Genomic DNA, 513030 nt, shown 5'->3' with positions numbered 1-513030 from the left:
TTGTAGGTGCCCCGTGAGATTTTATGGCAAAATGGAGGCCAACTGGCTCAATTAAAGGTTCTCAAAAACTATGTGGTATACTTTTACAGTACGGAAATAATGATGATGTTGTCTCAAGTCACTCACAAATGTACTTGCTTAGTGTGTAATCCTGGCTTGTTTATTTGACCACAAATCTATTACTGTTAATTTCCTGCATATTCATTGTTCACTAGTCACTGCTTTCTCCCCCTCTATTTTGGTGAACAACTCACTTAGCGTCCTTGCTGAACACCCAGAAATGCTGTAAGATGTCACCAGAGCCCTGCCTGAGCAGAAAAGTGGTGCAGTCATTGGTTTCAAGGATGTATGTTGAAGTGATTCGAACGAGAGACAAGCTTTGGAGGTGACGGAGGAGCTGTGTTTTGCTTTTTGCAATTTGCAAAGAATAACTATAATTGGACAGGATAGAATTGGGAAACATTTCCTGTTGTTTTGAGTATCAGTTGCAGTAGCAATATTTGGAGGATATGGTTACAATTAGCAGTTAATGTTAGAAAAACCATATTGAGACACATAAGCTACACCATGCAGCCTAGTATTGTTATGCATGTTATGATTGCACAATGGTGGATATTTTTGTGACTCACTTTGGGTCACACATTGTTTAAACTCCACAGCTGTCCTGAGCATGCTTGCTGAACATGTCCATCATTTTATGACCACTCATCCTCCGATGGCTACTCCCGACTAGATTTCAACTCACCCTGCTCAAATGGCATATACAGTCACACCAATAGAACAGTTTGAAAGCAACCTGGAGCAGATTTGGATCATGGCTGTACAGTTTTATGTTGTCCAACTGACAAGTTAATATATTATGTACCACAGTCTCAAAGAATGCAAATAAATGAGGAAATACTACCAAGATGTACCAAACAAACTATTGTGAGTATGTTTTTTCCTCTGTTCTGCACGTTTACAGTGTTTACCCTTAATTCCACTCTGCACTCCATCCTCCAGTTCAGGAAAGCCTCTGCCTTCAACCTTCCCGTACCATCTAACATGTATTTTCTCTGGGTTTAAATTTAGTTTCAGGACCCTACTGCCGCCCTTCAAGTGGCCTCCACAGTCCTGTACTCATGTAATTACCCTGGCCTCCTCTGCCGGGTGTGGCAGCGTGCACAGAAATACAGCTACTCATTTCCCCAAACCACATTTTCTTCAGTCTCATATTGTCCTTTCTCCGCAACATGTGGCACTTCTTGGGTGTTCACTGCCGATATCTAATGGTTAACAGTTGCCAGTAATGACAAGACAAGCAGGACAACCTTTGATTTGGAGCCGGTAGACTGTAAAATGTAAATATACAGTATGTAATCCAGTATATCACATAAATACAAGCTCACTCTAAACAACATCAGCTCGGGCTATAAATGACAAGGTATGTCCAAACTTTTTTCTAGTACTGTATGTTAGGGTAAATGAAGATTCTTAATTAATATTAGTGGCACTTCCTTCGGTATAGCGGTATAGAAATGGCTGGCGTGAAAGAATATAGCATGTGAGATGAAGGCTTCCAGATTTGATACCCCTGCAATCTTGCAGTGGCTGCAAGGTCTCCCTGTTCAAGAAGCCACATGTACAATGCCCGCTTTAAGTACACCAGTAAATTTAAATGATTCAGAGGAGGCTTGCGAGAAAGTGTTCTGATGAGATAAAGCCAAAGTTAGTGGCATCAACTCAACCGGTTTAGTTTGGAAAATGAAGCAATGTAAGTATGACCCAGAAAACACCATCCCTACAGCCAATTATGGATGAGGAAACATTGTTTTTGGGTTGTTTTTCTCCAGAGGTTACCGCCCGACTTCACCGCATTGAGTAGTCAGTGAACGGAGCCATGTATTGTAAAATCTTGGATGGAACCATCAGCAAGAACACTAAAGATGGGTCGTGGATGGGTCTTCCAGCGGACAATGACCCGAAACCTACTGCCAGGACGATGAAAGAGCGGTTTAAGAAGAAGCATCTAAGGTCAAGGAATGGCTCTAGGGACATGGAATGTCACCTCTCTGACGGGGAAGGAGCCCAAGACGTTCTGAATAAATATAGTCGGGCTCGCCTCCACACAGAGCTTGGGCTCTGGTACCAGTTTTTTCGAGAGGGGTTGGATTCTCTTCCACTCTGGAATTGGCCACGGTGAGAGGCGCCGAGCAGGTGTGGGTATAGTTATTGCCCACCGGCTCAGTGCCTGTACATTGGGGTTCAGCCCGGTGGACGAGAGGGTAGCCTTCCTCTGCCTTCGGGTGGGGGGACGGGTCCTGACTGTTCTTTATGCGTATGCACAAAACAGCAGTTCAGAGTACTGACCCTTTTTGGAGTCTTGTGGGGGGTGCTGGAGAGCGCTCCCGCTGGGGACTCAATCATTCTGCTGGGGGACTCTTCAATGCTCATGTGGGCAATGACAGTGAGACCTCCCCCGCTCCCCGATCAGCACCCGAGTGGTGTTCTGTTATTGGACTTCTGTGGTCATGACAGATTGTCCATAACGAACACCACGTTGAAGCATAAGGGTGTCCACACGTGCATTTGGCACCAGGACACCCTTGCCCGCGGTTCAATGATCGACTTTATGGTCGTGTCATCAGACTTGCGGCCGCATTTCTTGGGCACTCGGGTGAAGAGAGGGGCAGAGCTGTCAACTGATCACCACCTGGTGGTATGTTGTTGGGGGAAGAAGCCGGTCTGAGACCCAAACGTATTGTGAGAGTCTGCTGGGAACGTCTGGCAGAATCCCCTGTCATAAGGAGTGTGAAATCCCACCTCCGCCAGAACTTCACACACGTTCCAGGTGAGGCGGGGTACATTGAGTCCGAGTGGACCATGTTCCGCACCTCCATTGCTGAGGCGTCTGACCGGAGCTGTAGCCGTAAGGTGCTCGGTGTCTGTCATGGCGGCAACGCCCGTATCCGTTGGTGGACATCGGCGGTGAGGGATGCCGTCAAACTGAAGAAAGAGTCCTAGCAGGCCTTTCTGGCCTGTGGGACTCCTGAGGCAGCTGATAGGTAATGGCTTGCCAAGTGGAATGCAGCTTTGGTGGAGGAGTTCAACTATCTTGGGGTCTTGTTCACATGTGAAGGAAGAATGGAACGGGAGATCGACAGGCGGATCGGTGCAGCGTCTGCAGTGATGCGGAATTTGTATCGGTCCGTTGTGGTGAAGAAGGAGCTAAGCCGAAAGGCGACACTCTCGATTTACCGGTCGATCTACGTTCCTACCCTCACCTATGGTCACGAGCTGTGGGTCGTGACCGAAAGAACAAGGTCCCGGATATAAGCGGCCGAAATGAGTTTCCTCCGCAGGGTGTCCGGGCTCTCCCTTAGAGGTAAGATCGGTCATCTGGGAGGGGCTCAGAGTCGAGCCGCTACTCCTCCGCGTTGAGAGGAGCGTGAGGACGTGGCTCGGGCCTGTGATTAGGATGCCTCTTGGACGCCTCCCTGGTGAGGTGTTCCGGGCACGTCCCACCGGGAGGAGACCCGCTGGAGAGACTACGTTTCCTGGCTGGCCTGGGAACGCCTCGGGATCCCCCCAGAAGTGCTGGTTGAAGTGGCTGGGGAGAGGGAAGTCTGGGCTTCCCTATTAAAGCTACTGCCCCCGCGACCTGACCTCCCACTCAAGTCAAATAATTGATTCGTTTTTAATAAAGTCATTCTAAATAATACAATTAAAACATGAGCATGATTTATTATGATAGGAATAATGATTATGATGATTAAAAATGTATGCATATTATGACTTATTATGACCGTGTTATTATTCGTATAAATAATTTTACATACACTAGTCACAAAAAGTTAGAGATATTTGGCCTGAGGGTGAGATTTCAGAATGAACCTAAAAGGCACCACAGTATAACCTTTACAGGTGAATTTATGTAATTTGACCTTTTGTAATTTGTTGACTGAATACCTTTTGCACAACTTGCTGTTCTGGTGGCCGGCAAAACGGCAAAATGTGCAACAGATGTTTGATCCATGTATGTTTTCATGTAGTCATTCATACAACGAACATTTTCTGGTTCAATTCGAATTGTTATTTAAACAGTCGCCTTCATCACGCTGTTCACATTTTGATTTTATGAGTCCAACGCGACACCTAACAATTGATCATCACTACTTCCACATTACGAGGATTTAAGCAGGATGTTCTCAGAGGGGAGTGGCCACTGAGCTGAAGTGTCATCTCATCAGAGGGTCATCAGTCTGTCTCTATATGTGTCCCCCTGCGACTGACTGGCGACCAGTTCAGGGTGTAATCTGCCTTTTTGCCCGAAGTAATCTGGGACTGGGAGCTGGTCGGCCCTGAATAGGATAGGAAGCGGTGTAGAGAACGGATGGATGGATAAATACTGTAATATAATTAAAACGCTGGGATGATTTTGATTTTATAATTACAAAAATCGATACTATTACATATACATACATACATATATATATATATATATATATATATATATATATATGACCGTTATTATTATTTTACCTGATCTACATATGACCTGGCCCATGTGTCTGTCTGCAAAAAGTGTGTAAATACTGGGGTTTCCTATTCAGGGGTCGGCCCTGAATAGGATAGGAAGCGGTGTAGAGAACGGATGGATGGATAAATACTGTAATATAATTAAAACGCTGGGATGATTTTGATTTTATAATTACAAAAATCGATACTATTACATATACATACATACATATATATATATATATATATATATATATATATATATATGACCGTTATTATTATTTTACCTGATCTACATATGACCTGGCCCATGTGTCTGTCTGCAAAAAGTGTGTAAATACTGGGGTTTGCTGCCACCTAGCGGCCGGCGCGAGTTATTCCGCCTCATTTGAGTAGGAGGCAACAATAAATGCATTCCATCGCACCTGAGAGGACTTTAATCGACGGCACCGAGCAAGGCTGCTGTGCTCTGTGTGGCGCGAACACACCGCCCCCTCGTTCGTTCGAGGCGCTCCACTTTCCATCGACGGAAGGGGGCGGCTCGTCAATCGCGACGGCAACAGGTACAGTCGCTCCGACATTCCTCGCAACAACAACGCAGGAGGACTACGGAAGTTACCTGCCAGATCACAGGAACTCGCCGCAGGCCCGAAAGGACGCGGAGTTACCGCCGAGGAGAGTGAGGGGCTTTTTCTTCCCCACCGCAATTTATTTTCTTATTTTTTTTCCTTTTCCCCCCCCCCCCCCCCCCCCCCCTCCAATCCAATTTCTGGCTGCTAATCATGTCAGGGCACAGGAGGCAGGTAAGGAAATGTAAACCCTTCGCACTCCTCCCGCATTCTATAGCTCCGAGCAGACGCAAGATGCACATACGCGTGGCGTTACCGTGCGTCGTTTGGTCGCTGCAGGCAGGCTGTGTTTTCCTGTGACACCCTATTCGGGCTTTCAGCACCATCCCAAACGCATGCACGCATGCACGCATGTTGACGTGACACGCCATCTCCCGATACGACCTCATAGCCGCTGCAGTCGAAGTGCCACCTGGCATGAATTCGCATCACCATTAGGTACACTTAATCCAACACGAGAAGTGCAATTAACACTAAAAGTCTTCCTTTGTAAAGATAACGCTGCTGCTCACTTTTGATTGACACTGTGAACAGACTGTTATTGTGAATGTAGATGCACTGCTCCCTATTTGGATGACCTTCCTACAGCCACTAGAGCAGATTCAAATGTTACAACCACTGTGCTCCTCATGGGTGCAGTTTGCAGTTGCAAACTGCAACCAGAAGAATAAACGTTAAACGATTACATCTGTGACCGTATTAATAAAAAGGGAGCAGTTCTTAACTGCCTGGGGGTTTCTGTGCACAGAATACAGGTCACAATTTGATTTGGATCATATTGTGTGTATTTATTGTAACCGAATTATTGTTTAACAACTCTTCTGATACAATGTTTCTATGACAAATGCACTGAATGGTGTTGTTGCCATTCACGCTGAAACGAATAATAAATCATAAAATAGCCAGTTTGAACCAAAATAAATTGGACAACATTGTGACTGAAGCTCGCATGGAGAGTGCATACAAAAAGTCTACACACCCGTGTTTAAATTCCACGTTTCTGCGATGTACTGTATAAAATGAGATGAAGATAAATTCTTTCATAACGTAACTTTTCCACCTTTAATGTGACTTAGAACGTGTACAACTCAATTGGAATTTTAAAGAAATCTTTTCCAGAGGGAAAGTAAAAATAAACCATTGAAATCATTTGGTTTCACTCGGGTGCACACCCTCGTATAACTGGGATGTGGCTGTGTTTAGAATTAACCAATTACATTCAAACTCCTCTCAAATGGCTGCCAGTTAAAGTGCCTCAGATTAACGCCAAATCTCAAGGCGTTCTAGGAGGCTTTTCCTGACATTTTCTGCTTTCAAGCAGAAGCCTGAAGATTTTGTTTGTTTGTTTGTTTGTTTTTTGCTACTACTGAGCAACCACATTAGTTCAATTGTCTTAGGGTGAGAGGTGGGGTATACCCTGGACTGGTCACCAGTAGGTTTGGGGCATTCTGTATTCGGTACGCTCGACACGGTGCAATGCAAAGTTGTGCACGCTTTCATTTTTGCACTCGGGGCAAGTTAAATGAGATGAAAGTAAAAAAAGCGCAACCCCCTTCAATACAGGATACAAGCTGACTGGATGTTTCGTTTGCAAAACCACGCATACAACAAGCCTGACTGTGTTCCTCCCCAAAAAAGGAGAGGCAAAAACAAGAGAATGTTGTGCTGATGTAGTTTGTTTTGCTTAAAATTGTGAGCAAAATATAAAGGATTGCATTGTCTTGTAATTCTGACCAAAGCATGCATTGGGTCTAGTGAACCAACATTTCCAGCCACGTATTAGACATACTGAATTTGCTTCAGCGCTACACAGGTAACACCAGCGAAACAACAAGTGTCTCTTGAGAATGTTTTTGAACACACCTACCTTGGCACATAAGATAAACCTACAGAGACAATAACCAGCACAGTGGGAGGATTGATTGCGAAAGATTTGCAGCCCTCTTCTGTGATTGAATCTGTGCGGCTCGGTCGACCCGCGTCGTGTGTGCCCCCGCTGCGCGCATTTCAGCCACGTTTTCATTCCGAACCTCTCTGACTCTTGCAACAGTTGGCCCAAGAGTCGGAAGGTTGGTCACGCCCGCATCCGACTGCGCAGGCGTGACCAATCGACCTCACCCGCGATGAATCCAATTGATTATTGTGAGCCTTGCGTCGGTGCACCCAATGGAGTGACATTGTGTTGTCATCTTGTTGGCGCGCAGTGCTGTGTGGAATGCATCTGTGAATAGCGCCGCGTGACACTTTGAGAGTGCACATGCGGCCGCGTGCGCCTCAGTCACGTTAGATTAACCTCGTCCAGTGACAGCGGTGAGTCAGGATGGCCGCAGAGGGTTGATCAACACGGGCCTTCTCTCTCACGCTCACAAACACACACACACGCGCGCGCGCGCACATACCCGGTGAGGGCTCAACTGGATTCTTGGCTCGATAGTGATCTTTCTTCAGAATATGTCAGTAATCCGTGAAATAAAAGCGCCGTGCTTCACTCACACATTGCTGTGTTGAAAAGGAACTGTTCCCCAACTAACTATTGCATCGCTTGTTATTGATCTGTTCAATAGCCCAGCATAGAGCTACTGGAGTTAATGGGAGTTGTTAGAGAGAATGGCAATGAACAGATGTCACTCCCTCCTTTGGTAAGTAAATTATAGGTTTCATCTCAATTTACCGCAGGGATTATTTTCAAAACAATATTAACGATCATTCGAATATCTTTTACTATGTCATTTCAATTTGCTTAATAACAGGGACATGGGATTGAATTGGATTATATTTATTTGACCGTGTTTCTATTCACCGGGCATTTCATTGGGAGAGCCAATAGAGCTTTCTGCCTTTTTAAAGGTTGCAATGCTTGGGTTGCCTTGTTTGGCTACTTAAATGGACAAAAAGGTGTGCAGTTCTGCACCACTCCAAATGGTCGCCAAAATAAAACGTAATTGTTACATTGACAGTTTCTATCGAAACCTGTTTTCTTTTTTTTGGGATACAGTTTTTCTGTTGGATCTCATTACAACGTTTGCCTAATGTTGTGGCCAAGAAGCATCAACAGTATCCACAAGAAGGAACTCGCCCAACTTAATGATTGTTGTTATGCAATCATGTGTTTCTGTTCAGTGCAAATGATTACATTGATGTTTTATTGTTTTTGAGATACAGTACAGCCCCCTCTCATATGACTATGTCCTGGTTGCAAAAACGAGAGAGCACGTGGATCGAGAGGCCATCAAGAAGCAAATTGAATTCATTGAGGAACTGAAAAAGAAGAATTTTAAAGTCACAGTGAGTGTGGAATTAGAGATCTGTCCCCTCATGTACCATTTAAACAATTCTGTCTTCATGTAACACTTGAGTGACATCATATTTAATCTTTCCTTTGCGTAGAAAATTCTAGACGATGACCGAGTCTTCTTTGGCATGCAAGCTCCTGTAGAGGTTTTTGAAAAGTACAGATACCTGCTCAAAGTTTCCGATGCCTGTAACTGGAGCTCGGACCAGAACAACGTGCCTCTCAGCACCAGGTAAAACTGTCTGCCTTTGTCACCATGAATTAAATGATGATACGTGACTGTTGCAGTACATGTGACAATTTGTTTGCTGACTTCATGATATCATAATATGTACTTGGATCAGAGGTGTAGCCCTCAACCCTGCATAGCCAGGATAAGTCTGTTTTGGCAACACGCATGTGATACAGAGAGTGTGCTTGTCGGTGGCAAATTACAAATTGTACAACTTTAGGGGCGTGTGACTTTAGCGCTCGTACTGTATAGTTGTTCAAGGGATGGTTGCTCTTCTAGAGATATACTGTGTGCACTTCCTGCAGGATAAGGGTTGTCCACTTCATCTTGAATCACACACCTATCAGTTCAGGAGGTAAGGGACTTTTCATACACTGCAAATCCTCTTTGACGATGGGGTAAACCAATCTTGAATCCTCTGTTAATCTTGCCAGAGGGTCTGCGAGAGCTCATGAAGATGAAGGTTTTCGAGGCGAGGTTCTGCCTGCATGAGGTAAAAACCCAATTGTAATTTATGACGCTGTCATTGATTTAAAATCGGAGAGCACGTTGTTGGCCGGCCACACCAAAGTCTGCGCTGACGCCAACCCCCCGACCTGACAAAAAGCCTTTAATACTTCACAAAAGCAAACGACTGTGCTTACATCATCTTCCCCAAACGCTTTCTTTCTTTCTTTCTGTCTTTCAAAGGTCTTCGCGCCATGAGTCATGCAATAAATAAAACAATGATCTGACTACGCAGTTTAATAGACAGAAAATAATCGGCATGACCTTATGCTCGTGGCTGACCAGCTCCTTCTGCATCGAAGCATTATGGAAATTCATGTTGAGCAAAACAGGCCGACTTAGTTGCATCTATTTTTTATTTTTTTTTGGTCTAAATAAAAAAAAAAACATTCCGATTTTCAATCTTTAGGCAACATAATGCCCCATGGTGAGGGAAGAGGCAGAGTTTTGCAACACTTCTCAGTCAGTTGAGCATTCAAGAGAGTTAATAGATTTGTTCTGAAGCTAATTTCAACACTTTAAATTGGTTAATAATCGATCAAAATAACCTGAAGTGGAGACAGACCAGTCGTATCGGTTTGCGAAAAGCAATATTAAATTGACCCTTTTTGGACATAGAAGGTTTCCACCCGACAGCGACAATATATAGATCAACTTAAATTACCCGAGGTAAACTTAGTTTTATTAGCAATTTTAAGACTTGGGCAGGATTTTCATGTTTAACAGTTGCTTCTGTAGAAAAAGGTACCTGAGAAAGGCAGGTCACACGCGAGTGGTCCAATTAAACGCAACAGAGAGGGAGCGCTCGTAATACTGTTAGCCGCCGTTATATATCAGCGTATCGCAGGCCACCGAAGTGTTTTGCTCTCCTGTAGAGAAGTGTGAAACAACTTGGCAAAGGTCCTTCCAAACAATAGACTGCTGCTAGTAAAGTTCACCAACAGCAGTTGTCTGTGAGTCATGAAGTGATGTCTCCATGCCAGTGAGTCATCCAGTAGTCATCCAACTATTCAAGTGTAAGGGTTGGATTTCTTCAACCTTGCGCCTCTTAATGTCAGGAGCTTTTCGTCACAAGATTTACCACTGGGGAAGTGGCAGCAAAATAAACACACGCTAGTTACAGGGGGGGACCGTGACCGACTGGTTAGAGCGTCTGCCTCACAGTTCCGAGGACCGGGGTTCAATCCCCCGGCCCCGCCTGTGTGGAGTTTGCATGTTCTCCTCGCGCCTGCGTTGGTTTTCTCCGGCCAATCCGGTTTCCTCCCACATCCCCCAAACATGCATGGTAGGTTGATTGAAAATTCTAAATTGTCCGTAGGTGTGAATGTGAATGTGTGTGTATATATATAAGGCAATATCGTCAGTGTGTATAGATGATGCGATCCTTACTGTGCGCTCTTATTCTCTTCATGTTGCCGCTCCGCTTTACCGGTTCAGAAAAAGAAACAGCGAGAGCTGACGGAAAGCTGGGCTCGATGGACTGCTTGTTTCCAAGGGCAACCCATTACTGCCGTCAGGTTTGTGTGCAACACCTCTCCACATGCTTCGACTTGTCTACAAATGAAGTCTTTGCGGCCATATTGTTTATCATTTTTACCCTTCTGTGAAGTACGTTCAAGTGTTCATCTCATTAACGGCGAGTGTGTTGTCCTCATTGTCATTGTCCAAGTGACATTGTTTGGAGTAATTATTAAAAAAGAAACTACTTAATGCCTATTTTAGATTGGAGCTGGGTTCCCTAGGGTTCACGCTGGTAAAAAGAAATAATGTAGCAGGCAAACAAGGATCGTTGTGAGCTAAATTGTATAAAACGTCATGCTGACAAAATGGTGTCTCATGTTGCAGCCCACAGTGAGAATAAGAATTTACACGCACATGTACCTTACAGTGGAAATGTCCCCCTTAAAAAATAATCTGTAGCCACTGTAAAAGTGGGGTGTCACAAAAGCAAACAATATCTGCTTCAAAGTCACTGTTCAGAAACCAGTGTTTTTGGTGAAACCAACCTACTACTGCTTACTAGAACTGAAAGCGGTAGAAACAAACTTTTTTTTCTTCTTTTGGTCGGTTTCGGTGGTCATATTATCAAATAAGAACATATTCTGTGGGTTTTGAAAGACTAGTTAAAACGCCCTTAAACGGTCGGCCATATGCGCTTCCATTTAGATGGCAGAAGGTCCAAGAAACCTGAAATAAAGTTGCGTTGCGCATACCCACCTTTTGCCATCCATACAACAGAATAATCATGGCTTCCTGCGAGTGTATCATCTTGGTGTTTCAATTCAACCCACATTTCACGCTGAGGAAGTCCATTTGTGAGAATTGAGACAAGATCGTATTCATTAATTTTGTGCCGTTTTTGTTGGGTGGTTTGCGCTGAGGTCTTTCTCATATAAAATGGGCTTGGCTCAACAAAGGTTGCGACACAGTGCTTTAAAGACACCTTGTGTTAATAGGAACTACTTTGGGGAGAAGGTGGCCTTGTACTACCTGTGGCTGGGCTGGTACACATATATGCTCATCACTCCAGCTCTCATCGGGGTCATCGTCTTCCTCTATGGCATTGCCTTCTTCAACACGTCGCCCCTCATGTAAGATTTAACTCGACCCCTGACGTTTGGCGCCAGCCCTCGGTGAACAATCCAAGTGCTTGTTGTCCTGTAGAAAGGAGGTCTGCGATGTCGATTTGGTCATGTGCCCTCTTTGTGACAAGAGATGCAAAGTGTGGCTGCTGTCCGACACGTGTACCTACGCCAAGGTAGGTCGGAGCGTCGGCTTCCAAATGTTTTTTCTCGAGTCTCACTGCTGGTTTCGCATCCGCAGGTGAGTTTGCTCTTCGACAACAATGGCACGGTGCTGTTTGCCATGGTAATGGCAGTATGGGGTGAGTCGAGTGTCCTTAAAACGGTTTTCTTTACTTGAAAGTGTCAAGGAAACAACTTCAATGAATTTAAAGTTTCCTGCCAGGGAGTCTTGAAGCCAGTGAAAGCGTCTTACAGTCCCGCTCACCATTATTGGCACCCATGAAGTTTAAGTACTAAATGTGTGGTATATCTCCTGAAGAAAATTCATCTAGTGAAACAACATTTTTCTATAGAGAGAACTTGTATTTGTTACAAAAGACCAAATGGTAAACATTTGATGGACAGATGATACAAAATTAGACATTTTTGGCAATGCACACAAACGGTGTATTTATGATGAAGCCTTTAAGGGAAAGACCAACATGTCAACAGTCAAGCATGATGGAGGATCCATAATGCTGTTGGGCTGCTTCGCTGCATCTGGTACTGGAGGCCTTGACTGGCATCATGAAATCAGAAAATTATCAAGGGATTTAAGATGGTAAATGTCTGACTCGGTGTAATAAAACTGGGTTTGAGGTGAAGATCATTGGCCCTCCATCAAGACAAAGAGCCGAAGCACAAATCCAAAAGCACACAGGAATGGTTGAAATGGGGGGAAAAAAATGGCCTGTTTTAAAATGGCCAGCAATGAGTCCTGATCTCAGTCCATTTGAAAATCTTTGCGGGAGCTCAAATCTGCCATTGGGCAAAAGAAGCCTGCAAATGTTCAAGGGTTTGAACAAATTGCAAAGGAAGAGTGGCTGAAAATACCACCTGAGAAGTGCAAAAAGCTTATAGATTGATGCAAGAAACGTTCGGAAGCTGTTATCGCTGCCAAAGGGTGTGCAACCAAATATTGAGGAATGCCAAGATTGCTGCACATGCTGATTATTATTTGGTTTTCCTTTCTTTGAAATTACAATATCTAAGATGAAAAAAATATATTTGTTAAATTACTTGGGACCTCCAATGAAAAGATCCTGATGATATAAATTCGGTGCACTTATGCAAAAAATGAAGGGGTGCCAATAATCGTGAGCAGGACTGTACATACTTTAGCTGTATTTTGGATGTATTTTTGTAGTGGCGGGCTGCACGTTTGCTACCTCGGCCATTAGTGGGAATTTACGTGACTTAATCCACAATTTAACCTTTTTAAACCCGAATTCTCCCCATCAAAACAAGTGCATGCATTTCATTCCTTAGACCTCTCTGTTATGTAATATGTATGATTGTTTTCAGTTATGTAGTGAAAATGGAGGTTATATACTCAGCAACAATTGCTGCCAGTGGGAAACATCATAGACAAACTACAGCACGACTGATTCTGACCAGACTAGATCGGCATGGCATCACACAGAGGCTGAAATCCAAATAGATTTAAAAAAAAAAAAAAAAAAAAAAAAAAAAAAAAAAAAAACTAACATCCATATATTACATACTGGAAGCACTGCGGCCAAGAGAAATGTTACGAAATGAAGAGAATTGACTGTTGGAAATAAATGAATAGAATTTCATGGAACAAATATTAGATTAGTGTTCAAGCCAGCAGATAAGGCCTTGTTTTGTGGCTGTTAAGAAATTCCCCTCACTACTTGCTTATTTATCAAAGTCCAAACCATGTGCTCTTGAGGGTGGTCGAGCAGCCATTTATAAACATGATTGTCTTTCCATTTTTCTTTTTTTTTTTAAATGTTTTTTTTTTTTTAAATGTTTTTTTTTTAATTTTTAATTATTTTATTTAAAAAAAGAAAATTTCTTTTATTTTTTGAAAGTTTGCACTCTTTTCAAAGATGTGTTCTCTATTTTTATGGATGCATCCTGTTTACTTAAGCAGTACAATATAGATTCAGCGAGTGACTGTTGGTCTAATTTTATTTGAGCAGCCATATGAAGAGTACACTACTAGGAGGAAGTGCAGTCTGCAAAAGTAACAAAGGCGCTACATACCATACATAAAAGGGCAGGGTGAGCGAGAAAGATAAAGAAGCCGTTGAGGGTCTAAAAGGAGAGCACGGACGTTGTAATTTAGCTTTTTACTTTGCACTGAGGACGTAGGCCCTCCGATTCAATTTGCAGTTTGACCCGCTTCAAAATATTTCCCTCAATGTGGTTGTAACTCAATGAAATGTAATTATGAAAACATACTACATACGGTAATGTATTAACAGCCCATTCCAGCACAAAACATGCAAGTTAGGTTAACTAAATACTGGTGTTGGATGTAAGTGGGGATGGTTGTTACTTGTTTGTCTGTATGTGCCCTGCGATTGGCTCCAGCACACTTGTGACCCGAGTGAGAAAAAGCACTATAGAAGATGGATTAATGACTATATTAACAATCCTAAAGTACCCATAAGAGCTCAAATCACACGGGGGCATTAAGGTTTTGTTGAATAATTTCTTTCTTCATTGCTTTTATTTTTACAGCCACACTGTTTTTGGAGTTCTGGAAAAGGCATCGAACTTCCTATGTGTGTGAATGGAAGGTGTCTGATTGGTGTGAGGAGGAGGTACAATCAATTACCTTACTATTTGTTTTGGCCACATCTTCAGTATTAGACTAATTGTGTTCATTTCTCTTCACGTGTGCATATGTTTTTTTTTTGTTTTTTGTTTTTTGTTTATAGGAGGAACTAATCTTAGAGATTGTCAACGATGTTAACTGCAAACCTAAAAAATTCAAGCACTCCTATTTTCGCAGCACTCTTGTTTTGATCTGTGTCACAATCATGGTGGGTACTTGGTCTTTTCCAATAAAATCACAGAGATTCACTGTAAAGTCTGCTCCAAGTTGCTCGTTGAAGATAAAGTAGTTTGGCTTATTAATGGTAGAACGCACAGTTGTGATATAAATCGGTGGTCCCCCGACTTTTTTTCCACCATGGACCAGTTTAAAATAAAGCAATATTTTTGATAGACCAGAATAGAAACAAATAAAAAGAATGATTAAAAATACAACTCAGCATCACGCTGAATGTATTTGTTGCAGCAAGTCGGAGCCTTGCGCCGGTTTTTCTTCGAGCTGGTCCCAAATTTGGGCTAATGGGAGACGAGTATGTTACTTTTAGGTGCAGCCTACTCTGTAATTTAGTTTTGCTAACTTGTCATCGCAGCAAATCACACTTCACCAATATAGGATGTGGAATATTGAAGCTAATTGTTAAATGCTTTCCTGGAAGTTTCTTGGAAGACTTCCTTGCCTTGTCGTCTGCGAACCTGTTGCCAAGCACTAAGCAAAGCGAGCTTCTTGCATCATAATTACCTGTAGCAATAAACCCATAATTTCATCAGACTGCTGATTATTGTCTTTTAAATACAACTTTTTTTTTTTTTTCTCGGAAGTTGTAGGCTCGTCTTTTGTCTCATCGCTTGGCCTTTTCCGCTTTCCGAAGAAGCTCTTAAGTTGTTTTTTTTTTTTTAACTCATTTTTGCTACCTTGTGAGCTTACATTTTTACTACTGTAAGCGAGACAGAAACGAGCGGTTTGACATTTACAGAGGCATAGATGGAGCACTTGATTTTCAAAAGAAATCCTCTTTTAAGTCCATCCAGTTCAACAATGAAATATTTTTGGTTTAATCTTTGCGTGGCCCGTTGGTTGGGGAGCGCTGATCTAAACGATGCGTTTCCACAGATACTGGTCATCATTGGTCTGACGCACGCACTGGTGGTGTTCAGGGTGATCGTAGCGGTGCAATTGGCCGAGGGATCATGGGAGTTCATGAGCACGCATTCCAGCAGCGTAGCCATGATGCTGGGAGCCGTCCTCCATTACCTGATCATCACCGTCATGACCAGGGTACAAAAAGTCTTAAATGCATATTTTCTCTCTCCTCTGTGTGGCTGCTCACGCCTTTATGGTTGCAGGTCAACAGGATCGTGGCCATGAAACTCTGTGAAATAGGTACAGTATGCCAGTCACTATTACTTCAGATCCGTGTTCGTGTACAGTACTGTGCAAAAATCTTAGAGTACCATTACGTTTTTTTTTTTAAATGTAATCCTGCTAAATGTAAACGTTACTAATACTTAATTCCCGTATCTATTTAGTACTGTTTTGCCCTGTCTTAGTAAAGTGTGTGACAAATTATCATTACAACAGCAAAGCTTGTGGTGCCACATTTGGGGCTACATATATTTTTTTCTAAACATAATTGTTTTCAGGATTAGAAAAGCTGTTTATATTTGAGCGACAGTCCAAACAGGTTTGAAGAGTCAGAGTTAAAGAGCAGAAGGTGAGCCAAATTTAGTTCCCACACACATTCCTGCACTGAGCAAAACAAGAGTGTCACACACACAAAACACAAAGGGACAACGCAAATGTCCGTTTATATTGCCGTATAGTGAGTGGCGTGCAAACGATAGACGGACACTAGCCTGAGGTGACAGCGAAGTGATCAGTCTGATCTTGAATTTGGAAAAGGCTCAACACGATCTGTCACAAAAAAACAAAACGTTTTCAAGTCATCTGGCGTCTGCCCACGTAGGATAGGAGGGCTGTCAGTCAAACATGAAACTGACACACTGCTTACTTGCAGCAGAGCAGCTTGGCAACAGAATGCGGGGCCCACAAGTCCAAGATCCACGTGGCCCGCATCCACTGTTCCAGGCACACATCAAAACCTTTCCTTTTTTTTTTTTTTTTTTTGGATTAAATGAGAAGCCTGTGAAGAGACGAGACTTTTCTCACGGCGACATTGGCGCCCGTCTGTGGGTTCAGCTCGCGGATTCGACCGAGAAAATAGTTCTGTCCTTTTCAGGGAGCAAAGTATCTCTATGACATGAAGGTGTGGTCACGAACAAACAATTAGGTGACTGACTTTGAGTGAACTCTGGAGCTGGGCCACCACTTTATCAGTCACGTGAAACGGCAGGTGACCGCCAGCGAGGAAGCTCAGTGATGCCAATGAGAGGCTGGTTAAGGCTTAGCACGTTTATTTATTTCAAAGGATGCCCACGAGACCCCAAGATTTGGCGGCATGTTTAAAAAGAGTTGCATGTTGTAAACCCATATGGAAACATGCACATTAGAACTACTTGCTATTCAGACCCTGGACACATTTTTATTTGGGGAATGACAAAAACAAGTAGCGAAATATGTTTTCTTAAGAGATCTAAAAAGCTGGTTATTTTTCTTCTCTTTAAAAACAGTTGTTTTCTCACTATATTTCTTGATATTTTATAGATTTAGACCTGAGTAAAAATGCTCTCGAAGGAGCCTCGTTTGATGTCCAGTCGGCCAGACCAGTAAAATCATAGCATAATTAATCAAATCTAATATTAAGTTGCTGTTTTCAATGCAAAGCAACACAATTATATGAGGGAAAACTCAAGATTTAAAGAACCATCCTTTAACCAAACATTATGAACAACCTCAGATTTCTTACAATGTACAATTTGCTTGAGTTTATGATCTACATGTGGCCTTTATATCTGATCACAGTGATTGCATATAAAGGCAACATATAGTATGACACTTTCAAATTCAATCAACTTGTGAAGGTGTAGGAATTATTTTAGCTCCATTTTTCCACGTGCATAATAATTTGCAAAACCGAAATGGTCTCCCGAACCATACAAACAAAATGACAACTATTTAATATCTTGAAGCAAGAAAGTTATCACTTGCCCTGTTAATGTACACACTTTATACACTGAGTGTGCATAAAAATGCATCGATAATATTGGAAGGATGTGGTCGATACGCAATTTTTCTATGACACACAAGATGGATCATCATAGACCGTAACCACCAAAGTTAGCCGTCTGCTCTCTCCCGCTTCCTTACTTCGTAGCCGCCCGCCTCTTTGGCTTTCTCTTTCCTACGCACATTCGAGGCCTCACAGACAGTCGGAAAATATCGAAGACCCGACAGATAACGGCAGCGTCGTTGATTGTTTGACGAGAGCAAAGATATGAATACATTGCAGAATGTACAAATAATACAGAAGGCATATTTTCATTAACTTCGCCAACGTAGCTTTGTCTTTTGCCACTTTCTCGTCATTTCCAGCCAGAAGTTGCTCATTCAACCGATACAAATCCGTTATAAATTCACGTTTGTCCAGAGTGTTAATGACTTCAGCCTTAATTGTACATAACACCGAGTTTAAAATGAATTTTCTCTTGGGGATCAATTCCATTATCCTTTCATTTGACCAGTCTGCATCAAATAAAGAAAATAATCACGACGGCGATGTATTTAAAGCATAATGGCTGTCTCTGTACTGGATTAATACCTCCATGTTCATAAGAATGATGTCTGTGCCCAGAGAAAACCAGATCATTTGCTGCCACTGAGAGGAGTTTCACCGTCAAGATGTTCACCTTTCAGTTCTTCACCTATTTCTCCTCGCTCTTCTACGTAGCCTTTTTTCTCGGCAGGTAAGAAACTCGACAGCAAAACCGACTGAGCGCATTAGACTGCACTTTCCCTAACGACTGTTTATGTTTTGACTTGAATAAACAGGATCAATGGTCATCCAGGTCATTATGTGCGTATTGCGAGTAAATGGCGGTTAGAAGAGGTGAGCAAGCGTGCTACAACTACATTTTTCTTTGGCGTGAGCATTTTTCATTTGCATATGTTGCATATATATATTTCCATCCATCCATCCAGTGTCATCCCAGCGGATGTCTCACAGACCTCTTTATCCAAATGGCCATCATAATGGTCCTGAAGCAAACCATTAGTAATGTCTTTGAGTTCACCGGCCCGTACGTATGACGCAGTCGCATATACATACAGTACACACTCTCCAACAGTGTGTCCCAAATAGTCGTTTTTTTCCCTCCCGCTGGCATCAGGTGGTTTGGCAAGTGGTTGAAGAGGAAAAGAACTCACAAGCTTCAGAGAAAATGCGCCCACTGCTACCTAAAAGAAGAATCTCAGGCTAAACACGGAGCTGCGCTGTGCGATAACTGCAAGCTGCGCGACTGGCTGAACAACTACCGCCTCAATGACGTGGACTCCTTCAGCCTCTTCAAAGAGTTCCTGGAGATGGGTACATATCGTCTGAAATTCAACAAAAGTCATTAGTTGGCTGCTTTGCTTGATTTACTGTTTTTTTTCCTCCATGCAGTGATCCAGTTCAGCTTCACCACCATATTTGTGGCAGCGTTTCCTCTCGCGCCACTGCTGGCCCTCATCAATAACATTATTGAGATTCGCTTGGACGCCATTAAGATGGTCACCCTGGAGCGCAGAATGGTTCCCAAGAAGACCAATGATATTGGTGAGCATTGCAATGATGGAGAACCGAGCTGATCTGTTAAATATGCTCCATGGATGACTGGGACAAGTTCCCTCTTCTTCATTTTCCAACGGCTATGTTTTGAGAAGCCCACACAATTATTAATACCCTGGCCAAATTTATAGTTCAAGAATTATTGTTTGGTAAATGCGTACTTTCTTCGATGGAGAACGCCACAAAAGAAGGTGTAAAGTGTAAGAAATTGTGTTCAGAGAGGAATTTTCTGAAACATGCCCTTTTAAAAAAGACATTTTTACATTTTGATGATAAGTTCCCTTTCACACTTGTCTTGGGCCATATCTAATCTGTCTAAATACAGCGGTGCCTTGAGTGAAGAGTTTAATTTGGTCCATGCATGACCACGCTTGTAACTCAAAACACTCATGTCTCAAATCATCTTCCCCCATTTGAGAATAATGAAAATGCGATTAACTCGTTCAAGCCTCACCTAAAACCTACCAAAAAAATTGCAATGTGTTTTTTTTTTTTAATAATAAGGAAGATAGCACTTTATAACATTGTATGTGTTCAAAAATATATATATATATATATATATATATATATATATATATATTGTAATCACACAATTAAATAGAATGAACCAGTTTGTGCATCATGATTCATTCATCGCGGCTCCTTCTGGTGTGCCTGACTTGGCCATGCGGCGGCAGGATAATGCAGTCATGCAAAAAAAAAAAAAAAAAAAAAAAGTTTCACTCAACTACTGTTAGTAAAAGTAATATCAGTCATTTTTCACTGAGGATAAAGAATGTATGCCTGTGTGTATTGTTCAATTGTCTATCTACGTGTGTTGCTGCAACATTTGTGTTCAAATATCCATTCCTTAAAGCGTTATAACGCCGCCACTTAGATCTCATTCGTTAGCCAATCTATGGGTTTCCCATGATGTGTTAGCATTAAGCTAGCGGATTTAAAGGCCAAGTTATGTGGTTGATTTAAATATACATGTAATTAGCTTTGTTTTATGTTTATTAGTTTGACAGTAAACTTTCACTGTGAGTGGCATTAAATATCTTATTATCTGAGTTGAGTTCACTGCCACCATGCAGCACTTGTATGTCAAATTTTTGCTTGCAAGTCACATCAATAAATAGGCTGAATGATGGTTTGTTACTCGAAAAAACCCTAAGTCGGGTCTCTCATATCTCACTTGTACCCCTCTGTATATGTATTAATTGTATACAGTGGGTAGGGAAAGTATTCAGACCCACATAAAATGTTCACTCTTTGTTATATTGCAGCCATTTGCTAAAATCATTTAAGCTAAAATCACAGCACCCCACAGGAAAAAAAACGGAATTGTTGAAATTTTTGCAGATTTATTAAAAAAGTAAAGTATTCAGACCCTTTGCTGTGACACTCATATTTAAGTCGGGTGGTGTCCATTTCTTCTGATCAACCTTGAGACGGTTCTACACCTTCATTGGAGTCCAGCTGTGTTTGATTATACTGATTGGACTTGGTTAGGAAAGCCACGTACCTGTCTGTATAAAACCGTAGAGCTCACAGTGCATGTCAGAGCAAATGAGAATCATGAGGTTGAAGGAACTGCCTGAAGAGCTCAGAGACAGAATTGTGGCAAGGAACAGATCTGGCCAAGGTTCCAAAAATATTTCTGCTGCGCTTAAGGTTCCTAAGAGCACAGTGGCCTCCATAATCCTTAAATAGAAGACGTTTGGGACGACCAGAACCCTTCCTGGAGCTGGCCGTCCGGCCAAACTGACCAATCGGGGGAGAAGAGCCTTGGTGAGCGAGGTAAAGAAGAACCCAAATATCACTGTGGTTGAGCTCCAGAGATGCAGTCGGGAGATGGGAGAAAGTTCTAGTAAGTCAACCATCACCACAGCCCCGCCACCAGTCGGGGCTTTATGGCAGAGTGGCCCGACGGAAGCCTCTCCTCAGTGCAAGACACATGAAAGCCCACATGGACTTTGCTTAAAAAAAAAAAAAAAAAAAAAAAAAAAACACCCGAAGGAATCCAAGATGGTGAGAAATAAGATCCTCCGGTCTGATGAGACCAAGATAAAACTTTTTGGCCTTAATTCTAAGCGTTATGAGTGGGGGGGGAAAGCAGGCACTGCTCTTCACCTGTCCAATACAGTCCCAACGGTGAAGCATGGTGGTGGCAGCATCATGCTGTTGGTGTCTTTTTCAGCTGCAGGGACAGGACGACTGGTTGCAATCGAAGTAAAGATGAATGCGGCCAATTACGAGGACATGCTGTACGAAAACCATCTCCGGAGTGCTCAGGACCTCAGACTGGGCCGAAGGTTCACCTTCCAACAAAAGACAATGACCCCTAAACACACGGCTAAAATAACGAAGGAGTGGCTTCAGAACAACTCCGTGATTGTTCTTGAATGGCCCGGCCAGAGCCCCGACTTAAACCCAACTGAGCATCGCTGGAGAGACCTGAAAATGGCTGCCCACCAACATTCACCATGCAACCTGACCGAAATGGAGAGGATCTGCAAGGAGGAATGGCAGAGGATCCCCAAATCCAGGTGTGAAAAACCTGTTGCATCATTCCCAAAAACACTCATGGCTGTATTCGCTCATAAGGGTCCTTCCACTCAATACTGAGCAAAGGGTCTCAATACTTATGGCTGTGTGATATTTCAGTTTTTCTTTTTAATGCTGCAAAAATTTCAACAATTCCGTTTTTTTCTGTCAATATGGGGTGCTGAGTGTACATTCATGAGGGGGGGGGGAGAACTTAAATGATTTTAGCCAACGGCTGCAATATAACCAAGAGTGAAAGATTTAAAGGGCTCTGAATACTTTCCGTAGCCTCTGTAGAATAGTAGAATTGTCTCGTGTTAATGCTGCATTTCATCAAAATTGTCTAACAAGCATATTAATACTTTTCAAAATGTAAACAACAAGGAAAACCACATTTTTAAATAAAATCTCCAATATGTCCCATTTTTCCATTAGAACATATTCTGGACTTAAACTGTCTCTTTAGAAGTGTTGCCACAGTTACCTTGAAAACGTACTTTAGTTACTTTACTGATTGCTTGAGCTTCAAAGTAACTTAGTTTACTTTAAGTTAGAAAAAAGTCATTTTTTTTAGGTTTCGGTTTTGCGGTCATGTCAAAAATGAGGGATTGCCCGAAAGACTAAATGCCGTTGACTTTTTAGCGCAAATTGAATTGGTCTTACTTTATGGTTATGACTCCAAGTTGACCGAAATCTATTGCACTAAGCAGCCAGGATGGAGACACCTGAACTACTCTTGTTGCTAGCCAAAGACTATATTGCAACTATTCAAAGTGTACCTTCAGGGCCAATCATATTTAGAAGCGGCGCCATACTGCTACTGGTATTTGGGCCATTGATTCTCAACGTGCGGTACAGGTGCCACTGGGCGTACGCGAAAGAATCGCTGCTTAAGTACTGTACATTTCAGGTGTATTTAACATTTAAGGTCAAGCATTTACATTTTAAGTTAAATCCATTTGCATTTAAACATTTAGGTACAATTCTATTTACCTTTTTTGTTCGCAGTACATTTGAATAGAACTGTTATTTAAATCATTGTTTTTCTTAATGTTGTGTTAATGTGTGGTTTACAATAATATTTGTAATAATGTGGTTTTATGTCACATTGACACTTGGGCTTTATGCGCAACTGCATTTTCATGTTGGTCATGATGGTGGTATTTGGAAAGCTAAGTATTTTGTCTTTTAGGTGATACTTTGTGTACAAAGTTTGAAAACCACTGTTTGCTTTTCCTCAGGTGTGTGGATAAATTTGTTGGAGGCTATCGGCGTCTTAGCTGTCATTGCAAACGGCCTCGTCATCGGCGTGTCTTCGGACTTCATCCCTCGACTTGTGTACCGTTACCGCTATGGACCTTGTGTCAACGGCACGGCGACAGATATCGAGTGAGCATGTGTTATCTTTCAAAAGAAACTTTCAGCGCGCTGCGTAATATATTTTGAATGATTTGTATTTCTGTTTCTCCCAAGTTGCATGGTTGGCTACATAAACAATACTCTATCCATTGCCACCACGGATAACCCGGAAATTCGCAAAGAGTTTTCCCCGCATCAGATGGAAACTCCTAATGGAACGAATGTCTTGTCCTGCAGGTTTGTTCTCCGTTGTCACGCGCACATTTTGAGTTATTGCTCTCTTCGGAATGCACCTTCTTTGTTGCCAAACTTTAAAATGCGTTGATTGGGAAGGTGACATTTGCCGCCCCTCTCCACAGCTATAAAGACTACAGGGACAGTGAGGACTACAACCTTACTCCACAATTCTGGCTTATTTTAGCGGTGCGCTTTGCATTTGTCATCTTGTTTGAGGTAAGCTTCGGAACAACGGGACCAAACGCGTTACCGCTAACTGACTTGGCGACATATTGTATATCACATCGTCGACCCTTGAGAAACTGATGTCATCTCTACTTGCAGCACATTGTGGTCATATGCAAATTTATCACAGCCTGGTTCGTACCAGCCGCGCCCATGCGGGTCAAGAACGACAGTCTCTTTGATAAATTCAAAAGGCTCAAAGAGGAGCTCAGGTAAGATTTACTCGAGAGCTTGTAGTCGGCCGAGTGCTCTGTGCTTTTGTTAAAAATTGGAATGCAAAATGTTAAAATCACTCCTTATCATGGATTCACACGTTGTCACCGTTGGGCGGAATCCTCGCTACTTTTCAGGAAATCATAGAAACGCCGTCTTGCTTCAGTTGCCAAACAAAACGCATCGCTGGTATTATAACTTATATTGCGATCGCATACCGTTGCGCACCATCAACACAACGCAAATCTAAAGCCGAATTGAATTCTCCACAGGTCGTTCGAAGAGAGCCAGCGCTGACGTTTTGCTGGAGAAAAATGGAATGTGAACTCAGTGTTGCCTTGTGCATTGAAAGCGTCCCAACGATCACAGTTGAGTCGAGTCAACTTCCAAGCCATTAATCACGTTGAAGTGTTCAGATCGAGAGCTCCGACTCGCCATCTTTTATAATGGCTGTGTGGATTCTCACATATGAAATGAACAGGTGTATTCTTGGACGGAACAGGTGTCCGCTCAGTCGTTTTGCTGTTGTCTACAATGAGATTGTTGGCATTCTATTGTAAGAATGCACTGAATGTTTTTTTTTTTTTTCTTCTAATTGATGTGTGACTTTTATTGGTGGTTCTCACCTTATGATAATTTATACTGCTGGTCCAAAGTCTGTACTGATACGATTACAATGTTGCCTTATGTTGTGAAAGGCTTTGCGGTAATCACCGTTCTTGCAGGGAGACTGACAGAGGGCATAGAAATGTTGTGCGTCGTAATGTTTTATAAGAATAAAAGAATCCTCACAGAAATGTTTGCCTTGAGTGTGACGGTTAAATGTGATCAAGCGAATGCCAAATTACACATTTTTGAGAGCAAACAAATGCATGTAAATCTCCTTCTGCCTGATTATTTTACATCAACATTTACAATGGTTTGTCAGTGTTATTTGGATGGATTCGCTTTCTGGCTGACCTCATAGATAAAGGTCTGCTGGCGGTTATGGTGAGCACTTCACTATAGTAATCAGGATCCAGTATATTTCTCACAAACACGCTAATCAATGAATGAAAGGCTCATGTCTCAACAATGAATAAATATTTTTAAAAAAAAAATGTGTGGATTTTTTTTTTTTTTTTTTTTTTTTTTTTTTTGGGCACACTGTTTACGTAACATGAAGTGTGAGTAGTGAATGAATAAATCAAAACATTGATCAGCAATACTTTTTTTTGTTGTAAAATGGTCATTTAAATTGAGAACGTTGAGGAGCGAACCATTTTCTGATTGACGCTGTCCGAAACGTGTTGTGATTATCGGTTGCACTGGATTACTGGTTATAGCATGTCTGCAATCCATGTACTTTATATTTAAGCTTTTCTGTACACGGTACTCTAGATTGTTGCTGATCATGCCTGTCGTGTTTTTAAATGTCAGATCCCATTTATTTGATGTGTAGTATACCTTTAAACATCCTTTGAGTCAATTTGCTATGACAGCTATTGCATTTCATGCAGTGGTAGGGTTAACCGAAATACAATTAAGGTAGTTAGTTTGCTCAAGTAGATTTATTTATTTTTTGGTAAATATTTCTGATGATATTTTTAGTTTTACTCCCTCCATTTGAAAACAGATACAATACAGAATGTGTACTTTTAACTCCTTATTTCGTCCAAATAGGCTTGTTAGTTTTTCAATGTCTACGGATGATGATACGACACAAGAAAGGTGCAACAACCGGAGATAAATAAAGTCAAATGCAACTGGGAGTTGATTGATTGGAATGTTTGGGACTTGAACCAGGGAGCGTTAATAACGACGCAACAGATTCAGAGAAGCAATATACTGTATATTCCCAATCCTTGGTCCCTACTTTTTTGTCTTTTGACTTTTACTTCAATTATTTATATGAAACTCGATTTGATGCCGTACTTCTACTTTTACCAGCGTCCTATATTCCGCAAGTGTCTGTATTTGTGCTTCAGTAGAGCGTGTGAAACCTCCGATTTCATGTGTTTCCGCTGTGGAGGCGCGCTTGTGCCGTGCTCTGGCGTCAGTGGACGTCCACTACTGGAAGGCAGGTGAAAGACCACGTGACAATGCGCAGCCAATAGGGAGAAGGCGTGCTGTGTCTCCAGGTGCACGTGTCCGACGGCTGCGCAGTTCACTCAGTATCTCCACCGTACACTTTAACTACAAAGTTCCCTTTGGAACAAACACTTCAGGAAAAAGGCTGGAATTAAAATTCTTAGCTCTTTTTAAAAACAATTTATTTATTTATTTATTTTATAAATAAAGCGGAAGAGGACTGCGGACAACATGGGCGCCCTTTTGGTCGCCTTTATTTTGATGACCTCGTCTTCGTGGAGCAACTTTGTCCTCGCTCATGGTAAGGATGCCGTAAATCACACATTTTGTTTACCTCACCGTCTTTTGGAGAGAGAAGGATATGCCTATAGGTCCATACGGTGTATTATGTCTACTAAAAGTACGATAATTCCTTGTGAAATGAGGTAAATCGGTCAGTGTGCGCGGGGTCAACCGCTATCTCGCAGTCACGTGCTGTTGCCCTGGCAACACGTGGACCAGATCCGGACTTCGGACCAGGATGAGTTGTATTTAGTATGTGAATTGTCTGACAGCGGCTAAAACAAAACAATGAGAAATCAGACAGGGCCAGTCATGCCGGTTATTTGTGGGTTTGGGCCACATAACGATCAGCGCATGCGCAACACAGCCTGTCGGGCTGGTCCACAATCGGAAATCGTTAGTGTGTCATTAGTTCACATGTGTATTAATGGAACCAAAAGCGGCTACAAATTCCTACAGCAATGTGTTTGGCTCTTTATGTATCTGCTTGGACAAGATAACAGAAATGTCAGTTTCACTAGCTCTACAGTCGCCTTAGGGACGAGCCATCTTAATTCTCCCTCCATTTGTATAAGGCCCATTATGGACGGATGCCCTTCCTTAATGAGCCAAGGCACCCATTTAACACTGGGTGGGGGAGGGGAAATCTCATGGCACACAAAAATATGAATACTGAAGTAATAATGGTGCTTTCTCAATTTGCTCACAAGTTTACTTACGGTGGGTCAAATGAAACACTTTTTCCCCCCTCACTGTCTGAACTGAAATCACATTAGAGTTTTCCTATTTTAGGTGAATTAGAGGGTGCCAAGAGAGGGGCGAGAAAGGCGGGGGGGCCAGGATTCAAGCCATGGTTACCAGGTCCCCGACTGGCAACCCTTATCCCTGTACCGTGATCACATGCGGTGGGGTGTCGTGCATTCAAATTGAGGAGACGGGTGGGGGTCAGGCGAGACGGTCACAGGGCAATGATGGCGGGCCAAAGAGCAGCCCGGTGTGCCGGAACACCTGCTCGAGTGTCACCACCCTAATCTAATCTAATCTCATCAAATGTTGCCAATAAAGCAAACTTCATCTGAGGTTTTCCACATTGTTTAAAGACTTGGTAGTCTTACTCAACAAAAACGTCCGTCATTAATCCGGCCATTCGCAAATAGAATTTATTTTGGTAATCCTAATTGACCTAAAACAGGAAACGTTTGGTCAGATATCATGTCGCACAGTGGGAGGGGGGGGGGGGGAAGTGTGCGCTTTTATATAGTCTGTGCAAACGTCCGGTTTCAACCGTATACAGAATCTGTGCATCTGCGTGTGACTCCCCTGCCTTTGTATTTCAAGCTCAAGGATGTGTCGATGAGAGCCATTTTGAGGAGCACCTGCTCGACGCAGGGCAACAGGATCCTCCATACTGGCTCAACTGCTCCTTGGAGGGGGTTCCTCACGCCCAGGGCGACCCCCGGCCCCGGCTCACCTGGCTCAAGGACTGTCTGCCACTTGGTGCCCAGCAGGGGAATTACTACCTTGAGTTTAGAAACATCTCTTCCGAAGCCGGAGGGAACTACACTTGTTTGCAGTCCGGCAACAGCACAGCTTCGTTCACTGTGCACCTCGTAGTTAAAGGTAAGCGCCGGTCTCTGATCTGGTGCAGTGCACTACTTTAAATGTAGAATTTGGACAGTGTTTGGAAAAGAAGGTGTAAGCTGTGCACACAGATAGCCACCGTATGCCTTTCCGCAGCATCCGAGTGCTCTAAAACTCCAGAGTTCCGGTCTAATGAGGATCCGAGCACACTCCGGGGGAAGGTGGGATCCACTATGAATCTGAATTGCACCGCCCTGCTTTCCTGGGACCTGACTGACAAGAAATGTGACGCCTCAGTGCACTGGACAAAAGATGGCTATCCTCTGAGCAAAGGCTCCCTGCTTTTGCAAAACACCTCTTCGTGGTGATTGGAAGAAACCTTCAGACAGCGTTTGACGAAGGCGAGCGTGACACAGTTTGTCCTTGTTAGGTTTCCAGCCGGAGGTCAGCTGATGGTGAGCAGTGTGCTGGTGGTCCAGCTTCAGGAGTTGGACGACTTTGGACTGTACAGCTGCAAAGTGAGGAACTCTTCCTCTCGCTTCATCCTGCAGAAATCAAGTAAGGTCACCTTCATATTTTGCATTGTATTTGCTCAACATCTCACTTGTTTCAGTTTTTAGCTATCGTTCGCTAGATTTTATGCCATCGATTAGTATCTTTTACCGACTGCTTTTATAGGCTCCAGCTCCCCCCGCGACTCGAATTAAAGTATTCGTGGTACAGAAAATGGAGAGCGGGATGGACGGAGTCAGAACAGGTGGATGATGAATGCAGCTTTATGTGGTTGTTTGCGGCATCGCGCATTGCACAAATAATGACAGTCTGACCGTAAAAGGCATTCGATGCTATCAACACACTTATTCAAACTCTGAAATGATGATTCAAAACAACAACTATAACCCTGACTACCTCTACCACCACCGTTCTACAATTGGCTACTAATTACTTTTGCCTTCGTTAATAATGAATCCAATTGTCAGGCAGCCCTAGTCACACCGCCGCCGTCACCGCAGCCTTCGTCCTCCTCCTCCTGCTGGCCGTGGCTGCCGTCATCTACACCAAGTGCCACCTGAACATCAAACTGTGGTACCGCAACTCTTACGGCGACTACGAGATGAACGGTGAGCGCTCCCCCGGCGGCTCGAAAAAAGATGTGACGAGTGCCCGCGTGTGCGGATGTCGACGCAAAGCCGTTGTGTTGTGTGTCTGTCAGATGGGAAGTTGTACGACGCCTACATCTCCTACGTGAACAATGACTACGACAGGAAGTTCGTCAACTTTATTCTCAAACCTCAGCTGGAAAATAAACATGCGCAGAAGGTGCATCTCAACGACAATGACATCATGCCCGGTTCAGGTAAAACCGTTTTCAAACTCATCATCCCATGTTCATCGTATTCTACAAAAGGATGAGCTTTGTGATGTTTAATTAGTACAAAAGGGCCTCGCTTAAGTGTTCGCCACCTGAGAAATCAAAGCGCAAATGGATTTGAGAAAGATTTAGGACCTCAAAGTTAAAAGGAAGTTTCAATCCAAGATCCTTCAAATAAACAAGAACGTATGACCAGATCTGATAAGATTGGACAGAATCTTAATAAATGAATATGCGAGAATGAGGCTGCAACGTATATAGACATGGACTACGCACAGAGTGAACTATTAGATTTTAAAAAAAATAAATAATGAATGCTCTTTGTCAAACAATCCCAGACTAATGAAAACCGCAAGTTGTAGCGCATCAGTGGTTTATTTTTAGTATCCGAAAACGGCACAGGTGTCCTTGTCGGGTACTCTCGCTGCACTGCAATGCAACCGTTTTTTCCCAGAACCTTCTGCAGAGCTTTTAATGAACACCAGTCGCTCCCGACGTCTTATCGTGTTGCTGTCTCACGCGTACCTCGAGCAGGACTGGTGCTCCAACAACTTCAGGTCAGACCTCTGGACAAGAGCACGGGTGTATCTATGTAAAGTATCATATGCTCATATGCATCGTGTGTGTGTGTGCCCGTGTGTTATTCTCAGACAGGGCCTTCTGCACTTGTTAGAGCTGTGCCGGCAGCCCATCGTCATCATGCTGGAAGGTCAGCTGAAGCGCATGAGGCCTGAAATCAGGCAGCAGCTCATTGAGCACCAACACTGTCTCACCGTACTCACATGGAGGCACAACTCTGTGGTAAGAAAACACAACCAAATCATATCAACTAGGATGGTAAACAGACTTTACACCGGGCCGATAATTAGCATTTTCGTAATTGATCCGATCAATTGCGTCATTGATAGGCTCCGCAAAAGACATTCACTCTGCGTCGCCATCGTGTACAGTACATTTAAATTCAAAAGCTAGTTTATTTTTAGCCTTGCCGTGTGTCTTTTGACGTAGTACTCTAAATATCAGACAACCGCTAAAATTATTGAAAAAAAACATGTCGGTGGTGTGGGACAGACGACATGTCTGAGACAGACAACACGTAATGCGTAGATGAGACGGCAAGACAAATTTGGTCTTTCACGATTGATGTCAGACTACTGCAATAAAATCTTGTGTTCCGATACCACCGCATCCCATCTTTTACGAACGCTGGGCTTTATCTTGTCCCAACTCAAACGCCACCGGATACACTCGTTACCATGGCGACGTGTATTATAAAAACAAAGTGGGGAAAAAACGTGTGCTGGTGGTCACCGGTGCTCGGAGTTCTGGATGGTTAGACTCTTGACTAGCTTGTTTTAAAAGGACATACAGTAAAAATAAAAATCAATCATCTTTCAAATTTTAGGGTTGCTGGGATTCAGTTTAGGGGTGCTAGAGCCGTGGCACCGTTGCAATGGGATAGCAACAGCTATCATATGGAACCTAAAGGGTTTAGTTGGCATAGAATTGTCGTGGCAATGGAATGGGAAGAACACACAAACACAAAATGCCAGATGCCCTCCATCTTTTGTTCAAAGCAAAGTGGGTCGTGCTGCTGTGATATCACATAATTCATATTCCGCCTTCACACGCTGTGATGAAATCCAAGCGAGATGAGCGTGTACCTATTTCCAGTTGCTGCGGGGAACTCAGCCAAACGATACCGCTCAGTGTAAGCATGTCTGTCGTCTTGTCTCCGCAGACGCCCTCCTCGGCGTTCTGGAAGGAGCTGGCCTTAGCCATGCCTCGCAGGGTCGTCTTCCGCAGTGAGTCGGCGGGAGACCCCCAGACGGTCCTACAGGATGACAAAGACCCCATGCTGACCTTAGACCCTGACTATCTGGACTGCCGCTCTGACACGGACCCTGCGGGAGACCTGGGTAAGAGTCTCGTGAAATGATATTAGATAAGATTAAGTTTGATGGAAGCTTTGTTCAAGTTGAACAATAATATTGGAATCATACTTCAATGATTAATACGTAACATACTAATCAATAATCGTGAATATATTTTTAAAAATGTGTCTACTACATCACTGATTTATTTCCAGTATTCCCGCCATAATATGTATATGCCTCAACAACCCAATGAGATCCAGTACAAGAACTGTATCAAATTCTACCCTTACGGTTTTGATTGACGGTCAAAAAGGCATCCCTTGGACTATGCCGTTTATTACTGTGGTTGACATTTCTAATATTTTGGTTAACTTACTAAGAGCATTTCCGATAATTGTTAGTGTTGTTAACAGCTCATGTACTGGTTTTCATTAGATTCAGTGGCTAGTGAGTGTGATGAACATCTGTAACAAAGAATAAATGAGTATGACATGTAAGCCGTTGTTGTGTTTTATGGTCCCGTAGGTGTGCGTCTCCCCATGTACAAAGCTATGACCGCGAAGGCTCCAGTCCTCCCAGTTATATCCAGTAGTGTGCGAGAACCAAAACACCCAGACATAGATGTGTCAGACCTGGGATCTCGCAACTATGGAGCCCGCTCAGACTTCTACTGCCTGGTCACTAAGGAAGACATTTGACCCCCACCCCCCAAGTCCAGACTTTCCCCTCTAATGACGACAATTATAAAGAGTCCCATCTAGCTTTACTGTCCTGTATAAAGTTTTCATGCGTTGGTTAAATCAAAATGCACCTCGTGTCCTTTCCCATCTACTGACGTGATATTTCAAAAGCAATATTTGAAAGCATTTTTGTATTTTGACATATTGAGAAAATATTTTTCAATTGCAGTACTTACTGTGGTTAAAGATGTTGCTTAGGGCCCAGCAGAGGGCAGAGTCATGACAAATCACACACAAGCCAAAGACAGCCATTAGCACAATGAGTGCAAATTGCAGAAGTCAACACTGCTCCAGGGCGTAGCCTCACTGTGGGACTTAAACGTAACCTTTGGCCATGTGGGGCTCACATAGTGGCACGGTTAGGTAAAATAGGTGGTCGTTTGCCTCCTTTGTGCTCTCACGGAGACATTATGAGCCACGGCGAAACGGGAGGCTAAAGAAGGGTGCAGCAGGGAAGGGCTGGAATTATTCCTGTCTGAGCAGGAGAAAATATGTAAACAGGGAGTGGTCGACATGTCGGCCTGTTACAGCCACAATATACATACACCTCATTCGGTAGATCTGTTTCTTTATTAAATCAGATGGTACAGCTGCGCATATAGCAAATCACTTTTTTTTTTTTTTTTTAATACAACAGATGCCAGTCACCATAGTATATCAAACTGAGAAATTAGATTCCAGATATTGACAGGTGTCAAACTATGTGCTGGATCATTTACACAAACAAAAACCTCAAAGACTAAACAAATACACATGAAAACTTGTTAGTTTCTTTCAGGACACGCATGTTTTCTCAATCACACATGCACTGACACTTTACCATTACAGCTTTTTTTCAAAATTGCAAAAGCCACAGACAGTACAACAGATTAGCGTACACACATTTGTAGAATACATGACAGCTTTAGAGGCAGACCAATATCCCAACCTTTCTGAAGCAAAAGTATAAAAAAAATTCATCTCTGGAGTAAAATTCAATTACAATAGCTTTTCGCTCATTCATACACATTAATAAACACTTCATGCAAGTGACTTGCCGAAAGGGACAAACCAAAAGTCATGACATAAGAAAGTCCTTGGTTACAGAGTATAAAATGTGATTTTTAAGTCGAACATTAAGCAATATATACAAATAAGTACCGCATTGGTTAGAATATCATTATGAATCATAATCTATAGTTTCACACTGTTTTTACATCTGCTTGTATAAAATGCATCCCTGAAGCCACACGCAAACACTAGAATATATAGTGCTCACATTTGCATGCTTGACTCCCTCTTCAATGTCCACTGAGTGTTCTTATCACAAACTTTCTGGCAGATGAAAAATGAGCTTGGGTGATCTCGGAATAGCAGAAAAGGCTGATTTAGTCCCTCGCTGCCAGTAGACTTCCACTGGTGGAGTCTAGTAGAAGCAAACTTCTACTTCACGTTACCTTCCATTTTAGATGGTCGTGTCTGCAAAGTCTGGTCTTGTGAAGCCTTTCTGCAATGTTAAAATAGAAAGCAACACAGTCATTCTACAAGTGCCCTTTAAAATAGATGTTGCAAAGTACAAAAGCCAACAGACTGTACGGGCATTCCTTTAGATCACAGGTGTCAAAGTGGTGGCCCGGGGGCCAGATCCGGCCCGCAACATCATTTTATGTGGCCCACGAAAGCAAATCCTGTGTCGACCTCATGTTTCTTGAGAAAATACCATAATTGGTGTCTTTACTTGTATAATGTTGATATATTGCAAGGATTTTATGTTACCAATCACCTTTTTGAAATGAATTTAATCATAGTTGTACATTTTTTATTACCGTCTGATTTTAAAACTAGTGATCCATCAATTTGTTGTGTATATGTCATTATATGAGACAATATTTTATATGGGTTCACAGTCATAACGGCCCTCCGAGGGAAGCCATTAAATAAAACCTACAAACAAACAATGTGGCCCGTGACAAAAATGAGTTTGACACCCCTGCTTTAGCTTGTCAAATTTAGATTGTCAAACATAAATCATACTTGACACACCACAAGAGGGGATGAATTTTTTTTCAATCATCACAGCTCCATATTTTCTACAAGACAGCACAGATTTTATTTGCGTGAAGGCATTTCAGTGCTCTGTCGGGACTTGTTCATTAGCACCTAAAATAACGAATACGCTGGCTAGCACCCTTGGGTGGGGCTAGTCGGAAGTTGCATAAAGTGGATGACCTATCGAGTCCTGGCCAAGATGCGCACGAGTGCATGTCATCGGTTGAAGATGTGTGGGTTTTTGAAAAAGCGCCTTCAGAGTGAATGGGAAGAACTACACAGTATGACATCTGCCGTACTCAGAAACACACACTATACCCGTCAAGTCTTTTTCACTAGTCCCATTCTCAATGAGGGTGGGGCTCCATGAAGACACAGTCCAAGAGGCAATTGACATATGGGCGTTTCCGTTAGTGTTTTAAACTCAAGTTGAGGGTGTGGCCATAAGAATAAAGTGGATGCAAGTATATATATGGAGTGCCTTTCTAGGAAAAATATACAATGACACTGAGAGTTTCCATACATTTTTGTAGTCCTTGTGGAGTTTCTTGTACTGGAACATGTTGCTGAGCACTGTGGCGGCTGCTTTGGCTGCTCTCATCTTTCCAGAACTGTAACAACAACAAAAAGACAAACCTAATGTGGCACCAACACTTGTCTATTCAACATTTTTGTAAACCACGGCTTAAAATGGAGTACTCTTTATTCACGGCTCGTTTGACTGAGTTTCACCTCACCTGGAGTCGTTGGTATTCTTGATGGCGACCAATTTGGGCAGGCCGTCGAAGAAGCACACGTCTCTGGCGGCGACCGAGCTGCACGTCACCAAGTTGTTGAGAATTCCACAGATGTTGACCACCACGTCGCTGGACGGCTCCTTCTGGTAGCCGTCGGCGGGCAGCTTGGTCACTAGGTTGTTCACCACTTTTGTGGCTGGGAAAAAACACGACCAGGAACTGTTCATTGAACATGTTTACATATGGTTTCATCACTCATTTAGGATGGAGTCAACATACAACATACAACTTTTGCGCCATCTGGAGGAATCAGTGTTTTTAGGTTTTATTTAATGACTGTTTTAAGATATCCTGTTTTGTCGGTGGTTCATGAATGCACCTCGTGCACAGCCAAAAGCAAAAGTACCGTATGTATGATTCTCTCCTTATGCAGCTACTAATAGCCTGTGTAGTCTACTTTGGTGTTACAATTTGCCTGTATTCCCTAATACGTATTAATGTGTGTAAATGCCAAAAGGTGAGTTCAATGACTTAATAGGTTTGTGTGAAGTGCTAGCGCGCATATTTGTTTGCCCATGTGAGATCGCACGTCAGTTTGTGCTCGCGTGTTATTTAGGCTAAATAACTAGACTAAGACGAATACTATTGATGAGCCTCATGTGAAGGTGGTTTGTTTGTGTTGAATAATAATACCACTGAATACAGTGGTTTATGTAACATGGGTTGATGAATGTGTATAAGCTTGTTGATGCTTAATGACCTCCGTTTTAATTGCTTTGCGTCATCTTGTGACATCTATACCCAATTATAAATCCGTTTTGGTCAATAGACCCTTTACCCTTTAGCTGAAACTCTTTTCAGGAACGTTCCTATCTACCCTGGCATTCTGAAATAACCTCCCTGCGTTTCCACCCAAAACAACTCGAGCCTCCAATTTAGTTGCTCCTCGTCTGGAACTTTTCAGGGTCAGGCTATGCTGACGAATGCTGATTGATTGAACACAGCTGTCACACTAACATATTTTACCAAAACAACTTTTTCTAGTATTTGGGATGTAAAATTGGTGCCTCAGTAAACATGTGAAATATGAATTAAAATCATCCATCCATTCCTGAGTTGCAAACATTTTTCTCCTGAGAGTCCTGAAATCAGGTCATTCAAATTTCTTGAGTTTATTTACGGTACGCCACTAGCGAAGATCTCCACCTACCTCTCCGCTCCGAGCCAGCACTGTCAACATAACAAACACGTGCTCTCACAAGTGGGTCTTCTACACAGAGGCAGCTAATCAGAGGAAAGGGGGTGGGTTTAGCCAAATATGGACAAAGCGGATACAAAAGTGGGTCAAACAGAAGTAGCTGTCAGTGGGGCCTTTTCTGGACATTCGCGTGACAAAAAAACAAAAAGTGTTTTTTAAAAAAAAAAAAAAAAAAAAAATTAAATTGACACTTTTATACTAAGTCCATGTTAGAGAGTCACTCTATGGAGGTCTGAATAGCCAAAATATGGGACCTTTAACATTACTTGGCAGGGCACCCACACACACTTCCTGACTGATTTGGTTATGAGCAGTCTTTAAGGCCACGGCCGATATTCTCGAGCAGTGGCGGTGCTGGCTTTAATGGTGCCCTTTGCGAAACCCCAAGATGGCGCTCCCAACTTCAATTTCGGCTTGGAGTGACAAATAGCAGCTAAAAGCAAGCACGCTTTGCCTCTTATTTGATGAATTTTGCAAGCTAGAATGAGAACAGGTGCTATGGGATACTTCAAAAAGTGTCTTTTAATACATATAAGTTCGTAAAGTGCTATTATATTTCTAATATGATCTCTCTATATTTCAGATTTTCACGTATTGCAGGAGGGTCTTGAACGTATCCCCGGTGATAAACGGGTTTCACTGTATAGAGAGAGACTCACCCATGTGATTCTTATCCTTGGCATGGCGGGACAAATTTCGGAGGAAGCCTGTGATCGAGCGCAGCTCCACGTCGTTGTTGGTGCGCAACAGGTCTAATAGAACTGGCACCATGCGCTCCTGGTCCATGGCAACGCGGCTCAGCACTGCCGTCCACTGAAGGAATGTCAGGGACAGTTCAGTTCAATTAGTCAAAAGGTGTGTTGTTTGGACAAGGTCTGAGGTCTACGTAGCAGAGCGCTGACCCGCTTGTCTCCGGCCGTGATGTTCTGCAGCGCTCCTGCCGCCGCCTCCCGCGTGGTTGAGTTGATCTCGCACTGCTGCAGCACACGGTTGTACAGCCCCACAATCTGCGGGTGCCACAGCCACTCCATTCCCTTCGGAACGCGGGCCACCTCAGTGAACGTGGACAGGTCCTGGTTCCTGGTCTGAGGGTGAGAGAAAGGTGAAAACCGTGTAAGGATCAGGGACATACTGAAGCGAAGATTTTGTCAAATCACGGGGAGGGGGAATTAATTACAAGAATAAAGTCAGAATGTTAACGAGTCCCCCCCAAAATTCCCTCACGGGCATAAATTTCAGAACAGCTGTCTCTCTACATATTAATCGGGTAGGAGTTTCATTCCATATCTGTTAAAAATATTTCTGGTTGATAATCAAATATACCACCAGGGATCTCGTTTGATGTGCATCCCGCGTCTCAGACGTACAAAACTGACCAGGGACGCATACAAAAGTAAGATCAATCTGCGTGTTAGGACGCAAAGCTCCAATCTGACTTAAAGTACGCCGGTGTGGTACTGGAAATCAGGCGTATGATTATTATTATTTTTTTTTTTTTTTTTGATGAGTCAGGGCTCTGGAGTGGAACTAATTTGGTCGCACATGCACCCTTGTTTCTGAGTGGTGCGGGGAGATGGGGGGGGGGGAAAACAAACAAAAAAAAAAAAAAACAGAGTGTGCACTTGTACATAGTTGCAGGGACTCATTGTTCCCAGTTTTGGACTCATTGTTTCCATGACATGTACATCCCAGAACTCACATAGTCTTAAGTGTAAAATGAACTACTGTGGCCCTGCAAAATGCAGGTTTTCTTTCTTTAAAGTACATATTTCATATTAACTAATTATAATACTAAGTGGCGATTTGGCTGGAAAATGAAGTTATTTCTTCGTGGTGTTTGTCTGCTTTGCGGCCGTTGTTTGTCATTCAAACAGCCAAACCGGCGGGGCTGCCATGTGTCATTTTGTTTTTTCAATGTCCACGCCACTAGTTACAGAGGCTCCTCGTGAAATTCAAAAAGGAGAAAGGGAAATGTCACATGTGTGTACATTGTTGGCCTTCTTGCTCTGAGGGGTGAAGCAGCCGATGGCTTCGTTCTTCCCGGAGTCCTCGGCTCGGCTTGGCCCCTCCAGGCGAAGCAGAGCCGACGGCGGTATCTCGCTGTAAAGCTGGTAGGAGAGGTTCCTCAAAACACAGACGGCATTTTCCACCCCCTGAAGGACACACACACACACACACACACTCGTTAATAAATGCACACTTTAAAAGGGACTAAGTGGTTCACCGGTAATTGCTTGAAGAGCAGCTCAGAACTCCTGTGCGCGCACCTTGTCCTCTGCCTTGTTCTCCTCCAGCGAGGCCTTGATGTAGCTCACCAAAGAGTCCACCAGCCCGTGGGTTTGTCTCATCTGCTGACGGGTCTTTTCATTCACTGAGCTCAGATTCCTACCAAATGTGTGAGAAGACAGAATGAATGACTCTTTACTCATTCTTTTTGGAGCCATGTCATGAAGCAACATTGCACCTTTGTATTTAGCTTCTTCCAAAACATTGCCAGGGTTTCAAGCAGTTTTGGATTACAATCAAGATTAAAATTATTAGTAAAGATCACACAGATTAACTGATATATATGATATATATTCTTTAAAGGTTGTCACTTTACAAAGTCATAAATTCCTGTAAATAAAGTTGTAATTTGATGAGAAAATAAATTAGTGTTGCAACTACGGATTATTTGTAATGAATTTTTGTAAACATCCAGTTTGCACACAAACAACAGAACTAAAGTAACTGTGCGGCTGCAGTGCCATGAGCCTTTTCAAACAAGAGTGATAAAATCTCCAGTCAATTGCCTGAAGTTGTGAAAGCAAATGATATGCTGTTGTATACAAAATTATGGTGAAACAAAGAAATGTGAACAAAAGAGCATGGTGCAAGCAAACCAAGACAAATATCACGTGAGGAGCACCTGAGGCAGCCAGTGGTGTTGTAGAAGATTTCTGCCTCGGAGGCCGACTGGTTGATGCCCTCTGACCCCTCGCTCCCCGAAAGAGGGATGAGGATCTTATCGGTCAGAACCGGAAGAGCCTCTCGGGCCAGTTTCTCCTTCAGGGTGTCTTTTGATGAAAGGTTCCACAAAATACCTACACAAACAAATACGGGGAGCATATGCATAGGAGGTTAGTGTTGGAGTCTAAATGCAGTCGAGCTGATGTTTACTAACTACAGGATTACAAAATAAATCATATTTTTGTCATAATTTAATGTATTTTGTTAGTCTTTTGTTTGAATTCTCTCAAAATTGTCCAATAAGATCAGGCATATGAATGAAAATGGGACATGTTTTGCCGCTTTGTTTAATTTCTAGTCAGAAGACAAAGTCCATTTTAACTCAAAATTGCGCCATGTTAGGTACTGGGCAGACCGCTCAACTTTACTACTCCACAATGACGTTTAGAGCATGATGTAGGCTAGTCGCCAATCACATTTTTAGCTAGAAGAGGCAAAGCATCAGATGTAGGCTCAATGACGTCATAACGACTTCATTGATTTAAATTGTTCCAAAAGGTTTCTCAACAATTTGTGCAATCATGTTGTTAAACTGGTGCGCTTTCATTTTAAAGGCCACACTTTACCAGCTACAGGATGTTTACACCGATGATGTTCCAGTGGACCGGGTTAGTCGTTGTTGCCTGCAGTTGTGAATAAAAGCCCGTCGAACTGTCTTATACCGCTATGTGAAATCATTCTTATTACAGTTCTGTACTTCAGTATTACTGTTTGTGGACAACAAAAGAGAGAATATTGAGTGATTAAAAAAATAATTTAAAAAGGTTTCATAATCCATGTTCAAATCTACAATTTGTCACAATCACTAAAACAAAACGTGACTGGATTGCGTGTTACTTTACAATAGGAGTCAATAAGCTAGTACAAACGTTATTTAATTGGCTGTTCAAAATAGGACATTTAAACCAGATTTAGACAGAATAAAGCCCATATCGAATAGAGGCGCAGTGGCTACTATCTTAGTGTCGTTTTACGAAATGACTGTACAAATAAAAGAGCAACAGATAAAAGACAAAGTGAAAAGGACATAAATGGGAGTGGTAGGTATGCTGGCAGTCCACGGTGACAGACTACAACTAGATCCTAAAGTTTGTTTATTGTAAAATTCAGATTTAAGGATTCCACTGGCTTAATGAGTAAGAATCAGCGAGATCAAGTTGCTTCACTCAAGTTCCTTGGTACTTGGGAGGAGATGAGGCACAAAAAAACAAGTTCAGCTCTGCATGTCGTGTCATGCTTAACTGCAAATTCCTACCGGTGATGTTCTTTTGGAGCTCGTCATCGGGCTCCTTGAGCGCCTCCACCAGCTGGGGGATGCCGCCCTCCTCGATCAGGGCCACCTTGTTATCCATGTTCTCGTAGATGAGGTTGCGTGTGGCACCAGCGGCGTAGCGCTGCACTTCCTGATTCTCAGAGTTGAACAGCTTCACCAGCTCACTGATGCCCTTGCATTGACGGACCTTGAAACCAGAAGGGAGGACTTGACTTTAGGACTTGACATTCATTTGCGATTAGATGATTGGATTTTATGACAACCAATAAAATACAGGTTCATTAAAGATCAAAACCCCCTGTTTTCTTGTGTTCACAAACAATGTATATAGAAATAAAATGTTAAAAAATCCGTTTGATAAAGATTCTACATTCAAGAGCGTGTGGATGGATGCTCTACATTAGAAAAGCGGTAAATCATTGGCCCAACATTAACACTCACAAGCTATTTTTGGCCTCAACTTATTTGTTTCAGACATTTATTTCCTCACTTTTGGTAGGCAGGAAAGAACCCCACTTTTAAAAGACTTCTAACATCATCATTTATTTCCAATGGAAACCACTAAGGAGCTTAGAAGCCGGCTCCCAACACTATACAACAAGCTGAAAATAGCTAAAAGTCACTATGAGCAAATAGGGCGACGTGAGATGCTAAAATGTTTTCTGCTTCATCATGTATTCCTGCCATTTGACACCCGACTGATATAACGCTCCCTTCAACATGGAGGAAGCAAAATGAAGCCTGAGGAATTTCAACCACAAAGCTCATCTGTTCATCGTACCTCATTTTTGGCATCGCTATCATTGTAGCACTTGTGTTGGATGTACGCTGCACCCAAAACCTGCATATCAGGGTCTGGTTCTCTCAGGTACTGCACAGCTCTGGCCATGTCCAAAGTTTCCATCCTGTTGAAGAAACACACAAGAACTTAATCAAGACGGTAGCTGTTGTTGCACAAAATATGACTTTGACTGGCTTTTTATGATATGTTTTTTCAAACAAGCAACAGCAGCAACATTCATCACACTGAGATGTTTTGTTTTCTTATTGCGTGGATCAGTGTGATAAATGGCCACTAAATCTCACAGATGTGCAAATCCACTCTGCTAACTAACGCCATGTGGGCTGTGTGAAACGCGAGGCTTGCAATGGAGCTACCACACCCAAAAACCAGTCCTACAGCTATGAAGCCAGGCCACAATCTATCATAGTTACTGTTAACACAAAGCACTACAAAATACGCACATCGTAAATATGGGACACCATGATGTCCTTGCCCACAAACAATGTCATCACAGTCCATTATGACCATTCATTCATTCATTCATCTTCCATTCCGCTAATCCTCACTAGGGTCGCGGGCGTGCCGGAGGCTATCCCAACTATCTTCGGGCGAGAGGGGAGGTACACCTTATGACCATCCATCCATCCATTTTCTGAGCCGCTTCTCCTCACGCGGTTCGCGGGCATGCTGGAGCCTATCCCAGCTATCGTCGGGCAGGAGGCGGGGTACACCCTGAACTGGTTGCCAGCCAATCGCAGGGCACATACAAACAAACAACCATCCGCACTCACATTCACACCTACGGGCAATTTAGAGTTGTCAATTAACCTACCATGCATGTTTTTGGGATGTGGGAGGAAACCGGAGTTCCCGGCGCAAACCCACGCAGGCACGGGGAGAACATGCAAACTCCACACAGGCTGGGCCGGGGATTGAAACCCGGTCCTCAGAACTGTGAGGCTGACGGTCTAACCAGTCGTCCACCGTGCCGCCTACCTTATGACCAATTTTAAAAAATAATAATAAAGAAGTTTTTCATTGCTAATTTTCACAATGCTTGTGGAGGGGTGAGCCATGGGCCAAGGAAGAACAAATTACATTTTCACATTTGGATAATGGTGTTGACGCTACTCCCCAACTCCCACCAGCCCAACATTACTTTTAATTTCCCAGTAAACAATGCAAGATATTTTTTTTATTCGAGCATTTGCAGCAGGAGGGTACCTACTGAGCTTAGGGTGGTTACTGCTTTCAAGGCTATAACCCGGTTTTACAAAGTCATGGTTTTAAAACGGCTGAAACTCTTCATCGGTGAAAAGTAATGTTTTTTTTTTTTGGGGGGGGGGTGGGGGGGGGGGTCATAAGTGCAGGCAACGTGACACGACCCCTCCCCTTCCTGTTGTTGGTGCGAACAGTCAGTAAGTCCTACGACTTTTTCCCTTGTCTAAAAAGTCAGTTCTTCTGGAAGTGGTTCAGGTACTGCAGCTTGCTAAAGGTAAGCAAAACTTATGAAGAGTGGCTGCGACTGGAGGCGATACTTTCAACACAATGTCACATTTACGAGAGCGCCACAAACCCCTCTTCAATAAATTCAAGGTTACGTTGAGATATTATTATAACTCTGTATTGAAATGAACTTTTGCAACTAACTGCAAGAGTTAGTTAGCTAGTTAGTGAGTTAGTTAGTTGGTGAAATACTGTAAATACTGACGATACTATTGAGGAAGATAACATGACTGACTACCATCACTAACAGCAGCTCGTTTCCGCTCTGCCGTTACTTCACAAAACGGAGATGAGCAGAGAATTACCTCCTCATTTTCTGAGAAATGAGTAGTTTGGTACTTTTACTGTAATACTACATTTGGATTTTATTCTGAAGAAAATCAGTTTTTCTTTTTTTCCCTTTGTCATGTTCACTAATGAACCAAATATCTGATGTTGTTTAAGATAAAATAGATTGTGTTCAATGGAAAAAATGTGCAATATTTTTGCTCAATGTTATCAATCATCCATTTCAGAATCTGATACCGGTCTCTGCCTAGTACCTACCGAAGTGCACAGTTAAGCACTGAGTCAAATTAGGGTTGTTCAGAGAAATCTATGCACACCGAGTGTAAAATTAATATATTCTTGCACTCAGTAACTCCTCACGAGGACACGATTCGGTGGTAGAACAAAAATTAGGACTTCACAAATGACAATTTATGATCATTAGGAATAAATAATTGTGAGCGCCTTACCCAGTGAGGTTTCCCATGCTTCCGATCCTCATCTGCCCATTGAAGACGTCGACACCTCGGCCAACACTCTGCATGCTTTTGACCGACATCGCCCGGGAAATGGTACTCTGACGCCGCTGCATCGCTAAATTCCCCTGGGAAGCGGAGGGCATTCCTGGCCATATACAGCTTGCGTCCGTTTTGTCCACCCCCCCGCCGAACATGCTGGAAGCGCTTGAAATCTGGCGCTGCAGGGTCCCCGACATGGAGCCCATGCTCATCCGCTTTCGGTTGTTAATCTTGCTAATGGTGCGGTAGGCCGGACCTTTGTAGGAACATTGCTGGACCATCCCCATGTCCATCTCACCGCCACGTGGGATAGTGCCGCTGTGGGATCGACGCATGGACGCCGGGAAGGTCATGGATCCTGCCCCTTGCCTCACCTGGCTAGTGTAGCCATTGGTGGGCACGTAGTGGCGGTTGAACACGGCATCACGGTCGGACGCCATGCTGCCGCCGTCGCTGTCGTCCACCACCCAGGCATTTGCCGGCATGGTCTGCTGCCTCATGGCGTGCAAGGAGACGATTTCCGGTTCCATGCGGGACTGGTGCCGGTTCCCTTGATAAGTGCCCGTGTGGATATCTTCAGAGTAATAACCTCTGCCGCCTCCGACTCCTCCGCCGCCACCACTGATCCTGGGCAACTGAGCCATGTCTGGGCCGGCTGAGAGAGAGCTAAAGCCAGACCTCTGCGCTACCTGCGGCGTCTGGAGATGAAGGAGGAAGCGAGTGTTACACTTCAACATGGAGAGAGTGTTACTTATTATGATCTGAGTGCTGCATGTGTAGGAGAATGCATATGCGTCACAAAGTGCACGGAAACATTATCGCTTTCCCAATATCGTAGGTGATGTGACAACTTCTGGTCAAAGGTTATTAATTTCTCATATCCTGTTCAGAGGTCTAAAATGCCATGTCTGCATTTCCTGATGTCTTAACTCAAGATAACCTAATCCAGTGACCTCCTGCTGAAAGAGTAAAATTGGAATCTAGTGGGTGGATTTGAAACCCCTGAGGTGATCCTTCCACAGCGGTCTGTGAAATACCACACATGCCAGGAGAGGGACCGCTCACACTTTACAATGTAGGTGGTGAATACATGCACCAAGTGGGAGATAATGGTGAAATACTCACCATTGTCCTGGAGCCTGAGAACATGTAGGACGACTTGGAGCTGTAACCCGGATTGTACGTATGGTATTTCATAGTGGAAGACCCACCGTAGTCTGGAGTAAAACAACGACAAGTCATGACTACAATATCACAGTGATGTCAATTGTACAAGTTCAAGCTTATTCATAGCAGCCACCCGTCATGTCTCTTAAATCTTTCAACAAAACATTTCACACGGCTGAAGAAAAATGTGTATATAGAGCAAGACATTTCACATTTCTACTTGAAATATATTTGTTATTTGAAATCACCGAGTAAACTTGTCATTTTGTTTTTTTGCTAAACATTTTAGTGACTAAAAAGCATGACAGGCGTGGGAGAAAAGATTCCAAACAGGTCAAAGCAGAAAATCAACAAAGACAACTGGAGGCTTTTTGCAGAAAGTGCTCTCCCACACACTTAAATTCCCATAACTGTCTATGTTCATATGAATTTCCCTTTTTTTATTTTATATTTTTTTTTTATTTTACGACTAAGGCACTTCATAAAGGCTGACTCACCCTCTGACTGTTTTTGAGCGGGCCACTCAGAGGTTAAAACACGTTGGAAAATAGGACTCAAGCACTTTTTAAAAAAAATTTATATATTTGTAATAGGCCTAAACACTCAGCAGACACTTGATTAGGTACACATTGCACCAGAGCCATATAAAAAAAATCCTCATAGAAAAGGTAATCTTAAATTTTGATAGAAGCTCTTAATTTAACACTATATTGCTGTGGCTTTTAATGATGTATGCTATTTATTTGTATACTACCGTCGTACGGTTGGAAAGTCACTGCAAATTATATATATACATATATATATATATATATATATATATATATATTTTTTTTTTAAATAAACTCTCAAAATTCTGTTCAATTCAATTTAGTGTGCATAAACAACTATCCTATTAAAAAACATGGATTATCAAAATCATGCTAACCCCCATTTTTCAAATGTGTATGCAGGGGCAAAAGGCTTTTCATTTCTCATTGACGTTTGTTTACTGTTTATAACTAAAACACAAAACACTCTCCCTCATCTTTCTCAGCAGTCACAACACAAAATGTGTAACAGTATCTATTTAAAATAAGTGAGTCAACAGAGGACAGCAAAGCCTCTCCAATACTGTATAGCAATGCAATTCTATTTAATTCTGCTGTACGTGTCTATCAAGAACACCTCACGGGCACTGTATGGACAAAAGCCTTGGGACACACCTTGTAATCAGTGAATAAGGCCGTTTTATGTCCCATGCCGTGCACAAAGCAAGCTCCATAAAGACATGACTGGGTGGGTCTGGTATTGAAAATCTTGTGATGAAGTAGGACATGTACCGGTAATTTACGGCCGTACAGTTAAAAGGTTTGTTATGACATGAGTTTAACCCTGCAACAGATCTTTTCTGTTTCCATGATTTCCTTTGAGAATGTTTTTATTTTTTAAATACAGTACAGTAAGACCAAATCGCCCTTCGAGGTTCCATTGTTCTTTCTCGTTTTTACTTTGGGTCCAAGTAATGGCTAGGAGTCCAAATACTTATGTCATTAAAGTTACATATTTGTAATTGTAAAAGGCACCAGAATAAACTCCAAGAGATTATCGTCACCATAAGGGAATTTTTAGTGGTGCAACACTTGACTGGCAAAAATTTCAATCAGCAAGTCAAACATAAAGGTGGGGTAGTCGCAAACAAGCAGTTGCAGTGAGTGTAATAGTGTTTTAGTCCCAATGGTGACTTTAGTCAACGTCTTTTTATCCAGTCCAAACATGCAAGTTTGACTCTTTACCTAAGAGCAAAAGTGAAGTGGCGACTACCTTCACACTTGACTTACAGAGAACACACACAAACACACGACAAACCGGTCTGTACAGGGAAGAATGATGACTGATGGGTCCCTTACCCGCCCCCTGGCCACACCCAAGCACACCTGAGCTGCCACACATAAAACGCACCATGTCACTTTCCCCGTTTTAATCTCAGAAATGATTCATTTCTTTCCCTGGCTAAAGTTGCACAATGACGACACAGCCTCCCTCAGACGTGGATATTTACAGGAAGCATGTACTGTTTAGGCAACAGAGGAGGGCTTTCCTTGCAAATTCCGACTTTGAACACTCACTGCCGTTTTCTTAATAATGGGTGTCTCCTTAGCCACTGCTTGTTGTGCTGAGTCTTGCGCAGGTTGCAAAAGAAGGTGTATGATATGAGTTGACAACTTACAACTGGAAGTGTTCCTCCCAGCAGAGCAGTCAGGTTTACATCGAGCTTTATAAACTACTTTATACCCATTGGCCATTGGGACATTTAACCGAAGGGAGAGGAGAGTTTAGAATGAACTGCTGAATTCCAGCCATTAATTAAGGATGACACTTGTAGTGTACATTAAGACATCATATAGTAGTTGCATTGTTCCCGAGAGAGAAAATTAATCTTAATGCATGAAGCCGCAAACAATGTTCTAAACACATCTGTCATTGCTATAATATGGCTGATCGCTCATATCATTAGCCTAATAGCATAATTACCTAAATCCTTTCGACATTTTAAAACGTTCACATTGATGCTTGCCAAAATTATAATTTTTATTCTTCTGTGTAGATTCTCTGTCATTCCGGTCAGGATAATCCACAAAGGCTGAACCAAGCCAATTGGACTCTTCTTGTTCAATTTGTCGTATTTTTTTCCTGTTTTCCCAAAAAGTTAAAAATTGAATCACGCAAATATGCTATTACACAACATAGCTTTACTAATGCTCACATAAACACAACCGGCTAAATGTTCAATTCAAATTCAGTCATGTGGCCCATTTTTACATTTTGATTCTAAAATAGAAATATGAAAAATCAGGTATTTTTTCTGTGTGTGTGTGTGTGTGTGTTAGATTTAAAAATAAAGGAACGAATGATACACAGATTAAGGAAGTCTAAGTACTTGTGACCTTTCACTTCCTTTTTGGAGACCCATGGTTTATGTAACCACCTCAACGTGACGTGACCACGCACGAGCTTCTTGACAACATCGCTTTCACTGATTAACAAGACAACAACACCGGGTTCTCACAACACTGTCACCTTACAGGTGTCCGTCTGTCTGCCTGTCTGTCTGTCTTGGCCTCTAGTGGTTAACTAAGAGCAGAAACTCCTACCAGCTGCCCAGAGGCACACTTTGAACTTGCTCTGCTATCACAGGAACGTTCATGAAAGCCACACTTGTTGCAGCCTGTTATACATTAACCCTTTCTCATGCGCAGGTTGCATGAAACTCAGGTTGGTGTGGTAAGAACCTGCATCCAACCTGAACCGACACATTCCGTTATTAGTTGATCATGTTTTATGCAAACTTCACACTGTAAAATGCTGCTGAAATGTATCTTTTGTGACATTTCCATTGTTACCTTATTATGAAAGGTAAATGGCATTTTCTGTGACTTCAAGGCCACAGAATTGATTCGATTAGTCAAGTAGACCAACATGGAAAAATTGATTGCAATTGAATAAACAACTTTGGTTTTGCTGGGTAGTGTACATTATCACTGTGTGCCAATGTTTACAATCTATGGAGATGTGCAAGACAACCATCCAGCTTTAATCAGGACCATAAAAGGTTTATAACATGGGATGTCCTCCATTTGGTGATGAAATACCACATAGGGTGTCTGTTTTATACATTTATATTTTATATTTATATATTTGAACAAAAGCGTTGGGAGGGGCGGGGCTTGAGCCAAGGAACCTTTCAATTTTGGAAGGGAAAAAGGTGCATGTATGTGATATTTCCCCCTCAACACTTTTGTCAAATTGTTTCACATATTTGCTCAAGGTTAACGGTATTTTAAATCTTATATAACATGCTACATTTTAGGTGTATACGTATTTTATTTATTTCAATAACTTTATTTAAATGTTAAGAGTAACACATCTTAGCACAGGTCGCCACTGAATTGAACTAACAATAAAGACACTTGTTGCAAACATTTTTCTACTGTTAAATTCCACCACAGGCTGACCACCTGTTAAAATGAACAAACTAAACTAAACTCAAACTCCTCTCCTTAGGCGGTTACAATCGCTTACGTTCAACGGGTTGAACTAAATTTCATAAAGGCGGAGTTGTTGTTTTACCTGACATGGCGGCGGAAGCGGAGCCATTGTGACGCGGAAGTGTGGACTTCTCGGCCAGCCGCATCTGAACCTGCTGCTGGACCCGGCGAGCCCTGGACACCTCGTCCGAGCCCGAGGTGCCGCTCCCGAGATGGATCTCGGACGGGAGGCCGTAGGTGCTGACCGAGTTGTTGGGCTGTAGAGCGGACAGAAAGACATTCTCAGAGGCTACTGTGCTCATGTTGGGGGGGGGAGGGGGGAAATAGCGCGTCCCGGCGAGGTGCTGGCGGAGTGAGAGTGGAGGCGCACTGAGGTTGCCCCACTCAGTAGTGCACTGGGGCGGGGCGGAGCCATACGACACCGGACCTGGCGTGCACCGACCTGACACACACAGGTGAGCGCTACATTTGATTACATTTTGATAACTTTTCTTAAAGCTATAATCCACAACTTTTTTTGCTTAAAAAATAATTAAAAATCACCCTAGCCACTACTAGAGGAGATGACACAATGTTGATTAAGCCATTCAGCTCCTCTAACATCTTCCTGTAGTTGTCAAAAAAAAAAAAAAAAAAAAAAAAAAAGTGTAGTTTTGCTGCTATTTTCAAATTTAACTAATTTGAAAGTAAGTTACATCCTCTCGTTACATGTAATTAGTAAGTCCCAAACACTGCAAATATGTTATTGGAATGTGGGAGGTAGCCAGACTAATCTAAGCCAGATAATAAAAATGTCGGTCAACAATTTATGTATTCATTTTATTAAATAATTGAGTATGAAATACGGAATTTCAATAAAAAAAAAAGAGTGCATTTTTTAATAAACTATTTTACGTTCACATTTTCACTCTCACTCTCTGGTCCTCTTCCTCTCTCTGTGTGTGTATATATATATTATTCTTACCTGATTTATCAATGACCTGTCTCATTTGTCTAATAGTTAATAGTAATAGTAAATATTTTGTACACCCTGTACTTGACCCAACATTAGATACAGAGGCACAGATGTCTGCCCGGGTGATTCATCGTGTGTAACTCTCTGGCTCCACTTTGTTTATGGCTAGACAGGATGCTCCCTTTAAGACTCAACAACCTGGAAACCACACTGTGATGTCATCATAATATTTTTTTACTTTGGAAAAAAAAATAAAAAATCTTGATTTCAGTTTACAAAAAGATCATCTCACGTTGTAGCTGGTTTTAATAATACTAATTTGTTATGTGTATGCATGTTCACAAGTTGTAAAGAAACTGTTTTTAATCCCATCACGTTTGGAAATTGTGATTATGTTTTAGTTGGCATTATGAGCTTACTAAATACTAAAGTATTTTAGCTATTACGATCGTCGTTGTGTTCTTTTAAAAATGATCTTAGAATCTTTTTTTTTTTTTTTGTATTAACACTCCTCCGGGTATGATGCACATAAATGAAGCAGGCAATTGTATTCTATTAAGTAAATGCCCCCCAAAGTAATGTGATATAAAGTAAATACTGTAATAGTGTGTGTGTGTGTGTGTGTGTGTGTGTGTGTGTGTGTGAATGTGTGTGTGAATGTCAGGAAGTAGACAATCTTTCCTGCAAAACTGGCTCATCAAATGAGTCGCATTTGAATTTGTATAAGTTTATGTTCTTAAAGTTCTGATAAACAAACACCAGGATGCTTGTTCATGTTATAACTATTTCAAAGTTTTGTCCAAATCATATTTGTGCATTAAACACAATATACGATGTGTATTTTGATTCCCACTACCATCTAATAATGTTAAACAGTGTACAAAATACTGCACATACGTACAATGGCGAGCTACACCTGTTTATATTTATATATTTTGTCGACTTTAAAACATAGAAATTTGAATTTGACCTGATGTGTGAATAGGAAACAGGTACAAGGTGTGGCACAGTCATTAGGCGACTCCACACCCAACTTTTGTGTGTTACTATGAGTCAGTGTTCTCACGGCAAGCAAAGAGCATGTTTGTATATGCCTGGATGGTTGTGCGCCTGTTTGGAATATCACTATAGTACAAAAATACTGTCACACTCATGGATTTATGCTTTAGATTCCACTTTTAACATCAATTGTAGATGAAACTAACTCGTAGTTATGAAGATTTGATAACTTGAGTTGAACCATATGATTTGACCCAACTTCTTTGCTGATTAAAAACCCAATAATAATTGAGGCAGACTGTCATGCAATGTTATAAGCATCCTTTTAACATTAAGTGTCCTACATGTGGAACAATAAATAGAAATAATAAAAAAAGGACATTCGTCCTTCACTTAAGGACGAATGACCAAGAAATACGGTAATGCAAATACTAAAAACATGTTTTTTTTAAACTTGAGCGGTACAATGAATGAGTTATAACTAAATGTACTGAAAGAAAAAAAACAGTGAATCAAGTATTTAAATGGGAGTCTTGCGTTGAGAAATGTATTGTATGTTTCATTTGTGCATTTCTCAAGCTGCCCCTAAATTAACATTTGCGCATGTATCGCAGTGAAATTGTTCATGAAAGGAATATTAATAGTAATTAGGACTAAAACATACATCAGGTATATGTGCTCATGAATAAAAGGCTGACCTACCATTACCGCGGAGGCTCAGCTGATTGTGGATATTATGCACCTTCCTTTTTCCAAGCAGGTGATCAGTATACAGTATTAATTGTCATACATAGTCTATGGGAACTGTAACCGCCCTAAGAAAAATCTAATCTGGCTGCATGCAAATACAAGACAAGCCCCAAACAAAAGATGAGTCAATGAGGAGCCGGTGACAGCACAGCAGGGCGTGTTACCGGAACGTCGCAGGGGAGTGAGTGTACATAGTGACAGACAGGAGGAGTGAGATTCAAATGAATGTGACGCTTCTCTACAAGACGTGGGAAGTCTTTATGAGAAGTGAGGTGGGATTCTGGCTCTTTTCTGCTGAATACCGTGGTTTTATTTATAGTCTTTCGCACACCGCTATTATTTTGTAGGGTGTCATATCATTTGTCAATTGATGACTCAGGACAGCATCTTTACAGGTGTTCTCCGCCCCGTTCACAATGACAGAAATCCGCCATGCTTGATTTCATCACTGTTACTCACTCAAGCCAGGGTGTGTTTGATATGAGAGAATGGCAAGTGGGAGTGATAAGCTTGTTTGTAACATATCTCATACCTGAGGGGCAAACCGCTGAGGCTTAGTTGGTAGAGCGGGTCGTCCAGTGACCGAAGGGTCGCCGATTCGAATCCTGGTTCCGACTGTCTGTATGTCAAAGTGTCCTTGGGCAAGACACTGAACCCTAATTTGCTCCCACTGCTACTACTCTGATAAGTTTATTTATATAGCCTTTAATCGCATAAGAATATGCAAAGGCATCTGGGGAAGTGGTTGTCTTCAGGACCTGTGCCATTCGGTCGATGCAGAATCCTTACAGCGACAGCGTTTTTTTTTTTTTTTTTTTTTTTTTTTCATCATTGCGCCCTATCTCCTTCTCTGAGCAGGAGAGGAGTCAGGGGGGAAGCGGCAGTAAAACAGGCCAAAATTCAGATTTCAGTTCCATTGTGGATGCACTGGTAGGGTACAGCATTTGTGTTTGGAGATGCATCCATACGCCACATAAACACTGTAGTGCAGGGGTCACCAGCGTGGTGCCCGCAGGCACCAGGGAGCCCTGAAGGACCAAGACTGTGGGCCTGTTCAATGAGTAGCTCACCAGTGAGATTCATCCATTTTTTTATGTTGCTATTCTAAAAGCAAAATACCCCCGCTCATTGTTGAGCTGACTAACTTTTTCGTTTGTTAAAATATCTGAATAATTCCCAAGATGTTTGGGAGAATATTACATGGACTGATAAGAAGAAAGTTGAGCTTTTTGGAAGGTGTGTCTTGTTACATCTGGTCTAAATGTAGCACAGCATTTCAGAAAAAGAACATCATATCAACAGTCGAACATGGCGGTGGTAGCGTGGTCTTGGGGTGCTTAGACCATTCAGGACCTGGACAACTTGCTGTGATTGATGGAACCATGAATTCTGCTCTTTAACAGAAAATCCTGAAGGAGAATGTTCAGCCATCAGTTTGTGACCTCAAGCCGAAGTGCACTTAGGTTCTGCAGCAGGATAACGATCCAAAACACACCACCAACTGAACTGAACTGGCTTAAAAAAAAAACCAGAATGAAGGTTTTGGAGTGGCCTAGGGTAAGTCCAGACTTGAATCCCAAATGCAGTGGTATGACCTTAAAGGCCGTTCATGCTCGAATTTTTGCAGAATTCCAACAATTCTGCATAGAAGAGTTGGACAAAATATCTCCACAGAGATGTGAAAGACTCATTGCCAGTTATAGAAAATGCTTGATTTAAGTCGTTGCTGCTGAGGACGGCCCAACCAGTGATTAGGTGGAGGGCGCCATTACTTTTTCACACAGGGCCAGGTAACTTTGAATATTTTTTTTTTAAGTTCACTGGGGTTATATTTGTCTGATATTTACATTTGTTTGATGATCTTAAACATTAAAGTGGGGAAACTATGCAAAAATATAACAAATTTGGAAGGGCGCCAATACTTTTTTATGGCACTGTAGCGCTCGTGTTCAAAAAGGTTGTAGTGTATGAGGTGCTGCCACTGCCGGTGAAAATGCTATAGAGTATTGTCTTTACGGCAGTTGTTTTTTTTTTTTCTACTCTGGGCTCTGCTCTCGCAAGTAGAAGCCGCCGTAGTCAGTGACCCACCCAGGTTGTCGTAGCAGCAAAAGCAGGACTGCCATTGGCTCAGCACTTCCACTTCCCTACGGATGAAACTTCAAGTAAACAAACTAACCCTAGTCAAATGGGCAGCCATATATGTGTAATATGTAAATAATGTAATAAAAAAAAAAAAAAAAAAAAAAAAAGTTGTCTTGCAAAACACCACCGTCATCCTTCATATGTACTCTATGTTGTGTGTATACTGTTATCATTTCTCAAGCAGAATGCTAGCACTGAGCTACAGATCATTTACCAGAGGCCTCCTGGGTTATATTATTTATTTGTATAAATTTGTTTTTAAGGAGGTGAGCTTGGGTTTTCGCTGCACACTGCCGTACCAACCTGATGTCTGTACTGCTCGCCAACTGCCTTCCATTACAAATAAGGTGGCATTTCAATAAATGTGAATATCATCGTTAATTTATTTCAGTAGTTCAAGTCAAAAAGCATCATATTCATTAAACACACCAATTTCCACCTATTTTCTGTATTGAAAATGATTTTGATTGTTTCTTATGTAATCTCATTTCCTGAGAGTGAATTTTGCTGTAACAACAAAAAAAGATTTTTTATTATCATCAAAATGCATCAGTGGTTATTGAATGCAGGTATATATGATTTTTCCATTTTGAGTTGAACAACTGAAATAAATTCAGTTTCCCACAATATTCTATTTTATTGAGACACACCTGCAAGTCATACATTAGGCTTAAACTGCTCCATTCACCATTGTGAGCAAATCAGTTTTATATTGAATGAAACACACTTTTTTGTTTTGTGATTTTGTTTTCCCATACAGAATTCTTTACATTGAAACTAAATAGACTTGATGTGTTGTCATACTTTTGTCTACATAGTTAATTCATATGCCAAACCAATACATTATAATATTATGTGTGGTTGTGCGGTTATCCTGTTGCTAGTGTGGTGACCTCTGTTGACCACTGTTGTGTGGCTCATAATATAGAATTGTGTAGATAATCTGATCTGTGAAGATCAATAACGGGAAATATTAGGTTAACTTGACCTCGGAGCAAGCAGAGGAAGTGAGCAATGTTTCAATATGAAGTGAAACTGACTCCAACACACGACGGTGACAGTAAAGTTAATCGTGCATCGTTGCTGCCTAATCGAGATCAGATGATGGTTAAACATGTTCAAGTTTAATAGGGTTAAAAAAAAAAAAATAAAAAAAAAAAATCCAATGAAGTCATCGTTTGAGCTGGCTGCTCTTGCAAGCTTAGCGGTTGGTTGCACACAATGGATGCAACTAAATGTGCCTCAGGAACATCACACTACATTGTTCTCATTAAATACCTGTTAATCTTGATTAGCCTTAAAGGAGACTTTTATTTTTTTTAGCTGTTGTGGCAGGCTGCTATTATAATTCATAAAGTTAACCAACATTTCTTGACCAGAAGTTTTACCTTGTAATAATATAATACATTTATATAGCACTTTTCATGATACTCAAAAGATGCTTCACAATTGCACACATTTTAGGCGGGCTAACACGCATACATTTTGTAATAACCACTATCAACCAGCCACATTTATAGCAGGATTTGCATCACAAAGAACTAAAACGTGTCTTAGATACCCAGGAGTCCGCCCACAGGGATTCAAACCTGTGCGATTGAAGCCAGTGACGTCGTCAGTCAGGAGCAGTGACGTGTGTGCTGTAAGTGCACTGGGTGTGTTTGTGCCAGAAATTCAAGTCAGTTGGGTTTTGGCTGTTGTGCTGCACTGGGAGTGGAACGTACGTGTAATTGTTTAGAAAAGAGACGTTGCTCAGTCTGCCTTCTAGTGGCGCTGCAAGGTATCACAGTATATAAATCAACTTTCAGATGGTGAACAGCAAGTATGGCGTCAACTCAGCTTACATTCTTCTTGCCGTACACGTAAAGTGTAAACGAAGAGTAGTTGTCCATCATTCATTCATTTTTCTAGAGCACTGGAACCTATTCCAGTTGACTTCAGGCAAAGTACTCTCTGGGCTGGTCCCGAGCCAATCACAGGGCATACACAGACAAACATCTACGCTCACACTCACATCTATGGATAATTGAAGTCTCCTCAATGCACCTAATGCGCATGTTTTTGGAGAACCTGCAAACGCCGCAAGCACGGACGACCAAAGCCGAGATTCGAACTCGGAACGTCAGAACTCTGAGGGGCAGATGTGCTCACCACTATTAAACCATGCTGCCCCTGTAGTTGATCATGATTGTTAAAAGTATTTAAGAAGACATCACTCTGAACAGGTGATAAAGATGGTTTATTGAACAAAGTTTATTGAACAAAGTTGACTGAAAACACAATGCGCAGGGATAACACGATAGTGAGGCTACAGATGACGATTGAAACCCTGCTGGTCCAATTGTGTAACACTGCAGGGAGACACGTCACTTACACATCAAACATGGCCTCTGGTTTTCGACATAAGACGTGCATATGTACAATTTATACATCCATAAAAACAGCATGAATTCAAATAACTATGCTCCAGCATATACACTGTATAGATCAAGGAAGTTATGGTTATGCCCTACGATAAATAGAGAATATCCTTTATAAATTGACAACAAATCGCATGTTTTAGTATAAAATAAAATAAAAGCAAAAATATCCACCATGCTGTGTCCTAATAATAAGAAAGAGGAGCTACTGCATAAAGACCAACGTAAGACCATGAAAGAGTCACGGTGCTCATCAATATGTGGGCTCAGTATGCTGGGGCATTATGGATCCCGCAGCACAGCACCATGGTGAAGATCATCTCAAAGATCTAAAAGGAAACAAAGAAAAATCATATTCAACTCACAAGATTCATGCGTAAGCACGCAGGGAGACGGCGGGGCACCCAGCTCACCATGATGACGGCCACCACCAGCGCGGCCAGGCCAATCAGATAAAGCTTCTCCGAAAAGAGCTCGATCAGTTTGTCGTGACAGCTCTGTTTGGAAGTACACGGCAGCTGATGAGTGGCACATTTTTCAACTCTGCACCAACACAACCCGGTCACCTGCTACCAAAACTTTATAGATGATACATGTTGTTCACTGTGCATGTAATATCCAATGTTTTTTTTCCCCCCTTAGTATGCATATGACATTAGATACAACTGTCCTTTCAGTGACATGTTGATTAGCAGGTGCAAAGAAGCAGGAAACTGCATTTTAACATGTGAGAATCCAAAATTATGGAGCTAATCATAAAAATGATATACAACAATTAACTTGATTTTTAGGACAATTTGAACTATAACACAACTAACACCTAGGGTTAAAAATCCGATATATAAAGGGGTAAAAAGGAATAGCGTTTTGATGGTTGGCTATTAAAAACAGACAAACGTTAGCTAGCCAGATGTAAATACAATAAATAGTTATAATAAAAATAAAAAAGTAGATTAGGACAATGTTGACGCCAACTGAGTAGGTTGAATCTCTACAAATGAACCCTAACAGTTGAGACCCTTTCGGCTTCAGAAATATAAAAGTGGTTATGTACTCATTAGCATACCATGTAATTGAGGCTAATCGCCCAGCAAGTCATCAATTTAACAGTAAACTGTGCTAAATGACTGACACGCATTGCTTTACATTTTAATCCTTGTTAGCGTTTCCATTTTAAGAGTTGATAGTAATAACTAGGATTAATATATTTATTCCCCCCCCCCCCCCAATGTTGTGGTTCCCGTAGCATTTGTCTGTATTGTCTAATAGGCAAGCTGGCTTGACTGCAGATCCGAATTGCAATTAACCCAAACAATGAAAATAAATAAGGGAACATTCGTTACCTGAGACCTCAGAAAATCTTCTGGAGACTTTCTGGGACACAATGTGCTGGCGACTTGTTTGAAGAGCGCCGTGTCGTCTCCTTTACCACAACAGTCGAGCTGGAGAGAAGGTCACGGACACAAATCACGAGGTAATTATTCAAATGTACTCTAACTGGCCACAAAATTAGGTATACTTGCATAATTCAATTTAATTTAATTTAATCGTATTTTGTCTGTGCTTTGTCGCTACAACTCAGCTAAATAAGGTAACCAAAACATTAGAAACAGCTTTGAGTATACAGTGCAGTTCTACACCACAACAAACGTTAGCCACAGTAGTAAACATGTTGTGAAATTAATAGCTCTCAAAACTGGTCAATATTATCTTTGTAAAGGCATTTCTTGCTCTTGTATTATATATGATTACACTGTGCAGTTTGTGTACCTAATATTGGGGCTATTAAAACACACAAAACCATTTTATTGAGAGACTATGAACGCAAACGGTAAGAGTTTGACGTACCGTGGTGTGAAAAACATCCAGCACCTTGATGGCGGCATCTTTACTGGGAGAGCCCGAGACATCCACAGCCTTGATGTATGCCGAGTCGTAGAAGTTGATCAGTTCTTTGGAGATCTGCGGAAAGCTCGCTGTTACTGTCAATGCGAATCACTGATGTGATGAGCAACCGTTGCAAATGTGTACGGCTGTCCTCACTGTGTCTCTGTTCATGAAACCCCAGATAGCTGCAGCCACTTCACAGGCAAAGAGGATGATCAAAAAGAAGAAGAACTGCAGAAAATACATAGACTTTAATTATTGTTTGTTCTGCACAATCAGTGAGGCAGACATGCTGTCCACTTCCACACTGTGCTGACTTACTGGACATTATGCATCAATTATACAGAGAAATATATGGATGCATCAATCGCTATCCATATCTGACATAGTTGTCTTGATACTAACAAGTGATATAAATGTGATGACAAACAATCATTCAGACTCACCGCATATTCAAATCTATGGGCAATTTAGAAGTATAGCTAGACAGACAGAAATCCAACCATTAGGGATTGAACAGACGAGTCCACGCATCGACTTTACCACTCCACCGTAATGATAATAGCTTGAAGTCTATAAATCGCCAATTACGTGTTTTGGCACGTTTGAACATTTTAATCACGAATCACGGATTCATTCATGGTCTTGCAGACAGTCGGATCTTCTAAAACTCTTGCTACGATCAACATAACAAAACTGCAGCTTTGCTGCAATACATATTGCAAAGCATTTCCTCCTGTCATTTTTTTAGGTGCAACAATCGATTAATCGACAACTAATCGATGAACAAATTTATCAACAACAACTATTTTGACCGTCGGTAATCGTTTAGCGACCTTGCTTAACTTAAAATGGTTTAAATCCTCAGAATATCAGCCTCTCAACAGTCAATATTCTCAGATTTCTGTAGTTCTCATGAAAGCAGATTGACAATCTGTGTGTTTAACCAAAATAAGATATTTACAAACATCGGCTTTTACTTTTGAAAAAAATAAATACATTTGTGCCTATTTTATGTCAGGTTACGGATCAAACCAGTAACTGAATCATAATGTATGTTCTTGCATTTTCTGCGCTGTCAATTTGAAATGTCCTGTTGTTAATAAAGGGATGGAAATTAAAATGTTTTTTTTTAAATCTAACTAATCGGTTCATTGAAAAAAATAATCGACAGGTTAATCAATTATTAATCCATAGTTGCAGCCCTAATACAACTATGATATAACCTACTGTTAGTGAGTCACGGCCCTGCAGTTGTGTTACGTGAATTGGTGTTAGACCTTCACAATTTCCAACTGTCTGTGAGGCAACGAAGGTGAACGGATGAGCGAGCGATAAACAAGTTGTGAGATAGAGCAGCTGAGGATGACAGGGAGAGTAAGCGAGCGAACCTGTTTGAAGGCGCGCACACTGAATTGACAACTGAAAGAAATATCAATGACCTCATCGATGAAGCAAAGTCGACTCAACTATCCACACCTTAGCATTGACCGTTTTTGAAATGTGGAAGAAACCCATTCAAGTAGAGAGAGAGCCTGACTCGGAAAGGAATTAACATGGATCCCTAATTGATTAATCAGTCAAGGCGTCCCGAGGATTTTGTCCACATTGTGTATTTTAGATGGAAGAGTCATTATTTTCTCACCGTTCCCAACAGACACTGAGATTCCTGAATGGCACCGTAGCAGCCGAGGAAGCCCACCAGCATCATCACAGCTCCTACAGCTATCAGTATGTAAACACCTGCCAAAACGCACACACACGAACATGAAATATGATACATGAGGCAATGGAGTAAGCTCACCACCACCACCAGGGGGCGGCAAAGACAGCGTAGTGCGTGTAGGTTGTCCGTTCATTGATCCACGCATTGTTTGGTAATGGACTTCCTGGATGTGATTTGCGTTCCCTGTAGGGTGACACGACATTATTGACATCCGGGAGATAAACTGCTCCCAGATCCTGTGTGCGGAGAAGGGGCGGAGCCTCAGACACACTGAGCCCCACCCCCTGCACAATAAACACCTCTGACCTCTCACCCCCCTGGAATGATCCCTCCCACGCAGGAGACATGAGCACTGCGAAGATAAACACATCTAAACATTCTCATACTTGAGAGCAATATCTTTCCTGACATTCTCCAGTGATTATGACGCAAGGTGGTACTGCAGCAAGAAGTCAATGAATGGCAATAAAGCTCTCGTTGCAGCAGACCTATATTACGACTCCTACTACGATTACTACTACAACTAATAATCATAATCGTAATAATATCCATCCATCCATTCTTTTCTCCTGCTTATCCTGTTCAGGGTCACGGGGAGCTGGAGCTTTTCCCAGCTGACTTCCGGCAACAGAGGGACTACAACCTGGACTGCTCGCCAGTCAATCACAGGCCACATACACGGACGGAAAACCATCCACACTCACATTCACATCATTACTGAGTGGGAATGAAATCCACATTGCCTGCACTGAGTCAGGCGAGTGTGCCACAACACCAGTCATCATCATCATCATCATCGTACAGAGGACATTTAACAAAAGCTAAAATTCCTACCTAATGTGAATTTTTATCATTTAGAATGTAATATTCAAATTTCTAGAATGATGAATTCGGGGTTTTCATTGTATGCTATCATCAAAACTATTTAAAACAACCATGAAATGTTGTACTCTGTGTGTCGTGAATCTATGGGTTTCACTTTTTGACTTAAACTACTGGAATAAATGAAGTTTTCCCACAATATTCAAATTCATTCTCGTGACCCTGAACAGGATAGGCGGTGTAGAAGATGGATGGGTGGATTCTAATTTATTGAGATGCACCTGAACATGAGCAAAACAAACGTAGCAATAAACACATGTACCCTAGTGCTCCTGTTCAGCCTGTATATGCTACCCTTGAGCCAAATTCTTCAGAACTTTAATTTTGACTATCATAGCTATGCAGATGACACACAGTTATATCTAGCAGTGTCTCCAGGTGACTACAGTTCAATTGAGTTGTGTCACTGTCTAAAACAGAAATATTTGGATGAGGCAACATTTTCTTCAGTTAAACCACAAAGCTGAGATAATTGTTTTTGGCAAAAAAGAAAAGAGAATTGCTGTTACTAAATACCTGGAGTCCCTCTCTGTAAAGACCAAAGACCAAGTCCGAAACCTTGGTGTTCGGATAGATTCACACCTGACTTTCAACAGACATACCAAATCAATTACTGCAACTGCCTTCTACCCTCTGAAGAACATATCCAAAGTGAAGGCTTGCATGTGTCAAGCAGACCAGGAGAAGCTCATCCATGCTTTTATCTCAAGTAGACTCGACTATTGTAATGGTCTTCTGACAGGACTCCCTAAAAAGAGCATGAAACAGCTGCAGCTCATTCAGAATGCTGCAGCTCGGGTTCTGACCAGAACAAAGAGATCAGAGCATATTACTCCAATTCTAAAGTCTTTACACTGGCTCCCAGTCAGCTTTAGAATAGATTTGAAAGTTCTGCTACTGGTCTATCAATCACTAAACGGTTTAGCTCCTGAATGCATGAATGAAATGCTAATGAAATATAAACCCAGTAGGGCTGTGAGATCGACAGACTCGGGTCAAATAGTGGAGCGCAGAGTCCAAAGCAAAGATAATGAAGCAGCATTTAGTTATTACGCTGCACACAAATGGAATACGTTGCCAACAGAAGTGACGTCAGCCCCAAGTGTGAATGTTTTTAAGTCCAGGTTAAAAACTCTTCTTTTTTTCCCCATGCTTTTTAGAGCATTTTCACTTTTAAATGATATTTCTTGCAATGTATGCTGTTTTAATTGTATTTTTATTGTATTTTATTCTCTTTGTTTTAAATGTTTATAAGCTGTATCTTTGTTTTTAAATGCTTTTCATCATGTAAAGCACATTGAGTTACCGCTATAAATAAATTTGCTTTGCTTAGTAAACATGATTTAAAATAAAGAACTAATTGTGCCCATTTTGTCAACAATGTGGTTGTGGTTTCTCCGTTTGTCTGTTGGCTCAAGGACCGCTGCACTGGGAAAAGGACTCAAATTAAAATAAAAACTCACTTCAATTTGATATGCACTGACACCACATCAGCATTCATGAGGTGAAAATGAGATTAAGGTTAAAAGTGTTTTGCAGATTCAACAGTGTCTCAGAGTACTTTAAAACTCAGCAATTCCAAGGCCTTTGCCCTTTATCTTTCTCTCTCCACTGGAACGTCACCTGAAAAATGAAATCCTTTCCGGCAGATGCATTGGGAGCAGTCTGATTTGGAAAACAACATGCACGGTAATGCGGCTCAACAGTGGTTGAAAAAGAGAGACTGACAAATTCAGACTCTCGGCAGACCTCACATGCAGCACGCACAAACCTTCCAAATATCTAGATCAATCCTCCTCCTTTACTCCCCGCCTCTTTCAAGACCCTGAGGTTTTTTTGTTAGCGCGAGCCCAGCTACCAGGCTTGGTAACCCAGCAATGTGGCAAAAGCAGGCATTATTTCCACTGCCTTCCATTACTATGACAACACCCTTTGAGGTTTGACGGCCATTGAGATGGCAACTGGGGAAGTTCATTTATTTCTTGTCTCTCTGTGTAATCTCTAAGTGTGGAGCGGAGGGGAGGGGGGGGGGGGGGGGGGGGGGGACCGCCGCTAAAAGCCCCACTTGGATGGCTCTCTTCTCATCCATTTACAAAAAAAGGGTTGCAAAGTCAATTCCCCGCTGTCTTTCACATTGGTCCCAGTCTTTAATGAGTGCATGTTGATCTATGATAAGGATTAATCATTAAAAGGAGTCATATATGAGCCTTCATGACAGAAACACAGAGTGGAACATAGAAGTGAACGCTCCAATGACTTGTTGTCCACTGGGGTGGCACACCTAAAGGCACTTAAATAAAAAATTCTAATAAAGGTATAATGGGCATATATAAATAAATAAATAAAAGGAAAGTGTACGGAAAGGGGGGGGGGGGGGAATCCTGTAATTAGCCCTGTGTGGTACTTTAATAAAAATTATTGGACAGAGATTGACTACGAGTTAGACATTTCTGGGTCTTTAGTAACCGTTATAACGACAATCACTTGCAGAAGAGCACACCTTTCTCTAACAGTGTGGCTTTCAAACAGTGTTTCCGAACCAGCGTGCCACAACACGAGTGTGACGGGAGACAACATCAGGTGTGCTGCGGGAATGTATCCAGTTCAACTTATTTGGTCTCAAAATTATTATTCATTTACAGAAATAATCTCTCTTTGTTCACCTGTCTGTGCCCGCGAGGTACAATGACGGGCATAAAAATTAAATGCTCCTCCACTAGATGGCAGAAGGTCCATTTGACCTGTGTAGCCACCTGTTGCCATTCTTCCAACGGAATAATAGCTTTGTGTTCAGGTTTAACCGAGTACGTACAGTACATTTGTTAGTAAATTGAGACAAGATCATGGTTATTTGAGTACGGTATTCATACTTTTTGTGACGTTTTTATTTGGTGGTGTGCTGTAAGCTTCTTCTGATGTTAAATTGGTGCCTTGCCTCGAATGTCGCAAAACGGCGCTTTAAACAACAATTTAGCAAGATAAAGCAGAGCGTGAACGGCTGTTGGGCCTAGCTCACAATCTAATGACCTCGCTTTGTGCACTGAGACTCACCAAAAAGGGCAGGTGGAGTTACAGTCATTTTTGTAGTCTGTGTCTCGATTTCAAACCGGGGGCTGGCAAACAACCAATTGGGCGTGACCGTTTGCCTTTTCGTTTCTTTTTTCATTGGCTTCCAGTGCACTTATGATTGATCCCTGTGAACACTGCCTAGCAACTGGTTGAGAGATGAACAAAACAAAAAAAATAACCAGAGTAACTCTAAGGATCAATGTTGCAGTGCCTGCTAACATTTTATTTTATTTGTGAAGTTTTATTATAAATCACGTTGACTGTTTATTGCCTGCTCGGTTTACTGCATTGCTCTTGTAAAATATATCGGAAGTAATAAAAATATATTGGGCGGTAAGAAAGAGAACACTATACTGTGCATAGCCTACTTATGTGGTTGGTGCACCACCATTTTCTCATATAAAACAAAGCGGGTGAAAAAAGGGGTCTTCCCCGAACTGTTCTTACAAAGTTGAAAGCATAGAATTACATAATATGTCTTGGTAAGACGAACAATTAAGATTCAGGGGATCTTGCACATATCAAGAGAAATACATTCAAGAGGTGTGTCTCAAAATTTTACAGTGCCCATCAACATTTTTGTGCTCTTTCCCTTTCTCATTTCTCAAACAAGTCTGAAAAGCGGCGTGCCAGCAGCAACTGCGCTCAAGCACTCACTGCCTCGGAGTTTGGACAAAATGTATTTTGAGACTTACATAAACACCACATTGGTGTGCCAGTGTGCTAAAAACATCCAGGGCAAACTGTAATTTGAGGGTTAATGTGCAGATGTCCAAGGTTATTTGAATTATGCCAGGGCATATGTTTAAGGGCGGGCGAAAAAAAGAAACAATCCCTTGATCTTGCTTGGGTGGGCCTCAACAAAATCACTAGTGGGCCTTTCCTCTATAAAAAGCCCGAGTTTGCAACGCTTCCTTATACTTACTGAGGAGGTAAGTATGGGAAAACAGGGACAGGGCCGAATTGAAATGAATAGGTTCACAGCAGTTCACCGCCACAACGAGGCAACATGATGAACATGTTTAAATTGTATCATGTTTCGCATGTTTTGGGTATCAGTTGTGGCACTGAAGGAAAATGATGGGTGTCATTATTTAACGTGGTGAAGCAACCTGAAGAGTGCATTCCTGATTCTGGAATTTTGTGACGGAAACAAAACAACACTCAGATATTTCAGAGCAGATGAACACACGTGATGGCTTTAATTTTGCACCATGCTCACACTCGCGTTACTCAGTGCCCACACCAGCCACAACATCTGTTGACAACATCTGGCCACTCTCAATGAAGCATGTTCTTTTTTTTTTTTTTTTTTTAAGGACTTTGGGCGTAAGATTGAATGGGTCACCTTCGTAGTGTCAGACTGACAGCTGGGGTAAAAATGTCACGCTGTGGATCTACACACGCCCTGTTTCCTGGTCTTTTCTCGAAAGTTAAATGCCGTTTCTATTTGTGCCCCCAGTCGAAAGTGAGCCCTGATACTTGTGTGTTCTTAAAAATGATCTTCCTGTCCCGTAGAAAGAAAGTACTGTGAGCGATGAGATACAGGATATATTTTTCCAAGTCATGTCTGAGCATCTTCAAGGGTTGAATACATTTCGAAAAAACTATATAACGAGCTTTAATAAGGCTCCATTTAACATTCCCTTCCAGCCAATGTTTCCCTTCTTATTATTAAATATTTAAGCTTCACTTTGGAAATGGATGCCTATCAAACGATCACTTCATTCGGTTTATCTATTGAGAGCCAGTATAAAAAGAAATTAGGCTTTTACAATTGAATAATGGTCAGTATTGATTGACACTGTCAGAGTTACTAATCAAAAAACGTGTTTATGATTGTGGTTGTATTCTTTTATTGGTGTAGAACAGCACGGCATCATACAGTATCATATCATACATAGGGCCTGCTTTACTAAGATTCTAAATAGCGGGTGCTAAATAGCATGTTCACTCGATTGTGCACGGTGTTGCCGACAGGTGTAAAATTGGTGGAGAACGGCATATTTAAAAAAATTGAAAAACAAGTTTTGCACTTTAGGTAGAGCTGATGGTTTTCACCATGGAATGTCTGGGAGAACACCGTAAGCGCAAGATTATGTTTGAAGTGATGGAATTGGAAGTGTTACGTGGAATGCTAACAAACGGTTACAGAAAATAAATCTATCGCTCTAATCGTTTTGGGGAAGCCAGCAACCGCATAAAAAGACGTGATTTGTTTGATTTAACTTGTCCCAAGTGTGTGGGAATTGGATGTATGTGCCAATCCTGACAATAGATAGATCGCTAGATAGATAGATAATTGTAAATATTTTGGTTGTGCTATGGTGGCATTGCTTTACGTGCTAAATTAATATTTACATATGCTATAGAACTATGCAAGTTTGTGCCTTTTTTTGCATGTGGCAACCCTTAGTAAGTGAGGCCCATCATGTTTTGGTCACTTTAGTCAACTAAATGAGAGGGCCAAAAATACACTGCTGTATGAGAACTGTTCTCAATATGATGAATTCTAATGTCGCCAACTAAGGTAACCAAGTTGGTTGCGACACCTGATGCAGTACAGTTTGACACCACTCCATACTACAACCACAAAAATAAACAGCTCCAATAATAAATAGTGGGCATAATTGCCTTAGGGTGACACCTCACATGAGAACCCATTACTGTTTATCTTGGTGAGAGGATATGAAGGAAAGTAGTGGATGCTCTAATTGTTTTTTCATTATCTTTTCACCGTTAAGTCCACGTCCATCGGGGCAGAGTGAGGCGTCCGGCTGGAGTGGAACACTATGGCCTCGCATGCTGTAACTTTTCACGAAAGTCACAAAGACATTTTTTTCCATTGTTGATTCTTCAGCCTCGCTGGATGTCTGCAGTCCACTAATGACAAATGATTTGTAAGGCGAACACTTTTGTATACAAAGTTGAAGATCCTGAAAGTCATCGTTTTTTTCTCTCCACAGCCAACATGTCGACTCAGTCTATTAAATAATACAGACTGACCAAGCAACCACAAAGCTCAAGATGTGCTCTCATGCTCCCTGCTGACAGACAGATAAGGCTTTAACACAACCCGTAAAACATCACTGGGTGATGGTTACGCCTTTTACAGCCCTTAGTGCACTTCAACTCCTTTTGAACATATCGTCAAGTTTTTCTGAGCTGCCCTGGACCACATTATGAAGGGTCGCTGTACACGCGACCTATCACACTGTGAGGCTGCTATGGTTTGCCTTTTTTTTCTTCAACTGTGGGAAAATAGTAGTATGCAGAGCCCTCATGCTAAGATGAATACAGTATTGTTACCTACAGTATTTTAGCCCGCTGTCTAGCTACTGAATTTTAATGTTAAAAAGAAACCCAATCCGTAGTTTCTGCTTGAAATTGGTAATCAATACTTTGCAATTAAAAAACAACAACAACTTTCAAACGACATGGCTGGTATGATTATGCAAACCCCTTCCTCTTTCATCTCCATTGTGTTTTTAGGTATCTTCAAAGGGTGAGTAGGTATTTTAGTTTGAATTAGTTGTATTACATAGTGGCTATCTCACCTTTTTATCAACAGTTACAGATGTTAAAATGTTACTCAACACCTGTAGAGTTAATCAAGGTTTTATGATGATTATTTCCGATGGGGGGAAAAGTCAAAAATGTCAACTGGCTGCAGTATTTCTCTTATATATTCCTATAAAAACTCTACATTTGTATTGTCTGTGAGGAACCACCTGACTCACTGATATAGAAGGTGCCTGGTGCTTGTTGGCCTTCAAACTGAAGAATGAGGAGGTTGCTTGTTTGACTGTCGTGACGGAGCCACAGGGCCACTCCTAAGATCACTCCTCCAGCCAGCTGCAATGAAAGAAGGGATATCGTCAGCATGTCATTCGCAGTCCTTTGGTCAAATCTTGCAAGGAGCAATCCTAACTTAGTGAAAGCGATATATATAAGATAAGATCAAATAAGGGGTCTGAACATTCTGCTAATGTTTGCGCGTAGCTCCACTGGGAGGCTGTGAACTGCCCACTGGCCTTTCAAGGAAGTGATGAGAGGACATCCTGACACGGCATTGACCTACAGCACAGTCCATGGCCTCAAATAACTAACTCCAAAACTACTTCTTCAACTTTATCTCCTCTGTTTTTCTCCTGTGCTACACTGAAGAAATGAGGAACACAAGATGAGCGGTACTACATTGTCACGCATGCTGTGATTATACAAAAGTTATATTGATGTCTTTTTCTTGATGGGGGGGGGGGGGGGGTAATTCCCTTGTATATACAAAGTTATCTTCCCATTTAGTGCCATGACTGCATTGTATTGTTCTCCAAGAGACAGGAAGCTAAATTCTTGACATGAAAAATGGCAGTTTTTCACAATGACAAGCACGCGGGCAAAGCCAACAGAGGAAACACTCATGTGTGCCGTGTCCAGGATATGCTGTTCGCCTAAAAAAAGATAAATGGCGACAAAAAGCGAGTGGAATTTCACAGGCCATCAATCCCGGGAGTTTGGGAAGCAAGAATAAAGACAGAGAACATGTTTTCAGGAAGTATAATGTGATGGCGGTAAGTTACATATACAGTATAACTTTGTGTAAAACAAGGGACAGAAGTGTTGCCCAAGTGTTTTTCTGAGCTCGTGAAAAGTTCAACGGCAGCACAGCTCTCCACCCCCCCAAATCTGTTCACTGTCTCTTTTTTAAGCATTTATTCTGGGGTGTCTCTGAGAAATCATCCATTAGCTGGGAATTGTTAAATCTTTCCCTGTAGCCCATTACTCTATTTCTAATAAAGTCACCTAGTTAAAGTAAGATGTACAGAAAGAGGAGTAAAGGCTAATCCCATGTTTAGATTGAAGCCCACCCAGCCTGAAATCCTCACCTCGCCTTCCCCTTTCAGCCAGCCCACACTGCTGCTTGACCATGCACAAAACTACTGTCGGGTTAGCGTGACATTTGGTGCGCTTTGCCTCCTCAATTGATGCTGTTCTCCTTACACAATTATTCAATCAAAATGGGAAACTCAGTGCATCTAATCCATAAACGACACAGATGTATTTATGTCTTATGCAGCTCAGTTAAACAGAGATTAAGTTTCTAACCAAAAACATTAAATGACGAAAAAGTAAAAGACACAACTTACCCAGAAAATAAAATTAAAGAAGAATAACATATATTTAATGCATTGCGTGCATCCTGTCACCGCCATGTTGCCCGCTTTTTTTTTTTTTTTTTTTTTATCTGTTTCCCTTTTAGCCCAGTTTGATTCTGGGGCCGGTCAACAGTCCAGAATCAAACACACTCTCTGCCAGTTGAGGTATAAGAGCCTCAATGCTGCAAACTCCTCCTTTATAATGAAGAGTGAAAACTGAGACATGGAACTGCCCACCAGGAGGGGGAAGACAGTGAATAACATGGCCCCCGTCTGCACAAGTGAACAGGGAGCCCCACTTGTCTGAACAAGTATGAGAAAAAATAATTTAAAAAAATAAAAAAATAAAAATATATATATATATAACTTTGGCTTCAAAAAAGTTGAGGGAAACATCAATATACACATAGTTCATCAAAACCATAAACCTCTTAAGGGATAATGTTCAATATACTATCAAATTTCCAAAATCACATCAGTCGCCAGCCAATCAATTCTACACACCCCTGTTCAAATCCCAGGTTTTTTTATATTCAAAAAATGAGACGGAGATCATTTTAAAACGTTTTCCTCCATTAATGTGACCTATGATCTGTTCAATCTTTTTTGTTAAGCTTTTTGAGAGGGAAAGTACAAATAAACAATTGAAATAATGTGGTGCCACAAGTTTGCATGCCCCCATAATTGAGATGTGAAATCACATTCAAACTCATGCTAAATGGGAGGGGACACACAACTGCCACCATTTAAAGTGCCTCTGATTAGCCCCGTCTGATTTAAGTTCAGATGTTCTAGAAGGCTTTTTTTTTGTTTTTTTTTTGTTTTTGCTTTCAAGCAGAAGCTTGAAGGTTTTGTGCCAACACTGACTGCTATTTGGAACTGTTCATAATTCCCTCCACCTTGTCTAAAGCCCCACTTACAGCTGAAGAAAAACATCCCCAAAGCATGATGCCGCCACCACCATGCTTCACTTTAGGTATGGTGTTCTTTTGGCGATGAGAGGAGTCGTGCGCATGCTTTGCCCGTCCTGGCGAGGCCAGTGTCAGGATGTCGAGAGCATTCGCTAGAGATGCACACCACAGTTCAGGATTACTTCCTTTGTTGAATCATGCTTTTTTCGGTTAAAGCTGTGGGAAAGTGGAACTCTATATCTGCAAATATCAGAAACTCTGGGAGCTTTGCTCTTTTTAAAACCAACCTCAACCTTTGGCTAAAGTTAGTTCAAAATTGTCATCACCAATGCATTCATTGTATTTATTGTAATTCTTAAATTCTTAAACCATTTCTCACTTTATTTATCATGCTGTAATTTATTCATTACATTTACTGTACTGCTTTTATTCAATGTCTCAAAATGATGGACTTTTATACACTGTGATACACTGTTATATTGCGTACCGTAATTTATCGTGTATAATGCGTACACCCAGGTATAATACGCACCCCCAAAGTTGACCTCAAAATTCTGGAAAACCCTTCTACCTATGTATAAGGCATTTCTACAATGCATGATTTTGCTTCTACCCATATGATCAAAACATTAAGCACTTTATTTGAACACGCAATACTTTTTTTAAATTTACGTGCTCTTATTTTGAACTTCACAGCCCTACTTTTATTTAGTAAATTAGAAAACACACAGTTGTGCTCATATATTTGATTACCAAGGCAGAATCTGTAAGATGGGTACAATTCTTTCAAGAAAACATGAAGGACCAGGCGAAATATATTTAATTTTATTTTAATGGATTCAAATTAAACGCTCAAACATTTCAGAAAAGCATTATCATTAAACAAAACATAACCATGAAGAAATTAATGATGGTTGTTGTTCAGTCATCAGTCATATTTAAAAAAACAAACAAACAATATTTCACAAATTCTGCCAGGGTATGTAAACTTATGAGCACAACTCTACACATATGCACTCCTACGTACCCGTCATATTGGAATGCAAGTGTAGGCTACACCTTTTTTATATAACCACTAGGTGGCGGTGGCATATTAGAATGAAAGTGGACACCTTTTTTATAATCTCTAGGGGGCAGTGGCATTTTGGTATGAAAGTATACAGCTTTTTTATAACCACTAGATGGCGGCATACATTTATAAAATGGGATTTTTTTTTTTTTTTTCTATTTGCCCCTATACCCATGTATAATGGGCACTATTGACTTTTGCCAATTTTTTTTTTGGGGGGGGGGGGGGGTGGGGGAAATGCACATTATAGACGATAAAGTACAGTAATTGTTGTGCTGTGTTGGTTGGTTGGTTGGTTGTTGTTGTTGGTTTTTTTGTTTTGCAAACTCCACACAGTCGGGGCCAGGGATTGAACCCGGGTCCTCAGAACTGTGAGGCTGACGCTCTAACCAGTCGGCCACCGTGCCGCCCCCTGTAAAAATCAACGATGAAAATTTAAATAAAACATAATAAAACCTTCAGCTGCAACTGGGGCCTCAGTCAAGGTGGAGGGAATTATGAACAGTTCAAATACCAGTCAATGTTACCACAAAACCTCCAGGCTTCTGCTAGCAAAATAAATGCCAGAAATAGCCTACTAGGACTTCTGAACTGTATTTGGGGATAATCAGAGGCACTTCAATGGTGGCACGTGTGTGCTGACTCCTATTCAACATGAGTTTGAATGTGATTGATTCATTCTGAACATAGCCACATCGCCATTTACAAGAGTGCGTGCAATGTTGTGCAACCACATTCTCAATTGTTTATTTTTACTTACCCTCCTGAAAAGATTATTTCCCCCCCCCCCCCTAATTGCGTTGTACAGGTGGGAAAGGGGTTTGAAATGATTTATCTTGGTCAATTTTTTTATATCGCAAAAACTTGGCAGACTTTGTATACCGACTGTAATGACTAGAGACGAACACTCAATGGACACACTACACTTATGGACAAGTTAGAACAAGAGGAGGCCAGAGTATCCAGAGAGAATCCACGCAAACACAGGGAGAACATGCACACTGCACACAGGACAGCAGAAATTGAGATTCACACTCCTAATCCCGAAATTGTGAAGCAGATGTACTAACAAGTCCACCTTGCTGGCTGTGTATCAAAAGCAATCATTATTATAGTAGTACAGGCGGAATTATCATAATCATTCGATTATGGCCATGTACATAAGGAAGTGTCGAGAGGGAGTATGCATCGATTAGGAGTGAATGAAGTGTACTTAGATCAACAAAGGCAGCTTGTAACTTTTCTCCGCAATGCACAACAACTCCCTCTGCTGGCGGAATAAAATGGACAAAAAACAAAACAAAACCAAAAAAACTTTGTTTTGAAGAGACCCGATTGGTGCTCAGGCCCTGCCCATCTTCCCTTTGATCCCCAAAGCACTCTTATGTACTTTTTTTGATTTTTTTTTTTTTTTTTTTTTTGCATGCGCTTGTGTGTAAAAGCCAGTCTGTGGCCTTTCAACAATAAAATGTTATGTAACTCTGCCGGAAATGGGTCAAGATAAAACTAATTAAGGGATCAATGAAGTTTGCAGCTTTTCTTTTTTTTTTTTTTTTTTTTTTTTGCAAGTGGGTGAAAGAGAGGGGAGGGCAGCATGAGGTGCCGTAAACATGGCAGGCAAATCAGGCATTTTTTTGGTAATGTGAACAACTCCATGTTTATATCGTCTCCACTATCCTTTAACTTGGAGCACCTGCCCCTCCAAAGGTCTCTGCACACCCGTGGCGCACAGGCGCATCTGACTCGCGGGAACTCTTGAACTCTCAAACTATTCGTGCGGCGCGGTCACTGCATGCACACTGTAATTAGCGCAATTGAAATTTCAACGCGCGATCCATCATCAAGTGGACGAGCAGTTGTGCGCGTAGCTGACTCCTGAGTGACAAGGCGAAGATTGGGCACTGCGAAGCGCCGTAATAGGAGAGAGCAAGTACTTAGGGTGCCTCACTGGGCATGCTCCATCTGAGAGGGAAGACGGTGAGCATGTTGTGAGCCACATCCTTACCTTTTGTTTTGTTTCTTGTACTAAACAACACCCTCCCCCGATCTCGGATGTCTGCCACTGACTGGTTGTTCGCCTCCATTTTTTGCAGCAACGGGAGAGGAGTTGAGGGACAAGTGTCGGTGCTGCCGAGACAAAGAGCGAGGCTGCGCGTCGGTGCGAAGGAGGCGCGTCCGGAGGAGGGCTCGATCACACCAGGAGGACCAGCGGCAGGACAGGCGCTGTCCGCTCAGCACCAGCACCGCGGTCACCTCGCCGTCATCAAGTAGGACTCGGATGACTCAATAGAAGGTGACGAAGAAATACTTCGACGCATTGTGTGTCTGTCCTCGCTGGATTTGGCGACGATGTGACGCCCATTCTGCATGCGATGCCATTGGCCGCGTTCATTTTGGCTTTCGCCTCCAGCCTGACATTAGGCGCGTCCGCGTCCCAAAAGCTCGCCACCTGACGCGCGTCGAGCCGTGGTTGATTTTCTTTTGTTTCCGGCCGGGGAGACGACAGGTGGCTCGCCGCGTGCACTCACCTTTGCCACCATGACGAGGGCAACTTCGCTGAGCGATGTATAAGGGACGCGATGGGCCTGAGCGACGACAAGGATCGCATCGTGATCAACGTGGGAGGGATCCGGCACCAGACGTACCGCAGCACCCTTCGCACCCTACCCGGCACCCGCCTGTCGTGGCTGGCCGAGCCTGACGCCCCCAACCACTTTGACTATGACGCCAAGATCGAGGAGTTCTTTTTCGACCGCCACCCGGGCGTCTTTGCGCACATCCTCAACTATTACAGGACAGGTAAGCTGCACTGCCCGGCCGATGTGTGCGGGCCGCTCTACGAGGAAGAGTTGGCCTTCTGGGGCATCGACGAGACGGACGTGGAGCCCTGCTGCTGGATGACCTATCGGCAGCACCGGGAGGCCGAGGAGGCCCTTGATAGTTTCGGCGGTGGGGGACTGTTGGACCTGGGCAACGACGATGCCGAGCCCGAGCAGGAGCACGGGGAGGACGACGCGGATGAAATGACGCGGAGGCTGGCGCACGGAGACTCTCCTGACGCCCGGAGCGGCACTTTGTGGAGCCGCTGGCAGAAGCGCGTTTGGGCTCTGTTTGAGGACCCGTACTCCTCCAAATATGCAAGGGTGAGTTGTTTGCATGCTTCTCCCCCCACCCCCCACCACGTGATCACTGTGTGGATTCATGAATGAATTGTGACCCGAGAGGCAATCTCAGTCGCTTGATGACCTTGAACTTGATCTCCCAACGCACGGATGGGACTCAAAGGCTGTCAAAATCATTGGCCAACTGCCTAGGAACAATATTAACAGCTTTGCTAACATATCACGAAAACTACAGTGCACTTTCATCTGTTATACTTCTCAAAATTCAAATGTGTCGACGCTTCGTTTTAAAACTTAACTGCACTGCAAGTTTTCACGTATCCATAGCACTGCGGGTACAAATATTCATACTGAAAACTTGTTGCTAGGCAGAGTTCATAGGGCTCAACACACACGCTGTTTGACTGACAAACAAAGGGCTGATGGTGGAGAGCCAATAGGAAGTCACTCAGACACACACTCGGGAAACAGAGGGTCGTGGCATCAGGGGTCAACTTACAAATGGAGTGAAATTGGACAGAAAATTATTATTTTGGAATGACATATATATATCGTTGTTCCTCTATTTGTGCCAGCTACTGTATGTATAGCGTGACAGGCAGAACAATTAAATGCTCTTCCATTAGATGGCAGAAGGTACAATAAACTTGTGTATCCACCTGTTGCCCTGCGAGTATATCAGCTTTGTGGTCAATTAAACAGGCTCAGATTTCATACCGCCCAAGTCAATTTGTGAGTAAATTCAGAGAAGAGCATCACTATTCCAGTACTGTATATACACTACAGTATTTGTGACATTTTTGTTGTTGTTTATTGGCGCTGTGCTGTGACATTTTTCTCATGTTAAATAGATGTCTTGGCTCAATAACTTTTAGGGAAACACTGTACAAACTGACTTCTAATGCACATATACAACTGGGCATCCTCCAGCTGTTTCTGATTCATCTTGGCAATTAGCAGAAGTTGCACTTGATTGAGACCTTCTCTATGATAACTCCTCTCCACTCCATTATTTTGCTGAATTCGGTTCTAAATATTCAGAGCAAGATTCTCTCATCTTATTTAAAAAAAAAAAAAAGAATTGATTGTTAATTTTGCCAAGAGGTAGCCAACCTCTCCCCAAAGGTCAGCTGGGATAGGCTCCTGCAGCTCACCCGCGACCCTTATGAGGACCCGCACCATCGACTGATGGCTGATGGTTAATTTTCCTAATAGTCATTTGCAGTTGAGGAAATTCAGTCAAATATGCCACCACAGCTCATGTAGGAGGAAAAATTAGGAATGAGATTTCTCAGGGGCAAGGTTCCTGCTAGACTGGCTAAATGGGTCAACAACATATTAGGGAAGCAAATCTTTAGCACCACACAGCAACATTTTAGTGGCAAGCCTCCAGACAAAATCAGGTTGCTGTAGGAGGTGACACTTTTGGTCCTGGCTTTTGGGCATTTCTCCATTCAAGCCTCTAAACAGTGACAATTACTTTACTTTTTTTTTTTTTTTTTTTTTGACAAGTGTCCTCCTCTGAAGCCTGCTGCGATGCATGCTGCTTTAGCAGCATGCAGCAGCCTGATTATCAGCCCCCCCCCCCCTCCCTCCCATCCAGCGAGCGCCAACTGTACGGTATTTGCAAGTTCTCACCCACAGTGGCTGTAATTAAAAAATAATAATAATAAAAAAAAAAAAAAATCACACATCCCTGTTCAAATGCCATTTTTTTGTGGGAAAAGAAATGAACCAAGATAAATAATTTCAAAACTTTTTGCAACATTAATTTGACCTATAACCCGTATAACTCCATTTTTTTTAAAGAATCTTTTTGGAGAGGGGATGTGAAGACAAGCAACTGAGATAATGTGTTTGCACAAGTATGCACACCCTCGTATAACTGAGGATGTGACTGTGTTTACAATCAACCATTCACATTCAAATGTTAAATGGGAATCAGCACACACCTGCCACCATTTAAAGTGCCTCTGATTAACCCCAAATAAAGTTCAGCTGTTCTAATAGGCTTTTTTCCTTTTTTGCTTTCAGCTGTAACTGGGGCCTTGTGGAGGGAATTATGCACAGTTCCAAATAGCAGTCAGTGTTAGCACCAAACCTTCAGTCTAGAAAGCAAAACACAGCAATTTAAAGCCACACATGGATCTTCTTTCAGGCATCACCTTGAAATCCCACAGCACATCTTCTTCGTTTAGACAAAAGCAGAGCAAGGTTGGACAAAGCTCCACTAAGACAGGGAAGAAAATTAATTAGAACTGAACCCCAGACTTAATTACAGACTCTATTCACAGTGGATACATCAGTGGAAAAGCCTTGTCCCAGCACATCAGCACGGTTTGCCAGCAACAGTGAGAGTGAACCAATAAGCAGCCCGTCGTGTTCACCTGGCACCCTCCCCCGACGTTCACGCTGTTCCCAAGTGTCACCAAGACACATCATGCAAAGGGAGGTGCGATAACATGAAGCATTAGAAGGGTGCGATTGTTCGTAGCCAGTGGTGAACAAAGACATCATCACGGTAACGGTGGGTGACCGATAATGACCTTGGGTTTGCTCAAATAAAAAATGCATACTAGTCCGGGGAAGCAATTCAAACTTATATTATTATTATATCGATAATAATAAAATCACTCGTCAAAAGCAATTACCCATTTCACGACATGGTTTGTTCGGTCAAAATGCAAAGATATGCATTTTTGCTTGAAACATTGGACAAGACTAACTCACTTCAGCGTTTGACATCAAACATCCGTCAATGCAATATGTTGATTTATGCATGATGTAATTATAGCTATAAATTAGAGATTAGGTATCCCCAAGGCATTTTTTGTTAACATAATCACATTACGACATGCCTGCATGGCCTGGATTGCTTTTTTGAGGTTGGAGTTTACAGTTTAGTTTATTGTATTGGGATTTTATTGTAGGGTGTTATTTTGTGCAGAACACATTGTAGAGAGGGCGTACCGCACAACAATATTATGCAATACATCACAACAATGCCACACGCAGTGCTAGCACCTCAATGTTTGTAACAATGAATACGATGAGGCTTTTGTGTGTCATTCCTCAACTGGTCGCACCAGCAGTGTCGACTGTAATATGCTTGCAAATGGACTTGAGTTTTAAATACAACAACTGTTAAGTGAATCATATTTCATATGAAACTAATACTGTATGCCTATTACTCTAATTACTTCAGCATTACGAATAATGATACAGCTTCGATGGCAAACCATAGCACTTTAGAGGCTAAATACATCATTTCAAGCATGCGTGGTATGTGTGTGTGCTGTTTCTTACTGCAGAGCTCACCTTTTTATTTTTGAGTGCGTGGCTGCGGGGGTTTGTGTATGTGCACAAAGCTTGCAGAGGCGTAATGCAGTACTAAACTTTCTGTACTAAATGTTGTGGTTCCTTGTTTAATTTAAGATTGGGATGGTAAAAGGTGATACCGATGCTCACGAAAAGGAAGGGTGATGCTGACAACAGATGTCATTTTACTGGAGTCAAGTCAACAACGATCGCTTGGACAGGAAGCAGATGTTCATAAGTAAACAATTTCCTCGGTGCAATTCAGAGAATTGCCACTGACTTTATGTAATGCGGTCTTGCTTTCCATCTCAGCCTGCATGAATGGCCTCGAATGACTGAGAAGCTGTTTTTCCCCTTTGCTCAGCGGAATATACGATTCTCTCGTGCCTGGACACGTACTGTTCCACTGATTCATTCATACATTACTCCACCCAGTCTCTTAACAAGGCTGTGCATTAGCTTGAGCGCGCACTTACCCCTACTAAATCCAAGCTCATACAAATTTGGTGTCTTCATGGAGTGATAACAGATCTCCCGAACCATTTCTCAGTGCATCCACTGATCTGCTGGTGGCACGCTTCCAGTTTTCCCTCAACGTGCAGGCGGGGTAACACATACTGTAATCCAGTATGATCAGAGGATAGCGCAAGGACAGTGCTACGATCAATACCCAGGAAAGCATACTGTATCAGTTACACCTACATATGTAGCACATATCAGAAATATCAGAGGCTAAAAATGATGAAATGCGATCATCAGATCAATGCCGATGAAAAGTAAAATACTCCACAGTCATCAGGGATGATGTTGGCTCGTCATAGAAAGCGCACCTCATCCTAATCAGCCTCACCCACCGTGATTCCCAGGAGTTGGTCATTTGGTCAATGTGACCTTGAGTGAGGAAAGACCTGCTGTAAGTAAGGTGTTGAACGCAAGCGCCCCAGTTTTACATTGATTCACGAATATCCAATAGGTTACTGCTGACGGCGCTTGTGAAATGTTGCACGGAGCATGGAAAACGCTACGACCTTGAGATGGAGCTGAGGGAGGAGGGGTGTGACACTGATGAGCTCGCATTGATTGTTCGAATATAATGGCACTTTAGAATCAAGACACGGAACACAGAACTGTCACTGTTAAAGCAGATGTCGACGTCTCAGATTAAATTGCATTGCTAAGGATGGCTGCCTGGGGTTGATTACATGGTGTGTATTACTATAATCACTCTCTCCTCTGTCTTTCTTCACCTTCGAACCCTCCCTCCATCTCTCCCTTTCCATTGCCTTCTCGCTCTCTAATTTCTGACTTAGTGGGTGGCTCTGGCCTCGCTGTTCTTTATCCTGGTTTCCATCACCACGTTCTGTCTGGAGACCCACGAGGCCTTCAACCCCATCATCAACCGCACCGAGGTGGAGCTGGTGGACAACATCACGGTGGAGCACACCTACCAGGAGCCTGAGACAGCCGCCTACCTCACCTACATTGAAGGTGTTTGCGTCGTGTGGTTCACTTTTGAATTCCTAATGCGAATAACTTTCTGTCCAAACAAATTTGACTTCATCCGGAACGCCCTGAACATCATTGACTTTGTGGCCATCCTGCCCTTCTACCTGGAGGTGGGCCTCAGTGGGCTCTCTTCAAAGGCAGCTAAGGACGTGCTGGGTTTCCTCCGAGTGGTCCGCTTCGTCAGGATCCTGCGTATCTTCAAGCTCACTCGACACTTTGTGGGTCTGAGGGTGCTGGGCCACACGCTGAGAGCCAGCACCAACGAATTCCTTCTCCTCATCATTTTCCTCGCCCTGGGTGTCCTCATCTTTGCCACAATGATCTACTACGCAGAACGAATTGGCGCAAACCCCAATGACCCTCGAGCCAGCGAGCACACGCAATTCAAGAACATCCCGATCGGATTCTGGTGGGCCGTGGTGACCATGACGACCCTCGGCTACGGTGACATGTACCCACAGACCACCTCTGGTATGCTGGTGGGAGCCTTGTGCGCCCTGGCAGGTGTGCTAACCATCGCGATGCCAGTCCCTGTGATTGTCAACAACTTTGGAATGTATTACTCCCTGGCCATGGCGAAACAGAAACTACCAAAGAAAAAAAATAGGCATATCCCACGGGCACCCCAACCTGGTTCTCCAAATTTCTGTAAATCAAGCATCAGCTCACAACATCAGAGCCCTGTCGCCCATGACGACGTTTTCGAGATAAAGTTTCAAGGTAGGATGAAGCCTTTTATATAGAACTAATACATTCCGATACCTTGTTGACTCATAAATAGTTTGCTGGCCACAGAAACACATATCACTATTCAGCTGTTTCTCTGCTACCACACTTCAGTCAGCTGATGAGTCAGGCATGAGATTAAACAGCAGACCTTCCCAGTGCACGATCAATAAAATACATGATTTTCCGACTTTGAATGGAGAGGAAAAGGGATTTTGGCAAATCATGAGTACTCTACCACTTCACTGTTCAGATCTTCATTTAGTGATTCATTGCGATGTCTTTTAGGGAGGAGCAAAGTGCTTGTCCTCATGTGTTTGCAATGTTAGGAACATCCGGCTAAAAAAAGAATACATATTCATAACACTCAATCTTGGATCGTAGCAACATTGTAGTAAGCTGCAGCTTCTGCAATGAACAGCAGCTCTGACAAGACCGATGCAGTAGATGGCAATAAATGCCCTTTAATTCATTCACTGGCGGCCATTTTCAAAGTAGAGTTCCCCATATTGTCAGCTGTTTCAGAGCATTTGGACTGATCTTTCAAGACCCACACAATATTGTGTCCTGCGACGATATAAGCACCACACCTACCAAAAGAAAGAGTAGACTCTCTTCTTTCACCAGAAAACAAGTTTGTCTGTTTTTTTTCCAGGTCTTTAGTCATCAGCAGTAGACCAAAAACCCTGGTTCCTGACCAAAAACCGGACAAAACAAGCTTTTTCTGTCAAGTAGAAGATTGACTTTGGCGCTAATATTTTATTTATTTCCATTTTTCTCCGCCTTTGTGACACTTCAAACTATACAACAACAAAAACACTGAGAAAGGGCTTTTGATAGCGAAATCATTTATTTACAGATATAAAACTAAGAAATGTGCCGTGAGGGACAGTGACTCACCGCACGGCTCGAGCGTGGCTTTTCTTACCTGCCGTACGCCATTCACTCCATGAACTGCATCATCTTTTCTCACGACCGTGTCACACACTTTCTACAAACTACCACAACATATAGTCTATTTTTACCATACATTGACTTACTCTGTTATAGTGTCAGGTGCCTAAATTTATCCAACTTCCATGTTGGCATTTTCTGTCCCTCATAATCAACGTGACCAATGAAGATTCACGCCAAATCTTTATCTGCAACTCAAAAGCTGTGCTGATCTCAAATACCAAAGCGATGCAATGTTGCCATCTACTGGCGTCCGTTTGTCATTACAGTTATGTCGGAGCTTGAATTTCACCGACAGACGCTGGACGAGACTACCCTTGACAAAAACGTATACTTGACTATTAATTTCCCTGAGGCAACCCTGCCAAGGGATTAATAAAGTATCTAGCTACCTATGTTGTTGGCAGTAAATGGTTGGATTCCTGTTGACGAATATAAAAATCCACGGCAGTAAATGGCTTCGAGTGAAGCCACGCATGACCACAAAAGACTGATTTTTCTGTAACCTGCTATCAGCTGGTTAGTTCCTCATAATGTGCGCTGTCGGGTGACATACAGTAAGATAACAGGACCAAACCAGTTTTGATTCGCTTCTATTCTAAAAATGTAAAACAAAATTCACCAACGAATAGTGGGGGGAATATTTTTTGTGGCACCACATTTGTATGAGCCAGTTACTATCTTTGGTAGTAGTTAGACACTTTGTGAATATTGTAGCGTGTTACAAATAGATGGACGAGATGGTTTGCATTATAGGGTGCGGCAAAAGATTATATTGTGAAAATAACTGACATTTTACCGTGATTTGCACCAAGATTGAAAGACGGTAAAATGAATTCAGAGACTTGTTTCTAAATATATGAAGCATTTTTGAATAACGGAAAACGTGCATTGCCCTGATTAGTCCTTGGCGACATCACAGCATCTTACGACAGCAGAGAGTTCATAGCCACGTCGCGTTTGAATCCTTCTATGTTGGACGTTACTATCATTGTGAAGCAGAAGTCACCGAACGTTCATTGGATTGTTGGACCGCGAATAGGGAACGTGAGATGAAAGAGAATGTGGGTGAAAATGAAAAGCCAGGAGCTCCCATTCACTTCACATCGCCGGGCCACATTTTGGTGACAATGACAGCAATCTTTGCCATTTCATCCAGTTACATTATAAATCTAGTTAAGTGTTATTGTAAAAAAACAACATATATCTACTTTAGAGACAGTATTTGTATGGCTTGGCGGCAGCTGAGACTCGCTTGGTTAAAATGCCATGTTGCCATTCAGCTGGGTTCAGCGGGTGGGTACCAGCCAGCATAGATGTTAAATTTAAACCATATCTTTAATGAAACTTTAATGAATACTATCTTGGCACGTGTTTCCCCTACATTTTGCGCAATTGTACTAACCAACTTACTGGCACAAAAAAAACTGAAATCCAAACAGTAGGCTACCTCTTGCACTTGCATTTACACCTTGGTAAACACATACAGAGCCCTGATGTACACAAACCTGAGAAAGACATTGCCATGCAAACATTACACAGCAGCGACACGATGCTCGAAATAGTCCAGAAGTGGAGCCACATTGTGGAAAATGTAGATATTAAAGATGACGGCGAAGGTCACTAGAATTGTTTTCCCGATGTGCTCTTCTATTTGTTCTTTTTGTTGTTGTATGTAAAGATTCCAAGCTTAACGGTGAGGCTGCTAACGCTGCTCTGGCCAACGAGGACTGCCCTCACATCGATCAGGCCGTATCTCCCGAGGAAATCTTCAGCCCCAGCGAAAGAGAGCGGCCCTGCTTCCTGGTCACCACGGCCGAGCGGCCCGACCGCACGGGGGGCCGAGTGAGGAGGGGTACGTACAGTAACAGTCCATCACAGGCCCCTGTAGAATACTGACACGCTCTAAGGCCCTAGACAGGACACGCCCCCTTTTTCTCCCCATCTTTTGCATTGTGTTACATCTCACAGGAACACGCTCACTAAAACACGCTCACACAAACTGCAAACCTCTTAATGCGACACACCTTCACAGAAGCTGCTTCTCCTCAAGCATTCCCTCGGCAATTGTATATATTCCAAGTTAAGGCCGAGCACAATCACCACAAATGGTAATAATAGATCTACATGATATATTTTTAAATACCATGCATAATGTAATTAACCCCTATTTAATTACTGGTAAGAAAAAATATTTTGAAGATTTATATGATTTAGAATGTGCTGTCTTACATGCTTAAAGATATAGTGGTGTGCTATATGTGTACCATGTATGTATGTATGTATGTATGTATGCGTTTTTAATGATAAATACCATGTGGGATCCTAACTTGAGTTCATTGCTCTTGGCCATAATGGTGCATGAAGTGTCTTGTTGATGGGTGCTATCAGAATGGTGAAGGAGCATAACACAGAGTTGTTGTTGTTGTTCCCCCCCGCCCCCCACCCACCCAAGAGAAGTCCCAGTTTTGGATTTTACACCGATGTTCAAAACATTCCCAAGAAATGTACATGGGTGTGCAGCTGTATGTCACAAAATGAAGCTCCACCAGTTGCTCTAAGACATTCCCTACCTGAGGTGCCTACCTTTTATAGTGTTCTACTCCGAACCATTCCAGTACCACCCGGTGCATGTCCTTGTACTCCGGATGCACTCAAATGCATGGAGAAATCTGATCTGTCTCAAGTGTGTGTTGACCTCTGTCCTTGGAGACAAAAACAAGAAAGCAACAGGTGTAGTATTACCAACGAGGAGCACAGAAAAAAATAAACACTCATGTCATGGATCCAGTGCTGCAGTGTACTCAGAACGTTCTCTGTTTTTCAACTAAAGGTTATGAAAAGCCTTGGAGCCTTAACAGCATGTCTGGCATGAGCGGGGATGCCTCTGGAGTGTCCTCAGTGTCCGCCCTGCCCTGCAGCCCACCCTGTCTAATGCAGCACTCACATTCTCCCATCCCATCCATTATGTAGCATGGTTGAGTAGCAGACACAATGCCATTGGAAGGCCAGTCCACACTTCTCCTCGTATTGTTTTCTGTCAGATACCCCCCCCGCCCTTTTGACACGCACCTTTGTTCCTGCTTTCTCATTTTTATTTTCCTCTTCCTGGAAAACTGTATCACAACTGTTCTGATACTCCAGCTTCCCAAGGGTTCTCCTTGGGGGTGTCATCCCAGACTACAGGTCACATTGGTGTGACGCCACACATGCATGGGTCACCTCAGTTGCTGACAAAGCACTGTTCGACAGGCTAACCCCACCTCTTTTCCCTATGTTGACTTCATTGCCTGTTGCTCTGTTGCTTTTGATCTCACATACTTTTCTCCCAACGACTTTTTTTTAATTCTCATCTGCTTTGGACAATTCTGTGAATTAAACTTTCATAAGATGTAACATTATGCTGGACATTAACATTAACAACACATTGCTTTGAAAACATATCCAACATTTTCCATTGCCAGGTGTTAAGGAAAATCCTCTTAAGTGCTTTGTATGTTGCAAAGTAGAGACGGTACAATTCTGAAAGCACAAACCAGCCAATGTTATCGGAGGATTAGGGGGGGAAAAAAGACAAGAAAAAAAAAACAGAGCTAGATGATGTCCAACGCACTATGGAGATGATGACAATTCCTATGATATTAGTGATGAATAATGTCAACAGAACTAAAATTGTTTGGTCCTTTGCATGAACTGCATGAGAAATTATGTTCTACAAGAAGCTAATTGTATTGCAGTACCTGTAAGAGAAAACATTGTCCTTCAAAAGCTTCGAAAAGCTTTTCCATTTTTATGCATTTCTGAGACAGCTTTACAAGAGACTCAGTCATAGCAAGATTTTTATGTAGCTGCCATTCTTTGCCTTTCCCCAATATATCATATTTCTTGTATTCATTTGACTTCAGTGGACAACTGAAATTATTTCACTTGAAATATTTGGTACAAAGCCAGCTATAATGCTTGCATGAGGATGTTTTTTAAAACAAATATCCACTTGTAGTTAGGAACTTTAAAACAAACAAAAAAAAACCTGTCTGCTGCAGCTGCTATTACAGCTAAGATGCAGAAATATAGGCAGGAATGATAACAATGGTGCCTTTGTACCAGGTGAGGCAAACTGTGTAAAAAAAAAAAAAAAAAGAAAAGAAAAAAGATTTTAAGACAATACAACATTGTTGTAGCATAAATACATTTGAAAGCTGCTTATGATTTTACTTTACAGTTTACAGCTTAATCTCAGTAAATATGACAATTTGGTTATTATGTCAAAGACAGCAACTAAAAAATCGTTTAGAGAGGAAAACAATCTGTTTGCATAATGAAGCCCAAAATATTAATCAAGGGTCACTCCAAACAATATACAAATAAATTACAAATGTCAAAAGGAGTACAGTATCTAATGATTCAAAAATATCAATACTGTTACACAAATTTGGACACTGTCCCAGTAATTATACACAATTCTCTTCAAGGCACTTTAACAGATCTTATGTTGACCAATCAGACATTTGACACATTTCTAGAATATTTAAGTATATGAGTATGTTCATTCTGAATGAACAGATTTGTTTTTTTTTCTTCAAGTCATGTCTTTTGTGGTGATTAATGGACGTTATATAGTAAGAAAAAAACAACAACATCTTATGATTTGTTATGATGAGGTGCAGGTGGGAAAAAAGACAAAACAGTATGGAATGTGGGTCTTCTTGGGGAAAGGTAAATGCATGTATTTTTCATTTATGCAACAGAAAATTATTCAAATAAAAATATGTACAGATGAGTCCTTGCATGAAATAAATTTTTTACTCAATGAGCGTTTAGACTCCATTTTTATTTAACAGCACATGCATACACATCTTTCCTTTTGTCACAACTTGTGTATGGGTACTGAAGAAAAAAGAAAAACCAAGGTGATTGACGGTGAGAGCATGACAAAATATCCGCATGACACTGATTGAAAAGTGTATCTCAACCTGAAAACGGCCGCATGATCGGGCATGTTTATTAACCGACTCTGAAGCCGGACCAGACAATATATCTTTGTCTGATGCCTCGGCTACGCATGGGAATACACATGGTAAACCTGCCTTTACCATGACCCACAAACGGAGCTAATTTCCTTTACCCTCCAAGTGTCATTTCACCATTTTCTGCACCGCAGAGGTATCAGCCATCACCAGCGATTCTGACATTAAACATAATGGTATAATAATTTATTTTCATCATTGTTTTTTTGTTGTTGTTGTTTTTTTTATATTTTTTTAGAGACCCAGAGACAGCACCGGAGCAGACAACCAACTGAGTCAGTTTGTGTTATGAACCATGGTGTACCGACCACTATGTGTATGACCCATAATGGCCCATCACCCACCTGATAGTCCTGCTGTAGCATTGTTGTGTGTATTACTTATTACTTTTAAATGGGTGTGACAGTGGCAACCAGAACATCACAAACTCAGCATAGATGTAGCACTGAGGACGTTTTGTTGTCAAGCCTTATGTAGCTAAGTATCTGTGACTGGTTAATGTGTTGTAATCTGTGTGCCTATTTTTCATGTGTGCCAGTGCTGTAAATATGCTTTTGTGTGTGTGTGTGTGTGTGTGTGTGTGTGCGTTGAAGTTGTGTGTCCCAATGTTTTGGAGTGATCATCCAATATTTGTGTGGTTCTTGTGTTCAAAGACAAAAAATGGTTGCTCTGAATTTAACTCACTCTCCCCTGTCATGTGAAACACCTGGAAACACTGTTAACTTTGCCCACTCATGCGCACCTTTTTTTAGAATTGCACTTTTTTTTTGCACCACTCAACTTTTAACATTCATTTGATGGGTTTTTAGCAAACATCCACAAAAATGTCATAATTGAACTCCATTTTTATTATGTATTTTTGAGGCATTAAATGTGTTGCCAAAACGTCATAGAAAATAGTTCAGGACTCCTTGAAAAGAGTTATGCATAGGAAGATTCATACCATACCATACCATGAATATTGATATGTATTTCAATGACTATTTCATATATTTCCACTGTTTAGTTGACAATCAAGTAAAAATGGCATAGTATACCCTCTGTTCAAATTAGTAATACGTGTCATTACAGATGCCAAAACACTGTATACAGAATACTGGACAAGTGCCTCAGTCATGCAAATTCTTCACACTCAGTTATTTAAGTTGCGTTGATTAAATAATGTATGTAGCAGTAATTTCATTTTGAATCAATCAGTCAGTCAACAGTCAATCAATCAATGGATTGACCGACATCATCACAGTGCTCAGAAGGCACACAGACTGTTGATACGTATATAAAGTTAACACCTCCTGTAAAATACTGAGTTGAAAAAAAAAAATGAAATTATTTACAATAAAAAAAAGTTTAAAAAAAAAAAATATATATCACATCTTTGACAAAGAAAATGCCAAATAAATCCTAAAAATGGTGCAGCTTAAGTGTGCACCCATTTCAACTTATAAAGTACGTGGTAGTATAATTGTGCACCAACTTAAAATAATACAAAGGGAACTTTGTATTATTATTATAATACAAAATATTAAGCATTTTCCAGGGGAGTGTTGACTTATATGTGTAGGACCCCAGCGTGGGTTAGCATGGAAAAGCAATGAGCATCATAATGAATAGATAACAATCGTGATTGCCATGTTTGAACGGCAGCTTTCATTGTTTGTGTGAAAAAGTTGAACGTGAAAGGGACCAACTTTTTCACCATCAACCGCAATTACACTGCCAACCAACCACTGGGAATTGTGTGCTAGTAATTGTTTGACACAAAATAAAACATCAGCAACATTACACACTCATTAAAACATTCGTATAACACACAAGGCAACGAATGTGTGACATTGAGTGAGGTTTAAAGAGTGTGTGTGTAATTTGAACACTTTTCATTTTGTGGCCAGTTCTCTTAAGTCGGTCGGGTGTACGGTGGTGGTTTTGATTGATTTGTTGGTTCAGGGTTTTTGGTGTCTTTTCTGGACAATACAGTTCAGACTTGTACAAGGAATAGTGTTAAATAAAATGAAAAAATAACAAACCAGAGATTTTCAGGGGGTGTTTGTTTATTTGTTTTCAAAATCTTGCTAAAAACATTTTAGTGCATATGGTTAAAAGTGTCCATATTAGATCTGCATAAATATATCGAAAAACAGCAATAAATAAAATCACGTAAAAATAAGAATCCAAAATTACCCATGGGGTTACCCATTGCCCTTGACCTGCATGTGCTCACGAGGTACAGTGCCGTGAAAAAGTATTGCCCCCCTTCTGAAATGCTTCTATTTTTGCAGAGTTTCGACACTTTAAGATCATCAAACAAATGTAAATATCAGACAAATAGAACCCAAGTGAACTTAAAATGCTGTTTTGAAATGGTGATTTCATTTATTAAGGAAAAAAACAAACTTTTCAAATTTACCTGGCCGTGTGTAAAAAAGTAATGCTGCCCTAAACCTAATAACTGGTTGGCCCATTCTCAGTAGATTTTACACCGATCTGATCGGCTTGATCGGTATCGGCCGATAATTAGCATTTTATGCTGATCTGATTTAATGTCATAATTCGCCGATCCGCAAAAGACATTTACTCCGTGTCGCCATCGTGTACAGTATATTTGAATCCAAAAAGCGCGTGTCGCGTGTCTTTTGACGTAGTACTGTAAATATCTGACCGCCAATAAAGTTATATTATATATATATATATATATATATATATATATAAATAATACCCTTGGCAGTGTGAGACAGACAACATGTCTGATACCGACAACACGTAATGCCTGGATCAGACACATGACAAATTTGGTCTATCACGATTGCACTATGTCAGACTACTGCAATAAAATCTAGTATTCTGATACTACCGCATCCTGTCTTTTATGATCACGGGGGTTTATCTTGTCAACTCAAACGCAACCGGATACGCCCGTTACCATGGCGACGACAACAACAATGGATCACACAGAACAAAATGGGGAAAAACGTGTGCTGGCGGTCACCGGTGCTTCGGAGAGGACTGCTTGAGTTATGTTCACGTACTTTTAATACGATACCGCTCGCAAACGGGTAACAAAACGTGATGTAGGTTGTACGTAAACATGCCGGCATTATGTCGAATCATGCTTTAAAGTTTCGGTATGTGTGAAGTAATTGAATTACAGTAAGTTAGCACCCATTATTTCTGTCATGTTGTAATGTTGGTTTGATCTGACTGATTAGAATACATGACCTGAATAGAATACTTTTGAAGCTACTTAGTATACAGTACACAAGTACATAGAGTAAATGAACAAGTCATTTAAATAGACACATTGCTCCATCTTGTGATCGGATCGGTGATTGGTTATAATTTTTTTAAACTCGCTGATCAGTGATCGACCCCAAAAATCCTGATTGTGTAAAGACTAATTCTCAGCAGCAACGACTGAAATCAAGCGTTTTCTATAACTGGCAATGAGTTTTTCACATCTCAGTGGAGATATTTTGTTCCACTCTTCCTTGCAGAATGTTTTTAAATTCAGCAAAAATGTTTGTTTTCGAGCATAAACGGCCTTTAAGGACACGCCACTGCATTTCAATCGGATTCAAGTCTGGACTTTGACTAGGCCACTCCAAAACCGTAATTTTGTTTTTGAAGCCATTCGGAAGTTGACTTGGTGGTGTTTTGGATCGTTATCCTGCTGCAGAACCCAAGTACGCTACAGCTTGAGGTTTCAAACTGATGACTGAATATTCTCCTTCAGGATGAATTCCTGTTTCCATCAATCACAGCAAGTTGTCCAGGTCCTGAAGCATCAAAGCAGGCTGAGACCATCACACTACCACCACGTTTGACTGACTGTTCGTATGATGTTCGTTTTCTGAAATGCTGTGCTACATTTACGCCAGATGTAACGAGAAACACACCTTCCAAAAAGCTCAACTTTCATCTCAGTCAGTCCATATAATAGTCTCCCAAATGTCTTGGGAATCATTCAGATGTTATTATTATTATTATTATTTTTTTTTGCAAAAGTAAGACGAACCTTATGTTGTTTTTGGTCAGCAATGGTTTTCGCCTTGGAACTCAGCCATAGATGCCATTTTTCTCATCCTTATTGTGTCATGAACACTGACCTAAACAGAAACAAGGGAGGCTTGCAGTTCTTTAGAAGTTGTCCTGAGTTGTGGCATCCTGGATGAGTCATTGCTGTTCAACAGGTCTGGTGTTAATCAAGGCTTGGATGTGATCAGTGCAAATTAACAAAACATTCTGATTAGCCACGATTAATTCAAGATTTAACAAGTGGGGTAATTCAATGAAATCATTTAAAAACAGCATTTTAAGTTCACTGGGGTTATATCTGTACGATATTTACATTTGTTTGATAATCTTAAACAAACTGGGGAAACTATGCAAAAATATAAGAATTTGAGGGGGTGGGGGGGGGGGGGTGCAAAACCTTTTGACGGCACTGCACTGCAGATGTCTGCATAGCTTAAGAATATGCAAGCTTTGTCAAATGCAGCGGGCAAACTTCCCCAAGTGGAATAATGAAGTGTATAGTATGAAAGTGGAAATAAGAAAGAGTTCTTAATGTTGCCCAAAAATATTTTTGTGTAAGCAGTAATTCACAGCGTGACAAGAGATATTCTCTATGAAGTATAGACGACAGTTAGAGCGCCTCCCAATGCTCAAAAATCAAAGCAATAAAAGCGCTGACAAGGAAAGATGAAGCTGCAGCTAAAGTCGGGCCCATCTCTCACATTATCCTCAACGCCTTCATTCATTTTGGAGGGCCAATATGGCGAGAGGACCGGGATGTGTAGAAACGGCCATGTCACGTAAAGATCTTGCCTCCGATCATTGCCATCAAGTTGACGACTTGACTAGAGAAATAATGACCTTTCAGAAATGACTCATGTCAACACACACAAGGTATTTATGACATGCATGTGATTTCGCCACTTAGCTGCCAAAAGACAGTGAAAGGTGCTGCATAACGCTCCACTATGGGATAATAGGCGCAAAGAATCTTCATTCGTAAAATAATTCCTTAATAGGAGTTCAGGTGAAAGTCCGAGTCGCATGCTGGCTCCAATGTAAGTGGGATACGTGCAGAGTTTATCACTGGTCTTTGCACGTATTCCCCGTGCACACTGCCAAAGAGTGTCCGGCCCCGCAGCCGATGACGAGAGGTCTGAGGCCAGGGACTAGTTGCGGCTCGAAGACGTCGGCCAGTGAACCGTCTCCGCACATTCCGTGTTCGTTCCAGCCCCAGGAGAGGAGACGCTCCCCTGAGAAGGAGAGGGATCAGGGTTCAGTGTAGCAACACGTGAGCTAATATTAGCAGCCCGGTTGGGGGTGAGGCAGACTTGCAAGGAAGAAAAGAAATCAGAAAACAAACACGCTGACACCCAGTCAGCGGGTAATAAAGCCTCCCTGCTCAACACAGCTGGACAGCTTGTTAGTGGGTGTGGTCAGGGCTGCATCACCGAGGAGACACGTGCCATGGCAACACCGTTACCTAATAGGCTCCATTTCCATGGCAACAGAAGCGAGCTTTCTTTCTCAAGGGTAACACATCCTCGAGCTCTCCCAATCTGCCTGTCGTGTGTCTTTCACGCTTTGTTTTTCTGTCCGCCTCGCCGAGGCTGCTCTCCTGCTCGGCGTTGAAGATTTGGACGCGCGCAACGAAACGTATGCTTTTGCCAGCGAGCAAACCAAGATGTCATGCCAGCAAGCTTATGTCAGTGTGACACTCTGCCAGCAAGGGCGTTGGACAAATGCGCCACAGCCTTTAGAATAATGCATTTACGTACAAATCACGACGTGTCATTCAGTAACAAGTGTTAATCTATGAAGTGAATTTTCTGTTTTGAAGCATTATGCTCAATGGGGCAGAGAGCCTGGTTTGGGCGCTGTGCTTTATTCATGGACTCACCGGCAGGAGCATACAGCACATCAGTGTTTCCATGGCAACAAAGTGCGGCACTTTCTGTACAACAAAAAAGGATTGAAATCAAGACGCTCAAACCAGAAGCAATTTCCCTGTCAACACATCCTATTATTTTTCATGGTTTTATGTTCGAACGTGTAAATGTTAATGCTTCTTTTTTGCAGCACTTCTCATACAAGTCTATGTCCAGGAACGTGAATTTTGTTTTTTGTCAGAAATCAAAATCTTTTCTCAGGTTGGATGAAGAGCGACTTTGAACCTTCTCCAAATCTCATCGGTGAGGAGCACTTCCTCAGGTGTAAATGAGGGGCTGCAGAGCTAGCAACAGATATCATAAGCAGCATGCAGTGCTCTTGGTTGGTTTCCGCTTGACCTACTTGAGCACCAGAAATAGCAGCACTCAGGTCTCTATTTCCAATCCTGTTTTGATATTTCCTAGCTCCTGCCGCTGCCACGCTCAAGACTGCTGGAAGAAACAAGGGGAGCGCGGTAGAGGAAGGAAGTTGTGAGGTTGACTTGAGCGCTCCTTTTCCATGTTCTGCCTTCCCATGGAGCACGGGCTGGCAAAGTGTGGCCCGCAGGCCGTATGCATTTACATTGTCGAGTGACAAATCTCCACTTCTTAAAACCAAAACCGTGTGATTAATTCGCTCCACAGGAGTGCAATAAGCTATTGAACACCTCTTTCGGAAACCAAGAATATTACATGAAATTCCTCCCTTGTCCAAACATTGGTAAATCGTGTAATCTGGTAGAAAACAAAAGTGTTGAGTCTAAAGATATACACATTTGACCCAAATTGTATGATCCAATACAGTAAATAAGAAATCACAAAATATAGTTTTTATGGGTTTCAGTAGACCAAAAGGGCCAATTTAACCATTTTAAATATATTGTATCAAAATAAACATACATATTTTACCCATATTTATAACCTCATTCATGAATGACCTGCCCCAGCTTCCATTTCAAAAGTCAAATGTGGCCCTTGAGCACAAAGGTTTGCCCATCCCTACTCTACATCTTTGTGAGAGTTGATACTGATGGTGCGTTTTTTCATTTTAACAGCCTGTCTGAGTAGTTTCCAATGCGACGTTTTAAAAATACCTGCACGTACTTTGAAGGGACATTCTGCTTATGTTTAATCTTCCAGAGATGTATTTATATTCACTCTGATGTAACAACTGGGTCAGTGTTCAAACTTTAATGTGAGAAGATTTTGACTTCTAAAGATTTCTCGTCATGCAAGTCGGTGACTGTAAGGCGGGGAAAAGAAAAAGGCGGAAATCTTTGCATATTTGATGTAGAAGCAAAAGAAGATTTGTTAGGTTCTCGTTCAGGAATGTGTAATATTCTGCTCTTGTGTGCATCAAAGTGACACAGCTCTTCAAAACATTCAACTGGAAAAAGTCCTCTCTAAATCCGTGTGTGACTAATTCAGCTCATTTACAGGCTGGTTCACGTAATTGCATCTGTCAGTGATCCCCGTCCTAGTGAGCTGTAATTACTTCCTCCTGCAAAAGGCCACAGAACGATGAAATGACCTCAGAAATCTTCTGAAGCCAACAGGAGCATAAATCTTCCACACTGATGTGTTGACTCTAATATACTGGACAATTCCCCAATCTTTGGTAAAGCAAAGAGACTTTTGTATTCCGTCGCTTGTTTTAGCCACTTATATTAACATGGCATAATGGCTTTAGCATTATTTACTTACACTGTAGTTGTGAGTATTTTGCTCAGATCTTACGAATATTACATCATCTAAGAAAACAGAAGCAAACGCGTAACATTACTGTATCTTTAAGGAGAGCACTCACCTACAACCGCGAGGTTATGTTCGGATCCACATGCGAGCTGCAGGGAAAAAGACGACATTAAAATGCAAGCTGGAGGCTGACACTGAACTTTCACCAAGGACGTCATTGCCTAAGACTGCTGAGCCACCAGTAACTGCAAACTATGACACAAATAAAATTCACAGCATCACAAAGTTTTCAAATTATAAATTGCACAGTATCACAATGTTTTCTGATTTCATTAAAAAAAAACAAAAAAACAGACACTTCCTTTAATGGTGAATTAATCCTTAACAGGTTGAACAATGGTCAGGAAAATGAGCAGAGTCTTATTAACGCTACCACATACATTGGTGTGTTGCCAGAAGAGATCCTGCTAAGGCCGATTGTGTGCCCTGACTCTGCTGGCTAAAATCTTTTTTTTTTTTCCCCTTACAAAGCTTTTTTCTGGAGGTTTTCCACTGTGTTGGAAGTGACACCAATCAGCAAATATATAAATTTCAACTTGGGCGGAAGGCGAAATATTGCTTTCAACAACTTTACTAATAAGGCATTGGTTGGCTACTGTCTGTTTCAGCTTCAGCATAAAGCAGTAGCAGGTGAGCCCAACGACAGGCTATTATTTGTTATGCTCATGTGCCTCATAAAAATGTGACAGCTAACTAAACATTGACTCTGGGGGTGTGTACGCATGTCACGCAGAGCCTTAGTGAACTAAGAGATTCACTGTCCACTCAGCAAATACATCTTCACCTTTAGCTTTAGGCACGTAAGGTGACAATGACATACGCCGTTGCTGCGACAACGTTGGACAAGAACGATCTCGAGTTCACCCTTGCCCACCCTTGACATCTGCTTTATTAGCAGCTCTCCTCTGTCATACAGCAACCATTTAGAATACAGGTTAACTGCTGGTGTCCCCCTGTTGCTGCCATACAACGGCCCCTGTGGGAAAAGAAACTGCTGACTGCGCAGGATATTAATGGTTCTCTCACTTGTAGGTGGTAACTGAAACATTTTCATGATTTTCTATTGCACATATAATGATGTATTTCATCAAGGCGTCTCACTCTCGCGAGGTGAACTGTGATGCATCCCATCCTAAACCAGTTCCAGCTTCCTTGTCTTCTATTTGTACGTGTTGGCCACCTCCTGCTGGACTAATCAAGTACTACATGTTGAACACCAGTCTGAGCTTGAAAGTCATTATGGTCGAGGGTGCGCTGGAGCATACCCTAGCTGACTTTGGGCAAGAGGCGGAATACAACCTGGACTTGTCACCAGTCAATCATGCTGCCTATCGCTTTATTGCTTTAAGTCTTACTTGCGTTGCTCCACACAGGGCATGCGCCTCAGCAGGTAGAGAAGTCTGGCTACTGTGGTCTGCTGACTGATGCTTAGGATTTGCGCCATTTGCCAAAGGTCGGCCCAGTTGTCCATAATTTCTTCTGCCCCAAGTGAACACTCTCCCGCTCTCTGTAAGGGATTACTTTAATTATGGCAGATGTGCGCCTCAACAAACAAAGCGTTTACAGCATCTCACCTGTTTGGGCAATAACGTGAGTCCAGCCACTGCACACGTTTACAACTTTCTCTCCACCCAGAAGTGAGCGCTTGAGTGGAGCAGGAATGGGTAAGAAGAGCTCGGTGGCAGTCAGCTGGCTGTGCTTGTTGCTTCCCCAAAGAAATAAATCACCATCTCCTGCATGTAACGACGGGGGCAACATTATTCTTCATTTGGAAGAGGCAATGCAGTAATCAGGAGCCACTGACCCACTAATTACAGGACAGACTAAAGAGAAGATGTTATGTATTGACAGTGCAAACCAGGACACCTTGTGAGCAGAAAAATATTTTAAATTCACACACACACACATTGCAGAGGATCAAGAATATATGCCTTTGAGTATTGTTTTATTGTCTGTCAACATGTATTGCTTCATTGTTTGTCGTTGTTGAAACAGTTGTTCCTTAAAGCATTATAACACTGCCACATCGATGCTTTTCATTAGCCTGCCTATTGCCTTTCCCATTATGTTAGCATTAAGCTAGCAGACTGAAAGCCAAAGTTACATGGTTGTTTTAAGTAAACGTGTAATTCTCTTTTTTTATGTTTAATCTGACAGTGAACTTTTTTTCAAGATTTATTTACGATGTCAAACTGCTGCTTCTTGTGACGTGAGCAGAGTTCACTGCCATCATACAGCACTCGTTACTCAAATGTTTGCCGGTAAGACAAAGCAAAAAATTGGCGGAACGGATCGTACCTCAAAAAACCTGTTAGTCGGGTCACTCATATCTCGAGGCGCCACTATATTTGCTTTTATTCTACTTGTCCTATTTTCAACCCTTGGAAGGTGCAGTGTGCAGCATGCTATGAGCAATACCTGTAAGGCACACACAATGTGCTGAGCCCGCAGTGACAGCACGAGGCATCTTCAGATCCAGACCTGCAACATGGCCAAAACAATCCTGTCCCCACAACAAACATTGAGCTGTCTTCTCGTATTTGTAAATAAGTGCTTTTCTCACCTGGTACCAGAGAAGGAATCTTGGAATTGAGGTGTGACGGAACAGGGTCTGGACTGAGTGCTCTCTTGGCAAGACTACAAAGACCTGTCCCCCACTGGTAGACATATCCTGACTCTGGGACCAGAATAGAAGGTGAGGCTGTGCAGGATTAATTGCTTACTGAAAACACAGTGATCCATTTACAGTGCATACCTGTGATGGCAAGTGAGTGTCGGAGCCCGGCTGCAATGCTCAACACATGCTCCTTCAGACCCTAAGAATAAGGAACAAAATGATAAATCACAGGCTACACACTAAACAATGACATTCACATTAGCGCAATATTTATGGTTGTTGGCTCTTGGATCTACTCAATACCACTCTAGTCAACTTCATGCATTTGGCATATAGTGTACTAAACTTGTATTGGCTCTCACTGGATTGTGCTGATGTACCTAATGTTGTGGCATATAGGGTTATTGAGGCACAGACAAGCTCATCGACTAATATCACTGACGACTGTTTTGACAATCTATTCTAGTCAATTAATTTATCTTGATTAATCACATTTTAATCATATAAAAATATTTGTCCTAAAAAGCAACATGCTTTAAATGGATTTTAGTGGATGACTCAAATAAATAAATGAATCCAATAATTGACATAGACAGGAATATTGTTAACACTGGAAAAATACATTTAATTGTATTTCAATACATAACAATAGAAAAACTAAAAGAAACTATCCCTGGCCAAAATTAAACAAACCCCCCATTTAAAGTGAAATTTTAGTACAGTTTTTAGAGTTGCCTTTAAATTGTTTCTACGTGGCAGTTGCAAAGTTGGAACACATGTCAGAGGGTTGAAGTGCTTCAGTGGTATGAAAACTCCTTTTTGCACAAATTGCACAGAGCCACACTTATCAAGGTTTCCATCAGGTAGTTTTTAAAAAAATGAAATTTGCCTCCCATCAGTCCTAGCAACGCCGTTTCATCCAGTTCCTCCCTTTTGGTAGCCGAGCTCTGACGTGTGCACCAGTGTAATTGGTGTACCTGGATATCATGCACTGACAAAGGTGTCGCATTGTTTGAAACACAAAATACAATTAAAATGTTTTAATTTATTTTAAAAATAATTTGTTTGTAATTAAATCATTATTAATGCATCCCATCCCTAAATACACACACACACACACACAGCAGCTGAAATAAGTATATAACACATCCCCACTTTTCTCACTACATATATTTAAGGTGCTGTTGACATGAAAATGTCACCAGATGTTCGAAACAACCCAAGTAACAAAGAAAGTAGAACAAATAAGACCAGGAATTACGTTGCCGCTGTAGCAGCTGAAACAAGTATTTAACGTGACAATTTTTCTCAATGCAAAAAGGCATGTAAAGCCAAGACAACACTTAAAATCTATCAATAATCACACAGAAATACAGCCCCTTGTCAGGGGGAATGAATATCAGCTGGTTCAGTCCTAATTGGTGGCCTACAAAAAGGTCTCATTGCCAAGGTGTGAGTTAAGACGCATCTCATGATGGGTAAGAGTCGAGAGCTGTCTCAAGACCATCGCAAACTAATTGTTGCAAAACAACGATGGCATTGGTTACAGGCTGAATGTTCCAGTGAGCACGGTTGGGGCCATAATACGTAAGTGGAAAGCCATTTATACCACACTAGATTTGCCTGGATTAGGAGCTCCTTGCATTATTTCTCACAGAAGAGCGCAAAGAATAATCAGAAGAGAAATCCAATCCAATCAAGTCCAATCAGTATAATCAAACACAGCACCAGTTAAATATATGAGTGTCACAGCAAAGGGTCTGAATACTTATTGCTATATATATTAAATTTTTCTTTTTTTATAAATCTGCAAAAATTTCAACAATTCAGTTTTTTTTCTGGCAATATGGGGTGCTGTGTGTACATTAGAGAAAAAATGAACTTAAATGATTGACAATTTTAAGGGGGTCTGAATACTTTCCGTACCCACTGTATTTCAGCCGCTGTATACATCTCCATTATATGCGCACCTCAATGAGCACCAACTCTGCAGAGTGTGAAGTCATGTGACCAATACCCAGCTGTCCAAATACATTCGAGCCGCACGCTAATAGGTTACCACAATCTGTGTGAAATAAGAAAATGATTAGTACTGCACAGAAATGATTGCCAAGTTTATGACTTCACAACATAAAACAGTTACGCATCTTTATATTGATGTGACAAATTCAGACTTTATATTGCTTTTTCCCCATTTTGTAAACACAGAAATAACTAAATATTAAAAACAAAAAATCTGATCTGAATGCCAATCATTTGGACTCAGTTCAGAGCTTTCTTCTTTCTTCTTCTTTTCCTTTCGGTTTGTGCCGTTAGGGGTTGTCAGTGTGTCATCCTTTTTCATGTACCGTATTTTCACGACCATAAGGTGCACCGTATTAAAAGGCGCAGTCTCAGTTACGGGGTCTATTTCTGTATTTAACACATACATAAGGCACACCGTATTATTGGGCGGAGGCATGGTAAAACATATGCTAGCTTAAAACATACGGTAGCATGCATTGCACGCTAAAACAATGTTTTTAAAAAGGCAGCGGGGGCAAAACTGAGTTTGGTTGTACTTTATTGAAGTATTTAACAATGTACTCACATTATTTTTTGATTATTCCTCATCCACAAATCCATCAAAGTCCTCATGTTCTGTATCCGAAATGAACAGCTGGGCAAGTTCTCCATCAAACACGCCAAGTTCGAGTCAGTCCCGCTGCCGTGCGGCTCCTCAGAAATGATGCCGGGTTTTACGAAAGCTCGAACAACAGTGCAAGCAGACATGTTAGCCCAAGCATCCACAATCCATTGACAAATTGTGGCGTAACTCGCCCGGCGCTGCCTCCTAGTCTTAGTAAAGCTGTGTGCGCCATCTGTCATCCATCGCTCCCACGCCGCTCGCAACTTCACTTTGAACGCCCTGTTTACACTGATGTCCAGCGGTTGGAGTTCATTAATCCATTGCTCGAGTTGCTTCGTCTTCTTGACTTGGCGAAGCTCGTTTTCCTGTTTTCTCCACTTGCGAACCATGTATTTGTTGATCTTCGACTCGCTCGCGGATGCTCGATTCCCATGTTCCTCCGCGTAACTGATAGCTTGCAGTTTAAACTGTGCTTCGTAAGCGTGTCTCTTCGTAAGTGAAGTTTTCGACTGCGGTCAAGCCAGCCTCCACTCGTAAAGTAGCGGTCAAGCCAGCCGCCCCTAATTTTGTTCATACTAGGCATTACGGTAATAGGTCACCAACTCACGGCGAAAGCCACCTTCAAAATAAAAGCTTCCCAATAATACGGACGTCAGCGCTCTTCGGTTAAGGAATGCAACCAGCAAAGTTAATTTTAATCTTGAGATACATTAAAAAATGTAGTGCGCTATATAACTACTGGCCTTTAGCGTCCTCCTTCACGCGCACCCTTCCCCCTTTACGTCCGCATGCTGTCCTCAGCCACGTCCGCTTTTCCTCTGTATAAGCAGCGTGTCGGCAGGAAATGCTCCCAGTCAGTCAAGCGGAGCACGCTCATCACTCAACAACATTTATAGATTTTGGAACTCTGCACACATAAGACGCCCCGTCCATTTTGGAGGAAATTTACGACTTTTAAGTGCGCCTTACGGTCGTGAAAATACGGTAAGCTTATCTCCTGCGTCCTCCTCTTGAAGACCAACTGCCCTCATGTCTTCCCTCAGTACATCTATCAACCTTCTCTTTCGTCTTCCACCAGCTCTCTTGCCTGGCAGCTCCATCCTCATCATCCTTCTCCCAATACACTCACTATCTCTCCTCTGGACATGTCCAAACCATCGAAGTCTGCTCTCTCTAACTGTCTCCACAACATCTCACCTTGGCCGTCCCTCTGATGAGCTCATTTCTATTACTATCCAACCTGGTCACTCCGAGAGAAAACCTCCACATCCTCATTTCTGCCACCTCCAGCTCTGCTTACTGTTGTCTCTTGAGTGCCACTTTCCCTCATCTGTACATCATGGCTGGCCTCACTGGTCTTAAAAACTCCGCCCTTCATCCTAGCAGAGACTCTTCTGTCACATAACACACCTGAACCCTTCCTCCACCTGTTCCAACCTGCTTGGACCAGTTTCTTCACTTCCTTACCACCCTCATCATTGCTCTGGACTGTTGACCCTAAGTATTTAAAGTCCTCCACCCTCGCTATCTCTTCTCCCTGGAGCCTCACTCTCCCCCCTCGACCCCTCTCATTCATGCACATTTATTCTGTTTTATGTCGGCTAATCTTCATTCCTCTCCTTTCCAGCGCATGCCTCCACCTTTCTGACATCTCCTCCACCTGCTCCCCGCAGATCACAATGTCATCTGCGAACATCATGGTCCATGGAGATTCCAGTCTAACCTCCTCTGTCAGCCTATCCATCACCACTGCAAACAGGAAGGGGCTCAGGGCTGATCCCCCATGACTGAACACACACAAGTCTACTGTCCTGATTCTCACTTTCTGAATGTGAAAATATGTAGATTTTCATTGATTTACAGCGATCTTGACGTTCCCCGTTTGTTAAACTAAAATCCTCTCCTCCCTTATGCAACACCACACATTCGGGAAATTGAGCGAAAAAGTGCAGCGTGTCTCTAGTGAAACACTGTCATTAATCACCAGTCAGGAGAAGAGTAAAATCCCAGCCACAGGCAGCATTCGTGACCCTCCGATTCAGGCCTGAACAGTGCTGAAGTGTTGAGCAGTTGGCAGTGTGGCCGAGTCCAAGCTGGCCTCTGTGATTCTGCCCACACACAAACGCCTCTCCATCATCTGTACAAAAACACACAAAGATGGAACTCTGTTTAAACTCTGTATTTGTTTTTACATGCACCCCCAAAACCCTTTCACAAACACCACGCTCATTGACAAAACTGATAATCATGAGATAGTCTACATGAAGTACAGAGCAGATACTGTTAATGTTGTAATGGCAAACTTTACTGAGCAGGGAGGCCAAGACCTGTCATTGCCAAAGGTAAACTATACACACTTCCAGAAAGAGAGGTGTTGCAACAGGTTAAAAAAAAAAAGATGAATGGTAAGCACATCTGTATCACATTTCTGCGGTCCTTCCTCCCACATCCCAAAAACATGCCTGTTACATTAATTATATAAAAATAAAGACTATATAAAGAAATCAGAGGTGGGGAACTCGAGTCATATGAGTTGACTCGGCTCAGACCTAAGGCATTACTTTTTTTTTCCAGCAATGGGGTCTTGCTTGGTGAGTGTGCATACAGGCCATGGCGGCGGAGTACATTATTCACTGTTTTCCTTGTGAGAACGGTACCTGCTAATTCCAGGTCTTTTTAAAGTTCTCCACTGGTGCTCCTTGGCTCTTGAACAATGCTTCTGATTATTCTTTTCAATCTTCTGTCAGAAATCTTGCAAGGAGCAAGAAAGCTCTGAACTGAGTCCAAATGATTGGCATTTAGATCAGATTTTTTGTTTTTAATATTTAGTTATTTCTGTGTTTACAAAATGGGGGAAATGCAATATAAAGTCTGAATTTGTCACATCAGTATAAAGAAGCGTAACTGTTTTATGTTGTGAAGTCATAAACATAAACAGTACTAATCATTTCCTTATTTCACACAGATTGTGGTAACCTATTAGCGTGCGGCTCTAATGTATTTGGACAGCTGGGTATTGGTCACATGACTTCACACTCTGCAGAGTTGGTGCTCATTGAGGTGAGCATATAATGGAGATGTATACAGCGGCTGAAATACAGTGGGTACGGAAAGTATTCAGACCCCCTTAAAATTGTCAATCATTTAAGTTCATTTTTCCTTCATTAATGTACACACAGCACCCCATATTTCCGGAAAAAAACAGAATTGTTGAAATTTTTGCAGATTTATAAAAAAAAGAAACATTTAAAAATAATATATATACTATATATAGTAATAAGTATTCAGACCCTTTGCTGTGACACTCATATATTTAACTCGGGTGCTGTCTATTTCTTCTGATCATCCTTGAGAAGGTTCTACACCTTCATTGGAGTCCAGCTGTGTTTGCTTATACTGATTGGATTTCTCATGATTATTCTTTGCGCTCTTCTGTGAGAAATCACGTAAGGAGTGTCTTGAATCACACCTCGGCAATGAGACCTTTTTGTAGGCCATCCAGTACGGACGGAACCAGCTGATATACATTTGCACTGACAAGGGGCTTTATTCCCGTTAGATTACTGATAGATTTTAGGTGTTGTCTTGGCTTTCCATGCCCTTTTGCACCTCCCTTTCTTCATGTGTTCAATACTTTCACATTTTTACACACAACTTAATTTCTGAGCGTATTTGTTCTACTTCCTTTGTATGTATGGATTACTTGAGTTATTCCCAACATCTGGTGAAATTTTCAGGTCAATAGCGCATCGTATATAGAGTGATAAAAATGCTGAAGTGTTAAAATACTTATTTCCGCATTGGTTGACAACAATTGACAACCAATGGTGTTGAAAATGCGTGAATGGACACCAGAGAGCTTTTTAATAATGATGACGTACCAGTGACAACCACCGAGTGGCCACCGCCACCGCTCACAGCCCGGATGGTTCTTCCATGTAGGGCAGCCTTGTTCGAGATCCGAGGGATTGCCTGGTCCTCCTCATGTCCCTGTCCATGCTGCCCATAGCTGTTGGCCCCCTGACAGACATAGTTATCATTTATTTATATATATATATATATATATATATATATAATTTTATCATTTCTTGAAGCTCGCCGCGTAGTTGGCGTTGAAGCCAACTCATCGTTTAAGCTAAAAAAAAAAAAAAAAAAGCTTCAGCGAAACTATCAAATGCATAACGGCATTCACGAAACGCAACAAAAACACAACTAACTTCAAATATATACAATAAATGTGAGGTTACAAACTCACCCACGCGAGTAAACAAAAATCTTGCCGCGAGCTTGTTGCCATGGCCGTAAATGACAGCGTTGGGATGATTCGCGACACTGTCGTACTACATGCTTACGCAATGATATTGTACCGCACTGTATTTCCATGCAGAGTAGTGTGTACATTTGTACATGCATATTTTTTTTATTGTGTTATGAAACCAACCAATCCTCTCCCTAAACTGGAAGACCAAAGAAAGGTGATTCAAATAATATTTTCATTTAATTCAGCAAATGAATACAAATATTTATACAGTACAAATTCTAAACTTATACCCTTACAATTTTACCCAGTTGAAGCAATGAAGTCATGAACACATTCTTGTAATATTTGCATACATACCCTATATTATGTGTATATATTGATATGTAGAAAATCATTTTGATTTCAAAAGCTCTGTGGGCCTAATTATACAGTATCTACTTTAATTGGAGGTATAGTATGAAAATGTTTTACTGTAAAATAAAGTAGGTTGAGGTGCATGGGCTAGATCTGTTATCATAAACCACCAAAATACTTTCAGAACATTGCTCGTACAATTTCCCTCAATATTACGCAGAAACCAACATGATACATACACAATAACATTACAAAGATATATTTCATATTTAATCACTGATGTGAGGAAGATTAATTGGATAATGAAACCAAAACGTTTAAAAAATATATCTCATGATCACGTACAATAGCAGGTTGGACAACAAGGGTGACTTTTTGGGGGGTACAAAAGCATACAGACAGGTCGCTGGATAGACGCCAATTGAGTGAAAATAGAGTGCTCTTTGGGTTTGTGCAATTCACTGATATGATAGCAGGTGTGCCTCTGCACACTGGGAAAGCCATGTATCGCATAGGAGGGACATCAAGGTTTTTGTTTTTGTTTTTGCTAAAATGAGATCACATTCATTGTCATGTTGTACCGGCATTACCAGATTACTAGCAACCTTTTATTACTCAGTGACTGTTTTTTGTTTGTTTGTTTTTCCCAGTGTCTTTAGGTCTCAAAAGTATTCTCTGTCAATTGACTGTCTGTTGTCGTACTAGAGCGGCTCCAACTACGGGAGACAACTTCCTTGTGTGTTTTTGACATACTTGGCAAATAAAGATGATTCTGATTCCGATGACAAAGGTGATATACAAGCAGCATGTCTAGAGCTGCGCTTGGGGGCGTGACACAGACAGGCTTTGAAATTTCAGATTCCGAGCTGCTTGTTGAGGCGGTTCAGAGCATCGCCCACAATGTCGAGCTCATGTCGAAGTTCCTCCACAACGCTGTTGATGCTGGGAGTGTCTTTAAGCACATCCACACTCTGAGTGTAGGGGTTGTAGCGTACTGTGAAGGGACGCTTGATGGTCTTGGCAAACTCCCTAAAAGAAACAAGATAAAGTACTTTTACTCATGTGATACTACAATGGCTGTCTCACAATGTCCTCATAATCTGACATTTGGAAGAAGAATCACAAGCAGAACATGTTTACCTCATCTTGACTTTGGCCTCCTCAAAGCTGTCTGACACAAAGTAAACATCCTGAAAGGTTGTAATGATGCATTCTTGTTTGGATGTTACTTTGGGGTCAAATGGCATGATCCTTGATTTTCCCGAAAGTGCATGCTACAAAAGAGAGTAATACACTTTAGCAATAGCACACATTTAATTGAATCTGATCATTGGGGTTGAGAAAATGGGACTTTTAATCTAAAACCTTGTTACAGGTTTTGTTTAATAAAAAGGATATCATGTGCACAATTATAGGTCTTGGCTTATTGATATTTACTGTGTGTTTGTGAGAACTAGTACATTTTGTATACTGAGATGGACACCTTGGACTGATTGCCTGTCAATTGACCGGGAATTAGACCATACCAATAATTACCAAGTATCGCTGAGGTTGGGCATTGCTTTTAAATATTCAATGATAAACCATGTCACTATATGTTATACCTTCACGAAGGAGCTTAATATGTTTTCAATGCAAACATACTGTATTATGCTCCTTGAAATCAAAACTTTTCATTATTGCTTGTTTATTTTACTGTAGTTATTTTTTTAGGTCGCAGGATTACTCAAAATGCACTAAATCAATTTCAGTGCAAGGAAGAAACAATAGTGACGGCAAGGGTGGACGAATAGTGAGCACATCCACCTCACACTTCTAATATTTGCCATGTTCTGCCTGTGCTTGTGTGGGTTTTCTCCAGGTACTAAGGCTATCTCCCACATTTCAAAAACACGATTCCTCAGTTAATTGAAGACTCTAAATTGATGTGTGAATGGGTGGTTTTCTGTATGTGGGGGGAAAGAAACAAACAAAACAAAAAAACAAAAACAAAAAATTTGAAAAATCCAGATTTAAATTGTTTGTTCTTGTTGGGGTTCCAGTTAAAAAAAACATTTCTTACCTTAAGCTCACTGATGGATGAGAGCAGTCCAGCCCCATAGGCTCTCAGCTGTCCTTCCTGTTTGCATAGGCCAAACTCCACTGTGAAGAAATAACACTGATAGAAAAAGACAGAAGAAAGTTACGAAAATACAGTATGAAAGCACGGATTGGATTATAGTTTTCAGCAAGGTCACTTACTGTGGCCAGTTTCTGAACAGAGTCGTCCGAGGCTCCCAGTGAAGCCAGACCGATCTCCTGGGAAAATTGTGCAAAACTGGGCTCTGCCAGCAGGGGGATGTGACCCAGCAGCTCATGGCACGTGTCTCTGGATAATGACCAGCAAGGCAGTTTCGCATGAATGCCTGCTTTCTTCTTCTAATTTGCGTGCTGCGTAATACTCACGGCTCCGGGGTGTATAAGGGGTCAGAGCTGTGCCGCACATACTGGGTGCAGTGGAAAACACGGAAGGCCAAACCGGCCAGGAAGTCACGAGGGGACAGGTAACCAGCCACAGGCCTGATGGTAAACCCAGTGCGTTCTGAAGAACACAAGCCGTTTTTTTTTTTTTTTTTTTTAAATTGAAAATAGATTCAATATGATGACATATTTAGATGAAATGAAACTCACCTCTGAGGAAGCGAGAGACATCTTCCAGTTGGGGAATGTTGTCTTCTCGACATTCACAGTATTTGGACAGCAGCGGTAGGTTCTTCAAGTATTCCCGACAAGCGTGGCTGGGGTACAACTTGTTGAGCTCTCTGTACACAACACCCCATGTCTTGACTTCCTCCTCTGTAAACTCTATACGAGGAATCAGCTCACCACTGCGGATAACACGAAATCCCCCGTCACCTACAAGAAAAACATTCACCTCATATCGAAATAAGTCTTAACAAAAGCGTACTGTTTGTAGGTCCTCGCGAGATCTGCAAAATACTTTCTCCTTTTGCGGTAGACATTGTCCTTGAAACCCTGTAAACCAAATGAGAAGTTTTTGAAGAGTGTAAAAGTGGACCGAGATGAACTTGATCCTTCCTGTACATACCGGATGGTCAGCATCCAAATCAGAGCCATACATCAGGACACGATTAGCACATTTGTCCAAGTCAGATATTTTCTTTGGGAACCACGGTACATTATGCATATCTGGAAAGAGTTGTGTGAATCAGAAATGGGATAACAACCTGCATTATGTGGGGTTCTAAAAGCTGTATATAACTAACCTTCCTCCTGTATATAGGAATTATCTGGCGGCTCCATGTCCACCACGTTCACGTGCTTCCGCAGCAGCTGGATGATTTCATTGAGTTGTTCGTGGTTGCTATCGCAGTCCACAAATATTTCAATCTCTGAGTTGCGCCTTTTCGATTTCCTGGACTCGATGTGCGCAAGGTTGACATGATTTTCCTGCAACAGATCATAAGAATCAGCATTAAGTTTACCCTCCAGTTCAACTGTGACTCAACTGTGGTGTGGATGTGGCGATCAACTAAATACTGGGGGGAAAATATTCCTCAGTACACAAACTACAGTTTGTACAATTTAGATGACCAAACTACAATTAAAGAATTGAAAAGCTTAGTATCAAAACATGTCCATACTTGGAAGAGTTTGAGTGCCTTTACAAGTCCGCCCACTTCATTCTTGAGGGAAAAGATAATTGTTGCTCTGCCTTTCTCTGGCGTATTCTTCTCGGTGTTTTCTTCAATTTTTTTGAAGGTTGATTTGTTTATCTGGAAATAGTAATTATTGATCGTTACATATTGGAAGGAGGGATTATGAAACGTATCCAACTTGAGGTACAAAGGAATTAGCGACTTTTTGGTTGTAGTTTCACCATAGGTTTAGTTTAATTGAAAGATACTTGCATGACTTGCATATCCTCATAAATATGCTGCCTAGAATAGAATAGAATAGAATAGAGAAGATATAGGAATGGCTCATTACCTCTTTGGTTGAAAACGTAGAAATGTGCTTGAAAAATCCAAACTTCCCATTTGTTAACTATCTTTACAATAGCTCCAATCAAATATGCAGTGCTGCTATCAGAAATGAGCCATAGTTTAAGGGCAGGTAATGACACCAATCCACAACTTCTTGTAGTCACTTAAAAGCATCTAGCCATCCAAAAAGGAACATCTTGGGAATCACCACTTGGGCTGTTTTCAATTATATGTGTTCATTTGGGGAGGGGGGGAGACACAATGTTTACATTACATACATACAATAAAAGTATGTCAATGCCTCAGACAAACACAGAGAGCGTGTGCACGCGTGCGGAGATTCATGTCATGAGACTTCCATTTTAGCACCTGGGACAGTACCCTCACGTTGACAGACATATCCTCACGCCATGGGAGGGTTCATTATAATCCTACTCAAGTAACCTGTAACATACTGGCATCAAATAAAAATATCCCCTTTTAATTCAGCATTCGGATCACACTAAAATTGAAAAAAGTCTCTTGATGTATTTTTCTCCATTAATGTACTGGACACAATTTCGCCCCAAAACTGTTTGAATGTAGTTGCCTCCTACCATATTTTGCCTTTCAAGTGTCGCACAGACCACCCGAGTGAGCATTTTTCGGTGAATCCATGTATGCAGAGCCCCTGAAAACATCACTGGATCAGGTTGCCAGGGGTCGACACTTTGCTTCTCGGTTTCACCAAGACGAACTTGTCTCGGTTTACTCGAGTCGCTTTACATGCAGCAATCGCATTTGCAATACAGGAAAGCCCATTATTAACCCCTCGTGGGCTCAAATCTGAGCAGGGAGCATGTATTTGACCGCCCAACGTGTAATCTGTGTGTATTTTACAATTTTTCTTTTTTATATATACACTTGGTAAATAATCTGCTATGAACAAGATTACGTTGGTTGCAGCTGCTCATATTTTCAATTACACTTATGCACATTTTATTCATGGGAAATAATATATATTTTAAAAATACACACATTATTATTGGCATACTTTATGACTATTTAAAATTTTGCAAGCTTATCACAAAGCATGCACTTGCAAATGAAGGGTGTTATAAAGGAAGCAACATTCATTAAAAGAATAACTCAAAATAATGGTGTGGAATATGTAGCAATATTTCAATGGAGGTTGCTATTATTGCAATAAATTACTCGTGTTTTACCTCCACTTGGAATACACCTCCCTATGTGTAATGCAAATGCAGGTCCATTCAAATTCATATATCTCTATTCAGAAATAAGTAACTGACCAATTGATTTAATTGAAAAAATAAGAAAAAAATCTGATCACGATCCAGCTCAGACTCCATGTGACAAAGTATCTTTAGGCTTTTGGTCAAATTAAAAAAAAAAAAAAATCGTTTTTTTTTTTTTTTTTACCTCATTGTGAAGTAATTTTTCTTCGTAGGCAATGTTCATGGAGTCAAACGATCTCCCCCTTCGAGGTCCATCGATCCTGTTGGAGTACATTTCAAATTGCAGCTAGGCTTTTTTTTCCACCTCTAATCTATCTATTGAGTCGTTGCAGTTGGATTATCTGTGTAACCCCCTCTATGTAAAGTAGCACTTGTAACCCTGAGAAGCAGCACACTTTGCTATTTAACCACAGAGAGAACGAGGAGGGGGCTTGGGAGAGCATTAATCTCAGGGACAGCAGCAAATGAAAAAAGAGCAGCATCACTCACGTAATTTGGGTTGGGGAAAAAATGCCATCTTTTATTTTTTTGAGGCAGGCTTGAGACCAATCACAAAGGTTTATATTGATGAGCAATGTTTTTCTTTCATGGTTGAGAAGTCATTTATTATGCATTTATTAGTGGGGGGGAAAAGAAACAATAAAGATCATGTCAAGATGAAATATATTCAAGCACAAATTGGCATGATGCTCAACCCTAGTGCTGCATTTCATTCCTGTTGTTTAGCTAAAGAGGAGGTCGAGGTGTAAGAGGATTTAAGTGTGGACCACCTGCCTTCATTGTGCAATGATCCCAATATGCCCCCCTTCTAAAATCCATTGCTATGCACTGTAAGCACCTCCAGGTTTGGGTGCGCATGACACCAATAATCCATGTTTTGCTTTCTCTGTACACGGCGGGCCTTTTAATAAGATCAAGACAATCAGTGAAAAAGGCCAATTAAAACGAGTGCAAAACTTAAGACACTTACAACATGGCCATTCTCACCTTGATGAACCGCTGAGATGAAGGGCTGTTTCTGTGATGTGTGGAGGTACATGTGGCTGACGCACATGCTGCCTTGTCTCAGGTGGTCCCGGCCTGTGTCACCCGTGACAGGGACAGGTTTGTTTACACAATCGAGGAAGCAGCGAGGCCAACTTCCTCTTGTGAGACGTTGAACGCAGATCAGCACTTACTGTACATACGATGTTTAATGCAAAGAAAGAAAAGAAAGAGCAGTCATTTTCCAGCTGCAATACAAACCCTGCTAACAATCATGCGAGCTGCTTGCAGATGTGTCTTGAATGCTCTTTAGGGGCCACAAAGGCGATATGGTGATCTCTCGAAAGCATTTTAAATCTGGCTCAGCAACTTTTACATACATTTGTGTTCCCCGTGCACAGGGAGCCTCTGCTCATACAGGTATATAAAGGAAACAATTATGGGTGTGCAAACAGGATAGTCATTGTCTGGGCTGTAAAACACACTGCAATAAACGTATATTCCATACAGTTGAAAGACTAAGGTACGCTACAATTCATGACTCCATACAACAATAAGAAAATAAAAGGTTAAATCGTGATGTAAAAAAAGCTCTTTCATGGCCAAAACATTATTTTAGCGGAAAGAGGTCACGATAATGATCAAGTCTGATTCTCAATAGAGCTCAATTATAATACACCACAGCGGAAGCTTAAAAACTCCACTGTGACACAATAAAACTGTTCCGGCATTAAAAGGGATACAGATTTTCCATTCTGCTTGACCGAACGGGACAAAAAAATAAAATAAAATTGCTGCCTCATTAGCCACCCAACCAGAGTTATAGTTGCCCTAATATGTGACAAAACTCACTCTCTAAAGTTGTGATAATAATTATACACTAAATACAGATTAGAATGACTTTCTTCTCTGGGACGTTGTGTCGCAGACGTGTCTCGAGCACGAGTCTGTCCCAGTTCTGTTCACTTTAATCAGGGAGGATTTACTCCATGCCTGAGCATCAAGCTGCAGGAGATTTGGAAGGCTAATCTCACTCGAGGAGCTGCCAAACACATTCATTACAAATTGAAATCTTACTATATGACTGGACTTTTGAAAGCTCTGTAATGCACTCGTAATTGCAGAGATTTAAGTTCCTGTCAACACCAACAAACTCTATATATCCAACTCCTAATTGAATTACTATCCAGGAATTAGGAGTCCAATGTTCAGAAACCATGACGTGAATGTATAAAATCGGATAGGAAAACTTACTAATCACTGCACACAACTGCAGGACTGTATGGATTAAGGACTTGAATTCCTATTACCTACACTTCTTAACAAATGGCAAATTTGTTAAGTACTGTGTAAAAACAAGGAGACCATCAAGCATCATGATGTGCTTTTATAGCATCACCATTTTGAACAAGATGGAGTCATTTTAAATTGAATGAACTTTGCCATTTTGTACCCACATTTTTGTGGGTACAGCACGGTGACCGAGTGGTTAGCACGTCTGTCTCGCAGTAGAGCGGTCGCAGGTACAAACTTCAGCTCAGGCTTTCTTGGTGTGGGGAGTTTGCATGTGCTTCCCGTGCTCCCTCCCACGTTCCTAAAACATGTACAGTATGTCCGGTTAACTGAAGACTCTAAATTGCCTGTCGGTGTGGATGTGAGTGTGAGTGGTTGCGATTGCCTGGTGACCGTTCCAGGGTGTCCACTCATCTGAGATATAGGCTCCAGCTGACCATGATCCTAATGAGGACCAGTGGTATCAAAGATGGAGGGATTCATTTATATATAGATATATATTTTTTTTTCATAAAATGGTCCATATTCATTTTCATGGATAACAATAATGTGTATATTTGACCATTAAACACATTATTGTGCTTCTGTATACAGGAGCATTAAGTTCATTAACCATTACAGAAACAATTTTGTGATTACTAATGCTTTTAATTTAGGACAGTTGTGGCATAAACCATACAATGAGTGGTGGTCAAAGACCTTTGTTAAGCACTGTATGTGTTTTAAATATAGTATATAGTACAATATAGTACAGTACACTGAAAAAGCCCTTTGACTTCACTTAATTGGAACGTACTTCGGTTGCACACGATTAAAAATTGTTCAACTAACATATTATTTTATCATTTTCGAGGAAAAGAGGGGAAAATTACCCAAGTTTACCACATTTTAATCATGCACAACCGAAAATTAAGTACTTTTATTTCCGTGTATTATATTAGTATCATTTAAAAAAAAAAAAATTGCGATTAGCAGTATAATGGTGCTTGCTAACAAGCCAAAGATTGGAGACAGAATAAACATGTATGCAATGTTAAGTATTATCTACTGGACAAGCAACAATATTAGTTAAACATGCACAATCTATTGAGATCCATTAAAGAGCAGTACCCAAAACCCTAGTTTTACAAAGAAAATAAAGCTAAGTTTTGATTGGCACTTTTAGATGAAGATGAATTTAATTATATTGATTGCAGCGTCACAAGTTATTGGGGTAGCTAAAATTTACCTTAACAATGTTTTTATCAATAACTTTAGGAAGATTTTAGCATGATGCAGGGTTGTTCTACATTTTTGAGCATACTGTGTGATATAAACAAAAAATACACTTAAGTATTGTGTCTTGGCACAAATATACATGTTATAAAGGAAAGAATGTTATTTAAATTTCCACAGTGAACTCAAGGTCTTCTGTATGATGCCCGTGAATAGAATTCCACTCTTTTCACATGATCCCGGCCCTTGTTTGAACAGCAAACTCATGAGAACAGTGAGCGGTCTGCTTACGTGCGCTTCCTCCCGTCTCTTTGATTAGCTCCAATTCTTTCATTGCACAGCAAACAGCGACTTGGTGACAAGCATCAGTGTACACAAGGACAGGGCAGAGCTGCGCTCGTAAACACCTGCCACAGTCACAGTGGAAACACCACACACACACACACACACACACACACACACACACACACAAGATTGACTAAAGATCATCATATTGTCAAAAGGATGACACAAATGCTTTTTTGAATGTGTTTGAATTGTAAATAAGGCAACTTTATCATATAATTTGTGTTTCAGAAAACCCAAGGCAGCAAGGCTCAAAATGAATATATACAGTATTTAAAATCACAGATAAATCAATAGTACATTTTTATCCCCCTCCCAGTTAGTATTCATTGCGCCAGAATGATAGTAAGGCAACACGGATTTTGTACACCTTAAGTATGTACGAGAAATCATATACAGTATAGCTGATATCCTTTGATCTCTATTCTATGTATTTATGTATTATCATTATACCAGGCAAAAGACCAAATGTAACAGATGTTGAGTTTCAGAAATGTTTTTTTATTTCACATATACATTCATGATCACAAACATTTTGAAAACGTAATATTTATCAACAAAATGTTATGTCATCCATCTTCAACACCGCTTATCCTGGTTTAGGGTCGCGGGACGCTGGAGCCCATCCCAGCTGACTTCGTGCGAAAGGCGGACTCCACCCTGAACTGGTCGCCAGTCAGTCGCAGGGCACACAGAGACACGGGCAACCATTCGCACTGTCACTGAGTGGGAACTGAACCCACGCTGCCGGCACCAAAGTCAGGCGAGTGTACTACTACACCATCAGTGACTTCAACAAAATGTTATATAGCTTAAAATGAAATATTTCATTTTTTGGTCATGCATATACATTATACACAAACGAGGTTTTGTGTGTGACTTTCATTATGAGCATGCCTCGACCAGCTGCTTGTGAATAGGCCGGGCCTTGGAATCGAAGGAGGCGTGACACCACGGAAGCGTTCTTCATCCATTCATTTTCCCCGCCTGCTCACACAGCAACATGTTTTACCTAACATTACACTTCGTCGACAGTCGTTTGCTTCCTTATCCCGCAAATATCAATTGAAGACTTGGGACATTGCACGGAAGCGTTATGTAAATGACTCGATTCCTCCCATTCAGCTCCTTATTAGAGAACTGTAAGTTGTGCAAAAAGTGCAAACACATTGAACAATTGGACATGTGCTATCAGACGTTTAGAGAAGGTCAAGTTAATTGCACCTGTTAAGGCTGTAGTTCATTTGAGGTTCATCCTGATATTTCACCCAAAAGCTGAATATCCCTAACTGTTTGTGAGTAGTGTATATTTTACTACAACCAGAACAATATACAATCTGGCAGAATCAATCCAAACAAGAATATAATCTTTGTAAAACCAGATAAATGTCATTTTGAAATATGCGCTTCCATCCAACCAACGACTATTCAAGTTTCCTTATTTACAAAAATGCATCCAGAAAAATATACTGTACGTCTGTCTGTGTGTCAGACTTTTATGGAGTTAATAGACAACTTCAATCATAACAATTAACAAATAGCTTCCTTTCATGTTATGTGCACATATACATTTATAGGAAATACCTGTAACGAGAAGAAATCGAGTGGGATACCTTGTGGTCGTCAGTGACCAGTTTGTGATACGAATCAACAAATTGTGCCTGTAAATAAACTCATGTATTGACAGCAGTTAGACAGTTTTGTTAGATACTGTGGATGCCAAAGGTCCATGACCCCACAGCCGTATTATTTTTCCTTCACGTCATGTGAAATGTACATCATTTAGTCTGAGTTATATTAAAATTCTAACATTCACACAAAGACAAGGTAAAACAAAAATAGAACACATTTCACTGAAATGTCAGGCTATCGCAAAGAACAGCGTGGGCAGCCGTGAAAAGCTACAAGTTAATAACTGACATCGGACATCAGCGTCAGACGGACAGCCTCGCGCGGATCGGCACCTTGATGTCGTGCGAGCACGGCGTCGGATCATATCATACGGCGCCGAAGACTGGCAGGCCGGCGATCAAGTTTGGCAGGGCAGCAGGAAGCATCTGCGCTTGACTCTCACGCGGGTGACGTGACTCGCCCAGGAGGGCGGCCTAAAGGCCGCGCACCCGCTAGAGTGAAAGACACAGGCCGCCGGCCATCTTTAAAGGCCAAGCACGTTTCTATCTGAATCATTCTATGCGTTCGCTACACAAACAGGACGTGACTGAGGCCATCGATGCGCAACACGAGCCTGGCTGAGGCACTGCTTGTTACCATGCGAGAACTGCATTTAAAAGATGGTGTTCGGGTGATCTGTCTCCCTGCTTACATGCTCACCACCATCTCCAGATTTCCATTAGAAAGAGCGTTCTACATATCAATCCAACCTTTAATTAATAAGCTGTTATATTCACGGCGCCCTCGTAAGCACGCTGGTAATACGTAGGCAGGCCTGTTCTTTGCCACGAGCGGACCAAATGGTGTATTTGGAAAGCAAATGAGCTCATTGTTGCCAGGCCTGAGCCTTTCATCTTATGTTATTGTCCTTACTGAGTGACTGTCACCCTCAGGTAAACAATTGATGTTGCCATCAGCATTAGCACCATTACTCATACGCTTTGAGAGACGACTCAATGCGAGTTCAGTGAGTTTCATCTCATACAAATACAGAAACAGAGTGGGGTTCAAAAGGATGTAGTGCATAGTTGCTCCACATGTGTCCTCACATATTTCATTTCATGGTTTTACAGACGCGACTGGCACACTCACCTGCATGTGTAAATTACAACCACCAGTGAGTATTTTAGGTAAACACAGGGAGAAAACAACTATCCAGTATTGACTGACACGGTAGAGGTAGAGGTATTCATTCAATATACTGTATAAACTGCATTGCATCATACGGAAAGACGCGTCTAAGTCATTGCCGCTCTCAGGTCGCTCGATAAAATGACCAAACATTTGAGAAAAACACATTATGAAAACTACAACCACAACAATAAACATATGTACACATTATACATACAATAGTTCTACAGTGTCAACAAAAACTGAGCATTATTTCTGAAAAGACACAATCTTTGGTACAGCTCTATTTCGTTCAATTGAGCAGGTGTACCTAATGGAGTGAATGGTGAGCATCTTAACTAGTGTATTTTTATTTCTATTTTGAACTAATATTTTATTTAACATACACAACAATATAGAACTGACCTCTTCGCTGAGACTTTTAATTTGATCTAATTCAAGGTCAATCATCACCATGAAAATTAAAGTATGAAGCACAACTTTACAGAAAAGAGAGCATCTTTAATCAGAAAAATAATCACAATACACAAAAATAACCTTCACAGAACAATGAAAACTAGAGGGAAATACTATATAGTCTGTTTTTTCAATAAGGGTGGGCCGTCTCGGTTGAATCAATGGGGCTCTACAGTGGAAAGCCCAATATTCGGACTGAGGCAGGTCTGGAGAGGCCAGACCTGCCTCTCCGTCCAAGCGATGGCTGAACACTGACCTGCGGCGGCCATCAGACAGGAAACTGCTTCCTCACCTTGTCAGCCAACTCAGGCTCCGTTTCGGACAACATGAGCAGCAGGTGCTGAAACTACGAGAGGAAAGAGAAGATGTGGAAGAAAAAGTTTGGTTTATTTTCCACATGAGCTGCTTGTTTGTGGCATCGCACGTCCTCACCTGACATAAAGACCAAAATAAACTGTCAATTCTTTGGGAGCCTACCTGAGGTTAACATGTAACAAGAACATATTTATGTAGTATTACGACAATAACAGTTACAATCCGGCCTCCCGTGTATGCCGTTTGCATCCGCTCCTCGTGCCTGTGTGGGTTTTCTCCGGGTAATCCGGTTTCCTCCCGCATTCTAAAAACATGCATGGTAGGTTAATTCATGACTCTAAATTGCCCGTAGGTGTGAATGTGAGTACGACTGGTTGATTGCTTATATGTGATTATGCTAAGTTTCTATTTTATTATTACCGTGGCTCCTCGGTTTACGAAGGTGCCGACATATGAACGGGACATAATGAACAAATCAGAGACATCACTATTATGCAAAAACTAAGAGGCTAATTTTCATTACATTTTGGGGAGAGGTGAAACATGAGAACATCCACGATATTGTTACTTTGTGTCTTCTGTTCTGCCTTGAATTTATTTTTATATGGCATATCACAACTTTTCAAGCAAACAGTCCTCCTCTCAGGTCTGTAAACGACTTTGTATATGTGAGGTTGTGTTGGAGGATCAGTTCACTTACTGACGTCAGATAGTTTGGGAGTAAACTTCCAAAAGCTGTTAGACAAGTCTTCTCTGTCAGGTAACTTCTCTTTACTAAGGCTGCTACTGTGTCCTGCAAAAAAAAAAAAAGAAAAAAAAAAAAAAACAGAATAGATGAGTCTTTTCTTTGTCAGTCTCTGTTCACTATTTTACAAAATACGCGTGTAAAGAATCTACAGGTAAGTTTCACTTTCCAAAATTACCTTGGAAGTCTGAAAACATATGTCTGACAGAAATTCACTTGTGATTTCTGATAACGTCAGGAACTGCTCATCTTGTGCATCCTCCTTACTGGAAGACTCTTCTTTGTGTTCACTCTGGTACTGTATCACCCGCAAAATGGTTCCAGTGAGAGATAGACCTCAAAGAAAAAGAACAACCTGTTTGCTGAAAACTATTACAGTGATTTTAAGAAGGAAAACGCAGTCTATAATATTGCACTTTATAAAAAGTAATAAATAAATAGTAACAAGTAATAAAATGATTAAATAAAATGAAAAGAACCAAACAGTTTGGGCAGCATAATTCATTGTGATTATTTTGCTCCTTCTGGTGTGCGTGCCTTGGCCACCTGGGCGCAGTATAATACAGACGTGGCTATACAGCACATGGAGCCAGCCAAACGACGGCTCGTATCTCGAAAAACTCTTCAGGTCACTCATAACTCAAGGATCGATTGTGCGACATTATTCAGAGAATGAAGAAGCATTTTAACATTTTCTCATCATACATTCGATTGTTTTCATGTTCTTTGTATTATACGACGACAGAGCTCCTACCATTTAAAAGAGTAGCGAACTAGAAGTTACATGTTGCTTCATGATAATGCTGGATTATGCATATTGCAAACTGGTCTATTAAGTGTTAAGAGAAGGGAGAAGTACGTGCAACAGATGTAACATGAAGTTGCCAATTCACATTCAAAGTCGTTCAGACTCCTGCAGCGTGACTATAGTTTTCTTTTCTCCAACATAACCATGCATGTTTAGACGTTTTTACGAATTTAAGGGGGAATGTTTTCCATTTATGTTTTACAACAACTTATTATTAAACTTGCGTTACAGATAAGAAACTGGAAACATCAACTCTACAATTCATAGAGATTTTTATGGAGGTAATAATTTAAGCCCGGAAATGACTTATTTCCTATTGAAGACTCTACCGTAGGTGTGAATGTGAGTGCGAACGGTTGTTTGTTTATGTGTGCCCTGCGATTGGCCGGCGACCAGTTCAGGGTGTACCCCGCCTGTTGCCCAAAGATAGCTGGGATAGGCTCCAGCACGCCCGCGACCCTAGAGAGGATAAGCGGTACGGAAAATGGATGAATGGATGGATGGATGGAGGCAAAATCCTAACAAACTGGAGGTCGGCCAACAATTGCGTCATTAATAATGATTTGGGAGACGTTATGACATTGTGCTTATATAGTACATTGTTAAATTTAAATACCACTCAAGGTTACCTACTGCTTGGGATCTACAGCAGTTGTTGCACAGCTGATTCCACTTACTTGTGTCATCTTTGCTGCGCCACTGCTCCTGGAGTCCATAGAGTGCTTGTAAGATAGAAAAGGCCTGCACCAAAGTACCTTTGTGCTCCTGCAAAACAACTCCAAGATCATTTGGCTGGCAGAGGTCTTCACAGACAACCTCGCACAAAAAATTCCACACTGCTTTTCCTGGTCCTTCACTGGAAGCTGGAAGAAACAAATGGGACACGTTTTGTTACTTTATTCACTGTTCAGTGCGGCGTATTAACTATTAACGACGCTGAGGATAAAACCTAGTAGTGCTTATTACTCTTACCAAACATTTGTAGGCCCTCATTTATTGTGGTTAAGAGCTGCATGACATGTAGGTAAACCTCCAAACCATTTGGACTCTCTGATCTGGGAACATGAATAAATTTAAATGTAAACGACTGAGCAAGAGCAAACGTAAAGCAGCTACCGAGTAAGACCCTTGCATCAGCACACAGTCACATCATTAGGTACATTGAATACAGAATCTGTATCAAAATGTTGCTTATATTTAAGTTTTGATTGATACAGCCAAGAGAGTTATTAATTAGAGGTCAATTCTTGTGACTTTTGTTTGCTCTCCCTTCCATCATACAGAAAAGCATTTGTAATATTTTCCCCCACCCAACAGCACCAAAAATAATAAACAATGTTAAATCAATACATCTATGACAGTGTCAATTAAGACTGCGTATTATTACCGATGTGAAATCTCATTGTTCAGGTGTACTAGATGCTGTGGTGAGTGAGTGTATATGACAATAGTGCTACCCACATTTACTAGACTTTCAGCTGGAGACTCGTACCTTAGCTGCTTGGCAGCCTCAAGAAGGCACGGGGCTAAATCCAGACAGCCGTCACCATCATCACCCTCCTCATTAGGCCGAGCTGTAATCCAACTTTTCATCAGCTCCTCGTCAAGGTCAAACAGCTTGTCAACGAGCTCGCCGACTTTCTCAAGCAGGTCGGCTGTAAAAACAGCACCAGCAATGTCAGCAATCAATATTACAAACCAGACAAAGATTTGCTGACAAGGACAAAATGTTGGATAATTGCATGTCATATTATCTCAGATGCAGTCTCACTCTTTGTACTTAATGTACACATAAACCAGCCACAACATTAAATAAGCCTAAAAAATTAGCCATGTTATTGTTGTTTAGTTCGTGTGTTATTTAGTCAATGACTTCCATGAAATGGTCTTTGTTTATATTGTATCACAACGGCTGTCGGTCCACTTTATTTGGCTCAAGTGAAGTGGAAGTTACGTAATCTTTCTCGACCCAGATCGTATCTTGGAAACAAACAAACTACTGAATATTGTACAACACTTAACACACATTTTTAGACACCTTTCTTTACTAGTTTAGCCGTGGCAGAGGTCTGCGCTCTACTACTGTAGTTATCTTTGTAAAAGCAAATTTTGTACGGGATCTCCATACATTGTGAGGGTAAAGCTAATGTTGTGGCCAGTGAGTGCACATAGTACTGAAGTACATGTAAAAGGGGATAAAGGAAGGTAAATACTGTTGGTTGAACTGGACATGATGAAAAGAAGGTTGGAGCTCACAGACGTCTGCTGTCGTATTCGCTGGAGCCAAAGGGAACTGACATGCTTTTGGGAGATGCAGGTCAGAATCAACCTGAAATCATCACAAGAGGAAATGAAGAATTTGCAGAGGGTTGTCTGACTCCCTCACAGAAGATGCAAGACACCTGCTCGTCTCAAGAAGGGTTGGCGGATCTGTATGCCCGAACAGAAGCAACAGCACCGCCCTGTGGACAAATAAGGGACTTGCGTCACAAACAAAATGACTGCCAACTTTTCATGTCTTCGAATGCAGGCAATGTCATTTACCCCAAGTCTTCATTTTGACTAAGAGTCAGACAAGTGTCGGGGAAGCAAGCAATGTTCCCAAGTATCCCTACACAAATTTCCTAAAGAAACATAACAAAGAGCTTTAAAACATCCCGCGAGCTCATAGAAGAGTGTAGAAATGTTGCCGAGTTGAACAGGTATAATAGAGCACCTACTGTGAGACGTGGATTACCAGATTTGGCTATCACTCCAAGAAGGATGTCTGGAGCTTTAAACTCCTGCAAGAAACCAGCCACGTCCTGCACACAGTTAGTAGATTAAAAACCCATGAAATATAAAATATTATAATATCTTCTCTAATACAATATAACATACAATACGGAATTTAAAACTCAGCCTTTACACAAATACCGAGTTACCCTATCATATTAATACCTCTCACACACGAGCAGTACTAGTAGTAGACGAGCATTATTTTCTTATACCATACTTGTTTCACAATGCATCCCTCGGATAATAAATAGGTGCCGTGTCAAGGAATTTTGGAATTCAGCCATCCATTAAACTATACTGTGTCAATGAGTGATTTGTTCGATCCTGTCATGGAGCTATTGCATACAGTACAAACAATCCAATTGTAATCATTTTATAACGGACAACACGGACACAAAGATCAACAACAATAAAGGCTGCTGCAAGCACGGAGCACCCACCTTATCCATTGCCATATCCCAAACCCGGCAGAGATCTTCTTCCTCATCTTCAGTGAGTTGCATCTGACCTTCTGAGTCCTCTGGAGGTTTTGTGACCATCTGAAGAACACGTGCCATGATTACAGTGCGTGACTCACAGAAGAGTCGAATGTGATGTTTATGATGGGTCATTTGCACACTCAAGATCACAGTTGTTTTCCGGAACTTTCAGTCCCAAGAATACAAAGAATGAATTTTGCTTCAGTAACAGTGGTCCGGTAACCTGGATGAGGCGAGACAGTGTGCTGAAAAGCCAGTGCTTGCTGTACACAGTGTCTCCAATAGCATCCGTGTGTTCAGCCTCATCACCATCAGCTGTGGCCGGGGGAGGTGAGGGGTTACGTTCCATTTCTGGAGGGCGATCTCCTCTCTGTAGTGAGCATGTCTCGCTTGCTACGTCTTCAGCACCATCAATACTGCAATCTGAAATCAGAAAAGGGTTTAGGACCTGTATAAAATAATGTATTCTTCAAGAGGACAGTATGTTGGTAAGTCTTGTGAATAACAAATAGACGGCACAACGACTACACTAACGTCATGAAAACTATTCCCATCTGTTTTATGTACATTATCTGACTAGTTAAAAGATAGGAACACGTTTTAGGTTATATCCCATCAATGTGGTTAAACTAGATAGCCAAAAACCTTAGTAGTTAAAGTTTATGTTCTAGCTAATAGACGACAATTAAGACAAAACCTGGAAGTATCCAGGGCTCTCTATGACGAATAAATTAGTGCAATTCAATGTACTTTTGAACAGCTACACATTGACGGAGTAATTTTGTAGCGAGTATTTTTTCGGTGGGATGCACGCTTATGACGTTACTATTTCCACTCACCCATGATTGTTACTGTTTACTTGGTAGCTAGTAAATCGGGCGTCGGAATTCAAGTTGACGGCGCTCCACACTATTATTGCTCATAAAGCGCGTGCGCAGTGTCAGAACATTGTCTTCTTCGTGTAGTCCGCACGTCACAGTTTAATATAATAGCGCCACCTACAGGCACGTGTAGGATTACATATTAATGCACGAGTATCTGTCTGCAGCATGCAACCTCTCGTTTTGGTTACGCCGCTCCTCTTGGGTATGCCCCACGTGCCTACGTGGCGGCCATGTTGGGGAGGTCGCCGTTCTTCCTATAGAAGGCGATGCATGAGAACGTAAAACATTTACAAAACATGCTGTCCTATAGTCCTACTATATCTTCGATCTTTAAGAGACCAGTACCCTTCAATCTCCAGGTTCTCCAATAATATTGTGCACTACCACCAGATTTATGTCATGCTAAAATAGCATAAGTACAGTAACTTTTCAGTAGGCTTGAAAGAGGATTGTACCAGGCCCACAAATTAAGATCATACAAATGAGATTACACATCCTAAGGCTGCATGCATAAAAAGACAACAACAAAAAAGAAACAATACTCAACAATTGTATAACCAAAGGCAAATTAAACATGTTATGGCGATATACAGTATTTGGTAGTGGCATCAGTCGGATTGTCCAGTTGAACAATTACAATTAAACAAATGACAACATTTGTACAGGAACATCTCAATACTCATACATTGCATAGATTTATTAAACCTTTGGAAAAATACTTTTCACAGGGCAAATTTTTGCCTCATTTCTACAATAAAAATAAAGTTGTTTATTCTTCTTTTTTTAACATAATGTTCTAGTTTCTAGGGATGGTGAATTTGGGGTTAGTTGGCTATAAGCTATAACCATCAAAATAATAGATCTATATTCAAATTTTGGAAATATTTCTCTCTGACTGTGTGTAGTGCTTCTCTATAATATGACTTTCAAATTTGGAATGGAATTACCCAAATAAATAAAGCAGACCAAACCCATGTGTGCAGTGTTTTAAATAAGTCAGTTTAAGTAAACCGTTGTCATTATTGTTTTATCGTTTTATTTAAGCAAATATTTGAAGCTGATGCATCAGTATTTATTCCACTCTACAACATGCAGGTTGAAGCAATTACTATATTGTTCTGGAACAATTAATCTCCACAAGACTGTTAATCACAAAAGCGAAAAGTTGCTTGAAACAAGTGAAATGTATCAAGTTATTTTGTAGGTGACATTTTAAATGAAATTAGATTTTTTTGGGAGGGGGGGTATATTTGTTTTATAGTCTGTCTCATTCCTAGAATTTCTCAATACATTTAAAATACATTTAAAATAAGATTCATTCCTATCTAAAAACCTGTTCATGATTCATTTCACTTGTTTAAGGAAAGTTTTTACTTAAGATGTTTTTTTTTAAATTTAATGTTTTGTTTTTGTTTGTAACACACAAAGTTTTGTTTGTAACACACAAAGATTTAGGTTTTTCGCAATTTCATGTTTTCCCCAATTAACACCTGATGATCTCTAACGGCGCGAGAATGTGCTGCGGCACAGTGGTTTGTAATCACTGGTGTAAGTTATTAGTAAACAGAAAATATATATTTTCCAAATGACAATCGGAAGAAGATTATGGTGATAGTTAGGGTCAGTCATCCATAAATCAATTTCTGAGGAGTTAAAAAAAAAAAATAGAATTACTACGAAGCCAAAGTAATCTCAAACCAAATGGGTGCCATTTGTTTGCTTTGCGCTCCGAAATGGCTGTCATCACTGCCAAGGAACAACTATTAACCTGTCGTGTCAAAGAAAACATTTGTGTATGTTAAGCTGTTTTCTTTGTGTGTTTTCCTGCAAGTAAAAAAAAACTGAGCTCAGACAATAACGTAGAAGCACTGTGACATGATTGTACTAACGTTGTGTTTTCAAGGTTGGAAAAATACACTAATTTAGGATAAAGTGAGTTTAAGTACATAGAATTGTGACTGCAAAGGTATACTTACAGATAGGTGACACAGTTTCAAACAATGTCTTTCAATTGCTTCCTTTTCAGCTATTTTAAACCATAGTATATAAATATGAGAATGCCTCTCCAAACACAGATCAATAAAAGTGCAGTTATTTATCCATAAGTATTACACCTTGAGGTCTGGAACATACACAAGACTAAAGAACTCTGGAGATAATCTTCTGTAGATATGCAGAGTCAGAAATTGTCCACATGCTAATCAAACGTGCTCCGAGGCAATTTGATGCGTCTCATGCCCTCCCTTGATCAACACAATAAAAGCTGTCAGTCAAGAATAACTCTACATGTCCTCATCATCCAGCTGTCCAATAGTGGGAGTAGTCCGAAACCCTGTTTGCACTTGGAGGAGCTTCCACTAAATCACTATTTGGGGTCATCCAAAATAACACTGTGTTTGTTTTCCAGACGTCATCACAGATAAAATACATGACGAAACATATTGTATTGGCTTAACCTGCATGATGGGCTGTAATAAGAGAATATCAAGTACGTTTTGGGCATATTTGGACTATTATTAATGAAGGTATGCCTTCAGACCACAGATAACTCTTACATGTGAGAAACTATATTTTTTCCCCCACCCAGTTCAAATGAGTCCAATCAAATCCAACTTCATTGATCACATACTTTGTTATACATGTAGATTTGGTACCTGTCCAGTTAATAAATAAACAACAATATAATGTATAAACAGTAAGGGAAACATATAGAATTACAGGAAGCAACAATGCAACAATTGAGTGCCGGAGTACAATAGTAAGAGGATACATTTGAAATCAGGTTGAGCATTTGTATATAGGGAACTGTGAAAGTTGGATGTACAATACAGCATCACATGCACATTAAATAGAATTCTCATTACCAGAGCACATATAATATAAAATGTATTTTTGTGTAGTTATAGGACATGCTGCGCATAGGCCGTAAATATACGTGTCGATGTTTAAAAAGTCCATGAACCATGGCGGCAGATTGAGTTTAACAGCAATCAGCTTGTGCTATTTACAGTACATCCATAGTTAGTAACGACAAAGTGTAAATGCATCTTGTATGGTTACTGCTATGGCGACATTCAATCGCAGCATTGTAAATTGTAAATCTGGGAGAATAACCATTGTAATAAATAAACACTAGGCAGGCTTTGTGTTTCCTTATGAATATATAGCATTAATTAAAATGTACAAACTTTTGAGCTCGGCGGCACGGTAATCAACTGGTTAGCACATCTGCCTCACAGTTCTGGGGACCGGGGTTCAAATCCCGGCCCCGCCTGTGTGGGGTTTGCATGTTCTCTCCGTGCCGGTGTGGGTTTTCTCCGGGCACTCCGGGCACACTTTACGGTCAGTCAGATCAAACAGATGGCAGATGGAGTGACGCATGTTTTGTTTAAAAGCATGGACTCAACATGGAGTTAGCGATGTCATTCTCTGTCAGCAGAAGTACAACACCCCTGTTAAAATGCTGTTTTTTTAATAGATTTTTATTTCAGAATAAAAACAACAAAATTGCGAGGGCACCTTTTGTACACAGACCTCTTCAGCTCACCTCAACCGTCATGCCAAAACTCTGAAATCATTTGTATGTTTATTTGGATCAATCAATCGAACACAAACATTTATTTACACTGAAAATAGGTGCAGTACAAGAGGACTAAATGAAAGAGGATGAACAAACCCAAACCTTAGAATACACAAGGACAAACAAAACAAGGTGATTTTCAAATGAGCACGGAAACCAACTATAAGCCAGAACGAGCGTCATCTACAACAACAATTACAAATCGAGCTGCAGCATTCTGGGCAGGCGGGCTCACTCATCCCAAAGTCAAAAGTGTTCCAGTAGTCGAGCAGAATTGTGAAATAAACACAGATTACTGTTACAAGCTCCAGGCGATGACACATAAAAGCTTGATTTTACAATTGCACTAACTTGGTGGCATGATATGTTTGAAGTGGCGAAATTCCACTTCAGATCCGTCAGGGTTTGGGGCCAAATTGGAATGTTGTAGAGGTGGTCCTTTAAAAATGTAAACACTTGCAGAGATTTATAGAAATGGGCCTTCTTCTGTTGTCGATAGAGCTGTTTTTGTGTATTGTGCCCAACCCTCCCCCAGTCGCTCAAGCCCTCGATCCTGTTTTACAGTTTCTCTCTACTACCTCTATCCTGTCTCGCTCCATTACAACCCAACTGGCCGAGACAGACGGTCACTCCACAGAGCTTGGGTTCAGGTCGAGGTTTCTTCCTTAGAGGAAGGTTTTCCTTGCCTCCGTCGCTAAATGCTCGTTCATGTTGTTCACGTAGGGATCACTTGGTTTTTCTTTAGGCTTCAGGATTTCTCTACTCCGTGCTCCCTGGAACAAGCACACTTTTTAGGAATTGTAGCAAAAAAGTTAAACAAACAAACAAACAAAAAAACATCTCCCACAGGGATATGAGAAAATGGGTTAAGGTAATTCGGAGAAAACTTCAACACGCGTTGCGGAGAAAATCTCTTCAAGAAATACATGCAGACAATACCGTTTTGGGATGTTTATATGACATGATAAGACATCAGTATTTATATATTAACATGGTTATGCAAATCACCAAAACTTTCCACAAGCCTTCCCCTTAAACCTTCCCCTAATGATGCGTTCTTTGACCTAACATGTTTTGTATTTAGAGTAATGGCGCCACATGCAAGATGTGTTTATCCTTTGAGTGTTGGAAACTACGCGCGTTGAGATCAGATAGAGTTAATACTGCGGTCTGTGATGCTCGTGTGAGTGACTGTTGTGTCTTCACGTATGGTACTTGTGTGCTACTATGTGCGTGTGTGTTGTGTTGGCAAAGAATGGCCTAAAACATTGCCTAATTTACAATAGCATGTATTCACTTTTCAAATCTACTGTAATTGACAGCACTTGCATTGGATTTGTTACTCTGTGATTCTTAGGAGACAGTAACCTCTATAGAGGGCTAGAAATGTAATAATATCTTTGAATTTATGAATTCTTTGTGAGCAATACATGAGTGACAGCAGAGGTCCATGTTTTCGAACATCTTATTCGTCCAAATTTCTCAATTGATCTGCAAGCAAATTTGCTTAACGATGTCACAAGGAGGATGTGGGCATCATTATATTGGCGACAGGCGTACATTCAACACGTTTTCCATGTGGTGGCCATAAAACTTTGCTGAAAGAAGGTGTGATCAAATTGAGCAGTCTAAATATAAGGAGCTACTGGGAAGAGTCAGACTGTATTACCTGCATTGGTGATGGGAACTGTGGCAGCCATGCAGTGGAAATGTGTGGCCTTGCTTTTCCTTACTTCGTCTGTTGTCATTAAAGTCAAGGCCAGACTGGGTAAGACCAATCAAACACCTTTTCGTCACTTCATTCTATAACATCCTCTTAACCCGACTGTTTTTCTGTCTCGTTCAGTCAGCAACCATCTCAGTAGTATCTGCAGCACATGGGGCAGAGAGCACTACAAGACATTTGACGGTGATGTTTACCAGTTTTCTGGTACGTGCGAGTACAACCTTGCTTCAGACTGCCACGCGGCCATGCAGGAGTTCTCAGTGCACATGAGGAGGGAGACGAATGACGGGAACCCAACTGTCAGCTATTTGGTGGTCACCATCAATGACCTTGCGTTTCACCTTACCAAGGAAGCGGTCACTGTTAATGGCCAACCGTAAGTCAAAAAACAACAAAAAAATGCAAGTTGCTCCTTTCTGATTTTTATAATCTTATACACTGAGATGTTTTTTTGTTTGTTTTGTTTTTTTAGTGTCACATTGCCACACTATAATAGTGGAGTTCAAGTGGAAAATAATGATGTCTACATCAAACTGCAGTCTAAAGTTGGCCTTGTTGTCATGTGGAATGGTGATGATGCAGTCATGGTAAAGATCCGATTTTTGGAACTTTTCAAAATGAGTGTTATACATCACAAGACTTTCTAAAAATGCATATATACTGCATACTGTATATCTATTTAGAATACACACTACAAATTAAAAATAAGCAAAATGTATATTTTAAAGCTAAATTTGGAACAAAACTGATGGAATGTTGCATCACAGTTAAAGAAATCAGGTTACGGAATAATTTAAACACATAAATTTAAGATTACAAATTAAATCAACCATTTAATAGTATGTCTCCTGTGTCCTTGCATCCTGAAGAATATAACCATCATTTCTTATAATTTACGGTAAAAAAAAATAAAAAATAAAAAATTCTCTCTCTCAATTACAGTATAACATTGTCATTAACTTCCTGTGCTGACTGGGAAGTTACCAATTTTATCTTTTCTTATCAAAGTCTCCGACTTTCTGATAGATGATTTATCTTATTATTCAACATGTATTATCTCTATTTTTTTGTAGGTGGAGGTTGATCGTGACTATGCTAATCGCACTTGTGGACTCTGTGGTGACTACAATGGCATTCCTGTCTACAATGAGTTGATTTACAATGGTTGGTTTATAATTTTTTTTTTTTTTTTTTTTTTTAGCATTTGACAGTATTGGATAAATAAAATCCCTTGCAGATCGAATAATCAGCCACATTGAGTTTGGCAACAACCACAAGGTTCATAACCCAAATGATGATTGTGAGGACCCCTTTGAGGAGTACGGAGAACCGCTTGAAGATGTTCCAAATGTGGATTCGTGCGAGGAGTTTGTGAGTTTTTGATGCCTTGTGTTATCAAAAGTAACTTACCACTCAACATGCAAGTAATGCTGTGTCTACTGCTTATCTGCTTTTCTTCTAGAAAACGTCCTGCAACCAGTTGTTGCTTTCAGAGTCTTGGAGCCCCTGCACCCAGCTTATTGACCCTGCACCCTATGCGCAGGCTTGTGTGGAGGACATGTGTGGCTGCAACAACCACACAAATGACACCTGTGTCTGCAGCACACTATCCGAGTTCTCTCGACAGTGTTCCCATGCTGGCGGAGTGCCTCCCAACTGGAGGACGCCACTGTTTTGTGGTAAAGTTATACTTCCTACATTTTATTGTAGGCATCAATCACTTAAATTGGCTACATACCTTAAAGGGACAACTACAATAATCTCTCTTACTGTCTAAACGTCTTTTACCGCCAATTTCTTTTCAGCAACTGCACTGTCAATAGATCACATAAATACATGAAATATGTTTGTGATTAATTATAAAGACTAACAACTAAAACCCATGTTTAACAATCTAGCAAACAACAAATGAAAATAATTGTTACCGATTATGTTACCTGCACACATCACATGTTTGCATAACCACGTTTTTTTTTCTATACAGAGTTCATAAGGTTACTGTAACTGTCCCGTAGGCCATTGGAAAAAAACAAACAAAAAAAAAAAACATTTGGTACTCGGTCTCAACTACACCTCTGTCCCCCTGGACATTTAGGAACAGGAAGTCAAACAGCCACTCACCAGGGAAATTGTTTATTAAAAGAAACAAAACAAAACATTTATTTCACACAAAAAAGTTGATTAATTTCACAACTGAGTCACTACTCAAATATAAAATACTAATAATCGCAAAGGACGGTACGAGTAAAAAAAAAAAAAAAAAAAAGGAACCTGAAAAATCCTTAAAACTTGAACCATAACACTTTATTAATTATAAAATAGCATTTAAACACTTACAGTACATGGAGCTGAACACTAGATAGTTTGTGTGATATCAAACGCACCACTTGCAATCAGTTATATTAACATGACTCAAATTAATCGAAATCTCGCTCCCTCTCGCTACAGCCAAGCAGTGTCCTTACAACCTGGTGTATGAGGAGAGCGGTTCTCCTTGCATGGACACGTGCACACACCTGGACACCAGTTCCATGTGTGAGGACCACAGAATGGATGGCTGCTTCTGTCCACCTGGTCAGTCCTCTTTACATTTGATTCCAAGTTTGCGCTAACGTTACACTTGTAAAATCCCATTTCCCCTCATAATTTACACTTTTTAGGCACTGTGTTTGATGACATTTCCATGAGAGGATGCATTGATCAATCGGAATGTCAGTGCAAGCATGGAAAAATCTACAACTCAAGCGAGGGCTACCAACGAGACAAGGAGATATGGTAAGTGAGAGGTTTCATAATGTTATACAATTACAGTATATACACTGCTGCCTTGAGATAAGAGTTACCCAACTTCCAAGTTTTTTTTTTTTTAGATACGAGCCGTCATTCGGCCAATTTTTCATTCGGCTGCATAGGAATGTTATGCTCGAATCTGATTCGATCAAATGAAGCGGAGGAGTGGCGACACAGTGTTTCACCGTTTGGTTCAAGCATGCCGAAAATTATCTGATCACTGCGAACGAGGCCTCGAACGCCGCAGCATTGTCGAACTGGGCAGACGTGTCTATAGCTCATTCAAAATCCCTTCAAATGTGTCAGAATCTCTCGCCAAATGTTTTATACAGTACAGTACACCACTATCATATTCAAAAAACATATTTAATTTACAATCTTTTTTTTTTTGTATATATGGTGACGCAGTGAGATGCTATAGCGTATAGTGTATTCAATCAACCTACCACGCATGTTTTTGGGATGTGGGGGAAAACCCACGCAGGCAAGGGGAGAACATGCAAACTCCACACAGGATTTGAACCCAGGTCGTCCGAACTGTGAGGCAGATGTGCTAACTGGTCGGCCACCGTGCCACCCCGTGATTACAATATTGATCGAGATAATCATGATTATTATTTTGGCCATAATTATGCAGCCCTACTCTATTTTTACTCTCTCTGAAAAAGTACTAACATTACCGAAACTTACTGAGTAGTAGTAGAAGTCTATTCTTTGTTTGTAACTGCATGACTGTATTATAGAGAACTGCCTCCCTGCGGCTAGCACAATGTTAAAGCGTGCTATTTTCCTTATCCATCCATCCATTTTCTGTACCGCTTATCCTCACAAGGGTCGGGGGCCTGCTGGAACCTATACCAGTTATCTTCAGGCGGGAGGCGGGGTACATCCTGAACTGGTCGCCGGCCAATCGCAGGGCACATATAAACAAACCATTCGCACTCACATTCACACCTACGGGCAATTTAGAGTCTTCAATCAACCTAGGATGCATGTTTTTTGGGTTGTGGGAGCAAACCGGAGTGCACGGAGAAACCCCACGCAGGCACAGGGAGAACATGCTAACTCCACACAGGCGAGGCCGGGATTTGAACCCCGGTCCTCAGAAATGTGAGGCAGATGTGCTAACCAGTCGACTACCGTGCAGCCGCTATTTTCCTTATTAAAATATAAAACCTAAAAACTTTGGGGTTTTTGAGGGGCTTGAACAGATCAAGTGCATTTCAATGGGGTGCGTTGATTTGAGATAGAAGTGTTTTGAGTTACGAGCGTGGTCCACGAACGAATTCAACATGTATCTTGATCACGTTTTTAATTGCGTGTGTTATCTCAGTACATGTTTTCAGGGCAGATGGTCTTGCGAGTATCTTCAGGGGCCAGCTACATGTGCAGTGGAGGAGGGTTCACATGTAACCACCTTCGATGGCAAATCTTACACCTTCCACGGAGACTGTTATTACACACTAGCCAAGGTGGAAAGCAAGGTGAGTTTTGATTGGTGGAGAAAATATTGTATGGAACTGCTGCTATGAATTGAATCACATTTAAATGTGCTTATTTGTTCCAGGATGCCTCAAGTCCGAAATTTACCATCCAGGTGCAACTGGTGCCTTGTAAAAACCAACATTTTGACACTTGTCTCAAGGCACTTAAAATCCTGTTGAACAATGACAGAAACAATGTGAGATGAAGCTTGTTATATTAGAGTAGTGCCTGTTGTGGGATGCACCATTTAAATAATTATGTTTTTGCTTAGGTGTTAATGTTCATTGCCGGTGGGGCAGTGAAACAGAACCAGCAAACCATCACTTTGCCGTACCATACAGGTGGATCACACAATCCAACCCTCATCTTTACGTTGTGCCGTCATTTCATCAAGTGATACTATTGGTTGTTGTGTTTGTGTTTACTCAAAGCGGACATCAACATATTCCATGCCTCGTCATTTCACATATTGCTACATACCAGTTTTGGGTTGCAAATTCAGATTCAGCACGTGCCTCTCATGCAAGTGTATGTGCGGTTGGATGAGAGCTACAACGGAAAGACGCGTGGTGAGTTTTACATTTCTAAAAAACGCAAAATATATATCAGCTCTGAATACAAATGTAATAGTTGGTGTTGTAAAACTATTCGCATTATACAATCTGTATGACAGGAAACCTGGTACACAGAACTACTGTTACTGGACTACTAACGCACAAAATCATGAGATCCAATTAAATTGTCACGATTGGTAAACGTATGATGTTGGGCTGGACCCAAAAGCTGATGGAAGTGGAGGGAGTAGATGAGAATGGTGTATTAAATAATCGCTCAGCAGGTAGGCTATCCAAGGGGTGATGGTGGTCCGTTGGAACATGGAAGGTGTGGGAAGCGGAAGCATGGGCAGGTGGAATAGGTGGGCGGGATGGCTGGAACGGGCAGCGAGGCGGGAGACACAGAAGGAGCAATAGAGACGAAGAAGAACACAAGGGGGTAAGTACGATTGCGAGTGGTCGAGGTAATTTACAAGGAGTCATGAACGTTGGCCTGTGTACCACGGATTACATCAATACTCTGGCGCTGATTTCATGGCTCTGGCAGGCTCAAAAAGGGGAGCTGCAGGGCACAGACTATGACAGTGCCCCCACCCCCACCTGGAGGCGTCCTCCCAGGCTTCTCGGGGTGCGCCGCATAAAAGTCCCTCATCAACGAGTCATCTAGGATGAGCTTGCGAGAGATCCAGGAGCGTGCTTCCGGGCCGTACCCTTCCTAGTCGATGAGAAACTGGAAACCCCTGCCCCTGGGTCTCACATCCAGGGTGCAAGACACAGTGAAGGCGGGGTGATCGCCGATGACACGGGGAGGAGGAGAGGGCACGGCCGGAGGGCTAAGGGTAGTAGTGGAGACAGGCTTGAGGACAGACACATGGAATGTTGGCTGGATTTTGAGGGATTGAGGGGGCTTCAATTGAGCAGATGTGGGATTGATCATTTTAGTGATAGGAAAGGTACCAATAAAGCGTGGCGTGAGCTTGCGTGATTGAGTCTGGAGAGGAAGGTCGCGGGAGGAAAGCCAAATCTAATGTTTTCGAGAGGGCAGGTAAAAATAACCTGCTGGGATAATTTCACAAGTGTGCACATCTTCTTGTAATTGCGGACGTGGCTGGGTTCAGAACTAACCAATCATAATAAACCTCATGGTTATTTGAAGTAGCAGCACACACCTACCGCCATTTAATGCGCTTCTGATTATCCCTCCATAATGTTCAGCTGTTCTAGTAGGCGTTTCCTGACTTGCATTCTAGCAGAAGCTTTGTGTTCTGTGCTAGCACTGACTGGCATTTGAAACTGTACATACAGTAAATCCATTCACCTTGACTAAAGCCCAATTCCAGCTGAAAAAACCCCCAGCCCCAAAGCATGTTGGTGCACCCACTGTGGTTCACTGTAGGTATGGTATTCTTTTGGTGATGAACAGTGTTGTGTTTGCACCAAACATATCTATTGATATTCTTTGAAATTCTTTTGTACCCTTCTCCTAACTGATACCTTTGACCAATTAGAGCCCTTCGATGCCGTGGAAGCTCTCGGCAAACCGTGGGTTGTGCTGTGAAAAGCGACTACAGAAATGTCAGGAAAGCCTACCAGAACATCTTAGCTTTATTTGGGGTTAATCAGAGGCACTTTAAATGACGACAGGTGTGTGCTGAATCCCAATTAACATGAGTTTGAATGTAAATCATTACTTCTGAACACTGCCCCCGCTCCAGTTATAAGAGGGTGTGCACACTTGTGGCACCACATTATCTCAGTTGTTTATTTTTACTTCCCCTCTTGAAAAAAGTTTTTTAAGGTAGTTGTGCGAGTTATAGGTCACATTATTGGTGGAAAAACTTTGGAAATGATGTTTTCAAATCATCAAAATCTTGCATATGAACAGAGGTGTACAGACCTTTTACTGTATATCCACTTTACTTGCACTTTATATTTCAAGCAAAATGATTAATATCTGTTAAAACTAAATATTATTGTCTTTGTAAAGATACAAATTCAGTAGGTCTAAATTGGCAGACTGGCATATGTACTTTTTATATGTTGATTTTTAAAAGTACGACATTGCTAGATTGCGAACTTGTGAATCATGTCATCATGTATTGTTTATACTGTATATCATTAATCCGATGTGGTATCTTTGGGGTGGTGAGCGACAGAGCCTACCCCAGCAACACCGACATATTATAAAACCTAAATTCCTTTATATCATCAGGTTTATGTGGCAACTACAACCGGGCCTTGTCTGATGACTTGAAAACCCCTCAGGGGATTGTCGAAGGGACAGCGACCACATTTAGTAACACCTGGAAGTCGAACCTCATGTGCCGAGACACGAGGGAAAGACTTGATGACCCCTGTTCTCTCAGTGTGGAAAATGGTACATGTTGACACTGCTTAAACCTATAGACATCTTCTCTGTATAGCATATATGCTGTGTGTGTTTGTCGTGATTGAAAGAAATTGTTTCCACTCTTTCCAGACTTGTATGCCAAACACTGGTGCGCCTTGCTGTTACACCCAAATAGCACCTTTGAAAAGTGCCATTCATTAGTAGATCCTGATGTGTATTACAAGGTACGTTCCTGCAGTTAATGCAATAAATCCATTTTGAAAAATAAGTACATTTAATTTCAGCTCAACAGGGTAAGCCCCTGATCTGTGCGTGGGATGTGCGCCTAAGTATGGATGTATTGGTTAATTTGATCACCTTTCACAACCTTTCACACTGGAAATGCCAGAAATTTATATTCTACTGGACTGAACCAGACTTAAACAACATTTACAACAAGCCATTCGCAGTGTGTGCTGTATTCCACAGCGGTGCACTTACGCGAGCTGCAATTGTGACAAGAGTGAATCCTGCCTGTGTGCTGTCTTGTCCTCCTACGCCCGAGCGTGTGCATCAAAGGGAGTCTTCTTGATGGACTGGAGAGCAAACGTGTGTGGTAAGGACTTCCTATGGTTGTTTTATCTCTGCGTAGAATTTGTTGATAGATTCTTGGTATCCATTTGTACCTTTTTTAGGGTAAAAGAAGTGAATCAAAGATAACAATTCAATAATATTTGAATATCGATATTTTGCCCAATCCCGAGTGACATACCATTGGACTCTGTAAGATTATTTGGATAACTAATTTTCATCTGTGAAGATCTCCTAATCTTATCTATAAAGTAACCTTTTTGCATTCTGCAATAAACAGATAAATACACAAGGACCTGCCCAGCATCTCAGATCTTTTCATACAAGCATCAACGGTGCGAGCTGACCTGCAGATCGTTGAGTTCGACACTGCAAACTTGCTCCTCTGACTTCCTGCCCGTGGATGGCTGCTCCTGTCCCGAGGGTCAATACCTCGATGAACATGCCATCTGCATCCCCAAACAAAAATGTCCCTGTTATCACAATGAGGCCATCGTCCAGCCAGGGAAGTCTATCAACATCAAGGACGAACACTGGTTAGTTTAATAATTGACCTTATAATGAGATTTCAGATGGTTTTAAAGCAAACACTTATCAGCTGCAACAACAGGTATACAGTAACTTCAATTGCAGTAATGTAAGATTTTAAGAGTCTTTTAATATTTTGTTGCCTTGTTTAGCTCCTTGAGAGGGGTAAAATATTAGAAACACCTCTTAGTATGATGAAGATCAGTTTTACACTATTGCAAACTGCAACCACAGTAGGAAACGTTAATAGAATACCTCTCTGACACTGTCTATCCAAACTGAGAAGTATAAGTGTAAAGGTGCAATTTTGAGGAATCGCTACAATGGGATCTCATTAGATATTGACTGGTAAGTGTACATTTCTGAAGTACAGTGTATGGGCTTTTTTTCCCTTTATTTTATACATTTGTTACAGTTTATATATTTTGTCTTTTTCTTTAGTGTGTGCAGTAATGGGGTGCTTCATTGCCACTCTTGGAGAGCCCGCTCATCAAGTATGTTTGTTTGTCATTCACTGGCAGAAGCATTTGGTTGAACATCTACTATTCAAACATTCTGCTTCTCTTACAGCATGTCCGCCACACAAGGTGTACTTCAACTGCTCCAATCCAGGCTCGGGACAATTTGGAGTCCAGTGTGCACCAACTTGTTTAAATCTAGACAGCAATGATTGTGTAAGCTCTTTTTTTGCCCAGCGTGCCTAACGTTCCCTCTTATTTAGGAACAGTTCCAGTTAGTTTTTCAAGTACTTATTTTGACTTTCTTTGCAGGACTCCAGCGATTGTGAATCAGGTTGTCAGTGTCCAGACGGCCTTTTTGATGATGGCAATGGTTTCTGTGTAGAAAGATCACAATGTCCATGCAAACATGATGGAATATTCTATGTTCCTGGGAAACAAATTCCAAATCAGTGCAACATGTGGTACGATCTTGCTGTAACTTTATATATGATTGTTTTACTTAATCACCATACTACAAGCACTTATGTTTACTGCTTGTCATCTAGTACTTGCAAAAGTGGAAAATGGGAGTGCACAGAGGAAAAATGCCCTGGAACCTGCATTATTTACGGAAGTGGTCATTATAATACATTTGATCAACGAACGTATGGCTTTCAAGGACACTGCAGCTATGTTGCAGTCAAGGTTAGTAATATACAGCAGCTGAAATACTTGTATTTAACACGTCACCATTTTTCTCACTGCATATATTTCCAAAGGTGTTATTGACATGAACATTTCACCAGATGTTGGGACCAACCCAAGTAACCCATACATGCAAAGAAAGTAGAACAAATAAGATCAGAAATTAAGTTGTGCGTAATAATGTGAAATGACACAGGGAAAACGTATTGAACACGCCAACTGGCATTTATTTAATACATTGTACAAAACCCTTTGTTTGCAATGAGAGCTTCAAGAGGCCTCCTGCATGGAGAAACTAGTCACATGCATTGCTCTGGTGTGATTTTGGCCCATTCCTCCACACCAGCAGTCTTCAAATCTTGAAGTTTCCATGGGCTTCTTTTATGGACCTTGAGTTTCAGTTCTTTCCATAGATTTTCAGTTGGATTCAAGTCAGGTAATTGGGTGGTCCATTCTAGCAGATTTTTTTTGTTTTCTTTGAAACCAATTGAGAGTTTTCTTGGCAGTACGTTTTGGATAATTATCCTCCTGAAATGTCCACCGTCGTTTCATTTTCATCATCCTCGGAGATGGCAGCAGATGTTTGTCAAGAATGTCTCAGTACATTTGCCCATTCACCCTTCCTTCAATAATGTGAAGTTTACCAGTACCATTTGCTGAAAAGCAGCCCCACACCATAATGTTCCCACCTCCAAACTTAACTGTTGGTATGGTGTTTTTAGGGTGACGTGCAGTGCCATTTCTCGTCCAAATGTGGTGTGCATTATGGCATAAATACTTATTTTAGCTGCTGTCTTACAGATATGGACTTTGTTGAAATAGCAAGGCTTTTTATGCGGTTTCAGTCATTGAGGTCGTCAAACTACAGAATGTGAATGATAACTTCAGAAATCAAGCAAGATTTCTCGACAGGGGATTACAATTTATTTATTTGGGATTACATTATAATGTATCTCTCTTTTAAGAACAAATGTGGCAATAAAACAGCACAGGACAACATTGGAGTGATCACAGAGAACGTACCGTGTGGCTCTACAGGCACCACATGCTCAAAAATTGTCCGAATACAGTTGGGGGTAAGACTTTGTACAACACCAGAATAATATAGGACACTGTATATTGTCTGTTGTTGTAGTAACACAACATAACATAAAAAAATGTTTTTACACTGCAGCGAATGGAAATCAAACTATCCAAAGGAAAGTATGAAGAGGTGGACCTGGGACAGGGCAATCAAATAAAGTACACAATAAGGACAGTTGGCATGTATCTTGTTGTAGAATCTGTCATTGGTATGGCAGTGATGTGGGATCGCAAAACAACTGTCCGCATCCTCTTGGAACCTCATCACAGTGTAAGTTCACCTTTAAACTATACTACATACTGTACATTAATGAAGGAATATTGTCTTCTGAGATAATTCAGAAACCCAAATTTACATCAAGAGGTTGTCAATTAAATACATATGACTCTAAATTTCCCATCAGTGCGAATGTGAATGTAAGAAATTAGTTGTCTTTATGTGCCCTGAGACTGACTAACGACTAGTCCAGGGTGTACAGGGCCTCTTGCCCGAAACCAGCTGGGATATGAGCCAGCTCACCTGCAACGCTGAACAGAATCAACAGCAGAATGAATTAATTTATGTTACATACAGTATAATATAACTGATATAAATGCCTACTGTTCCTTGTCAATTAAATATTGAACAATAATTTTGAAAATGAACTAACTCATTGGTTTGGCTATACAGGGAGAAGTGTGTGGCCTGTGTGGAGATTTCAATGGCAATGAACATAATGACTTCACCACTCAGGGTCAGCTGTTAGTGACCAATGTGTTAGAATTTGCAAACAGCTGGAAAACCAGCAGCAATTGCCCGAATGTGGAAGCAAACGTCGATCCATGTACGGTAGCACCCAATCGTCATCACTGGTCCAAAATGATGTGCAGCATTATAACTGGAGAAACATTCAAAGCATGTCACAATACGGTAATGGCAGATTTAGCTTTGAAATGTTTAAATTAAAAAAAAAAAAATCATAAGTCAGGTTTATCTAACGGGGCATCTGATTTGTCTGAACAGGTGGATCCACTTCCATTTCATGAAAACTGTGTGAAAGACTCATGTGCCTGTGACACTGGAGGGGACTGCGAATGTTTTTGCACAGCAGTTGCCGCCTATGCTCAAGCTTGCAATGAGGCTGGTGTATGTGTTGCATGGAGAACACCAGACATCTGTCGTAAGTAAAACCAATTTTTAATTATTTGTCCTTAAAGATGATGATTTTAATTTAGTTTCCTTTCATTTGCGGTTACTAATAAGATGTTAAAAAAATATGATATTTACATTCCTGAAAAGTGACAATTTCTTATTTATAATGTAATTGCTGATGGTGTAGGGACGTTTGTGCATCCATCATGGGGTCACTTCTAGCTCAGTGACTGTAGGTGTGAATGATTGTCTGTCTTTGTGCCTTGTGATTGACTGGCAATTAATGCAGGATCTAGTCTTAAATAAGCTTCCCTGTGACCCTATACTGGATAAGAAAATGAATGAATGGATTTACAATTTCAATTTTCTTTCCTCTTAGCTGTCTACTGTGATTACTATAACAACCCACATGAATGTCGGTGGCACTACAACCCATGTCATCAACCCTGCTACAAGACCTGCTTGAATCTAGAGGGAATTTGTAGCAACCCCTTACCCAACCTGGAGGGTAAGATTACTAAATTATCATATTTAATATGTATAAAATGATAACTAAATATTAAAAAAATACAGCTGATATGTTATGACATTCATTGAAATACATTAGAAATTAAAAGTTGGAAGGTCCAGTTGAAGTTACTGCAGTACATGACAAGACTTTACAATTGATGTTTATTCAATCATAATTATTATTTCATTACATGTCATTACCATGTCACACCAATGCAATATGATACATCATGATATATTTAATTTGATTTTTAATAGTTGTTTCTTTGCTTATTTATGGGATGTAAATGATTCTCATACAAAATAAGCAACTTCTCATGTTGATGCCAAATGTGTTTTCCTTCAACATCAATTTCAACTATCCCTGTACATTTTGTCAATGGAGTTTTTATTCAAAAACTCAAATGTGTGATGGTTTATGCTACTTTATTTGCAGGTTGTTATCCTGTCTGCCCAGAAGACAAGCCCATATTCGATGAGGAACATCAAATATGTGTTGAGGAATGTGAAGGTTGCTTTTACAATGGGAAAAGATATGATGAATATGACGTTATTTACAATGTGACTGACAACCTAGGAATGTGCTACTATGCGATATGTATTAATAAAACTGTAATATTCAGAAATGAAACCTGCTCCACAACAGCCCGTCCTACAACAACACCAGTAACTGAACCAATTACTACGACGGAAGGGCCAAGTAGCACCTACACAAAAACGACAGTCCCACCAACAGGACCTCCCACGACCACTGAAGTAACCACAAGAACAAGATCAACTACTCTATCAACAGTACCTATCACCACAACAGAAACGCTAACCACAATAATAAAATCTACGCCTCAGACAGAAAGTACCAGTCGAGAGCCAACCACAACAGAATCAACTAACTCACCGACAGCACCTCCAACTACAACTAAAGGACAAACTATTAACACAAAATCTACAACGGGACCTCCTTCGAGTTCAACGACAATTGCGGAACCTGTAACTGGAACTACAGAAAGCCCACCAACTGCCCCTGTCATAACAAAATCTACAACAACGACAGTGGGACGCACCACGACAACTGAAGGGCCAACAACAACAGAATCTATGACGACAACATCAGGACAGACCACCACAACTGTAAGTCCAACCACGACAACTAAATCTACAACCACCCCACTTGGACCCACGACAACAACAAAAGGACCAACCACTACAAGTAAATCTACAACCACCCCACTTGGACCCACAACGACAACCGAAGGACCAATGACTACAACTAAATCTACAACCATACCCGTCGGACCCACCACCACAACGGAAGGTCCAACAACAACAACAAAATCTACGACGACAACATCAGGACAGACCACTACAACTGTAGGTCCAACCACTACAAGTAAATCTACAACCACCCCACTTGGACCCACAACAACAACCGAAGGACCAACTTCTACAACTAAATCTACAACCATACCCGTCGGACCCACCACCACAACTGAAGGTCCAACAACGACAACCAAATCAACTACCAAACCCACAGGACCCACCACCACAACTGAAGGTCCAACAACAACAACTAAATCAACAACCACACCCCCAGGACCCACCACCACAACGGAAGGTCCAACAACAACAACAAAATCTACGACGACACCATCAGGACAGACCACCACAACTGTAGGTCCAACCACTACAACTAAATCTACAACCACCCCACTTGGACCCACAACAACAACTGAAGGACCAACCACGACAAGTAAATCTACAACCACCCCACTTGGACCCACAACAACAACCGAAGGACCAACTTCTACAACTAAATCTACAACCATAACCGTCGGACCCACCACCACAACTGAAGGTCCAACAACGACAACCAAATCAACTACCAAACCCACAGGACCCACCACCACAACTGAAGGTCCAACAACAACAACTAAATCAACAACCACACCCCCTGGACCCACCACCACAACGGAAGCTCCAACAACGACAACCAAATCTACAACCACACCAGTTGGACCCACGACAACAACTAAAGGACCAACCACGACAAGTAAATCTACAACCACCCCACTTCGACCCACAACAACAACCGAAGGACCAACTACTACAACTAAATCTACAACCATACCCGTCGGATCCACCACCACAACTGAAGGTCCAACAACGACAACCAAATCAACGACCAAACCCACAGGACCCACCACCACAACTGAAGGTCCAACAACAACAACTAAATCAACAACCACACCCCCAGGAGCCACCACCACAACGGAAGGTCCAACAACAACAACTAAATCAACAACCACACCCCCTGGCCCAACCACCACAACGGAAGCTCCAACAACTACAACCAAATCTACAACCACACCAGTTGGACCCACAACAACAACTAAAGGACCAACCACGACAAGTAAATCTACAACCACCCCACTTCGACCCACAACAACAACCGAAGGACCAACTACTACAACTAAATCTACAACCATACCCGTCGGATCCACCACCACAACTGAAGGTCCAACAACGACAACCAAATCAACGACCAAACCCACAGGACCCACCACCACAACTGAAGGTCCAACAACAACAACTAAATCAACAACCACACCCCCAGGAGCCACCACCACAACGGAAGGTCCAACAACAACAACTAAATCAACAACCACACCCCCAGGACCCACCACCACAACGGAAGGTCCAACAACAACTAAATCAACAACCACACCCCCTGGACCAACCACCACAACGGAAGCTCCAACAACTACAACCAAATCTACAACCACACCAGTTGGACCCACAACAACAACTAAAGGACCAACCACGACAAGTAAATCGACAACCACCCCACTTGGACCCACAACAACAACCGAAGGACCAACTACTACAACTAAATCTACAACCATACCCGTCGGATCCACCACCACAACTGAAGGTCCAACAACGACAACCAAATCAACGACCAAACCCACAGGACCCACCACCACAACTGAAGGTCCAACAACAACAACTAAATCAACAACCACACCCCCAGGAGCCACCACCACAACGGAAGGTCCAACAACAACAACTAAATCAACAACCACACCCCCAGGACCCACCACCACAACGGAAGGTCCAACAACAACTAAATCAACAACCACACCCCCTGGACCAACCACCACAACGGAAGCTCCAACAACTACAACCAAATCTACAACCACACCAGTTGGACGCACAACAACAACTAAAGGACCAACCACGACAAGTAAATCGACAACCACCCCACTTGGACCCACAACAACAACCGAAGGACCAACTACTACAACTAAATCTACAACCATACCCGTCGGATCCACCACCACAACTGAAGGTCCAACAACGACAACCAAATCAACGACCAAACCCACAGGACCCACCACCACAACTGAAGGTCCAACAACAACAACTAAATCAACAACCACACCCCCTGGACCCACCACCACAACGGAAGCTCCAACAACTACAACCAAATCTACAACCAAACCAGTTGGACCCACAACAACAACTAAAGGACCAACCACTACAAGTAAATCTACAACCACCCCACTTGGACCCACAACAACAACCGAAGGACCAACTACTACAACTAAATCTACAACCACACCCCCAGGACCCACCACCACAACGGAAGGTCCAACAACAACAACTAAATCAACAACCACACCCCCAGGACCCACCACAACAACGGAAGGTCCAACAACAACAACTAAATCAACAACCACACCCCCTGGACCCACCACCACAACGGAAGCTCCAACAACTACAACCAAATCTACAACCACACCAGTTGGACCCACAACAACAACTAAAGGACCAACCACTACAAGTAAATCTACAACCACCCCACTTGGACCCACAACAACAACCGAAGGACCAACTACAACAACTAAATCAACAACCATACCCGTCGGACCCACCACCACAACTGAAGGTCCAACAACGACAACCAAATCAACTACCAAACCCACAGGACCCACCACCACAACTGAAGGTCCAACAACAACAACAAAATCTACGACGACACCATCAGGACAGACCACCACAACTGTAGGTCCAACCACTACAACTAAATCTACAACCACCCCACTTGCACCCACAACAACAACTGAAGGACCAACTACGACAAGTAAATCTACAACCACCCCACTTGGACCCACAACAACAACCGAAGGACCAACTTCTACAACTAAATCTACAACCATACCCGTCGGACCCACCACCACAACTGAAGGTCCAACAACGACAACCAAATCAACTACCAAACCCACAGGACCCACCACCACAACTGAAGGTCCAACAACAACAACTAAATCAACAACCACACCCCCTGGACCCACCACCACAACGGAAGCTCCAACAACTACAACCAAATCTACAACCACACCAGTTGGACCCACGACAACAACAAAAGGACCAACCACGACAAGTAAATCTACAACCACCCCACTTGGTCCCACAACAACAACCGAAGGACCAACTACTACAACTAAATCTACAACCATGCCCGTCGGATCCACCACCACAACTGAAGGTCCAACAACGACAACCAAATCAACGACCAAACCCACAGGACCCACCACCACAACTGAAGGTCCAACAACAACCACTAAATCAACAACCACACCCCCAGGAGCCACCACCACAACGGAAGGTCCAACAACAACAACTAAATCAACAACCACACCCCCAGGACCCACCACCACAACGGAAGGTCCAACAACAACAACTAAATCAACAACCACACCCCCTGGACCAACCACCACAACGGAAGCTCCAACAACTACAACCAAATCTACAACCACACCAGTTGGACCCACAACAACAACTATAGGACCAACCATGACAAGTAAATCTACAACCACCCCACTTGGACCCACAACAACATCAGAAGGACCAACTACTACAACTAAATCTACAACCATACCCGTCGGATCCACCACCACAACTGAAGGTCCAACAACGACAACCAAATCAACGACCAAACCCACAGGACCCACCACCACAACTGAAGGTCCAACAACAACAACTAAATCAACAACCACACCCCCAGGAGCCACCACCACAACGGAAGGTCCAACAACAACAACTAAATCAACAACCACACCCCCTGGACCAACCACCACAACGGAAGCTCCAACAACTACAACCAAATCTACAACCACACCAGTTGGACCCACAACAACAACTACAGGACCAACCACTACAAGTAAATCTACAACCACCCCACTTGGACCCACAACAACAACCGAAGGACCAACTACTACAACTAAATCAACAACCACACCCCCTGGACCCACCACCACAACGGAAGCTCCAACAACTACAACCAAATCTACAACCACACCAGTTGGACCCACAACAACAACTGAAGGACCAACTACTACAACTAAATCTATAACCATACCCGTCGGACCCACCACCACAACTGAAGGTCCAACAACGACAACCAAATCAACTACCAAACCCACAGGACCCACCACCACAACTGAAGGTCCAACAACAACAACTAAATCAACAACCACACCCCCTGGACCCACCACCACAACGGAAGCTCCAACAACTACAACCAAATCTACAACCACACCAGTTGGACCCACAACAACAACTAAAGGACCAACCACAACAAGTAAATCTACAACCACCCCACTTGGACCCACAACAACAACCGAAGGACCAACTACTACAACTAAATCTACAACCATACCCGTCGGATCCACCACCACAACTGAAGGTCCAACAACGACAACCAAATCAACGACCAAACCCACAGGACCCACCACCACAACTGAAGGTCCAACAACAACAACTAAATCAACAACCACACCCCCAGGAGCCACCACCACAACGGAAGGTCCAACAACAACAACTAAATCAACAACCACACCCCCAGGACCCACCACCACAACGGAAGGTCCAACAACAACTAAATCAACAACCACACCCCCTGGACCAACCACCACAACGGAAGCTCCAACAACTACAACCAAATCTACAACCACACCAGTTGGACGCACAACAACAACTAAAGGACCAACCACGACAAGTAAATCGACAACCACCCCACTTGGACCCACAACAACAACCGAAGGACCAACTACTACAACTAAATCTACAACCATACCCGTCGGATCCACCACCACAACTGAAGGTCCAACAACGACAACCAAATCAACGACCAAACCCACAGGACCCACCACCACAACTGAAGGTCCAACAACAACAACTAAATCAACAACCACACCCCCTGGACCCACCACCACAACGGAAGCTCCAACAACTACAACCAAATCTACAACCAAACCAGTTGGACCCACAACAACAACTAAAGGACCAACCACTACAAGTAAATCTACAACCACCCCACTTGGACCCACAACAACAACCGAAGGACCAACTACTACAACTAAATCTACAACCACACCCCCAGGACCCACCACCACAACGGAAGGTCCAACAACAACAACTAAATCAACAACCACACCCCCAGGACCCACCACAACAACGGAAGGTCCAACAACAACAACTAAATCAACAACCACACCCCCTGGACCCACCACCACAACGGAAGCTCCAACAACTACAACCAAATCTACAACCACACCAGTTGGACCCACAACAACAACTAAAGGACCAACCACTACAAGTAAATCTACAACCACCCCACTTGGACCCACAACAACAACCGAAGGACCAACTACAACAACTAAATCAACAACCATACCCGTCGGACCCACCACCACAACTGAAGGTCCAACAACGACAACCAAATCAACTACCAAACCCACAGGACCCACCACCACAACTGAAGGTCCAACAACAACAACTAAATCAACAACCACACCCCCAGGACCCACCACCACAACGGAAGGTCCAACAACAACAACAAAATCTACGACGACACCATCAGGACAGACCACCACAACTGTAGGTCCAACCACTACAACTAAATCTACAACCACCCCACTTGCACCCACAACAACAACTGAAGGACCAACTACGACAAGTAAATCTACAACCACCCCACTTGGACCCACAACAACAACCGAAGGACCAACTTCTACAACTAAATCTACAACCATACCCGTCGGACCCACCACCACAACTGAAGGTCCAACAACGACAACCAAATCAACTACCAAACCCACAGGACCCACCACCACAACTGAAGGTCCAACAACAACAACTAAATCAACAACCACACCCCCTGGACCCACCACCACAACGGAAGCTCCAACAACTACAACCAAATCTACAACCACACCAGTTGGACCCACGACAACAACAAAAGGACCAACCACGACAAGTAAATCTACAACCACCCCACTTGGTCCCACAACAACAACCGAAGGACCAACTACTACAACTAAATCTACAACCATGCCCGTCGGATCCACCACCACAACTGAAGGTCCAACAACGACAACCAAATCAACGACCAAACCCACAGGACCCACCACCACAACTGAAGGTCCAACAACAACCACTAAATCAACAACCACACCCCCAGGAGCCACCACCACAACGGAAGGTCCAACAACAACAACTAAATCAACAACCACACCCCCAGGACCCACCACCACAACGGAAGGTCCAACAACAACAACTAAATCAACAACCACACCCCCTGGACCAACCACCACAACGGAAGCTCCAACAACTACAACCAAATCTACAACCACACCAGTTGGACCCACAACAACAACTATAGGACCAACCATGACAAGTAAATCTACAACCACCCCACTTGGACCCACAACAACATCAGAAGGACCAACTACTACAACTAAATCTACAACCATACCCGTCGGATCCACCACCACAACTGAAGGTCCAACAACGACAACCAAATCAACGACCAAACCCACAGGACCCACCACCACAACTGAAGGTCCAACAACAACAACTAAATCAACAACCACACCCCCAGGAGCCACCACCACAACGGAAGGTCCAACAACAACAACTAAATCAACAACCACACCCCCTGGACCAACCACCACAACGGAAGCTCCAACAACTACAACCAAATCTACAACCACACCAGTTGGACCCACAACAACAACTACAGGACCAACCACTACAAGTAAATCTACAACCACCCCACTTGGACCCACAACAACAACCGAAGGACCAACTACTACAACTAAATCAACAACCACACCCCCTGGACCCACCACCACAACGGAAGCTCCAACAACTACAACCAAATCTACAACCACACCAGTTGGACCCACAACAACAACTGAAGGACCAACTACTACAACTAAATCTATAACCATACCCGTCGGACCCACCACCACAACTGAAGGTCCAACAACGACAACCAAATCAACTACCAAACCCACAGGACCCACCACCACAACTGAAGGTCCAACAACAACAACTAAATCAACAACCACACCCCCTGGACCCACCACCACAACGGAAGCTCCAACAACTACAACCAAATCTACAACCACACCAGTTGGACCCACAACAACAACTAAAGGACCAACCACAACAAGTAAATCTACAACCACCCCACTTGGACCCACAACAACAACCGAAGGACCAACTACTACAACTAAATCTACAACCATACCCGTCGGATCCACCACCACAACTGAAGGTCCAACAACGACAACCAAATCAACGACCAAACCCACAGGACCCACCACCACAACTGAAGGTCCAACAACAACAACTAAATCAACAACCACACCCCCAGGACCCACCACAACAACGGAAGGTCCAACAACAACAACTAAATCAACAACCACACCCCCTGGACCCACCACCACAACGGAAGCTCCAACAACTACAACTAAATCTACAACCATACCCGTCGGATCCACCACCACAACTGAAGGTCCAACAACGACAACCAAATCAACTACCAAACCCACAGGACCCACCACCACAACTGAAGGTCCAACAACAACAACTAAATCAACAACCACACCCCCAGGACCCACCACCACAACGGAAGGTCCAACAACAACAACAAAATCTACGACGACACCATCAGGACAGACCACCACAACTCGAGGTCCAACCACTACAACTAAATCTACAACCACCCCACTTGCACCCACAACAACAACTGAAGGACCAACTACGACAAGTAAATCTACAACCACCCCACTTGGACCCACAACAACAACCGAAGGACCAACTTCTACAACTAAATCTACAACCATACCCGTCGGACCCACCACCACAACTGAAGGTCCAACAACGACAACCAAATCAACAACCAAACCCACAGGACCCACCACCACAACTGAAGGTCCAACAACAACAACTAAATCAACAACCACACCCCCTGGACCCACCACCACAACGGAAGCTCCAACAACTACAACCAAATCTACAACCACACCAGTTGGACCCACGACAACAACAAAAGGACCAACCACGACAAGTAAATCTACAACCACCCCACTTGGACCCACAACAACAACCGAAGGACCAACTACTACAACTAAATCTACAACCATGCCCGTCGGATCCACCACCACAACTGAAGGTCCAACAACGACAACCAAATCAACGACCAAACCCACAGGACCCACCACCACAACTGAAGGTCCAACAACAACCACTAAATCAACAACCACACCCCCTGGACCCACCACCACAACGGAAGCTCCAACAACTACAACCAAATCTACAACCACACCAGTTGGACCCACGACAACAACAAAAGGACCAACCACGACAAGTAAATCTACAACCACCCCACTTGGACCCACAACAACAACCGAAGGACCAACTACTACAACTAAATCTACAACCATGCCCGTCGGATCCACCACCACAACTGAAGGTCCAACAACGACAACCAAATCAACGACCAAACCCACAGGACCCACCACCACAACTGAAGGTCCAACAACAACCACTAAATCAACAACCACACCCCCAGGAGCCACCACCACAACGGAAGGTCCAACAACAACAACTAAATCAACAACCACACCCCCAGGACCCACCACCACAACGGAAGGTCCAACAACAACAACTAAATCAACAACCACACCCCCTGGACCAACCACCACAACGGAAGCTCCAACAACTACAACCAAATCTACAACCACACCAGTTGGACCCACAACAACAACTAAAGGACCAACCACGACAAGTAAATCTACAACCACCCCACTTGGACCCACAACAACATCAGAAGGACCAACTACTACAACTAAATCTACAACCATACCCGTCGGATCCACCACCACAACGGAAGCTCAAACAACTACAACCAAATCTACAACCACACCAGTTGGACCCACAACAACAACTACAGGACCAACCACTACAAGTAAATCTACAACCACCCCACTTGGACCCACAACAACAACCGAAGGACCAACTACTACAACTAAATCAACAACCACACCCCCTGGACCCACCACCACAACGGAAGCTCCAACAACTACAACCAAATCTACAACCACACCAGTTGGACCCACAACAACAACTGAAGGACCAACTACTACAACTAAATCTACAACCATACCCGTCGGACCCACCACCACAACTGAAGGTCCAACAACGACAACCAAATCAACTACCAAACCCACAGGACCCACCACCACAACTGAAGGTCCAACAACAACAACTAAATCAACAACCACACCCCCTGGACCCACCACCACAACGGAAGCTCCAACAACTACAACCAAATCTACAACCACACCAGTTGGACCCACAACAACAACTAAAGGACCAACCACAACAAGTAAATCTACAACCACCCCACTTGGACCCACAACAACAACTAAAGGACCAACTACTACAACTAAATCTACAACCATACCCGTCGGATCCACCACCACAACTGAAGGTCCAACAACGACAACCAAATCAACAACCACACCCCCAGGAGCCACCACCACAACGGAAGGTCCAACAACAACAACTAAATCAACAACCACACCCCCTGGACCAACCACCACAACGGAAGCTCCAACAACTACAACCAAATCTACAACCACACCAGTTGGACCCACAACAACAACTAAAGGACCAACCACGACAAGTAAATCTACAACCACCCCACTTGGACCCACAACAACAACCGAAGGACCAACTACTACAACTAAATCTACAACCATACCCGTCGGATCCACCACCACAACTGAAGGTCCAACAACGACAACCAAATCAACGACCAAACCCACAGGACCCACCACCACAACTGAAGGTCCAACAACAACAACTAAATCAACAACCACCCCCCCTGGACCCACCACCACAACGGAAGCTCCAACAACTACAACCAAATCTACAACCACACCAGTTGGACCCACAACAACAACTACAGGACCAACCACTACAAGTAAATCAACAACCACCCCACTTGGACCCACAACAACAAGCGAAGGACCAACTACTACAACTAAATCAACAACCACACCCCCTGGACCCACCACCACAACGGAAGCTCCAACAACTACAACCAAATCTACAACCACACCAGTTGGACCGACAACAACAACTGAAGGACCAACTACTACAACTAAATCTACAACCATACCCGTCGGACCCACCACCACAACTGAAGGTCCAACAACGACAACCAAATCAACTACCAAACCCACAGGACCCACCACCACAACTGAAGGTCCAACAACAACAACTAAATCAACAACCACACCCCCTGGACCCACCACCACAACGGAAGCTCCAACAACTACAACCAAATCTACAACCACACCAGTTGGACCCACAACAACAACTAAAGGACCAACCACTACAAGTAAATCTACAACCACCCCACTTGGACCCACAACAACAACCGAAGGACCAACTACTACAACTAAATCAACAACCATACCCGTCGGACCCACCACCACAACTGAAGGTCCAACAACGACAGCCAAATCAACTACCAAACCCACAGGACCCACCACCACAACTGAAGGTCCAACAACAACAACTAAATCAACAACCACACCCCCTGGACCCACCACCACAACGGAAGCTCCAACAACTACAACCAAATCTACAACCACACCAGTTGGACCCACAACAACAACTAAAGGACCAACCACTACAAGTAAATCTACAACCACCCCACTTGGACCCACAACAACAACCGAAAGACCAACTACAACAACTAAATCTACAACCATACCCGTCGGATCCACCACCACAACCGAAGGTCCAACAACGACAACCAAATCAACTACCAAACCCACAGGGCCCACCACCACAACTGAAGGTCCAACAACAACAACTAAATCAACAACCACACCCCCAGGACCCACCACCACAACGGAAGGTCCAACAACAACAACTAAATCAACAACCACACCCCCAGGACCCACCACCACAACGGAAGGTCCAACAACAACAACTAAATCAACAACCACACCAGTTGGACCCACAACAACAACTACAGGACCAACCACTACAAGTAAATCTACAACCACCCCACTTGGACCCACAACAACAACCGAAGGACCAACTACTACAACTAAATCAACAACCACACCCCCTGGACCCACCACCACAACGGAAGCTCCAACAAATACAACCAAATCTACAACCACACCAGTTGGACCCACAACAACAACTAAAGGACCAACCACTACAAGTAAATCTACAACCACCCCACTTGGACCCACAACAACAACCGAAAGACCAACTACAACAACAAAATCTACAACCATACCCGTCGGATCCACCACCACAACCGAAGGTCCAACAACGACAACCAAATCAACTACCAAACCCACAGGACCCACCACCACAACTGAAGGTCCAACAACAACTAAATCAACAACCACACCCCCAGGACCCACCACCACAACGGAAGGTCCAACAACAACAACTAAATCAACAACCACACCCCCAGGACCCACCACCACAACGGAAGGTCCAACAACAACAACTAAATCAACAACCACACCAGTTGGACCCACAACAACAACTACAGGACCAACCACTACAAGTAAATCTACAACCACCCCACTTGGACCCACAACAACAACCGAAGGACCAACTACTACAACTAAATCAACAACCACACCCCCTGGACCCACCACCACAACGGAAGCTCCAACAACTACAACCAAATCTACAACCACACCAGTTGGACCCACAACAACAACTAAAGGACCAACCACTACAAGTAAATCTACATCCACCCCACTTGGACCCACAACAACAACCGAAGGACCAACTACTACAACTAAATCAACAACCACACCCCCTGGACCCACCACCACAACGGAAGCTCCAACAACTACAACCAAATCGACAACCACACCAGTTGGACCCACAACAACAACTAAAGGACCAACCACTACAAGTAAATCTACAACCACCCCACTTGGACCCACAACAACAACCGAAGGACCAACTTCTACAACTAAATCTACAACCATGCCCGTCGGACCCACCACCACAACTGAAGGTCCAACAACGACAACCAAATCAACTACCAAACCCACAGGACCCACCACCACAACTGAAGGTCCAACAACAACAACTAAATCAACAACCACACCCCCTGGACCCACCACCACAACGGAAGGTCCAACAACGACAACCAAATCAACTACCAAACCCACAGGACCCACCACCACAACTGAAGGTCCAACAACAACAACTAAATCAACAACCACACCCCCTGGACCCACCACCACAACGGAAGCTCCAACAACTACAACCAAATCTACAACCACACCCCCTGGACCCACCACCACAACGGAAGCTCCAACAACTACAACCAAATCTACAACCACACCAGTTGGACCCACAACAACAACCGAAGGACCAACTACTACAACTAAATCTACAACCATACCCGTCGGATCCACCACCACAACCGAAGGTCCAACAACGACAACCAAATCAACTACCAAACCCACAGGGCCCACCACCACAACTGAAGGTCCAACAACAACTAAATCAACAACCACACCCCCAGGACCCACCACCACAACGGAAGGTCCAACAACAACAACTAAATCAACAACCACACCAGTTGGACCCACAACAACAACTACAGGACCAACCACTACAAGTAAATCTACAACCACCCCACTTGGACCCACAACAACAACCGAAGGACCAACTACTACAACTAAATCAACAACCACACCCCCTGGACCCACCACCACAACGGAAGCTCCAACAACTACAACCAAATCTACAACCACACCAGTTGGACCCACAACAACAACTAAAGGACCAACCACTACAAGTAAATCTACATCCACCCCACTTGGACCCACAACAACAACCGAAGGACCAACTACTACAACTAAATCAACAACCACACCCCCTGGAACCACCACCACAACGGAAGCTCCAACAACTACAACCAAATCGACAACCACACCAGTTGGACCCACAACAACAACTAAAGGACCAACCACTACAAGTAAATCTACAACCACCCCACTTGGACCCACAACAACAACCGAAGGACCAACTTCTACAACTAAATCTACAACCATACCCGTCGGACCCACCACCACAACTGAAGGTCCAACAACGACAACCAAATCAACTACCAAACCCACAGGACCCACCACCACAACTGAAGGTCCAAGAACAACAACTAAATCAACAACCACACCCCCTGGACCCACCACCACAACGGAAGCTCCAACAACTACAACCAAATCTACAACCACACCAGTTGGACCCACAACAACTACAGGACCAACCACTACAAGTAAATCTACAACCACCCCACTTGGACCCACAACAACAACCGAAGGACCAACTATTACAACTAAATCAACAACCACACCCCCTGGACCCACCACCACAACGGAAGCTCCAACAACTACAACCAAATCTACAACCACACCAGTTGGACCCACAACAACAACCGAAGGACCAACTACTACAACTAAATCTACAACCATACCCGTCGGAACCACCACCACAACTGAAGGTCCAACAACAACAACAAAATCTACGACGACAACATCAGGACCCACCACCACAACTGAAGGTCCAACAACAACAACTAAATCAACAACCACACCCCCTGGACCCACCACCACAACGGAAGCTCCAACAACTACAACCAAATCTACAACCACACCAGTTGGACCCACAACAACAACCGAAGGACCAACTACTACAACTAAATCTACAACCATACCCGTCGGAACCACCACCACAACTGAAGGTCCAACAACAACAACAAAATCTACGACGACAACATCAGGACAGACCACCACAACTGTAGGTCCAACCACGACAACTAAATCTACAACCACCCCACTTGGACCCACGACAACAACTAAAGGGCCAACCACTACAAGTAAATCAACAACCACACCAGTTGGACCCACAACAACAACTACAGGACCGACCACTACAAGTAAATCTACAACCACCCCACTTGGACCGACAACAACAACCGAAGGACCAACTACTACAACTAAATCAACAACCCCACCCCCTGGACCCACCACCACAACGGAATCTCCAACAACTACAACCAAATCTACAACCACACCAGTTGGACCCACAACAACAACTAAAGGACCAACCACTACAAGTAAATCTACAACCACCCCACTTGGACACACAACAACAACCGAAGGACCAACTACGACAACTAAATCTACAACCATACCCGTCGGATCCACCACCACAACTGAAGGTCCAACAACGACAGCCAAATCAACGACCAAACCCACAGGACCCACCACCACAACTGAAGGTCCAACAACAACAACTAAATCAACAACCACACCCCCTGGACCCACCACCACAACGGAAGCTCCAACAACTACAACCAAATCTACAACCACACCAGTTGGACCCACAACAACAACTAAAGGACCAACCACTACAAGTAAATCTACAACCACCCCGCTTGGACCCACAACAACAACCGAAAGACCAACTACAACAACTAAATCTACAACCATACCCGTCGGATCCACCACCACAACCGAAGGTCCAACAACGACAACCAAATCAACTACCAAACCCACAGGGCCCACCACCACAACTGAAGGTCCAACAACAACAACAAAATCAACAACCACACCCCCAGGACCCACCACCACAACGGAAGGTCCAACAACAACAACTAAATCAACAACCACACCCCCAGGACCCACCACCACAACGGAAGGTCCAACAACAACAACTAAATCAACAACCACACCAGTTGGACCCACAACAACAACGACAGGACCAACCACTACAAGTAAATCTACAACCACCCCACTTGGACCCACAACAACAACCGAAGGACCAACTACTACAACTAAATCAACAACCACACCCCCTGGACCCACCACCACAACGGAAGCTTCAACAACTACAACCAAATCTACAACCACCCCACTTGGACCCACAACAACAACCGAAGGACCAACTTCTACAACTAAATCTACAACCATACCCGTCGGACCCACCACCACAACTGAAGGTCCAACAACGACAACCAAATCAACTACCAAACCCACAGGACCCACCACCACAACTGAAGGTCCAACAACTACAACCAAATCTACAACCACACCAGTTGGACCCACAACAACAACTACAGGACCAACCACTACAAGTAAATCTACAACCACCCCACTTGGACCCACAACAACAACCGAAGGACCAACTATTACAACTAAATCAACAACCACACCCCCTGGACCCACCACCACAACGGAAGCTCCAACAACTACAACCAAATCTACAACCACACCAGTTGGACCCACAACAACAACCGAAGGACCAACTACTACAACTAAATCTACAACCATACCCGTCGGAACCACCACCACAACTGAAGGTCCAACAACAACAACAAAATCTACGACGACAACATCAGGACAGACCACCACAACTGTAGGTCCAACCACGACAACTAAATCTACAACCACCCCACTTGGACCCACGACAACAACTAAAGGGCCAACCACTACAAGTAAATCAACAACCACACCAGTTGGACCCACAACAACAACTACAGGACCAACCACTACAAGTAAATCTACAACCACCCCACTTGGACCGACAACAACAACCGTAGGACCAACTACTACAACTAAATCAACAACCCCACCCCCTGAACCCACCACCACAACGGAAGCTCCAACAACTACAACCAAATCTACAACCACACCAGTTGGACCCACAACAACAACCGAAGGACCAACTACTACAACTAAATCTACAACCATACCCGTCGGATCCACCACCACAACTGAAGGTCCAACAACAACAACAAAATCTACGACGGGACCTCCTTCGAGTTCAACGACAATTGCGGAACCTGTAACTGGAACTACAGAAAGCCCACCAACTGCCCCTGTCATAACAAAATCTACAACAACGACAGTGGGACGCACCACGACAACTGAAGGGCCAACAACAACAGAATCTATGACGACAACATCAGGACAGACCACCACAACTGTAGGTCCAACCACTACAACTAAATCTACAACCACCCCACTTGGACCCACGACAACAACTAAAGGACCAACCACTACAAGTAAATCTACAACCACCCCACTTGGACCCACAACAACAACCGAAGGACCAACTACTACAACTAAATCTACAACCATACCCGTCGGACCCACCACCACAACGGAAGCTGCAACAACTACAACCAAATCTACAACCACACCAGTTGGACCCACAACAACAACTAAAGGACCAACCACTACAAGTAAATCTACAACCACCCCACTTGGACCCACAACAACAACCGAAAGACCAACTATTACAACTAAATCTACAACCATACCCGTCGGACCCACCACCACAACTGAAGGTCCAACAACGACAACCAAATCAACTACCAAACCCACAGGACCCACCACCACAACTGAAGGTCCAACAACAACAACTAAATCAACAACCACACCCCCTGGACCCACCACCACAACGGAAGCTCCAACAACTACAACCAAATCTACAACCACACCAGTTGGACCCACAACAACAACTAAAGGACCAACCACTACAAGTAAATCTACAACCACCCCACTTGGAGCCACAACAACAACCGAAGGACCAACTACTACAACTAAATCTACAACCATACCCGTCGGATCCACCATCACAACTGAAGGTCCAACAACAACAACTAAATCAACAACCACACCCCCAGGACCCACCACCACAACTGAAGGTCCAACAACAACAACTAAATCAACAACCACACCCCCAGGACCCACCACCACAACGGAAGGTCCAACAACAACAACTAAATCAACAACCACACCCCCAGGACCCACCACCACAACTGAAGGTCCAACAACAACAACTAAATCAACAACCACACCCCCAGGACCCACCACCACAACGGAAGGTCCAACAACAACAACTAAATCAACAACCACACCCCCTGGACCCACCACCACAACTAAAGGACCAACCACTACAAGTAAATCTACAACCACCCCACTTGGACCCACGACAACAACTAAAGGACCAACTACTAGAACTAAATCTACAACCATACCCGTCGGCTCCACCACCACAACTGAAGGTCCAACAACGACAACCAAATCAACTACCAAACCCCCAGGACCCACCACCACAACTGAAGGTCCAACAACAACAACTAAATCAACAACCACACCCCCAGGACCCACTACCACAACGGAAGGTCCAACAACAACAACTAAATCAACAACCACACCCCCAGGACCCACCACCTCAACGGAAGGTCCAACAACAACAGCAAAATCTAAGACGACACCATCAGGACAGACCACCACAACTGTAGGTCCAACTACTACAACTAAATCTACAACGATATCCGTAGGACCCACCACCACAACTGCAGGTCCAACAACAACAACCAAATCAACTACCACTCCCACAGGTCCCAGCACCACAACTGAAGGTCCAACAACTACAATCAAATCTACAACCACCTCCATTGGACCCACAACAACAACTGAAAGACCAATTACTACAACAAAATCTACAACAACAACCACAGGACCCACCACGACAACCGAAGGACCAACTACTACAACTAAATCTACAACCATACCCGTCGGATCCACCACCACAACTGAAGGTCCAACAACTACAACCAAATCAACAATGACACCCACAGGATCCACCACCACAACTGAAGGTCCAACAACAATAACAAAATCAACACCCACACCCGCAGGACCCACTACGACATCCGAAGGTCCAACTACTCCATTAAAATCAACAACCACACCAGCAGGACCCACCGCCACATCTAAAGGACCAATCACCATCAGTCCTACTCCAGGACACACTACACAATGCTTCTGTGTAATCAATGGCAAGCACTACAGACCAGGTAAAGTAATTCAAATGCCCAATATTTCTGCACGTTGTCATTTATAACTGGGTTCTGTTTGTTCAACTGTTTTTGTTCCCCTCTTGTTCAGGCGAAATAATTCTGGACAGGATACATATTGGAGCGGACGTATGTCTCACAATGATTTGTTCTGATATTTGTGAGATTCACAACAAGACTGAACCTTGCTGGACCACACCCTTGCCAACACCCACCCCCCCTGTTCCTTCGTGCCCTAATTGGGATGTCGTCGTAAGACCTTTCATTTATCTCGGATATTTTAAGCTATTATTCTGATACACAGTGGTGCCTTGTGATATGAATGACCTGAGTTACCGGTTTTTCCAAGATACAAGCCATTGTCCTGACGAAATTTTACTTTGACTTGCAATTGCAAATGTAAAGATTCGAGCGATGTATGGTGGCAGGAAACTCAACTCACTTCTCATTAAGCAGCAGTTTGGCAAATAGTGAACCATTCTTCAGACAAATCGGCTTCAAGATGTTTAAGGCCGCTCCTGGTTCAAGTTAACTGTCAAAGTCAAGTTAAAATAAAGAGAATTAAACGTGCTTTTAAAACGACCAAACAACTTTGCCTCAGAAATGTCCCCGCTTGGTTAATGCGAACACATAGCTAACGAATAGCATCCATAGTTTCAGTGTTATAACCGGTTAAGCAACAGCTCGTTGAATGCAAACAGTGGAGCAACACATAGGCAGACAATATCACTGTATTCACAGGCATTATTTATTTATTCTTTATTATCATTGAAAAACGACTAATATTATTGCAGTTTATTGCGTCACTGAGATTAGTGGTAACTTTTCATTTGTGTCTAAATGATTGTATTATGGCGGCACGGTGGCAGACTGGTTAGTGCGTCAGCCTCACAGTTCTGAGGACCCGGGTTCAATCCCCGGCCCCGACTGTGTGGAGTTTGCATGTTCTCCCCATCCCTGCGTGGGTTTTCTCCGGGCACTCCGGTTTCCTCCCACATCCCAAAAACATGCATTAATTGGAGACTCTAAATTGCCTGTAGGCATCACTGTGAGTGTGAATGGTTGTCTGTTTGCATGTGCCCTGCGATTGGCTGGCAACCAGTTCAGGGTGTACCCCGCCTCCTGCCCGATGACAGCTGGGATAGGCTCCAGCGCGCCCGCGACCCTTGTGAGGAGAAGCGGCTCAGAAAATGGATGGATGGATGGATGATTGTATTATACTGCGCTCCGGTGGCCACGGCAAGCACACCAGAAGAAACAGCACAATTAATTTAATTGAAGCGTTAAATCATGACTCTTTAATTCTTTACATGATATTTACTTATGTTATTAGTCTGTTTTTTTGGTTTTTGTTTTGTTTTTTAAATCACGGACAATATTTATTCATTCATTCATTTTCCGTTCCTCTTATCCTCACTTGTGTTGCGGGAGTGCTGGAGCCTATCCCAGTTATCTTCAGGTGAGAGGCAGGGTACAATCTGAACTGGTCACCAGCCAGTCGCAGGGCACATACATTATAAACAAACAACCAATCATACTCATATTCACACCTACGGGCAATTTAGAGTCTTCAATTAGCCTACCACACATGTTTTGGGGATTTGGGAGGAAACCGCAGTACCCGGAGAAAACGCACGCAGGCACGCAGAGAACATGCAAACGGCACAGAGGCGAGGCCGTATTTGAACCCGGGTCCTAAGAACCAGTCGGCCACCGTGCCGCCCCCACAATATTTTTTTTCAAAACATTTTGTTGGGTCATTGGCGAGGCTGGAATGGATTAATGGCACTTTTACTTTATTTCAATGGGGAAAGGTGATTTCAGATTTCACTGTTTTGAGTTATGAGCGTGCTCACGGAACAAATTAAAGTCATATCTCAAGGCAAAACTGTACATGTATACAGTATTACTGTATATTTTTACATGAATATATAATAAAACAAGGTAGATAACACGTGAATGACTTTTTTAAACCTTTTTTTCCCCAGCAAAATGAGACCTTCTTTTTGTGCAACTGCACCATGGCGAGATGCATTGAGAACAATACAATTGAAATTATTCCATACGAATGTCCACCCTTAAAGAACATTACGTGCCTCAATGGAAAGAAACCTGTTCTTGTTCATGACAAGAACCTGTGCTGCAAACATTATGCTTGTGACTGTAAGCCATTCTGTGTTTCAGACCAATTTATTACTAATTGATCCATGCTGACTTGCTCTATTTGTTTGTTGACTTGAGTTTTGATGAGTATTTTCTATAACGTGTTTTTCAGGTGAATGTAAAGGCTGGGGAGATCCCCATTACATTACATTCGATGGCCTCTATTACAACTATCAAGGAAACTGTACATATGTCCTAATGGAGGAGATTGAGGCAAAACACGACTTGAAGATTTATGTTGACAATGTCTATTGTGATGCCAAGGAACATGTTTCATGCCCGCGGTCATTAATTATCTCGTACAAATCTGATGTAATTGTACTCAAGAGCCAAAACCATGTTGGAGCAGCAGAACTGGAGGTAATAAAACATGTTGTTGCATATTGCGTTTTTCAAATGTAGTAGACAGTGTACTATTTTGTCATTAAAAAGAAAGCTTTGTGATATTTAACATGGAATAGTGACATTTTAATCATTTTAATTGTAAACGGGATTGCATTAAATAGAAACGAGTCATTGTCAAGGCTACTCTGAACATGTGATGGTCTATAATACTGGTGGTCTGTCCTAGATACATAGTATGTACTACATTCAAATAATAATGTATTAATTGCCATGTTTGTTTTGTATTCAAAAGAAGCTATGATACTGACCCCAAACTCCCTATTGTCTACTGCATCCGCTTTTACAAATATGTTTGCCACAGATCCTTTATTCATACATTTTTTTATGTCTTTTAGGCCTTCAAAGATGAAAAGCGTTTGAGACTACCCTATTTACAACAAGACATAAAGATCTTCAATTCTGACATTGCCTTGGTTGTCGAGCTCATATCCTTAGACGCGATTATTACATTTGGATTAAGTGACTTCACTGTCAACCTGCCCTACAGGTTTTTTGACAGCAACACACGGGGCCAATGTGGTAAGCCTTCCATTCCAGTTACTACATTTATACATCATTGCTACGAAGTATGCCAATGTTATTTGTGTTGTGACCAGGCAAATGCAACAACAACCAGGCAGATGACTGCATGCTGCCCGGAGGGCAGATTGTGCAGAGCTGCAGTGCGATGGCTGATTTTTGGCCTGCAAAGGACATTCACCAACCAAACTGCGAGATACCATCTGTGATCCCGACCAACGAACCTCTACCCCCACCGACACTCACTCCATGCAAGCCAGACTCTGATTGTGATCTACTCTTGAGCAGGTAGATTCTTTAAATCATAACAGTGACACATGTGAGAGAGCATCAGTGTTATGGTTGCCATTCAGTTTTAATTTATGTTTTTCTTCCACAGTGTCTTTGAGGACTGCCACCCCTTTGTCAATCCTGACAATTACTATCAAGGATGTGTTTTTGATAGCTGCCATGTCTCCAACCCAGCAATAGAATGCATCAGTTTACACATGTATGCTGATGCCTGTGCTCAGGCTGGAGTTTGTCTGCACTGGAGGAATCATACCACATACTGTGGTAAAAGGGCCATTTTGCTTGTGTAATCAGAATCACAATGTACAGCTTTGTACGGTTTATTGTTCAAGATATGGCAACCAACAAGGAAAGTATGTTCTTCACTTACAGAAAGCGATTGCCCACCCGACAAGGTCTATAAACCATGTAGTCCTGCACAGCAGCCAACCTGCGAAGACAGGTATGATGCAATTAAAAGCCGTTCTTATCTTTTTTTTAATTTATTTTTGCATGTACTGAGGCAAATGGCAAATACTGGATGATAGCATGACAAACATGTCATGGTTTCCTAATAAGATAAGAATGAGTTAATGGAAATCAAAACTAACTGAAATAGCAATCATAGGTCTTGATTTACTAAGTTCCCATAAACCAGGCGTTAAATTGCGTTTTCACTAACAGATTACGTGCACTGTTCGTAGGCAAATTGCATGTGATCAACTTAGATTGCAGTGTAAAGGTGGTGGAGACCCCTGTCTGAGGGGGCAACAAGTTGCATGTGGGCAGTCTATTACTCTGATAATTTTGAGTAGCCAGTAGCCGCATTGAAAGCCATGTTTGATCAAACTCGTAGCGAGTACGTGGCAATTGGATTTGTAAGTAAGTAGATTAGATGATGAAAAATGGAAAGGCAGTTGATCCCAATGTCAAAACTGTGGAAGCATCTAGGAGAAGTGGCTGTGGAGTTTTTGACCAGGTTGTTCAATAGCATTTTAGAATTCTATTCTTTTTAAGGAACAAGGGCGATGTGCAGAGCTGTGGGAACTATAGAGGGATAGAGTTGATGAGCCACACAATGAAGGTTTTGGGAAAGAGTAGTGGAGGCTAGACTCAGGACAGAAGTGAGTCTTTGCGAGCAACAGTATGGTTTCATGACTAGAAAGAGTAGCATTGATGCATGTTTTTGCCTTGAGGGTGTTGATGGAGAGCTCTAGAGAAGAGCAGAAGGAGCTACATTGTGTCTTTGTAGATCTTGAGAAAGTCTATGACAGACTACCAAGAGAGCAACTGTGGTACTGCATGCGGTCTGGAGTGACAGAGCAGTATTTTAGAATAATACAGGATATATATGAGGGCAGCATTGTGATTAAAACTTTTTGACAGCACATCTGAAAATGTGGTCTGGGAGAGTCCAGCACCAATTGCCAAAATGCGCTGAGATGGCCCAGACCCAAGGAAATGCATGAGTTTTGTTATAGGCGATGTGTCATCCCTCCTTGTTGTGACCAGATTCAAGCCAGCCCTTAGATAATTCAGAAGGTCCAAAATTGCATTGCTGAATAGACCGTGGGTTGCAAGACGTTCTGTATCTAGGATTTCAAAAATGTTTATACGAGCGGAGAAGATCCGTTCTCCCTGTCACCTCTCATTTTGCCTACGTCTCCTCCTCGCCACAATAACTGCGTTGCCGATTTGCACCTCCCTTACACACATGGTATTTAGAAATGCACAATCAGCCGCCAAAATTCGTCTCAGGTTTGATAAATCACAATGCTTGTGCTAAATTAATACATTTGCATCCACTCCCAGTATTTTGCGCATTGAGGTAGAAAAGCGCAAAATGTATTGCGTGATAATTTTGTTTGGCAGATGCAATACCCGGTGTGCCCGGTTAGTAAATCAGCTTCCGCATTCCTTTGTAGGTTCAACCAAGTTTGTGCCTGTTTGTGCACGCCAATAGTAAATCAGGCGCATAGAGCGCCGACCTCCACCAACTCTGGCAAGCAGACAGAAGATGCAGTAAAGGAGTTATTCACGTTTACTCTGCCATCAGTTATCTGCTATATGCTTTAGTTGCATTAATTATATAGTTGTATATAATTTTCAAATGCACTGCCTGTGTGCTTCTGTCTGAAATGTCCTTTTTTGAAATAGTTGCTATGATTTGTCCTAGGAGCACAGACAGTTGAACTCGGCAGAGTCACTTGTGACAATTGGTTGAGTAAAGATTGTGAGATTTGAAAACATGGGATTTGAAGTGTTTTAAATGTATTTGTTGTTTGTCAATGATTTAAACTTCACAGTCTTTATGAACGAAGGCTGGACTACATAACTGAAGGCTGCTTTTGCCCTGATGGAATGAAGCTCTTCAACAAAGAGTCAGGCATATGTGTTGATAAGTGCGGTGAGCTTAACCTCTCACTATTGACAAGCTGACCACTGTCACTAATTATAAATAGTCTAATGGGATTGATTTTATTCCAACAGGATGTCTTGATCCTGAGGGTATTCCTCGTGAGGTGAGTCAAGTCCAGAAAGATCATTAAATAAAGCAATTGTGGGCCATTATTTCCCCAAATAACAACTTCACTTCGTCACTGCTGTGGTTTATTCTATCAGTTTAATGAAAGGTTTGAGTACAACTGCCAAAACTGCATCTGCGAGGAGATCACCAAGACCATAAAATGCCAACCTAAGGTGTGCCCACCATCGCATGTAGTTAACTGCTCCGGTCCAGGCTTCGTCCTTGTCAACCAGACCAACCCTGCAGACCCTTGCTGTTCTGCCTTCGCTTGCAGTAAGATGTGAAGCACCAGTGCACAGTCACTTTTCATCTATTTATAGTCACGATGACACAGGTGCTTTCAGGTATTTGTCATTGTCATTTCATGTTGTCCACAGATTGTCAAAGTAGCACATGCTCACTCATCGATGTGGTGTGTCCAATTGGGTTTACCTTAGTGGTCGATGTGCCAGAGGGCAAATGCTGTCCAGAACACACATGTGGTGAGCTCTTGAGTTTATGGCTGAATGTATATGACTACTGATAGGCTAACCCTATTCACATGACACGCCTCGGCATGTCTCTTACTCTGTTCTAGAGGCGAAAAGGGTTTGTGTCCACAAAAAGGCTGAATACCAGGTACGTGATTTAATTTAATATTTGATATATTCAGTCAATTAAAGATGCATACACTGATGCGTCATGCACTCATTATGAACACTTCTTTATTTTCTAGCCTGGTGATTTGGTTCCTGTGGTTCCATGTCAGGAGTGTAATTGTACCAATGACGTGGACCCAAAAAGCGGTTTATTACAAATACATTGCGAGGTTCAACAATGTCGAGAACAATGTGAACAGGTATGCAAAAACTAATGCAGTGGAAATGTATTACTCAAAGATCATGTGAATTGAATTCACAGACTTGTTTTGAAACACAATGTCCGTTCTTGAAGATAATTGCTGAAAACATGCAGACTTAGAACAATGTAGTACTGAATTGTGGCAATAGAGCATGGAACCATTATTCGCCATTTTAGTTTTCCTGATTTTTGGGAGGGGGCGTGGCTTAAACGGTGGCTGATGACGCACTTTGGCATCCGCCATGAGTCGCCCTTTCCAAACTATATAAGAACTAATCGCCTTCATTCACGTCAGTGGTTATCCGGCGTAATTACTTGTTACTTAGTTATAATTACTTAGTCCATTTCTACCACTACAGCATGCACTCAGCTAGCCAGCTATGCATATACCCACAAAATGCTTCTTGCCTGGACGCCACACATTACAGAACATCTCAGTGTTGTTATCGAAATTGTTTGTGTTATGTATTTTGTGTTATTCAGGCTAGCGTAATATTTTAGAACTCAAAGCATTGTGCCTCAAATGTCTTTCATGTAGCGTGAGCCACAGGCTGAATAACCCCGGCGTTAAATAAACGCTTGACTTGCCCAGTTGGCCAGAAATGAAGATGTAGGACTGTGTAGGCGTAATAAAGATTTGTGGTATTTTACTGACAGTTGAGAGGGGTGTGGTTTCAGCACATTCAGTGGACACACCCACAGCGTTTGATAGCAGAAAGAAAGACGTGGTTTTTCACGATTTTGAAGCCTCATTTTATATATTTGGTAATTTGTTTTGTATTCATTCAAATTTGGCAAGCTTGTTAACAACACTCTTCTCAGTGGTGTGTGAAATTTATAAAGACATGTTTATTTTCACTTTCCATCCCAAAATTATTCATACTCTTCCCATGTTTTGGTGTTTCTTTTTCTTTTTTCTTTGGTAAATGGGTATCTTCTGTGCCCTCGTGAGGATGAGAGGTACAGAAAATGGAGGGATGAGAAATTATATCTTCTGTTTGGAATTGGCACTAGAGTTTGTGTTGAGTGCGAATGGTTGTTTGTCCATATGTGCCCTGCGATTGGCTGGCAACCAGTTCAGGGTGTACCCCACCTCTCGTCCAGAGTCACCTGGGATCGGCTCATGCACGCCCGCGACACTTAGTGAGGGTAAGCGGTTCGGAAAATGGATGGATTAATATACACACAACACACACACATACACACACACAGACACGTATATATATATATGTATATGTATATCCATCCATCCATCCATTATCTGAGCCGCTTATCCTCACAAGGGTCGCGGGAGTGCTGGAGCCTATCCCAGCTATCTTTGGGCAGGAGGCGGGGTACACCCTGAACTGGTTGCCAGCCAATCGCAGGGCACACATAAACAAACAACCATTCGCACCCACATTCACACCTACAGGCAATTTAGAGTCTTAAGTCAACCTACAATGTTTGTTTGTAGGTTGAAACCCCCCCACAATGTTTGTGGGGGGGTTTCTCCGGAGAACCCGGAGAAACCCCACGCAGGCACAAGGAGAACATGCAAACGCCACATGGAGGGGTGGCGTGTTTTATATATATATATATATATATATATATATATATATATATATATATATATATATATATATATATATATATATATATATATGTGGAACGTTTTGTCAAAATGCAAAAAAAAAAAAAAAAAATTCATTGAGTGTTTTTTGTTTTTGTTTTTTTCTTAACACCTTACAGTCTTGAAACTTTCTTGTGTCACTTCCAGCTGAAAGAGTCAACAAATAAAATCCTCAGTATGGCCAGGTTCTGAATAATTTCAACTGTATGTGGCCAATCCACACAGAGGTCAAACTCATTCTTCCCCGTTTTCAGGGTTATGGATATACGGACGCCAACAAGATGAATGAATGCTGTGGACGGTGTGAACAGACCCACTGCATCTTCAACGTTCGTGGTACTCAGCAGCTGCTGAGGGTGAGCGGGATGACTTTAAATGTTGTTTTATTTGATTAAAGTGATATATACATGGACTAAACCAGTGATCCCCGACCAGTGTTGCTGCGGCACATAATGATATAATAATAATATAATAATAATAACGAAATGCTGTTCCACTAGATGGCAGAAGGTAGAATTAACCTGTGTATCCACCTGTTGCACTTCATACAACAGAATAATAGCTTTGTGTTCAACTAAACACTCCCAGATTTTACACTGAATACGTTCATTTGCGAGTAAATTGAGATGAGATCTTCGTTATTACAGTACATACCTTTATTGGGGCATTTTTGTTTGGTGGTGTGCTATGAGATTTTTCTCATGTAAAATACAGTGCGTGCCATGGCTCAATAAAGGTTGGGAAACACAGGATTTAACGATTAGCAATTACAAGCAATACATATTGATGGTGCAGAGTTAGAAGTAACAGTGTTGATCGTGTCTTCAGCAAGGTGATACGTGGTCATCACCGGACAACAAGTGTGAGCATTACACCTGTTTGAGGAGCGGTGAGGCTTTCACAGCAGTCGCCACACACATTGTGTGTCCGCCATTTGAGAAAAGCAACTGCACACCTGTAAGTTTTTCTCATCTGATGGAAAATAATTCAAAATGAAAACGTGTCTCCTATTCTGTTTATATTTCTTCCTTTAGGACACCATTCAAACTGCAGCAGATGGATGTTGTCAAATTTGTGAGTACTCAGGACGACCTTACTATTTGCTCCAAATCAGTAAAAGGAAGCTAATTGTGATTCTCTTTTGGAAAAAAAAAAAAAAAAAAGGTGTGGAGCAAGAGAAAGCTTGCAAGCCAGTGCCTAATAAAGTGTACATCACACACATGAACTGCCAGTCTCTTGATAAGGTGGACATTCCATATTGTGAAGGATCTTGCAACACTTACACAAAGTAAGCTCTTTACACACACACGCATAAGAAGTGAAAAAACAAGAAATGCGCAATTTTATTATATTAACTGATCTCGTGTTCCGTGTCTGCTCCTTCAGATACTCAGAGGAAACGTCCACCCTGCAGCCTTCCTGCTCCTGTTGTAAGGGGGTCCGATCTAGCGATCGCACAGTGGACTTGCTGTGTCTGAATGGAGACATTGTTCCTTACTCCTACATTCACGTGGACGAGTGTAGATGCTCCGCCAGCGACTGCACCAAAACTGCCGCAGGTCCCGCTCGAAGGAGGCGAAGCTTTACCCTCCTGTAATTCCAAGTCTACCTTGGGCCAAAAATTATAACACATGTACAGTTGTCAACACTCAAAATCAAATAAAAGTACAGCATCTCATGCCTCCTATTGGTTTCTTTTTGCTTTTGCATTTCATACTTACAGTGGATATAAAAAGTATACACACCCCTGTTCAAATGGCAGGTTTTTGTGGGATAAAAAATGGGACCATTTAAAAAAAAAAAAAAAATCCTATAACCTGTCCAACTCAACTGATTTTTTTTTTTTTTTTTTTATCTTTTTGAGAGGGAAAGTAATCATAAAAAAAACTGAAATAATGTGGTTGAACAAGTGTGCACACACTCATAACTAGGATGTGGCTGTGTTCAAAATTAACCCATCACATTTAAACTCATGCTAAATGGGTGTCAGCACACACCTGCCACCATTTAAACTGCCTCTGAGTAATCCCAAATCAATTTAAACTATTCTAGTCGGCTTTTCCTGACATGTTTTTGCTTTTAAGCAGAAGCCTGCGGGTTTTGTATTAACACTGACCACTGTTTCAGACTATTGTGTTTGTGCCAAATATACCTCTTGGAAACATGGCCAAAAAGTTTGGTTTGGTTACATCGGACAGTAAAAAAAAAATCACCTAAACACATGAGAAAATGTCAGCTGAAACCAAGCAGTCAGTGTTTGCGCACATTCATATTTAGAGCTAATCTGATGCACTTTAAATGGTGGCAAGTGTGCGCTGACTCCCGTTTAACATCGTACAACAGATCATGATTCTGAACACACCCGCAACCACATAATATCAGTTATTTTGACTTTCCCTCTGAAAAATATATATTTACATATATTTAAATTCAATTGAGTTGCGCAGGGTATAGGTCACATTAATGGTATAAAAAGTTTTGAAATGATGTCTCATTTTTGTGTATTACAAAAACCTGGAATTTGAACAAGGTTTTTTAACCACTGTAAAACTACCATGTAGAAGAATAACAGCATTAACATATAGTAGATACAAAAATAATGAATAAATGCACAATTAAATATAGTCCAAGTATAAAACCCTGCTCTAAAAAGTGTGATCAAATTGTAAAATAATAAAATGGATACATTTAGAAAATGACTAATGGTTGGCATATGAAATAAAATTAAAGAGGGTTTGACTTATTTCTGCTAAGCAGTTTATAGTAATTGTATTTGTGGAAAAAAATGCCCTCGGTAACAAAACACACCACAATGAATTTAAAACCATTAAATGCTAAAGTTGATCAGAAATCATTTATTTTGGGAATTTTAGAAACAGCAGCTCAAAGATAAAATAATACAAATATATTTTTTGTACAAATCCTACATTTCTTCACTGAGATGAATTACCAAATCATTTGTAGTTCTGCCTTGCATCTTCATTGTCAAGCAGCTCCTCCAAGGACAAACATTCTTGTGGTCCACACATACCGTACAAGACGGGGAAGCTCCATTCGTGCTTGTCTGAGCGTGGCGGTGGGCATTGTTTGTTTACAGAGGGTTTGCCAAATGACTTGGGACAGTTGACAAGAGGCTGGACTGTTCCGAATGTCGTGAATGCATATTGACACAATGATGTTTAACTTCAGCATGTTATTACGCTGCAAAACTGAGCTATCAGTGACTAGTTTATACAAACACAAATGTTTGAGTAAGATGGCTTAGGACTTAACAAAGACACAAAAAAGTACATCTGCATTTTGGATAAATGAAAGTCAAATATTTGATGTATGCGATTTCGATACAGAGAGATGCGGTTCCCTCAATAGTGAAAAATGTTTTACAACAAATGACCTAAGGATTTAGGGTGTATGTGTCACCGAAATGAATTTTGGTTCTTATGTCGGTATCTTTTGTTCTGAATCTTGTTGTTAGTATTTTTGTACAAATAATCACATACCCTTCTCAAAAAAAAAAAAAACTTTGGTATAGCTGGCTTTCAGGTGAAATTTCAGGATCAGTCTAAAATGCACCATAACCTTTACCTTAATTTGAATTTTGAATACACCTCCACTGTTCACTGTTTCAGTTCTTTCTTTCTTTTTTTTGCATAACTTCGTTCTCTAACAAGGAGCTGTCGTGAATGTCCTTGGAAATTTTAAATAAAACAACACCTGTTGTGAATGTTGCCGTCGAGCCCACTTTAACATATCCTACTTCTTGTCTTGCTAAAATTAGCCCTGCCTCATGAAAGTGAGCGACTTTATAGCCCGCCACATTAGTCTGACTCTTATTACACCTTGCCTCCCTCCAATGTCTGTAAAGGCAATAAAAGCATTGTCACTGGTGGAGACGGTACTTCATCCACTACACTGTGTGTATGTGGCATTGGACACAAATACCCCAGCAACGGCGCAGACAACTTCACAGAGCAATCCAGTATATGTGCTGTTTATCAAAAGTCTGTTTATCAACTTTACCTCCCACAGGCTGGTCTTGCTGTTTATTTTGTATTGTTTTGTTTTATTCCAGGAAACGATGCATCCGTGCGCCTTGTCCGGGACCAGTGGAACAGCCTACAGCCACACAACAATCCATTTTGCCAAAAATCCTCTTTAAAAAGGACAAAAACTGACAAAGGCTAATGCAAGGCAACGCTAGGATTGGGGACCCTGGTTGACACCAGGGCGTCCATAAACCAAGTGACGTGGATCTAAAAAAAAAACGCTTCAAACTCACACCCAAAAATATCTCACTCACGCCATAATACATCACTCACACACATCCAAAAATCTTTCACGCATCAAATAAACCTTCACTCACACCCAAGAATTCTCATACACTCTCATCAAAAAACAACTCTCACACGCACCAAATAAAACTCACTTGCACCAAAATACCTCTGACATACAACGAAAAACTGGCACTCACACACAAAAAAGTTCACATTCACTAAAAAAAACAACTTACGTTCACTAAATAATAATAACCGAAATGCCTATGACACACACCAACAAAGCACACACACAAAATGTCCTCCATCACCAAAAAACTCTTAAAACCGAAAGAAAAATGCAATCTTTTTTTGTGTGTGAGAGCTTTTTTCTTTCTCATGAGAGTCAAAAAATGGTCTGTGTGAGAGTCAAAAATAGTGTGTAAAAGGAAGCTTGAAAGTGAAATAGGAAGGGACAGGTTTTTTGACCAATGTGAGAGGCTTTTTGATGTGAGTGTTGTTGTTGTTGTTGTTGTTGTTGTTATATGTCAGAGGTATTCTGGTGCAAGTAAGTTGATTTGGTGAGCGTATGAGAATTCTGTCAATGTACCAATGTATCGATGTTTGTGAGCAATCTAAACGGTGGCAACTCCCAATAAGTTTACCACGGTTGGCTAACGTTGACCTCCAGCACGTCCGTGCTTGATTGGGTAAGATAGATTGCAGTCGTTGACTAATATTTAGTCAAAGCACACGCCGCTGGTTAACAGAGAGACCTTACGAAGGACACGAACACCTCAGTAGATGGAGAGGCACAACCCACTGCTTGAAATGTTCTAGTTGACTGAGAAGAGCATACACTCTTTGTTTAAGTAGCAATACAATACAAGGTCATCTTCCTTGTACAAAAACCAGGAAGTTGTTGTTCATTACAAGGGAGCATCATAAGGAAAGCATGCGTTTCCTCAATTCATCAGCATTGACAATATGGCAGGGCCATGTAATGTTTGTTTTACTTCCAGAAGGATGTACGGTGACGTTGAAAAGCTTAGCATGAAAATATGTGAAGGGAGCATGATGAGATGGAGAAGATGTGTTGTTATAAGCAACCTTTTCATACGTGTGTGATAAGATGCTGACACCCACAGTGTCACAATGTTACCCCTCCTAAATTGCAAACAGCCAACGAACTATATTACATGGCACTGATCATGAGATACTAGTTCACCCAGTTGATTCCAATGGAAGCACACAGGATGGCGCTTGGATGGGTGATACCGTGGCTCAGCCTCTACTTTGGACAGTTTTCTGCATCCAGTGGTACGTAGGCTCAGATTGGACTCTTCAGGAGGTACACTTGCACAGTATCATCCGATGTGAGAGCTGTATCGATGTTATGGTGGTTGTATTTTGCAGTGGCGTACAACTGTACTGCTTCATGCTGAGCGGTACGGTGGTGCCATGAGATACGAGTTTAATTCGTTTCGTGAGCACGTTCCTAACTCAAAACACTATCTCAAATCATCTTTCCCCATTGATATGCATGTAAATGCCATGAAACCATTGCCATTCCAGCTTCTCAAAGAAAAGTATATAAGTTTTGTAATGAGTTTGTAATAGGGAAAATAGCACTCTCTCATATTGTACTTTAAAAATAAAAGAGAATGTAAAGAAGTAAACGGTTTGTGCGTCATGATTAATTTATTGCAGCTCCTTCTGGTGTGTGCAATTTGGCCACCTGGGAGCAGTAAAATAGTCATACAGACAAATTGGTCTCACTACTACTGTGAGTGATTCAGTAATATTAATCTTTTTTTGCAGAGGATAAAGAATACACGCTTGTGCCTGAGTATTGCTATATTTTCTGTCTACGTGTTGCTGCCCCATTTGCGTTCAACTATAGTTTTAACGCTTTGTAACACCATGCCACATAGATGCTATTCATTAGCCTCGGTTTTATGCTTGATAGTTAACGTAAAAGAGTTACGTTAACTATCAAGCATTTGCCAAACTTCTGCTTGCTCTGAAACGAGTTGCGTTCACTGCCACCATATAGTGCTTGTATCGTAAAAAGCTTACTCACTCACTCACAAGTCATAGCAAAACCAAAAAATTGGCCGAATGACGGCTCATATCTCAAAAAACTCTTAGGTCGGGTCACTCACATGTCAAGGCACCGATGTATTTCCAAGATTGTGATAGCTTAATTAGTAGCAATGTTAGAAATATGATGCCGGGCTGTTCTACGCCACTGCAAATGACCAACATAAAATGAAAATTCTGATACTTCTATTGACTCTCATGAGTGTGTGTGCAAGTGTTCCTAATATAGTGGCCAGTGAGTCTGAACCATGCTTAATACTGAAGTAAAATTCAGATTCAGATTCAATGCAAGTCAGTCTTGTTGCCTAGTGTCAAGTACTACACGGGTCAACAACTCAAGTAAAAACTGATTATATTATCTATTCTTCTTCTGTGTGTTGTATGCAATTTGGATATGGGCTTTAATGTCAAATTATAGTGGAACTGTATGTAGTTGTATGATTTTGTTTGTGTGTGTCCAACATTTCCTACTAATGCAGTATATGTGCAGCAATCAAATCCGGAATTTGGAATTTGCATAATCTCCCTGTGCCTGTGTGAGTTTTCTCCGGGTACTCCGGTTTCATCCCACATCCCAAAAGCATGCATGGTAGGTTAATTGGAGACTCTAAATTGTCTGTAGGTGTGAATTTGAGTGTGAATGGTTGTTTGTTTATTTGTACCCTGCGATTGGCTGGAGACCAGTTCAGGGTGTACCCCGCCTCGTGCCCAGAGTCAGCTGGGATAGGCTCCAACACACCCGTGACCCCAGTGAGGACAAGCGAAACGGAAAATGAATGAATGAATGTGCGGCTAGCAATATGTAATTGGAAACAATTTTGGATTTTCTTTTTCCCTTTCAGTCCCAGGTCACACGGTGACTACGGTGCCAGTATTTGCAGGTAACGACATGCATTTTTTTTTCATGATACAAAACCAGTTCTGAGGTGTCTTAATAAAACGTCTGTGACATGCTTTTGTCAAAACTGTAGGATCGACAATTATATTTACACCTCCTATTTCTTGGCGTCATGAAAGATTCCTGCATTTTCAAAAGTGGGAGGATGACAAAAGATTTACTTGGTTATTTAATGTCATATTTCACGAGTGGGCAGGCACTCTGAGATACAACCGTGTGTGTAAAAGCCATTCAAAAGTCAATTTTCCATACTACGTTCCCTTTAAAGTTTAAGTTGAAAATAAAATTCAGCTCTTTCCATCAATCACTTAATTTTCAACCCCATCCCAGAAGTGAGAGCATCCCACGACGACCAGTTCTGCAGTACATGGGGAAATTACCATTTCAGGACTTTCGACGGAAAATTCTTCCAGTTTCGCTCCAATTGCAACTATCTCCTTGCATCCAACTGTAAAGGCAGCTTTGAGGACTTTAACATACAGCTGCAAAGACAAGAAATGGGCTGGGCCGCTCCGATAAAGCGGGTTACTATGAGACTGGAGGGAGTGGCGGTGGAAATGTCCAACTCCTCCATCACGGTCAATGACAAGATGTGAGTGTCTGAGAACATTTGACACAGTGCATGTATTATTAGTCATAGATGGAGGTTAACCAATAATTGCAATGACTTTTCTCCCGCTAGTGTGACGTTGCCTTTCAGCCAGGCAGGCATCTCCATCGCAAGAACATTCTCTTATGTTAAGTTTGAAGCAACAAGTGGTGTGGTTGTCATGTGGAATGAAGAGGACACACTCTGGGTAGGTCCATTCACATTCTGTTCTTGTTTTTCCTTGTTCCTCTTCTTCTGTGATGTCTATTGGTGGTTGGCAAACCAGTTTGATGGTGCATTAGCGCCCACAACTGATTGTGTCCTTCCACTGCAAGGAAAACAATGTGACGTTTGGTGCCGCCATCTGGCAGAGGGGATCTGACGCGTACTCGTATCTCAGATTTTTGCTCATATCTCAAGACAGAAAAAACAAGGCAAGCTAGTTTCGCTGTCTATTACCACTTATCCTGTTCAGAGTCACAGGGTCCTGGAGCCTGTCCCAGTTGACTTTGGCCAAAAGGCAGACTACACCCTGAACTGGTCGCCAGTCAGTTGCAGGGCACATATAGAGACAGACACCCACTCGCACTCAAATTCACACCGTCACTGAGTGGGAACTGAATCCACGCTGCATGCACCAAAGTCCGGGGAATGTACCACTAAACCATCAGTGAATGATTTAAAAATGTGAATAGTTAAAACTTAACATGGCGATCATTGAACAAGAACTAATGGATTTTGTGAGTAAGCTCAGCTAACTTAGAGAAGCTAAGAAAGGGCGAGGAAGTGAAGCTCCTTGGATTGGGAAAATCCACAAATAAGTAAAAGCACGGTTTAAACCGCAGGGTTGAAAGCTAGGGGGAAAAAAATTGCAGTTTATTTTCTGAACTTTTCCTTAGTATATATCCTGAGAGATGCGGAATAGAACACTGATTGAGACATTGCGACATGTCATTGCAATTCTTCGATACCGAACGAATACGCCCGTCCGGTAAGGACTTGGGCCTTTTTGCCCTTGAGTAAGGCATTGAATGCAAAATCGCTCAGCGTAAATTTAATTTCCACATGTGATGGATGAGCACCCCTATTAATAGCATTTTTTTTTTTTTACAATTTCCAGGTTGAGTTGGATGCTAAGTACAAGAATAAGACGTGTGGTTTGTGCGGTGACTTCAATGGAGACCACGTTGATGGTGAGTTCATCAACTGTTCCCAAAATTATCATTTGAAATATGTAATCTGGGGTAACTTGGCAAGCAGTAAATAAAGTAAATACCCTGTATAATGTTAAATATTTAAGATTTACCAAAATCCTGGTATTCAAATGTACTAAATCCTCTTCTCCAGGAGGAATTGAGGAATTTGGGGAGACCTGGAAAACCAACGGTCCAACTGAAAAATGTGACGGAACCTTGTCCCCTTCCCCGCAGACCTGCTCCATCAATCAGGTATCTAATGAAAGGAAGGCCTCAAATTGGGCCAACATGAACCCTAAGTGAAACATGTCTCTTTGCCCCCGCAGAAAGCCGTCTGTGAGAGTGTGGTGTCTGGAGCATCTTTCCTCAGCTGTCAAAACCGAATCAACAGTGACGCCTTCGTGGAAGCTTGTGTGAAGGACTTGTGCTCCTGTAAAAGCAACTCCACGTCCTGCTTGTGTTCAACCATGGCAGAGTACTCGCGCCAATGCGCCCATGCGGGTGGGGCGCCGCAGGAATGGAATGCACATTTGTGCGGTGAGGAAAACAAATATTTGGGATGCTCAAGTCATTCATCGGAATTACAGTAACTACATTTCTGTTTTATACATAATAGCTAAAAAAACATGCCCATTTAACATGGAGTACAAAGAATGCTGGAGCCCCTGCACGGACACCTGCAGCGACCCACAGAGGAGCCAAGTGTGTGAGGAACACTGCACAGATGGATGCTTCTGTCCACCTGGTAGGTTTGCATGCTTAGAGATACAGTGGTGCCCCGAGATACGAGTGACAGGGGATTCCGCCAGTCGTTCCCAGCAGACCCTCACAATACGTTTGGACCTGCCACGTCGGACCGGCATCTTCCCCCACCATCGGTGACCCGCGTCCGGGCGAGGGACACCTGAGTCCATAATTTTTAAAACGTTCAAAACAATTGTCAGTATGATGCAACACAGTTCTACACCACGGCCACAATGATACAGTTGCATCTCAATAAATGTGAATATCGTGGAAAGCGGAATTTATTTCACGAGTTCCATTCAAAAGCTGGCGGCATGGTGGTTGAGTGGTTACCATATCCACCTTTGCAGTGCTGGGATTGGGGGTTTGAATCTGAGTTTAGGCTGGAATTTGCAGGTTCTCCCATGTTATTGCTCATGCTTGGACTCAAACAATAACCAACTCAATAATTTCCCAATGTGTCTCCCAAGGGACCCTCTTGGATGACATTGGTGGTAGCGGGTGTTTGCCCGTGGACCAGTGCTCCTGCATGCACAACGGCAAGCCTTACCAACCTGGTGAATCCTACACCAGGACCTGTCAGACATGGTGATGACGACATTCTCTTTTTTCTTCATCCTATTGAGAGCAACACAGTGAAGTTGTTTCATAGAGCTGACTTGATTGTTTCGGCAGCACGTGTACGCAGGGTGAGTGGAGGTGTCACGACACTGACTGTCCTGGTGTCTGCTCTGTAACGGGTGGCTCACACATCTCCACCTATGATGACAAAACATACACTTTCCATGGGGACTGCTCTTACTTTCTTACAAAGGTAAGCCCTTTAAACCTCTTAAGGACTATATTTATTGTCATGTATTCATCCTGTAGACTAGTCTTTCAAGGGGACTCTAAATTGTCCATAGGTGTTCATGTGAGCGTGAACTTTGAATGCGTATTTGCTTGCTATTGACGGGCGACCAGTTGATGGGCTCCATTACACAGCAATCACCCTAATTAAGACAATCGCAATGGAAGATGGATGGCTGTATGGATGGTCATCTGCATGTTGGTATTTACATGTACTGTACGTGTCAGAAATCTACTGCATAACTTTCAATAAGTGCACATTGTATTAATTATTTCCTAGCCATACCGGAAGAGCCGATGAAGAGGCATGTTATGTGTTGACTGACAGCAATAGTTATAATTCGCCAAAGAGTGATACGAAGCATGATTTCCTCTGTAGCAGATGAATGGGACTTTCGTTGTCCTGGGTGACCTCGTCAAATGTGAAAAATCAGATAAATCAACTTGCCTGACTGCAGTCACTCTACTGCTGCCAAAATCCACGGCAAGTATAGTTTTGTTTACACACGACAGAAGGCATATTTGATTATATTTAATGGATTTTCCGCATGCAGATGATTGCTGTTGACTCTAGCGGTCAGGTTTTAGTCAACAAACTCAGCTCTCATCTGCCTTTCTTCACGGGTGAGTGCTTTCTTTCTCTTTTTATCTCTTGTCATGAAAAATGTAAGACATTCATTTGACTTGGATCAGTTTGATTCAGTTAGTAATAATGTGTTTCTTTTCCCTACAGATGACGTAACCATCTTCAGCCCATCCACATTTTACGTTGTGATCCACACTGTTTACGGGCTTCACCTTGAGATTCAGGTGACGCCTGTCATGCAGGTTTATATCAAAGCCAGTCTTCCCCATAAAGGCAAACTCCAAGGTGAGTTGTCGTATTTGACCCAAAACTGCCTGACTACTCTATTCTATCAGGTAATTATTCTCTGTCTCTGTTTCTGCAGGTCTTTGTGGAGATTTTAACGATGTTGAATACAATGACTTCAGAACCAGCAGCGGGATGATTGAGGGCACGGCTGCCGCATTTGCTAACTCGTGGAAGACTCAGGGTGGCTGTCCAGATGTCCACAATTCACTTGATGACCCCTGCCTTTTAAGTGTAGACAAGGGTAAGTTATTCTCAGAATATATATATATATATATATATATATATATATATATATATATTATTGAAATATTTAACCAAAAATGCGATGATCATCCCATAATCAATATACTGGAAGAAAAAAAATCCAACAGTAAATAATGAAGAAATAATCTCTTTAAGGGTCCAGCAGTCACCATCATAAACCCCTCATTAACTGTGCTGTTGTATGTTTGAAAGTAACATTTAAACATTCTTAACTTCCATATGAGTGTGATATGCCAAAATGTGCTCTTGGGAGGTACACTGAGGTCTTGTGTGATGTCATCCATGGCTCTGAGGTTTTGTGTCACTTTTCCCTGGAAATGTTGGTCTGATTCTGAAATGTACAACCTAAAGGGACATTTGACTGCAGAGGTTTGATCAGACAAAAAAAAAACCCACATCATTTTAAGTAATTGTCAGGAAGTGCAGACATTAAACATAGAATGGCAATAATATCAATATTTGAAGCTGATGTATCGTAACATTGATATTTTGTCTCACGTCTAATGAATCTACTATATGTTTATGTGTCTTTTTAGAAAAATATGCTCACCACTGGTGTTCCATACTGATCGACACCACAGGGGTGTTTTCCAAGTGCCATTCTGAGATAAACCCAGAGGAATATCTAGCTGTAAGCATTTGCACTGCATCCTTGTCTAAAATGGTTGTGCCGAGATTTGGCCTTTTTTGTACCTGCATTAATTACTAGAAAAATACAGTATTGTAACGAATCCCCACGTAATAGTGTTCAGTAGTTTTTGCTTATTCACTTACAATCAAGTAAATGACTATGACAACATAACATCCGTGGTGGAGGTAATAATTGCATATTCAACAACACTTTCAGCTTGATATTTTGTCTCCCGACAGTCTTGTATATATGACACGTGTGCTGGTGAAAACAGTTTGGATTCTATATGCGCTACCATGTCCTCCTACGTTCACGCGTGTGCTGCCGCTGGTGTCTCCTTGACAGGTTGGCGGAAGGTCGTATGTGGTAAGTTGCACCCAAACAATCCACAGTTTAATGAATTGGATTAAGGCTTGGCGGCACGGTGGACGACTGGTTAGCACATCTGCCTCACAGTTCTGAGGACCGGGGTTCAACTCCCGGCCCCGCCTGTGTGGAGTTTGTATGTTCTCCCCCGTGTCTGCGTGGGTTTTCTCCAGGCACTCCGGTTTCTTCCCACATCCCAAAAACATGCATGGTCAGTTGAATGAATACTCTAAATTGCCCTTAGGTGTGAATGTGAGTGCGAATGGTTGTTTGTTTCTATGTGCCCTGCGATTGGCTGGTGACCAGTTCAGGGTGTACCCCGCCTCTCGCCCGAAGATAGCTGGGATAAGCTTCAGCACGCCCGCGACCCTAGTGAGGAGAAGCGGTATGCAAAATGGATGGGTGGGTTAAGGTTTATGGTATTGTATATTCTTTCAACAGGGAAATACACATCAGTCTGCCCCGCAACTTTAGTCTTTGACTACCACATGACAAGCTGCGGTCGCTCCTGTCGCTCCCTGAGTCAGCCAGACTTAACCTGTGATGTCGATTTGACCCCCGTGGACGGCTGCGGCTGCGCTGAGGGCACTTACCTCAATGAGAGGGGCGAGTGTGTGCCAGCCTCCCGGTGCTCCTGCCACGTGGGGGACATGGTGCTGCGGCCAAAGCAGATTATCAGTGTCCATGGACAGATTTGGTGAGCGCCAAACATTACTCATAAAAAAGTTAAGGATGTTTGGCTTTTGACTGAAATTTCAGTACTTTCACCTTTACAGGTGCATTTAATCTAACCTTAATCGAAAAAAAAATATTTTTTTTAAAACTACGTTCGTAGCAAAGCTTTCGACAGGATCAGAGGGAAGTGACCACTGAGCGTAGAGTGTCACACGGTGTCATCAGCAGGTCGCAAAAGACTTACAGAGAGACTGGTAGAGTCACAGAAATGCAAAGAAGTGGACATCCCTGAAAATTTGAATGGATCTAAGACCTGTTAGAAATGTCGTCATTCAGCTCCTTGTTAGACAAAAGCAAGTTGCGCAAAAACTAAGGCAGCATTGAACAGTTGGGCATGTGCATTTAAAAGTTTCGAGGTCAAATTAAATTGATCTGTAAAGGTTCTAGTGCATTTTAGGTTCATCCAAAAATTTCACTCGGAATCCAAATATGATCCCTAATTTTTCGCGAGTTTGAATGTTGTCTCTAAAAAGCCATATCTCATGAAATGTTGTTTGATTTCTCTCAAAAATGGGTCTAAACAAGCTGATGTCCAAAATGTCAGTAGGATCATAGAATACCCTCAGGCTCACGGATAATATGCAAGTATAACAATTTTTTAAGACCAATCGTTGTTAAATATAGATGTCAGGTTAGTCAACTGTGCTGACTAATTGCCTAAACAAACATCCATGGACACCCTGTTAAAGGACAAAGTATAACTTTACCCATTTACTCTTTGCATTTCAGCGTCTGCCGTGGTGGGAAACTCAACTGTACTGGAAACCATATGACTGAATGTAGGTACATTGCACAACGATTTTCTTTAAAATCGTTAAAAACCTCATTTATTATCTAGCCACCGAGCCATCCAGCCATTTTCTATAGTGCTGGTCAAAATTCGGGATTAGTATTGTTTTTATTCATTATTTACCACTGCTAATGAACTGCACACTAGTGTCCTTTCTAACACATTTAATCACTGTGATCAGTCTGCAGCGCTCCAATGATTTTCTTCAACTGCTCAAGCGCAAAGCCTGGTGACCCAGGGTCAGAGTGCCAAAAGACCTGTCAGACTCTTGACACAGAATGTGTAAGCCTCAAATAACTACTCGTAACAGATATTACACTTTTCAATTTGTACAGATCATCTGTATAATACTATTTTTGAAGGTTGATAGTGTATACTGTCAAGGAATTGTTAATTTAACAAAATAGCCATTCCGTTTATATTGTAGTTTAAAGAGGTATGCATTGCATCTTTTTGGAATGTGTTTTTTTTTTTAACCTCTCAAAAAACAGACAATAGGATGCAGGGCAATGCTACACCACTGGAGCATATTGATAAATCAATACAAATACAGTCATGAAAATTGAGCATTATTACATTTCTAATTTCTTTAGACTGTACAGGTCGGCCTAATGTTGTGGCCGATGAGTGTAGGTAATTTGTGTTTGTGGTGACGTAATTTGTCATTGTGTTGACGCTTTACAGGTGAGCACACATTGCGTCTCAGGCTGCGTGTGTCCTGCTGGCTTGTTGGCCGACGGTAAAGGAGGTTGTATCGAGGAGACGCGTTGTCCCTGCACATATAACGGACAAACCTACAAGCCTGGAGAGACCGTTAAAGTGGACTGTAACATCTGGTGAGCACGATGTTAATTCTCTCTTTTGAGTCCTTTTGCATTAGTGTTGTATCCTACTTGGCTCATCTGTACTTTATTATGTGATAAAAGCACTTGTAAAAGCCTACAATGGGAATGCACCAATCAGCAGTGTGACGGAACCTGTACAATATATGGAGAAGGCCATTACATCACCTATGACGACAAGAAATTCTCCTTTAATGGGGACTGTGGTTACGTCTTTACTCAGGTATCACTTGTGCTTATTGTGCGATTACCTTTTGATGCTTTATTGTGAACGTTTATATCTTCTATGGACCTCGTTGTCATCTAGGATTACTGCGGGGACAAAAAGAGTGGCACCTTCAGAGTCCTGACTGAGAGCATCCCATGTGGACCAAGTGAAAACATCTGCTCCACTGCAATCAAACTCTACTTAGGGGTACATCATTTTGTGATAAGCTTTTGTACATAAACTAGTGTACAGGGGTCCCAGATTTAAAACGGTGATGACATACGCGTTTTCGAGTTTCCGAATTACGCAATGCACTAGTTTGCAACTCCATCGCAAACCAAGGACCCCCTATTAGTAGGAATGAGGAAATATTACAAATGATCATTTGTCTTTTTCTTTCTTTCAGAATAGTGAAATTGTCCTAAAAGAGGGAACTGTAATCAAACAAAACACAGGGTTAGACATACCTTATAAAGTCCATACTATTGGATTATATCTTGTCATTGAGGCAAACAATGGTCTTGTTCTCATCTGGAACAAGAAGACAACACTCATAATCAAACTGAGCTCCACATTTAAGGTGAGGGAGTCACCATCAGTGGTTGGCATTGTCTCGATAAACTAACTGTGTCTTATTTCATCCAAGGGAAAAGTTTGTGGTTTGTGTGGAAATTACGACGGAAACATCAAGAATGACTTCACAACCCGAAACAAAGAGTTGGTGGTGGATGCCTTTGAGTTCGGAAACAGCTGGAAAGTGTCGCAGACCTGCGCAAACACAAATGCGCTAAAAAATCCCTGCATGCTGTACTCGCACAGGCAGGCATGGGCACTGAAACGCTGCAGCATCATCAACAGTGAAGTATTTGATACCTGTCATTTAAAGGTAATTCAATGTACTGCACTTACTGTACGTTCTATACAATACACATGGGTTATCAATCAAACTCGCTTCATTTTTACAATTATTAATTTTAAAAGGTGGATCCTCAGCACTATTATAATGCCTGTGTCAGAGACACATGTGCTTGCAGTACTGGAGGAGATTGCGAGTGCTTTTGCTCGGCTGTCGCGGCCTATGCAGCCGCCTGTAATAAGGCTGGCGCTTGTATAAAATGGAGAACGCCCACTGTCTGTCGTAAGTGCTTTTCTTTTTTTGGTTTTTATGCAGAATGAGTCTACATATAACCTTGCACAATCCTCAATTAAATTACACGACTGTTTATTTGTTCTAGATGAATAAATATTCTGTTTATTATGAAGCAACACAATACTATATTGAGTAAATATATTTGCCTATGGGGATTCAAATGGTTTAACAGCAAATTATAATTCTTTGTACATCTTTCGATGAATTTCTTGTCTTTAATTAGCTCTGTTCTGTGATTACTACAATCCTGAGGGTGAGTGTGAATGGCACTACGAACCTTGTGGAAAACCATGCATGAAGACCTGCAGGAATCCCTCTGGAAAGTGCTATACTCATATTCCAGCTTTGGAAGGTACAATGGTCATTCAACAGCATCAGTCAAAAAAAAATAATGGATACACTTCATGCATCCCTGATTATACATCTGTTTTGACCCTCAGGGGTTGCCTTCCTAGTTCTGCCTATTCTATGCTTGTTCCATTGACAGTTACATTTCTTTAAGGCTGCTACCCACGGTGTCCACCCGATCAACCGTATTTGGAAGAGGTAACAATGAAGTGTGTGTCAGTGGAGCAATGTGGCTGCTATGATGATGAAGGGAAGCATTATGCAGAAGGAGAGACAATGACCCAGATAGAAAACTGTCAGAAATGGTAGGATCTTTGCCATCAAAACATAAGAAAACACCGTAGTTACATTTATTTTCAAATCAAATTTGATTCATTTGCATTTCAGTAAATGTTCTTCATCAGAGAGGCAGTGTACCTACAGCATCGAAGGTGAGAATACTGCACCACATGATGGTTATTTTGTTAATTATACAAAACAAAATTCGGTGATAGAGCGGTCTGTCACCTAATTTTGTTTTGTTTTGTAATTTTTTATTTTTATTTTATATGATTTTGCAGATTGCACTTGTTCATATAACGGGCAAATATACAACTATGGAGATATAGTATATGACACTCATGACGGAGACGGAACCTGTATTACTGCTATTTGTGGAGAACATGGAAATATTACAAGAGAAATAAAGGTCTGCAGTTCTTCAACCACACAGAAGCCAAGGACAACAACAGAATTTGTGTTTGTGACAACAGGTAATGAGCAACCCTAAAATACATGGATGAGTATGATGCTTTCTAGTAATCATCATAAAATATATTGCCCTGTAGAACAACACATTGACTGTTTTGGATTGTGTTACGTTTTGGCTATCTTAGAAAGACCAACCTCTCCAAAGGCACAAACTACAGCAACGAAAAAACCCAATACAACAACTCTCCAACCAACAAAGGAACCCACCACTATCACAACAACTACACAAAGGCCACCCACACCAACAACTAATCCAACAACAGTTACAACTGAAAAGCCCCAAACCACGACTACCACAGACAAAACGGCATCAACACCATCTGACTGTTTTGTTTGTCACTGGTCCCCTTGGATCAACAATCATTACCCTGACTTTATTCCCAGTGGTGGAGATTATGAATCTATAGCAAACATAAATGATCCAAGTCTGAATGACTGCAAACAACCACTTGAAATAGAGTGCAGAGCAAAAGGATTTCCTGATGTACCTTTGGATCAGCTAGGTCAGAAAGTAACATGCAACCCAAAAGATGGACTGATCTGTCATAACAAAGACCAAGGCATACCTCCAATTTGCTATGACTATGAGATTAGAGTCAAATGTTGCATCAACCATTGTGTCACTCCAACCAAAGCCACAACTACAAGTGCCACAACCAATGCAATTACAACAGAAAATGCCATCACGACTGCTGCCACAACCACAGAAAAGCCCACGACTAGAGCCAAAACAACCATTCCAACCACACAAGAACCCACCACATTTACAGAAGAACCCACCACTATGACAACAACCACACAAAAGCCAACCATACCAACAACTACTACAACAAAGGCAACCACATTTACTACTGAACAGGCTCAAACCACCACAACCACAGAAAAACAAACAACAGTTACAGAAGTACCGACAACAACAACAACCACAGTTACAGAAAACCCCACCACCACAGTTACACAAAAGGCCAGTACTACTATTGCTCTAACAACAGTCAAGCCCACCACTATGGCTCCTACGACTATCACATCCACAGAACTACCCACCACAACTACTGAAAGACCAACCACAGTTACAGAATCTCCAAGCACAACAACGGAGATTAAAATCACAACAATCGCAGTTACGGAAAATCCCAGCACAACATTAACGGAAAGGATCAGCACAATTGTTACAACAACAGAAGAACCCACAACTACTGCAGAAAACCCTACAACTACAGTAAGACCATCAACTGCAACCACCGTAGAACAAAAACCTACAACCACATCTTCAGAAACCATTGGTATTACCACCACTACAGCTAAAGTCACAGAAAATGTAACTGGAGCAACGACAAGACAACCTAGCTCTACTGCCAAAACCACGGAAAAAATGACAACAAAAGCAACAGAAAAGCCTACCACCATAACAACAGAAAATATACCCACAACAAAGCCACCAAGAACAACAACAGAAGGTCCCACAACTACTGTGGTCACTTCAACTGGAAAACCAATCACCACAACAACCCCTGAAATTGCTACAAATACACTTTCAACCGCACCGTCGACAGGATCCTTGGTTACATTCATGACAGAAGCCCAAACTGCAACAACGGAGAGCCAAATCACAACAACCATCCAACCCACAACATTTACAGAAGAACCCACCACTATCACAACAACTACACAAAGGCCACCCACACCAACAACTAATCCAACAACAGTTACAACTGAAAAGCCCCAAACCACGACTACCACAGAAAAAACGGCATCAACACCATCTGACTGTTTTGTTTGTCACTGGTCCCCTTGGATCAACAATCATTACCCTGACTTTATTCCCAGTGGTGGAGATTATGAATCTATAGCAAACATAAATGATCCAAGTCTGAATGACTGCAAACAACCACTTGAAATAGAGTGCAGAGCAAAAGGATTTCCTGATGTACCTTTGGATCAGCTAGGTCAGAAAGTAACATGCAACCCAAAAGATGGACTGATCTGTCATAACAAAGACCAAGGCATACCTCCAATTTGCTATGACTATGAGATTAGAGTCAAATGTTGCATCAACCATTGTGTCACTCCAACCAAAGCCACAACTACAAGTGCCACAACCAATGCAATTACAACAGAAAATGCCATCACGACTGCTGCCACAACCACAGAAAAGCCCACGACTAGAGCCAAAACAACCATTCCAACCACACAAGAACCCACCACATTTACAGAAGAACCCACCACCATGACAACAACCACACAAAAGCCAACCATACCAACAACTACTACAACAAAGGCAACCACATTTACTACTGAACAGGCTCAAACCACCACAACCACAGAAAAACAAACAACAGTTACAGAAGTACCGACAACAACAACAACCACAGTTACAGAAAACCCCACCACCACAGTTACACAAAAGGCCAGTACTACTATTGCTCTAACAACAGTCAAGCCCACCACTATGGCTCCTACGACTATCACATCCACAGAACTACCCACCACAACTACTGAAAGACCAACCACAGTTACAGAATCTCCAAGCACAACAACGGAGATTAAAATCACAACAATCGCAGTTACGGAAAATCCCAGCACAACATTAACGGAAAGGATCAGCACAATTGTTACAACAACAGAAGAACCCACAACTACTGCAGAAAACCCTACAACTACAGTAAGACCATCAACTGCAACCACCGTAGAACAAAAACCTACAACCACATCTTCAGAAACCATTGGTATTACCACCACTACAGCTAAAGTCACAGAAAATGTAACTGGAGCAACGACAGGACAACCTAGCTCTACTGCCAAAACCACGGAAAAAATGACAACAAAAGCAACAGAAAAGCCTACCACCATAACAACAGAAAATATACCCACAACAAAGCCACCAAGAACAACAACAGAAGGTCCCACAACTACTGTGGTCACTTCAACTGGAAAACCAATCACCACAACAACCCCTGAAATTGCTACAAATACACTTTCAACCGCACCGTCGACAGGATCCTTGGTTACATTCATGACAGAAGCCCAAACTGCAACAACGGAGAGCCAAATCACAACAACCATCCAACCCACAACATTTACAGAAGAACCCACCACTATCACAACAACTACACAAAGGCCACCCACACCAACAACTAATCCAACAACAGTTACAACTGAAAAGCCCCAAACCACGACTACCACAGAAAAAACGGCATCAACACCATCTGACTGTTTTGTTTGTCACTGGTCCCCTTGGATCAACAATCATTACCCTGACTTTATTCCCAGTGGTGGAGATTATGAATCTATAGCAAACATAAATGATCCAAGTCTGAATGACTGCAAACAACCACTTGAAATAGAGTGCAGAGCAAAAGGATTTCCTGATGTACCTTTGGATCAGCTAGGTCAGAAAGTAACATGCAACCCAAAAGATGGACTGATCTGTCATAACAAAGACCAAGGCATACCTCCAATTTGCTATGACTATGAGATTAGAGTCAAATGTTGCATCAACCATTGTGTCACTCCAACCAAAGCCACAACTACAAGTGCCACAACCAATGCAATTACAACAGAAAATGCAATCACGACTGCTGCCACAACCACAGAAAAGCCCACGACTAGAGCCAAAACAACCATTCCAACCACACAAGAACCCACCACATTTACAGAAGAACCCACCACCATGACAACAACCACACAAAAGCCAACCATACCAACAACTACTACAACAAAGGCAACCACATTTACTACTGAACAGGCTCAAACCACCACAACCACAGAAAAACAAACAACAGTTACAGAAGTACCGACAACAACAACAACCACAGTTACAGAAAACCCCACCACCACAGTTACACAAAAGGCCAGTACTACTATTGCTCTAACAACAGTCAAGCCCACCACTATGGCTCCTACGACTATCACATCCACAGAACTACCCACCACAACTACTGAAAGACCAACCACAGTTACAGAATCTCCAAGCACAACAACGGAGATTAAAATCACAACAATCGCAGTTACGGAAAATCCCAGCACAACATTAACGGAAAGGATCAGCACAATTGTTACAACAACAGAAGAACCCACAACTACTGCAGAAAACCCTACAACTACAGTAAGACCATCAACTGCAACCACCGTAGAACAAAAACCTACAACCACATCTTCAGAAACCATTGGTATTACCACCACTACAGCTAAAGTCACAGAAAATGTAACTGGAGCAACGACAAGACAACCTAGCTCTACTGCCAAAACCACGGAAAAAATGACAACAAAAGCAACAGAAAAGCCTACCACCATAACAACAGAAAATATACCCACAACAAAGCCACCAAGAACAACAACAGAAGGTCCCACAACTACTGTGGTCACTTCAACTGGAAAACCAATCACCACAACAACCCCTGAAATTGCTACAAATACACTTTCAACCGCACCGTCGACAGGATCCTTGGTTACATTCATGACAGAAGCCCAAACTGCAACAACGGAGAGCCAAATCACAACAACCATCCAACCCACAACATTTACAGAAGAACCCACCACTATCACAACAACTACACAAAGGCCACCCACACCAACAACTAATCCAACAACAGTTACAACTGAAAAGCCCCAAACCACGACTACCACAGAAAAAACGGCATCAACACCATCTGACTGTTTTGTTTGTCACTGGTCCCCTTGGATCAACAATCATTACCCTGACTTTATTCCCAGTGGTGGAGATTATGAATCTATAGCAAACATAAATGATCCAAGTCTGAATGACTGCAAACAACCACTTGAAATAGAGTGCAGAGCAAAAGGATTTCCTGATGTACCTTTGGATCAGCTAGGTCAGAAAGTAACATGCAACCCAAAAGATGGACTGATCTGTCATAACAAAGACCAAGGCATACCTCCAATTTGCTATGACTATGAGATTAGAGTCAAATGTTGCATCAACCATTGTGTCACTCCAACCAAAGCCACAACTACAAGTGCCACAACCAATGCAATTACAACAGAAAATGCCATCACGACTGCTGCCACAACCACAGAAAAGCCCACGACTAGAGCCAAAACAACCATTCCAACCACACAAGAACCCACCACATTTACAGAAGAACCCACCACCATGACAACAACCACACAAAAGCCAACCATACCAACAACTACTACAACAAAGGCAACCACATTTACTACTGAACAGGCTCAAACCACCACAACCACAGAAAAACAAACAACAGTTACAGAAGTACCGACAACAACAACAACCACAGTTACAGAAAACCCCACCACCACAGTTACACAAAAGGCCAGTACTACTATTGCTCTAACAACAGTCAAGCCCACCACTATGGCTCCTACGACTATCACATCCACAGAACTACCCACCACAACTACTGAAAGACCAACCACAGTTACAGAATCTCCAAGCACAACAACGGAGATTAAAATCACAACAATCGCAGTTACGGAAAATCCCAGCACAACATTAACGGAAAGGATCAGCACAATTGTTACAACAACAGAAGAACCCACAACTACTGCAGAAAACCCTACAACTACAGTAAGACCATCAACTGCAACCACCGTAGAACAAAAACCTACAACCACATCTTCAGAAACCATTGGTATTACCACCACTACAGCTAAAGTCACAGAAAATGTAACTGGAGCAACGACAAGACAACCTAGCTCTACTGCCAAAACCACGGAAAAAATGACAACAAAAGCAACAGAAAAGCCTACCACCATAACAACAGAAAATATACCCACAACAAAGCCACCAAGAACAACAACAGAAGGTCCCACAACTACTGTTGTCACTTCAACTGGAAAACCAATCACCACAACAACCCCTGAAATTGCTACAAATACACTTTCAACCGCACCGTCGACAGGATCCTTGGTTACATTCACTACGGAAGCCCAAACTGCAACAACGGAGAGCCTAATCACAACAATTGGAGTTACAGAAAATTACAGCACAACATTAGCAACAGAAAAACCCACAATTACAACAGAAAACCCCACAACAACTACAGAAAGACCAACCACTGCAACCACCATAGTACAAAAACCCACAACCACAGCCTCAGAAACTGTTGGCATTGCCACCACTTCAGTCGAAGTCACAGAAAAGGTAACTACAACTCCAGAAAAATCTAGCTCCACGGCCAAAACCACAGAAAAACTGACAACACAAGCTACAGAAAAGCCTACCACCATAACAACAGAAAATGTAGCCACGACAAAGTCGCCAAGAACAACCACAGAAGGTTCCACAACAACGGCAGTCACATCAACCGAAAAACCAATCACCACAACAACCCCTGAAATTGTTACATATACAACTGTTCCAACCTCACGCTCAACAGGACCCTTGGTTACATTTACAACAGTGGCCCAAATTACAACCACAGAAAAAAGCGTCACAGCCACAGAAGTACAAATATCGACAACCATAGTTACAGAAAAACCCACCACCATAGTTACACAAAAGCCCAGCACTACTGTTGCCGTAACCACAGAAAAACCCACAACTGGGGCTGGTACGACTGTCACTGTCACAGAACTACCCACCACAACTACAACAAGACCAACCACAGTTACAGAATCTCCAACCACAGCAACAGAGACCCAAACCACCACAATAGCAGTTACAGAAAAACCCAGCACTGCCTCAACGGAAAAGATGAGCACAATTGCTACAACAACGGAAAAACCGACCTTGGTTACTACAACCACCATCCCTACAAAGCCTACCACAGTGTCAACAGAAAAGCCTTCAACAACTTTGACAACAACACAGTCTTCAACAGCAGGCAGAACCACTGAATGCTTCTGCAAATACCTTGATGAATTTTTTGCTCCCGGTAAGTACTGATTATTTATTTGTCTTTGTTGTCATATCTATTAGATTTTTTTTTTTTTTTTTTTTTTTCCAATGATATACCTGCTTTACAATGTGCTTCTGATAACAGCTCGTTGTCTTTGCTTTTTGGTGTGATCCATTTCCATAAGAACTACAACAAAGAATCATTAATTTCATTATATTAAGTGCAAGAGCATTTCTCTGTTTTAATTTTTGATTGATTGTTTGTAGGTACTACCATATACAATAAAACAGATGGAGCAGGTTGGTGTTTCACTGCATATTGCAATAAGACTTGCAATGTTGAGAAGTTTGCAGGACCGTGTCAGCCAACCACTCCACCAAGTCCTACCACCACGTTAACAACTGTCATAACAACTAAAGTTGTCACAACAACAGCCAGCACCATAAGCATATCCACTGAAGCACCCCCTAAAGACTGCACATTCCTCATCCCACCAAGAAAGGTAACTGACTTCTCCAATTATTGGTATTTTGAATAACTACTGGCTATTTTGTCATGAAAGCAATCAGAATCAAATGGCACTGTTTGAACAAATCACAATAAAAATCACTTCTGACAGGACATTCCAAAAAGCTAAGTTGAAGTTAACTGGACAATGTGGTGTCAAGGCTGGTGTACTGGGACATTCGTCTGACGTCTGTGCACTGGAGAGGCGGCGCAGATTCAGTCCCAATAAGTGATGGTGTGAATGTGAGTGTGAATGGTTGTCTGTGTATGTTCCCCTGTGATTTAGTGGCAATCAATCCAGGGTGTCGTCTGCCTTTTGCCCAGTGTCAGCTGGGTTAGCATCCTGCTCCCTGCCACCCTGAACAGAATAAGTGGTGTAGACAATCAGAATCAGAATAATCTTTATTTGCCAAGTATGTCAAAAACACACAACTAATTTGTCACCGGTAGTTGGAGACACTTTAGTATGAAAACAGACAGCCATTTGGCAGAAATACTTTTGAGACATAAAAACATAAAAACACAGTACGGAGAGTGCGCTGAGCAATGAAAGGTTACCGGTAATGTGGCAATGCCGATAAAATGTATTTATTTATTTATTTTGTGTCTAAATGATGCAGAGTCCTCTACCAATTTAGAGCAGTTTGAAATGACTAGTAGTGCAATAATCTGGAACAGTGTCAATTGTGCGAATGGCGCAGATACTTCTCAAGCACATGCGTGGCCAGCATTGGTCAACAATAGATGTGCAAATAGTGCAGAGTGGCAAGACTACTACAGTGAGTTCACGAATAATGTATAATTGGCCCGACAGAGATGTGACAATAATCTCAAGACAAATTTGGCAGCAAGTTAACTGTTTAAGAAGTTAATGGAAAGAGGAAAGAATCTGTAGGAATGTCTGCTTGTTTTAGTCTGCATTGTTCGATAGCGCCTACCTGAGGGAAGGAGCTGGAAGAGGTGGTAACCGGGATGTGGAGGGTCCAAGAGGATTGTGCATGCGCTTGTCTTAGTTCTGGAATCATTCTCAAGTTCTCAAGGGTGGGTAGGGGGGTACCGACAATCCTATGGTGCTCTAACTTTCGAGTAAACAAGGCTGCCGGGAACAGCATAAACATAGCCTTAGACACAGGTCAGTCAGCCGTTTAAAAAAAATTGCTTATATTGCCAGTGTAAAAAGGGCTTGTGTCGCAGTGTGTATTTTGTCCTTTTCAGCATGGTGAAACTTGGAGTTCAAGCAACTGCACCACTGAAGTTTGTGATGATGGAAAAGTCCTAACCGAACATAAGCCATGTGATCCAATAACCATGCCTGTGTGTGAAAATGGCCAACCACCAGTGAGGGTTTATGATAAGGAGGGTTGCTGTTTCCATTACGAATGCACATGTGAGTTCAATTGAAAGCATTTTAGGAATTCCACATCCAAAAAAGATGCTAAAATCACTAATGGTACTCAATTTGCAGGTATTTGCAGCGGCTGGGGAGATCCACACTATGTCACATTTGATGGTCAATACTACAGCTTTCAAAAGAATTGCACTTACGTCCTGGTCAAAGAGATTATTCCTCGACACAATATTACCATCCTTATTGACAATGAAAACTGTGATGCCACTGGTGAAGTAACATGTGCTCACAGCTTGATTGTGTATTACAAAAACTACGAAGTCATTCTCACACAGGAGAGGGGCGCAAGTACAGTCAACACGGTACATTATATCATCTTAACATGTTTTATTTGTATTTATTTTTATATGATGTTGATATTCAAAGTTGAAGTTGAAGTAAGTAAATAAAGTTAAAGCAAAAAGTAAGATTCTCGAGTGTCAAATGTTACTTAATTGATGTGTTCAGGTGTACGTCAATGGCAAGAAAGTTGTCCCAACTTACTCCAACGAGGACTTCATCATCACAAGCACTGCAATCGAGCTGCTCCTGAGAATTCCAGCAATTCAAGCTGTTGTGATGTTCAAGGGCCTTTTATTCAGCGTTGATTTGCCGTTTTCCCTTTTCCACAACAACACAGAGGGACAGTGCGGTGAGCTAATCCTTTATTTGCTCTCAGAGTAAAAACATGAAACAAGTCTTCATGTTATGGTATCTGATTTCACCAGGTACATGTGACAATAATAGAAAGAATGACTGCAGATTACCCAGTGGTCTGATTCACCCCTCTTGCTCCAATATGGCTCATGAGTGGCATGTACCAGATAAGAACAAACCATACTGCGATAAGCTGCCTCCTCCACCAACACCAAATCCAACACCAACTCAACCCACTTGTAAACCTGAAATTTGTGAACTCATAATCAGCAAGTAAGTGAACACAATGCAATAAGTCATTATTTCTTTCGGATCGTCCATGACTCATTTTCTTCATGGCTGTATTTTGTGCTAAGTGTGTTTGAGGAATGCCACAAAGTGATCGCACCCAAGGACTATTATGAGGCCTGTAAATTTGATGTCTGCCACATGCCAGATTCCAGCATGGCATGCTCCAGTTTGGAGGCATACGCCATGATGTGTGCTTCGGCGTCAGTCTGTGTCAACTGGAGGAACTCGACACAGGGGCAGTGCGGTAAGAATATTTCCTTTTTTTAACGAATCCAAGGAAACTTTATTAACTTGCTGTTTAAAGTAGTCATGGACACCACACACACACTGGGATTTCTCCCCTGCCAATCAGTGAAAAAAGGCACTCCTAAAAATGATCAATTAAATAAATCAAAGAATATTGTACAGGTGTATCATTACTTTATATACGTATAATATGTATATACACATAAAGTATACCATGTATATATGTATATATATATATATATATATATATATATATATATATATATATATATATATATATATATATATATATACCTCTTGATTTTGTATGTCTGCCTTTCTAGGCAGGAACATTCATTAATTTTGATGGATAAAGCCATATTTTCTTATTGTAGAATATAAATGTCCTGCAAATAAGGTCTACAAACCATGCGGGCCAATTGTGGAACCAACTTGCAATGAAAGGTAATCACTCTCATTTTGAATATACGGCAACATCAACAATTTATTTCAAAGAATGTCACTCCATATGTTGATGTACTTGAATGTGTTGTACTGCTTGACATACACTTTAACATTTGTATTGATGTCATAGTTGTGTGTATTTGCCTGCCATCCATTTTTGTCATTGTAGATACAATAATAAGTATACACAGCAATGCCAGGGAGAAAGCCGTTACCAGAAATCCGACTGTAATAAATATGTGGAGGGATGTTTCTGTCCACCTGGCACAATCCTGTTCAGTTCAAACTCTGACTTCTGTGTCATCGCTTGTAAGAGTCACTGACAAATAATGATCAGAGTACTGTATAAATGTATTTAAAAAGTCCTAAAGAATATGTTTCTGCTCAAAGGTTGTGCTGGACCTGATGGTGAACCGAAAGAGGTACCTGTAGCAATATGTACTGATTCTTTTCCTGACTCGGGTTACATAAATTGTATTACATTATTGGTCATGGTTAACTTGGGATTTACCTACTCAAAGATTGGTGACACCTGGCTGAGTGGCTGCCAGCAGTGTGTCTGTGATGCGGATACGCTGAGTGTGCAGTGTGAGCCTCGCATGTGTCCCACTCAAGCACCCATAACCTGCAAGGAAGGCGAGGTGTTGATGAACCAAACTGTTAACTGCTGCCAGACCCTGACGTGTGGTGAGTTGGAGGAGGTGCAACACTTTAAGAGACCTGTAGAAATTTGTGAAAATAACTCCATAACTCCATAGCTCCATAATTCTATTTCACAAAATGAGTTTGTTGTTATTTTCTGACAGGAATTATAGCATTTAAATAATATTTATTGTTTGTTTTTTTTGTAATATCTTTTCTTGTCAAAGTGCAAGTGACACAAGATAACTTTATTATTTCCCACCAGCCAGAGCAAATCTTTTGAGAAAGTTGTATATGATAAACTCTGAGCCAGAGCAACATGTACGGCATAATAATATAATATACTAAACAAATGTACTTAAAAAGATCATTAATACCATGTCAGAGAGGCTCAATAAATACAGTGGTGCCTTGATATACGAGTGACCAAATAGTTTGGCAAATAGTGAACAATTCTTCAAGAAAGAGGCTTCAAGCTGTTTATTTTGTTTATGGCCACTCCCAATTAAAGTTTACTAACTAAACATAAGGCGAAGAGAATTACACGTTGTGTATTTAAAACAACCACAATTGAAGTTTGCTGTCTACCTAAACATAAGACAAAGAGAATTACACGTTGTGTATTGAACACAACCACACAACAGGCTTTATGCTAACACACAATGTAAAATGTCATAGATGGGCTAACAAATACCATCACGTTTTGATGTCATACACTTTAGGCAACAGATATTTGAAAATGAACAGTGGAGCAAAACAAGTAAGGAAATAAAACAATACTCATAGGTATATAGTCTTTATCTTCTGCAAAAAAAACGATTAATATTACAGCAGCTTACTGAGTTTGGTTGTGACCGTCTCCATATGTCCGTATTCTACTGCTCCCAGATGGCCAAGGCACACACACCAGAAGAAATCGCACCGTCTCAATGAAAATTGTTTAATTCTTTACATTCTATGCAATTATGTTATTATTATGTTCATTAAAAAGTACAGTATCATAGAGCTCTATTTTCCTTATAATAAAACAATTTACACTTTTTTTGTTTTTGGGGGGGGGGGGGTGGACTGATCAATGGCATTTCCATTCATTTTGTTGGGGAAAGATGATTTGTTATATGAGTATTTTGAGTTATGAGCATGGTCATGAAACAAATTAAAATAGTATCTCAAAGCACCAATGTACAAAGTTAAACCAGAGGCAGACATCCTCCCTTCCAGTAAGATAATGTTGTCTGATGAATTTTCTGCTACATATAAATGTGTAATTTGTTGTCATTCCCAGTTGCTCTTCCTTCCAACTGTAAGATAAACACAAATACCACCTACTTGCATGTAAAGAATTGCAAGTCAGTTGTGCCAGTGGAAATGAGAACCTGCGAGGGATCCTGTGGAGCCTCAACATCAATGTGAGATTTCTGATTAAGTTTCAATGGTACTTTTACCTAATGTGTGCTTAGCAACACTGATTATGTGTGAAACTATATCTATTTGCTCAGCTACTCTGCGGAGAGCAACAGCCTGATGCATTCTTGCTCATGCTGTCAAGAAACGGCCACCAGCAAGAAGGAAGTGGAGATGATTTGCACTGACGGCAGCAAGATGAAGCATTCCTACATCTCTATTGAAAAGTGTAGCTGTGAACTCACACATTGCACTCAAAACACAACTGACCAATTGTCACATTTATAAAGGCTGTATTATATGTGAGGAGGCCAATTCATATCAAAGCATTAATTCTGCTTCAAAAACAATTAGAGAATCAAGGCTCTACACTGTATCTGATGACTACTCGATAAGAGCTAAGCAATACAGAATGTTTATTGTGCTGTAAACTATAAATGTTAAACTGTGGAAATGGCTCAGAACTATTGGAGCCTAATTAAACTATAAGGAATCTATCTTATTTGAGAATATTTGTATCATGTTTGAACAATAGACCAAGATACCTTCATGTAGGTCCAGCAAATATTGGCGCCAAGAGGTCTCTTTTAGTTGTTAAGAGTAAATTATTCAATTTGGTTCCTCTTAAAACACTTCCACAAGTTGTTTTTAGTGTTGGAAGGTGTTTCTGGATTTATCTACACTAAATCTTTGGACCAAATACAAAAATGCAATTAGATACCCTACTGTGCATTGTGCAATGTATTTTGTTGAGCATTGACATGAGGAATGTATTTGTAGTAACACATTAAGATGCCTTGTTTTACAAAAAACCATCTTTATGCAGTTCCCATTTTAAAATTCCATAAGTGCTGAATATATTGATTGAATAATGCATCCCATTGCTGTGTACAGTTCTTCTATATCATACACTCTAGTTGATTGCAGAACAAGACTACTGATATTGCTTGACTTGGCATTCTTAAAAACTTTTAATTCCAATAAACATTTTCCTATTGCAGTGCTTCATGTCTTATTGATATTGTGCAGTGTCAAATATGTCAAGTATTTTGACAATACAAATAGTCTACGTCGTGTGGCACGATTTACATTTTGCTTTCATACTGATCACTGTGCATTCAGTCACCTGTATACATGCACTGAGATTCAATACTGGACTTCATAACCAACCTTGATCAACATAGTTATTTAAACACATTTAAATATTGCATTGTTTAGTATCCCAGATGCATGATGTATTAATGATCAGTGATTCAAATCAAATTCTACTTTGTCATGACCATGAAAATGCTACACATTATAATTTGAAATAGCCATTAAGGTGCAATATGTTTCATAGCAGGGTCATTTATGATTATCACCACATATTAATTACGCATATAACAAATGGTCTGGAAAAAATATATATGTACATTTGCGTGTTTCACTCTGAAATAAACTTTTCTTTAAAAGAAAAAGAAAAATCCCCCAAAATATTCAACTGCAACGAGATGCTAGTCTGCTTCCTAACTACTGGAGCAAGGCACCAACCTGACAGGCACCAGTGTGAATTGAAATTGCTCTTGAGGATTCTAATTTAATTTAATATTTAATTTAAATCAATACAAACCCAACATTAGGTTGGTATATAGAGTTAATACAGTCGCTCAACAGATGCTTTTAATGCACACTTGCGAAATCTCAAGAGTAATTTGCCTTTGCATGTGTTCGTAAGTAAGGTCACACTGTAGTCGTTCAAAGTATGACCACAATAATGTATTATTATTAAATAAATTATCATTTAGGTATTGTTATGTTGAATATAAAATAAAATGTATTTTAAATATAATTGAAATAAAATAGTTTTCTTTGTTATAGTGCACGGGGAGCCTTTTCTGGTCGGAACTAATAATACATTTTCTTTTACGGGCGAACATTTTGAGTGTAACACATTGTCAGCCAGCTATGTCGGCGCTGGTAAATGTATGTTCATTATTTGAGTAGTCTACATTTTGTCCCAGATGGCTCATATATATAGATGCAGGGCTCACCAGATATTCATTTTGAGATAATGTGAAGTATCCGCAGCGTGGTCCATCAGTTTTAAGGTAAAGTAAGTTTTTGTGCCGACTTCTTCCGTCATGCTTTATCTCTTCACTGTTATAGCTAGCTAACGTAATGCAGGCTAGCTGAGTCGATGTAATTCATTTTAAATACCCTACTACACAATAAAGTCGCCATGTTGTTCGTATCCAGAACAGCAGGGTAGGGGGGAATTGGTGGAAGGTACGAATGTGTAATTAAAATGATGCGCAGTCAGTTACAGCATATATCATCTTGCACAGTTGATGTCGGTTTCGATTTTGTCAAGGCTCTTTGTATTGTATTCCTCTCAGGTATACACGTGTTTTGTTATTGCAGATGCACTTTTAACAACGATCTTAAACAATGTCATCACTCCTTTTGCTCTTTCAGTTCCACGACCGAGCCATGGCCTCACTGTCAGAAGAGGTGCTTCTGGTGTTGAAAAAGGTTCGCCAGAAGAAACAGGATGGCACTCTCTATTTGATGGCTGAGCGCGTAGCCTGGAGTGCAGAGGGCAAGGACCGCTTCACCGTCAGCCACCTTTATGCGGACATTCGCTGTGAGAGCGCTCTCTGTGTGAATGTTATGATGCAAAGACAATGTGTGATCGAGTGTTATTTGTGGTCTGTTTAGGTCAGAAGATCAGCCCCGATGGAAAAGCCAAAATTCAGCTCCAACTGGTTCTTCACTCCGGCGAGAGTACCACATTCCACTTTTCAAATGAAAGCACTGCACTCAAAGACCGAGAGGCTGCCAAAGAGCTGCTGCAACAGCTCCTGCCCAAGTTCAAGAAGAAAGCTAACAAAGAACTCGAGGAGAAAAACAGGTGAGCTTCTCCCATTCACTTTTGAAGGTGGCCTGGCATTCAACTATCATACATTTTCATACTTGTCATTAAACACATTGGAGAACAACACAGTTGCACAATTTAAAAGCCATGCTTACGTTGTGGCTTATTATTGCATGTTTTCTTAATTTTCCAGCACATTTATTACTACTGTATTTAGTTTTATTTTTTATTTTTTTAACTTTTATCATGGCAATTTGTGTTGTCGTATTCAAGACTGAAACCTGTCTCGAGCTGGGGGATCGCAGTCTCGTTTCTGAATTGTTTGTATTTAATTTGGACTTAACAAAGGGCACATTTATTTTCTGCCTAAGTCATATCATTTATGATTATTTTTTTGTGTGTGAATAAAACGACTGATTGGGGTAATTTGACACAGATCAGCAAATACTTGATGAGACTGACTCTCTATGGTTTGCCCTTTCCCTTTGACTTCTTCCACAATGTAGAATGTGTTTACTGTAGAACAAAATAGAGACTGTCTCATAGTGGCCATCGCTGTTGGAAGTTGCTTGATTGAATATACTGTTTCCCAATGAAGTGCTTAATGTTAGGCTTGGAACATCTTTTTTCACAATGTAAAGATAAACGTGTTTCCAATATTTAATCCGCCTTTAGCAATATGAATGGGGAGTACATTTTATTAACAGAAAGACTGCACTATGGAAACGTAAACATTAAAAAATACTGTACATCCTGTCAAACTTCGACACACTTTCAAACTGTTGACTGCTAGTGTATGTATCAAAAATATTGTTTATTTTTCACCTGCAGGATGCTTCAAGAAGATCCGGTGCTTTTTCAATTATATAAAGATTTAGTGGTCAGCCAAGTGATCAGTGCTGAGGAATTCTGGGCTAACCGAGGAGGACTAAACCAGACAGACCCAGCAGTGTGCAACAATAAGCAGGAAGTTGGTATATCTGGCGCTTTTTTGGTGAGTGACTTAATAAACCCTTGTGTACAATCTCATCATGAATTTCAGCTTCTTTTTTTTTTTTTTTTTTTTTTTTTAAATTGGCATTTTTGTTCTTTACAGGCAGACATTCGGCCTCAAACAGACGGCTGTAACGGCTTGAGATATAATCTGACAGCCGATATCATTGAATCTATCTTCAGAACCTATCCTGCAGGTAAATTGTGACTGGCCGCTGTCTTTGACTGTTTCTTTTTACACACAATCTATGTGTGTATATAATATATATGAACTACACTTGTCATTGCAGTGAAACAAAAGTATTGTGAAAGTGTGCCTCACAACCTGACGGAGAAGGAGTTCTGGACACGCTTCTTCCAGTCGCAGTATTTTCACCGAGATCGCATCAATACTGGCACACAGGACATTTTCACAGAGTGTGCCAAGCTGGACGAAAAAGGTAGAAAGCATTTAGCTGTTGCAAATATGTATTGGTTAAAGGTGGGAATAGATCTGTGCCATTATATGCTTTAAGGTTTGATTGTTTTGTTTAAAAAAATAAATAACACTTCTGTTCATTGTGAAGGGTTAAAGTCAATGGTGGTGCAAGGAGTAAAGAACCCCCTGGTTGACCTGCAGTCATTAGAAGATAAATCCTTGGATGAGGTAAGAGTTAATTAACCCCAACACTGAAATGCTAACAATTAATCTCATTAATATTATGCAAGTACAGTGGAAACTCTTGGGTCTCTTCCGAGATGCTGCTCGACCTGTGAGTTGTTCTGATTGTATTTATTTATTTATTCCCCCCAAAATGGGAAATTAAGATTATTGAATGCAACTATTTGAGAGTCCAATTTTTTCCTCCATAAAACTTTTGTGACTTTCTGGACAATGTTTTGTTAACAGTCATAGACATACAAAAACAATTTTGAAATAATACTTTAAACCCAGTGTTAACTTAAAATGATTAAGGTGTTTTGTTTGTCTCTCACATGTAATAAGTTAACCACTGCAAAGTGTAAAACAACACAACTGTTAACCAAAAAAAAAACACATTACCTTTTAGGTATGAGTGACCCGAATTTTCGAGACACCGCCAATTTTTTACTATGCCTTGTGAGTGTAAACTTGAGATATGAGTGCTGGTAACCATAGTAATAGGTTTGGTGGTGTTTATTCACATTTCTCTTGGCTTGACTCCTGGGGCCTGTTGGTGGTTGGGGCTCTCCAGGGGTGGTAAGCATTGTGGCAGCAGTGGGGTGCGCTGCGTGTGGGGGATGGGGTGGTCCGGTACCTTAACCCTCCCTTTGGGACTGGTCAGCGCCCTTCGGTTGGGCTGGGGGACATTTTCAATAACTAATAATGATAATAATAGAATAATTTCCAAATAAGCACAGGGTGTATTTCGAAACTCCTCTGTTGCACAGCAAAACTGTTCCAGCACAAAAGGCATACAGATCCACCGTTCTGCATGGCCATGCAGCTGAACAGGGCAGGTAAAAAAAAAATAATAAATGAAAAGGTGACACGAACTGGTGGCAGTTAAACACAACTCAACTGACTTCACAATAAACAGCAGTTTGGCAGATCGTGAGCAAGTCTTCAAAGAAGAGGCTTCAAGTTCTCTAATGCCACTCCCAGTTGAAGGTCACTGTCAAACTAAACATGAAACAAAGACATGTTATGTATTTAAAACTTTGCCTTAAGAATGCCCTCCCTCGCTAGCTTAATGCTAACACATAGTAGAAAACGCCACTAACGAGCTAACGGATGGCTATAACCCTTAAACAACAGGTATTTGAACACAAACGGTGGAACAACACATGTAGGCAAACAATAACCCAATATTCACAGGCATATATTCTTTCGCGTCTGCAAAAAATGACTAATATGATTGCGGCTTACCGAATCACTAAGAGTAGTGGTGACTCTTATTCGTTTGTGTCTGTATAACTGTATTATACTACCGCCCAGTAGCCAAGGCGGGCACGCCAGAAGCAGCAAGAGGAGCAGCACAATGAATTGAATTAAAGCGTTAACTCATGATGCACAAACCATTTAATTCTTCAAATTCTATTTAATTATGTTATGACTGTGTTTTAAGAGAGTGCAATATTAAAGAGTGCTATTTTCCATCTTAAAAAGCATTGAACAACATTTGGCGGTGAGGGGGGCGGCTGGAACGATTAATGGCGTTTCCATTCACTTCAATGGGGAAAGATGGTTTGAGATGCAAGCGTTTAGAGTTGCGAGCATGGTCATGGAATGTATTAAACTCGTATCTCAAGGCACCACGGAACTTGCATGCTTGCTGGACTGAGGTCTTGTCTTCCACTTTAGAGGTATTAGTGATGCTTTTTCTTCCCCTGTACTTTGTTCAATCACTTGCTATTTTTATTGTCTTTCACGCAGGGTTACGGTGTCTGCACCTCACTTCCCTCTACTTCCAATTCAAACAAAACAGTTAAGGAGAGCAGCAACTACGCCATTATAAAGCGCTTCAACCATCACAGTGCCATGGTGCTGGCAGCAGGCTCACGCAAGGGGTAGAAGTGTAAAAATAATAGATATAGCTTTCCGAAGAATGTCCTCATTTTAAATCTTGGTCTGCACCTGCATTGTTTTTAAGGGAGAATGACCAAGGTAGTGAGACGAGCAGCACTGACGGAAACTCGCGGGATTCAGACCTCTTTCAGCCTCCCATCAAGAAGGTAAAATGGTTCTGTCGAGTGGTGTTTTTTTTTTTTTTTGTCTACTATGTGAACATATAAATTACAGAATCACTCACTTTCTCACGTTTGCTAATTTTTCTTAGGTGAAATTACAAGAAGCCATAGAGTATGAAGATTTGCAAAGGGAAAACGGACCAAAAGTGGTTGCATTAAACCTCAAAAAGTCAGACAGGTACAGTGTCTCCATTTCATTGTGTTGGCCCATTTGCTTGAATATGCTCGCATGTGACACTTTGGAGAGCAATTGCATGTCATTTTAGCAGCAATTAACGCAAAAACTGCCATTCAACTTGACTTGAATCCGTCTTTTTTTTCATTCTATTCTTCTCCACAGTGTTTCAATGTAGTTTTTCTCTCCATTACTTTCTTATAAGGTATGCTCATGGTCCTGTGCCTCTTCAGTCCCTAAAGTACACAACGAGCCAAGAAATCATCAACTCCGTCAACCACATCCGGCATGAGATGGCCAGTTACAAACCCAACCTAACTCGGGTTTGTTCAAGCGCCATATGGTTCCTATTTTTGGTCTCGCACTACTTTTACAATGCCATCATTGTAAAAGTAGTGTTGTTGTTTTGAGAGCAATACTTCATGAAATGCTGCTTCTGATAAAAAAGAAAACTAAAGTAAATCCCCTAACAGTTTCAATTATGATCTGTCCAAATAATAATTAATCAAAAAAACCATATGTGGGTTTATTCTCCAATCGAGTAGTCCTGAGATTATTCTTAATTTAGATCTGGTGACTTCTGCATCTGTGTCTCACCACAATCCCACTCTGCAGGTTTTGACCAGCGCAGTAGCATCTTCCGCCACTGCAGCACTTTCTCCCGGCGGGCTCCTCATGCAGGCAGGATCGCAGCAAGCCATAAATCGTACGTCATGCTGCAGTCTCATCTCAGTGGGAAAATAACTCCCAGTTAGACTAATAGACATGTTGTGCTTTTTCACAAGTTGATTTCAGTTCTTTGCTTTTTTATTTTTTATTTTTGTTATTTGCAGAGATGGTACCGTCTGACATCCAAGGGGAACTGAAGCATATATATATAGCTGCTGGGGAGTTGTTGAGACACTTCTGGTCCTGTTTTCCTGTAAACACACCATTTTTGGAGGAGAAGGTGACTAAATGTTCCATAACATTACTCTAAATCACAGTGCCCAATCCGTTTTACATTTAGGCAGAATTTACACAGCAGATAAGGACATGATTTAACCCTGCATACCATTTATTAATGGCCTGGACTGACTTACCCCCCCAGTAAGTTCAAGACAAGGTAACCTCAGCATTACTCCACATAGACTATTAACGTAGACCATCATGTGTCTGATGTTTTTATACAGTTGATTAAAATGAAGTCCAACCTCGAAAGATTTCAGACAACCAAGCTTTGTCCTTTTCAAGAGAAGATTCAGCGTCAGTACTTAAATAAAAACGTAAGTATCTAATGATTTAAACAGAATCTGCTCACTGTGTTTCCAGTATCCCCCAGGTTCCCATAGTTCAACAAAACCTTTTACCTCATAGTATAGCTGTAAACCCTCTGTGTTGGAATACAGGGGGTCCCAACATACGACATGTCGAGGTTACTCATGGTGCGTGCGAATTTAACTAGGTTACGCAGCGGCGTAAGAATATGTTGCCATGTGGCACAAAAACGCATGCTCAGTTATTGCCCTACTTACTGTTTTTTATTTTATTTTTTAGATTTATGGCCTACAAGTGTTTTTCATACAAATATTTACTATAATTATGACTTTACTACTCGTTAGTGATAGACCAGGGTGCGTACAACCTTAAATACAAATTTGTTTTAGGTCGCCTCTATAGGAAAGGAATGCATTGTAAACCGAGGAGCCCCTTTAAACCATTTTAGCTCCACTTCAAATACCCCTCATTAAAACCGTCTTTGGCTAAAAACTACTGAGGGGCAGCAACCCGTAATCGTGTACATTTTCACCAGAGATGGCAAAAGTACTCGCACTCAGTACTTAAGTCGAAGTAAAGATATGTAAAAAATAAAAAGAGAGTCTGATAAAAGTAGAAGTACTAAATCAACTCCTGTACTCAAGTAAAAGAGTACAGACTTAAAAATGTAATTAATACAGAAGTAAAAACAAAAAAGATCCCATTACATCGCATGTAATTTTAGAGCTCTTGGCTTGACCTTTATGCTATTGAAACAAAGTGCTTTGCTAACCGTGTGAACTGACTGAAATGCTAAATTAGCTAATGATAACAACTGAAAAAATACACCATTGAATGTTTCAATGCCGGAAGCTCGCCACAAATCATTCTTACAGCTGACGACGTCAAACAATTATGGTTATCATAAGGTCATAGATTAGGAAAATCTTGTTTCTCTGAATCTGTTACGTCATTGTTGTTAAGGCTCCTTGGTTCACATACGTCCATGTGAACCAAGGAGCCTTAACAACAATGTCCCTATTTTTTCCAAATCACAAATCTGATCTGAAATCAATCAAAATCTCAACCTCGTTTGACTTTACATCGCTCTGTTAACGTCACTTTTACATCGTGTCGTCGTCAGCGGACGTTGGGACAAGTCTATTTTGACAAAGGAAGGAGTAAAAAGTACAGATATATTTTCAAATGTAGGGAGTAAAAGTTGTCAGATCAAGTACAGATGCTTAAAAAATCTACTTCAGTACAATAAAGTATTTGTACATTACTTCCCACCACTGATTGTCACCTTCCTTCACAACCAATATCGTGACATTTTTTTAGACCAACCTCTACAAATATTCAAGTAGTTCCGAGCAGAGTTGATATTTCATATTCTCTTTACCGCAAGATTGAATTGACTGATTATGTTTAACAAAAAAAGTTTAAAATTGTCTAATGACATTAACAGAGTAATTGCAAAGAATTTTCCTTGATTAATCTTGTCTTATTGACACCCCTGCAGCTCACAGCACACTTGGAGCAGATGTTGCAGGCGGCGTACAGCAAGTTCCACGTCTGGCAAACGCGTCGCATGATGAGGAAAACCTGAGACCTGACGCTTTGTGGCAAAGGACAATGAAGACAAAGTGGACAAGGGTGTCCTGTGGAGACCTTCGGCGCCTGCTGAGACGACAGATCGCAGCCAGATGGCTTCACGGGAGGCTCGTGATGAAGAGATCTATGGATCCTGTTGCATCCGTTGACATTTAAGAGAGGCATATGGCATTTTAGTCACAAAAACTTGTTTCTTACTCTTTGTGTTGTTTTTACGGATGAGATTGGTTTCAGTAATGGGACTTTTATAATGGTACAATATGACCATGTTTCTCATGGGAATCATGTAGGCCCTCAGGATGACTGCCGACGTGTTTCATCAGTGCAGAGAGCTCGGACATACAGGACAGGGAGCCCCTCTGGGAGCAGGACAATGAATGAAAAGGTGTTCAAGATTTAGGGAATTTAGTAATATTCCAATGACACCTCACACTGGAGTGTGTTGGTGTATATGAGGCACACTTCACACTGTCCGGTTCTGTCTGCACTGTACTGTATATACAAAATGTTACTCTGAATTTAAGAGGTAAAGCGTTTTTGTTGGAAGCTGCAGCCTGATGAAAGTGCATGCATGCAGGTTTGGATTCATGCCTTAATTTCAGGGAGAGAAATAAACTTAATCTTATAAGAGATGGATGTTTCTCCCATCTTGTGGGTTCTTCGTGAGGCGTGACGTCCATCCACTTTAGCTTCCAAACACGTTCAGTAGTCTGCACGCTTTCAGGAAGTCCAGACTTCACCAGCTGAGGGAGGCTGACGACCTGACCGCTCGGCTGCAGCTCCCACGGTAACGTGAGTGATTTTGTCCAAAAAGCTGAGCTAGCCACAGATGCGAGGCGGAACATCTACGAGTTTTGTGGTGTTCTGTATATTTTTGCCCACGCTCGGCATTTCATCATTGAATTGAACGACGACTGAATGAAAACACCTAGCATGCTTGCTAGCATCTTGACAAATTTAGCGAGGTCACAGAGGGGATGTAAAGCAATAGTTGGCAATTTACGGTAGTTTAATGGCGAGGTTAACTTCTGTTGAGCTGTTGTTTAGTTCGAAGACCAATGTTTATTTCCAGGATCAGCAGACGTGTTCTGTCTCGTGACCGACTCGCCACTTTCGGGTTTTTGTGAGAACGGCGCTAATCGACGTAAATGAGTGGTGCAACTGTTACCACGAGTTTGTCATGTGAGAGTTTGTCCACTCTTATTTATTTATGGTCGTAACTGGACGGTATAGTGGTGTGACGTCACGTTCACCTTGTTTAAAACGGCTCGAACGTACAGTACTTCCTGGTACGGTCACGTGACACATGCATTCCAAATACAGGGGTTAGTTACTCTGTTTATGATGCTCGTTACCGCCGTACTTACTGGTTTTAAACAAGACTTTCAGTTATTGCTTCTTTTTTTTTGTACTCCAAGCGCGTAACACTGTCCTCACTCGTCCACTGACGATGCAGCGTCAGTATTTTGGCTGAAGGACACTTCGACATGGTCACAGGGGCTCCGAATCAAACCCACCACCTTCGGGTCAAGAGAGGGCCACTGTACCACCTGAGCTGTGCCAGGAATTGTATCCCTTTTTGTATATACTGCTAATCCTCATGAGGGTTGCAGGTGTGCTGGAGCCTAGCTGACTTTGTGCGAGTGGCAGGGTACATCCCGGACTGGTCGCCATTCAATATGGCAGGGCTCAGAGACAAACAACCAATCCCATGAACACGTAAGAACAATTTGGTCTTCAATCAACCTAACCCAACCCACGCTTGCACAGGAAGAACATGGCTAAACCGACACAGAAGGGCCCGAGCTGAGGTGTTACTACCTAAGGACCTGATACCTGCTCTTCCACCGCGCAGCCTGTCTAAAAATGTTGTTTCACACAAATATTTAGGTTAGCGGCAGCAGGGTGAACGAGTGGCAAGCACATCTGCATCACAGCTCTGATGTTCCAGTTGGAATCTCGGCTCCGACATTCCTGTGTGGAGTTTGCATTTTCTCGTCATGCTTGAGTGGGTTGAATTTCCTCTTGAGGCATTATGAGTATAATAAATTGCTAAAAGTATAGTTGATTGATGAATATAGGTTAGGTAAGTGATATCGCTTACCTCACCTATAGAAGGACAGCGCGTTGCAACTTATGTCGTTGCTGTAGGAATAGGAATGGTACACTCATTAGTCAGGGACCATATTCATTACATCTGCACCTTGCACATGCTTTTTCACGCGGAATCCTCAAAATGATTATCATATATTGATAGCATGTTCCGCCCACATTTGATGGCATTGGCAAGGGGTGTCAAACTCATTTTTGTCACGAGCCACGTTGTAGTTATGGTTCAACTAAGAGTGTCAGTATGACTGAAACAAAATCATATAAATGTTGAATTGCCTCATCATATTACTGGTATTACCGTGGACCGGTATATTTTTTTGGGGGGGGTGGGGGTGGAGGAACAATCCCAAAAATGCTTATAGGGGGTTTATCCGTGCTTATTCAAGATTTTTTGGGGGGGGGTTAAAAAAAAATAACTTTTTTTTTTTTTCAATGCAATTATAATGGCCGTCAATTATCTGCAGATTTTCTTTATTCTCTGTCCAGCTCGGTCCCTATCCCCTGCGCGTAGCGGAGGTCCACTGTACATTTATATATATATATATATATTTATTTATTTATATATATATATATTTATATTTATATATATATACACACGCACACACACACAACGCATTTATGGATAACTAGTTTTGAAATCAAAAGTCAAGGATAATAGTTTTTTTTCAACAATTGTTCAAGTTAATTAGATTTTTGTTATAATACATATGACTACCCAATTTCGCAGCATTTGCTGAAACCGCTGTTATTAGCCCTTTTTTTTTTTTTACCCCCAAAACTTTCCGGGGGCGCGCTTCTGAGTGAGTTTTAGCTTGAAATACATACATCTACCTGAGGAAATGCGCTTTCCGAAATTGATGAGTTTTCAGGCATGTTGCGGCCTGCAGAAAGGCAATTCATTTGTCAGAATAATTATAATGAACAATTCCAAGGCACTGCCTGGGGGTCGGACCCTAATACGTTTGTTAGTAGTTTATAGTGTTGAATATTTAATCACAACTTTAGAAATCCCGCATGATGCTGTGTAGTTCTACATAACTGCACAAATGCTAATAAACATTGCTATTGATACCGCTCCAGCAGAACATTTCACGCTACTTCACCGCAATCAGCCACAGTGAGATGCTCTTTTTAACCACGTAATGACCACACATTTACAAATGTAATTGTGTAACTCGAGTTTTCTTCCTGTTTTGATTGCATTTATCCCCAATTAAGCCGCCTGTGATTAATCCCTTTTAAGTGTGGTGTCGTACTCTCCCTATGCAAAACAGGATATTGAGTGCTATTTTTTGCTTGTTAAGGCCTTAGTGTTTTCCCCACCAGTGTGTGTAAGGCACAAGTTGCTATCCATACCCCAAATCGGGGATAATCAGTTTGGCAAAGACTTGTTGCTCCTTTTGTATGAAACAATCATTGTAGTTTTGAAACACATGTTAAATAAGCAGCCCTAGGGAACGCAGGATCACTTAGTCATTTGTTTCTGAGCAAAGTCAGGCTTTCCGCTTTATTAATGTCCACGGATTATAATTCTTGATGATCAGCCTGCGTTTCTTGGTCAGAAATGATGCTGTGATGCAAAATGTTTCCCCACTTACAGCACAGTGCTGACAAACAAAGCAAAAATGTCAGCGATGGCCGTTACATTTCACTTCTTGAGATTATGGCATCAACTACTGCTCCTAAATATAGCGCTTTTATCTTTAAGTTCCATTTGACCTTAACTGTGCACTATAACGGCTGCCTCCTCATGTGTTTACCAAAAATACCACCAGGAAATCAAACGCGAATCACAGTATCTTGTGACACTGTGAATAATGTCAGCCCCGGATGGGAATTTCACTCTCAGATACAGGATGTGATTTGTTTCTTTTTATATGTAGTAAAAAATTTTGTTTAAGTCTCAAATATGTACTGGCTGTGGGTTCTTTTTTTTTTTAATTTATTTTTTTATATAAATACAATTCAGCTGTTTTGCGCTGACTGGGAGCGCTGAGATAACCAGAGTCATGGCTGGCCAATTTGAGAGACTTAAGAACCCTGCTGAGAGTCATATGATGCCACAGTATATGTGACCAAGCACAAACGTGACTACTAAACGCTTTCTGTCGTTCTTTTCCAGTCGTGGACGACCGTGAGGGAAGATGCCACGGATAGCAGTCGTACCAGAGGTCCACAGTCATGTCCTGGCAGAGTTCGACTGCCTCGACCCTCTCCTCGCCACGCTGCGCTTAGACTCCGGCAGACTCAAGGTAGATACAATCACGTAACCCATTATAGTAAAGTTCAGACTATAGGATTGGACTTTTTTTCTTTAGCCCGTGCGTGCCATTTTGACAAGGTTGCATCTTATTTTCACATTTTCTTGATCTCACGAGCGTCACATTCATTCCTTCTTTGCTTTTATTTAACTCATAAAATTGTATTTACTCTTTACTCCATGTTGAACTGTTGACATTTTTAAATAAAGCATTGAGATCGCTATTCAGACTTACTTAAGCACACATGCTGATAACGCAACTAAATGCCTACAATGGCTGGACACCAAAGACGAAGACTTCAGTGGATTCGGTGAGCAGGACAATATTAAATAAATGTGACTATCCTAATTCTGGAACGTATTGGCAGTATTTTGATTGTTTGTCGTTTCTGTGATACTTTTAGTTTGTTTCCCCATTATATTTATTTACTACTGTAAGGTTGGCAGTTTTGTTTTTGCTCATATTAGGCCCATGTGTAATATGTGCAACAATCGGTTAATTGAAAACTAATCCATGATCAAATGAATCAACATCTATTTTAATAATCGATTCGTTGTTTGAAGACAACTTAAAATTGTCCAAATCCTCGGAATTTCAGCCTCTTAACAGGAATAATCTCAGATTTCCATTGACCGCCATGCACACAGCCAGTTTGTCCTTGTTAAATCAAAACAAGACATTTGTAAACATCTGCTTTTACATTTGTACTTTGGAAAACAATGATCAACATTTTTGCCTATTTTCTGCCATGTTATGGACCAAACCAGTAATTGAATCATACTCAATTTATGTTTTAACATTTTCTGCACTGTCAATTTGAAATACTGTCCTGTTTTATAATAAAGCATTGGAAATTTTGTTTTTGTCCAATTAATTAAAAAAAATAATCAACACATTACTCGATTATTAAAGTAATCGTTATATATATATATATATATATATATATATATATACATATATATTCATTTATTGGATAGCCTACAGGCTGAATTTGACGTTACTTGGTTAAGTCATGTGATTTAAAAGCTAAGTGTCTCTTGGCTCACTTTGTATAGGGATTTTTGCTTTGGTGTTAGGTTCAAAATCCACTGTGGCCCACACATACTTTAGGCCAGTTTCCGTCCTAAGCACAACGCACTGCCGAATAGTTTCCGATCAGGAAACTCCTTCTGCAGGTGATCTGGAGCCTATCCCAGCTGACTTTGAACGAGAGGCACGGTACACCCTGGACTGGTCGCCAGCCATTCACCGAGTACATATAGATACACCTATGGGCAATGTTGAGTCTTCAATGAACCTTCCATGCATATTTTTGAAATGTGAAAACTAACGCAAGCACAGGCAGAACATGCAAACTCCACACAAGGGATTAGAACCCTGATTTCAGAACTGTGAGGCAGATGCTAACCACTAGCTCACCTTGCTGCTTTTTTTTTTCCTTTCCCCTGTTTTGAAGCAGATTTATTCATAACTGGTGTACCCTTTTGGAAGTCAAATCTAATGAGGCCTAAGAATTTGCACCCATGTGTTGAATATCCAGCTCGTTTGACTGTGCACTGAATTTTCAGTGCACATGCTTGGCTGTGTCGAGGAAGTGGCTCGCAATAGGAACGTCGGCCGGAGGGTTGCACCTGATTCAGAGGGAAGGCTGGAAACAAAGGCTTATACTTACTCACAAGGTAATATTTCCCTCAATGTTGAGAGAATACCTCACCGTGCACATAAATGAATTCATAAAATTCCTTCCTGATAAATTAACATGGGGTCGCCTTTCAGGAAGGATCTATTACACAGGTGTCATGCTGTCCGCATGATGAAAACCTGATTGCAATTGCAACAAGGTAAAAGTCCTACTTACTGTGAAGTGCATTGTACTCTTCGTCATCTCTTTCTGACTGACAATGGGCGTTCCGTGTGGTCCAGTCAGGGTCTGGTGGCTGTGTGGGAGCTGCAGCTGGAGCGCCGTGGTCGTCCAGAGAGAATGAGCGTGTCCTGGGAGCACAGGGGCCAGAACATCACTGCACTGTGTTGGGACACCAATGCGCTCAAGGTTTTTGTCGGAGACTCGGCAGGCAAGGTGTCCTTTCTGCGGGCAGGATCCTCAAAGCTGGGCAAGGTATTCACAACCAAGTATTGTGCCATTAATTTGTTGCTATTCAATGATTCAGTCCCATCTTGGGTTAATACGAGACAATAACACTGCGACATATGTCTTGTCGACTCCGTCATTTTGTTTTGGTCACAGTCATTGCAAAAGATCCCGCTTCACAAAGGTAAGATGTTGGAAATGCTGCTTTTAAAAATTTTTTTTTTTTAATGCAAACCCTGGATAGTCTGCCTTGATTTTAGCCTAGGGTTTTCTTTAAATGCCGGTTGCTTGGTCTCCATATGCCAATGCAGTTTTGAAGGCTTCATTGGCTCATTTGAAGGCTTCGTTGGCTCATTTGCTAGCCTGTCACCACATATTACGCAGCGTGTAAGAATCACCTGTAGCAAATCAACAATTTTTCAATTCAATCATGTTTTTTTTAATATAACACTAAATCACAACAGAAATTGACTTAGGGTACTTTACACGCGGTGAAGATCTAAAACCACACTCTGCACTTATAGCAATAAACCTTTATTTTAAATACGACTACTGATATTGTCTCTTTAATGTTGTTTTGTATTTTTTGGAAGTTGGAGGCTTTTCTTGTTCTTTATTATTTAGCCTTTTCTTTTGTTTCCTCATTTGTTTTTTCCTCATGTTTGCTAGCGAATGACCTCACTTTTTCACGAGTGTATCATGAGCAGTTTGTCGTGTTCAGAGGCGCAGATGGGTACACTTGATTTTGAAAATGAACAAATATTTTGTGTTCAGATTCTCTGTGCAGCCTCTTACCAAATACACATTGGACCAGTACTGAGTGGTAGTTGTGGTCCGCTGCAGTAGACAACATTTTCTGAAACCTTTTCATTCAGTTGTGTTGTGATTTTACAGTATAGTGCAGCTCACATTCATTCCATTAAAGCAGTAATTTTGGATAATTATTTTTTTGAAGCATAAAATTATTTTATTTTTTTGCCATGTTTGTTGTAATTGTATAGGGATCAGGATTCGTAATGTTTCCTGTTCAGACTGTCACCACTGTTGACTCCAAAGTGGTTCAGCTCGGGTACCAGGACGGTCGGCTGCTGGTGTCTTCGCTGAGCCGCTGTTACCTCTGTGATACAGAGAGGTGGGTTTGCGTCACAATTGTCTAGAGCAGGGGTCACCAACCTTTTTGAAACTTCTTAGGTACTGATTAATGCGAAAGCCAACCGCATCTGGGGAGGGACACACGCATCTGAAAATGCTCAAATTACCTTTCATTATGTGTTAATAACAATTAATGATATTTATTTACAGTGTGCGAAGACACTTATTTCCTTTTACACTTATCTGATTATTAATTTTTTTTTCCTCATTTTGTAATTTTGGGATTGTATTTACAACCAAAATACTCTCATTTCAGTCATCTTTTTTCATTCTTTTTCTCCTGTCCCCAGGGAGAAGTTTTGGCGTGTCGGGAACAAGGAGCGTGACGGGGAGTATGGCGCTTGTTTTTTCCCTCAGAACAAGGGATTGTTGGTGGGCCAGCCCCCGCTGCTCTATTGCGCCCGGCCTGGGTCTCGAATATGGGAAGCCAGTTTTAATGGCGAGGTTTTAAGCACCCAGCAGTTCAAGCAAGTGCTCACCTGCCCTCCTTTACCTCTCATCACATACAGGTAATAACTTACAGGTCTTAGAAGTAAAGTTAGTCAACTTGCTTAAAACAGTTGTTCCTCTTTCTGAGTGAAATAACACTGAAGACCTTTAAAACGCTCTGTTACCTGCAGAAATGAGCCACAATACAATCCAGGGCAAAAGAACCCCCAATCAATTGCCTTCCCAAAACTACTATATTTTGGGTAAGAGACAGACATTTAAATGTTTTTACAGTTTCAGTTGATTCATAAAATAAGCATGTTAAAGTGGATTGCTAGCATATTGTGAAGAACCCGCTACACACAGAGTGAAATTATTTTGTTCCTTAAAATGTTTAGGATTTTTGCTGACAGAGATTCCCTCATTTTCTTAAGAAATGATGGCATGTCAGTTGACCAATTGTACTCTTTTTGACAGAGACCAAAACTTGCTGACCTGGACTGATTCAGCCATTTATATCTTTACACCTCATAATGGCCAAGTTCTACTGTGGACAGAGATCAAAGGTAACTGACATTGACACTCTTAGACGCAATGATTCACGGTAAATGAAACGATCGACCCTATTTTCTGGTGACGCAGACGTGCTCGACATCGCAGTCCACCGCAACGAGCTTTTCTGCCTCCGTAGCGGCGGCCGTCTGTCCCACTTCACCCTGTTGTCTGCAGAACGCTGTGTTAAACGCCTTCTTAAACGGGAGTCCTGGCCTCTGGCGGCTTCAGTCTGCTGTATGTTCCAGCAGACCATCAGCGTCAGTCGGGTACGGGAGCTTGTATCTTTTTTAAGAAAAAAATGTTGTTGTTGTTTTCTGTTTTGGTTTTTTTTTATAAAAGAAATACAGCATGTTTGAAGAAATGCGCCATCATGCTTGTTGATATCATGTTGAACAGCAGAGTAACCACATGTCCGAGGCAAATGAAATGAAATAGGCTTCATGTTGAACAAGAAATGATGTAGTCTGTGTTTTAGTATATTCTAACACACGAAATGCCTTTTCATTGATTGGAAATTTTCGTTTATTTTATTTAACCTTTAGTTAGGCAGGATAAAAACCGATTGAGATGGAAAATCTCTGACAAGAGTTTTTCTGGAATGTCATTATTCACCCTAAAAATAGAAAAAGTAAAACCATAAATTAATATTAATCTTAAAAATTGAGTGTAACACAAAACCTAGTTTTTACACGTTACATTGAAATCCAAGATCATTTGAGCGTGAAATGACTGTTATTAGATATGAAATGGTGGCAAATTTTTGGGAACAACCTCTATCGTAGAGTTACCTATTGTTTAAAGAAAGAAGAGAAAAAAATCTCAGTAACAATTGCGTTCCTGCCTTGAACTCTTTACCAAGCAGAGCCAGATAATTTTGTCTCATGTTGTTAAATTCATATCTCTTATTTGTGTTTTCTGAATGCAAGCCTTATTTCTGTGTAATTCAGGACAGAAAATCAATTCCCATCGACCGTCTAGAACACCTTCGGTCCCAGCTCAGTTCCAGCACTCACCCCGAGTTGATTGGCCAACTGGATGAGGTGATCGCCAAGCTGGAGCCCCTGGACTCGGCCTGCAGCAGCCGCAGAAGCAGCGTCTCATCGCACGTACGTGATGATAACGCTTCCTAATAGTTGCATGTTGACCACTTTGATGTATCCCAGGGGCGGGCAAATGTTTGTACTCAAGGGCCATACGTGCTTTTTTTTAAAACCAGGTCAGGTCATTTATAGCTGAGGTTAGGAAAAAACAAAATCACACGGTAAAATTTTCAAATATTCATCTAAAATAGAATTATGTTTCAGTCTACTTTTTTCAATTATATAATTTATTTCATTTAATCATAATTAACCAATTGTTAAAAAAAAAAAAAAAAAAAAAAAAAAACATCCGGAGAAATGTGAGGCAGATGTGCTCAGCACCTGAGCGCTATGCCACTAAAATAACTTGTTCCAAATGAATCTGTAAACTGCTTTGCATGCAAATCCTGATCCTGTCGTTCATGATTAGATCCTCGTTTGAGTCTCTTAAAATGTCGCTTCTTCCAAAAATCCAGGAAAGCTTCAACGTCCTGGACTGTGGTATCTACCGGGTGATCAGTCGCCGAGGGAGCCAGTCCGACGGAGAGACGAGCTCCCTCGTGAATCAGTCCATGTTGGAGGAGGAGCGGCTCAAAGAGTTCAGCTTTGCGCAGGAAGAAGATCAAGCGGACCACGGTAGGAGACACTTGCGACGCACGCGCCTGGTTTGAAAGTGAATAGCCACTGTGCAATTTTTATATTCATGAATTGTTTTACAACTTATTGAATTGTTTATATGCCACGAGTTATTTGGAATTAGAAGGATACAGCTGGAAATGGATCTATTTGAAGAGTGAACGTTGCTAATTATAATGCTCTTGTCTGTGTCATTGTATCCTACACACGCATCACCACCCGTGTTCAGTTTTATTTGTATTGCACAGCATTTTCCTCTCCTCTGTCTCCTCTCTGGCACCCGTGCTCCGGCTACATGCATGAGGTCTCCACCCTCTCATCGTGCACCACCAGTGCTCCATCCATCTTTGTGTTTCTCCTCTGGCTCTCGCCCCGATCTCGATTCAGATCCACAGAGCAGTGAGCGTACGGAAGCCGAGCGATCTGAGCAAGGCCTGCAATTCCACCTGCCCCTCTCATTCCGCCCCAAACCCCCACGCATTGCACTGCAGGCCGTCAAAGACAGGTGAACAAAGTGTCACAGCAGCTGCGGTGTCTGTCTGAAGTGTGGATGCAGATGAGATTATTTTTGGCTTTTACTCAAACAATGAACTGAAACTTAACCGAAATGACTGGCTGAGGTGGAGCAGTGGCTTTTAACTTCCCCTTTTCAGTAAAGTTTTAGACCCACGCAAGTTTTATTTTCACGTCATTCATCTGTTTGTACAAAGGTGCCTTGTTTCATTTCCAAGCATTGTGCTCATTTGTCAAGCTGTCCTGGATTTAGCTGCCATATATTATTTTTTTTTTTCCCCACTCTCAGTGTTTCTAGCTTTGTCAAGAAGACAACTGAGAAGATCAACACGTTCCAGATGAGCTCTGAACTCTGGCAGCGACCCGACTTCAGAGAGAGCGCACATGCCGAGATGTCTGCCGGCTCTGCTCAGTTCTCGGAGGAAGCAGATATTCAGTGAGTACAAAAAATGTTTTGATGTAAACTGATGACATTTTAATTATGTGATTTAGCCAGTGACAATGAATTTGTTGTCACAGAGTTTATGCAGACATGCCCAACACAGCGTCTGACCTGTTAGAGCTTCAGTCGGCCACTGAACAGGCCATGTAAGTACAGAATTGTGCTGATGATGAGTGAAAAAGAACTATTTTATTTAAATGTTTTTTTGGTAGCAGAAAATATTCATGCTATTATTTTTTCCAGAATAAAATGAACATCCTGTTCATTTTCTTCAGTGTTGTATTGCAATACAGTATTTACAACAAGCTTTCTTTTTTGGGGTTAAACTGGTCCGAATTCTCCCTTTTATTTGGCATTAGCATTGTTTGTTGTAGGGACCGCAACATTGTCATTTTACGTCACATCTTTGTAGCTACTAGTTGGGCTTGACTTCCATTGTACAAAATCTATTATACATTGATCAAATTAAACAAGATCGACAAAAATGTATCAAGAATCAATCATGTTCTACGCCGACTGACTTTAGTTTCTTCTGCAATCCGTTTAGGCAGCAAGCTAGTTGGGTCTGAATTTCCTGTGTGCTCGACTGGTTGCTACCATGTCGTCAAATCAGCGTTCTTAATAATCACAAATTGTTAGAATTTTTTTTTATCATGCCCATCCCTACCTTACTTCAGCATGCGCATTACATGATACCTTGTTCTGGCATCAGTTCCCAGATCCAAGATCCCTTGGTTTTGCTGGATCCAGACTTCTTGGGAGAAACTCTACAAGAGTGGTTGAAAGCGCTGGAGCGAGTCCTCAGGCCGGCTCGGCCCGAGTCAGCTCCTGGAGGTCCTTCAGACGCATACGAACCCGGACAAGATGCACGGGAACCGCTTTTAAACACACGCGCAGAGAAACCACAAGAGTCATCAGAAGAACCTACGGAAAGCTTACCACAGGAGAATATGCCTCCACAGGTGGAGTGTGAGACTCAGCTGGCCTCAGAGAGCGAGACAGTTGCGCCTGAAGAAGCCTTGCGACTGGTTTCTCCCAAACCGCTGCCGTCAGAGCTGCTGGCTAATCTCACCCAGCTGGCCACACTTTATACAGAGCTGAGCTGCTTCAGCAAGCAGGCAGGCGCCCAGGCGTTGAGCTGTGCAACCTTCCTGCGCCGCTACTTCTTCCTGCTGGACCAAGAGCGCATTAGACGCATGTGTCTGCTCTGCTGCCAGGAGCAGCAGGAGGTGCCGAGCTCCTTCGTCCAGGCCATGATAGGTCAGAAAACCCCCTTTTTCCATCATTACTCAAAAAAAGTAAGGGATAGTCGGCCTTAGGGCGAAACTGATCACGTTTTCCAAAACTCCATTTAAAAACGTTTAATGACATCATCTCGCATTGACAATTTCAAACAAGGATATGCTAATTATAAAAAGTGAAGCAAAAAAGTTTCATTTGTCCATAGGTGTAACACAGTCCAGTAAAGTGGTGGAAATAATTCACAAAGGAGATTTACAGCGATCACTACGCTATCTGAGAGAACTGCAGCCCTGGAGTCCTCCTGTTCTCCTCGCTCACTTACACAGGTCAGTAAATATCCCGGTTGTCTCTTACGTACAAGTTGTGCGGCGTAATTGAATGCGTTGACATCTAGGTTGTACGAGAAGCACGGTGAGGCGGCTGCACGCTCCTTTTCCCCGTTCTACCCCACCATCGCACCCGCAGATGTGATGCGGATGGCTCACAAAAGCCACTTCCTGGCCTACCTGGATAACCTGGTCCTGTCCCAACCTGAGGAGCACAGGTAAACCCTCAGCTTGATGCTTTCCCGAAAGGAAGAAAAAAAAAATACACCCCTGGTTAAGTTTTGATGAATTCCCTCAGGTTGTCATTCCTGCAGTCTCTTCTTGAACCAGAGTCACTGCGGCAGGACTGGCTTGAACTGGCACTTACCCACGACGCACCTCGGTGCCACGATACACTGACACCCGAGGGACTGCCCAGGTCGGCTTGCGAACATTTGTTGGAAATCAAATCGAAGCCATGTTGTCTCCGGCGAAAGTTTACAAAACTATCCGTCGTAAAATGTGCACTGCAGAGTGGGCAGGTGGTGTTGATGTTCAGCGCGCCATCTGCGTGTGTCTTCAAAAAGTCAATCCATCGCTTTTTTATTTCTTTTTTTGGGGGCATCATTTTTGGGGCGCAGCCATCGTTAGCTTGCTAAGTGCAAGCTGGAGTGGTAAATGGGCCTTGTTATGGAATCCAAGCACAACCGCTCACAACCGAGCGGCGTAGCCCAACGAAATGACGTCACTTTGTCCTTAGAAAGTGAACGGAGGGAACTTGCGCTAGAAAGTATACGCCCCAGAACTGTGACATCACGGGGCTGTGTTTTAGCCCACAAAATCAGGAAAATTCAAATGGTGAAAAAAGATGCTTAAGCTCTATCGCAACAATTCAGCACTATATGGTTATAAGTGTTTTCAGCACTTAGAAACAGAACACAGATATCTGCTTAGTTCCACTTTAACAGCTACAACATGAGGTGCACTAGCTCACTCTAATGGGATCTGTGACAAAGGTGATTGAAGCAATGAATGTGCCCTTGCACACCGTTTTTGAATTCTTGAAATGATCATGCTTTGAATGCCATCCTCTGTCCACGTTAAACTTATTTCGCTTCGAGAGTTGCCATTTGCGGTGCTTGTATGACGTGGCAAACTACAACTAATAGAAACGTATTGTTAGACAAACACCTTGTATAAAATGATCCTTGCAAAGACAACGTTTTATGTTGTATTGGCTTTGAATAGATTCTAGTCTCTTCAACATAAAAAGTCACCGAGATGCAAAATAACCTCTTTTGCAGGTGGAATTCTCATTGTTTCAGTTGGGGTTATGGTCGCCTCCTGTCTCTGCTGATCCGGCTTCCCGCAGACTTGTTGTCCAAGCAGAAGATGGCAGAAACCTGCCGCAGTCGCGGGTACTTCGCCTAGCACCTATTACACCAGAGTTGTCCAAAGTTTTGCCTCTGAGGGCCTCATACAGAAACATTGAAGAATGAAATCCCACTTTTGCATCCATCCATTTTCTGTACCGCTTATCCTCACTTCAACTGTAATTACTCGAATCCATCACGGCTTTCTGTTAAAGGTGAAAAGGCAAATTGTTTAGGATTTGTCTGGATTCCGGGGTGGCCCGCAGCCCTGTATCCCACTAGAATAGAGCCGTCACTGAACTGAGCAGCCACCGAATAACATGGCTGCATTCAAGACCAAAATGAGCAAGCTGTAGTAAGCTGACAATCTGGAAAGCAGTGTTTACCTGAGGATCATCAATTGATATGTTCACAAATCAAACCTTGACACGCAGCAGAAAGTGGAGCAAACCATTTTTGTTCTCAAACTGAAATCAATTTATTCAGAGGGGCTTTATGAAGAGAAATGTTCTTACTATTTTAGTTGTAAATACTTTCTTTGCACCTTTCCATAAATATCTAGAAAAGCTCTATAGAAAACCAAATTAGTAGCAGTAGTATAGTCGTAGTAGTTTTCGCTCATTTGAACTACAAAGTTTCGATTGCATGTCATCATTGTGCAATGTGTTTGTGTGTGCGCAGGTACTGGACAGGGTATCTCCACCTGTGTTGTGAGCTACAGCGCCGCGCCGAAGCTTTCTCAACAATCTGTCAGTTGAATGACATCACCCTGCTGGAGGAACCAGATGGTGGGTTTTATTTTCCTCACTTCAGCCCACACTGTCCGTCAAAAACTGAAGCGAGACCACTGTGATGTGACATAATGCGTGGAAATTTACACTCTCCTATTTGGACTTATCAGTCGTGCCAAGAAAAGAAAAACTAAAATAGTTGCCGTGGTCGTATTTCTCTCATTCGCCCCAAGGTAGCACTCTATTTTTTTTTTTTTTTTTTTTTTTTTAATTAATCCAGATTCAAAATATAGCCACTGTATGACAGCAAGACATCTACAGCAATGCAATGCGGTTACTGATGTCATAGTAAAGGTATTTATTGGTCATTACAATACACTTGGTTGAAGTGGATGGCTCACTGTCTATTAAAGCATAAGCCACTATTTGGGGTATTTTCTCATCGTAGGCAACCTCCTTTCATTGAATTGCAGGTTGCAAGGTGTAGCCTGCTCTTCAACGGGCTGGTAAATATAACTGTGTATCAAGGACTGTTTTTCCATCCAGGTGTGGAGCCCCAAAACTTGGCCGAGTGGAGGCTCCTAATCCAGTTGGCTCAAGACGGCAGCCGTTCGTCAGACGTGAATGGAGACGCTTTGTCCAACGGCTCCACAGGTTGCAGCAGAAACGTCAGCCTGGAGAACCTGACCCTGCGCCTGGCGCGCACGGCCGGGCCAGAGCGCGCCACGGCCGTCCTGGAGGAGTGCGGAGTGCAGCCGAGTGTTTCGCCTCACTCCCAGTTGGTGTGTGAGCTGCTGAAGGTGGCTGAGAAGAGGCAGCGGTGAGTCGGTCCTGGAAATGGTCGCACTCGCATCATGCCTAAAAAGTCCTGCAAGTATTACGAATCACTTCTTACCGATGTTGCTAAAGATGTTTGTTACTAAAAGTGCCTTTTAGTGTTTGAGTCACTTTTCAAAAATTTCCAAACAAACGGCTGACTGGTTAGCACGTCTGCCTCACAGTTCGGAGGACCCGGGTTCAAATCCCGGCCCCGCCTGTTGGAGTTTGCATGTTCTCCTCGTGCCTGCGTGGGTTTTCTCCGGGCACTCCGGTTTCCTCCCACATCCCAAAAACATGCATGGTAGATTAATTGAAGACTCTAAATTGCCCATAGGTTTGAATGTGAGTGCGAATGGTTTGTTTATATGTGCCCTGCGATTGCCTGGCGACCAGTTCGGGGCGTACCGCGTCTCCTGCCCGCAGTTAGCTGGGATAGGCTCCAGCGTGTCCGCGACCCTGGTGAGGATTAGCAGTACAGAAAATGGATGGATGCAAATAAAAAAAAAAACATTAGCTACATTTGTTTTTGAGGGGGAGTTGCCAGTGTAGCCTGAAAAGTTCCCACATCTAACAACAAAAGTGCTAAATCACTGCGTCTTGCGAACGTTTCATGTGACGAGTCAGTCGTGTCTTGTGTTTCAGGGCGATCATTCAGACGATGCTCGAGCGCTGCGACCGCTTCCTGTGGTCTCAACACGCATGACCGCGCACATGGACATGATGCCAACAATGCCAGGATCTTACGCTCGCTTTACTGCAAACTGATTTTAGAGCTGTGGATTAATTTATTTGCTTTACCTTGAATGAAGGTACTCGCCCTTAAAACTACAGTATGTGTTAATTGCTCGTATTTTGCACGGAAGCTCTTATCTTGTTTGCAAATGAATGTACTGTTGGTGCAATACTGATTAAAGGCTGTTTGTTTTGCATGTGCCAAAAACCTTAATCAGTCTATTACTGTGTAACAAATGTTCTAACCAGGTATTATTTAGATTTTAAAAAATCCATGTATTGTTTACTGTTTCATTGATTTTAATTTATTTTGTATTTTTAAAATTTTATTTATTTATTTTCTTCAAGTGTTTTATGTTTCAACATAGGCAGAACCAAATGAGGACTTTCACTAAAGGATGGAGATATTTAAATGAGCAAAAGACTGACAAATACTTATAAAGAGGTTAGAAAGTCACAAATTCAGAAGGTTTGTGATGAGTTTTTTTTACGGGAACCATTAAAGAAGAGTTGGTGTATTTATGGAAGGGTTTGGACGGGACATTTGAATGCCCACAGCAGATGAAGCTAATGTGGCACAACGTTAATAACAAGTTAACGACACCGGACGTCTGACTGCTGTGATGGTATCGCACACCTGCCGCATCAAAGGAGCGAAGTGGGGATTCACGTTCGAACGTTCTTGTTTTATAACATTATGAGTCACTTTGACCTTTTCAGCCTCATTCCCGGGTTCAGTTTGGGTGAATTCCTTTCTCCGACTGGCAAAGAAACAGTCAGCTGCTTTGATGTTTCTTCAAGACTTATGCCATAAAAGAAATGGTCAAGCAATTATGATGTGTATTTAACTAGGCCTATTTCTTCAAAGACTCAAATGCTGTGTAGCAGAAGGGTGGCAAAGTATGGCCCTTATGCAGGGTTCCTATGCACGTATGGAAGAGTATCCAATATTGTGTTTCCAAGACTGTTACAACAAAACAGGGTTAGGGTTTCAAAACGGGTTTGGCTTTCATAACGGTAAGGGTTTCAAAACGGCATTATGGTTTCAAAGTAGCGTTTCAAAACAGGATTAGGGTTTTAAAAAGGGTTAAGCTTTCAAAACGGTAAGGTTTTCAAAGTAGGGTTTCAAAACGGTTAGGGTTTTAAGGGTTCAAAACAGGATTATGATTTAAAAGTAGGGTTTTAAAACAGGGTTAGGGTTTCAAAACAGGATTACGTTTTCAAAGTAGGCTTTCAAAACAGGGTTAGGTTTTCAAAGTAGGATTCCAAAAAGTTTTAGTGTTTCAAAACGGGGTTAGGGTTTCGAAGTAGCATTTCAAAACAGGATTAGTTTTTCACAGTAGGGTATAAGAAAGGGTAAGGGTTTCAAAGCGGTCAGGGTTTCTCAGTAGGGTTTCAAAACAATATTAGGGTTTAAAAACAGGGTTAGGGTTTTAAACGGGTTTCAAAACGGTCAGGGTTTCAAAGTAGGGTCTGAAAACGGTTAGGGTTTCAAAGTAGGGTTAAAAACAGGGTTAGGGTTTCAAAGTAAGGTTTTAAAACGGTCAGTGTTTCAAAGTAGGGTTTCAAAACAGCGTTAGGGTTTCAAAGTAGGGTTTACAAACAGTGTTAGGGTTTCAAAACAGGGTTAAGGTTTCAAAGTTGGGTTTCAAAACAGAGCTAGGTTTTTAAAGTCGGGTTTCAAAACAGGGTTAGGGTCTTTAAGTAATGTTTCAAAACAGGGCCCGCGTTTCAAAGTAGTGTTTCAAAACAGGATTAGGGTTTCAAAATAGGGTTGCAACACACTATACGAATTTCAAAACAGGGTTAGGGTTTTAAAGTAGGTTTTGGTTTTCAAAGTACGGTTTCAAAACAGGTTTATGTTTTCACTGTAGGGTTTCAAAACAGGGTGACTGTTTCAAAGTAGGCTTTCAAAACAGGGTTAAGTTTTCAAAGTAAGGTTTCAAATGGTTAGCATTTCAACGTAGGGTTTCAATACCGGGTTAGGATTTCAAGTTAGGTTCAGGGTCTCAAAGTTGGGTTTAAAATCGGGTCACTGTTTCACATCAGGGTTTCAAAACAGAGTTAGGGTTTCCTTTAATAATTGTCCGGTTGGATACTTAATTACATGATCCATTCATTTTCTATCGCGCTTATCGTGTTCTGGGTCACGGGGAGCTGGAGCCTAATAATTTTTCTTTCAAAAAAAAAAAGAAAAGATCTGGCTCATCTGTTTGTTTCCAAAATTGAACGTGGTCCTTGAGTCCAAACGTTTGCCCACCCCCCTGGTGTAGCTCCCCTGAAGCACAACTGACACAAGCTTTCATTTCTTTCAAATGGTCCTAACATGACAGAATGCTTTTCATCGAATTGAATGAAAAAAAGATTGCGAGGTGGCAGCGGCGGCGTGGCTCAGGTTTGATGTCTCCTTCCTGTCACCAGCAGTACTGATAAGGGGATTCTGCACATACCTGCTTGTGTATAAAAGGCCATCTGACACAAACACACACACACACACACACACACACCTGCTGGCGTCGGCCATGTGCCTCAGTCAGATGCTGTTTTGTACGAGGAGCCTTATTGTAACAGCGCACATATCAAGATGGACACTTTCCATAGGGTGAGTTGGTTGAAACGCATTTGTTTCGTGCTCGGTGTCTCGTTTGAAATGTCGTCTTCTTCTAGGTGATCATCATCCTGCTCTTGTTCCTCCCAGAGCATGCAGTGTCATCAGACAACACTTCAGGTAGAAGGACTTCAGGTTGTTGCTGATGGAAACATATATATATCCTTGATATACTGCATCATTTTTATATTAAGGAAGAAAGCAACATTATTTAAAAAAGCGAATCGTTGGCATAAGAAGAAAAACTAAAATTATTTTGTTAGTTTTTTTTTTTGGGGGGCACTAGAATTATTGCAATAAGGGTCCCTAAGTGGCAGCACGGCGGACGACTGGTTAGCATTCGTCTCGGTTCTGAGGCCCCAGCGTCAAATCTGGTCTGGCATCTTCTCCTCGTGCCTGCGTGGGTTTTCTCCGGGTACTCTGGTTTCCTCCCACATGCCAAAAACCGACAACATTCGAATCTGATGTGTCATTGTACGAGGCATATACTCCAATGATTTACTTTCCTCATCTTTCTTACATCTTATGTCCTGTCCTTAGTTGTCTTCTCTTCCTATATTATTTAGTTAGTTTTTCACTTTCTCTCCTTTTTGTTATTTCTGTCACTTCCCTTTGTTCTGTATGACTGAGATTTTCCATAAAAATCCATCAGAATGCAAAGAACTACAGTGGCACCTTAAAACCACAGTAAAACTGTATAACAAGGGATTTGACCGAACAACCAAACAGGACAATTTAGAAAAAAAAGAAAAAGAAAAAAAAGATCCATGTACTAGTAACTTTTTTTTGTCCTTACTAGTAAGACAATTCAGCGCACTGGTAGAACAACGAGGGCACAATAGTAAAATGTCAGTCTTACGAGTAATGTTCTTTCCACTGCTAGTGTCTAGTGGAAGGCAGTAGTGTCAAAAATGTTACTAGTAAGACAGTAAAACAAATTTCCTCTACAAGTGGGCAGTAGTTGAAAACAATGTGACTGGTGTTCTACTAGTGTGCTGAATTGTCATTGTAGTGAGGACAAAGCGCATACTAGTACATGGACCTTAAGCTAGATTTCGAATAAATGCTCAAATGACTTTCCATAGTTACTGATCATCAGGGTAGCTTGTGACAACTTGAACAGTTCATGTTTTTGTGTCTGCAACAGTATATGTGGGCTCTGTGTTTGTGGAGGAGGCTCTTCGCAAGGCGATTGAGCTGACCGATGCCGCCTACGCTCACACAAGCGAAAGGTCCGCAACTTGTCTGCACCATGGCAACATCTCCCAAAAAAGAGATATTATTAGTAGTTTTGAACAATGTGCCCCTCGTAGGGTGAGGAAGTCTCTGTCCGAAGGTGCTCTGAGACCAACTGATCTTCTGGCTCACTTCAAGCAGACCAAAACCACAAGCAGGACTCACATTCGGGCCGCCGAGCTGCTGGACAACACGGTGGCGCTGATCCGAGAAATGGTCTACACTCGCACTATACCGCAGCCCAGCGGTCACGGTACGCAACTTTGAACAAAATACACTAGGTGGACGTTTCATTAAGAACGTGTTCATGATATGTTTATTATTGTGGTTGTACTTTGCAGTGGTGTACAACAGTACTGTAGAGCAATAATAATAATACCGGTAATACTACTACTACTACTAATAATAATAATAATAATAATAAGAAGAAGAAGAATAATAATAAGAAGAAGAAGAAGAAGATGAATGAATCTTAGCTATAAACGCACTTTACATTGAATAAACAATCTTTAAGTGCTAAAGTATAAAAGAAGACTTTTTAAAGGTGTGTTCTCAGGCCTTTTTAAAAGCATCCACAGTCTGCGTTGCCCATTCCACAGACTAGGAGCAGCCAAGAAAAAAGTGCAGTCTCCCATTGTTCTGGGTCTGGTCCTCAGAGGCTGGAGATGGTTGGCCTGTCCAGAGTGGAGGTGGCGTGTGGAGGAATGAGGGGTGAGCAGTTCTTTGAGGTAGAGGGGGGCAACCTCTTGAAGGCACTAGTGGGGCAGCAGCAAGATTTTGTAGCCAGTGGAGGAATTTGAGGACAGGTGATATGTGGTCGTACTTTCTCTCTCGCATCAGGATCCCAGCAGCAAGGTTTTGAATGTACTGCAGCTGCTGGATGTTCTTGCTGCATGGGTGTCTTGATGAGAAGTGCGTTACAATTGTCCAGCCTGGAAGAGACAACGGCGTGGACAAGCTTTTCAACATCTGAGTGAGTGTGGGGCGGAGTTTTGCAATATTGCTGCGGTGGAAAAAGGTCTTGAATACGTGTTTAATGTGAGCCTCAAACGAAAGGTGTGAATCGATTATAACAGCCACGTTGGAGAATGAGGAGGAGAGCTGAATGTCAAGACCGGAGAAGGTGATGCTTGTGAATGGTGAATTTGATGCAGGGTGCCTACTAGGATGGCTTCGGTTTTTGAGCCATTTAGTTTGGGGGACGTTACGTTTATCCTTTATCTTCTCCAAACAGGAGTTAAGGGATGAACGGAATGCTGCAGAGGGGGGTTGGGTTGGGTTGGTTCTGAGATAATGTTGGGCGTCATCGGCGTAGCAATGCAATGAGATTCCATGCCGGCTTACGACACGACCGAGAGGGTGAAAGGGGTGGGGCCAAAGACAGATCCTTGAGGGACACCACAGGTGACAGGGAGAGTGGCTGACTTTGCTCTTCCCAGCGAGACAGACTCTGTTCTGTCAGCGAGATATGAAAGTGAACCAGGTCAAGACAGAGTCAGAGAGTCCGATAGTGGGCTGAAGGGGGTGAAGGATGATACGGTGGACAACAGTGTCAAAAGCTGTGGTGAGGTCGGGAGGATGAGGAGTGATAGAGAGCCAGCATCAGCCGTCATCAGCAGGTTGTTGGTGACCCTGACCAGAGCAGTTTCTGTATTACGCATCTGAGCGGAAACAAGATTGCAACATTCCCTGTCAGACTATTTGTTCGGAGATGGTTGTGGAACTGGACAACAACTGTTATTTTCCAGCACCGTTGTTAAAGAGCAAGTTGTAATATTGCTTTATTTGGATACATGCACATTGTCATCCTACTCACATGGCTTTAAAAAAAAAAAGGGGGGCAATAATTTGATTTAATATCTACGGCATCACAATTTTTTTTGAAAATTATATTTACATTGAAATTTTGGGGATTCTAGTTATTCACCACCTGGTCAGCACAGTAACAAGTGGTTAGTATGTCTGCCTCACTGTTCTGAAATTCCGGGTTTGAATCTCAACTCTGGGCTTGCTGTGGAGAGTTTTCCTCAATACGTAAGTAAGAATTGCACAAAAAAGAACAGGGCACAAACAGCCACTAATAGTTCACAATGTCTGGTAAGGGAACTATATTCTTCGCAGAACACATTAACACGCCAGATACAAAAAAAAAGAAAAGTACAAAATATCAGCGTTGAAATATAACATCAAAACTGTAAATGCACAATAACTTTCCTGTGTATGTCTTTTTTCTCAACCCCAACAGAGCTTCTGAGTGAAGCAGATGAAGAGAATCTCCTGCAAGCCACTGGCTGCTTGGCTCAGCTGCGCACACCCAGCTGTCCTACTGGCTGTTTGGCAGAACGCTACAGGTCCATCACTGCACACTGCAACAACAGGTCAGCTCTTCCATCCATCCATTTTCCGAGCCGCTTCTCCTCACGCGGGTCGCGGGCGTGCCGGAGCCTATCCCAGCTGTCATCGGGCAGGAGGCGGGGTACACCCTGAACTGGTTGCCAGCCAATCGCAGGGCACATAGAAACAAACAACCATTCGCACTCGCATTCACACCTACGGGCAATTTAGAGTCTCCAATTAATGCATGTTTTTGGGATGTGGGAGGAAACCGGAGTGCCTGGAGAAAACCCACGCAGGCACGGGGAGAACATGCAAACTCCACACAGGCGGGGCCGGGGATTGAACCCCGGTCCTCAGAACTGTGAGGCAGTCGCCCGCCGTGCCGCCATTAAATCACAATCACTCAACTCAATTTTATTTGTAGAACAAGCAGCAGCTGAAACAGAGTGCTGTACATAAATACAAATCAAACAATCAACAATTAATTATATAACATGCAAATAAATGGTGATGAATAAATTTGCCTGAATTCTCTTTCCCGGTCATGCCAAGTTTTCCATGGCACATGTTGCTAGGCAGATTTCATAGGGCTCAATTGAAACAGCCCCATAGGTCAATTAATCAAAGTAGCATATGCCAATCATGCAACGCGATGAGGCCACAACTCACACTTACACGCAGACGCGCCGGCCAACCCGACTCCAGCCCCAGACATCACTCATGAGGCCACGCCCCTTAAAGGCACCATCCAATACAAATTTACAATGAAAAATACCAGTTTTTATATATCATCTCTTTCAATATGTTTTATGTTTTTAAACAATATAGTGTTGTTGTTGTTGTTGTTGTTTATTAAAACACGTGACTTTGTATTATCACTTTGCTGTAAAACAAAGCAAGATGTCTGAGGTTGGGAGAGGGTGGTAATTGCATGAGGCAGATGATAACTGCCTGTTCATGTGCATATATACAATATGACCTCCCTTAAGGAGAATTGAGAAGGTTTACTCGGGAAATCTGTATTTGCTGTTGTTCCTGCTCAGACAACATCCCAGATGGGGCTCTGCAAACATTCCCTATTCTCGCTGGTTGCCTCCAGAGTATGAAGACACGTGGGGGACACCCAGAGGCCGGGATCCAGATCATACCTACCACAACTTCAACCTGCCGCCAGTAAGACCCCCGGAGCAACACCCCACTGTCCACTGTCGCTGTCCTGTTGACAGAACCTTGGCCTCACCCATCGGTCTCCTCGGTGGTCTGCGCAGGTCCGGCTGGTGTCTCAGGAGGTTCTGTTCACTCGCAATGACAACATCTCTCTGGACTCCACTCTGTCCCACCTACTGGTCGAGTGGGGCCAGTGGATTGACCACGACCTGGTGCTGACACCCCAGAGCGCCAGCACAGCGGCTTTCCGGACTGGGGCGGACTGCACCCGCACCTGCAGCCGGGATTCGCCCTGCTTCCCCATAGAAGTGTTCCATCTTTGTTTTTAAAGGCAGGTTTTTTTTGTCCGTTAAACCAAAAGCTTCTCTCCTCAGATTCCACCATCTGATCCACGGTACGGCATCCAGAGTTGCATGCCCTTCTTCCGCTCTGCACCAAGTTGTGTGGCTAGAGTCGGGCCTCATTTGCACCGTGAGCAGCTCAACGCCATCACCTCCTTTGTGGACGCCAGCATGGTGTACGGTAGTTCAGATAACCAGGCTCTGGAGCTGCGTGACCATTCCTCACCACTCGGCTCGATGGCCCGCAACTCGCGGCACTCGGATGGGGAGCTGGCCTACATGCCCTTCTTGCCTCGCCCGCAAGCTCACTTGGATCCCTGCGGCCCGAGAGAGGGTTCCACGCCTCGGGACAACGGCACATCGTGCTTCCAAGCCGGTGAGCGCGGCCTCCAAAAGAAAAGTAGAAGCACTGAGTCAAATCTGTAGATTCTTAAATGGCCTCCAAAATGACAACTTTTCAGGAAATTAAAAAAAGGAAAAAAGGCCATCATGCTTCAGTTTCCTCTTTGTTGTTTAAACCTCTGTGTTTAAATGTTTTGTATTGTGTTCTGTATTTGTGTTTAATCATGATTTTCTATTACTGGTGATTATATTTATGTATTGTAAAGACCGCCTAAAAAAATCAGATGATGCATCTAAAGCGGCTATCCTTAAAGTAGCTATTTGAATAAAAAATATATATATATTTCCGTTTTCAAATGTATGGAGTAAAAGTAAAAAGTCATCAGAAAAATAAATAAAGTAGATATCTGACAAATTAGTAACAATGTACTTCCCACTAGTGGAGCTCATGAGTCATGTTTGACAGGTGATTCAAGAGCCAATGAACATCTAGGCATGGTGGTCCTGCACACACTCTTCTTGCGAGAGCACAACCGTCTGGTCAAAGAGCTACATGACCTAAACCCCCACTGGAGTCCCGACACCCTCTACCAGGAGGCCCGGAAGATCATTGGAGCCATCCACCAGGTACAATTTTTCGAACAGGGTACAGTAGTTCCGGACCTGAAATTTTGCATTTTGCGCGTTTATCGTGTCTGCATGTGACCTCACAGACAGATGTTTATATGCGTATGTTTATAGCGTTGCCGCTGACGGTTTAGTGGTTCACTCGCCTGACTTCCGTGTATGTGAACTGACAATACATGTATTTATTATGTGGGTGCGTGAATTACCTCGTTCCGTTTGCCAAAGGTGCCACACTAAGATTCAAGACTTCAGCTGTTTATTCTTTTTGTAGCCATCCATCCATCCATCGTCTGAGCCGCTTCTCCTCACTAGGGTCGCGGGCGTGCCGGAGCCTATCCCAGCTATCATCGTGAGCGACTGAATGATAAACAAATATAATACGGAAAATGAAATCAGAGTACTTTTAATTTCGGTTTGTCATGGACATTATTTTGACAGACTGTCTCTGTGTTTAGCCTCTTTGGGTTACATTTCTCTACATTGTGTCCTCTAGCTCAACTTTCCAAAGTCTCAACGAGAACTAGTTTGTCCTTGAGACCTCTGGAGCCCAATTTAATGTGACATCGCCTTAAAAGAGATCGCTAATAATCGTGACATCACATGGATATGATTATATGAAGTACATTTACAGCGCACGTGTGTGTTTGTGCATGTGAATTCACAGATATTGATATTGCATGTTTATGTATCTGATTAGACTGACATACATACTGTATTGTTTATGAAAATGGACGGACAAGACATGACTCCATCATACTCGTAGAGACTAAAACTAAAAGATTTCAGCCTGCACTGATGTTGAGTACGACTCTGCCTAGCTGTATTTTGCTGTTACACATGCAAACTCTGACTTTGTGAGCTCAGAGTACAACGCCTTATAATAGGTCTAAAAGATGGCATCCTGGCACAACGCTCCATTAAAACACGTTGGCGAGTTCTCATTTTGCCCTGACGTTTTTCAGCGGCTAACTTGAGTCCTGGTGCTTTTCAGATCCTCACGTGGGAACATTACCTACCGCGGATCCTCGGAGAGAAAGCCATGTCCGGGCAGATGCCTCCCTACAAGGTCTATGACCCCGACGTGGATCCCAGCGTTGCCAACATCTTTGCCACCGCCGCTTTTCGTTTTGCTCATGTCACCGTGCAGCCGACCGTAACCAGACTTGGGCCTGGGTACGCCGCTAACTCCCACTATCCTTCGCTCCCCCTGCATCATTCTTTATTCGCCTCATGGAGGGTTGTCCAGGAGGGTAAGTTTAGGCATGCAAATTAAGCATATTTATGTTGCTGTTTGGTGCAATATTGGTTAGGTCTGCCACGCAGTCGAGAGGTTCTGGGTTTGGATCTCAGCTAAAGCCTTCCCGTGTGGCGCTTGAATGTGCTCTAAGTGGTTGTGTTGTTGTTTTGTTTTTGGATACTATGGCTTCCTCCTACATTCTCAAACTATGCATGTAAGGTAAATTGAAATTGAAGACTGACTTGTCCATAAGGCTGAATGTGAGTTTTAATGGTTGTTCGTCTAAATGAGCCCTGCCGTTGACTGGTAACCAGAGCGTACCATCACATCCAAAGACAGTTGAAATTCTTTCACAACCCAAATGATGACAAGTACTATGGGAAATGGATAGATGGATGGATGTCTCCTTAAAGAAAATGAATACAATCTGTCAAATCTTATCCTATTATCTTATACCATCTGTAGCTGGATAAAGCTTTTAGTCAATACTGTATTTGTAGATAGAGCTCAGTTTTTCTCCTGGTGTCCTCATCAGGTGGCATAGACCCAGTGCTGCGTGGCCTCCTGCTGTCTCCTGCAAAGCTACAAACTCCTGGTCAGATGATGGTGGAGGAGCTTACAGAGCATCTGTTTCAGGCGCAAGGTGGAATGCCTCTGGACCTCGGGGCCCTAAACCTTCAGAGGGGCCGGGACCACGGCCTACCAGGTATCAGCGGCGACTGAAAAAAATCACCTCACGCACAAACATTTGCTGACCTTCCTCGCCTGATCCCGACCAGGATACAGCTCATGGCGAAGGTTCTGCGGTCTTTCTGTTCCCAACACAACATTGACGCTGGCAGACATTCTGGGTAATCCAACTCTTGCTCACAAATTCGAGCAACTGTACGGTACGGCGCACAACATCGACGTGTGGGTGGGGGCCATCTCTGAACCGGCTCTACCCGGAGGCCGAGTTGGACCACTATTGTCCTGCCTGCTGGCCAGACAGTTCAGAGCCCTGAGAGACGGCGACAGGTAGAATACATTTCTCCTCAGTCTCAACTAAACACTGTTTCAGACACAAGAAATCTCTAATCTGAAGGTTTTGGTGGGAGAGGGAGGGAGTGTTCACCAACACGCAGAGGACACAGCTCCACGCCGTCTCTCTGTCACGAATCATTTGTGACAACAGCCACATCACCCACGTGCCTGTAGACCCCTTCTCACGCACAGAGAACCCAGACGCCATGCTGGCCTGCTCCAGCCCGCTCATCCCAAACCTCGACCTCAGCCCGTGGAAAGAACCACACTCAGGTGGAAAAAAAAACATCACCAGAGAGGCAAGGCAATCCTTAATGTTGTGATAATTGTGTGGTAACCTCTCCCCAAGATCCAAACTGCGGTCCCATACCCAGAATTCAATCCGGCTACTCCCTGCTCTGTGACTCTGTGATTATCTACGAGTGTCAACCTGGTTTTGAGCTGCAAGGTTCTTCAACTATCAGCTGTGACGTACAAAGTCAGCAATGGAACTCACCACTTCCAACATGCCAGGGTATTCAAATCTTACTTTTAATAAGTAGAAAGTTGTCAAATATCCATCCTATCAGATCTAAATGATCCATGTCATGTTTAATTACAGACTTGAATGAATGTGAGCAAAAAATTCCAGTTTGCCCGCAAAACATGGAGTGTCTCAACCTCCCAGGTTCCTTTTCTTGCACAGGTTGGTTAGTTAGGGAATTTCTCAAGCGAACCCTTTCCACGTACCCCACATACTCCAGACTTGCACTCGGTGCACTGTGCATTAGCTTCTTTTGTGAATACCGTTTTTGTACACTGATCCAGAGTTATCATCGCCATCCGCCGTGTCGGTTGTGATGGCAGCCATAGTCGTGATCAGTGGCGTTGCCGGAATGCTGATGATCCTTAGCTGTTTTCAAAGGCAAGTCACCGTAGACACAAGAGATACTGAACTGTAGCTTTTCATTCATTATTTAAAGGAAAAGTCCAATATACCGGTTATTAAAACAGTTTATGTCTTTGGTGTTTCAGGTGTTTGGTAAACAAAGACAAGCTGGTCTGCGCTGGATGTTGCCAAGGGAAAAGTTAAGCAACCACTTTATTTATTAATTAAAAAAAAAAAAAAAAAAAAAAAAAAAAAAAAAAAACGGGCCTGACTGTGAAGCATTCCTTGTGATGGAAATGTACAGATTACTGAAGCAGTGTGAACGAGTATGAAAGTGCAAGGCCGTGTTTTGTCCTGCGCACCAATGTCTCAATTATTAACAAATGATTTATGACGCGCTTCAAATTGTCTTGTGAAGCCACAGAAGCAGAGCTGCACCTTCACTGTACTCAATTATTAACAAATGATTTATTGAGATCTCCTTCAACCTGTATTGTGAAGCCACGGAAGCAGAGCTGCAAGCTTGCAAAAGGTATTTCAAGCCGGAAACCACAGGTTTACAGGAATGTCTGCTCCAAGAAAGAAAGATTTTCTTTCCATAAAGCCCCTCTGAGTGGGACGTGGCCTCAGTGTTTATTCAGTACGCCTGTGTTGAATTCCTGCTCCCAAACCTGTATAACAACTGTGGGTGTGTCCCCACAGCGGTTTGTGTCGCTGTAAACCGGTACTGATGATGACCGCAGTCCAGACCGACGTTTACGTGTTACAATGTGAAGTAACACGTTTTAGGAAATGACAAAATGGGAGAAGTGTGGCATAGTCAGACTTGAAAATGGAGTGTTGGCAGTTATCAGTACACTGACGCCGAAGACATCAAAGCCTTAGAGGCCAAGAAGTGGTTACGGCACTTATCGTACCCACACATTTCTTCATTTTCACCTTCAAAATACAGTTGACTGTCAAAAATAACTATAACAATACATATATACTATGAGGTAAAACAGCCAATGCAAATTGCATAGCATGGCTATGAACAACATTCATGCATTTTGCAGTTAATGTCTCATACATACAGTATAGTACATGTGTTGATTTTGGATGTGCGAATCTTCACTTGTATGTTGAATTTTGTTTCGATAAACTGCAGGGCAATACATCTCATTTAACAGGCAGGCCAACATGAAGCTGCAGATTTACAGACCATGTTGAAACACTCAACTCGTGGCTGAGCTGCTGTGGGGACTGTACTGTACATCAAAGGCGATCACGCTAATAAAGGTTTTAAATCTATGTGGCACTTACATGTACATAATATTGTTTCATCATAAACATTTTACTTGTATAAGTCTTCCGGTACATATGCCTGAACTATAATGCATAGTTTCATTTGTATGGATTGTGGGGACTTCATGAACAAGATTAAAAAACTATGCATGCAAATATTTTCATAAGAGCATATTAAAATCGACTTTGCCTTTCGTTGCCTTATTGTGGTAGTACAACTGTTTTCTTTGTTGACCTCTGATAAGTTACCACATTGTAAGCCTAACAGTCTTGGTCCTCATAGCACACTGGTCAATCAGGTCCTCTAACCCTGCTCTGTGAGGTAGAAACCCAACTTGGCCACAGACATTTCCCTTCGTAGACGCGTCACCTCCCAGAACATCTGCTCCGCTGGACACGGGCAAAACGACAACAACTTCAGTGAAGTCAACTCAAATAAACCATTATGCATGATAAAGCAGTTCCAAATAACTATTTTGACAAGGCTATATTTAACTTTTAGCTGAAACATTAATTAATGAGTATTAATTATTATTATTACATTCATTAATGAATATTAAGTCAATTGGGTTAGTTACACACACACATTGCCTTTTAGTTCATAGGTTTGATATTGATACCGGTTACACAGAAACCCAAGTCAAAAACAATCACACTTTAGATTTGGTTCAAGACAACAACAACAACAAAAAAAAAACAGCAATCATTTTGTGAATGAATTTACCGTTGTGCCTGACCAGGCCTTGTTGGATGTAGCGGATATACGTAAAAAAGTTGCAAACGGCCGTGATCTGGAAAGACATAACAAGGCCGCATAAATTGTATCAACAGCAGCGGATGATGAAAAAGCTCAGAGACACAGCTAAACTTACCCGTGCTCGGCTGGAGGGGGAAATGTAGTAGTAGTTCCCCTTGTCGCCGAGTTTTATGCGATGTCGGCAGAGTCGCGACACGCCGCTTAATGCACATTTTCTGTCAGGAAGACAAGGACTGGTTAAAAAACTGAAACTACAATAATGGACACACGCTGTTGAGCCTTTGCAGCAAAAAATGAGTATCAATTGTTTGCTTTCAGGTAAAAAGACATATCCGAGCGGAGAATGAGGCCCCAAAAAACAAGACGTGAACAATCAGAGGTTAGGATAGTCAATGAAAGAGCAATGTGTTGCTGGTTAGAGGACAGATGCATGCATCTGGTGCATTTATTAACATTTGTCACAGATGTATCAGCTGGCCTCTCCATGCTGTCAGCACACGAGCCATCTCATGCTGCAGTAAATGCGGATTAGTGAAGGAGGGACAAGGTTCCTGAGAGGACTTACGTCTCCACTGCTGCCCTACAGTCACTGGAAACAAGATTTGCAAGTGAGACATTTGATACTGCTTACAAAGAACCCCAAGTCAAATTTTAGTTAATGCTGCGAGCTGCTAACAAAATTGATGTTCACAATTTAGAATGGTTAACCTTTATTTAAACCATGCAAAAAAATTTTGACACATCCCCCTAAAAGAATAGGAACCGAGAATCGTTTGGAACCGGAATCGAAATGAGGAATCGGGACCGGAATCGCTCAAATTCAAACGATGCCCAACCCTACCACTGATTAAATTCCCCTGTTAAATACTTTGGGGAAAAACAAAATTATAATCCTAGCTACAACTGGAAGTCGGATGCTAAAGTTGTACATTTGGAAAGACAGAGTTTCCTTTTTTGACTATTCTTAACATATGGAACATTACTTCTTCAGTTCATAAATATTAACAGGGATCTTAAATTTTTTGATGTTCCAAAAATATGATGTTTTGAGATTACAAATGGTGACCAATGAACTCGGTCACGCGGCACAAGAAGGTACACTCCATTACCGCCGTACCTGCTGTTTATCGTTGGACTGTTTGATATGTAGCCTTTAATTGTTTTCATGCATTTTTCAACTGTAATTATCACTTTGCCACTGTGTTAGTGATAGAGTCCTATGGCTGCGGCCAACTTTCACACAAATTGGGTTATCAGAGGAACAGAGCTGCATCGGAAACCAAGGACCCCATGTATTTCTATTTCAATTATTACCTGTGGGGACAAATTGTTTCAATGTTCATTGACCAGTGTACCACAATGTACTGTGTTTGACCTCAGAGGATCCACTGTAGAGACTGTGTTGGCTGGCCCCACTTGAGCAGTGAATGGCGAAAGGAAATACAGTGTGCCTATTGTTACGCACACAAAGCAACTCACTTAGGTCCTCCACACTCTGTCGCTGAGGCTTTAACCATCGGTAACGCTGACATGGCCACAGGCTCGATAGTCAGAGAGTTGTTTTCCACGGCGCTCTGCACCAGCTGGGACAGCTGTGGACCCAAGCAGCTGCACCGATTACACTCTGCAATCAGAAAACTGATCCCATTTGATGGCGGTAAGAAGATTCTGACCTCAGACCGTGTAAAAGAGAGGCAAGGGGCGATGTCTTCTCTGTAGATGCGACTCATGAGGGCGGACGAGCGATCAAGACTCGGACGCTCCTTCCACATGAGGAACTCCGCATACAGAACCGAGTCCATCTGTGGAGACATGACAGTCCCTCATTCATCTTGTCAACAAAGACACAGTGAAGGGTGTTAGTGAAGGTTTGAAAGCCAAGCAACCAAGAGGCTGTGCTAGATGGAGGGGAGACAGTTACCTGTCTGTTGTCAGGCTCTAGCCCCTCTCCTTGCTCCTGCCAATATACTGAAAGACTGACCAGGAAGCAGGCAGAGAATCAGAGAGAGGAGAGCAGGAACAGCAGGCTGAGAGAAGAAGGAGAAGTTACGAGAAAGAAAGACGTGCTCAAAGTGCCACTAAACGGGCCCAAAAAATCTGACGCATCACAGAAAAAAAAAAAAAAAGCATTGTTCACAAGGCGGACAATGAATGAATGGATTTAAAAATCGCAAAGTATGCGAAATCGGGCTTCAAAATAGTCAATAACTGAGACAGTCTTTCAGCTTCCAGACGCTTTGGGCGTGTCGCTGGGAGCTCTAAAAATCCTGCCTCCCTGGACCTTTCAGCTGTCAATCAAATACACGTGGTCTACTTCCTGCTCTCACAGCCCGTAGACGGAATTTCCGACGACGGAGATAGCACACATTTTCACGGGCTGCATAGAAGCAACCCGTGAGCCGTCATAATGACTAGAAGCCGTTCCACCACAACAAATTTCCCTCCTTTGAAATTCAGCGGGACAACGCGTTTCTGTGGCCGCCGTCGGGTGCGTCATAAGCGGCCACAGCGTGCGACTTGCACCGCTCCCCGTGGATAAATCGCCCTCCTCCTCGTCCTTGCCCCGTGACGTGCGGTCGGGCAACTGAGGCTGACGGCCGTAACGCTGTTTTGCTAGATCGCCAGCGGCTTCTCTAACCACGGTTGGGCTGGCAATGGGCCGCGGGGCAACGGATCACACCCGGTTCGGTTCTGATCCGGCCCCTGCCTCGCAACCCAATCCCGCGGTGGAAGATAGCAAGACACAGCCCAAATAACACAAAACACATTACACTTTAGGGAAGACGTATTTTTTCGAGTTTTGGGCATAGATAGTTTCATGGGCATTTGCACGCTTTTTTTTATGAACAAGGAAGTGGCAATTCCACCACATGACCACTGCATGGAATAACTGCGCTTGGTGTTTATATAGTGGGGGAGGGCCTCATGCTGGAAAGTATATGCCCAAACCTCTTGACGTCACAAAGATACTTTTTAGCCCCGCCCACAAAATCAGGAAACTTGAGATGAATAAGAGTTTTCAGCACTTACCTTCAAATATACGTATTTAATGAATTTAGAAACAAAACACAGATTTTCGTTTTGTGGCACTTTAAGAGGAAAAAGTCCAAGACTTGAGGGTTGAAAGCAACAACAAGACAAAAAAGGTTGCACAGTTGATGGCATTCTTTACCTCTCGGTCCTCTTTGGCCACAGGTTGTACTGGAAGTGCATCGATCCCATGTGGTGATGGGAGAACGCCACTCACACTCTTGTTGCGATTGTGACCGCCGACCTGTCTGTTGACTGGAAGCTGCAGCTGGGGATGCAGCTGGCGGTTCGGCGAAGAGGGCGTGGACGTCAACACCAGAGACTTGAGTGCTGTCACTTCTGCTTGAAGGACATCGATCTGGTAGCCGGACATGGAAAGGCGAAAACAGACCTTGAGGGTTTTTCAAGGCATTCCAATATGCAGGCGAGATTACAGTACATTTGGTTGAGTTGGTAAATTACAGTTTCACCAACTCTTTGGCAAAGAGTAGATCAAAATCCTCTCGGACCCTCCACATCCCGGTCACCAGCTCTTCCAGCTCTTTCCCTCAGGTCGGCGCTACCGATCAACGCAAACTAGAACTGGCGGACATTCCGACAGCTTCTTCCCTCTTGCGATCAACTTCTTAAACACCTAACCTACAATTCCATTACAACATGCTGGCAATTTTTTGACTTGAGTTCGTTGTCACATTTCTGTGGGGCCAATTATGTATTACTCATGCACTCACTGTAGTCGTCTCACCACGCTGCACTATTTGCATATCTGTTGTTGACCAGTACTGGCCACTCATGCCAGAGTAGCATCTGTTCCATTTGCACACTGATTGACTAGTATCCGCAACATTTGCACAATCAACATTGTCCCAGATGATCGCACTACTCGTCACTTTAAAACGCATCCACTCCTTGAAGTCTCGGCGCCCTTTGCACAATGGTCATTGCACCGGACTGTTGCAATATTAGTCATTCGAACTGCTCTAACTGCTAGAGGACTCTGCATCTTTTGCACAATTGTCAAAAAAAAAAAAAAAAGGTACCAGCATTACCAGACAACGAGCAACCCTTTATTGCTCAGTGACTGTTTTTTTTTTTTGTCAATGTCTTTATGTCTCAAAAGTGTTCTCTGTCAACTGACTGTCTGTTGTCGTACTAGAGCGGCTCCAACTACCGGAGACAAATTCCTTGTGTGTTTTTTTGGACATACTTGGCAAATAAAGATGATTCTGACACACCTTCCCCTGAGCCTCCTTAAGTTGTTTCTCAGCTCCTGCTTGTTTGACGTTCGCCTCCCGCACCATCTTGTGAGCCTCCTGTTGTGAATGAGGAAACAATTCCAATTAATTTCAACCAGGAGTTTCATACATACATTTATTTATTGTATACAATACATTTGAGGGAGTGGAATTTTAAGAGGCTGACCTCAAATAGACTGGCGGTGAGCTCCTCCAGTTCTTGTTCCAGTTGATTCCTGACCTGCAATAGACGCTCACACTCCTTATCTTTGAGTTTTAGTTCCTGAAAAAGATGAGGAGAAAAGAGTTCACTTGTGACACTTCCGTCTTTTTTTCAATGCACTGTGTGTGTGTGTGTGTGTGTGTGTTAAAGAAATGCCTGCACCATCTTTGCAGCATCTAACTGTTCGCTGAGGATCTCTGAACCCTTTTCGCAAATTTCTTTCTCTCGGATTTCCAATGAAGAGCCGCGTAGGCGGGAATGGACGCCATTGTCTATTTCCAATGTGGGCCCAGCCTGGCCTCTTCCCTCAAATCTGGGCTCTGGTTCCGGATCCAGATCTACCAACCTAAAGAGGATCACAAACATAATTGATCAGTTCATGTTAATTTTCTACCAGATCAATTTCCCATCATAACAATTCTCCACTGTATTCTAATCCAAGCAAAAAAAAAAATAATAATAATTTGTTTTTTAACTTTCGATTAAATTCATTATGGCAGCACGGTGGAAGACTGATTAGCACGTCTGTCTCACAATTCTGAGGACCCAGGTTCAAACCCGGCCTCGCCTGTGTGGAGTTTGCATGTTTTCCCCGTGCCTGCGTGGGTTTTTTTCAGGTGCTCTGGTTTCCAAAAAAATGCATGGTAGGTTAATTGAAAACTCTAAATTGCCCGTTAGGTGTGAATGTGAGTGTGAATGGTTGTTTGTTTGTATGTATGTGCCTTGCGATTGGCTGGCGACCAGTTCAGGGTGTACCCCGCCTCTCGACCAGAGTCAGTTGGGACTGGCTCCAGCATACCCGCGACCCTCGTGAGGATAAGCGGTATGGAAGATGAATGAATGAATAAATTCATTATACTCATACTAATCAACTTCAACTTACACTCTGCAGTATGTATTTTGTGATGCACATTACACAGATAACCACATCACAAGCATGCAGAGAAGAATCCCAAGTCCTGGGTCTTTACAGATGAGCTACTGCTGCGTCCACAAATATTTTGTTTGCACCCGAAATACGTTAAAAGTTGTTCTCTCCCAGAATTTGAATCTCGGACCTCTCGCACCACAAGCAAGAATCACAACCCCGGGACCAACGAGGCATGACACGGGTTTATCTTGTCTTTTCCATAAAGACATCTGTGGTTTGGTGGGCTCCTATTTATCGCTTTGAAATGTTAGCTAAACAACCGAGCGGGAAGAGAAAGTAACATGTCGGGCTGCTGTTTATTCTGGCCCACATTTTGTGTGCCATTGTTTCAATGATGCCATGTCATAAAATCTATTTTTATCCAGTTGATTGCTATGTGTAAAGGAAGAGTCTGACTGTTGTGTGTAATCAACAATACTGTAGGTTTGAGGCCCTGGATTCTCATCTTCTCAATTTCTATGCATTCACTACATTCTGGTAGGCAGCTGAGATTCTGTGGTGCATATCCAGCAACACTGTTAAATCTGGCCAACTGAACAAAGCTCAAATCAGAAAGCTTGCACAAGGTACATATGACAGGTGCTTCAGCTGTTCAACAGTCCGGGGTCACCGTTGTCGTATTTTAAGCTTCATAATGTGCCACACATTTTCAATGGGAGACAAGTCTGGACTGCTGGCAGGCCAGTCTCGTACCCGCAATCTTTTACTACGAAGCCACGCTGTTGTAACACGTGCAGAATGTGGTTTGGGATTGTCTTGCTGAAATAAGCAGGGGCATCCATGAAAAAGACGTTGCTTGGATGGCAGCATATGTTTCTCCAAAACCTGTATGTACCTTTCAACATTAATGGTGCCTTCACAGATGTGTAAGTTACCCATGCCATTGGCACTAACACAGCCCCATACCATCACAGATGCTGGCTTTTGAACTTTGCCTCCATAACATTCCGGATGGTTCTTTTCCTCTTTGGCCCGGAGGACACGACGTCCACAATTTCCCAAAACAATTTGAAATGTGGACTCGTCGGACCATAGATCACTTTTCCACTTTGCATCAGTCCATCTTAGATGAGTTCGGGCCCAGAGAAGCCAGTAGCGTTTCTGGGTGTTGTTGATAAATGGCTTTTGCTTTGCATAGTAGAGTTTCAAGTTGCACTTACGGATGCAGCGCCGAACTGTATTTACTGACATTGGTTTTCTGAAGTGTTCCTGAGCCCATGTGGTGATATCCTTTACACGTTGATGTCGGTTTTTGATGCAGTGCCGCCTGAGGGCTCAAAGGTCACGGGCATTCAATGTTTTTAATTTGAATTACGACTTGGTCTCAATTGCACTCTGTATAACTTCATTGACTGGACAGAACCTTCATCAAATTACACCTGAACATTTTGTATGTGTATAAAAGCTTAGATTTGTCGAGAGAGTTCTAGAGTTTGGGAACATGGAATTTGATGAATAATTTACGACTAGAGGACAACAAGGTAAATGAAAGCTCATTTGACTTCATAGTGAGTAGTGATGAATATCAGATAATAACAGAAATATTTTTTTAAAAGTTCCTGGAATTTGTTTGTGCTTAATGTATTTAAACCAGTATGTTTGCAGCATGTTAATGAATAAATTGACAGGAGTTTGTTGAAAAAAGGTTGTGCATGGCACTTGTTTGGTCGAGTTAGAAATCATTCTGAAGAAGAAAAAAGAAAAATAATTCAGAATTAAAAGTATCTGTTTAAGGCGAGACGAATATGAGGCAGCTCAAACGATGTTACGGTATGTCAGAAAAGGCTAAATTAAGATGTCATATAATGTCGTGAGACAGGCCTGATTAAGTGAGACGCTCCTGAGAATACCAAAGAATGATTTTTTCGCTTGCATGCTAAAGGTTACCCCAGGCCAAGCCTTCATTTATTAAAATACAATGACATTTAAGTGCATGAGACTTGTTTGATTTCAACGTTATTAATTAACAGCTTTGAGTCCAGCTTCGGAAAAAAAGTCTTATTTTTGCTTCTAAAAAGTATATAGTTTGACTTGTTTGTATTAAAGTGCATTTCAGACTCTGCAATTGTTTACTTTATTAAAAAGGAGTTTAATCATTGCGCCGACTTTTTACGCAAGTATCTGCACTTCTTCTTAGTACCGAGTGCGAGTACTTCATGGAGCGCTCGTAAACTGAATCACGTGACATCAAACATCTGGTTGTAATAAAACGAACAATCTGCGTTGACGTTACTAGCAGGGTTTGGTTCTAAACGTGAACAAATGCAAACATTTAAAAAACAAAAAAATTCCATGATTGGCTATTTTAACATTCCCAACATTACGACGTTTAAAGCTCAAGCCAGTCCCGCGCTAACAAGCAGTCAAACTTTAAACTAGCCAAACCACTCCAAACTTGTGTTCGTTCTGAATGTATGAATCCCCTTCAAAGAGTGACACTTTTACCCTGTCAGCGTCCAGAAGAGAAGACCCAGCCGTCTGTTTGTCCGCCGCCTCCGTTCTCCGGCCGTCTGTGCTGTGAAACTGCCGAATTGTGACGAGCTTGTAGAGTTGGCTCGACTCATAGTTTGAAAATTGAAATCAGTGCCGCACGCACACAACGTGAAGGAATGCGGACGCTGACGTCATCAAGCACAGGCAGCCCTAGCAAACAACAGTCAGCACCGTGCTTATTTTTGCACTTTTTCCCAGCCCTGCCTTTGACCAATTCCCTTCAATTGTGATTTATGAAAGCGAGGCAGCAAACACTCGCTCGTTGCCCACTTTCTGTCTGGCTTCCAAGTCACATGACAGTGCACCCACTCACTGCACCAGTCCTGTTTGTGTCCACGTGACCGACACGTCACAACTGTTCAAGCTAAACGCACGTTAAAAAACAAAACAAAACAAAAACAAAAAACATTCTGTGCTTTCTTCACGGACATTACAAATGTGGCCGTATTTAGTGCATTTAAATTTGACTACATTCAATTTGGTATCCCAGCTGATGTTAAACACAATCAAAAGCACTGATCTACAATTACAACTTAATTCAATAAAAAAATATTCCCATTTATTTTTGTATATAACATAATAAAACATTTAAATGTATATAGTATATACTTATTTCCAACAGTCTTTTGTCTTCATTTCATAGCATGTGTGCATGTGCTTTGCTCAGCTTTCAGTCGTGTACAGTGCTGTATATGTAGATTATTATTATTTTTTTTTGTCCAATCAGATTTCAACTTCTATGTGTTGCAACGTAAATGTAATCTGCCCAAAGGCATCAGAATCCAAAGTGCTGGCGTCAACAAGGTCAAACACACACATTCACACACACACACAGAAAAGAAATGAGGTTTGCTGAGTCTCCATCAGCATCACCGGTGAGTGTGATGTATTTCCTTTAAACCTTTCATGTTTTTGTCATGTTATTAGATAAATATTTATTTCAATACATCCATCAATTTTCTGAGCCGCTTTTCCTCACAAAGGTTGCGGGAGTGCTGGAGCCTATCCCAGCTATCATCGGGCAGGAGGCGGGGTACACCCTGAACTGGTGGCCAGCCAATCGCAGGGCACATACAAACAAAAGAACAACCATTCACACCTGCAGGCAATTTAGAGTTGTCAATCAACCTACCATGCATGTTTTTGTGATATGGGAGGAAACCGGAGTGCCCGGCGAAAACCCACGCAGCCACGGGGAGAACATGCGAACTCCACACGGGCGGGGCCGGGGATTGAACCCCAGACCTCAGAACTGTGAGGCTGACGCTCTCACCAGTCGGCCACCGTGCCGCATTTCGATACATGTGAATGTTAAGTAATATATTAATATGAAGTCGTAATGTCCAAACCACTTGAGTCACTACAATGACTCAAGCGGTTTGGAGTTGTGATTTATTGGAAGATAAAGGTCATTTTGTTTCTTGTATTAGTAATAATTGCATTCATCCTCGAATATGGGGAATGCCTCTGTCTCTTCTTTAATGCCACACGTAGTTATATATGTGTAGCGTTTTTGTACGTTATTTTTGCGACGTGATGATGGTATTAAGAGGTGGATTAGGGACCTGAAGGCCCAGGTCCCAAGCGGCCCCCGCCAACGCTGCCCACCCACTGGCTCCACCCCTGGGTCCATCCTAGACAATCAGAGGACAATCTCAAACAACAAAATGTTATTTCTTTTAATATCTACCTTATTTTTCACAAGCTGCTGTAGATATTTCATATCATGACCCCCCCCCAGAAGCGGCTTTCTTAATGCATGTCTTTTTTTGTTCTTCTAGGTGCTATAATTCTGCATTCAGAACATTCAGAATGCTACAAATACTTTCGCCAAGAAAAAAATACAGGCCAAGTTATTAAATACAGTGTTACATGTGACTATATCGTCTTCTCCCTTTGGCTTGTCCCGTTAGGGGTCGCCACAGCGTGTCATCCTCTCCCATGTAAGCTTATCTTCTGCATGCTCTTCTCTATCGCCAACTGCCCTCATGTCTTCCCTCACGACATCCATCAACCTTCTCTTCGGTCTTCCTCTAGCTCGCTTGCCTGGCACCTCCATCCTCATCATCCTTCTTCCAATATACTCACTATTTCTCCTCTGGACGTGTCCAAGCCATCGAAGTCTGCTCTCTCTAACTTTCTCCAAAACATCTACCCTTGGCTCATTTCAAATTTGATCCAACCTGATGCCTGGAGCGAACCTCAACATTTTCATTTCCGCCACCTCCACCTCCAGCTCTGCTTCCTATTGTCTCTTCAGTGCCACTGTCTCTAATCCGTACATCATGGCTGGCCTCACCACTGTCTTATAAACTTTACCCTTCATCCTAGCAGAGAATCTTCTATCACATAAAACACCTGATACCTTCCTCAACCTGCTCTGACCATTTTCTTCATTCTCTTATCACGCTCACCATTGCTCTGGACCGTTGACCTCAAGTATTTAAAGTCCTCCTCCCTCGCTATCTCTTCTCCCTGTAGCCTCACTCTTTGCCCTCCACCCCTCTCATTCATGCACGTATATTCTGTTTTACTTCAGCTAATCTTCATTCCTCTCCTTTCCAGTGCATGCCTCCACCTTTCTAACTGTTCCTCCACCTTCTCCCTGCTTTCACTGCAGATCACGATGTCATCTGCAAAGATCACGGTCCACGGGGATTCCAGTCTAACCTCATCTGTCAGCCTATCCATCACCACTGCAAACAGGAAGGGGCTCAGGGCTGATCCCTGATGCAGTCCCACCTCCATCTTAAACTCCTCTGTCACACCTACAGCACATCTCACCACTGTTCTGCTGCCCTCATACATGTCTTGTATTATTCTAACATACTTCTCTGCTGCTCCAGACTTCTGCGTGGAGTACCACAGTTCCTCGCTGGGTACTCTGTCATAGGCTTTCTCTAGATTTACAAAAACACAATGCAACTCTTTTCTGACCTTCTCTGTACTTATCAATCAACACCCTCAAGGCAAATAATGTGAATACGCAGAACAGTAAACTGGATTGTCTAAGCTGGAGAACATTCCGCCTCACAATGACTCACCGATGTCACGAATGGCGTCCCCACAAGGTCAGAGCATATTCTGAGCATCCAATCAAACTGCTCACATTTTATGATATGCTGTGATGTATTAACTGTCATTACTGATGTCTTATTTTGCAACCGGAGGTGGAAATTCTGCCATAGCTTCAGCAAAGATCCTGAAGCCCAAGGTAACAAGTCAACACAAGGCCACGGACAAGTGAAATGATTGACACCTAGTCAGTCACGCCAGTTGACTCAGATTCTTTTTTCGTCAGGCCACAAATCCAATTTGAGGCTCGAGATGCCACCAGAGAGGGCTGATTTTTTTCACAGATCATTTTACTCATGTGCTACTGTCAAGTCATACAGTTTTAACAAATATGACAAGTTTTCTTTTTTTACAACGCTTCAGTGTCACATCTCTGCATTTACAAGCAATTTTAGGGATTTTAGGGATGACTCCATTTATCAGTTATGATTGTTTGCTTTAAATTTTGAGGAGTGATGTTAAGACTGAGGTCTGGTAATGGGTCTGACAAGTGGTACAAAAAACAATCACTGCCTTAGTACAGTTCAGTTGAATTTAACTTTTAACTTCAATACATTTGCATTTAAGAACTGTTGGTTTTTAATAATTTATTTACAGAAATGTTGTATTTAACTTCATGTACAATACATTTTCAATTAATCATGATTCAAGTAGTTTTTTTCTTTTCCCATATATATAAGTGCAGTGTTGATGTTCAAACTGTGCATAATGTTACAGTGGTTTACAAGAATATTAAAAATACTTTTTAGGAATAAAATCTCGGTTTCGCTTTTGATTAATATTTTGAGAATCACGAGAGTAGCGGTTAGCACAACTGCCTTATAGTTCTGAGGTTTGGGGTTTCAATCTCTGCTCAGGTTTCCCCCCCCTGCTTGTATGGATTTACTTCAGGTACCCCCCTGCCTCCCACAATCCAAAACTATGGACGTATGTTTCATTGAGGACTCTAAATTGTCCATGGGTGTGAACGTGACTGCAAATGGGGGTTTTCTTTCTACTTGGTCCCTGCGATTGGCTGGTAATCAGTCCAGTGTACCCCGCCTCTTGCCCAGAATCAGCTGGGATTGGCTCCAGCTCACCCTGGACCCAAATGAGGACAAACACGATATAAAATGTTTGAAAAATGGATGGATGGAAGTTACATTGCAAATGTAATCACATTATACTTGGCTATATTACTACAATTGCTCACTTATCACCTGTCTCATTTTTCCATGATGAATGACAGATCAAATCCACTGCGATCTCTTTTAAACCAGCTAAACATCATAAAACAGAACATGTCCACCAACTCCTTAGTTGCCTTCAGGAAGATCGGAATTAGGGATGGCATACCTTCCAACCACGCAGCCCTTAGCCTTAGCCTCAGCCTCGGACGGAGTCCCAAAGAACACTGCAGAGGAATACACTTCTATTCCCGACCTGCCCGCCTTCACGATTTCGTAGGCCCGACTGGAGTAAGTCGCGGGCGGTGGAGAGGAGGAAATCCGAACACTGTGAATTCCCTCGAAAGCATCCATGTCGCCCTCCGTATCGCAAAAGAAGCAATTCGGTTCAATTGTGTTTATTCTTGTGGAAGCACATGAGCAGTCCACGGCCCCTGAAAAGAGTGAGGGGAGTTACATAATGTTTCATACAATAATACTATGCACTATATATGAATGACCTTTAAATGATTTTAAAAGTTCCACCGCACCTCACGGCAGCACAATAATAGCACTCCAAGTGTTCAACAAGGGAGTAAAGGGATCGTTCAGTGCTAACTCAGGGCAATCCAGGAAATATGCAGCATGAAAAACATGCACTTTTAATAACATCAAGTAAGGCACACTCACCAGAGGTAGACGCAACCAATTGTCCAGTTGTTTAAAATGTAATTCAAACGGGATAGATCGGTGGAGCCAAGGAGTTTAGATGACTTGAACTATGTCCGCACTTCGCCCTTGCCGCTGCTTTTCTGGTTAGACAGCAAGGGTTAATCATCACTAACACCGAACACCTTCTGGCCCGAAACTACGCAGCTGTGCATATTTCTTCCGGCAGAGGGCCCAAAATGCTCCCACTTTTTCATAATGCTGCTTTAAGAAGAAAAATAACTTCCATTGGAACATGAACTCATAAAGACGGATTTCCACTCTGAGAGCTCCTAAATAGCTTTCATAAAGTTATATATGTATCTAAGCAACCAGTTGTGCGGCTGTATGTGATTTGTTGAGATTAGCAGAGCCTGCGGGAGCTCACAATGCAGCTTTGTTGCTCAAAACAGCTTAAGACATCAAGTGACCGGAGGTGTAGAAGCTCCACGCTCTCCTCCTTTTTCTGGTCCCGATTCTCTTTCGCCAACATTTTCATTCCACCGAGGCCGAGCGTACGCCTCCTCCACGCCACACTTGCGTCTTCAGTGGTAAGTAACAGCCGTGATACCCGGGCCGTGCTGTAGTTGACCTTGCGGTCTTCAACACGGGACAACAGATTTAGGTTCACAATATTAAATAATTCTTAGCATATTACTTCAAATGCTCGCCATAGGCGCAGACTAGTGGTTGGGAAGTCTGCCTCACAGTTCTGGGGTTCGAATCCTAGCTTCTGCCTTCCTTATGCAGGTTTTCTCTAAGACTACATTGTCCATAGATGTGAATGTGAGTGTGACTAGTTTGTGAATCTGTGCCCAGTGATTGACTGGCGGTCCAGAGTGTACCCAGCCCGCCTCACACCCAAAGTCAGTTGGATAGGCTCCAGCTCATTCATGACCCTAGTGAGGACACATGCTATAGAAAATGAATGGATGGATGTTCGCCGTACGGGTCTCTTTGAAGGCTGTTTGTGTCTTTTGTCTGCCGACCACAGACCGAGCTGGCTGATTGCTGATTCTGCGATCAGACGAGGCAACGGAGGCGTCCTTCATGTCAAGTCACTGCGAAACAAGGAAGAAGAAGAAGGAGCAGCAGCAGCAGCAGCAGCAGCGGCAGCGGCAATGACAGTGACCTACTCCCGCAGGGTGGCGGACGCTGGCCTCGGCACTTTCTTCCACCTGCTCCTGCGCTGGAAGGGCAGCATCTATAAACTCCTCTACAGGGAGCTTATCATCTTCACCCTTCTCTACTACTTCTTCAGCGTCGTTTATAGGTACCACTAAAACGGGCTTTCTTCACCAAATTGGAATAATCATTCTTATGCGTAAGGGAATTTTTACATCTTAAAGGGATTCATTTAGATATCCAATCATCCTCTAAATTAATCAATAATCAAAGCACTTAAAATTATTATAGAACACTCTCTGGACACCTCGTTAAGTACACTTCTACAGTCTAATATGATCCAACACAGGAGCTGTATCTGAAAGTCTTTAAAAGGACAATAATGCTTAGATTTGCTGAACCGAAAATTGGTATCGTCCTTCAATCCCAGGTGAACATGGGAGAGAGGCGGGGTACACCCTGAACTGCTCGCCAGCCAATCACAGGGCACAAATAAAGAAAACAACCATTGGCACTCAAGTTCACACCTACGGGCAATCTAGAGTTTTCAATTAAGCTACCATGCATGTTTTTGGGATGTGGGAGGAACCCGGAGGACCACCGTGCCGCCCCAAACATAACATATTGTCCAAATACGAACTTGAAGTGCCACCTTGTAGTGCAATCTATTTGTCTGCGAGTTTGACAAGGTTGGACTCATAGTTACACTTTTGAACACATAAAAGAAAATTGACTTTTGAACAGTTTCATCATTGTAATTTCAGACTTTTTTTTTATGGAACATTCACTTATCTACTTTGTCAAAAGAAGCGATATTGTCTAAATTGTGCACATTTGTCATTAGGTCAACATGGTATGGTACTTAACTAACTGAACTATCTTTTCCCCACTAGGTTTGTGTTAAATGTTGAGCAGAAGAGGCTGTTTGAGAAGCTTTCCATGTACTGTGACCGCTATGCAGAGCTCATCCCAGTGTCCTTTGTTCTTGGTGAGTCACGCTGATTTTTTGTAAATGCAGCTTTAGCCATGCGTGAACATAATCATTTGGGAATATGTACCTGGCCAGCGTTGTAGCCGCTGAATGTACTCTATACAGTATTATATTGGGCTTGCGGGTTCGTAAACAAAAAGCAATCCCAAGTGGTGGCCAACTTCCACGCTGCTTTGCAGGTTTCTATGTGACCTTGGTGGTATCCCGCTGGTGGGGTCAGTTTGAAAATGTCCCCTGGCCCGATCGCCTGGCATCACTAGTGGGAGGTCACGTGCGCGGAGCCGACGAGGCCGCCAGGTTGACCAGGCGCACTCTGATGCGTTACGCCAACCTCTCTGGTGTGCTCATCTACCGCTCTGTCAGCACAGCCGTCTACAAGAGGTTCCCCACCATGGAGCACCTGGTGCAGGCAGGTACGCTGTCAAATCGGAGTACTGATCCTTAGGTTGAGCACGAAACCTGGTTCAGGCACCGTGCGGCATGTTTGAACTCTTTGTCTCGTACACACAGTTGTGTACTGATGATGTCATGTAGTGCTGAGATTATGAGCAGGCTGCTGACCACCACAAAAACACTTACATAAATACAAGATGGAATATTCACAAAATTGCTATCTATGCTTTTATGTACAGTATTCTAAAGATTCTCATATGTACAAATAAATATAGTGGTACCTTGCGATACAAGCATTTTGAGATATGAGCCCTCATTTGCTTTGACTCGCAAGCAAAAATTTGAGATACAAGTCTTGTATTGGTGGCATTAAACTCAACTCACTTCACAACAAGCAGCAGTTTGACAGATAATGAACAATTGTTCAAGTCTTCAAAAAAGAGGCCAAATAATTGCTTCATGTTGTTTACTGCCAATCCAAGTTGAAGTTTACCTTCAAACTAAACAGAAAACAAAGAGAATTACACGTTTTGCATTCAAAATAACCACATAGTTTTGTCCGGGGAACTAATGCTAACGTACAATGCAAAACCCCATAGATGGGCTAACGAATAGCATCGTTGTGGCAGTGTTGTAACACATTAAGCAACTGATATTTGAACAAAAACGGTGGGGGAACATATGTAGACAGACAATATGACAATGCTCACTGGTATATATTCGTTCTCCTCTGCGAGGAATAACTCTTCATCTATATATCTGTATGTCTTGGTAACTATGTCGTTACTGTATGTTTTATTCAATGTGTGATGTTATAGTGTTACTTTTTTTTATTAAAAACACATTGCAATAGTTTTTGGTTTGTTTTCTAGGGGAGGCTGGAACATATTTATGGCATTTCCACACATGGGGAAAGATGATTTGCGATACACGTGGTTTGAGTTACGAGTGTGTTCAATGGATGAATTAAACTCTTATCTCAAGGCGCCAATGTAGTGTACTAAACAGACACTTCAGTAGGTACCCCATTACAATCTAGTATCCAAAAAGTGCTGTTGCCTTTTAAAAGATAATGCTTAGTTCTTAAACTGTTTTTGTTTTTTTTGTGTAACTATTATCTGTATATATTAATTATTTAAGGTTTACTATCTAGATGGGATTTTGTTTGATCTCATTGGATTCAATTAGGAACTTGGACAATTTGTTCAGGTCTATCCCTTTTTTTTTGTTCCATTTCATACAAGCTGAATACAAAATGTGTTTTGTCATCTTTTGTCTTCATGTGCCCTTCAGGTTTGATGACATCAGAGGAACTCAAGCATCTGGAGGACCTGCCCTCCCCTCATAACAAGTTCTGGGTTCCCTGCATGTGGTTTGTCAGTCTGGCTTTGCGGGCCCGGACTGAGGGTCGCATCAACAACGACGTGGCTCTCACTGCCATTCTCACTGTATGTGCATTTGTTCAAACTGCGGGAGGGAACATCTTGGAAAACATATTTATAAACAATGTTTTTTTTTGTTCTTCACTATTTAGGAGTTGAACAGTTTACGTGCAAAGTGCATGAAGCTGTATGGATACGACTGGATTAGCCTGCCTCTCGTCTATACTCAGGTTCTGTTTCTGTTTGCATCCGCAATATAAGGTGTCAGACATGTGCAGGATAATCTTTGGCTTCACAAAGCTCAATTTCAGCCTCCCTGAAGCTTGATCACCTTTGCGATGATTGTTCACCTTGGCTTTGGTAGTCATGCGGTAAACGACATTAATTTAGAAAGGTACACAGCTGACAGGACAAACGAGTTCAGAGACGAGGCACAAATCTGGGGAACAGGGACAAGGCTGCAACGTAAAGACCAGAATGCAACAAAAGCAACTTTCTCCCAACTGTGACTGTTGTATGGTACTTAGGTGGCGACAGTGGCAGTCTACAGCTTCTTCCTGGCTTGTCTGATTGGTCGTCAGTTTTTGGATCCGGCCCAAGGCTACCCTGGTCACGACCTGGACTTCTATGTGCCTGTATTCACGCTGTTGCAGTTTTTTTTCTATGTTGGCTGGCTGAAGGTCTGATGCTACAGATAAGATCATCGAGTCTGTTTGACGACTGGTCCGTGTCTGATCGTGTCCTGCTTTCAGGTGGCCGAGCAACTTATCAATCCTTTTGGCGAAGACGACGACGACTTTGAGACCAACTGGCTCGTTGATCGCAACTTACAGGTTCTGATGCTATCCGTGATATGTTCATCTAAGTCAGTGATTCCGAACAGAACCAGTGTTCCGGGGGAATTATCCGGTTTCACTAAGTGATTGGTCCGGTGTAATGTAAAATGCACGCCTTGGCTCAAAAACGGTTGGGAAACACTGAATTAGGTCAGGGGGAAAAAAGGAGGCCTGCCTGTACGAGCTGTGTTCTATTGTGTTCCAGGTATCTTTGTTGTCTGTGGATGAGATGTACGACAGCCTCCCTCTGGTCGAGAAGGACATGTACTGGAATGAGTCCGAGCCTCGCCCTCCCTACACCACTGCCAGCGCTGATCACTGTAAACCGTCATTCATGGGCTCTGCTCTGGATATCAGGTACGTTTAAACGGCCACCAACAATTGGTACAGTACACCTACACAATCTAATGAACTACAATGGAGCTGTGTCAAAAATGCCTTTACAAAGACCGATGCTCTGTTTTGATTGACAACACTGTTGGTGATGTATTAATGTAATTATGGCTGTGGTTGGAATCATTAATTCATTCCCTACTCCCTAATAATCACTATACAGTACAGGGATTTTGATGTAATGGTTACGTCATTGCTGTTGAATAGTCAGCTGGTGGACCCTCCGTAATAAATATTGAACAGATAAATACAGTAACAGCGGCACGGTGGGCGACTGGTTAGAGCGTCTGCCTCACAGTTCTGAGGACCGGGGATCAATCCCCGGCCCCGCCTGTGTGGCGTTTGCATGTTCTCCCCGTGCCTGCGTGGGTTTTCTTCAGGCACTCCGGTTTCCTCCCCGATCCCAAAAACATGCACGGTAGGTTAATTGACAAGAAAATGGATGGATAAATACAATAACATTTTGTTTTAAGAAGAGTGTATTTTACAAAATTAATACAAAGCAGTTTGTCCATCCCTATTGTGATGCGTTAGTCTACTGATATTAAAGATATTTTATCGTCACAATTCATACATTTGTCTTCTGCTAAAAAAAAAATCAAACAATACCCTGGAAACGTAAACTTTTTTCCTGTATGAGCACAATGCATCATGGGACTTGCTGCTTTTCTAGTGACCATCGGTTGGTCACTACTTTTCAAGATGCATTGTGGAATAGTCGCTACAAATAGTGCTAACAAATGGCAAACTCATTAGAGTGGTGCCTTGAAAAAACAAGAGACTCGACTTAGGAGTTTTTCCGCTTAGCTGGCAACGGAAAACACCATTGACACGATAACGTTTAGCGTCGATAGTCTTGATTTTGGAAGCAACGGGTATTTGAACACAAACAATGAAGCAACACATGTAGACAGTCACAAGCATTTATTCTTTGTCCTCTACGAAAAACTACAATATTACAACATCTTATCGGTCACTTAGATTAGTCGAAGATTCTTGTCTCTTTCTGTCTGCATAACTGTTTTATACTCTTTCCTGGTGGCCAAGGCGGTCACACAAGTAGCAGCACAATGAATTGGAGTGTAGCATCATTACGCAGACTGTTTATTTTCATCCTAGTTAATTGTTATTACTCTGTTTTTATAAAGTACAATATCAAAGAGTGCTATTTTTCGTAATTAAAAACACAATCATTTTTGTTTTGGTGGGAGGGTGCAATGGATTAATGACATTTCATTTCAATGGGGATTTGAGATACAAGTGTGGTCACGGAACCATTTAAACAAATTAAATTCCTATCTTAAGGCACCACTGTATAGAGGACTACAGTGGCATGAAATAGTATTCGCCCCCTTCTTTTTCAAATTCTTGTATTTTTGCATAGTTTCCCCACTTGAATGATGTGAAAAATGTAAGTGGGGAAACTATGGAAAAATCTAAGAATTTAGAAGGGGGCCAATACTTTTTCACAGCACGGTATATGGTGGATCGGGAGGGATTCTGAACACAGCCATCGTCTTCATTGTTACGGTGACATTGTTGTACTCTCTAGTGTTCCTAAAGAGGAGATGGAGTTTCAGTCCAATTTGGAGCAGATTAAAGAAAATGAGGAAGCCAACTACTCCACCCCGCTTTTGGGCGGTCTGGGTCGCTTTCTGGGTGTTCAGTCCCCCAGCTTCCCTCGCTCTTCTCGGGTCTCTCTGCTACGCCGACGCCCCGGAGCACCGCTGAGTCGCTTCCCCCTTTACTTACACACACAGGCTCCATCGGTCACAAACCAAGCCCGCCAGCCCTCGAACGCAGAGCGAGATCAGGATTACGCCTTCTCCGGCTTGCCCTTGTATGAGAGACCGGGTTTCTACAGTTGCCCCCAAACGCCCATCCACTGTGTGCCCCCCGCGGTGGCCCGACTTCGACCTGCCCGGCGGCCTAAAAATGAATGGGATCGCAGCTGCAGCTCCCTCGCTCCTCCGGCGGTGGGCTCACAGCTGCTGCCACCCGACACCCCCAATCACATCCCGCCACCACCGTCGTCGGCTTTCCCCTGGCTGAGCGAGGACGGCGGGACCCCGCCCGCTCCGACCTTCTCCTTCCCCGACCCTCCGCCCGAGCTTTGCCCCATATCGAAACTCAGGCGCGGGCATGGCCTGCTGTCTCGCCGGCCTCCGCCTCCGTGCCTGACGCTGGACGCCTTGTCATCCGCCGACAGCCAGGCAGGACCCCCGAGCGCCAGAACGACGGGAAGTGGGGGAGAAAGGGTGTTCTCGTTCACCCCTCCCTCCCGTCACGGGCCAGCAAATCCAAGTAATCCCAACAGTAGCTCGAGCAGCATTAATGTGACGAGCAGCAACGGCGCCGGCACAGCAGGAAGTCTTTGCAATGGCACCAATCTTAGTAGCTTTGGTAACTTTGCCAACAATGTGAAGGCAAGCAACGGCGGGCTGAATAACCTGACCGCTTCCAGTGCGACACCGTCACAGCAAGAAGCCAATCAGCAAAATTCCCCCAATGATTCTGGAATCTCATTGGCTGAAGGAGACCTGCTGGGCGTGCTCGTAGATGATGGCGGGAACAAAGCAGCTGCCAGCAGGAAGCAGGACTGAGAAAAATGCAGTTTGTATGTCACATGCCAATCCACACACAGAACTATTTTAGGTGTATTAAACTCAACTGGAGCCTTATAAACAGAAAGTAATCTCTAATTACTGGTGAGTGCTTACAGAACAATTAACCGACTTGTGATGTACAAAGCACCTTAAAATATTTCAGTGTTAACATATGGGGAAGAAATAAAAACATACGAAGGCCAAGTGTGGATTACTTAAAACTACAGGGTTTAAGATTGTTACTTGCATCCTTTTTTGTTTTTTTGCATTAACTTGAACAGCAGTGTTTTGGTTTTTTCCCAATGAAAAACGTGAAATCGTTTTTTGTTGCTTTATTTACTTCATACAGGGAAACAATATGTACATGTATTCTGTTCGTAGAGGTTTACAATAAATATTAACCCAGTTTATTATAACAGCCAAAAATATTCCAGCCAGCAAACAACCAGAAAATTGAGCATTTTTTATATTCATATTTTCTTTAAGCAGTTAAATCCGTTGATTTGTTTTTTGTGAAACAGAAAAATATTCCGATAATCTTATATTTTTGTATGTTTTATAACGCCTGTATGTGTTACATGTGTATAACTGACATGTTCATAATGACTTTTCCTGGGAAACAAACTGTCATGATTCTCTTCACCTTTTTAGGATGCACAATCAAGTGTAACAAGATACGTAGCATGGTTCGCGCTCTCCCACCCCGCTCCCTTCTTCCCACTCTCAAAGTCAGGATGATTTGATTTCTCATCTCAAGCGTCATTGACCAGACAAACGTAGAGGGCAGATGTCCTGGGATGGCCGCGAATGTTCGTTCCGTTTTCGGTTTGTAAACACACTTTTGAGAAACATGCCCAAATCATTTGAAAAAGCAGCATGAATAAGAAACCATTACAGCGCCGATGAGCTCATAACACACGTTCAATTGTGCTCTCCGAATATCATGAGTGAGGTGAGGGAGAGGACGTGGACGCGCAGTTGTGAGTGGCTTATGTGCCCTCCTCGGCCATGGTGTGTTTGTCAAAGAGGTACTCGGCCATGCCGTTCTGTGGCGCTCCCATCCGCTGCAGGTTCGACACCCAGTCTGCGAGTTGCTTGATAGACTTGACCTGCTCGTCCAGATAGTGTGTCTCAATGAAGTCACATAGCTGTAGGGACATTAAAAAAAAAAAAAACACACACACAAAAAAGAGGTGGACTCTACATAAGTTTTTTTTAGCTAATGTCAAAGCTGTAATGTAGGTCAAGAAAAGGGCCCTTTTACATTGCAGACCGGTTCATGCAGCCACTGTGCGCTGCCATGTCATTCTGAATCTGTTGTACTTGTGTCCATGCAACTTGCTGCTGGACTGTTTCTTTTGCCAACCATATCTAAACGGCTCCAGCTGATGTACACAGCACAGTTGCCTGCTGTTATATTGTGTTTTTGTGTGTTATAGACGGTCTCTATAGTCGCAACCTGATAGTGGTCGTATTAAGTGCATCAAGTCGGGTGTGCCCCCTTTATATCTAACACAATGAACGCACAATACAAGTACTGCAACATTTGATGAATTTGTACACTTTGTCTGCACATTGACGAATCTCATTTGCAACGGAGGTGTCGTAACAAATCTGTTGGGGTGTAATATTGCTGCCGTGATAGCTTAAATTCCTCGCAGGATTCATATAACATACTTGACGCTGACTGTTACATGAAAAATTCTCTGACAATGTCAGTCTAAAGTGAGCATTGGTATCTTTCTAAGGGCACATTTGTTCTTGCTTCAGGCTCACATAAGCTTGAGCAGGTGTGCCTAATGTTCTGACCAGTGTGTGAAGCCTTCAAGTGAAGAGAGTGTGTGACACCAACGTGCGGATCGCTGTGCTGCGCTGCCATTTCCTGTAGTTCCAGCAGGGACTGATTTACGCTTTTCTCCAGCTGCAGGGCACACTCCAAAGCCTCGAGGCCGCTCCCCCATTCATCTCGGTCAGGTTTCTTTCATGCATGTATGGAAAGACACTCTATTGGCTTTGGCTCTTATTTCACATTGATTCTGCAATAACAAATGTAGTCAGGGAAACATAAAATGATGCCTTACGTTTATCTAGAAATGAGTATGTTAATATGGAGACATATTTTGCTTCCCGTATACAAGGAAGTGTAGTAAAGCCCAAGTGTTCATAGGTTAACTTCATCCCACTGATGTAAAAATGTGGGGTAATGATGATACCTTGATATCCTGCAGGAAAATCTTTCCCCCCCTCTTGTTCTGGAAATTCAGTAGCTTCTCGGCATGCTCGCGCTCCTCTTTGGACTGGGCGCTAAAAAACTTGGCAAAATGTGGCAGGGCTTTATCATCTCTCTCAAAATAATATGCCTAAAAAGAAGAAAATCATTGTTCATCGTTGAGCAAGACGTTATACTGATTAGTGAATACCTTACCATTGAGAGATAAACATAAGACGCATACAGCTCAAGATTTATCTGCCTGTTAATGGCAGCCTCGCAGTCCTGGTGAAAGTTTTGCCGGATTTGGGAAGCCATCTCTGGACTTGTCTTGAAAGTGAAGAGAACAAAAGTGAACTGATATTCCGGTCTGATCTGGCTAGTTACTAAAAATACACATTGCAGACACCTTCAGTACAACAAATGCAACACTCGAAACCAACTGGAGGCACCACAATGACAAAAGGGATGTCAACTTCATGTCGACACTGACACCTACAGATAAAAATGCCCCCTTCGTCATCACCTGTTGGTGTCAGACTGTCATTTTTAAGTGACTCCTAAACGCAATATATATGCTTTGAAAAGGAATACACACAAATAAACCCAACAATTTTGGGATAGTCGGCTTTGGGGTGAAATTTCTGCATTAACCAAAATTGCACTACAACCTTTTACAGCTGAACTTATTTTAACCTTCTCGGAACTTCTGAACGCGCCTCCAATTTTTCATTGTTTCAGTACATTTTGCATAACTTGCAGTTCTCTAACAAGGAGCTGAATACACATTACATGTTTGTTTGATCCATGAGCAATACATTTCCAAGGACATCCACTTCCAAACCTGCTGAAGAAACTGTGCCATTCTTAGCTCAGTGGCCACTTCCCTCTGAGGACATCATGTTTGAAACCTCATCGAAGAAAAGGAAAAGTATAATGAAGAGGATTGTTTAAATCCAATTCTAATTGAACCAGGAAATTTTTTGGTCCATTCATGGCTCAAACACCTGTTGGGAATTTTGCCACTCAGCTCCTGGTTAGAGAACAGCAAGTTGCGCAAAAAGTACTGAAACATTGAACAGTTGGCCGTGCATTCAAATGTTTATACAAGTCCAAATTCAATTCACATGTAAAGGTTATGGTGCATTTGGGGTTCATCCTGAAATTTCACCCAGACGTCTCTCAACTTTTTTTGTGAGCAGTGTACAACGCAATGCCATTTAAGACCATAGGTAAATACATTACTCTTAATTAACCCTCATTTTGTGCATGTTTTCAGAGAGCTTCACTATGGTAGATGTTACTTTATTATATTTTTAATGAAGACCTTAACCGAACTATATTCTACATCCAATTGACTTTAGTTAAGTAAGTGAACTGTGAGTGAACTGGCCCTTTAAGAGTAGTGCGTCCATTCAATTCAACCAGCTCACCTATCACATTGCGTCAAGCTACTTTTGAACAGTGCTTGCTCAAACTAGACTTAGCACAACCCATCACTCGAACTCGCTCGTTTGAACAAAACGCATTTATTTACACGACGATAGCGATAGTAAGAGAGCTGAGAGTGAGGCGGCTCAGAACGACATACACGGTACCTCGCGTCGACGTGTTCCCACCGCGGTCCTTGTAACGTAATAAACGACGAGGTCAAGGTTACAACCACGTCCTCGTCCAAACCAGACGCCCCCACTACGGCTATGACGAAAGCACTCGTGGGAGGAGTCAACCTCGCAGATTGATCACAAAAGGGGAATGTCATGACATACATGGGCCCCAATCAGAGGACCCTTATGACTGTGAAACCAAAAAAAAAAAAAAAAAACGTTTCATCGCTTCATCATATTATTACTTATACACAACAAATAGATATATAATTCATTCTGAAATGAGAAGCCCATAATAATATTAAACTATCAGAAAGTTTTGTTTTTTTCCCCCCACCCCATGTCCCTTTAGGGGCTCCGTATTCTAGTCTTTATGGTTAAAAAAAAAAAATCTACTAAATGTATGACATTGGAGTGAATAGATGTGTATCATTTTGATTCTTTAATAATACATTACACTTACATAGCGATTATCTAGGCATTCGTAGATACACTTTACAATTTCATGCATTTTTCATTCTCACTTGGTGGCCTGTGTGGAGTTTGCATGTTCTCCCCTTGCCTGCGTGGGTTTTCTCCGGGCACTCCGGTTTCCTCCCACATCCCAAAAACATGCATGGTAGTTTAATTGACAACTCTAAATTGCCCGTAGGTGTGCATGTGAGTGCGAATGGCTGTTTGTTTGTATGTGCCCTGCGATTGGCTGGCAACCAATTCAGGGTGTACCCGGCCTCCTGCCCGATGATAGCTGGGATAGTCTCCAGCACGCCCGCAGCACTAGTGAGGAGAAGCGGCTCAGAAAATCTGCTAGATTCTACAGAGCCTAGAACTGAATGTGGGGAATTTGAATGTTGGGACTATGACAGGAAAATCTCAGGAGCTGGTTGACATGATGATTAGGAGAAAGGTTGATATATTGTGTGTCCAGGAGACCAGGTGGAAAGGCAGTGAGGAATATAGTGTAACATTTGTTTCCTGTCAACCAGGGCTAACCCCTCCCCAAGAAAAAGTACAGTTTGGGAAAAAAAATAATAAAATAAAGGACAAACTGATGTGTCAATAGTTGACATTTTTTAATACATTCTGCAACATTCAACACAAATGTATTATCATAAAAACAGAAAAACTTTTATTGGAAAGAATTTCAAATAGAAACAACTGTGTACAGTTTTACTACATCAGTGTTTATTTACATTAGGGGGTGAGTGCCAAACAGCAGAGCTGGTGCGTTTAAAGTAGCGTGGTTTGCTCTTGTAAAACAGGTTCTCCAGTTTTGGTGGCTCGATTGGTCCAAAGAAAGAGTCCAAGTCAGGAGGATTGAAGTACTGCTTCATAATGATCTGCTGTAGCTTGGGACCTGGGAGGAAGATCAGATATTATTCATAAAATGCGCAATAAATGTTATTCATATATACATTACATAGCATAAAAATCTATATTAAAGGTCCAATATTTTTTATATTTAGATCTCCATAGAGTGACTCCCTAACATAGATTTAATATAAAAATGTCAATTAAAAACAAAAACAAGAAAACCCTTGGTTTTGCCATACGAGTGTCCAGAAAAAAACCCTCTGACAGCTACTCCTAAGCTAAGACAGCTAAGACCGCACACCCCCCCAATATGAGCATATACCGACACACACCCTTTTTATCTTTTTTTAAAATATTTGATTTAAATTAGTTTCATTCAATGCTGCCCTTTTCTTCTTCTTCTTCGTTTCTTGTCGCTGGTACATGCTGCAATTTCATTTCCCCTCACAGGATATATATATATATTATTATTATTTTTTTAAAGTGTAAAATTATATAGAAGTTAAGACTAATAATCACAACAAATTTATCAAAAATAATACATCTTTGTCATATAAAAAGGTTCAATGATACTTCATACATACCTTCAGCCCAAGATGGAATGGGCTTTCTTGGATCAGACTCATCATCTGTAGAATCATCACTGTTTTGGTCCATTCCGTAGTTCTCTAGATTGTTGGTCAGAGTTAAAGTTTTGCTGCCACCATTAGGAGTGATAGAGTATGACTGTGGTGATTTCTGCCCAGGAGGAAACACACTTTGTGAGAATCCGCAGAAAATATCTCAATGTACAGTGGAAACCCGATATAACAGATATTGGATACAACAGACCGTCGAGACTGAACAATGTGTACAAAAATAGTTTCCATTTGTCACTTAAACTCCTGTTGACAAAGTCTGTTAGTTCCAAAAACTCAGACACACACACACACACACATATATATATATACATACATACACACACACACATATATATATACACACACACACACATATATATATATATATATATATATATATATACATATCTATATACGCATACATATATACACACACATATATCAATACATCTATATCGAGAGAGAGAGAGAGAGAGAGAGAGAGAGAGATCTGCAGTGTTGACTGAGGAATACAAAAGAAGTCTGAGTCTTGAACATGCTATTTTTGGTACAGTAATATATTTTCTTTTCTTTTTTGTGAAGCCATTTACCTTTGGCAACAGATTTGGAACTACAACGCACACAAATTCCTCACGTGCCTCACCTATGACGTACTTCAACAATGTCACCATGACCAAGTACACCGGTGTAGTAAGTTCGGATAAAATGTGAACCTTAACATTTTCAAACTTTTTTTTAAATATTTAGTTATAACTTTGTACTGTACTGGGCATTTTAGGCCATGAAAAAAAAAACATGACAAAACAATAATTTTGGACTGTACAGTAATATGCGTGCATACAGCCTAAAGGAAAAGGAAAAATAAAAAATAAAAAAAAGTGCTTCAATTTAACGGACAGTAGGCTATATCAGACGACCCCCCCCGCCCCTATTAGCCCGTTCTATCGATGTTCCACTGTACATTTAAATGGAACGCAAATGCTACATGTGCCTGGAATTCATAATTCTCATATTTACCTCAATATCCACAGTGATGTTGAGGCTGCTGCCTTTTGCTGCAGGTGTGCTCATCACAGATCGCTGCCAAATGAAAAGAAAACAAGACTTCAACATGTCCATCATTGCTCTTTAACAAAGAGCAGTCTTGGGTCCGTGTACTTTGCAGCCATTGCTTTTTCCTTCTAATGTAGAAGGGGGAGGAAAGAAGAAGGAAATAATCCTATTTTTGTTTTTTTTATATGTATGTATATATATTTTTATATATATGTAAATAAAACGGGAAACGGCTATTTTCATTTTGATGTGTGTAAAGAAAAAAAAATGGGGACAAAGTCGTCTCCCATTTATTGTTTGATTTGATTTTTGATCTGATTTTCTATTAGGTGTTTAACAAATAAAAATACGAATAAAATGCAACCGTAATTCTTTCGTAATTTTCAATCAAGCTTGTTTTGTGCAGCTTTAAAGCTTTATCGGCAGTATGGATTTGCAGCAGCCGCAGTAGAAGGTCTTACGGGTCAAGACAAAGCCATCTTGAGGAAAGGAATTAGTCGAAGGAAATCAGAAAACGGCTCAATTTGAGTTTTTCAATTTCCAAACAAGAAATTGTAATTGACTCACTACCGGTTTTTTTGTTTGCATCAAAACAAAACGAAAATACGATCGTTTCCTGTTTTTCTTTACGTACAACAAAACAAAAATAGGGTTGTTTCTGGTTTTCCTACATGAGAAGGAAAAAGTAATGGTCACAAAGTACACAGACAGTCATGAACAGGACTTCAGGAAAATTCTGCCCATTAAGGCCATCTCTTAACATTGTCAGGAAGCAGAATTGATGCCCAATTCAGATTTTTTAAAATCAATCTTTTTATGTAGTCGTTCTCATTACAAAAACAAATGTGACTTCTACTGGAGACTAAATGCGTCCATGTCACATGCATGCGCACAAAACAGGTCACATTGTGCCTCTCGAAGGTCTTGTCATGACGCATTTGTGGTCGTTTCAAGGAATTTGTGCAACAGGAGCCAACATTTTCTTATATTTATCAGTTCTAAAGCATCTTTTTGCCACTGACTGTTTTCTGCTCCTTTGAGTACCGTTTGCTTTTGTGGCGTGTCTGTTTTGTTGAACAATTGTGACATTTGTCGCTGCTTGATGACGTACAGGTCAGATGAGCGCGCCGTGAGTGTCAATATTGCATTCGCATCGGATGCATATCCAATTTATATCTACATACGAAAGAGGCCTGGATCAGATAATCTAATAAATAAAAATAAAATAAAAGAATTCAGAATTCTACTGTTCATATATTGACATGAAAAAATAAGATACTTTACATGGGTGTGGGGCGGGTAACAGAATTGACCTACAGTGTGAACATAGCCTAAGGGTAATGAACAAACGCAGGTCAATTTTTTTCCTCATCATGTGTGGGTCTCTCACAATTTGAAAATCTGTATGTGCACATGCCGCTTTAGCCCAGCATATAAAAAACAATCCATCAAAAAGACAAAACAAAATCAACTGGACCAGATAAGCACTTTGGCATACCGGTAAGTACTTTTGAAACAAACCATGGGTCTTTGTAAACGTATAGCTATGCAGCCATACATTGTTTTAACAGGATGTTACATTCAGAATATCCGAGGAGTTTTGGTTAAAGAGCAAGTAATATCATATTCACGTTACCTCAATTTCCACAGTCACATTGAGGGCAGCAGCAGTCTATGTATATAAAGGAGAAGTGACAGGGGGGAAAAAAGATTAAACCATTCAATCAGATATTCAAGACAACCTTCAAACAATACACAACAATCATGAATTGGCAATAATTCATGTATAATTATCAATGGAAAGACAGCAGTCTCGCATTATTTGCAGAGGTGGACAACATTTTGGTGTGGTTCTAAAAAGAGCACCAGAGGTTCTTTGCTTGGTGCTCATTTTTTCTCCCAACTTACTCACCTCACTGGTAGTGGTGATTCTAGGATTCATTACTATTACTTAATTTTAAAGTAGATGCAGCCTATAGCAATATCTTGAGAAGTGTTTACATGTATTCAGATTGCAATAATTTACGGTAATATAGATCTTAACCAATTAAAGTCACACCAAAATTATTTTCATGTTTTTGTTTCTAAATACAATGACACACTTAAAAGTGTACTACTACTACTATCAAACAAACTACCACTACTATCAAAATTATTTTCATGTTTTGTTTCTAAATACAATGACACACTTAAAAGTGTACTACTACTACTACTACTATCAAACAAACTACCACTACTATCAAAATTATTTTCATGTTTTGTTTCTAAATACAATGACACACTTAAAAGTTTACTATCAAACAAATTTAAATATTAGTCAAAGACAACAAGTAAACAAAAGGCAGTTTAATGGTTTTTATTATGAAGGGAGAAAAAAATCCAAACCTACATGGCCCTGTGTGAAAAAGTGATTGCACCCCGTTAAAACATAACTGGTTTATCACACCAGTGTAATTTCTTTAGCCACACCCAGGCCTGATCCTGGCACACCTGTTCTGAATAAAAAATAAAATAAATCACTTCAATAGGACCACCTGCCTGACAAAGTGAAGTAGACCAAAAGATCCTCAAAAGCTAGACATAATGCTGAAATCTTAAGATAACTAAAGTAATTGAGATCTATCTGTGTGGAGAAGGTTAGAAAGCCATTTCTAAAGCTTTGGCACTCCAGCGAACCACGGTGAGAGCAATTATCCAATAATGGCGAAAACATAGAACAATGGTGAACCTTACCAGGAATGGCCAGCCGACCAAAATTACCTCAAGAGCGCAGCGATGACTCATCCAAGAGGTCACAAATGACCCAACAAAGACATCCAAAGAACTGCAAGCCTCACTTGAATCAGTTAAGGTCAGTGTTCATGACTCCACCATCAGAAAGAGACTGGGCAAAACTAGCCTACATGGCAGAGTTCCAAGACAAAAACCACTGCTGAGCATAAAGAACTTGGCTCGTCTAAATTTTGCCACAAGACATCTTGATGATCCCTGAGAATTGTGGGAAAATACTCTGTGGTCTGACGAGACAAAAGTTTAACTTCTTGGAGTCCTGTAGGAGAATGTCCCGGCCATCTGTTCGTGACCTCAAGCTGAAACGAACTTGGGTTCTGCAGCAGGATAATGATCCAAAGCACACCAGCAAGGCCACCTATGAATGGCTGAAGAAAAACAAAATTGACTTTGGAGTGGCCGAGCCAAAGTCCTGACCTGAATCCTATTGAGACGCTGTGGCATGGCATGACCTTAAAAAGGCAGTCCATGCTCGAAAACCCTCCAAATTCCGCAAAGATGAGTGGGCCGCAATTCCTCCACAGCGCTGTAAGAGACTCATTACAAGTTATTGTAAACGCTTGATTGCAATTGTGGCTGCTAAGGGTGGCCCAACTAGTTATTAGGTTTAGAGGGCAATCACTTTTTCACACAGGGGCATGTAGGTTTGGATTTTTTTCCTCCCTTAATAATAAAAAGCTTAATTTAAAAATTGCATTTTGTGTTTACTTGTGTTGTTTTTGACTAATATTTAAATCTGCTTGATTTAAGTTTGACTAACATGAAAAATAAGGAAGCGTGCAAGCACGTTTTAACACCACTGTAAAAAAAAATTCCCCATCTCAGCTGGTTGAAATCTTTGGGCGTGGCTAAAACAGGGTCGCGCTGACGTCATCAGGGAGCAGCATGAGTCTGTTCTCCCACACTATATTACGAGCGCCATCAATAGCTATTCAGCAGAAATGCAAGTTATAGTAATAGTAATGTAGTATAGTAATGCCCATTTCTATCACCACATCATGCAGTTAGCCATCAAGCTCTGCCTACAAACCCGAAAAATGAATCTTTCCTTCAGTTTTTTTTTTTTTTTTTTTGTGGTCCTTCTGTCGCTGTTTTGGTGATCCACACGCGGCTTACGCAGCGAGCTGACGGAGAGTGGGATGACGGCTGACTGGCGGTGGCTCTGTCCAATACTCCACAGCCTTGCTCTATGCACCGCACGTAGATCCACACGACAGACACTTAAGGGAAGTTAACTGTTCATTAGGTTCGCGAGCTAAGGAGCTCGCTTGACCACGGCAGGATCGTTTAAAACGTCAGCGCCTTGCTCTGGGTTGTTGTGTGTGGGTACCCACAAATGATGATTTCAGAGCCTTATTTTACATACCTGACAATTTTTTTAATGCATTCAAATTTAGCTGACTGGCGGTGGCTCTGTCCAATACTCCACAGCCTTGCTCTATGCACCGCACGTAGATCCACACGACAGACACTTAAGGGAAGTTAACTGTTCATTAGGTTCGCGAGCTAAGGAGCTCGCTTGACCACGGCAGGATCGTTTAAAACGTCAGCGCCTTGCTCTGGGTTGTTGTGTGTGGGTACCCACAAATGATGATTTCAGAGCCTTATTTTACATACCTGACAATTTTTTTAATGCATTCAAATTTAGCAGGCTTTTTAAAAACACTTCTCTTTGCTGGGTCTTTATATACATCTGAAAAAAAACAAACATCTGGAAAAAGTTTCTGTCCGGAACATACTTGTACAAAATGGAACGTACAGTAATTGCCATTTTTAAAAGCAACTCATGACACACAAGTTGATTCAAATAAAGGATTTTTTACATTGACCAGTGAGGAGTTGCTAGTGAATCCAGGCTTAAAAAATAGAAAATTATTTTATATTTTCTTGTCTGTCTAAAGAATCTGGAGCATTATTGGTCCTCAACTATAAAGTGCAGCCACCGATGTTACCAAAGGCAGGGTTTTATGTACAGAAATAGAATAGAGGTAATTTTAGTCAGGGTATCTTTGCTATAAACAAGGGAAAAGGGCTGTCTAAAAGTGACACACTTCTGAATATAATTTGTTTGCATTTACCTTTGCATTGGCAACTTGTTTAGCAGCAGCCTCTTTGTCTTTAGCAGCCTTCTCCTCTGCAGCTAACCTCTGCTGCTGCTCCTCCTGGTGGAACAAGGCACATTGTTACAAAACCTTCATAAAATGAAACGACAAATAACTAGGTACGGGGCTTGTCCCGAACACACGCTCCAACAAGAAGTTCTGAGATTGTTTAATCTAACTTTAGCCAACAACCATTCCTCCAGTTGCCTTTTATAAACAAAACATAAAAGGCTGCTCAAAGTGAATGCAAAATTGAAATTCTCACTAAAATGATGAATACACAAATAATTTCGGAACAAAACAGAGTTAGGGGTTTGTTTGACAAGCAATTGTGCGCAAACAAAGCCAGCTAAGTATTTGGTGTTGCAGTGTTTGAATTTTTATTGCATGTTAACTGAAAAAAAGTGTTACATGATTCACGATAAAAGACAGTTCTCGTCACCTTTTGTCTTTTCTCCTCCAAATCCAGTCTCTCCTTCTCTCGAGCTGCTCTCGCCAGTTCCCGTTGCAGAGCGAGAGCCTTCTCTTTTTCGACTCGCTCGCTGGAAAAATACCACAGCATGAGAATCCATATACATTATACTGTATACAGTATGAATCATAATGAGTGGTTCTAATTCCCTTTAAAGACTTTACAGGTAAAGTGAACTCAGAGTTGTTTCTTAATACGTAAATTATACAATGTTTGAAAATAATAGAGATCTTGTATTGGATATCAATATATGATGCAAGTGGTCATAATGCGGATGGCCAGTGTACAACATCCACTGGGGCGCGAAAGCTAAATTACATCAGGACACGTTATAAATATTCAGCCAGTAGTAGACTACAGCAAAGCGATTTCATTGACAGGTGAAGCTCGCTCAACCTGCAGGCAAGGGCAGTCCTTGTTTTACATGGTGTGTGTGTGTTTTTTTTTTTCCTCCATTCAAACTTGAAAGGCTTTTTATATTAAAAATAAATAAATAAACTGATTGCAGGCAGTACTATATTCCTACCTTCAGTATTTAATTTTAAAATAGGAACTTACAAGTACAAAACCATACAAAAAACGCATTAACTGATGAATTTATCTTTAAATTTAGCCCATAAATATATGCAGTATAGAAGAAACAATGACTGAAGTTACCGGTAAAACATTATGCATGATGCCTTTCAACATTGAATCACATTTCTTCTATTCCTTTATTCTCTTTGCCATGTAGTAATGACTTAAAAATAAAAACCATAGATGCCTTTCTCAGATGTCAAAACAAGTACTCTTTGACAGTGTTATTTTAAATCTATAGAAAGAGTTAAACTGAAACGGTAGCCATTGTGTGTGTGTGTGCATTTGATGTGCCGATTGTTTATCGTTTTGTGCATTGTGGCAGTTTTGTTTTCTTTATTTCCTGTATTGACTGTTTGAATGTAATTGTTATATTCTAATGTGTACAAAAAAGGTAAAAATTCTGCGGATTTTTGCACATTTGAAAAGGGCTAATATCGGTCATTAAAGATGGCCGCCCAATTAATCGGTCAGGCCCTAATTGTAACATGAAGTCGCCAAAGTATTTATTCAGCCACCAATTGTGCAGGTTCTCCCACTTAAAAACAGAGAGGCCTGTAATTTCCATCATAGGTATACCTCATCTATGACAGACAAAATGAGAGGGGAAAAAATAAATAAAAACATTCTGAAAAATCACATCTGAATAATTCATTAGCAAATTATGGTGGAAAAGTATTTGGTCACCTACAAACAAGCAAGCTTTCTGGCTCTCATAGACCTGTAACTTCTTTAAGCAGCTCCTCTGTCCTCCACCTGTATTAATGGCACCCGTTTGAACTCCTCAGTATAAAAGACACCTGTCCACAACCTCACACAGTCACACTCCAAACTCCACTATGGGCAAGACCAAAGAGCAGACAGAGGACACCAGAAACAAAATTGTAGACCTGCACCAGGCTCTCCCTCGATCTGGGGCTCCACAGAAGATCTCACCCCGTGGGGTCAATATTATCACAAGAACATACCTACTGTGAAGCATGAGGGTGGAAACATCATGTTTTGGGCTGTTTTTCTGCAAAGGGACCAGGACGACTGATCCGTGTAAAGGAAAGAAGGAATGGGGCCATGTACCGTGAGATTTTGAGTGAAAAACTTCCATCAGCAAGGAAATTGAAGATGAAATGTAGCTGGGTCTTTCAGCATGACAATGATCCCAAACACACCGTCCGGGCAACGAAGGAGTGGCTTCGTAAGAAGCATTTCAAGGTCCTGGAGTGGCCTAGCCAATCTCCAGATCTCAAACCCATAGAAAATCTTTGAAGGGAGTTGAATGTCTGTCTTGCCTCGTGACAGCCCCAAAACATCACTGCTCTAGAGGAGATCTGCATGGAGCAATGGGCCAAAATACCAGCAACAGTGTGTGAAAACCTTGAAGATTTACAGAAAACGTTTGACCTCTGTCATTGCCAACAAAGGTATATAACAAAGTATTGAGATGAACTTTTGTTAGTGACCAAGTACCTATTTTCCACCATAATTGTTTTAAAAAAAAAAAAAAAAAAAAAAAAAAAAAAAAAAGCGATTTTCTGGATTTCTTTTCCCTCATTGTCTCTCATAGGTGAGTTATACTTCTGGTGAAAATTACAGGCCTCTCATCTTTTTAAGTGGGAAAACTTTTTGTGGCTAAATACTTTTTTGCCCCACTGTATTCTGAATATAAGATACCCTTTATTAGTCCCACAATGGGGAATGTGCATCATTTCAGCAGCAATAGTGGATACAGAAAATACAAAACGAGAATGTGAGAAGCCATTTGGCGGCAAATGCGTCCAGCAGTACAAGGTTGTTGCAATCAATACAGAAACAAATATTGAAGCCATATTTTTTAACAATTATAGAAATGATTGTGTTGTTAAACTGTACAGTAGGCATAAATATTTTTATCCTACTATATAACATACACCAATAACTGTCCGATAGTAATGTTCTTGATATAATTTTAAAAATATGGAAGTTCCGACAAACCGTTCTGGAAGCGAATTTCTATAGGTTGGCAGTTCTGCACTCTTAGCCATAAATTCAATTTCACCAAAGATTGGCATAATTTTATAAATAACTGACGTGATTGATTTATTTTTATGTTTCAGTTAATGTAAAACCCTTTGTGTTGCATTTGTGTGTGTGAAATATATATGAAATATGATACCTAATCCCTTTCGGTGTTTTGGCTTTTGGCCCTGGCCTCCAAAGTTTCGGTCAAGAATTTTTATTTCAGTGTATCACAATCACCTCGCCGCCCCCAATTATTGCCCAGCCCCATTACTGGTACACTTTCAACAGGGTAATTTTTTGTTGTTGTCCATTGTTCTTGGTTTCTCTCTCAATATACGTATTGTGTGTTTAGGCCTCTCAATGATAGCATATTTAGGATGACATTTCCCCCAAAAAAATATTATGATAAATGTGACCCTTCAGTTATAAAAAAATTATGCCTCTGATGTAATGATATTAGAGCATTATAATTCAAATGTGTCCCTTTTAAGAACAATTAACTTAATTCTAACGTATATTGAAAACTGGCATTATAATGTAGAACAATGTACCCATCTCTAGGCATGGGACCTTTAACAAGTTTAAATGTATTTGTAAAACTTTTTTAAAATGACCTTTCAGCAGCAGCTACGCGCTCTCTCTCCAGTTCCCTCTCACGCTCCTGCTCCCTCTTGAGCTCCAAGGCTCTGCGAGCTTCTGCCAGCTTCTTAGCTTTTAATTCTTCCTCCGTGGCCTTCCTAGCCAGAAACTCTTGTTGACGCTTCTCCTCCTCCTTAGGTTGAAAAACACAGATGCATGGGCGAATTCGGCAACAAACAGAATGACACCTCTCCTAATATTGTTCAGAAAATGTAAACATCAAAGGCAGGAAAAAGGTGACCAAAAATGCTGTTTGATTTTAACAATAAGACCAAACAAATTTAAAAAAAATATATTTCCTCACGCAGAAAAACTTATTTACACCGCTCACGTACATATTGATGTACAAATTTAAGATCAAAATTAAATTTGCCTCATTTCCTTTTCTTTTCTGGCCTCCAACTTGAGCCAAGCCCATCTCCACCTGCACCTGACGCCTGCTTAAAGCTGTGCCACATGAATAGCATCCTCCTCTTTAAGCACTCTCATTCTGGAAAAGAATTGACTAAAATCATTGTCTGTTACACTTAATTTTTCACAATTACCAACTTCAAAGACTAATCCCAAATACGACCTTGAGGAAAATATTAAGTACAATATTTTTCTGTTTTTGTCCATTTATGAATTTGAAGTTAGTTCATTCTGTGTTGTGACATAATCCCTAACATCGCTCCGTCGCTTAATACATTTAACATTAACATCCGTAAACTAATTAGATAATTGTAGCTGCGTTGCCTAATACAAGATGTACTAGCGGATCAACTCTTGTCGCCGATGTTACGTGTGCCGCTAGGAACACAACCCGCAGCACCTCAAAGCAAAAATACAAAAGACCAGCACAACAAATGAGCAAAAATGTTGCTTAAACGCAACAATAGAGGATGTCCGCTCCAGAGGTAGGTAGAGTAGCCAAACATTGTACTCAAGTAAGAGTACTGTTACTTGACAATAATGTGACAAGTAAAAAGTAGCCCTCTAAAAAAACACAGTGAAATAATTACTCAATGTACTGAGTAAATAGTAACTTCTGTTTTTTTTTTTTCAACCACAGCGTGAACATCAATAAAAAAATAAAAAAAATTACAAAATGTAAATATGCAGATTCTGATATTGCTGTGTGTGCGCGCGTGTGTGTATGCACAGTCAAAACTACAATAAAACATCTGGAATTTACTGCACGGTGTTTTCTCAAGTTAGAATTGAGCTGAAATATCCACATTTGGGCAGACAGTACCAGACAAATACAACAATATATGAAAGCTGTTGTTTTTGTTCGTCTAAATGTAAACGAGGGGCACCGTTGCCTTCATGGTAACAACGACCTTCGCAACATGGCCACCATGTATGCGTGACAATCAGCCAGCCTGGCTTCTCTAGTGTTAACTATACCCAAGAAAAACTCATCGGATCTATACGATTCACGTAAATGACCTATTTTGAGTTAAAAATGGCAAATTTTGCCGAAAGGTGACTGATACGCATGTATGATTGCTAAAGGTGTATGGTGGGGCTAGGCTACCGTTTTGTGCTAGAATCTGTGACACATTAGGTTAAGATGTGGGAGGGGAAAAAACAAGATTCTTACTGCTTGTTGATTCTTCCTCCTTTTAGTTTCTTCCTCCAGCTTTCGTTTCTGTTCAAGATCTTCCTGACGTTTAATGGCAATTCGTTTTTTAGCCATCTCTGCCGCCTGACGCTGCATTCATGGATCAACATTGACCGATCTTGACTTGCCACAATCAGTCCAAGTAATTAAGTTGATGATTAAAATGATTTGGTCACCTTATCATTTTTCTCATCAATGTGAGCCATTTTTTGCTCAATCTTCTTCTTCTTTTCTTCTTCCCTCAGCTCTTCTTTCACTTTGGCCTCGTACACCTTCCTTAGTCTCTCGTCCCTCTTCCTATAGGACAAAAATAATATCAGTTGACCAATCAAATCACAAAGCCAGAGTGTTTAACAAGACCAGACCTTTTCAATTCCTCTTGTTTCTTTTTCTTCTCCTCCTCCATCTTCCTCATTCGCTCCTCTTCCTGTTCCTGCTTCTTTTTAAGTGCTTCAAGTTTTTGGAGCTCTTTAGCCTGTGGAATTTGTGCCATCATATAGCAAACATTCAGGCAAGTGGCAGAAGTATATTTATTTATATATATATATTTATATATATATATATATATATATATATATATATATATATATATATATATATATATATATATATATATATATATATATATATATATATATATATATATATATATATATATATTTATATATATATATATATATATATTTATATATATATATATATATATATTTATATATATATATATATATATATATATTTATATATATATATATATATATATATTTATATATATATATATATATATAATAATAATAATAATAATACAAAAAAAGGAGGCACACATGCACAGAAACCTACAGAGCCGCAGACATGGATAATATTACATTGTGACAAAGATAAAGAAAAGGTGCGCACAAATTGCTAACTAGTGGGCACGGAATAGTAAATTGTGGCCATGAAGTAGGTACAACGATCACGTTTGATGTGCGTCCCGTGTCTCTGACGCATGAAAATTAGCAAGGACACATGAAGCATATTCATTCTTCGTCCGTAGACGTGTGGTTTGAGACTTAAGACCCACCCTGCGTATGTCCATGTGTGTGTGCAGCAATCAAAATAATGAGTCCTTGGTGCTAGCCAATCAGAGGCAGAGTGGGACGGATTATCGGTCCATGCAAGGGACATGGGAGATTTTTCTGGACTCGGTAAATTTTCATTGTTGTGGTAACACCCGCCACTGTGCTCACGACATAGCAAGCGGCTGACAGAATGGTGTTTGCAACACAACCGGGACACTTAAGAGAAAGTTAACGGTTTATTACATTCGCTAGCCTGCGCGCTAACAAGCTAAGGGCTGGAGCTAAAAAGCTCACTCAAACGTCAGCGCTCGGAGTGGTGTGTGTATTCCCCACATTACACACATGGTAAAGTTAACAGTTTATAAACCATAAGCACACGTTAATATTGAGGCAGTAGTTGACTTAACCGAACCCATGTTCAGCCTCATTTGATTGACAGGAGAAGGTCTCACATCACAGTCCAACAATGCTCAAGGGAAGGCCTTATTTTATATTTAACCATGCAGGTAAAATCTTGACATAAAATTTCTCTTTCGAAAGCCAAGAGGCAGCAGAAATTATACAGTGCATAACACAATATTCATACAATAAATACAGGCTTAAAAAATAACTGATTAAAAAGTAGGGCATCTGATTTAAAAAAAAAATAAAAAATACAAAAGTGACAAAGCCAAAATGCTCGAGTACCTACATGGTGTGTGTTTTTTTTTTTTTTTTAATTCACTCAAATTTGGCAGGGTTTGTTTTTATTCAATCTTTTATTTTACACGTTTTAACGTGATATGCTTTAGTATTTCTATGAGTGCATTAGTTTAAACAACATGCGCAGTTATGTGGACCTTACGTTGGTCCCTTCAATGTAGCCGAGCTCTTCAACCCCCCCCCCCCCCAAGTGTAATCCGTTGCATGAGGAGGTTTTACAGTAAACTCCAACTGGGAGAGACAAATAACGAAGCATTGCCAGGACTTTCGGAATGTCTTTGTAGCTTATCCAGTCTTAATTTAAATTAAATCTTACTTGCCCTGTACATTATCTCCAGCTCGATCTTCCTACCAAACTGTCCAGTACATCTTGTGCACACGTTATATCTACAACCCCAATTCCAATGAAGTTGTGACGACGTGTTAAACAAAATACAATGATTTGCAAATCATATAGAACCTATATTTAATTGAATACACTACAAAGACAAGATATTTAATGTTGAAACTGATATTGTTTTTAGCAAATAATCATTAACTTAGAATTTTATGGCTGAAACACGTTCCCAAAAAGCTTGGACAGGGTCACTGTGTTACATCACCTTTTCTTTTAACAACATTCAGTAAACGCTTGGGAACTGAGGACACTAATTGTTGAAGCTTTGTAGGTGGAATTCTTTCCCATTCTTGCTTGATGTACAGCTTCAGCTGCTCAACAGTCTGGGGTCTCCATTGTCATATTTTACGCCACACATTTTCAATGGGAGACAGGTCTGGACTGCAGACAGGCCAGTCTAGTACCCGCACTCTTTTACTACGAAGCCACGCTGTTGTAACACGTGCAGAATGTGGTTTGGCATTGTCTTGCTGAAATAAGCAGGGACATCCATGAAAAAGACGTTGCTTGGATGGCAGCATATGTTTCTCCAAAACCTGTAAATAACTTTCAGCATTAATGGTGCCGTCACAGATGTGTAAGTTACCCATGCCATTTGCACTAAACACAGCCCCATACAGATGCTGGCTTTTGAACTTTGCGTCCATAAGAGTCCGGATGGACGAGTCTTTTCCTCTTTGGCTCCGGAGGACACGACGGCCACAATTTCCCAAAACAATTTGTAATGTGGACTCGTCAGACCACAGAACACTTTTCATCAGTCCATCTTAGATGAGCTGGGGCCCAGACAAGCCGGTGGAATTTCTGGGTGTTGTTGATAAATGGCTTTTGCTTTGCAAAGTAAAGTTTCAAGTTGCACTTACGGATGTAGCGCCGAACTGTATTTACTGACATTGGTTTTCTGAAGTGTTCCTGAGCCCATGTGGTGATATCCTTTACACATTGTTGGTTTTTGATGCAGTGCCGCCTGAGGGATCGAAGGTCACGGGCATTCAATGTTGGTTTTCGGCCTTGCCGCTTACACGCAGCGATTTCTCCAGATTCTCTGAACATTTTAATGATATTATGGACAGTAGATGACGAAATCCCTAAATTCCTTGCAATTGTACGTTGTTCCCAAAGAAGTGAACATCGCCCCATCTTTGCTTGTGAATGACTGAGCAATTCAGGGAAGCTCCTTTTATGCCCAATCATGGCACCCACCTGTTCCCAATTAGCCTGTTCACCTGCGGGATGTTCCAAACAAGTGTTTGATGAGCATTCATTAACTTTCTCAGTCTTTTTTGCGACCTGTCCCAGCTTTTTTGGAATGTGTTGCAGCCATAAAAGTCTAGGTTAATGATTATTTGCTAAAAACAATCAAGTTTGTCAGTTTGAACATTAAATATCTTGTCTTTGTAGTGGATTCAATTAATATAGGTTGACCATGATTTGCAAATCATTGTATTCAGTTATTATGTATGTTTAACAACGTCCCAACTTCATTGGAATTGGGGTTGTATATTGCAGCTCCAAATTACCTTGTTTTTCCCTGTTTGGCTGCTTGACCAGACATGACCTTGAAACCTGACATAGCATAGTTGTACCCAGCAATCATAGATGTAGTGGAAAAATCAGCTGAAGATTTTACCCTACAGAGGTCTGATAAATACTTGGTGATCCATGTTTTCACACAGAAAGGACATGCCATCAACTTTATTAAACTGGCTCTTGCGACAGCAGCCTTCTTATATCAGCTATAAAACAGAATCACTAAGTTTGACTGTGATGTGAAACAATAATATTGATAAACTCCCTGTAACACCTTAAACACATTTGGTTAACTTAAATTGTGAAGTGGTCAGGTTATTCTATGTGAATTACTGTTGAACTAAGATGCTTAAAAGGTAATGAGCATTAGTATCCTTGAAGATGCCATCTACTAACAAGTGCAGTTAGGGTGTATTTGTGAAATTGTAAAGCCCTCAGACACTTGGACATAACAATGGAACTTTACTATTTCTAAAGGCTGCCGCACACCGAGCGACGCAGCAGGGCGCCCATGTATACAATCGCTAAATGTGCCGGGGTGTGTCGGCAACTTATTTTTTATGCAATGGAGCGGTCCAGATGAGTTCGACCACGTCGCGCAGTTTGCAGCAGGCTTCAGACCAGGGGTCGGCAACAAAGCCAACCCCTGCTTTAGAAAAAAAAAAGGTCTACACGGATTAGTAGATGTTGAAAGGAAGCTTTAGTTAAGTGGCAAATAAGACTTCACCAAGTGACCACCAACACACAGTGCTCATACACTTACCACTATATTCATGTTCATCTGGGGAGGGAAGATAAAAATAAAACATAAAAAAAGATGCCATGCAATGATACAGTGATCAACTAAATTATTTTTGAAATGTGACAAGACGCATGTATGTATATTCAAAAGGACATTTGGTGACTGCATCTGACTTGGGCTGAAAGATTTTAAGGAAAAGTAGAATTGCAATTTTTTGGGAGACATTGCGATTTCAATTTTATTAATGATTTTTTTTCAATTCAAGCCTCCGTGCAATATTCACTATGTACAGTAAAACTTACAAACTATCAAAACAAAAGCTATTACTCTAATAATATCAGGACACTAAAAAGGCTGCGTGAGCCTGCGAGGCAGTCCTTTTTAAAGGCTATTAAATTGGTTCAATAAAGCAACAACATCAATTTGAACACTTGCTGTCATACATATGTACATTATATGCAATACTATGTAAAAATATTATTTTAAAACTGCCACTAGTGTTCATTGCACATAAATGTAAGATCATGTGAATAAATTGATTTTCATATTTTTGTCATAACTACATCCAACAGAGACTGAGGGCTCGGTGATATGGCTTAAGATTCATGTCATGGTACAAATGGAATTCTTCATGTTAACAGTATATATCATGATGCGTATAAACTTCAGTATGAAAAAAATATAATGCAAGTGTTTTTGAAGGGTTATGTAAATGTGAAATGTTAATATTTCCCGTTAAAAGGGGTACAACGTCCATCCATCCAATTTCTACCGGTTATCCGAGGTCGGGTCACGGGGCAGTAGCTTTAGCAGGGACGCCTAGACTTCCCGCTCCCCAGCCACTTCCTCCAGCTCTTCCGGGGGGATCCCGAGGCGTTCCCAGGCCAGCCGAAGGATGTAGTCTCTCCATTGTGTCCTGGGTCGCCCCCGGGGTCTCCTCCCGGTGGGACGTGCCTGGAACACCTCACCAGGGAGGCATCCAAATCAGATGCCCCAGCCACCTCATCTTGCGCCACTCGTGGTGGAGGAGCAGCGGCTATACTGTGAGATCCTCCAGGATGACAGAGCTTCTCACACCCTCTCTAAGGGGGAGCCCGGAGGAATGAGGAAACTCATTTCGGCCGCTTCTATCCGGGATCTTGTTCTTTCGGTCACGACCCACAGCTAATGACCATAGGTGAGGGTAGGAACGTAAATCGAGAGCTTCGCCTTAGCTCCTTCTTTACCACAACGGATCGATGCAAAGTTCGCATCACTGCAGACGCTGAACCGATCAGACTGTCGATCTCCCGTTCCATTCTTCCTTCACTCGTGAACAAGACCCCAAGATACTTGAACTCCTCCACTTGGGGCAGGATCTTATCCCTGAACCGGAGAGGACACGCCACCCTTTTCCGACTGAGGACCACGGTCTCAGATTTGGAGGTGCTGATTCTCATCCCAGCCGCTTCACACTCAGCTGTTAACTGCTTCAGTGAGAGTTGGAGGTCACGGCTTGATGAAGCCAACAGAACCACATCATTTGCAAAAAGCAGAGATGCAATACTGAGGCCACCAAACCGGACCCTGTCTACGCCTCTGCTGCGCCTAGAAATGCTGTCCATAAAAGTTATGAACAGAATCGGTGACAAAGGGCAGCCTTGGCGGAGTCCAACCCTCACCGGAAAAGAGTCCGACTTACTGCCGGATATGCGGACCAAACTCTGACTCCGGTCGTACAGGGACCGAACAGCCCGTATCAGGGGGTTCGGTACCTCATACTCCCGAAACACCCCCCACAGGACCCCCCGAGGGACACGGTCGAACGCCTTCTCCAAGTCCACAAAACACATGTAGACTGGTTGGGCGAACTGCACTCTCGAGGACCCTGCCAAGGGTGTAGAACTGGTCTACTGTTCCACGGCGAGGACGAAAACCACACTGCTCCTCTTGAATCTGCAGTTCAACTTCCCGACAGACCCTCCTCTCCAGCACCCCTGAATAGACCTTACCAGGGAGGATGAGGAGTGTGATCCCCCTTTAGTTGAAACACACCCTCCGGTCGCCCTTCTTAAAAAGGGGGACCACCACCCCAGTCTGCCAATCCAGAGGCCCTGTCCCCGATGTCCACGCGATGTTGCAACCAGGACAGCCCTACAACATCCAGAGCCTTTGGGGAACTCCGGGCGAATCGCTTCCACCCCTGGGGCCTTGCCACCGAGGAGCTTTTTAACCACCTCAGTGACCTCAACCCCAGAGATAGGAGAGCCTGCCTCCGGGAACCCAGACTCTGCTCCCTCATGGGAAGGCGTGTCGGTGGAATTGAGGTGGTCTTGGATGTAATCTCCCCACCGGATCACAATGTCCAGAGTCGAGGTTAGCAGCGCCCCATCCCCACTATACACAGTGTTGATGGTGCACTGCTTCCCCCTCCTGAGAGTTATGTCAAAAGTGTACTGGAAACCTAAGGACTATTCTGGTGTTTCACTACTCATCATTTCTTCAGCTTGTGATCTCTTCTTGCCAAGTGTTTTGCATGCTTAACTACTTATCATCCACCTTTAGTGATAACGGTGCGTCAGAAGTGTAACTTCTTCACCAACATAGAGGCAAGGATTAGTTATACTTAGAGAGCAACCGCACCAGTAAGCATTGTTTATTGCTGTTGCAGTCTGAGAAAGTTCTCTTAGCACGCTGAATCGTTTCAGATTATATTGTTCTAAATAAACCAATATCCTTCTTGAAGCGAATTGGCAACCACCAACCTTGATATGAACTGAATCGTTGCTTCAACTAATCGTTACAGCCCTAACACTCAAAAATTACTTGCATAGCTAAAGGATTCATGATGTTGACAGACCGAGAACTAAAACCACTTTAAAATTTTAAGAAAATTGTGCATGAACGCCACTATTCCACTGTATACAAGAGTACAAATGATGACCAAGGTGATCGCCATCAAGCTTATCAAGTGGCTAGCTTTTTTCTTAGTAGGTGGTGGAATATAATACTTACCTTAGGATCAATCTTCAGAGGAGTGGTAGTTTTAATGAAGGACTTCATTACAGAATTACGGTTGAAAGAATTTTGAGTCATCATCAGCATTTGATTCTTCTGCACAGTGTGAAGAAATGATTTCATATTTGGTCTCACTGCCTGCATGGGAAAAAAATACATTAAAAATAATTTTACAGATTTACTTTTTAAAGAAAGCTCTTAATTGTGTATTTTTATTTCTCTGACTTATTTGGGCATCTTACACTCCGACTCCTCTTGGGAGGAGTGCACCTCTTAACAGGGCTTTCCGCCGTAGTTTCAGCTGCTTGTCGCTTGATGTTCTTAGTTGACCTACAGAAATAGAGGAAAACATTTAAACAAACAAAGTGAAGCTTCTCTTGAAAGCATAATCCCTATCAGTTACTACCAATAAGTGTGCGGTATTTAATTTTGTGCAATAGGTATAGACCAATGTTGTTATGTTGTGTGATAAACAGGACTTGACTGGATTCACACCTGTATAGTTCAAGTGACAATGTTGATGAGTGCCATGGCAGGTTAAGTAGAAAAAAATTGCACTGAATTGGATATCCTCAGATCAGAATCAGGCCTCTTCCAAATGTGGATAAAAAATCTAAAGTTAATGTGATATCTGCCAATGTGCAGTCAGTGTAGACGTGGATCGAATACAAAACCTCAAAGCAATTTCAACGCCATCGAAATACACAGATCGGTAAAATATCAATGAACAATTAAAAATGGACTAAATATGGTACATTAGAGGTGAGTGTAATATTGTAGCAATCACACTAAAAGTGTAGTGGTACATACTGGTCCCCTTTTACACAGACGGCGCAGGTTTGATTCCCACCAGTGCCCGAATACCCAACCATTACTGGTCCCAAGCCCAGATACAGTAAATAAATCATCCATCCATCCTGCCATCCTTTTTCCATACCACTTATCCTCACTAGGGTCGCAGGCATGCTGGAGCCTATCCCAGCTGACTCTGGGAAAAAGCCAGGGTACGCCCTGAATTGTTCGCCATCCAATCACAAATAAAAAAAATCAAACAATCAAAACAAATTAAGTGGGTTGTGTCTAGAGCTGTCCAGTAAATGATTGATAAAAATAGGCTGATCACTGTAATGGACCTGAAATTTATTGCGATCACTAATCACAATCAAACATGACGGAAAAGTGCACGACAAGAGCCAATCAGAGGTCAAACTTTTCCTGCTCCACTTCCGCTTGTAAGTTGTGGAAGTAAACAAATTAAACAATGACCGAACGTGGATCTTAACGCGTGGCTGAGGGCAGCGAAACAGATGTCAGCCATGACTTGGAGTTATCCCCTAATGTTGAGAAGTTACTCGATGTCAGTCTTCTTTTAAATTAAAATTCTATCCTCAGTGGACTTCACAATTACTTAGCAAAAAGTCTGCGTCATGTTGTCATGTTTGCTCGTATAATGTAACGGTTAAGAGTGCTGCGCATTCATTTGGAACAATGTAATTATTTTTTGACATCACCTACTTGAGATGTTCAAAGCACGTACATAATCAGCTGATAATGTACACCGATTAAATTTTCTGAGCCAATCAGAATCAAGTAGTCACCAAGACCATGGTATAATACTGTGTGCTCTCACATAAACATTGTAGCTGCGCTTCCAAGAGCCTTAACACAGCACTGATCGAAAATAGAATTAGAAAATGTATTCATTCATCTTCCGTTTCGCTTCTCCTCGCTAGGGTTGTGGGCGTGCTGGAGCCTATCCCAGCTAACTTCGGGCGAGAGGCGGGGTACACCCTGAACTGGTTGCCAGCCAATTGCAGGGCACATATAGACAAACAACCATTCACACCTGTGGGAAATTCAGAGTCCTCAATTAACCTACCCTGCATGTTTTTGGGATGTGGGAGAAAACCGGAGTACCCGAGAAAACCCACGCAAGCATGGGGAGAACATGCAAACTCCACAAAGGCGAGGGCGGGATTTGAAACCCAGTCCTCAGAACTGTGAGGAGGATGTGCCAACCAGTTGAACACCGTGCCGCTGAATTAGAAAATAGAGTTGTTGCTGCTGCTTGGAAACATGAATATTTTCCATACAACAGATTCCATTTTCCATACTTTAAGACCTGAAAATGTATGAAGTCAAATTCTATACTTTCAATACTTGCGTAGGAAGCCTGAAAATGGCAACGCTCACTAATCTGTATTGTTATTCAAAATTACACATTTTTGAAAGTAGCAATAATAGGGTATGTAGCATCATAACTGGAGAACGATAACGTTTACAAACCAAGGAGTCGTCATTATACCAGAGGGGAAGTTCGCTTATTTTGTACCTCGTATACCTCCAATACTCAGGACTGTAAACTAGTGCACCGTTGTGGTATATTTGTCTACATTCGTTGCCCTGTTGAGTGAAAACTGTTCTTGTTTTGGAACCTCAATAGAACAGACTAATAGCGTCCAATCTAGCTGACTGTCCCTTACATTGCAGCACTTTTTTTTTTGGAGGGCATATGCACCCATATTACTGTACAGTACAAAATTACTTCCGGAAATGGCCCAAAAAAATGCAAAGGAAACTCCACCCTGTGGTGTTCTATCCAATCAATACCAGCTGTAGCGACACCCCCGACTTGGAGAACTGCAGCACACGTGGGTTGCGCTAGAGTATAAAGTCAAACTACGTGAGGGACAGCCGCAGTGACGTCAGCGCGGTCACCGTCCGCGCGAGTATAAAGAAGCCTTAAGACCTGCAATGTATATTCACCAATAGTGGGTCAATGGGACGCTGTGCCAAAAGCATTTAACTCTACCAAGTTACTCACCTCTGACTAGCCTGCAGAGTCTGTTGTGTATCAGTGAACACTGAAACGAATGCAAAACAATTTTAAAAAGAACTGCAAACGGCTATCTTATTTAAAAATAGATGTAAAAAGCCTTAGCAAATACTTGTTCTCTTTTGCAGATAGTTCCTCTCAGGGGTAAACAGTGAAGGTGGGGCCAGTTTAGGGGAGTTTGCTGCCACAGAACGAGTGACACGTGCCAAGGATGGCTGCCCACTCTTGGTAGTCTGTGTACCAAGTTTTTAAAAAGCATGAGTTGATCAAGCAGGAAGCTATTTCATGTATTATTGACATTAACACTTATTACTGTAGCACCTGAGGAGAATCATCTGAACCACCAGTCACAGCAACTTCTGGATTGGCAGTTACAGCTTCTGATGCGCTGTGGTGGTTAATAGAAAAAATAGGTAATGAAAATGATTCAATTATAATTGTATTTATTTAACACAATATGCCGTAATTTCTCGTGTATAATGTGCACCCATGTATTGTACGCACCCCCAAAGTTGACCTCCAAATTCTGGAAAAATCTACCAAAGTATAACGCATTTTTACAATGCATGATTTTGCTTCTACCCATATGACCAAAACATGAAGTATTATCTGTATTTTGTTAGTTTTTTTTTCAAGGAATTATTCTGAAGTTAAGCACTTTATTTGAACACGTAATCTTTTTTTTTAATTTACTCTCTCTTATTTTGAAATTCACAGCCCTACTTTTATTTAGTAAATTAGAAAACACAGTTGTGCTTTAGGCAGAATTTGTAAGTACAATTGTGAAAAGAAAAACGAAGCACAAGGCGAAACATTTAATTTTACTTTAATGGGATTCAAATTAAACGGTCAAGCATTTCAGAAAAGCCTCATCATTAAACAAAACATAACCATAAATAAATTATAATGGTTGTTGTTCAGTCCATTATATATATAAAAAAATAAAAAATAATAAAAATAAATTCACAAATTCTGCCAGGGTATGTAAACTTATGAGCATAACTGTACATATATGCAGTCATATGTACGTACCACTGTCATACCGGAATGAAAGTGTAGGCTACACCTTTTTATAACCACTAGGTGGCGGTGGTATTTTGGAATGAAAGTATACAGCTTTTTCATAACCACTAGATGGCCCCATTCATTTATAAAATGTGAACGTTTTTTCCATTTGCCCCTATACCAATGTATAATGCGCCCTATTGACTTTTGACAATTTATGGGAGGAAAAAAATGCGCATTGTACACGAGAAATTACGGTAAACGGACAAGCATTTTAGAAACGCATTATCATTACACAAAACATAACCATAAAGAAATTAATGATGGTTTTTGTTCAGTCATAAAAAAAAATAAAAATAAATAAAAAACAAACATTTAAAATTCTGCCCGGGTATGTAAACTTATGAGCATAACTGTACATATATGCACCCATATGTACATACCCATCATATTAGAATGAAAGTGTAGGCTACATCATTTTTATAACTACTAGGTGGCGGTGGCATATTAGAATGAAAGAGTACACCTTCCTCATAACCTCTAGGGGGCGGTGCCGTTTTGGAATGAAAGTGTACAGCTTTTTTTATAACCACTAGATGCCGGCATACATGTATAAAATGTTAAAGTTTTTTTCCCATTCGCCCTATACCCATGTATAGTGTGCACTATTGACCTCTGACATGCTTTTTTTTGGGGGGGGGGGAATGCGCATTATACACGAGAAATTACGGCAATTAAAAATGTCCTTTTACCAACTTCTAATAATTCAGTCTGTGTACACACATTATATATATTTTTTCCTGTACTTACACTTCATCCATCTCTTCCATGGACTCACAGGAAGAAGCAGCTAAAATCAGAAAAAGTAATGTACATATGTAAACATGCCATATATGAGTGACAATCTGAAGAGTATTTCCTTATGTTTTGTTTCTCACCGTCAATGTTGCTGCTATATGATGAGTTGCCTTTGCGAGTCGCATTCTTCTTCAGCATCGATTGCCGCGAGGCACGGCGCAGAGACTCCCGCGTCATACTGTGACGCAAACTGCCCAGGGAGTGACGCACCTTGAGAGAACATTTCACAGAGCTCCGCCTTGAGCTTCTGCTGTTGCCAGCTATTGCAATTTTAGCAGCGGTGCGTCCAGGAGACTGCACGGGCTGGGGTTTGGTTGCTTGCTCAGCTGATAAACGTTCCGATGCAAGGATGCTGACGACAACACCAGGTGACGGTATCTTATTTTCAGACTGTCTTGCGTCACATGGCACATCCGGCTGGATGTTTGTGCTGTCCACCTCGCAATTGTTATGCACGGCCTCATCCTCAACTAGGTCTGCCTTTTTATTACATTCATCTATGCTGTCATAGCTTACATGAGGCTGCAGTTGCTCATCCTCTGCAATCTCCACCTTGGTTTGTTTTTTTGTGCGAGTAGTACGATTTGGCCGTGTGCTGGTGCTTCTTTTGGCTGCAGAAGCATTTGGAATGGCTTCTTCAACAACGATGTCCAATGGTGTGACAGAGGACCCGCGAAGATTACTACGCCTGCCCTTGGAGAACCTGCAATACAAATTAAGTCACATTACATCACGTTTCAATCAATATTGAAAAAGGAGCCTTGAAGAAAGTAAAGCGAACAACAAACCTTCGCCTGACTTGACCTTCTTCCTGCCGGCCAACAGACACACGCTTCCTGCGAGTATTCTTCTTTTGTGATGGTGTTTTGGGCATTAACTCTGGTTCAGAATTAAAATCCCTACAAGTTAAAGGAAGCACAATTACCAGAAATATCACACCATTGTTTAAGTTACTCTATGTTGTTAAAAAAAAGGTTTCATTCTATGCTCATAATGACATCTCAATTACAAGACAAGTACAGGTTACTAAGACAACCATTTGAAGCATATACATAAAAAGCTGTGACCGGCATAGAATGTTCCCACCCCCATAAGACAGTAATGCTGACAATAACAATGACTGAAACAAATCAGACTTTATGACATGATTTCACACGAGGGGTACATGATACTTGGGGGTGGGGGGTCGTCAATGCGATTTTTTTTATTTATTTTTTTAGCCCTGCGGTATACAGTATATTGGGATGCAAAAAAAATAAATACAAAAAAATACTAAAACTACAACAAAACAGTATAACACAGGGCCGGGCGATTATATGCTCGAGATCAGAGATCGAAATAAATTCCCCGTCAATCTCTGTGATCAGCTGTGTGCCAATTTCCTCAAACTACCATGGCGCAGGTGTGTGTGACAAAAGGTAAGGCTGAACCAAAGCCACAATCGATGATTTGAGGACTATTTAGGTGGTGGCGATATATCAGAACAGAATTTGTATTTGAAATCATGACTAAACAATGAATTGTTAAAAATATGCCTACCTGATCAACACTAGTAATGATTGATGAAAACTCTCTGGAATGCTAATCACCAGCCAAAACTGCATAATTGAATTTTTTGCTTGAATGGTGTTTTTTTTTTTTTTTTTATTATTATTTTAAATGAGGAATTAAAACAAAAACAGGACCGTAGTCCTTAATGTGCGAACAAAAACACGCAACACAGTATGACAGGAAGGTTTGGTACACTGTTTCCCGGAGATAAGTATACAACACTCTGAGCTGCTCCGTGTGTTGTTTGAAGCATTATCATTTACCGGAACATGGGTGCTAATCTTATCAGCATGTCTAAACAGGTCCCTCTGCTGCTATTACAGTTGATCCACTGTATATTACAGGATGGGGGTGAAATGAGCAAGCCAGTGCTCCTGATGTGTGGTGGAGTACTTATTAGGGCTGTCACTATCAAATCTTTTTAGAATCAATGATCCTATAGATATTTCCAAATGTTGTGGTAGACTTAGCCTTTTTTTTCCCACAGCCCTAGGACTTATATAGAGTCTTAACACCTGTAGAACCGGAAAGTATGGAGGCCCCCACTACCAAAAGGGCCCAGAACAGGGGCCAGCTACCACCTGGGAAGGCGACAGCCCACCACCAACGTATGTATACCAGAGTTCTTTTGCCTCAGAAATTGCAGGACCTTGCAATGTGACTATTGTACATGCACATATCAGGATGATGATGCAGAAACAATACATCTTGCAGCCCTATTAAACACCTACCTTGAGAACATGATGTTGGCCGCTTGTTGGATCTCCTCAAGCCAAACCATGTGGACATTCTCAATGTCATGGATGAAATCTTGTGTTTTGTCCTCAAACATCCTCAAGAAAGAATGCACAGATGACTGTACAACACTCATGGCAGCAGCTTGCAGGTTCTCTCTCTGAAACATAAAATTTTGGTAAAAATTATTTTTCCATCGACAGGCACATTATACATTATGAGTATAGTGTAGCATTGATGTTAAACAACATTTGATGCTTTACGTACTATTTATATGGCTTGAGCTGAGGAAACGCGGCTGCCCGGCCCACAAACCCGGAAATGTAGTTTCACCGTAGGGGAAAGCTTCTGTGCATTTTGATTGAATGTAAACTGGGACGTGAAGACACCGTGCAACGGAGATTATAAATTTGAATCGCCTCAAAACCAGCAGACAACCGATCGGCCGCTCAAGAAAAACAACCGACTGAACTATGGCGCAGTGTACGTGGTTAGGCAACTGTTTCCTTCCCGATCGACCAGAGCAGAATGTATGCAAGGTAGAGCCCTCGCTCGGTACGTTAAAAAAAATGAATGGAGCCGGCAGCTTCCTTGCAAATATCCACACTTTCCCTTTAATTCTCACCAGCATCCTCTCTTTTTAGCAACCTGCCTCTTCCTGAACACTTAATCTATCTTTTTAAGGTTTAAGAAATGTGATCAAGTACAATATATTGTATATACAGCAACAAACGCCTATATAGGCTCGCTGTTCAGGGAGTCCGTATATACAATCGCTACTTGGGATGGACATCACGTTCCATCTGTGTAGTCTACCCTTCCGGTGATGCAGGAGCCAATCATGTTGAAGCAGGGCGGGTCTTGCCGAGAAAGGCCGTAGTATTCCCAAAAATCTCTGTGAAATGGGCCCTCCCTTTCCGGGTTTCCGCAATTGTAATTTGTTTCGTCTTTTTGTAAAAGTGTTTCGTGCTTTGTTTTTGCGTTTTCTGAAAAATTAAAGTGTTTCGCAATTTGTTATATTCTTTTGCACATCCAGGCCAACGTAATTCTCAGATACGAACACTACATACGCCAGCCTGGCAAATCGACATACCTACGTGGAGGAATTGTTGGGAATGTCATTGTTCCCATAGAAGCCAACAGCGTGCGACTGTTTACATTTCAGATGACGAAAAACAACAGCTTTCATGCATTGATAATATTTGTCTGGTTGGCACTGTCTGCCCAGATGTGGATTTTCCAGCCCACTTACAACTTGAGAAAACAGCCATATTTTCTGGCCATAAGTAACTGGAAAGTATTTATTGGGGTATGTGCTAATCTTGCTTGCACACATACACACCAATATATAAATTTGCACATTTACTCTCTGTTTAGTTGCGTTTATTTCATTTGACATTCACTACTCACCATTTACCCAGTACTTGAGTAGTTTGTTCCCCCCCCCACGGAGTACTTTTTTTACTCATGCAATTTTTGGGGAGAACTATTTACTTTTACTTGAGTCATTATTTTCAAGCAACAGTACTCTTCAGTATGATATTTGGCTACTCTACCCACCTCTACTCATTCAGCACAGCTTCCGGACACGACAAGGCGCCCTGTTAATGTCGTCACAGCTGTAACACAATCACAAAGTTGGCTGGTTGCGGTGGGTTTACATTTTTATTTTTTTAAAGACTGCTGCAAATTATTAAACCGAGACGATATTGTAAAGAAATACGTGTAATATTTATTTTTTCTTTGTTGAAAAATTATATTTATACGAAAAATCCACTCAGTCTGCAACGTATCTAGTCCCGCCATTCTTCTACTTCGCTGAAGACGCAATGCATTATGGTACATCACGACTCGGTTGGCCACTACCTTTTACAATGCTTTGCGGGTAACTTTTGAGTGCGCTATATAGTGCCCTGAATTTGATCACTAAGCATTCGGACACAACTACAAAATGTCGTAACCACTATATAGTGGTTTCTGAGTGATTTCGGACACAGCTTAAGTAGTTTTCAAGCAATACACCAGGACAACGTGTAAAACCCACGTACACGTTACTTATGGTTTTAGGGATACACTTTTGACGTGAGTTTGTTCATATGCCGATGACAGTAAGTCCCATATTGTTCAGTAGCATTCACGCGCGCGCAAAAAGCAGTCACCTTCGCACACAAAGAGTAAAGCTAATACATGCCAACATGCTCTCGGATAAGGGTAATTAAAGAGATATTTTGTCACGTTTAAGACTTACGCCACGTAGCACACAAACATTTTCACTGTCCCTGTTGTGCTGGCGGCAACGTCTTTCTGTAGAAGCTAACTTAGCCCCTAGCTAAAGATTCAAGTCACATCAAGATAAATACCTTTATAATACGAACAAATGTCCCAGGAATCCAACGCTGGCTCCTCCCTGAACCGAAAAACCCAACGCTATCTTATGCAAGAGCCATACAAGAACGTTAACGTCTCGGAAAGGACACTATCCGACCGAAGACGTCCAGTTCAATCTCCGCACTGTCACGCTGAAACGGTTTAAATTTCAAACTGCATCCGCCAATCGGAAGGTGGGACTTTGTGATGTCACATTTGTTTAGAGCGTACTCGTTTTGCTGAACAACATACTCTGAAAGGGGCGGGTACCTCGGCACAAACAACATGCGGGGCTAGGCAAAGCGAAATCGAACAAACCCCAACTACAAGAGCGGGTTATGCCCAGATTTAAATCCACAAATGGACAGATTCGACGCGCACAAACCAAAACACTTCAATTTACTCCGCCCAACTCTTAAAGTCACAAACAAGAACATGTTGCAGCGTCTCGCTGCACACTGCAGAGTAAAGCAAAGCAAACAAAAAAATGTATTATGTAATTAATTACATATTTACACATTACATTACATAAATGTATATGAATAAAAGGTATATAAAAGGCTAAAAACAGATGCAGCTAAAACGTTGTTTTCTTAAAAAGTGCTCACGCTCTGTACTGATACAGTACTTGTGACAAAAAAAAAATATTCTAGTAAAATTAGGAGTAAAGATTCAACTCATTTTAAATGTGGCGTTTGCATTAAAAAACAACAACACCTTTTGTCTTATTTGTTCGAACGGACAGAAGGACCTGACAGTAGTACATGAGGAAAATGATCTGTGGGAAAAAGAAAAAAAAACAACAACTATGGCCCCATCCTGTGCCTCTCATGTGATTCCCCCCCAAAAAACACCACGCCTTGGTAAAAGCAACCAATCAGAGACCGAAGGCATAACTGATGAGGTGTCAATCATTACTTGTGCACTGACAGACAGACTCATACAGTTCCGTGCTACCTGTTACCTTGGGCTACAGGAACTTCACAGAAACTACAGCGGAATATCCACATCAGGAAAATATAAAAATACCTATCCCTTTTTTGCCAATAACAAAAAGTATTATGCCCATAGAACGAGTAAACAGAAGCATAGGGAAGGGACCTCAGGCAACTGTGAGGATTCAGAAGCACTCTGAAATAGGGCCTTAATATTTTCATTCATAGTAACTGATACTTCTAAAACTGCTACTGTATCTTTGTTATTCATACTTGGCTAGAATTGGGAGTTATATGTAGGTAATAATTCACAAGTAAATAAAACACGCACAAATGTATTTTAGAGTTTTATTAAACTAGTACAGTGAATAGTTCTTACGGTCGGACATGAAATTGTTCTTGCTGTCCGTTGTTGAGCAAGTATTGTGAAGAGCTTACTGACTTGAGTTTGAGGCATTTCCCAAAACATTTTCAAATAAGGCGGCACGGTGGCCGACTGGTTAGAGCGTCAGCCTCACAGTTCTGAGGTGCGGGGTTCAATCCCCGGCCCCACCTGTGTGGAGTTTGCATGTTCTCCCCGTGCCGGCGTGGGTATTCTCCGGCCACTCCGGTTTTCTCCCACATCCCCAAAACATGCATGGTAGGTTAATTGCCCGTAGGTGTGAATGTGAGTGCGAATGGTTGTTTGTTTATATGTGCCCTGCGATTGGCTGGCAACCAGTTCAGGGTGTAGCACGCCTCCTGCCCGATGATAGCTGGGATAGGCTCCAGCGCTCCCGTGACCCTTGTGAGGATAAGCGGCTCAGATAATGGATGGATGGATGGATATTTTCAAATTATTCAGAAAGGCCAGCAGAAAGACGACAATTCAAGTCTGCAAACACAGCCAGGCTCTCGAGGAAAGGTCACTGGCGCCCCTAAAAATACAGACATAATATCGATTAATAAGTGAGGATAAGCGGTATGAAAAATGGATGGATGGACATGTAAAAAGAAATATATATATATATATATATATATATATATATATAGAATAAAACCTCTGCTGGCCATTTTTATCCTTTCTTATACTTATGTATTTTTAAATAAGTAAAGGTCTGTTTATATCAGAATCACATTTGTTTGTGTAAAAATGAAATTGTTGACAGTGTGACCTAGTTTTGTCAATTGCTCACTTCAGCGACAATGAATACAAAGCTTGTATTCATTGTCGCCAGCGATGATCATTGCGGCAGGTTCAATTCCAATGAATGGGAGCGAACGACGAGTATAAACTCGAAATATATAGAACTCAGAAGAAAACCACCAACCGGGGTGACTTTTCACGCTAACCATGGCTGCTCACAGCACGCAGTTGCTGGACGTGAGCGCGCTGACAACCCGCCGAAGAGGTGCTGAGGTGTGGGGAGGATATCAATGTGGCGCAAATGAAACGCATGCACGTTCAGTTGTGTATAAATAACCCCGCGATCAAACGCCTGCAAGTGAAGCGAGTCTGAACGTAGCATTGTCGAAGGACACGACGTCCAAATGAATGCTCGGTCATCTCAAGCTTCTAGAGTGATGCTAGCAGATGCCATTAATGTTGGGGAAGTTCATTTTCTACGCAAACTACTTCAAAGTCCAGTTCACTGTTCTAAAAAGGAAGTAGTTCATAGTTTGTTTACCCTATTACCCTCAAAATACTAGTATTTCATTTCTCCATTGTTGCTACCCATTTAGTCCACAACAGTAACCAGCCCCAGCTTTCACCCTACAATCTCAAAAACATGAGGAAAAACCTGTTTGCTTGAATGGTCTTTGTTCAAATGAGAAATTGAAACAAAAACAGGACTTGTCCTTACTGCGCAAACAAAAACATGCAACACAGTGTGACAGGAACGATGGTGAAAGGACATTGATAATTTTGCATTCCTGCCAGCTCTGGGCGACTACATTAACAAAATATTTGATCTTATCTAGTCTCATATTACAAAACATAATAAATTCCATATTATGACAGTGTGATCGTACAGTGTTTTAACTAACGCATTTTGCCACAAATAATAATTTTCCTAACAAAAGAACACATTCTCTCCCATTTAGGGAGAGTCCCTGAACGCACCTCACGGATGTAAATATGAACGTCACGTTCTCAATAACGTTCATCAAGCAAAAATTAACTGAGTTCAGTTCACGTTCGTGCAGAATATTAAGTAGTTCATGAACTTTTGTTCAGGTACAACACTGGATGCCATGATATGGACCAATCAGAGCCAAGCTGTTTTCCCATGTTTAAATTGAGGAAGATGAATGATCCAATCAGAGCAAAGCTCATTCACAAGTCGCATGTTGCCAGGCGGAAAAGACCAATTAGAATAGCTTGAAAAAGGACATTTTGGGCATTTCCAACCCAAATTATCTTGCAAAACCAAATCAATCAAATAATAAAAAAAAAACAGACAACCAAATATGACAGATATGACATATTTCTCTCATTTGCACACACAACCTCAATCATGCCCGGTTCATAATTAGATTATTTGTTACCTGGAGTTAAAGGGATTTGAGTCCCCGATGCCTTGAGGACCACCTGCAGATCGCATATCTTTGCACTTGCAGCACCGCCTTCCTGCTCCCTCAGTATGACGCACACTTCATCTTTGCGAAACAGCCAGTCCAGCTGATGGCCCAGGTAGCTCACGCCACGGATGCAAAGCTCACTCAGGTCATTGGGAAGAAGGGGGGAAAAGGCGAGGCATTCCTTTTGAACTCTAGAAATAAAATATAAATCTTTGTACTGATTGATTTGATTCAACAAAGAGGTGGGACGACTGACTACTAACCTGAAGCCACTGTAACCGAACACCACTGCTTGCAAGAATCCTCCCATACCTGTAAGAAAGTTGACTGCGCCGGAACCGTCTGATGATTCACTCCAAACCTGCAAGGCCATCAATCATTACTTCAGTAGACATTAAGGAGGTTCCTGGAGCCTACTGTGTAAAGGCCTTTTCACACTGCACTCGGTTTTCTTGGTGTTCGCCACGGGGTAGCGTGCAAGGACGACAGTGCCCTGGTGCAAGCTTGCCCATATTTGGAAGTGCTTGCGGAGCAGCCTACCAATAAGTAACAGGGAGGCTTTTCCCACTGGTTGTTCTATTGCTGTTACCGGTCTGATGTCCCTCCTCTCCTATTGGATGCGCCTTCTGACGTCACCTCCCACCTTGCGCGTTCCTTCCTCATGCCCTCGCAGCACGTACTGTACACAATAAATGGGTTCGTCGACGGCTGCACTGCACGTTGCAAAGTGCAGCGTGAAAAGGCCTTAAGCCAGATACCTGGAAAGGTCCTTGGATGTTTCTGAAGCACTTCTCAAGCAAACGTTGAGCTTTCTCCGCCTCCCCCAGCTCCAGCCAACCAATCGCAAACATTCCCTGAATGATGGAAAGAGCATAGTTTGTGCATGTCTAAGATCAAACGATCAGTGCATTTCCAATTACAGTGCAACCTCGGTTCACGAATGTAGTCTCAAAAAAAAATTTGTGAGCCAAGTTTCCACTGTAGCCGGTTTGATTGATTGAAATTTGACTTTTAGTCAACGCATTATTGTAGTTACCTTACCTACGTGTGTGAGAGCGTGTGTGTGCGTACAACTGCGAGGCGGCGTGTTTACTGAAGTAAATGCGGCCACTTGCAGCATTTCTCCTCCACATTTCCTCCACTCCACATAACGCATTTGTGGCGATTTCAATGATTTTGTGTCACCAAAACTAACATTTTCTTATATTTATCAGTTGTAAGGCATCTTCTTTTCACCACTGACTGTTTTCTGCTGTTTCGTCTATCGTTGCCGTTTTGTGGCGTCTGCTTTGTCAAACAATTGTGACGTTTGTCCACTTTTGATGACGTAATATCGGATGCGCATCCCGTGAGCGTCCATACTGCACGCGCATCGGCTACATATCCAATTTATATCCACAAAAAATCGGGAATGACCTGCAGTGTGAACGTAGTCTGGGATCTGGCGATCACTGCCGATACCGATCATATAGATTAGCTGTACATTTTTCCATTTATTTATGGTGCGTTCTATTTGGCCATATGATCTGACATGCTTGTTTGGGCTCGCTTCGCAGCTCTTGCGTGCCAGCGAAGTGTGAAGAGGGAGGCGATGCTACACTAGGGCTCTGCGCTTATGAAAAAACTAATCATCACGATTATTTTGATTAATAGTGAAATCATGAATCATTTATTTCAAAACTTTGTATTTTTTCAACTACCAAAACTCAACTTTAAATCTAACTTAAAAACACATTCATGGCTAAAAACACGTCAATGCTTTTAGCCATGTTTGAGTGTATTGTCTGTTATACTCTCGTTGTTCTGGCAAAGTCTTAAAATTGTCCCCCCAAAAAATTGTCCAAAAATTCAAAGAATCTTTTTATAGTTTCTCAGCCAGGATTTTTACCAAGATTCATGATGGTATTTCCGTCCCTTTGGCGCCCTAAAACCAGGACAATAAATAGGAATAATGAATTCATGTGGAATAAACTGTGGATGGGTGCCTCACCCATGTCATGGCCGGTCCATGAGGGTCAGTGACTGTTTCATATGCTTCGAGGTCATTTCTTCTGATCTCAGGCGACATGGGTAGGCCAAGAGGATAGCTCAGCATCACAGTGTCGGCCTGTTTGACTGGATAACCTGCCAGCAGGGCACAACGTATAAAGCTATACTGTTTCAATGCAGGTCATCATGAGAAAGGTAAAAAAAAAAATAAAAAAATACCTTTAGAATAGCCTTCAAACTCGGGATGGTACAGAGATTGCTGGTCAAAAGGTATTTGGATGTTGTCCGCCACATCTTGCCATTCCTTTGGTGCGGGGTGTTTGAGAAGAGCAGCTAATTCCACAGCAAACTGCAGACTGAAAACAAGACTGTTATTGCATCAGCGGTACTATTACAAACTAACATGTACACAAATGCAACTACCTTAATTTGGCCACTGTGTTTGTGTAGACAGAGTTGTTGACATTGTAGTAATACTCATCTGGTGGCATGACACCTAAAGTGCACCACAAGTAAACATTTCACAATTTAAACAGGTATAAGTACAAAATGCTTTAGCCACGTAAATACAGTATGACATATACCACCTGTCATGTTGCAGCTGTTATGCTGCAAACAATTAAACTGTAAATAGTCAATAGTAAAATGTCCCCACATAAACACGTACAAACACCAGATGAGATGAAAATTAACACCCTGAAGCCTCTTTTTGGAAGAATTGTTTACCATTATGTTATGTAAAAAAAAAAAAAATCGATAGGCCTAAAATTGCTAGATGATTGGTCAGCTAACCTAAAACAGCAGGTGTACTAGTTATCATGAGGCCTTTACCTAAGAGATGATACTTCTGGTCGTCAGGGCTCCAGGTTGCCCTGGAAACCCAGTAATCGGCCACGCCCCATATCAGCTGACGGCCCTGTCCATCTGTGAACATTGTCACATCCTGTAACAAAGAGCTGAGTCATGTTGCGTTCATATGAGGAGATGCGCGATGACGTGGTGGCGCTGAGGAGCAAACCTCAGTGAGATAGTAGTAATTCTGGAAGGCCAGTGCGACATCTCCATTGATGTGAATCTCTTGTAGTCCGTAAATGTCCTCAGGGCACATTTCCCTCCCTGACACAGCACTTTGCCATGCCAACTTCAGCCCCTGCAAGCAAAAATGTGAGATACAAGTACTGTATGGGCAGTGAACTCAACTCACTTTACAAACAGCAGCAGTTCTTTTATTTAAAAAAAAAAAAAAAAAAAAAAAAAAAAAAAGCGGCTTCAAGCTGTTTAATGCACTCCCAGTTGAGGTTTACTGTCAAACTAAGCATAAACAGGGGAAAGAAAACAAACAAAACACACAACTTTGCGCTTCGATAGCTCAACGATAGCACACGATGCAAAACGCCTCAGATGGGCTAACGAAAAGCATCTGTGTTAGAGACCCTTAAGAAACCGATTTGAACACAAACGTGGAACAACACATGTAGACAGACAATATAACAATACTCACTGGTAGTTGTTATCCTCTGCAATTAATGACTAATATTACTCAAGTTAACTGAGTCACTTACAGTAAGTCTTCATCGTATGTGACTTCATGATTGTATTATACTGCCCCCTCCCGGTGGCCACATTCGCACACACCAGAAGGAGTCTGAGTGAATTAACCATGAGGCATAATCTGTTTATTTCTCTACATTCTATTTAATTATGATATTAATGTGTTTTACAACATGGATAGTATAGAGTGTTATTTTCCGATTGAAAAACAAACAAAAATATGTGGGTTTTTTTGCGGGGCGGGGGAGGAACAGATTAACAACCTTTTTATTCATTTCAATGTGGACAGATGATTTGATATAAGAGTGTTTGAGTTACGAGCGGCGTCACGGAACAAATAACACTTGCATCTCAAGGCAGCACTGTATTTAAAAAAAAAAAAAAAAAAAAATGTTTGAACCCATTTTTAATGCCAGGCTGCCACGCCACTCCGCTTGGCTCGCACATTTTTAAATGTGACTCTTACAGTATGCCAGTGCCGCACCAGCCACGAACCTCCCCACTCGTCACTGCCCTGTACGCCAAGTGCTGTATATCCCAAGCCAATGGCTGCTACGTACCACTTATCTTTACTGCAGTAAGTTTCATTTTTAGTTTTATTCATTTCAGATGTCCACTGAGAAGACACACATTTCACACTATGAAAATCCTTATGCCTCACCATACCTTGAATCCCTGCTTTTGAGCATTGTATTTAGCTCCGTCGATAGTCCGCATCCTGTACTCCAGTGCTGCGCGGGCCAGTTTGGGGTAGAATAAAGCTACATTGGGGTAAATCCAGATCTCCTGTTGGGTTGGACGTTGCCATTAGGTGTAAAAAGAGTAAAAAGAACATCAGATATTTGAGACATTTTCCCAACCTGGTCCCAGAAAACATGGCCCCAATAATCCTGAGCTTCCGAGCCATTCGAGAGTCCACCTGGACTGACACCGCCAAAAAAGCCAGATGTGTCGTGGATGGAGGGAAAGGCACTGAGGAGGTAGAACATGCAACCGATCACAGCTTTCAAGAGGCGCTCGGATCCCGCGACCTCCACCCTGCTCTGCAGCCACAGCTCCTCCCAAGCCTTCTCGTGAGAGGGGCGCAGGCCACCCGTCGCCATCAGCTCCAGGCCCTCGTCAAAACTGGCCTCAGCGACATCTAAACAATTAGCCCCCGCTAGAATGAAGCCCCAGCGGTCCTGGCTTCGCTCAGGTGGTAGTGTCAGCGTGGAGGGTATGGGGGTCCAGATGAGATGCACTGTGGGACAAGGACCTCCTGGGAACTCTGCCGTGCGGGTGTGACCTTGAATGTGACTAGAAGAGACAAACATCTTAATCCGCGCAGAAAACGTATGATGGCCATTGGATTCTGAGTGTAGAAACTCACCTCCCACCTCTGTAGTCAGGAGCAGCCTGAAAATCAATGTCTTTGCTCTGAGAGGTGAAGGAAGTGGCCAGGTTCACTGTGAACGCCACCTCTGAGGTCACATGGCGCGCCAACAGAATCTCCATCACCATCAGGTTGGAGTGGTAGCGGTGCGGATAGAAAGACTGGGAAACTGTTACGCTGGCTGAGGTCAGTGTGTGCGTGAAAACACCTGCTCGAGAATCAACAGGGACACACGGTGTTTTTCACATACACAGTCCTACTATAGCACTACAGTTGACCATTGCCGAGTCCTGACGCGAAGTGCAAAAAACTTCGAGTTACTGATGCTCCCCCAAATTCTTTTTTGGAATTGCTTCTATAGTTGAAACCATAAATAGAGCGGAACCTCGGATTACGAGAAAGCCTTGCATGGCCACGCCAAGACTGTTTAGAAACTCAAAATAGTGTGTCACCCGAGGTCATTTTTTTCGCAAACCAAATTGTTTGCAAACCGGGTCATTTGAGAAGCGATGGTCCACTTTCTCATTGGCAGGAAATGACAATGTTGTCACAGGTAACGAGTTGGGAGCTGGTTGGGATTTTCACGGACTACCACACGATATCAATCAGTATGTATCTGATTTACCAGCCAGCAATGATAGTCCTTCAATTATGTAAACATTCGCCTCTCATTTCAACCATTTTGTTTTTCTGTTTTAACCTGGACTTTAATTATAGCTCGGTGTGTGTGTGGTCCATTCAACTCGGTCTAACAGGTGATGTCACTAAAAAAAACGAATGTGTCAACGCCAACAATGGCGCCGGTCATCAGTTTGACATGTGGTTGAATTTAGGAAATTTGCACAATGACATGAGATACTGAAGTAATATTTTCACCTTCTGCGGGCTGTCAGATGAGCAATCGGCTGCTGATTGTGCTGTTTATTGATGTTCATTAAGTGTTATTCATTCGATTTTTCTCTATTTTTGCTGGAGATCTTTAAATAAAGTTGAACCTTAACCCTGTCATCATTACGAACACGACATTAGGTTATTTTTTAAAAGCCGGTATTGTTTTTCACACTGAAGCGACCTGTTACTTGCTTTTCGATGGGGTGATGTTGACACAGTAGTAGGGTTTCCAACGCACTTTGGGCAAGTGAATGCAGCACAGAGCCAATTCTCAAAGTGAATGGAGCAGAAGGACGCTGGCTGCCGCTCCAGCTTTAATCGTTCAGATGTTGTCTGCTGGTCATTTTCGATTAAATCCCTTCTGGGCCTACTTGTCGGCGACATACTGCCGATGAGCAAATGCTCTCACTGCAACATCGTGGCAATGGAACGTCTGATGACGGGCCGCCGTTGGTGCAACGTATTTTTTGCTGCCTGGGAATAGTCTAGCAATGACGGGACCTCCGTTGTATATTAGAAACAGATTTAATAGCCACTCAGCAGAGCAAAAACACTCACATGCGGCGAAGACTTTCCATAACTAACAACCCCAGGCTAAACTTCGCTCCCCCAAAACATACAAAGATCTTAGTCTCTCAGTTGAGATGTACCATGTCAACATACTTCCTTGATACCAATTACAACTTTCCCATGAGCTATGGTTTTGGCACCATGTTATGGAATGTTACGGTTTTACGGAAAGAGCGCAAAAAACAAGTTTCTTCCCCCCCCCCCATGTCCCTTTAGGGGCTTCGCAGAGCATAGTTTGCACACCAAAAAAAACAACAACAACAGATTAGGTGAAGTTTTAAAGAGCGAATCACAAATAGGTGGCAGTTCACTGTATTTTGTTCTGCTTCAGAAGACACTGAGTTAATTTGCAGTTTTAGCCTACAGTATGCCAGGAAAATGCTACCCAAGCACTTGTTCAATCGCTAAAGGTCCAAGTGTGAAAGCATCTTTAAAGTGGACCAAAAGGTCAAAGAACGGTCACGAGTCTTGGTTCTATTTTAGTTTACATTGCTGCGACCGGTCCAGGGTGCATTTTCTACAACCGGTGAGGCGGAGCTTTTCCCAGCTGAATTTGGGCGAGAGGCTGGGGACACGTTGGACTGGTCGTCAGCCAATCACGGGGCACATGTAGACAAAAAAGCCTGACTGAACCTACATTTTTGGAATGTGGGAAGAAGCTGGAGTCGAGTGAACATACGAAGTCCACACAGGAAGGCCAGAGCCACGATTCTAACCCTGAACCTCGAAACTGTGAGGCAGACACGCTAACCACTAGGACGCCAGCTCATCGGCCACCCTAATGAGAACAAGCCCGATGAAAACTGAATGGATAAGTACAAAATGAGGTGCTGAAGAGACTACCTGTGTGGGTGTCCAGGCTGTAGCGGTCTTGACCAGCTTCCTCTGTCTCAACCATCACGGCTAGAGGACAGGGCACATCTGCACGGTGACATTCACCCCGTTCGCCGTTGTACACGCCGCCCACGTGCATGGTATTGTTGTACACCCGCCATCCCAAAAGGCCGTTGGCCAGCGGAGGCAGGAAGCGGAGGTCAGCGGGGAGAGAGTCACTGGAGAAAGTGTAAGGGTCACCGGACATGGGGAGCTGGGGATCGTCGTGAGGGGAGCCTACGCCGTCACACGTGGATTATCTTTGAGCATTTGGTTATTTTTGCATAAATCCATGAGTGAAAGCATGAAAATGAACTGCAAGAAGGCCACAGAGCAACTTCGATCTTCAACTACATAAGTAAAGCATTTTTGCAGACATTGTCGGTATTGTGCATATACAGCATTCAAATACAGGGGCCCTCGGTTTACGATGGTTCCAACAGCACACACAAGAATGCACCCTCAGTTACCGCTGTACTTACTGTTTTTCATCGGCTTGTTGCATTGGTTTATATTTATAGTGTAAAGGTATTTTGCATACAAATATGTACAGTAATTACGACTTTACTACTATGTAACTGATAGACTACGGCACGAATGGAGAACACGTCATCACGCCGCAGAGGAAGGCACCCTCAGTTACCGCCTTACTTACTGTTTTTCATTGGAGTGTTTGATATTTTCGCCCTAGAGGTGTTTTTCATTCGAATGTTAACTGTAATTATGACTTGACGACTCCATTAGCGTAGTTTAGTGTCACAATTCCGATTTTCGTACAAATGAAGGTAACGCCGTCGTAAACTGACACACATCTGCAGTTTTTATCGCTTAAAAATGCTTCCCAGCGCCTGCTGTACACTTTTTTTTTTTTTAAACTTTTCACTCATAACTTGAGCACCTCTAACCGAACCTCAGACTGAAAGCAAAACGAAGAGCACATTGACTGAAAAGTAGAAAGGTGCTGTGCATTGTTTTCTTGGGGCAAATAACACAATGTCAATTATTAGACTAGTCCAGTGTGCATTCTTGCATTTAGCCTAACAGTGCACAAACGCATCTCGATCCGTTTTTCCTTACGATAGTAAAACCGGGCTGTTGCTCTCTCACGTGACCAGCAAGCAGGCGGATCTGTTTCTGCCACAAACTGCAAAGTTGGGAAGTGATGGTCAAAGTTTATAAAAAAACAAAAAAAACAAAAAACCGAAAGTACTCCAACGTTGCGGAGAAGTGGAGGAAAACTTGAGGTCTGCACGCAGCTCACAAAATCTGGAGGTGGCTGCAGGTTAGTCTCAAAACCTGGCGTGGAGTATTTGTGGAGACTGGACCAGAATACATGTGCATGAGGGGGTTCTCGGTTTCCTTCCACATCCCAAAAACATGCATGGTAAGTTAATTGAAGACTAAAAGTGAATGGTTGCTTGTTTATATGTGCCCACCTTTGATGTGCCCCTTTGCTCCTTTTCCACACGCCCCATTTATTTCATTGGGTAGTGCCAATCTAAGCATACCTTGCTTACCAGTAGCATAATTACACGTAGCATACCATCACAGAGTAACATACACAACAGCATTAAAAAAGAAAAAAAAAAAAAAGAAAAAATCTGTAAATAACCTGTCAATGTAGCAGACAGCACACGTCACTTGCATGCACATACATCTTTTGGACAGCCTAATTTTCTCACTACCTACGTAAATTGACAGCCTGCACACTCTACTAGTCACTGGTAGACTAGTTTAAAAAAAAAAAAAAAAAAAAAAGTAGTGTGTGAACCTAAAAAGGTGGGCAAATTTATAGCATGGTTGCCCTTTGCTGGAAGTGCCCCCCCCCCCTGAGCACTGTGGCCCACCAATCCACAAGTTGTTTTGCTGTCTCTGGCTCCAGTTTACCTGTGCCCGTAAGGACGACACACATACTGTAGAAAATGGATGGATGGATATTTTTACTAAATTTACATACCATGAATTGACAGAATGCCTTTTCCTCCTTCTTTTTAATAATGACTCCCCCGTTACTCGAGAAACAAACTTGTCTATTTGATTTTTTTTTTGGGGTATAAATAAGTCTGAATGTTTTTGTTTTTTTCCGGCCACATAGTATGTGGTATATTTGTGATTTAAACTATGAATATAGGCAATTATATTAACTTTTAGGGGATTTTCCACTATTCTTGGCTTGGTAGCAAAACAAACCTTATGTTTCCACTGTACATGCACGATAAAGCTATATTCTTTCCCATTGTCGTCTCTGGAGAGTTTCGTGACTTTATTGACCAAACTTTGAAAGTTCATTTAAAGTTATCAGTCATTTTAATATGGATGAGGCTTTTGTGTACCAAACATAGGTGGCAATTGGTCATGAGCTGCTTTTAACCATTTACCCGACAATCCACTTCAAGTTGGTCAAAACAATGATCGCTGCTAAACTTTTCAACCTGGAGACTGTGAAGTGCACTGGAAGCAGTGTGCAGAATTCCACCTCGTCTGTGACCGTGAAGCTTCGAGAGATGAAATGCAAAGCTTAACAAAATATGACTCGTTTCTGCATAAGAACCTTTTCTTTAATTCTAGACATACAGACGTGTCCTGAACTTCCTCGAGCCATAGGTCGAGAATAAAATACTATTTTACCACCTTAGAACTCGCACTACCGACATATTTGCTGTCCCTGGGAGGCAAGAGGCCCAGTTATCCCGATGCTTTACAATTGCTGCACCCCTTGGTGGCGCTCGGGAGCCGTTTGTGTAGCATCTGGCAGCAAAATGGAGGGGGTGGGGGGGGGGGGGGTCAGAGGCACAAACCCTGGGAAAAGCAACACTTTGCCCATATAAGGCCGTGATCCATCCGCTTCCCTCTTCCTCCCCACTTCCCTGCCTTTCTCAGACCTTAGGGATATTTAGAGAGAGCGCCTTCCTTATTAGGAGCTCAGCTTGTCTAGTCTGCAGGACAGTTGTCCGTTGCTCTGCTCTCAAATGAGATCCAAACTGATGGATTTGCAGGCACTAAAGCTTAGAAGACACCAAGCCTCCTCACGTTGTCTATCATCTGCAGATAACACTTCTTTGTCACCAAACACTATAAATGCATGTTTTCTTTTCTTTTCGAATGTTGGCTCCGATGTGACGGTATGCCAGTCCTCTAAAAAAAGAACAATGCACAAAGAGCGTGCAAACACAAGACAGCCGTAAACTAGGAGACCACAAATTACAAGGGAGCAACATGATGACACCATGTTAGGGAATGGAGAAAGAACTCCATGTTGATGCTTGAGTCCTTTTTATGAACATTTCAAACAAGGCACTACACTCCATTTGAGGTGCAGACATTTTAATATATTAGAAAACCAACATGTGAAGGAAGGCTAAATGGCATTTTACTTCAAAAAGGGTATTATTAGACTAATATTTATACACATATACTATACATAACCATGCTCTCTTGGGAGAGAGGAATTTACAACTAAAAACTATGACATTTTTAATCAATGATAAAAAAACATTCATAGCTTAATAGGCTTCGACTGAACAGCCATTTTGTTTTGCGCGTCTTTTATTGCTTTGCGGAGAGTAAAGTGCCGTGACCTGGCTTTGCGGTCTTTTCATTTAAGAGCATGGAGTGAGTGAGTGAGTGAGTGAGTGAGTGTGTGTGTGTGTGTGTGTGTGGTCACAAAAAATAAAAACCTATATGGGGGTAAGGGAGGGTGCATAGGTGGAGAGGTAGGTGGGTTCAAACACTTCCATGTGATGAGAAAACAGCTTTTGGCTGAATCTTCGACGAAATCTTTCCTGTTCGATATCACGAGAACAGGACGGCCAGTCAGACAAACTTGTGAATGTGTGACGCAAATGTGTTCACAAAAATTAAATACCAAGTGGGAGATTTCAGACCGTTTGGCCTTGTGCTCTCAGGGGATGTGCATCAAAAGATGTATAGGATGCACACATAGGGGGGTGCACAGCCAGTCCAATGAACAATCGTGGTACAAAGTGGACATTTTGGCTTCTGTGGGACCAGTCAGTCACACCAAAACGCTTCCTGTGACAAACAGACAAGGCACACAAAAGCCACTGCAGCTGTTTGAAAGGCATCACAAGCCTAGTCAACGTTCGGCTGCCCCCTCCTCTTGCTCTTTGGCTTGGAGAGGAATGTGTGTGGAGGGATGGATGGAAGGAGGAGGCAGAGAAGAAGGAGGGTCCCTGCTTTCTGCGTCCCGCCCCATCTCTGTCTATTTGGAGAGTTTGCTGATGACACGGATCAGTGCTCCATTCTCATCTTTAAGCCGCTGGTTGTCTGCTCTCAGGTCAACCAGAACCTGGAGATAAAAAGTCACATTCATTACTATCAAAGTACCCGAACCCTACTCACAAAAAGTTAAGGTTATTTCGCGTTTGGGTAAAATCTCACGATGGACAAAAAAACATTATAGATACAGTGCCGTGAAAGAAGTATTGGCCCCCTTCTCAAATTCTTATATTTTTGCATAGTTTCCCCACTTTAAGATCAACAAACAAATGTAAATAGACAAATATAACCCAAGTGAACCTAAAATGCGGTTTATAAATGGTGAGTTGATTTACTTTGGGGGGGGGGGGAAATATTCAGTTACCTGGCCCTGTGCGAAAACGTAATGGCCTGGGCCCCCTAAACCTAATAAGCGGTTGGGCCATCCTCAGCAGCAACAACTGAAATCAAGCGTTTTCTATAACTGGCAATGATTCTTTGCCATCTCTGTGGAGATATTTTGGCCCACTCTTCCTTGCAGAATTGTTTGAATTCAGCAAAAATGGAGGCTTTTCGAGCATTAACGGCCTTTTTAAGGTTATTCCACTGATTTTCAATCGGATTAAAGGCTGGACTTTGACTTGGCCACTACAAAACCTTCATTTTTATTTTATTTTTATTTTTTTTAAAAGCCATTCGGAATTTGACTTGCTGGTGTGTTTTGGAACGTTATCCTGCTGCAGAACCCAAGTGTGCTTCAGCTTGAGGTCACAAACTGATGGCTGAACAGTCTCCTTCAGGATTTTCTGGTAAAGAGCAGAATTCATGGTTCCATCAATCACAGCAAATTGTCCAGGTCCTAAAGGAAAAAGCAGCCCAAGACCATCACACTTCCACCACCATGTTTGACTGTTGGGATGATGATCTTCTTCTGTAATGCTGTGCTACATTTACGTCAGATCTAACGAGACACACATCTTCCACAAAGGTCAACTTTCATCTCGTCAGTCCATATATTATTCCCCCGAAAGTCCTGGGAATCATCCAGATGTTTTTTTTTTTTTTTTTTTTTGCAAAAGCAGGTTAGTCTTTTTGTTCAGCAGTGGTCTTCACCTTGGAACTTGGAAAATGATGAGATCTTTGCCCAGTCTCTTCCTTATTGTTGTCATGAACACTGACCTTAACTGAGGCTGGCGTTCTTTAGAAGTTGTCTGAATTACTTTGTGGCCTCCTGGACGAGTCATTACTGTTCTCTTGGGATAATATGTGTAGGCCGGCCAGTCCTGGGAAGCTTCACCACTGTTCCATGTTTCTCCATGTGAGGATAATGGCTCTCTTTATGATTCGCTGGAATCCTTTTTACCCTTTCCAGACCTCAACCGTTCTGGAATTTCTTTGGATTGTCATTTTGTTGCAGACCTTTTGTCTGACTTGATTTTGTCGGGACAGATTCTGTTTAAGTTATTTCTTGATTGACCAGGTCTGGAGGTAATCAGGCTTGGGTGCGATCAGTGAACATTAACCAAAAATTGCGATTATTCATGATTTAACAAAGGGATAATTACTTTTTTTTCCACACTAGGCCAGGTAACTGAATAGTTTTTTTTCCCTTAATGAATGATATCACAATTTAGAAACAGCATTTTTAGTTTACTTCTGTTAAATTTGCCTGATCTATACATTTAAATTTTACCGCACTGTATATCTTAATAAATTTGTCTCAAAATCTAAATTTAGTTAAGTAATTCAATTCAAATAGTGAAATTCATTAGAGATGCACTACATATATGTAGTGCATGATTTGTTTTATTATGTATAGTTTTGACGATTATATCTTACAGCAAATTAAAACCCACAATACCTAATATTCAGGTTTCTAGAGATGGTGTAACAAACAAGAAATCAAAATGATTTTGAATGCAGAAATTAGGAAGGAATTTGGCATCTGAATAGTGTTTAATGAAATGACTGAAATAAATCAACTTTTCTACCATATTCTAATTTATTGAAATGTACCTGTATAAGCTTAACCTTAATACTTTCAATGCGCTCTGTTCAATGTATCAATTCTTTTTACGCAAGTTGCTGTTCTCTAACAAGGAGCTGAAAGGCAAAATTCACAACAGGATGTCCATTTCTCTTCCTTTCTGTGACTCTTCCATTCTTTCTGGCGAAATCGGCTGTTGACACCCATGACACTAAGCTCGGTGACCACTTCCCTCTGAGAGCATCCTGTTTGAAATGCAACCTTGCAATGGCGAGGTACTGCTCATCAGTAGTTGGATGTCATCTTGGTCTAATGATGTCAAAATGTAAACAGCATAAGAGGTTCTAAATACGCATTCTAATTGAACCTGGAAATCTATTTGTCCAGTCTTGATCAAACACTTATGAATTTTGCCGTTCAGCTGCTTGTTAGAAAGCAGCAAGTTGTGCAAAAAGTACTGAACCATTTAACAGGTGGATATATACATTGTAAAGGTTAGAGGTCAAATTAAGTTCACCTGTAAAAGGTTACACTGCACTGAAATTTCACCCGAAACAGAATATCCTTAACGTTTTGTGAACAGCGCATTTATTAAAACAGCTTTTTCCCAACATTGTGTGATTGAATGCTTTAATCGTGTAGGCAAAATAAAACTCTAAGCAATTTCATTGATCATAAACACGCACGATATTTGGTTGGAAATAGCTTTCTGATAAATGTTCTTTGCCTTTAAATTTGTACATTTTTTTGACTAGCACTTTTGGATCCCAGGGAGGTACAAAAAAAAAAAAAAAAACCCCCCCATTGTTCATTGGATTATTTTGTATTTATGGCTCAGAAGTCTTTTGTATCTGAATATATTTTACTGTAATTATGATTTTAACACTTTGTTAGCATAGGTTATTGACAGAGATTACTTATTTTCAAACACATTTTAAACAAACTAAACATTTAAACATATTTTTGTTATAAAAAAGATGCCTTTGTGATATAGGAAGACTGCAATTTGTGCAACATAGTGGGGGATTACTGATTATTACATCTGTGAAGAAATAATTTTTCATTCAGCCCTTGTGTTGTATCTCATATTATGGGATGGTTGCAGATGTGTAGTTGTTTAGGCACGTTCAAAGTACAACTTTAAGAAAGCAATCCGTACTATAAAAGTATATGAAATTCATTGGCCGAAAGTCATGCCCAACAATGCTGCTGAACGGCACACACTAAAGCAAAGCTAACCAAGTGGCAGCATGCAAAGCGCACACGAGTGCTCACCTTCAGCTCCTCCTCCAGCTCTGCCATTCGCCGCTCCAGCATCCTGCGGTCCTATAGTGTCAGGGGAACACGGAAGGAGGAGTGGTATAGACGAGGGGCCGTAGAAGTTGAGTGAAAGGGAGTGAGGCAAAGTGGTTTGGGGGGGGGAATGGCGTGTCAAGAGTGAGAGCAGGGAGGTGGCAGTAGTGAGGCGGAAGAAGCCAGAGAAACAACACAACAGGTAAGAACATCAGTGAAGATGCTTTACCTTTCTCTCGAGGTCCAGCAGGGCTGAACAGTCAGTGAAGCGCTCTTGTCTCTGGAACACAACGAAGTCAGAGCATAAACAATGATATAAGTGAGATCAGAGTCAGACTCAGTGATACATAATTAATACACAAGATGGCATTTTCTAACTGCAGTGGAACCTCGGTTCAAGAAGGACCCTCTTCACGGGGCGGGGGGAATAAAAATAAATAAAAAAAGATTTTAAAACAAATGTGGCTTGGGAACTTTGCTTTAGTTCGCAAACAGTCTTGGCATCCATGGGCAACGCTCACTTGTGCTTTCTCTCACAGCGTAACTGCATCGTTCTCGCCATGTATTACAGGTATATCTCTTGTTTTTTGCTGTAAATTAGCCCTTAGTATGGCTCCCAAGAGAGAGAAACTGAAAACAGCAAGTGATAGTGCCATTAGAATCCCAATCATGTTACTGTTGGAAAAAAAAGAAGGAAATATAACAGCACAATGATGTTTGTGTTTCTGCAGTTTGCTTTGGCGAAATCTATCACCTGTTCCATTCATCGGAACAAAGGAAATAAAAGCAGCTGTTGCGGCTACAGGAGTAATAGTTTTAACAACGAAAGACTTCAAATTATTTGTGCCAGTAATTATCCACAACTATAAAAATCTAAAATGCAATACTGGACAATTGTGTTTATTTTTCATTCATTTCTAAACTGTACTTAAAAGGAAAAAAAAACAAAAAAACTATGCAAATGGAATGAAGTTTGTGAACCAGGGCTCCACTGTAGAACTGAGCGTTGTTCTTAGTGGTACGTTCCCAGTGACGGTTCTGGTGGGGGGGTGGGTGTCATTGCCCCCATTAAAACTGTGTCTGGACCACCCTGTGCTCCCCGCCTTCATACAGTTACAATACAGGGAGTATCATATGCCGAGTTGAAATAGTCCCTAGTCAGGTTTGAATAGAATAGAGAATTAAAGTATACAGAATACAATGAAAGAATGTACTCAATACAATAAAATGACTATTAATTGATACAATTAATAAATTCCATGAATAAATAAATACAGTGAAGCAATTTAGACAATATACTGTTTTTAAGTGTGTGGGCACGCTCATGCGTGATAAGCGTGCGTGGGTGGGAGGGTGCCGTATGTGTGAGCGTGTTAAAAACTGTGCCCGTCTGACAAAACCCCTGTGGCCAGCCCAGTCCCCGCAGTAAAACTGGTCTCCAACTGCCACTGCATGTGCCATAAGTCATAGTCTACAATAATAAACTTGGTGGGAAAATGCCCAAAAGATGAAACGCTTACAAAAACTATAGCATTTTATTGAAATGTGTCATGCTAGTAATGCTTGTATGTAGCCACCCAGCATTGTGACAAACAGCTAGGAACATATGCGGAATTGCCTCCTGACAGGATGCTAATATTTGAACCTCCTTTAGTGTGGTGTGTGTTTTGTGCATTGGTACCTGTGTGGCCTTTTCTAGATCCAGCCGTGTCTGACTGACAATCCTCTGCGTGTCCTGCAGTTGAGACTGCAGCTGGCTGTTTTCTCTGGTCACCTCCTCAAACAGCTGAGTCCATGACCAAAGAGGGTACCGGTATAAGTGCAATAATAATAATGATTTAAAAAAAAAAAAAAAAAAAAAAGATAGCGATACATAACTTGTCTACTGACCTTTTTGAAATCCTTGCTCTCGCAGCCCTCATTACAGTGTGCACTGGACCTGAGTCTACAAGGAGAGTGCAGGTTAGAGACATCTATTGTAGCACTGACAGGAGGAGGAAACATGTCAAAAGTATGAGTCATACCTGGAACCCAAGAGCTGGTCTGACTGTAAACAGAGGAGACAAGGCCGACAAGTTATGAGCGGTGTCTTAGGTTATGGGTCCGTTGAGACCACAAATAAAGTACACGCACCTGCGGATCTAGCCGGCTGCCCGAGAATTCTTCTTCTCCGCTGGGATCATTGTCATCAAGCTTGAGATGACGCACAGTATTTTTCAATAAAACCCTTTTCAGTTGCTATTTTATCAAGATCTAAATATACCTCCCCGCTCCTCTGAGCCTTCCTCCTGGCCCGAGCTTGTCTCCTCTCCCTGCGCTCCTGGGCCCATCGCTCAGTCTCGCTCTCCCCGACACTGGCCTCAGTCGCTGGAACAAAGCCAGTCGCAAGTACTTCAACAGCGAGTTGAGGAGTGTGGTTAGCAAAGACAAGTGGCGACGTCTACCTCTCCTGTCGGTGGTCTGAGGCCGTGGGGTGCCGGCGGGCTGCGTGAGACCCAGCAGGTCAGACTTCTGCAGGCTGGCTATCCGAGACCTCCAGCTCACTTCCTGTAGACACCAGTTTCCACGGCTTTGTGAGGTCACATGACAACAAAAAGCAACATTCAACGCAGGCCTACGACAAGAAATGCAGCTCACCCCTTCCTCTCCCTTCTTAGACTTTGCTTCTCTCTCTTTCTCCTTCTCATCTTCATCCTTCTTTTCGCTTGCTTGGTTGTCCTGCTTCATGGTCTTCATGGTCTTCTCAGCTTCCTGCAGATCTGTCAGCGTCACCCCCTTTAAATCACAGCAAGACGTAGCAGCATTAGACTCCACGGCTGGAGATGTTATCACCGCATTCTGCGGTCTTCTGAGATGTGATGTACCTGAGTGGAGCGACGAGATTGCCGTGCGTGCCGCGAGCGAGCTTTCCTCTGTGCCTCTGCTTCCTCATCCCGAACTGGTGTCAGATAAGATCTAAATGTGCCAAAAATCATTTTAATCTAGAACGTAGCATCAAGAACATTTGTACACAAGATTATTGTGTTGGCTCACTTGCGCCGCTGCTTGGTCTCGGATTCAGGGCCGGTTGTGTTCTGAGGGTTGGCGCTGGCGTCCAACGCTGACTGATGAGTCTTCTCAGCCTGTTCCTGAGGAAGTCTACATATAAAAAGGTCACGACATTATTCTAAGGCGGAAGATATTTCAGCTTTATCCACAAGTAGATGGACACTTCCGGGTCCAAAAGACCCCCATCAACTGTGGTCCTACACATGAAAATGTATTTGCAGCCTGTCAAGCACGAAATAGAGCAACAGGTGGTGCTATAACTCCTAAACGTAAGGTCATTTTAGCTACTTTTCACATCTTAACCCATGTTTAAAATGTGAGAGTCCCACACATGGTAGTCATCAAAGAAATAAAAGAAGCCAGGCTAACTGTTAGCCTGTCTGGCCTCTACCGTGAATCTCAGTGGAAAATTCTTATTTTTATTCTGGTCAAAGACTTTGGAGACATATTCCACAAACACAACTACCAGTGGCTCCTCTTTTTGTGTCTTGCAACAGCACAAGCTTTGGCCGCTTCCTAACTTGCTATCGTTCTGTCCGTAGCAATCAGTCTGTGGCTTCAGTGAACTTGATGTTGAACACGCACAAAAGAATTTGCTATCGTGAATATTGACATTTACATTAACGATTACAGACTCTGACTATTTTCTAGCACACCCCACACCAAAGGCTAATCGCTTATGATATTCTGTTAGAGACATCTGCGAATCGGGCCTTTAATCACAAGGGAAGCAAATGCTCAAATTTTGTCTGATTCTCAAAAAGTGTGCGCCCTGCTTTAGAAGCTTTTGATCAAACTTCAATACAGACAACAAATGGCCAAGGTCTGTGTGAAGTAACCTACTCCTCATAATCACACTTGTGAGTTAAAACAAACAGATAGTTTACACATTGTAACATTATACAAGATATGCATTTCCAACAAATATATTGAAACTCCTCTGCAGCTGAACAGGACCAAAAGGAACAAAAAACAATAAAACAAACTTTAATGGTTACTTTCTCAGCCTACACTTTTGAAGAGTCTTCATTCTGGCCAAAAAGTAGTTTTTTCAGTAACTAACAGTTTGCATTTTATAAAAGAAAAATACTAAAAGAGGCATAGAAAAATTCTATGCATTTTAATGTTTTTGTGGCCTAAGAAAAAGCGAATACACACCTCTGTGCCAAAGCACTGTTAAGGCGACTGAGTCCAGATGTGCTTATTCCTGTGCTACCTGAGTTCATGCTGGCTTCATCCAGTCTCCTTCCGTAAGAGGAGCTGTGAAGAAAACCATAAGATGACCTCTTTAAACAGAAAGACACAGAAGACGCAATAAAGTACAGCGCTGCCAAAATAAGCACAAACAATGCACACAAATACAGGTGTGGCATCCATGACCGACCTGCGAGGCAAACAGGGGTTGGAGCTAGTGAGGTCATTCCCTGATTGGCTGTGAAGGCGACGGGTGTAGGATGAGCTACGACTCAGCCAACTGATAAGAATCAAGGTGAACAAGGGAACGAATGCGGTGAGAAAAGCATGCTGGTCACAAATGCAGGAAAGCTTTAGGGCAGAAGCTGACCTGTTGGAGTTGTCAGGGCTACTGTCTGGAATACTGAAGAGTCTCCTTGTTGGAATAGGAGGAACTCGGGCAAGTCTTGGCTCCTGTGAAGAACAGATGACGGGATTTACTACCAAAAAAAAAAAAAAAAAGACTGCTGTGCTTAGATGGACAAAGACTGAGTCTGCGTTTCGTACCTTGGGGTCAGTCTCAGAGCTGAGACGGGGACTGGAAGCGGAGCGGGTCATCCCCAGGCCTGACTCCGGAGGCTTGTTCTGGTCTGGGCTGGAGTCAGTCAATTCAGATGAGGCCAGAGTTACCGAGCTGCCTGCCTTCCTCAGTGATGTCCTCCACGAGCCCGGCGCCTCGGTGGCTGGGGTTTTTCCTGGTTCCTGTGGGTCAGTCGAAGCTAGGATTGTTATATTGGTATTTTTGTGTTGCAGTCAAGACATTCTGATAAGAATGACACCTCATTTACCTTTTTGACTTGGTTTGCAGCAGTGCCTGCTGGCATGGAGGTAGGAAGGAGGCTGCTGGTGTTGCGTTTGTTGTTCAAGTTATTTATGATCTCTCGGTTTTTTGCTTTCTCTGAAACCAGGCAAAAGTCAGGGATTATGTAAATCGTGAGATACTATATAACAAATCAACTTCTAGCTCATTCAAAATATAACAGCACTTCTCATTCAGAGACAGATTCTCTCACCAGACTCAGCGTCACTCTCTGATTCGCTCTCCTCCTCTGAGCTGGAGCTACTGGAGGCTTTCGGCTGTATTTGTGACTGGGTCCGCGCGGTTTGGCCTTCGTCCTCCTCGTCCTCCGCGGGGCTGCTCTGCAAGGCAGGTGGCGGGTGCTTCTCCCGCTCATGGAGGCAGATTTTTTCCTTACTGCTCATGCGCGAGATCGAAGTCCTTAAGGCCGGGGGGCAGGGAGCGAGTGTGACACAGGTGGCATGACAACAGCTGATCAGTTCCATGTGCAACCAATTACAATTACACTCACCAATCAACACTGGAAAGTGATTCCAGTGTTTGTTTTCTAAATACATTAAATGTGTTTCAATTGCTGAAAATGTGCAAGAATGAGAACAATATAGTGCTGAATAGCTGGGATATAGTGTTCAACTCTTTTCCCCCATTTCAGTTGTGTATTTTTTTGGGTGTGGCTAACACCAAGCCCGAGTACACACTTGGCCTTTCTAGCATGAGTTGGCCCATCCCCTCTATATAAGCATTGCGTGCCTTCATTCCATCAGTGGCTATTCGGCGCAACTGCCATATCCCTTGTACCCCCTTAGGGCCTTCCACTATTCCCGAGGAATAGGGACCAAGCCGTGCTGCGATTGGCGAATTTCTGCATATAATTGACACCCCCTAAAAGTGATATAATTTGTGATAAGGGATAAAGTTGTAATTGCCTATATTAAAATAAATTGAGACCACAAATATACCAGAAACTATGATACTAAAACACGTTAATAGCATTTCATACACTTACAAACAACTTTAAACATTGCTGTACAATAAAAAATGCAGTAGGCCTACTTTAAAGTGCAGGAAACAGCTTAAAGCAAATCACAAATCTCTCGCCGGTGTCTGCTTTGCTTGCTCCGTGTAGTTGTCCAGCACTCACTACATGACCTCAAACACGAGACTAAACACAACGCAACCGGACATCTTAACTGTAACTTCCGAACTGTTTTCCCAAAGTACAAACTGAACGTACATACTCTAAACATTATTTTACCAAGAAAAAAAAACAAAAACATTACATCATAGAAAATTGCGAGTAGGTGGCGTTTTCTGCTGATAAGGAGGGTTATGTTCTGAAAAGTAATCCACATAAAGGTGAATTTGCGATTGCCGAACCATGAATGTGCGTGGGTCGACTATAATTATAAGTTGCACCATTTCTACCACTACAGTTTAGCCATCAAGTTATGGCTAAAACCTGAAAAAAGGAACCTTCCCTGAAGTGTAATGGGTTGTCTAATTTGGGCAACAACGGCAACATTATGCAGGATGTATTGTCAGCGACTTCAAAAGGCTAGTAGAACAAAGCAAGTTCAACCTGTTCCAGAAATATTAGCTGACTCAACCAAACAATACAATCATGATAAAACACTGTCACAGCTGTGGTTAGCATTAGGACCAGTCGACCCAGGTTTGTGTACATGTTCACATGAAATATATATGATATGATGCATACAGGAAGATTGGGTGCCACATACGTCACCCAGTGTGGACAAATCACATTGCTTAAAACATTTAAAGCAATAAAACACAGACAAAACTTGTGTCTTGTGATGTGGGAAACTGGCTGTTTACAAACCATTATTTTTGACTGAACAACAATGCATCTCTGCATACGATGAGCTTACATTTTCCAATGTATTGGTGAGGCTATTTTATTGCTTGATCTGTCTTGAAATAAAATGAGAAATAGGATACAATTAAGTCCCACTGAAAAGTGAACCATACTCAAGAATCATATGGACAACCACAAAATCAAATTTTATCAGGGTGTCCAAACTTTAGCAAAAATAAACTGAATGATGCTGGTGGCAATTTAATATTCCTCCCCGTTTTTTTAATAAATATGCTAAAACCAATCCAATGTAGGTCAACCTTTTGTTTTTCTTTTCTATGTGGCCCCTAATCCTCCTTTGTTATGTTCTGATGTGGGGTCATATTTAATTTAGTTTTTACAATATGCGGCAGGGCCAATAAAAAATGAGCTGCGGGCCAAAGCCCCCAGACTGGACATTTGAAAATCCCCACCAATATGGTGAATTCTCAAGGAAGGGAACATCTCCGTTGTTCTGCTTGATTGGTCAGTCGTGCACGGTCACAAACTGCAAAGAACTCGACAGTTGTGATTTCCCTCTCTATTTACTCCCGGGCGTTGTTCATTGCCATCAGGCCAGCTGAAAAGTTGAAGTCAAGGCAGCCGCAACAACGATTGTTAATAATGTCTTACCGTGACATACAGCCACTCATCCAACGTGCTAAGAGGGCTAACTTCAAAATAAAAGCTTCATATATATTACTACATTGTACATCAATGCCATTTTAGGCATTTATTTTGAAGTTGGCCGCGGGGCACGGTGCTGTCCCTTAATGACGCCTCAACCATGCGTTCGCCCCCTAGTGGCTGGCTGACTCATATGCAGCAGTGCCCACAACCTTGTCAGCCAGCCATGACGATCAGGATAATTTTATCGTAGCATTGCATTTTCCATTCTTTTCAATGAGAAAGATTACCTCAGTTTGTAAACAGAAGTCATGGAATGGATTACATTTCTAAATAGGGGTCTCTTTTCCAGAGAGATTATCACAATGTTAATTATTGTGGTTTCAATTTGCAGTGGTGTTGAACTACACTGGATCATAGTGAAAGGTGTTTGTAATATTTTGGCTACCGTACATAGCTATGAAAGGGGCAAGATAAACAACATTGCCAACTAGCAACCACAATAACGCAACAAAATATAACAACATATTGTTGACTCAATACCTCTTTTAAGTGTCAATCAAAACTCATTATCAGTAAAGTTAGCATTTTTGATACAGCTCGTATTGATCTCATTAACTGTGCATGTGGACCTACTCTTGTGGTCACTGAGCATACCTGCATGTAGAATGCGGTTACTCTGGTTGATTTTAGGTTTGTGCCCGCACAAAGGCACGGCAACAAGCTGATGGACAATTGGCACTGACCTGCGTGTGCGTACTGGTACTGTGGAGATTTGCAGGCTTGTCTCGATGACAGGAGTCTGTTTCTCTTTCTCTGTGCGTAACTGAAGAGAAATATAAACACACATAAACACAGAGGACATTCAGACCGCTTGCATTATCAGTCATATCAGGTTCATCTGACAGAATAGGAGTTGTGTAGCCTGCGCGCGGGCACACTCACAGCATTCTGTTTCTTCTGCAGCTCCTCAAGTGTGTCCACTAGGTTCTCATCTGCTACATCGAAAGGTGTTTGGCCCTACAAGGATATTCACAGTGCAGGGTGGGTCCTAAGCAAAGGCTTCACAAGACAAGCGACTTAAGGCCAGGAAAGATTATTTGTCAGCAGCTCACCACGTTGTTGACGGCCCTCATATCGCACATGTGGTCTGTAAGCATCGTGCACACCTCCTCCTGCCCCCAGTGAGCTGCTGCATGCAGGGGCGACCAACCATCAACATCCTGGCTATCCACATCCACCCCACATTGTAACAACACTCTGGTCCACGTGAGACAAAGGGCAAGACAGATAGTGAAGAACTCAGAGGGACAGAAAACAGGTTTTGCCCCATACAATCAGATTCTCACTTTAAAACTTCGATGTATCCTTTGGCTGCTGCAACATGCAAAGCTGTTGCCTTCGTGTTTGGGTGAGGTGTCAGAGTGCCACCACTGTCTCGCATCGCCTTGGCATCCTGAAGCATGATCCTCTCCTCCTCCTTTCGGGCCTGGTCCACATCAATTCCTGTGATGTGAACATGAACACATAATTGAGTACAGGCAATGACTGAATCGATCCTTTTTCAATAACAGTTATCCTCTTCGGGATTGCAGGGTGATGAAGCCTATCCCTGACTTTGGGTGAAAAGTAGACTACACATTAGTGGTTGCCAGTGAATCACATGGCATATAGAGACAAACCCCTGTATCATTAGTGACTTTCAATGACCGACTTCTCTCTTAAAACAGAACTGATGCTAAAAGTGGTGAGGTCAAGTCATTCAAAGTCCAGTACAAAAAGAACAATAGTAACTACTCCAAGAAAACATTTTAATCATCAGTTGCCTCTTCAGGCTACCAATGCTGTTACTATAAGGTCTCACACAAGAGCTGTACGAAAACTGGTGTCTGTAAAGGGGCAGCAGCAGCAGCAGCAGCAGTAGTAGTAGTGGATGCTGGACAGATGCTATGGCAGCGCTGCCAACCTATAAAAATTAACTCCCAGAACAATTGGTCTGAATTTCCATATTTTCAAAATTTTGTCAAGAACATTTGCGTGCGACAGTCATAAATATTGAAGCCATGATTTATTAACAACTTTGATTGTCATTTTAATGTTGTCATTACAAGAACCTCGTGATGGCGGACGCAGTTGCAGCCTGAATCAAAGTACCAGTATCTGAGATTTCAATATTCCATCATCGGAAATATCAGTGTCTATGGGTTAATTCACCTTTACCAATTCTGTTTTCAACCATGGGGGGGGGGGGGGGACCAAAAAACGCAAGTCCATTAAAGCAGTTAATCAGATCTCAAACATCAAAATTAAAACTCACCTCTCAATTTTGAAAACAAACAAATAACATTGCTGATAGATTTAATTGGATAATTTATGTATGGACAATAGTTTTGGTGTCTATTTTGTGCAATGTACTTCTTGTACATGTAAAGTAAGAATGAGAAATGTAATTACATCTCTTATATGCTATTTATATGACATATTTATAGTTGCTATACCCACAATTGCTGCTGAAACGATGCAAATTTCCCCATTGGGGAATAATAAAGGTTATCTTATCTTATATTACAAATATTTATCAACATTAATATACTTCTAACCTGCCCGCGTTCTGAACTAACATGTACATTGATGTACTAATTAATTTCCGGTTCAGATGCGCCGTTCTGTGTGGATGTGTATTATTTTATATTTATATCTCGAAACGCGTATTAATTGACCTCTTATTTTGTTGTTCAAAGTAGAGTTGGGAATCTCTGGCAGAAGGCCGATTTGATGCATATCTAGATACACAGGTAGCGAGTCGCTTCAAAAACGACATCTTTACGGGCAGAACGATCCGATTCGATTCAGTATGGGAGCGATACGATTCTCAATTCGATCTGGTGCAGAAAAAAATTTAAGAGTTAACATTTGCACGTGTGGTAATCATAAAGAACCTTGACTTGATTTAACCCAGTTCTATAAAATGACATTTGTCTAACCTTATTTTTAAACATGTACAGTAAAAGAACCCTTAACCCCGAGCATTGTTGCTTTATGGCATTGTAAAAATTTGTAATAAAAGATTATATTTTCCCAGCTCTGAGCTCACAGCTGGATGAAGTGGCTGGGGAGAGGGAAGTCTGGGCGTCCCTGCTAATGCTACTGTCCCCGCGACCCGACCTCAGATAAGCGGTAGAAAATGAATAGATTTTTTTTTTTTATCTCAAATTAATTTAAATAGACCACAACAATACAACAATTACCGGGAATTGTGAAGACTCTCTCTCCACAAACAATATTTAAAGAGCCATGGTCGGTCTCGCACATCGTGCCCCTCAAGCTAGGACTACCACTGCACACACGCACTACTTTTTAAAAAATGTTTTATTTTTGCTACTCGCTGAGCGCTGATTGACTTTTAGAACTTTTAAGTCGTGATGACTAGCTTAGTTCAACTGGCAATTGTTGTGTCAGATTCGGGACATACCTGGCTGTGTCCACTTGGTAGTTTCTTTTTAAGGTTGCAAAGTACCAACTCGAGCGTAAGCAAAGCAAAGCAAATTTATTTATAGTGAGTACGGAAAGTATTCAGACCCCCTTAAATTTTTCACTCCGTTATATTGCAGCCATTGGATAAAATCATTTAAGTTCCCCCCCTCATTAATGTACACACAGCACCCCATATTGACAGAAAAACACAAAATTGTTGAAATCTTTGCAGATTTATTAAAAAACTAAAACACCACACAGCCGCAAGCCAAGGTTACAAAAAACATTCTGCTGCACTTAAGGTACCTAAGAGCACAGTGACCTCCATAATCCTTAAATGGAAGACGTTTGGGACGACCAGAACTCTTCCGTAGAGCTGGCCGTATGGCCAAACTGAGCAATCGGGGGAGAAGAGCCTTGGTGAGAGTGGTAAAGAGGAACCCAAAGATCATTGTGGCTGAGCTCTCACACTTTCCCTGAACTTAACCAGCGGCCATTTGAGTGGTAAAGCAAGTCCTGGTGATCATAATCAGTTTCTTCGAGAAACTTAAACTGATGATGCTGAAATGCCCTCGCATGAATAAAGTTAAGGACTGGCTTTACTACATGGTCAAGCTGCAGTACAAATATACACAGTGCTTCCTGGTGGATTATGCAGGGTAGGAATCTGTCCATCCACTGTCAACACCGCTTATCCAGTTCAGGGTCACGGGAGCTTATCCCAGCTGACTTCAGGCGAAAGGCGGACTACACCCTGAACTGGTCGCCAGTCAGTCACAGTGCACATAGACACGGACAAAGCCCTCAGAATAGCGGGGGATGCCACCCATCCGTCACACAGCCTCTTCAGTCTGCTGCCATCAGGCAGGAGACTGCAGAGTCGGCGGGCCAGGACTAGCCAACTCAAAGACAGTTTTATTCATCAGGCTGTCAGGAATCTGAACTCTTAGCCCCCTCTGCCCCCTCTACCGCTTCTGTCCTCTGCCCACCTGAACTCTGTGATGCCCCGCAAACTTGTAGATGCGCGTGCACACACACACACACACACACACACACACACACACACAAACACACCAGCCACTTTAGCAGCATTTGATTTGGTTTTTGTCATCTAATTTATAAATGTCTTATTGCCTCGGTTCTCTGACCTTGACTATGTTGCACACGTTACCTGACCTTTGATATTTGCACATTCAATGAATACTTTTTGTACTGTATATACTAGTTTAGCTTTTATATTGATATTATTTGTACTGCCTTTTGTAACACCGCCGGCCCTTGAGTACTGTAATTTCAGATTCGGGACATACCTGGCTGAAGAATTGACAGTAAAAAGTACCTTGTCAGATAAAGGTGTTTTGCTGGGCCTGCAAGCTTGATTTTAACCGCTGAGCCGTAGCCATCAGCCATCGTAGCCTGCATTGATTTGTTGTTAGCATAATCAGCAGGCTTGGTAGAAAGTGACAGCTGATGTTGTACTCCTAGTAGTTTGCCCACACCTGGTCTATAGCTTGCTAACATGTAAGCGTCCAGTGTTCTTAAAAAAAATAAAATAAATAAATAAATAAATAAATTTAAAAAAAAAAAAAAAAAAGACTTACTTAATGGCTGCTACTTTAAAAGCTTTATGAAACTTGCCTGACTGAAGTGAGCAATTGATTATTTGCTGCAAATTGGCTAGCACAGACTTCGCAATAGCTTTGAAAAAGTCAGATGGTATTGAGTCAAGACAGCTCATTGATGGTTTCAGCTGCTCGTTTACTCAACAGTTTTTTGGTCAGCTATCAAATTCTGACATGGTGGTTGAGTTTTTCCTGGGTTGCTTAAAATGTAGTATCATTTTATCATTTTGCTGATTTGTGCTGATATTTAACCTAATGGATTTTTTCACTAAAAACCCCGGGCGCGTCAGCTGCCCCCTGCGCCATTGTGTTCCACTAACGTGTATGTGTTCACTGTGATGGGTTAAATGCAGAGAACAAATTTTGTGTGCATGCATGCATGTTAATGATAATAAAAGATGATTCTAAAGAAGCAAATTCAAAAAGATGATTCTAAAGAAGCAAATTCATTGCATTTATCTATTGTTAGGTATTCTGGATATTCTGGAGCTATCAGTTTCAGGAGGGGGACAGGGGGGTGGGGTGGGGGTTGTAAGCTTGTCAACCACATCAAACAGAGAGCGAGTATTGTTGAAGTTCTTACTGGTGACTTCAGAAAAGTGTTGCTGTCTAGCACTGACTAACCCTTGGTTAAAATTTCAAAGACTTTGTCTGTAGAGGTCATAGTCAATTTGGAGTTTAGTTTTTCTCCACTTACGTTCTGCTTTTCTACACTTTGATTTAGGTCTTTACCATCATTTTGCTTCTCCAAGGCGTTCTAGGTCACCTCATGATTGCCGCAGTTTTAATATGAGCTACATGACGTAAAAGTGGACCACGAGGAGTTGAGAAGAAAATTACACAGCCAATATATTGCTGGTGCTCAGATGCAAGTGTATACTATCATAATTTGTTTATATATTCAAATACTTTTCAAGGTATTATGTCAACCTAACACTGAGACAAAAAAATCAAATTGGCACATTTCACAAGACTGTGTCAGCAAACATTTGGCAGCAATGCATGGACAGAAGACGAGGCATTATTCTCGATAACTTTTGTGATTGTCTGCTCTAACTGCATCAGTCCAGCTTGATAATATAACCACATCGTTTAATGTCAGCACATCACCTTGCTTTTTGATTTCTGCTTTCAGCAATCTCTCCATGGGGTCCTCCGTGGCCACGTCCAGAGGAAGGTCCCCTTCACTGTTCACCGCGCCGACGTGGGCACCGTGTTCTATAAAGTACCTTCAAAAAGACATGCAAACAAGTCAACAATGCGTGAAGCTCAACAAATTAATTGCCTGTAAAGGAAGTCCTCTACCTTAACGCAACTAAAACAAATATGGGTACAAGACTCACTTGGCAATCTGTATGAAGCCACAAGATGCCGCGGCGTGCAGAGGGGTCCAGCCCTCATTGTCGCCCGTGTTGACGTTGCTCCCGCTCTCCACCAGAAACTGAACCATCTCTGCATTCTCATCGATACAGGCCTGCCAGAGGCCAATAAACAAACATACAATGCTCTGTTCGGAAGATACAGAAGCGTCTTTGTCAAGAATATTTTAGTTTGTTGTTAGACGAAAAAAAAAATAAAGACCTCTATAAGAATCATCTTAAGCACAAAAACAATCTGTGTTCTGTCTATTTGTTGCATCTACGCCCTACTAAATTGGCTGCTAAAAGCCCTCGAGTACATTGCAAAACAGGATGCCGCGAGAGTGAAAGGACAAATCTATGTCGCTGGTTTTCCTTAGGCCAACAGGATGGAGAACGTCATACCATGACACTGAAGTCTTGTGTTCATTGTCACTAATATTTGCAAATGAAAAATGTAGATCCGGCCAGGGCAATGTTGTAGCAGTGGCTTGTAAAAGCATCATTTTTGATACAGCTTTTATTTAATTACATTAAATTGTGCAGATGGTCACAATGTTGTCCGGTTGTACTGTGTACTCATTTGCCACTGCTCATCTTAATTCAGTATATGGTAAAATCAATAATACAAATAGCGATCATTACTATTTTTGCAAAGGCAGAATTATGAGGAATCTCAATGTCATTAGATTGTGCAAGTCTACCTAATCTTGCAGTTATGCTTGTAGTTCTTACTGCACCCTCTCTAAATAACACTTGACTGTCCACTTCTAGTTAGATGCATTTAATTTGCTGTGTACTGTAGTCTGCAAAAAGATAATATCGATACCGTTACATTTAATCAATTGTAACAACTATTTGGTGAATAATGTGACAAATCAATTTGGTGATGAAAAATTGCTCTTCTAACATCTGAGACTTGAGACCTATTTGTTGCTGCAAATCAAAATTAAGCTCACGCTCCAATGTAACTTTTATTCTCCTGTCTTATCTAGTCTATTTTATTTGAACTCAATTTCATTTTCTGCCTCTCATTATTTTATGTTCTGTAATACAATCTTTTGTTTTCTTTAGCCCTTGAATTTGTTGTTTTGTTTATAATGCCCTGTTGTGCATTGACATTCTCTCTGGATGCCTTTTATAAAGCACCTTAAATTGGTTTGTGTCTGACACGTGCTTCACAAATAAGAATACCTTGCCTTGAACCCAAAATCGTCTGGAAACAGTTTTGTACATTTTGCCTGTCCAATGGGTCAAAAACACAGGAAGCCACTGAGTTGCACTTCCACTGATTAGGATAAACTGCCTCAACATCTGTTGAAGGATTTTGATTTTATTTTTTTTTTTTTTTTGCCAGATAACATTTTGTCAACATTTCATAAATATGAGTAATGTAATAGTGGCAACAATCCATACAGTCTGGCCTAAGCGGCTGGCAAACTTGAGTTTTAGTTGACTCCATGTGTTGTCAGCACTCAAAGCATGAGGCAACAGCTCAACGTGTGTCTAAAAGCAGTTATTCCAAAGCAGTGTTGACACCTTTGAACACACTATCATGTTGGCGCTAAGTTGTGACCAGAGGAGTGTGGTAACGTGCTATATTTACTGTGCTGCAATTACTTGGGTAACTTTTTGGATAAATTGTAGTCGTCAGAGCAGTTTGCAACATACAGTTGACTTTAACTTGAGTATTTTTGGTAAGAAGAAAAGCTACTTTTACTCCATTCCGCTCACTGCTTGTATTTTTATCTAAAAGGTATACACGATCTACAATCTTTTTTGTTTTGTCAGAGAAACCTGTCAAATCCAACATAACGACTAGTAAAGTTTGACTCCATTTCACCAATCAAACGAAGCTAGGCAGTCACATGACTGCACAGTCTCCGTGGCAGTGCAACTCCGCATAGAGGGAAGCTTTTCAAAGTGACTCATTTATGTACAAAAACAATAGGTATAAAATCTACATTTACCTTACAGATAGGCTCTAGCTCACCCGCAACCTGAGTGAGGATAAGCGGTATAGAAAATGGCTGGACTATGAAAAGAACAGCTACAGTATATCATGCCCTGTCATTTGTGTGTACCTAAAATGGCAGCATTTCACCTATAAGAACACCAGTGGTTACTGAAGAAAACTATAAGAGGCTCTCTCGGTTTGTGTCACATTGGAATAAAACCAGCAACTCAACCATAGCACGACGACGAACACTGGAGTTCCTCCGACCCAATCAGAATGTATGCACAGCACTGAAGGTAAAGATTAGGCTTTACACTAAGGTTTTTTGGGGCCGATCACTGAGTTTAAAAAAACAATCACCGATCACATCCCAAGATGGAGCAATGTGTCTATTTAAATGACCTGTTCATTTACTGATATACTTGTGGACTTAATTGCTCAAAAAATTATATTTACAATAAATAATGTATCTTTGTTCCTCTATTTATGCCAGTGAGGCATAGTGACAGACAGAACAAATGAACATCTGTCTGGGTCATTCAAAAACAGTCACGGAGTAGTTCTGAAGCCACTCCTTCGGTATTTTAGCTATGTGCGTAGGGTCATTGTCTTTTTTTAATGTGAACCTTCGGCCAAGTCTGAGGTCCTGAGCACTCTGGAGAAAGTTTTTGTCCAGGATATCCCTGTACTTGGCCACATACATCTTTTCTTTGATTGCAACCAGTCTCCCTGTCGCTGCAGCTGAAAAAGACACCAACAGCACGATGCTGCCACCACCATGCTTCACTGTTGGGACTGTATTGGACAGGTGATGAGCAGTGCCTGGTTTTCTCAACACATGCCACTTAGAATTAAAGCCAACAATTTCTGTCTTGGTCTCATCAGACCAGAGAATCTTATTTCTTACCATCTTGGAGTCCTTCAGGTGGTTTTTTTTTTGTTTTTTTTTTAGCAAACTCCATGCGGGCTTTTATGTGTCTTGCACTGAGGAGAGGCTTCCGTCGGGCCACTCTGCAATAAAGCCCCGACTGGCGCAGGGCTGCAGAGATGGTTGACTTTCGAGACTTTCTCCAATCTCCTAAATGCATCTCTGGAGCTCAGCCACAGTGATCTTTGGGTTCGTCTTTACCTCTCATCAAGGCTCTTCTCCCCCAATTGCTCAGTTTGGCTAGACGGCCAGCTCTAGGAAGGGTTCTGATCGTCCCAAATGTCTTCCATTTCAGGATTATGGAGGCCACTGTGCTCTTAGGAACCTTAAGTGCAGCAGAATGTTTTTTTGTAACCTTGGCCAGATCTGTGCCTTGCCACAATTCAGTCTCTGAGATCTTCAGGCAGTTCCTTTCACCTCATGATTCTCATTTGCTCTGACATGCACTGTGAGCTGTAAGGTCTTATATAGACAGGGGTGTGGCTTTCCTAATCAAGTCCAATCAGTATAATCAATCACAGCTGGACTCCAATGAAGGTGTAGAACCATTTTAAGGATGATCAGAAGAAATGGACAGCACCAGAGTTAAATATATGAGTGTCACAGAAACGGGTCTGAATACTTATGGCTGTGTGATATTTCTGTTTTTCTTTTTTAATAAATCAGCAAAAATGTCAACAATTAATTTTTTTTCCCTCTCAATATGGGCTGCTGTGTGTACATTGAGGTAAAAAAAAAAAAAGAACTTAAATTATTTTAGCAAATTGGCTCCAAAATAAAGAGTGAAAAATTTAAGAGGGTCTGGATACTTTCCGTACCCACTGTATGTGGAGCCTCAAAAGGTTAAGAACACCGCCGATAAGAACACCACAGGTTGCAGTATTGTGTGCAGTAGTGTCAAATGCGTGGGGTGTGGGTGGGAATCGTTGACGATTGTGCAGTCCAGTTGTTGGTTGCAAATGGCTGCAATATAACAAAAGAGTGGAAACATTTAAGGGGGTCTGAAAACTTTCCGTACCCACTGTAAATAGACAAAAATAAACCAAGTGAACTTAAAATGCTGTTTTTAAATGGTAAATTCATTTATTAAGGAAAACAAATATTCAAAGTTACCTGTGGAAAACGTAATTATCCCCCTTGTTAAATCATGAATTCATTAATTTTCACTAATCACGCTCAAGCCTAAAATGGGCATATGAAAGTTAAAATATTGCCCAACAATATCACTTTATCTTTACAAAATAAACTCAGGCAAATTCAGCCTCAATAATAGCTCTCAGGCAGAGGTTATGAATTACAGTGGCTCCGGACAGTATTCACAGCGCTTCACTTTTTTTTTTCCCCCTTAATAAATGAGATCACCATTTTAAAACAGCATTTTAAGTTCATTTGTGTTGTATTTGTCTGATATTTTCATTTGTTTGACGATCTTAGACAAAGTAGGGAATCTATGCAAAAATATAGCAATTTGAGAAGGGGGCCAATACTTTTTCATGGCGCTGCATGCCAATTTCCTTAGATGCCATTTCGCATTACATTTTAGCCTGAAGCTAGCGAAATTTCATTTGATGCAATGATGTTTGATTGAACATTTTGGTGTTTGTATAGCACTACTGTCATGTGGAATCACTTTTCAGGAAACCAAAAAAAAAAAAAACAGCCATTACTGAGCCAATAATGTATTGTCAAAGAAAGCAAGCAATTTTCAACACTTTACAATAGTTTACAATTTGTAAAAATAACAGACTGATCAATAGTATAACTTGGTGAAGAAATATGGCAATGTTTGTTTTTTTTATGTCAGTTTTACAGTAAATTTCAACTGGGAGTGACAAATAAACAGCTTGAAGCAAGCACGCTTTGCTTCTTATTTGGAGAAACGTGGCAGTGAGGGCGAGAGTAGGCTCTAAGGAATCCTTTAAAAAGTTTATTTTAATAAGTTTAAACATTTAATGAATGTGGGAGGGGTAAAACAAGAAAAACATCTTTATTATATATTTAGGTCTCGCTCGCTCTCGAATAGTCACCTTTTGTGGGTGGGACATATAAATGGGGGTTCACTTAGAGCAGTAACTGAGCATGATGACGTATTCTTACATCTCAATTGAGTTTATTGCGCGCTTCAGAACGCCGTATGTCAGTATTGTCGTAAACCGAAGACCTCCGGTAATTTTCTTGCAACCATTCTGCAACCCGCTTTTGGGTCCAGACCCACCAGTTGAGTATTACTGGTCTAAAAGACAACATGAGCACCCTCGCTGTTGCTCTTTAGCAGCTTCTCACTGCAGCCACACGGAATCTAGTCCATCAGGCCATCTTAAGCCACCTAAGAGGCTTTACTTTTGGGCTAAATCACAAAGCTGTTGCAAGTCTTTGTCCTTATTTATATTTCCAATCAAGCCTGCCAGTTTGGTGTATCGAATAAAAGACCCCCAGATGAGGCAGCAGAGCGAGTAATCAGGCTGAATGAATGAACAGAGGGTACTTATGGCAACCTTGTATGTTACGAGTGGGGAAACGCACAGCCTCCTTCCCTTTCTCATCAAATGACTCATTGTGGAACGCGCCTTTGACAACAGCAACTCCTGCTGTTGGAGAAAAGTTTTCCATTTCCTCATCTTGAACTCCCAAAAGTCCCCTCTGTGGAGAATTGGTGAGCGGGGGAGAAGGGGGTGGCAAAGGAAAGAGAAATGGCGGAGAGGACATTAAGGCTTTGGATGGAGGGGACGGAAAATTTGGAGTGCACACAACTATATTTAATTCTGGTCGCTCGGCAACTGATGAGCAACACTTAGAGAAAGGGATGGAGCGGAGTGGAAGGGACCACACTGGGTGACGCGTGTGACTCAACCAAATGAGGGCACGTTTGCAGAATATTGTTGGCACACAGCATCTGCACCATACAAGTCAATCAGGAGGCAGGAACAGCGCTTTTAACTCCAAGCATGACATCAACGGGTGCACGCAGGCCAGCAAATATGGGGCCGGAACAATCTTTCAGAGTGTGCAGACAGCAAAATAGCAATTTTACAGCTAAATCCATACTCGTGTGGAGACTTAATAAGGTTATCGGTGTGATTATGACATGTTGTATGGTAGGAAAAGGGGAAACTGTATCACTGAAGGCTTGTCTGACAGTGAGGATTTGCAGAGTGCCTCAGGAACAGAATACACAAAGCAGCTTGTGTTTTTTGGTTTTAAGAACAGGAATTCTCATATTGCAAAAATACAGTTGAACGAATAGAAATACACAAAGTATTGTAATGTAGGCCTACGTGTTGTTTTGGAAGATATAGCTGTGTTAATTGAGACAATAGAGCAGTGATGCCCAACCAGAGTGCGATATTATCCAATTTCACATACTGGGTCTGAAAATTTGTTCTTTTATATATATGCCAGTGATGGATAGCGGCATGCAGAACAATTAAATACACTCCCATTGGAGGGCGTAAGGTACATAATTGACCTGTGTGCTCACTTTTTGTGACATTCTGGGTTTGATGGTGTGCCGTGAGATTTTTCTAAAGTAAAGTATAGTTTGGGTAACATTGCAGTAGCGTAAAAAGGAGATTTAGGTCAGCTGATGAAGAAGGCCATTGAAACCAATCAGCCAACACGGTCCATTAGGACCTTGTGTCCAAAAAGCGCACACCACACTCTTATTTGCTATAAATGTGAGATTAAAGGCGTCACCGTGAGACAAAGTGTTTCCAGCAAAATCATATATGGCGTCGCTAATGACAAGTTTTCTTTTTGTTTGTTTCTTTTTTGAAACACAAACGAAAGAGAACAAAGTGATGGGCTCCAGTCCACTAGCGGCTAACGGAAATGTTTCGATTAGCTCCGCTCTATCATGTCCTCTCTTTTCATCGCGCGCTTTAATGTTCACTCACCACTTTGTTAATGTTCCGATAAAAGTTTCGAGGGTGACTCCACCAACCTGGTGGAGCGCTGTCAGCCCGTCTACGTTGGCGTGGTTGATGTCAGCTCCCTGGCGGAGAAGCGCCGCCACCTCCTCTCGGTCCCCGGCGGAGCAGGCGGCCATAAACACGGCTCCCTGGGCGAAGCGGACTCTCGGCCGCCGTGTCCCCGAGCTACTCGCTGTATCCCGAGCTTCCGAGTCAGTCTGGTCCGTCTCCGAGCCCAGCCATCGCTGCAGCTGATCCTGCCGTCGCTGTTTGGCAGCTTCGGACCGGGACTGGTCAGTGGCCGCCATCTTCCCTCGTCTGTCCCGGACCAAATCAGCTCATAGTGCGGGAGAAGTTGCTTGGGTTGGAAGCTTCTCTCGGGGTGCGCCCCCTGGTGGGTAAACGCTCCAAATGAAACTGTTCAACTTCACCACAAATTTATGACTGAGTGGCAGTCAGGTGCTGCATTCAAGACACCTCGGAAATTCATAAATCCAGATAAAGGGTGTTGTACTTTCTCATTTGTGTGCCACTGTATTTGAGTATGATAAAAGAGTGTATCATGTTACAGTATTATTATTATACATTTTATCCTCTTTTTATCTGCGAGGTGTTGCGTACCTTTTGGTACTTTTTACTTGCCACCATTTTAAGTTTCTCCAATTAACCACAAATGGATTACACTTGCTCTAGTAGGCTTTTCATGAAATTGTTTTGCTTTCGAGCAGAAGCCTGAAGTTTTTGTTGTAACACCGACTGATATTTCAGACTATTCATAATCCTTTTCACTAGTCAAAGTCCCCAGTTCCCGCCGAAGAAAAATGACCCCAAAGCATGATCTGTCCCCACCGTGCTTCGCTGCAGGTATGGTGTTGTCTTGGTGATGAGCAGTCTTGTGTTTCCACCAAACATAACTTTTGGAATTTGTTCAGCCTTGGTTTCATCCAACCATAGCACATGTTCTTACATGTGTTTGGGAGATTCGGTTACATAACCTGTGTTTGTTTTTACAAATCAAGACTTAAGAATTAAGAAGAAGAGTAGAAAGTACAGATATCTGTTTTCAAATATAGCGAGTAAATGTCAATAGAAAAATAAATGCTCAAATAAAGTACAGATAAATTAAAATGTATTTACAGTAATCAATTATTCCTACGGTGTTACTTCCCACCACTGGTCTTAAAAATGGTCGGCAGACGTTGACAATCAGTAGAGCTTGACTTATGACTGAAAGAAATGTTATCAAATATATTTTTTTTAATTGTCAATCGTCAATACTCTATGTACAGTATCCAGGACATCGAGAAGAATTGTGCTGTTTCTCTCGAATACAAACCCCAATTCCAATGAAGTTGAGACATTGTGTAAAACGAACAGTGAATCCTCGGTTTACGAATGACCCAATTTATGAACGTTTAGGTTTATGAACAATTTTAAAAGAGAAATTACTTCGGATTACATACTATTTTTGGTTTATGAACAGTCTTGGCATGGCTGATGAAGGAACTTTATGCTTTGTCTCGTGCAGCATAAACATCATTGGCTACGTGCTTCAGGAATCTGTTTTTTTTTTTTTTTTTACCTAAAATGGCTTCCACATGCCACAATGCAATGCAAAAGCTGCACTGCATTGTGGGAGGTGGTGGCCATTTAGGGCTAGCAGTAACCACAGTGAACAATAAACATTACTGCACCCGAAAAGGCTAAGACAATAGTGCACAGTGATTCTGCTAGCGAACCCACTGTTATTTCATTATCATACATTGTTTTCACTTATTTTTATATTTATTTATATGATTTATATAACAGTCCGGATGATCCTTTTCTTCTCTGGCTGGGAAGACACGATGTCCATGATTTCCAAAACAATTTGAAATGTGGACTTGTCAGACCACAGCACACCTTTCCACTTTTCGTCAGTCCATCTCATCTCTGGGTGTTGTGTTGTTGTGTTGCTTTCGCTTTGCATGGTAGAGTTTTAACTTGCATTTGTGGATGTGGTGGCGAACTGTGTTAACTAAAAATGGTTTTCTGAAGTGTTCCTGAGCCCACATGGCAATATCCATCCATCCATCCATTTTCAACACCACTTATCCCGGTTAGACTGGCGGGGCGCTGGAGCCTATCCCAGCTGACTTCAGGCGAAAGGCAGACTACACCCTGAACTGGTCGCCAGTCAGTCACAGGGCACATATAGACACGGACAACCATTCGCACTCACATTCACACCGTCACTGAGTGGGAACTGAACCCACGCTGCCCACACCAAAGTCAGGCGAGTGTACCACTACACCATCAGTGACACATGGTAATATCCTTTACACAATAATGCCTGTTTTTTAACACAGTGCCGCCTGATGTATTCAAGGTAACAGGCATTCAATGTTGGTTTCCAGCCTTGGCGCTTACATGCAGAGATTCCTCCAGATTCTCAGAATTTTCTGGTGATATTATGGACTGTAGATAATTAAATTCCTTGCAATTGTACATTGAGAAACCTTGTACTTAAACTGTTGGACTATTTGCTCATGCAGTCGTTCACAAAGTGGTGAACCTTGCTCCATCCTTGCTTGTGAACATCTGAGCCTTTCGGGGATGCTCCTTTTAGACCCAATCATGACACTCACCTGTTTCCAAATAACCTCTTCACCTGTGGAATGTTTTTTTTTTTAGCGTTCTTCAACTTTCCCAGTTTTTTTTTTTGGCTGTCCCAGCTTTTATTGGAGCATGTTGCAGGCATCAAATTCAAAATCAGAGAATGTTTGCATAAAAAACAATAACGTTCATCAGTTTGAACATCAAACATATTGCCTTTGTAGTTTATTCAGTTGAATATAGGTTGAAAAGGATTTGAAAATCATTGGATTCTTTTTAGCAGGTGACCTGCGAGGTCCCTATTGTATTTGTAAAAAATATTTTATTCATGTTTTACACAACATCCCAATTTCATTAGATTTTGGGGTTTGTAGACACATACATATCGAAAAATGGAGCCTGGAGCATATCCCTGCCAACTTTGGGCGAGAGGCACCTTTAGAATGGTCAAGAGAATTAAGCATCCATTAACATCTACGGACAGGCTTGGGGAGTCACGGATCAGTACATGTAATGGGATTATGTAATCAGAATACCAAAAAAAAGGTAACTAGTCCACTCCAGTTCCCGAAAAAAAAAACATGTAATCAGATTCCAGATACATTTGTTAAAAATTGGGATTATTTTGCAGGATTACAGTTTGTATGAATGCACTACCAAGATAATAAACACTGCATTAGTGGGAATAAAAACCAAACATTAAAGCACTGCTAATACACTTATTTATGAGTGCATGACCCCACTTCCCAGAGGGCATTGTCATATGAACTGAGGCTTCCACAGGAGCGTGTTACACCTAAAATTGTGGTAGTATCAGTATCTTCTCATCCATACTTCCCTCAGATGATCAGTGACTCATTGTTTAACTGCTTATGCAAGAAAGCACAACAAGATAAGTGTGTGATGACAGTTATGTTACAGTTTGTGAGAGTGATAAATCCTTTTGTGGAAGCATCTCATTGTTGACAACTTGACATTGATCTATGGCTGATCAATGAAACAAACCTACTGAATACAAGACTAATCTGAGGGGTTTTCAATTAAAAAAAAAAAGTCTACGTACATTTTGTTTAATCATATTTGCTATTAGTCACTGATGGTATAGTGGTGCATTCGCCTGACTTTGGTGCAGGCAGCGTGGTTCCAGTTCTCAGACTCGGTGACGGTGTGAATGTGAGTGCGAGTGGTTGTCTGTGTCTCTATGTGCCCTGCGACTGACTGGTGACCAGTTCAAGGAGTAGTCCACCTTTTGCCTTAAGTCAGCTAGGAAAGGCTCCAGCATCCTGAGTGTTTTTCACTCATGAATCATCACTAGAATGTTTGTAACTTTCCTGGGATGATTTCCCAAAAACTCAACTAGTGGCATTTGGTTAGAACTGTGTGTGTATTGTTCTCCAGTCAGTGAACACGCTTCATGTCAAATCCCAGCTTTTCTGGATGTGGATACCCACATAACAGTCGTAGCAGCGGTTTATGGTAAACAACACCAGTTTATTTCTTGGTCACAAAGTGTTTCTCCCTGTGTCCTTTTAATTACATATTAAATGCACTCAGCAGTCATTAAATGTGAGTTTAAGGCATTTGAGGCTCTGTCACACAGTTGCAGTTTCTCACATTGCAGTGTAAATGTCCAACACAATATAGGTAGCTTAACGGAAAAGAAACTGTGATAAATTCCACTACATAATAAGGTGATTCTTTGGTTAAATAATTAAAATCAGTTCAGAAATCAGGTCGCATAGCATAACCAGACATAACAAGAGTTTTAGAATACAACTAAAAGCACAACATGCATTACATCATGTTTCTAAAAGCTGTACATGGTTGTAATGTAAGTAGATCAGGATTATGGAGAAAAACATGACTGGTATATATAGTATACAAAAGTATGTCAATTACCAGGCATCCACTTACAGTACATACACACCTGAAACAAAACATTGTGTATTCAATTCATAATGCTGCATTGACGGTTGCTTAAAACGGTATGGAGTAACTTCCTGCAATAGGCTACGCGGTGGCTTCACCGTTTCCTTCCTACAGTCTCAAAAGAGTACATAACATAGCAAGGGCCCGATACTATACATTTCATGCATAGGGCCAAGTTCCAGCCGTAACCTATGCTTAAGTACAAGTCAAACCACATTCCAGAAAAACAAACACTCACCTCCTTCAACCATGTCACTTGAAAAGAGTGCATCTTTGTTTACAGAGTCTTACGATTCGAGTTTGCACCTGACAACACACAAACGTGCCTTGGCCGTTCAGATGTAAAGCAGCGATGAGCATTTCCGAGCATACTGCAGCTAACGGCTTTTTGAACTGTATACATTACACATCAAAATATGCATGGTAAATTGTTACCATTTCAATCGTCATATTTAGAACTCATAGTAATTTGTTTGATGTGCACCTGGATTTAAAAGTGGAACATCTGAATCAAAGTGTCGCATGTCATCTCGGGAGTTGTTAAGACCACCTGTGTGCGTTGGGAAACCTTCTGCAGGGGTGAAGGAAGGAGAGTTTTTTTCCACTGACATAGGCCCCGTTTTAAAAGACCCTTCCAGATCCATGTTAACGCAAAATGTTCCAGAGAACAGCTGTCTCTTGTACTGGTCTAGACGCATGAAGATGTCCTGGACTGAAAGAGTGCTGCTACCCATCCAGCTGGCATACAGGCTGGTGGAGCGGATCTGGGATGGGAGGGACTGGTAGTGGTGCAGCTCCAGCTGACAGGAGAATCTGAAGTACATGTTAGCAGTACGAGTAGTGGCGTAACTGTTAAACCAAGTTGTATCCTGTTGTGAATGTAACGTGTAACTCAGGAAACATTCCTTTTTAAGTATCACCTGCATGTTACCAATTAACTGACTTCGTTTATAATTTTCAGGGGAGCATTTGGAGCATTGCAAAGGTCAGCTCTATGATTAGTCCGCCTTATTCCCTACCTATGCCAAGAACAAGTGTTCAAGGTTTTGTTCTCATTTGTTACTTTGCAGAAAGGATTATGCAAAAAAGACAAACAATCAGTTGTCATAAAACTTTGTGGAAAGGTTGCTCATGTGCTGAGCAAGAACCATTAATTGTTGCTCCAAAAACAAAGGCCACTCATTGCCATCTACTGTCTTGTTCTTGTAAGTGCCCACTTTGGTGATTACAGGAACTGCTGTTCATGACATCAGCAAAACAAACACGACACTAAAATGTTTCCAACAATTCAACATAGAATGACCTATTACAACTAGACCTGCATCATGAACACCTGTTTTGTGCTGTATTAAACCCTTCACAATGTCCAAAGACCCTCAATAATCACCACCATTTTGATGGCTATATACACCAAACTTCCAAATAAATGTGACACATCTCCGCTTGCTCAGTTGCTCGTACAAATACTTGAATTAGATATTTTTAACTAAAGCATAATCACAGTCAATATGTGTTGAAAGTACACCTACCGGGCAGAAACATGCTGCGAAATGCTTTTGGAGGCCTGGCGCAGAACATGCTGAAGGACTTTCACCAACTGCTCTTGAATCCACCCTACATCTTCCTGCACATCTGGCAACCACTCTAAAAGTCTACATATGACATCAAAAACAAATATCAACATAAAAATACTGAATACACCTCTCAATCGATTAACATTTCTAATTGTAATTAATCGCATGATTTTAAATAGGTAACTTGCAAATAATCATGGAATTTTCGCACATTTTGTATCTGTTCTAAATGTGCAACAAACGGATATTTTCTAGCTTTTTATACTGTTAGAAACCTATAAGTGGACAAATATGCGTACCTTGTGAAAATAGATTTCCTTTTTGCAACATTTCAAATTCAAGCCCAACATGAAACAGATGAGCACATACTGTAAAACTGTTACTCTAAAACTAAACGCACAACAAAAAGAATCACATATTGTACTTTTAAATACAACAAATACTTCATTTCACAAACAAAAAGCTTTTGTTAATGATTTTGCTATAGTGACACCTTTGCTAATTGCGTTTATGTATGCTTTTATTTTGTTAATTACTGTACTGATGCACACTCGAATGTGACACAGTTTTCTGGCGAAAAAAGAAGCCAATGATGTTTGTGCAACACAATTACAAAGTGAGTTATGCTCTGGGGTTGCTGAATAAAATACGCCTTACACTTAAAGAGCAAGTAAAAGTGCTTTCACACCAAGACGGGGTTACAAAACCACTGCTTCACAACATGTATATATCCTTTCTACTCTGTGAAAAACAAGTTATATTAATGCAGTTCAACGACGACTTTCTTCTTCTCGTCTTTTAACTCATGTTGGTGTAGTTTCCTCATGCATGTGCCACACAGCCCCCAAGAGGCCAAGGCACAAACAGCAGGAACAGCACACGAAACAAGGCACACACAAGAGGGGCCTATTAGGGTTGTGTATTAATTGCGCGATAAAAATACATATTTATATAATTCCGTGTATTTTCTCGCTGTTTGATTTTAACCACTAATTTATTGTTCAGTGTCCTTGTTTTTTTTTTTTTTTTTTTTTTTTTAGAGATACTTGAAATAAAATGTACTATTATTATTAAAAGCATTTGTGGCGTTGATGGGAATTTGCATTGATTTCGACAGCTCTAGTAAATACACAAAATAAAAAAAAAACCACATGCATATTTAAAATTTTATTATTTAAAATATGGAGTCAGGGAGCAAAAATCTGATGAAGTCTACCAGTACCTGAGAGTCAAAGACAAAGCAGACTCCAGAGGGAGAGTATAGGGAAGCATCATGGCAGATGCCATCCTGAAAGGAAGCAAGTTGCTAAGCGACTGCACCAGGCTCCTTCTCTCGGTGCAGGCCTCAATTAGGGCTGCAGGGGGAGGCAAAGAAGCAAACATTGCTAGCAGTCAAAATACTCCGCAGTATATAAAACTGTCCATGGAAGCTGTGATAAAGCAGTTTTGACAGCAACTAATTGGCCACAATTTGTCATGATTATATATTGACATAGTCAAGAGCTTGTATACAATAATCTGATGGTACCTTTGTGCAGAGTAGGCGGAAGGCGTACAATGATGTGCTCCTCTATTGAGGGATGAACAGTCAATGTTCCTTCGACCCTATGCTTCTTTTCTTCCTCTCCAACACCTTTGGCGTCAGTGTGAACATAGTCGACTTCACCTTCATGCTCAGCTCTGTTAGCCAGCAGGGCTCTGTCTATGTGAGGATCGCTGAAATTGATCAGTCCTGAAAAGAAATACAAATACCACCGTTTTCATTCTCATCAATGATTCAAACGAATATTTTTTTAGTGTGTATGTTGTACAATTCAGCTATTTAACATATGTTCAGTCCATTATGTAACACAGTAAGCAAGCCAACACGAGTTGCCATGATGAGCAGTGATTACCCAGTACGGTATATCATGAAGACAAACATTATTGTAATGAACATTTGACTTTCCATTAAACCTTGAAGATGGCTTTAAAAAAAATATCTTAATCATGTTGCTATGATTCCTACCGTTCTTCTTCAGGAAGTGCAGTGCGTCATTATATCCCTGTTTGCACATGGCTTTCATAACCTAGACACAATCAAAATCAATAAGTTCACTTTAGTTCATGGAATGTGTGTATAGCTTGGGGAAGGAGGCATCAAGTGACTTTACCATTGGATCCGGTGGGAAAAGTGCCCGGGAAATTCTGTAAAGGTTGGTGAGGGTGAACTGGATGCTGGTGTTGGTAAAGCGGAGCTCATGTATGTTGGTGGAGGTGTCTCGTGGACAGATATCACTCTCACCAGAGAACGGGGACACAGTGATGGTGTTTTTCAGCTCATATTGAGGCAAGTTGTCAGAGATTCCCCCATCAACGTATCGCTGCATCAAAGAACAAGAGACACAAAATGTGCTTTAGGATTCGGTAAATAGAGGACCATTGGCTAGATTACTAAATGGTGACATGAACTATGGCTACTTTGGCCAGTGTCATTACCCAAAAGACTACTTGGAAAGATTATTATCCTTCAACAATATCCCTCCATCCATTTTCATCAAAAATAAATGGAAAATAATAAATGTATTTACACTTTGTTTGACAGCAATCCTGAATTTAAAGGGACTTCGCCTCAGGCACTGCTTTATTTCTTTTAGTTAAACTAAGTTGGTTTGATGCATTCCTCTCTAATAATGAGTGTTTTTACTGAGAATGTTGATCATCTAAACAGACCCTATTTGTTTGCTGACATCATTCTTTGAGGCTAGGAGAGGACAGAACAACCCAAAAGGTCCACAAGTTAACACATTCACAACTGGCACTGCCACTCTAAAATGTTGGTCATATGCCCTTTGTACACACAAGCACGTGTGAGCTCGCCAAACTCTATCACAAAGGCCACAGAGGGGAGGGTGCTTGGGAAATGCTATTGCTCAATGACATTTCGTAGAAGGACCTCAGTGCTGCTAAGAAAGTGCGTCAGTGTACAGAAAAAGACAAATTCAATTTGCCCATTATGAGAAAAAATAAGCACATAATAGCCATTCACAAAAACCCTTTTCCAAAGTATCGGATGGCTTTAGCGGGATAACTAAAAAGAGGCAATGAACGGAGCAACGTGACAGGATTTGCCAAAAATGATCAAGTGCGGCCACTTCAAACTGAGTACAGCACACAAAGATTTTTGAAAATCGGACGATGGCTGCCAAAGAAATTTATGTTTGTGTTTAAAAAAAAAAAAAAAAAAAAAAAAAAAAAAAAGGCCTTTTGGGGAATGTTTTTGTGGGATATTGCCGATAGGAAATCAGGTCAGAAAACTTCTTCAAAATAGAGTAAAAAAGTACAACTTCATTATTTCTCAACATATCTCCTCGCCGGTTCATTTCATCTGCTACCCCCTTCTCTGATAAACTGAAAAGTTTCAGTTAGAAATATCCACCAACCACTCGTACGGGCCAAAATTCTGAGATGTCGATTCATTGAAATTACCGTGATGTTTCAAACAGAGTCACTTGCGCTTAAAAACTTACATAGTGCAAATGAAACATTATTTGTTATGGAGGATTTAAGAGGAGTCACTGATTGTGTAGTGGTACACTCCCTGACTTTGGTGCTGGCAGCGTGGGCTCAGTTCCCACTCAGTGACGGTGTGAATGTGAATGCCAATGGTTGTCCGTGTCTATATGTGCCCTGCGACTGACTGGCGACCAGTTCAGGGTGTAGTCCGCCTTTCGCCCGAAGTCAGCTGGGATAGGCTCCAGCGCCCCGTGACCCTAACCAGGATAAGCGGTTTTGAAAATGGAAGGAATGATGGATTTAAGAGACGTTTGAAGTGCTCATTCCGTGTTTTTGTTGTTGTTTTTTTAAAGAAAAAATATGGCAGCCACTTGTCACATTGTTAATGAAAGTAAGATACAATATTAGGCAAAGGAACAAGGCCCTTGCATAACTCCAACGGCACACGCAAAGGTGCCTTGAGATACGGGTTTAATTTGTTCCGTGACCACACTTGTAGCTCAAAACTTAATCACTTCTGTTACTATCTCAAATCATCTTTACCCTTTGAAATGAATGAAAATGACATCCAATCCATTCCAGCCTCCCATAAAACAACAAATGTTGTAATGCATTTTTTTATACAAAAATTGCGCTCTACAATAAAACATACAGTAATGATATAAATTTAACATAAGGAATTAAAAATTTTGCCACTTTTTTTTTTTTGCTTCAATCCAATAGACATTGTGCTGCTCCTTCTGGTGTGTGCGCCTTGGGCACCTGGGGGCAGTATCATATAGACATTGATATACAGTTTATAGCCATCAATCCATTTTCCATACCGCTTAACCTTTACTACGGTTGCAAACTGCTGCTTGTTGTGAAGCGACTTGAGGTCACTGTAAACATATAGATCCGCTATCTCAAATTTTTGCTCCCAAGCCAAAGCAATAAATTGGCCAAACGACAGCTCGTATCTCAAAAAATTCAGAAATCGGGTCACTCGTATCTCAGACCCCGCTGTACTTAATCTAAAGTTGGTTCAGTTGAATATCGTGGAAAGCTCAATTTCAGTAGTTCAATTAAAAATGTGTAACTCATATCGATTCACTACCCACAGAGTGAAACATTTCACATTTTTAATCATTATGACTAACACAACTTAAGATTCATCAGCTCAACAAAGAGAAAACAATCAAAATTATTTTTAACACAGAAATTAGGAGCTTTTCTTGTTTTTAATGAATCTGTATAATTTCTGATTTCCACTTTTAAGTGAACTACTGAAATAGTGAGGCTAAGCGGTAAAGAAAATGGATAGATAAAATAAAGGGGCTTCACTACAACATTCTAATTTATTGAGATACACCCGTATGCTATTTTTTAATGTGCTATTGATTGCTATTGCCGCTCATGATGCATACATCATTTTGCTACTCACCACTCCTTGCAGTGTGGGAGGAATAATGCCACAATACACTGGGATGTAGGCACTGCAAACACATGCCTATAGGAAACAAGAAGAAGACACTAACTACAGTACTGCGAGTGGTTCCAAATTTGATTAACTATTAAATTGTCATACAATATTTATTAATAGTCACACCTGCACAATCTCCTCCTTGTTGTTGAAGTGAGATACAAGTACATTTTCGCCATCTGTGACTCTGGTCAGAGAGATTCCCAATCTCCCGTTGGCGATCTGGTGAGAGTCAGCCGGTAGAGTGCGCTGTAACATGAAGCGCACGATCTTCACCAGGTTGAAGGAAGGATGCATGGGACCGAGAAAGCGCTTTCTTGCTTCTTTGGCGACCTCAATGATACTGGCACCAGCCTCTCCTGTATATGCAACATAACAAGGATTGAGATTGCTAAAAATTGCATAGCAGTCCTGTTCAAGTTACTAAAAAAGTACAGTGGAAGCTAACTGCCTTTAGATCATACAATTTACAATTCTGGAATAAAACACCTCAAGTCACACAAAGGTACAGAGATTCTTTTGAACAGCTATTATGCATGATGTCAAACAATGTGTGTATATCTCACAAGGCTTCACCATATCAGTCAAAAGTTTAACAATACATTTGTTTAGCTTGTTCTTTATCTTTTTGTGGTACTAGTGCCAAAGAATGATACAATCCATTTTCAACACCGCTTATCCTGGTTAGGGCCGCGGGGCGCTGGAGCCTATCCCAGCTGACTTCGGGCGAAAGGCGGACTACACCCTGAACTGGTCGCCAGTCAGTCACAGGGAGAACGATACCAGTGACGGCAAAAAGAGAATGTGATGCAAATCATAGAATAGGGAACTCTTTATTTTGCAGCAATGGGGAAGTGATGCACACATCTCTGTTATGGCTCAAAGGAACGATAAATCCACACCAACCACAAAAGAAAAAATTGGATGGCGCATGGGTTGTTTTCAAACTTAAACTAAATTGTATTTCTGTCAATCAAGAGGCCAGTCTGCAGTGAGACAATTTGAGATTGAGCAGTTATGGAGTTTATTTCCTAAGTGTTGTGTGTGCATTAAAATCAGTAATTATTTGTTATTGGGCCTCTTAGCTCTGTACTGCATAGTGGTTATCTGCTTGTTTACCAGTGAGGTCCGGCGCACATTGGTTGTATTGTGTCACACCATTTTCTATTGCTGTGTGATAACTTCGAGTAGCTATTTCTCAGGTAGTTAAAGACTTACGGACTTGCTAATGTTGACTGTATTACGTAGCAACTTTCTTTATTGTATATTATGATGCAAACTCATAACGTACGATGGCCAGGCTAACGTGAACAATCTAACTTCACTACTTCACCAACACCCAGATCTTAGTACACGAATGAAGTAAAACATCCATCTCAGAGCACTTAACCTGCTGCTGAACCTCACTAGAGTCGCGGGTGACCTGGAGCTTAGCCTAGCTGACTTTGGGCCAAACCCGGGGTGCACCCTGAATTAGACACCAGCCTATAGCAGGGCACATATAGTCAAACCAACGTTCACGCTCACATTCACATCCGAGGACAATTTTACATAATCAAAATTCTAACCACTCACTTATAAGAAATACTTTTACCTCCAAATGTAAGAAAATTACTTTAACACAGAAAATGTGACATACTTTAAGACTTTGACTCAAGCAATAATCTCCTAGGTAAATAACTTCTACCAAAGTTATTTTCTGTTATGATACTTGTACTTTTACACATGCATCGCTTTCAGATACTGAACTTTATAAAGTCACAAGAGAAACTTTTGAACTCAAGTACATTTCAGAGTATTTTTCCCCTTTCACTTAAATGAGTAGAATAATTACTTCTCTTTTGACCACCGTCTTATTTTAACATTTTCAATTATCTGTACTTCAACTAAAGTACAGATACAGTGCAGTGCAGTTTTTCCACATCTGCAGAAAGACATAATACGAACAGGAAACAAGTGAGGCACTCCAGTCGTGTCTAATAATATTCTATGCTGTTGTCATGGACTAAAGGCGTAGATTTTGCAAGGATAGCTGCCGTGTGTACTTACTCCAGGACTGGTTACAGAGGCCACCCATCATAAATTGTGAGTCGACAATCGAGTGACGTACCAAGGCATACGCCGGTGACCAGCGCGGTGGCGGTGAGCGCTCCGGCTGAAGCCCCATAAATGTGCTTGGCGTTGTGCACCAGGAAAGGAGCCTGCTCCAACAGGCAGCTGGCGACGCCGACATGGTAGATGCCCAGGAAGCCGCAACCTGCGAACGAGATGTTCCATGACGAGTCTAAAGGGAACATAGCGTGCGTTGACAGGCGGGTCGAAGGTCGTCGGCCGGGGCCGGCGAAAACACAATGCTCCCTCCCCGATTTGAGGGGCTAAATAAAGTTTTTAAAAAAAACAAATAAACAAACAAACAAAAACGGTCCACTGTTGTTTAGTCGGAGTGCCGCTCGTGATTTTGCTAGTGCCTGCTTACATGCTTTGATTAATTTGGCAGCGAACAGCTTTAAACTCTCTGGCTAGACCGCTAAGTCAACTTTGTCCCAAATAAAACCGCCAAACTCACGTTAAAAAAACAGAAGCAGCTCATTTACACCAAATATGGTGTAAATGAGCTTTTACTCAGGGAATACAACCCCAACAAAACTGCTCCGACACAGCGGTTTAACCTAGTTCACTGCCAAACACTGTTACGCTTTTATGCACAAGGAGGCGGGCTATAAGTAACTTCTGTGCCCAATCAAATTTGACGTATTAACCGAGTGACCAATTACAAGCCGCGGTGCTGCCACTCTAGTGAACGCGATCGTGATTGGACAACTTGCATCACAAACAAACGTCACGTGGAGAGCTAATGTTATCCATCCATCCATTTTCTTTACTGCTTATCCTCACTCGGGTCGCAGGCATGCTGGAGCCTATCGCAGCTATTTTCGGGCGGGAGGGGGGGGTACACACTGAACCGGTCGCCAGCCAATCGCAGGGCACATAGAAACAAACAACCATTTGCACTCACATGCACACCTACGGGCAATTTAGAGTCTTCAATGAACCTACCACGCATGTTTTTGGGAGCTAATGTTATGTTCTATTTAGTTTGCTCAATGTATTTGGCCACTCGTTTTCATAATTCAGCACGTCTTCATTGTTGACGTTTGGAAAAATTGGGTTGGATACGAGGACAGTTTATTTTTTCCCCACATAGGCCTACATTAGACTTGTCTTGGACTGTCTTTCCCAACACGAGACATGAGAATAATTTCACTGCACGCAAACAAACAAAAATGTCACCCAAAAAAAAAAAAAGCATGAATATTGAAATAATGAAGATCTGGCCTCAATTTACTCACAAACTGAGTGACTCTACTATTGCAATCTGGGTCTGTTTAATTGAACACAAAGCTGATGTTCTAAAAGGAAGTCATGACTGTGAAGCGTGACTGTGTGAGACCCTTTTGTGATTAAGGGCCATAAAAATAAACTCGATTTATTACGTTGTATGCAAGATAACAGGTGGATACATTGTGCTTTCTGCCATCTAGTGGATGAGCATTTAATTTTTCTGCCAGTCACTACACTACACGTCGCTGGCCTAGATAGATGAACAGAAACAGTAATGTATTTGTAATTAATAAATCATAATTTTCAGACAAAGTCAATTCGGATCATTCCCCATGGCATGCTAGTGTGCCACGGTACCGTGATTGGCAATTATGGAAATAGAATAAACAATATTCTTCTGAGTCACTGATGGTGTAGTGGTACATTCGCCTGACTTGACCTGAATGTGAGTGGCTGGCGACCAGTTCAGGGTGTAGTCCACTTTTCGTCCGAAGTCAGCTGGGATAGGCTCCAGCACCCCGTGACCCTGACCAGGATAAGCGATATTGATGGAATATTCTTTTGATGAGCTATAAATGCATCTGTTTGTGGGGAGTTTTTACTTTGTTGTCATAGCAACAATGATACGCTGTGTTAGAAAACATCACATATTTGAAGAACAGCACAATGTACAAATGTGGCCACTTGGCAAGTGAATTGGTTGTAAAGTCACAGGGAAAGCCTGTTTCACGACAGTGTTGAAATTAAGAATCCCATGCATTCTAGGAGAATGTCATCCCAGTATTTCCGATTTGTTTTTCTGGAATGTTCCTTTTAAAATGTTGTTGTGCTGTGATTCAAGTGAGAGCACAATTCCCTAGAGAGGATATTCTCTTGTGCAACAACTTCAGAGTATAGTACGAAAAGTGTGTATTGATTGTTAACAGTCAAACCAAGATTAGATTTGACTAAAACAAAAACAACATCGCATTCACATGACAGTTCTTTTTATTCTGTACGATATCGTAGTACATGAAATTTTAAGACACTTTACATTTTAACATACTGTCTCTGTAGAGAAAAAACCTCTTTTGAAAGTGTGCTGTTTTTCAATATGATAATTGCACAGTGAGTATTAATTAATGGTGGGGGTCATAAGGACCTCAGACAGCAAATCAGCCAATGTGTAAAGTTTAACCTGGCCATTGTTAATCTGGTAACTTTTTTTGCGACGAGAAAGGACACGTTTTTTAAAAAATTATTATGATGATGATATAATTATTATTACCAATGGACTAACCACAGGTCAGTAGGTTAAATGAACCTCACATCCCATGTGTGAATTTAACTAAACCGAAATAAAAAGAATGCCAGGTGTTCTGCGATAGAACATAAACCATTGTGCTGCATTCGGTTGCACACAGCGCCGTACAATCACAACAAGGGAACTAGGAATAACGTTTCACAGGTGACAATATATTTTTGGACCTTTTTTAAGTTCTGTATTGATACCACACGCTTTGGAGTTGACAACAACAGTAAACCTTGTGAAAATTGATTGACAAATGCGCAAGGTCCGACATAATTTCAATGTCCAAATTGTCCATGCTTTGGCTTTGATGGAAACGCCGACCCTCCCAACATGGCTATCACTAGGCACGTCGTTTCGCTGGCCTGCTACAGTGCGTCAATATTATTTTTCTCTTCATATCTGCGCGCACAGTCACCAAACTGACCTTTACCATATGAAGTCCCGCCTTCAGTTGAAACTTTCGCGGCATCCGCAAAGATACGTTCGTTTTCAACTCATCCCGAGCCAGGCGGGCGGACATTTCCGCTTTGTCGCTTTTCAACTGAAGTCCACGTTTTAACGCTTCTTACGGGTATACAAAACGAGCAGTCGTTAAAGTGACGTAGAAGATTTGACTTTTTTGACCCAGTTGAATTTGAGGAAGTCTAAACCGAGAGTCACCCAGTCAGGGTCGTTTTGAAAAATAGGGTAAAAAAAATTATTGTTACAAAATAATAAGATAACAACACCCTATACCTTAAGCCGAATTCTGATATTGAAGTCCATTGTTGACATAACTCATAGACGTAACTCACGGCTAAAAGTCGCGTTTGTATTGTGAGTACTGGCTATGGCTATCATTCGGTGAAATACCAAGAACGAACTGGTATCATGTATTTGTCTCAGTACTGTGTTTTATCAGTTGTTAGCATGTCCGGACGTATTCGACGTACACATACATGAAGCCGATAAGACAACTCGGCCACATCACTAGACGTTGCTTACTGTCAAGTGTAGTAAAGCGTCTTTAATGGAGAAAAGCAGCGAGGAAGAGAACGCCAATGATGAAGATGGAGATAAAGCTGACGGTTGCAGATTGGCAGATGAGCATTGTGCAGTGACACCTGCATGCAGAGGTGAAGAAGTAGATTCTTCTCAAATTTTGGGGAAGGACTGGGAACTTGTGGACAATGGGCAGCTGGAATCGGAGAGGGCAGTCGGAGTGCAGAGACATAGTGATGAGAGAGATGCTGTCTCTGTGTCACCCTCCTGCTTCATGGATAACTGCAGTCGTTCCATATCCAGCCTTTCGTCCTCAAGCACTGCTTTTTCGTCCTCCTCCTCCTGTGTGTTGTGTCTCACACCACCCCTACCTCCCTCTGTGGAGCTCTCAGCTGTGTTGACTGATACCAGGTTGACCCTGGATGTCTACTTGGGGGGAGCATCTGCACTGCCACTGCTATGGAGTTCCATTCCAGGGCGCCTCAGGGGGCTCCGGTACCTCAGACTTGGTTCTGAGGATAAACATGCATTGGATGCAGCACTGGGTGTCCTCCCATATTTGACAGAACTACGCTCGCTTGCCATACGAGGTACCTACTGTACATTTCTCATTTACTAGCTCCTTATACAGTCGTCCCTCGCCATGTCACAGTTCACTTTTTCCAGTCTCACTGTATCGTGGATTTTTAAATTATATTTTCTATTGAAGATTTATCGCTATATCGTGGGCTTTTGCGGTGATCTTATCTCTACACAGATACACAAAAATAAGTGTTAGCCAGGAGGCAAGAGTGTGTAAAAGAATGAGAGAGAATCTCCAAAGTTTAGGATTATTTCACTGCTGTAGTCGAACACAAGAGTTTTTCTGTAACAATTTTGACTCTTACACAATATATAAAGAGAGCCATTATAACTATCCATCCATCCACTTTCTGCACTGCTTATCCTCACTGAGGTCACGGTTGTACTGGAGCCTATCCCAGTTGACTGGGCGAGAGGTGGGGTCTCCAGACAATCGCAGGGCACATATAGAGAAACACCCATTCACACTTGCACCTACAGACAATTTAGAGTCTTTAACCTACAATGCATGTTTTTGAAATGTGCCGAGAAACCGGATTACCTGCAGAAAAACCACACAGGCATGGGGAGAACATGCAAAATACATACAGATAGGTCGGAGCCTGGATTTGAACACACAACCTCTGAACTGTGAGGGGGACATGCTAACCAGTTGCCCAGATTTCCACTATAAACAATGGAAAACTAGGGGCAGCACTCAGGGCCTTCTTTTGTAGTTTTCCCCGGGTATTCTGGCTTTTTCACACATTCCTGGGATATGCATGTTAGTTTAATTGAAGACTAAACTGTCCTTACTTGTGAAGATGAAATTTTGTCTACCATGTGATTGGTTGGTAACCCAAAGTCAGCTGGGCTAGGCTCCAGTAAACCCATCATGCTAACAAGGAAAGGCGCTATACATAATGGACGGATAGTGTATGATAAGTGTATTTCCACTGACATCTGCTTGGTATAATGTAGTTGTGTATGTCATTAAGTTGATTTAGTTGTGTTTTTCAAATTGGTCTAAGAAGCCTGACTAAGACCGTATGTCAAAGTACATTTAATTTGTGATTTGAATGTTATCATGATTCATTGCACTTTTCCTCTTCGCTCTCAACAGTAATCTTCTCTGATGGTGTTGCAAAAAATCAGAAAAAAAGGCACAGCAAAACTCACTGAGTCTCACAAAATTACCTGATGTCTTGTGTGATGTCACATGTGATGATTTAAACTCCAAGTTCAGTTTGACTTTTGAGGTATATTTTTCCTGAAAATGTTGGTTGCGCTACGAATTGCACAATTTTTGGGGCATTCTGTACTCTAAATAGTCACAAGAAATAATTTTATGAAAGGCATATTTCATTACATTGCTCGGGTTTATCTAATGAAATGTTAGTTTTAAAAGTTTTTATCTCTAATTTAAGGGCACTGTTTTTATGACGCACAAGGAACCCCGCTGCCTGGCCTCCTCACCACTTTGCCCACATCCCTTGTCTCCCTCTCTCTTCTGGTGCACGTGGATCTCTCCTTCAACCAGCTCTCCGTCCTTCCATTGTGTCTTCTCAATTTACCTGGATTGTCCGCCTTGCTGCTGTGTCATAACTGCTTCTCAGAGCTGTCCCCTGATATAGGCCAGCTGTCCAGCCTCAACTATCTCTCCCTCATTGGAAACAAGCTGGTTTCCCTCCCAGCGAGTTTAGGCCAGCTAAAAGAACTACAGACACTGGATGTTTCAGATAACCACCTTGAGGAGCTGCCGAATGAAATTGGTTGTCTGGGAGAGCTAGTTAAGCTCGAACTGTCCCAAAACAAGCTGAAGAGGCTACCAGAAACCCTGGGTATGAGTGTAATGAATTGGTCTGTCCATAATTTGTGGGAGGCTAATGAAAGCGATAATCAGATAAGTCACTTGTCCTTTCTGGTGCCCAGGCTCTCTCCATTCCCTGAGGGAGCTCCTCATCTTCAGCAATGACCTCCGCTTCATACCACCTTGTCTGAAAGAACTGCCTCTGCTGAAAATAGATGTTCGTGACAATCCTCTGGGGCAACTGCCAACTCTTCCACCTCTTCCCCCTGCACCTGGTGAGCAAGGGCAAGGAGGGTTCAATACTGCCTCCATCCATTTTCTACCGCTTATCCGAGGTCGGGTCGCGGGAACGGGTTTAGGGTTTGCCGCCACGACAGGCCCGACCACCTTACGGCCACAGCTCCGGTCGGCCGCCTCAGCAATGGAGGCGCGGAACATGGTCCCCCGCCTCCCCCGGAACATGAGCAAAGTTCTGTCAGTGGTGGGAGTTGAAACTCCTTCTGACAGGGGATTCTGCCAGACGTTCCCAGCAGACTCTCACAATACGTTTGGGCCTGCCACGTCGGACCGGCTTCTTCCCCCAACATCGGAGCCAACTCACCACCAGGTGGTGATCAGTTGATAGCTCCGGGTCTCTCTTCACCCGAGTGTCCAAGACATGCGGCCGCAAGTCCGATGACATGACCACAAAGTTGATCGTCGAACTGTGACCTAGGGTGTCCTGTTGCCAAGTGCACGTGTGGACACCCTTATGGTTGAACATGGTGTTCGTTATGGACAATCCGGGCACAGCCCAAAAGGGTAACGTGGGTCCCCCTTCCCATGGGCTCACTACCTGTGGGATGGGCCATAGGGTTCGGGTGCAGTGCGAGCTGGGCAGTGGCCGAAGGCGGGGACCTTGGCGATCCGATCCCCGGCTACAGAAGCTGGCTCTAGGGACGTGGAATGTCACCTCTCTGACAGGGAAGGAGCCCGAGCTGGTGTATGAGGTTGAGAAGTTCCGACTAGATATAGTCGGACTCGCCTCCACGCACAGCTTGGGGTCTGGTACCAGTCCCCTCGAGAGGGATTGGACTCTCTTCCACTCTGGAGTTGCAGGTGTGGGTATACTTATTGCTCCCCGTCTCAGCGCCTGTACGTTGGGGTTCACCCCGGTGGACGAGAGGGTAGCCTCCCTCCGCCTTCGGGTGGGGGGACGGGTCCTGACTGTTGTTTGTGCCTACGGACCAAACTGCAGTTCAGAGTACCCACCCTTTTTGGAGTCTTTGGAGGGGTTTGCTGGAGAGCGCTCCCGCTGGGGACTCCATCGTTCTGCTGGGGGACTTCAATGCTCACGTGGGCAAGGACAGTGAGACCTGGAAGGGCGTGATTGGGCGGAACGGCCCCCCCGATCAGAACCCGAACGGTGTTCTGTTATTGGACTTCAACACTGCCACAATATACTTATTGTTTTGTCAACAAATGCTTTATGTACATGTGTTCATTGACGTTTAGTTAGTCACTCTAATGTGGAACTGTCTTCTGTTCAGATGAAGCACGACCGAATATTCCTGAGTTGCATCTGCTATTCAATCAGCACAGGTATTGCATAGATATGTTTGTTCTATGGTTTGATGTTTTTCACTTAATGTATGACAATAAACATAATTTTGCTCCTTTGACTATTTAGTTTTAGTGTTACGTCTGCTGGATGTCATGTGTTTCTGCCAGGGGGGGCGCAGCTGCTGTTCCCCCCGGGGTGCCTGTCGACACTGACAACTCTGGAGTGGGCCGAGAGGAGACCACAGCGAAAGTTTGTGTTGCTCGAGGAGCATGATATTCTCCTCAGCCGTCCGCTGGAACTTCGTCCTCATGGGATTAGATTTCTTAAGGTGCTGCACATTGAATAGAATTTTCTTTCTTAAAAATCTGCTTCATGTAAAGACAAAACCTTTCTTGCAGCCAGTAGAAGTGTGTATAGCACATCACCGCAAAAAATGGAAGGAGGTGGTGGTACGGAAGTATGATGGAAACTCGTGGAGGACTTTGCCTACTTCTCTCAGGAAAGGATGTGAGAGACACACCATTTCCTCCTTGGGGCGTCCAGCCAGGGTAAAAAAAATAAATAAATCACATAAATCCCATCATGTGGCAAGCAAATATTGTAATGTATTGTGTGTCTGTAGCTGGCCTGCTGTTCTGTGAGCCAGTTCTCCTGGTTTATTTTGGTGGCTCGTCCAGTGAGAGACAGCTGCTCAGTTTCACCAGCGGGAGCCTTTTTAGTGTCCAGCACTGACCCTGGAGTCAAGCTTCACTTCCCTCCAGACTCCACCAATCAAACCCGCACTATAACTTTACAGGTAGTCATAGTATTGTGTATTAGATACTGTACACATGGACAAGATACAGTATACAGGGTGTTCCAAAAGTCACAGTACACTTCTTTTTTGTTTTAGGTACCATACGGCCAGACGAGTCCATCAGCATTTGACAGCTTAGGTTTAGCAGTTGGCTCACCAACATTGACGCAGCGTTACAAAATTGCCACCTGGCAATAATTTTTTTTGTTCCCGACTGCAGTTCAGCACACGTTTGAGAAGCTTTATGGCCTTTTCATGCTGCTCCAACGTGGAGTACAATTTACGCTATTAAACCACGCAGTGTCAGGCGGAAATGCAAGCCATGAGCAAGGGAATAATATGCTTACAAAACGTGGAAAGCCTAAGCTGTCAACTGCTAATGGCCTCCTGTCTGTCCAAATGATACCAAAACTAAATGGGAAAGTGACCTTTGGGACACCCTTTACTGTACACCTCAGCATGTTATACAGTGCATGAGAAAATTATTCGTACTGCTGCACATTTTCCATTTTCCATTTTATGTAACAACCTTATTCCAAAAAATAAGTTATCTTTCCCCTCAAAATTCTACACAATACTTCCCGTAATGCCAACATGAAAAATGTACAACCCCAATTCCAATGAAGTTGGGACGTTATGTTAAACATAAATAAAAACATAATACAATGATCTGCAAATCATGTTCAACCTATATTTAATTGAATACACTACAAAGAAAAATATCTAATGTTCAAACTGATAAACTTGATTTTGTTTTAGCAAATAATCATTATCTTAGCATTTTATGGCTACAATACGTTCCAAAAAAGCTGGGACAGGTGGCAAAAAAGACTGAGAAAGTTGAGGAATGCTCATCAAACATCTGTTTGGAACGTCCCACAGGTGAACAGGCTAATTGGGTACAGGTGGGTGCCATGATTGGATATAAAAGGAGCTTCCCTGAATTGCTCAGTCATTCACAAGGAAAGATGGGGTCGAGGTTCACCTCATTGTGAGAAAATAGTCGAACAGTTTAAAAACAATGTTCCTCAACATACGATTGCAAGGAATTTAGGAATTTCTACGGTCCATAATATCATCAAAAGGTTCAGAGAATCTGGAAAAAATCAGTGCATGTAAGTGGCAATTCCGATAACCAACATTGAATGCCCGTGACCTTTGATCCTTCAGGCGGCACAGCATCAAAAATCGACATCCGGACTGTTATGGATGCAAAGTTCAAAAGCCAGCATCTATGATGGTATGGGGCTGTGTTAGTGCCAATGGCATGGGTAACTTACACATCTGTGAAGGCACCATTCATGCTGACAGGTACATACAGGTTTTGAAGAAACATATGCTGCCATCTAAGCAACGTCTTTTTCATGGACGCCCCTGCTTATGTCAGCAAGACGATGCCAAACCACATTCTGCACGTGTTACAGCAGCGTGGCTTCGTAATAAAAGAGTGCGGGTACTAGACTGGCCTGCCTGGAGTCCAGAGCTGTCTCCCATTGAAAATGTGTGGCGCATTATGAAGCGTAAAATACGACAACGGAGACCCCGGACTGTTGAACAGCTGAAACTGTACATCAAGCAAGAATGGGAAAGAATTCCACCTACAACGCTACAAACAATTAGTGTCCTCAGTTCCCAAACGTTTATTAAATGTTGTTAAAAGAAAAGGTGATGTAACACAGTGGTAAACAAGACCCTGTCCCAGCTTTTTTGGAACATGTTGCAGCCATAACATTCCAAGTTAATGATTATTTGCTAAAAACAATAAGGTTTATCAGATTGAACATTAAATATCTTGTCTTTGTAGTGTATTCAATTAAATATAGGTTGAACACGATTTACAAATCATGGTATTCTGTTTTTATTTATGTTTTACACAATGTCCCAACTTCATTGGAATTGGGGTTGTATTTGTGTGCCATGAACCTTTTACTTCCTCACTCGACATGAGTTGTGGCCGTCGGCAGCTCGTGTATGGCTTCTGGCCACTCTGCAATACAGACCTGATTGGTGGATTGCTGTAGCGATCTTGTATTTCTGGAAGGTTCACCTCTTTCTGTTGAGGAACGCTGGCGATCTGACAGAGTTACCATCGGTTTCTTCGTCACCCAAGCCCGTTTTCTCCGATCTTACAGTTTTGACCGGGTGGCCAGCCCTCGGAAGAATCCTGTGGTTCCAAACTTCTTCCATTTAAAAATGATGAAGGTCACTGTGGTCACTGGGACATTCAAAGCAGCGGACATTTTTCTGTACCCTTCCACAGATCTGTGCCTTGAGACAATCCTGTCTCTGAGGTCTTCAGACGATAACTTCAAATTCATGCTTGATATGTAACCTGCACTTTCAAATGTTCAAACATCTAAAGAATGATGAGTGAAAACAGGATGCACCTGTGCTCAATGTTGAGCTTCATGGCAAAGGTTGTGAATAGTTACCTTCGATGTGCTGTCTTATTTTTTTTAAATACATTACATACACATCCATTTTTCCGTGTTGTCAGTATGGGTATGTCGTGTGTGGAATTTTTAGGGGAAAAATAAATGTACAGTGATCCATTGTTGATTACGACTGTAACCTAAAATGTGGAACAAGTGAAGGGCTGTGAATACTTTCCGGGTGCAACAAAATAAACTTTTGTGTTGTTCGTCTGTCATAGGTGCTGCAGGTGTCTGTGTCAGAGGTACAGGCACTATGCGGTGATCCACAGGCAAGTGTCAGCCCTCTCCTCTGCCTCTCACAAACTCCAAGTTTGCATTTTCTTCAGCCAATCAAAGTTCAGGTTCCACTGCCACCAGGGGTAACAGGTAAAATTTTGATAGTGCCTATCTCCACGATAAAGAAAATCAGGGTCAGAAGGTCCAGAGTTGATCCAGAGCAAGCATCTGCATCTCAGTTTAACATGAGAACTCCATTTTGACATTCAGATTATTATTCTTATAAGCATCTTCATTTATTGGTTTTGTAAAATATTTCTTCTTAATATTGATGTTGGGTCTGTCTACAGGTCACACAGTTGATAAGTCATGTTTGTATCTGCTCCATGGAGACCCCACTGCCCAAACCTGGACAGACATCACATCACAAGTGTCTCTCTATGTCACCCATTTGTATGCCATTTTCTATATTACACATTTCTCCTGGTAAGTATCTGTAATGAACTCTAAATATGCACGTGTTTTAAATTTTTGTTTCATTTCAGTGTTACATCTTTGTTTTCTGCATGTGATCACAGGTACTGGCTGTGGTACAGGACTCAGAGTTGTGTTAGTGGCATGGTAAGAAAGGTCTACCAAAGGTTAAAGCAGTTTAAAGTCCAATTCATGGTCCTCCAGCGGAAAACGGATCCTTCACAAGTCCTGCTGCAGTGTTTACCAGCTAACAAGGTTGGTGTTTGTGTGTGTTCACTTGGTGTTGAATTGTAACGACAGTAAATTGGACACTGCTGCTGTTTTGTTAATATCCCCCGAGACTTGAAATTGCTAATAAAAGCAAAACTGATGGTGCAAAAAAAAAAATCACTGCACAGAGACCATGTGTGGGGTGAAGACCTTCATTTCTGTAAAATGTGTTTTCATATTTGATATTGGGTGTGAATCATTGTAACTGCTCTTTGGGATGGTTCCTTCCCAGGCGGAAGACAGAGTACTGTCACTGTCAGAACAGTATGATGGACCACAGCCTTCAGACCTGTGTGACCTTTTGGAAGGAGAGCAGTTCTTTGCCGGCTTTGAGAGAGGCTTAGAAATCTGCACAGGTCAGAAGTCCCGTTTTATTAACTATCACAAATCAATATGTTCACAGCTAGATTTTCAATTTTTGTGATGTTCTATTGTGATATAATCGACTTGTAATTGCTTTTCAAGCATTGCTGAGATATTGGTTTCTTTGTCTCACCAGACAGACCAGACTGTGTTGGGGGAAGACTGTGTTTTGTGTTTTACTCCAGCCTGAAGAATCTGAAGGAGGTTTACATCTCTCCTGCGAAGGGCCTCCGGGGTCCAGTGAGGGGCGAAGTAAGACAATTTTCTTAATAGCCAAGTAAGCACAGTGGCTGAAAATATCCATTAAATGAACATTATAAAAGCCCATTTTACACTCCAAACAAGTCTTTTGATTAATATTATTTATTTGTTATTATTTATTTCTATTTATATTATTTATTACTTGTTCAAACTACACCTGCTTGAATGGACCACTTCCATTTTAAGATTCACTTTCTTTGTTCATTTTTTTTCGATGATGAAGATAGTGTTCAAAGATCAACCTGAAAATGTACCTTTTATAAATGTGTTACAGGTCTCGTTTTACAGAGGGGAGATTCCCAGTGGTTTGCCAGAGGAAGTAGTGAGGAAGAGGAAAGGACATGACAGCCAATGGCTTGCCACTTTACCGCTAAGACTTCCTGTGAGTTAAACATTTTAGGTTGACACATTTTTTTTTTCATAATCTAATGTAATTCAACATACTAATGTTTTTTTGTACATTATTTTATTGTGACAGTGAGATTAATATCCCAGACACGTTATGTCTACCTGCACAATCAATACTAATGCAAGCGTTGTCATTAGTATTGTCATCAGTATACTGTAGATATAGAATATTGTAGCTGTGGATTATACTTGTGCAGAATTGTAGTACAGTACTGGGAGATGTTTCTAATACTTAGTCCATCATACAGCTAAATAAAGTAACCAAAATATTTGATTGTACAGTGGTGCCTCGACATACAAGTGACCTGATTTACGAATCTTTCGAGATATGAGCCGTCGATCAGCCGAGTTTTTGCTTTGACTTGCAAGCCCAAACTTGAGACACGAGTGCTGTATGGTGGCAGGCGGTTCCACTCACTTCACAACAAGCCGCAGTTTGGCAGTTATTAAAATAATCTTCGAAAAAGAAGAATCAAGCTGTTGATTTCCACTACTGGATGGAGTTAACTCTCAAACTAACCATAAAACGAAGAGAATTACACATGTTTTTGAAACACCCACATGGCTTCCCTAAAGCATATGATAGAAACCACCATGGACTAACAATGAACATTACACACACACACACACACAAAATTACACGCCAAGGGTGTTTAAATTTTTTTTTAAGCTGTGGACACGAGATCCATTACTCCGGAGAAGTTACGAAGAGACGGTGACGTACCGTATTCTGCAGAAGACGCGAGCCATTCAGGCTAATGGAATGTGGAGGATTTGCATAACAGTAGATCGGCTTTAAATCGCATAACATTAAAGAAGAACTGCAGATTATGTGGGGGTGTTGTGTTTTTTTCCAAATACCGTAGTGTTGAGTGCAAGTTTTCTTATAAAGACATCTATTCATCCATCCATCCATTTTCATCATCGCTTATCCTGGTTAGGGTCATGGGGCGCTGGAGCCTATCTCAGCTGACTCCGGGGGAAAGGCGGGCTACACCCTGAACTGTTTGCCAGTCAGTCGCTGGGCACACGTAGACACGGACAACCAATGGCACTCACATTCACACCGTCACTGAGTGGGAACTGAACCCATGCTGCCTGCACCAAAGTCAGGCGAGTGTACCACTACACCATCAGTGACTCTTATAAAGACATGTAAAACGAAAGTTTGAGGAACGTAACTAGAGACAGACAGGAAGGTGGGGGGAGGGGTAGAGAGAGAGAGAGAGAGAGAGAGAGAGAGAGAGAGAGAGACAATTTAAAGGCACAGCATGCGAATGTACTACAGTGTGTGAGTGTGAGACGTTTAGCTTGATTACACTTCATAAAACAGTTAAGATCTTCTAACATGTATAATATCAGTTAATATCTTGAAATTCTCTTTTATTAATATATTTTACAATATCTGCGATTGGCTGGCGACCAGTTCAGGGTGTACCATGCCTCTTGCCTGAAGATAGCTGGGATAGGCTCCAGCACGCACGCGACCCTAGAGAGGATAAGGGGTACAGAAAATGGATGGATGGATGGATTTTACAATATACTGCTCAACTAGAAATGTGAAAAATTTGTTTTGGGGGGACTGGAACTGATGATTTGCATTTTCATTTCCATTCATTTTAAAGGGGAAATATGTTTTGAGATAAGAGCATGGTAATGGAACAAATTAAACTGTATTATGATGCAATGCAGTTCTAAATGAAGGTAAAGTGTTACATGAATATCTCTCAGAATTGAGCATTATCATATCTTAAAGGCTCCACTTTTAATATATCTTGTATTGGCTGTTCTTTTATTTTACAGGGGTAATATGGTTGTGGTTATGTATTTAATATCACTGAAATACATATGTGTATTGCTGCTCCATGTTGATTGGATTTGCTTTTTTTAATGCTCTGCTCATCTGAAACAGTTCATACATATTACCTCTTCTCTGCTGTTTCGGTAGGCGCTAGATGCTGATAACAAATACATAATGGAAGAGCTCCAGCTTCCTCCTCTGAACCTCGGAGATCCTGAGAGCGGCTACCTGACAGAAGCTAATCTGCTGTCCATCTCCCTCCAGATTGGACAGGATTGGCGCATTATTGGGATCAATCTCGGTTTAAGCTACCAGGAGTTAGACCGCATCCAATACAAATACAGGTTTGTATTGGCAAACAAACAAAAGTCCAGGACTGTGAATCTAATCATAGTGGAAATACTCAGCTTCTGGTTTGGTTTATATCAGTGAATTTCTAACTAGGTCTTCTTCACTTGTGTTTACAGTGGACGCCCCATACTAGTGGTTCGATACCCGCGGATTCACCTATTTGCTGATTTTTTTCCCTGTTCCCCCCCATTTATTAATTTTTTTTTCAATGTATGTATTTTTTTTGCTTTTTTTCTTTTCTTTTTTTCTGGGGGAAAACAAACCCGAAAACACTTATTGGCTATTTATAACCGCTTATTCAATTATTTTTGGGTTTAAAATTTTTTTTTAAAAGCAATTATAATGGGTGTCAATTATCTGTGGATTTTTCGCAGGAGACAGCCTGATGCAAGGAAGGTGGGGGGTGGGATAGAGATGGAGAGAGAGAGTGAGAGACCGAGAGAGAGAGAGAGAGAGTCCCTATCACCTGCAAATAGCGGGTGTCCATTGTAATAAAATAATTAAGTAGAAAGGAAATACAAAATATGTAGTAACTATGGATGCGCATCATAACAATTACTACATGTAGGGCAAAGGGGTAATTTGAACCTAACATGGAAATGTATTTCCACCCTCATTTGATCCTCTTAATTGATAAAATTAGACATCTTTTAAAACCATATCAGGATTAACATGTAAAAGGTAAAATGGTGGCGTGCGTTTCGATGTTAGTGTAGCTAAAAGAGGGCAAGATGTGAGATGTAATGTGACTGCAGTGGGAGAGAAATGGTAGGGAATTTTGATTGTTTTAATCTGCGCTGTTAGATGCTGCTAAGCCATCTGGGACATTGCAGGAGATTACACACATAGGCTGATGCTCATCTCCCCCCCCCCTCCCCCCCACCACCACCCTCAGTTTTCTCCTCTTGCTCACGTAACACATTCTGCAGGCATACAAGCAAAATAAACTTTTGATGTGATGGCTGTGATTTAGCATGCTCAATATTTACAAAATCATTCAGCACGTTGTAAATCATGGTCAGAAAATGATAAATGAGTTTTGCTGTTTAATGTTTTGCTGTTCTAATTTAGATGCGCCCAAAGCACTTTCCAATGCTATGTGATACATCACACGCACATTTCATACCCAGATGGTGGCTAATATCACTATGTAGTACCACTACTGGTTGTATCAATTCTTTACTCCCTGTTGGTGCTCACTGCAGTCATTAACTTATGAGGTGAAATTTATTTGGGACATTCTGCTGCTCTTCTCACCAGGGACAATCTTGGAGCTCTGGTACTGGACATGCTCTTCCACTGGGCCCGAGGACAGAAGAGCGCCGGGCCTGGGGCGGTGGCACGATTGATGGCAGCCATGATTGAGAGTGGCAGGAGGGATCTTGCAGATGAGCTTGAAGACATAGTCAGTCTGGGAAAGCAAAAATACACTGAGTCATTGAGGAGAGTGGGTCTGGAGGCCGAGGAGCAGCCCCTCTGTGAAAGCCAACAGTAGAGAAGTTCTCACTGTGTACAGGTGGCGTTCGTTTTTGTTTTGTTTTTAATTTTTAAAAAATTATTTATTTATTTTTACGTAACCATAGTATGCACATACACTGATGCATCTGTTTTATCGAACGTGTCAAACAGTCACCTTTAGAAAAGTGCATCAACTGGTAGACATATCAATCATCTTAGAACTTTTGTTAAGATGGTTAAGATGCTGAGCAAACACGAGCATCTGTTGCGCTTTCTCATATCTTTGACCCATGTACAGAAAGTTTACTTGTCATGAAAATTACTTTAGCTGCTTGGGGGTTACGCTACATAGTACTCCATCCATCCATCCATTTACAACACCGCTTATCCTGGTTAGGGTCGCGGGACGCTGGAGCCTATCCCAGCTGACTTCGGGCGAAAGGCGGACTACACCCTGAACTGGTCGCCAGTCAGTCGCAGGGCACATATAGACACGGACAACCATTCGCACTCACATTCACACCGTCACTGAGTGGGAACTGAACCCACGCTGCCTGCACCAAAGTCAGGCGAGTGTACCACTACACCATCAGTGACTTCGCTACATAATACTAATTCAGAAATTATGACTTTCCATTGAATTCATTGAGCACTACTATTGTACAAATATGAATTAAATGTTACATAGCATTTACTTGGAATGGGATGACCCTTTCTCCCATTAATTAAAAAGGGTAACCTCCACAATACTCCACTGGCTGTTGTCTGCTATTGCTTATTTAATGATCGACACACATCTCAGATGTAGCGTAGCCATATTTGGACAGCGCATGTTTGTTAATATTTTTTTGTGTTGTTTTAGTTGTTTTATAAATGTCTCCAATTGGTGATGTCAAGATCACATTGTGAAAATCCTATGTGTGTGTTTACGCTGCACTTGAATTGGCAGATACAGTACCTGTTTCGTATCAGATTTTTATCGTTGGAAGAGGCCTTATTCCAATCTGATGATATCTGATTCCTTTTCATGGCATTTTTTTTTTAAAGTTTATGCTGCCATGAAGCACATCTGAATTGTGCCACTTGAAGCATGGTGGTGGAAGTATCATGCTGCGGGGGTGTTTTTCAACTGCAGGGACAGGACGACTGGGTGCAATCGAAGGAAAGATGAATGCGGCCAAGTATATCCTGGACGAAAACCTTCTCCAGAGTGCTCAGGACCTCAGAACTGGGCCGAAGGTTCACCTTCCAACAAGACAATGACCCTAAGCACACGGCTAAAATAACGAAGGAGTGGCTTCAGAACAACTCCGTGACTGTTCTTGAATGGCTCAGCCAGAGCCCTGACTTAAAGCCAATTGAGCATCTCTGGGGAGACCTGAAAATGGCTGTCCACCAACATTCACTATCCAACCTGACAGAACTGGAGAGGATCTGCAATGAGGAATGGCAGAGGATCTCCAAATCCAGGTGTGAAAAACTTGTTGCATCATTCCCAAAAAGACTCATGGCTGTATTAGCTCATAAGGGTGCTACTACTAAATACCGAGCAAAGGGTCTGAATATTTATGGCTGTGTGATATTTCGGTTTATCTTTTTTAATAAATCTGCAGAAATTTCAATAATTCTCTTTTTTTTTCTGGCAATATGAGGTGCCATGTGTACATTAATGAGGGAAAAAATGAACTTGAATGATTTTAGCAAATGGCTGAAATATAACAAAGAGTAAAAAATGTCCGTACCCACTCTGTTTGTTGATATATTTTATAAGGCTTTGTCCACTGCTTTTCAAGGTCACTCGATCCCATCCCCCAGCCAGCTCACCTAGCTTTTTCTTGTGCACATACAAAATGTGTGTACTTCCACTACAAAACCACCAGAGGACTCCTTTTTAAATAACCCCCCCAGTCATCCTCCATCCACTGTCAGCTGCACCCTCCCCTTACCTTCCTACCTCCCGCCCTCCCTCCATCCCCACCTTACTCCCACCTCCTCTTCCTCCTTTCCCGTTCCCGGTACTCAGATGCTAATAAAACCGGTGGTTAGCCGTTCTGCCCGCCTAAAACATTCCCAGTGTGTAAGGCTTTGATTTCGCGTAACCTACACCGGACGGAGCAGATATTTGTGGTATGTACTCAGCGCAGTTTTTTTTTTTTTTAAATGTTTAAATTTATTTTTCCATGTCTATGTGGTATGTCTGGTTGAGGGACGCACATGTCCATTAAGATGTTTCAAATCGATACTGTAAATGTATTCCAAAAAAAAAAATGGCGTGACTGCCTTTTATGGAGGTAGAAAAATGTACGCTCGACGTGAGAAAGCTAGCTTTCGCTTCGCTAGAACCGGCGAGCCGTGTGCGTGCGATAGGAAGCGACGTAACCACGCCGTTATTTGACATTCCTCATTTTAATACAGCAGCTGTGTGAGGAGGAAGCGTAACATAGATTGTAACTGTTCCGAAGCGTTATTACTGCATATTTCGCAAACAAGCAATGCGCAGTCCAGTAGGACAGGTGTAGCAGCTCGCTTATTTGTGATAAATGTGTTTTAAAATACAAATTGAAACTCAATAATTCCTTGATGTGTACCGGGCCACCGCGGTCGTCTTTTGCCGGCTTCAGCGCCTCATCAGCGGCGCTGCTGTGTCATGTGTGCATGGGAGGGACCTTGGTACTGTAGTAGTGAGTAGTGGATTGTAAGCCCACCTACGCCTCCTTTCTCCCTGATGCTCTCATATTGTGACTATTAATTCTGATGAGGCATTATTGCTGATGCTACGGACTGTAGCCAACTGTAAATCACACCAAGATTGAAGAATAAACTAAATTGAGTTGCATAGTCTGTTCATAAAGCGGTCATTCAAATGTGAGAGACTTACAGTAATTGTTGGTTTTAGTCAGCCAACAATGTAGCCTCACCACCAGTCTTGGTTTATGGCTTATTACAAGCCTTTCTGCCCCTGCAAAACATTCCTGCAGCCATGAAATTATTGATGAGCCAGGCCATTCTTGGTGTAGGATGACATCCTGTACATCCTGATTGGAAGTTTTCTGTAGCATTTGTCCTCCGCTGCACATTTTTCTTCAGTTTAATCTGAATGCAACAGTCCGTGAGAGCATGCTAAAATCTCAGATAAATATTTTGAATGTCACTTGTACTGGATGTGTATGCTGTGCTCTGCTCTTCCTGTGTGAAAGTCATTGAGGTCATTCAATGGGTTTACTGTTGTCTGTAAAGCGAAACCAGATGCTTCAATGCTGCATAGTTTTGTTTTCTTTTTTCTTTTTTCTTTTTGTTCTTTAGGCAGACTCACTCACAATGCTATTGTTATTCCATATCCACACTGTAGGGAAGCAGAAAGGCAGGCAAATCAAGGGGTCACAAGGGATACTGTATGTGTGCCGTCAGGGGAGAGACTAAACTCTACACCACGGCCTTGCAAAGACTGCTAGGAAGATGTTATTTCTTAACCATTGCAGGGGACTCGAACAAGCACATAGCACCTGTGCGGGGAATGCGTTGCTGTGGCCAGCTCACAGCTCTCACTTGCACCGAGAGGGAAATTTTATAGGGAGATTTCAACGAGTTGGTTTATAATCCTCATGCTGGAGGCAAGAGGGAATAGTAATCAGATTTATCTGTGACACCACAAAATTCATCCCGTTTCAGGGATGAATGCTGTCCTAAAATAGATAGCATTTTGCAAATCACCACAAAAACTAGTAAAATGTAGTCCTTGTAGAAAATCACCTAAAACCCATCCATCCATTTTCTGTACCGCTTATCCTCACTAGGGTCGTGGGCGTGCTGGAGCCTATCCCAGCTATCTTCGGGCGAGAGGCGGGGTACACCCTGAACTGGTTGCCAGCCAATCGCAGAGCACATATAAACAAACAACCATTCGCAATCGCATTCACACCTACAGACAATTTAGAGTCTTCAATTAACCTACCATGCATGTTTTTGGAATGTAGGAGGGAACCGGAGTACCCGGAGAAAACACACGCAGGCATGGGGAGAACGTGTCAACTCCACACAGGCGAGGCCGGGATTTGAATCCCGGTCCTCAGAACTGTGAGGTAGATGTGCTAAACAGTTGCCCACCGTGCAAATAGTATCACAAACGTAACTCTAGTCTTGACACTATTCTCAAAGGTTGAACACATGCTGTTGTCGGATGCTAGACAAGTATTTATTTGGATTTCACAACAGTATTGTTTCTTGAGGAAATAACAGAAATAGAAATATTAACCATCATAAAACCTATACAGGCAATGCTTCAGTAAGGTTTCTCAACTGTTAGAAGAGTTTCATGCTATGTAAAACTAAGATATAAAAACAAAATTTGTCTCAACATTGAGAGCGTAATGTGAAAGTGTATTGTCACACTTTTTAACACTTGTCACACAAGTGTATAAAGAAGTTAACCACTGAAAAATGTAAAAACTACAAAATACTTGGCTGTTACCATAATTGTCGACACGCATGTGAAAGCGAGGCAAAAGTATTTGGACATAGCTGAGTTGCTGGTAGTCATTGGCAGGCATTTAACATTTTAATTTCATTCAGGGAAACTTATGCATTTTTTTTCTCACAATTTAAAACAATTCCTGGGGGTCTTAATAACATGTCTACGATATACTTTTGTCAAAATACCCCAATAATGTCATCCTGATCAATAATTTTATCACACTTTATACACTCTATTACTTGCTGAAATTGGCTTGTTTGAGAGAGTGACCCCATATACTGCAGGACCAGAGGTGAGTATTGATTTTGTTACCATTCAAGATTGGGGATGGAGCTGTTGGTTTAACAGGCAGAGTGTGGAAAAAAAGTGACCTCCCCTAAAGACAATAAAAGGCTATTAACTCATGGAAACTCCACTTCATGCAGTACACTGTGTGTATGTGTAACATGGACACATCACCAAACACAAATACAGTGGCACCTTGACTTATGGGTGACCCGATTTATGGGATACAGGGCGTCAGTCAGACAATTTATTTTGTCATGATTTGCAAGCAAAAAATTGAGATAGGAGTACTAACAATGGAGGCAGTAAACTTTATAACAAGCAAGTTTGGCAGATATTAAACAATTATTTTTAAAAACAAGGGCAATTACTTGCTTCTAGCTGTTTATTGCCACTCCTAGTTTTTTTGTTTTTTTTTTGCCCTAAAACTAGACAAAACAAAGAATTACACATGTATTTAACAAAACCACTTTAACTTTGTCTTAAGAAAGTCTGCTACCTTAACGCGAATATGCAATGCAAAATGCCATATATGGGCTAACAAAACTAGCATCGATGTTGCAGTAATTGTAAAGCTTGAAGTAACTTATATTTGAACACAAACAGGAGCAACACATGCAAACAGAGCATACAGCAATACTCAAAGGCATTTATACTTTTTCATTAAAAAAACCCAAAAAAGGCTAATATTGTAGTTTTGTTGCGATGGTATTTATCAAACCTACATGTACTATAGCTGCTTTATACTGCCCTCTGGTGGCCAAGGCATGCACATCAGAAGGAGCAGCACACTGTTCAATGAATGATCATAGATGCACAAACTTGAATTCTTTACATGCTGTTTAAAGCTCAGCACTGTAGATTACTATTCTTCTTATTAAAAAACAAATTACAAATATTTTTGTCAGTGTTTTTTGGGGTGCTGGAACTGATTAATGGCATTTCAATTCATTCCAGGGGTAAAAATTATTTCAGATACAAATCTCTAGTTACTAGCATTGTAAATGAATGAATTAAATGCATAAGTCATGGCACCACTGTACTCGCTTCCACCGTACCGAAAACGCCACCAACCATTGAAGTATGTGCCACTTATCAGAAGCGAATACCTTTCGCTAATACTAATATTTGCATAAAAAAAAACCAATACAACTCTGCTTACCTTTTGGCTTTGACATAATAATAGCAGTGGCTGCAGCTTCAATGCGCTCTTGTAAGTTTTTCTGAGTTCTCACACAAGATGTGGACATCTTGCATTGCTGCAAAAAGCCAAAGAAAAAGCTGAACACTTCAGAGTTAATCATACTGAACTAAAGTCTCACGAGATGTGCTCAAGACAGTTCAAAGTTCCGTGAGAGCCTCCACTGTAATTTTTCATGAGAAACATAAGGTCTCCAGATGTGAGTGTGAAAATTAGAAACATTGAGGTCATTTTACTAAATGTTGCTTTATCAAACAATCAAAAAAAAACATCTGTGACAGGATTTTCAAGTAGTCTTCAGCACGTTTCCTGTGCTGATCACATCTGTCACTGGTAATAACAGCCCACTCTGCACTAGTAGTTTTTCTCTTTCATTTGATGAAGTTTTTTGTCGAGGCGCGCTCACGTGACAACCTCAGCGCTGGGTCACTTCCTGTAGTGATTCACCAAGTTACACTGTCAATGAGTGAGGGTCCTATTCCACTGTGTTAGCCACATGAGGACTGAGAGGCAGCCAAGGAGACGTGACACGAGGTACTCTGATTTGAATGAGTGGAAAGAATTTACCTTGTAAATTAACGAGAGGTGATTTGGGCTCCAGATTTTACAGCTATTACAGTGTTATTTTTATCCTTTTTGTGAGTGTTCTACTGCACATGAATGAGAGCTGATCAAATCAAGCCGTCCTGTTGTGCTGTGTCATCACATTTTACTCGCCTTATCTGAGCCGCCATTGAAAACTCAATGTCACTAGGACAATTGTAAATGTGCATACTTTTTACTTTCTTTGCAATGGGCTCACTAATTTTGCATAGCTATACAAGCTTTCAGTAAATATGTCTTTTAAATGTATTACATTTTAAAGCTTGTAAATCTCAAATGTTTGTAAGGGATCTACTGTTGCGATGTAATAATTATCAATGGCAATAAATTCTGCCAGTAAATATATCTCCTTTTAACAAATCTTTGCATTTGTTATATATATATTTTTTTTACCATAAAGCTTGTTTAGGTCAATTACAAATTTTAACATTTAGAAAATACTCATATTAATGTGTGCATGATTCTTGTACTCTTTAACTTTGTAAGTTTGTTATTTATAAAAAAGTACATTGTGCAAAAAAATAAAATAAAAAAATGACATTGTTAGACACTGACTTGGCTCATTTTACACAGCAACTGTTTTATACAGTACAGGAAATCCTCGATTTACGAACGAGTTCCGTTCCTACGCTGGCGACGTAACCCGAATTTCCGCGTAAGTCGGAATTCACAGTTAAAGTCGAAATTTACGTCAAAATACTTCGAATAAAGAAACATTACAATACATTAACATATATATATATATATACACAAATACATTAAAATAAAAAAATAAGATGCTGTACTTACCATTACTGCTGAGCGGTGCATGGAGAAGAAGGAGGGGAGGCTGTGAGAGCTATTGCTGAGGAAGTATGTGCAGGTTCTACTGGCCTCTCCACCTTGGTGAAGTACTTGCAGATGTCCGTCTGGTAGGAAATCTTCCTCTTTTCCTCCCAGATCTCACGGTAGCACCGTACACTCCCCTTGAAACATTCAAAAATCGTTCCATATTGGGATCCTCTGCCTCGATTCGCACCATGGCTTGTTCTAGAAGTGAAAATGCCTCAGCTAAGCCCTTGGTTGTGAAATGCCTTTCTTCAGGGGATTCTGTGGATTCGTCTTCTTGGATCATCTGGACTAGCTAAGCAGAAACACTATGGTGCTGGGGACAAAATGGCGGACGAGGCACGGGGGGTTGAAAAGTCGTAGGTCCAGTACGTCGTAACTCGAGGACTTCCTGTAACAGTAAAGGTTATTTAACATTTATACGGTGGCAAATAAACTTTGAGAACGTTAATGAAAACAAATAAATTGACATCAAAATGTCTGCAAATATTCCTGACTATATTTTAATGAAGAGAAATATCTAATCATGGACAAACAGTTTCCTTTTTAAAAACATGCACACCGAATGCAACTGTATTTTCTAGCAGCATGGTGAACATGAAAACTCACAGAGCATATTACGAATGTCACATGATTCGGAAACTACTTATTTTAAATGATGATCCTTGAATTTATTTGAAATGACAGGCATAGAAATGACCATACTGTGTATACTGTCCCTTTAACTGTTTGTGTTGTGTTATCATGACATTCTGTTCTTGTTGTTTTTTTTCGCTTCCTGCCGCTATCCTTGTGACAGGAGCAGTATTTATTGGCTCATTGTTGAAACGATGAACAAGGGTCACAACAAGAGCTGTTATCTGTCAGTGGGCGCACTCACCGGTTTTATTGAACATGTCCAATGGCTGCTTTAAGTGCCTGAGTTCAAGGTTCCGAAGCAGAGATTACTTTCACAATCACTCTGACTAATTGTTTACTGATCAGAGCCGATGTCTAAAACAGTGGCGTCAAACGTATGGCTCGCGGTCCAGAGCTGGCACATCAGGGGGTCCATTCCAGCTTGTGGGGATAGAGAACACATTCGCTGCTATTTTTCGATAAAAGTAACTGTTGTTACTAATTTTGTCCACTGGAGGGTACATTGACGACCACTTACCACTTGAATGACGTTCTGAAATTGGCTGCTACTCATGATTTGACACCTAGGCTAAAGGTTTCAGGAGCAAAGTAAGCCTGTTTCATGCAAAATGTTTTGCCACCTTTGCACTACAGTTCTGTGAAAATAAATACATCCTGTAGAACTATTTTAATACATTGAATATTTCAAAATGTCATTCAACAGCTTCAGTTCAAAAGAGGATGGTTTGGTGGTGGAACCCTTTTTTGTCTCCATCCTCTGCCACAACTTGTATGTAGTTTTATGTATATATTTACATGGTAGGCGGAGAAGTGCATCCTCTTTCTGAATAGTTACCACTTTAGTTTGTATGCTGCAATGTGTCAATTGAGGTTGTCAAGATTTCCAGATGGATGCGGAAATTTACGTGAATTTAAAATGCTTTGGCATAGCTGTTATTTGTAGTTTATTAAGCCACAAATATACTGGTCCGGCCCACTTGAGATCAAATTGGGGTGAAATTGACACCCCTGATCTAAAGGGACAAACTCAAAATATACTGTATGTGTTGGTGTCTTAGGTTCCTTTTGTCTTGTTGAACACCTTACATGATATCCACCAGGGCATAACACTCCTAAAATGTCCGTTGTCTGTAAAATGATGACGTGTCATGCAGCACAATACTGTTTAACTGCAGTCAATAATGCATATATGCATATTGTAATGTAAGGGCCAATTGCCACACAGGAGACGTTTATTTTAGTACTTCTTCTGGATATGGCCCCTGACTGGCCCCATTGTAACCAGATTGGTACAATGAAAAATTACAACACATTTCTGAAACCTTTTTCTGTATCTACCGCAAAATGTAATGGGTTCCTTTTATTAGCCACACCTCTACAAAGTCCTCTCACCTTGTGTGATTTGTGCATACTTGGAATAATATTCAGTTTTGATGAATTTAAAATGATATAGCAAAATAACTTATCTTAACTGTTTGAAACCTCATCTACAGACAGGTAGATTTAGACCTCTTTTATTGGCTCTCGTTACACTGTAGAAGTGTACCAATGTTGTGGTTGGTGACTGTACAGGTACATGTAGAAGGATGCAGTTATGTGGGGTCTGGTGGGAAGTAATTCTAGCCTCAGTTTGCATCCCAAAAAGAATTCATCTGGGATTTGGTCGGCGAATGATGGCACTGTGCACACGTTGCACAATGAGGCCACTTGTCTCGTTCACACTGGCTCCGATTGTCATGACAGCACAAAAAGACTGTAGGTCAAATAAATAATGTACTGATGCGCCAGCGCGGTGTGATGATGGACGACAGTGGACAAGTTAAGCTGTGGGCATGGCTAAAAAGATGGACAATGCCTGATTTTTGGGTGACTCATGCAATTGTGTACAACCCAATTATACTCTACTCAGACATATGGAGTACAGTTTATGTAGACCTCTCTAAATTAGGAATAACATGGTGATGAGTGCAGTCATGCTATGCAAGTTTCATTTGAAGAACAAAGATCCAACACACAGATATTTATTTAACAATATTATAACTCATCGTAGTTGTAGTTGTCATTAATGTATCAGCGCATCACACAGCAAGGTGTATCGATCTTTTCGGTTTCCTTAAATACAGTAGTAGAGATGAAGCCCTATATGAAAGTCTTACATTTGATTTTTCTTTTATGAAAACAAAGGCCTTAATTATGCTTAAAATGTTTACTTCATCGTTAAGTCCACAAAATGCTTCATTGTTGCCTAAGCGACCAACATTTCTTTTTAATTTTTGAAAATAAAGTTAGACAATAATAAACAATAACCATTAAAAAGTGAGAATTATTTATATTTTATGTCCTAAATGTATATTTTGTCATAGTGGTTGTTGGCTGTTATACGAGAGTGGCTCCAACTACCGGAGCCAAATTCCTTGTGTGTCTTGTAGCATACTTGGCCAATATGGCTGATTCTGATTATTTTTGTAAAGACAGAACTTGCATTGGATGCCATTAGATTGTGTAAGTGTAGCTACTTAATGTTGTGCCAGATGAGTTGCTCATTAATAAACAATGAGGCCCACATTCTAGGAAAAAACGTGATGTTCTTTTTCAAATACATCACAACAGAACAAATGTGAAGGTCATAGGAAAACACTGATGACATTTTCACGTGTTTGTATTTCCAATGTGAGGCTGGTTGCTGTTATTCACCACAAACACAATACAAGTATGTTGCTTTTTCTTTTCAAATATTTCCAATGTTAAAAAAACGTGAGTTACTGAGTAAAAAGATCTTGTCAGACGTTGCCAGGGAGGCAGCTTCCTGACCTCATCTGACCCCCCCTACTCCACATACACAGGACACACGGTCTTTTTTTCCACCTCTGGAGAAGGTGGGTGGTGAGGGGTGGGAGTTGGGGCGAGGGGTTGGGGGGGCTTCAAGCCAGCCAAGCTAAACACACCCAGACCACTGCTGCCCGCATGTTATCTGCAATGGAAATATTTTTCCTCGCTGTGCAATCTGTCCAAGGAGAGTGTGACGGGCTAATGATATTTGCTAATGGGGGGGGGGGGTACACAAAGAAACTCAGCAGTCAGCAGGGTTGTGATTCGGAAAAGCTGAGAGTCGTGACTCGTGACTGAGGCGCATTACTAGGGGGAGGCCGGTTTTGGTCTCCTGCAGAGGCGGCCCTTGATTGGTGGATACAGGGGGGTGGAGAGATTGAAAGTGGGAAGAGGAAGCATCTTCACACAATGAAGCACAGTGTCAAAAATAGGGAGCATCTTGACATATTTAATGGGTTGGCAACATTGCTTCCTCTGTATGACTATAGTGTGTGCATAAAATATTAAGGTCTTGTGGCACAGAATGTACTCGAGTTGATACAATTAACAAGCCACACCATAGCAACACGTTTATCTTTAATATGGCAACATAAGTGTCTAATTAAGTTATTTTGTGCTTGTTTCCGCTAAATTAATATATTTTGACAGTTTATATTTCGATTAATACTGTGAGCCTAATCGTCATCTGGATTGGAATCTGAACTGTGTAGTCAGTTTGAGTGACACAGTGACGGGTTCATGTGAAGGCAAGGTGGCACAGTCAGCATCCATCTTCCACCACTGAAAAAATGATATATATGTTATTATTTGCAGCCAAATCAAATCAGGTTGATTTGTTGGATAAAGCTTTTAATGTTAATGCATCCATTAATAAGATATCTGAAGATTTTCCTTGATGAAGATAACAAAAGAGATTATTCCCCAAAAATGATTTGAAATATGAATGTCTGAGTAATTGTTGTGTTTGACTGGGTTTGAGCATATTCTTACACCCAAAGCAACCTTTCCTTGCTCGTGAATGGCAATCTTCCTCCTGAAAAAAAGAAACTATTAAACTAACATTAAACTTAGTTTTCATACATTTCATTCAAATTTTAGATAATTTGAGCTAGAATTGGCGATATTATTAGATCAGCAAATTGTGTCATTTTTTTTTGGAACACCCTGTTTATTGTGTTTTATTGTGGTTGGAGTACACATTGGGGCAGAAATGCACTCAATCTATATACAGTATGTATGTTTTTTTTTTAATCAGCATAAATATTTTCAAACCTTTTAAATGCAACTTTATTTTACTGAAATATCTCTCGACATATCGTTTCAGATACCCCCTAACTTGAACTACGGCAACAAGTGCAAGAAGACAAAGCAGACTAAAAATCATCCTTCAGAATATATAACCCCCCTGTACTGCAAGACCCTTCTGTAACAAACAACCAAATATATAACACTACTTCCCCCACCATCCACAGTTAACAGACACTTTGACACAACAGCGAAGAGCCAGGGCTTCATATAAATGGCTAACAAGCAGATCAGGTAAGGTTGTGCGATAAATACACTTACAGCAGCACATTGGCCTTGTTTTTATCTTGCACATACATTCTTTTGTCTCTTTTAGTTTGCCTGCCAAATTGATCAATGGGGGTGTTGCTGGTCTAATTGGAGTCACCTGCGTGTTTCCCATCGACTTGGCCAAGACTCGCTTGCAAAACCAGCAAAATGGATCTCGCCTTTACACCAGCATGTATGTCGTATCTTAACACATAAGACCTGACGTCAGCATTTTTGTGTAACATTCCTCGTCTGTTGTTGTTTTTAATTTCAGGTCAGACTGCCTTATCAAGACCATCCGGTCAGAAGGATATTTCGGGATGTACAGAGGTAAGTTTGGAAGTTGAGGAAAAATGAGATGAGGATTAGGAAAGCAAGAAGAGTCAAAGGACATCAAATGCATTGACGACTGCAGTGCAGACAATTACAGTCAAACCTCTGATGTCAAACGCAATCTCTCCCAGAATGCTGGTCAACCTCCAATTAGTTCCTATTTAGTGTCACTTATCCCATCCATTCATTTTCTATAGCGCTTGTCCTGATTAAGGTTACGGGTGGGAATATCCCAGCTGACTTTGGACAAGAGGCAGGGTACACCTCTGAATGGTAGCCAGCCTTTTTTTCATTTTTTTTTTCATTTTATTTTTTTTCTTTCCAGAATCAGAATCATCTTTATTTGCCAAGTATGTACAGAAAACACACAAGGAATTTGTCTCCGGTAGTTGGAGCCGCTCTAGTACGACAACAGACAGCCAATTAACAGAGAACACTTTTGAGACAAAAGTCTACCTATCCTGTTCAGCTGTTAGGTCAAGCAAAATAGAGAATCCGTATCCCTTTTATGCTGGAACAGTTTTACGGTGCAACAGGAGAGTTTTATATATATATATATATATATATATATACACACACACACACACACACACACACACACACACACACACACACACACACACACACACACACACACACACACATACTGCCACTGTGAGCACGGTGGACGACTGGTTAGAGTGTCTGCCTCACAGTTCTGAGGACCGGGGTTCAATCCCCAGCCCCACCTGTGTGGAGTTTGCATGTTCTCCCCGTGCCTACGTGGGTTTTCTCCGGGCACTCCGGTTTCCTCCCACATCCCAAAAACATGCATGAATTGAAGACTCTAAATTGCCCGTAGGTGTGAATGTGAGTGCGAATGGTTGTTTGTTTGTATGTGCCCTACAGTTAGCTGGCAACCAGTTCAGGGTGTACCCCGCCTCTCGCCCGATGATGGCTGGGATAGGGTCCAGCACGCCCGTGACCCCAGTGAGGAGAAGTGGCTCAGAAAATGGATGGGTGGACTGCCACTGTGGTTCTTTGTATTATGATGGAAATGTATTGAACATTTCAGTCGGACAGAACAAGGTTTGAAAGGGGAGTGACAGAAAGAAAAGGACATTACAGGGAAAAAATAACAAAATGATACAGAAAGTAAAGACGACCAAAGGCAGGACACTAAATGTAAGAAAGATAAACAAAATAATTTATTATATGCATTATACAATGTCACGTATTCAAGTATTGTATAGGGAAGTAGTTCTACTTCTGAGGAAAGAACAGGACAATAAAGGACAGTACAGGACAGGACAGGAGACGAGCAGGACAAAGGGAGTGGACCTGGCTGTACAACTGGAGTGTGATGGGAGTGGCTATGTAAATTTTAAATGGTAGCCAGCCAATTGCAGGGCACATGTAAACAAATAACCATTTACACTTACGAAATTATAGAGCAGGGTGGGAAAACTATGGCCCGCTGTCGACGTACTGCCCATTGAGCATTTACATTAGAGCTCTTTAATATTTGTTGAATTAATGTATTCCGTTTTGTTCCTAAAACTGATGAATTAAAATACATTTTGTAAATTAATTTATTACATGAAATAATTGAATTTATTTATTATAAATAATTGCACAAAAATGAGTAAAATAAACTATTTTACATGATGTATATATTAATAATTAATTTTATTAAATAGTTAGTTAATTGATTATAATTGAATTGATTCTAGTCAAATTAAAACATGAGAACACATTATTATTAAAATAAACTATTTTACAGACATTTGAACTTAAAAAATTTTTTTTTTTGACCTAGCTCATCTCTCTCTTTTAAAAAATGTAATGTGGCCTTTGAGCACAAAAGCTTGTCCACCCGCAATTTAGAGTATTTAATGAACTAAACATGCATGTTTTTAGAATGTGGGAGTAAGCCAGAGTACTTGGAGAAAACCTGCACAAATACAGGGATACTTTGTAAAACTCTACAGAGCAAGGCCCGAAAGCAAAATTCGAATCCAGGACCTTTCGCCTGTGAGGAAGACGTACTAGTCACTTCCCCATACAAAATAATGAAAACTGAACTACAGTAATCTGTTTCAGGGTCAGACTGCCATCATAAAACTTAACCTTACAGGCAAATGTTTGAAGTCACATTTTAACATCCTTAACTGTCACACAAGTGTAAACATAAATCTACTTGGAATTATATTAAAACCTAAGAACAATAAAACTAATGTTTCATGAAATACGCTTAGGTTTCGCAATATGCTGACATTTTGTGCAACTTTAGAACAATGGTTCAGGTGGTTGAGTGGTCGTCTCCCAACCAAAGGTTGCACGTTCAATCCTCAGTCCTCCCGTGACCGTGTGGAAGTGTCCTAGAGCAAGATACTGAACCCCCACTTGCTCCTGATCCTGCGTCATCTGTAGGTGAATGAGGAGACAGCGCTTTGAGTACCTTGAAGGTAGAAGAATGCTATATATGTGCATCTCAAAATATTAGGATATTGTGGAAAACGTAATTTATTTCACGAGTCCAATTCAAAGTAAAGCACCTGTATTATATAGATTCATAACACATAATAATTTTAATGATTATAGCTTACAGCTAAGGAAAATCCAAAATTCACCATTTTAATAAATATTACATTAACAATCAAAAGGATTTTAGGTGAAGCAATTAGGTTTTAAAAAAAAAAAAAAAAAAAAGGCCCTCTGCACACCGAGCGACACGGCCGAAGGTGAACTGTCGTACAGTGTGCAGGGTTCTGCAACTAGTTTTCATGAGTGGCCGACCGTCGACCATTAGTGATGCTGCGATAAGAAATTTTGAATTGCAGGTGGACGGCTTCGCAACGTCACAGATGTAACGGCCAGTCAAAAGTGCCATGTTGTACCACATGAGCTTTTACAACAACTTGTACTTGCAACTTGTACCAATACAGTAGATACAGTATACTGTATATATATATTAGGTTTTACAAAAATACTTCAATATAATTATAATATCATGTGCACCTGTGGTGAAAACTGAATTTGGAAAAAACAATGCATCAGCCCCCCATTACTTCTGCTCCTTCTTTCTTCCTCTTCAATAATATATGCTTTGCCACTTTTTTCTCCCCAGGAGCGGCGGTGAACCTAACACTAGTCACACCAGAGAAAGCCATCAAATTGGCTGCCAATGACTTCTTCAGGCATCACCTCTCGAAGGATGGGTGAGGGATTAACACACTTCCAGACTGCTTCTCATTCACACAGTGATTATCGCATTTACTAACATGTAACGTGACCCATTAGCTGCCCGTGTTCCAACAGAAGCACCAGTTAGTCCTCTGCTCTTCTTTCATCATTACTGTGGTGCCAAACATTGCATGGCAACGGTTTACATGTAAAGAGTTACTTATATGCAAAACACCAGAAATCTTGTCTATAATTCTATATTCTATTCTATTCCATAGGTGTCCTAGGTTTTCACTATTCACTGCCCCTCATGAGATAAAGCTGTGTTTCCATCTTTGTAGTGATATACATTCAGGCCGATGAATGATTGACTTGTCTTACCCAGCAGCTTGTCAATTATTTATCCTCCCTTGTGTCTGGCCTGTTGAAATGGCTGACGAAGAGTCACAGGTGGTGGAAAGTGTGTTTTCATCAACTACAGAAATACATCTTGACTCTCACGCTCGCACTGTTGCTGGACCAGTGGCATGCAAGGGAGGTGGGGTGTAACAGGGCGGTGGCTACGGGCATCCACCCAGAGGGGGTCATCCAAACTCCCCCCCCCCCCCCCCGTCGCCGATCGGCTTCAGCGGCCTAACGTCCTGTCCCGTAGATGATCATCTTTAGGGAGCATCAACAGCAGGCATCGATCGCCCCACGATCGGTTTCATGAGGAATCAACGTTCGGTGTGCATCGATAGCCCCCCCCCCCCTCCCCCACCCCCCGGTCAGGGATCATACACTTCCCCTTTGCACGCCACTGTGCTGGACTGCTTGCCTTGCATCCGAGTTCACTTTTTTGTATTTATTTGCTCATTGTCTCTCCAGAAAGCTCACCTTGCTCAAAGAGATGCTGGCTGGGTGCGGTGCAGGCACTTGCCAGGTGAGTCATTGAGGTGATGCTTGAATTGCATCCTGCTGTTCTCCATCTGGAACTGCTGCCGCATTAAGCAATGCCAGTGTTTGTAGAACATCACATCTCACACTAGTCAACACTACATGTAAATTAGTTTGAAGTTTATTCTTTGTCTCTGAAAGTCTAATGGTGTTATTATAATATAGTAATATATTATAATGTGAGGTACACTTTGCTCGGCTACGTGTACTGTGTGACTCAAAGGCAAATGCCCTTTGCCAATAAGGGCAAAGGCTTCAAGCCCAAAGAACATGATTAGATTAAACGTTGCCAACCTTGGATTAAGATCATAGCTCTAAACATGACCATCTCACACTTAATCCAGTTAACTGGTTACTCCTGTTTGGATGACAAAGGAAAACAAGGGCTGATATTTCCAGTAGCTAAAAGCTCGTTGGACATACTTTACAGTGAGGTTCATAGCAATGAATGAAATCACATTTTCTTAAAAAGAACTTTTAACATGTAAACTTTGTACTGCTGTAGGTTATTGTCACCACTCCTATGGAGATGTTGAAAATTCAGCTCCAAGATGCTGGACGTATTGGTAAGGAAATTAAACTGTTATGATGACCTTGTGTAAGTACATAAATTGGAGAAATAGTGTCCCCATGTGGTCTTTTGAGGAGATTGCAACAATTACAGCTGTCCTTGTTTTGTGGAGGCTACTGAAAAATGTTAAGCCAAGAAATTTTTTTGGAACTGTAGAAGACCTTTTTTTTTTTTTTAAACTTTACTAACTTTCTGTGGTGTTATACATGTTTTTGTAGTTTTCTAATAATGGTTATGGTTACGCGTTAGCCGGAGCCTGTCCCAGCTGACCTTAGGCGAGAAGCGGGATACAGCCTGGACTGGTCGTTAGCCAGTCACAGGGCACATCGACAAAGAAACCGTTGACATTGACTTTCACACCAATGGACAATTTAGAATCTTCAACTAACCTAACATGAATCTGAGAGAAAGCTGGAGGACCTGCAGAAAACCCATGCAAGCACACTTAGAACATGGAACTTCACACAGGAAGGCTGTGCTTTGAACCTTAAACATAAGAACTGTGAGGCGGACATTCTATCCACCGTGCTGCTTATAGTAATGATGTAATGATATGCAGTATTAAATACGGCACCATAATGCAGCTTACTAAATACAGTGCTGTGTAAAAGTATTGACCCCCTTCTCAAATTCTTACATTTCTGCATAGTTTCCCTACATTAATGTTTAAAATCATCAAACAAATGTAAATATCAGACAAATATAACCAAAGTGAACTATGAATGCTGTTTTTAAATAGTGATTTATTTAAGAAAAAAAACAAATCCAAAGTTACTGGGGTTTGTGTGAAAAAGTAATGACCCCCTAAACCTATTAACTGGTTGGGCCAACCTCAGCAGCAGCAACTGATATCAAGCGTTTTCTAGAACTGGCAATGAGTCTTTCACATCTCTGTGGATATATTTCGGCCCACTCTTCCTTGCTGAATTCCTTGCCACTGCATTTTAATTGGATTCAAGTCTGGACTTTGACTAAGCCACTCCAAAACCTTCAAAAATGTTTTTTTATGCCATTCAGAAGTTGATTTGCTGGTGTGTTCTGGATCGTTATCCCGCTGCAGAAACCAAGTGCGCTTCAGCTTGAGGTCACAAACTGATTTTCTGTTACAGAACAGAATTCATGTTTCCATCAATCACAGCAAGTTGTCCAGGTGCTGAAGGAGAAAAGCAGCCCAAGACCATCACACTACCACCAGCGTGACTGTTTCTATGATGTTGTTTTTCTGAAATGCTGTGCTACATTTACGCCAGATGTAACGAGACACACACCTTCCAAAAAGCTCAACTTTCATCTCGTCAGTCCGTAAAATATCCTCCCAAATGTCTTTTTTTTTTTTTTTTAAAGTAAGACAAGCCTTTATGGTTTTTTTTTTTTTTTTTGGTCAGCAGTGGTTTTCGCCTTGGAACTCTGCCATGGATGCCGTTTTTGCCCTGTCTCTTCCTTATTGTTGTGTAATGAACGCTGACCTTGAAGTGGCACTAAACAGGCCCAAAAAAAGTCATGTAAATTCAACACACCACAGAGAATCCTGCCAAATTTGAATGAATTAAAAAAAAAGTCTAAATATAGCGGCACGGTGGACGACTGGTTAGAGCGCAGCCTCACAGTTCTGAGGACCGGGGTTCAATCCCCGCCCCCGCCTGTGTGGAGTTTGCATGTTCTCCCCGTGCCTGCGTGGGATTTCTCTGGGCACTCCGGTTTCCTCCCACATCCCAAAAAACCCAAAGTTCAGGGTTTCCACCGCCTCCTGCCCGATGATAGCTGGGATAGGCTCCAGCACGCCCGCGACCCTAGTGAGGAGAAGCGGCTCAGAAAATGGATGGATGGATGGATGGATGGAAGTCTTAGTATATAAAATCAGACTTCAAAACTTGAATAATAAGGGCCATCTCTCAGCTCTCAGGCGCTGTGGGCATATCGAATGGATGCGCCAAAAGGAATCACACATACTAAAGGGGTGATAGCTTATACGATGTAAAATCACGTTAGGAGGCTCAACTTCTATCCATCCATCCAATCTCTGAGCCGCTTCTCCTCACTAGGGTCGCGGGCGTGCTGGAGCCTATCCCAGCGACCATCGGGCAGGAGGCAGGGTGCACCCTGAACTGGTTGCCAGCCAATCGCAGGGCACATACAAACAAACAACCATTCACACTCACATTCACACCTACGGGCAATTTAGAGTCGTCAATTAACCTACCATGCATGTTTTTGGGATGTGGGAGGAAACCGGAGTGCCCGGAGAAAACCCACGCAGGTACGGGGAGAACATGCAAACTCTACACAGGCGGGGCCGGGGATTGAGCCCCGGTCCTCAGAACTGTGAGGCAGACGCTCTAACCAGTCGATCACCGTGCCGCCTAATGTTCAAACTGATAAACTTTATTGTTTTAAGCACAAATAATCATTAACTTATAACTTAATTTTATGGCTGCAACAGCTGGGACAGGGTCATGTTTACCACTGTGTTACATCACCTTTTCTTTTAACAACATTCAATAAACATTTTGGAACTGAGGACACTAATTGTTGAAGCTTTGTAGGTGGAATTATTTTCCATTCTTGCTTGATGTCCAGCTTCAGCTTTTCAACAGTCTGGGGTCTCCGTTGTCATAGTTTACACTTCATAATGTGCCACACATTTTCAATGGGAGACAGGTCTGGACTGCAAGCAGGTCAGTCTCGTACCCGCACTCTTTTACTACGAAGCCACGCTCTTGTAATACTTTTTCACGCCACTGTACGCAGCATAACGGACAAATGGTTAGCATGTCTGCCTCACAGTTCTTAGGTTGAGAGTTTGAATTGGCTCAGATTTTGCATGTTAGGTTAATTGAAGACTGTAAATTGTCCTTAGGTGGGACTTCGAGTGTAAATGCATGTTTGTCTGTGTGTGCCCTACAATTGGCTGTCGACCAGTCCAGGGTATCCTCTGCCTCTTGCCAAGTCAGCCTTCAGCTAACTCACAACATTCATGAGGACAAACTATAGAAAAGGGATGGATATTTAAATACTGTAATGTCTTCATAGTGATATGATGAGTGAAATTCTAGGGTTCACTCATAAAATGTGTGGCTTCAATATGCCTTAAATTTAAGTTACCAGTTATGGTTCCTTTCCCTATACGGTGAGTGGGTACCTGATATTGTATTTAGTATTTTATTGTGTAGCCAGCCAGCGTAAAACATTGTCAACATTTAAATGGATGGATGGATGAATTAACCCATAAATAATCCTAACCAGATCATTACAATTATTTTCTCATAAATGTTTCCTGTGGTGCTTAGCGGCTCAGAGGAAGCTGATGCCAGAGTCAGTGCCAGCAGGCACCGTTGAACCCAAGTCACCAACTGCAATGCAGCTCACCAGACAATTACTGAGGGAAAAGGGAATTGCTGGATTGTACAAGGGCCTTGGCGCCACATTGCTCAGGTAAAACAAAGCTGTCACAGCAGTGGTACTTTTAGTAATGCAATGTATTTCACACTGTCTTCTGTTTCCTAGGGATGTTCCATTCTCCATCATCTACTTCCCTCTTTTTGCTAACCTGAATGACATTGGAAAGCGAGGCACAGAAGGACCCGCTCCGTTCTACGTATCCTTCATATCGGGCTGCTTAGCGGGGAGCACGGCTGCCGTCGCAGTCAACCCGGTCGACGGTGAGTGGCGAGCCTGAGAGCTTTATTGACGCAACGTGAGCTGACCTGATATTCTCATCCAAACCGTGTGTGCTGCAGTGATAAAGACAAGACTTCAGTCTTTGAACCGGGGGAGCACAGAGGACACGTACAGCGGAGTGACCGACTGCATCAGGTGACCTCATTGTGTCTTCACTGCCGCCGCTTATGTCATGTCTGTGTCTGCACAACACAATCGTCGCGCACCAGTTTGTGTAATAGTTTGTCGTTATGGGCTTTCTAGGAAAATCTTACGTAATGAGGGCCCATCCGCCTTCCTGAAGGGGGCCTACTGTCGAGCCTTGGTGATCGCGCCTCTCTTTGGCATCGCCCAGGTGGTCTACTTCCTAGGCGTGGGCGAGTATCTCCTCAGCTTCTTGCCTAAAAAGGACAAGTAGGAAGCGCATCTTTTTCGCCCTTTCCTGCCCCGATCGCATCACACCGCCGCCTGCGTGAGAAGTCATCTCATTCTTGCAGACCTTTATGTTTGTATTTTTAATGATCATGTACTACATTTTGTTTCAAATTTGTCTCGAATGTCTGAATCATGCAGGACGGAGCCTCCGTTTGCTGCCTAGCTGCCCGTGTTGGCGCTAATCAATCTTGATATGAAGCCACAAGCATCAGTTTGGCTTTCTCTAGGAGGGTGAATTTTGAATGACTACATTTGTTGTTTTATATTATGATTGTTGAAATTTCAAGGTAGACTTACTGCCCTGCAGTTTTTCAAGCTACTCTTTACCTGATTATTTAAAACAACGCTCCTCTCCGAATCAAATAGACTAGTGATGCATTAAAAATAGAATAGTGCAACTACCTTAATCATAAGCACACATATCAAGATTTTTAATAACAAAGCTATTCAGGATATTTCTCTATGCTTGTGTCTCAATGTACACTTCTGAAAAATATAAAGGGAATACTGGATGAATTTAATGTTCCAGTGTAAAATATGTATTTGGATGACAGTGTCATTCTTTGACAACAAAATAATGTTAGCGTTATGAAACTCAAATCATACATAAAAGTTGAAACACATCGAAGGCTTATCCGAGTTCTGTCTCGGTAATGTGTATGGGCTCCACGTGCCTGTATGCGCTGGAAACATGCAGATGAGTGTCTTGCGTTCTGGCAGTGCTATCTTGAGAAGAGGTGTTCAGGTGTATTTATCTGTCTCCTGGTATCTCGTCCGCACTTTTGACTCTACTGGTTACACAGCATACCTTCTGGCCATGGCGATTTTGGATGTGTCATCCTGGACGATCGGCACTGCCCAAGCTGCAGATAACACCTCATGCTTCTACTTGGGGTGAGGGCACTGGAAACATGCGAAACTGGGCAAATGTCCCATTTGCACAACAGCCGTGGAAGCTGATTCACAATCGCCATTTCTCACAGGTTGATATCCCTCATGACCGACCTAAAGTTACATTGGGATGAGAATGTGTTCCCTTTATCATTTTTTTGAACAGTGTAGTTCAGGGAAAGTGTTGATGTGATACCAGCACACCTGAGAAGCCACAACCCTTCAACCATAAGATGAGTTTCATTAACACATTTTTGTTTTGTTTTTTTTGAGCAGATCAGATTCCATACGATGCGTCCACAGTAACTCTACTGTTCACCTTGTTTCAAAGATCCTTCTGTGTCGTGTAGACAGGGGACAGAGTTAGGAATGCTGTCAGAACCGCACACACACACACACACACACACACAATCACAGAATCACGTTGCTTTCAGGAACTTTGCGCCACAGAGCGGTGTAAAAGCAGTAGTTGAAATCAAAGAGGGGTCTCAGTAACACTGATATCATGAGAATATATTGCAAATTTGATTGTAAACAGTACAGTCACTTACTGTGGAAGGCAGTTTTAAATCATTGTTTACAGAATAGTTCAGTGGATGTTGATGCATCAAACTTATCTGAGCTTGAATTCACTGGCAGGGCCTAAAGAGCAAATGACAAACCTTTATCATGAAATCCAATATCAAACCAATGTTTGTTTTGTTGACCAAACATACTTGTGGATGTGCTTGTTTGCTGTAGCTGCCCCTGTTATATCTCAATGCAAACCCTGCCATTGGTTTATCGAACCGGAGATCAAGGTGACTTTGACGTCTTTTTAATCCAATCACATTCCACTCTAGCGCCCATTTTGCTGTATTGTTGTACGGTAGATATCAGATGCAACTTTTGAATATTACTCATCGGTGGGAATAAGAACTATATATCAATGTTTCTTTTGATGGGTGGTATGGCACTGTATGTTTTTGTGTTGTTGATGTGTCCACCTTGACTCTATTGTACATATGCAGATGGTATGAAGTCTATGCTTTTAAGATATATTGTTTGTTTTGTACATTTTGGCTTATTTGCACACCTACCTCTCCCCACCCCCCTTATCCATAGTGTGGTAAATTTGTGTTGTGATGAAGGAATGCAACAAGCATAATTTGCGCTTACATGCAGCATGCCAATAGGTATGCAATCAGGAACATGTGCTTGGAGGTGCCAGTATGTTTTAAGTCTGGAGGTATTTATGGAAAACTGTTTTAATTGTTTTTATTTATTGATAACCTTGACATTCATCTAAAAGTCCATGTTGTAGTATGTTCTTTGTCCTCACGAGTAAGACAATTTAGAGCACTAGTCGATATCTAGGCGCACTAGTAGAATGACTGTCTTGCTCGTCATGTTTTTCCAGTACTCGTGGTACTTTTGGCTTACTTGTACACAATTAAACTGTACTTGTAAACTATGGAAAGCTGTTTGAGCATTTATTCGATATCAAGGGGGAAAAAAATCCATAAAGACGCCCATATTCTATCCTTGTTTAAGAATTTATTTGATATCCCTGTAGGACAAGTTGGGCATGCTAGAATGACAAATGTATTTCACTACTTGTAAGCAATGGCGACCCATTTAAGCATCTATTTGATATCCTACTAGTATACATGTGCGACTAGTGCACTCTTTGTCCTTGCTACTAATAACAAAATTATACTAGTTAACATCTAGCACTTCATGCTAGTCCTGCGTAGATATTAACTAGTGCACAGTTTTGCCTCACTAATAATGTATGTCTTTGTAGTAAGCCAAAGTTGTCCTACTATTATGCAGAAATGTCAAACATATGGCAAGCCGTTTAAGCATTTATTCGATATCCTGCAAGTGCACTAAATTGTCCATGTACTACTACACTCTTTGTCCTCACTATCAAGACTAGCGACGTTTCCAGGACTATATGACATTTCTGCACACTAGTAGAACAACTACAACAACTACACGTTACTAGTATGTCAAAAATGTTCACGGAAAAACCTACTAGAACACCTGAACTTTATTTGGTGTTCATCACAAGCACTTTGAATGGTGGCCGGTGGGTGCTGACTTCCATTTAACGTGATCCTGACTGCGGTTGGTTAATTCTGAACACAGCCACATCCCCAGGTTAAGAAGGTGTGCACACTTGTGCAACCAAATTATTTCAGTTTATTTTCCCTTCCCCTCTCAAAAAGATCCAAGTGTTACAGGTTATAGGTTAATTGTGGAAAAAGTATCGAAATGATATATCTTGGTCTCATTTTTTTAATATCAGAAAAACCTGGCACTTGAACAGGGGTGTGTAAACTTTCTATATCCACTGCAGTTGTCCCACTAGTATACCAAAGTTTTCCTACTAATGTTCAGAAATGTCATACAGTCATAGAAGCCAGTAGTGGGGAAAAAACGACAACTACTAGGAACACTACTGTGCTGAATTGTCTTAGTTGTGAGGACAAAGAGCATATTAAAGTACATGGACCTTACGCAGGATATCAAGGATATTGAATAAATGCTTAGCGGCTTTCCGTAGGTCTCACGAGTCTCACTGTTGTCTATTCCAAGCAAATGTAGCGTCATATAATGCCAATAGACTTTGGCCCTACTGAAATGAAGTGTTCCCTGGACGAGGCCAACGGAGACCCGCTGACTTGAGACTGTAAATGTAACATCAGTCAGTTTTCGAACGGTGCTCGCTCCATTAGGCGGCCGCGCTACGATGGAGATGCCACGATAGCGACTGAATCACATGCAGGCAATTGTCAGCAGTCTTAAAGCACAAGCCATAAGGTCACCTGGCACCTCCGGCCCTAATGACTGTAACAGCTTAGCCACAAGGAAAAATAGCTTGTGTAAGCTCATTTCCGTAAATGACTATTACGCTTCTCTCGACATTCCAAATACCGTTTTCATCTCACATTTGCTGTTCTTGTGATTATCCCTGTTTTGTTTGAGTGGCAATAATGGTTTTTAACCTTTCACCCTGTTTTATATTATTTTAGCTTTGACAATGTTGTGTAAGTCATGAAGCTTTACTTACGCCATGAATTATTGCTGACCTTGTGAATTTGGTTATGTGAGTGCGTGCGTGTCCAGACAAGTGTACTGTAGTGTTGTAGCTGATGTGTAGTGGTTCTCTTTGCTTGTGTTTGTCTGTCACACTTGTGTGCCATCTCTCTCTCCCCTTGCAGAGGAGTTGTACTACACTAAATGTACGAGGACTTTTGAGTGTTTAGAAAGCAAGCACAAAGGAGGATTAAGGGACGCGAAATCACACGTTGATCCCTGACGAGCCCAAAGTGTGTGCAGACACTCAGATTCCAATGTGAACTGTATTTAAGTTCATTTGAAATGATAGAGTTTCTTTTTTTTTTTTTTTTATTTCGGGGTTGAGTCAACATAAAGAGACTCATGTGATGGTGTGCACTAACAGCAGTTATCCACAAAATATATATTGCCTAGATATTCTAAATGAATCAGATATAAGAATGTAACTTAAGATATTATCAGATGTATTATTTAGCCAATAATTTATCTCCAGATGTATTGCTTTACACTTTCACCTAAAACTTAGATGTACACAACACAAAACCAGCTTACTGATATGCAATAAGAAGAAGCGGCACACACTAGTAACAAAAATAAACTTGTCAGCATCACCATAATGTATAAACAATGTGACCAGGGATCTTCTGAACCTTTTCGGGGTCTGACCCCTCCTCAAGACCTCTGTTCACTTCCTCCAAGAGGAATTGTGAAATACACAGCACTTTAAAACAACAACAATCCCCAACCCTCCCACCAATGTCACCCACACAATACCTCTATGACATCGAGGGTGTTTCTCTTTGTGTGCAGTGATTGACACATGTCCTATGCATTGTTTACGATGCAATAGTAAAAAAAAAAAAAAAAGATTTAGTGTTTCCTGTTGCGATTTGCTGTTCAATAAACTGACTGTCCCTAAATCACTCTGGGTTATGTTTGTTTTTATACGCATCTCTGGAGCTGCTTTTAAGGTCTTTCTTACTGTCTGTTGTTTATTTCAAAAGGGAGTGAGCAATTAAATGTGCACCATTATCTAATAAGATCCATTAATTTACACCCACTTGCAGGCATCTTGCAGGGGCTTGAAATTCAAGACATCCATTTTCTACTGCTCGCTCAAGGTCAAGGGGGAGGGGGAGTATCCCGGCTGACTTTAGGCGAGAGGCAGAAAACAACCTGGACTAGTTGCAAGTAACTTACAGGGAACAAAGAGATGGATGACCGTTCGCATTCTCATACACACTGACTAAGACAAATGATCAAATTACAGTGGTGCCTTGAAGTATGAGTTTAATTTGTTGCACGACCACGCTTGTAACTCAAAAGACTCGTGTCTCAAACCATCTTTCCCCATTGAAATTAAGAAAAATGTCATTAATCCGTCCCAGACTCTCCCTAAAAAAAGTGTTTTTTGATAAGGAAATTTTTACTTTATATTTTACTGTACTTTACAATAACATACAGTCATCAACATCATTAAATAGAATGTAAATAATTCAATACTTTGTGCATCATGATTATTCCATTGTTGTTCTGGTGTGTGTGACTTGGCCACTGAAAGGCAGTGTAATACAGTCATGTAAACAAATGAAGAAGTGTTTTCTTCAACTATTGCAAGTGACTCAGCTAATTGCGGTAAAATTATTAATTTTTTTTTTGCAGACGATTAAAAAAAATGCCTGTGAGTAATATTAAATTGTCTGTCTACATGTGTTGCTGCACTGCTTGTGCTGCATATCCATTCTTAAAGCTACAGTACATAGTTTCTGTCGCACTCTAGGCTGGAATTCTGCATTGCAACAACCTCCTCACCGTGTGATGCTACAATGTTTTTATTCTGTTTTGAAGGACAGGAAAAAAAATTATTCTTAGGAAAAGGTCATTATTGTATGATTATTCAGCCAAGTGTTGGGGCACACATAGACTGAAAAAAACATTCACACCTATGGACAATTTAGAGTCATCAATGAACCTGACGTGCATGGTTTTGGCATGTGGGAGGAAGGGAGAGTACCTGGAGAAACCCACGGAAACTCCACACAAGAAGGCTTGTGGATTCAAACTTAGAACCTCAATACTGCGAGGCAGATGTGCTAACCACAAATTGCAGACCAAATCAGCCAGAAAAAAAAAAAAAATCTAAAATAGTTGTCACCCTTGTGACTGTCCACAGAAATACTTGGTTTGTATCAATTTGGTTCCCTGATTGGTCCAGGTTTGGGAAGCCTGAAAACAGCAGGAGACGTACAAGACGGTATGACAGTGTGAACGGGAACGCTTTGTAATCCTTTTCTTGACCTGACAGCAATTTGATTGTCTATACACAACCCAGATGGTGTGCACTACCACTGCACACCATCCAAGTGGTGTATGGACAACATGCATCCTTTCTTACTATGTATTGTCACACTGTCACAAGCAGGAACAATATCAGTATAATCTGTATATATACAAAGTGCAAAAAAAAAAAGAAAAAAAAAGAAAAGCAAAACTTGTGAACATGCATCTATAGCACTGGTGTCAAATGCATAGAATCCATGGAAAGCACACCGTACGTTTCCTTGACTTCAAAAGTAGTTCATCATAAAAATGCAACTAATCAAATAATTCACACTGTTGAAAATGTTAATGTTGTACTTGTCTGTGTTATTCATTTGCTAAAACCAAGACAAACTATTGATGCTGCACTTTCCTAAAGAGATTTTTTTTTTTTCCTGTTTCATTTTGGATATTGTTAAAGCTGTTCCCACACAAAAGATTAGCAGTTGGTTTTGCATTTGGTTTCCTCACTGTACCAAATGTAAACCAAACTGTGAACGTAAAACCAAGGTACAATACATACCCAGGTACTTTTGGCGTATCGTTACATCCCCAACGATTCTGGATTTATGTGGTTTCACTGCATGAGGGGAGCCATGACTAATGTGGCCCGTGATGAAAATAAGCACACCTAAATGTGTGCCCCCAACATCCACCAGGTGTCAGTAGAGAGCCGCAACACAGCTTCAGGAAACGAGTGGGAAGAGGCCTTGCTCATATTTGCATCACAGGTGTGTACTGAGCTTCCCATCCTACTCTTCATCATGCAATCATACGCATCCACCAGCGATCATGTTCATGATCCCTGCAGCCCCGCGAGAAGACACAGTTTAATGCTGACAATATTGAGAAATATGTATTTCCATGTTGATTTATTTAAAAAATTTTTTTTTTTTTTACACCTACCGTTTTTTGGGGTCAGTGAAACCATCCAGTGTGGTTCCTGCACGTTTTAGCAGAAGTGATGTCATGGCAGAGGGTGCTACATTATTAATCTCCCGGTGTTTGCACCATATTCAACATTACGCTTCAGAGCATTAGTTTCCAGGGATGCAATTTCAAGGCACCCTGCTGAATAATTACAAGCGAGCACCTTCATATAATATACATATACATGTTTGTGTTCCCAGCTAAAGTGGGGTTTTAATCTTTGAGAGCTTCTTTTCATCTGTCTTTCTGCAGTGTCGCCACGTAAGACAAGCTAGGTTAACACAACGAGAGAAACTCGGACAATATCAAATTGAACAGCTGGCACTAAATGCCTTTTCATTTTTTCTTTCTTTTTTTAAACCTGTGCTGTTCAGCTGCATGGCCTTGAAGAATGGTGGATCTGTATGTGTGCTGGAACAATTTTGCTGTGCAACAGGGGAGTTTAAAATACTCTTTTTTTTTTATTAGTTTTTTAATTATTCTTATTATTTATTTAAAATGCAGTCAGACAGAAAAAGATTTTAGGGGGCAAAGGAACAGAGTGGACAAGGGGAATAGGGGTACGAACCACATCAGAACAATAGACAGTCTAGATATTTGAGCACAAGTAACGTTATTGTATTCTTATTTGTGGATGGGGGAGGGGGGGGGGGGCACCCGGCGAAGTCATGCAACAACTAACCAATCGGACAAGATGAGAGAGGACAGAAACGGGCAGGACAGGACAGGACAGGATGTGGGAAATGAGCAAGGCAGTGCTACTGATGAGTGGTGCGGTAGGATTCTTTTTAGTGTCTAAACACCTGTAAGAACCTGTGAGTGTCCTCCCCAGTCCGAAACTGCCCTCCCCCCCACAGAAAAAAACCAGCACAGAAACCAGCAGAGATGTGCCAGTACCTGGCCCGGCGCCTGCCCCGTCATGCCTCGTGCCAGTCCCCTAGGGGACCCTGAATGTGGCCAATGTGCGAAGTATGTACAGTGTGAGTAATACAAATCTGCAGTGTGTGTGAAGTAAGAGGCTAGACTCCTACGGGTCCGGTCCGGCCTGACCGGCTGGAAGACCACAGAGAGAAGGGGGGCAGCCCCTCCACACTTGGAAAAGAAAATGTTCCCATTCCTTTCTTACAAATATATCGAACTGGGGATCTTTCAGTAGAGAAGTATTAAAGCGCCAGGTTGGAGAAGGTATCATGTTTGATTCACGTTTGAGGCAGAGAGAAATTGGAGCATGATCGCTGATTATTATTGGATGTATTTTGGAAGTACTGTTTTGAGCAACTGAGTTAATCTTAATTCTCAATTCTAGAGAAGGACCCCCCCCACACACACCCAATTTGCAAATAACTGTTGTAATGTTACTTGTGTTCCAATATATAGACTGTCTCACTATTGATCTGCTGTGGTTTTCACCCCTAGCCGCCTTGTCCACTCTGTCCCTCTGTCTGTCCCCCAAACTCCTTTTCCGTCCGGCTGCATTTTCAATCAACATCAGAATAATTTTAAAAATAAGCAGAGGAATTTCAAACTCCCCTGTTGTACAGGAAAACTGTTCCAGCACAAAGGCATACAGATCCACCATTCTGCAAGGCCATGCAGCTGAACAGGACAGGTTTAAAAAAAAAAAAAAAAAGTGTGTCCGTAGACACGTGGATTAAGACGCGCACTATGTATGGGTGTGTGTGTGTGTGTGTGTGTGTGTGTGTGCATGTGTGTGTGTGTGTGGTGAAGAGCCTCTACACGAAGCCAATCAAAAGTACAAATCCCGTCATCCAGAGGCAGACTCGGGCGGGTTATCGTTCCATACAGTGGACACAGGAGTTTTTCTGGATTCGATAAATTTTCATTGTTGCGGTCACACCCGCCAAGCTGCTCACAATGCAGCAAGCCGCTGGCAGAATGGCGTTGGTTTTGTAGTTGCACACAACTAGGACAATAACTGTTTATTACGTTCGCTAGCCTGCGAGTTAACGAGCTAGCGAGCTAAGGGCTGGAGCTGAAAGCTCACATGACCGCGGCGACATCGTTAAAACATCCGCGCTCGGAGTTGTGTGTGTTTGTTCCCCATATAACACACACACACACATACACATACATACTTTCCCATATGTGTGTGTAACTGTCGATAAACCTTAACCACAGTTGCACACATTATCAATATTCAGGCAGTAGTTGCAGTACTTGACTTGAGCAAACTCATTTTCAGCGTCATTTGATTGACAGGTAAAGGTCCCACATCACAGTCCAGCAGGTCGAGGGCGGGCCTTATTTTACATTTTACGTATCCTTTATTTAACCAGGTAAAAGCTTATTGAGAGGTAAAATCTCTTTCAAAATACACAGTACATAACATGACAAAATTCATACAATAAATACAAAATAAAGACTAAAAAATAAAAGTGATATTAAAATGTATGGCATCTGATTTAAAAAAAATGAAAAAGCTCAAATGCTTCCGAGCACATACTTTTTTGTCATTCACATTTGGCAGGCAGCGGCACGGTGGCCGACTGGTTAGCGCGTCAGCCTCATAGTTCTGAGGACCCGGGTTCAATCCCCAGCCCCGCCTGTGTGGAGTTTGCATGTTCTCCCCGTGCCCGCGTGGGTTTTCTCCGGGCACTCTGGTTTCCTCCCACATCCCAAAAACATGCATGAATTGGAGACTCTAAATTGCCTGTAGGCATGACTGTGAGTGCGAATGGTTGTTTGTTTCTATGTGCCCTGCAATTGGCTGGCATCCAGTTCAGGGTGTACCCCGCCTCCTTCCCGATGACAGCTGGGATAGGCTCCCGCACGCCTGCGACCCTAGTGAGGAGAAGCGGCTCAGAAAATGGATGGATGGACATTTGGCAGGCTTTAAGACATTTTTTGGGCCTCTTTAGTGGGTGAATGACTCTATACCGACAGTCGCACGTATGCTGGTGCCCATTTAAATAAAACGCTATTTCATTTTGTTTAACGTAGTTTTCATTGTGGCGGCACGGTGGACAAATGGTTAGGACATCTGCCTCACAGTTCTAAGGACCCAGGTGCAAATCCAGCCTTGTCTGTGTGGAGTTTGCTTGTTCTCCCCGTGCCTGCGTGGGTTTTCTGCGGGCACTCCGGTTTCCTCCCACATCCCCAAAACATGCATGGTAAGTTAATTGAAGACGCTAAATTGTCTGTAGGTCTGAATGCGAATGCGAATGGTTGTTTGTTTATATGTGCCCTGCGATTGGCTGGCAACCAGTTCACAGTGTACCCCGCCCCGCCTCCTGTTAGCTGGGAGGGGGAGGGGAGGGCAGTGATACCTGTATAGGTCAGAAAATCAATGGGAATCGTTGTTTTTTTTAAGGGGGGAGAAGAGGGTACTTACAATATAGATAGCAGTGGAGACATCAGTGATTGGTGCCATTAGGATAAAAGCGCAGGAAGGGGAGTTTGGGTGCAAATGAGTCTGCCGAGCATTCGCGTAACAAATGGGCTGAGACTGTCACTGGAGCTGCACAGTGAGCAGTGCAAAACAAAGTATTATCAAATGGAAATCACCGCGGGATGCTGTGAGCGAACGACCTTCCCGTCTCTATTGACAGAGCGCCGGCTTACTGTTAGTGGTGCCAACGCCACTCATCAAAGCCTTTGCATTCGTACAGTACAGCTCTGCTCATATCCTATTGAATTGTAATCTGAAATATCAGTGAGAGCAGCGCACGATTGGATGCAATATTAACTTTCTATTGTGCACCCGCCTAAGGAAAAACATGCAATATTTACACGCACACACACACGCACACAACGACACACACACACACATCCACTTTTAACATCAAAATCATTCTTATATCACACATTCATCATAAACCATGCTCAATGCTAATATAGAGATGCTGCCCTGTAAAGGTTTTATGAATCTTTCTTTGGTTTTACTCCATCTGTTGTGTAATTCCCCAGAAGGTCTTTTACAAATTGGACTCTGTGAAGATGAACAACTAATATACGGAATATAATCGAACGATTTTGTTTAAATCATCTTCGGATGGTTTTATTGTGGGATTAAATCAAAGTGATGTCCTTGCTTGTTCATCGTGTGGCCACTCGGGACTAAAATATTTGCAGCCTTTGCAGCCTTGCTGCAAAGTAGTGGCAAATTGCATAGCTTATTACACGTTGAGAACGCTTCATCGGAGGTCCAGCCTAATAAAGAGCTCCATGGTGTCTTCTACGAGGCCATCTGACCACCATGTGTAGGAGGATGGGCTATTGCTATGCAGCAGTAAGAGGGCCAGATGCATACCACCTTTCTTTTCCCCATCAGTGTCATTGTACTGTGTTGCAGGTTTTTATAACACTTGACCAAATGAAACAATGTATGCTAAAGTAGGCGGCACACCCATACCGATTTTTAACATATTAACAGATTTTTAGAATGTGAAGGACAAACCACATGACGTGGAAAAAAATGTATTCGTATTGCTCTTCTCGTGTGCGGTGCATTGGAGATGACCAGCACACCGACCACATCACTGTCTGAGGTAGTGCCCAGACTGACCTGTGATCAGCAGCATGGTGCCACAGGCTATCCAGACTACCGGAAAATACAAAGAAAGACTAATAGAAAAAGATAGGCTAACTGTTATCTTATCTGGTAACTACATTGAAAATGCTTGAATTAGGCCGGATTATTGGTACACAAAATTTGCGATAATATGGTAGCGAATGGAAATCCAGCCCATCTAGTTGACGTTTTAAATGTTATTTCTAAAGACAGGCTTTTGTGAAATTGTGAAATCCTAAAAATGGTGTACTTGTAGCGTTAGACCGCAATAGAATTTTTCACGGTATCGGTACTTGTTGGTCCACCATGTTGGAGGTTGAGATCTGGAGGATAAGACTTGAAACAGAAAGACTAATATAAGAATCAGAATCATCTTTCTTTGCCAAGTATCTAAAAAACACGCAAGGAATTTGTCTCCAGTAGTTGGAGCCGCTCTAGTAAGACAACAGACAGCCATTTGACAGGAAATACTTTTGCGACATAAAAACACAGTACGGAGAGTACTTTTGCTTTTTTCTGTATAACCCTAATCAGTTAATAGCAGCTATGTTATACATTTTCCATTCCCCTTGGATGCGCTAAGATGAAAAACCGCCGCCATAAACTACTACAACTACGATACCTAACCACTTCGAACATCTCTCACTGCCTAACTGTGTGCGAAGACAATCGGAAAATAAAGTGAGACTGTTTCACTTAATGACCTGGATTATTTGAAAGCTTGGCTTCCTTTAACTAAAACAACATTGACTTTGCCTAACATTAGCATCAAGGCTATATAGTGGTTAGCATGGTGTGGGTTAGCAGGCATTCATTCCAGTAAGCAATCACAACAATCGACCGATATCCAACGTAAGATACGGTATATACTTAAAAATCTGTGTTACTTAAGAGTACCAAACTAAAATGTAAACATTGAAAACTGAGATATGTACAGTATGTAATGTAGCGGACATGCTCCCCGTAAACGGAGGTGACATAGTGACTCCCCACGGTTTGATAAATTGCATCCTCCAAAGCCAAAGCCAAAGCATCCCACAACAAGACGCTTTGGACCCTAAAGTAATTTGCAGGTCCCCTCGAAAACTCGGTTTACAGTCATCAAGGAGTCTTTTCTTCGTTTGAACTCACAACAGAGGGACCGATCGACGAAGGGATGCAAATACGGCAACAAACTATTTGCTTAATATCCAAACGTGGGCGCAAGGCGCCACCCACTGGCGTTTGAGAGGACTGCAATCCGGGAACGCTCATCTGATGTTTAACCAAGGATCAATGTCCATTTTAATATTTCATGAACTCTTCAGAAATATTCCAAATCTATGCCTTGGTGTCTGTGTCAGTGTGTCAACCTTACAAACGTAACTGTGAGATTTTGAGAATTGTTTGTCTTGATTTGACTCCAAGCAGCACGAAATGTGATTTGAATCATAAGCAGTTGATTTGCCAAAACTAAAGTATAAATATTCTATGTGCTTGACCTGTAAGTAAAGAGAGTACCAAGTTGAGGTTATCTTATATTCATATATGATTTTAAACCCTTTTTGATCAAATTTGTAGACAAGATTCAAGCTGATGGGTATGGTCTTCTCCAACCCTCTTTGACACGCCCCTGGGGTACTTAACCCTAGTGCTTGTGTGTTTTCGCTCTCTTGTGTTTTTTATCTCCTCTGACTTCTTAAGTGTTCTGGCTGGCAGCTCGCAAGCCACGGGTTGGTTTCAGCCACCTCTAGCCCCTTTGCCCTTTCTTTGTTCGGGCACACAGCTCCGTAACCGCGGGCCGTGGGGATGGAGATCCGGCTCCCTAGCCTCCGTGGAACCTCGCTGCTAAGCCTCCCGAACAGTTACTGTTCGGCTGTCAGCCAAGCGTGAGTGCTCCGAACTTGCGAGCGGATCCCGGAAATCAGGCGGGGAGAGAGGCGATCATTTTCCTCTCTTTTGTTTCTTGTTGTATTTTTCTCCATCTTTTTCTTCTGCAATCAAATCTGTCGCCTTGTTTCCCGAGCCACTTCCAGAGAGAGACTACCACCCACCAGCTTGAATTTACGCTCGTGAGTAGACATGGCAAAATGTTTGCCAGACTGTACAATATTAGTGCCTAATAATTTCAGGGAAATTACTAACTTCGGACAAATTCTCAACTTTGTCCTCTCTCTAACTCTCTCTCCCGCACTGTATGCAGTAAACGCTCACGTTCCCAACTTTAGTCCAACACACAATGTTCTGTTTCCCTTTTCGTGCCCCTATTTTCCTTCTTTTGATCATTGTTAGTGTTATTTTCTTTCTTTAGTTCGACCCCTATGTGTGTTTCCCTCTAGATCCCTTGTAGATGTCATTAAATATACTATAAAATTCCACTCTTGGTTGTATTTTGTGTGCGTTTAAGTAAACCTATGTCATTCAGAACTAAAAATTTCATAGTGTAGCAACCTTTAGATGACGAGATTGATAAAAAGGTTTGTCGTCACTTTCCCTAAATGTTATACCTAGAAAAAGTGACATGGTGCCCCTTTATGAGCCATATTAGTTTGATTTTAACAATTAAACTTAAAATTACAGTAAACCGGAAATAACGCAAGCCTTGCTTCCTTTTTTTCTCCTAAATTAATTAAATTTTTATTTAACCCATATACGCTACAGTAACTTTTCACCATGTGTTCAGAACAAACAGAAATGTATGGACAAGGTAAGTGGCTGGACTGAGCTCAACTTTGCTGAATTATGAAAGCCACAATGTCCATCTTTTCCTTGACAAATGTTCAGTCTTCTCGCCCTTCTTCAAAATTGAGATGTGCGATGTCATGGGAAATCGATATATTCTGTGCTGGGGTTGGTCAGTCTCCGATTTGTTTGTGGCTCAGGGAATGATGAATGAAGCCATCTCTCGGGTAAGTTGACAAGCAACCATTATTATTCATTAATAATTTGATCGCAAGGTGGCTGTTTGTACCTTTTCCAGTCATGTATACTGTAAAGCCAAAAAAAGCCCTTGCCTACATGAGGGCAACGCCCTGATGATAAATATTTTATGAGATGGCAATAGTTTATTCCACTTCAGGATAGAACTCTAAATCCCACTGCAGATACAAATTATGATGTTTTGCTGAAGAGATGCCAGTGGGCTTTGATTGTCAAGGTGCTATAGTTTAAAAGGGAAAATCAAGTAAATAACAACACTGCCACATAGATGCTAATTGTTAGCCCATGAGCCTATGGCATTTTCTGTTGTACTGTATGTTAGAGTAGCATCTGCTCCATTTGCACACTGATTGAGGAGTATCTGTAACATTTGCACAACCGACATTGTGCCAGATGATCGCACTACTCGTCACTTTAAACCGCATACACTCCTTGAAGTCTCAGCGCCCTTTGCACAATGGTCATTGCACCGGACTATTGCAATATTAGTCATTCGAACTGCTCTAAGTGCTAGAGGACTCTGCATCTTTTTGCACAATTGTTTTTTGTCAATGTCTTGATGTCCCCAAAGTGTTCTGTAAATTGACTGTCTGTTGGACTAGAGCGGCTCCAATACCGGAGATAAATTCCTTGTGTGTTTTGGACATACTTGGCAAATAAAGATGATTCTGATTCTGATGTTATCATTCAGGTAGCAGAGACTATGTAGTTGCTTTAAATATACAATGTGTAATTCTCTTTGTTTTATGTTTAGTTTGACAGTAATAAACCGCTTGAAGCCTTTTTGGGGGGGATTAGCTGTAGGGGTGGGGAGGGGCGGTCCCCCTTTTCTCTGTGGTCTTCCATCCGGTCGGGCCAGGCTGGGCCCACAGGAGTCTAGTCTCTTACTTCATACACTATGCCCATTTTTATTACTCACATTGGGTACATTCACATCTAAATCAGGGTCCACTGGGGGGCTGGCACGAGGCGTGATGAGGCGGACGCCGGGCTGTGTCCTGGCACATCTGTGCTGGTGTCCGGTCTGGCCGCCACCTTTTCTCTGCCCTGCTGGCCCTCCAGTTTTAATGCATCATACACCCGTCTGCGGGGGAGAGCAGGGTCGGGATGGGGAGGACACTCGGCCAGGTGTCCCCGGCCTGCTCTCTGGTTCGTTTTTATTTTTAATGCACCACATACATTCGCACATCCTTCAAGCTGGTTGGCCTGGGTGGGGGTGACGGTTGCGGGTCATCATTGCCCCGTGACCGTCTCGCCTCACACCCACCGGTCTCCTCAATTTTAATACACGACACCCTACCACACATGATCACGGTACAGGGATAATTGTTGCCAATCGGGGACCTGCTAACCATAGTAATAGGGTGGGTGGTGGGTATTCACATTTCTCTTGGCTTGACTACTGAATCCCCCACCCTCCCTTCGGTTGTCGGGGCTCCACCCCCTTGGGTCCCCGCCGCCTTCCTCTCCCCTCTCCTGGCGCCCTTGCCCATCATTACTTGCGGCAGGTGCCTGACACAGGCTTGCTTTGGTGGGCTGGGACTTTTTTTGGGTGGGAACTGGTTCCTATGTTGGGCCCTGTTTGTTGTTGGGGGCCCCATGCTTTCCGGTCGAGGTGCTTTGGTTGGGCTGGGGCACCGCCCTGGGACCTGGGTCCTAGGGAGTTGGGGGTATTCACCTGGCTGGGTCCCCCCGTGGGATGGGCTCGCCGGCTTGGCCCTCCCTTTCGGGTAGAGTGGGCCAGACCCACCCTTCCTCAATGTTCTTGCACTTCAGCTCTGCGTTCAACACCATCAACGCGAACTCCTCTCCTTCAAGCTTCTCCAGCTCAGCGTCTCGCCTGCCATCTGCTGGTGGATTCAAAACTTCCTGACGGGCAGGACACAGCAGGTAAAGCTTGGGGACACCATCTCATCCACACGTCTGCGTATCAACAGGAAGTTGATAAGCAGACGTGGCTGGAGCTTTAGTGCGGCCGACACAACCTGGAGCTGAACACACTAAAGATTGTAGAGATGATCGCGACTTCAGGGGCCATCCTTTGCCACAGTTGCCCCTCACGTTGTCCAACTGCCCTGTGTCAACCGTCGAGACCTTCAAGTTCCTGGGAATTTGAGTCTCTCAGGACCTGAAGCGGTCAACTCCATCCTCAAAAAGGCCCAGCAGAGAATGTACTTCCTGCGGCTCAGTTCCCAAATCCTGTCCTGCCCTGCCCTCTTCTGTCCTCTCATCTTGTTCTATTGGTTAGTTGTTGCATGTCCTCATCGGGTGTCCCGACCCCCCCACCCTCCCTTCCACAAATAAGAACACGATTTTACTTTTGTGACGTTACTTGTGGTCAAATATTTAGACTGTCTAACTATTGTTCTGCTGTGGCTCGCACCCCTACTCCCCTTGTCCGTTCTGTCCGTCTGTCCCCTAAAACCCTTTTCTGTCTGGTTGCATTTTCAATAAAGATCAGAATAATTAAAAAAATTAAAAATAAGCAGAGGGAGTATTTCAAGCTCCCCTGTTGCACAGGAAAACTGTTCCAGCTCAATAGGCATACATATCCACCATTCTGTATGACCATGCAGCAGAACAGGACAGAAAAAAAGATGAATATTTCCTAATTATTTCTGCCAAACTGCCGCTTGTTGTGAAGTGAGTTGAGTCACGTGCCACCACACAACGCTGGCATCTGAAGTTTGCAAGGCAAAGCAGAAAAATTGAGCGATCAACGGCTCATATGTTGAAAAACCCGTAAATCGGATCTCTTGGAACTCAAGACACTACTGTACTAATGTTAATTGCTTTCTGTGCCAAGGTGCCCTTGAGCAAGCCCAAATAAATAGATTGAGAACACATCAATACATAACAAATGAATACATGTCTAAACTGCTCAGTGATGTGACACACTTGATAAAGCAACAGTACTGCGTGTCAAATAAATTATGAAATAGAAATATATTGATACACTTCTTGTGTGTGTGTGTGTGTGTGTGTGTGTGTACAATGCAAAGGTAAACAAAACACATTGACACCAAGCCCTGCAGTGCATCTGAGTGAATTTCTTCGTTTTCATTTTTCTTTTTAACCAATCAGATGCAAGAGCATTTTTGTCATCCACCGAACGCAGTGGACAAAATCCACATGCATTTGGGGAAATTTAAAACAACAACAACATTCTTCTGTTTTGCCATTTGACCATGACATGCTTACTAGGAAAGGAAGGAGGGAGTCCGAAAGATGAGAGAGGAGGAGTAGGAGGGAGCTCGTCAGAGTATCCAGAAGCCTGTACCTACACACTCTGACTCTTAGGAGGAGACACACACACACACACACACACGCACACGCACACGCACACACACACACACACACACACGGAGAGAGAGAGAGAGAGAGAGAGAGAGAGAGAGAGGCTGTGCAGGAGCAAGACAACAATAAAACAGCTCCAACTACACCGGAGGAGGAGTTGAGGAGTACACTGACACCGCTACGAGCTCGACATCACCACCTCCAGCATCGCCTGTGCCGCCAACTCCAAGAGCCATGTATCTCAACAGGGAGGAGAACAATAGCAAAGGTAAGCGGGGTTGTGGTGGAGGGAGGGACCCTGACACTTTCAAGGTGTTTCGCGAACGAGAGGACTCAGAGGAGGGGCGTCCTTTTGACACCGCGCTGTCGCCACAAAGTGTGTGTGGGGCTCTCATTATGTAATGGAGCAAGTGTGCATCTTGCCGACCGTGAGATGCGTGCTCGTTGACCTGTTGTTGGGGCGTGCGTGTGATTGCAATGTTTTGCACATGTTTAAGGACAACACTGTGCAAGGTCAAAGCACCCTCCTTCCTCCTCCCACTCCCCCTTCAATGAAACCCAAAGTGTATTCTTTGTCAAATAAATACATCATAATAATAATAATTTAAAAAAATGCTACAGATGCTTTATGCTTTACTGGGGGAGAGAACAGTGCAGCAGCCATGGGGGTAAAAGGGGGTGTTTGTGTGTGTGGTTAGGAAGGGGGGGGGGGGGGCATATTTGAGTAATCTCCCACGTGTTTCTGAGGCGTGATTTCTCCTCTCATCACACGCCACTAGTGGCCCCTGCTGTTAGAACGCCGCACATAATGCTAATTGCAGCCTAAAAAAAATCTTCAGGTTAGAATAACACCTGCTGCAGAGGAGCCAGAGGAGGAGGAGGAGGAAATGGAGGGTGTAAAAAAAAACAAGAAAAGAAAAAAGGCAGAGTGGCAAGAGCCCTTTTTGTTCATTTCACCGGACAACAGCATAGTACAGTACTGTACGTGCATGCATGTGCAGGCGGTGGAGCGTATCGGATGCGAGATGTGGGCATGTCTATTTTAGTCCTGCAACTTGGAAGAGGGAACGTTCAAACATGTTACATTTTAACGTCTGCACTGAGAATATCACTTAATAATATGACCTCTAAGAAGATGAATGACTGCACAATCAATTTATTGGCACACAATGAGCATTGCACCTGCAGGATGTAAAAATAATGGCTGGTTGATCCTAATGGAAAACAGCAGCCACTCCTCTGTTTCGAGGTTCTCACGCAGGACTTTTGGTCCCTTGTCAGAGGTAACCTCTATCTCTGGGCAAGTTCATCCACAAAGGTGATCAGTAAGGTTGAAGTCAGGGTTCTCTGTACATTCTTCCACACCACAGTCACGCTGGAGCAGAAAATAGGCCTTTCTGTCAAAGTCTTTGTTATTAAGATTGATGGGGCCCAAGAGGTCTACAGTGTATCCCCTTTTTAATGGATTAAGAAGTGTGTCCCAATACCTTTGTCTACAACCCGAATTCCAATGACGTTGGGGCGTTGTGTTAAACATAAATAAAACAGAATACAATGATTTGCAAATCATGTTCAACCTATATTTAATTGAATACACTACAAAGACAAGATATTTAATGTTCAAACTGATAAACTTGATTGTTTTTTAGCAAGTAATCATTAACTTAGAATTTTATGACTGCAGCATGTTCCAAAAAAGCTGGGACAGGGGGCAAAAAAGACTGAGAAAGTTGACGAATGTTCATGAAACACCTGTTTGGAACATCCCACAGGTGATCAGGCTAACTGGGAACAGGTGGGTGCCACGATTGGGTATAAAAGGAGATTCCCTGAATTGCTCAGTGATTCACAAACAAAGATGGGGCGAGGTTCACCTCTTTGTGAACAAGTGCGTGAGAAAATAGTCGAACAGTTTAAGGACAATGTTCCTCAACGTACAATTGCAAGGAATTTAGGGATTTCATCATCTACGGTCCATAAAATCATCAAAAGGTTCAGAGAATCTGGAGAAATCACTGCATGGATAAATCACCAACAATGAATGCCGTGACCTTCGATCCGTCAGGCGGCACTGCATCAAAAACCGACATCAATGTGTAAAGGATATCACCACATGGGCTCAGGAACACTTCAGAAAACCAATGTCAGTAAATACAGTTTACCGCTACATCTGTAAGTACAACTTCAAACTCTACTATGCAAAGCAAAAGCCATTTATCAATAACACCCAGAAACGCCGCCGGCTTCTCTGGGCCCCAGCTCATCTAAGATGGACTGATGCACAGTGGAAAAGTGTTCTGTGGTCCGACGAGTCCACATTCCAAATTGTTTTTGGAAATTGTGGACGTTGTGTCCTCCGGGCCAAAGAGGAAAAGAACCATCCGGACTGTTATGGACGCAAAGTTCAAAAGCCAGCATCTGTGATGGTATGGGGCTGTGTTAGTGCCAATGGCATGGGTAACTTACACATCTGTGAAGGCACCATTAATGTTGAAAGGTACATGCAGGTTTTGGAGAAACATATGCTGCCATCCAAGCAACGTCTTATTCATGCTTATTTCAGCAAGACAATGCAAAACCACATTCTGCATGTGTTACAAGAGCGTGGCTTCGTAGTAAAAGAGTGCGGGTACTGGACTGGCCTGCCTGCAGTCCTGACCTGTCTCCCATTGAAAATATGTGGCGCATTATGAAGCTTAAAATACGACAACGGAGACCCCGGACTGTTGAACAGCTAAAGCTGTACATCAAGCAGGAATGTGAAAGAATTCCACCTTCAAAGCTTCAACAATTAGTGTTCTCATTTTCCAACATTCAACATTTATTGAATGTTGTTAAAAGAAAAGGTGATGTAACACAGTGGTAAACATGACCCTGTCCCAGCTTTTTTGGAATGTGTGGCAGCCATAACATTCTAAGTTAATGATTATTTGCTAAAAACAATAAAGTTGATCAGTTTGGACAATACATATCTTGTCTTTGTAGTGTATTCAATTAAATATAGGCTGAGCATGATTTGCAAATCATTGTATGGTTGTTTGTTTATAATGTGCCCTGCGATTGGCTGGCGTCCAGTTCTGGTGTACTCCGCCTCTCGCCCGGAGATAGCTGGGATTGGCTCCAGCACGCCCACGACCCTAGCGAGGATAAGCGGAACGGAAGATGAATGAATGAATGAATGTATTCTGTTCAGCATTTTGTCATCTCCTCTAGTATTGGGTTTGGTGAAATTAATTTTTTTAACCAAACAAAATTGTGGAGTTCAGCTTTAAGTGCAATGCATTTAATCTTTTAGAACGGTTTGTTTTCAAATCTTTATTTTAGGTATGCTCAGGACAATTGACATTTGACGCCCTTGCTACTAGCAGGACATAGTGAGTTTTAAGAAATATGACAAAAAAAGAGATATTTTTGAAAATTGCAAGCACCCCTTTAATATCAGTGCTTTCAGTAGAACAAAGATACTGCAGAAAATGGATGTCAAACCCCTTACAGGCTTGTATTATTATTATTCATTTTGTCTGTCACTGTGATGTCAATATGGCAAGTATACTCATTACAGTTTGGACCGAAAGTGGAGTGGTGGTTTAGTTTGGATTCTTATGTGCAAGCCTCAGAGTGATGTGTGTTTATGGACCATTTTGTCGAAATGAGTTGACCTGAGAGACAAATGGAGTCTCTATTTAAGAAATAAGGTTTTTGACGAGGCTGGGTTTTTTTTTTTTCAAGTTGGCTGGGGAGACTTGATACTTGATTGACATGCAGCTAATTGACTCTGTTAAAAAGGCCCTCTTGTTTGGCAGGTGTTTCCCTCTTGGCTCCTTTATATTCATCCCGTGTCCCAAGGCAGCGTGGCACGGTGAGGGAGAAAGGTCCATTCGGGACATATTGGTTATGGAGGATTAAGGGGGACAGTGAGGCCAAAGAGGTTTATCATAAATGAGCCTGAAAACCACACAGGGTCAAATCAACTACAGAAAATGTTTTGGGTGTGTCAATGCAGAAGAGAAATGTCGGGAGGAGAGGAGGAGGGATTGTGAGGATAATGTGGCACTCTTATCGTCGCTACAGTCTGATGGCTTAATGGTTTCTTATTTATACCCACTGGGAAACAATCAAGAGCTATTTGGACTATTGGCTGATGTTTAAAATGCACAACGAGGGTTGTTTTCCTGAAAGCAACTATATGTAATTGGGTTCTTGGAATGCTACAGCTGTCTGACAACAACTCCTACTACAGCTTTTAAGATTTGACTATTTGCAACGTGTCTTTGCTTTTGAGAGGGTAAGGTTTACTTGTGTGCTTACAGACGATTTTGAACTGAAAACAGATGAATAAAAAATAAAAAATAAAATAATTCAAAATGAGTGAATATTGGCAAAAACATTAAATCACTTTGAACATTATATATCTTGTCTTTGTCGTATATTCAATTGAATGTTGGTTAAAAAGGATTTGCAAATCATTGTATTCTGTTTTTATTTACATTTTATACTGTCACAACTTCATTGGAATTGGGGTTTATAATTTGTCATCATATGAATAAAATTTGAATTGAACTGAATTGAATTTGGACTTGCTTGGATACTGTAAAAACAGAAAAACAGTGATGAGCCGTGATATTGTGGGGTTTCACTGTACTACAAAAAGTACAGTGGTACCTTGATCCAGGAGTTGAACTTGTTCCGTGACCACATATGTAACTCAAAACACTAGTATCTCAAATCGTCTTTCCCGTCTGTTCTACTCCCCCACCAACAAAAAAAATGTGTTCTGTTTTTTAACAAGAAAAATGGCACTTCATAATACTGCAATTTATAAAAAACATACAGTAAAGGTAAAGAATCAAACAGTTTTTGCCACACATGGTTCAATTCATGTGACATTGTGCTGCTCCTTCTGACAGACATACAGATGTATTGTACATGGAGCTGGTCTTAGCTCCTCCATAAGCCACAGTCATATAAGTCGTTCTTCCCAGAAAAAGGACTATATGGCAGTTAGTATTGTTATATTTTCTGTCTACATGTGTTGCTCCCCTATTTGTGATCAAATATCCGCTGCTCAAAGGGTTATAACACTGGAAAACAAATGGCATTTATTAGCCCGTCTATGGCATTTTGCATTATTTGTTTGCAATAAGCTAAACTGACTTATCCAAAACAAAGCTATGTGTTTGTTTGAAACACAGAACATATAATTATCTTTGTTTTATATTTACTTTTCCAGAAAACTTCAACTGGGAGTGGTAATAAACAACGTCAATTGTTCACTATTTGTCAATCTGCTGCTTGTTGCAAATAGAGTTGAGTTCACTGCCACCTTAAAGCGGTTGTACCCCAAATTTCTGCTTGCATTTCAAAGACATAAATGGGCTGAATGACGGCTCTTTGTATCTAAAAAACTCATAAGTTGATTCACTTGTATCTCAAGGCACCTCTGTATTTGAAAGATAGTTGTAGAAGACAAGCAGGTGGTGCAAACATCTTATAGCGGTTCCTGTTGCTTTTGCAGGTCTGTATAAATAGGGGATCATTTTGATAATATCTGTATGCGAAACAAATGGTACTTAGATAGTGCTTTGTCAACTCCATGTAATGGCCAAATCGCTTCACAAAGCATTCACGCACACATTCAAGTCAGCAGAGTTTCTCTTCCCGTTTGATTTTCCAGCTGAAGCAAGACAACCAGTGTGATTTTATTGATTGATTTATTTATTTTAATTTTTTAATTTTTTTTTTACCTCTTTCATTTTGTTATCTCAGATGGAGAGTTGTCGCATTGGGAACACATTGCCACAGATTTATTATACGAGTGCTGTGGCACCCCGCACTAGCTACCTCTTGAATATGATTTATATTTAATTATGTCAGGGTTCTTGTTGATTCAAGTTGATGCTAGTCACATTATGGGCGCAGGCCCACGCCTCCAGCCAAGGATAGTGATCCAAATGACTTATTTTTGGCACACAGAACAAGCACTAAGACAGCTCCTCAGGTAGAGTGTCTTATTTTCAGGGACTTTTGGCAAATAGATGTGCTTGTGTTTAACCCAATTGCAACACGTTGATTGTTATATATAAAAAAAGTGAATTTGAAATTCCAATACATTTTATTTTGTCGTCTTTGAAAAAGCAGCTAGAGGTTTTACAAGATATCTATCAACATATTGATAACATTTTGTACTGACTTTTTACAATGTTGGTGATTCTTTAGTTTTTCATGAGATGCACATAAGCTTAATGTGATATTGTTTGGCAAGAAAGACAGGAACATTAGTAGTGGTATTTGCCATGTAGCGGAATGTTGTATGTCTACTTGGAGACAATGACTATGTTGTATCCCCTGACCAGTGGTGGTTCTAGCTTGAATGGTGCCATTCAAGCTATTAGTTAGTTGTGCTTGTTTCCCTGTAGTAGTAGTAGTAGTAGTAGTCATGCATACATGTTACCTACTTGTCACATTTTGCTATAATCTTGTTTGTACCGTGAGGGAGGTTAATGTTCTGTTTTGAGGCTAGAAAGAGAATTGGTTAATAAAGAAGATTCATTCAAATGATTGGTTCACTGAAACATTCAAATGATTCGTTCACTGAATCATTCAGTGCTTCGTCATTCACTTACTGATTCAGGCTTGAGAGTCACATACACTTAATACGTTCACTTACAGAGGGAGACTCACCAAGGGGGCGCAAATGCTCCAAACTAACGCCAGTGGTTGACATGACACGTAGCAATTATTATTTTTGTTATAGTGCGTACATGTGCCCCCCAGCAATGCTGCCTTGTGTGGCCAACATTTTCCTTGATTTCACACATACTGACTTAACATTCCTTGATTTAATACATACTAATAAATCTAATCTTTATTTCATTAGACACAGGTCAAATTTGACTTGGAACAGCCTCCGTGTACACAAACATAGCAACTGTACAAAAGAATTACATTTGAAATACTTATTTTATTTTCAGCAATCAAATTTCAGGGTGAAAGAATGACATTTAGGGTATTTTTAGTGCTTTCCCAAACCGTATGTAAGGGTTTAGTGAGCAAAAACACAATGCTAACGCTAATATTTGTAATACTAATTTTCACATTTGAGTAGCATAAAACTACATCCCTTTATGGCAGGGCAAGATTACAAGTAAGCAAAGTAACTTGTGGTTAAGATACTGAGATAAATGAATGTTCCGGAAAACAGACAAATTACTTGACATTAGGGAGAGCCATTTTTAGAGACACACAACCTTTTGGCGTCCCTGAAGGTGCATCTTTATGAAAGATATAGATTTTCTGCTTGCCAAGCCTATAACACATTATGAATAAAGCATGGAAGCTGTCAACATGATAACCACAGATTCATTAGAAGTAAGCATCCTTGCCTCATTGAATTCTTTTATTAATTCTTAATTATTCACATTCTCCCGAGGGAGTGGAACACCAAGGGTACTGGTGGAGACAGGCTTAAGCAGGGACACGTGGAATGTTGAGTGGATCTTGAGGGACTGTGGGAGCTTCAATTGAACTGATGTGGGATTGATGATTTTAGTAACCGGAAAGGAACCAATAAAGCACGGCGTGAGCTTACAGGATTCTGTTTGGAGCGGGAGGTCACGGGAGGAGAGCCAAACCATCTGACCCACCTTGTCCTCAGACGTGGGAGGGCGTCCAAAATCCAGCAGCTGCTTATTCCTCTTGGCAGATCGAGTCAGAGCCACCCTGACGTCCTTCCAAACAGACTGGACCCGTCGGAGGCGATCCCTCACCGCGAGAACTGCTACAGTGTGCTCCTGTTTCTTAAACAATGGTGGTTGGAAAGCGTAACATGACATGAAAGGAGACGTACCTGTGGTGGAGATGGTGAGGGAGTTGTGGGCAAATTCAATCCACGGGAGAAAGGTCCTCCAGAAGGTGGGACTGCATGCGGTAACGCAGCGAAGAGATTCTGATTTGCCCGCTCCGTCTGGCCGTTGGACTGTGGATGGTACACAGAAGACAGACTGGCTGCTGCACCCACCTCCTTACATGGGAGGAGAACTGAGGACCTCGGTCCGAGACGATGTCAATGAATGACATTGACGTGAATGACAAGGAGGTTACCGGTTTCAAAGGTAGAGAGTAGCTTCGGGAGGGGTACGTAATGGACATATTTGGAGAACCGATCAATAAAGAATGATAGTGTTACCTTCAGAGGGAGACAGGCCGGTTACAAAGTCCAAGGCGATGTGGGACCAGCTCCGGGCAGATTTGAAGTCTTCCCTCGCGCACAGACGGAGCAGGCTCGGACGAACTCCCGGGTGTCTTTCACCAGGCTGGGCCGCCAGAAGTGCCGTTGTACGAATTGGATGGTGCAGGTGATTACGGGATGACAGGTGAGTTTTGACTTGTGGGCCCACTGAAGAATGTCAGAACATGCCGAATTGGGTACAAACGCCGGTCAGGAGGTTCAGTCTTGGCATCCGGTTGGGTTCTCTGAACATTTTTAACCACCTGTTCGAGCTCCCAAATGGCTGCCCCAACGAAGCAAAAGAAAGGAAGGATGGGTTCAGGGACCAGGGAGTCACGGATATAGTCCTCCATAGCCTTTTTTCTCAGGGCGGGAAAGGTTGAAGAGGCTGAAGGGGAGAGGGGCTCCCGGCAGGAGATCAATAGTGCAGTCATAAGGGCGGTGGGGGTGTAGTGAGATGGCAAGATCTTTACTGAAGACCAGAGAGAGGTCGTGGTATTCTTACGACACACGAGAGAGGTCGACTGCTGTGGCAGGTCAGCCACCTGGTTTGCCGGAGGGCGGAATGGCAGAAAGTAGACAATGAGAATGGCAGAAAGGACTCCACCCCGTGATCGATAAGTGGGTCAAGTCGATGGGGGGTTGTGCTTCTTGAGGCAGGGGATTCCGAGGACTAACAGAGTCTCAGGGAGGGAATGACAAAGAGCTGGATGGTTACCTGGTGATTACCGGAGCTGTTTGGTGGGTGGCAGGGGAGATGAGTCGCCCGTCCAAGGCTGTGACCTTTTTTGAAGAAGGGAGAGATTCGAGAGGAAGCTGGAGCTGACGTGCTAAACCGATGAGAGTGGGAACCGGAGTATTGCAATCAGGGCCAAAGATAAATGAGGAAACGGTCATGCGGCAGGGAGAGCTGGGAGAAGTGTTAGTTTGTTGACTAGATCTGGAAGCAGACTGTGGCGGACGAAGTAGTGGAGAATGGTTTATTATAATCCTGTTCAGGGTAAGTATCTCCAAGGCGTGATGGTGGACCGTCGGGTCAAGGAACGTGCAGGAAGCGAGGGGCGTGAGCAGGTGGGAGAGCTTGGCGGTGTGGCTGGAGGGGACAGCGAGGCGGAGGGCACGGAAGGAGCACTGGAGGTAAGTGCGATTGCAGGAAGTCAAGTAACTTACAACAAGAGTCCGCGCTGTGTACCTCAATTGAGTGATAATACTCTGGCGGTGGAATCCTGGATCTCGCAGGCTTATATGCAGGCAATTAATGAGTGCTGATTGATTGAAGACAGGTGCGCGGCCAAGGTGATGCTGATTGCTGGGGTGAGAGAGGAAGAGAGAGAGAGGCAAGGGGCAAAGCGCCACCCAAGCTCCAAAGGAGGAACTGCAGGGCACAGATCATGACACAGACAGCACTAAAATACAGTGGAACCGCAATAGAGTAGACTAATATGGTCGTACGTTATAGCCGATTGTCCGGTACATTGAAGCCTTGTTTTTGCGGCCATATGCACCCCTGTTACTGTACAGTACAAAATTAATGTTTGGTGCATTTTTTCTTGGCCTAAAATGGCCAGTACCGTCATTCATTCATTTTCCGTACCGCTTATCCTCAATAGGGTCGCGGGCGTGCTGGAGCATATCTCAGCTGTCTTGGGGCGAGAGGAGGGGTACACCCTGAACTGGTTGCCAGCCAATCGCAGGGCACATACAACCCCAATTCCAATGAAGGCGGGACATTGTGTTAAACATAAATAAACACAGAATACAATGATTTGCAAATCATGTTCAACCTATATTTAATTGAATACAGTACAAAGACAAGATATTTCATGTTCAAACTGATAAACTTTATTGTTTTTAGCAAATAATCATTAACTTGGAATTTTATGGCTGCAACACGTTCCAAAAAAAGCTGGGACTGGTGGCAATAAAGACTGAGAAAGGTGAGGAATGCTCATCAAACACCTGTTTGGAACATCCCACAGGTGAACAGGCTCGTTGGGAACAGGTGGGGGCCATGATTGGGGATAAAAGGAGCTTCGCGGAATTGCTCAGTCATTGAGGCCAGATTTGAACCCGTGTCTTCATAACTGTGAGGAAGATGTGCTAACCAGTCGCCCACTGTTCCACCATACCCAGTACAGTGCAAAGTTATTGTAAATAAATATATAAAAAAACTTAAAAATGAAAAGTTTCAAAATGTATCCAACCTTACCGCTGGTGTGCTTTATGTAGACATTAATGGGCATGTTCGGAAATTCACTCACTACCTTTAGCGAGAGGAACTCCGTAGCGCCCAGACTCAGTCTGAGACTTCAGAAGCTCAAACTGACAGGACAGGATGAGAGCTCTCTGCTATGTGTTTCTGAGCTTTCTGCCTCCTGTCAGTCCAAATGTTGTTTTTGGGGTTTCCCCACTATTTCACCCATCATTTTAACAATTTAGTGGAGCTTGATCTCACACTCTTAACTCCAGTGACCAAACCAAGCACAGAGGTGAAATGTTAAAACACTTCCAGTATGAGCAAAATACACGAGCGACAATGAGGACAACAGTATAGAAAATGGATGGATAGATATTTGAATTGACAGTTTGTACCCGAGTAGTGCCAGTAGCGGATCGAGCTTGAATGCCGCCCTGTGCGATGCCCCTCCAACTTACTCCGTCTAATGGGCACCAATGTACCTTAACGGTGATTACAGTAGTTATTATGCTGTTCTTCTTAAAGTACAGTGAACCCCAGTTTATCTCGGGAACACGTTCCTGACCCACCTGCAAAAAGTGGAAATCTGCGACATTAAGAGACCATATAAAAAAAGTTTTTTTTTTTTTCTCAATATAATTTTATCGTTTATACTGTAGAAACGTACAATAGCGGGGATATAGGTCGGTGAGATCCGCGGGCATATTTAAGTCGCCTGTTTCTGTATTTAGTAACGGTATACCGCTAACGTTCAATGCTCTAGTCATGTACGGATTGCTGAGTCCTCTTCCGCAGATAGAGATGATTGCACCACTTTTAAAGGGACCGGCTGTGACGACGCCCACAACAACGCAGACGTCCCACTTTTAAATGCGTCCATGAAATGAGCAAAAACGGGTCTAGAATGCCTCCTCGCAGAGTTATGTCAAGCGCAGCGCTGGACTTGGGCCAGTCACGAAAATAGAACCCTTTAACTTAGCAGAATCAGAATCATCTTCATTTTGCCAAGTATGTCCAAAACAGACAAGGAATTTGTCTCCGGTAGTTGGAGCCGCTCTAGTACAACAGACAGTCAATTTACAGAACACTTTGGAGACATAAAAGACATTGACAAAAAACAATTGTGCAAAAAGATGCAGAGTCCTCTAGCACTTCGAGCAGTTCGAATGACTCATATTGCAATGGTCCGGTGCAATGACCATTGTGCAAAGGGCGCTGAGACTTCAAGGAGTGTATGCGGTTTAAAGTGACGAGTAATGCGATCATCTGGGACAATGTTGGTTGTGCAAATGTTACAGATACTCCTCAATCAGTGTGCAAATGGAGCAGATGCTACTCTGGCATGAGTGGCCAGTATATGCAAATAGTGCAGCATGGCGAGACAACTACAGTGAGTGCACGAATAATACATAATTGGCCCCACAGAAATATGACAACGAACTCAAGTCAAAAAATTGCCAGCTTATTGTAATACAATTACAATATATAAATATATAAATATATTATAAACAAAAAACACTTATAAAAACACACTTAAAGTTGTGAAAAGAAACATTTTAAACACACGTTCAACATTTGAACATAATAACAACAAATTGCAAGCACAAAATGGATAGAACATACTGTACGTATTTCAGTGTCTGCGTACATGCATGTCCCTTGAACAGGCGGGGACTAGTTGGGTGGCGTGTGATGTTGGGGAGTTTGCTTGTCTGGTCATGAGCTGTGGCCAACAGCAACCCCTGAGTTTGAGATTCGTGAGTTTGCACGTTTGTGTTTTACTGGTCTCTCTGCATTGAATAAATGGCTGAAAAGTGCCTTGGCTCTCCTTTCCCACATGTGGGCATTACAGTAATTATGTACTGTGGAACCTTGGTTTTCACATGCCCTAGTTTTTGGAGGATTTGGTTTTTGACCATTTTTTTTTTTTTCCCCATCTAAATTTTTCATTTCCTGGAGTCGGTGCACATTCAACTGAAGCATTACATAATTTGTGTATAAAGGGTTGAAAAGACGGCAAGGCCAATTTCCTCAATGCAAGCTTTTATGCAAGAGTAGAAGTCTTCGATGAAGGTAAAAGTGATGTTCAAAGTAAATTTATCTACTTCATTAGGCATTCATATTTATTTCACAGGTTTTGTATGTAAAGCTTTAGTTATTCTCTATAAGACGTATTTTTTTGTTAATATTTTTTGGAAGGGATTAATTGATTTACATTATTACATTATTCCACTGTATACTACAAAAAGTTAACCCATAAAAAAAGAATACGGAGAACACTGTACATACTAACTACTGTAGTTGTAGTCTTTAATTGTGGCCTCAAAGATATTAATCCTGAAATATGCTTGTAGCATTAATTGAAGTTAAACGGAAAAGGTATGACTATTACAAATTTTATTTTATGACTAATTATATTCTTTCCCCAGTTTTTCTCACATTTCCTTATTTACCTCACACCGTTCCATTTGTGTACGATTGCTGTATTGATACCAGATGTGTGCTGGAAAATGTCATATTACACAACAGCAGGCTGAAGGGAATATATTACAATGAGTTTGCGCATGCCTTGTGCAAACACAATCCCTCCATAGACCTTCAGAGATGTACGAGGTGCAGGAATTGGCATAGGAATGGCATAATTGCGTGAGCGCATAATCAGCACTTCACTTGACATTTAATAGATCCTTCCATCACTTCGGCTTAAGCTTATTTCGCTTTGAATGAATCGTCAAAATGGTTAATAGGTTCGAATTTATGATACAGATGGATGCTAAGCCATTGGGAAAACCTCAAGAGACATCTTGGAGTCGGAGGAGTAGGCTACAATGGCGTCATGGCGGCAATTAGACGCTTTTGTTGGAACACCTGCAAAGAAATGCTGATTCAAACCTGCTGCCACTTGCGAGCGCTCGTCATCCTCTAGTGGAACAGGAAGCCGTATCACATTCATAGAAAATGTGCCTGCTAAGAGGTACAATTGCATTCGTGATTGTGAAGGAAGACTGTGCAGAAGCGACCTAAAATATGACTAATGGGAAAGTGGCTAGCATTTCAGATGACTTTAAAAAAAATACAAAAAATAAAAATAGATCATGAAAATGTCTCATTACTTGTTGGCTCTCATATGAAATTCATGCAGGTGGTCTGCTCAGAAAACAAGGAAATAAGACTTGTTGATAAGGGGTTCGCAGAGTGGGAGTTATTTTTACAACTGACTCTTACTGCTGACTTGATTGCAGAGGAGGAGGAAGCGGGTGAGTTTTCTCTCTCTCGCTCTCTCTCTGTCTGTCTGTCTCTCTTTACTCCCTTTCTGCCATCTTCTGTCCCTTCCTCGTGTGTGTCTTGGGAACGGAGTAAAAAAAAAAAAAAAAAGGGGGGGGGGGGGGGGGGGGGTGTAAGGGAAGTGCGCTGCTTAACATCAGCTGGCTGGGCGAGAGTGACAGAAAGCAAGCGGATGAGAGGCAGACGATAGAGTGGGAGTGTGCGCGAAAAGATGGAGGGAGCTGTAGAGAGGGAGAAGGAAAGAACAAGCCCTGGAGTGCTAGCCAGTCAAGGTCACATAGAGGAGAGGAGAAGAGGCCTTTTGTGTTCATGCGTCTGTGTGTGTGCGTGGAAAGAAAGAAGGGAATATGGGGGGGGGGGGGTCTACGTGGAAGAGGCATGGAGAAAGAAAGCAGAGTTAAAGATGAAAAGAGCTTGTAATCTGGATACAAAACCGTCCTCATATTTAAGATTCCCTTTAGTCCTGCTGTTTTTTTTAAATTTATTATTTTTTTTTTTTTACAACAGGGATGCCTTTATGAATGTGTAGCTATGATGTAGGAGCTGTTGTGATGTGTACAGTGAGAGGGTAGAGCATCGCCTTCAGGTATAGATGTTGTTTAACCGTTGCGTCCTGTGGTGGGAATCATGTGCCACCCCAGTCTCATTCTTTCCCCCCACTCTCCCCATTTGCTGACACCTGCTGTCACATTGAACCTCATCAGCTTTTTCATTGTCGATTTGATTGTAGTTGGTTTATGCTGCATTCCGGAATAGTGGGAAATTTGGGGCCACCCGAATGGGAAACATTCAGACACATTCACACTTCAACTTCAGTCATGGACGTCGTGTCCTCTGGGCCAAAGAGGAAAAGGACCATTATCGCCGCAGTTTAAAAACCAACATCTGTGATGGTATTGGAATTGTGTTGTTGTGTCTTGTTTTGCCAGTTCTGGATCGGGTGACGGCGCTCTGGCGGGTCGCAGTGTCGGCTTCCGCCCGTTCTCCTTCTCCACCTCTTTTCAGAAGATGGTTGTCAAATGATGGACTGGATTTTAATTTAAACTCTTGAAGTTTTCAGGAAGCAAACTTAGACTAAGACTTGAATACTTAAATAAACTAAAAGACGAAAGCTGGCGCTGATAACTGTATCGTATATTAGTTGGTCTCAGTATCTTTTATAGATTTTTTTTAAATATAACTAAGTCATGTAATATAACTATATGTATTTTAGTTGTTAATAGGGTCTGGCGTTTTCTAATATAAGTAGTTACTAAGTGCTTACTTTTTTTAATGGTGTCTTGAGGTTATGAGGTAGTTATGGTATTTATCTCCCTCTTGGGGGCGCCATTGGTTTATTTGGGTCCTGCCGGCGGGTGCCAGTGGATACTTTCAGTTGGCATACGTAAAACATCCGCGTGACAGGCTTGTACCAAGTTGGGCCCACGTAATCGACCCGTCGGCTACTTTCAGCTACACAATTGCTTGTTGACCTTAGAGTGTCAAAGTGTTACCTGAGTAAGCGAGGCCAAGGAGGTGTTTTTTTACTTCCCAAACGGTAGCCTGTGAGAGGCCAGCATATTTTACATTCAGTTAGAAGATGAATACTCATGAAGAACAAAACACAATATGAATTACTTACAATGCTAATATTCCAGAGTGTGAGTGCACATGGCATGGGTAACATGCTCATCTTGAAGGCACCATTAATGCTGAAAGGTACAGTACATACAGGTTTTGGAGCAGCATAAGCTGCCATCCAAGCAAAATTTGGGATGGAAGCAGGGAAGTTCCTGCTTATTTCAGCAAGAAAATGCCAGGCCACATTCTACAGCGTGGCTTTGTAGTAAAAGAGTGTGAGTACTCGAATGGCAGCAGTCCGACCTGTTTCCCATTGAAAATGTGTGGTGCTTTACATACAACAACGGAGACACCAGACTGTTGAGCAACTGAAGTTGTATATCAAGCAAGAATGAGAAAGAATTCCACCTACAAAGCTTCAACACTTAGTGTCCTCAGTTCCCAAAGGCTTATTGAGTGTTGTTAAAATGAAAGGTAATGTAACACAGTGGTAAATATGGCACTGTCCCAGCTTTTTTGGAACGCGTTGGAGGCATCAAATTCAAAACGAGTGAATATTTGCCCAAAAACAATAAATGTATCAGTTTAAACAACCAATATCTTTCCTGTGTATTGTATTCAATTGAATATAGGTAGAAAATTATTTGCAAATCATTGTATTCTGTTTTTATATACATTTTACAAAACTTTCGAACTTCATTGAAATTGGGGTTTGTACATGCCATGCTGGTAGTTGCCGATTTACCCATTAAAGAAACACTAAATGCGTGCACGCAAACATCACATTCGTCTTCTTATTATTATCGTTATTATTCTTATTATTATCCATCCTTCCATTTCTGCACCGCTTATCCTCAATAGAGTCGTGGGTAAGCTGGAGCCTATCCCAGCTAACTGTGGGCCGGAGGCGGGGTAGACTCTGATCTGCTCGCCAGCCAATCGCAAGGCACATATAAACAAACAACCATTCACACTCACATTCATACCTACGGGCAATTTAGAGTCTTCAATCAACCTACCATGCATGTTTTTGGGATGTGGGAGGAAACCGGAGTACCTGGAGAAAACCCACGCAGGCACGGTGAAAACATGCAAACTCACCACACGCGCGGGCGAATTTGAACCCCGGTCCTCAGAACTGTGAGCCGGATGTGCTAACCAGTCATCACCGTTCCACTATTATTATTATTATTTTATTTTTTTAAATCATCCCACTAGCCATGGTACAGGTATGGGGGGCACACAAACGATCAGGAAGGGGCTTGTCTGCAAGTGCCAATCTGTGATCTCCTCCCGAGCCGAATTTACATGATCCGCCCGTGGGGGTCTGCTCGCAGTTCCTTATAAACGTACTTTGTGCAATTCAACCTTCCAGACTCAAACAAACTTCTTCTTACAACAATTCAAAGACTATCAGCGCGCCACTTACGCACAGACGTCCCATTTTTTGGGGGGGGGGGCTTGACAATATTTTACCTCCGCCTGGCGCCGCCATCTTCAAGTCATGTGAACGGAGGATGCGATTTGATTGGCCGCATTACAACGCATCTTCCTCCGCAGTGGTGCTGCTCAAGTTGCGTGCACATAGTGAGTTTTTTATGGCTTGTGATTGAAAAGTGAGGGATAGACTTTGCAATGCCTCTAAACCAAATAAGCAATGTAGAACATGCATGGACGCCTGTTGCTCCACAGCTGAGGATAAAAACTAATGCGATTCATCATGATGTGCTTGATTGGAGGAACCAGTGAGCGCTGCTTCTATAAACACATTAGCCCTGTTTGCATGTCACACCCAGGAGAGATGGCGTAAGCGAGCTGTTGCCAGAGTGGTTTGTAAAACCAAGGACCTAATGTGAAAGATCGGATGTGGCTTGGCGGCTGCTGTGTCACTATCTCTGCAGCGATGGTGTGCGGACCTCTGATAACGTATGACCACTTAATTTGCACAAGGTCAAGAGGTCCCCTTTTTGGTTCCTCGGTCAACCTCGGGTCACTAGCATCGCCTCCTTTTTGCTGCTTCAGATAGTTTATCTAAATGTGTTCTTGTTCTGTGCCTCCATGTTATTTTATCTTATCTGGGAATTGTTCCTTTTCGCACCCTGTTAGCCTATAAAAGGCAATCACCATCACTAATCCATGTGAAACCTCTTGTGGTCACACAATCACTCTCAGTTGAAGACTCCCAGCAAATGATCCTGTTGACAGACATCATTAGGATTTCGAAGGGCAATTAACGATTTTTTTACTCTATGATTTCACAATGTGAGAGTCTCTTTTATTATGTGTTCAAAGCTGTAATTTCACTAATCTTGAAAAGACTGTGGAGGTGACCCTTGGACAAGAAGATTGGTTCTGGTGAGAGACAGAGCTGTGACATAAGAGAGAAACTTGGCCGGAAGTAAATTGTTGTGTTGACGTGGCGCTGTTCATCGATCAAAAGGTCGTCTTAACTTTAATTGACTGGAAACCTCCACATCTTTGAAGGAGAGTCATGTGCTTTGATAGGTTATGCTCAAAAGAGAACAAAAACAAAAGAAAGGGACCTCCGCTTCTGTGAATCCAGGAACTAACTTTATCTCAGTCAAACGGATGTCATTGAACTGAGCAATTCATATTATGTGAAATAAAAAAAATTCCTGAAGCCCGGAAGATTTTTGGTTTGGTTTCAGTACAGCATGTTCCCAAACTTAGTGTGCATGCTTGGACTATAATAGTTTTATTTTTTTATAAAAAACATTTTTTTTGTGTTTGTAGCTTCATTGTCGTTGGGCATTTAGTAAGGAGTGTGTGGTTTTGTGTGAGCCCCCACCCCCAGTATCTGGCAAGGTAGTGAGACAGACAGATTGGGTTGCGTGAGTGCCATCTCCTCAGCTTGGCTGCCTGAGCGTTTCTCCCTCGTTCTTCCTTCCTCGCTCCATCTCATCCCGCTATTAGCTTGCTTCAGTGGTGGCCAGCAGGGCAGGGGGCATTTTTCTCACGTTATCTAGCTAGACCCTCTCTCGGGATTAAATCCACTCACTGTTCCATGACTGCCGTGACAATACCTGATGGGTCAGTCGCAACCGTCCCCACCCTTCTCACCATGTGCTGTAAACACCTCACACCTTGCGAGGCTCAAATGCAGCATGTCTCTGTGTGTCCTTGCATCAGTGTAAGCCATTAGAGATGGTGCTTCACACTTGTGCTTCTTATTCAAACACCTTATTTGAAAGATTTCACAGAATACTTGAAATGTTCCTCATCAAGCTCTATGTTGAGCCCCGTCCCCACCAAGTGCTACAGTTCAATTTGGCTCTCTTCATTTGAAATGGTAATTCTTGATTTGACTTGTTTCTAACACTGGTGTTTGCAGGTGGGATGGTCATAGCTGCGTCAGCTACGCACCGTAAATAGTATGACATCATGCCACTGTGTAACCAGCCAATGAATAAGACGAATTTGATCCAGTAAACAAAGGATAAAAATGGAGGGCAATTGTGCATTTAGTGTTTTCTCCTTGGCATCAATCCATTTATCAAATTTCCTCAACTTATCCCGGTTTGAGTCTTGAGGGTAGTAGTCAAAAGCAGGAAGCCCCGACTTCCCTGGCCTCATCATGCAATTCCACCAAAGGGGAATGCAATGTGTTACCAGGCTAGCTTTAAGAAATAATATAAACCCAGTTTTCACTGGGCAGTATGGTACATAAACATATGATATGCGTTTAAATATTTTACAATGCAAAGTTTACCAAAAAAACAATCCAGACCGTACCATTTCTCAACATGCTTTAGGGCTACTGGTTGCAATAGTACGATACAGCTCCTGTGTGAAGGATGGACACACTGTTGACCGCTGTCCGTTGATTGGTGCCATTTAAACAGCTCCGTGACTGAGAATATTTTAGGCAGTTTGCAAGGTTGTTTTTGTTGCATTATTATGCTAGTTACATGCTCTCTACTTCAGGAACACATTACAAATAGCTATGATGTCCACAATGAAAAAAATAAAAATAGGGAGAATTGTGTTATCATTCCGACAATAACATCAGTATTGTGAGAAGAAACAAATAGGAATACTATATATAGTATTTCATTATTTGCAAAAGCTCTAACCTTTCCCCCTGAGGTGAACATTTTAAACTGATCAGGGTTCACCACTACCTTTGTGAACCAAACTGAATTGTAGCCCTTTATTTGTTCAAGCTCTGTCTGTCTCAGCTCGACTGGCTCGTCTCGAAATGGAGAAGTAGTGGCTCAGAATTCCTTTGCCATATCTCTCAGGGCGAGCCCAGACATCCTGTGGGGGAATTATTTCTGCTCATGATGCCGTCCTTTTCAATCACTACCCAAAACTTGTAGCCATGGGGTTGGAACGTCGGTCAACCGGCAAATCAAGCGTTTCACCTATTGACTCAGCTCTCTCGTCAAAGAAGTTTCGACTGAGGAAAAAAAAGTTTTTTGTTCGTGCAATTCACTTTTGCTGCACAGAAGTGACGATTCTTTGTTGATCAATCAATGGACAGCAGTTTGTCCAGCTTCGCCCATTCGGTATCATACCACAGTGAATGGTATGCCAATGGAACGGTGCCAAAAAAGATGTACGGTACAGAACATCTTCATACCCGATGCCAGTGTTTCCTAGCATTTATTGAGCCAAGGCACCCATTTTCCATGAGAAAAATCTCCCGGCACAACACCAAACTAAAATGAAAAAAAAAAGAGTATATATACTGAAATAATGAGGATTTCTGTTTCAATTCCCTCACAAATCTGGGCCTGTTTAGTTGAACAAAAGTTGATATACTGTACTTACACAAAGCCATGACTTATTCAGGTGAAACAGATGGATACGAACAGGTGGATGTACAGGTTAATGGTACCTTCTGCCATATAGTGGAAGAGCATTTAATTGTGCCTGTAACTATGCAGCGCTGGCATAGATGGATGAACGAAGATACATTATTTGCAGTAAATGAATAATACTTTTCTCTTCCCTCCAATTAAGTGAAACTGGGTAACGTGCCATGGCAAACCAGATGATCAGTCACAGCACACCAATCTGCCGTGACACTGATTGGGAATCACTGCCCCTGCCCTGTGTGACTTGAGAATGGAAACACATCAAAAAAGTACTTCCGGTACCATGCTGCACGACTTGCTGGGCTTAAAGATGACTGTTTGTACAATTTCCAGGGTCAAAAAGGTGTTCCTAAGTTGTAAACGTAAGGGTACCAAACAACTACCTATGAAAGTACCGACCTAAGACAAGCCATGTATGATTTACTTGGGTTTATGAGCAATGTCCATGTCTAAATATGTAATATTTAAGGGTTGGAACCACTGTCTTCTGGGCTTTCGCGACTGCTTGGTGCGCCATGTGGAGTGAGGTGGAGATGAGGAGGAGCAGGAGGTGGAGCAGGCAGAGAGGGGAGTAATGAGCCAAGCCAGGAAGGACAGATGAAGTGGGACATTTGGGCACAAATACACACTCGCGTCTCTGAACTGAAATGTGCATTTACTGGGCTGATTGGAAAATTTAAAATCTGGTGTGGGAGAAAACACACTCATGGGAACGAGCGTGATTGTGCCTGTTATGACTGCGCCAAAAAGAAACAAAAATCATATCGCTGATGGCTGGAAGACGTTATTGTTCTCGCTTCCTCCCACTTCAAAAAATTATGACTTTTATTGTTTTTGATTGCCCATCAGTCATCTAACTTTTGTAAGCGTATCATCCAGTGTTTGCTTTGGCAGCAGGGACAATTTGTGCATCTGGAGGAGCATAGTGAATTAGAGGCAAGCAATTGTGCATGCATGGGAGCGAGTGAATGAGCTCAGCCATGGACCTACTAGAGGCGAGATACCCCAGATTGGCCAAGCGATGCATCCCACATTGGTTTGAGCCACAAAGCTGAAAGGGGCCTTTTGTGCCACTCTTCCAAACACACAAATGACTGGCTGGAAAAATAGCATATATTGGTGCCTTGAGATACGGGTGACTCAATTTACAAGTTTTTCGAGATATGAGCCATTGTTTGACCGATATATTGCTTTGGTTTGCGAGCTCACACTTGAGATAAGAGCGCCGTATTGTGGCAGTGAACTAAAGACACTTTACGATAATCATAATTTTGGCAAATATTGAACAATTAATCAAAAAAAAAAAGGCCTCAAGCGGTTTAATGCCAAGCCTTGCTGAGGTTTACTGTTAAACTAAACATAAAACAAAGAGAACACATTTTGTTTTTTAAACGATCAAACCACCAAAAGAAAGGCCCTGCGAGCTTAATTCTAAAGCTAATTAGCATCTATTCTGTGGTGCTCTAACCATTTATACAAACGGATTGAACACCAACGGTTTGTAAACAGCATGTAGACAGAGAATATATCAGTATTCACAGTCATATATTCTTTATCCTCTACGTAGCGCAATTAATATTAGTGCCGTACTGAGGAGGCCAGAAAGGAGTTGTGCAGGCATGCCCTGCAGCAATATGATTGGCTGCTGCAAAGAGGCAAGGACGTCTGTCTGTCTTATACTGCCCCTAGGTGGCCAAGGTGTCCACACCAGAAGAAGCAGCATTTAATTGATGCAGTGTGATCCAAAAAAAATAAATAAAAAAAATCTATTTCATTATGTCATTACAATATTATGGAGTGTTACAGTATTTTTCTTTATTAAAATACACAAGAGTTTTTGTTGTTTTTCTGGGACGGCTGGAACGGATTAATGGCATTTCCAGTCATTTCAGTGGGAAAGGATAATTTGAGAGATGAGTGTATTGAGTTATGAGCGTGGTCACACAAAAGATTAAGATCATATCTCAAGGCAGCACTGTACTCTATATACAGTATATATTTATTTCTGTCCAACTCACTCTCACACTAATGAGCAGTGGTGCTTTTCCACATTTCCAGATCATATTTCATGTACGCTACAGTCATTGATTAATGCCAAGTGCCCGAGACCACTCCTGGTGATTATGGCTCTCAGGCTTGGGAGGGGCTGCTGATACCATTAATGATTCATTAAAGGCATCCAATGAGAGACACCCCAGTTGTCTTGACATTGGGAGCTACTTCAATATTGGGCCACTAGCTTTTGTAAGTTTATTTTCCCATTGAGTTGGCAGGCAGTCGAATGCCCTCAGATGACATTTGCACGAGCAAACAGTCGAATCTGGACTCTGCACTCCCACAGTGAGTTGCATGCGAATGTGTGGTCCCTGGCATAATCCTGCTGCACACTCCGCAAAAACAAACACCCAGGTCAAACAGAGAGCTCCCTGAATACAACAGTGATTCAGCTCATCTCAGTTTGCTCGCCACCCAAAAAAGCATTACATAATAAAAACAAGAACTCCGGTATATGATAATTGTCATGCTATCATCCAGTATGCATCTTGCCTGTGGTGGTATTCCTTCTTGGATGCGACAGTAAATAAGATTCATGCTGCTAAATTATGATGTCTGCTATGTGATTATCCATTGGGAAAGTGTTTTGTTTTCCCATCAGTGGTGTTCGGAGCATACTTCACGAAACATTTTAATTTGTTAATTAACCCATCATAGAAGGATAATGAATGCATAGGACAACATAATATCGGCCTGTCACACCAACCCTGAGGTTTATCTGGTCCTTTTTAGTCTCCGAGTCCACTGCCCTCTGAAACACACTTGCAGCGCACTACATTTCGGGTAAATGGGGTTGCTGTGGCCACCGGGAACATAGTGTAAACGTAGCATTACAGAACAGCAAACGGAGGAGTTGAGGACAAAGCAAATATGGCAAGTTTAAGGTTCCTGGCAGACACGGCAATCAGGTTTCAGGCCACCGTAAACAAAAAGAGATGGATTTCCCGGCATCTCACGTTCTTTCCAGTTTTGTTGTGTTCTGCTACATTGTTTAGCATTTTGTCTAGCTTTGGCATGTTTTGTCATGGTTCTTCTCAAAGCAAGATAGGGCATAAGGTAACTGTTTTATTGAGTTAAATCGTCGATCAGAACATGAGAAACATGAGGGAGCCCATCATAATGTGACGAGCCAGGACGGAACGTACTGGCATCTACGGGCTGAAACATAGTGTGCCTTTAAAGCTCTGGGACTCAGCAGCCTCTTCTCCCATGGTCTGTCACGGATAGAATGATAGACAGTAAGAAAACTTACCAAGATATCCAGTAACTATGGAGAAAAAATGGCCAAAATCCCACAGCACTCTACATTTCGGGTAAATGGAGTTGCTGTGGCCACCGGGAACATAGTGTGAACGTAGCATTACAGAGCAGCAAACGGAGGAGTTGAGGACAAAGCAAAGCAAGTTTGAGGTAAAACGCGCTGTGGCAGCTGTGACACACGATGGGGAGGGGATCACGATCAGCTTTGTTCTGAAACCCTGCTTTTGAAACAAATAATACTAGACTTCACACCGATTTTATCGGCCTGATCGGTATCGGCCGATAATTAGCATTTTATGTCGATCGGCTTTAATGTCATAATTCGCCGATCCGATCAACGACGTCATTGATCGGCTCCGCAAAAGACATTTACTCCACGTCGCCATCGTGCACAGTATAATTGTATTTGAATCCAAAAGCTAGTTTATTTTTAGCCTTGTCGCATGTCTTTCGACGTAATACTGTAAATATCTGACGGACAATAAAGTTATTTTAAAAAAAAAACATGTCGGCGGTGTGGCACAGACAACACGTCTGAGACAGAAAACACGTAATGCTCTGATCAGACTACAAGACAAATGTGCTCTTTCACAATTGCACTATGTCAGACTACTGCAATAAAATTCTGCATTCCGATACCACCGCATCCTGTTTTTTACGATCATTGGGCTTTATCGTGTCAACTCAAATGCGACTGGATACACTCGTGACGACAACAAGAGTGGATCGCGCCGACTGTATTATGTACCTTTATGGAGCCAGGGAACATATTTTACAATTGAAAAGTCTCACGGCACACCAACAAACAAAAATGTCACAAAAAGTGGATAAATTAATTACTATATTTACTTCCTGCCATCTAATAGAAGACCATTCATTTGTTCTGTCTGTCATTATGCATCACTGCCATGAATAGACGAACAAAGATATAAATATATTTTTTGAACAATTAAGTACACAAGTATATACAGTAAATCAACAGGTCATTTAAATAGACACATCACATCTTGTGATCGGATCGGTGATCGTTTTTTTAATCTCGCTGATCGGTGATCGGCCCCAAAAATCCTGAACGTGTAAAGCCTAAATAATGCTCATCGTGAACACTGAGATCTGACGGCCAGGCAGACCCTGTGCACATTGGACGCGGCTGAGCATTGACAGGCATGTGGCTGCCGGCTTCTTCCGACAATCTTCCCTTGGTCTCGCGGCGCCTGACAAAGCTCATTAAAAGACAGTTTGAAAGCTCCTTGGACACGAGCGTCATGTATTAAACATGAATCACCCAAGGTTATGCGGCATAGTTTAAACATGGATTTATAGTAATTAGAAGCATATGTGATACATAGACCATTTACCATCAGTCTTGTATTCTGTTACATGCTTTAATGTTGAGGGTAATATAATTCTGGACACACACTCATATCTTATCGACACCAACGACATATCAATAGATAGTAATACAGTGAACCCTTGTTTTATTGCGGAGGATACATTCAAGACCCACCTGCAACAGGTGAAAATCAGCGATATAGGTAGAACAAAACGTGTGTATATAAATGTATATAAACTTATTAAAACACACTTTTTAAAGTATTCCTTAGCATCTATTTTAAGTCTCTTGCTGTAAAAAAATGGGATCCTATCGTAAGACATCCTTTCGTGGGAACAAATTTGTTTGTCACCACCGGTTGAGGTTTTACTGTAAAACTGACACATGAAAGTGAACACTGTATATTTAAAAACAAGAATGTTCAACCAGAAAACGTGTCACTGGTCAACACGACCCGATATACCCGCTACCATGGCGACGACAACAACAATGGATTGCGGCAATGTATTGTGTGGGAAAAAAAAAAAGAACGAAATGAAGAAAAACGTGTGGTGGTCGTCACCGGTGCTCAGGTGACGACGTTCATTCAAGGATTGCTTGAGGTATGTTCACGTACTTTTAATACGATACAGCTCGCGCGCAGGCAACAAAGTGTTATGTAGGCTAGCAAGCTAGTGCTAGCACTGACAGCTGTACGTAAACGTGGCAGCGTTCTGTGGAATCATGCTGTAAAGCTTCGGTAAACATTGGTTGGTGCGTGTGAATAAATGTTGGCAACGGCGACCGAGTACTGTATGTTGACAACAGCAAGCACGGGAGGCAACGCGCCAGTCGCAAAACGCAATCCGATTGGTCGACATTAAGGTGCGCTGTCGGAGAATTATCGTTGATATGTCACCCGACACAAACTCAAACATGCTAGACTTTTCATTTTGCCATCGTAGGGCTACCGTAGGTCCAAATCATTGGTCGTGGATTATGACACATTACAAGACGTTTTGTCGTTCCCGACAAAATATGTCAGGCCGGATCTGGGAAATCGCCCGCGATAGCTAATCAGGCTAATAGGAGGGCTAAAATCCTGTAGTCTGATCTAGGCATTTGCTACATAGATAAAGAGGGCATACAACAAATGATAACTTAACTCCATCCATCTTCTACACCGCTTATCCTCATTAGGGTGGCGGGTATGCTGGAGCCTATCCCAGCTAACTGTGGGCAGGATGCGGGGTACACCCTAACCTGCTTGCCAGCCAATTGCAGGGCACATATAAACAAACAACCATTCGCACTCACATTCATACCTAAGGACAATTTAGAGTCTTCAATTAAACTACCGTGCATGTTTTTGGGATGTGGGAGGAAACCGGAGTACCCGGAGAAAACCCACACAGGCAAGGCCGGATTTGAACCTGGGTCCTCAGAACTGTGAGGCAGATGTGCTAACCAGTCACCCACCAACTAAATTATTACATTAAATCCAACTAACATTCACACTTGTTAAATTTCCATTTGGAGTTAAGTCGTTTGAATGCATCACAGTTGCTAACCTGTCTGTTGCTCTCTCAATTCTTTGACGAAGCCATTCAGCAAGGCGGCTTTATATCCGGCATTGCAGACTTATTTAGAAGTATCTTTCAGCTTGCCCTGAGTGTCGGCCGTCAGTGTAGGCAAAATGTTTTCACATACAGTATGACTTCTTCTTAGTGTGAAAGCCTTTTTCTTTCTCCCTCCGAATACAGGTTTAGGGCACAAAGAAAAGGCGCTGCCCACTAAATGCTCTGCTTCAGAGTGCAGGAGAACACACATACAGTGTGCGTGTGCATGTGCGTGTGTGCGCGCGCGTGTGTGTCGCTCTGTTACTGTCACTCTTAACTATACCCTTACTAAAAAAAAACAATTGTGTAATATAAAACTAAGCTATTACTGTTCAGTTTGGTAAACTCTATATAACCTTGGATTACGATGTCCCTTTGTGACCTTTAAAATTTCCGAAAAATGAATAAAACCGATTATTTTCACCTGATCCCGATCATCTGAAAATCACGATTGGCCCTGATTTCCGATCACGTGATCGGATAGGGACATCCCTAGTTATGATAATTGTTAATCTTCAAACAACTGCTTCTTTAACTCACACAGAGCAGTAACACACAAAAAGAGTATACAACAAAAAAAGGCATATTTAAACACCAAAATATTCAACCAAACCACATAATTTCGACAAAGGATGAACTGCGATGAAGCGGGTCAACTCTGTACACTTTTTCTATTGAATATCGGATTCTTTCTTATGTCATTTCAAGTATTGCTTCTGAAATGTTGAAACTCACAGGACTCATACGGAATTAAAATGCCAGCTTGAAATGGCTTGAGGAGGTGGATAGAAATGTCTTAATGCTCTATTACTCCCTCCCTCCTTCCTCGACTACCTGTAATACACAATAAAAAACCTTCCATATGTCTTCCTCTGTTTACTAGCTACTGTTCGCTGCAGCACTTTGTGTGATGTACTCCACACGCATTTGACTACCTGGACGTGGCCCATAAAGCATCTCCTGCTCGACCACTACGCTATCGAGTAGATCACAACCGGCATGTACTTAGAGATTCAGAGTTTAGGCAGAGTAAGGGAGATAAAGAAATGGATGGAATGGAAGGATAGCTTGAGGTTACCGGGGGCCGGGTGAAGCTACAGAGTTGGAAATGAGGTTTTGAAGGTTTCCTTGTGATTTTAAAATCATTGCCTCGGGGGAATTCATCAGATTTTCTTCAGGAAAGAAGTTCATTCCTCACCATGAATGTGGTTTGATTTTAACTACAGAGCAGCATATAATCAGGGAATGGCGCTTAATTAGACATAAGAATGAAACATTGAATCAGAATGTGAATGTGGATATTTGTGGTAATGGTAGAGTAGTACTGCTTTGCTGTTGGAGGTGGTGAGTGCGTAAGTGATTACTGTATAAGCGCACTGCTTTCTGACCTTGTGTGCAGCATCTGTAGCATGGAGCCACCTCGAAATGTATTGAGCCATTGTTTTTTGATGATACCTCTTAGATCTACATTTGTGTTGACGGGGATGCTCTACTTTTGCATTCATTGAGCCACTCTGGAGGGATGATTTGCACAGATTTTCAGAGGGAGACACTTGTAAACAAACCATACTCAGTCCATTCTGAATTTTTCATTTTTCTTTGGTGTCACAAAAGCACGGATTACAAATGGCTACTATGTCCACAATGAAAAGTGATTTAGATGCTCGCGTCAAAATTATGGGGGGAAAATAGTCATTTGCCTGTTACGTTGCTAGTCTGCAATTCTTTTCAAAAGTTCCAAGTTTTTACCCAAAACTATTTTAATTACTTGACAGATATTATTGCTCTACTTAATCGTTTGAGTAATATTTCACCAAAACACTATTCGCTGTGTACAGTGACTCTACAAAATGAGCTTTGCTTTTTTTAACCGAACCACTTAAAAACATATTTTTTCCATGACATTGTAATTTGAGATGCACCTGTATATAAGCTGGTAAAGCCACTTTAAACCCATTGTTCTCAGCCGTGATTGGGCTTGAGGCCACTCTAACGCTCACCTCTCTCGGGCGTCTCTTTTAAAGATCCCGCGTCCCCTGACTCTCTGGAGGTGGCAGTTTCTAAAAAGGGGGTTTCTATAACCGTCCGGAAAGTATTTAGCAAAACCAGGTCAAAAGTTCTTTTTTACAAAACAATTAATTTTGAATCAAGTTGAAAAAGGATCACTGTAAGTATTCCCAATCGTTAGCAGCCAAAGTGTCATATATTGGAAAACGTATCCTGTAAAAATATCTATAACTGGAGGATGAAAGGCGATCTGATACCCTTGCAGGAATGAATAAAGTTAGAAGCTCTCCTTTGCATGTTCTCAGTCTCAATGTTTAAAGTGGTTGCATCAGTTGGGCTGAAAAAAGCAAATATTTAATTTTCTGTGGACCAATAAGAGTGCAACTGGACAATTTCCCAAGTACTCTGATGTCTTCTAAAGTACACAAAAACCGCATCGAGCATTTTGGTCTCTAGACATACTTTGCCTGACATGTCTTCGAGAAGTACTGTATGTACACCCATTGTACTTTTCTTTTTGCTTCCCCATCTAGGATACATTATACATTATGAGTGAAGATTGGATATGGATATGGATATATTGGATATTTATCTTCTGTCCAAAATTGTCCAAAATTGAGGACATTAAAGAGTTAAAGCAAACAAACCCATTTATATTCTCTCACCCAATAAGAATCGATGAGAGAATTGATAATGAATCGGATTGATAATCAGTATGGCTAATGGAATCGTGAAATTCTTATCAATTCTTATCCCTGTATAGGCGTGAAACGTTTTTTTTTTTTTTTTTTTTTTAAAAACAAAGTTGGTCATTGTTACATAAAGTTACCCTCCAGTATCTTGAAGGTAAAAAGGTGCTCCATACAGTTAAAACAGTCTATTCCCTTTTCAGTTCAAAACATATACAGGTGAAGACATAGCCTTTCATCAAGCGCTAACACAGTTGGCAAGCATAGCTGACAACATGAAGAGATGTTCTTCAAAGGGGAAATTAGAGATGTGAGCAATTGAGAAAGTGCTGCCTTGTCGTTATTTTTTATTTTTTTTATTATTATTTTTTTTTTGGGCTGCACGGTGAAGAGCCGTGAGCAGTTGTTGGCCTGCTTGCCTACGACATTGTGCCCTTCAAGTCGCCCGCACAGCCAGCCATACGTGAGTGTCCCTCGCTCCCTCCCCACGATGAGGCCTGTCAGTTTGCAGCTAACATAGCCTTTAGGTAGGGCACGCAAGCAGTCCGCCTTTTTCCCTCTTCCGTTCCGTCGAAACATATTTTGCTGTGTTTTGAGAAAAGGTTTACATAATCTAACTGGACCAGATGGAGGAGATGCACCAGACCCCTCCCCGCATATATTATTATATCATCTGTTTGTGACCACTCAACCATTCAACCATACAGTAATCAGCCAGAAATGCAGTGGAAGTGACACTTGTCATTTCACCAGCCCATGAACACATGTATACCAGGGTCCCTTGTGGACTCCTCTGGACCACCACCCCCATTGTCTTAGGTCCAAACCTCCAGGACTGTGAGGAATCGTCAAGAGGTGCCTGGTGTTGCAGACTGCATCCAAAGGCTGTGCACAGCACAACAATTCCCACAAAGGCATGAACACACAGATCCTGTTTTACATTTCATTTGCGCATCAATTAGTCTTTTGAAATGATGCAGCAGTAACCACTTCACACATAGCCATTAGATAACTACTGGGGATGTGTGCAAAACGGAGCCATTAGCTGATATTTAAAGTGGAGTGGGGTGTTTTTTTTGTCACGCACATAAAATCACCGGATCTGATATTTGTTTCAATGTTGTGATTGATATCATCACCCTCATTATTGTTGGCTTGTCGTGGCTTAGATGTAATTTTTTCAGTGTTTTCTCACAGGATCACTGACAGCAGCTGTGTGAGGTTAAAACAGTCCATTATTCGATGCATGCAATGTATGATTTGCCAATAATTCACCTTCAACTTACATTCATAACCATGCAATATTTAAACATACATAGTATATACAAAGTATGTTGCGATGTAACTAAACTAAAACTAGCAGAGATTCCGACAGCTTCTTCCCTCTTGCCATTAACTACTTAAACAGTTAATTTACAATTCCATTGTAACATGCTGCCAATTTTGTCTTGAGATTGTTGGCGCATCTCCGTAGGTCCAATTATACATTATTCCTGCACTCAGTGTAGTCGTCTCGCCACTGCGCTATTTGCATATCTGTTGTTGACCAATATTGGCCACTCATGTGCTTGAGAAGTATCTGCACCATTTGCACAATTGACACTGTTCGAGATTATCGCACTACTAGTCACTTTATAAACTGCTTTAATTTCTTAAAGTCTCTGCGCCATTTGCACAATGGTCCATGTACCAGATTATTGCTCAATTAGTCATTTCAAACTGCTCTAAATTGGTAGAGGACTCTGCATCATTTGCACAATTGCCCAAAAAAAAGATAAAAAAATTGTATCGGCATTACCACATTACCGGTAACCGTTCATTGCTCAGTGACTCTCCGTACTGTTTTTATATCTCAAAAGTACTTTCTGTAAAATGGCTGCCTGTTGTAGTACCAGAGCGGCTCCAACTACCAGAGACAAATTCCATGTGTGTTTTTGACATACTGTAATTTCACGTGTATAATGCGCATTCCTCCCCCCCAAAAAAATTGTCAAAAGTCAATAGTGCGCATTATACATAGGTATAGAGGCAAATGGAAAACAACTTTCTCATTTTATAAATATATGCCGCCATCAAGTGGTTATGAAAAAGCTGTACACATTCATTCCAAAATGCCACCGCCACCAGTGGTTATAAAAAAAGTGTAGCCTACATTTTCTTTCCAATATGACAGAGGTACTGTCAGGTGTGGGAAGTAGCTGAACCCAAGAGCAGGCGATGAACAGTTTATTGAGCAAAGGTTATGGAAGTGGTCCTGGATGTGTTGACAGGCGGCGGCGTGGACAGGTGGCAGGCAGTGGACAGAACAGGTACTGCAGGGCAGTACATGACAGGTATGTATGACTGCATATATGTACAATTGTGCTCATACGTTTACATACCCTGTCAGGGTTTTCCAGAATTTTGAGGTCAACTTTGGGGGTGCGTATTGAATTGCGCCTAATCCGAAACCCTCTCGATGACTACACGCCCCCCCCCCCCCCCCCCCCCCCCCAGTATTGACTGGGTACTTTTTTATTTACACAGTCATCAACACAAAACACAAGCGTTGCAGCTAAGAATTATGGGAACAACAGCAACATTGACTGCAAAAATGATGAGGACGTAACCAAGACTGTCTGGCGGAGCTACAAGGTCGCCAGTGACACCCAATAATTTAACCAACCAATGCTAGCAAACTTACCTTCAAAATTGCACCGGTACAATGAGGTGTAAAACCAGAAGTAAATATTGCTCCACGGTGACAGGAAGAGGGAGAACAACTCTAAGACCAGGGGGTGGAAATTCCCTATGCAAACACCAAAAATTTACTTTGCAATGTATTGTGGATTTGGCTCCGTTTCCAAGAGTGTCCTTCTTCGCTTGCTGTACTGTGAGCAGCCGAGGAGCGGTGTAATAAACAGCACTACAGTCTACTGCAGCATACTCTTTTGGTTCTTCTTTCTGTGCATTTACAAATGCATATTTTCCAGATATGTCATACCATTCATTACACAATGCCATTTCACACAGCAATTTGTTTTTTTTAACCGTGCCGCCCTGTGCGATCGCACGTTTCGCACATGCCAGGAACCGCCACTGCATTGAACTTAAGATAATTCATAGTTTATTCACAGATGTATCACGCCCAACGAAGGACAAAATGTAAGCAAATATATTCAATGGTCGTTGAGATGAGCCGTGTTTACTCTGTGGCAGAGAATACAGAGATTTACTGAAGGCCAAACTCGTCATTCGGTTGACATTATCGATATCTGATTCTGCAATGTGAGAGATAAGAACGAGTTGTGTTGAAATATCTCCTTGGATGTTCTGAATGTCATTATTTTATGTCTCATATGCAAACGTGTTTAATGAGGTAGATGTTGACGTTCATGGCACTATCAAAGATTGTTGCCACTGACAATGCAAACCTTTTGTTTTAACAATGAAATCAAGCACATTTATATTTTACTTTAGTTTGAATCCCTCTTTGTAAATCAACTGAATAGTGAGTGACTTCCTAGGCAAACAAATCCAACCTAATTTAAAGAAGATAGTACAAATTAACTAGATCAAAACTGTATTCATAGTTTCGTATTAAAGCTTTTCCTGGCTCAGTTTGTGCTTTCGAAGGCACCTCAATTGTCTCAAAGGTCAGGTTGCATACAAATAGCTCAAGTGCTCTGTTTGTCCTTTCGGTAATTTAACAAACCTCATCGAGACGAGGCAAAGAGGCTGCCTCTTAGCATTCGTTACTCCTTGCCTCCTCCATCTGGGCCGTGACACGTGAAGGGAACTATAGGTCTCCCGAAGACAGTTAATAAATCAACTTTGATCAGGTTAGTTCTGCCTCTTTGTTTTTTTCAATCCAATCGCAATAAATAATGTGCGTGATACCAGCGAGATGCTTTGTGGCAATTTAGCATGCTTGTCCCTGGTCACTGCTGCGAGCTCTCAACAGAGCTGAGAGTTCAATGAGAAAACAATGAAAAAAACAAATTCAACTCAGCGAAGGCTCGGTTATCAGTTGTCTCGCTCTTGCCAGACTTCAGGAATGGGGGAGCAACTGGTTGTGTTCAGTGTTTGTAGAAAATGTCTAACAAGTCATTCACCAAAATAAAAAGTAGGAGAGTTTGTAACACCAATGTATTCACCAGCTAAAACAATGGCTTCACTAGATAAACTACCAGTCATAGCAGCTTCTCTTTCTTCTACCAGTCTTCCTTTGTATTTTCCAGTAGTCTGGATGCTCTGTGGCACCCAGCTGCCTCTCACTGGTCAGTCTTAGTACTAAGCAGACATCTGGTTTTGAGGGAGGAGACTTGCAGTTGTCGGCAGATATATTGTTATGTGTTTGGTAGTGGTTGAACTGATTAGTCAACTAGTTGACGGATTGACTTTACCACACCGCAATGGTGGTTATACTGTAGCTTGAGTCGATTAACACTGCCGTGTTGTTTGCCTGTTTGGGTGCAACGTCTCTACTCCTTCTCCACCTCCTCCTCCTACTACTACTACTACTACTAAATTGTTTTTATAAAGAGATTTTCTATATTTGCAAAAGTGTAACATTCATAAATGGAAATAAAAAGTCAAATTGAGGTCGATTTATTGCCACTCACTGATGCCTCGCTGAAATCAACAGGTGGTGAGTCCGTGCAGCTAATTATCAGCGGTGCCTCAAGCATGTAGCAACATTTAATAAAAATGAGACCGGTAGTATAGTCATTTCAAAATGATGCAAATATGCAGCATGCAAGTCTATCCACAAATACAGGATAACGAAAGCACAAGTGCTATGAACGTCCATGAAAAGACACCTCGGGGCCAGTACTTAAGTGCTTTTCCAGACACAGAATAAAAATCATGCAAACCTAGAAAAAAATCAGGGGAAATGTTTAAAGGTTCTTTGAAAAGTGCAGTGTATATTACTAGTATATTAGTACTGTATTCACATGGGTTGGATATTGTAATCAATTAGAATTTGGTCAGTTGTGTATACCTGAATGTCTTGAATCAACTCAGGCAAAATGGCAAAAATATAAAACAACAACGACAACATTACTCTTCTCAATACAACACAGGCATGTAACATTGAGAGTGATTCATCCCATTTAAAACATTATTTCAACATTAATTTCCCGCATGGTCAATCAAAGAAATAAAGTTAAATGGCCATCGCTAGCTACAGTTGAGACATAGTCTGATTGCAGCTAATAACTTCAATCCCTCCCCTTTCTGATTACATTTTATTCAGTTTAGCCTCACACTACCTATTATTTTCCCACCTCAGCTGTGCCTGCAGTAGTTAGCCGAATGACATCCTTGTCAGGATTTGTGCGGCAACGGCGTCTGAAGTAGGTGATAGAGGACTGACTGCATGTCACTCCGCGTAATGGCGCCAACCAGATTTATTCTCTGCCACTGGGCTGCTGTATTAGTTGATGTGACAAACCGTGACATCCCTCTCGGTAATGCAGGTAATGTAGCCATTCTCATATGCAACTATGCACTCATCCTGTAGTTCCACAAGAGTTATCATTAATGTACTTGTGAATAAAAATTAAGGCAGCTAAAATGTCCTCAGGTCCTGTATAATTGAGTTTACGGCAAAGGGAAAATTACAGTGTGCGTCTTGGCCGAGTGAAAGCCGCAAGAAGAAAACTATATTTCCCATGAGCCACCGACTCCATCCTGATGAGAGCGAGCAGCTGCGCAGCGTCGTCAATAAGTCTCAGTCTGCTGGGTGTTACGCCGTTGTGAATTGTTGACAGTTCTACAAGCAAACACATCAATGGGGAGTCAAGCAACAGACAGCGGCTTTGAGGGCCCGTGTGTGCTTATGGAGGGCAATTGGTGTTTATATAGCCCTCACTGTAGGCTAAAAGAAAAACTTCATTCTGGAGAACAGTCCGCATGTTAAACGGTGTCATCAATTATTAAATGTGTTTGTTGGATGAAGCCCATTTGTCAGTTATGTGCAATCGATGCATTACACCAGGGTCATCCAAACTTTTTCTTCCAAGGGCCACGTACAGAAAAATTGAAGGCTGCCGCTTTGGTATTCTTCATCTTCAGTTTATTTACAATAACACCTTAAAACCAGTCCACCACTGTAGGTAAAGCAATTATTTATTGTTTTTATATATATTCTATGTATTTACTGCGATTGGCTGGCGACCAGTTCAGGGTGTTTTCCGCCTCTCACCCGTAGATAGCTGGGATAGGCTCCAGCACACCCGCGACCCCCGTGAGGATAAGCGGTACGGAAAATGAATGAATGAATGAATGAATGAATGATTTGTATTTACAGTAGACGATAAAGCAAAAGGTAAAGGATTTTTCAGGATTTTGGGGTGGATAGCACTGATCCCACTGAAATAAATCTGCCCCTGTATTGAGCAGCAGCATAATCACAACTCCACATTCAGAACTAAAACAAGAGCAATCTGTGCCAAGCTGACCTTGGCACCAAACACAAAGTGGAGCAAACGATCACAATTCACTTGCAATTTGCTGCTGTATATGAATTATCATCATATATCATTGGGGTGTTATTGCGAGGCATTTTGTTACTATTTGAATTGTAATTATTTTCTTTGCATTTTTGCAAATATAGAAAATCTCTAAAAAAAAAAAAATTTAGTAGTAGTAGGAGGAGTTGGAGAAGGAGCATCTTGTTAACTATCTTGTCTTTGTAGTGTATTCAATTAAGTATAGGTTGAATATGATTTGCAAATCATTGTATTCTGTTTTTATTTAGGTTTAACATGTCTCAACTTCATTGGAATTGGGGTTGTAGTTTTTACTAGATTGTGTGTTTCCGGATTGCAGTTGAAGGTGTCATTAATGCACAGTTTTTAGGGTGTGTGCTTTGAATGCAACTCTAGTTCCAGGACGTCTTTGGACTTTGAAAATAAACCTTTTGTTAAGAAGGCTTTTTTGCCTCGGGGCCCCAACAGGTGGCTTATGATATGGACGCGACAATGCGTGTTTGTGTAGTTATCCAAGAAATAACAGTTCACGGGGCACGTCTGTGTCACAGTGCCGGAGACTATAGATGTTATTAGTTTTTTCTTTTTAGGCTAATACTTGAGGTTCACCGATTCAGAAAGCGCAGGCTTAGGGTATTACATCTTATGCACTCAAATGTTTTTATTTTTGCACTAATGGCACTCCTAATGTTACAATTTTATGTGTAAATAAATGTGGTCCAAATAAGTTAGATCTGTCTGTGTGTGAAATGCAAACCTTACGGTTGACCTGTTTACCCCAGAAGAGCACCTTGTTCGTAACTATAACACAAAATGTTATCGGCTTGAAGTTTTATCTATTGTGAACCCGCAGGGAGGTGCTCACGACGAGTGTGGCCGTGAGCGCACGAAAAAATTATTTTAAGTCTGTCCCTGAAGGTCAAGCTACTGACTCTGATTGGTTGCTTTTCCTCGGGTGTGATGGTTTCTTAAGAATCATAGGTACAAGGTCAGCCAGAGAGGGCTGATTTTTTTTCTCACAGATTATTTTGCTAGATGGACATTTTTAACAAATTTGAAAAGTGATTTTTTTTTTCTTCAGTTAAAAGTCAAAAGGTACAGACAAATTTATGTAAGTATAAAAGTCACGCGTTTTTTTTTTTTTTTTTTTTTTTAACTGTCAATTATGTACAATGCCCATTTTGACATCCTGGCACAATGGAAAGAAAAACCTCTGCACACGTAATAGTTTTTTTCTTCCATTAACTTGAATGGTGCCCGCACTGAGGAAAAAAAAGATCACACTCTCAAAACATGTTCCTATAGCTTTGCTAATGTTGTGAAATGACTAATAAAACAATACTAAATTAGCTAGGTGGCACGGTGGACGACTGGTTAGAGCGTCAGCCTCACAGTTCTGAGGACCCGGGTTCAATCCCCGGCCCCGCCTGTGTGGAGTTTGGATGTTCTCCCCGTGCCTGCGTGGGTTTTCTCCGGGCACTCCGGTTTCCTCCCACATCCCAAAAAACATGCATAAATTGGAGACTCTAAATTGCCCGTAGGTGTGCATGTGAGTGCAAATGGTTGTCTGTTTGTATGTGCCCTGCGAACCAGTTCAGGGTGTACCCTGCCTCCTGCGCGATGACAGCTGGGATAGGCTCCAGCACGCCCGCGACCCTAGTGAGGATAAGCGGCTCAGAAAATGGATGGATGGATAAATTAGCTAATGACAACAACTGAAAGACTAGACCTTACCTGTAAGTTTTTAAAAAAAAAAACATTTTTAAAAATTTTTCTTTAGATCTGACTGAGAATTTTGAATGCCAGAAACAGGTGTTGATTAGGGTGGCACAAGACATAACAGTACCGCCACGACTCATTCTTGGAGCTGACAGCATCAAAGAATTCTCTTGAATCAAGCCATGGATATGGAACATCTTTCTTCTCTGAATCTGTCCACAAATCCACAATGTCGCTGCTCTCCCTGTTTTTTCGGCCTTATAAGTCCATAAGATCTCAATCAGTCAATCAAGCGGTTGACGTTCCCTCTGTCTTTTTTTATGTAGTGTGGTCTTCAGTGGAGGTTGAAAAAAGTAACGGGCCTATATTGAAAAAGTAAGGAGTAGAAAGTAAAGATATCTGTTTTCAAATTTAGGGCGTAAAAGTAAAAAAGTCACGAAATATTTCTGCTATGTTACTTCCTACCACTGACAGTGGAGGTTAGGGGATTTATTTCATTACTTTGATTTGTCCTCCCGTTGACATTGGCTGATGCTAATGAGGGTTATTTTTGGTCCAGCCTGTCCAGAAGGAGTCTAAAAACAGGCGCCTCTAAACCAATGTAGTTTACTCCCCTGGGCATTTCCCGCTGTACGGCTTATGGGGACGAGATCAGTGGTCCCATTGTGGACGTTCGCTGCTGATAGATGAGAGGTCACCTGGGGAGAGAGGTGGTCACCGGAGAGATGGGATTCTCTGTTCCATCTAATTTGAGCAGCAGCCCATGAACAAATACAGTATAATGTATCCTTTTGTGAAGTTACTCTTTTTTTTCTTGTGCACTCTTGATGGTGTAAATTATAGTTATAAAGCAGCCTGTTGCTCACACAAAGACAGGATCACAACAATCACGCCTTCCGCAGTAACCTTTCAGCGCCCCTCACTTACCTGCCACACTTGTACGCTTGAACAGATCTTTCCGCGTTGTGCGAGCTCCCAATACCAGTTTGACAAATGTTATGATCGCAGGCGAGCCAAAGTTTCCTCTCAGGAATGGAGTAGTCAATCATCCTAATCAACCTGAGCACTAAATTACATGAATTGTACACATTTTCCTCATAGTGGAGAAAAAATAAGAAATAATCCATTCCAGGGTCAAACTGTCAACATCATAAAACATTTATCAACTGTCCAGACAATGTCATTTTTAACTTGGGATGGTCATAATAATTGATTGTGGAATTGAAATGGATGAGTACACAACTTGGTTGCAGCCACATAGGCGCTGTTGAGTTACAATGCTTAACACAACGTTGGCATGAAAAGAGGATTTCAATGCATTTGGAAAAAAACTGCAAAAACAAAAGAGTACAAAATAAATCTATTAATCAGTCGATAACGTCATATCATACAAGTGCAATAAAAGTTAAACACTATTGATATTAAAGGTGCCATATTTTACTAAACCAACTTTTTCTAGTATTTGGGACGTAATATTGCCTCTATGGTGCTTCGGTAAAGATGTGAAATCTGAATTAAAATCATCCACGCATTCCTGAGTTCCAAAGTTTTTCTGCCAAGAGGCCTGAAATCAGGTAATTCGAATTTCTACTTTACGTCACTAGCGAAGATGTCCGCCTTCTCTTTCTGCTCCCGAGCCATCGCTGTCAACATAACAAACACGTGTGCACTAACAAGTGTTCTTCACAGAGGCAACCAACCAGAGGAAAGGGAGCGGTCTTAGCCAAATATGGACAAAGAGGATACAAAACTGGGTCAACAAGAAGTAGCAGTGGTGTTTTGTTTTTCTTTATTTTTTGGGGGAAACTTACACTTTTATTCTAAGTCCATGGTAGAAAGTCACTCTATGGAAGTCTAACGAGCCAAAATATGGGACCTTTAAGACATCCATTCATTCATTTTCTCCGGTGCTTGTCCTCACCCGTGGGTAAGCTGTAGCCTATCGCAACAATACAGGCAAAGGGCACTAACTGTTCATGCCTCCTTAGCGTAACAGCAAGAAGCAAAACAAGTATGTCTGTATGAGAACAGCATGGATATGCAACGCAGATCTGGCCACTAAAAGGTGGAAATGGAATTTGAATCTTTTAAAAGTAGGAGCATCTGTTTTTGCAAAATGTTTTATTTTAAAGGCGTCATTCATGGTCCCCCAGTGTTTCCTCTCGCCTTTAAAACAACCATTTTCACTAGTGGGGAAAAAACTACATTGAGAGGGATCGCACAAAACAAATAAAAAGGTTATAGAGGGGTACGTGTGTAGAAAAGGAAGACTAAAAGTGTTGACATCAGGTGGCATGAGGTTGGAGTTTTAATGGCTTTTAATGGAGTCTGAAGGGAGATGACTGATTGGGTTGTGGCCAAGTCAATAGTTCAACATTTAGCTCAGTGAGGATGTTTCATTTGTATTGGCTGGTGTAGACGGGTCATAAATGAATCGTTTGCAAGCAAAAAACAATTGAATGAAGAAAGTGTGGGTAAAGAGGTATAGTCAGGTACAGTGTTAAATGTTACTCATTCATGACAAATGCATCCTGTCTGGTTTTCAATTTACTGTATGTGTGAATGTTTGCGAATTCTCTTGCAAACGTACCAAGCTAAGGCACTTGATGAGATTAAAAAAAAAGAAAAGAAAAGAAAAAACATAACGGAAAGCGCAGAACGAGGTTGCCTCACTGTCATTTAGCTGTCATTCAATTACAGTTGCACTTGTCCTGCCAATACTTTAATTACATTCTTAATAATTGTTTTGCTACTTTTGAAGGAGAGTGGATACCGGAGAGAGTGAGGAGGAGAAATGGAAATTGGACATTAGGGGCAAAAGCCCACTGGCACACATATACACAAAAGGACACGAATACACAAATAGACATACCGTTAAGGCATTCAGCTGCCCCGTATGCTTAGGCAAATACAATAGAGTCGGATTAGATTTGATAATGCCACCCACATAATACATCTGGAGCATCGGAGAGCGCTTTGTCTTGGTTTATGTCCCCAGCAGTGAGCTGATGATGTGGGCACACGGGGGCTGCAGGCCTGTATGCATATAATTGCTCCTCAATAGCATTATAGTTAATTCTTGCGTCCACTGCTCCCACTTTTTCCGCATGATTTATTGTCTCTCTACTTTTCTGAGGTCTTTACATCTCTAAGCACATGTGGCACCCGCTCATGTTGCTGTGTCTACGCTATCTCAAGCGTTAAAAACATGTTTATTAGTGTGTGTGTGATCATATGCAAGGAGCACAATTCAACACAGATGGTAAAGGGAGGGCTTCCGTGTGGGTGACTTTTGATAAAAGGGGTAAAGTGGAACAAATACGCCTTACTAAATGAATGCAAACCTTTGAATGTTTGCATGAGGAGGCAGTGCAGGCATGGGGATAGCGATAGCTGACTTTAATGCATTCTTTTAGCCTTCTCAAAAGTACAAATACAAGAGCAAAAGTGTAGCAAATGGATTAGCGCATGTTTACCTGTGCGTGCGGTGGCTTCCTAAGGTAGCTTGATGAACTGCAAGTAGGAGGCATATCAAAGAATAAACTAAAGGAACAGAGTGTAGCCATTTCACCAATGCCCTGTTGATACTTCTGTAGAGCACAGAGGTGCATCATTTTGGTCAAGGACAGAAAGAAAGAACGCGTTCTCACCACCACGGAATTACGCCTGTTTGTTTGGAACTATACATAAACAAACGGGTGGATTTTCTTTGCACTAGAGTTCAATGATTGTGTTTACACTTGAGCAAATGAATCTCACCATTGGGGAAAACTAACTAGAGCTCAATTTAAACAGACTAAAAGGTGCTGGTGTGAGAGTGCATGAAGACAATATGTGCATGCTCCGCACTGACTTTATAAGAGACCGCCTGCCTGCATAAAGACAGCATACTGCTTTCTGCCTTTGTGCAATGGCACCAGTGGTTATTCAGCACAGTTGCGAGTTACTTAGTTATTATCGCTAGGCCCAGGCCTACCTGTTCGCTCGCAAGCTAGCTGGTGGCTGGCACCACTGAAATCCTCTCAACACCCCAGCGGGGATCTACAGGTATTCCAGATACTGGAGGCTTTAAGCGAATATATTTTCATGGCTCAAACATATAGGTATATGTAGGCATAAGAAAGATGCTGGACAAAGTAGCATTCTTTTTTTTTTTCAGCGGAGTGTGGTTTTATGCATTCAGCGGACACGCCCACAGCATGTGAGAACAGACACGAGGGCGCGATTTTTCACAATTTTGAAGCCTCATTTCATATAAATACCGATTTTTAAAAAAAATTTTTTGTAATTCAAATTTGGCAGGGTTATTACAACACTCAGTGGTGTGTCAAACTTACAAGACATATTTCTTTACTTAACAGGGACTTTGAATGTCTTAGTAAATCAACAAAACGATGCATGTAATTGTACGCACTGTTTTGACCTCATTATGAAGGGCTTTGCTTTGTAAACTCAAATAAATACATACAATGAACCTGGTATCACGTGGTGTGCGAATTCTCAGGATTCCCTTGCACTTGAATGGATAAGCACTCAAGTTTTTTTCACGCACACTGATGTATATGCAGTATGAGCACCGGGGTGGAATCAAAGCTAGACTCTTATTCTGAAAATGGTGTCAGAGCAAGTGAATGCTGCAGCTCTGGTCTAATTCATACCACTAACTCTCATGTGAATGACAAGCACGACTCCCATTTTTGTAAACGCACACTGAAAATTATGTACCCTGCCAAACCCTAAGCGCTATTGGAGTAAGTACATAGTGTGCACTTTGGTATATGGAAAAGGGTTGAGGGAAACTATCTGGTTTGAGGCAAGGTATCAATTGCTCCCTGGAAATCTAAAGTTTGAGAATGCTGGGGGCTAAAGATGTTGTTGCGCGGAACATACTAAAAAGCTGAGCAAAAGGAGAACAAAGCAGCCAAGAAAGAATAGTAAAACAGTTCAAAACAATCCAATTTCCATCCATCCATTTTCTGAGCCGCTTCTCCTCACGCGGGTCGCGGGCGTGCTGGAGCCTATCCCAGCTGTCATCGGGCAGGAGGCGGGGTACACCCTGAACTGGTTGCCAGCCAATCGCAGGGCACATACAAACAAACAACCATTCGCACTCACAGTCACGCCTGCGGGCAATTTAGAGTCACCAATTAATGCATGTTTTTGGGATGTGGGAGGAAACCGGAGTGCCCGGAGAAAACCCACGCAGGCATGGGGAGAACATGCAAACTCCACACAGGCGGGGCCGGGGATTGAACCCGGGTCCTCAGAACTGTGAGGCTGACGCTCTAACCAGTCGTCCACCGTGCCGCACAATCCAATTTTATTGTCTTTTTTTTACATTTATTATCATTAATAAATTAGGCTACACCTGCAATTTGAGGTTAGTCATGGGTGCCTTAGTTTACTGCTCACAGATTCATTACTGTGATGTACACTCGTCTACCTGAGCACCAAGAGTCATCCTCGCGGACTCGAGTCAATAAAGTCAAGGGCACGAGAGGGGGCTTTGACTAATGGCTTGTTTGTAACCGTGCGAAGCCTCCATAACACACCAAAGCTGTGGGACCACAAAACAGGAGAAGCGCCTTCAGTTCGATCAGGTTTCTAGAAAATGTCGGCCTATCAGCCACCGGTCCCACTGTGACACTCAGGAGACGCACAGTGGGAAGGAAAGTTTTCCATGGCAAAGGATTTGGATCCAGCAGCAGTGATAAGCTTAATGATCACGATCCTGAAATCAAATCTAAAGCCTTGATGGATAACAAGAAGTGGTGCCGCATATATGACTGTAATCTTTCATCAATGCAAGTTTTATGAAGGCAGGGGCTCCTACCAACAGGAAAACAAATCACCCTGTTAGGCCTTGTTTGTATTATATTTTGGTTTTCATATGAAAGTCATCTATTTCAAGCCGACTTGTTAATTTAGACTTTGCGAGGCTGAGGCATTGATAGATGATGTGCTAGATCAAGACCATGCATACTTAATAAAGACCTTATGAGAGATGCCAGGGGGACAAACAGATGTGAGCGTTATTTCCCAATCAGTCACAATGTAATGGAGATCTTAAAATTTCCACAAAACACACCTTTTAACATGCTGCTAAATTTTTATTAGAGAAGCTTACGCTAAAGAAGGGAAGTCATCCTGCGAATCAATTTAATAGATAGCTGGACCAATCAGCTTGATTCACACAGATATACAGTATCTTGAAATGGTGGACTACATTCCGGGTCCAGATCAAGTGAAGGTCTCATGCGGACGCACGGTCAATTGCCGTTAAATTAAGATAAAGTATGTGTGCCGTCATGTAGCTCATATGCTCCGTGGTTATAATAGAAAGTGGGAACCTGGAGGCCAGGACAACTGAACTGAGCCAAAGTACTGCAGAGATACACAATTAAAAAGAGCAAATGTATTTTCCCCCCGGAAACCTAAAACAAGCATTTAGTGACATTTCGGTCGTAAAGGAATGTGACAATGCCGCTACCGAGACGTTAATCGAAGGTAAACATCATCACTTTTTTAGTTGACGTGCATATACTTGTTCTGATTGAAAGTTAGGATTCATTTGTCTATTGAGTGTTAGTTGAAATTTTGGCTTGAGATGCCTGTGGGGCTTTACTTCAAATTGTTTCCCAGTCTTTCTTTTTGAGTTGCAAGCATTAAAATACAATATACTGAAATGTTGACCTTGAAATGTTTTGTGCCTATTTATTAGATAATTAGGTTATTGGTGTGCTTTCTTTGTTTTTGTGAACTGTTTTAAGAGTCAAGGTGTGTGTTTAAAAAACACTTTGCATTTTTGTGTTTTTGAGAATAAATGTATTTCATGTTCATGCATTGTTGTCCTTTAGTACGTTCAAAATAGCTTCAGTAACGGTACAGGCAGATATGAGTTTTTTTCATGGAAAACAAGTTGATAAAATGAAATATGCCAATAGTCCCATTTTGATATTGTTTGATAGCTTGGCTATGTGGCGCACTCGTGTTGACTTATCACATCCGCCTCACAGTTTAGAAGTTGCGGGTTCAAAGCCCTGAGAAATCCCTTGCAACTGGACCTTGCTGAATTTTAATTGAAGATCCCGGCTCTATTGTGATCGCTAAGGATGGTGCTTTGTTCTTTTTTTTAATTAAATTTTTTTTTAAATTATTTTTGTTTTGTTTTGTTTTACTGCGACAGCAACACTTATGGATCAGCTGAGCGGTGTGACATTCAGAGACGCTCGTGAGTCCATGTGCACCCGAATCATAGTCAGTGAAAGTAAAAACTTGCACATTGTCCCTTCTAAATTAAGAGCTACAAAGTGGAGCCACACAGTCCTCCTGCTGAATTAAGTATATACTGTATGTTATTTTTTTATCTATGCAGGGCAATGGATGAATAAACCACGTTTTCCTTTAATGTGCAAGCGGAGCATATGATTAAAAAATGCAAGTCAAATTAAGGATTACTGTTTTATAATAATCCTTATTTTACAATCTCCTTTCCCATGCAAATTCCGCCAAATTACAGGATAAGACATTTTGCAATGAATCTGTGTGCTGCAACCAATTTATGGGCTGCATCCTAAACGTCTCAATCATCCCAGCCAGCATCATTTTATGTCCTGTCATCTGCCTGCCCTCTAGACTTGATTAATCTTGTTCTCATCGTAAAGATGTGGATTTAAACCTTTGCGAGCATGTTGCCCCTGTCACCCGCTCATATTTATCTGCACTCAAAGAGGCTCTTAATGGGAAAAGCTACATTGTTGTCCTCCTCAGCCAGAGAAGGTTGAGGAGGGTTCATGCTTACCATCTGCTGTATGTCTCCATTTAAAGCGGGAGTCTCCACTCACAGGTCGCTGACAATGAGTCCATTAAATGCACAACATCATCATGGGGTGCAAAGGTTCCTCAATAAGGAGAGTTAACGCAAAGTGGATCATTAACGGAGGTTTTCTATTGGGGAAGGGTTGGGCAATTTGCGAGCGCCGTGCTTCCTCAAGATCAAAGAAGGGTGAAATGGAAGGACCGTGTTTTATGACGTCTGTCAGTTCATGGCCGTATAATGCAGCATCTGATCAGTATTACCACTTTTGTACATAGACACCTGTTCCCTGCGGCCTGGTTGATTTAAAAAAAAAAACAAACAAACAAAAAAAAAGTTTGTTTTTGCAGCGCTTTCAACTAAATAAAGAGGGGGAAATACACCCCGTGAAGATATGCAAATCCTCAGTACTGGAGCAGCAGCATTGCCTCCACCGTCTTCGATTGTTTGTTTGTTTGGCAGCAGGATTACGCAAACACTACCAAGCTCATTTTCATAAAACTTGGACCAAGGGAGAACCTGCTTTGGGGAAGAAATATCACTTTCTATTGTAGTGAATTTCCAAAGCAGGCCATATTTTTTAACAGAACCCCCCACTTTCCCAGAAACATACAGAATGCCATTGACCTCTTTGGCCCGGAGGACACGACGTCCACAATTTCCAACAGCAATTTGAAATGTGGAGTCGTCGGACCACAGAACACTTTTCCGCTTTGCATCAGTCCATCTTCGATGAGCTTGGGCCCAGACAAGCCGGCGGCGTTTCTGGGTGTTGTTGATAAATGGCTTTTGCTTTGGATAGTAGAGTTTCAAGTTGCACTTACGGATGTAGCGGCAAACTGTATTCACTGACATTGGTTTTCTGAAGTGTTCCTGAGCCCATGCGGTGATATCCTTTACACGATGATTTCGGTTTTTGATGCAGTGCCGCCTGAGGGATCGAAGGTCACGGGCATTCAATGTTGGTTTGCGGCCTTGGCGCTTACACGCATTGATTTCTCCAGATTCTCTGAACCTTTTGATGATATTATGGACCGTAGATGTTGAAATTCCTAAATTCCTTGCAATTGTACATTGAGGAACATTGTCTTTAAACTGTTCCACTATTTTCTCACGCACTTTTTCACAAAGAGGTGAACCTCTCCCCATCTTTGCTTGTGAATGACTGAGCAATTCAGGGAAGTTCCTTTTGTACCCAATCATGGCACCCACCTGTTCCCAATTAGCCTGTTCACCTGTGGGATGTTCCAAACAGGTGTTTGATGAGCATTCCTCAACTTTCTCAGTTTTTCTTGCCACCTGTGCCAGCTTTTTTGGGACATGTTGCAGTCATATAATTCTAAGTTAATGCTTATTTGCTAACAACAATCCATTTGATCAGTTTGAACATTAAATATCTTGTCTTTGTAGTGTATTCAATTAAATATAGGTTGAACATGATTTGAAAATCATTGTATTGCGTTTTTATTTATGTTTAACACAACGTCCCAACTTCATTGGAATTGGGGTTGTAGATGTGACTAATATGTAAGGTAAATATGAATGAAACTAACCGATAATGTGTTGTGTGTATATTACATTTATATTTAAAAAAAATACCATAAGCAAATTAATCTAAATAAACAAATACAAAAATCCTGAGATCGTTGTTTAATTTGAGTAATGCCAAATGTGTAAACTATGTCAAGTCCTATATAATTGTAGGCAATGACATCATGACACAATGCAACATCATTTAGCAACATTTACCATCAAATACTGTAGACACACCTTTAACAAGGTCCCCTAAACATTAGTTGGCAACACTGATTTCGAAGAGCGGACAAGTGTAAATTAAGCATTCTTGTTTATTGTTTTTGTTGCTGAACTATTATGTTAGTTGATTATATTTATAAAATAGGTAGCCTGTCAATTATGCACTCCGGGTTATTAAATATTTTATGTGATAGGATAATGTTATGATGATGTTTTATGAGGCATGATATCGAATGTGCTCTGCATTAGCCCACATTCAGCAGTCAAGTGATGAGGGTAGGGCATCGAGAATCGTGAACCGATTGGAACCAGGGTTTAACTATGTTAAAATAAATGACCAGTCACCTCAGTGGATCAGTGGGATTAAGATTATATTGTGTATATTGGGCTTTCACGATGTGTAGAAGTCTGACACGCTCCCTCCCGCTCCGAGCCTTAGCATACACCGCACGTAACTTCAGTTAAATCAATTGGGTGAGTGAAATAATAAAATAAGTCTATGCCAACATCGAGGCACCTTACAAGTTGAACGGTGGGTTGCACTCTTGCACTGATGGTTTTTAGCGTTTATTTTAGTCTTCAAACCAACATAAGAGCTGATGATAGACACAAAAATAAAATGTAAATTACTTTACCATACCAGAAAAAAATGTAGAAACAGTCGCATTACACGCTTAAAATTGAGCTAAAACTTCACCAAAGGTCAAACTAGCAACTTTACATCACAATAAATTGGGAAAGAATTCACATAAACGTTGTCTCACAGTATCACAAACACTAACCCTTATGTCTCATTGGTGGGTAGGTAAAGGGATCAACGTTTTACAGAGCATTTGGTTCAATTCATTACTCTTTTTCGTTTACTTTTGTTTTTACCGTTAAACAGATAAGAAAGAGTAACTACTAAGTTATTTCATTGTTATCGCATTTAAATCAGAATCAGAATCATCTTTATTTGCCAAGTACCGTAATTTCTAATGTATAATGCGCACCAATGTATAATACGCACCCCCAAAGTTGACCTCAAAATTCTGGAAAACCCTTCTACCTATGTATAATGCATTTTTTCAATGCATGATTTTGCTTCTAACCATATGATTAAAACATGAAGTATTATCTGTATTTTGTTAGTTTTTTTCAAATAATTATTCCGAAGTTAAGCGCTGTATTTGAACACGTAATACTTTTTGAGTCTATTTACGTGCTCTTCTTTTGAAATTCACAGCCCTACTTTTATTTTGTACATTAGAAAACACACATTTGTGCTCATATGTTTGATTACCCAGGCATAATTTATAAGATGGGTACAATTCTTGAAAGAAAACATGAAGGACCAGGGGAAACACATTTCATTTTATTTTAATGGGATTCAAATTAAACGGTCAAGCATTTCAGAAAAGCATTACCATTCAACAAAACATAACCATAAATAAATTAATGATAGTTGTTGTTCGGTCATCAGTCAGTTTAAAATAATAATAAAAAAACAATATTTCACAAATTCTGGCTGGGTAATCAAACATATGAGCACAACTGTACATATATGCAGTCATACGTACTCCTGTCATATTGGAATGAAAGTGTAGGCTACACCTTTTTTATAACCCCTAGGTAGCGGTGGCATATTAGAATGAAAGTGTACACCTTTCTCATAACCTCTAGGTGGCGGTGGGTGGCATTTTGTAATGAAAGTGTACACACTTTTTCATAGCCTCAAGATGGCAGCATATATTTGTAAAATGTGAAAGTCTTTTTCCATTTGCCCATATACGTATGTATCATGCGCACTATTGACTTTTGACAATTTTTTGGGGGAAAATTGCGCATTATGCACGAGAAATTACGGTAATGAATATTAAGTCAATTGGGTTAGTTCCACACACATTGCCTTTCATTTTATAGGTTTGATATTGATACTGGTTATAAAGAATTCGACTCGACTGTTCATTTTAGTTTATGCTGCAGGCTGCTAAGAAAATGGATGTTCATAACTTGGACAACCTTTATTTTAACCATGCAAACCTTTTTGACCCAGCCCCCTAAAAGAATCGGAATCGAGAATCGTTTGGAGCCGGAATCTAAATGAGGAACTGGAATTGGGACCAGAATCGCTCAAATTCAAACGATGCCCAACCCTACGAGTGATCATTTGTAGTTTGCCATGAACAAAATAACATCTTCACTATTCTAAACTAGGGATACAAAGTGTGTGTGAGGATGGGTGAGGGGGGTCGGCGGTTGTGTATGGATTTGCTCACTGAGTAAATCTGACAAGTGAGTAGAAGAAGCCATTGAGCCGTTTGATCAGAAGCTCTCGACGTTACAGCCATGTTGGTACTGACAGGGACTTGTTACCTTCAGATTTCAGGGGTCATTTATTTTATACCCACATAAAGGAGCAACTTAATGTCCGGACGTACACTATATGGAGGGGAGCTGACGTTTCAAATGAGCTCTCAAAAGTTCACTGAAGCGAAAAATAAAGTCATGCAAGAGGCATCATGTGTACATTGAACCGGTAGCAAAGGCAGGACTTACATAAAAATATAGAACTTATGTAACATGCCGGAGTTTTTAAGAGTGGAAGGTCTGTGAGGATAACAAGCACTTGTGCTACTGTACCTGTAGGTGAAGTGGCCCACATGTGGGGAGCCAAAGCCATGCAAAAAGGGAGCACTTCTCAGGGGTAAGAGAAACTGCTAATTGGAATGGCGGATCTGGAGCAGTGTCCAGTCAGCACAGCTGCCACACAACATATTGTTACGCTGTGACTGGGGTGGTAAGGCCAATGTCTCAGAGGCACTGTGGTCCAATATGCCCAAGGGAATGTCTACACTACAAAGAAAGTGTAAACCTGGGATTTGTGTGTGTGTGTGTGTGTGTGTGTGTGGGTGGTTGGGGGGTGGGGAGTGTTCTTGGAAAGTTTTATATTCAGACAATGTTGTCAAAATGATTTCCTGCTCACATAACACCCCCCCCCCCCCAAAAAAAAAAAAAAAAAAAAAACGACAACTGAAAAGACTGTAATATGCTATGTCCCTTCGTAAAGAAACACAAAGAACCTTCCTACAATGAGAAGAGAATAAATGAAAACTTTTAAAATTGCTGTTACAATACTTAAATAAGGATAGGCTCTGGCTCAACCGTGACACTAATGTGGACAAGCAGTATCGAAAAGGAATGGGTGTTCAATAAGGTTAGAACTACCCCCGCTTTATAACTATAATGGACTTTTTAAGTAAAGTCATTCCATTGTATGATCAGTGCAGTAAATTCAGCTCACAGCACTGCGATCCAACCTTGTTGTTTTGACAGAACACACGCAGCGATTCCCAACCCATGGACCGTGGCAGACGAGATTATCAGGGTTTGTCGCTGGAATTTATCCAATTTCACTTCATTTGTCAATTTTTAATTTTTTAAATTTTTTTATGAATTACAACTAAGTATATATTTGTTCATCAATCAAATGCCAGCGACGTTTAGTGACAGGTAGAACATTTAAATGCACTTCCATGAGATGGCAGAAGTTACAGTGAACCTGTGTATCCACCTGTTGTCATTTGTACAACAGGATGTGTCTTGGCTTCCTGCAAATACTGTATATTAGCTTTGTGTTTGTTAATATACCAGCCCCAATTTCACACTGAGTAACCCTATTTGTGAGTAAATTCAGACGGGATCATCAGTATTTCAGTAATTATATTTGTCATATTTTGTTTGGTGGTGAGAATTTCCGAATGTAGAATTGGTGCTTTAATTGGCTAATTTTCAAAGGCCATTTTTAATGCTTAAATGGAGACAACCAAGGCGTTCGTTTTACAAACCATCACTCCGAGAGCAGTATTCAAATTTCACGTTTTCAGGTTCCTAGTTGTCTGTAAACTAACAGCCAAAATGACACAGATTTGATCCATTTTAAGTTAAAACTAACATATTGCTTCCCTCCCACTCCCACTTTCTGCTGTTTTTTGAACCAGTTACAACATTCAGCCTGCTGGTGCTGTTTCGGTAGTCCTTAGGTGTCACTCACGTCTACTTGGCAGAATATGCATGCAGTCACAAAATGGTATTTACCCAGGACTTCAGACTCCTTCTGTCTGCCTTTGTGGTTTAATTAAATGCCGCATTTAGGAGCTTTTGTCTGACAGTTCTCATGCAGCGAGATAGAGAGTAAACCATTTAAATGCGTTCAAGGTAAACAATTCTCCAGGTGCATAAAATAGATTTGAAGCTGTGAAATGCCGACAAAATGAATAATAGCTGCTTCCATGTGAATAATGTCATTGTGACCTCAAGAGCAGAGAGGACATTTCACACTGTGAGCACGGAGGCTTCGTTTGATGGCCACGCCGGGAGGATTTTGGGATGTTTTGGACTCACATGAGCATAAAAGCATTCTCAGAGTGACATATGACGGTTGATTGACCGGTGTCTACTGAATGCCCTTCATGGACACTCACACCACAACTGTGTGATGACAAATCTCACACCCAGTTAAATGTTATTTTTCATAATCCTTTAAAAGCACAGTTATCGGGTTTGAAAATCTACGATGTTGCACGTAAGACGTAGTTAGGAGAGCGAACACATGCATAAAAGTTGATTAAAAACCCAAATGATCAATGCTTTACACTCCTAATTTCAAATTCCTTGAGAAAAAGATCCTCACTGCAGGTCTTATAGACATGGCGCAGAGCAAGTTTTTATTTTTTGTGCTCAAACTATTTGACAATGACGTGGATTTATATGCTAGGAGGAAAGTTTGTGTTTCATTAGCGAGTGAGAGTTGAGCAGCAAATTTCTATCAGTATTTTCTCCACCATTTCACACTCACAATGAAGACTGGAGGGCTGTGTTTCCCTTTGTCATTATGCAGCAAAATGGTAATTAGGAGAACAAATAGGCACCTCAGGTTCTGAGTGGGGCTGGTCTTGGTCATTTATCAATCGTTAAAACATAAGGCCCAAGAATTGAGGATACAAGTGCCTGTTTTTCTGTATGGGCCTATGCAGGAGTTTAAATAATTATCTTGGAACCTATGGGAACGAGGCTGTAAAGCACATGACAAACAAATAGGTGGCACTGGGACCCCCACGTGTAGTACTGTTTTAGCTGCAAGAAAGCAAGTGTAGGATAAGGTAGACTAATAAATCCAGGAATAAGGAGAATCAAACAAACAGACTGATTGTGGCGTTGTTTTCATACCTCATGCTTGAATATAAACTTGACAAAACAGTAAAGACTACAATAGCTCTTAGTTGCATGCAAACCTCCACCAAGGCCCAACAATCTTAAACCTGTCTGAGTTTTGGGCAATACTGTTCTACTCCAATCCCTTTACGTAACGGTTTTGCAGATTAGATTGGGCAGCAGTAGCTCATCTGTAAGGACTTGGGCTTTGGAACCAAAGCCTAACGGCAAATCCAAAAAGAATTAGCATTAGGTAAGTATAATATACCAAAACAAAGAGTAAAGTAAAAACCTAAGAGTGGGCAAAAGACCAAAACACATGGAAAATCTGTGTATATATATAAAAAAAAAGTAACCTGTGTTGGTATGGTACTTTAGAATGTTCCTTTAAGAACAAGCTGATCTGAATGCAGACACTGTGCTGCACGTAGCAGGTAGTACTGTAGCTGTACCAGGTAGAAGAATGTTGTCAGGTGGAGAACACCTGTGTTTAAGAGCAACTGCCCCTGTAGGCTACATTAAGCGTGGCCTCCTTTCTGTCCTCCTCCTTTCTGCATCAGCTGCCGCAGCCACACAGGCTGCGAGAGGAAGAGTGCCGCCACCCACGTCCTGTCTGCTCTCAAATGACAGAGAAGATCCAACGCGGCTCCAGCCACAAACTTGGCTGGAGTTGGATCGGAACGACGTCATGTGACATGTCACCTATCATGGTGCCATCTTCTTATTAACACCTCTGACACTGAATGGCAAAGCAACTGCAGAGATTTGGTCACATGGGAGATAGGAAGAATTTCTGTGTTGCATGTGTTGTAATGCAAAATGAATAGGGAGGCCAGAGGAGTGAGTAAATCAAGATCTTTTGGGGCTCTAATATGAATGGTGAGATGGGCAAACATTCTGTCAGTCATAATGCATTTACATCATGCAGGAAAAAGCCCAGTAAATACAGTAAAAATGTAGTAAAACTCAATTTTATTTATGGAGCCCTTTAAAAACAATCACAGCTTAAACAGAGTGCTGTACATGAATATAAATCCAATCCGAAACTTCGACGAATTGATAAATAAAAGCTAAGAATAAAACGTTATAATACTGTATAGATAGAAACTAGTTGTGAGCCAATTGCAGGGCAGGTATCAAGATGAATTAGAATGCAGAAGTAGGAAAGAATGTACAATACTGTGCAGTGGTCTCTTAAGCATCACTAGCTCTTTTTCTTGTAATGGCCTTTAGAACAGATACAGTGAGCAAGATTACACAACAAATACAAAAGCATGAAACAAAGTAGAGGGGTGTCGTATTGGCTACTAAATACCTCATTCGGTTTTGGTGAGGTTTGGGATGAAGGTGTAGAATTTATGGTCGGAGCTTTGACTAACAATCTGGTTGTATGATCATGGTACTTTTGAACAGTACTTATTGCTTTTTTTTTCTACGATTGCCCGTTTCCTCACGTGTAAAGAGCCATTATTTTTAGATTTATGGCCCAAGAGCTTTCATCTTTCTTCCCCTTCGTTTTGCTGCCTTTTTTGTTGTGACTTGAATTTTTTTTTAATGGAATTTGCGGTGCAAGAAGTCGAGTCATCATCACGTTGTGCTTTGGTGTTTGGTCCGTTGTGTGTGCGATACGAGTGCCTGTGTGTTTGTGCGCTGCTTCCAACTTCAATCGTCTTCAGGTGTCACATTGGCCTCAAAGCTGTAGCCCGAAGCATACGGAAGGCTGTTCAATCCGATGTCAATCCCAACCTGGTTTTCCATATGAAACGTGTTTACCTTCCGTTGCTCCTCCTCGCCGAGCTCGTCCCTTCCCAGAGGACACGTGGCGGTGGGGAAGAAGAGGAAGACAAAGATATGACACGATGAAAAGGCCAGCCGTGACAAGCGAGGGAAAGACGAGGAGACAGTGACTGGGGAGAAAACAAATCTACTTATTGAAGGCAAAGGGCGGGCGGTTGTCACTCAGCAGCGTGGAAATGCATCCTGACACCTGCTTATGGCCGTATATTTGGGTATAAGAAATGTTACGAGGTTTTCACACATTTGAAAACATTAGCATCTCCCCTTGCTGTGCAAATATCAAAGCTCAATGAAAGCTTTAGTTCCTTGTCCTCTCAAGGCCATTGAGCTGGTTAAATGGCTCGCTGGGTTGGAGCCACTCATTGTGAAAAGCAGCGTGACTCAGGTGGATTTTTGAGTCCTCTCACACATAGCGACACATGAGCAGAACTGGAGCATATGTTTTTTTCCCTTCTCCAACTCTCTCGCTAGGCATCCAATGATACCCATTAATCATGAGCTGTGTTATTTTTTCAACCTCCCTGGCCACTCCCCTTGCTTGCAGCCTGTCAGTTAACAAGCTGTGACACATGACACTGATGCACGCGCCTCTGAGTGATGCCTGCATTCGGCTCCTATCTGAAAGGTATTGAAATGCTGCGGCGCAGGAGGGTTATAGCCATGAGATTGTATTTCCCGGTTGCTCGTGATAGAATGTTAAAATGGCAGCAGCGCTCTCGCGCTTTTCAATTAAACGTTGGGGGAGCAGGCGCAAACTAGCTCTCTACTCATCTGGCAAGACAGGCTACTGTGGTGTAAAATCAGCTCCCTGGGAATGGTTGCTGTTTCACACACAATGAATAAAACAAGTCCATGAATGCGAAAAAGTAAACTTTCTCATGTTTTAGGCAAGCATACAACCATGCTGATTAGGGCCATTGTTGGGAAAGTTCATTTTCTACACAAAGTAATAGCAGTTCAAAGTTCAATTCCACCGTGCCACACTTTCTTCAATACGATAAATTCAAAGCAGCAATAAAATGAAAGAATACCAAGACTCCAGAGCACCCTCGAACCGTCGGCGTTTCGAGTTCCCCTGGGGGCTGTGGGGCCTGCTGTGGGATTTTCGATTTTGGGGGGGGTCCACCTCCCACACTCGGAGCCGGGTTGTGCGTGCTGGTTGGAATTTGGGGGGAATCCCGGGGTCGGTGCTGCGGGGCTGGGTCTTTGTCTGTGGTTGTCCTGCCTGATAGGCCCGACCTGCAGGACCCATACCTCTTAATCACTCACCTAGCACACACTCACACCACTCACTGTAAATATTTTTCTCACTAGTCACATCTGGGCGCACACACATATCCAGGGTTTCCCGGGGGACAGGTGTGGCGTCGGAAGAGTGTGGATGTCGGACCGGGTTTCAATAAGTCAGCGCTGTTTCCCGGTCCAGGCGCGCTGCCCCTCTGCCCTGCCTGCCCCCCCAGGATTTTAATGCATCACACACACTCATCCCCATTTCTTTTATTGCACCACATACATCTATCTCTGGGTGGTGCTGTGTCTTAGTTGGGGGGGGGGGTTTGTCTGTTAGGCAGCAGTGCCCCCCGGGTTGGATGGCTGCTTGGCATTGGGGCCACTCACTTATTGCGACAAATAACTCATGAATATCCAAATTGCTTGGGTATCCACTCATCACTCCCACCACACTTCATTTGTACAGCCGGGTTCACGACCCTTGTCCTGCATGCTTCCTCTCCTGTCCTATCTTGTCCTGTCCTTCCCTCACAGGGTGTAGCACTACTGCCCCATACAATTCTCATATCTAATGTGTCATTGTTCTAGATATATAAGGATTTACTTTTCTCATCTTGTTTACAGTTAGTGCTTTGTCTTTTGTTGTCTTCTTTTCTCACTCCCCTCTGATTTAAAAGGTTTGAGAACCGAGCGGACTCACTTTCAAGGTTGCAGTGGTAATAGTGGTGTGTTGTTAAGTTTTACAGTGGTTAACTTATAGTTTTACATGTGACAAATACGAATGTCAACAATTTTTGAGGTGCATCTGCATCTGTTGAAAATAAAGGTTGTGGGGGAAAAAATAACTTATCTGTTGGCCATAAGAACTGTCTTCTTACCTTTATCATTTCTTACTGAACTTAACATTATTTTGATGTTTTCTCAGATGGATGAAATGGATTAATTTTGAAACATGTATATGCGTTAACAATGGTAAAAGGTTTCAAAAAACATCGCCTCTATATTCAATACAAGTTTTATAATGGCAACAGTAAAGTTTACCAACAGTTGACCACAAAGATTGACACATTTCAAACTGCATTGAGGCAGAGAGTCGCATTTCTTGTATGTACTTTCCATCATGTAAATAGGTGAGGCTACACTCACAGGCCACAACATTAAGTATACTTGGACAATCATAAGAATACATTTTATTGATAAAGCACTTTTCAAAGTAGTCGAGGACGCTTTAAAGTCCAGCTCCTTCCAGGTCCTTCCCTCAGGTTGCCGCTATCGATCAATCCAAACAATCCATTCTAACTGTTCTATGAGTTATTTCAAACGACTGCAAATGGTAGAGGACTCAGCATCATTTTGCATTATTGTCAAAAGAAATTAAATACAAAATTGTAAAGGCATTACCACATATACTGGCAACCTTTTATTGCTCAGTGGCTGTGTTTTTATGTTTTGATGTCTCCAAAGTATTCTCTGTCTGTTGTCGTACTGGAGAAGCTCCAACTACCGGAGACAAATTCCTTGTGTGTTTTTGACATACTTGGCAAATAAAGATGATTCTGATTCTGATTTAAGCACATGTAATCAAATTAATGCAAAAACAGCGGTGTTGACTCTTTCTCCCTTTGTGTGTGGTGTGTGTGTTTGTGCACACAGGCTCGGTGTCCTTAAGTGTGTTCCTGGTCTCCCTAGCAGTGACAGTGTGTGCTGTTTGGCTGGTGGCTCTTTGTGGCGTCTGCGGTTGGTGTCAACGCAAGCTGGTGAGTGTAGTCGCAGTCGCACGCACGCACACACACACACACACACACACACACTGTAGCTTTCAGTCACATTAGTAGCTTCACAAAATGCTGTTTGTTATAATCAGAGATGTTTAAATGTCACTCTGTGCTGTGAATTTCAAACATAATGGGTAATTTATTTAAGAAATAGCACTGTGTGCAAACATATACAGGAATCCCAAATCCAAAATAATGATGCACGTATTCAATGAAGTAAAATCTTTGGCTTGTTAGACAGCAATTAATGAAAACCGATTACAGAAGCTGAAATGCGGGCCCCTATTGCGTCAGTTTCCAAAAACCACAGTAGCTGCAGGACTGTCATTCATTCCCAGAAGCAGCTACAACATTAGTCGAGTGTGCTGACACTGCCTCAGTTAGACGACAACAAAGATTGAGCACAGTGACCTCTGTTAAAGGCTCATCATTGTGATTATGTGCTATGAAATGTGATTGATTAAAAGGGAGCCAACTCCTTACCATTCAGTCCAAGCTGCATGCCTATTTCTTCACTTATTTTGTGTAAGTTTTCATTGAACTTGGACCTTTCTGCTAGGGGTTGACCGAATAATGATTTTTTTGATTTTTTTTTTGTAGTCGACGTTAACGTTGATAAAAGTCGAGTCAAAGTAAAAAAAAAAAAAAAAAAAAAAAAAGATGACGTCATTGATATTTTTTCAGTACGGTAGAGCAGTCTCCAACCTTTTTTGCGTCACGGACCGGTTTCATGTAAAGACATTTTAACGGACTGGCAAAGAAACAAATAAAAACAAATGATATAAAACACAAGTCACCATTGCACTATTTGTAGTTGTGATTAGTGTGAGTCCTCGGCATATTTCTCTTTAATAAACTATCCGGTCTCATCTTGTGTTCCCTAGCATAGTAACTAAGCATTTCTCTGTTTCACTGTTTCTATTTCACCTATGCTTTTGTTGTATTTGAGGATAGACTTCCTAACGTCTCATTTTTGGTAAAATATTTCCACTGGTTTGTAGCATCAATATGGCCGTCGACACTGACGTCACGGTCGTAAAGCTACATTACATTACTGGGAGATAATGTGTGATTAAATTACAGTTACTTTTGGAAATTTCCGTGATTACAATTTGGGTTAAAATTAGCCGCAAAAACTCAGATTATTTTTATATCACTTCCTCCTTCTAAAGCCGACACTTGTAATTGGCTGTCTATGGTCACGTGCCATTCTGCAGTTTCACATATGACCTTGAAGCCCCACCTTGAGTGCAATCTGTTAGTTTGTCTGAGATTTTGAAAAGGTTGGACTCATTGTTACACTTTTGAACACATAAAAGAACATTAACTTGTGAGCAGTTTCATCTTGGTAATTGTGGACTTTTTTATGGAACATTCACTTATCTGGTTCGTCATACGGCAAAATGAAAAAGTATGTTTTTCCACAGGCTGTACACATATAATGCAACAAATACAAATTTTAAATTATCTATTTACATTTCAGCATGCTTTTTATCAGTTTATTATTTCGTAAAAGAACAAATATGTGGTTAATTCCAAAATAAGGTTAGATCTACGGTTTTAATCCACGTTTTAAGAGGAAACACCCAACAGTCCCGTTGATGCATTCATTCAAAATTAATAAAGGTAATCAAAATGTAATCTTACATTACTTTGAGAAAATAATTGAGATAGTTGCACTACTATAACTTTTTCATCATCTTAACTTATAATTGTAACCAACTACATTTCCAAAGTAATCGTCGCAACATTGCATTGCATTCATCTTTCTTTATTCAGCCGCCATCTTATTTTCATACTCTCGGACCCATTGCTAGATGCATGAAGACTGTGTGGCCTTGTGGGCAGACATTTTGTTGCGGCACCACAGAGCGTTATAGTCCGGCGACGGCAGCAGACAGATGAGTCGAAAGTCCTCTGTAAATAGGCTGATTGGAAGACGAGATCCAAAACGTGTGATTAGCTATTCATCGACCTAAGTAGTAAAGCTGACTGGTGGACTATGTGCTTCAACCCCTACAATTTACAGGAACAACCAATTCACCGCTGCAAAGCTGTGAAACGTATTGGAGCACAGATGGCAGACCTTGCCATCCCAGCAGGCTGTGCACACAATAAGCTTTTCTACAGAATGTTTGCATTAAAGACACACCCGTAATGGGATTGTAACTAGATTACGCCATTATAACGTATATAAAGCAGGAGGGTAATGATCTTAGCGGCATACTGTCCCTTCTTGTTTCCTTCACTGAAACATGTTATATGAGATATCCCACCTGGAAGGAAATGGAGCGGGGAATGGGTCCTGATTTCCTGTTGTGGAGTGAGGGAGTCGAGCCGCCAGCTCTTTGGAAAGTCCCTGCGGCCCTCTCCGGGTGCTCTGTTGTAAATGGATCTTATTTCCAGCCTCTGACAGAGCTGTTGGAGTAGCAGCAGCAGAAGCCTGATAGAGCGGAGGCTGCATGGCATGAGGCGGCGGGTGATCTGCTGGCCTTGCGACCCGGCCAAGCGCATGCGCGCTCACAGGATGATGCCGTACTTTCCACTCATGCCACTGCAGCTCACTGGCAAGGTGTGAGGTGGAGGTGGGGGGGTAACATAGATGTCGATTAAGCTCCTTGTCTTTCGACCACTTTTGTTGAGAAAGTGTCAGCCTTCCACTGGTGTGAAGGCACATTAAGCTCTTCCCGGTACATGCACAAGATAATCAAGTGGAACTGTGACAAATGGGAGTATTGCTCAACAATTTATTTATGACAAATTGTAGGTGTCATTAGTGTTGTCTCCATTTCATGTAATAATACCATCACCCTTGAAATTTTATATCGGCTGTATCCTACATTACATGCAGTCATGATGCGATTGGCATGTTGCACAATTTCCCTCACAATGAATTGCCTTTCTGTGGCTTTGTTAACATGCACTTTAATCAACAATATAACCACATAGACACTTATGCAACACATGCACAATCTAAAGGTCCAATACAAGATTACTATATACAAAAAATAAATAAAAAAATCAGCCTTTATAATGACAGCATAATGCTTGATTCTGTTTGACACTTTAGTTGCTCAACAGTCTGGGGTCTCCTTTGTCATAGTTTGCGCTAAGTAATGCCCCATACGTTTTCTATGGGACAAAGGTAGGCCAGTCAAGTACTCACACAAAGAACGCTGTTGTAACATGTGCAAAATGTGCCCTGGCACTGACTTGCTGAAATAAGCACGGACGTCCCTGAAAAAGACGTTGCTCAGATGGCAGCACACTGTACGTTGCTTCAAACCCTGTATGTACCTTTCAGCATTAATGGTGCCTTCACAGATGTGCAAGTTACCCATGCCATGGGCAGTAACCTCCATACCATCACAGATGCTGGCTTTCGAACTTTGCGCTGTTAACAATCTGGATGTTCCTTTTCCTCTTTGGCCTGGAGGGCAGGACATCCATTATTTCCCAAAAACAATTTTAAATGTGGACTCCGAAGATCACAGGACACTTTTCCACTCTACGTCAGTCCATCTCAGATGAGCTGGAGCCCAGAGAAACCAGTGGTGTTATAGGGTATTTTCAATATAGGGTTTTCGCTTTGCATGGTAGAGGTTTAACTTGCATTTGTAGATGTCGCGACAAACTGTGTTACATGAAAATGGTTTTGTGACATGTTCCTGAGCCCACGTGGCAATATCCTTTACACAATGATGTTGGTTTTTAATGCAGTGCCTTCATAGGGAGGTCACGGGCATTCATTGTTGCCTTTGGGCGTTGCCGCTTACGTGCAGAGATTTTTCCTGATTCTATGAATCTTTTGATGAGATTATGGATCATAGATGATGAAACCTCTAAATTCCTTGCAATTGTTATGTTGCTAAATGTTGTCACTCAGTTGTTCAAAGTGGTGAACCTTGCCCCATCCTTACTTGTGAACAACTGAGCTTTCCAGCATTCCTTCTTTTATACCCAGTCATGACACTCACCTATTTCCAATTAACCTGTTCACCTGAGGAATGTTCCAAACAGGTGTTTTTTGAGCATTCCTCAACTTTCCCCGTCTTTTGTTGCCCCTGTCCCAGCTTTGTTGGAAAGTGTTGTCGGCATCAAATTCATCCATCCAGTTTCAACACCGCTTATCCTGGTTAGGGTCATGGGGTGCTGGAGCTTATCCCAGCTGACTTTGGGCGAAAGGCGGACTACACCCTGAACTGGTCGCCAGTCAGTCGCAGGGCACATATAGACACGGACAACCATTCGCACCCAGATTCAGACCGTCACTGAGTGGGAACTGAACCCACGATGCCCGCACCAAAGTCAGGCGGATGTACCACTATACCATCAGTGACTGGATCAAATTCAAAATGAGAGAATATTTGAAAAAAACAAACAAACAAAAAACAACAACAACCAATAACGTTCATCAGTTTGAACATTAAATATCTTGTATTTGTGGTGTATTCAATTGAATATAGGTTGGAAATGATTTGCAAATCATTGTATTCTGTTTTTATTTACATTTTACACAACATCCAAACTTCATTGGAACTGGGGTTTGTTATATATATTACAAGATATTTATCCACAATATTCTTTATAGGCTCTCATTACTTCATGCATTTGTACTGATTATTGAGTGTGTATTACACTGTGCAAAGTACACAGAGCTGTGAGTGATGACATAAGATGTAAAATGCAGGAATTTAGCAATAATCTTACCTCAAGTGAGTGTATGGTAAACCTTTGTTGTATGTAGAATGTTCTGTTTTCATGGCCAATGCCAAACATACCGTATTCATTATCACTGACACAGATGATGAAGGTTTAGCAAGCACACAATCCAGGCTCCTTTGAACTCCTTTCTTTAGGAGCCCTTTATTCCCCGGACTCGTCGTTAGAATGTAAACACACTGTAATTTTCATGAGCATGATGCATGCTTTTTATAGCGGTTATGATGTATATTCCCGCAAGAAGAATATTTGATCCTTGCACACCACAGTCTACTGTCCTAAACCTTTCTTTTTTGAAAAGTCCGAACGTACTCTTTGACGGTGTCTGCTTTCATAAGAGCAAATGTTTGCCTGCAGCTTCACGTGTCACTTGTGAGGAGGCCCATGCCAGTTTTGCTTATGATTCATAGGTTAATAGACAAGACATTTTGAGTAAGTGTTGCTTTCGGTTATTTAGCTTTGGCAACCAGTGCAAAAGGTTTCATTTTAAAACTCCTTGTGTGCATTGGTCTCGAACGCTCCTTCATGCCAATTGCTTCCTTTTGTGTAAGCTCTTGAATCCTCCACCATTTCCTTACACAACCACCTATTTCTATAGAAATCAATGTGAAGCCTGTGTCCCTTTAATGAGCAGCACCAGAACCGTAGGTTTGCATAGTTTTCTTTGCTATAGTTGTTCAGTCTTGTTGGTTTTGGTGACTATAAAGACTGTCTGTCACCTGTTACTGGAACCCTAAAGGTCAAACACTTTCCATTCCAGGGCGCTGGTCGACCTTCCATTTATTTTCAAATTCAGAACAAATTATCCCAAAGGAAATCATGAAAATTCAGTAAAAATCAGGTGGCGGCAATGTAGTCCATGTTGTTAGCGAGTTTACCTCCCAGTATGAAGTTCCTGGTTCTAATTCAGTATGTTCTTCCCGTGCTTGCGCGTGTTTTCTCAGGATTCTCAGGCTCCCCCCGACATTCCAAGAGGTTCACTGAAGACTCTAAATTGAACAGAGGTGTGAATATAATTGTGAGTGCATGGTTATTTGTCTATATGTGGCCTGCAGTTGACTAACGACCAGTCCAGGGTGTACCCCACCTCTCACCTAAAATTAGCCGGGCTAGACTGCAGATAGGGTGAGAGGTGAAACAAATACATTTTTCATATCAAACTTGCAGTGACTAAAATGATAAACAGTTAAAATACATTAAGTGTTTGCTTTTTATTCATTAGAACATAGGGCACAATGTAGCCCACAAGAATAACGATGAATGAGTAGCCCATCAAACTGGTAGCTCTTGGTTTCAAAAAGGTGGGAGACCACTGCATTAGAAATTGTAAACAGCAACAACAAAAAATTATTTTCATGGAAGACCCAGCTAAACATGCCTCCAAAGAGGCGACGGCTTGCTTGCACACCCAATTGTGGCTACTTTTTTACATACCCTCTGTATACAGAGTAATTTATCTTGAATTAATTTCCCATCTGTCATCTTTCAAAAAAAAAAAGAAAAAAATACTCCCACACTTCTGCCCTTGGCCTCATTGTAGGCGAGATACGAGTATGTCCCTGCCACCTGGGCTGCCTTCCGCCATGTTTCATAGCACTGTAATGTGCGTATAACGTCTTCTTCTTCACTGTCTGAGTCACACCGTTTTTTTCTTCTATGGCTCACATATTCTTCTTTCTTGGTTGATTGCTGTGGTGGTGCCAACTCGATGAGAATGGCCAAAACACAACTTTACAGAGAAGTTCTGTACAATAGTATACAGTGAAACCACTGTTCATGAATTTAATTCATTTTGTGACTTTGTTTGCAAACCAAGACAACGTTTCCCATTGAAATAAATGGAAATGCAAGTAATCCGTTCTAGCCTCAGAACAAAGTTATGTTTGCCTTGTGTTCTGTAAGTGAAAACACAAATTATTATGACTAAATAACACGGTGTGTTCATAAGCAAATCACTTGGCAAAAATCGTACCCTTTTCAGATACAGTACTGTATGCTCTCTTACATTGTCAACACCGAGCTATCGTACCGTGGCAGAAAGGTGGAGCCCAGGCAGACTTTCACCACCCTTGGTGTAGTTAACCCTCCCTGGCTGAAGCCACTGAATCCTTTGTGAGCCTGCTAGCGACCGTCGCTAGCTAGCGACACCTTCTGCGGAGGGAAGACTTCTTCATCTATATTAAGTGTCTATGAGTGTTGATAAATTCCTCCACAAATGTGATTTATAATTATTATTAATACAATATTGTCGTACATTTGGGAGCGTTTTGCCAAACCAAACTGCACAGTGAGATTAAAAATATGAACACCATTCTCGTGTTTAGCTTTTATTTCCTTCTTTTTTCAACAGTTTACGCTTCCTAATAACACTATTGCTAGCTTTTTTCACTTTCCTTGGAGCCATACTGGATGCTAGTTTAAAGCAAAAGCAAAAACAAGGAAACCCGTGACCACCAATGATTTTTACGGGGAAGGAGAAAAAGTAAAACTGAGCCTTCCTTGACCATGCCAAGACTGTGAACTGAAAATAGTCAGTGACCCGAGGTAACTTTTCTTAGATAAGTTTATTCCAAAAATCGGATTGGTTCGTCAACCAGGTCGTTCATAAACCGAGGTTTTTCAACTGTAATACGTAACCGTGTTAAAATTTTCATGGTTTATTTGTAGCTTGTAAACTGTTTCAACCGTATGACAGGAACAACTACCGCGATTATAAATCCTATTAAGTCTAAAAACATTTTTAACACTCTGTCAAACAAGTGTAAGAAGTTAAACAGTAATGATTGTTCCTGGCATAGCTGAGTTCTCATGAAATTTGAGGATAACATGAGGATCGTTTGCCCGTCCATTTTTTTTTTTATTGTCGGCATTGCACGATCTTAGGGGTGTTTGGAGTTGGAGGTTCCTGTTAAAATTGTTCACATTATGGATTGTTTTTATGATCATTCACAATTCTAAAGCTCCATTATGATGACTGATAGATGTGCAAAACCTAAAGCGGTGAGGCGGGTCAAATGACTATTAAATTTATGTTGTGGAGCTGCAGGTTCTCTGCAGAGGGGCCTCATCTTGTTGGTGTTGGCTGGGATGTTAACACATCAATGCCGGTGCTGCTAACATCTGTTTCGACAGCAGTGGCTATTTGGCATTCCGAAGGCCTCTGCCTGCTTCTGTGAGCGCTGTGCTGTTTGATCCGTGACATAGCTGTGAGCGCAGCTGAGATTGGACCGGACCACATTCAGAGCTCCTTTGAATCAATTGTGAGAGCAACATTTTTGTTTTGCACAAGTTTGGATATTGGGACTCTGAGGAGGAGGATCACAATGAGGCCAATCGCCGTAGTTCTCTGCAATCGATGATGGCAGAGCTTAAATAAAATGAATTAGTATAATAAATGACCAGGCATTACGATTATGTAAAGCCCTAATGTTGTCAGGGACAGATTGTCCATGATTGTGTTAATGTGTGAATCATATGATTCAAAGTTAATTCCTGTTAACAACAATGTTTTGACAGATAAACGATCACTCCTTTCTAATTATGGTGTGATGTGTGTAATATTGAGCGAGCATGTGGAATCTTGCTGTCTTCTAGTTCAAACAAACACAGCTGGGTGTTGGAGGGCAGCACACTGCCAACTGATGCAGACAGAATGCTAGCTTCTTTCATTCCTCATGTCTAGAGCCTCCAGAAAAAGGAAAGAAAAAACAGCTCATCATCACTGCGGGCAGTCTTCCTCTACTTCACCAGATCTCACTTTAGGGCTCCCGTATTAAAATGCGTTGGGTGTAGTTTTGCTGTAATTTGCTGTAATTTGAGTCTCTCACATAATTAGGCCTTCACATCACAGTAGCGCTGTTTTGAACTGGTTGCTCTGAGCCAATTGGCATTGTCATTGTGAAACTCTTTTGTCATGTGACAAAAAAAAGTACCAGGTTTAAATTAGACTTAAGTATTTTCAAGGGTATTTGAGTGGAGGATTAGAGGGAAATTGCTCACTCTTCCATTTGGTTTGCTTTAACCCTCATTTGGGGCACTGAGCTGATTTTTCTGTATTGTGCATGTCGTAAGAGCTTTGTCATATTCATTGCGATGGATCCCTGCAGCATTTATTCATCTCACACACAGTAATGTTTATTAGGGAGAAGGTGACTGCTATGAAACTGTTGCATCACGCGTGTGTACGTGCATGTGGGAATGAAAGCCGTGGGACTCAGTCATTGGTCGCTGCTGCACGTTTGAGTCTGTTCTTATTTTTACCACCATTCCACTTGAGACTTCCTGCCACTCGCTGCTTCAGTCACTTCGCACCTGTCCCTTCACTCGTATCGCCTATCCTCTGTCCCCTGTCCCTTTTTTCCCTTTACCTTTGGCTGACACCTTTATTTATTTATTACAAATCAGACTTCTATCTTTAGCTCTCTCTCCAAGCAGTGACCTCTCACTCATTGTCTTTGTCTTCCCAATGTCCTGAAATTTTTACACCATTGATTGATATATGACTAGCCTGCGAAAGCTTGCCTTCCACATATTCGGAGAACATTTGCTCCCTGTAAATACTCCTGGCTATTGTGCTACTGGTTTGCTATTGGTCACAGATCTTGTAATGGGTCTAAAGCTTCTATATTCAATATGTGGGCATTAGTTTCAAAGAGTTATCTGGGCCAAGCAGTTTGCCTGGTGCACTATCCTATATAGCCTTAGGAACTATTTACATCCCGATGTGCTCGCCGAATGATTCATAGATCGATGCGAGTCATTTTGGTCTCTATCAGAAACTCATACATAAGCACAGCGCTGAGTGCTTGGCGCTTAAGGACTGCATTCACATAGATAGGCTCAATATGGGCTGGTGTATACTTGAGTGGCAGTCACAAAGCTCTTGGCAGTACACCTCCTGTTGTCATCAGTGACGTGGGGTGAGGTTCATGATTGGTGAGGCACTGACTAAGTCACGTGACGTCTGGAGCTCTATGAAGCTCAACTCAACACTGCCACGTGCTGGTTGTGGCACCGTTCATACCAGACTCCACTGTGCACTTTTAGTGGCTTTTCTGGTCGATAAGAAAGACTAAATGTCACACACTTTCATTACATATATTACACAGTCTGTTAAACGTCAGTAAGTGCAGTACATGTGTGATAAAACGTATATTATTGGTAATGTAATGAGGAAACACCAATGTCTCTTGTGTGAAGCCACAGACCAATCACAGCCTACCTGAATGGATGCGTGCGTGGTCTTTTGAAGCATCATGGGAGTGATGACTGAGCGTGACTCGTAACTGCGCTACCTCTGCATTTGAACAGGAAATATGAAAATTCAGCTATTTTAAAGATGAAATTGTTGGATTGAAAAATCAATGTAAAGCACGGACCATAGAACTAAAATGGAACAATTTAATGTAATCATAAGGTTTTTTTTTTTACTATTCACATGCAGTGGAAATGAAAGACCACCAGGGGGCAGTGCGGCTCTGCCTCACTTGCCTACCCAGACCGCACGTCACCGGTTGTTGATCTAGACAAGAGTTAAGACCCTAAACAGAAGCACAAATCTGATCAATCCATTTACATTCACTAACCATTCCAATTGAAGCGTACTGTGGTTCCAAATACTAAAATGGACCTTTTAAAGTTAAGTGTATTTTTTGTCACATGTACAATGTACAAGGGTTCTTGGAAGATTAGCCATGGTCATTTGTTACAGGCATCCACTGAAGGTCTGGACTGCCCAGTACAGTACGGCTAAGGCGACAATAATAAAAAGGAACACAGCAAAATTCACCGAGTTTCATAATGTGTGCGGCGCGTGGTTCTAGACCTGCTTCGTATACAGTATGTGAAGTGCCTTAAGATAACTTCTGTTGTGAATTGATGCTATATAAATAAAGTCTACTTGACTTGACTTGCATCCTCCTTCCTTCCCTCTTCGTAACTGTCATTTGTCGGGGTACACCCTGAACTGGTTGCCAGCCAATCGCAGGGCACATACAAACAAACAACCATTCGCACTCACATTCACACCTTCAATCAACCTACCATGCATGTTTTTGGGATGTGGGAGGAAACCGGAGTGCCCGGAGAAAACCCACGCAGGCACGGGGAGAACCTGCAAACTCCACACAGGCGGGGCCGGGATTTGAACCCCGGCCCTCAGAACTTTGAGGTGGATGCGGTGGTCACCGTGCCGCAGTTTCTGTGTGTTCCTCTCAGTCAATTTCCAAGATGAAAAATCCTTGCATATCCACTGCGTATCACAGCGACCAAGGAGGGCATTCAAATCATTTGGAAGATAGGGCAGCTTTTGACTTTTGACTTTTGACTTGTGTGTTATGGTTGTTGTCTTCCTCATGTCTTGTACACACCTGCTCCTGAGAGCATCTTCCCCACCTGTGCCTCGTTTACCCTAATTACCCCATGCATTTAACCTCGTGTCTCATTCTTTCTGGTTGCCAGTTCCTTGTACCTCACGTTCCAGCATTCCTTGTTTCCACGTCAGCGACTCATAGTAAGACTAGACCCTGTTCTGATTATTGACCTTGCCTTGTTGCCTCAAGTGTTTTTTGGGTACTGTTGCCTTTTCGGATTGCCTGCCTGTGTACTGACCTCTGCCTGTTTTATTAAACCTCTTTTTGAAACTGTCCATTTGAATTGGAGTCGTGCATTTTGGCTCCTGTCCTTTGTTCCGCTCATGACACTTTGCCTCATATGTCGCCAAGTGTCAGTGGAGATTACCTGCATTGTGATGATGGCCAAACACCTTCGATTCTGATGAGCTTTTCTAGTACAATGCGCCCAACATGCCTAACTTTTTCAATTGCCATTATTTCCACGGTAACGGCAGGTCATGCTCGAGCTGTTTGAAATCAGAATGGAGCAGGACTTTCGAGACGCTTCTCTCCAGTGCCCAGAGAATTACCTCTAAGGAGGCAATTGCCATGTAAATTTCTTGGTGGCTGCGATTGATAATCACACAGAGAAATGGCACTCCACCGCAAATTTGATTTAACCACGATGAGTATAATCAGGAGACCATCAGGTAAAGGACTGGTGTTTTAGACATAATAGGGGTTGCAGGTTTACTTGTAAAAACGTTGCTTCAAAAGGATAAATGCATGCAATAACCTTTCACAATCCCCCCCCCCCCCCCCCTACTTTATCTGTGTGTCCCCCCCCCTGCGCTTGGATCAAGGGGAAGAGAAATAAGCCGGGGGTGGAAACGGCAGACACTCCAGACTCGGCACGTGGGCGAGGGGAGAAGAAAGCCATCAAGTAAGTGCCTGGTAACTGGTTGGGCTTGAATAATCTGGTGATAATGATTTTCATTTGGTGAAGCTTTAAGGCTCTCAAACACTGACAAAAAACAGTCAGGAAAAAAAAGAGGCCTGTTGTTCTTTTTCAAAAGCTCTGCAAGAAGTATAACAGGCACATGTTAAATGGAGGCTTAGTGATTTAATGATTATAGATTATATCCGCATCATGTTAATTGTGACTGCACGTACTATACAGTTTCTTAAGTGCACGCAGCTTGCCATGCCAATGTTAACTTTGATTAAATAGGTGTGTGTGTGTGTGTGTGTGTGTGTGGTGGCATTCATTTTGTCTTTGTGAGTTTAAAGGTATGAAATGATTTTCAAGGTGCTTTTCTCCTTCTGATGAATTGTAGCTATAGGTCAGTTCTGGAAAATGTCAGCTTTGTAATGCTAAGTACAATTCTTAATCTTTTTAACCTGTTCATCACCACTTATCTTATATGCTGCTGTGACTGTTTTCTCTGAATGTCATGCTTTCCCTTTTATTTCATACTTTAATGGTATAAAGATGGCTATGTGAATGCTTTGTGATTTGGGTGACTTATTATTTTTTTGCATTTGTTTTTCTCTTACTCACGGGCTCAAGCAGCATTGATGTGCGCTGTTGTTCATCTCAGCTTCCAACTCTACTCTTCTCTTTGTGCATTGCCTTTGTCTCCTGTGCCGCAGCTCTGACCACTCCTGTGACTTGTATGACATCAGTGATTCTGCTCACCTTTTCCTCCTCCTACTGTGATTTATTTCTCTGCCACCTCTTGTGCATTTGTGTCTTCTTACTCTTCATGTTGAGGATTGGGGTGGAGGCCTTTCTGAATGCTCACTCAAATGTTTGTCACCTGCCATGCTAGGTGAAAATAATGTCATCACATGCTATTGTGGTCCTTTTTCCTTGCTATCTCTCCTTCAAACCGCTGTGGTGACTCTTCCAATCCAGGCTGGAAAACAGCCTCCCATTTCATGCAGCTCTAAGACTGACTCTTCACCAAACCGAGCTCTCACATCATCTCCAGAGAAGGAACGCTTATTGCAAAGTGTTGGTTGGTGCCAAGGCTGTCCGCAGTTGTGTTGCTCTGACCTGTCTTTCTCTTTGGCCACAGTGATCTAGACAGAGACTTTTGGAATAACAATGACAGCAGCACAGTGCAGCAGAGGTGGAGCTCCTATCCGCCGAAGGAGTTCGTACTTAACATTTCTCCCTATGCCCCATATGGAGACCCTCGCCTCACACTCAAGTGAGTCTTGGTCCAAGACTGGTAAGAGTCTTCACCCTTGAGCAGGGCTGTAATGAGACCGGGACACCACCACTCGTTTTCTTTTCTTAACTCTTCCCCTATCCCCCTGGCTTCACAGTCCCCACCACTTACCACTCATCTAATTGAACCATTCAATGTGCCGGTCAAATGATACTTTGAATTTAATGTAAACAATTTAGATTTTTTTCTCTTCTAAACGAGAGTTTTTCACATCAGTAACTAGAAAAGACTTATTTTAAAGGCCACTGCATAAATATAGTAATACATTACAAAGTAATATACATTACAGCTTTAAAAGCTGAGTGTTGTTGTTAAATAGGATTTTCATGAACTGTTGTAAGAACAAGGAAAACGAATGCACCCAATGTAACCATGCTGGAGGGCACAAATGGTTACTAATGATTACTCATAATCTGCTCTGGAAATGTGAGTGGGTAAAATGTCATACACGCACATTACAGCCTCCCCGCGACAGCCTTCCGATGATTACTGCAAAGCAGCGCAGCCCTGTAACTCCCTCTGGCTCCTTTCTCCTGATCCTCCTCACTCTCTGTCACCTTTTAATGAACACCCAGGCGCATGTTCCGATGCCCGCTCCACTCCCTACAGCCCTGCTGGTCATATTAACTCCTGACCTCTGACCTCTCTCCCATGGATAGTAACCATGGAGACGGACAACCCTCGTAGCTTTCCAATCTAAATGATGTATAAACTTTACCCCCCCCTACTGTAATCTCCCCCAAACCTTGTGTGTGCTGTTTTTGTGGAGGGTTGACCGTTACACAAGGTTGCGGTGTGATGCCAATGTTCACATGTGGTTGACATTCCTCTGTGCCCTTCCTCTGATCCCTCGTTATAGCTCTAAAGTCAACGACACTAACACCGTGACACTTGAGCTGCATCTACTGTCGGTCACAATGGGAGATGAGGTATTTTTACGTCATGTAATAAAAGTAATGCTTGGAATCCAATAAAAGCTCGAGCAAGGTCAGATTTATCTCCCTCCAGGCAGTGTGAGGGCTCTCGGTTTAGATTTCCTGCTACAAGGAATCTGTCCGTAAACTGTCTAATGATGGTCATTTTTAATAGGCGGAGCTGTTGAAAAATGTGTGCTAAATGGCCCGGAGAGATGAGGCTGCAGTGTGCTGGTGAAGGTGCTGGATACTATTAGTTTTCCTGACTAAAAACTGCACTAGAAAGATGATGGCTGCTGGTCCTGTAGCCTTACACAAGCCTGCAGTTCATTTTTTAAAATAACCCTCAAGGTTGGCATTTGTCCATAAAGCTGCTTTATGCTCCAGTTATTCTTTTGTCCACTCATAGTAATGGACAATTTTCCCTGCAAAAATGGCAAATGGATTTCTTTCTCAATAGCCTGCCAGAAAATATATCGGCATTGAAAAATTGAAGAAATCAGCAGGTTGTTATTATAAGGGGAGACGGGTGATGACCTCCTGACTCTGACCAGTTATGATCCTCAAGCAGACAGCTACAAAAATCATATCCTGTTTAAGATTCCCTTGAGATCAGCAGCTTTCAGCTTTCTGTAATGACATTGGGCCACATTTATCAAATAGTTTACTATCCTGAATGATCCATCTTCATTTTTAAGGAATTACTAGATTTGAAAGTCAATACCAGCATTTTTAAACCATTTTCAGTATATTTATGTAGCTCCAGTGACAATGACACAATTGTAAAAATTGCTGGCTCGACAGCAATTATTTGTCATATATTATATATGATATATATGAGACTGAACTGTATATACTATATATGATACTTCATCTTATAAATCTGATACCTTAGAGGGGAGGAACTGTCAAGGAAAATGTGGCTATATATCTTTTGTAAGTCACTTTTACTCCCTTTGAACCTCGGGCAGTAAAGAGAGAGATGCCTGACTTTACTGCACATTCCTGTAAATACTCTTGTTGATTCATGGCCCCACTTATTTACATGTTCCTACTTTTAGTATAAGTTGAACCCTTGTTCACTTTGCATTCAGCTCGATAGACGATGCCCATGTCACCCTTGTTGGACCGTTGCTCCAGCAGTGTCATCCATGCTGCTGTTGTGATTGATGACTTTTCCACATGCACATTCAGGTCACTTGGTGACAGTCAAATGTGAAGGTTGATTTTCAAAGAGAAGCAAGACAAATATTAGCATTCTCTGACCAGAGCATCAGTGATTCCTCATAGGTTTCCTCCACAGGAGGACTGTGCATGTTAATGAAAAGCAGTCATGTCACCAGAGGGCACTAAAGTGCTTTATTTTTTATTACCACTGCTTTCTAATTTATAATTTTGTTCAATCCCCAAAATAGCATTGGGTTATCATTTGAGTTGGTAAACATAATTTAAGCATTCAATTCAAGTATTACTTTTTCATGACGACTATATCACATCATGATGACTTTAATCTCATCACGACGACCTTAAATCGCGCCTGTTTTTTCTCTCTCGCACAAGTTGACCCAAATACGTCATCGTATGAAACGGCTACACAATATGGGAAAAAGTATTGGGTAACCTATATTTCATGGTAGCACCTAATTGGGCCTTTGAGGAATCCCCTTGTAATAAATCCATAGGCACTACATCAGAGTTTCTCTTTGCAGCACTAGGTTCCACTCTCTTTGGAACACGTTCTACAGCATTGTGTAGTGTCTGTGGCCATTTTTATCCATTAATCAGAAGAATACAAAAAACATTCTAGTTCACACCAAAGTTGTCCGATGGTGTTCAGGTGAGGGTTTTGGGTTTGGTCTTCCTGGTCAATCGCCTCTAACCACACCTTTATTGACCTGGCTTGTTGCACTGTGACACAGTGGCCTTCCCCAAAATAATGCCCATCAAGTTGGAAGAATAGAATAGAATGACGGTGTCCTGGACAATACTCTCTAAAAACAAACCCTTGGTATCATTTCAACATGTCCATTCCTCCACTCCTTGGCTACTCCACTGGCATTGTGCAGATGTAAGGCCACCCTGATCTGTAGAGGAGGTTTGGATCTGTATTTAGTCAGTGCGACCAGAGACCTTGCCCTGTGATTTACATGGAGATGTTGTTCTTACTAAACACTTCCACTTTGCAATAAGACCACTGGAATTTCTAGCAGGGAAGACAAGTCACGGACTGACATTTTAGCAAAGGTGGCCGACTTAATGCATCTTAATCAAATTTAGTGAGCTCTTTCAGAGAAAAGCCATATCTCATTCATTATACCGTATTCCAATACTTTTGTCCATGCAGTGTATTTCACATCTTCCTATTCACGTATTGCTACGTGGCGATCAAATGGCAGTTAGAATATCAGGTATTTGTCTAGAAATAAATTTCAATCAATGTTTTATTGGAACACCATTAAGCTAAATTTCATTTTCACACGCTCTTCAAAATGGTCTATTATTCTCACTCGGTTACAATCCATCGCTCTTGTGGCTATCATTGAACTGCCTTGTATAGTGGCACGTCTCAAGCCCCAAACGTATAAATGAAGGCGGGAATGAGAGTTTAATGGCCAGCATCCACACACTGCTGCTTCTGCTGCTGCTGCTGGTGGTGAATGCTGGCAGCTGTGAGATTGGTCCTCTCGGCCCAGACGGAGTGACCTTGTTGGTTTTCCACCTTCCACAGGCTACCCGCAAATGCTTCTCCTCTTCCCCGCTCTCCACTCCCCAGTTCTGTGTTTGAACACACTGGACTCCAGACCTTTTTCATTTACCTGCTTCTCACTGGGCTTGGAAAGCTGTCTCCTCACACACTCTGCTAATGTGTCTCACGCACTTAGCCACGTGGTTGCTCAACCTCTTTTCCTGTGTTTATGTTGTGTGTGTCTCTCTCTTTCTGTCCCTCACATGCTTTTTGTTGGGTCCCCCCCCCCCCCCCCCCCCCCCCTCTTCTTCTTGTCGTTGCTCTCTCTCTCTCTGTATCCTCTCTCTACTTCTGTACATCTGCACCTTGTCTGCCTCCCTTAGTGGGGCTGTGTCAGGGTGTCAAAAGGGGGCACCAACTGGGCATGGGGATGTTGGGGGTGGGCCTTACCGCAGTGACAGCATGAAGAGCATGATGACAGAGGGAGCGAAGGCCGGGCGATGGCAGACCGTCCAGGGCCACATGCAGTCTGGAGGATTTAGACCCAGCAAGTGAGTTTAGCCTGCCGCACACAGAGTAATTAGTTTTGCTGCGATTCGAAATTTGAATTGCAGATGAACGGTCTTGCAACGTCGCAGATGTAATGTCAATTAAAGTTGCCAGGTCATATCAGATACGAAGATCCACGTTACCACCACCAAGCCACACCAATACAGCCATTCATCCATTTTCTGAGCCGATTATCCTCACAAGGGTCGCGGGAGTGCTGGAGCCTATCCCCGCTATCATCGGGCAGGAGGCGGGGTCCACCCTGAACTGGTTGCCAGCCAATCGCAGCGTACCAATACAGTAAATACAGAATAAATATTGTTTTTAAAATAATACTGAATTATAGTTCTAATTTCATAGGTACCTGTGGCTAAAAAGCTAAGCGTGGAGAGTCTGTGTCGCAGAAATGCAAAAATGCAGTCAGTGAATGGGGTGGAAATTGACCACACCCTCTCAAATTTCCACACACTGTCCTTTATTTCGCTTTTTATTGTACATAGCTACAGCGGCCAGGGCAATCCACTTCTTCCGTGTCAAATACGCCATGTTGTTTGTGGTTAAATAAAAAGTAATACAGTGCAGTATACAATGGGTATGGAAATTATTCAGACCCCCTTACATTTGTCCCTCTTTGTTATATTGCAGCCATTTGGTAAAATAATTTAAGTTCATTTTTTTCGTCATAATGTACACACATATTGACAGAAAAAAAACAGAATTTTGAAATTTTTGCAGATTTATTAAAAAAGAAAAACTGAAATATCACACAGCCATAAGTATTCAGACCCTTTGGTCAGTATTTAGTAGAAGCACCCTTTAGCGCTAATACAGCCATGAGTCTTTTTGGAAATGATGAGTTTTTCACACCTGGCTTTGGGGATCGTCTGCCATTCCTCCTTGCAGATCCTCTCCAGTTCTGTCAGCTTGGATGATGAACGTTTGTGGACAGCCATTTTTAGGACCCTCCAGAGATGCACAGTTGGGTTTAAGTCAGGGCTCTGGCTGGGCCATTCAAGAACAGTCAGGGAGTTGTTCTGAAGCCACTCCATTATTTTAGCTGTGTGCTTGGGGTCATTGTTGGAAGGTGAACCTTCGGCCAAGTCTGAGGTCCTGAGCACTCTGGAGAAGGTTTTCATCCAGGATATCCCTGTACTTGGCTGCATTCATCTTTCCTTCAATTGCAACCATCATCCTTTCCTTGCATATGAAAAACACCCCCACAGCATGATGCTGCCGCCACCATGCTTCACTGTTGGGACTGTGATGAGCAGTGCCTGGTTTTCTCCACACGTACCGCTTAGAATTGAGGCTAAAAAGTTCTATTTTGGTCTCATCACAACAGAGAATCTTATTTCTCACCATCTTGGAGTCCTTCAGGTGTTTTTTTTTTTTTCTTTTTTAAAGCAAACTCCATGCTGGCTTTCGTGTGTCTTGCACTGAGGAGAGGCTTTCGTTGGGCCACTCTGCCATAAAGCCCTGACTGGTGGAGGGCTGCAGTGATGGTTGACTTCCTAGAACCTTCTCACATCTCCTGACTGCATTGCTGGAGCTCAGCCCCAGTGATCTTTGGGTTCTTCTTTACCTCTCTCACCAAGGCTCTTCTCCCCCGATTGCTCAGTTTGGCTGGACGGCCAGCTCTAGGAAGGGTTCTGGTCGTCCCAAACATCTTCAATTTAAGGATTATGGAGGCCACTGTGCTCTTAGGAACCTTAAGTGCAGCAGAATTTTTTTTTTTGGTAACATTGGCCAGATCTGTGCCTTGCCACAATTCTGTCTCTTAGCTCTTCAGGCAGTTCCTTTGACCTCATAATTCTCAATTGCTCTGACATGCACTGTGAGCTGTAAGGTCTGATATAGACAGGTGTGTGGCTTTCCTAATCAAATCCAATCATCCATCCATTTTCAACACCGCTTATCCTGGTAAGGGTCGCGGGGCGCTGGAGCCTATCCCAGCTAACTTCGGGCGAAAGGCAGACTACACCCTGAACTGGTCGCCGCACCAAAGTCAGGCGAGTGTACCACTACACTATCAGTGACCTCAGATCCAATCAGTATAATGAAACACAGCTGGACTCCAATCAAGGTGTAGGACCGTCTCCAGGATGAGCAGAAGAAATTGACAGCACCAGAGTTAAATGAGTGTCACAGCAACTGGTCTAAATACTTATACCTGCGTGATAGTTCAGTTTTTCTTTTTTAATAAATCTGCAAAAATGTCAACAGTTCTGTTTTTTTCTGTCAATATGAGGTGCTGTGTGTACATTGAGGAAAAAAATTACTTAATGATTTTAGCAAATTGGCTGCAAAATAAAGAGTGAACATTTTAAGGGGGTCTGAATACTTTCCGTACCCACTGTATGTGGAGGCTCAAAAGGTTAAGAACACAACCGATTGCAGTATTGTGTGCAGTAGTGTCAAATGCGTGGGGTGCGGGTGTGAGTCGTTGACTGTAATTTGATGGCGATTGTGCAGTCCAGTCGCTGAGCAGCGTTGTGCAGCAGGCCATATAATCTGGAAAAAGGACAAGTCTGTTGCACAATTTAAACTCACCAGCAGCTATGTTTAGTGTTCTGACTAAGCAAGTCAAGTTGAGGAGGGAGGTGGGGCTCAGGTGTCAAGGTGAGCATGTGGGCACAGATCTTGGTGTGAACCCAATTGGACCTTGAGCTGACACCATGTTGACTCGAGGCTTCAGCTCAACTGCACAATGTAACCAAATCGGGACAGCACTGCCTGTAAGTGCTACTTCTAAAATGAAACACAGAAAAGTGTAACTTCCACACAGTGGCTAAAATGATGTGTCATCCATCTGGCACTGAGTTCCTGTCGACTGCGTTATTTCACTCTCCTGTGACTTATGACATCCCTGAGACTATATTTAACACGTATGAGGCTGTTAATTTTCAGTTGGGCGTGATTTTTGCACCTTCCTTCGGCACCTTGTGATTTTCTTCCAACACAACACATTCACGCTCTTCACTACCTCATCCCTCATCTGCTCAATTCCCCCCACCTTCCCAGCCTTTCTTTTTTACCCCTTCTCTATAATTGGTTTCTATTTTCAGGCAGCCATAAGAGTCTCTGTGTCTTGTGTTTGTGTCTCGCACCCCATTTTCCGACTGTCCTCCATCGTCACCCTCTCCTGTTATCGCTCTCCATCTTACTGTCTCCGTGTACAGCCACTCCTACCAGTCTCTGAATCCTGTTTCATTTTAGCACAACCTCATATTACCCCTTTTATCTTTTATGTATGACTATTAAATATGATTAACGGTACACTGAAGACCAAAATTGCAAAATATCGATGGGTGAAGTAATGCAAAGCAGAGTAAACTGAGGTGAATAGCTCTCATGACCTAATTCAGGTAGTCTGGGTTGTGCAGTCAGCTGACAGTGGAGGATATATTTAGTCGACAGCAAAAAAAAATTGTTTTTAGAAAGAATGAACAACAGAGTTTAATACTTGCGTGTACGCAAGCAAGGTATGTCATACAGCTTTATGATCACGTGACTGCTAAAAGTGCCAATATAGACAATATTAAAAGGGGAGTGGAAATGAAAACTTGAGGGAGGGACACATGGTGTAGGCCTTGGTTGGCTGATGAACGTCTCTTGAGAGGAAGCATGTGTTTAAAAGACCCAAAAAGACTTGGAGAGAAAGGATGAGAGACTGTCAGCTAATTTTCACAAGTGAGTGGAGGAAAATGGGGATATCTCATCAGAGCAAAAAAAACTCACCAGGAAGGCCTGGAAGCTGCAAAGCTACAAGCCAAACATCACAGAGACGCCTCGCGCCCGTTCGGACTCCACGCATCCGACCGCTGCCACCTCGAAATGCTCTTTCGCGCAAGCAGCACGCTCACGCCGCGCAGACACGCAAGGTGCCCTTGCACGTGACACAGGCGCGCAGGGCGAGCACACAGCTGGCACACGGGTGGCTGACGCCGGCGTGCGACTGGCAGACGGCACAGGGTGCTCACTCGGGTTGCACCTTCTACTGCTATTTCTGCTACTGCTGTTACTACTGCTGCCTCACATTGCTCTCCTTCTCTCTCCTCCTCCTCCTATCTCCTGCTCCACATGCTCCACCCTCTGACTCCTTCTCCAACCTGCCTCCCGCTTCCTCTTCCCCCCTCCCGACGACAACTTCCTGTGTGGATGACAATTCGATCCATCCTGACCTCAACCTGACTGTTTCGGCCGTGTCTCCCTGCTGCCCTCTGTCATCCTGCCTCACCTCTGATGTCTCTGTCTCTACCTCATCTCCTGAACTACTCACCCTCTTTTGCCCTAACACCTCTCCTGCTTCCTCTTCTGACTCCTTCTGTTTCCATCGCCATGTCCTTTGCCGGCCGTGGCCATCGTCTCGTTCTCTTTCTTCCCTGCTCCTCTGCCCTCCCAGCTTTGGGGATCCAGTCTTATCCTACACATCCACTCTGGAACACATCCCCTCTGGGCCGACCCGCCCTCGGACGCTGCTACGCCAGCAGAGTCTCCAACAGCCCCTCATGAACCCGCCGGGCTCTGGATTTGGTCATCCACCCACCACATCCCAGAGTTTGGGACAGTTACACACAGCACCTGGACAGCCCGGGGGAGGCGGGGCTGCTGGGAGAGGAGAGGCAGGTGGTGGTGGCGGTGGTGAGGGTGGGGGTGCAGGTAAAAGAGCTGTTCCACGGGCCACACGGGGCAACGCTGCAGGTGCAGGTGCCTCTCGCTATAGAGGAGGTGGCCCAGGAGGGCGCTCGCGTGCCAATCCTGGCAGTTGGGATTACATGATGGACCAGATCCGGAATCGGGGCCTTGATGTCAAATCCTTCCTGTGAGTCTTTACCTCAGTATGTTTATGAAATCTACTCATCCTTAGGCCCATTTTATCTTTGCAAATATATTTTAACATGTTTGAATGCAATCTATATGGAGTTATTATATTGAATTACCAACTAATCCTTATCTCTACATTATGTGTCTACGCGTTCTCTGATTTATTCTGTTTTAATTTGTGGCTCAGATCCAGGGAAGGATATTACATCTTTCTATCAAAATGTGCACATGAACCTATTGTATGTGCATAATCAATGTGGGTGTGAGCATCATCGTTATTCCGCTGGAACTTTGAGTAAAACACATTAATATTAATCATGTCTCTGTATAAAGACACTTCTGGTGGTGTTCATGCGTAGCATGCTAATGTTGACAGATTGGGTCGAAGGCAGATGATCCTGATGTTGGCCTGTTTGAAAAATCTTTAATATAAATGTTAATTTAATGTTGTTGTTGAGCTGGATCGACATTTATCATTTGGCCAAGAGAGGAAATAGCTCACTTCTATTAAAATTACATTTTGTGTCAGAGATTTTGTTGCATGTAGGAGGACGGGTAATGTTTGATGACTTTTATGCTCATCTAAAATATTTGATGATTAAATGATTAATGAAACAACTGAAAATGGTAATGTTTGCTGCTTTGGCAGTAATGACTTGAAGTGCATTACATTGCTAATTATCGAACAATATGTCAAAAGCCTGTTCGAGCCTAACTTTAAATATCACAAGCATGGGAACTGGCAAGCAAGTTTCAGCTGTTGTTATTTTATTCCATGATAAAATCTTCAGGGCGGCACGTTGGGGGATTTAGCACATCCGCCTCACAGTTCAGAGGACCTGGGTTCACATCCGACCTTGCCTGTGTTGAGTTTGCATGTTCTCCCTGTGCCTGCGTGGGTTTTCTCCGGGTACTCCGGTTTCCTCCCACATCCCAAAAACATGCATGGTAGGTTGATTGAAGACTCTAAACTGTGGGGATAAGTGGTGTAGAAAATAGATGGATGGATGGATAAAATGTTCAATGTTTATGCTGGATGTTCTGCTAAACAGCAACATCTGTTTGGATAGAATTCACCCTGTCTCATGCAATTGTCTTCACAAGACAGTGCCATGAGATGTCAGTGGCAATCTTTATATTTTATACTCATACAGTCCCACTCAATTACACCATGTTATTTTTGTGCTGCCCTTGGAATTACTATTAAATGTCCTTCTGAGGAGACACACGTGGGCCTATCCATATTTTATGAGTAGTGCAAATTAATATTGGTATAATATTAACGTTTTAGCTCTCTTTCATGCTAACGGTAAACCTGGGCTGGTAGTTGGGCTGCTAGCATGCTGACTTGTGTCTGCATGGTCGCATCACACAGGGCATGTGTCACTGTACATCAGTATAAGAGCAAAGGTTAAGCATTGATTTTATGTCCACAGCACCATAAGGTCTCCAACATATTGTTACTTCAGGCCATAAGAGGATGGCGTCACACAGGGGAGGAGGGGTGGTGAAGGCATGAGGAAGGACACTGCTAAGGTACAACATATCTGAGCTTTATGCGTTGATTCTGTGCTACGATAGCCTTTTTAACATAAGCTTGACTTTTTTTTCACCTGAGGTTTAAGCTTCTGCGAGTGTACAAGAGTGACACAGCTGGACTAATGCCTTCAGCTAACTGAGCATTAGCAATGTAGCTCATGCAAGCACCAAGGTCATTGAGTGAACTGCCCATTATTGTCAACTCGTCATTACAAATGTGCGATATAGGTCATTATTGGTGTATTTCCTCGGTAACACCAACACCTTAGATGATGTATAACAGAGCAGCGCAGTAAAAGACAACCCATCGTTCAAGCTAGTTAATTTCAATCTCTAACAAACTGGTGAACCGTTCCCGAGTGAAATTGACAATGTCTTTGACACAGATATCTAGTCTTTGAGCTGTTTTACCAAATTATCTCTCGGGAGATACAACTGCTTTTTATCCTTAATGATTTGTCCTGGTGTCATTAAAGTATGTTACCCATCTCACTTCACCCATATTCGGAAGTGTAAATGCCCTCATAAACAAGTAATGAGGAAAGAACAAGCCAATAACCATTCAATCATTATGCTGTACAATCACTACCGTTGTATTGAAGGGTACACAGCAAATGACAAACTACTTTTAAAATTAATTAATTCAACAAATGAAAGTTCAGTTAAACAGAAAACTATTAAAGCTGGCACGTCTGCCTCACAGTCCTGAGGTTCAAGGTTCAAATCTACCTACCTGTGTGGAGTTAGCATGTTCTTCCTGTGCTTGCTTGGGGTTTCTCCAGGTACTCTGGCTTCTAGCAAGTTAGGTTAATTAGAAACTACCGATACACTATATGTGCCCTGTGATTGTCTAGCAACCAGCCCAATAGGCTTCAGCTGTTGCACGATTTTAATGGGGTCAACCGATATAGAAAATGGTCAGATGGATGGAGTGGAAAAACAGGAAGAAGTTGATACTATTATGATTGTCCCTAAACGGAAAGACGATGTGAACACAAGCAGCTCGCATTATTTTACCAAAATAAAGAAGTAGTATTTGTGAGGCAATATGAAACCATTCAATAGCCTAGACTTGTTTAAGGAACCAATTCAAATATGTGCATATATTGTTAAACCACATAATCATTCTGCAAGAAATAACAGAATTGGGATACTGCAATGTCATTTTGCAGTACATTGACTCTTACCCCAACAGAAAGTTTATGCTAATGCTAGTCACTAGTGGTATTGTCAAGATGCAACGCCAGTAGTTACTTTACCGGTATATAACTATTTATATCTGTGAGGCTAGATCCAGCCATTTGTAATCCTTTAGCTTTTTTAGGTTGTTGTTGGAGGTGGGTTACTAATTCTTTTTTTTTTTTTTTTTTTTTAAATGAACAATGTGGGACATCAACCATCCATTTTCCGAGCCGCTTCTCCTCACTAGGGTCACGGGCGTGCTGGAGCCTATCCCAGCTGTCATCGGGCAGGAGGCAGGGTACACCCTTAACTGGTTGCCAGCCAATAGCAGGGCACATACAAACAACCATTCGCAGTCACACCTACGGGCAATTTAGAGTCTCCAATTTATGCATGTTTTTGGGATGTGGGAAGAAACCGGAGTGCCCGGAGAAAACCCACGCAGGCACGGGGAGAACATGCACACGCCACACAGTCGGGGCCGGGGATTGAACCCGGGTCCTCAGAACTGTGAGGCTGACGCTCTAACCAGTCGGCCACCGTGCCGCCTGGGACATCATTGGTTAACAAATTATGACCTGGGATGTGCCTTCATCTGCTAGGATGACAGAAAAGGTGGGGAACTACTGATATAAATGTGCAGCTAAAGATTATTAAATGGCTTAATCTTAAAGCTCTGAATTGCATTTAAGAGAGGCAAAATTATGAAGCAAAGGGGGTTATATTTCTGCAGCCTGACAGTACCATATTTTCTAAGCGGCGGTACAGTAGTGGCATCAGCGGCTTAAGCTATAGAAGCGTGGCTATGCGTGACAGGCGGCGGGGAGCGATGAGGAGACAGGATGGTTAAGACGAAGGGGATAGGGATGTTGGGGATTTGTGGGAGGAAGTGTGGCTGAATAGTGAAGTGTGAGGAGTGCAGCATGGCGGGCGAGAGAGCAGTGACCCAGAAAGCGGTGACACACTGCAAGCACCTCTAGACACTGTGTCACTCAAATAGAAACAATTAGTCCAGATCCTTGTAATGAGGCTTAATTCAATTCCAACTCTGACCAAAGACGACATCAGCCATGTCTGTTGGAGGACATGTTTGGCGGAGATGTGTGCCTCTTTGTAATGTGTTAAATATCACACCCGTTAACAACCATTAACTATGCACTCCCCGTTAGCCTTAATTAGTTCATGTCTGTGATGTAAGAACTACCTGGGTTTGCTGAAACTTTTTAAGTCTTTAATTCCCTGCCAAGAAGGCAATTTTATTCCTTGTTTTGTGATAGTAACTGAGGGAAAAAAAATTAACTTTCACATGACTTTTTCACAGCATATTTCGTTGATATTTTCCTCGAGTTTTCAGTGAATATTGCTTGAATTCAGATGACAAACCGGAGGTATATGTAGGAGGTCTGTAATGGTATCGGTTTTAGAGTCAAATTTGTTTTTAATTTGGGTTTCCTTTCAGGTTCGTTAATATCCTTCCCTGGACAAAGTGTTACTGTTTTCTAATGTTGCTAAGTTTCTTTTTAATGACGATGTTCTTTATAATGGGCTCTTGTTCCTTCTTATAAGATCCTGAAATGTCCTGTCACAGTGCTGCTGTCTGTCCTCACCTTAATTGACTTCTCTGCCCTTCTCTTCTCTTCTCTTCTCCTCTCCCCTCCACATGCACCACATCTTCTGTGTGCTCAATTTCTCGACAATTTGAACCTGTTCTCCTTTCTTTCTCTTCCCATCTCTGTGTCTCTCTCTTATCTGATTTTTGTTTTTTGGGGAGCCAGTGAAGGGAAGCTGGTGGTCCTGTCTTTGGCCATCGGTGTGGCCGAGCAAGACGACTTTGCCAATATCCCTGACCTGCAAGAAACACAGCAGGCAGTCCCAGCAGCCAGTCAGGATCCCCCCCTCGAGAAGAGGTACCAGATAATGTATGAGTGTATGTGAGTGTGTGTTTTAGGCAGAGCGAAAAGGATGGCAAATGAAAGAATGGGAAGGGTATGATATCGAAGAACAAGGTTAGAGAGGATTTCAGCAGCAAGGTAGAGGAGACTAGTTTTATCTAGTTGATAGTCACTGTACTTAAATGCTTTGTTATAAAGACTGTAGCTGAAATAACACCGCAAATATACATAGGAATAAAAAGAGATGATGGGGCAACCACACGGGGAAAAACATGTCTGCAATTTTGAAATGAGTTGAAAATTCTGATTCTGATTCTGAAGAGGCAAAGCACTTAAAAATGTTAGCTGTAAAAGCAATAATGAAGTCGTACGTCACATCAGCATGAGGATCAGTTGCACCCACTGGTGCTCCCGCCCTTTTTCTCAACACATTTTAGCCAATCGAATGAAATTGTTTTCTCAAACCAGTGATGTTTTTTTAAAAATTTGGGATGATAATAATCTCCTGTACCACTATGACGTTCTCCTCCACATTGTCATGATCTTTTTTGTTTATTTCACTCCTGCCACCCCCTATAGTTATCACATTTCCTTTGTATTTGCACGCTTTTAAACTTCTAGTCCTTCTTCTCCTGTCTTTTTTTTTTTTGTGTGCCTCATGCTCATTAGCTGCCTTCAATCACCCTCTGCTGCTCAGAGTCCCGTCTCTGTAGCTCCACCAAGGGCCCAGAGAGCCTTCTCATTATTCCACAACATGTTCGTCGCTTACATGAATATGCTGCTAAAAATAAACCCTTTCCTTGCCTGCCACCCTACCCACCAGAAGCCAAAATATTTCCACTCATCTATCACCAAAATAATTGGTTTGCATTCTGTACAGGAATTTTGCCTTGTGGGAAGGGGTGTAGGAAGGAAACATTCCAAGCATTACAAATTTCAACAGTAGTTTGTTCTTGTGAAACAAAACACTCAAAGTGCACTGTGCATGTTGTCCATGAATGTGGTGAGGTTTACAGTATTTGTACCACCTCAGAACCACGGTGAAATCCAATACTTGGCATTCTTCCACTGGCCTATTAGGCTCTTTTTAACCTCATTTCTTATTCTGTGATAAATTGGAGACAATTTGGATATACATGATGTGACACACAGACCTTCAAATGGCATAGTAGGGTGAAAAAATTTTGATTATTCATCACATCAATTACATCTCACTCGCAGGTGTTTCATCACCGTGAGATGCACAAGACGTGAAACTAGAGCTGTATTACACGACATAGCTGTTTTATCATTTACGCAACTATGTAGGACAACATGATGGTCATCTGCTACTGGGGGGAAAAAAAATCATCCTAACATGGCTGCAAATGGTTTTAGCAAAAGGAAAGCACTCTCATACACAAGAACATTTAACTACAGTGGTGCGTTGAGATATGAGTGACCTTACTTATGAGTTTTTTTTTTAGATAAAACCCGTGATTCGGCTGATGCTTTTTTGCTTTGACTTGAAGTATGATCACTGTATGATGGCAGTGAACTCAACTCTCTTAACGATAAGCAGCACTTCGGCAAATAGTGAACATAGAAAGAGGCTTTGAGCGGTTTAACGCCACACCCAGTTGAAGTTCACTGTCAAACTCAACGTAAAACTACAAGTTGGAGGATTACATTTTGTGTATTTAAAACAAATACATAGCTTAGCCTTTAGTCCGCTAGCTCACTGCTAATGCTAGCACATGATTGGAAAGTCATATACGTATACTGTAACCCTTTAAATAACTAATATTTGACACAAACGGTGCAGCAACACATTTAGACTTTCAACATAACAGTACTCACGGTCATGTATTCTCTATCCTCTCTGAGGGGCAAAGACGAGCAGAGAGGAGCTGAGATGTCTACACTGTAAAGACCTCCATGTACAGCAGGGATGTCAAATTCATTTTTGTCACAAGCCACACTGTAGTTTTGGTTTTCCTTACAGGGCCATTATGACTGTGAAACCATTTAAATGTATAATTGCCTCATCATATAGAGGATACACAAAACAATTGATGGTTAACTAGTTTTGAAATATGAGGTCAAGTAACGTCTAGAAAAAATGTGTTCAACTATTGTTCCATTTATTTTAAAAAAGTGTTTTGGCAACAAAAGATGCTCAGAATCATTCAGTCATTCATCGTCGTTCCGCTTATCCTCACTAGGATCGCGGGCGTGCTGGAGCCTATCCCAGCTATCTTCGGGCGGGATACACCCTGAACTGGTCGCCATCCAATCGCAGATGCTCAGAATCTTGCAACCTTATTAAAAGTGTAGACAATTTGCAATTTTGGAACATATTTCACGAAGAAACATGAAGTAGATGCACATGGGTCGATTTAGCAGGCCACATCTGGCTACCCAAGGTTTGACACCTGTGATGTACACTATATCTGTCAGTGTCTTATACTGCGGCCAAGGCGAGCAGCAGCACAATTGCCATTAAAGCAAACTGTGACACAAATTGCATAATAATTGTTACTGTTAATTCTATTTATTTATGTCATTATTGTATGTTTTTATGAAGTACAATATTATGGAGTGCTGTATATTTCATTGTAACACACATTACAATTTATTTTGTTTGTTTTTTGTGAGGTGGTAACGGATTAAAGGCATTTCCTTTCATTTTGATGCGGAAAGATGATTTGAGACACAAGGGATTTGAGCTATGAGTGTGGTCACAGAACAAATTATACTCGTATGTCAAGGCACCACTGTACTTTCAAAACTTGCCCATGACATGTTTTTGCTTGGGGTTCATTTAACACTGCAAGAATGAAAGTGTTCTTTGTGTAGGAATACCTTTTTTATGAACAACAAAACTCTCTCTGTTGACCAGGCTTAGTATGAAATTCAGCCACAGAGAATTACCCTTTTCTGCCATTTCCTGCATATTACGTCTGGCTTCTCCAGCTATTGTGCTCACCTGGAAACCTTCTTTAATGGGTTGTGAAATCCACTAATAGGGCCAACAAAAGGCAGGCGCTTTCAAGACCGCTAGCTCACTGCTAACTGCTCTGTGCTCCAGCAGAGGCTCAATTGCTCACCTTGATTAGCTGTGATTGAGTGGGTGTAGATTAACCTGCAATTTCTTGAAAATAGAAGAAAAAAGGTAAAGGACTATTGAAAGATTGAATGTCGTAACCTTTTGCTGATCTCCTGTCCCTCACCTCTGCTGCTTACTAATTCCACCAAGCTCCCTATTGTTTTGTTGACAATTAATTGTACAAGCTGAAGTGTTAGGAAAAAGTGATTTAGCCACATTTTAATGAGATGCTAAATACAGAGGTTCAAATGAAATCTACAGCGTGTTAGCGATGCTCAGTGAACACTTTCTGGGAATCTATGATTCCCTGTAGTGTTAGTGCTGACTTCACAGATGTCCGACTATGATCGAATCGATCAAGCTTTTGGCATACTGCTTATTCTCGTCTGGAAGCTGCCTCGAGCTGCAGACAAAGCAGCACCCACTTTCATCTCGCTTTCTCCATCTCATAAAAACCTGTGTATTTACATCAAGCATGCCCCTTCATGTGCCCATTTCATGTCCATATAAACAAGATGGATGCAAGTATTGAGACATATAGCATCATAAATTCTGAATGAATGGTCCACAATTCAAAGACACAGGTTCTTGCAGAAAGTCATCTGAGAAGCAATGGGCTTCCAATGCCATATTTTCCTCCATGTTCATTTCGTGTAAATGCCCCTATACTTTCGTCCATATAGAGAAATTTAGTCAACCTAATTGTCAGTATGACCAATATTTTACTGGCATAAGTCAAACATCAAGTCAAAGGGGAGTATTCGTGTAACTCCATTGGAAAATGTCTTAATGTATAACAGTGAAAACTCATGACCGTGTATTTTTTCAGCATGTCGACAATACAAAGTGGAGTAAGCGGTACAGTATGTCACATAATAAGGTTTACAAAGAATTGCTAGACAGGTCCAACACACACATTTAAATATTCGTTACAATTTCTCCACATGATCTTAAATACTACAGTACATTAGAAAATAAAAAATGGTGAGCCAAACCTTTGCATATCTAAGCAACTTTACTAACCCATTTAACTATCATCCATATGAAGCACAGCCTCAATGTCTAGTACGGTACTAATATTGTTTTCTGCACCTTAAATATTCTGGATTACATTTTACTTGCTAATTGGTAATATGTCTATATTTTATCTCCTGACACTGAGAACCTTAATAATTAAGAGTGCATGCATGTAAGGTGTCAAAGTGTCAAATATCATCATAATGGGCCTTCTACTTGCCCTTCAGTAATATGGTAATGCTTAATTGCTCCTTTGCTGTGCTTGAAAGCCAGCCAAACAAACACAGCATCATCCCCACCGGCCATGAGAAGCTGACATAGGCCGCGATATTCATTAGGCGTTGTCACTGACCTTGTGTATGTGCGATCACACGATAAAAATGCGATAAAAGCGTTCCGCGTGACCATGGGTTTATGAGGTGGAGCTCGGGCTGACAAACAATTTCTAGATGTGCTCAAAACGTGCTAGAGAAAGGCAAGGGGTGGAGGTACGATTGCAGGACAAAATAACAGATGAGTTCGGTAAGATTGGAAAATGGTCTATTGCTCAGATTGGGGCCAAGCATGCTGAGATATTTATGTCACAGCCATCTATAGGCTGTTGATATTAGAAAGCTTAATTAGAATGTTAGAATGGCTTGTCAATGCCCCATTGGTCATTACTCGTGCGATTCTGTGATACAGTACACACTCATGCAGTGTAGCTATAAAGAGAAGCCACATTTCCCACGAGCTTTGAATCTAGATCTCCATGTTAGCAGCGAGTCAGCCGCCCAATGAAGATGGAGGTTCGGGACAGAGGGGGCGGGATGTGATCTTGTCCCGCATTAACATTCAATCCACTTGCCTGTGGTCTTTCAATTATTCAACCATGGAGGTTGCATCATTTCGTGTAAGCCAGTGGAGACGTTGCTTGTTTTAGAATACATCTGGGAGATATTAATAGTTATAGATGCAAATTTCCGAGCCTGAAAGATGGCATGGACTCTGTGAGTGTCTGTTTATTGCTAAGTGGGCTATATAATGTATTATATATTTTATGAGATGATGGCAACAGTTACTGACTGTTTGGATGTCCATCCATCCATCCATTTGCCGTAGCGCTTATACTCACTAGTGTTGCGGGTGGGCTGGAGGTTATCCCAGCTATCCTCGGGCGAGAGGCGGGGTACACGCTGAACTGATCGCCAGCCAATCGCAGGGCACAGATAAACAAACAACCATTCGCACACACATTCACACTTACGGGTAATTTAGAGTCTTCAATTAACCTGCCATACATGTTTTTGGGATGTGGGAGGAAACCAGAGAGTGAGGCAGATGTGCTAATCAGTGGGTCACCGTGCCGGCTTAATATAAATATGTCATGTGACTTGATTAGACTTCACCATGCTGCCCTGGCACTATGCTCCACCTGTCAGTGGGGCTTTTCAGGCCAAGCAAATGAGTTTTCCCTTCAGGCACTCTGGTTAAGTTGGCCCATGAATCACCAACGTACCAATTACCAAACCAAGCCAGATGTCAAAAAGATAGGTTACTTTCTTATATTCATGTGGCATCTTCCTTCCAACTGAGCAATCGGAGGATGTACTGTGTGTCCCCTACACCAGTGGACCTAAACTGTAGAATTAGCATTTTTCTACTGTTGCAAAGTCGTGACCTACTTTCATAGAAGTTAAAAACAATAAAGAAAATGTTTTGCTTGAAAATAGCCTCTGAATACACATATGCAGTATATTTTCAAATGCCGTTTCAAATTAGTTTGTCGTACTGCCAAAAGCATGTTGCAAGCCATAAGGCTGAGCTGTGAGTTAAGTAGTGGCTAGAGTGCATGGCAGTTACACTTCCTGTCGCTTTCCTAATCAAGTGGTGCGTCGAGGTACGAGTTCAATTTGTTCCGTGACCACGCTCATAACCCGAAACGCGTGTATCTCAAAACACCTTTCCCCATTGAAATGAATGGAAATGCCATTAAGCCGTTCTATCCTCACCCGACAAAAACATCAACAATTTTTGTAATGTGTTTTTAATAAGGAAAATAGCTAAAATATACTGTTAAATATTGGAATCTGTAAAAAGAGTAATAATATAATTAAATAGAACGGACACAAATTAAATAGATTTCGCACCATGATTTATTTAAAACCACTGGGCCAATGGGGTACTGGGGGGGGGGGGGGGGTGGCATATAATACAGTCATACAGACAAACGAAGAAGAGAGTGGCTCTTCTTCATGTAGACAAACAAAGAATAAAGTGGATTTACTTGATTTGTCTGTATTCACAGTCACATAGTCACTATTCTTACTCACAAAATGAGCTGCAATGTTATGAGTCTTTTTTTTCGCTGAGGTTAAAGAATATATGTCTGTGAGTACCATATCGTGATATTGTCTATCTACATGCGTTGTTCCACTGTTAGTGTTCAAATATCCGTTGTTTAAAGGGTTCTAAAACCGCGACAATTGATACTAATCGTTAGCATGTGGGGTGCTGTTTGATTGTTTTAAATAGAAGTGTAATTGTCTGTTTTATGTTTAGTTTGACAGTAAATTTGACTGGGAGTTGCATTAAACAGCTTGAACCTTCTTATTTCTGAAGAACTGTTCACTATTTGCTGAAATGCTGCTTATTGTGAAGTGAGTTGATTTGAGTTTACTGCCACCATACAGTGCTCGTACCTCAAGTTTGCAAACCGTAAGTCAAAGCATAACATCGTCCGAAAGACGGCCTGTATCGTGAAAAACATCAAGTCGGATCAATCGTATCTCAAGGCACCACTGTACGTATGTTCCATGAGGGTACTTGGTACGCCTCTGTAACTGGTGCACTCCGTTGTCATTGATTGGCTGGAGACTTACTTTTGGACAATCTGATCATATCAACAAACTGTGATTTTAAAAATTGTGCAAGGACCTCATTCGCTGTAAATGAGGCAGACACACAGAAGGCAACAGTTAGCGGCTCCCAAGTGGCCTCTTCTAGAAAAGGGGTTTCAGCAATGTTGCTATTTAAGTCACGTTTCCAGCCTTGGCACGCAGGCAGCAATTAGTTGACAGTGAACGCATCTGAGTTTTGATCTGGAGTGGTGATCAAGCAGTAGGGATGACTGGCTGAACGTTCATATGGATGATGAATTACGTGAGCATAGCTTTAGGTGTGACTGTGTGATCTTGAGGAGTGTTCACCATGGTCCCTCATGTGTAGATTGGGTTGGGGCAGCTCTAAGATTGAACTACATCGTCACATGGTCTCAGACGTGTTTGAGTGTGTCTTGTTTGCAGGGGTTGGGGAGGGAAAAAGAGGGGCTGGGTCGAGCTTTCTTTCTCGCGTCTCTCTCCAGCCTTGAAGTGGAGTGTCATTCCCCCTACCCCCCAACCCCTCTTCGAGCTGCTGGCCCTCGGTCAGGTAACAAAACAGGATAGTATCACAGGACGGTGAAACCCACAGTGGCCCCGCCTGCATCCACATTTGTGATTGTGAGAAAGTGTGTGTCCGCGAGGCTCTCACCCGTACCTGTCATATATCCTAAAGTCTTTGTTTTCATTGTGTTTGCCTGTTTGCTGCACCCCTCTTAATACACCTGCCCTGTGCCCACTCCCAACTGACTCACACACACACCCTAAATCCCAATATGTACGATCTATGTTTCTAAAAGCCGTTGCTATGCCAACAGCCCACTTTCTGAGCTGCAGGAGAATCTCCTCTGAACTCGAGTCGACTCTGCCTTCTACTGGCTACTGTAGGAAACTTCAGACTTTAACGCATCAAGAAGATCTCCATCCATCAAGTCCCATTGGGTCAGACTTAAATGCCATTGGCGTATCGATTCATAGATTTTTGGGGAGATTAGATAAACCTAAAACCAATCCTTATTTGAATTCTTGATACACTATAACACCTGGAGGGACAGAAGTATTTCCTGTTACTAATGTGCTGTACCAGCCACTTCGTTAAAAGAACCAGGAGGCAGAATTGGAGCAGAGGACCACCTGAGGTGCTGTAGAGCAGTGGTAGAAAAGCCATTGGCCTGGTTACAGGAGCTCCGACCTGAGAATGCAATGAACCCCTGAGTGAAGCATGAAGGAGAATGAATAATTGAGGATGTTCACTCTCCCATCGATACGGAGGAGGTGGAGGGGGAGGGAGGTGCCTTGCTTTACTAACCCTTCTGCTTCAGAGCTCCTTTGAACTAAGTCTCGGATCGTGGTTTAGAGCTTGAGATGTCTTTTCTCTTGCCTTTAACCTGTTGCCTGCAGTTTTTTAAAAAGAAAAGAAGGCCTCTGAAAAAGGAATGACCTTTCTTGGCAACTTAAACAACTAACACCAATTGATTAACATCCCTCCTCCCCCCCCCCTTTCTTGCTCTAATTCCTTTGCTGGTTGAAGTGATTGTGTGCTTGTCCTGTTTGCTTGCATTTTCTGTCTGTCTTTTTGTCAGTATATTCCCCCCAGTTCTGTCCTTGTGTCTGCAAAAACAATGTACACATGAACACATTTAACATCTCCAAATTTGGTGTTCATCTAAAATCGAACAAGCCATAAAAGATTTTTAATTTAAAAACAACTTGACAGATGCTGGCCAGACAGACAGACTTGTTGATGGGCTATTTGTTTCCTGCCTGTCCAAGGCATTGTCCTCACTCTCAGAGTGACACCTACTTGCATATGTCATATATGCACATGTAGCCAATGCCACTTTGTGCTTTGGCCCTTGTGATCCCAGTCCTCACTTTTAGAGTGTTGCTAAATGGTTGGGAAATTAGGTGAGCGTAAAGTTTCATTTTAAGCAGCACCCTCTTTTGTAACACTCTAAATGTGCATTTCCTGTTTGTTTTTTTTAAATCAAAGTATGTCTCCTTTGATATATATTTTTTTGCTATCCTACAGCTTATATCCCTTTCATATTTACCCCATGATTATTACTATCATATTTTCTTTTTTTGCTGCTGATCAATTGTATTTATTGTCCTTTTCTTTACCGTTCTCTCCCTTCAGCATGTGTGTCCCTTTGTTTACTGTTAGATAGACTGTGTGTGCAGAGCTTTTTATTTTGTATCTTATTCTTTGATACTTATCAGACTGACCAAACTAAGCCTCTCTTGTGTTTTCAGGCTTTCCTTCCTTCATTCCCTATCTTTTCTTGCAGCTCTCTCTTTTTCTATCTAATGTGGTGTTTGTAACAATCTCACTCTGTGTTTTTGTTTTTTGTGACATCACTGTTCATGCTATTAATACTTGCTATCTCTTCTTATCCAGATAAATGATTCTCTGCTTGCTTTTGTCTTGCATTCCTAGTCGGGCCTTCTATCTTATCTACAGTCTTTATGATTTCTGTCAAGTTTGTGTCTTCAAACTTCTGCATCCTCTTTTTTGATTTCTCTTTCTCGCTTTTCTCTGTGGTTCTTCTCTATTGTTCATTTGTTACCTAACCGTCCTTCGGTGTTAAACCTGTCCATGTATGGAGTGCTGTCTTCCAAAGTGTCATATTGTATTATTGGTCAAGACATTTGGATGCTTGGATTCTATTGTATTACATGCTTTCTTTAATTTCATATCAACTATCTTAATTGTATTGCCTTTTTTTTATTGTTTTCATTCTGTACACCTTTTTTTCATGATCTATGAAGTCAGACGTGTTTGTGCCACAGAGTTTATTCTGCCTAATTGTTTTACTACAATCCTTATTTGAAGGAACCGGTGTTGAAATTTATTCATATTTAAGTAGCAGCTCGGTGAGATCTCTGTTTTATTTTTTTTGGTTCATTTTTTTTTAAATTAATGTTTTTGTTTTTTTGATCATGCAGATTCCTGGTAGATTTAAACATACACTTCACAAAACAGCCACTTTTTGCTGTACGTGTTTGTCTTGTGTGTTTGTAGTAATGTCTTGTTGTTGTTTATATGTGTCATGTATATGTTGGTGTCTTGTCTATGTCCTCCCAGGGAACTAATGGTTGGCTAATGAACTGGTTCAATGAATCCAAATTTAGTGGCTCATTTTTCAATGTAGCGTTTGTTGACTTGCTGGAGGTAACTTTATTGTTGGAGCTATGAATGTTTGCCACACCGAACATATGTACAGTCATTTCAGATTTCAAGTTCCATCAAATGCAACTCCACACATCAAATGTCCTCAGTTCTAGCACCCGGTGTTAATCTGTGGATTTTTTGGCAGATCTGATTTGGCTGTGCTCAAAGAAAGCTAGAGAAAGCACAATCACCTTCGAAGTGACATCTTTCCAAAAACACATTCGGGCTCAATTGGATGTTTCTGATAGGTAGTTTTCATGTGCCAAACAGGTGGAGGTTGGACTCAGACATTCTCTCTTTCTGGAGACGGGTTTGTGTAGTCCTGTTTGTCAATGTGTGGTTGTGCTTCCAGGGGCAACAAGCCAGCCAACAGTCCCAAAGGCCAACCCCCTGATGCCGACGGTCACTCCTCCGTAACCGACCTGGCAAACTCCCTCACTGGAGACATGGTGATGGTAAGACCAACTCTCCCAGCACACATACAACACACTGTTTATACAAATACACCTCTATAGAAGTATATCATTGTATATATTTATAGATTTAGAGGGACAGTGGCTTGATGCTTACAATTTACCCTCAAAAGTACTGCTTTTGTACCCTTCATATTTCACATTATTTCTTCCTGAACTTGCTTGTTAAGAATTTCTTCCCATTGTTATTACCGTTTATCCCTGATTGCTTCACAGAGGTTGCACACATTTTTTGTAATGTATTCCAACAGCATATGAGGTGTGTCAGAAAGGTTCTAGGACTGGTGTCACAAAAGACATTCATACATATACATACTGTACATCTTTCCCGTAGTGCATGAAGGCATGGCAGCAGTGGGGGGACCAAGTCATTGCTTTGCAAGTCACAAGTAAGTCTCAAGTCTTTGCCCTCAAGTTCCAGGTCGAAGCAGGCAAGTCCCGAGTCAAGTCTCAAGTCCTACACCTTGAAGTTCGAGTCCTTTCGAGTCATTTTAACAACAAAATAAAAAATAAAAAATAAATATATATATAAACATGTTGTTTGTAGTTTGGATTTGAAATATATAGTTTGTGACACCGGCCATGGAACTTTCCTGACACTTCTCACATTATAATTAGAGAAGATAACAAACTCATAAGGGGTTTCCCAGTAAGATATTTACCATCATAAATCCTTCAGGGCATTTGAATGGAAAGTTGTGTTTAAATGTGAAATATTGGATGCTGGACAAGTTGAGTTATATAGTATATTATAGTTTTTTTTTAGTTAGATGTTGTTACAAAACCTGTTCTACAGGCCAGCAGGAGGTTCATTTTGAAAAACTAACGAAATACAAGTAAAGGGCATGTCTACCGTCTGATTGCACAACTATTTCCACGATGGACTGAATGAGGAGGGACCAGACCTTTTCTGTTCATCTCTGTCTCTCTATCATCTCGGGCCAATTATACATTATTCGTGCAGTCACTGTAGTAGTCTCACCACTGCATTTTGCATATCCTTTGTTGACCAATACTGGCCATGCATGTGCTTGACAAGCATCTGCACCATTTGCACAATTGACACTGCCCCTAGTCATTTCAAACTGCTCTAAATTGCCAGAGGCCTCTGCATCGTTTTCACAATTGTCAAAAAAAAAAAAAAAAAAATGTATCGGCATTACCACATTACTGGTAACCTTTCATGACTCAGTGACTCTCCATTCTGTGTTTTTATGTCTCAAAAGTATTTTCTGTCAAATGGCTATTGTCGTACGAGAGCGGCTCCAACTACCGGAAACAAATTCTTTTGACATGCTTTGCAAACAAAGATGATTCTGATTCTGATAAGCCCTGCAACTAAATGTGCCTCCAGTACAGATTCTATGGATAAAGCACAATTATGTCATAGTGTTTGCTCCGTACCTCAACTTTTCTGTCATTGTTGCATGTGTTCGTTTTATTTTTTACAGTTGTCTCCAGGTTCAGAGGATGATGACGGCGAGGGGCCTATCAGTGAGAAGCTGGGTCGGATCCAGTTCAGTATAGGCTACAGCTTCCAGAACACAACCCTTACTGTCAAAGTTCTCAGGGGCCAGGAGCTGCCAGCCAAGGACTTCTCTGGTACTTCGGATCCTTTTGTCAAAATCTACCTGCTGCCTGATAAGAAGCACAAGCTGGAGACCAAGGTCAAGAGGAAGAACCTCAACCCCCACTGGAATGAAACCTTCCTGTTTGAGGGTGTGTATCATTTTCCTTCACATTTGTAAGAATTCACTAATTACAATTACTGTAAGTCACTGTTAGCGTGACAAAATCTTTGAATGATTAACAAATGTTTGCTAAAAATTGTACGACCTGAGTTTACAAATAACTGCAAAGACATTGTATGGGACAGTTGCTGGGTTTCATACCACTAAAACTGCAGTTCTCCCTTTTTATGTCTGATGGTCTTTTTTTACATCCAGTAAACAGGCTTTGTGATTCAGTAGTTACAGAATTATCAGCCATGTTCATTCTGCTGTATCGGTGGCAATTTGGTGCAATGGGCTTGCTGCCTCACACAACAGAGAAAGGACAGGAGCACAGGGAAGTCACAAATGTACAGATTATGAGGCCAATGTTTTTATGAACAATTTACTCTGAAGGAAACGCATTGACTTTTTTTCACCTTAGCACCACCTGCTGGATCTGGTGGGGCACTGCCCTACATGCCCGTTACGTCAAATAGTCATTGCTCAGATATGAACAGCTACAGTACATGGGGATGCCAATATGTTGGGACGCTGACTTTCAAAGATATGTTGTCTCCTAGCATTGCTGAAGACTTTCCCACTATTTTCCGTTAAACGTTTTTCTTAAATTATTTGTATCTATCAGATTGCTCTGATCCTCATTATTTGTGCTTGTTGTCACTGTCAATTCTAATTCAGGATTATTTTTGAGATTTCACGAACGTGTTGCTGAATTTGTCGAGTCATGAGCATTATTGTCACTTAAAAGTGTCTGAATGGCTACATTATAATGAGCCCCTCTAGTGATTTTAGAGTTCACGCTCTTCCAACAATTTTGAAAAAATTAACGTCTTATCTCCTTTTGCCTCTGTTTTAGGTTTCCCCTATGAGAAGGTGAGAGAGCGCACACTTTACCTTCAGGTGCTGGACTACGACCGCTTCAGCAGGAATGACCCCATTGGAGAGGTCTCAATCCCCCTGAACAAGGTGGAATTGGGTCAGATAAAGACCTTCTGGAAGGAGCTCAAGCCCTGCAGTGATGGCAGTGTAAGAGAGGGAGAGACAGCCACTGGGGTGCATGATGATGATTCCATTCCAATGTTTTAATTGCAGTTTTTCACTGAACATGCCAATGCATTCCACCTTCAGCTGAGTCAATTTTATTTTAACCAACTGGTTTGTTCTTTGTGTTATGGACAATGAATTTGAGGAGTTATTATAGATTACATCATTGTGAGCTATATGGAATTTGATATTCCCTTAGGAAATCACATATTAACTAATAGATGATTCATGCCGCATGTGTGTGTGTGTGTGTGTGCGTGTGTTCCTCAGGGGAGACGAGGAGACTTGCTGCTGTCTCTATGCTATAATCCCACTGCCAACACCATCACTGTGAACATAATCAAAGCCCGTAATCTCAAAGCCATGGATATCGGGGGCACCTCAGGTAGACTTTGCTTTATTGTTTGTTGTTTTCTCTCCTATCTCGAAGCCTTGCTCAGCAGTCATGGGGCCTTTTGGCAACTTTGGATTGTGTGACGTTGCAAAACACCTGCTCAATATTTATATAATCAGTGCCCCGCTGTTCAGAGGACGCGTATCACCTGGCTACTGATCAGGATCACACCATAGATAGCTGCAAAGCAGGGTGACATTACACCATACTGTACATCTTAACTAAATGAAAAGGTTCCTGTATCTTTGTCAAACTAAAATTCACAATTCTCGTAAAAATTGTGTGTGAGAAATTCAAAATGACAAAGCAAATAATAGCAATGCCCGGAAGCCAATGCTTGCCCAGGGGGTGATGACATTAGCAATTTTATTGGATTTGCGTTTTGAATCAGAACCATATTACAGTGGTGTCTTGAGGTACAAGTTTAATTTGTTCCTTGACCATGCTCGTTACTCAAAACACTCATATCTAAAACCATCTTTCCCCATTGAAGTGAATTGAAATGCCGTTATTCTGTTCCAGCCCCCCCCCCTCCCAAAAAAAACAACAAAGCGTTTTGTAATGCATTTTTGAATAAGAAAAATAGGACTGTATAATATTGTACTTCAGACAAAGATGCCGCAATGCCATAATTGAATAAAATGTTAGGAATTTGAGTGTTTTTGCCACAGTTTCTGCTTCAATTAAATGGACATTGTGTAAAACGGCTGAACGTCGGATCGTATCTCGAAACGTCAGGTCACTCGCATCTTAAGGCAACACTGTGTTACCTGAGAGCCCTCTAATTGGACAGTGAAGTAGAATAGAATAACAAGATCACATCAACGCAATCTGAACAAACAAAGATGTTACCTTTCCTCTTCAAAAATGTGCCATATTTCTGGACGTTTGATTTTTCTTTTCTTTCTTTTTTTTCATGACAAATAACGCCTTAGCTTTAGCCCCAAAATCACACATTTTGCTCCTTTAGTAGAATCATTAGTAATAAAACAAAATCAATAATAGCATTTCCCTCAGAAATTGTATGTGAACACATGACTGGCATAGTGCTATTATGCCCCCTGGGGGCTCTGGGGACTATAGAACAGCATTGGAGTTTTTTGATGAGACACACAGTAAGTGATTTGGAGTGAAGTCATGGTATAATTCTCGCAGCACTGTTCTTTAGTAATTTTTTTTATTCATTGCTCTCAATTCAAAAGTGAGTGACAGAAGAACAATAATAGAAAATACATATATTTTTTTGCACAAAAAAACGTGAGTGCGGTTGCTTTTTTTTTTCCTTTCTCAGCTTTCAGACAGTAGTTGTGTGAACATGAACTGCTCTTCCTAATCCGTATTTCCATAAATACTTGCTCATTTGTTTGTTTCCTTGGGGAATAGGTTGACCTTGAGCTCAAACTCTAGTAACCTGTAACCTGCTGCCCATTTCGTCCACATTTCAGATCCATACGTGAAGGTGTGGCTGATGCACAAGGACAGGCGTGTAGAGAAGAAAAAGACAGTGACGATGAAGCGCTGTCTCAATCCCGTCTTCAACGAGTCCTTCCCCTTCGACGTTCCTGCTCATGTGTTGAGGGAGACCACCATCATCATCACTGTCATGGACAAGGACAGACTCAGCCGCAATGATGTTATCGGCAAGGTAAAGTCTGGGTGTAGGCTTTGTTGTCGTTGCCCTTTATTACGACTGGAATGTCCCCTTCAGATATTCACCTTAGGTTAGATGCAAATGTTCATACATCAACAGTTTGGAGCAATGATCCAGTGCCTCATGCATATTTACAATCCACACATAACAGCATACAGATAAATATCAACAGTCATCTTTACTGTCTCTTGATTGAAATGATATTGTACTTTTTTTTCAATACCCTTTCTATATATTTCTGTATGTATTTTCTATATCCCTACACATCTTCTAAATGAAAAGTAAATATGCTGACTTTTCTGGGGCACCTGTCGGCCGTAGGGATTTTAGCATTAATCGGCACATTTGCAGACAGCAATGTAAATTATTCAAATATTGTGGTTTCTGCCTGACATAGTCAAACTGGAACTCTTAGTTAATTTGTTGAACTATAGCTGACTACAGGTGATAACCTCTGACTGCCCCAGGCGGTATAAAAGATGTATTATTATAAACCTATCACTTTCACATTTTCAGAGTGACATAAAGGTGAAAAGTAGCCTCAATTAAAGGGACCATGTGAATGATTCAATTTTGTGAAAAGAGAGACTCCTTGTCTCTTTCTAAGTTAGTTTTTTTGGTCTTGACCAAAATGTGACCCAAAAGGGAGTGTTAAAAACAATGTTTCGCATAGGTTTAAGAGCACTCAGTGTCCTGAATCAAAGGCCTGTGATTAACCCCTTCATACAACAACACTAAATGGGGTTTGAAGCTATTTATGCTTGAAACTACATTTGACACCCTGAAGCCTTTCAGATAGAAATGCTTTCTTGCAGAAAGCTGGCGGCACAAATTTCTACCACAACCACTAGGGGAATGGGGCTTTGCCGACAGTCAAGTAGAGTATGGCTCTCGTGTGGACAAAAACAAACAAACAAACAAAAACAAAAAAATACCCAACCGCATCTATTATGCTTCCTGTGAGAGGGCTTGGTCTGTGCATTACAACTTTCTCATCAACGTCTTCCTTTTTGTGCACCAGGTGTAAAATCTATCTATCTATCTATCTATCTATCTATCTATCTATCTATCTATCTATCTATCTATCTATCTATCTATCTATCTATCTATCTATCTATCTATCTATCTATCTATCTATCTATCTATCTATCTATCTATCTATCTATCTATCTATCTATCTATCTATCTATCTATCTATCTATCTATCTATCTATCTATCTATCTATCTATCTATTTCAAAGTTAGTGTAAATAAATGTAAAAAAAAAAAAACTTGAAAAGGTTTGAAAAGTTTTAAATACTATCCAAACCTACCATGCTGGTGTGCTTGGTGGTGACAATCACTTGTTGTCTTAGTGGCGAATCGAGGCGGGTTGCTTTCATGAGCTGCAAGGAATTAGTGTGCTTCCGATTTCCAAATCCGTTAAGATTAGATGCCATAGACGACGGCTTGACAAAAAAAAAAACTGTTACTGTACCAAAGAGCCAATTTCCAGACTCAGAAGTGACTGTTGCTTGTGTTGCAATTACTTTTAAATTAAATCATAAAGTAATATTGAAGTACTCTTGAAAACATCTGGGACAGGTTAATTTGGCTAGTATTTATCTCTTGACTGTCCACTTTCTAACCATTACTCTCATGAATAAAATGATAAGTTAAAGAAATCGTATACTATGCACCTTGACTGAAATGTTTCATATTTCATATCCATATTGAGTTCCGTATGATTCCTGGACTGCATCACAAATGGCTATATTCTGCAAAATGCTACAGACTCACATTTCCAGTAGCTGTCACTCCCTTGTTACTCTCTGTACTCAACTGTCCTAATTCTTATAGTTTAATATCCATCCATCCATCAATCCATCCATTTTCCGTACCGCTTATTAGTTATTAGTCATACTAGCCATGTTTCCTTCTCACCTTTGGTCGGCTTGGCATAGTTAAACAGAACTCGCAGTAGCCACAGTTTTGCTCCCCCCGGAAAAAAATAGACACCCAGTTGGAGGAGGCTTTCTGAAGACATTTTTCTTCAATCCAAGCTTTTTTTAAAAAAATGAACTAATATTAATATCAGTTAATTAATATTAATTCATCCATCCATTTTCTGAGCCGCTTCTCCTCACCAGGGTCGCGGGCGTGCCGGAGCCTATCCCAGCTGTCATCTGGCAGGAGGCGGGGTACACCCTGAACTGGTTACCAGCCAATCGCAGGGCACATAGAAACCTACAACCATTTGCACTCACAGTCATGCCTACGGGCAATTTAGAGTCTCCAATTAATGCATGTTTTTGGGATGTGGTAGGAAACCGGAGTGCCCGGAGAAAACCCACGCAGGTACGGGGAGAACATGCAAACTCCACACAGGCGGGGACGGGGATTGAACCCCGCACCTCAGAACTGTGAGGCTGACGCTCTAACCAGTCGTCCACCGTGCCGCCAATATTAATTCAATAATAACAATAATTATTATTATCACATTAAGTTTGGAAGCACTGCAAGTTCACATAACTGGATGTAGACTGGAGGCTATGTCATTTTTCTACCATTTCAAAGGCAACGGGTTCATGTCGCGAAGGGTTGCGATTTTTGGTTTCGATACTGTATCGTTACAGCCCTACAATTAATGTGTCTTTATTTATCTATCTATGCTCTTCCACTTGATGGCAAAAGGTGCAGTTAACCTGTGTATCCACCTGTTGTCATTCATACAACTGAATAATAGCTTTTTGTTCAACTAGAAAGGCCCAGATTCCACGCTGGCAAGACAGATTTCGGAGTAAATTTACATTTATCTTTGGAAGTTTGCCGTGAGATTTTTCCAATGTAAAATATTTGCCTTGGCTCAATAAAGGTTGGGAAACATTGCTCTAGTTCTAATGCAAGAGCTGTATTAAAAAAAAATAAAAACAGCCTTATTAAAATATCCGTTTTAAGATTGTTATTGCGGTTTTCGTTTCTGACGGTCCTCATCCCTCCTCTTCCTCCCTTCTGTTAGATCTACCTGTCGTGGAAGAGTGGTCCAGCGGAGGTGAAGCACTGGAAAGACATGCTCGCCCGGCCGCGTACCAACGTGGCCCAATGGCATGCTCTCAAGGCCTAACGGCACTGCCCACCTTCCTCCATGGCCCCTCCTTTCCCCGCAACCCCTCTCCCTCCCAGTCCCGTCCTTATGCACAAGACTGACTTGCTGCCAGGCTGCGAAACACGGGTACAATTAGCCATCTGCTCTCTTAAACCTTTAAACTCTCTCTTGTCCGAGTTCCTCCTCTCATACGCTCCTGTCTGCATTTCTGTTTCTCACCACTTCACCCTCTCCTGTTTTTGACTGCCCATACGTTCTTCTACACTTTGTCTGTGGAGGGCTAATGTTTTGTTTCTATATGCGGACCCCTTGGTCCTGAACTGCACTGCAGCCACTGACCCACTGAAGGTGCCAGTCCCGTGGGATCACAGAGAATCTTAAGTGATACATAATATAGTGTATGATCGTTCCAGTAACACAATACTATCCAGTATGTACTGTATGTACATAAACATTAATATATTAGGCTTATAGATTGCCCCTCCCCCATACAAATAGGGTATATTATCCACAGTTTAACTGTTGTTCTTTCCATTCTTTTGTCTCCAATGTACTGTAGCTTCCATTATTTTGTGCCCACCTTTTACTTACTGTAAGTGTGGTTTAATGTCTGGTTTAAGTCGTAGAAAGCAATCAATACTTGGTTTGTAATGAAACCAGCTGAGCTCAAGATGGTATTGTTGATACTCGTGTCTCTCTCCTCTTTTCTCTTCTATTCCCTCATTTCCTCTTTATTGTTCCCTCTTTCTTATCCTCTGGCACAATATCAGTGGTCCCCTCCTCCCTACCAACTACCCCCATCAAACAACAACCACCTTCCCCTTGTTGTCTGTGTGCTGTGGTTGCTGTGCTGTAGCTCCAAATCAGAATTAGAGGTTAAAAGATATACTGTATATGTACTGAACTTTCCAAAGCTGGGAAAGCGGAGACACGATAAACTCATGAGGCGGATCACTCTTGATTTTTCCAGCCAATAAGCCCTTGACACAGAGAGAGAAAAAAGAAGACGTGGGAAAAAAAGAAACTGTAAATCCGAGATCCTACGATGATGTCATTTTTCACAGCGAAAGAGGGAAACAATTTCAAATCTCCTTGCAACGAAGGTAACGCAACATTGTGTGCTGATTTGTGTGCATGCCTTCCAATGTGCGCGCTCACTTCAATTTATGTATTGAGAATAGGAATTCTTCATGCTGCTCTGTGCTCTCGGTTTGCCCTATTGTACTGAAGATCTCAGAGAACTGCTCCATCTTCCCAACCTGTTTGCCTCTGTGGCGCATCTGTGTTATTGTATGCCTGCTGGTGCAAGTGTGTTTAAGTGTGTGTGTGTGTGTGTGTGTTCGAGCAACACAACTGCCATCGCAGCAGAAGTCTTCTCTTTTCTCTTTCTCTCTTCTTACTGCCATTGCTTCCCCATCCTCCTATACTGCCCTGCCTTCTGAACGAGGGCGCGGGGAAGTTCTATCTGCACTTTTTCAAAATTTAATAATAATAATAACCTTGAGGTTGAGGATGGTTTTGATGATGATTATAGTACTGGTGAAAATGAAGGGAGGAGTGTGTTAAAGGAGAGATTGGGGGAGAGGCTGCCTCTGCGCTGTGACTTGAGGTTGTTGAGGACGGATGAAGGGCTCTCATCCATCCTCATCCATTCAATTAAATACAGGTCAAACATGATTTGCAAATCCTCCTCTTTTTGTCTCGTTTTTTTTTTTTTTTTTTTTTTTTTTTTGTGAACATTCACTAGCGTGGGTGTTTCCTGTTGGCAAGCTCCTGTGGTGAGAAAGGCGAGCTTGCTTTGGTTGTCATGTGAAGGAGGCTTGCCGAGCACCATTGTTATGACACAAAGTGTAAAGCATGGTCAGAGATCCAAGCAAGAGACTGACAGTTTCTGTATGTTGTTCGTGATGCTGTAAGCAGTCCGACAGGAGTGGATTCTGGCTTTGTTGCTGACCAAAAAAAAAAAAAAAAAAAAAAAAAAGGGTTAACCCTAACCCCATAGCACTGTTTCGCACTCCGTGGGTGTGATTTTTGAAGATGGACTGATCTGTGTCTGCGAGATACTGGAGAACCAGATAATCTTTTCCCCGGGTGCTCGAGACCAGCACAGTGTTTCAGTGGCTGCCTGTTTTGTCAGCCGCAGTCAACTCAAATTCCCTCACAGTAAATAACACAGACATCCTTGGACAGCATGGATACTTGCAGTCATTTAAAGCTACTTGCTCAAAAGTGTTTTTACAGTACTAAAAGTCCCTTGAGCCCTAATCTGCTCCACTAGTTGGGATTTATTTAATTGGTAAGATTTTATGTTACATTTTCTCATATATCTAACGTCATTCGAAGACAGTTAAAGACGCTGTAAAGTGAATTTATAGATTTGCTTGTTTTCTTCTTCTCAATTATTACACTTGTTTGAAGATAATTGCAGACAATGTGCAAAGACTGAGAAGTACTCAATTGTGGAGGTATAGCCTTAAACTGTTTTTCACCTTTTATTTTTTTCCTGACTTTTTGGGTTTGTGGGCATCCAGTATGAGTCGCGCCTCCCCCATATATAAGAACTTGAGCTCACCAAACGTAGTTGGACGACCGGTCGGCAGTCACATTATGTCCCGACCAATGAGTGTACGTTGGCTTGGCGCTTATTTTATGATTATACTACACAGTAAGCGCGGCTCGACATTAACGGTGGCCCAGGGTCCGTACACTGCCATGTCGGTCCACCACTTACCTATAGATGCTGGTACAAATTTCTAAGTGATCCAAAATGTTCAGCTACCGAAAACGGCCCAAAAGTATATTTTCGGTTTCGGACGTCAAGACTTTTATCACCGCAACAACCCGGCTGACACAGGATCTTGCGATGACACAAGGAAAAACCGTGACTGACATGCGCTTGAGTGTGTAGTAGTAGAGTTGGAATGTCAGTGCTAAGTAAATATTTTAATAATTTTGTAATTGATTTATTCTTTGAAGCATTAATATTAATTTGTGTAATTGCGACGCCTTAATTTGAGAGAGATTAGCAATAATAGCCATGAATGCAATTGTAGTAATAATTTCCTAAAGCGTCTTGAATAAGGCAGTTTATAGACACTAAATAGTCACAACAACTGACTGTATTATATCATGAATATACCGGGCCAGTATTAGTTTTGACATTTCAGGCCACCACTCCAAATGTCTGACAATGGTAACGATTCAATTTTGAAGGTGAACCTCCTAACGTAATTTTACATCACCATCGTTGTCATAGTGCATGTATACACTGCTATCCAAGTTAATTGACAGTTAACAGTTGAGCAGTTGATGCACACGCTAACTGTATGGCTGTGCATTAGATGCCCAAGTTAGCGAGTGCGACAAGCAACAAAACTTAGGTTCAGCATAATGTCTGTCATAAGATAAACCTCAGGTTTAGCCTCATCTGCACAAGATTAGACCTCGAGTGTGCCGTTGGCCTGTTCATGTGTGCTTTCCTTGGACAGAATAGAACACACAGCTTGCTGAAGCCACTTGCTAGGCGAAAGATAACGTGTGCCCTCATTAGTAACCATAAAGATACTGGAAAATAATCACAACGCACATTCCTTACGTGAATGCGCAGGAGATGTACTACCGCGGCTATTTGTGCAATTGTAAAGCATCTTTCAGTGTCATGAAAAGCGCTATATACTGTAAGTGTCGTGCTTTAGTATTGTTACTTCATTTCCCCATGATTGCATGGTGCTCAAGGAGGAATAAATCACCACACTCGACCCAGTAAACTGACAAAAGAGGTGGCGTTATTCTTAGCAACACGAGGCTTGTGTTTTGCTGCTGGTGCAGGCAAAATGGAGGCAGTCATGTTGCTCGGTGGCACATTTAAAACTCACAGCACACCACGAAGTGCAAATGTTGGATATCACTGTATAGCCTTTGTTTGAACTAAAATATCCCTTGGGCAAAGACAGTTTGTGATAATGACCTGATATAATGTTTTCCGTGATTACATCTAGCGTAAACTACATGAATAGTCATGCACAAGGTTGCAAAGTGAATAAACATTTGAATGTGCTTTGTATGATTATTCAAAAAGTTGCATAACAAACATTCTCTCTTTGCCAGCAGCCCTAAAACCAGCACCATTAGAATGAATGGTACATTAAACAATACAAAATCGTTTTTAAATCTGAGTTTTATGTAACCACCGCCTGTCTCATGCCTCTAAACTGTGAGATATGTGACCTTCCTTCAAAGGACCGCCAGTTTATGAATAAAGCGTGGCAAAGTTGCAGATGCTCACTTTGTGTGTGTGTGTGCGTGTGTGTGTGTGTGTGTGTGTGTGTGTAGTTGCTCAGCTTGTTAACAGGCTTAGTTCTGTCCTTCGTCATTACTCTTTGGCCAGGCGGAGTCAACTTGCAGGTGTTAGGAATTATTACCACTGACAAGCCAACAATGGAAATTGAAATTTGAAAGTAAAATTGAAATGTTACAACCAAGATGATTTTCTGTGAACTTTTCCCTTATATGCTTTTATAATCCAGTGTCTATTTGCATTATGTGACTAAAAATATTGAGACCTCTTAGTTTACATTCTCCTAAAACTTTAAATGATTCAGCTAGAAATGCATGGTCTTAGTGAAGCAGTGCATCCCACCAGGCATCCTCCATTTATATATAACACTGAACAGGAATTTGTCCCACTAAATAGAAAAATGTAATCCAATATTAAGGTGCTAAACTCGGTCAGTAACATTTTCCATTATTTTTTTTTTTCTTTTATATATATATATATAAACACCAACCAGCTCCAACACTTGCACAATCTAATGAGATCCAAACTTCTTTCTTGACAGAGATAAGAATGATTTAGTACAACAATTGTAGTGTCTACAAAGCTCCTGGCTTTAACTTTGCTTCAGCTTTTGTGCTGACACACTGAGTGTGAACATGATTGCCTGCGAAAGATTGGACGCACTGGGTCCGAGCGCCGCTGCCTTGCTACGTGCTGCGCGTGGGGACACACCGTGGCAGAGACACTGTCGCCCAAATAACACAAAACACATTACGCGCCAGGGAAGATGTGTTTTGTTGAGTTGTAGGCATACTTTGATGGCTAACTGGACGCTGCAGTGGTAAAACTGGGCCAAGTTATTATGACTAAGGAAGTAGGAATTACGCCGAATGGCCCCTGCATGAAATAAGGGCGCTTGGTGATTATATTGTGGGGGAGGGGTGACTCATGCTGTTTCCTGGTTGCATCAGTGTGCCCCCATTTTAGCCCCGCCCAAAAACAATCCAGACAACTGACATGGTGAAAAAACAGTTTAATGGTGTATCTCAAAAATGCAGACATAAATTGTTCTCAGTGTTTGCATAAGTTTTCAGCACTTACCTTCAAATATATGTATCGTATTTAGAATTTAAAAAACATGAAAATTACTTAATTGGGTCTTTAGGACAGTCATTTGGTCTTTAACATTAAATATCGTAACTGCAAGTCAATACAATTTCAAAGAAATATACCATGTAGCTTTTTCATGATCTGGCTAGTTTACCTTGTATCAAATAAATAACCAAGTTATCCCTGTGGGCCTGATGATATTGTTTGTCCTTGACACACCACACCCTTCCTTATTGTATAATGCAAGTTTTCCCCTGATGGATGTGGCGCCCGTGACTCACTTCTTTGTAAAGGTGCCTGCTCTGCTGTAGTTGCGCAATATTAAATTAAAGCTACACTGCGCGGAACGTGTGTGGATTGAAATGAGGCTGCTGTGGTGTCATTGGGGAGGGTGTGCATGTGCAGGTGATATTCTGCTGAATCAGTGTAATGCCTAGTTGTTATCGTTTTGGGTCTCTTTTGTCACTTCCCCGAGTTTGTGAGTCGCACCTTGTTGCAGGCAGACTCCGTCTCCACCCCAAACTCACCTTTTGACTTGTCTGAAGCATTTGTCAAAACCAGTATGACTTCTCCCAATCAGGTTTAAGTAAGTGTTGTTTGAATTGTAACAATAATGAGAAATTCGACATTTTTTTTCTTTTTCTTCACATTTGATTGTTGGTCAGTATGTGTGTGCATTGGTGTTCTTGTGTTGGTTTTATTTCTTTACAACCGTGATACTAAAATCCTTCTGTTTTTGAGAACTTTATGTAAATATCTTTGGTGGAAATTAACATTTGTTGTACAACGAGTTTTCCTTTGTCACTTGAAATGATGATGAAAACGCGTTCATGATAACAGTGGTGATGTGGACGATGCTGATTATAACCGCTCTTCTTGAACAAGGGCTTTTTGATGTCCGCTGTATTTTTGTTCGAGGGCGTCGTGCAGTTGGGGGAGGGAAAAGGGAAGGAGTGCTACCTGACGCATCCCAGGCCCACTGTAGCAACACTGCCACGTAGCTTTACTCCCACCTTGACACTTCCTGGAAATAGAATATGGTACACATTGCAGAGAAGCCTGAGTCACTAATACACTCCGATATGTATTTTTATGAGAAGCGTGAAAAGGCAGCCGTTCTGCCCCCCCCCCCCCCCGTCTCTTTGGCGACGCCTTCCCCTGTCTTCTTATGGGCTTTGGGATTTACTGTAATGCAATTGTGTTAGACAGGATTGACCCGACTCTCACACGGATAATGCCATACTGAATTTGGAGGCAGCTGAAGGCCAAAAGCAGGGGAGTGCCTGGCCCTGAAGATTACTCGCATGCTTGTGCTTCGGCCTCCTATTCCTCTCATTAAGCACAATCGACACCACAAAAGGGGCCTGTATCTTGGTGAAATTTAAAAGAAATCCCAGGATTAGAGGTACCCATAAACTGTATACACACAAGTTGGAGGTTTGGATAAGAAGAAGATAAGATTGACCATTTAAATACAGTGGAACCTCAACATTTGAATGCCCCTCAAGTATAAAACTATAACCAAACTTTTTGGGGAAAAGTTAATTAGAAATTAATTGGCGGTTGAACCGTCGTTAAATTTTATCAGGGCAGTCTTTTGTGTGTGTGTGTGTGTGTGTGTGATGAAAGAAGATGGATGGATGGATGGATAGAGAGATCATCTCGTGATTGGTCTGTTTTAGTCACATGCTGTGATGACATACTCAGCTTTCCCCTTGGTTCCACATACCAACGACTCTGCCGCCTTCTTGATCGATTTTGCAGCATAATTAAACGTATCGTCTGCTCATCTAGGTCCTTTTGTTCTAGAAGAAACTGTTCCACGGTCGCCATAGTTGTTGCGTTGTTCCTTGTTCCGGAAAGGAAAGGAAAAACGGGTACCAGAAACTCCACCCTGTGGTGTCCTAGCCAACACCAGCCGTAGCGACACCCCCCGGCTTGGAGGGGAACTGCAGCACATTTTCAAAACTGCGCGCGTGGGTTGCGCTTGAGCATAAAGGCAAACTGCGCGCGGGATTGCCGCAGTGACGTCAGCGCGAGTATAATGAAGCCTTAAAGATCTCCTTAGGTAAAAGTTAAAAAGTACAAACTGAAATGTACTTAATACAAAAGTAGGAATGATTTTTTTCCTGTCACTTATATACAATTCTGTATCTGTTTGCCACACTGGGGAAAAAAGCTGCTCCCAAAATAGTTTCCCTCTTTTATTAACTTGCATTGTACTAAAAAGAAAACAATCACTGGACAAAGATTTGCTGCAAACTAAATTCTGACAGGAACTGAGAACAGGTCATTCATGAGCAAAACAAAATAATATAACAAAAATGCTTAATCACGTATCTATAACAAATGTGTATGTGTTGTTGTTGTTTTTGTTCCCCCCCTCAGATTAGACAGAGAATTTTAAATGCCAGAAGCTTGCGGTCTGTAGGCTGACACATGATACATGAATTATTCTTGTATCCAACAGTTAGAAAAAAAACAGGTTAAATAAGGCAATGGATGGGCAATATTTTGAATCTATTTTCAAATGTAGGAAGTAAAAGTAAAAAGTCATCAGAAAAATAAATGCAGTACAGATACCTGAAAAATCTACTTGAGTACAAATACTTCCCACCACTGGTATTCCAAATGTGAATCATGTTGTCCCTCTTTTATATGTTTTTTTTGTTTTGTTTTGTTTTTTTAAACTGATTTTGACCAGAATGGATTATGTTTGACCATTAGGGTTCCACTGTATCCGAAATATACCCTGGGCCTTTCTCCACAAAGCTGCATGCCAAATTTGAAAACCAAATGCACAATCTGGCTCAAGTTATTTCCATCCTTCTCTTTGTCCACTCTATATCCATGCAGGGATGGTCTCACATTTCATATTTCAGACTGGCCCCACTACTACTCCCGCAGCCTGCAGGAAGGACAGTAGATGCACTCCTGCCTCCATTTGTAATGCCATCCCATGGCGGGCATCCCGTGGGTAAAACAGAAAACACTCGTTTATCGATGCTTTAAAAATAATCTTTTACTCCAGATCCTCCAAAGCCTTAAGAGTCAAAAAGTTGGGACGTTGTGTTAAACATGAATAAAAACAAAATACAATGATTTGCAAATCATGCTCAACCTATATTTAATTGAATACACTACAAATACAAGATATTTAATGTTCAAACTGATAAACGTTAAGCAAATAATCATGAACTTAGAGTTTTATGGCTGCAACACGTTCCCAAAAAAGCTGGGACAGGTGGCAAAAAAGACTGAGAAAGTTGAGGAATGCTCCTCAAACACCTGTTTGGAACATCCCACAGGTGAACAGGCTCATTGGGAACAGGTGGGTGGGTTTTTATTTATGTTTGACACAACGCCCTAACTTCATTGGAATTGGGGTTGTAATTTGGCTAGACTTTGAGGAATTTGGATCCACTGTCATCAGGTGGGGAATTAGCGGGGTCTGAAAATAAGACTAACTCGGGACTCGTTTGGGATGTTGCGGCTAGCACTCCTGTTTCTTCGCCTTCCTGTCTGAACTTGCTCTGGCTTGCCTCCTCAACAAAGAGTGCTCAAACTTAAATACACACAATTGTGATGTGTACAATGTAATTCCATGTATTTGCATATTTATTTCTTTATGTATTTTTGCCAACTTTGTAAAGTGTATAAACATCTATAAATATACGAACAAGAGAGTACTGTATAGATTTTAGCTGCCTGGTAAGGTTCCTCGTATATACAGTACTTGGTAGACTAAAATAAGTGTAGAGCTGTTCAAAAGCCAGTTACTGAAATTCTCTCAGTAACTCTGTGTGCCACTGGCGCCTTTTATACAGTATCTTAAGTTTTGGTTGTGCTTTTTTTTTTTTTTTTTTTTTTTATAAATTCGTGCCAGTGGAAACAAAAGTGTGTTGTTCTTAATTTTGTCTCTTTATTTGTCAGTTGGTTATTCTGTTGCATTTTTTTTCTCTCTCTCTTCTTTTCTTTATAAGACACAGCGAGGTTCTGGCAGCCAGGAGAGTGCAGTGGAACGCAGACTGGGACCCAGTGCATTAATGTGTGTGCATGTGTGTTTAGTGTGTGTTGGTCCACGCTAATGCTCTCTGTGCAAAGCTCCCCTCCTCCCCTCCCTCCCTCTGATGTGGCCCGGTGTGTGTTCGGGTGCAGGATGACTGTGTTGGCTGAAGCTGGCAGATACCCCCCATGACCACTCAACTCCTTCATTGCAAAGCTTCATTTTAATCCTCCACCAAGTATAGATTCCCACTTCCTCCACTCGATTGTTCATTTACTCTCCCATTCAGATGGTAATGCATACACCTCCAGAGTCTAATTTAACAGTGATCCATGCTCCCTCGTCTATCTGGGATTCTGTGTCCATTAGCGGCTCTTATTCCTCACCTTATTTTTTTTTTCTGCAGAGTTCTGTGGACCAGACAGGAATCAAGCACAAAAAAAAGAAGGTAGAGGCTTGCACCTCCTCCCCAGGGCCGGACACATAAAACTAGAGAGGCAGAGTCGCAGCCAAAACCGTGCATGCACAACATCCCCGAATCGGAGCTAAACACAATATGGCCCGGCAAGGTCAGTCACATTTATTTATGTACTGTTTAGCTACGATGTGCTAAAACTTACAAGAATACGGGTGATAATATCATATAATAACAACAACGTACAAAATAGGACTTCCCTTTAAAAGTTAAAACTGGTCAAATCATACAGTGACCTCAGTGTAAGAGTTTTAACAAAATCAATTGCTATTGCTATTCTAAAGTGTGCCAACACATTACCTAAATAATGACCCAACACTTGAATTTGGTTTCAAAATGACTCAATAATAAGTCATTTATGCTGTCATTTCATCTGTTTTTAATGCCTTCAGAAATATAGTCATGTATCCGTTATTGTAAAGTGGTACCCCATAAGTAAGTGATCATCTCGTCTGCTTTGATTCCAAATGTAACCCAAAATATTTCAGACTGCAATTTTATTGTTGATTTCACTTGCCAAACCTGTTCCATCTTTATTTTCACCATTTCAAGCGTAACGTTTCACGTTAAAGTCTCTCACCATCTTCCGTGACCAATACCTGAAAATAAGTACCGTATTTTTCGGACCATAAGTCGCAGTTTTTTTTCATAGTTTGGCCGGGGGTGCGATTTATACTCCGGAGCGACTTATATGTGAAATCATTAACACATTATTATGTAATTTCACATGTTATTTTCACACTGACAACCGCAAGAGGGCGCTCTAAGCCTGTGTATCTGTACCTGCTAATTTTGTACCTCGGAAAATTGATAATTTCAAGCGACGTAGAAGAAGAAGCGACGCATCGTCTACCTCCGGAGTTGGCGGAGTTGTTTAGAAGTGAGACCGAGGAGGAAGATTTCATTGGATTGAGTGATTTGGAGTGACACTGATTGTTTGGTAAACTTGTTAGCATGTTCTTTATGCTATAGATATCCGAAATAACTGTTAATATGTTACGTTAACATATCAGGCACGTTCTCAGTTCGTTGTTTTTGCGTCATGTAACGTTAGCTGAATGTGTTACGTTAGCATACCGTACACCTATTCAGCCTGCTGTTCTCTATTCTATTTTTATTTGAAATTGCCTTTCAAGATGAAATGTCTGTTCTTGGTGTAGGGTTTTATCAAATAAATTTCCCCCCAAAATGTGCGATTTATACTCCAGTGCGACATATAGTCCGGAAAATACGGTATGCATATTCCTAAGGGGACGGGTACATTTTGACGCCTGGGCCACATCCATTCTTTACTTTGACCCACCAAGCATTTACATTATCAAGAGTCCTTGCATTGAATTTGCTGTTTATCTCATTAAATATTTGGTACATTTATTTATGGAAATAATAAATAAAATAACAATAAACAAAATAGTAAATATATAACAGTATAATTTTAAAATAGTACTATTTATTTTAATATTTTATATATATCCATTCACAGTATGACCCCTTATCCTATTCAGAGTCGCGGGGCACTGGAGCCTATCCCAGCTGAGGGATATTATAACATTTGTATTTGATTTAATGTGGTTCATTAACTATGATTTTACTATTACAACTAACAGACTGGTAGTGTAGTGATTCATGCACTTGCCTTTCATGCTGATGGTCGCATCCGCCATAAAAACGGCGCGTGACTTGGTGTGATGACCACTGACAGGAAAAAGCTGAAAGTCACTTCTTCATTTTACCGATAATAAAATGATATAATATGTCAAGTATTATGTTATTATTTAGCTAAACAAGGTTTACATACACATTTTTACTTGTTTTTATAAATTAATCTACGAATGACCTGTTCCATCTGTCCGTTTAAAAAAAAAAAAAAAAAAAAAAAGCAACGTGGCCCTAAAGCTGATGAACATACATTCTTATAAGTGGTCGTCCTTTTCTTTGACCTGCGATGGAGGAGTTGTAAGGACGAAGGGCACCTGTCAGCGCAGCGAACTTCAAGTCTCAAGCAGCCATATTCAAAGGTCAAGCACAGGCCTGCTTGTCACCTCGTTTGTAGCAAGAGCCTGAGAAAAGCCTTAAAGATGAGACCCACTCGCTAATGAGCTACTTGTTGTGGACCATTGCTACCCCTCTCTTGCACACTCTATATTTATAACCAAGTGCTCTGATGTGTTGCTTGGTTGCTGTGTACATATGTGTGTTGTGCTTCTGTTGACGTCTCTGTGTTATTGTAGCATCGGGTTCTTACTGGGCGACCTCCACAGACGTCCTCAGCCTCCTCGCACTTGAGTTTCACGCAGGAAAACGTCAGCCATTTCAGCACAAGCCATGATTATACCAATATGTAGATGCTTATTTATGTTATCCTTACACCACTCTGTTGCTTCATATCTGCCGTCATGCTGACCTCACCCCAGGAGCAAAAGGGTGAGGAAGGCTTGGAGGTGGAGGAGCCCAGTGAGGCAGCAGAGTGGTTACTTGCCGTGTCCCTTCATGGATCAGGGGGTCAAAGTGAGGGCGTCTGAAGGTCACACCAAGTAGCACTTTGGTTTTGCGTTCCATGTTTTATTTCTTCAGCCTCTCCTGTTTTTTGGCCGAGCGGACTGTGATCTTACTGGTGGTCGTTGTTTTCCTCCCATCAGTGTTAGAGTGTGATGAACGGAGCCATGGAGCTGAGCTCTGATTTTGTTCCATATTAAAGAATCATTTTTACTATATAATTCATTGGCTTTCTCAATGATTGATGACTCGCCTTCTAGAAACAAACACCAGAGGGCTGGTAATTATGGTCACAGATTAATTATGTGTTCATCAAATCTTAGTGAACATGTTGCTTATTGTGACCAGTTGAATCGCCACTGTACAAAGCAAATGATCGCATCTCATGAAACTGAACTGATGAAATCCAAACTAAAAATGACAAATCCCAGATTTTCAAACCCGTTGCAATTTTGTCAC

At 41.8% G+C, this 513030-nt stretch overlaps 23 protein-coding genes and 1 long non-coding RNA gene across 59 annotated transcripts; 12 read left to right on the top strand and 12 right to left on the bottom strand.

The window, feature by feature from the left end:
• The first annotated feature begins 4953 nt into the window (after positions 1-4953).
• Positions 4954-24883, top strand: LOC133402399 (anoctamin-9). Of its 4 annotated transcripts, none has more exons than XM_061676045.1 (24): positions 4954-5300; positions 7691-7765; positions 8289-8411; positions 8514-8650; positions 8956-9005; positions 9085-9143; positions 10595-10674; positions 11614-11748; positions 11822-11915; positions 11981-12041; positions 14434-14516; positions 14634-14738; positions 15641-15805; positions 15874-15910; positions 18279-18390; positions 18476-18533; positions 18626-18723; positions 18814-19010; positions 19089-19241; positions 23024-23171; positions 23256-23378; positions 23501-23594; positions 23703-23815; positions 24089-24883. In XM_061676045.1, the coding sequence occupies exons 1-24, from the start codon at positions 5280-5282 to the stop codon at positions 24111-24113; spliced, it is 2346 nt and encodes a 781-aa protein (XP_061532029.1). In that variant the 5' UTR covers positions 4954-5279; the 3' UTR covers positions 24114-24883. The 4 variants fall into 4 exon arrangements, with proteins under 4 accessions (XP_061532029.1, XP_061532028.1, XP_061532031.1 ...); XM_061676044.1 differs by having other exon boundaries at positions 8283-8411; XM_061676047.1 differs by lacking the exon at positions 14634-14738 and having other exon boundaries at positions 8283-8411.
• Positions 24884-25971: 1088 nt separating this feature from the next.
• sigirr (single immunoglobulin and toll-interleukin 1 receptor (TIR) domain) lies at positions 25972-33999 on the top strand. Of its 2 annotated transcripts, none has more exons than XM_061676064.1 (10): positions 25972-26187; positions 27507-27788; positions 27906-28110; positions 28180-28307; positions 28730-28870; positions 28963-29106; positions 29576-29678; positions 29772-29922; positions 30863-31040; positions 31524-33999. In XM_061676064.1, exons 1-10 carry the CDS (start codon positions 26118-26120, stop codon positions 31694-31696), a joined length of 1575 nt encoding a protein of 524 aa, XP_061532048.1. In that variant the 5' UTR covers positions 25972-26117; the 3' UTR covers positions 31697-33999. The 2 variants fall into 2 exon arrangements, with proteins under 2 accessions (XP_061532048.1, XP_061532047.1); XM_061676063.1 differs by having other exon boundaries at positions 27906-28113.
• pkp3a (plakophilin 3a) lies at positions 32290-51094 on the bottom strand. 2 transcript variants are annotated; one of them, XM_061676043.1, is made up of 14 exons: positions 50967-51094; positions 48393-48567; positions 44244-44335; positions 43071-43816; positions 40825-40948; positions 40026-40230; positions 38670-38844; positions 38029-38146; positions 37750-37914; positions 36664-36846; positions 36421-36574; positions 34504-34699; positions 34290-34377; positions 32290-33224 (listed from the first exon to the last, which is right to left on the bottom strand). In XM_061676043.1, exons 1-14 carry the CDS (start codon positions 50967-50969, stop codon positions 33183-33185), a joined length of 2466 nt encoding a protein of 821 aa, XP_061532027.1. In that variant the 5' UTR covers positions 50970-51094; the 3' UTR covers positions 32290-33182. The 2 variants fall into 2 exon arrangements, with proteins under 2 accessions (XP_061532027.1, XP_061532026.1); XM_061676042.1 differs by lacking the exon at positions 50967-51094 and having other exon boundaries at positions 48393-48675.
• A 4282-nt stretch (positions 51095-55376) lies between these two features.
• Positions 55377-68456, bottom strand: LOC133402420 (CD81 antigen-like). Its single transcript, XM_061676088.1, has 8 exons — positions 68288-68456; positions 66881-66995; positions 59109-59206; positions 57620-57694; positions 57425-57538; positions 56920-57018; positions 55990-56073; positions 55377-55905 (listed from the first exon to the last, which is right to left on the bottom strand). The coding sequence occupies exons 1-8, from the start codon at positions 68351-68353 to the stop codon at positions 55843-55845; spliced, it is 714 nt and encodes a 237-aa protein (XP_061532072.1). The 5' UTR covers positions 68354-68456; the 3' UTR covers positions 55377-55842.
• Positions 68457-72221: 3765 nt separating this feature from the next.
• kcnc1b (potassium voltage-gated channel, Shaw-related subfamily, member 1b) lies at positions 72222-87188 on the top strand. Of its 4 annotated transcripts, XM_061676057.1 has the most exons (5): positions 72222-72253; positions 72370-73419; positions 78027-78942; positions 81584-81757; positions 85168-87188. In XM_061676057.1, the coding sequence occupies exons 2-5, from the start codon at positions 72856-72858 to the stop codon at positions 85275-85277; spliced, it is 1764 nt and encodes a 587-aa protein (XP_061532041.1). In that variant the 5' UTR covers positions 72222-72253; positions 72370-72855; the 3' UTR covers positions 85278-87188. The 4 variants fall into 4 exon arrangements, with proteins under 4 accessions (XP_061532041.1, XP_061532040.1, XP_061532042.1 ...); XM_061676056.1 differs by lacking the exon at positions 72222-72253 and having other exon boundaries at positions 72339-73419; XM_061676058.1 differs by lacking the exons at positions 72222-72253; positions 85168-87188 and adding an exon at positions 82736-84010 and having other exon boundaries at positions 72339-73419.
• On the bottom strand, positions 82568-102165 carry sergef (secretion regulating guanine nucleotide exchange factor). Of its 4 annotated transcripts, none has more exons than XM_061676076.1 (11): positions 102122-102165; positions 101748-101886; positions 99851-100003; positions 97208-97302; positions 95376-95436; positions 95184-95297; positions 95039-95101; positions 94195-94353; positions 93976-94127; positions 92673-92709; positions 82568-82607 (listed from the first exon to the last, which is right to left on the bottom strand). In XM_061676076.1, the coding sequence occupies exons 1-11, from the start codon at positions 102161-102163 to the stop codon at positions 82585-82587; spliced, it is 1038 nt and encodes a 345-aa protein (XP_061532060.1). In that variant the 5' UTR covers positions 102164-102165; the 3' UTR covers positions 82568-82584. The 4 variants fall into 4 exon arrangements, with proteins under 4 accessions (XP_061532060.1, XP_061532057.1, XP_061532059.1 ...); XM_061676073.1 differs by lacking the exon at positions 82568-82607 and adding an exon at positions 86771-90190; XM_061676074.1 differs by lacking the exon at positions 82568-82607 and adding an exon at positions 90721-90891.
• A 211-nt stretch (positions 102166-102376) lies between these two features.
• On the bottom strand, positions 102377-108069 carry tph1a (tryptophan hydroxylase 1 (tryptophan 5-monooxygenase) a). The gene is made up of 11 exons (XM_061676068.1): positions 107890-108069; positions 106126-106257; positions 105748-105931; positions 105570-105670; positions 105429-105496; positions 105152-105348; positions 104927-105062; positions 104723-104849; positions 104544-104639; positions 103622-103755; positions 102377-103510 (listed from the first exon to the last, which is right to left on the bottom strand). Exons 1-11 carry the CDS (start codon positions 107977-107979, stop codon positions 103336-103338), a joined length of 1440 nt encoding a protein of 479 aa, XP_061532052.1. The 5' UTR covers positions 107980-108069; the 3' UTR covers positions 102377-103335.
• A 6755-nt stretch (positions 108070-114824) lies between these two features.
• On the bottom strand, positions 114825-120856 carry saal1 (serum amyloid A-like 1). 3 transcript variants are annotated; one of them, XM_061676067.1, is made up of 13 exons: positions 120765-120856; positions 120149-120348; positions 119887-119985; positions 119389-119472; positions 119213-119292; positions 119071-119130; positions 118882-118997; positions 118161-118323; positions 117641-117723; positions 117346-117531; positions 116039-116196; positions 115816-115908; positions 114825-115146 (listed from the first exon to the last, which is right to left on the bottom strand). In XM_061676067.1, the coding sequence occupies exons 1-13, from the start codon at positions 120766-120768 to the stop codon at positions 115069-115071; spliced, it is 1404 nt and encodes a 467-aa protein (XP_061532051.1). In that variant the 5' UTR covers positions 120769-120856; the 3' UTR covers positions 114825-115068. The 3 variants fall into 3 exon arrangements, with proteins under 3 accessions (XP_061532051.1, XP_061532049.1, XP_061532050.1); XM_061676065.1 differs by having other exon boundaries at positions 115062-115419; XM_061676066.1 differs by having other exon boundaries at positions 115062-115419; positions 119389-119451.
• A 5213-nt stretch (positions 120857-126069) lies between these two features.
• On the top strand, positions 126070-167477 carry muc2.1 (mucin 2.1). The gene is made up of 48 exons (XM_061676023.1): positions 126070-126157; positions 126236-126491; positions 126588-126702; positions 127189-127279; positions 127353-127486; positions 127578-127794; positions 128564-128689; positions 128776-128890; positions 130239-130389; positions 130473-130586; positions 130662-130731; positions 130822-130959; positions 133157-133321; positions 133424-133518; positions 133763-133889; positions 134145-134400; positions 134834-134886; positions 134963-135066; positions 135163-135314; positions 135399-135537; positions 136503-136613; positions 136712-136891; positions 137291-137530; positions 137624-137780; positions 138132-138260; positions 138699-138911; positions 155337-155625; positions 156322-156566; positions 156747-156926; positions 157467-157544; positions 157636-157796; positions 159533-159707; positions 159820-160067; positions 160448-160631; positions 160709-160919; positions 161011-161186; positions 161295-161364; positions 163208-163308; positions 163392-163423; positions 163524-163701; positions 163806-163910; positions 164006-164046; positions 164144-164266; positions 166135-166236; positions 166709-166837; positions 166915-166954; positions 167045-167168; positions 167267-167477. Exons 1-48 carry the CDS (start codon positions 126070-126072, stop codon positions 167475-167477), a joined length of 6939 nt encoding a protein of 2312 aa, XP_061532007.1.
• Positions 167478-171370: 3893 nt separating this feature from the next.
• LOC133402388 (mucin-2-like) lies at positions 171371-196862 on the top strand. 2 transcript variants are annotated; one of them, XM_061676013.1, is made up of 42 exons: positions 171371-171453; positions 173079-173117; positions 173465-173726; positions 173817-173931; positions 174844-174916; positions 175071-175171; positions 175246-175456; positions 175536-175664; positions 176134-176251; positions 176339-176477; positions 176892-176996; positions 177067-177136; positions 177246-177383; positions 177463-177627; positions 178187-178281; positions 178521-178647; positions 179089-179344; positions 180112-180161; positions 180354-180454; positions 180857-181008; positions 181099-181237; positions 181322-181429; positions 181629-181802; positions 181869-182108; positions 182204-182360; positions 182596-182724; positions 182875-183025; positions 183108-183151; positions 183281-183472; positions 183596-190327; positions 190558-190793; positions 192014-192185; positions 192264-192508; positions 192654-192837; positions 192914-193115; positions 193199-193377; positions 193754-193823; positions 193993-194132; positions 194214-194245; positions 194345-194510; positions 195751-195874; positions 195965-196862. In XM_061676013.1, the coding sequence occupies exons 1-42, from the start codon at positions 171375-171377 to the stop codon at positions 196155-196157; spliced, it is 12534 nt and encodes a 4177-aa protein (XP_061531997.1). In that variant the 5' UTR covers positions 171371-171374; the 3' UTR covers positions 196158-196862. The 2 variants fall into 2 exon arrangements, with proteins under 2 accessions (XP_061531997.1, XP_061531998.1); XM_061676014.1 differs by lacking the exons at positions 171371-171453; positions 173079-173117; positions 173465-173726; ... (7 more) ...; positions 176892-176996; positions 177067-177136 and having other exon boundaries at positions 177353-177383; positions 177506-177627.
• Positions 196863-197802: 940 nt separating this feature from the next.
• On the top strand, positions 197803-206075 carry gtf2h1 (general transcription factor IIH, polypeptide 1). Its single transcript, XM_061676061.1, has 15 exons — positions 197803-197956; positions 198324-198492; positions 198567-198759; positions 199555-199717; positions 199820-199913; positions 200007-200156; positions 200283-200362; positions 202112-202245; positions 202329-202410; positions 202515-202603; positions 202806-202923; positions 203216-203306; positions 203434-203549; positions 203773-203865; positions 205359-206075. The coding sequence occupies exons 2-15, from the start codon at positions 198339-198341 to the stop codon at positions 205443-205445; spliced, it is 1644 nt and encodes a 547-aa protein (XP_061532045.1). The 5' UTR covers positions 197803-197956; positions 198324-198338; the 3' UTR covers positions 205446-206075.
• Positions 206076-206147: 72 nt separating this feature from the next.
• hps5 (HPS5 biogenesis of lysosomal organelles complex 2 subunit 2) lies at positions 206148-222646 on the top strand. Of its 4 annotated transcripts, none has more exons than XM_061676030.1 (23): positions 206148-206237; positions 209685-209814; positions 211392-211502; positions 211600-211664; positions 211747-211939; positions 212914-213044; positions 213355-213573; positions 213685-213756; positions 213971-214059; positions 214136-214314; positions 214996-215154; positions 215604-215763; positions 216097-216268; positions 216566-216712; positions 216796-216864; positions 217431-217978; positions 218166-218286; positions 218355-218504; positions 218585-218704; positions 219570-219683; positions 220320-220426; positions 220916-221189; positions 221831-222646. In XM_061676030.1, the coding sequence occupies exons 2-23, from the start codon at positions 209707-209709 to the stop codon at positions 221889-221891; spliced, it is 3369 nt and encodes a 1122-aa protein (XP_061532014.1). In that variant the 5' UTR covers positions 206148-206237; positions 209685-209706; the 3' UTR covers positions 221892-222646. The 4 variants fall into 4 exon arrangements, with proteins under 4 accessions (XP_061532014.1, XP_061532015.1, XP_061532013.1 ...); XM_061676031.1 differs by having other exon boundaries at positions 206166-206242; XM_061676029.1 differs by lacking the exon at positions 206148-206237 and adding an exon at positions 206818-207169.
• A 1786-nt stretch (positions 222647-224432) lies between these two features.
• On the top strand, positions 224433-233941 carry epx (eosinophil peroxidase). Of its 4 annotated transcripts, none has more exons than XM_061676039.1 (16): positions 224433-224522; positions 224588-224648; positions 225676-225760; positions 225842-226017; positions 228010-228142; positions 229145-229274; positions 229370-229576; positions 229643-229985; positions 230418-230578; positions 231570-231828; positions 232351-232521; positions 232595-232832; positions 232915-233111; positions 233188-233352; positions 233440-233742; positions 233853-233941. In XM_061676039.1, exons 1-15 carry the CDS (start codon positions 224505-224507, stop codon positions 233676-233678), a joined length of 2583 nt encoding a protein of 860 aa, XP_061532023.1. In that variant the 5' UTR covers positions 224433-224504; the 3' UTR covers positions 233679-233742; positions 233853-233941. The 4 variants fall into 4 exon arrangements, with proteins under 4 accessions (XP_061532023.1, XP_061532022.1, XP_061532024.1 ...); XM_061676038.1 differs by having other exon boundaries at positions 232900-233111; XM_061676040.1 differs by lacking the exon at positions 233853-233941 and having other exon boundaries at positions 232900-233111; positions 233188-233528.
• rab3il1 (RAB3A interacting protein (rabin3)-like 1) lies at positions 233898-243935 on the bottom strand. Of its 2 annotated transcripts, XM_061676070.1 has the most exons (11): positions 243612-243935; positions 240398-240581; positions 240200-240295; positions 240013-240090; positions 238920-239135; positions 237421-237549; positions 237227-237339; positions 236313-236336; positions 235863-235962; positions 235715-235781; positions 233898-235380 (listed from the first exon to the last, which is right to left on the bottom strand). In XM_061676070.1, exons 1-11 carry the CDS (start codon positions 243728-243730, stop codon positions 235295-235297), a joined length of 1212 nt encoding a protein of 403 aa, XP_061532054.1. In that variant the 5' UTR covers positions 243731-243935; the 3' UTR covers positions 233898-235294. The 2 variants fall into 2 exon arrangements, with proteins under 2 accessions (XP_061532054.1, XP_061532055.1); XM_061676071.1 differs by lacking the exon at positions 236313-236336 and having other exon boundaries at positions 233899-235380.
• A 5691-nt stretch (positions 243936-249626) lies between these two features.
• On the top strand, positions 249627-256506 carry best1 (bestrophin 1). Its single transcript, XM_061676957.1, has 9 exons — positions 249627-249860; positions 250606-250700; positions 250883-251116; positions 252390-252544; positions 252631-252708; positions 253006-253158; positions 253231-253311; positions 253520-253671; positions 255260-256506. The coding sequence occupies exons 1-9, from the start codon at positions 249709-249711 to the stop codon at positions 256308-256310; spliced, it is 2151 nt and encodes a 716-aa protein (XP_061532941.1). The 5' UTR covers positions 249627-249708; the 3' UTR covers positions 256311-256506.
• A 124-nt stretch (positions 256507-256630) lies between these two features.
• Positions 256631-260207, bottom strand: fth1b (ferritin, heavy polypeptide 1b). 2 transcript variants are annotated; one of them, XM_061676010.1, is made up of 5 exons: positions 260121-260207; positions 258739-258852; positions 258527-258673; positions 258166-258291; positions 256631-257461 (listed from the first exon to the last, which is right to left on the bottom strand). In XM_061676010.1, the coding sequence occupies exons 2-5, from the start codon at positions 258838-258840 to the stop codon at positions 257303-257305; spliced, it is 534 nt and encodes a 177-aa protein (XP_061531994.1). In that variant the 5' UTR covers positions 258841-258852; positions 260121-260207; the 3' UTR covers positions 256631-257302. The 2 variants fall into 2 exon arrangements, with proteins under 2 accessions (XP_061531994.1, XP_061531995.1); XM_061676011.1 differs by having other exon boundaries at positions 258527-258625.
• Positions 260208-261185: 978 nt separating this feature from the next.
• incenp (inner centromere protein) lies at positions 261186-290232 on the bottom strand. 4 transcript variants are annotated; one of them, XM_061676007.1, is made up of 22 exons: positions 290068-290232; positions 289268-289326; positions 287704-287867; positions 286210-286320; positions 285502-286124; positions 285374-285413; positions 283880-283946; positions 283671-283791; positions 283547-283586; positions 280965-281052; positions 280720-280860; positions 277747-277764; positions 273662-273771; positions 273473-273593; positions 273276-273386; positions 271666-271823; positions 268451-268550; positions 267985-268068; positions 264753-264788; positions 263081-263143; positions 262028-262181; positions 261186-261486 (listed from the first exon to the last, which is right to left on the bottom strand). In XM_061676007.1, the coding sequence occupies exons 3-22, from the start codon at positions 287841-287843 to the stop codon at positions 261308-261310; spliced, it is 2505 nt and encodes an 834-aa protein (XP_061531991.1). In that variant the 5' UTR covers positions 287844-287867; positions 289268-289326; positions 290068-290232; the 3' UTR covers positions 261186-261307. The 4 variants fall into 4 exon arrangements, with proteins under 4 accessions (XP_061531991.1, XP_061531992.1, XP_061531990.1 ...); XM_061676008.1 differs by lacking the exon at positions 289268-289326 and adding an exon at positions 287975-288079; XM_061676006.1 differs by lacking the exon at positions 289268-289326.
• A 1121-nt stretch (positions 290233-291353) lies between these two features.
• Positions 291354-302070, bottom strand: pgghg (protein-glucosylgalactosylhydroxylysine glucosidase). Of its 5 annotated transcripts, XM_061676004.1 has the most exons (14): positions 301895-302070; positions 300788-301054; positions 298481-298691; positions 297972-298407; positions 297778-297897; positions 296579-296710; positions 296392-296503; positions 295984-296056; positions 295780-295916; positions 295562-295695; positions 294330-294425; positions 293835-293932; positions 293539-293762; positions 291354-291926 (listed from the first exon to the last, which is right to left on the bottom strand). In XM_061676004.1, the coding sequence occupies exons 2-14, from the start codon at positions 301023-301025 to the stop codon at positions 291850-291852; spliced, it is 2088 nt and encodes a 695-aa protein (XP_061531988.1). In that variant the 5' UTR covers positions 301026-301054; positions 301895-302070; the 3' UTR covers positions 291354-291849. The 5 variants fall into 5 exon arrangements, 4 of the variants coding, with proteins under 4 accessions (XP_061531988.1, XP_061531985.1, XP_061531987.1 ...); XM_061676001.1 differs by having other exon boundaries at positions 300788-301987; XR_009768514.1 differs by lacking the exons at positions 291354-291926; positions 293539-293762 and adding an exon at positions 294112-294250 and having other exon boundaries at positions 293843-293932; positions 300788-301987.
• A 2054-nt stretch (positions 302071-304124) lies between these two features.
• On the bottom strand, positions 304125-329515 carry zmp:0000001167 (protein phosphatase 1 regulatory subunit 12A). Of its 3 annotated transcripts, none has more exons than XM_061675998.1 (25): positions 329157-329515; positions 322317-322447; positions 322084-322202; positions 317227-317383; positions 316993-317137; positions 316823-316897; positions 316624-316703; positions 313610-313815; positions 313385-313494; positions 313104-313298; positions 312928-313010; positions 312748-312837; positions 312522-312623; positions 311349-311453; positions 311180-311270; positions 310953-311090; positions 310760-310862; positions 310579-310682; positions 310449-310508; positions 310340-310362; positions 310206-310260; positions 309997-310101; positions 308545-308595; positions 308298-308348; positions 304125-305126 (listed from the first exon to the last, which is right to left on the bottom strand). In XM_061675998.1, the coding sequence occupies exons 1-25, from the start codon at positions 329430-329432 to the stop codon at positions 305040-305042; spliced, it is 2742 nt and encodes a 913-aa protein (XP_061531982.1). In that variant the 5' UTR covers positions 329433-329515; the 3' UTR covers positions 304125-305039. The 3 variants fall into 3 exon arrangements, with proteins under 3 accessions (XP_061531982.1, XP_061531983.1, XP_061531984.1); XM_061675999.1 differs by having other exon boundaries at positions 313610-313791; XM_061676000.1 differs by lacking the exon at positions 308298-308348.
• Positions 329516-333189: 3674 nt separating this feature from the next.
• On the bottom strand, positions 333190-342863 carry pnpla2 (patatin-like phospholipase domain containing 2). The gene is made up of 9 exons (XM_061675997.1): positions 342290-342863; positions 340306-340538; positions 340141-340206; positions 337376-337585; positions 337231-337291; positions 336751-336954; positions 336445-336577; positions 335178-335300; positions 333190-334461 (listed from the first exon to the last, which is right to left on the bottom strand). Exons 1-9 carry the CDS (start codon positions 342474-342476, stop codon positions 334101-334103), a joined length of 1578 nt encoding a protein of 525 aa, XP_061531981.1. The 5' UTR covers positions 342477-342863; the 3' UTR covers positions 333190-334100.
• Positions 342864-345447: 2584 nt separating this feature from the next.
• Positions 345448-358547, top strand: pidd1 (p53-induced death domain protein 1). The gene is made up of 16 exons (XM_061675993.1): positions 345448-346383; positions 347782-348195; positions 348287-348439; positions 349694-349745; positions 349834-350035; positions 350106-350255; positions 350330-350503; positions 353157-353304; positions 353505-353640; positions 353733-353883; positions 354131-354254; positions 354398-354513; positions 354797-354904; positions 356879-357075; positions 357199-357292; positions 358343-358547. The coding sequence occupies exons 1-16, from the start codon at positions 345822-345824 to the stop codon at positions 358445-358447; spliced, it is 2886 nt and encodes a 961-aa protein (XP_061531977.1). The 5' UTR covers positions 345448-345821; the 3' UTR covers positions 358448-358547.
• LOC133402381 (uncharacterized) lies at positions 357987-365996 on the bottom strand. Its single transcript, XR_009768513.1, has 3 exons — positions 365890-365996; positions 364459-364555; positions 357987-358493 (listed from the first exon to the last, which is right to left on the bottom strand). It is a non-coding gene; the product is annotated as an uncharacterized LOC133402381 (long non-coding RNA).
• On the top strand, positions 358579-384999 carry slc25a22a (solute carrier family 25 member 22a). 2 transcript variants are annotated; one of them, XM_061675995.1, is made up of 11 exons: positions 358579-360667; positions 370721-370935; positions 371018-371143; positions 371225-371280; positions 374393-374483; positions 375316-375370; positions 375890-375950; positions 379243-379387; positions 379460-379614; positions 379693-379768; positions 379877-384999. In XM_061675995.1, exons 2-11 carry the CDS (start codon positions 370916-370918, stop codon positions 380028-380030), a joined length of 939 nt encoding a protein of 312 aa, XP_061531979.1. In that variant the 5' UTR covers positions 358579-360667; positions 370721-370915; the 3' UTR covers positions 380031-384999. The 2 variants fall into 2 exon arrangements, with proteins under 2 accessions (XP_061531979.1, XP_061531980.1); XM_061675996.1 differs by lacking the exons at positions 358579-360667; positions 370721-370935; positions 371018-371143; positions 371225-371280 and adding an exon at positions 373618-373730.
• Positions 385000-397941: 12942 nt separating this feature from the next.
• On the top strand, positions 397942-512791 carry syt7a (synaptotagmin VIIa). 4 transcript variants are annotated; one of them, XM_061675990.1, is made up of 13 exons: positions 397942-398268; positions 454692-454795; positions 466731-466810; positions 467949-468083; positions 472088-472255; positions 476656-477075; positions 481574-481705; positions 492181-492283; positions 493753-494020; positions 494891-495060; positions 495349-495463; positions 496918-497117; positions 500122-512791. In XM_061675990.1, the coding sequence occupies exons 1-13, from the start codon at positions 398235-398237 to the stop codon at positions 500224-500226; spliced, it is 2034 nt and encodes a 677-aa protein (XP_061531974.1). In that variant the 5' UTR covers positions 397942-398234; the 3' UTR covers positions 500227-512791. The 4 variants fall into 4 exon arrangements, with proteins under 4 accessions (XP_061531974.1, XP_061531976.1, XP_061531973.1 ...); XM_061675992.1 differs by lacking the exons at positions 467949-468083; positions 472088-472255; positions 476656-477075; positions 481574-481705; XM_061675989.1 differs by lacking the exons at positions 397942-398268; positions 454692-454795; positions 466731-466810; positions 467949-468083; positions 472088-472255 and having other exon boundaries at positions 472262-477075.
• Positions 512792-513030: the final 239 nt, after the last annotated feature.

Source organism: Phycodurus eques, chromosome 5 (assembly GCF_024500275.1).
Source record: "Phycodurus eques isolate BA_2022a chromosome 5, UOR_Pequ_1.1, whole genome shotgun sequence".
Classification (NCBI taxonomy): Eukaryota; Metazoa; Chordata; class Actinopteri; order Syngnathiformes; family Syngnathidae; genus Phycodurus; species Phycodurus eques.
Note: the sequence above shows the minus strand (reverse complement) of the source record. Positions and strands in the feature narration are given on the sequence as shown.

Bases quoted from the DNA above. Each gene is read 5' to 3' on its own strand.
- incenp (XM_061676007.1), bottom strand. From the start codon at position 287,843: ATGAGTGTTGTACAGTCATCTGTGCATTCTTTCTTGAGGATGTTTGAG. The intron at 283,947-285,373 runs GTAAGTACAGGA...TAACCACCACAG, and splicing joins ATGGAAGAGATGGATGAAGT to CGCATCAGAAGCTGTAACTG. The intron at 264,789-267,984 runs GTAAATGCAAAC...TTATATACATAG, and splicing joins AACAAGTTGCCAATGCAAAG to ACTGCTGCTGCCCTCAATGT.
- rab3il1 (XM_061676070.1), bottom strand. From the start codon at position 243,730: ATGAGTCGAGCCAACTCTACAAGCTCGTCACAATTCGGCAGTTTCACA. The intron at 239,136-240,012 runs GTGTGTCAGAAT...TCCGGCTACCAG, and splicing joins TTAAGGAGGCTCAGGGGAAG to ATCGATGTCCTTCAAGCAGA. The intron at 235,782-235,862 runs GTAAGTTTAGCT...ATGTCTTTCCAG, and splicing joins CCCCCTCCAGCCGAGCACGG to ATCACGGCCGTTTGCAACTT.
- sergef (XM_061676073.1), bottom strand. From the start codon at position 102,163: ATGGCAACAAGCTCGCGGCAAGATTTTTGTTTACTCGCGTGG. The intron at 94,128-94,194 runs GTGAGATGCTGT...AATCCCTTACAG, and splicing joins TCACGTTATTGCCCAAACAG to AGAGCGGGAGAGTGTTCACT. The intron at 92,710-93,975 runs GTAAGACTTAAA...TTTTCCCTGCAG, and splicing joins CCCTGTGTGGAGCAACGCAA to CTCGCATGTGGATCCGAACA.
- best1 (XM_061676957.1), top strand. From the start codon at position 249,709: ATGACAGTGACCTACTCCCGCAGGGTGGCGGACGCTGGCCTCGGCACT. The intron at 251,117-252,389 runs GTACGCTGTCAA...TGTGCCCTTCAG, and splicing joins GGAGCACCTGGTGCAGGCAG to GTTTGATGACATCAGAGGAA. The intron at 252,709-253,005 runs GTTCTGTTTCTG...TATGGTACTTAG, and splicing joins TGCCTCTCGTCTATACTCAG to GTGGCGACAGTGGCAGTCTA.
- pnpla2 (XM_061675997.1), bottom strand. From the start codon at position 342,476: ATGTTCCCTTTAGACTCGTCATGGAACATCTCGTTCGCAGGTTGCGGC. The intron at 337,292-337,375 runs GTAAAGTCACTT...GATTGTGTCTAG, and splicing joins TTTTCCCACCGGATCCAATG to GTTATGAAAGCCATGTGCAA. The intron at 334,462-335,177 runs GTAGGTGTACTT...CATGTACTTCAG, and splicing joins TCGCAGCATGTTTCTGCCCG to ATTCTCCTGTCAGCTGGAGC.
- LOC133402420 (XM_061676088.1), bottom strand. From the start codon at position 68,353: ATGGCGGTGACAGGATGCACGCAATGCATTAAATATATGTTATTCTTC. The intron at 66,996-68,287 runs GTAAGTTGTGTC...CTTTCATTGCAG, and splicing joins TCTTTAATTTTATTTTCTGG to CTGGCTGGAGGAGTGATCTT. The intron at 57,019-57,424 runs GTACGTCAAACT...CCTTCTCTCCAG, and splicing joins TGGATGTTTTTCACACCACG to CTCGACTGTTGTGGTAAAGG.
- saal1 (XM_061676065.1), bottom strand. The intron at 119,131-119,212 runs GTAAATGACATT...ATTTGTCCACAG, and splicing joins AGTCAAAATGAAGACTTGGG to GGCGGTGCTGTTGCTTCTGT. The intron at 118,324-118,881 runs GTATTTACCTTC...CTGTTTTTACAG, and splicing joins CATGTCCAGTTCAACCAACA to CCGACCTGCTTGAGAAAGTC.
- hps5 (XM_061676030.1), top strand. From the start codon at position 209,707: ATGCCACGGATAGCAGTCGTACCAGAGGTCCACAGTCATGTCCTGGCA. The intron at 213,574-213,684 runs GTAATAACTTAC...TGTTACCTGCAG, and splicing joins TTACCTCTCATCACATACAG to AAATGAGCCACAATACAATC. The intron at 215,155-215,603 runs GTACGTGATGAT...CCAAAAATCCAG, and splicing joins GAAGCAGCGTCTCATCGCAC to GAAAGCTTCAACGTCCTGGA.
- syt7a (XM_061675989.1), top strand. From the start codon at position 475,916: ATGAGAGACTGTCAGCTAATTTTCACAAGTGAGTGGAGGAAAATGGGG. The intron at 477,076-481,573 runs GTGAGTCTTTAC...TTGGGGAGCCAG, and splicing joins CTTGATGTCAAATCCTTCCT to TGAAGGGAAGCTGGTGGTCC. The intron at 494,021-494,890 runs GTGTGTATCATT...CCTCTGTTTTAG, and splicing joins TGAAACCTTCCTGTTTGAGG to GTTTCCCCTATGAGAAGGTG.
- fth1b (XM_061676010.1), bottom strand. From the start codon at position 258,840: ATGGCTTCCCAAATCCGGCAAAACTTTCACCAGGACTGCGAGGCTGCC. The intron at 258,674-258,738 runs GTAAGGTATTCA...TCTTCTTTTTAG, and splicing joins CTTATGTTTATCTCTCAATG to GCATATTATTTTGAGAGAGA. The intron at 258,292-258,526 runs GTATCATCATTA...CATGCATGAAAG, and splicing joins TTTTCCTGCAGGATATCAAG to AAACCTGACCGAGATGAATG.
- zmp:0000001167 (XM_061675998.1), bottom strand. From the start codon at position 329,432: ATGGCGGCCACTGACCAGTCCCGGTCCGAAGCTGCCAAACAGCGACGG. The intron at 312,838-312,927 runs GTCAGCTTCTGC...GATTCTTATCAG, and splicing joins AGCCCTGACAACTCCAACAG to TTGGCTGAGTCGTAGCTCAT. The intron at 308,349-308,544 runs GTAAAGCATCTT...CTGACACTATAG, and splicing joins TGCTGGACCTCGAGAGAAAG to GACCGCAGGATGCTGGAGCG.
- epx (XM_061676038.1), top strand. The intron at 226,018-228,009 runs GTACGCAACTTT...CAACCCCAACAG, and splicing joins ACCGCAGCCCAGCGGTCACG to AGCTTCTGAGTGAAGCAGAT. The intron at 229,275-229,369 runs GTAAGACCCCCG...TGGTCTGCGCAG, and splicing joins ACAACTTCAACCTGCCGCCA to GTCCGGCTGGTGTCTCAGGA.
- pgghg (XM_061676004.1), bottom strand. From the start codon at position 301,025: ATGTCCGGTGACCCTTACACTTTCTCCAGTGACTCTCTCCCCGCTGAC. The intron at 295,917-295,983 runs GTAGTTGCATTT...TCTTGTTTTCAG, and splicing joins AACACAGTGGCCAAATTAAG to TCTGCAGTTTGCTGTGGAAT. The intron at 295,696-295,779 runs GTATTTTTTTAT...CCCTGCTGGCAG, and splicing joins GTTTGAAGGCTATTCTAAAG to GTTATCCAGTCAAACAGGCC.
- tph1a (XM_061676068.1), bottom strand. From the start codon at position 107,979: ATGTACTCCAACAGGATCGATGGACCTCGAAGGGGGAGATCGTTTGAC. The intron at 105,671-105,747 runs GTTAGTTATATA...AACTCTTTCCAG, and splicing joins TTCCTATATACAGGAGGAAG to ATATGCATAATGTACCGTGG. The intron at 103,511-103,621 runs GTAAACATGTTC...TGTTTCTTTTAG, and splicing joins GAGGCCAAAGTCAAGATGAG to GGAGTTTGCCAAGACCATCA.
- LOC133402388 (XM_061676013.1), top strand. From the start codon at position 171,375: ATGGAAGCACACAGGATGGCGCTTGGATGGGTGATACCGTGGCTCAGC. The intron at 173,118-173,464 runs GTAACGACATGC...ACCCCATCCCAG, and splicing joins TACGGTGCCAGTATTTGCAG to AAGTGAGAGCATCCCACGAC. The intron at 173,932-174,843 runs GTAGGTCCATTC...TACAATTTCCAG, and splicing joins ATGAAGAGGACACACTCTGG to GTTGAGTTGGATGCTAAGTA.
- muc2.1 (XM_061676023.1), top strand. From the start codon at position 126,070: ATGGGAACTGTGGCAGCCATGCAGTGGAAATGTGTGGCCTTGCTTTTC. The intron at 134,887-134,962 runs GTATGTTTGTTT...CTTCTCTTACAG, and splicing joins TTGGAGAGCCCGCTCATCAA to CATGTCCGCCACACAAGGTG. The intron at 161,187-161,294 runs GTAAAAGGGCCA...CTTCACTTACAG, and splicing joins GAATCATACCACATACTGTG to AAAGCGATTGCCCACCCGAC.
- kcnc1b (XM_061676058.1), top strand. From the start codon at position 72,856: ATGGGCCTGAGCGACGACAAGGATCGCATCGTGATCAACGTGGGAGGG. The intron at 78,943-81,583 runs GTAGGATGAAGC...TTGTATGTAAAG, and splicing joins TTTCGAGATAAAGTTTCAAG to ATTCCAAGCTTAACGGTGAG. The intron at 81,758-82,735 runs GTACGTACAGTA...TTTCAACTAAAG, and splicing joins GGGGGGCCGAGTGAGGAGGG to GTTATGAAAAGCCTTGGAGC.
- LOC133402399 (XM_061676044.1), top strand. From the start codon at position 5,280: ATGTCAGGGCACAGGAGGCAG. The intron at 18,534-18,625 runs GTGAGCAAGCGT...CCATCCATCCAG, and splicing joins GTAAATGGCGGTTAGAAGAG to TGTCATCCCAGCGGATGTCT. The intron at 19,242-23,023 runs GTGAGCATTGCA...GCTTTTCCTCAG, and splicing joins CAAGAAGACCAATGATATTG to GTGTGTGGATAAATTTGTTG.
- slc25a22a (XM_061675995.1), top strand. From the start codon at position 370,916: ATGGCTAACAAGCAGATCAG. The intron at 370,936-371,017 runs GTAAGGTTGTGC...TGTCTCTTTTAG, and splicing joins ATGGCTAACAAGCAGATCAG to TTTGCCTGCCAAATTGATCA. The intron at 374,484-375,315 runs GTGAGGGATTAA...TTGTCTCTCCAG, and splicing joins CATCACCTCTCGAAGGATGG to AAAGCTCACCTTGCTCAAAG.
- pkp3a (XM_061676042.1), bottom strand. From the start codon at position 48,612: ATGAGCACAGTAGCCTCTGAGAATGTCTTTCTGTCCGCTCTACAGCCC. The intron at 36,847-37,749 runs GTACACACATGT...TCTCACCCTCAG, and splicing joins AGAGCAAGAAGGCCAACAAT to ACCAGGAACCAGGACCTGTC. The intron at 34,378-34,503 runs GTGAGGTGAAAC...TTGTTGTTACAG, and splicing joins AAGAATACCAACGACTCCAG to TTCTGGAAAGATGAGAGCAG.
- gtf2h1 (XM_061676061.1), top strand. From the start codon at position 198,339: ATGGCCTCACTGTCAGAAGAGGTGCTTCTGGTGTTGAAAAAGGTTCGC. The intron at 198,493-198,566 runs GTGAGAGCGCTC...TGGTCTGTTTAG, and splicing joins CCTTTATGCGGACATTCGCT to GTCAGAAGATCAGCCCCGAT. The intron at 202,411-202,514 runs GTAAAATGGTTC...AATTTTTCTTAG, and splicing joins TTCAGCCTCCCATCAAGAAG to GTGAAATTACAAGAAGCCAT.
- sigirr (XM_061676063.1), top strand. From the start codon at position 26,118: ATGGGCGCCCTTTTGGTCGCCTTTATTTTGATGACCTCGTCTTCGTGG. The intron at 29,679-29,771 runs GTCAGACCTCTG...TGTTATTCTCAG, and splicing joins TGGTGCTCCAACAACTTCAG to ACAGGGCCTTCTGCACTTGT. The intron at 29,923-30,862 runs GTAAGAAAACAC...TTGTCTCCGCAG, and splicing joins CATGGAGGCACAACTCTGTG to ACGCCCTCCTCGGCGTTCTG.
- pidd1 (XM_061675993.1), top strand. From the start codon at position 345,822: ATGGAGAAAAGCAGCGAGGAAGAGAACGCCAATGATGAAGATGGAGAT. The intron at 349,746-349,833 runs GTATTGCATAGA...TTGACTATTTAG, and splicing joins CTGCTATTCAATCAGCACAG to TTTTAGTGTTACGTCTGCTG. The intron at 350,036-350,105 runs GTGCTGCACATT...CCTTTCTTGCAG, and splicing joins ATGGGATTAGATTTCTTAAG to CCAGTAGAAGTGTGTATAGC.